The sequence below is a fragment of the Aquarana catesbeiana genome, linkage group LG09, assembly GCF_042186555.1.
Source record: "Aquarana catesbeiana isolate 2022-GZ linkage group LG09, ASM4218655v1, whole genome shotgun sequence".
Classification (NCBI taxonomy): Eukaryota; Metazoa; Chordata; class Amphibia; order Anura; family Ranidae; genus Aquarana; species Aquarana catesbeiana.
The window spans coordinates 296,933,334-297,510,049 of NC_133332.1; the positions used below are offsets into that span (position 1 = coordinate 296,933,334).

At 42.8% G+C, this 576,716-nt stretch overlaps 3 protein-coding genes across 6 annotated transcripts in view; 2 read left to right on the forward strand and 1 right to left on the reverse strand.

Moving 5' to 3' along the window:
- Positions 1-54,588: 54,588 nt before the first annotated feature.
- On the forward strand, positions 54,589-283,920 carry FIBCD1 (fibrinogen C domain containing 1). The gene is made up of 6 exons (XM_073600470.1): positions 54,589-55,061; positions 87,014-87,167; positions 154,332-154,468; positions 238,368-238,464; positions 272,188-272,367; positions 281,010-283,920. Exons 1-6 carry the CDS (start codon positions 54,681-54,683, stop codon positions 281,267-281,269), a joined length of 1,209 nt encoding a protein of 402 aa, XP_073456571.1. The 5' UTR covers positions 54,589-54,680; the 3' UTR covers positions 281,270-283,920.
- A 23,860-nt stretch (positions 283,921-307,780) lies between these two features.
- QRFP (pyroglutamylated RFamide peptide) lies at positions 307,781-413,857 on the forward strand. The gene is made up of 2 exons (XM_073597997.1): positions 307,781-307,887; positions 412,940-413,857. Exons 1-2 carry the CDS (start codon positions 307,885-307,887, stop codon positions 413,351-413,353), a joined length of 417 nt encoding a protein of 138 aa, XP_073454098.1. The 5' UTR covers positions 307,781-307,884; the 3' UTR covers positions 413,354-413,857.
- An 81,282-nt stretch (positions 413,858-495,139) lies between these two features.
- ABL1 (ABL proto-oncogene 1, non-receptor tyrosine kinase) overlaps positions 495,140-576,716 on the reverse strand; it is a 390,453-nt gene continuing 308,876 nt past the window's right edge. For all 4 annotated transcript variants that reach the window (XM_073600473.1, XM_073600472.1, XM_073600475.1 and 1 more), the window contains 7 exons: positions 576,200-576,284; positions 572,921-573,098; positions 519,532-519,716; positions 516,364-516,516; positions 507,857-507,946; positions 505,124-505,282; positions 495,140-500,831 (listed from right to left, as the gene is read on the reverse strand). In XM_073600473.1, coding sequence (XP_073456574.1) covers positions 499,189-500,831; positions 505,124-505,282; positions 507,857-507,946; positions 516,364-516,516; positions 519,532-519,716; positions 572,921-573,098; positions 576,200-576,284 — 2,493 coding nt within the window. In that variant the 3' untranslated portion in view covers positions 495,140-499,188. The remainder of the gene's footprint in view (positions 500,832-505,123; positions 505,283-507,856; positions 507,947-516,363; positions 516,517-519,531; positions 519,717-572,920; positions 573,099-576,199; positions 576,285-576,716) is intronic.

Sequence of the window (576,716 nt, forward strand, 5' to 3'; positions counted from 1 at the left end):
CGCGGGAGGGGGTGAACATCCTCTCCTGCTGCTTGTAAGAGCAATCCAGCAGCCAGTTAGCCGCTAGGATTGCTTTTACAAGAGAGCAGATAGTTGGCAGCAAAAAAATAGGATTTTTATAACAGCTTACCTGTAAAATCCTTTTCTTGGAGTACATCATAGGACACAGAGCCTCAAGTATTTACTTAGTGGATTATAGCTACCTTCAGGTGTTGACACTGGCACACCCAATACAGTTAGTTGACTCCCCTATATAACCCCTCCTCCTGGAAGGAGGAGGGGTTATATAGGGGAGCAGCAGATTTATCGGCTTTTATGCTTGTTAACATAACATGTAACCCCCCAGTTTCCCCAATTCGGGGGAGAGGAGAACCCCCTCTAGCTGCTGAGACACACGCTGTTGTTTAGCACAGATTTAAACGGTATATACACTCTTACTCCCTCTAGGGGAGTTTTTTTTTTTATTAAAGGCATTACAGTATAATTGAAATAGAATTCATAGGTGGACTTTGCAGTTCCTATGCTTTCCTCTCACCTTTTCCTCGCTGCAGGATACTGCTGTAAACAGACAGATCCAAACTTCACCCATCACGGCGGGCAGCGTGGTTAAACCTTCAAAGACTGGGGCCCTTTAATAGGGGTTCCACTCCTTTGGACCTTGTATAGCACCCCTGAGGACAACTTTAGGTAATGTAGCAAGACCAAAAAGAGTCCTGGTTCCTAGGGTCCAGCCCTCAAAAAGGAGCATTACAGGCAAAACCTCGTTCTTCTATGCGAGGCCCAGGTACCATCCTGGAGCCACAGTGGTGGATGGATCCGGTTGTGGAGGATTTTTAAATCCAACATGGATCCCTCCTGGACTTATACTTGAGTATATACGGTATATATATAGTTGTGCTCATAAATTTAGCAAACATGGCTAAAAGTTTGACTTGTCCAGTGGACAATGTGCAATGCAGGTAATGGAGCTTCCCTATGACTTTTTTATTAACTGAGATTTCTGCTTTTCTTGCTTACACTTTAGCAATTTTAGGTAATGCCAAGTGGCAGAACAGAGCGTGCTTGGATTCTGCTTGCTGGTGTGCATTAAATTCCTCAAGCCTTTATCATGTCACGTATTGATTGAGCAGCTCTTTGCTTTTTCTCCCTTTAGCATATTATTTAAAGCAGCTATCTGTGTTTACAAAGAGAAAAAAACAACATGTAAATGTTATTGATTTCTTGTACTGTACATAGAATACATGAATAGCAATAAGGTGGACGTCCCCTTTAAGCGCAATGAAACCACACACAGTTTTTGTGATCCATGCATCCATATGGATGGAAGTTGTCAGGATGGAGTGATTTGCACAAGGTCACTTATTTCCCCCCCCCTCGTCCACAATCTTTTCTCCCCCGTAAAGCACAGTCATTTCCTGGTGTATCCGTCCATAATAATTTGCTATATTACACCGCTGGCTGTCACTGACAACTCGCCAATATATCAGCACTTTTCCTGGGGTGGACATTAGCATTCCCTGTGTCTGATTCTGCTTTGTACCTCTCTTCTATGTATACATATAGCATTTTTCATCTAGTAAAGGTCCAATGACATGTCAAGCTTTTCAGCTCTCTTTCCAAACCGTTTAACTGTTCCAGAGCTGGAGCCGGTCCCTGCCAACTCATCCCTGCACAACAAAGTAACCGTAATGCACGTCTGGAGTCAAGTGGGATTACTATCTGATGGTGAAAAAGTAAATTACTTCAGTACACTAAATCCCTATCTTTTCATTATAGTAATTAAATAGCTACGCTTTAAAGTAAATGCATTAAAGCCTCAGTGAGGCCAGAAAGACGGCATACTCTCTCCGAGCCCTTGATTAGGGAGAACTCTTCCATCCTTCATTCAGTAAATTGTATATTTCACTGGCTCAGTCTCTGGAGCTCATATGTACTGCCAAACAAGAGCCCAGGAATGTTCTTATCGTCTCCTCAGTTAATTATGAAAGGTGATTTATTTTTAAAGTGCCTTTTTTTTTAATACGTTCAGTAATATAATATAAACTATTGCATATGAATATTTAATATTTACTTGCAGCCAGCAGGTGGCAGGCTGCTAGACACTTTCTAGTAGGAAGTGGATGGAAGGCGCGTGATCAGACGCTTACATCAAGAAATGTATGGTTTATTTATGTAAAAGAATACAGACATATAGTCATATAGATATAAAATCATACAAATACTACATGATATTATTAAAAAAAAGGAAAAACAGGTAACAAAATAAGTACTAGGAAGTTAAAATTGGGGTGTGCCCATATTGAGGCAGGTATTTAAGAAATGCTGACGCGTTTCGAGGAATGTATATCTGTCTGTATTCTTTTACATAAATAAACCATACATTTCTTGATGTAAGTGTCTGATCACGCGCCTTCCATCCACTTCCTACTAAACAGTCCTTTGCAGACCACCCCTTGTCAGCTAAGGCAGCGGGACACGCTCCATCATCTCCCCCCAGTCCTATCTCTGACTACATACTACCTTTGTTTTACAGCAAACAATCTCACAAGCGCAGGAGTATTTTTCACCATATCTTGCTAGACACTTTCTAAAGTTGTGCTGTAAAATAAATCTGAACAAGAGTGATCAGATTACACAGGCTGCTGAATGAATCAAAGGTGGTGTGACGGACCTCCGTACTCAAGAGGAGTACGTCTGCCATATAAGTTTTCCTTGCCCGATAACATAACGATACTAGATCCCTTAGCTCACCCAGTCACTTGTCGGAACACTTCTTTGCATAATGACACAGGGCGGGGTAAACTGTACATTCAGTAACATGAGATACAAGTGCATTCAAACTTTTCAACAAATAATTCAATCAGTAACTGGGCACTTAGACAGCTTTATTAGCAGGAAGGACTGTTGGAGAATTCCCCTCTAGCAACTAATAGCTGACGGTGATATAATTAACATGAGCTAATAACTAGTCACCTAAACCAGCCTAGGTGACCAGATAATTCAGCACCTACAAACCTGAATACAAGTACTGTACAATACACATTATTATAAGCATAAAACATAACATCTCACAATATTTCCATAACAAGTTAAAGTGTTCACAAGATTAATCTCATCTACAAGAGATGCTCAGGCGGACAGAAACAATAGGGGACCCAATTAGTAATGGGAGAAAGACACGCAACAATAAACACATAACAAACCCCACCCCACCTCAGATTATCCGGCAAAAGTTTATGAGACAAACCCCTACAATATTCCAGCAGTCTGAAAAGGTGGAATTCATTCATCTTTATGGATTTCTTAAGGGATATTGTTGATAAATATTTCTGTCCCATTTGAAGTCATCCTAACCACGTTCTTAGCGTCCATTAAGTAGTTGTCCATCATTTTCTCAGTCACCCGGTATCTCTAATAGACACAGTGTAACTTACACATATAAGCAGTGGCAGCCCTTCTATACAGGGTGCCATCCCCCTAAACCATGCACCCAGCCCCTAATTTACATGCAAGGCACTGCACGCATGGGTTCCAATGTTTTTTTTTCAGAAGCACGTGATTAGAGCCTGAAGCTCTAATTGGCTTCAAAAAGGGTGGGCTCGGTTGTGAGACAATAGCAAATTAATATTCGCTATTCTTGATTCTCCTCCCGGCCAATCAGGATGTGGGTCCTGGGACCTGACACCGATTGGCTGAGAGGAGAAGCCTCTCAGCCAATCGGCCTTTTTATCCTATTGACCACCGAGGAGGAGGAGGGAGGAGACATAGGGGAAGCCACTGAAGCAGAGGAGTAGGAGACACAAGGTGAAGCTGCCGCCTGGAGGAAGCGCTGCCCGTAACCTAGATGGGGTAACTGCAGGGCTGGCGACCAACCAGGGGGGGGGGCGGATTGTTTGTCCCCCACCCCCCCCAAAAAAAATATACCACCAGCTGCCACTGCATATGAGCGGCCTGGGGAGCTGAAAAAGGAGTTTACTGACCTCTCTAAGGTTAGCTGGGTTCCACGAGCCCCCCCGCCCAAAGTGACTCCCATCACAGAAGGGAACAGGGCCCTCCTCCTTTCCCTGAGAAAAGATAGGACCATCTGGCTTCACAGTTATGGGTGTTACATCTTTGGTATATCAGCAAGGCAGACCTCATTCATACGAGCATGCGATTATATGCATTTAGAGGACATTTCTCAATGAATTTAGATGCATGTAATAATTTTAAATGGTAAAATGCACACTGTGGGGTTGATTTATTAGGCAAATAGAGGTGTAGCACTAACCCCCGAAAGAACTGCTGATTTTGATTGGGCTGTTACCGTCACCTCTTTACCCGTAGTTTCACCAATACCAGAACTTAGAGTCCATGTTGAGCTTTGTATCTGACAATGTAGGCACCAGTCACTTTAGTACTTTTTTCAATGCTTTAATAGGAAGTAACTTGAAGAAGTAGCAGGAAAGAGGTAAAAGAAGAGTTGCAGGGAAGTTCAAATACCTTTTTTTAAGGACACTGAGGAATTGAAATCTTGGGGACGAATATACGTTCAGTCCAAGATTAAATCTTTGCCCACCTGGATAGGTCTCTCTCACTGACCTAGCAGCCGGAGTGTAACATGAACAAAAAAGAAAAGTCTCTGCCACAGACTTTAGAAGAACAATTTAACTGTACGATCCTCTGCCACAGGACGTAGTAGTTTTAGATGAACAGCAACACAGTACCAGAACCTTTAAACCGACCCGGCAGTACTTGTGTGGTAGATTCAAATAAGATGCATCCTCCAAATGAATCACCAGGCCCCTCTTGAGACACCAGCATTCCACTCGGTCCTCTCCAAAGATGGGTCCTCCCCTGGGTCTTCTCAATTGTCCGGCTTCTTCCCGCAGGACAGACAGCATAGGACCATTCCCGCAGCAGTAGCCCCAGACAGGCTTCTGGGCCTACCTGTTCGGCTACAGCAATGTAACCCTCCGGTCTGGAGGGCCACGAGATAGAACTCACTCGTCACATACCTTTAGGCCAGGAGGGCCAGCAGGTGAAAGAAAAAGAAAAATGGCGTCTGTCCCTTAAGTACTTTCTCCCAGAATGCACGGCAGCGGACCACCTCTGCCGAGTTGCCTCTGAGAAAGAAGAGCACTCAATATACCTCAGCTTGTTGCTTTTCCAACACTGACCTATGGTGACAACGACACCTACAGGTGACAGTGTGGAACTGCACGCAACACAGCCAATGCTGAAACAGAGGCTAATTTTAGCCATAGATTAAATTTGAACTATGTACAAAACAGATGACCCACTAATTTTACATATAAGTGGTAGATTAAAAATCTACCAGCGTTACAGAGGGTACACTTTTATAAAGGGATATTACACTCCCGTGACCAATAGGAGAAGCCCAACCAAACAAGCTCAGGCTGGACTTCTCCTTTAAGCATTTAAAAATCACAGACCCTGGCTGATCTTAAATGTTTAAAGCCCACTCTGGGCAATTTGTTTTCCCATGCAATGGGGCTGTGCTCGAACTGCATGAGTTAACTGATTATTTTGTCTAGTGGCGAACACAGTGCAAGAACCTTCAATCCTCTGGAAAATGGCGTTCCCCACGTCCAGCAGTGTGACATCTTCATGAGTAAATAGCCGGTCTATGGGCGTGATGACGTCCACAACATTCCACTGCCCACAATTGCTAGACCACGGGGGGGGCATGCCCCACAGGGACCGCTCTTGCACTGGGGGGATTAGGTGAGTATATCTCGGCTCTCAAGTCCACTAGACAAAAACAAACAGTTAAACCATGCAAAGCACCACACTGCATGAGAAAAAAAAGTGTCTGGAATTCAGCTTTAAAAAATCTCAGGGCAATTTGACTCATCCCTACTGGTCTGCCTCCCCCTCTACCCAGCGACAGGCGGAATAGTGGAACTCGGAATACATAGTAGGAGTCCACGAAAGCAACTCAGCAACTGAAGAGCCACCAGATAACTTCCATCTGGAAGCTAAAGCCTAGTACACACTATAAACTTCTTTTTGTTCAACCCAGCGGGCTGAGCGAAAAAAAAAAAATTGAGAGCTCGGGAGGAGCCTCTGTACTAACAATCCGTTGTTAGTACAGCGATCTCCCCCGCTGTGCTATTGTGTTCTGAGAGGGGGGCTGCCCCAGCCAGACCACAACTGTTGGCACTCTCAGCCATTAGCTGAGATCGCTGATCGGATGCCGATCGGCTGACCTTTTTCTGTCATGTCCCTTCGAGAGAAGCCGGACGTTTAGCTGGCTAATGTCTGACCGGCTGCCATACGCACGGGCCGAATGTCTGCCAATTTCTACTATACCGGTCAATACTGCCCGATATTCAGCCCATGTGTATAGTGCTTAACAGTCTGTTTATATGCATGTTGGCGCCCTGTTGGATAAATTCTCCAATGATCATGATGACCATTGTCCCCAGGACTGAAAGGGACTAAAAATCTAGCATTCTCAGATGTCTTCAGATTGTAAATAGGGGGCGGGGGATTTTCCAATTAGGACAATTGTTTTGTTATCAACTGTCTACAAATATTTCCCTTCACTTTGGGGAGATTTCCTCTCCCTTCCTGTTCTGTTTTTTTTTTTGGCAGTAAAGTAAAGGTTTCTCTCTTTAATGGGGCACAGACAGCAAAAAACTTTTAAAATCTATGAGTTTAAACCATTCTCCACTCAATATGGTTGATAAATAAGGTCCCGTGTGTAGTCCTAAAATGTATTATTGTTTATAAACAATACTTAGTATTGTTCTCTTAGCCTCGGTTCACACTGGGACGACTTGTCAGGCGACCTAGTCGCCTGACAAGTAGCATCCCGTTCTGTGCAATGGAGCCGTTGCATTGCTCCAACTTAGAAAAAGGTTCCTGTACAACTTTGGGGGCGACTTGCATTGACTTCTATACAGAAGTCGTTTTGCAAGTCGCCGCTGAGTTGTGTCCTGGGTCGCCTGAGGCAGTCGCGCTGTAAGTCGTGCTGTCTCAGTGTGAACCGACCCTAAAAGTGATTGTAAAGGTTTGTTTTTTGTTTTTTTTTTTTGTAAATAACAAACATGTCATACTTACCTCCTCTGTGCAAGGGTTTTTGCACAGAGCGGCCCCGATCCTCCTTTTCTGGGGTCCCCCAGCGGCGCTCCTGGCTCCTCCTCTTCGGCGAGTGCCCCCATGGAGAGCCGCTTTCCATGGGGGGCACTCATGTGGGCACACTCCTGAGTCCTGCTGCTGCATCCATTGACATCAGGACTCTGCCCCACCTCCGGCTCCCGTGTCACTGGATTTGATTGACAGCAGCGGGAGCCAATGGCTCCTGCTGCTATTAAGCTATCCAATGAGGATTCAAGACAATGGCTGGAGCTGCTGGGTTTGTTCTCGTCGCTGGAACGATTGGGTTCAGGTAAGTAAAAGGGGGGCTCTACGGGGCAGCTGCAGCACATAGAATGCATAGAATGCATTAAGGTGAAAAACCACAAGACTTTACAACTCCTTTTAATAAAAGCATTGAAGACTAAGGCCCCTTCCACATTGGCGGAGTCCACCAGCAGATCCTCCCACTCAGCGGGGGATCTCTCCGCTGATCACTGCTAAGCAGGCGGATAACAGGTCCATGTCCACTCTGCTGATGCAGAGCAGGAACAGACACAAACCGCTGTTCTCTATGGGGTGGTCAGATAGAAACAGACCACCTGTCCTTTTCCATCCGACTGTCATCTGATGCGATGTGCTGGGCGGATAGGGAATAGATCCCCATCTGTCTGTTTTTAGCAGACAGGATCAGATCAGATGCAGGCAGCTGTGAGTGGACACGTGTCCACGGACATCCGCGGCTCCATAGAGAGCAATGAAAGGTCCGATCCGGTCCGCCTGAAAAACTGACAGGTTAACCTGATCGGTCTGTGAGTGTGAAAAGGGGCCTTAGGACATATTTATAAAGCTGTGAATGTAACTTTAGCCAAACATTCACTGGTGGTGAATCAATCCCTTTTATGTAAAATGCAAGCACATGGAAGATTCACATGCAATGTCAGATTGACTGCAGTGTAAATATGCCCCTAATGTCAGGAGAAAATCATTTTGTGCATGATTTATGATTAGTTTTTGTTGTGTTAAGTGTCTGAAATATTTTACATTAATATCTGGAAAAATTATCACCAGATATTTTATAGAAGGAAACATTTCAAGCTTAGGGGTCTTTTAAATTATTAAGTGCAAATATTCTGAGAAATAAGGTTCTCTGTACGAATGACGTGTCCATATATATTACTGGCAAGCAATGTGGAAGGAAAGTATACATATAAATAAGCATTAGACTTTTATGTCCTGAAAGGATGGATTTACACACCATGTACCCGTCTTGCAGCACGTTATATCAGAGTTGCCATCAGTAGAGGGGCTTTGTGCTCAGTGTCATGCAGGGGTCAGGAGTATGGCAAGCAGGAAATGGGTAATGAAATGTGCTGTATTTTTATAGACCACTAGAAGGCAGTCATGAGCCATGCCATGCCTCTCTGCATTTTTGCACAACAAATTTGTTGACTTTTTTTTTTACCACTACTATTCCTTTATATTGGCTTTTAAAATTGACAAATGCAGCAATTTAGAATTTGGATGAAAGGTTTAGTACTGGGAAACACTTTTTGAAAGATAAAAAGTGCATTTTATATACAACTATATGGATCAGACCAAAATGAGGGACAAATGAGGAGGAAAGGACAGAGGGACATTGCTCCAAATCAGGGACAGTCCCTCGAAATCAGGGACAGTTGGGAGCTATGCTTTTTTTCTGTGCCTTCCTTCCTGACAACCACACCTTCCATTTCTTGTACAGGTGACACAGGGACAAGAAGTGAGGGACAATCTTCCCGGTCGGGTCACAGAAATAAATAAAATCCCAATAGAAATTAGATCTTTTGCGCAGTATCAAAAATGTAATTATGCATTTAAGTAAACTCTCCTCCATAGAGAAACTTAGAAGCTGCCATTGCTGACTACTTTTCCTGTAAATACTAATTGTATAACTGTCATGGCTCTGTGCTCTGCCCCCCCCCCCACTCACTGGAGCGTTGGGCTGAGGAGGGGGCGGGAGCGGCTGGCTCAGGCTTTCAGCGGCTTGCTGAGAGGCTGAGTCAGATGCCAGTCCAGGGTTGTGGCCAGATCTCGACTTTATTGACGCGATCTTGCCCCAGCCTGGACCGGCTCTATGACATCAGCCTACAGCGGGCCTCAGCCCGCTGTCAGGTGAAAACTTGTCACAGGAGTGCAGAACGAACTTTGGCTGTACATCTCCTTTGACCACTTGCCGATCGGCCAGTAGTGATTTTACTGCTGGCCGTTGGCTCCCCTGGGCACGGCGACGTACCTGTGTGCCACGCCAAACGTCCCGATTTAAAGGCACGCGCCCCCTACCTCTCGTGCTGTGGTTGGACACGGGTTTGTCAACAGGCAGCCAATAATTTTGGCTGTAAACCTGCTGATTGCTGTGGCCAATCACAGCACAGATCTGTAAAGGTTAGTAAACACAATACAGACCTGACTTTTTTTTCCCCTGATTTAACTTGCTGTTCAAAGCTGAAATCAAAAAGAAAAGCCAGCCAACTAGTCTGAGTAAAATCAACACACATACACATGTTAGGCACATAGTTAACCCTTTAATTGCCTTCCTGATTACTCATCACCCAGCCAGTGCAATGTGTAGAGTGACAGTGTATAGTATTATCAATGATCGCTGTATTAATGTCACTAGCAATGTCAGTTAGCGTCCCTCCCAGCCAGTGTCAGTTAGCGCCAGTCCCTGATTGCCCACCACACCATCTTAGTCACACTAAGTCGCTGATCACTGAAACTAAAAAATTGAGGGTTTAATATTACTGTAACTGCAGCAAGGAAAATTTGAATCATTACCTTGACTGGGCTGTGATGATCTCAGGACCCAAAAGACAGAAATACAAGGACAGCTCCAATCTGTGTGTTTAAACTCTTTACACATAACATTTGAGGTCACGGCCTACAACCTAAGTTGTGAAATTTGACTTGCATTTGCTTTTTTCCCCTTTTATATGATTTGTTTTTATAGATATTTATTTATTATTCTATGTATGGGAGACAGCTATACTTATGTGTTAATCCCACTATGTTTTGTATACGCACCTTTTTTATTTTTTTTATTGGGAAATAATAATAATTATTGAAAAATAAACTCTTTGTACAAGGCAAGTTTCATTGTTCTGCCTGTGCTTTAAAGTTACATAACTTTCATCAAGCTTGGCAAACATCTCTATCTTTGTACCGGAGTTGTAGCAATTTACACAGCGGCATGAACAGACTGACATGGTACTGTTTATGTTGTAGAACATACTTGGCAGGAAAGAAGGGAAACTTATAGGACGCCTCTTCACGTTCAAGGAGAGACTTTTCGTGGGTGGGATACGCCAGCAGATGTCATCGAGTGACAGATCGGCGGGAGTCAGCGACAACCCATCGTTTAATGAGACGTGTCATGTAGAAACACGGGACCGTATTGTGTGACAGTGTGATCACACGACAACCCGTATTTGTTTTTTATCCCCCCCCCGCGGCTGTCTTTGTGTGTTTCTCTATGACAATCGAACCTTTCACAGCTTCTCTCAAAAAATCTAGTACCCGAATGGATCTTTGCACCATCCTCTTGTAACCTCATGTATAGCAGCACTCAGACTGTAAAAGAGATCAACATTTCAAGTGACATTTATTCTGCAAAAAATAACCCATACGCATCCACCACTTAATGGCTGAAACCCTTGCTTCTTGGGAGGAGAGCAATGGCAAACCTGGACAACATTATAAAAAGTAGAGACATCACCCTACAGACAAAGGGCTGTATAGTCAAAGATATGGTATTCCCAGTAGTATAAAAATTCCAATAGGGAGCCAAGCGCAGAAAGTAAACCAAGGAGCCGAAGTAATTATAAAAGTCACACTGGACCGCTGCTACCGCACTCAAATGACCAAATGAGAAACAGACACAAACAACAGAATTGGGATGCGCAGATCCAAGAGGTGGCAAGTAATCAATTGGAGATGGAATCCATGTGAAATTTAAAACAGTTTATTGCTGATAAAACATATAACCAATACACAGTACAAATGGGAAAAATGGTCAGAATGGCCAAACTCACTGTGATAGTGCCATTTTTTACTGTTTTTGTTGCTTTTAGTATTCATAGAGTGTTTGTTGGAGTGGTTACCACCAACAATCCTATTGTTGTTGTTACTTAGCAAATGTGTATTTGGTAAATTAGACCCAGTGGATCGACTCCACTGAAATATTTTACCCTCTTTATAGTTTCTTGAATCATGCTCAAACTTGCCAAGTTTCTTATGCACTAATTCGTCCTCAAAATTCTTAATTTCATCATTGAGGACTTGATACCCTTTCTCAAAGAGGCAGGAAGTGGCAAAGCCACAGGTGATCCTTTCATGTTCACCCACGGCTGCTTTGGCTTTTTACAACATCCTGTCTCTTTGATGATCAGTTGTATCCATTTATTGGTGCAAAATTCTGAGAATAGGCACCAATCCTTAACTAGGTCCTCATCAAGGAAACCGCATTGCTTCTTTATTCTCAGTCCTTTAGGGGTTATTTTAAGCTCCAAATATTTCTCCAGGAAGGACTTATTCCACCATTGGATACATTCATATTGCCTAGCATGTTGTAAGGCAAAAAAAGCTTTCCTCATACAGGCCTAAAAATCCTCAGTGTGTGGAGATTGGGGTCCTCTGGTGATGTCAGTGGAACTAGTCACAGAGGACGAATGAGTGTTAGAAGTATGAATAGACCCAAAAAGGGAATTAAGTCTGGCAATTCTGTCAGAATGCATGTTGCTGAGGAAATGGTGGAGACAAACAGACACACCCAAAGATAACACATGTGGACAGAGGGGGCTGCAGACCAAAAATGAGAAGCCTAAAAACACTTTCCAACAGCTGGGAGCGGTGACCATAACCAAAGCCGGGCTACATCAGGGAGGGGAAAGGCTGGGTCCAGATCCTGGAAGAATGATTACTGTATGACCAGAGTGGAAAATGGCAGAGCCGCTGCAGTGGCAGGTGAGACCAGAGATGGATGCTCGAGGGGCAGCGGGTACGAGGCTGAGCTGCAAGGTGTCTGGACACCACAGGACTCCTCCCCGACCATCTCTGGTCTCACCTGCCACTGCAGCAGCTCTGCCATTTTCCACTCTGTTCATACAGTGATCGTGCTTCCTGGATCTGGACCCAGCCTTTCCCTTCCCTGATGTAGCCCGGCTTTGGTTATGGTCACCGCTTCCAGCTGTTGGAAAGTGTTTTTAGGCTTCTCATTTTTGGTCTGCAGCCCCCTCTGTCCACAGCCCTCACAGAAGCGGGACAGCCATTTCTCCACCATCTTTTGGCTCTATTGCTGGCACTATCACAGTGAGTTTGGCCATTCTGATGATTTTTCCCATTTGTATTGCGTATTGGTTACATATTTTATCAGCAATAAACGGTTTTAAATTTCACATGGATTCCATCTCCAATTGATTCCTTGCCACCTCCTGGATCTGCGCTTCCCAATTCTGTTGTTTTTATTTCTAGTAGTAACCTATGGCTGTGAAAAATGGACCATAAGGTAGACTGAACGCAGAAGAATTGATGCTTTTGTTGGAGTCTTCTCCAACACTATGGTGTTGGAGAAGACTCTTGAAAGTCCCTTGGATGCCAAGAACAAACCAGTCAATCCTGAAGGAAATCAACCCTGAATATTCACTAGAAGGACAGATCCTGAAGCTGAAACTCAAATACTTTGGCCACCTAATGCAAAAAGAGGACTCATTGGAAAAGACCCCGATACTGGGAAACCTAGAATGAAAAAGGAGACGAAGATGACCGAAAACAAGATGGATAGATAGCATTAACAAAACAACGAACATGAAGTTAAGCAAGCTTTGGGAGGCAGTGGAGGACAGAAAAGCCTGGCGCACTATGGTCCATGAGATCAGGAAGAGTTGGACACCACTAAACAACTGAACAACAACAAATCTATTTTTCGTGAAATAGCTGTAACATTGTGAGCTCCCGAACCTCTCATTTTCTCCCTTACTTCCCTTTGTTTGGCATGAGCAGTGTATGTTAGCTGCCATCATACACACTGCTCTATACACACTACAAATCATATAGTCCCTAATCCATTTCTGGGGTGAGTAATAGATGGTGGCTACATTCGTACATACAGTGGGACCATGGAGAAGGAACGTAGTCACCTTCTAACAGGAAGTCAGATCACAGGAGCAAAAATAAAAAAAAGTTAAAGGAATCTGGAGATTAGGAAGAGGTGGAGAGTAATTGAAGTTACTCTTCTGAGTTAAAAATACATACCTGGGGGGCAGGAGGCTGAGCCTAGCGGAGCAGACATGCATTGTTAGAGCTCCGCACCGCTGAGGAGAGAAGAGAAGGACAAAGCGGAGCCTGCAGGCTCAAAAGGTATCCATTTGAACCTTTTTGCCCCAGGGAACAAACTGTGAAAGTTTGGGCAGGAAATATGGTACTGGGAGGAAGCCGTGGCAGAAATAAAAATCACCTCACAAAGAGCTCACAGGCACTCACTGCAGCTGAAGCAGCTCCAGTCACCTCACAAGATACAGCATCAGGGCGCTCTCACAGACAGAAAATGTCACAGCAAGACTCTCCATTTGAGTCAGATACAGAACAAATCCTCTCACAAACTTTTCCACAAGCCTCCTCAGAATCCCCAGTAATATTATTACAATTTGAAAAGATGCTTCATAAGGCTTTAAAACAAACCTCAGACCAAATAACAAAAAGCCTAACCAAAGAAATAAGAGAGCTGGGAAACCGCACCGCAGCCTTAGAAATAAAAATGGATGAAATTGAAATTACAACCCAAGAAAATATAACAGAATTGGAACAATTAAAAAAAGAGAATTTAATACTTCAAACTAAGCTCGAAGATTACGAAAATAGAGCCAGACGTTCAAACTTGCGCATAAGGGGAATACCTGAAACTGTGACAGACCTGCAATCTACTATTACTGCTCTATTACAAGAACTAAAGCCAGATATCCCTATTGAACGTTTAGAACTGGACAGAGTGCATAGAGCCCTCACAGCCAAAAAGAAAGATGGACCCCCACGTGATATAATCACAAAATTTCATTATTACAGAACGAAAGAACAAATACTAATTGCTGCAAGAGAAAAAAAGGAACTTAATTTTCAAGGACACAATTATCAAATTTTTGCTGACCTATCCCAACTTACTATTACTAAAAGATGATCCATGAAACCCCAACTAATGGAACTGCAACGCCACAATATTATGTATCAATGGGGCTTCCCCTTTTCAGTCAGATTTAACTACCAAGGTACAATTTACAGAAGCAGATCAGCAGATGAACTACAACAAACCCTTTTAAAATTAAATCTGACAGAACCCACAAGCAGCAACACTCCCACACGCAGAAGAATGGCGTCATCTTCACCTTCAGGCAGCACCCAGAAAATTTCAGAACAAAATGGGAATCATCATTCTCACAAAAGAGGCCGTTATGCCACATCATCCATGGACCAAGAAGATTCAATGGACTGACATCCTAATTCTTGATATCTCTTCATTTATTATACTAAGAGATGGTTCTCTATAAAAAACCTGTATTTATAACTGAATGTAACTGCATTCTGATAGTAACACACTGTGTGGGATCAAGTTACATTCCAGTTATATTTCTTATTACTTCTGATTCATATAGCCTTAGAATATATAAGTGAAATAAGGACATTCTTGTTCAGTTATATATTATCAGGTAATAACAATAGATTTATTACTTTTTAGGACAAATATGTTTCAATAATCCAGAAGTAATGGAAGCTTTTTCTTTCTTTTCTTAAAACAAATATATTATTACCTAACTAGTTCCTAGAATTATGTTTTTGTTTATTCTAATCTGAAGCAATACAACCTCAATTTTATGAGTTAACATATCTAAACAGTTACATATGAATAAAATATGTAATTGTTTACGCTAAAAGGGTTAAAATCCCAAAATAATTCAAACTATCTTCATCAATACCAAAGTTATTAACAGTACCTTTCTAACTGAATTATTTAGCCTAGGGCAAGACTAACCATATACAACCACCCTGGAATAAATAATTTCAACAAAAACTATATTCTGCACTCCAATTAATGAAACATCATTTTGATGTCTTTTGACATAGCACTTCTCTCTTGTAAGCGGAAGATCCGTGTACCCCCATTAGCCCTCCTTATTCTCCCAACCATATTATGTGGGAGTGTGACGAAGGCACTTATTCCCCTGAGAGAGATATTTATTCTCTTTCACGGGTAAATTGTGATTACTTGCAAAAAATAATTTATACAATGTATCATCTAATCTCATATGTTTTTTGTTTACTCTTTACTCCAGAATTCACTGGTTTCTTTTCTATCTATTCATCTCTTCAGTCCACACAGGTTGATCTGCGCAGCCAGCTCTGCATAACAAAAAGTAAGTCAAAACTATTTGATCTATTGCCATGGCACCACTGAATATACTTTCCCTGAATGTTCAGGGAATAAATGTCCCTCAAAAAAGGACCAAAGCCTTCCGTACTTTCCATAACAAGAAGGCTCACATAGTATGCCTCCAAGAAACACACTTCACCAAAGATTCTACTCCAAAATATATTTCTCCTTTTTATCAACAAATTTACACGGCTTCTGCCTGTACCAAGCAAAGGGGAACTCTAATTGCATTTCACCGATCCACACCATTCACCTTATCATCAGAAATTAAAGACCCAGAAGGTAGATACCTGATACTCATGGGTTATATAATGGATACAGCAATCACGGTGATTTCCTACTACGCTCCTAACAAACAACCTACACCATTCCTCTCACATATATTACAAGTGATTAATACACACAAAATAGGAACAGTGATAATGTGTGGGGATTCGAACCAGGTCCTCCTCCCATTTCTAGATAAATCACCTTTTACACCATCCAAAATAACCTCTAGATTACCTTTTTCTCAACTTCTTTCCAAATACAATCTGGTAGATTCATGGAGAGAAAGTAACCCAATGAAAAAGAAATTCACTTATTTCTCGCACCCTCATCAAACCTTCACCAGAATAGATCATATTTTTCTAACAATAGGAATGATACCAGAAATTATTGCATCAGATATAATTCCGATTCCGTGGTCTGACCATAATGCAGTATACACTACTATAGCCTCAGCCATACCAAAAGCGCATGACCCAACGTGGTACTTACCGGACATAATGCTCAAACACCCACTACATCAGATGGCCATTGAACAAGCTTTAAAGGAATACATATCAATTAATAATACAACAGACATCTCCCCAATAACACTGTGGGAAGCTCATAAGCCTGTCTTGCGTGGTACAATACAAAGACAAATGGCACTATTTAAACGGGAACGCAAAAATCTAGCAAAAAAACTAGAACTCAATTTTAATGCAGCCTACATATCATTTCAAGATAATCCATCTCAGAGTACAAAATCTCATCTGGAAAAATCTAGATTGGAATACGATCTATTTCTCACTGAGTCAGTTGATAAATCCCTCAAACGCTCCAAACACAATTTCTACATGAATACAAACAAACCAGGTACATATTTGGCTCGGGCATTAAATTCAACTAACAAATCTTTCAAACCAATACGTTTGAAATTATCAAAAAATGTTTACACTTGTAATCCAGTTAAAATAGTCATAAATTTCACTCACATCTCGCAACTTTATACAAGACAAACAATGAATTTAATCCTACAGAAGCTGAATCCTTCTTCTCAAAAATAACCTTACCTGAGTTATCTCAGAATCAAAAAAGCAGTCTGGATGAGCCTATAACTATAGATGAAGTTGCTAACGCCATAAAAGACCTAAAACTTAACAAAAGACCAGGCCCAGACGGCTACTCGGCTTTATACTATAAAACATTCTCAGAAATACTCTCCCCCATTCTCACTGAAACTTTTAACAAACTTCTAGATGGACATTCTTTTCGGCAAGAAACACTAATGGCAATTGTTTGTATGATCCCAAAACCCCTTTCTGATGATACTTCCTGTGTGAATTATCGGCCTATCTCTCTGTTAAACCTCGATATTAAATTATTAGCAAAAATAATAGCAAAACGCCTCAATAGCATTATAGGAAAATTAATACATAGAGATCAAGTAGGCTTCATGCCAAATAGACAGGCAGGCGATAATATACGCAGGGCAGTGTTATTGGCACATATTGCTAAAAAACGGAAAATCCCTTTATGTTTTCTATCTCTCGATATTAAGAGGGCATTTGACACAGTATCCTGGCAATATATGCAATATTCATTACAAAAATGGGGTTTTGGACCCCACTTTTTAACATGGATCAAAGCATTATATAATAAACCCAAAGCCTATATAAAATATGCTGGATACAAATCTGAAGCCTTTAATATCGAAAGAGGTACCCGACAGGGTTGCCCATTATCTCCCTTATTATTTGCCCTTATACTCGAACCCATGGCCCAATACATCAGAACAAACCAAACTATAACTGGCATTGAAGTAGGAGGTATTACACACAAATTATGTATATTTGCAGACGATATATTACTTTTTCTATCATCACCACAGGTCTCTGGTCCTAACTTAATACCAGCTCTTGATGTATTTGCAGCCCTATCCGGCCTTATGATTAATCCTAAGAAATGCCTAGTGCTTAATATTTCACTCACAAACATGGAATTGATCCCGGCTAGGGCTGCACTCCCATTCACATGGGCAGAAAAATCAATCCCATATCTTGGAATTCATTTAACAGCATCTCATTCTGACTTATTCTCAACCAATTATCCTCCTGTATTAAGACAGATCACAAATCTAATAAAACAATGGTCGCAACTTCCCTTATCCTGGATAGGGAACATTAATGCAATCAAAATGACTATTCTACCCAAATTGCTTTATCTATTCAGAGTCCTCCCTATTCCAATTCCTTCCTATTTTTTGAGAATAGTACAAAAAAGAGCAACTTCGTTTATATGGGGCTCTTCTAAACCACGTATACCTATACACACACTACATCTTCCCAAAAATAAAGGAGGCCTGGGATACCCTAATTTTACTAACTACTACAGAGCAGCACATTTGGCCAGTCTGTCCAAATACCATGCAAAACAGGAAATCCCATTATGGGTATTTATAGAGGCTTCAGAAAATGACCCTCTATTAATATCAAATTTATTATGGCTTGATCCTAAGGACCGCTTTAAAATTCATAATCCCATAACTAAACACTTCTTATCTCTCTGGGATAAACTAAAAACCAAATATCAGTTACAATCTCCACACAATCCTCTCCTTTCTTTTATCAGAAATCCGGCCTTTTATCCGGCATGGATCTACCCAAATTCTTTTAAAGCTTGGACAACATCAGGCATTCAGACACTAAATGACTTCATAGCATCTAAATCATTCCTTTCATTCCCATCGCTTAGAGAAAAATATGATCTACCAAACTCTGAGATATTTAGATATCTCCAAATCAAAAATTTCTATACACCATTCCTAAAGGGGGATACACCATTATCCCAATTATCCATTTTTGAATCAATCTGTACAAAAGATCCATTTGCTAAAGGTACAATTTCATCACTTTATAATCAATTATATGGAGTAGCAAATCTTAATAGACCCTCTTACGTTCAGAGGTGGGAGGAGGACCTGGGACGAACTTTAGAAGACACGGACTGGTCTAATATATGGCTCACATCTAAGTCATCTTCACCCAACATCTTAGCACTGGAGACAAATTATAAAGTCCTAACTCGCTGGTACCTTGTACCCGCTAGAGTGGCAAAATATTCACCTAATACCTCAACTCTTTGTTTTCGAGGATGCCCAGAAATAGGCACATATTTACACATATGGTGGACGTGCCCAGTAATCCAAACCTTCTGGAAGGAAGTCTTCGTGATTGCATCTAAAATATTTTAAAAAATAATACAACCAGATCCATATTTAACTTTACTTAATCTAAAACCGGAATGGTTAACACTCTCTCAATTCAAACTTATGATCCAACTAATAACGGCTGCAAAACAAACAGTGGCCAAGGCATGGAAATCTCCTACATTGGTACTAGCAGAAACAATTCACAGAATGAATAATACAATGTCCCATGCTAAGATGGTAGCCATCGATCAAAATCAAATTCCAAAATTTGAAAAACTTTGGCATCCTTGGATAAAACAACAGTTCCTGTCAAATTTCAATGACTCTGTCCTGTTGCCATGGTAACAGATTAAATGACTTACAGAGACACCCATTCTAAGGCTTCAAAGAGAACTAAAAAGAATAATAAACTGACGAGCGGGACAACCTTGTGGACCATACCTCTACCTTTCAACCCTTTTTCTTCTTTCTCTTTCCTTTTCTCCACCTTACGATTAAAGCTCATTATCAGAATTTATTTGACCTATATACACTCTACTTGTAAACAATATGTATAGTAGGTATAAATCATTTAAATACCTACAAAAGTAACTAAGGAAATTATATATATCTTTAATTTAGGTTTACGTGAACCCAATGTTTAATATTTGAAATTTCATGATATTTACCTATATAAACCCTACTGTAAAACAATGAGCTTACTTTATAGATCCTTGAAAACTTACTTTATGTATCTTTATAACATTGTATACTCAATAAACTTCTTTTGACAAGGAAAAATACATACCTGTATAGAATTTTGTATTATATATACCAGAGGTTAGTGTCTCTTTAAGCTGGCCATATAGTGATCAAATCTAGTCCTGTTCCTGATGAACCAGACAAAATGTGCATTGTGGGTAGCCCTGTCGGCACCCTCCTGCCCTATGCTATGATTGAAAAATCGAAGGAGACAGGTGCAAAATTGTGGGCCCACCAGCAGCTGCATTCACTCAGATGCAGCCTCTGTTTTGGTAGGTATTTATCTTTCGCTCAGCCTGTAAGCTAAATGCTAAATGAAAAAAAGTGTATGGCCAAATTTATGCAAGTTACACACTATAAGTTTTTATTCATTCGACCCAGCAGGCTGAACAAAAAAACCTTACAGATGGCGGTACTACTAACACAAGCGATGTTAGTGTGGCAATCTCCCCCGCAGAGCTACTGTTTTCTGACAGGGGGATTGCTGTGTGGAGGGGAGTGTGTTCCTTTCCTCCAATCAGCTCTCACACACTGTAACTGCAGCTTCTCTGCCCCCTCCTCTGTGCTGCTGACAGATGTAGAAAGATCTTTAAAACATTTCTGCCCTTTTGAAGGGGTGAAGAGAAGAGAAGACTGCAGATAAACAAGTAAAACGTATGTAGGAGTATTTGTTTAACCTATGTACATCATCTGAGGCTGTTCACTTCACTGGGAATATGGGAGGGTTTACATCCACTTTAAGGTAAGAAAAAAAAAAACATCAGCTTTTAGAACCACTTTAACAGCAATAGAGAAAATTCAGGTCACCAAACTGGATGTATTCTCTGGAAGGCCTGTATCTCCGAAATCATTTGGTAGATAAAACAGCACCAATTGGTGTATTTCAAATGTATATGTAGTCATTTGCATAAAGTTCAGCTTCAAAGGACCACTATTGCGAGAAATGTTGCATTCTAATAACTGCATATGTATACTACATGTAATCTCTGTATTGAGTATGCTAATTCTTTTTTTTTTTTTTAAGTTTATGTTCATATATACTTTTCCACATTTGCAATAAGGCTTTTCATTGCACTGTGATAATTTGTCAGTGTATCTTACAGCTACCAATCAGATTAAGACCAACTTTCGGAAGTTTGAATGTGATTGGTGGTGATGTATGAAGTGGAAAGAGAGACCCAGTAAGGAGGTTGGTGTGTTGTGGATTACAATAATTGAAGTTAGGGTGAACTTTTTCAATTTTTTTATTCGGTTTTAGGTGAAAATACCAAGTATGACCACGCAGGGGGCTAAACATTTAATAAGAATAATGGTTAATAGGAATACAAAATCAGGTTTACATGGTAGCAAACTTACAGGGCCTACAACACTACCTTATCTGAGGGTCTTTTAGGGGCCAAAAAACATTGGTTAGCAGTACTATCTATTATAAAAGACCCGCAGGTCCAAATAAGAAAGGGAGAATGGGAGGGGATGGAGAGGAGGAGATTGTGAAAGCTTTTGAGAAAGGGGAGTTTGGAGAACCCCTTTAGGGATGAAAGAGATTTAGGGGGAGATCAGGGTTCGAAGTTTTGGGAGGGGGTGGATGGGAGTAGATCGCTCCTCGGACTCAGGACCAAGAACCTAATGAGTAGGTTACAGATAGTTCAGAATGAGTTCAAAGATGGCAAGGTGTAAGTAAGCCATGGTTCCCATATTTTGAGGAATCATTCAGGATTCTGGATAATTACTCAAAAAGCAGAATCAAGTTCATATGTTCTTTGACTTTTTAAGTGTGGACTATGGGCCTCTTTCAGGCATTAGCAATCACTTCGGCAGGAAATTTATGATTTTAATGCCATTGAGGTTTGATGGAATGCATTAGTAACTCACATAATAGTGTTGTTGGGTGCCAAGAGAGCACAATGACCCTGTGGCACAGCCTCTGAAGGGAACCATGACAGTGGGTTGTATTCACAGAACCAGATTGCATGCAGTATTTATGGGTTTTCCCAAATACTGCATGCGATCCTGTCAATTCACTACTGCTTTATATGGTATCTACCGCATAAAGCTAAAATGCTTGGTAAATACCGCATAAAACAGAAGTGAAAGTCAATTCACAAAATATAAAAATTGCATGCAGTAAATAGGTAGTGATCCCAGCAGTGGTGGCCTCTTATTTAGGGGCACCGCCCCCCATCCATGCATCTGGATGAATATTCGCTATTGTCTCCCTCATTCTCCTCCTGGCCAATCAGGAAGCCCCTATTGGCTAGAGTCTTAGGACTTGTGTCTCAGGACCAGGGACTTTTTTCTCAAGAGAATAGGTGCAGGAACTCCTCCCTTCTGAATGACCCTTCCTCTGCCCCCTACCCACTTCTGAGGACTATCTTTTGGTTCCACCCCCTACCCACCTCCCTGTACTGTACCTTTTAGAGAATACAAAACCAATAGATTCTGGGCACAACAACAGATCCTCCCAGTAACAATGGACCCCCCCCCGCAACAAAATATCACCTCAGCAACAACAGACTCCCAGCAGCCAGCACACTCCAGCACTCCTTGCCATAAAATACATTCAGTGCTGAAGTAGCTGGAACAGAGTTCCGCCACGTTCCCGCTGCAAAAAAAAGCCCTGCTCAGGACACACTTCCTGTGTGCTCCCTGGCAGAATCGGTCAGAGCAGCCCGACTCTTCCTTCCCCCTGCCCCATAAGGTAAGGCATCTGTGGTCCGTCTCCTGCGGGGAGGGAGAGGGGGAGGGGGAGGTTGGGTGTTGCCGGATGATCACCGCCGTCCATCTCCCACGCGTGCGGGGGGGTTGGTTCGGTGATGGACACTGTCAGTCTCCTGCAGGTGGCGGCGGGTGTGAATGGCCGCTGTCCGTCTCCCGCGCGCGGGGGGGGGGTGATAGCCCTCCAAAAAAAATTTGAGCACCAGTCGCTACTGGGTCCCAGTATGCGATGTTTAAGGAACCGACAGTCCCCGGCATCCTTAAAAGAGAAGTAAAGGTTTACCTCGGTTGATGCAGCATCTCTTCACCTCTAACACTGAGAACCGAGCAATCGAAAACTGCCGATCACTCTGTTTTCAGAGCTCCCCCAGCAGAGAGCTGTAGCTCTCTGCTCTACTCCCTCCTCGCTGTGGAGGGGGCACGGGCCGTTGGCTCAGGCTCTCAGCAGCTCGCTGAAAGGCTGAGCCAGGTGTCAGTGCAGGCACCTAGTGGATCCAGACTTTAATGTCTTGATGACGCGGTGCCTGGACTGACTTCTGGGACATCAGCAGAGAGCGGACTGCAGCCTGCTCTCTGCTGAAAATGGGTCACAGAAGTGCAAATTGAATTGCACTCCTGTGATCCACAGGAGAAGTACAGCCAAAAGAGCTTTGGCTGGACTTCTCCTTTAACAACCAGTAAACAAACTGGCTGTTAAGGAGTGGGCTGCCGCCATGTCCTTAACAACCGATGAGTCATCAGCTGACAGCTAAAAGTAAAAAATAAAATAAAAAAATTGCTGGCAATAAAAAAATTGGTAAAAAAAACGTTGTGGGGGGCCCCCCACAAATTCATACCAGACCCTTATCTAAGTAAGCAGCCTGGCAGGTCAGGAAAGGGAGGGAACATGTGAGCGCCCCCCTCCTGAACCATACCAGGCCACATACCCTCAACAAGGGGGGGTGCTTTGGGGCAGAGGGGCTATTTCTCCCCCAAAGCAACTTCTCCTTATGTTCATGGGGACAAGGGCCTCTCCCCCACAACCCTGGCTGGTGGTTGTGGGGGTCTGGGGGCAAGGGGCCCAGATCTCCCCCCCCCCTATTGTGAAAGAGTGTTAGGTACATGGTATCTCTACTCATTCACCAAAAAAAAATGTAGTGTAAAAAAGACATTCCTTTTTGACAAGTCCTTTATTTAAAAAAAACTTTTAAAAAGCCCCCCCCCTGTATATCCATCGTCAATCATGACACCTGCACTACTGCCAACCCAAAAAAAGACAGCTTTTGACAGTTCTTAAATAACTAGGCCCCACCCCCTTGTGATGTCATTGGCCAGGGGCATGCTGGGTCAACGTCATCACAAGGGGATGGGATCACCGGGTCGCCCCGCCCCTTAGTTATTTAAGAGCTGTCAGCCAGTAGGAGCCTTCGGTGCGAGTGAACCTTTTTTTTTTGTCAGGTAGGTGGTGGCGGTGGGCGGCGCGATTGACGATGATCTACACTGGGGGGACTTTAAAAAAAAAAGAGGCCGCCCGCCCGCTCCTTAACAACCAGCTAGTGCCAGACTGTGATAAGGGTGCTGGCTACCGTAGGCTTTCACTAAAATCATACCGCATGACTTCAAAAAACTTGTGGTATTTTAGTAGCATTTTTAGTGAATGCTAAAAATCTTTTTGAAAAACGTTATGCAGTATTTTACTGCATACGCGGATGCGGCAAGATACCGCTTTGTGAATGGAGCCCAGTGCCACTTGTTTGGACTTAGATGACGAGAGTCACAGTGAAGGTAATGCACCCAGTCAGCCATGAGATACAGACTCTTAACAAAAAAAATGTCTTAGCTGTCTGCCTGCTTGTTGGCAGCCGGCATAAAACTGGGCCAGGTGGTCTGTACCTGCTAGGACAGAATAGGAGGAGGTATAAGCCCTCCTCTGAATCATTAATCGCCATGTGCACTTTGATCTCTCCTGCTCTTTAGAACAGCTTTTTTTCTCAATTCCATTAACAAGAGCTGATTATCTACAGGCTGCAATTGGTAAATACAATTTTTAAATAATATTAAATGTTTTTCCAATTAAATCAAAATAATATTTGTTAAATATTTTTTTCAGCATTGATCGTAAATAAAATATAGAAAAAAAACACATTCTCTTTAATGCTCACAGCCATTTGCTTAGCGCATTCTAAGTAGAGCCATAATTTCTCACAGCTTTATCCTTTATCGAGAATTTTTAGCAGTGTACCAGAATTTAATTAGACTGATTTGCATTTGCATTAATTCCAAGATTGTTTGCTTTGTTGTGGTTTTTATTAGACCGAAATAAATGAGTAAAGCTGTGATTTTTATTCACACCTCTTTTAGGGCAAATTACACATTATTGGCGGCGTGCTTGGTATGGGGAGATAGTTAATGACGATTTGGAATGCATTGTCATTCTGACTGTGCATAAAATGATTCATTTATGTCAAATATTAGAAATCAAAGCTTGACTTGGCAATGTTTACACATATAAATACAATTCTATTAAAGGAAAATCCTACTTAACAGACCTGAGCCCAGGACTCCAGTGTTGCATCCCATTGGACACACACCCAAATCCAAAGCACTAGACCTAGCTCTGGACCAGTACCTCTTACTGTCCACGGCCAATCAGGGTGCTGGCTTCTGTGGCCCATCGCCGCTCACTATTTGAGGAAATAAAAAGAAGAAAGATGAACACCGCACTCCAATAATTATCTCCTTCTGGCATTTATTCAGTTTTCAACAAGACAATCGCTTTTATAGCATCTCCAAACCACACTTCCTTAACGCGTTTCACCACTACTGGGCTCGTTCCTTGTGAAGTGTGTTTTTTTGGGTGGAGATGCTACACATGCGGTTGCCTTGTTGAAAGAAGGAGCTTATTATTCAAGTGTGGCTTTCATCGTATTTTTTTATCTTACAGCTAAAATGTATGATGTGCAGACACCTCACTACACCCTGATCGGACAAAGTCTTGGCTCTTTCTGGTGGTGTTAAAGCTCGCCTACACCATCTTGAGACATATGCATTCCTATTGAATAGCAAACCAGCTCATTATAGATGATTTATGAGAGCTGGGAAAGACAGGCAATTTTTAACACTACCAAGAAATTCCAGAGCTTTGTGCAAACAGAACTGCTCAGCATTTGGACTTAGTGATGGCCGGGGACTGCATGTATGTGTAATTAAGGTTACATTTTAAGGTTGGACTGGAGTGCAACTTTAAACCTGTACTCACCTAGACATTATTTAACAGGCAGAAATACCTAAAAAAAAAAAGGCAAGGACAAACGTCTTCCTGAAAATGCCCTTCCATCCCAGAAGCCCCAATTCCCGGGCATTCTGTTATGCAAATCTCATTATCAGCTTTGAAGGTGAAATTTGAACCATTCCTTCCAAACTCGTAAATATTACCCTTGCCCATTGAGGTTGAGCATATCATATTAAAGCAGAACTTTACATAAAAAGGAAAAAGTTGCGAACAGGCAGGCCTTTAAACACAGAAGAGAATATACTATGTTTTTCCTGCAGTAAAAGAATCTTATCTGTCTGTTTTTATTCTTCTTGAGAGTGGCGTCGGTAGGGGGTGTCTATTGAGGCTATAGCCCCGAGTCCTTGCCACAGGGGTCCCTGCCTAATCAGCGGCCCGTGGCCTCTCTGCAGCCAGGCCGCTGACTAAGCAATAAGGATGATGTAAAACGCGTCAGTGTTTACCCTGCTTCTGTTGTCACATGAACGTTTGCTATTCATTACAAAAAAGGCTTATATCAGAGTGCGGCTGTCCAAAATCCATTTCTTCAATAGGGCTGCATGAGATAACCGGGCAGGCGAATGACAGAAGCGAGCAGGCAGGCAAGCAGAGATGACATCATCTCTCTCGCCCGTCCCACCGCTCTTACGCCCTCACAGCGTGGGCCTCTTCAGTGTCGGAGGTGTCGCGGGGAGCAGAGAGATGACATCATCTCTCACTGACTGCCCCACATCACCGCTCTCCTGCCCTCACTCATTACTAAATAGACTAGTGCTGCCAGCCTGCCACCAATGCACATTTGGTGGCACTGGCTGGCATGGCAAGTGACAATCCGGAAATAGTGGCAGGCGATCTTCCACATCTGGTGCCAGGTGACAGTGACAATCCAGATCTGGTGGCAGGTGACATGACAATCTGCAAGGGTTAGAGGAGGGGGAAGGGGAGAGGGGGGGAGAAAGGGGAAAGGGAGAGGTAAAATAAGAAAAAAGAGAAATCGGAAAAGAGAAAAAAGGGGTGAACAAAGCAGGAAGGAAAAAAGGTAAGGGGGGGGGGGGGTAAAATAAGAAAAAAGAGAAATTGGAAGAGAGGAAAAAAGGGGTGAACAAAGCAGGAAGAAAAAAAGAGAGGAAAAAGGAGGGTGGGGGTGGGGGGGAAGGAGGGGAAGGGGGAAAGGGGTAGAATGTAGCCCTCCCTGCTTAAGGGGTATAGCAATGGGCCAACTTATTTACTTTGGGTACTGTTTCCTTTCATAGGATACCTGGGTGGGAGTTCTGTGCGTCTGTGCGCTGTCACTCTCTACCCTCCTCTTATAGTGCTCCACTCTGCCGTTATACACCGGTACCCTCCTCTCTAGTGGGACCTTATCTCCCGGGACCCCCAATTCTTTGTATTCTGATAAAAAGGTATATACTATGTCCTTTTTTATATATCCTCATTTCATCCACTTGCACGCATTCCCCCTGGTTTATTCGTCCCAATCGTACTTTTTCTCTTCTTTTTCCTCCCTTCCCTTTTCATTTTTTCCTTCCTTCCCTTTACTCTACCCCCCCCCTTTTTCCTCTCTTTTTTTTATTCCTGCTTTGTCCACCCCCTTTTTCTCCTATCCTATTTCTCTTTTTTCTTCTTTTCCCTCTCCCCTTACCCTTTCTCCCCCTTCCCCCCGCTCCCCTACCCTTCCCCTATTTTGTCCATTAGCCCTTACTACCCTCCTCACCATCTCCAACCCCAATTTTACTTTTATCTTTCACATGTTTATATTTGAAAAAAATCTTTTTTGTTTAATTGTCCACCATTAATTAATTTTTATTTCACAATTTGATTCACTTCATTCATTACTGCCCTCCATCCCCCACACCCCCAATTACTTCTCTTCAATCACTCTAGCCACATCCTCAACTCCCCTCACTCGCAATTTCTTTCTAAATACATAGTTTACCCATTTCATCTACCTATTTCATCTTGACTCCAGACTATTGATTTGTTAGTCCCTCCCAGTCGCTGCAGGAGACTCCTTTTACTGGTGACGCTCTGTACCTTGTGTTTGCTGGGATGTGGGTAAGCAGTCTCGCTTCTGCCCCTGTATAACATAAGCATATTGCTTGATCAATATACTGTTTTAAACACTGTTATTTTTCATGTTTTTGACTAATTATATTGTCACTATTTGTTCAAATCAAATTACAAATACCCCTCCTGATGAAGCGGCTTTAGTCCACGAAATTAGTTGAGATGCTATCCGTGATCAACTATCCCACTGAGATCTTCCCCTTTTGGGGAGTATTATCTTGGTGATACACATGGATTGTTACCCATGCTTTTAACCTGTAACTGATTGTTTCTTTATTTGTTATGTATTAATAAACTTTTGTACCATTTTACATATTTTCTCAGATATATTACCCTCATTGTATTGTACCAAGATAGTCCAATTGCCCCCTTCTTTTTTGGGGAGACCTGGTTGGGGACCAGGTTCCCAATTCCTTTATTTCACAGAATCTAATGTACTTTAATCCAGCGTAAAATTCACAAGGGTGTTTTTCTTATTTTCAGTTAAAAGGACAATTATCAGCTTTTTTACTCTGCATAGGCTGGGACTAGACTAACTAGCAGTATAGTAATGCAGGGATTGGTTAGCTATGACTAGTCTATTAACCAAGAAAACAGTAAGTTCTAGATGGACCCTGTGCACACTGCTATACAGCCTTTCCAGCAAACTGCAATGAAAAATAGGGAATTTTAATTCATACATATTGCAATAGATGCTAAAGCTGGCCAAATCTATCAAAGTAATCCCTCTTATGGCCACTCCTACACTGCTCTGCCACAGCAAATGATACAGTGGACACAATGCCAACATGGGGCTGGGAAGCTACTAGGTTAAAGTGGGAGTCTGGCGACCAATCTTTTTTTTTTTTTTTCAGGTCATTGAGACACTTTGCTAATCCCAAAATAATACTTACAGTTTGGGTGTAATATTTCCGCCTCTGTCTGTTTTCGTACTGAAGAATAACTTTAAAAATGTGATGCTGGCTGTTTCCATCTTGCTTGTGGGCATGTGAAGCCCACAAGCATTGATTTCTGTGATGCGGTGAATGCTGTTCATCCACAGCTTGTTCACACACATGATCATTGTTTCCGCATTGAACCTTGGGAAGCCTGACACTAAGCTCCCAGGAGACAGTGCGGTGCCGGGGAAAGGCAATAAACACGCCTACTCCCATGGGAGGAGAGACAGGAAGTGCCACAATAAAGTACAATATAAAGGTAATTACAGCGATAAAAAATTTTTTAGTGCGGCATTTGAACATCTATGCAATTAACTGAAGGGGGTAAGATTAAGTTAAAAATTTGAGTGGAACCCCGCTTTAAGGTCTGGTCACTGACCTGTATTACAACAGAAACAAGACATACCTGTGCTTAAATCAATAGCTTCTTACACGCATACAATCTATCAGGTGTTAAAGGGGTGCGACCACATGTTCACACTACAAATACTGGATGGACCCTCTGCACACTGCTATACACACCCTTTCCAGCAAACTATGCAATGAAAAACATGGATTTTTAGTTCACACATATTGCAATTTTTGTTTTTTTCATTATTGCATAGTTTGCTGGAAAGGGTATATAGCATGTGCAGGGGTACAAAATGAACCACTTACCGACCGCCTATTTACTGCGGCCAGGTCAGCTCTATTGTGCAAAATCACATACCTGTACGTCATTTAGTTCAATAGCCACTGGGTGGCACGGAAGCGACCTAGCACGCTGATTGGACACAGGGGATGCCAATCAGCGGGTCCGGTAGACCCGATGTCCGACGGTCACCCGTGATCATTCCCCAGAGAGGCAGAACGGTATTCTGCTTATGTAAACAAGACACATCACCATACTGACAGGGAAGAAGATGGAGATCTTGTGTTCAGATCTCTGTCTTCATCCAGTCAGACCATCCCCCCACACAGTTAGCAAGCACCAGCTAGGGGCACACTTAACCCTTTGATTGCCCCTGATGTTAACCCCTTCCCTGCCAGTGTCAATAGTACAGTAACAATGCATATTTTTAGCACTGATCACTGTAATAATGTCACTGGTTCCCAAAAAAGTGTCAGTTAGGTGTCCGATTTGTCCGCCACAATGTTGCAGCCCTACAAAAAAATCACGGATCGCCGCCATTACTAGTAAAAATAAATAAAAATATCCCATAGTTTGTAGACGCTATAACTTTTGCACAAGCCAATCAATATACGCTTATTTGTAAAAGGGTGTACTTACAGGCCCAAAAATACACCACTCAGCGCCAAGGGCCCTAGCAGTACCAGAGCAGTAATGAATGTGAAACAAACAGGGAACAAAATAAATAAGTGAAATGACACTAAAATAGTAAGTGACAAAAAGTCTCAAATAAGACTAAGCAGAGAAGCAGCCGTTTAAAATTGCAAAGACATCATCATAAATCGTGACATACCAAAATCAGCAAAGTGATCATAGTAACACACTAAAAACAGCGCTAGTGTTGAGCTAAACGGATAATGTGGCCAACTACACATGCAGAAAAAGTCCTTCAAGAGAGAAGAGCAGTAAAAATGATGGTTCAGATAGTGTTCATAGGTGATCAAAAGTAGAAAAGTTCAGCGTGCACCTTCCACCGATCCATCCACTTCCACCCTGTGAGAACACACTCCCCTCAGGGGGTTAAACTCACCAGAGCCTAGTAATAGTAAGCATCCAAGAAAGGGTAAATCCAAGCCACCAGCAACTGTCTGCTACCCTCCAGAGGAATCCAAGATGGTCAAGGCTCATAAATCACCAAACAACAAAAGATAAAGCGCACATAGCGTGATCCTGTTTATTATATATAAAGCCCTTCACATCACACAAAGATCCCCCCTTCAAACATTATACGTACATTATAAAAGCAATCAAAAGAGCATATCACAAGGAAGCATTTAGACACAGCACTTCACCGTAATCGACTCCAGCCGGTTCCGCTTTTCAGGCACCAATTTCTGACTTCCTGGTTGCAGTACAGGCTGTGGTGGAGCGCAATCGTCACTTCCGGCGTCGTGTAGGCCACGCTCTGACGCGTTTCGTCATATCCTGACTTCAACAGAGGGCGTGCCTACACGACTGACGGACAGGCTATATTGTCCTGCCCCATCAACCCTAACCAATCAGAACAAGTGTTCGGCGTGACGTCAGGTGCAAGACGTCCGCCGAAAGACATACTGACGGCTTCTCCACAGGAGAAGGGGAAGACTTATAGCCGCTCTGCACATTGGTTCGCATAGGCGAGTAAGCCCACTCACAGGCCAGACAGCGCCAGCCGGTGAATGTGTAAACAGTAAAATATGACATTGCACATTGAAATTTAAAAATAAGGGGGATAAAATAGTATAAGATCCTATGCGATCAGCGCACATACTGAATCTATTATCTTTAGCCCTTCAGCATGTATAAACGTGCAGCAGCATACAATCGACAAAACGCTGCATGACACTGCAACATATCAGGCAATCGATGTAAAGTGCTCACTGCATGTTAACACAGCATATTAAAAACATAAATATATATAAAAAACATAAACCATATGTCAAATATAATTCATCAGAAACATTAAGTGTGAATGGTAAATACGCCAACACAGATACATAAAAATAGAGCCATTCATAATATAATCTTCTATGCAGTAGGTTAGAAAAAACCAATAGTGGGTATTAATTAATAAAAACAGGGCCCATTCAGATACGGTGAGACCCATAAGCATATAAACGACATACATCAATACACATAAAAATAATAAAGAAAAAGTATACATCCATGATAAAAATTATGGCTACCAGCCTAAACTATGCGTTATCATCACCTATATAAAACATAGGGTATAGCACCTAATTGGGCATTACAAACTGCGCACAAGCCACACCTGTATATGGCGTAAGCCATAACTGTATGCGGCCTAAGGCCGATCAAGCTTTCCGAAACCATTAACCACCTCTACCCCATAGTAAACATTTATGAATCGCTTATAAAGCAGTTAATGTCAAGCTCCACGTTCAACCCTCTTGGCGATAATGTGTCCGCCAAGAAGATCCACTGGGTCTCTCTCTTGGACAGGTCACGTACCAAATTCGAACCCCTCCAGTTTGGTTTTAAATGGTCAATGCCCCAGAATTTAAGGCCAGATGGATCTTGGTTATGCTTTAGTTTAAAGTGGAGCGAGACACTATGATCTTTAAAACCAATTTTAATGTTGGTTATGTGTTCTGCGATCCTGATTCTTAAAAGTCTCTTAGTGCGGCCTATATACATAAGACCGCACGGACATTGGAGAGCATAGACAACATGGGAGGTGTTGCACGTAATGAGCTCTTTGATAGCGAACTCCTTATTGTTAGAGGTGGATGTAAAACTCTCCAATGCTCTTAATGGTCTTTCTACATCCTTGCAAGCCCGACACCTTCTACAACTGTAAAAGCCACTCTTATTCCAAAAAGTCGGGGGCCTGGCCGGAGGGTCCAGCACCTTTCGTACTATTTTATCTGAAAAGCTCTGGGCCTTTCTATATATGAACTGAGGCCTAGGGGGTAGGACTGATTGTAGCGCCTTGTCCATACACAGCACATGCCAATGGGCGGCAAAAATGCCTTCCACTTCTTTGTACTGAGAATGGAAGCTTGAAATAAAGCTCCATTCATGACTGTCCCTATTAGGGACCTGAGGACCATTTTCCAAAAAATTTCCTCTAGGTTGCACAGCTAATTCATAAATGATAGAATCTAGCGCTTCCTCCTGATAACCCTTTTCAATGAATTTTTTCTTTATAATCTGCGCCTGTGCCAAGAAATCTACGTCTTCTGAACAATTCCTTTTCACCCTAGTAAGCTGTCCCTTCGGAATATTTTTTAGCCACATCGGGTGATGGCCGCTGTCAATGGGCAAATAACTGTTCGAGTCTGTGGGCTTGAAATAGACCCTAGTGCCCAGTTTGTCGCCTTGTCTAAAAATGCTTACATCAAGAAAATGTATCTCATTCTGGCTAAATTCGCTAGTCAATTTAATATTGTTAACATTAGAATTAAGTTCCTTTAAAAATTCATGTAGACTATCACTAGATCCTTCCCAAATAAAAAACAGATCATCAATGTATCGTTTGTATAATAGGAGCTGGGCGCGGGGTACCGAAAAAATCGTTTTGTCTTCCCACTCACCCATAAACAGATTTGCTATGCTTGGGGCGAATTTCGCCCCCATAGCAACGCCCCTACTTTGTGAGAAGAAACGGCCATCAAACCAGAAAAAATTATGGCTTAAGCAAAAGTCTAAAGCATTTCTAATAAAGACTTTTTGATTCTGTGGCAAATCATCACGTTGGCACAAGGCCCAATTCAAGGCCAAAAGTGCATCGTCGTGCTGGATGATTGAATATAAAGAAGCCACATCTGCCGTTACCAGATACAACTCATGTTTGCCTGATAAATCCACCTGCTGCAAAATCTGCAGGAGACTCTTCGTATCCTTAAGGTACGCCTTAGTCTGTATAACACTATCCTGCAGAAAGTGATCCAGATATTGGCCCATTCAGGAAGTAATCGAGCCAATCCCGTTCACTATAGGCCTCCCGGGTGGATTATTCAAATCTTTATGTATCTTAGGTAACGTATAAATCGTAGGGATTCTGCTGTTACTTGGCACCAGATACTTTCTTTCTCTATTCGACAGCACACCTGTCGAGTACCCCATTTCAACCAGATTCCTGAGGTCTTTTTCATATTGTATAGTCGGGTCCTTGCTTAATTTTGTATACGTGTATTCGTCATCTAACATTGCGGTCAGTTGATCATGATAAAATTCCTTATTTAAAATCACTACCCCACCCCCTTTATCAGCGGGTCTTATCACTATATCCTTTCTCTTTTCAAGCATAGTGATCCCGTCTAATACATGTTGGGGATTCACTTTCTTTCTAGGTACTAAACGCTCTAAATCCCGTGTCACCAATCCTTTAAATACCTCAATATGTTGGTTTGCACTATTCAGAGGATTGAAAAGGGACTTATTTCTTAATCCACTATCCTTTGGTCCTGACTTCACAATATTCGCTGATTGAGAATTTTTATTTAAAAAATACTAATTAATATTTACTCTTCTTATGTATTTATGTATGTCAATAAAAACATCAAATTTATTGCTCGGCCTTTTCAGGCCACACTTCAACCCTAAATGCAAAATATTGGTCTCTTTGTGAGATAAAACCGCACTGCTTAGATTAAAAATACCTCCTAATCCTGCTCCAGCCTTCTTTTTTTGGACCCTTCGTCCTGCCCTACAGCCCCTTGTTCTTCTCTCCAATAATTGGAGTGTTGGGCATAATTCCACTCCTGTTGCGGTTGCTCCCTCCACTGAGGTACTCGGGAGTCCTGTCCTGACTGCGAGCGCCCCGGGGGTCTCCCCCTCTGCTGCGGGCGCCCCCGACCCCGTTTCTGCCAGCCTCTCCCCCTCCCTAAAAAAGGACGCAGTGATTGGCCACGGGCTCTATCCATATTTTCCCTCAAGGGGTCAAACCTATTATAGGTAGGGACTTGATATTGATTACTGGGGGGTACGTGATGATAGGAGTTAGAAACATTTCTCCCATCATTACTTCTCCCGTAGCCTTTATTTCTTCTGTCAGGGGTAGACCCATTGTCTGGGGGGCGGTAAGGGCCATTATCCCTCCTATTACCACCCACATAAGGGGCCACACTCGGGATATTACCCACCTGATTAGTAGAATTCTGGTAATGATCACCATCCCCATTTCCTTCAATATTAGGCGGGGTTTTACCTTGTTGCCAAAGATACACAGAGCCAGACCTAAAATCGTTCAGATCCCTATGGAACTTTTTAGCCTTCTTTTTCTGTGTATCTTTATCAATTTTTTCAAGTTTCTTTTTTATACGGGTGTTGAAATCAACCACCTGCTGTGAATCCTTAATGGGCTCTAACTGTAAACGGAATTCATTAATTTTGCCCTCCAAAATAGCCATTTTCTTACGTTTACGCGCAAGAACTAAATCCTGCAACTTATATCCCATATCGGTAAAAAAGTCGTACCATTCTTTCATCGATTCAGAATCATTAAGACCATCCTGGGGGACTACATCCCACCTAAGACTTCTAACTAAAATCTTTTCTTTAATATACTGTTCAAACGTGCAAATGTCCCACCAGGTGCGGACCTGCTTTTCGAGCACATTCCCCAAAGCAGTCAGCACCCCATTAATGTTAGACTGTGCAGCAGTCTGCTCATTGACTGCAAAAACGTTCCCGATATCAATGGTTCGACTGCTCAGGAACTGCAATGCATCCATGGCTGCCAAGAGAACAAAAATGCAAAAATGTAAAAGGGTGTACTTACAGGCCCAAAAATACACCACTCAGCGCCAAGGGCCCTAGCAGTACCAGAGCAGTAATGAATGTGAAACAAACAGGGAACAAAATAAATAAGTGAAATGACACTAAAATAGTAAGTGACAAAAAGTCTCAAATAAGACTAAGACTTACGCCATATACAGGTGTGGCTTGTGCGCAGTTTGTAATGCCCAATTAGGTGCTATACCCTATGTTTTATATAGGTGATGATAACGCATAGTTTAGGCTGGTAGCCATAATTTTTATCATGGATGTATACTTTTTCTTTATTATTTTTATGTGTATTGATGTATGTCGTTTATATGCTTATGGGTCTCACCGTATCTGAATGGGCCCTGTTTTTATTAATTAATACCCACTATTGGTTTTTTCTAACCTACTGCATAGAAGATTATATTATGAATGGCTCTATTTTTATGTATCTGTGTTGGCGTATTTACCATTCACACTTAATGTTTCTGATGAATTATATTTGACATATGGTTTATGTTTTTTATATATATTTATGTTTTTAATATGCTGTGTTAACATGCAGTGAGCACTTTACATCGATTGCCTGATATGTTGCAGTGTCATGCAGCGTTTTGTCGATTGTATGCTGCTGCACGTTTATACATGCTGAAGGGCTAAAGATAATAGATTCAGTATGTGCGCTGATCGCATAGGATCTTATACTATTTTATCCCCCTTATTTTTAAATTTCAATGTGCAATGTCATATTTTACTGTTTACACATTCACCGGCTGGCGCTGTCTGGCCTGTGAGTGGGCTTACTCGCCTATGCGAACCAATGTGCAGAGCGGCTATAAGTCTTCCCCTTCTCCTGTGGAGAAGCCGTCAGTATGTCTTTCGGCGGACGTCTTGCACCTGACGTCACGCCGAACACTTGTTCTGATTGGTTAGGGTTGATGGGGCAGGACAATATAGCCTGTCCGTCAGTCGTGTAGGCACGCCCTCTGTTGAAGTCAGGATATGACGAAACGCGTCAGAGCGTGGCCTACACGACGCCGGAAGTGACGATTGCGCTCCACCACAGCCTGTACTGCAACCAGGAAGTCAGAAATTGGTGCCTGAAAAGCGGAACCGGCTGGAGTCGATTACGGTGAAGTGCTGTGTCTAAATGCTTCCTTGTGATATGCTCTTTTGATTGCTTTTATAATGTACGTATAATGTTTGAAGGGGGGATCTTTGTGTGATGTGAAGGGCTTTATATATAATAAACAGGATCACGCTATGTGCGCTTTATCTTTTGTTGTTTGGTGATTTATGAGCCTTGACCATCTTGGATTCCTCTGGAGGGTAGCAGACAGTTGCTGGTGGCTTGGATTTACCCTTTCTTGGATGCTTACTATTACTAGGCTCTGGTGAGTTTAACCCCCTGAGGGGAGTGTGTTCTCACAGGGTGGAAGTGGATGGATCGGTGGAAGGTGCACGCTGAACTTTTCTACTTTTGATCACCTATGAACACTATCTGAACCATCATTTTTACTGCTCTTCTCTCTTGAAGGACTTTTTCTGCATGTGTAGTTGGCCACATTATCCGTTTAGCTCAACACTAGCGCTGTTTTTAGTGTGTTACTATGATCACTTTGCTGATTTTGGTATGTCACGATTTATGATAATATACGCTTATTGGGATTCTTTTTTCCCAAAAATATGTAGCTGAATACATATTGACCTAAGTTAATGAAGAAAGTTGATTCTTTTACATTTTTTTTTTTATTGGATATGTATTATAGCAGAAAGTAAAACTTTTTTTTTTCTCAAAATTGTTGCTTTTTTTTGTTTATAGCACAAAAAATAAAAACCGCAGAGGTGATCAAATACCACCAAAAGAAAGCTCTATTTGTGGGAAAAAAAGGACGTCAATTTTGTTTAAAGTAAAGCTGTGCCGTATCGCAAAAAATGACCTGGTCATTAAGGGGGTAAAACCTTCTGGGGCTGAAGTGGTTAAAAAAAACACATTTACTACGTTTCTGGCTATTTCTTTGAAGCAGGTTTTTGGGGGGATTACAAGCTTCTTTGAACCATTTAAAATTGAAAATAGAGAGAAAAAGCCTGGAGCAGGTTGAATTTCCTCTCAATATTATACAGTGCTGAACCCAAGCCCTGGGACCTTTAACCCCTTGTTAGGACAGACAGGTGTCAGATCTACTTTATAACTGATAATGAGATTTGTCAGCACAGTACAGACAGGGTTAATTATGGTAACATATGTCCTCAGTCCACACCTTAGCATTAGAAAAAGTAAGCAGTGTTTTTTGTTTTTAAGCTATGTGAATAAGAGCATTTAACAAATATAAAAAAGGTGTAATCCCTAATTAGTTCCAAAGGTGGAAATACACTCTAATACGGTCGGAAAATGTTCGATGTGAGCTTGTTGTCGGAAATTCCGACCGTGTGTAGACTCCATCTGACATTTTCCATCGGAATTTCCATCACACAAAATTTGAGATCTGGATCTCAAATTTTCTGACAACAAAATCCGTTGTCGTAAATTCCGATCGTGTGTACACAATTCCGACGCACAAAGTTCCACGCATGCTCGGAATCAAGCAGAAGAGCCGCACTGGCTATTGAACTTCATTTTTCTCGGCTCGTCGTACGTGTTGTACGTCACCGCATTCTTGACGTTCGGAATTTCCGACAACATTTGTGTGACCGTGTGTATGCAAGACAAGTTTGAGCCAACATCCGTCGGAAAAAATCCAGGACTTTGTTGACGGAATGTCTGATCATGTGTATGCGGCATTAAAGGCAATTTTTTGTCTTCCTACAGATTTATATAATTGCAGGACTTGGGTTGTCATCTCACCCGGGGTCCTCCTGCTCCACATTACCTGTACATCTTCTCACTGCTAAAAGTATAGAAATCTGGTAGTTACTGTAACCTCTTACTGACCAGCTATTCATCAATAACAGTGAATGTATTAGATGTATAGAATTTTATGCAAGACAGTCGCAGAAAAGATAATGTGGAGCAGATCTGAACATGAATTTAGGGACATATCCAAGGCTGCAGGTAACAAAATAAAATTAGTCTCTGTATTTTTTCCTGTATATGACAGCTTCATTAATTAAATATATCTAGTGTAAAGTAGCAGTTATTTTTTTTTTTTTTTTTTTTTATATAACAAGATACAAGCTAGAATTTAGCTCTAATATCAGGTACACTTTAAAACAGCCTGCTAATGCTAATTAGGAAGACACAACACAAGGGATGCAGCGGCAGTGAAAGATGTAAACGATAAATAAAGCTCAGTGTTGGGTACTGATACGGTTTCGGGGTTTCTTTAATGCGTCTTCCTTGGGGAGTTCCTACTTAATGGTTTATAAGTTGTTATAACTTTGAAATCACTTCAGGGCAGATTATTTGTTGCTAGCGAGTCCCTGATGGAAGCGGCATATTGCATTACCCTGCTAGAGTGTTATTGTGCCGAGCGGAATCAACTTGTTTGGATCTAAAACAAAAAGCTTTAAAATGAAAAAGAAAATTTTAAAGGTTTTATGGTGCCTGTGGTTTACCCCCGATTCCATTCAATCACAGTCGAGTCAGGTGGTAAGGTCTTCTAGAACTCTCCCCAAGTACTATGAATGTCAGCAATATAGTAACCCCAAAACATGAAAATATGATCATGAATTTTCATTCATGTCTCATTGTAGTGTTCCTGTCGACCTCTGCTCTATTTATGGACAAGGATAGGGTTGGAACATACAGGTTTTAAAAGCTTATGTCAGGGCAAAATTAAAATATACTAGAAAAGGTACAATTTCTGGGGAAATTGTGAAAGTGTTCTTGCCTCTACAACTGGAGTGGGCGGAGTAACTGGGTGGGGTGGAGTGGCTTGAGTAACTGTGAAAAGTGTTAAAAAGCTTAATTTTTAAAAAAGTATAAATAGTAGTAAAAAAGTTCCATCATTCGCTGAAAGAGCTGAACATTTTTTTCAAAAGTAATTTTTTTTTCAAAAATGAATTTTTTTTAATCAAAAATGATTTTTTTTTCTTCAAAAATGATTTTTTTTTTCAAAAGTAATTTTTTTTTTCAAAGGTAATTTTTTTTTTCAAAAATGAATTTTTTTATTTCAAAAATAATTTTTTTTTCGAAATTATTATTTTTTTTAAAGTAATGTTTTGGCTGATCATGGGGTTGTCAGCTTTTGTCACTTCCCACTCTAGTTTTGAACATTTCGCCATTCATTCCTATGGGACCAATTTCGCCGCAAAAACGTCATTTCGTGGACCATTCGGCAAAACATTCCACAAAGTAATAACACACCAATCGGGAACAATCCGCTCGTTTCGGTATATTATTTGTCTCTGTAGTGTGAAAACTGTGGGAGGAGTCTACAAGCATTATCATGAAGTCACATGCATTTGGAGTGTCTCAGCATCTTGTGTTTACAACCACTGTTTCCTAGCAACGCTCATGCCCTGTTTATGCTTCCCAAATACTGCTTCATCAAAACTGCCCCATCAGAATTACCCCATCAAAACTGCCCCATCATATTCCTCTATTATAAATCAGTACATGGTGTGTCTGTCCCCTCCCCCGGGCTCTGTAATCAGCTGAGATGCTCCAGCCACCTTCCCCCCTGTGTATAACAGAAGCTTTGGTAACCATGGCAACAAAACAAACACTAACAGTACACTCTGATTAATGGCTAAAATTTCCTGAAATGACCTCTAAACAAATGGCCGTATTTTAAAAACTATACATCCTACAGCGAAGATCTTTATATTGTGAGAATCACAAGACCCAGACCTAGATTTTGATGTATAGTATGTCTCTGAAATATTAAAAATGAAGGCACAGTCGCAGTTTAGAAATTGCCCTTCAAATTTGGAGGGGGCTAGAGTGTAGTTTCAATGAATGTCAATGGACGGCGTGAGTTGCAAACAAATGGTCATATTGTGAAAACTATCAGGACTATGGCTTAGCCGTGGACATGTTTAGTGGCAGCAGGGATAGCTGAACGTTTTGATATAAGATTTGTGTAGGTGGGCTTGAAAATGAGGGAGTGGCGGCAGTTTAGAAATCATGTTCTGATTTTCCAGCTTTTGTCATCTCCCACTCTAGTTTCCCCATTCATTCCTATGGGACCAATTTCGCCGCAAAAACGACGATATTTCGTGAACCATTCGGCGAAACGTTCCACAAAGTAATAGCACACCATTCGGGAACAATCCGCACGTTTCGGTATATTACTTGTCTATGTAGTGTAAAAACTGTGGGAGGAGTTAGGGTGGTAAATTTGGCTATAATAATAAGAATAATATATATGTGAGATAACAGTAAGTGGTCTTGCTATGCAAGAACACTTAAATATTGAATATATGTAGCACTTTCCCCTGAAGGAGCTGCTGTTGCTTAGGTCCCCTGTTCCCAGCGTCAATGACCCTGTGGGCAGTAGATAAATAAATAGATAATATCCACGCTTGTAAAAAATTATCAAAATTATTGTAAAATATTAATAATAATGCCAAGCAGCCAGCAGAAATGTATTTGATCTTGAATTAGAAGACAATATAAAAGGTGTACATGCAGCGCTACTAATAAATAATGATATAAAACTGCCACATAAGGTCCAACGGCAAATTAATAATAGCACTTTTAACAAAAGAGTCCATCTGATATTATATAGGACAGAGGATCTCAACACCAGCTTCAGTGTAGAAAGACTTCACTCTGCACCAAGGTGATCAAGCCAAGCAACTTACCAGATAGTATGGACCCTCAGATTATAGAGTGCTCACAACAAGCTTTATGATGATATAGCCAGAACTCCTAGTCATTCCAATGATGAGGGAGATTGTATCTTTAAGCAGGTCACCATGGGTTTCATAAATCACACAGCAGAAACGAGTACCAGCTCATTTGCATCTGACTCATTCTCAATCTGTACATTATCCAATGGGTCTAAACGGACAGATTTCCCTTGGCTGATCTGAGGGATGTTGCAGTGAATTCCAGAATAGTTTAAGCAAATCAACACCCCAAGAGTGTAGGATGTCCAGACTAGATCTGGAGCTCCAGTCAGCACACACAGTAATGAAACCTGCCAATACTATGTGTGCTGACTGTGGAGCTCCAGATCTAGAATTGGCATCATACACTCTTGGGGTGTTCATTTGCTTGAACTGTTGTGGGATTCACTGCAACATCCCTCAGAATAGCCGAAATCTATCCGTTCAGACCCATGGGATGACGTACAGATTGAGCATGAGTCAGATGCACGTGTGCTGATACTCTTTTCTGCTGTGCAATTTATGAAGCCCATGGTGACCTGGCTTAAAGATACAGTTTCCCTCATCACTGGACTGACTAGGAGTTCTGGATATATCATCATAATGCTTGTTGTGACCACTCTATAATCTGAGGGTCCATACAATCTGGTGAGCTGCTTGGCTTGATCACAATTGTGCCAAGTGCAGTCTTTATACACTGAAGCTGGTGTTGAGATCTTCTGTCCTATATAATATCAGATGGACTCTTTTGTTTAAAGTGCTATTATGAATTTGCCATTGGACGTTATATGGAGGTTTTATATCATTATTTAGATGTAGCGCTGCATGTACACCTTTTATATTGACCCTCTGGGCAGCATCATACTCTCCAACACACCAAGCCTGAAGAGGGAATATTTATTTGTGGAACACATCCAACAACGCAATAATCAGAATGGCAATATCAGTATACAACAGATACCAGACTTGTATGACACAACAAGCACCATAAGGACCAATTGTCTCTGCACCTGTATCCTGAAACTAAGAGTTCCTAACTAAAGGGCGGCACCAGAAGCTAAAAGTCTGTTAGACTATTCAAACTGCTCCCACTGGCCAGTGTATTTGTAATCCTTGGGGCCAGATCTGAGTGGATCCCACCGTACCAGGTGTAAAGTATCCAAACTGTATCCCAAAGTAAAGTGACACTGTCCCTTATTGAAGTGGGCAGGAAGTTGTGGCCAACGGCCTCCCACCGCCAAACGATCTGTGATTACACCTCCTCCTACTTTCTAACATCTAGAACTGGTGACGAGTGATGGAGAAATTAGTTCATCAGTGTACTCCTCCTTTCACCGTCCAATCACAGGCTGAAGAACGCAAGAGCTGTAAGTGTAAAGCAGTGAAAAAGCAAAAGAAAGGAAAGAACTTTTAAAATATTTGGACTGGAAAAACAGTAAAGCGAGTCCTTTTGGAAGTAAACAGCTTCTATATATGTATTTTATCTGTGTATTTGAAAGTTTGTCTGGCGTTTGGCTTTAAAGTAAATTTGGAGGATTTTAGAAAACTACTGTATTTTGTTCTATTTTGTGCTTACATATATTTAAAGTATAAGAGTGGAGAGGGAATAGAGCCCCTGCCAATTTTTATTGCTGTCTGTGCCCCCATTAAGGAGATTCAGCCTCCCTTTGTCCTGTTTACCTTAATCATTGAAAGTAAAGTAAAAGTAAAAGAAACCCCCAAATTTTTGGCGGTCCCCAGAAAAGTAATAGATGGGAAATCCTCCAATAGGTACACTATTTCTGGTGATCTGGGGGTCCTTAAGAAATTCATTTAATTTGCAGAGATTTCCTCTCTTCTCCGGTTTGGCTATGGGACACTAAGTGGAAAGAAATCTCTGCAATGGGAGACAGATGGCGACAAAGAAAAAAAATGCCCATAGTTCTACTTTAAATATAGTTTTACCTACTGATATAAAGCCTATTTGTCCCAAAATGGTCTTATGTTCAGATAGATCTCTTCGAGCACTGAAGCGCCTCCCAGAGATAATGAAAGTGTTAACTGGATCTGCAAGGCAAAGGTAGAGCCTTTCTTTACTATAATTGTACAACAAAGAATTTGAAGTTTGTACTTTGTTTTAATGTCCAGGCACTTCATTGTGAACAACTGGCTAAAAGTATGGTCAGAGGAACACAGATGTGATGTCTTTTTACGCTAACAATCACTAACTCACACATAAGGCTGGTAAGCTGAGGACCCAATGAAAAGACCCTGCAAGAGATTGGGATATTTTTAAGAGCTGTGATTGGTGCTGCTGATTGACCACTTGTGAGAACTCTTCTTGAATGGCTTACAAGGGTTTATCAGCAGGCACTCTGTTTACTAATTTATAATTAGACACTTGTTACCATGAAATGCGTCATCTATGACCGTGCCCACAATAAAGTGCCAGAACATTAAAGCAGAATGCGGAATTCTCATGTTCAATCAGATGGATCTCGTGTAGAATCAAGTATTAGTAATAACTATGCTGATGTAGCAATGAAAAGCAAAAAAAATCCTGTGATCTTGAAGATGTTAAGTCTCTAATCTGCGGATTTTTAAAGCGAGCCTGTGCTTTGCCCATCTAAGATATACTGTAGCTGTAGGTTCATTTAGCTTCTCCTTTCATCCACTACTTAAGTTTAGCTTCCCTTTGCTCCATTCACATGTTGGAGTTTAGAAACTCTATGTCTGGTCTGTTCCCTCCCCAAGAAGTCACATTTCCTCATACAGGGTACATTTCATGACTCCATCAGGGGAACGAAGGGTTGGAAGCACAGACTATGTAAGTAAAAGCAAGGAAGTGTGCAGCAGTTAGGTGAAATGGTTGCTTTGCCCTGCAGGGCACAGATTTACTGTACAGTAAGTCAAATTAAAAGCTCCCAACTTGTTTGATTTGTGGCAGATTTTTCCTAGTAAATGCCTCAAAATACCTTTTTTTAATTTCTGTTCATTGAGAGACACTAAGAAGAGTCGAGAATTCCGGATCTTGAATGTTGTGTAATACCACCTTCAGAAGTAGGAGACTAGGCTCAAAAAACAGCCTGCTGACATCACAGAGCCTGTGCAGGCTCGGGCAAGATTGCTACAATGAAGTCGCTACCCACCCACATGCCTGGACCGGCACCTGGCTCAGCCTCTCAGCGAGCCGCTCCTACCCCCTCCACAGTTCAGGGCTCCAGTGAGCGTAGGGGGAGGCAGAACAGCCAGTGACTGACAGCCACCAGCTCTCTGTTCAGGGGGCTGTGAGAACCGAGTGATTGGCGGTGTTTCTATCACTCTGTTCTCAGTGTTAGAGGCGCCGGGGGGGGGGCGATGTTGCATCCACCTAGGTAAGTATAAATCTGCAAAAAAAAAACAAAAAGCAACCCATACATCTCTTTTAAGTCTTGACTTTAAATAAGTCTGATCATGATGGAGATCTAACCCCTCCTCCTTCCATTAAGGATTGGTTACTTAAATCATCCACCTGTAATGAATGCAGAAACTGACAGCCTGACTATGACAAATTTGACCAATATGTATATACTTGGAGTATCAGGATCAATAATATGAGCTCTGATTGTTTCAAAAGGTTTTAAACCATTGCTGACCATTATCCCATGCACTGGGCTTGGGGGATACTCTACACCCCTTTCTATCCTCTCTGCTGTATATGCCCATGTATCTTTTCTCCGCTCTGTCCCTCACCTGACCCCCTCCCCCAGTACACACAAAATGTAATACTTACGCCCATCTTCTCACACGTAGTCAACCTCTATGACTTTGGTTGGCTTTAAAATACTAAATATTTCAGACTTTTCATTTTTGGAAGACCTACTAAAGTCAATAGTAGTTAATCACAAGCAGAAGGCTTGACTTGAAAGGTCTGTAATGTTAAAGACGATCTGTAGCTTCTCCAAGCCACTTTTTTAGTTCCAATGAATAGCATTACAGTAGATCCACTCAGGTAGCACAGACACCTTAATCCAATCATCATTGAATGTGTAGATGCTGATTTACCAAGGACTAGATGAGAGCTGTGAATGTTGTGGAACCCCCTTGCTCTAGTTACATAATCCCATCCTTCATGTCTGGAAAAGGATAGGTGTTGACTACACAGGGGTAAATAACGGTTGGGGCAGCATGGTGAATTTAAAGCCTAGTACACACTTTTTTGGTCATGCCCCTTTGACAGAAGCCAGCCTAATATGCCTGGCTTCTGTCAGACTGACCCCATTATATAAGAGCCACATGTTGCCAGACATTCGACCCATGTGTACTAGGGCTTTAGAGTAAAAGAAAACACTTTTCAAATCATCAAATTCTTATAAATTTACTTGCATGAATGCCAATCAAGGTGAATGCCAACATGTGCGAGTCATTGAACAGCAGCAGAGACCCCTGTTGAATCAATGTTTGTATATTTTGCACACCTTCTATGCTTTAAAACATACACCATTAAAATAATTCGCGGAATATGATTTTTGACTCTGAGCATTTAGTTATTGACTACAAGAAAACTCCCTGCTAAGCATGGGCGTCCACAGCTAGGGGTGGGGGCGAGTGACCCCCCGGAATAGGCAAGGGTCTGCCTTGGCCGCATCTGTAGCTGTGCTGTCTCTCTGGGATTGTGCGAGTCGGCTCCACAACTGTTGCAGATCAGTGTCATTGAGCTTACAGAGCTCTTTACTGCCACCTCTGGCTGCTTCCTGTATGTGCGCCCTCGTGTTTGCTTTGCTGTCTGTAAGGTATTTTCAAAGGGATAGGTAGGAAGAGGACCCGAGAGAAGAAAGACCACTGTGACCTTACAATTGGGGGCTGTGAGTAAGTGAAGGGAAGAGGCTGTTTGTGTACAGGGGGGCAAAGCTGTGTATGCTTACAGATTTATGTGTGGGGGCCTGACATATATAAAGATCAGGGGGGCAGCTGAGTGCATACAGGTATGATCAGTGAAGGGGGGTGCCAGATATAGTTAAGATATCATTTGTCCTGTCCTGTCCTGTCTACAGCTATATGCACCCATCTTCCTTCCTGTATTCCTCCATCATCACTGACTGCAGATAAACATCATCTGTCCTGTGTATATAGCTGTATACAGGACAGATGATGTATATCTGCAGTCAGTGATTATGGAGGAAGTTCTCTATATACAGGTAGCTGTATATACGCACCTTCCTTCCTGTGTATATATAGAAATCTTCCTCCATCATCACTGACTGCAGATATACATCATCTGTCCTGTATACAGCTATATACACCCACCTTCCTACATGTATATACTAATACCATCCACCCCCTCTGTACACGCATTCTGTACAGGCCACCTTTGATCAGCACAATGAGGCTGCAATTGATGGGCACAGTGAGGCTGCATATGATGGGCACATGCCTGCGCTTTATGGGATAATGACTAAGCCCCTCCCCTTCATGACATTGTCAAAGGGTTGGAGCATCGGTGACCTTAAAATGATGCCCTCCCCCCCCCCCCGGAAAAAAACACCCATGCTGCTAAGGGTTTGTGACATTTACATATCTTGCAGGAGGAACATATGTACAGTCTGAGAGTGACAGTATGTTTAATGAGTTGATCAATCTGCGGATGTTCCCTTTTCTACAATATAATATACATTTTTATTTATTTTATGTTTTGGAGATTGCAATTGATGACTGGCACAATATAGAGACCCAGTTTTTTAGCTCTAAACATTAGTATTGTGCATGCTTCTGTGCCCATATTTAATAGTAGAGAGTTTACAGGTTGGATTTTACCTTTTTCTAGAATTATTAGAAGTTCTAGATCTTTTTCTAATTTATTAACAGCATGCTTTACTGCTTTCAACAGCGTATGATTAAAATAGAATTGTGATTTACTAAAATATAGGGCTGGATATAAAAGTGGTTTAAGACCTTGCATTACATTTAAGTGTTTTAACTTTGTTTTCTGGGAGACATAAAGCTAATTATTTTTATTTATCTCTTTATACTGTTGTGTTTACACATAACCATTTATGTACATGATGACCATTTATGTACATGGAGCACTATAAAGAAAATACATACTTTTTGTGATTCTATAAATTATTATATACTTGCTGACATTAAGTTATATATTTGTTGGTAAATTTATAGGTATTAATCCTTAGATGAATCACTAGCAGGGTCCCTAATGCTTGGTTGATACATTTGGGATAAACAGATATAATAGTTCTATTTTCCTGGAGGAACTTCCCACTGTGTTGCATCTATGCTTTCCCCAGCAAAGGAAAGCACTCCGCTCCCATGCAGTAGTTAATGTAATCCTCTGCTCGCCTGACCGTGTTGGGAGTCTTCTGCCGATCTGCAGACTTGTTTTTGTTGCGGGAAAGACTCACGGGTGAATCATCACAGTTGCAGGCAGGGGCCTGCTGTCAAAGTCATTGAAAAGAAGGGGCGTTTATGGGCGCTCATGGTAACCATGTGCCAGAAGAATGAGACTCAGCAATTTGCATATTATTTAGCATTCGATAACAATAAAAAAAACAATAGCAAGCCAAATAGTGTATAGTTGTAAAGTAGTAATGATAATGATTAGCAGTCTTACCTTGTTCAAGCCTTAAAAGCTCTTCTATAGATAGACCCCCCTGAGTAGAAAATAGATACTTTAGATGTTATCCCACTGTGGAGATATTTAGGTATACAAATTCTGTTGTCAAAGGGAAAATATAGATGTTTTACAATTCTTTTTAAAGCAATTTTGTTACTAAGTAAAAGCAAATGCCAAAAACCAAGACCTGCAAAAAGAAGAGGCTTTATACTACCACTCTTGCCTCAGATCTTCTCTCTCTTCAAGAGCTACAGCTGCATAGAAATAAGTTGTATATGAGGCAGCCATCGCTCTTCACGAGACCTAAGATGAAAGGAATAGGTGGTAGGATGGGTGACAATGATGTCTCTGTTGAAGGTCCAGGTTTGTAGCATTTTCTTACTGAGGGAAAGTTTTGATATGAATGCAATGTGGACTTGATCAGATGAATCTAAAAACACCTTTTCAATAAAGCAATCATGCTCTACTGTGTAGTTTGTAACTATCCATTGACATTGGAGCAGCCATATTTGTTCATTATATATACAGGCTCGACTTAGCACATAAGAGTACAATACAGATTTCATGGTTTAGTGTTGCGCCTTCTTAGTGCAAGTCTATAGACCAGGTTTGACCTAAGCAAGGTCCATAAAGACATGGATGAGTGAGTTTGGGGTAGAGGAACTTGACTGGCCTGCACAGAGCCCTGACCTCAACCTGAACACCTTTGGGATGAGTTAAACGGAAGACTGCGGGCCAGTCCTTCTCGTCTAACATCAGTCCCTGACCTCACAAATGCACTTCTGGAAGAATGGTCAAACATGTTAGAAGAACAACAGCATGGTAGCTTTTTATATTGTGAACTATACATAGATTATACCTGTCTATACCAGTAGGTGGCATTGCAGTGTTATAATGTGTATTCTATGGCAATGTAATGAGAGGAAGTGTTTGCTTTTCCTCGCTGTGTTTTTGTATGCTACTTGTTCCTGTTCCATGAAAAGACATGTTCTGATATTCCTTCATGAAAGTAAAGTAATCTCTGCAAACAAGAGGCTTCCAGCGCATGATTTCAATACCCTAACAAAACATTTCCATAGACATACTCCTAAATCTTGTGAACAGCCTTCCTAGAAGAGTTGAAGCTGTTATAACTGCAAAGGGTGGGTCAACTCAATACTGAACCCTACAGACTTATGCCCTGTACACACGATAGGATTTTCCGACAGCAAATGTTCGATGGGAGCTTGTTGTCGGAAATTCCGACCGTGTGTAGGCTCCATCGGATATTTTCCGGCGGAATTTCCGCCAAACAAAATTTGAGATCTGGATCTCAAATTTTCCGACAACAAAATCCGTTGTCTGAAATTCAGAGCGTCTGTGCACAATTCCAACACACAAAAGTCCACGCATGCTCGGAATCAAGCAGAAGAGCCGCACTGGCTATTGAACTTCATTTTTCTCGGCTTGTCGTACGTGTTGTACGTCACCGCATTCTTGACGTTCGGAATTTCCGACAACATTTGTGTGACCGTGTGTATGCAAGACAAGTTTGAGCCAACATCCGTCGGAAATAAATCTTGGATTTTGTTGTCAGAAAATCCTACCATGTGTACAGGGCATAAGACTGGGAAGCCATTAAAGTTCATGTGCCCCGATACTTTTGACAATATAGTGTATGTGCAATCTCAACTTGCTGTAAGTACCTAAAAGTGTTCCCGCATACACCAATGCATATAAAAATAGTGCTGTACTACTTACATAATCAAAAAACATTTTTTTTTCCCCTAAAACATGTGCACCTTCCCCAGTGCTAAATCGCACAGTGACTTTTAATCATGTGTATAAATTTTAACATTTAATAACAAATCAAACGATCCAACATACGCTTACAACAGTATCAATATACACCATGTCTTTCAAAGTGCATGGATAGATTTCTTACAATACAGTATATAAATTCCAGCATAAGTTGTATTTATTGGCGTATAACACGCACTTTTTTACCCTGAAAATCGGGTGCAAATAGTGTGTGCTTTTTATACGCCGATGCTGTAATTTGGGCAACCTAGGAGGGAACGGGGAGGGGGGTGGGACGAGCGCCGTCAGATTACATACAGGAGAATCTCCTGTTTACTCAGCGGCCTTTTTAATAGGAAGTCCCGTCTCCTGGACCGGTTTTGGACCAGTGTTCTGTCCATCATAGAAGCCGGTCCAGGAGGCGGGACTTTGTATTAAAGAGGCCGCCGAGTAAACAGGAGATTCTCGCTGTATGTAATCTGATGGCGCTCGTCCAGCCCCCTCCCTGTCCCCTCCGAGGCAGTAGTAATCTGAGGTGAGGCTGCAGATGGGCACTGATCAGGCTGCATTCATTGCAATGGTGAGGCTGCATATGGGCATTGATCAGGCTGCAGATGGGCATTGAGCAAGCTGCATTGATGGGCAATTGTGAGGCTACAGATGGCATTGATCAAGCTGCATGGATGGGCAATTGTGAGGCTACAGATGGCATTGATCAGGCTTCAGATGGGCACTGATTAGGTTGCATTGATGGGCACTGACCCTTATTTTGCTTAAAAGTTCTTTATTTCAAATTTGAGTTTTTTTCCTGAAACGTCCCTCCTAAAATGAAGGTGCGTGTTATATGCCTGTGCATGTTATATGCCGATAAATACGGTATATTTAATCCATTTATGTCCATTCCTAACTATGTGTACTATACTATTCTTCAGACCCAATCGCAAGAAGTCCAGGAAGTGATGTATCACGCTCCACCCCTATTCATTTCCATATTGCCCTCACCTTGAGGAATGGACCTATCACTTTGATTAGGTCTCACAGTGCAATTCCCCTCTAAGGGTACTGACTCGGATCCTCCTTTGCTTTTACTTCCTCCTGTAGGGAAAATATATTGATGGGATGCAATTTTGCGCAATCCTGCTGCACTACAGAAAGATTGTTTTTTCCAAACAGTTATCAGCACTGATAGAAAAAGTCCAGTACATCCGCTACAGACATCACTCAGCTCCGCCCTAAACGTGTCGTCACAATATCACAATATCACATGACCTCCTCAGCAGAAGTCTCTTCTGAAATAAAAAACCTCCCTGTTCACCTTTTTTTTTTTTTTAAAGCCATGGTCAGATGATGACCCTTCTCTTTTCTTCTCCTATTGTGGAGGCAAGACTTCCAGTAGCAGGGTCCTCTCTCAAAGGCTCCAAAGGCAGGAGATTACACACACTATGTAAACAAGGCATTTCCCTGTTCTGCCTAGCAACATGACAGGGATCTACTGCTCCCCGTCATCGGGAGCAGTGATCTCTGTCATGTTCTAGTGACCCCATTCCCCCCCCCCCCAGTTAGCATCACTCCCTATGACACACTTAACCCCTTGATTGCCCCCTGGTGTTTAACCCATTCCCTGCCAGTGTCATTTACACAGTATTCAGTGCATTTTTATAGCTCTGATTGCTGTATAAATGTCACTTGTCCGAAAATAGTGTCAAAAGTGTGCGATGTGTCCGCCGCAATGTCGCAGTCACGATAAAAATCGCAGATTGCCGCCATTACTAATAAAAAAAATTAATAATAAAAATGCCATAAATCTATCCCCTATTTTGTAGACGCTATAATTTTTGTGCAAACCAATCAATATACGCTTATTGCAAATTTTTTTTTACCAAAAATATGTAGAAGAATACATATCGGCCTAAACTGAGAAAGAAATTTTTTTTTTATATATTTCTTGGGGATATTTATTATAGCAAAAAGTAAAAAAATATTGCTTTTTTTTCAAAATTGTCACTTTTTTGTTTATAACGCAAAAAATAAAAACCACAGAGGTGATCAAATACCACCAAAAGAAAGCTCTATTGGTGGGAAAAAAAGGACATCAATTTTGTTTGGGTGCAACGTCGCACGACCACACAATTGTCAGTTAAAGCGACGCAGTGCCATATCGCAAAAAGTGCTCTGGTCAGGAAACAGGTAAATTCTTCCGGGGCTGAAGTGGTTAAACAAGCTATGTTAACCATTTTCCCTAATTTGCATATGTCCACAAGGGGGAGCTGTACAACGCCATGTATGAAAAGCAACATTTGAAATATGCAACAGCAAGAAAATAAGAATGGAAATGGCACTTCAATATTACTTTCAGACCTTAAATAAAAAAACATTTTCATTAGGAATCGGGCAGACACAAAAGAAATTAAGGACTTAGTCATGCATAAAATGTCACTTGCGTCAACATGACTCATCCTACTGTCCTCCATTCTCTTGTTCCAGTTATGTCTTTACACTGTCAGTAGCAGAACTCAGTTAAGTGACAACATGAAACAATGAAAAAAAAACCAAAACACCTAGAAGCCATACCTAGGAAGGGACATTTGCGGCTTGTTGACCACAGTTCTATTTAAAGTGTAAGCGTAGACTAATATGAACAAAAAAATCTCCATTTCAACCATTAATGTATTTGTGAAAAACAATTATTTTAAATGATACCTCGGACTAATTTTGTACTAGCCTCTTGTAATTCCCTGCACATCAGCCTGTGAGACAAAAGAACAACACCGTAAGCCAACTGGGGTCTACTGTATTGCACAGTGCTGTGACTAACAAGTGAAGATTGCTGATTGCTTTTCACTATCATCCACCTGATTTTACCACTGTAGCCAGGTGCTGAATTACAGAAACATGGAGAAGGAGACATTGTCCTTTTTTACAGTCAGTTTTACAATCAATTTCTTCTGCTATTCTAGATGTTGTGTTGCATTATCCCCTCCGGTCAGCAGGGGGAGAGCTATAGCCAGGAGAGCCTATGGTCTTTTTTTTCCAAAACGCTGAGGATCATGGGAATTGCAGTCCAGGACATAAGCCATAGAATAAGACTCATAGATCCTTTACAATACAGTTCCCAGAGAATACCGAGGCAGAGGGGAGTGGTGCAATAGCTTTTAACTGCACTGCACTGGAAACTTCCTCCTCTTGATAGCACGGGAATCCATGTGAACACACCAGTCTATGTGCCCACATCTCTGCGGGAGACCAGACCGGTGGGGAACAGAGCTTGGGGCCTGAGAACAGTGACACAGGGACAGCACTACATTAACGGCGGCAATCTCATTCATTGTACCCTAATACTGCAGGGTGACTGGAGTGCCCTCTACACAAAGACTATGGGCACCTTTCCAACAGCGGGAGTCTACAAACGCACCACAGGTACTAGTTAGAGGGTTCACTACTATGCACCTACACTGCATGCTGATTCACCAAGACTGTTGACAAGTTCACCAATGCTGTTTTTGGGTCCCAACTATAGCTGGCAGAAGAAAACAGTAAAGCCCCTATAAAGCCGTTCTACAAGCCCTTATCTATTACTTATTTAAAGGGTACCTCTGTCCATTTAGCCTAGGTCTAGCATAGTCGCCCTTAATGCACTTTGACAGTATAGTCTCCTGAACGTAGTTAATCCAAACATATTACTGTTCACTGCTGCACGTACGGTGATCTTGCTACTGTTTATGCGGATTCTGGCGCATAGTGTTCTCCTATTCCCACTGCTGACTATTGATCATACTCTAGGATGAGTTATACTACTATTGCTTAAACCACTTTCTTGCCTTTATCGCTGTCACCTTGTGTGACAATATATCGAGTCTTGCCTTTACTAATCCATTTGGTGTCCGTTTCCTAACAAAGCATCATTATCGTGTATCTGATATTGCCTTTAGTGATTTCTGTGATGTTGCAAGCTGTGTTCATTTAGTCTAGGGTGTCAGAGGGGCTAAAATTGTTAAGGAGATTGAGGCAAAGCATGGAGAACCCATCCTCTCCAGCTGCCCATCTGAAAACCGCCCTTATCCAAAAGCATGCTTCAGCAGCAGTTTGTTTTGTGAAGTATATGGCAGGGCCATGTGGATGAATCTAAAAACTGGCTGAACAGAATTACACACATCTGTGAGCAGAAAAACAGTTTACAAATACGAATTTCAACTGTGTATTACCAACACTTACATTTTAAAGTATCAGTGCCCACTTTAAACTATTTCTGTGCAAAACTTTTTTTTTTTTAGTATAGGAAAGGATTGGGCCCTCTGTCAGATTTTTATAGCTGTCTTGTTCCTCAATTGAGAAATTCACCTCACTATTTGTACTAGTGACTATTGTTATCAGAAAAAAAGTGAAGGGGAACCAGAAATATTAGATTTGCCCCCAGAACATGAGGCAGGGGGAAATCTTCCAGTGACAACCATCTAAGAGTGAATCCCCCCCCCCCCCCCACTTTGGGAGATTTCCTCTTGCTTACGGCTTTGGGACAGAAAGTGAACGGGGGGGGTTAAGTGGGACTCACCCGCCCAGCGGATCCAGCATTGTCCTGCAGCGATCCGCTTCTCTTCTGAACCCCCCCTCGGGCCATCTCCTTAGAGGAGAGGAGGGGTGGAAAGAGGCAACATGCCCTGGAGGATAAAGTTCCGCTTTAACTCTTCCCTACTCTACACATAATTAAGAAAGTCTATACGTACACTTTAAAACCTAAAACTAGGGGACAATAAGGCAGAAATCCTGGAGGATGAGGACTGGTGGTTTGGCTGCTATTCATAAATATCATCATCTGCAAATGAATCCAACCTAGGTTGGATTTGATGCTCAACTGATCTTTTTTTCCTTCTTTTTAAACACAGTACATATTCAAGAAAAATCTATGTATTTCAACGAGTCAAGTTGCCCAACTGCCCTGCTTCCATATGTTTTTTAAAAAAAGTAGAGCATGCTGCTTTTTTTGGAATGCATGTGAAATATATGTAAAAGCAACTCAGAAAAAAAAAATATATAAATAAAAATAAACAAACACCCAAATGCATTACAAACACATGTGGAACAGCACAGAATGTGGGGATTGCAGTGTAAAGGACCTCTAAGTTACTGTTTTTTCTGTATATAGCACGGTCATATTCCATATCACCAGGGTTTATACAGTAAATATACAAACATTATTGATAAAATAAATCAAGAAGCAAAAAAAAAAAAAAAAGGACACTCCTGCTAACCAGAGATTACAATCTAGTGGCTTTTAAGGAGAGTGAAATAATGTTTTTGTATTGGTGGTTTTTAGTATTCCTTTTTAAAATGTTTTGGCTGATTTCTTTTTTTTTCTTTTTTGATCTTGCAGAGGACAAGCTGTGGTTACATCCTATGTACAGTCCTGTTGTCTGTCGCTGTCCTATTGGCGGTAACCGTCACCGGAGCAGTTCTGTTCATGAACCACTACCACGCTCCTTCCACAGAGCCTCCGCCAGTCATTACGACCAACATGGAAGACCCCAATGCCCTGGTCACCATAGAAAGAGCAGACAGCTCCCACATCAGTATATTCATCGACCCCAACTGTCCGGACCCTCTCCCTCGAATGGATGGCCTGCAGTCTTCTCTGTTGTCCGCCCTGGCTGACCACGACTCAGAGTTGAAAGTGGCTGTGGGAAAGGAGAGGGCTATGCTGGCGGGATTGGTGGACCAAGTGACACAGATGGTTTCCCAGGTGTCCCGGCAGCGAGCTGATTGGGAGAGCCTAAGGAAAGGACAGAATGGACTAGTGTCTGAGCTGGGGGCTCTGCAGAGTGAGCAAGGAAGACTTATACAGGTACACTTTGGTGTTTCTTGTTGCATGACTAAAATAAGATTTAGTGGGGCAGATATATGAAAAACTCTATCAACCTATCAGAATTGACTTTACTTAAATAAGCAAGGTACTAGTTGAAATTCTGATTGCTTTCTATATGTATTGGGCTTTGCACTTAGCCGTTGTTCCGTACACTGTTCACTATAGAAGCTTTGCAGGTGTTCCAATGAAAAGTCTCCATGCTGCCTCAAAGCAACCCCTTTTAAAGTATGCTATTTTATTGTGTCGTTTTTAAATTTATACCAGTGTATGGGTAGTAGGAGCATTTTTTCCTTCAGAACATTTTGCAGACGGTAGAAGAGTACCTGGGCATTTTTTAAAACATTTCCATAAACGCTTTGCTGCAGAGCTGGAGTTTGTATCTTCTTCACCTATAGGGTTATGTTGGAAGGACCGTGGACTCCAGTTATTACATATTCATGTCATTGTTTTAGTCTTTTTTTTGTATTACATGCTTCTTCATAAGGGCCAGTTCACACCAGAATGCGGTGCGGAAAACCCATGTTCTGGGGGTGTTTCCCGCGCCACTTTTAAAACCGCAGTGCTGTTGGGATCTGCAGCGAGTGTCAATAAAAGTGTCAGTAATGACACCCCAAATGCAGATTCCAAATGCAGTGCGTTTGCCCGCACCAGATTGCAATGCGATTGCAGTGAGTTTCCAAAAGTACTGCATGCACTACTTTTGGCGCGGTGCGAATCAGCACCACCGCACAGAACTGCATGTGAATCGCAGCCCCTAAGGGCTGTTTCACACGAGATGCGGTCCAATGTGTTTTTGATCCGCATCAAAAAATGTGTGCACGGTGTGGTCCATGTATTCTAACAGTCTTAGTTCACACCAGTGCAGTGCATTCAACAAAAGTAGAACATGCTGCATTTTTCTGTGTGAAACCCACCAAAACACACATGTCCTGAAGATGAAGAAAAGAAGAAGTTCAAAAAAAAAAAATTGAACACATCAAATATACATCCGCAACTCAGAAATTGTGGTGTGAACTGGCCCTAATTAACATTAAAACTGCCCTCTCTGCAGTTGAATGTGTGTATACCATCTTACCTGCCAATGTATTTGTAGTTTTTTTTTAGCCAGTTTTGTGATCTATGTAACTTTGCCAAAAGCTAAGCTAAGGAAACAAGAAGACCATGGGCTCAAACCAAAAGATCCTAATGGTTTAAACTTTTAGGCTTTGTTTATATTTGTGGATGGGGGCAGTAAAATCACGCTCAACCACACCCCCTGTGTAGTTGCAAAGGAAGCAAATGGGGAAGTATGGTGGTAAAAATGATTCTCGCTGTCACATTCAGTGGGCAGTACTGTGTACTGAACGTGAACCATTCAACTGAATGTTGCAGCCCCGCAACTGTGCCAAAAATAAAAGAAAATCACTCTTCAGAGCACACTGCAAGTGCAAGCAAGTCCTTAGGGCTTGTTCATTTGGGTAGCCAGAAGGTTGGTAAAATCAGACAGTTGAGTCATGGTTTTACCACCCCTCAACCGGCTACCTGAACAAGAGCATGCAGCCGCTCGTGGCTGTATTCATACTGCACCGTGGTGGGTTGGCATCTTCAGGGTAAAATAGGCAGTAAGGAGAGGACATATTGCCTCCACTGCCTGTCAAACCCCTCTTAAACCCGATCCACTCCGCCAGTGAAGAAGCCGAAGGTGACTCCCAGTGGCCGAGAGATCCGGCAGGCAAACTGATTGGGTGGAGTCTCTAGGCAAGATCAGTAGAGTTTCCATACAAGTGCAAAAAAATCATAATCTTGGTAAAGCCCAAATTAACTTTCAGTTTGTACCAATTAAATCCACTTCTAATGCATCAAAGCAAAAAGTGTGGAAAGTAGCCTGCAGCCTCTGTTGTATCAGCAGGCTGTAGAGAAGGACCCTCGCTCTCAGAGCGAAAATTGTGGGCTCTATGCCGAGGTCCGACACATCCTCTTCAGTTTTCTCTATACAGCCTAGCCAGGTCAGTGACCTCACTTTTGTTCAGGGCAGTAAAACAATGTTTCTTAGTCACCAACCCCAGGTTAAACAATGAAGAAATAAAACTGCCCTGTTCATGCATGGACTGGGATAAAAAAAAGGCCTGGGCATTTTAGACTGTGCAGGCAATTTTTCAAGGGACTGGAAGAGGACATGCGTTCACGGGGATGGTTGGCGACGGGATATTCAGCAAAGCATCCCTATATATTCAGCAAAGAGACATCCCTATATATTCAGCAAAGAGACATCCCTATATATTCAGCAAAGAGACATCCCCATATATTCAGCAAAGAGACATCCCTATATATTCAGCAAAGAGACGGCCCAATCCAGCAGAGACATCCCCATATATTCAGGAAAGAGACATCCCTATATATCAGACAGTTGAGTCATGGTTTTCCCACCCCTCAACCGGCCACCTGAACAAGAGCATGCAGCCACTCATGGCCGTATTCATGCTACACCGTGGTGCAGCACCATCCCCATCATTAGAGGTCCCTCCATCAGTGTCCCTCATCAGTGTTCCCAACATTAGAGGTCCCTCCATCAATGTCCCCATCATTAGAGGGCCCTCTATCAGTGTCCCTATCATCAGAGGTCCCTCCATCAGTGTCTCTCATCGGTGTGTTGCCAAGATTAGAGGTCCCTCCATCAGTGTCCCTATCATCAGAGGTCCGTCCATCAGTGTCCCAATCATTAGAGGCCCCTCCATCAGGGTTCCCATCATTAGAGGTCCCTCCATCAGTGTCCCCATCTTTAGAGGTCCCTCCATCAGTGTCCCCTCATTAGAGATCCCTCTATCAGCGTCCCCATCATTAGAGGTCCCTCCATCAGTGTCCCTCATCGGTGTTCCCAACATTAGAGGTCCCTCCATCAGTGTCCCCTCCATCAATGTCCCCATGATTAGAGGGCCCTCCATCAGTGTCCCTCTCATTAGAGGTCCCTCCATCAGTGTCCCTCATCGGTGTTCCCAACATTAGAGGTCCCTCCATCAGTGTCCCCTCCATCAATGTCCCCATCATTAGAGGGCCCTCCATCAGTGTCCCTATTATTAGAGGTCCCTCCATCAGTGTCTCTCATCGGTGTTCACAACATTAGAGGTCCCTCCATCAGTGTCCCCATCATTAGAGGTCCCTTCATCAGTGTCCCCTCCATCAATGTCCCCATCATTAGAGGTCCCTCCATCAGTGTCTCTCATCGGTGTTCCCAACATTAGAGGTCCCTCCATCAGTGTCCCTCATCGGTGTTCCCAACATTAGAGGTCCCTCCATCAGTGTCCCCTCCATCAATGTCCCCATCATTAGAGGACCCTCCATCAGTGTCCCTATCATTAGAGGTCCCTCCAACAGTGTCTCTCATCGGTGTTCCCAACATTAGAGGTCCCTGCATCAGTGTCCCCACCATTAGAGGTCCCTCCATTAGTATCCTCTATCAGTGTCCCTATCATTACAGGTCCCTCCATCAGTGTCCCCAACATGAGAGGTCCCTCCATCAGTGTCCCCAACATGAGAGGTCCCTCCCTCAGTGTCCCCATTATTAGAGGTCCCTCCTTCAGTGTCCCCATCATTAGAGGTCCCTCCATCAGTGTACCCATCATTAGAGAATCCTCCATCAGTGTCCCCATCATTAGAAGTCCCTCCATCAGTATCCTCTATCAGTGTCCCTATCATTAGAGGTCCTCCATCAGTGTCCCTCATCGGTGTTCCCAACATGAGAGGTCCCTCCATCAGTGTCCCCATCATTAGAGAGCCCTCCATCAGTGTCCCTATCATTAGAGGTCCTCCATTAGTGTCCCTCATCGGTGTTCCCAACATGAGAGGTCCCTCCATCAGTGTCCCCATCATTAGAGGGCCCTCCATCAGTGTCCCCATCATTAGAGGTCCCTTCATCAGTGTCCCCATCTTTAGAGGTACCTCCATCAGTGTCCCCATCTTTAGAGGTCCCTCCATCAGTGTCCCCATCTTTAGAGGTCCCTCCCTCAGTGTCCCCATCTTTAGAGGTCCCTCCTTCAGTGTCCCTATCATTAGAGGTACCTCCATCGGTGTCCCCATCTTTAGAGGTCCCTCCTTCAGTGTCCCCATCATTAGAGGTCCCTCCATCAGTGTCCCCATCATTAGAGGTCCCTCCATCAGTATCCTCTATCAGTGTCCCTATCATTAGAGGTCCTCCATCAGTGTCCCTCATCGGTGTTCCCAACATGAGAGGTCCCTCCATCAGTGTCCCCATAATTAGAGAGCCCTCCATCAGTGTCCCTATCATTAGAGGTCCTCCATCAGTGTCCCCATCTTTAGAGGTCCCTCCCTCAGTGTCCCCATCTTTAGAGGTCCCTCCTTCAGTGTCCCCATCATTAGAGGTCCCTCCATCAGTGTCCCTCATCGGTGTTCCCAACATGAGAGGTCCCTCCATCAGTGTCCCCATCATTAGAGGTCCCTCCATCAGTGTCCCCTCCATCAATGTCCCCATCATTAGAGGGCCCTCCATCAGTGTCCTTATCATTAGAGGTCCCTCCATCAGTGTTCACAACATTAGAGGTCCCTCCATCAGTGTCCCCATCATTAGAGGTCCCTCCATTAGTATCCTCTATCAGTGTCCCTATTATTACAGGTCCCTCCATCAGTGTCCCCAACATGAGAGGTCCCTCCATTAGTATCCTCTATCAGTGTCCCTATCATTACAGGTCCCTCCATCAGTGTCCCCAACATGAGAGGTCCCTCCATCAGTGTCCCCATCATCAGAGGTCCGTCCATCAGTGTCCCTCATCGGTGTTCCCATCATTAGAGGTCCCTCCATCAGTGTCCCCATCATTAGAGGTCCCTCCATCAGTGTCCCTCATCAGTGTTCCCAACATTAGAGGTCTCTCCATCAGTGTCCTCATCTTTAGAGGTCCACTCTGGATACAGGAGCAACAGAGACACCTTTGGACAACAGTATTGTAAGTCTGAGGAGGGGAGTGTTATATGTACAGTACTACCAGATTTAGATACACTAAACAAATTGATGACAACCTGCAGCTAAGATTTTTTTAAGCAGTTAAAGCAACAATTTTGTTCAATTTTGGATAAAGGTTGAACACAAATGAATAAAGGCTGACAATTGTAAGAACCCTTGTCAGTGGTAAATGGCTTCTTCGAACTACTACATCTGCAGAGCAGCCTGATCTGTTGAAAAACAACACACTTACCAGCTAGACCACCAGGTGAAAAATAAAGACTAAAAAAGAAAACGAATGCAGCCACCACAACTAAGAATTGGTAAGCTGAATATAAGAAATGTTTGCTTTAGGATTTATTTCTGCTTTCATGGAGACAACCAGGACCAACAGAAAAGGAGAATCTCCCAAATAGAGACAAAGAGAGCAGTAAAACCAGACAGCGGTGCTAACCCTCACCTACTCCATCCAAAACAAAAAAGTTTTGCCTTTACATGCACTTTTAGATATAAGGAATTTTTCCTGAATGCTTAACAGCATTATACCAGCCTGTCATTTGGTGCCCATTTAAAAAGCCCAGAACTGAAAATTTGAATTAAATTTACATTAAAAAGGATTTTAAATTATGTCAGTGGCTCTTTAAATGTTCCCTACTGAGAGGGCCCCCGAATGTACTACAATATGTGCCGAAAACACTGGGCCGCTGTTCTATGCATTGTAAGGCGAGGGATTGCATGATAGAGGAAAAGCAATATCTGATAGAGCACAGTTGGCACCAATTTACTCTTAACACATGGTAGCGCTGGCACCCCTGTCCACACACACACACACGCGTAGGCCAACAAATATCTGGCACATGGATCTGGTACACGTTGCAGGACAGGTGCCAGCTTCTCACATAGTTTGCTTAGCAGTAAAAAATCAGGACCCAGAAAGCTTTGCAGTGTAGCTTATTATTTTTTTTTTTTCAATTAAACATGTTGGCGGATGTTATTATGGAAAACTGTGGCTTGTACACATCGCAGAAAGCCCAGGAGCCACAATACCATGAAATGGCCCCGGCAGGTTTTATTGCTGTATATATCAACAGTGTTCAAGCTTATCCCAGCAGCTGTCAGAAAATGTCACTGCTGGATTAAAGTCTTAAAGGGTAATTCCACCTTATATACCATTTTACATGTTACACTCATATTTAGGGTGCCAAAATGGCCCCCATCTGACAGTGTGCAGGGGTTCCCCCCTCCCCCAGCAGCTGTCAGATTTTATAAAAAATGCAGCTGAATGGACATTTTAGTGCCAAACCGAAAATGCAGGATGCATTTGACCAAAAACCAAAACTAAAAAGTACATTTATTAAAAGATATATACATTTTTATATATAATTGTATTATATTTGACTTTTTAATTATTACCATTACCATACCAATAACACCATTTCCGCCGGATATGTTTCGGCCACTGAAATTTTGGTGCATCTCTATGCAGCTGTTAATCAGCGCACTCATAGTCCATTGACACTTTTTCCAGCTCTCCAACGTAACTACTTGGCGACCGCCTACCACAGATATACTGTGGCAGAGCGGCCCCACTACCCCGGACATTGTACATGTACGTGATCTGGCTCTTCTGTGTAGGGGGGTGACCGCCGATCTGGCTGTGCTGCCATTCTCCCCAGCATATGCCGATCAGCGGGTCCCAGCAAATGATTTATGGCCGGAATCGGCAATCAGCTGAGCGAATGACAGAAGAGAGCCCTGGGTTGGTAATCAACCCAGGGCTCTCTACAGACAGCGGAAATATACCATTTTGTCCACTAAAAACTGGCACATTGCACATAACCCTTTGATTGTCCCTAAATGTTAACACCTTCCAGGCAGTGTCACTAGTACAGTGACAGTGTATATTATTAGCACTGATCGCTGTATTAGTGTAACTGGAGATGTCAGTGTCATTTAGTGTTAGATTGCCCGCCTCACGATCACAATCCCACTATAAGTTCCTGATCACTACCATTACTAGTATAAAAAAAAATCCATTATCTATACAATAGTTAATAGATGTTATACATTTTTGAACAAACCAATCAATATACACTTATTGAGATTTTTTTTTTTTACCAAAGACGTAGCAGAATACATTTTGGCCTAAATATATAATATTGGATTTTTTTTTTTATTATTATTGAATATGTTTTATAGCAGAAAGTAAAAATAATTGTTTTTTATTTTCAAAATTTTTGGTCTCTTTTCGTTTATATACAAAAAATGTAAAAAACCCAGTGGTGATTGATCAAATACCACCAAAGGAAAGCTGTATTTGTATGAAAAAATGTAATAAATTAATTTTGGATACAGCATGGCATGATCGCGCGATTGCCAGTTAAAGTAGCGCAGTGCTGAATAGCAAAAAGTGTCCTGTCATGAAGGGGGTAAAACCTTTGCAGGCTCATTTGCAAAAAAAGATAATAAATGCAATATAAATATAAATACTTTTTTTCTGCAAATATACAGTATGTGCATTTATTTTTGTTTTTTGTAAAAGGTGGACTCAAATCTGAACTCCAGCCCTATCTTTAATATTACATGGTTGTACATGTTTCTATCCTGTACTCAATGTTTACAGGTTGGTGGTGTGAGCTGGTAGACCTGGGTTACAGTGCCTGTGTAAGCTGAAGCAGAAGTTTGGGGGTAGGGAGATGGTTTTAAGCTCATGGGTCTAGAAATGAGAAAGCCATATTCCATTGCGATGCAGACCCACCCACTCCAGGTAAGGCAGGGGTATAAGAGTTACTCCTCCTCCTAATGGAGTACTATGGGTAGCACTATTTAAGGTAGGAGGAGCTGGGCCTCAGGGTCTTCTGCCTGGGGAAAGACTGAGGGGAGAGAGAGGCTTACAAAGGAAGGTCCCTGGCTTGGAATCTTTAGGATGATAACTTGGGTTTCCTCTTGATAACTTGTAGTGTACCATCAGAGAAGATCTGGAGAATAGGTGGAGAACTGAGCATTATGCAGGATGAAAACTTGGGTTTCCTCTTGATAACTTGTAGTGTACCATCAGAGAAGATCTGGAGAATAGGTGGAGGACTGAGCATTATGCAGGATGAACCACAAGACACCTCATGCCTCCTGTTAACTGCAATGCTATCTATTGTAAGACAATATCTGGACTATGCCCTTGACCAATATCTGGACTATTATGTCATATATATTAGCATCTATTACAGCCAATGCCTGAAGAATGGTGGAATATCCATTCGGGTCCTGCAAGGTTGTGCTCAGACAAAGACTGTGAATACTCCCAGGAAGATGAGGTTAATGCCTCGTACACACGATCGGACATTCCAGCAACAAAGTCCATGTTTTTTTTCCAACGGATGTTGGCTCAAACTTGTTTTGCATACACACGGTCACACAAAGTCGGTCGGAAATTACGAACGTCAAGAACGCAGTGACGTACAACACGTACGATGAGCCGAGAAAAATGACGTTCAGTAGCCAGTGCTACTCTTCTGCTTGCTTCCGAGCATGCGTGGCACTTTGTGCGTCGGAATTGTGTACATACGATCAGAATTTACACAAACGGATTTTGTTGTCCGAAAATTTGAGAGCCAGATCTCAAATTTTGTGCGACAGAAATTCCAATGGAAACTGTCCGATGGAGCCTACACACGGTCGGAATTTCCTACAAAAGGCTCCCGTTGAACATTTGACCGTGTGTATGGGGCATAACAGTGTAAGGGCCTGGAGAATGGGAAGTTTTGACCTCAGGGCATCATTACTGAACGGGACAGTAGCTGGTTGGGCTGCAGGACTTGGGTTGCCCTGCAGCCTGTATTTTAAGTGGTTGCCCAGCTGCTCGAGATGGCCATGTGCCAGGTAGTCTGGGTTCCACCTTCACATGCTTATCTACTTTTTAACGTTAATGCTACAGTGCATGTACATTGACGTGTATTTATAGGAACAACAGAACTGTACAGATTTCCGCCTGTCCAGTTCTGTTGTTCCTATAAATACACGTCAGTTTGCGTCATAACTACGCCCCTGAAGACGCATGTTGATGACGAAACGTTGGGCGATGATAGAGACTGGCGATGCAGGACGCGGTGGGACGGTGACACGGCAGCCATCTTTGTGGTTGGAAGCACTGGACGCTTCACACTGCTGTATACCTTCTTACTAAATGTGAGTGGTTTTTATATTTTCATTAACATATCCTTGTTTATGGAGATTGCGCAATGAGCGTTTTCTTTTTATTCCCTACATACCACGATCTTGAGGTGCTTATGCATACTGGAGTATACTTGGTTTAATATCCAGCTACCAAAAGAAGATCTAAAGCCTTCCATTTAGTTCAGAGGGGAATATGTTGGTACTACTCCATTAGAAGATTGTTGGTTTATTCTATGAAGACTGCCTTTATTCTACACACGTGTATAACCCATACACTGATGGTAAAGGTCAGTTTGTTTGGGTGTTGGTGATGATGTTTTCATCTCTCTTCTGTGTCTCCTTTCAATATGGATCTCGCTGATTAGAGTATTATTTCTTCCTGACGGAGAGGACTTTTGTTTGACCATATTTATTTTGGTTCTTATTGGGACATTTTTACAATCATATTTTTTAGCACTGCACCATTCCTATTGATACTTCAGTTATTGGCATAATTTTGGCTCATCCAAATCAATCAGCTCCCAGCACAGGAGTTCTTCTGTCACTAGTAACCTATTTGTTACTCCTACACATCGTATCATCAAATAAGAAGAGCTGCAAATTAGTGATGGGTGACTTCCTGTGCTGGGAGCTGATTGTTGGTATGTGCAGGGATCCCTGAAGGTTAGAAGAGATTTGCAGCACTGTCACTAAATGCTGGCTCCAGGTCCTGCAGGTAGACTTTCATGGAGAAAGAAGACCGATCAGTTTCCTGGCTCCTAGAGGTCTATGGGGTTCTAACATATAAGTGCAGGCAGCAGGAGTTGCAACGGCCACAGGTGAACACTGCAGCAATTATGCTGGTGAACTCTATACCAGAACTTTGTGGATATAAAGTGGAGGAGGGGAAGACTGGGTTGGATCATGGGTTATGGCGAGAAAATGTTCCGAAAATGCTGTTTGAAACTTTAATATCAATCAAAAGTCAATTGTATTCAGTATGTGTGTTTGAATATATTTAGAATGATTCTATTAACAGTAAAAGCATCCAACTTGTTAAACTCGGAACAGAATAAAACATATTTGCTAAGATCTCAGACCTATATCATACTATAGAGGTTCAGATTTAATAAGCTTCCTAAAACATATGGAAAGCGCATTTTGCTTGCAATTTTGAGAAGCCCCGTTCTAAGTCTTTATAGTCCACACATTACATGGCCAGCAGTGCAGATCAAAATCTTAAGGCTCCATTCACACTATGCCTTTCCATTGTGGTGCATTACTGCATACTAGTAAACACGTGTTGCATTAAGGCAACCTTATCATCAAGAATGGGCTGCCAATGCATGACAATGTGGGCTGTGGTGCACTGTAAGAGTTCATTGGCACCTATTGCCATTCTGAAATGAAATAATGGTCCCACAACACCATTATTTGTTGTGATTACATGCAAATTACTGCAACCACTAGGTCTGAAGGAGGTCCAAAGTCTAGCTATGCTTTCAAATACCTTAATCTTAATGACCTTCCTCCTATGCTAACTAAACCTCCTTGCGCTTACAGTAGATCAGGGGCATACATTATATCGGGTGTTGTTTAGTCAGAGAAGCCTACCTGCAGACTTACAAGTAGACAGCTTTTATATTTAGGCCTTAGAAGCACAAAGTAAACCAGGTGTACTTTTCACCCTGACACCTCTATCATCCAGCACCTCTTACTCTGAACCGCTCCTTTCTGCCAGTCTGCAACTCTGCCACTGCATATTTGACCACTGCCCATCTGTCCCAGCTGGGCTGAGCCTGAAATTTCTGGGTTCTCTGCCCTTTTCCTCCTCCCTCTGGCGATATCAGATACAGTGCAGTGTTCTGGCCTCTGGGGACTGTGCACATTGTGTAAGTTCCGAGAGGAAGTGGGAGGAGGTGAACACTTCTGGACTGGAAAGAAAGAGGAAAACTAAACACTGAAATGCCCTCCACCTCCGTTGCTATGGAACCCTTCAAATGTAGCAACCATTTTCTAGAAGTCCAACATCCAAATGTATTTATTTTACTTTTAAGATAACCAATCTACTTGAAATAGTAATACGTAGAGAGGTGACTCGATTAGTATGGCACCACATCCATTTAAAAATTCAGACAGAAATAGATAAGGAATTTAATGGTTGTATTTGTTACTCTATATGTATTGAAGCCTATCTCAAATGGCCCAATCACATTTGTTGTATAAATAAATGGAGGTCTTCATATATAGAGCCCAGGTGCAGGAATCAATAAGTCATGACCAATCAGGTTCTCTACGCGTTTCGCCAAATGGCTTCCTCATGGGGATCCTATTAATGCTAGAAAATGCTTTAAAATAAGTATCATATGTTACAATACCAAACACATAGAAAAAAAAAATACAAACGTTAATTCAAAACATATAAATATATGTGTCATCACCTCTGTGTGACTAATAATGAGTACTTACATCTATAGATGGAGTCAGAAAGCTCAAGCCAAAAAAAAAAGCTTCAACCAGGACGAAGGGAAAGAAGGAATGAGGCACATGAATCCAGCCAAACAAAGGGAGGCACTACCCCACGGTCACCACAGCTTCTTGAGGAACCCACTAGTACCAATTCTTACCTATTGGATAATAACCATATGTATAGTCTCAGTGAACTACTAATATAGAGCAGGATCACCCATTAATGGGAATGGAGGATGAAAAGATCAATACATATAGAGTGACAAATGCAACCCGTTGGGAAATGCAGGATAGATAGTTCTATAGATTGTGGATATGTTTTTATGGTTTTAAGTATGATATGAAATACTTGTATATTTTTTACATATCTTTTGAGTGCTCTTTTCTATAATTTGGGGTTATCTATGGCAAACTTTAAAGTCCTTATAATTTACTTGAAATATATAACCATTATTTATCTCTCATCCTTCCTAAATTATTAAATCTTTTTTAACCTTATTATTTTTAAACATGCAATTCCCATATCAAGCTGAATTTAAGAAAACACTGCATTATACTTCCTGTATTCCTCTAACATCCTGCATTCCTCGACATCCTGCTGGGGGGATTTCCTTTCACTTCCTGTTTTAAAGGCGCAGCACAAAGTAAGAGGAATCCTCCTCAAAGTAAGGGCTGGCACCTTAGATGATTATCAGCAGAATATTTGTCCTCACTGGAAGATTGCCCCCCTCAACCACCTCTTGCTTTCTTGACAACCCAAAATTGCCTATGACCCCAAGAACACCATCCTCGTCAAACATGAAGATGGAAACATTATGCTTTGGGGGTGTTTTTCTGCTAAGGGGACAGGACAAATTCAATGCATCAAAGGGACGATGGACGGGGCCATGTACCGTCAAAATCTTGGGCGAGAACCCCCAGCCAGGGCATTGAAAATGGGTCGTGGATGGGTATTCCAGCATGACAATGATCCAAAACACATGGCAAAGGCAAAAAAGGAGTGGCTCAAGATGAAGCACATTAAGGCCCTGGAGTGGCCTAGCCAGTCTCCAGACCTTAATCCCATAGAAAATATGTGCAGGTAGCTGAAGGTTCGAGTTACCAAACATCAGCCTCAAAACCTTAATAACTTGGAGAGGATCTGCAAGGAGGGGTGGAACAAAATCCCTCCTGAGATGTGTGCAAACCTGGTGGCCAACTACAAGAAACGTCTGACCTCTGTGATTGCCAACAAGGATTTTGCCACCAAGCACTAAGTCATGTTTTGCGAAGGGGTCAAATACTTATTTCACTCATTAAAATGCAAATCAATTTATATTTTTTTTTAAATGCGTTTTTCTGGATTTTTTTTGTTGTTGCTCTTTTTCTCGCTGTTAAAATAAACCTACCATTAAAATGATAGACTGATCATTTGTCAGTGGGAAAACGAACAAAGTCAGCAGGATATCAAATACTTTTTTCCCTCACTGTAGGTGATCATACAACTCAGTAAATAATTAAAAAAATATTTTTTCAACTCACTAAATTTCTTGCCTTTTATGGTTTTAAAGTACCGTTTGGGGGGGGAATGCCTTTTCAAGTGGAGCTGAAAGAAAACAAAAAAACAAACAATTATCAGATGCCAAATTCATCAAAAATGTATGTAGGATAGTCTAAAGAATTATTCTTGAGACAACAGTAATTACTGCAAACAAGACCTGGGGCACAAGCTTTGGGTTCCGGGCTTTGATCAATTCGGGTAATACTTCAGTCTGTTAATCTTAATTAATTCAACTTACGCATCTATATACCAGAATGATTATTACTTTTCTGCTATGGGCCTACTGCTAAATCAATATATTTAAAAATTACTTGCATTTTATATTTTTTTTAAATTTGTAACCCCCACTTACCTGTTGTGCAGCATTATCCCTCATCTCACCAGCAAGTCCAGTGTTGTGCAAAATGCCAAAACCAACCTACAAAAAGGAAACAAAAAAAAATGAATCTGCTTTCTAAATTGTGGAGGAGTGCAGAGATATTAAATCACTCATGGGGCTGAAGGTCTGCTTCAAGTTTAAAAAAAAAGACATTTAAAATTTTTTTAGGATTAACAAGGTTTTTTTTAAAAAAAAATAATAATAATCTTTTTATATTTTACACATTCAAAACAAAAAAAAAGTTTGCTTTTTTCTCTTTCAACCAGTGTTCATTTTTTACAATCATTAGTGTAAATAAAAAGTATACATTTCATTTTCTGGTTTGCAAAAGTTACCTTTCCTGGTACAAAGCAATTGTTAGTTACGTAAGAAATAAAGGATTTCTTTTTTTTTTAATGATGCACATTTTTTTTTAATTAACGTGAAAAAAAGCAAACAAAACAAATGAAAATGAAAACAGTTTACGTGTTAATAGATAAAATAACAGCAATGATATTTTAAAAAATCAGCAGACAAAATATTATTGAAAAGCTCTATTTTTCACAGCAGTGGCTATTGTAATATACAGTGCCTTTAAAAAGTATTCATATCACATAATTGTGAAGTGGAAAGAAAACGATTAATGGTTTTCACATTTTTTTATGAATACATATGTGAAAAGTGTGGCGTGCATTTGTATTCAGCCAATACTTTGTAGAACCACCTTTCGCTGCAATTACAGCTGCAAGTCTTTTTGGGGATGTCTCTACCAGCTTTGCAAATCTAGAGAGTGACATTTTTGCCCATTTTTCTTTGCAAAATAGCTCAAACTCTGTCAGATTGGATGGAGAGCGTCTGTGAACAGCAATTTTCAAGCAATTTTCAAGTCTTGCCACAGGTTCTCAATTGGATTTAGGTCTGGACTTCGACTGGGCCATTCTAACACATGACTATGCTTTGATCTAAACCATTCCATTGTAGCTCTGGCTGTATGTTTAGGGTCATTGTCCTGCTGGAAGGTGAACCTCCACCCCAGTCTCTGGTCTTTTGCAGACTCTAGCAGGTTTTCTTCTAAGATTGCCCCTGCATTTGGCTCCATCCATCGTCTCATCAACTTTGACCAACTTCCCTGTCCCTGCTGAAGAAAAAAATGATGCTCCCACTACCATGTTTCATGGTGGGGATGGTGTGTTCAGGGTGATGTGCAGTGTTAGTTTTCCGTCACAAATAGCGTTTTGCTTTTAGGCCAAAAAGTTCAATTTTGGTCTCATCTGACCAAAGCACCTTCTTCCACATGTTTGCTGTGTCCCCCATATGGCTTCTCACAAACTGCAAACAGGACTTCTTATGGCTTTCTTTCAACAATGTCTTTCTTCTTGCCACTCTTCCATAAAGGCCAGATTTGTGGAGTGCACGACTAATATTTGTCCTGTGGACAGATTCTCCCACCTGAGCTGTGGATCTCTGCGGTTCTTTCAGAGTTACCATGGGTCTCTTGGCTGCTTCTCTGATTAATGGTCTCCTTGCCGGGCCTGTCAGTTTAGGTGGACGGCCATGTCTTGGTAGGTTTGCAGTTGTGCCATACTCTTTCCATTTTCGGATGATTTGAACAGTTCTCTGTGAGATGTTCAAGGCTTGGGATATTTTTTATAACCTAACCCTGCTTTAAACTTCTCCTCAACTTTATCCCTGACCTGTCTGGTGTGTTCCTTGGCCTTCATGATGCTGTTTGTTCACTAAGGTTATCTCACAAACCTCTGAGGGCTTCACAGAACAGCTGTATAATTGGTTCCACTAGATTTTAGGTATTACTTTTACGTTATTTTACTAAAATTAAATTACACACAGGTGGGCTCTATTTACTAATTAGGTGACTTCTGAAGGCAATTGGTTCCACTGGATTTTAGTTAGGGGTATCAGAGTAAAGGGGGCTGAATACAAATGTATGCCACACTTTTCACATATTTATTTGTAAACAATTTGGAAAACCATTTATCATTTGCCTTCCACTTCACAATTATGTACCACTTTGTGTTGGTCTATCACATAAAATCCCAATAAAATAAATTTACGTTTTTGGTTGTAACATGACAAAATGTGGAAAACTTCAAGGGGTGTGAATACTTTTTCAAGGCACTGTATAGCAAATCCCAGATGTCATTCTGACAGCCAGGAATTACTGGCATGAGCATCAGGAGGAGTGGCTGCAGGGGGATAAGGACATAGTGTGCCATGTATGCTCTGTGTACGTATTTTTGTATTTAACATGCCTAAGATCCACAAGAGATTATAAGTGGACAACAGAAAAAAACAAAAACATCAATGGAAAGTGTGCCAGACCAAATGATGAAGGAGACCAAATTCATGTATAGTTTTACACTAAAAAAACACAGCAACACACAAACATTTTGGGGGCCAGAAAAATTTCCCACTTTATCAGGACAACAGAACATATTATAAATGTGATTGGCATAGTCATAAGTCTACCAACAAAAAAAATCATGTGCAACATACATAAATATATATGTTTCTATATACAGTACATGCATACAAACACACAATACACATACATGTGCACGTGCATAGAAATAAATATAAAGGAATATCAGCGGGCTGTCACCTGTTATCCGCCTACTCAGCGGAGAGGATCCTTCACTGAACAGGTGGATCTTCTTGGACAGATTCTGCCCCATGTGAAAGGGGCCTTATACGTGATTTTCTATGTTGTTAGACTTATGATTAATCCAGTCACATTTATATTTTGTTGTAGCCCTGATGAAGTAGTTTTTATGATCCCTGAAATGCGTTAGCTTATTTTTTTTTAGTACATGAATTTGGACTCGCCTATCCTTTGGTCTGGCGATCCTCCCATTGGTGCATTTTCTATTTCTAGTGACCTGCTGGGTATGCACTGAAGGGTAGTATTGTCTGTTGTGAACAGTCTAATAGAAACCATTGAGCTCTCTGAATGTTTTTGTCCTCTCACTACTTTGTGTGACCTCACCAAAGTCTCACACTTCATGAATGCCTTTTTTTTTCATAGCTCATCAGGCAGACATTAAAGTGTTACTAAACCCACAACAATAAAATCAGTCTGTATCTGCAGTAAAGCGTGCTTATCAGTATCTCACAAAAGTGAGTACACCCCGCACATTTTTGTAAATATTTTATTATATCTTTTCATGTGACAACACTGAAGAAATGACACTTTGCTACAATGTAAAGTAGTGAGTGCACAGCTTGTATAACAGTGTAAATTTGCTGTCCCCTCAAAAATAACTCAACACACAGCCATAAGAGTCCTTTCACACTGCTAGTGCGGCTGCGTTAGTGGTAAACCGACGTTCGTTTTAGTGGCACTTTACCTCTGTTATAGCGGACCAAACGGCCGCTAGTGGGGTGCTTTTAACCCAGCTAGTGGCCAAGGAAAGGGTCAAAACCGTCCACCAAGCGTCGTTGCCGAAGCGATATGCAGGTGCTTTGGCAGCGATGCCCATTGATCTCAATGGCAGGGGCGGTTTAGGAGCAGTGTATACACCGTTCCCGCACAGCCCCAAAGACTCTGCTTGCAGGACTTTTTTTTTTCGCTCCTACAAGCGCACCACCCCAGTGTGAAGGCACTCAAGCTTTAACACTGGGGAGGCTTGAGAGGCGCTATTTTTAGCGCTAAAATGCCTGAAAAGCGCCTTCAGTGTGAAAGGAGTCTAAACCGCTGGCAACAAACGCGAGTACATCCCTAAGTGAAAATGCCCAAGATGGGCCAAAAGTGTCAATATTTCATGTTGCCACCATTATTTTCCAGCACTGCCTTAACCCTCTTGGGCATGGAGTTCACCAGAGCTTCACAGGTTGCCACTGGAGTCCTCTTCCACTCCTCCATGACAACATCACAGAGCTGGTGGATGTTAGAGACTTTGCACTCTTCCACCTTCCGTTTGAGGATGCCCCACAGATGCTCATTAGGGTTTAGGTCTGGAGACATGCTTGGCCAGTCCATCACCTTTATCCTCAGCTTCTTTAGCAAGGCAGTAGTCATCTTGGAGGTGTGTTTGGAGTCGTTATGTTGGAATATTGCCCTGCAGCCCAGGGAGAGGATCATGCTCTGCTTCAGTATGTCACAGTACATGTTGGCATTCAGGGTTCCCTCAATGAACTGTAGCTCCCCAGTGCCGGCAGCACTCATGCAGCCCCAAACCACGACACTCCCACCACCATGCTTGACTGTAGGTAAGACACACTTGTCTTTGTACTCCTCACCTGGTTGCCGCCACACATGCTTGACACCATCTGAACCAAATAAGTTTATCTTGGTCTCATCAGACCACAGGACATGGTTCCAGTAATCTATGCTTTCTTGTGCATCATCTTTAGAAGAGGCTTCCTTCTGGGACGACGGCCATGCAGACCAATTTGATGCAGTGTGCTGCGTTTTTTTTCTTGGGATGTGATCAGCACAGGGCCAATCAGCACTGTCCAAACAGAGGGTTAGGGGTCCTGCAGCCTCTTAGAGCAGAATTAAAATTCCTCCTACAAGCTTTAACCACACAGTCATAGAAGTCACAAGACTGCTATATACTGCTGATGAGAAAAGGTATTTAGCAGTTTATATTTACTAAAATAATTGCATTTCCATGTTCTGTGTACTGTGGGAGACCAGATATAGTGAATGCAGGGTCCTGGGTTTAGGAACACTTTAAGGCCCCTTTCACACTTGTGCAACTTGGAACTTCAAAGTCGCATGACAAGTTGTACCCCAAGATTTCGAGTGAGTACCGTTCATATCTGTGCGACTTCACTGCACTACTTTGGTTCAACTTTGATGCGACTTGAGGTCCATAGACCTCAAGATTACACAGGCATTGCTTCAAGTTCGCACGAGTGTCAAAGGGGCCTAACAAAACACTGTTTAATCCAGTTTTGCATTTTGCAAAAAAAAATAAAACATTAAGTATTTTAAATAGTACTAGTATATTTACTTATTTCCTAGTAGAACTAGTGGCCAGTAGAGAGGGAAGCAGCACAATGAAATGGGGTCTAATGCATTACAGAGGTGTGTCAATCAAGCACTGAGAGTTTACAAACATGAGAGTGATGAGTAACCCGAATCATAAGACTGGCTGACCAGAATAGCAAGTCCAAATGCTTGACATGTTTGTATTTCAACAATGTGCCTAGCTATTTGTCTGGAATCAGGGTGGATTTGATTCAAATCTTGATTTAAAGTGGAGTTCCACCCACTTTTACAACTCTTCAGTATCCCTCACTAAACTGTGCACTGTAAACAAATTGGATTTTTTTTATTTTTTTTTCTCAGCACCTACTGTATATCTGCTGTATTCATTTTTCACTTCCTCCTCCCTGGCCGCGGCCCATCGCATCATTTCCTGTTTGCAATGCCTTCTGGGAAGGGGCGGCAACTTCCTCTGACACTGCTGTTGCTATGGAAACCTGACCTGAAACCTGTTACACTGCTTGTGCTGCACTGAGCATGTGCGAGATCTGCAAGGATGAGATCCAGGAAGAAATACAGTCTGGCTTCAGATGCCCACACTTAAGATGGCCACGGCCTGCTGTAAGTTTATAAAATGACAAACTACTGCTATAAACTAACAAAACAGACCTTAGTTTACAGACTAACTTTACTAGAATACATTAAGCTTGTGTATTATAGGGGTATTTTTATTTAAAAGGTATAATTTCGGCCGGAACACCACTTTAAATCATAATTTTTAAAGAGCAACTGTCATCTCTGTCCCGCAGTGGCTCCTCCTCTGACCGCTGTTGACTCACCAACAGTTCGTTTCATTTTAATGACCTGGCTGGTGATGCGGCAGTGACACAACAAGGTGAGGGGCATGGCAACAACGGCAGTATGTGAGTGGATGCTGGCTAACAGGCGCTGCCATGATGGATCTGAAATGACAGGTGCTCTTGAAATGTGAGGACTTATTCTTGCTGGTAGTTAGAATCTTTAATATTTGCAAACAAAATGAAGCTTTCCCATTTAGAATAATAAGCTGTCAGGTTAGTTAAACAGCGATATCAGAACTGATTCAATCATACAGTTTGTAGTGTACATAGATTTGCAAAACAATAGGAAAAAGGAACATTCCTGAACTCTGTTTTATCTCATGGTTACTGTGAAATTGTGTGAATGCATCAATGCAGTGCATGTTATCTCAGCTTGCAGAGCTTGGATTCATTTAATGAGTTTTCCAAAAATATAAATATTGCAGAATATATAGCCTCATGCTACATAATTAAGCTCCATTTCATGCTGAATAAACTTAATTATGAATGTATCTTAAATAGAAAACTATCTTTAGATAGATTTATACTCCAAAAGCATTTTATTAAAATAAATTTGATAAAAAATAAAAAAAATCCGATTTAAATTAAAAAAAAATTTTGATTAAAAAAAAAAAAAAAAAAAAAAAAAAATCGCAGATTTTTATCCACCCTGCCTGGAGTTCAGCTGTAACCCAGAGTAATTATGTTTTATTTATTGCTTTAGTAAAGGAAACTGTATTCAAAACAAACCAATTTGTTTCCTCCTTTTTACAAGCACAAGGTTTTGTTTTGAAAGCCGGAAAACACATTTAGAAGGCACCGGCAATATATTTGTAATCAAAGTAGGTACTTATGTTAATTTGACAAACACGAAGAGGTACTTGTGTGATGTCTGCAGTTGTGAAGGGGTACAACATATCATATCATTATGGTGAGAAATGCTGATATATCTAGATGGAGAACAAGGAGGCATTTACTGTGCAGGACAGGTCAATGTACGTGACACTTGATATTGCTGTTTAATAAACTGCTCTTTGAGTTTTGGCTCTTTTTGGATTATGGTTCCAGCTAGGTCACAGGAGCAATTTTTAGGAACTACTAATTTGTCTTTTTGTTATTTCGAGAAAAATGAATCAGAGTAAGTGAAAGGTCTGATTTGTAGCTCATTGATGTTGAGTTGACTGTCATTGAGTTGACTGTCAGCGGTATTTGGTTACCCTGTTTCCCCGAAAATAAGACCTAGCGTGATTGTCGGTGATGGCTGCAATATAAGCCCTACCCCCCAAATAAGCCCTAGTTAAAGTCCTTGTAGGTCTTATTTTCAGGGTAGGGCTTATTTTCGGGGAAACGGGGTAGGGCTTATTTGGGGGGTAGGGCTTATATTGCAGCATTCACCGACAGTCACGCTAGGTCTTATTTTCGGGGAAAAAGGGTAGCTCGGGGTTTCCCAACCAGAGTTCCTCCAGAGGTTTCTAGGGGTTCCATGAGCAATTTCTTCCCCATAGAGAAGTTCCCACTGACACCATTGATCTTTTTAGCTATCTCTAAGGGCACTGCAAAAAAACACACAGGAGGGCGCGACCACCTGGAGATGCACTCCAGCTGGACGCAGTGAAACTCGCTATAGGATCAAATGGTTGGAGAGTTGACAGGTTTTCGGGGGTCACGCCCCTTTTAAAAGGGCTGACAATCTGCAAGGGGTTCATTTTTTACTCTGGTAAGGGGGTAATTTTTTTACCATGAAGGAATTCTTCCCAATGACCACAAGTGTAAGGAGCATTCTTTCCACTGACCATCACACTAATGTATCATGAGTTCTAGATATAGTCATTTTTAGTAGGGGTTCCTTGAGACCAGAAAGTTATTTCAAGGGTTCCTCTGTGTTGAAAGGTTGAGAAAGGCTGGGCTAGCTTGAGAACGAATTCAGCAACCACTCGTCATCTGATGAGGACCATGGCAGACTAGTGACCTGTAGCTGCCTAGATGTGTATTGTGTCCACTTACAGCAGAAACTCTGCAGTCAGGAAATGTAGTCAGAGAGTTACAGCTGCAACAAATCTTTGCTACATACAAGTGTGACACCTTTAACCAATTCAGGCCCGGAAGATTTTACCCCCTTCTTGACCAAAACAAAAAAAAAATAGAATGGCCGGGAAGGTATTTATTGCAATGTGATGTGCATTGCAATACATTCAGTGAAGCCAAGAGGAGACATGCAGGGTCTTCTAGACCCTGCATGTCTCATTAAAGAGAAACTGTCACCTAAAAACCATTACATAGGGCACTTTTTTGTCCCCTATGTGATGAAAAAAAAAAAAAAGTTAAAAGAAAACAAAAACTTTTCTTTGCAAAAAAAATAAATAAATAATTCCACCTAAGCACATAAAATCCACTCCCCACAAAAAATAGAGCCCCACCCCCACAACACGTGAAAACGTTGATTGCAATAACATTACATATCACCACGCATGCTGGAATAATAATTCTAGCACAAGACCTTCTCCGTAACATGAAACTCATGACCTATAGGAAGCTTTTAAAGCATCACCTATAGAAAATATAGGGTACTGAAGTTTGTTGCCATTTCACAGGTGTGCATATATATAAGGTTTGACATGTTGGGTATCTATTTACTTGGTGCAACTTCGCATTTTATATTTTACCAAAAATATGGATAGTTTATTGCGTTTGTTTGCACTAAAGTTTACTTTAGTATGTTTTTTACAGAAATGTTGTGTTTCCTAGATCTTTGCGGTAACATCAAGTGTAGCACCCTGGTCCTAAACAGGGCTGCCAATAAATCTAGTTGTGCTAGATGGTAACTATCTTGGCTAATTGGTAGGTTGATCCAGTGATTCCTGTCCTAAGTCTGAGTTTGGGGTAGTCTCTCTCTTCTGTCAATAGGTAGCACTGTTGTCTTTGGCATTAGAATGATGGATTACCATAAGTTCCGGTAATGGGAAACTAGGTTGTCTCAGCCAATCAGCAGGGGTTCCTTTAACCGCTGTGTATGCTGGGATGGGCTATTTATTTGGGAGGAATTAGGTGATCCGAGGCTGCAGCCTGGATAGGTGTATGTTGAGAAGCTCCTGGTTGCTAGGCCTGAAGCCTGAGGCCTATCCAGGAGGCATGCTAGCTGCTAGGTCCACTTAAGGCCTATCCAACAGTTTGGGGTTCTGCAAAGGAGGAGCAACCAAGTTTAAGCCCTAAGTCTGGGGCAGAACCACATGTGTTAGAGGCTCAGCCTGAGGGGAGCCTGATCGTTGTCGGAGGTAAAGGAGAAGCAGCTGCCACAAAGGGACGACCACTCCTGTTACCGAAGGCAAGTTTGGAAAGGATGAAGTTCTGAAGGAGTACCAGAGCAGACACTTCACTAGCCGGGGACAGTGAAGTGGTGGGAAAGCTTCAGTAGAGATTCATCCAGGAATGCAGCGGTTAGCTGTGAGCAAAGCTTGAAGGAGTATGGCGGGTAGCTGTAAGTAAAGCTTGAAGATAAAGTACAGCAGTTAGCTGTGGGTGAAGCTTGGGGAACTTGGCTGAGAGTCCAGGAAGTCTACTGAGAGAGACGGCGAGCTGAGCTTTAGGATCTACAGTGAGATACTGTCAGTTAAGCTGGAAGATCTACAATAGGATTCTGTGAGAAAATTTGTTGCCATAGGAGACAGCGGTTGCTACAAGATACAGACTGCTACATTCAGCTTAAAGGCTCTCATTCTGTATTGCTGTCTGCCTAGTTCTATTTTTGTCTGTGGAGTTTTCCTTAATTGCTATTGAATTTGCCTAAGAGTGTCCTGTGCCCTAAACCCTCTGTCCAATGTTCCTGTTATGAGAAATAAAACTCTGTCTGTTCATTTTTACAAAAAGTCACTGGTACCCAATCTTGCACAAAATCACCTTGCACAACACCCACTATTCCAAGTAATCTGCATCCTGAGGAGGAATGTCAATTCTAACTGGCTCTGGGGGTCACCATCGGGCCCTTGGAAGCAGGGCCAATTCTGTGCGGGGTGCACCGCACCCCAGCGTTGTAATTTGCCTGCAGAAGAGGGGCACTGAAGCTGACTGCACTGGTTGCTCACTTCACTTGCTAGAATCGCTGGCCGCCCGGCCGGCTTCTAGCTAGCAACCAGTGACGTCAGAGAGGCAGCGGCCGCCCCAGCATTCAGAGCGCGCCGCGGCCCCCCCAGCATTCTTTGCACGACGCCTCTGCGGCTAGTAAACAAGCTCCGCCCACCTCTGCCATCATTAGACAGCGTGGCTCAGAGGGAGCGGACTCGGAGCGTGTCTCATGTGGCGTGCCTGGTCTGAAGTATTCCTCCAGGCTCCTGAAGAGAGCGAGCAGAGCTGCTCAGGTATGGCTGCCTGCCTTGCTGTGAGTCACAGTGAGTGACTCCCTGTCCCTGCACTGCACCAGCATCCAGGCCGGTCAAGGAACTTGGAAGTAAGTTGTTTGTGCCCATTAAAAGCAGCCAATGTGCTCAAACGCCCACTGTGCCCATCAAACTCAGCCACTGTGCCCATCAAAAGCTGCCACTGTGCCCATTAAACGCCCACTGTGCCCAAAGGCTGCCACTGGGCCCATCAAACACAGCCACTGTGCCCGAACACAACCACTGTGCCCATCAAACACAGCCACTGTGCCCATCAAAAGCTGCCACTGTGCCCAAACGCAGCCACTGTGCCCATCAAATGCAGTGCCACTGTGTCCATCAAAAGCTGCCACTGTGCCCATCAAATGCCCACTGTGCCCATCAAATGCCCACTGTGCCCATCAAACGCCCACTGTGCCCAAACACAGACACTGTGCCCATCATAAGCTGCCACTGTGCCCATACACAGCCACTGGGCGCATCAAATGCTGCCACTGTGCTCATCAAATGCAGCCACTGTGCCATAAAACGCAGCCACTGTGCCAATCGAACGCAGCCACTGTGCCAATCAAATGCAGCCACTTTGCCAATCAAACGCAGCCACTGTGCCCACCAAATGCAGCCACTGTGCCCATCTAAAGCTGCCACTGTGCCCAAACGCAGCCACTGTGCCCATCAAACGCAGCCACTGTGCCCATCAAACGCAGCCACTGTGCCCATCAAATGCAGCTACTGTGCCCATCAAATGGCCACTGTGCCCAAACGCAGTGCCACTGTGCCCATCAAAAGCTGCCACTGTGCCCATCAAAAGCTGCCACTGTGCCCAAACAAAGCCACTGTGCCCATTAAAAGCTGCCACTGTGCCCGTCAAATGCTGCCACTGTGCCCAAACACAGCCACTGTGCCCATCAAACACAGCCACTGGGCGCATCAAACGCAGCCACTGTGCCCATCAAACGCAGCCACTGTGCCCATCAAACGCAGCCACTGTGCCCACCAAACGCAGCCACTGTGCCCACCAAACGCAGCCACTGTGCCCACCAAACGCAGCCATTGTGCCCAAACATAGCCACTGTGCCCAAACGCAGCCAATGTGCCCATCAAACGCAGCCACTGTGCCCATCAAACGGCCACTGTGCCCAAACGCAGTGCCACTGTGCCCATCAAAAGCTGCCACTGTGCCCATATACAGCCGCTGTGCCCATCAAAAGCTGCCACTGTGCCCGTCAAACGCTACCACTGTGCCCATCAAACACAGCCACTGTGCCCATCAAACACAGCCACAGGGCGCATCAAATGCTGCCACTGTGCCCATCAAACGCAGCCACTGTGCCCATAAAACACAGCCACTGTGCCCATAAAACACAGCCACTGTGCCCATAAAACACAGCCACTGTGCCCATCAAACGCAGCTACTGTGCCCATCAAATGGCCACTGTGCCCAAACGCAGTGCCACTGTGCCCATCAAAAGCTGCCACTGTGCCCATCAAAAGCTGCCACTGTGCCCAAACACAGCCACTGTGCCCGTCAAATGCTGCCACTGTGCCCAAACACAGCCACTGTGCCCATCAAACACAGCCACTGGGCGCATCAAACGCTGCCACTGTGCCCATCAAATGCTGCCACTGTGCCCATCAAACGCAGCCACTGTGCCCATCAAACGCAGCCACTGTGCCCACCAAACGCAGCCACTGTGCCCACCAAACGCAGCCACTGTGCCCACCAAACGCAGCCACTGTGCCCACCAAACGCAGCCATTGTGCCCAAACATAGCCACTGTGCCCAAACGCAGCCAATGTGCCCAAACGCAGCCACTGTGCCCATCAAACGCAGCCACTGTGCCCATCAAACGGCCACTGTGCCCAAACGCAGTGCCACTGTGCCCATCAAAAGCTGCCACTGTGCCCGTCAAACGCTGCCACTGTGCCCGTCAAACGCTGCCACTGTGCCCATCAAACACAGCCACTGTGCCCATCAAACACAGCCACAGGGCGCATCAAATGCTGCCACTGTGCCCATCAAACGCAGCCACTGTGCCCATAAAACGCAGCCACTGTGCCCATCAAACGCAGCCACTGTGCCCACCAAACGCAGCCATTGTGCCCAAACATAGCCACTGTGCCCATCAAACGTAGCCACTGTGCCCCGCCTAAAAGCAGCCACTGCGCCCTAACGCAGCCACTGTGCCCAAACGCAGCCACTGTGCCCATCAAAAGCTGCCACTGTGCCCAACAAACGCATCCACTGTGCCCATCAAATGTAGCCACTATGCCAAACACAGCCAATGTGCCCATCAAATGCAGCCACTGTGCCATAAAACGCAGCCACTGTGCCCATCAAATGCCCACTGCGCCCAAACGCAGTGCCACTGTTCCCATCAAAAGCCCACTGTGCCCATCAAAAGCTGCCACTGTGCCCATCAAAAGCTACCACTGTGCCAAACATAGCCACTGTTTCCAAACGCTGCCACTGTGCCCATCAAACGCAGCCACTGTGCCCAAACGCAGTGCCACTGTGCCCATCTAATGCAGTGCCACTGTGCCCATCAAAAGCTGCCACTGTGCCCATCAAAAGCTGCCAATGTGCCCATCAAACACAGCCACTGTGCCCATCAAAAGCTGCCACTGTGCCCATCAAACACAGCCACTGTGCCCATCAAATGCTGCTACTGTGCCATAAAACAAAGTGGTGGGGTTTACAGATGGAGAGGTGGAGTTGTTGCCATAGAAACATTAGCAAAGGGGAGGAGTTAGTAAGATGACCACGCCCATATGGGGGTGCCAGAAATATTTCTGCACCCAGGCGCCTGTGACCCTAGGATCGGCCCTGCTTGGAAGTCGAGGAGAGGAGACTGCTACACAAGTGACATAAAAAATTTGAACTACCATTTTATTCTCTAGGTGTGTGCTTTCAGAAAATATATAAAGTTTGGGGGTTTTATGCAATCTTCAATCCCAAAATGATTTTTCAAATGTGTGCTTTGGCAGAGAAAGGTTTAAAACAAAGTTTATTTTATCCTTTTGCTCCCTTACTTTAACCTAATCTAGGCCACTCCCCCCCCCCCACCCCCACCACAGATGCATACTTACTTAAATCTCACAGCCACTGCCTCCAGTGTTTGTTGACATCCAGTTGTTCAAATCTTCATTGTCCCGGCTGCGCCTGTCCATTAGTGCCCCTTTGGTCTCAATACAAAATAAGACGGTCCCTAGGAAGCCTATGGCGCTATAATGTGCAGGCGCAACCAGGGCAGTGAAGACTTGCACCGCTGGATGTAAAAAAGTAGCAGAACAACAATCATTGTTTTTAGATAAATAAGCATCTGTTAAGGGGGGACAGGAGTAAAAAGATTAAGTGGATTTTTGTTTAAAAGTGCACTTATCCTTTAACTACTTGCCACCCGCCCACAATAGTTTTACTGCCGGTGAGCGGCAGAGGCCGGACAACGTATGTTGTCGGCTTGCTTCCAGGTTTGGGGCATGAATGCGCGCGCCCCCTGCCAACCCATGCTGTGATTGGACAGCACGAGTTTGGCTGCAAATTTCAGCCAATGATTGTGGCAGAAGTCAGCTGGTCAGCTGTGGCCAATCACACACAGAGTTCTGTGTTTACAAAAACACAGAACTCTGTGTACTATGAACATAAAACAGCCACATAGTAAAGTAAAAGTAGCACACGTTACACATTGTTAGGCACACAGTCAACCCCTTTTGCCCTTAGATGTTAACCCCTTCCTAGCCAGTGTCAGTGTACAGTATTATCACTGTATTAGTGTCACTAGCAATGTCAATGTCAGTTAGTGACCCTCCCAGATAAAGTCTGTTAGCGCCAGAATGCCCCCACCCTATCACAGGCACACTATAAGTCGCTGCTTATCGCCATTACATTATAGCCTCTATAGCTGTGTAAATTCCCGTATATATATATATATACACCATTGTTTGTATAACTTTCCCACAAATCATTTAATATACACTTATTTCGTTTTTTTTTTTTTTTTTTTTTTTTAACCAAAAACATTTTGCAGAATAAATAATAAATGAATTTTGTCCTAAATTAGATTTTTTTTTTTTTATATGTTTTAGAACAAAAAGTAGAAAATATTGTTTTTCAAAATTTTCGGTCTTTTTTATTTTTTAATCGCAAAAAATGAAAAACCCAGCGGTGATCAAATACCACCAAAAGAAAATGCTATTTGTGTGAAAAAAAAGATAAACATTTAATTTGCGTACAGTGTTGCATGACTGCACCATTGCTTGTAATGCCGTGTACACACGAGCGGAATTTCCGACAGAAAGAGTCCGATGGGAGCTTTTCATCGTATATTCCGACTGTGTGTATACCCCATTGGACTTTTTCTGTCGAAAATTCAGATGGATTTAGATAGAGAGCATGTTCTATATTTTTCCGACGGTCGTGTGCACAGGGCATAAAGGGTTTGCTGTTTTTTTTTTTTTTGGTTTTCCACCTTAATGCATTCAGGTTTTTTCACCTTCTATGTTGCAGCTCCCCCCCCCCCTCCCCAGACTCCTCCTTTTTCTTACCTGAGCCTGATCCGATCCAGCGATGTGTACAAGCGCAGCAGCTCCAGCCACTGTTGGACATATTTTTATTATTATTTTATACAGGGCTAACAGTTTGCACAGCACTTTACAACGTACAGGGGGGACAGTACAATTACAATACAGTTCAATACAGAAGAGACAGTTCTTAGGTGGAGGTGGAGTAGGCTTCCCTGAATAAGTGAGTTTTCAGGGATCGCCTAAAGGGGCTCACCGAACGTACTGGGGCAGGGAGTTCCAGAGGATGGGAGAGGCTCTGGAGAAGTCCTGGAGGCAAGCATTAACAAAAGGAGCTAGAGAGCAGGAGGTCCTGGGTGGAGCGGAGAGGACGATTTGGGTGATATCTGCAGATGAGATTGGTGATGTAGTTGGGGGAGATGTTGTGGATAGCCTTGTATGTTGCCGTTAGTTTTTTTTAATTTTATACGGCTCCCGCTGCTCTCAATCAAAAGCTGTGAGCCGAGTCCCGCTGTCTGTGTCAATTGATGCCGCAGCAGGGCTCGGGAGCGCGCCAGCAAGTGTGCCCCAATGGAAAACGGCTTTCCGTGGGGACGCCCAATGAAGAGGAGGGGCCTGGAGCGCCGGCCAGTGACCGCAGAAGTAGAGGATCAGGGCTGCTTTATGCAAAACCACTGCACAGAGCACATTAGTATAGGGATATTATTAAAAAAAACAAAAAAACAAACAAAAACAAACTAATGTTTAATACCACTTAAAGGTAGTGCAGTGCTGAATAGCAAAAAATGATCTGGTTATGAAGGGGGTAAAACCTTTCAGTGGTCAAGGGGTTAAGCAATGCTGCTTTATCACATAATTATTGTCCCAACAGCAATCAGTAGCTGGTAGCTGAAGTATTTGGCTTTCAGCATTGACATTGTGGCTCTTGTCTGTACATGAGTGCGTACCCTCTAGTACCTGGGGAGTTGTTTGTATTACCGTGTTCTTGGATGAAAGTGCATACGTGTCATTGTGTGCACATGTAGAAAAGAGGACATTTAATAACTAAAGAAGATATCCTTGCCAATTCTGTTTAGCTTCTGTTAAGGTTGTCCTTTTAAAGTATACCTCTGACATTTTGAAAGATTATGAACTGTCCTCTTGGCTTTTTCCAGCTTCCACATCTGCTCTCTGGCCTGGCTCTACATCTCTGTGTTGGCCACAGTGTGACAGATGGATGTAGAGAGCTGATGCTCCTTAGATTTACAATTAAAACGGTCAAGATCCTTGACCAGGTTCTATTGTGTAACAGCGGTGAAGAAGGGTGAAGTCACAGAACTGGCAGAGCTATCTGGCATTAAATTTAGACCTGAGCATGACCATGCAAGCTAGGTTTTGACGCTTTCGGAAAAATCAGGATATTTAACTGACTAGGTATGCAGGCACCTGGACATCCCTGCAATACAGAACAGGGGCCATATGATTTGCTATGAGCCCACAAGTTTTAAAATGTAATTGGCTTTTATTAGAAATCACCAAGAGGTGAATCCTAAACAGGGTTGCCAACTTCCCGCAACTTTATTTTACTGACCAGTGGTGGCCGCTCCATTAGGGGCGCAGCCCCCCTAATCCATGTGCCCGGCCCCTACAATCTGCAGGGCGACTGATGCATGGATTTCAATGGGGCTTTTCTTCTTAAGCACATGATTAGAGTCAGAGGCTCTAATTTGCTTCAAAAAAGGGTGGGCTTGGGGCGCAGAGCACTGGAGGGGGTTGGCAGGTGGTTTGTTTGCCCCCCCCCCCCAAAAAAAATGGAGCACCAGCTGCCACTGTTACTGACAGAACATGGAAAATTTACTGACAGAGCAGAATTTTTTTTACTGACAACCTGAAACAAATGACAGAATTTCTACTTAGAAACTAAAACAATCGATATTCAAACAGTATAAACACAACCTGTGTGGCTATGCAGCAGCAACAGGCCAAATGCTTGGCTTGTGGTTGTAACATAATATTTCAAGGCAAAATTCCCTTTCAGCTGGAAAAAAAAAACACATTCAGGAGGCAGCAGTATCCACTCCTGCAGTTACAGTGGGAGGGCCTTAAAGGAGCATTAAATACCAGGAATGTGCTTTGCGTACAGAGTCCAGGGTTCAGGGGCACGCTGCGTACAGAGTGCAGCATTCAGGGGTGTGCTGCATACAGAGTCCAGGGTTTAGGGGCATGCTACGTACAGAGTGCAGGGTTCAAGGGTGTGCTGCGTACAGTGTGCAGGGTTCAGGGGTACGCTGCGTACAGAGTCCAGGGGTGCACTGCATACAGAGATCAGGGGTGCACTGTGTACAGAGTGCAGGGTTCAGGGGTGCATTGCGTACAGAGTTCAGGGGTGCGCTGTGTACAGAGTACAGGGTTCAGGGGTGCGCTGCATACAGAGTACAGGGTTCAGGGTGAGTGGTGTACAGAGTTCAGGGGTGTGCTGCGTACAGAGTTCAGGGTTCAGGGGTGCGCCGAGTACAGGGTTCAGGGGTGCGCTGCATACAGAGTACAGGGTTCAGGGGTGCGCTGCATACAGAGTACAGGGTTCAGGGTGAGCGGTGTACAGAGTACATGGTTCAGGGGTGCGCTGCATACAGAGTCCAGGGTTCAGGGGTGCTCTGCGTACAGAGTCCAGGGTTGCGCTGTGTACAGAGTTCATTGTTCAGGGGTGCACTGCATACAGAGTGCAGGACTCAGGGGTGCACTGCGCACAGAGTGCAGATTACACAGGTGCACCCCCTTTTTCCCCAAATTACCCCCTCTCCCAGTACAGTGCTCTACTCCCACCCCTACTTGACTGTACCTGATAGAGAACTGCAGCTTCAGAAAAACAGGATAGGTTACACAGGAGGAGAGGTGTGTGGCTATGGGTCACATGGGGCCATGGACACAGGCTACAGGATCTGTTGCCGCCAGACGAGCACTGGGTATTCAAACTATCTATCTATGCAGAGAGGCAGCAAGTGGAGCACTGTGGAGATCACTCCACAGCCGGAACTAGAGGAGCAGGATTGGCAAATGCGGCTGCCTGCTCCTTTCATCACCAGCTCCAGTCTGCTTCTACCTATAAATAATCCATGAACTGGCTCCAGACTCTGCCTGGATGTATAAGTGGCTGCTGGTGCTACATCAAGCTATCAAGGGGTTCTTTCTTACACTTGCTGAGCCAACACTAACCTGCCAGAGAGGGGGGGAAAGGCCTAATTTTTACTGACATAAAATTTCTCTAACGGACATCTAATGACAGCTGTAAAAATCACTGATTTTTACGAACTGTCAGTAAATTTACTGACGGCTGGCAACCCTGACCCTAAACTTTCCAAAGATACCGCTCTCCTCTGTGAACTTATTGCTTTCTACCTTTTTTTATATCCACCTGAGCAGTCTCAGTGTTAATAAGAAAAGCTGCATGTCCTAGGTTCCTTCAGGCATGGATGGGCCTTAAAATGTATCTAATCAAATGAATTCTTTTTTCAGAGGGTGCCTTTAATTTTGACTTAAATCTTGGTGCAGACTTCTGAAAAAAGCAGCGAGCCAATCACACAAGCAGGAAATAAGATTTCTAGGTTGCCATACTACACGAAAATGACATTTGACAGTTTTAGAAAATCACAACGGCTGCAGACTAAAATGGAAATGTCATTTTTAATTACATTAAATTACAAAATAGCTTGTAAAGTAATTAAATATGATATAAAACTTTGTTCAGAAAGACTGGATTTTTCCTCTGGGTTCCTTATTCTGTTATCCTTTAGCAAACCTAACAGAATTTTATGTCTCCTCTTACAGTTACTTTCAGAGGGTCAGAGTCATGTAGCCCAGCTGGTCAGTTCAGTCAGCGAAGTGCTGGACAATCTTCAAAGAGATCATGGCCGATCCCGTGGGAAGGGGGATCTTGTAAGGACACCAGCCAGAAGTACCAAGCCTCGTGGCTGCACCAATGGTAAGTTTGATAATTATTGCAATATTAACCATAATTTATACAGTAATATCATCCCCTATGGTAGTTGTATAGTATTTTTTTCAATTATATACAACAAAGAAAAATACAACATGAGTAAAACTTTCCCTGATAAATTATATTCAGAAGTGTTCAAATTTAAAACAATTTTTTACGTGTACAAAAACTGCTGCCAAAGTGTATCTAAACTAAAAGTGACCAGATTTTAAGAATGAAATTTGGGGAGACCTTAGTGACCATGCCCACTGTTATTAGAGATAGGGCCGAGACAGATTGGGGGGGGGCTACTTGTGGCAAGCCAAATGGTGAGCATAGCCAAATTGTGATAAATTCAAGAAGTGTTAAAAGGGGAATGGTTAAATAATACCTGAGCCTGCTCTGTTCTGAGTCAACAGTGCATACTGCAGAGTTCAGGGGTCAGCACTATGTAACACACAGAAAGCAGGGTTCAGGTGTGTGTAATACACAGAAAGTAGGGGCCAGGAATGTGTAATACACAGAATGCAGGGGTCAGGAGTGTGTAATACACAGAATGCAGGGGCCAGGAATGTGTAATACACAGAATGCAGGGGCCAGGAGTGTGTAATACACAGAATGCAGGGGCCAGGAGTGTGTAATACACAGAATACAGGGGCCAGGAGTGTGTAATACACAGAATGCAGGGGCCAGGAGTGTGTAATACACAGAATACAGGGGTCAGGAGTGTGTAATACACAGAATGCAGGGGCCAGGAGTGTGTAATACACAGAATGCAGGGGCGAGGAGTGTGTAATACACAGAATGCAGGGGCCAGGAGTGTGTAATGCACAGAATGCAGGGGTCAGGAGTGTGTAATGCACAGAATGCAGGAGACAGGAGTGTGTAAAACACAAAGTGCAGAGGTCAGCAGTGGGTAATGCACAGAGTGCTGGGGTCAGGTGTGTGTAATGCATAGAACGCAGGGTTCGGTGTGTGTAATGCATAGCATGCAGGGGTCAGGAGTGTGTAATGCACAGAGTGCTGGAGTCAGGAGTGCGTCTTCTATATGGCATTTATACTGCGATTGTTATGCCCTGTACACACGGTCGGACATTGATCGGCCATTCCGACAACAAAATCCATGGATTTTTTCCGACGGATATTGGCTCAAACTTGTCTTGCATACACACGGTCACACAAAGTTGTCGGAAAATCCGATCGTTCTGAGCGCGGGGACGTAAAACACGTACGTTGGGACTATAAACGGGGCAGTAGCCAATAGCTTTTGTCTCTTAATTTATTTTGAGCATGCGTGGCACTTTGTGTGTCAGATTTATGTACACATGATCGGAATTTCCGATAACGGATTTTGTTGTCGGAAAATTTTATAGCAAGCTCTCAAACTTTGTGTGTCGGAAATTCCTATGGAAAATATGTGATGGAGCCTACACACGGTCGGAATTTCCGACAACAAGGTCCTATCACACATTTTCCATCGGAAAATCCTATCGTGTGTACAGGGCATTAGTGTACATGGCCACAAAAATAAGGTAATTATGACAACACCTGAGTCACATGAACAACAAAAGGCATTTGTGACAATATGCATGTCTTACGTGATGTCAGTTGATGACGAAACGTGTAGGGCGGGATCAGCGATGCGTGATTTCATCACGTCGGATGCCGCGGCCATCTTGTGGAATTTTCAAAACACTTTTTCGTTGTTTACATGTATGTATATAACTTAATAAACATTGTTTTAACAAGTTACTACACTATGGAGACCGTTTTGTCTTTTTGAGTTTAATCCTACCACTACCGAGGTGTGCTACCCGTATGCTTGTAGTGGCCAGGGCTCCTCTTAGCCTACCTGACAGGGCACAGACACAAACGGACACAAACATAACATAACCTAAACAAATCCCTTCTAAATCTAAAAGAGAAAACTGTACTGAGTTAATAAAGTTTGATGTGTAATTGAGGTCCTGGGGCTTATTCATATTCTGTGGCCTGTACAGTGCGAATGAGTCTTTTATTATTTTTTTTAAATGTGGCTGAAGCTGTGCAGGCAGCCTGTTACATTATGGGGATGCAGCAGCTGTACGAATTTGACAGGCATGTGGGTGCAGGTGTATGGCCTCCACACATGGACAGTGTACATTTAGGGCTCCTCACCCACACCTGTCAAATTAGGACCTGTGGTTGTGTTCATACAACCCCTGCATCCTCATAGAGTAACAGGTGGCCCCAGCCGCACAAACAACCAGGTAATTTACACTGTATTGGCCAGAGAACTCATGTGAATGAGCCCTTGATTTTTTAAATTATTTTTTGACTTTTTTTTATTATTTTTTACAATTTATTATTTTAAAAAAATGTTTTGTTTTTTTTACAACACTGTTGGAGGAGAGGGCATGAGTGAGATAACAGGGGTTATTCTTCAATTTCTTTCTCTGCAGCCTCAGCTGCACTGCAGATAAATGAACATGAGGCAGAGGCTCTTGTTCATTCATAAACTGAATAGGGATGAGCCGAACACCCCCCTGTTCGGTTCGCACCAGAACATGCGAACAGGAAAAAAGTTCGTTCGAACATGCGAACACCGTTAAAGTCTATGGGACACGAACATGAATAATCAAAAGTGCTAATTTTAAAGGCTTATATGCAAGTTATTGTCATAAAAAGTGTTTGGGGACCTGGGTCCTGCCCCAGGGGACATGGATCAATGCAAAAAAAAGTTTTAAAAACGGCCGTTTTTTCAGGAGCAGTGATTTTAATAATGCTTAAAGTCAAACAATAAAAGTGTAATATCCCTTTAAATTTCGTACCTGGGGGGTGTCTATAGTATGCCTGTAAAGGGGCGCATGTTTCCTGTGTTTAGAACAGTCTGACAGCAAAATGACATTTTAAAGGAAAAAACTCATTTAAAACTACCCGCGGCTATTGCATTGCCGACAATACACATAGAAGTTCATTGATAAAAACGGCATGGGAATTCCCCAAAGGGGAACCCCGAACCAAAATTTAAAAAAAAATATGACGTGGGAGTCCTCCTAAATTCCATACCAGGCCCTTCAGGTCTGGTATGGATATTAAGGGGAACCCCGGCCAAAATTAAAAAAAAAAAAATGACGTGGGGTTCCCCCTAAATTCCATACCAGACCCTTCAGGTCTGGTATGGATTTTAAGGGGAACCCCGCGCCAAAAAAAAAAAAAAAAAAAAAACGGCGTGGGGTCCCCCCAAAAATCCATACCAGACCCTTATCCGAGCACGCAACCTGGCAGGCCGCAGGAAAAGAGGGGGGGACGAGAGTGCGGCCCCCCCTCCCTCCTGAACCGTACCAGGCCACATGCCCTCAACATTGGGAGGGTGCTTTGGGGTAGCCCCCCAAAACACCTTGTCCCCATGTTGATGAGGACAAGGGCCTCATCCCCACAACCCTGGCCGGTGGTTGTGGGGGTCTGCGGGCGGGGGGCTTATCGGAATCTGGAAGCCCCCTTTAACAAGGTGACCCCCAGATCCCGGCCCCCCCCCTGTGTGAAATGGTAAGGGGGTACATAAGTACCCCTACCATTTCACGAAAAAAGTGTCAAAAATGTTAAAAATGACAAGAGACAGTTTTTGACAATTCCTTTATTTAAATGCTTCTTCTTTCTTCTATCTTCCTTCATCTTCTGGTTCTTCTGGTTCTTCTGGCTCTTCTGGTTCTTCCTCCGGCGTTCTCGTCCAGCATCTCCTCCGCGGCGTCTTCTATCTTCTTCTCCTCGGGCCGCTCCGCACCCATGGCATAGGGGGGAGGCTCCTGCTCTTCTCTTCTTCTTTTCTTCTCTTCTGTTCTTCTTCATTTTCTTCTCCGGGCCGCTCCGCAATCCATGCTGGCATGGAGGGAGGCTCCCGCTGTGTGACGGCGCTCCTCGTCTGACAGTTCTTAAATAACCGGGTGGGCGGGGCCACCCGGTGAACCCCGCCCCCCTCTGACGCACGGTGACTTGACGGGACTTCCCTGTGACGTCACGGGGAATGCCACAGGGAAGTCCCGTCAAGTCACCGTGCGTCAGAGGGGGGCGGGGTCACCGGGTGGCCCCGCCCCCCGTTATTTAAGAACTGTCAGACGAGGAGCGCCGTCACACAGCGGGAGCCTCCCTCCATGCCAGCATGGATTGCGGAGCGGCCCGGAGAAGAAAATGAAGAAGAACAGAAGAGAAGAAAAGAAGAAGAGAAGAGCGGGAGCCTCCCCCCTATGCCATGGGTGCGGAGCGGCCCGAGGAGAAGAAGATAGAAGACGCCGCGGAGGAGATGCTGGACGAGAACGCCGGAGGAAGAACCAGAAGAGCCAGAAGAACCAGAAGAACCAGAAGATGAAGGAAGATAGAAGAAAGAAGAAGCATTTAAATAAAGGAATTGTCAAAAACTGTCTCTTGTCATTTTTAACATTTTTGACACTTTTTTCGTGAAATGGTAGGGGTACTTATGTACCCCCTTACCATTTCACACAGGGGGGGGGCCGGGATCTGGGGGTCACCTTGTTAAAGGGGGCTTCCAGATTCCGATAAGCCCCCCGCCCGCAGACCCCCACAACCACCGGCCAGGGTTGTGGGGATGAGGCCCTTGTCCTCATCAACATGGGGACAAGGTGTTTTGGGGGGCTACCCCAAAGCACCCTCCCAATGTTGAGGGCATGTGGCCTGGTACGGTTCAGGAGGGAGGGGGGCCGCACTCTCGTCCCCCCCCTCTTTTCCTGCGGCCTGCCAGGTTGCGTGCTCGGATAAGGGTCTGGTATGGATTTTTGGGGGGACCCCACGCCGTTTTTTTTTTTTTTTTTGGCGCGGGGTTCCCCTTAAAATCCATACCAGACCTGAAGGGTCTGGTATGGAATTTAGGGGGAACCCCACGTCATTTTTTTTTTTAAATTTTGGCCGGGGTTCCCCTTAATATCCACACCAGACCTGAAGGGCCTGGTATGGAATTTAGGGGGACTCCCACGTCATTTTTTTTTTTTTATTTTGGTTCGGGGTTCCCCTTTGGGGAATTCCCATGCCGTTTTTATCAATGAACTTCTATGTGTATTGTCGGCAATGCAATAGCCGCGGGTAGTTTTAAATGAGTTTTTTCCTTCAAAATGTCATTTTGCTGTCAGACTGTTCTAAACACAGGAAACATGCGCCCCTTTACAGACACACTATAGACACCCCCCAGGTACGAAATTTAAAGGGATATTACACTTTTATTGATTGACTTTAAGCATTATTAAAATCACTGCTCCTGAAAAAACGGCCGTTTTTAAAACTTTTTTTTGCATTGATCCATGTCCCCTGGGGCAGGACCCAGGTCCCCAAACACTTTTTATGACAATAACTTGCATATTAGCCTTTAAAATTAGCACTTTTGATTTCTCCCATAGACTTTTAAAGGGTGTTCCGCGGCATTCGAATTTGCCGCGAACACCCCAAATTGTTCGCTGTTCGGTGAACTTGCGAACAGCCAATGTTCGAGTCGAACATGAGTCCGACTCGAACTCGAAGCTCATCCCTAAAACTGAAGCATAGTAAACACAGTTTACTATGCTTCGGTTATGAATGGGCATAGAAGCTATCACTCAATGTGTCCATTCAGATAAGAAAGGGGCCAGTAAATGACATTTACCATCCCATGACATATTTACAGGCCCCTTCCACTGCTCTTCCCTCCTGACAAATTCCCCTGTGTACTCGCAGCAGCCGTTGGGAGAGGGAAGCCGGCAGCCATGGGAGGGGGGGTCCGGGCACACACTGGAATCAGAATTTGGCAGGGCAGGACAGGTAGGGGGATCAGGGCAGAATATGGTCTCCAAATACACTACACATTAGGCATCCTTCAAACTTGTAACATATGTATTTTGATATTCTATGTCCAACTCCCCCTTCATACCAATGAATATCACACCTGCTGAAATGATATGGGGGTGGGGGGGGTCGTCTCTTAGCCCTCCAGGGTGTGCAAACCAAGAGTCCAGTTAGAAATTGCTCGGTATCTATTAGAGTTGAGAAATCAATTGTTTGATAAAGGATTTTTTATGGGAATATTATTTGATAAGGTATGGAAGGAAATGAGGAGAATTACTGGAATAAAGGGATATACATCATATACTCCAATATGGAACAATAGTAGCTATACGGAACTGTTGAAACTGGAAGGGTTTGAAATTTGGAGGCAGAAGGGGCTAAGGTACATGACACAGTTATTTCAGGAAGATGAGATGAAAACTGTGAATTAAGAAATGAATATAATATCCCAAACCAAAGATTTTTTCAATCTTTACAGCTTAGGCATGCATTAAAAGCACAGGGTCGATCGCATGAATTGAAGTATAATAAATCAGTGGTAATAGCCATGCTCGATAAGATGAAAAGAAAAAAGGGTTTGATATCACAATTATATGATATAATATATGAGAAAACTAAAGGTGCTGTGAATATACCTGCAAGATCATCATGGGCTGGCGATATAGGGCCAATTTCTGATGAAGAGTGGGCATTGGCACTGTCGGCAATACCTTTGGCTTCTCTATCTCCAACTCAAAATTTAACACAACTATCCATCCTACATAGTGTACATTATACACCCGAGAAATTATTTAAATGGAAACGGAGGGATACAGACCAATGTCCTAGATGTAAAGGGAGGGCAGCCAACCTAATACACATGATATGGAGATGCCCTAAACTCCATCGCTATTGGTACGGGGTGGTATCTATGATTAATAATGTATTTGAGATTAAGATGTCTATAGAACCGGGGGGATGTCTCCTGGGTATCATGGACGAACTAAGAACTCCAGGGGAATACATGGTATCAATAAATAGAAGTTTTGTTTCAGGCTCGTAAGCTTATAGCACAAAAATGCTTGTCACCATATGCACCTACAGTAGCAGAATGGAAAATGCAAGTAAGGGAAACAATAATTAAGGAAAAATATACCTTTTTTACATAGAGGCAGTCTAGGGAAATTTGAAAATATATGGAGAAGATGGTTTGATATTCTGGATGTATGATGAGAGGGGACCAGATAGATGTGGGAGCGATGGGGGGGGGGGGGGGGGGGCATGGGGGAGAGTTTATTATTATTCCCTCTCTATACCTGCTGGGTTGTAAGTTATCGTTGTTTATGATGTTTTTATATAAAAGAAATAAAAAAATTATTTGATTTAAAAAAAGAAATTGCTCGGTATCTCTCTCCCGATTATGTGCAATGTGTTTACATTATCAGGAGTGAGCCATCCGTGTATTACCTGTGGAGAGAGGATGAGGAGGGGAACAAAGTCTGTGCCACCCGTGGAGACGTTGCATGCCATGTAGAGCAGAGTGTTCAGCATTGTGTAGTATGTGAAGATGTTACAGATGTACAGTGTGGATAGAGTGCCCATCACTCACACATTACACCCACTATCATCACATGCGGTGACATTCTAGTAAACAGGAAAGTTCTTCCTTACCACCTCCCTCTGTGTATGGGGGTCGCACCGATCCCCCTGCCATCCAGGCCTGCCTGCGTGCTTGGGCCCCCTACAGTAGGGTTGCCACCTCATCCCTTTAAACCCAAACACATTAATTAAACAAGTTCTGAGGCTAATTTAATGCAGATAAGGCATTGAGTTTTATTACCACCTTAATGAGTCAGAGAACCTGTGTAATTAATATGCGTTCAGTTTTAAAGGGATGAGGTGGCAACCCTACCCTACAGGAGGACTGGTGGTACCCCCCTATCGGCGGCCCTGGTGGTGGCTACTGAGGACATCTTGGTGGATCCCTTTAGAGAACAGCCAGTGATTTTAACACCTGAGTGTCTTCAGCTGTGGAGGTCTGGTGTAACCATGAACAGACTGGAGAGGCCTGATTTTGTCATCTTTTAAGTGCGGTTGTCCATTCTATCATATGAGGGTCATTGCAGTCCAGTAAGTAGACTGGCCTTGTCACAGTGGTGGTGTGCGGATCTCTATAATATTGAAGACCGTGTTTTTTTCTCTTAAACGCTCTCCTTTTGTTTTTGGACATTAATGTATTGTTATATTCAGGGCTTTTTTTCAGCTGGAACTTGATGGAACTCAGTTCTGCCACCTCTGGATCAGGCCCTCCGCTCCCTGCTCACCACTGTCACTTGTATTGTAAACACATTAGTTCAGCTTCTGTGTTTACAAGTGACCGCTTGTCTCCCAACGGCTCCCACGGATCTGATCTCCTGAATGGCTCCCACTTAGTGTAGGATGGGGACAAGGGAGGTGCCTGAAGTGCAGTGCAGATGCCGACACCCCAGCTGAATACAGCAACAAAAGTAAGACATGTCGAAGATGGTGGAGCTTTTAAGGAGGGGTGAAGATGGGGAGGGGGAAGTGGGGGGGATTGCATGCCGAGGTCAGAGCTCAAGAGGAGTGAAAGTGAGATGTGGATGAGGATGCAGAGGTTAGCAATTGTGGAAGAAGACTGAAGTCTGCACTGTGTGTGTAGGGCTCCCCTGAACTCTGCACTATGTATTCAGTGCACCCCTGAACTCTGCACTATGTACATAGCACTCCCCTGAACTCGGCACTCTGTGTAACCCCCCAGAACTCTGCACAAGGAGTGAGTGTGGGAGGAGGGTTTTTTGGGGGGGTCGTGGTTGAGTTCCTGCACCTATTTTCGGAGAAAAAAAGCCCTGGTTAAATTTGTTTTTAGCGCTGCTTATATTTTTAGTCTTATGATCAAAAAAGGGGGCCACGATGATGTGCTTTGGCCCCTTTGTAGCTCACAGTGGACTGGTCAAGTATAAGGAGGGGATAAAAGAGTGCAGGAGTCAGTAAGGGGTCATTTGTATGTAAAGCAGAGTTCAGGGGTAAACAGTAAGTTGAGTTCAGAGGTCAGTAGTAAATGAACACAGAGTTCAGAAATTAGCAGTAACACAGAGTTAAAAGGTCAATAGTAAGTAACGCAAAATGCAAGGTTCAGTAGAAAATGCAGAGGTCAGGAGTAAGTAACGCAGAGTGCAGGGGTCAAGAATAAGTAAAGCACAGGGTGCAGAGGTCAGGATTAGAGTGCAGGATCATGCGTACATAAATCACAGCGTATAGAGGTAAAAATGCAAAGTTCCTTCGAAGCAAAAAAGTCCCCCTCCTCTCAATACAACACCACCCTTACCCCGTAATAAAACCACTTCCACCACAAATTCCTCATTCCCTCGAAGGATTGTGCTCACTGGACTTTGACATTGTGTTGCATCTGCTGAGTTCCCAATTTCCTGACACCACAACCACCTATATTTTTTCTTTCTATATGGCATTAAGGCCCCTTTCACACGGACGGATAGAATTGTGCTTTTAGCTGCATTTTCTACCGCAGCTAAACGCTTTCCTATGGCCCCATTCACACTCTGCGTTTAGCTGCGTTTTGATTACATGCGGTTTTGTGCGGATAGAAAAAATAGAATTGACTGCGTCCAGGAGTGATTTAGCGCAGCTATCCACACATAACCGCAGTGCACTGTGTCAGCTGCGGATAGTAGCGCCGAGCTGGCTCGCTCTTTGGGAAATTAAAAATGTTTTTTCCTTTCCCAATGAGCGACAAGCACTTGGATCACTGTTTGGTATGAATCTTGAGGGGGAACTCTATGCCAAATTTTAAATAAAAAGAGCATACCAAGAGCATACCAGGCCCTTCGGTCTGGTATGGATTCCAAGGGGAACCCCCTACTCTGGAAAAACGGCATGGGGGTCCCCCCAAAATCCATATCAGACCCTTATCCGAGCACGCAGCCCGGTCGGTCAGGAAAGGGGGTGGGGACGAGCGAGCGCCCCCCCTCCTGAACCATACCAGGCCGCATGCCCTCAACATGGGGGAGTTGGTGCTTTGGGGCAAGGGGGGCGCCCTGCGGGCCCCCCCACCCCAAAGCACCTCGTCCCCATGTTGATGAGGACAAGGGCTTCTTCCGACAACCCTGGCCGTTGGTTGTCGGGGTCTGCGGGCGGGGGGCTTATCGGAATCCAGGAGTCCCCTTTAATAAGGGGGCCCCCAGATCCTGGCCCTCCACCCTATGTGAATGAGTATGGGGTACATCTTACCCCTACCCATTCACCTGGGGAAAAAAGTGTCAATAGAAAAAACACACTACACAGGTTTTAAAAGTAATTTATTAGGCAGCTCCGGGGGTCGTCTTCCGACTTCGGGGGTCTTCTGCCGATTTTGGGGGTCTCTCAGGCCTCTTCTCCCTCTCTCCGGTGTCGTCTCTGCGCTCTCTGGTTCTTCTTCGGTGCCTTCTTCCTTCTGCCGGGCTCCTCCGCTATCTTCTGCTCTTTTGCTAGCGGAGGAGCCCGATCTTCTGAGACGTCTTCTCCCCTCCCCTCTCCAGAGCATGATGGGACTGTGATGACATAAGGGGCGGGGCCCCCTAGCCCCAAAGCACCAACCCCCCATATTGAGGGCATGCAGCCGGGTATGGTTCAGGGGGGGGCGCTCACTCATCCCCACCCCCTTTCCTGACCGACTGGGCTGCGTGCTCAGGTAAGGGCCTGGTATGGATTTTGGGGGGACCCCCACGCCGTTTTTTCGGCATAGGGAGTGCCCCTTGGAATCCATACCAGACCGAAGGGCCTGGTATGCTCTTGGAGGGAAACCCATGCCGGTTTTTTATAAAAAATTTGGAGTGGAGTTCCCCCTCAAGATTCATACCAAACACAGTGCCTGGTATTGGCGTGGATCCAAGTCGGATCCCCGTTCAATATGAGTCGGTACCCTGTCGGGTTGCTATGGAAATGGCAAACCGCAGCTAAAACGCAACCGCAGCTAATCGCACTGTACAAATGCAGCTGATCGCAGTGCCTGGTGTCTTGAATTTCACAGAAAAGAAAACATACTTTTAACTGCGGCAGAATAGCGGTCCATGTGAAAGGCGCCTTATGTTTTGGATCAAATTGTTGGAGAACATGGAGGATGCAAATGTGTAATTATTCAACTACCTAATATGAGCAACAAAAAAGGCAATCAAGGCAATATGCAGTCATATGATCAAGAATGGGGGTCCTGATGATGTGCTGTGGCCCCCCCGGGAGCTCACAGTGGACTGGTCAGGTATGAGCTGGGAGTATAAACATGCAGGGTCAGTGGTGATGCAGTTTAGTAGTATGTAATGCACAGTGGAAGAGTCGATCGTAGGAAATGAAAAGTTCAGTATTAGGTCATGCAGAGTTCAGTTATCTGTAGTAACACAGAATACAGGCCTCCGCTGTACATAGCACAGACAGCAGAGATCAGTAGTATGTAGAACAGAATACAGTGGTGCATGTAGTGGTGACAAGTCTTTGTAGATCGTGAGGTTTTTTTTTTTTTGGCCATTTAAAAAACATTGCCGCTATTCCATGCTGTAAATCTTATAATGTGCTCTCCCAATTTGTCACTCACTTTAGCCAACAATAGAAAAAACCTGAGCAGACAATTGGGTTTACCCTGCAGGAGGCAGCTTCAGCTCCAATTTTTTTTTTTTTTTTTAGGTCGAAATAATTTAGCTGTTATGGAAAAGCTGAAACGTTAATAGAATGTTCTTTCAGGTAATTACGGGGAGTGGAAGGGGAACTCAAGGAGAGGTGGACAAGCTGCTTTTATTTGACTACATCAGAGGAGCACTTGAATGCATTCCTCCCTAAACTTACATCTTTCAATTTCTTTTATTAAAGTAGAACTTAACATTCTATGTAAAAGTTAAAACAGACCATACATGGATAGAAACTCTACAAAAATAACCATATTTTAAGATCTAAAAGCAAGCACTAAAACACAAGAGTGAGTAAAATAATGTATTAGATTTGATTTGAATCCCAACCATGGCACTACCTGCAAGGAGTTTGTATGTTCTCTCTGTACCTTTGTGGGTTTACTTTGGGTACTCTCTTTTCTAAATTGGCCTTAGTATATAAATGTGTGGTAGGGACCTTAGATTATACGCTATTTGAGTGCAGGGACTGATGTGGATGTACAATATATGTAAAGAGCTGCTTAATTGACTGAGCTATGCAGGTACCTGAAAAAAATAATATTTAGTAGGACTAAAGCTGGCCATACCAACCAAACTTTTTTCAGACCATTCACTTTTCACAATCGAGAACGCAGCAGCTCACAGCAGGAGTGCGTCTCCATTCACCGTTTCAGATCCGATTTTTAGCCAGGAAACCCACATCCAATTCGCACTGGTGTGAACCCAGCCTGATGGTTTTGGGGTAAATTTATGTTTGTTTTTACCATAATAATGAGATAAGGAGCAGGATGGAAAATTTTAAGACAAAATTCTAATGCCCCATACACACGGTCAGATTTTCAGACGGAAAATGTTCGATGGGAGCTTGTTGTCGGAAATTATGACCGTGTGTAGGCTCCATCGGACATTTTCCATCAGAATTTCCGTCACACAAAATTTGAGATCTGGATCTCAAATTTTCCAACAACAAAATCTGTTGTCGTAAATTCCGATCATGTGTACACAGTTCCGACGCACAAAGCTTCACCCATGCTCGGAATCAAGCAGAAAAGCCGCACTGGCTATTGAACTTCACTTTTCTCGGCTCGTTGTACGTCACTGCGTTCTTGACGTTCGGAATTTGCGACAAGATTTGTGTGACCGTGTGTATGCAAGACAAGTTTGAGCCAACATCCGTCGGAAAAAAATCCATGGATTTTGTTGTCGGAATGTCCAATCGTGTGTACGAGTCATAACTGTGAATGTGGCTTTCATTCAGCAGAAATCGTATAGATTGTAACAAAACCTATTTAATACATCTAGGATTCCATTCAATCAGTAAGTCTGGACAAAATCTGAAGGGCCTTTGGACCAAATTAGTAGACACAATGATGGCAAGATAGTCCTGAATTTTTTTTTCAGAATTTACATACAAATATTTGACTGAAATCTTACCTGTGTATGGCCAGCTTATGCAAGGAAGTGAAAAGGAGGAGGACTTATGGATACCGACGCCAACATGATCCCTCCCCTTGTACAGACAACACAATTATGTTAACACGTAACCAGCAGATCAGAATCTTGTGCAGCCTGGTCTGCTACTACTGCGATTTATTGAGTTCTAGACAGAGCTGAAAATAAATTAACAAGAGCGCATGCATGAAATACAAAGAGCCCAAATATTGTACTAAAATATATGCAGTGGGTAAGTTATATTCACATTTTAGTTATTTATTACAACTTGCAATGTACTTTCAGCTGTTTCAATAACAATTTTTAGTACAAGGTCTCCTGTAAATCACAAGATTGTATAACAAATGCACAAAAATATTGGAGAATACATAATGATATATTTAGCACTATATTTGAGATTTTTGGTCTTTACCCAGAAATAAATCTCATTTTCGGTGCAGGTTACAACTGCAATGCATTCTTCCTGTTAATCTGCTGGCCCCTAGTGTTTGTACCCTAATATCCACTGAGTGTCTACAGTAACTTGCAGAATTTATGTCACAGGCAAATTAGCTAGTCCCTGATAAAAACCTGAATGGGGCTTTTTGCAAGCCGCAACACATTTAATGTATTCACCAGATAATGCCCCCCTCAGTATGTAAATATGTACATAGTACCCCTACTCGTTCACACAAAAAAAGTTATAAAATAAAGACACACCATTTTTAGTACTTAAAAAAAAATCTCACCAATCAATGAATACGACCAATTCTGTTTCTCACTCACACCAAATGACAAAGGGGTGGGGTCTCCCAGGTGATGTAATTGACCAAATATGGTCATGTGGCCACATTTAGTCAGTGAAGTCATGCTATCCCCACCCATTTGTCTACATGGCTAAGGATTCCTGGCCAGTAAATGAATGAGACTGGGTGACATCCATGGTTTCTATAAATGTGGCGGGTGCTGGCACCCACAGCTTCCTTAGAAACTATCGACAGATAGGAATCTATCATATATTGTATACTGTAGTAGCAATAGAACTACCACTACTATATGTTGTTCAGCTTCTGCTGAAGAGGCTAAAAGTCCGGCATTCAGAGGAGTGCCCAAACAGCCAAAGGTCATTCCTCAACTTGTGTTGACGACAAACCTTGCACTCATCCCTTATTCTAACCTGTCCCCGCTACATTCAGAACTAAGAAAGATATGTTTTGCCTGAATACACCCTTTAACCCAGAAACGATATGCAAGTAAGGACTTATACCTGAGCTGAGTGATTCTACATTATATTAGCCAAAGGCCGAGTATAGCAGCAAACAACTAGCTTTTCCATAAAGTTTCATCCATGATATTTTAATGAGAAGTTTACTTAAATAATTTGTAATTATTGTATCTTTTCTTGCTAAGGCTTTGTTCACACAGGGTGATTTGATCTGTGCCCCATGCAGGGCTGTGTTTACCCATACAGGGATACACAGGTGTTTCGTGCAGTCCCATTCATGTCCAATGGGACACAGCGGCTGCATTGACACAGCTGCTGCTTCCAATATGACACCTGTGTGGGTGCAAATATTTGTCCCGAAACTCACCCTGTGTGCATTTGGGGTCATGCACCTGACAGATGTTACATCGGGAGCAACAACTATGTCCCAAAAGACAGCTATGGGACTGCTGGCAAGGTGATGGACCCAACACCTCTGCTTCCCAGTGCCAGTAAAAAATGGCACTGGACAAAGCATGGATCAAAATGCCCCATGTGAACAAAGCTTAATGCTAAACACTGCATAAAAGCATGCAAAAATATTCATTTTGCTGATGAGTTTGTTCTTCTTGGTCTACAGGACCATGGATAGGTTTTTTTTCCCAATGGGATATATTACTAACAGAGCCTAGGAAGGGGTGGAATCCTTGTAGCTGGAACTTAAATTTAATTTCAAGAGAGCCCACTTTACCAAACTGTGCTCTATACTTCATGGCGCTAAATGGGAAAATATTTTAGAAGCCAAAAACACAAAAAGAACTAAGGCTAAATCTGGGTGGCTAAATTCAACTATAAAAAGGCACATTAAAGAGAAAAACGAGAAACCATCAACATTTCAGCACTACAAAGAATGCATTAAGAAATGTAAGAGCGCGATCGTGGCAGCAAAAATAGACCATGAGAAACACATAGCAGAGGAGAGTAAAAAGAATCCCAATTTAAAAATATATATAAATTAATAGTAAAAAAGATAAGTCATATTGGCCCTATAAAGTAGTGGTCCCCAACCTTCCCGACACCAGGGACCGGCCTTGTTGACGACAACCCCTCCACAGACCGGGGGGGGGGGGTTGGGGAGTCGTAGCTCAAATGTACAGCACTATATATAAACAACTAAATTAATATGTGCAATACATAATTAGATAATTAATCCTATGCATTAAGGTGAAAAAACACCTGGCAGTCACCAGCCCCCCATTTTACTTACCTGAGCCCCTTCATCTCCTCGGCGGGAACGTGCTGTCCCTCTCTCCACGGCGTCCCGGCTCTTGATAGATTGATAGCAATGCAGCCATTTGCTCCCACTGCTGTCAATCAAATCAAATAACACGGGCGCCGGGGGCTGGGGACGAGTCCAGCATTTGTGTCTGTGGACGCAAATGCTGGACTCTGGAGCGCGCCCGCAAGGTAACCCCCTCGGGAGAGCGCTTCTCCTAGGGGGTTATCTGATGTGGGGAGGAGCCGCAAGAGCCGCCGAGGGTGTTCAGGGCCACTCTAAGAAAAAAAAGTAAAATATATATAGTCCTGTTGGTACTTAGGAATGGAGTGATCGCAAAAAATATCACCATTCAGTAGTGTGTAGCATACTTAGAAAAATCACCACTTAAACCTATCCAGTCTATATGGTTAACATGTATAAGTTGGCCTCAGCCTTGCATCACTCCAATGCCACGTCCTCTGACATGTTTTACCCCACCCACCGGGGCTTAGTCATATAGGTAAACGGCAGTGGCAGGACGAAAGAACGTATGCATCACTGGCCGTGAAAATGAGAAGGTGAACATGTGCAAGTGATTAAGGTGATAAAGTTAGTGAAAAAAAAAATGGGGGAATTACGTTGAAAACTGAAAGAAAAACTGACAATATGTAAGAGGAAGATGAAAAAGGAATGAGTGAAATTAGAGGAATGTGAGAAATGATGCTGAAGAGTAATGCAAAAATAAAAGGTAAAAAAAGGATTGAAAAGTGAAAAATCTTTTACTGAGATTACAGAATGAAAATTAAATGGTGATCATAAAGAGGTGTAATTGTCAGGGCTGGGCTCAGCCCTTCCTTCTCTGAGCTGGCCACTCAGCTGTCGGCTAATTGCCAGCTCCTATCTCTTCACAGTTACTCAGGTGTTGAGGATATCCTGCTCATCAGTCCTGCTTAAGCCGTCCAGCCCAGACAATCTCTGCCTTCACCTTGGTCAACTTCACAGAAACCATCTTCTGCGATCCTGTTCAAGACTTGCTTTGCTGACATCCCTTCTGGCTCCAGATCCTGCTTGCTGTTCCAGTACATTGATCCCTGACTTCTGGCTTGGCTGACTATCCATTCCGGTTACTGAACTTTGACTATGTTTTGACTATGTTTGTTCTTTTTACTTTTATTATTAAACAAGTGTGATTTAACTGTACTTCTTTCTCAGTCTGATTTCATGGTTTCTGACGGTAATGTAGTGATAACAATAAGAGAAAAAACAAAAAACAGATGAATAAGTGAAATTATGAAAGATGCTGTATGGTGAAATGAGAAGAAAATATTGTATGATATATGTTTACTGTGAAAAAATGTGTAAAAGTAAGGAATTCTTTTGAAAAAGTAGAATAAAAATAGGATGAAAAAAAAAATTTTTTTGATTAAATGTAAAAGACAAACAAAGACAGTAGTGAACTATTGACAAAAGAGTGCAGTCTCAAATAAAAACATTTGCAGCTCGATCACCCTGTTCAAAAACATCAAGAAAGATGGCAAAAATACAGTTCTAAAAAAATATCCTAGGAAAAAGATAAATGGACAGACAGAACATGTCTTGTCATCTGTCTATTCCATTGAAAAAACTGTAGTTTTTCATAGTCCATTCTACCATACTACTTCTTGTGTCCACAGATGTGGGTAATAAAGGGTTTTTTACCATGGTTAAGCCCTAAATGCTGTGTTGAAAAATATTCAACTATACAGAAGATAAAAAATGATCAGCAGTAAGGAATAAAAATACAAATAAATGTTATTGATGGAAAAGAAAAAAGGCGCCAGACAACGGCTTCCATCAAAATATGTATAAAGGATGATGCCTAAAGTCTTGCTTAACAATCCATGCAAAAATACTAGTAAAATCAAAACTTAGAGGCCAAAAAGTTTAGAAAATAATGATAATATATTACTGATATACAGCTGAATCTTTTTCTTTTGCAAATGTGTTTAAAAAACGTAATTTTGTTTTTTTTTTTTTGCCAATGCACCCATACCAGCGCTCTTTCCCACTAGAGTGTATCTCATTAGACAGTTGTGCTATTGTAGTCATTATGTAGCTGTGACTGTGATCATTGAATCTGAAGTTGATATCTATTATCCGCATGTCCCATTTCAATTTTTTTTTTTTTAATTATTTTTTCTTTTCATGATAGTAACATCCACGGGTGCTTATTGGCTTTTGTCATGTATATTCTTTTGTATGTTCTTGTCCTTTTTGTTGAAAATCAATAAAACTGTCAGTTTTAAAAAAAAATGTAATGGTATAATCGGAAAAAGGAAATAAACATGTGTATATCAACAATCCTCAGAGATGTACAATCTCTGAGCCAGACTCAATCAATATGTCTTAATTGATAAGAGAGATATTGTTCCAATAATAATATGGTAAATATGAGCCAGCTGATGGTTACCTGACTGTGGATCAGATTCATTATAGAAACATTAGAAAGCAGGCTATGAAACTGGTCAGACTGAGGTCAATGTTATAAATTCCTTGTTTTTAAATCAATATCATATGTTGTATGTACTAAGCACTGGTGAAATAAATGGTTGGCACTTAGTTCGTATCTGCCAGTTGGTTTCCAAAGTGTCCTCAATATCAGATGAAATTCCACTTGGAAAATTCCCATGCCTTTATATGAAGCATGGGCGGGGCAAGGGGGGTCAAGTGCCCCCCCCCCCGGAATCAGGGATTGGATCTTAAATTCAGCACAGTTTTGTCACTATCGGGGTGTGGGCAGCCCGCATCCGGGTGCCACCCACCAGTGGGGTGACACCATCAAGGTGTTGGCAAGCCACCCCATCAGTGTAGTGTGACATTGGCTCTGTTCCCTGCTCAGTCCAGCAGAGAACTCAGCGGCGCTGTGACAGGAGAAAGGTGAGCTGCGGGCTGTCAGAGGTTTCCCCCGCTCGCCCCCCCTTTCTCCTGTCAGGGAGAAGAGATGGCGGCTCTCACCAGTTCCCCGCCCAGCTTCCCGCCCGCTACGTTCCTTCCTTATTGGTTATAACTGAGGGCCAATCAAAGGAGACTAGGAGAAGAGAGCATCATGGGACATGTAGTCCCAAAGATTGGCAGCCCCATTTTCCACAAGGAGGAGGTTACAGCTCGATCAAGAGGGAGATTGAGAGACTGCAGCCTGGAAAAAAGCTGAGGGAGAGAGTGCTACAGGACAAAGAACAAGGAGTGTGCTGGGCAGAAGCCAGAGAGAGAGCCACGCTGAACAGCACCACCGGAGAGAGAGCCACTTGGAAAAATTCCCATGCCTTTATATGAAGTGCCCAGTGCCACCGGAGAGAGAGCCACGCTGCCCAGCGCCACCAAAGAGAGCCACACTGCCCAGCAACACAAGAGAGAGAAAGGCTGAGCCACTACCAGGGCACATAAATGCTACACTACTGACCAGAGTCGCCCCTGGGGAACCCAGAGTGAGCGATCGTCCAGCCAGAGTGTGCTGTAGTTTCTCTGGGTCTGGTAAGAGGGCCTGTTGGCCATTATCTATTACTTATCCTAGGGACTGTACTATGTCTGCAGTCTCTGACCATGATAATGACATTGTCAAATAGGGACGGTGCATGGATGACCCTAAAATGATGCCCCCCCCTGAAAAAAGTTTTGCGGACGCCCATGATATGAAGCATTATAAAACAGTGTACCTGTATATTGCTCAGATGATAAAAGGTCCAAGGTAAGGAGGTTCTATGTTGGTACACCATTTAATCCAGAATTTGCATGGTTAAGGTGGTGGATATATGTTAAATTGGTGGATATATCTTAAATTGCTGTAAAGAGATGGATACCCTGACTCAAATGCAAAGGCACTTCCAATTCAAATATATTGCAAGTAAGGGTTAATTCACCTCCTGAGGCAATCACTCTGGAGCAGCCTGTTGCAGGCTGACATAATTAACATCACCATCAATTGTCAAATAGTGAAAAAACAAGATAACAATTAGGCTGGGTTAAAACCACAACATTCCCTGGCTCACAGCTGGAGTCTGGTGCGTCCCCATTCACCGTTTCAGGTCTGATTTCAGCCCAAATTTTTGGCTGAATTCGGACCTGAAATGGCCCAAAAGATGCACAAGACTCCTGTGCAATTCACACGGGAGCCACTATATATATATAGCCGGTCACGATCTCCTGCTATGCAAATTGGATTTGGGGAAACAGTGTGAACCCAGCCTCAAGAAAAATGAATAGAAATAAATAGAAAGTGTGAAAATAATGTCCAATCAAATGTCCAACTTCAACTCCATGTACACAAGAGGCTCTTACCAGAATGGTGTAACCGTCAGATTACAAATGATCCAATGTGCATGAAGGGTTCATGATCCAGGTTGCGGTTACATCTGCCAGCAATCACCATGGATAAGTGCATCGCCTATCACCGCCCAGGGCGATGTTGAGGTGTGTGCAGCCTGTCAGCCAGTGCTCTATGACCCTGGCTCTTCTCCCCGCCCTTATTCTTCATCTGCCCCTTCCTCTCCGTAGGTAAATTAGCCACAGAGAGGGACGGGAGTAGTGGTTCTCAGAGAAAAGAAGCTGGCACCCTCTGGTGGTGGGAGGGTGGCAGTGCATGTAGTTCTAGCTCATTCTGACCCCAAGAGTCCTCAAATAACGTACCCAGATCATTGCTAGACTATAATTCCTAAGGAAAGCATTTTGATTGGAATGATATCAGCTGATTAGCGTAAAGCTAAGGTGCTACCGATATATATATATATTTTTTTTTAATCAGAAAAAAAACTTTTATTCTTGACTTTCACGGTACATAACATATGACAGTCGATGTTCAGTAATAAGATAGCAATATGGAACGTACATCTTTTATAGTGATACATTGTTAGATGGTACAAGATATCCATGACTTCAGAAATGCATTTTATTAGTACAGTGTCATTTGATAAATTTTTATAAAAGAAATAGAATCAAAATAAAAATACAAACTTTTACTTAAACTTCCTCAGAACCTTGAGGGTATGAGGTATCTAAACACAAAATTTGCCTCGACCCACCATTGATTTCTACATCCCTTGAAATTATGCGTTTTGTCAGGTATTGGCCAACCTCAGCTCAAGTGCAGTTAGTGCATTACATTTGCAGTAGCCTGTCTTTAATCAGCTGATGTGGTGCCAGAACCGGTACATCTAACCAAGCCTGCCATAATGAATAGAACTTACGTGGAACATTTCTGTGTTGGTAAGTTATTTTCTCCGTGATTAGTAATTTGTTGACCTGATCCACCCATTGTGTTCTAGTGGGTACTCTGGGAGTGATCCACAATTGAGCGATTAGTTTACGCGCAACATATAATAATCGTAGGACCACCGTATGGGCCGAAGGGGTTAAAGCCTCCTCGTCCAGTGCTCCTAATAGACATACAACTGGTTCTCGTGGAATATTTATCATTTAGACCTGTGATATTACACCTAGAACTTCTTTCCAGTAGCAGAAAAGTTTGGGGCATCTTCATATCATGTGGATTAGGTCCCCATGAGCACCTTCACATTTCGGACAGAGTGGGGTGTCTCTAATCCCCCATTTGTGTAGCCTGACCGGGGTTTTATATACCCTGTGCAACAGGTATAGATGTGATAGCTTTTGGGATGCGGAGACTGAAACTAAAAGGGCAGATGATAGGCACAAATTCCATGTTTCCCCATCTATGTTCCCTATATCCTCTTCCCAGCCCTGCCGACAGGGAAGGTTGGAAGGGTCTTGTATGGCACTGAGGAGTATGTTATATGCTCTGGAAATCATTCCCCTCTTATTGTCTTCCAAGAAGATCCCCTGTATCAATGTGTGGTGAGTCAATTGTAATGGAGCACGTTGTGATTGTGTTTGTATCGCATGGCGTAACTGCAGATATTTGAAAAAGTTGGTGCGTGGAAAATTAAATTCCGCTTGAATTTCCATAAAGCACTTGAGATTTGGTCCATTGTATAGTTGGGACAGGTATTGGATTCCCAGCAGTTCCCAATTTCTGAATCCTTTTAACTTTAATATTTCTTTATAATTAGTATTACGACATATTGGCGTGTGGCTTATAAAGCCTCTGATCCCCACCATTTTTTTTGTGTATGCCCATAATGTTTTTAGCATTCTCACCGTGGGGGCTTCACGATCAAGATGTATGTATCCCGCCTCCAGACACTCTAGAGCCGTCATACTCTCATCCTGCGTGGCTAACAGTCTGCGGATAGGGTCCGCAAGATCTGTCGCTCCCCAGCCCCCCAGCTGCTGGAGCTGGGATGCTAGATAATAAGCCCTAGAGTGAGGAACTGCCAAACCTCCCTCATCTTTTCTATACTGTAATGTCGTTAGTCTAATCCTTGCTGTTTTTTTACTCCAAATCAGTTCCCTAAATTGGGAGTCTATCCTGTCAAACCACTTTCGAGGGACCCGTACCGGGGAGTTGTTAAATATATATAATAACTGCGGTGCCCAAACCATTTTTATCAAATGAATTCTTCCTACTACTGAGAGCGGCAGTTTACACCAGGAGGTGCATTTTTCACGGAATTTGTGGAGTAGAGGGACTAAATTGAGATCAATGTATTGGGACGGGTTTGGGGATATCTGTATACCCAAGTAGCGAAAAGAGGGCACTATTTGTATCATCTCTGCTCCCTGTGGTAATGGTTCTGTTATGGGGTCCACGGGCATCAGCACCGACTTATTCCAGTTAATGAGGAAGCCTGACAGGTTTCCAAAATCTTTAATAAGGAGCTTGACATTCTTTAATGTACCCTGTGTATCTCCCAGGTACAATAGGGTATCGTCTGCATACATTGATACTACATTCGTGCCTGTAATTTGCTTGAATCCTATTATATTTGGATCTCCCCTTATCTTTGCTGCCAGAGGTTCCAAGGCCAGGGGCAAACAGCAGGGGTGACAAAGGGCACCCCTGCCTAGTGCTTCAAAACAAGGAAAAAGGTCCCAACAACTCTCCATTAATTCTAATCCTAGCCGATGGTGCAGCGTATAACAGTTGGACCCATTTGATAAAGGTTGCCCTCAGTCCCATATGTTCGGGCACCTTCCACAGGTAAGGCCACTCGACACTGTCGAAGGCCTTACAGTAGCTGCGTCTAGTGAAAATATTGCTCTATTGCAGGGATTGTCTACAGGAAGCTGTAGATTTAAAAATGCCTCCTAATATTTTGGGCCGTAGATCTGGGAGGTATGAACCCTGATTGATCCCTATGTACTAATTTGTGTATAACCTTGGCTAATCTGGTCGCCAGTATCCTAGCCAACAGCTTAACATCCGCTGTAAGCAGGGAGATAGGTCTGTACGAATCTGGCGAGGCTGCATTCTTGCCTGGTTTCAACAAGACAATGATAATCGCTTCATTCATAGAGTTAGGAAGCCTACCCTCCTGGAATCCCTCATTGTATACTTTTAATAGTTCGGGTAACAATGTATCCGCGTACTGCTTATATACCTCGGATGGAAGACCATCCATTCCTGGAGATTTATTATTATGCGACTGCGCAAAGGCGGCAGATAATTCCTTCTCAGTCAGCTGCGCATCAAGCATATTAACATCCAAGGCCGACAATCATCTATCTCTTCCCCTGTGGGTTGTACTTTAGAAGCGTAGAGGGAGGCATAGAATGACTTGAAAATTTGTAATATATTTTCGGTCTGGTGTTGAGGGGTTCCCTGCTCGTCACAAAGAGGAGGGCCTCTGTGCACACACCATCATAGCTAGCACATGTCCAGTAGCCTCCCCTTCCTCAAAATGATTCTGTTGTAAAAAAAATATGTTTATTTTTGGCCAGCTGCAGCGCCAGTTGAGTGGACATGGACTGAGCCCCCAACCATGCTCTCCTTGTGTCTTCATTAGGATTGGCTATAAATCTGTCCTCTGTTTCTGTGACCTTTTCTCTTACCATTGTTTCCCATGCCTTAGTATCTGTTTTAATGCGGGCCTCTCATATATGCCTTTGTTGCATCCCATACTACACTTCGTTTTGCGCTTCCCAGGTTATCTTTCAAAAAAAGCTGTAATGAGTCCCGTATGGGGTCCTGTTCCGGAAATAAGGAAAGCCAGAAAGGGTTTAGCTTCCACCCTGTCCTTCTTTCTGTGCCAGGGAGTGAGACAGTCACCCAGAGTGAGGAATGGTCAGATACGTGCCTGTCGCTATAATCTGATGCTGTTACCAATGGCAACATCGCATCATTGCCTAGATCCATGTCTATCCTGGACAATCCCCCATGTGATGCTGAGTGACAGGAGAATTTTTTGGTATTTGGGTGTCCGTGTCGCCATATGTCTGTCAGCCCAAGCTCCCCAAGTAATCTGGCTGCTACCGATATTTAAGAAAGGGCAAATACACATACCTGGAAACTACAGGTCAGTCAGCCTTACATCAATAGTTTGTAAACTTTTGGAGGGGCTGATAAGGGACCATATCCAGGAACTTGCATATAACAACAGTATCGTTAGTAGTAACCAGCATGGATTAAAGAAAGATGGTTCTTGCCAGACCAATTTATTTACATTCTATGAAGAAGTAAGCAGTAATCTAAAAAAAGGGAAGGCCTGTGGATGTAATGTATCTAGATTCTGCTAAAGCATTTGACACGATACCTCATAAACCCTTAATCCACAAATGGAGGTCTGTTGCCTATATACTTGTCAGGAACCATGAATCAGACTGAGACAGAAGTGCGGTAAAAATCACATTATTTAATAAAATGGTAAAAATTGCTTTTCCCATGCGTTTATATGAAGCATTATAAAACAGTATACCTGTATATTGCTTAGATGATAAAAGGTCCAAGGTAAGGAGGTTCTATGTTGGTACACCATTTAATCCAGAAATTGCATGGTTAAGGTGGTGGATATATGTTAAATTGGTGGATATATCTTAAATTGCTGTAAAGGGATGGATACCAACTCAAATGCAAAGGCACTTCCAATTCAAATATATTGCAAGTAAGGGTTAATTCACCTCCCGAGGCAATCACTCTGGAACAGCCTGTTGAAGGCTGACATAATTAACATCACCATCAATTGTCACATAGTGAAAAAAACAAGATAACAATTAGGCTGGGTTAAAACCGCAGCATTCTCTGGCTCACAGCTGGAGTCTGGTGCGTCCCCATTCACCATTTTAGGTCTGATTTCAGCCCAAATTTTTGGCTGAATTCGGACCTGAAACAGCCCAAAAGACACACAGGACTCCTGTGCAATTCGCACCGGAGCCAGTATAGAGAGCCGCTCACAATCTCCTACTATGCGAACTGGATTCAGGGAAATAGTGTGAACCCAGCCTCAAGGAAAATTAATATAAATAAGTAGAAAGTATCCATATGCACCAAGAACAAAAAAAATCTTCAGCTCCTAGTGAAAATAATGTCCAACTTCAACTCCATGTACACAAGAGACTCTTACCAGAATGGTGTAACCGTCAGATTACAAATGATCCAATGCGCATGAAGGGTTCATGATCCAGGTCGCAGTTACATCTGTCAGCAATCACCATGGAAAAGTGCATCGCCTATCACCGCCCAGTGCTCTATGACCCTGGCTCTCCTCCCTGCCCTTATTCTTCATCTCCCCCTTCCTCTCCATAGGTAAATTAGCCACAGAGAGGGACGGGAGTAGTGGTTCTCAGAGAAAAGAAGCTGGCACCCTCTGGTGGTGGGAGGGTGGCAGTGCATGTTGTTCTAGCTCATTCTGACCCCAAGAGTTCTCAAATAATGTAGCCACTTCATTGCTAGATCATTATTCCTAAAGGAAGCATTTTGACTGGAATGATATCAGCTGATTAGCGTAAAGCTAACGTGCTACCGATATTTAAGAAAGGGCCAATACACATACCTGGAAACTACAGGTCAGTCAGCCTTACATCAATAGTTTGTAAACTTTTGGAGGGGCTGATAAGGGACCATATCCAGGAACGTGCATATAACAACAGTATCGTTAGCAGTAACCAGCATGGATTAAAGAAAGATCGTTCTTGCCAGACCAATTTATTTACATTCTATGAAGAAGTAAGCAGTAATCTAAAAAAAGGGAAGGCCTGTGGATGTAGTGTATCTAGATTCTGCTAAAGCATTTGACACGATACCTCATAAACCCTTAATCCACAAATGGAGGTCTGTTGCCTATATACTTGTCAGGAACCATGAATCAGACTGAGACAGAAGTGCAGTAAAAATCACACTATTTAATAAAATGGTATAAACAGAGCAAACCTGGTCAAAACATAGCCAGATTTCGGTAACCAGGATGGGTAGTCAGAACAAGCCAGAGAAACAGGAGTCCAGAGATCAGCGAAGTCAGGTGGAGCAAACAGGATCAGGAACCAGAAGGGAAGTCAGCCAAAAGTCTTTCACAGGAAAACACAGCAGAGAGAGTCTGGATATGTTGACCAAGGCGAAGGCACAGAAAATCTGATCCATGCAGTTTAAATAGCTAGCTGACGAGCAGGAAATGAAGACCAGGTGAGTCACTGTGGAAAGAAGAGTGTTGGTAGTTTACCGACAGCTGAGCAAAGAGCTCTGAGAATGAAGGACTGAGTTCAGCACCGACAATACGATAGCATATGTACCTGGATAGAAAACTGGTTAAAGGGGAGCGCCCAAAGAGTGGTGATCAATAACGTATTTTCAGAACGTTCTGCAGTTATAAGTGGGGTACCCCCAGGGCTCTGTCCTGGGACTAATTTGGTTTAATTTGTTCATAAATGATATAGAGGTTGGTATAAATAGTTCAATCTCAGTGTTTGCGGATGATACAAAGTTAAGCAGGATAGTAACTTAACAAATAGGGTACAGAAACTCTACAGGAAGACCTGAATAAATTTGATGAGTGGGCAAACACATGGCAAATGAGATTCAATGTAGGGAATTGTAAAGTATTGCACTTGGGTGCTAAAGATATGAATACAAGTTACATGCTAGAGGGAGAACCACTGCGTGAATCAGGGATGGAAAAGGATCTGGGAATCGTGGTTGATGATAGACTCAGCAATAGCTTGCAATGCCAAGCTGCAGCAAGCAAGGCCACCAGAATGTTAGCTTGCATTAAAAAAAAGTATTTACTCAAGAGATAAAACTATAATTCTGCCACTGTACAAAACTCTGGTTCAGCCACATCTTGAGTATGCTGTCCAGTTCTGGTCACCAGTCCTCAGAAAGGATGTACTAGAAAGAGTCCAGAGAAGGGCAATAAAAGTAATAAGAGGGCTGAAGGATTTCAGTTATGAGGAATGACTACAAGCATTAAACTTATTCTCCCTGGAGAAGATGCTTAAAGGGGTTATAAACCCTTGTGTTTTTTGTTCCTATGCATTAAGGTGAAAAAAACTTCTGTCACTGACCAGCCCCCGAGCCCCCCCGTTTTACTCACCTAAGCCCCGTAATTCCCACGCTGGAGACACACTCACCTTCTCTGCCCGTCGTCTCGGCTCGATTGAATAGATTGATAGCAGCGCAGCCATTGGCTCCCGCTGCTGTCAATAAAATCCAATGACACGGGCACCGGGGGTCAGGGCAGAGTCTGGCATTCTGTGTCTATGGACGCAGATGCTGGACTCGGGAATGCGCCTGCTCGGGGACGCCCAAGGAGAGCGCTTCACCTAGGTGGATTCCCCATGGTGGGGAGGAGCCACAAGCACCGTTAGGGGACCTCAGAAGACGAGGATCGGGGCCACTATGTGCAAAACGAACTGCATAGTGGAGGTAAGTATGATATGTTTGTTATTTTACAAAAAACAAAAAAACAACCAAGTAACCCTTTAAGAGGGGATATGATAGCGATCTACTGTACAAACATCTTAATGTTGATTCCAACATTTGGAGGAACTATTCAGTCTTAGGTCACTCATGAAGACATGTAGCCAGTCAATGAAGTTGGATGAGAAAAGATTCAGCCTTAAACTGTGTAAAGGTTTTTTTTTTTACTGTTAGAGCGATACGGTTGTGGAACTCCCTTCCACAATTGGTGTTGCAGCAGGTAATGTTGCCAATTTAAAAAAAAATCTTAGCTAGACATCTTATTAAACGCAGTATTCAGGGGTATGTGAAATTGTAGGGACATAATTCTTACATCAGTCCGTCTAGTTGAACCTGTGTAGGTGTGTGTGTTTATTCAACCTTAACAGCTATGTAACTACCCTCAAATGTGTTTCTCTCCCATCAGATAAAGTTGGTTGAGGCTTGTCGCCAATATTTAAAAAAAAAATCATATATGAAGGCTTTCTTAGTGCTGTAAATCATGAGTCTCCTTCTGTGAGTAAAGCAGTCCAATAACAGATAGATCAAACTGGCCAAGATTTATTCTTCTGCTTGTTTGAATGGCTGAATATGTACAAGGTTTTCTATAACATGGAGATGGCTAAATATTACAGATATTGATGGTCACACGTGAGGCCCCCAATATCAAATAACTTAAAGCAGACGTAAAAACCATAGATTTAACCATTTAAAAAAACTGTTAAATTCCTGGCACGTGCGATAAATGTAACTGTCACATTGGTTGTGCTCTCAATCAAACTGTCAAACCATCCAATGACTGGTGTCATACCTGTTCACAAGTGCAGAATCATGGCAGTTGAAGATCAAACAGAGGCTAAGATGGCAGCTTCCTTGGCTGAAATGATAGTAGGGTTTACTTCCACTTTAAGCACTGCCCTATCATCACACATCAGTTAAAAATAATAAAAATAATGTTTTTGATGGGCAGGAGGCGGAGCCTAGCGGAGCAGACATGCATTGTTAGAGCTCCACACCGCTGAGGAGAGAAGAGAAGGACAAAGCGGAGCCTGCAGGCTCAAAAGGTATCCATTTGAACCTTTTTGCCCCAGGGAACAAACTGTGAAAGTTTGGGCAGGAAATATGGTACTGGGAGGAAACCGTGGCAGAAATAAAAATCACCTCACAAAGAGCTCACAGACACTCACTGCAGCTGAAGCAGCTCCAGTCACCTCACAAGATACAGCATCAGGGCGCTCTCACAGACAGAAAATGTCACAGCAAGACTCTCCATTTGAGTCAGATACAGAACAAATCCTCTCACAAACTTCTCCACAAGCCTCCTCAGTATCCCCAGTAATATTATTACAATTTGAAAAGATGCTTCATAAGGCTTTAAAACAAACCTCAGACCAAATAACAAACAGCCTAACCAAAGAAATAAGAGAGCTGGGAAACTGCACCGCAGCCTTAGAAATAAAAATGGATGAAATTGAAATTACAACCCAAGAAAATATAACAGAATTGGAACAATTAAAAAAAGAGAATTTAATACTTCAAACTAAGCTCGAAGATTACGAAAATAGAGCCAGGCGTTCAAACTTGCGCATAAGGGGAATACCTGAAACTGTGACAGACCTGCAATCTACTATTACTGCTCTATTACAAGAACTAAAGCCAGATATCCCTATTGAACGTTTAGAACTGGACAGAGTACACAGAGCCCTCACAGCCAAAAAGAAAGATGGACCCCCACCTGATATAATCACAAAATTTGATTATTACAGAACGAAAGAACAAATACTAATTGCTGCAAGAGAAAAAAAGGAACTTAATTTTCAAGGACACAATTATCAAATTTTTGCTGACCTATCCCAACTTACTATTACTAAAAGACGATCCATGAAACCCCAACTAATGGAACTGCAACGCCACAACATTATGTATCAATGGGGCTTCCCATTTTCAGTCAGATTTAACTACCAAGGTACAATTTACAGAAGCAGATCAGCAGATGAACTACAACAAACCCTTTTAAAATTAAATCTGACAGAACCCACAAGCAGCAACACTCCCACACGCAGAAGAATGGCATCATCTTCACCTTCAGGCAGCACCCAGAAAATTTCAGAACAAAATGGGAATCATCATTCTCACAAAAGAGGCTGTTATGCCACATCATCCATGGACCAAGAAGATTCAATGGACTGACATCCTAATTTCTGATATCTCTTCATTTATTATACTAAGAGATGGTTCTCTATAAAAAACCTATATTTATAACTGAATGTAACTGCATTCTGATAGTCACACACTGTGTGGGATCATGTTACATTCCAGTTATATTTCTTATTACTTCTGATTCATATAGCCTTAGAATATATAAGTGAAATAAGGAAATTCTTGTTCAGTTATATATAATCAGGTAATAACAATAGATTTATTACTTTTTAGGACAAATATGTTCAATAATCCAGAAGTAATGGAAGCTTTTTCTTTCTTTTCTTAAAACAAATATATTATTACCTAACTAGTTCCTAGAATTATGTTTTTGTTTATTCTAATCTGAAGCAATACAACCTCAATTTTATGAGTTAACATATCTAAACAGTTACATATGAATAAAATATGTAATTGTTTACTCTAAAAGGGTTAAAATCCCCAAATAATTCAAACTATCTTCATCAATACCAAAGTTATTAACAGTACCTTTCTAACTGAATTATTTAGCCTAGGGCAAGACTAACCATATACAACCACCCTGGAATAAATAATTTCAACAAAAACTATATTCTGCACTCCAATTAATGAAACATCATTTTGATGTCTTTTGACATAGCACTTCTCTCCTGTAAGCGGAAGATCCGTGTACCCCCATTAGCCCTCCTCATTCTCCCAACCATATTATGTGGGAGTGTGACGAAGGCACTTATTCCCCTGAGAGAGATATTTATTCTCTTTCACGGGTAAATTGTGATTACTTGCAAAAAATAATTTATACAGTGTATCATCTAATCTCATATGTTTTTTGTTTACTCTTTACTCCAGAATTCACTGGTTTCTTTTCTATCTATTCATCTCTTCAGTCCACACAGGTTGATCTGCGCAGTCAGCTCTGCATAACAAAAAGTAAGTCAAAACTATTTGATCTATTGCCATGGCACCACTGAATATACTTTCCCTGAATGTTCAGGGAATAAATGTCCCTCAAAAAAGGACCAAAGCCTTCCGTACTTTCCATAACAAGAAGGCTCACATAGTATGCCTCCAAGAAACACACTTCACCAAAGATTCTACTCCAAAATATATTTCTCCTTTTTATCAACAAATTTACACGGCTTCTGCCTGTACCAAGCAAAGGGGAACTCTAATTGCATTTCACCGATCCACACCATTCACCTTATCATCAGAAATTAAAGACCCAGAAGGTAGATACCTGATACTCATGGGTTATATAATGGATACAGCAATCACGGTGATTTCCTACTACGCCCCTAACAAACAACCTACACCATTCCTCTCACATATATTACAAGTGATTAATACACACAAAATAGGAACAGTGATAATGTGTGGGGATTCGAACCAAGTCCTCCTCCCATTTCTAGATAAATCACCTTTTACACCATCCAAAATAACCTCTAGATTACCTTTTTCTCAACTTCTTTCCAAATACAATCTGGTAGATTCATGGAGAGAAAGTAACCCAATGAAAAAGAAATTCACTTATTTCTCGCACCCTCATCAAACCTTCACCAGAATAGATCATATTTTTCTAACAATAGGAATGATACCAGAAATTATTGCATCAGATATAATTCCGATTCCGTGGTCTGACCATAATGCAGTATACACTACTATAGCCTCAGCCATACCAAAAGCGCATGACCCAACGTGGTACTTACCGGACATAATGCTCAAACACCCACTACATCAGATGGCCATTGAACAAGCTTTAAAGGAATACATATCAATTAATAATACAACAGACATCTCCCCAATAACACTGTGGGAAGCTCATAAGCCTGTCTTGCGTGGTACAATACAAAGACAAATGGCACTATTTAAACGGGAACGCAAAAATCTAGCAAAAAAACTAGAACTCAATTTTAATGCAGCCTACATATCATTTCAAGATAATCCATCTCAGAGTACAAAATCTCATCTGGAAAAATCTAGATTGGAATACGATCTATTTCTCACTGAGTCAGTTGATAAATCCCTCAAACGCTCCAAACACAATTTCTACATGAATACAAACAAACCAGGTACATATTTGGCTCGGGCATTAAATTCAACTAACAAATCTTTCAAACCAATACGTTTGAAATTATCAAAAAATGTTTACACTTGTAATCCAGTTAAAATAGTCCATAAATTTCACTCACATCTCGCAACTTTATACAAGACAAACAATGAATTTAATCCTACAGAGGCTGAATCCTTCTTCTCAAAAATAACCTTACCTGAGTTATCTCAGAATCAAAAAAGCAGTTTGGATGAGCCTATAACTATAGATGAAGTTGCTAACGCCATAAAAGACCTAAAACTTAACAAAAGACCAGGTCCAGACGGCTACTCAGCTTTATACTATAAAACATTCTCAGAAATACTCTCTCCCATTCTCACTGAAACTTTTAACAAACTTCTAGATGGACATTCTTTTCGGCAAGAAACACTAATGGCAATTGTTTGTATGATCCCAAAACCCCTTTCTGATGATACTTCCTGTGTGAATTATCGGCCTATCTCTCTGTTAAACCTCGATATTAAATTATTAGCAAAAATAATAGCAAAACGCCTCAATAGCATTATAGGAAAATTAATACATAGAGATCAAGTAGGCTTCAAGCCAAATAGACAGGCAGGCGATAATATACGCAGGGCAGTGTTATTGGCACATATTGCTAAAAAACGAAAAATCCCTTTATGTTTTCTATCTCTCGATATTAAGAGGGCATTTGACACAGTATCCTGGCAATATATGCAATATTCATTACAAAAATGGGGTTTTGGACCCCACTTTTTAACATGGATCAAAGCATTATATAATAAACCCAAAGCCTATATAAAATATGCTGGATACAAATCTGAAGCCTTTAATATCGAAAGAGGTACCCGACAGGGTTGCCCATTATCTCCCTTATTATTTGCCCTTATACTCGAACCCATGGCCCAATACATCAGAACAAACCAAACTATAACTGGCATTGAAGTAGGAGGTATTACACACAAATTATGTATATTTGCAGACGATATATTACTTTTTCTATCATCACCACAGGTCTCTGGTCCTAACTTAATACCAGCTCTTGATGGATTTGCAGCCCTATCCGGCCTTATGATTAATCCTAAGAAATGCCTAGTGCTTAATATTTCACTCACAAACATGGAATTGATCCCGGCTAGGGCTGCACTCCCATTCACATGGGCAGAAAAATCAATCCCATATCTTGGAATTTATTTAACAGCATCTCATTCTGACTTATTCTCAACTAATTATCCTCCTGTATTAAGACAGATCACAAATCTAATAAAACAATGGTCGCAACTTCCTTTATCCTGGATGGGGAAGATTAATGCAATCAAAATGACTATTCTACCCAAATTGCTTTATCTATTCAGAGTCCTCCCTATTCCAATTCCTTCCTATTTTTTGAGAATAGTACAAAAAAGAGCAACTTCATTTATATGGGGCTCTTCTAAACCACGTATACCTATACACACACTACATCTTCCCAAAAATAAAGGAGGCCTGGGATACCCTAATTTTACTAACTACTACAGAGCAGCACATTTGGCCAGTCTGTCCAAATGCCATGCAAAACAGGAAATCCCATTATGGGTATTTATAGAGGCTTCAGAAAATGACCCTCTATTAATATCAAATTTATTATGGCTTGATCCTAAAGACCGCTTTAAAATTCATAATCCCATAACTAAACACTTCTTATCTCTCTGGGATAAACTAAAAATCAAATATCAGTTACAATCTCCACACAATCCTCTCCTTTCTTTTATCAGAAATCCGGCCTTTTATCCGGCATGGATCTACCCAAATTCTTTTAAAGCTTGGACAACATCAGGCATTCAGACACTAAATGACTTCATAGCATCTAAATCATTCCTTTCATTCCCATCGCTTAGAGAAAAATATGATCTACCAAACTCTGAGATATTTAGATATCTCCAAATCAAAAATTTCTATACACCATTCCTAAAGGGGGATACACCATTATCCCAATTATCCATTTTTGAATCAATCTGTACAAAAGATCCATTTGCTAAAGGTACAATTTCATCACTTTATAATCAATTATATGGAGTAGCAAATCTTAATAGACCCTCTTACGTTCAGAGGTGGGAGGAGGACCTGGGATGAACTTTAGAAGACACGGACTGGTCTAACATATGGCTCACATCTAAGTCATCTTCACCCAACATCTTAGTACTGGAGACAAATTATAAAGTCCTAACTTGCTGGTACCTTGTACCTGCTAGAGTGGCAAAATATTCACCTAATACCTCAGCTCTTTGTTTTCGAGGATGCCCAGAAATAGGCACATATTTACGCATATGGTGGACGTGCCCAGTAATCCAAACCTTCTGGAAGGAAGTCTTCGTGATTGCATCTAAAATATTTATAAAAATAATACAACCAGATCCATATTTAACTTTACTTAATCTAAAACCGGAATGGTTAACACTCTCTCAATTCAAACTTATGATCCAACTAATAACGGCTGCAAAACAAACAGTGGCCAAGGCATGGAAATCTCCTACATTGGTACTAGCAGAAACAATTCACAGAATGAATAATACAATGTCCCATGCTAAGATGGTAGCCATCGATCAAAAACTTTGGCATCCTTGGATAAAACAACAGTTCCTGTCAAACTTCAATGACTCTGTCCTGTTGCCATGGTAACAGATTAAATGACTTACAGAGACACCCATTCTAAGGCTTCAAAGAGAACTAAAAAGAATAATAAACTGACGAGCGGGACAACCTTGTGGACCATACCTCTACCTTTCAACCCTTTTTCTTCTTTCTCTTTCCTTTTCTCCACCTTACGATTAAAGCTTATTATCAGAATTTATTTGACCCATATACACTCTACTTGTAAACAATATGTATAGTAGGTATAAATCATTTAAATACCTACAAAAGTAACTAAGGAAATGATATATATCTTTAATTTAGGTTTACGTGAACCCAATGTTTAATATTTGAAATTTCATGATATTTACCTATATAAACCCTACTGTAAAACAATGAGCTTACTTTATAGATCCTTGTAAACTTACTTTATGTATCTTTATAACATTGTATACTCAATAAACTTCTTTTGACAAGGAAAAATAATGTTTTTATGTTAAAATATGTTCAAATATTTTCTACTAAAGTGTTATTTCTCAAGGAAGTAACACTCCCCAGAGTTGGATCGCACTGGCTATATAAGTGGTTCAATTCTAGGCTGTAAAAAGTTGAGCTTCTCTTTATTTGTGGACAGTCTTTAGTAATTAACAAAAATATGTATATATTTTGTGTTTCCATTCCTGATATGAAGAAATAGTATTTAAAAAAAAAACAAGAAAAAAGAAACGACATGTTGCGGCAGATGTACTTAATTCAAATTAATATTCTGTAATTTGTTTTGAGACAAACAGACAATGTAGCTATAGCAGTTTAGCAAATTGTTTAATGGTCCTCTGGGAGGAATAACACTGTGTTTTTAAAACTGAGTATTTATGACTGCTAAGTAATTGTTAGCTGCCAAAGATAATGTAATGAACGTTTTTTTTTTTTTATTTAAATAGCAGCTTATATAGATATATAGGTAATGCCACTGCTACGTGAGGGATGAACAATTTCCACTTTTTAAAATAAAAATCTCAGCTGGAAAGTCACATGACTCAATTAATTCTGTGCTGCCTTACATCTGTTAGCAGGTTATTGAATCATGCGCTTGGAAGCTTGTTGTATGCAGAGAATACTTTACTTTCATGGAGGATTAGCAATGCATGTCTTACAGCATGGAATAGGAATCACACTGCAGTGCCACCTGCTGGGTAAGAAGGTATAATGTATATATATATTGTCAGTTTATATAAGCAACTTTACATTACATGCTGCTGTTCTTTTCCAACACCCCTTCTCAACAGCATGTGCTTTGTCAAACTATATTTAGCTTCTTCTGGAAATAGCTATGACGTTCCTTCAATAAAGGCTTGGTGAGTGCATCAGCAGTCATCTCCTCTGATGGGCAGTATTGACTGTCAATAACACCTTGCTCTTGATTGTCCCTCAGTAGGTGATACTTGATGTCGATGTGTTTGGTCCTAGGGTTGACCCTGATTGCCTACGTTTTATACAACCCTGGTTGTCTTCAAAAATAGGAACTGGTTTTGACATGTCTATCCCAATGTCCACAAAAAGTTGATGAATCCATATAGCTTCTTGACATGCATGTGCTGCTACGATGTACTCTGCTTCAGTTGAAGATAGAGCGACAGTTGTTTGCTTTCGACAAGACCAACGTATGGTTCCTTCCCCATACTGGAAGATGAATCCACTTGTGGATTTGCGATCTGTGTGGTCCCCAGCCTAATCAGCATCCACATATCTGACCAATTTTGGATTTGATGTTGCTGGTAACCGTAACTTCATCTGAATTGTTCCTTCGAGGTATTGTATCACTCTTTTTACTGCGTTCCAGTCACGCTGACAGGGAGCTGAGACTTTCCTGCATAGTATACCCACTGCTGTGGCTATGTCTGGTCTTGTCACAGTGGCAACATATAGCAGCTTATCAATTTCTCTGCGATACATGTCATTGTTGGGTAGCAAGTTTTTTGCTTCTTTGCTCTTTTGATAGCCTGGTTCCATAGGAGTTTTCACTTCATTTGCATCTTGCATATGGAATTGTTCCAAGATTTCAGAGATTTTCTGAGATTGTTTGAGAAGATAACTTCCATCTTCTTCTCTCTCGATTTGGACTTCCAGATAGTAACTAATGTTCCCTAGCTCTTTGATTTCAAAATTTTCTTTCAGCTTGTGAACAATCTGATTGTAATCCCCTTCTTGTTCAAAACAAGTTATAATGTCATCAACATAGATAAGGATGTATATCCATCTGTCTTCTTGATTCTTAGAGTAGAGACAGGGGTCTGCTTTACTTCTTGAGAATCCCTCTTTAGTAAGTACTTTGTTCACTTTCTTATTCCACATCCTTGCAGATTGCTTAAAGCGGGGTTCCACTCAAATTTTTAACTTAATCTTACCCCCTTCAGTTAATTGCATACATGTTCAAATGCCACACGAAATTTTTTTTATCGCTGTAATTACCTTTATATTGTACTTTATTGTGGCACTTCCTGTCTCTCCTCCCATGGGAGTAGGCGTGTTTATTGCCTTTCCCCAGCGCCGCACTGTCTCCTGGGAGCTTAGTGTCAGGCTTCCCAAGATTCAGTGCGGGAACAATGATCATGCTTGTGAACAAGCTGTGAATGAACAGCATTCACCGCATCCAGGAAATCAATGCTTGTGGGCTTCACATGCCCACAAGCAAGATGGAAACAGCCAGCATCACATTTTTAAAGTTATTCTTCAGTACGAAAACAGACAGAGGCGGAAATTTTACACCCAAACTGTGAGTATTATTTTGGGATTAGCAAAGTGTCTCAATGACCTAAGAAAAAAAAAAAGATTGGTCGTTGGACTCCCACTTTAAGACCGTAGATGCTCTTCTATAGTTTACACACAATGTTGTCCTCTTGCTCAAACCCTGGTGGCTGCTCCATGTAGAGATCTTCCTTAATGTCTCCATATAGGAAAGAAGTTTTAACATCTAGGTGTTTGACTTGCATGCCCTTCCCGGTTGCAACGCTAAAAAGCGTTCTGATGGAGTGTTTTACGTTTCATTGTAATCTTCACCGAATTTCTGGGAGTAACCCTTGGCAACTAGTCTGGCTTTGTATTTGTGAATATTCCCTTCTGTGTCTGACTTTATTTTGAAAGTCCACTTATTTTCTGTAGTGTTGAGGTTAGGAAGGAGCTCTGTGAGTGTCCAGGTTTTATTTTCTTGAAGTGACTTTAATTCTTCTTCGGCTGCCTTTCTCCATTTATTGACTTCACATTTTGGAAGTTTTTCTATGTCTTCCCAGGATGTTGGTTCAAGTATGCTGTGTGTTTTGACAGTGTATGACAGCTTGCGGGGTGGTAGCCCCTTTGTAGTCAATGTGGTTCTTCTGACTTCACACAGTTCAGCAGGATCTGATGGGGAACTTGATTTAGGCAATGTGAGTTCCACCTCTTGTTCTGACTCCTGCAAAGGTTCGCTTTGGTTGACCTTTTCTTCTGGTTTGCTTGGCATATTCACTTCACAGCTTTCAGGGATCAGTTTTCTGGTGATGAGGTCTCATCAAAATAAACACTACAGCTTATTGTCACTTTGTCAGTCTTTGGGTGTAGGGTTCTGTAACCCTTAGTTTGCTCGCTGTAGCCTACTAGAATGCCCTCTATGGCTCTGTTCTCCAGCTTGGATCCCTTTTCACTTGGAATATAGGCATATGCTTTACATCCAAGCACTCTGTGCCCTATGCTAAGCTTTGATCCATGCCACATTTGAAATGGAGTACTTTTAATGGCTTAAGGGTAGTATGTTCTGTAGGTAGGTTGCAGTCATAACTGCTTCTCCCCAGTACTTGAGGTAGGTTGGCATCCGACAACATGCATCTGGCCATTTCTATAAGAGTGCAACTTATCCTTTCTGCTACACCGTTTTGTTCAGGAGTGTTGTCTGGTGTGCTATTCCTTGTCTCTTAAGATATGAGGACACTTCTTTGCTTATGTATTCTCCCCCATTGTTGGCACGTATTATTCCTGGTTTGCGTTGAAACAAACTCTTGAAGTTTCTCTGATGTTTCATTCTTGCATTTCATCAGATAAGTAGTCATGTACCTGGAATAATCATCAATGAAGGTCAGTGGATATCTGTTCCCGCCTGATGTGGGAGTTTTCATTGGACCGCATACATCACTGTATATGAGCTGTAAGGGGTGAGTGTTTTTTCTTTGAGATGCCTGTGGTAGGGGAGCACATGTGACTTTTACTTTAATACGGCACTTGCATTTCATGAGCACTTTGCAAGGCGCTAATGTTAAATCTTCTGATAAACCTCTCTTTTTAATGTCCTGTATAGCTTCTGGACTTCTGTGCCCCAGCCGCCTGTGCCATAAGTGAATACATTTGTTATGTATGTCATTAGAGACTATATTGGCTTGCTGGTCTGTGGTGATGAGCCTGTATAGGTGATCATCCGGTTTTCATTTTGGAAGGAATTGCTTATTATTGTAAATTGTGCATTCATCACCCTGGAATCTAACTGTGAGATCGTTGTTTGCAAGACTTTTTACTGATAGAAGGCTGCCTTCTGGTTCTGGAACATACAGCACTTCTTTACAAGGATACTGTGATAACCTCCTTCTAGAATAACCTTCACTTGGTTACAAATTTGCTGGTCTTCTTCCAGTCTTATCTTATACAGCTTTTGTAGCAAAAATAACTTGCAGTTTAGACTGCTCACGCAGTTTCTGTAATGTAGTCCGCATACCTTTGGCTGTTTTCTCTGTTCTTATGTGGATAAGCTGGTCATCTTCCACTAGTAAGCTTATGGTTTCTTTAGCCTGCCTATTTTGCCTGTCCCATTCCTCCGTCTGTGGGTCTGTCTGTAGTCAGCACTTGTCACAAGTCATCAATGCTAAAAAGCATTTCCACTTTAAACTTCCATAGCTGGTAATTGGCATTGTTCAGCTTTGCTATTGCAAACTTCACATTTGAACGGCTTGCCATCTTTCAGTAGCTTGCATACAGTACTCACTGATTCACTGTAGAATTCTTTCCAGTGCCTGGATGCATGCTGGGTGCTCTTCTGGGTACGCTGGGCTATCCTCTCCAATGCCTGGGTGCCTGTGCCCATAACCTATTAGCAGGTTATTGAATCATGCGCTTGGAAGCTTGTTGTATACAGAGAATACTTTACTTTTGATATAGAATTTTATAGATAGGCAACTCATATCCTCATATTGATTAGTGGTTTCAAATTAATAACTACTACTGCAGGAGAGAACAGACACAAAAGATACACTCCGCATCTTTCCATATAACTGTTCTGCTTTATTACGCCATTGAAGGTTTTTATACACATGATTACGTAGGTATCACATTAATATTACAATTGTACGTTTATGGTAACAAGGGGCATAACATAGGCAGACTAATTCTAATCAGGACTTGAAAGAATGCAAACATGTAATGAAAACATTATTAGTCTCGTGTGCGCAGTGAGGGCAGTGTGCAATTCATACAAAATAGAATACAATTATATACAGAACTTACACATTTCCTTTACACTTTTATGGAGGATTAGCAATGCATGTCTTACAGCATGGAACAGGAAACAGGAATATACAAGTACATGCACTTAACATAGACAGAACATCCTGTTATTACTCTACCATATAATAACACACTATCAGACTGCAGTGCCAGTTTATATAAGCAACTTTACATTACATGCTGTTGTTCTTTTCCAACAACATCCTTCAGCCACTGCAAAGGACAGTTGTAAGAGGATAGACACAGAGGAGTAGATTGCATAACCAGAACCAGAATGTTCAATGCATACTGTGAATCATACTTTATAAAAATAGTCTGCTAAAAGCCTAAAAATAAATCTAGGAATTTTCTACTGGTACCCGTACAACGTCTAATGTTTGATTTGTAAAAAAAAATTGATTATTTGTAGTGTATACAGTTGTGCTCATAAGTTTACATACCCTGGCAGAATTTATGATTTCTTGGCCATTTTTCAGAGAATATGAATAATAACACAAAAACATTTCTTTCACTCATGGTTAGTGTTTGGCTGAAGCCATTTATTACCAATCAACTGTGTTTTTTAAATCATAATCACAACAGAAACTACCCAAATGACCCTGATCAAAAGTTTACATACCCTAGTGAATTTGGTCAGAATTGTTGGCAAGATGAATGCAGTATGTTATGAAAAAATACTGGCGAAACATTTGCATTCATCAGCCAGGAGGTTGCACATGGGACGTACTTGGACATTCCAACATGACAATGACCCAAAACACAAGGCTGAGTTGACCTGTCATTGGCTACAGCAGAATAAAGTGAAGGTTCTGGAGTGGCCACCTCTGTCTCCTGACCTCAATATCATTGAGTCACTCTGGGGAGATCTCAAATGTGCAGTTCATGCAAGACAGCCCAAGAATTTACAGGAACTGGAGGCTTTTTGCCAAGAGGAATGGGCAGCTTTACCATCTGAGAAAATAAAGATCCCCATCCACAAATACCACAAAAGACTTCATGCTGTCATTGATGTTAAAGGGGGCAATACACGATATTAAGAACTGGGGTATGTAAACTTTTGATCAGGGTCATTTGGGTAGTTTCTGTTGTCATTATGATTTAAAAAGAGTAAACACAGTTGAATGAAAATAAATTATTTCAGCCAAACACTAACCATGAGTGAAAGAAAAGTTTTTGTGTTATCATTCATATGCTCTGAAAAATGGCCAAGAAATCACAAATTCTGCCAGGGTATGTAAACTTATGAGCACAACTGTATTTAATAAACGATGAATAAAAAGCATTTTAGACAACAAAAGTCTTATCTTATTAGATGTTTTCTTTCCTTCAACCATACAGTGGTAAATAATTGTGGAGTAAAAACGACCAAGCAAGCTTTTAGAGCATAAAAGGACAAAATGATCTAACAATATAAAGATAGATCTTCTACCACACAATTGCTCCAGAATATTAAAAACAAACAATTTGCCCAAAAATCCATGTGAGAAAATCACCCTTCTTTTTAAGCTTCTTGCATGGTGATATGGAACAAAGCATCCCTCAATCCTTAAAAGTATGTGTGTCCTACTAGAAAGACAATGATGAGGGGTGAGCTAGGATAGAGAAAATGCATGTCTAAAGCCATTCTGGGAAGCTTTCTTTAATACAGCTTTGTATGCTGAGAACCCTGTGTCAGCAGGTGGCATTATCAAAAAACAGAAGGACATCTTAACTGGCAGAAATCTTGAAGACCACAGTACAGATCTCAAAAGGCAATGAACAAGAGGTCAAGCAGTATTTGAAAACTTCTTTAATTTTCTTGGATATAGAAAAAGAATTAGGCTTGTCAAAATTGCAAAAATTATTATTATTATTTAATTGTCAATGAGAGATTTCAAATACAGCAGAATGTTTAGTAATTATTTGTAGACTAAATGACTGTTCAATCTTTACCATCGACAGGTATAGTAGCAGAGGTATCGGACATGAACAGGAATGAACAAAGGTGTTTGTGTTTATGATTAGTGGGGCGTTTATTGAACTCATTGTAAAGTTTGCAATTTGCAAACTTAACCACTTTAATACAGGGCATTTATACACCCTTCCTGCCCAGACCAATTTTCAGCTTTCAGCGCTCTCAGGCTTTGAATAACAATTACTCAGTCATGCTACATTATATCCAAACAAAATTTTTATCATTTTGTTCTCACAAACAAAGCTTTCTTTTGGTGGTATTTAATCATCGCTTGTTTGTTTTTTTTTGGGTTTTTTTTGCAATATAAGCAAAAAAAGGGAGAACATTTTGAAAAAGAAACACTTTTTTTTTCTTCATACATTTGGGCCAAAATGTATACTGCTACATATCGTTAGTAAAAATAACCCAAATTAGTGTATATTATTTGGTCTCTGTGAAAGTTAGAGAGTCTACAAGCTATGGTGCAAATCATTGAAAATTGATCACATCTGATATACTGATGGCCCATCTAATTTCTTGAGACCCTAACAAGCCAGGAAAGTACAAATACCCCCCCAAATGACCCCTTTTGGAAAGTAGACATTCCAAGGTATTTAGTAAGAGGCATGGTGAATTTTTTGAAGTTGTAATTTTTTCCCACAATTCTTGGAAAAAAATTAAGATTTTTTTTTTTTTTTTTAACACAAAATTGTCATGATAACAAGTTAGGTCTCTCACACAGCACATGCATACTTACAATGACACCTCAAAATACATTCTGCTGCTCCTACTGAATATAGCGATACCACATGTGTGAGACTTTTACACAGCCTGGCCACATAGAGCGGCCCAACATTGAAGTAGCACCTTCAGGCATTCTACAAACATAACTTACACATCTAATTTCACCTATTACATTTTTGAAGACCCTGGAGCACCAGGACAATTGAAACTCCCACAAAATTACCCTATTTTGGAAAGCTAACACCCCAACTTATAATCTATGAGGTATAATGAGTCTTTTGAACAGTTTATTTTTTTCCAGAAGTTTTTGGAAAATGTGGAAAAAAATGAAAACGCATTTTTTTTTACACAAAGTTGTCCATTTATAAGATACTTCTAACACACAGCATGTACATAGCAAAAATAGCACCCCAAAATACATTCTGCTACTCCTCCTGAGTATGGTGATACCACATGTGTGAGACTTTTACATAGCCTGGCCACATACAGAGGCTGAACATTGAAGTAGCACCTTCAGGTGTTCTACAATCATAAATTACACATCTCATTTCTCAACCACCTATTACACTTTTGAAGACCCTGGAGCACCAGGACAATGGAAACGCCCGCAAAATGACCCCATTTTGGAAAGCTAACATCCCAACATATAATCTATGAGGCATAATGAGTCTTTTGAACGGTTCATTTTTTTCCCAGAAGTTTTTGGAAAATGTGGAAAAAAAAAATGAAATCAAATTTTTTTTACACAAAGTTGTCCATTTATAAGATATTCTAACACGTAGCATATACAATGCAAAAATGACACACCAAAATACATTCTGCCACTCCTGAGTATGGCAATACCACATGTGTGAGACTTTTACATAGCCCGGCCACATACAGAGGTCCAACATCCAAGTAGCACCTTCAGGCGTTCTAGGAGCATAAATTACACACACAAATTCCTGCCAACCTATCACATTGTTGAAGGCCCTTCATATTTCTAACCCATAGTATGTACTGCACATACCAATTACAAACCAAAAAACATTCTTCTGAGCAAAGAGTAAATAAAAGATTACCTGCGGTTTTAATAGTGCAGTGGTCTACAGAGGAGAGCATTGGTCCAGGTAGCAGGCAGGGATGTGGTCAGCAGCAGCGAAAGGATCGTCCATGCAGCAGGCAGAAATATTGTCCATAGTACAGGCAGCAGGCAGAGATCTGGTTAGCGCAGCCAAAGTATTGGTCCAGGCAACAGGCACATGGTCCATGAAAAGTCCTGGTCAGTGCAGGTAGAGTTATTGTCAGCACAGCCAAAGTATTGGTCCAGGCAGCAGGCAGGACCATCAAGTTTAGGGCCTCGTCAGGAAAGAATGGGGGCAAGGGTAGAGGCTTCTCCCACCCAAATCGCTATGAAGCCTCCAGACAACCAGACGCTGTTCTGGGAATTACAAAACAGAGAAAACCCAAAACTGTTTTTCTCAACTCAGAACACTATTCTGGAGTGCCTCACGTATGTGAGACCCCTGTGTAGCAGGGTGAAAGATCAGTCCAAGGGGCAGGCAAAAACATGGTCAACAGGCCGAGGTCAGTGCAGGTAAAAGGCAGAAATAGACGTAGGCAGAGGCATAGTCGATAGTCCAGGGTCAATTCACGTGAAAGGCAGAAACATGGCAGATAAACAATGCAGATGGCAGGCAGAGGCATAGTCAATAAACAGGCCAGGGTCAGTTGAGTTGAGGCACTAGGTTTGTTGGTTGAGGCAGCAGGGAAATAATCAGCACAGAAATTGAAACCGGGGAAATGGCAGTCTATTAGAAAATTGGGCTAATAGTTTACGAGAGTGTGATAGGGTCTGAAGCATTCTCCGATGCATAGGCCCTGGTTGGGAAAGACATTGGGGACAATGGAAACTGGTGTCTTTTCTAACTCCTCTTTTGCTGCACACCGGACATTTTTTTGGGGTCTTCCGGTTGCTGATGGTGGAATATTTTCAGGAAAATGGTGCTCATGCAGTCTGCTGACACAATCGGAGCAAATGCTTTATGGGGGGATGCTTGCTGATAGATCAGGGCAGTAACAATATTTTTGATAGAGGGGTTGAGTATTTCCATTGATTTTTGATAAGTGACATACGCATTATAAATTACCAAATGGAAGAAGTATATTGCGACTTTTTTTTACCAGAAGAGGGACTTTTGTGTTTTAAGATAGGGCTGCAGCATTTGATCGTTTAAATCCCCCCCCCCTCCCCCCCATGAACTTATTGTATTCGTTGAAACAGCAAGGCTTTTGAACGGTATCGTGTCTTCTTCAAAGTTCCAACGAGGTGCCATCGTGGATGGTGGACATGATGTGAACCTCTTTCTTATCCCTCCACTTCACGGCCAACACTTCCCCGTTCCTCAGGTTTGCCAATTCCCCCTTTTGAAGCCTTGTGGTGACTAGACGCTGTGGGAAGCCTTTCCTGTTTTTTCTTGCAGTACCACAGGACAAAGTTTTCTTCAGGTATAGGTGGTGAAAAAGAGGCAAACTGGTGTAGTAATTGTCCATGTAAATGTGATACCCCTTTTGGAGGATTGGGAATGCCAACTCCCATACAATTTTCCTGCTTATTCCCATATACGTTGGACACTCAGGGGGCTGGAACTGGGAGTCTTTGCCTTCGTACACACGAAAGGCATTCACATATCTGGAGGAGCTTTCACAGAGCTTGTTGAGCTTCAATCTGTACCTCGCCTCTTACTGAGGATATACTGCTTGATTCCCAGCCGGTCTGTGAAATGGACCAGGGATTCATCCAAAGAGATGGTTCTGTTCAGGGATGTAAAGTTCGGCAAACCTCTTATTAAAAAAAATCAATTAGGGGGCGAATTTTATACAATTTATCAAAGTCCGGATGATTTCGGGGGGGGGGCACTGCGAGTTATCACTGAAATGCAGGAACCGCATGATCATGTCATAGCGGGACCTGGACATCACAGCTGAAAAAATTGGCATATGGTTGATGGGGTTGGTAGACCAATATGCACGCAGTTCATTTTTTTTGTAAGCCCCATGTTGAGCGTAAGACCTAAAAACAATCTAAGCTCCTCCACTGTTAGGGGTCTCCATTCAAAAGGGAGGGCATAGCATGAGTTGGGGCTGTTCTCTATATATTGACGGGCAAAAAGATTTGTTTGGTCCATGATGCTCTGAAGTAACTCATCAGGGAAAAATACATTTAAAAAATCGATTTCAGAGAAACCTTTGGTGTTGGCCTGCACACTTGGCTGTATTGTGAAAGAGGGGATTGTGGCTGACCCTGTGCTAGAAGGCAGCCACAATGGGTTGGCCAAGACATCCAGAAGATGGGTTTGGGTCCTACTTCTTTGGCGTGTACTGGGCCTTTCCCCTTGAGGTCTAGCAGCGCTTGTACTGGGCCTCTCCTCCGGGGCTCTAGCAGCGCTTGTACTGGGCCTCACTTCCTGGGGTTTAGCGCCGTTGGCATTTGCTGATTGGAAATTGGGGTGTCTGGCATTGCTGGTAGCTGTAAAATATGAGGGTTCAGTCAGCGCAAAATACAGTACATATGAATGAATAAAAGTAGCTGTACACTAATAGTCAATTTATAATAATCCTTTGAACAGAAATGATAAAAAATAGCAGTGCAGCGCTAATGATATAATAAACACATTAGTTTATAAATATTTAAAAGCCCCCTTTGATAAAAAGAAACATAGATAATAAGAGTTGACAGATAAGTTCTCCTCGGCAGTGATAGGGTGCTCATAGGCATTCAAAAAGCGCGTCGTTTGTGCTTCCTCCACCGTTTAGCCAAACCGCTCACCTCAGTCTCTGGACCCCTGAATTAACAGATAGGTCTAACATGCATTCACCACTAGAGTGATCACAGATGACACTTAAATCGCCAGGTGATTGGAATACTGTGACCGACCACTTCAAGCTGCTGGTAGCTGCCTGGAGTTCAGACCGTCTTCTTTTTGGACGGAATACTTCCTCCTCTGATTCGGATGTACTGCCTTCGGGGGGCTCGTATTACGAACCAGAATCAGAACTGGAATCAAAACTGTACTGGGGCGGTGAGAGCTCCTCGCTGCTCTCATCGGCCAGGCTTAGCATTTGGTATGCCTCTTCTGGGGTGTATACTCTTCTGGACATGAAAAAGGAAGGCAGCCCTGGGACTTTAAATGAGGTGGGAGAGATTGGGACACTTCCACAATGGGTGCAATAAAAAGTTTTATTGATCACAGAATGCTATGTAGAACATATGGGAACAGCAATGAGTGTGCGTTACCCGTCATAGTGGCCTAGTTCCAAGCATATGTAAAAAAGAACTACAATTCATAGCACTTGATATATACATCCATAAAAAACACTATACATAAGTGCACATACATGATATAAATTGGTAAAATGCATAATACACATGCATGAAATGAAGCAATATATGACCAGCTTCAGGTACCCAACAATATGGGCATACACGTAGCATCGATGGTACCCTACGCGTTTCGCGAGTCTTTTCTCGCTCATCAGGGGCCGATGCATGATTCATGTGTCTATAATAAAAATATTGAAAATAATAAAAATATATAAGTGACTGAATAAATCGGGGTAAGGGTGAGTTGGCAAGGGAGGTCAATAAAACAACGACCTCATACTTACCACTGGGCTGGAGCGGGTCACCAAAACACTGGGCGTCACAAATAGCAGCATTAGACAATGCCAGTACGGGGGCTGAGGGGACGTGGCAACCAGAGACCACAGCAGGAGAACTCAGGACGTACAGCACGGACTGCAGGAGGCATGTGGTTGGTGGTCAGAGTGCATCCATAACCATGTCTCTTCTGGACATGGTGGCTGTATGACAGGGATGCACAACAAGGACTAATAGGCTGTATGTTGGCTAGAAATTGGCTACATGTCAGGCACTGCTGGGCTCACAGGACAGGTACTCAGACGGGGTGACAGATACTCAGACAGGGTGATAGATACTCAGACAAGGTGACAGGTACTCAGACAAGGTGACAGGTACTCCTGATCGGGGTGAAAGGTACTCCTGATCGGGGTGACAGGTACTCAGGTACTCCTGATGGAGGTGACAGGTACTCCTGATGGGGGTGACGGATACTCAGGTACTCCTGATGGAGGTGACAGGTACTCCTGAAGGGGGTGACAGGTACTCAGGTACTCCTGATGGGGGTGACAGGTACTCAGGTATTCCTGATGGGAGTGAGAGGTACTCCTGATGGGGGTGACAGGTACTCAGGTACTCCTGATGGGGGTGATGGGTACTCCTGATGGGGGTGACAAGTACTCTTTATTTGAGGGGGGGCAATCTGGGCACAGTAGTAATAATTAGTAACGCTGTAAGACTGTAAATCACTGTTCCGATTTCTCCTTCTCACACTGGATCGGTGTGTGAGGAGGAGAACCCAGCAACGGCCATTACACTCGGGTTTGTTTACACTTGTGACCAGCTGTGATTGGACACAGCCGGTCACGGGGGCGCGCACGAGCTGCGTGCACACCGAACCTCTTCAAAGTGACCGGCTGTGATTGGACACAGCCGGTCACATGGTAAAGAGCCAATTTAATTGGCTCTTTACCCTGATCGGGGATGGGCTGTGTCTGAGGGACACGCCTCCCCCCCGATCGCCGTGGGCCCCTGGGGGCCCACAGCAGCGGCGAGAAGCGGAAGACGTCATATGACGCCCACCTGGCGGGAGAGGGGGTTCCTGCTGATGTCATATTACTATGGCCCGGTATGGAACTGGTTAAAGTAATTGTAAAGGCAGAAGGTTTTTTTATCTTAATGCATTTTATGCATTAAGATAAAAAGCCTTCTGTGTGCATCAGCCCCTCTAATACTTACCTGAGGTCCCTCTAGATCCAGCGATGTTGTAGGAGTCTCTTGGCTGCCTGGGACTCCCATCCTCATTGGCTGAGACAGCAGCGCGGCGCCATTGACTCTCGCTGCTGTCAATCAAAGTCAGTCAGCCAATGAGCAGAGAAAGGGGGCGGGCAGCGGTTCCATGTCTAAATGGACAAAGGGAGCTGCGGCTCGGCCCGAGTGCCCCCATAGCAAGCTGCTTGCTGTGGGGGAACTCAACAGGAGGGAGAGGCCAGAAGAGGAGGATCTGGGCTGCTCTGTGCAAAACCACTTCAACAGAGCCAGTAAGTATAACATGTTTGTTATTTTTAACTAAAAAAAAAAACTGAGACTTTACAATGACTTTAAATCAGAACCTTATTGAAGTCTATAAGGAGGCGGGGGGGGGGTGTAATCTTGAAAATCAATTCTGGCTGTTTTCAAAGCCAATAGGCAAGGGATTGTCAAACAGAGGACAAGGTGAGCAAAAAGAAATGTAAAAATATTGCTCAATGGAGTAGAGGTAAATGGTGCTACCCAACAATATGTAACATATTCTGGCATGACATACTGTATGTTGCATAAGTAATACATCTCTTTAATTTTATAATACTGTTTGGTTTAAATTCAACAGCAGAATTACCCCAGTCTGATCCATTTCTACTTGAAAGAAAAATATATTTTTTTAGGCAGTTTTGACTGCAACACATGTTTTTTATCCTTTGGTAATAAGTCATTTTGGCCAGAAGTAGCAGTCACAACAGAGCTAAAGCTTCAGGGAAGTGTGCAATGAAAAAAGAATAAAATCAAGGCCCTTAACTTTGTATTAATTTGTGGCAAAACAGTTTCATAGTATAGTTTGTGAGTTTCTTTTTTGAGTACCCCATTGTCTTAAAAGTTTAATAAAGTGTCAGAAACAGAGTGCACAAAAACATTTCAAAACCACAAATCCATGTTCCAGAGACAAGGCGATTTTTAGCCTAAAACAAAAATTTGAGTGTATTATAACACTCAGACTAAGACAATTGCAACATATATAGGACAGCAGCTGAAGACTGTGTTATAAGATTGATTAGGCTGCAATGTAAGAGGGAGAGACAAGGCAGTTTTTATCAAGAACAAAAACTAAAGATTATTATTTTACAGAAAAAAACTGAAATATTGTACAATCTATGTATAGTATGCTTTATTAGACTGTAATGTGAGAGGGCAGCTTTGATCAAAAAAAAATGACAGTCCATAATTTCACAGAAAAAAAGAGAGAAATTTAATACACTTCATGTACTGCATGTAAGCAGCTTTGGTAAGCCACAATTTCAGATAAAGAGATGAGGAAGGTTTGATTAAGAAATTTAAATTAGAGTGCATTATTTCACAGAAAACATTCAGAGTGAGAGACGGGGCAGGTTTTCTCACAAAACAAAAACTAGAATCTATAGAGTCTAGAGTCTATTTTTCAAACTATAGCCAGAACAATTGTACAGCTGATGCACTGTATGTGGTCAACTTTTTTTGGCTGCATATGCAAAGGACCAGTCGAGGTAAGTTTTATCACAAAATAAAAACTAGACTATTATTTCATAGCAGGTAGCCACAAATGTTATATGGTCTATGCACTGCATGTAAGCATCATTAGTAGGCTGCAATTTCAGAGTTAGTAAGCCACAAATGTGAGGCAGATTTTATTGAAAGTAAAATCTATGAATATCATCAATTCCATAGAACATAGCCAAAAATAGTCTACAGTAGATGCACTAAATGTAAGCGTCTTTAGTAGGCTGCAATTTCAGAGTTAGAGACAAGGCAGGTGTTCTAAAGGAATAAATAAAAAAAGTCTATAATTTGAGAAAAAAATAGCCAGAAATATTGTACAGTTGATGCATTGCATGTAAACAGCTTTTGTAGGCCAACATTTCAGAGAAGGGAAAGAGGCAAATTTTATCACAAAATAGAAATTATTGTTTATTTGACAAACCATAGCCAGAAATATTGTACACATGAAAGCACATTTAATAGGCTCTAAATTCAGAGGAAGAAGCTAGGAAAATGTGATCAAAAAATACAAAAATAGTATATAAATTTACAGAAAATAGTCATAAGTATTGTACAGTTGATGCATTGTATGTATACAACTTTAGTAGAACCCAATAATAGAAGGAGAAGTGAGGCAAGTTTTATCACAAAATAAAAATGTGTGTATTATTTCATAAAAAATAGTTAGAAACATTGCACCGCCAATACAATTTATGTAAGCCAGAAATTTATGTAAGCCAGAAATATTGTACAGTCGATGCATTGTATTTAAGTGGCATTAGTAGGCCACAATTTCAAGGGGAGAGAGGATGGTGGCATGCCAGCAGAAGTGTCAGGGGCTTATAAACATGGTAGCAGAAGGCATGGAGAGATTGCAGGAACTGGTAATGCTGGGAGACCAGGAGAAATGGCAGATGCTGGCAGATATATAGTGGCAGGCCAGAAGAGGTGGCAGGAGCCGGTAGCAGTGGTAGACCAGGAAAGGTAGCATGTTTTGGTAATGTTGGCAGGCTATCAGTGGTAGCAGCAGTTGGTAATGGTAGCAGGCCAGGGGAGGTAGTGGGAGGTGGCAGTAGCGGATAATGGTGACAGCAGAAGGCCAGGAGAGATAGCAGGCCATCAGAGGTAGTGAAAGCAGGTACTAGTCACTGGCCAAGAGATGTGGAAGGAGCTGGTAATGGTGGTAGCAACAATGCAGGCAAAGCGTCAGGAGCTGGTAGAGGTGGTGGCAGGAGCTATTGTTGGCAGCCCAGCAGGAGTGGCAGCAGCTAGTAATGCTGGCAGTGGCAGGCCAGGAGAGATATCAGGAGCTGGTAATGGTAGCAGGCCAGCAACAGTGACAGGCGCTGATAATGGTGCAAAAGTAACATTCTTGGGACAGTTAGAATACAAGGCAAAAATTTACTTGGTAGCATTAGCTACAGGAGTTTTGCAATTTTTGCTGATCCAGTACTGGTTTCTTTTTATGAAAGTGAGCCTTGTCAACTGTCAGTGGACAGGTAGATTTGTCTCTCTGTCATAAAACTGCCTGCTGCACTGAATGTCCACTCAGGTAGCACACTGGCCTCAGTGCAAGCCACAAGCTTCAGTGTGTCCTGGGCAGCCAATAGCCCATGGGATCCCTCACTTCTAAGAGTGGACCACAAGTAGTCTGCAGTCGTATAGTTTAGGCGCTGCCTGTGATTGTTGTCATCAATTAGGTCTGTCTGCTGTGGTTGAAAAAAAAAAAAAAACTTGGCATATTGGACATGACAGGGAATCTTGCCACTATCTGGTAATGTGAAGAAGAGATTCTAAATGGCACATTTTTGGTCCCCGTGGGATGACATCATAGGAAATGCTATTTTTACTTTTTCCCCAAAATCTTGGGGTGCTTGGGCAAGCATTTCAGAATGAATGAACCCATTCACCACAAATTGCCTGCAGCACAGGATTCCGAGTCTGAGTTTCAAGGAGGACAAGAGTGTCAATGATCTCATGCCATCCACATACAACTCCCAGAATTTGGGTGGGGTGAAACGCACCCCTGGAAGCCTGCCCTATTTTTTTCTCCTCATCACTGCTGGCAGCCCAACCCTTTTCCTCACCATCCTCCTCTGCCTTCCAGTGATGGAGGCAGTGGGCAAAGGACCATGAGACAACAGGAAGCCCTTCCTTTTGTTCTGGTGGTGTGCCTACAGAGCATGGTTTAGAACACAACTCACTCAGAGAGTGCTCTAGCAGAAACACTAGGGGGATTGTGTCACTAATCTCTGCCTTGTCTCAGCTCACCATTCTGGTGGTCACCTCTTTGAATGGTCAAAAGATGATTTATGCATCCTGAATTAAATGCCACTGAGGTTTTGAAAAAGCCCCAGCTCCCTGGATCCTGTCCCCATTCCCATCCCATAATCACACATATGCTCCTTCATGGCCTTCTGCTACAGCAGAATGGTCTACATCCAAGTGCATGGGTGTATCACATGTCATGCAGTTGTCAGGCATTTCAGCCAGGTGAAGGGTTGTGGTTGTCACACAATTTGCCTGGGCCATTGCACAGGTACTGGGTCGCTTGGGGGGACTGGTGGTTCTGTGGATTCACCTGATAAGAACATTGAGAAGGTAGACGTAGAGGTGGGGCGCTGTCAACATCACCAAGATCCAGTACATTGTACAGCACCACCAGCTTCAGTGGTGTTCCCCATTCTGCTGGAGGGCAGGGATGGCCTTCAAGGGCAAAAAATGTTGACAATCACCAGAAAGAAAAAAAGCAGCTGTAAAAACTGCAATTTTGCCAAGCTGGCATTCAGACTCAGGAATTGGGGAACTTTTTATTTTGTTCAGCAGCTACAGAAGAGATGCCTGCCTGGTCAAGTATGCTGCTGGTGACAATAAGATGAGGTTAGCAGACTTACGTCTTTGTTCAAGCTTACTCTTGGCCCTACTCAACATGGCCCCATTCCGACCCTGCTTGATGTGCGTATAAGGAAGCTCTTCAAACCCCTTGACAGATTTCCTCCCTTTCTTTAGAGGCCACAGATGTTGCAAGAAATGCAAATGGAGAATCTTGTGGAGTGGAGGGAGAGGTGGAAAGTAGAGAAGGAGGAGGCGTTCAACTCTTCTGCTGCTGACCAGTGTCATTGAGGTGGTGCAGAATCAAGTGTCTCCTCATGCATGTGGTGCTTACATGACTGGTGGATTTACCACAACTGATACACAGCAGGCAGAGGATGCAAACCATAAGGGTGCTTTCGGAAGCAGATGTATGAAAAAAGACCCATACTGTTGAGCTATGTAAAGCAGCCTTGAGGATAGCAGTTGCCTGCATCCATAGGACAGTGCCATCTAGTGGAAAAAGATAGCTGCTCTCTCTAATCCTCTGCAATCTGCCCCTAGATTAAATCTTCCTTTGCTGCTCCCTCACTTTCCTCCTCTACAATCTCTGGCACGGCACACAGATAGGGTCTGCCACTTCATTATCATCATTCCCACCCTCCTCATTGCTCGTATTCACTTGGCAGTAAGCTGCAGCTGCTGAAACATCAGTGACAATTGCTGCTTCCTGCCCGTTGTCACATTGCACTTTGCTCCCAGTGGTTAATTCCCCAACATCCGATAACATGAATTCTAGCACATCCTCCTACAGCAAGTTACTAACTGCTACAATAATTAAGCCGACTCCTCAATGTCAGTTTGTGGGGCAAAGGTGGAATTAGCTGTCCAGAAGGAGGAGATTATGGCGCACTTAGAGCTGCTGGGGAAAATATGCTGCTTTGCATCTGGGAGGAGGAAAGCTTGCTGAGCCACTCCACCACCTCCTCTGCATACTCTGGCTTTATAGCATGCCTACTGCCAGATAAAAAAGGCAGACATGCCTTTTTCTTTAAAAGGTGCCTGGCCCCTGCTTTGTCCTGTGAAGGCAGAACCTGCTGGTCTCCTACTAGCTTCCCATTAGGAACCACTGCACTCCAGACGTTATTAATACAGGGCATTGCCTAACTTTATTAACAACTAAGGCAATAGGGAAATTAAGGAAATGGTGGCTTGGTGCCCATAACAATGTGATGATTTGGTGCAATAAACTGTATCCCACAAGTATGCAGTGATGTGCTGCAAACAAAGGGCAGCTTTGCCTGTGTTAAAAGCAAGTTTATGCTTCTGACCCCGAAAAAAAAAAGGACCCTAACAAAATTATAATAGAATAAAATATACCTCTCTCAAAAAATAAAACCTTAAACATTAAGCATCAACTCTAAAACACCCCATCACCCCAGAAAACCCTATCACTAACACACTGAACCCAAACGCTACATTATTTGTGTTTTTTAACCCTAACAGAAAGTAAAAAAGAAATCTGAAAATGTGATTTAAAAAGAAAACAATAAAACATCACAAAAAAAATGCGCCCTGCATGTAGATTAAGGGCCGGGCACATGGATTAGGGGGGCAGAGCCCCTGCGCCCTGCATTACGAGCCACCATTGATTGTACTGATGATTTTTGCATGCATATTTGCTGTCATTTATTTTAACCTGAAAAGCTCCCTCTAAGCTGGGTACACACTAACAGCTCTGGTTGGAGCCGCTGTACTAACAAGGAAGGTTAGTTTCGCATCTTGTATGAGCAGCCGCCACTGTTGGTAACTGGTTTCTAAAGCCGTGAATAGCCGGATTAGTTTGCCATTTTTCCAAGTTACGAACAACTTGGATTTGCCTCAAATTCGATTGAACCCAAAAAATCCCTTGTCAGAAAGCTACTAATTTTATTGAGGGGTAAAATGACTTGCATAATGTTGGAACACTGATGAATGGATTTGCCAACAATTCACAGGTCTTAGAACTAAGATTAGCTTTACTGGTGGAAAAAAAAGTAGGCAGACTAAAAAAAAAGTACAGGATTGCAAGGCAGAAGCATATTCAGTTAAAGTGGTTCTAAAGTCAAATATTTTTTTTTTTACCCTAATGCATTCCCTGCGTTAAGGTAAAAAATGTCCCATTACTAGACTTTAGAGGGGTTGATGCGATAAGTCACGGCTGAGTAGATGGTGGACACCCAGAATACAGCCAAGTACAGGTCCATAAGCAGACCAGACAGAGATGCAGATTGACAGGACAAACAAAGGAATGCAGAGAATGGAGCAGGTAACAGGGTGAAATGCAGTCAGTTTGGTATCCGTATCATGCTCACAACCCCATATTCAAGAGCGCTTGGCTCTTTCTCCCCAAAAAAAACATAATCAGCATTGTGACCATGTAATTACACAATTTCCTTTGGGCACAAAATCAATGTTTTATGTGTTGCACAAATTATAATTTAAATTCAACTGAGAATTTCAAATTGTGGGGAGGAATAATCATCACTCACTAAGGGCTCAGAAAGTAACTTTGTCTAGGATTATTGCTCTCAGAAGGGTTAAAACGCAATGTTTTTCTGGGCTAGGTTAACCTAGAATTATCAACATGAAAGAGGAGATTCTCCTCTTTAAGATAAAGCTTTACTTGTGTTCCTAGGCCTTCAGGGGCTGAGATATGAGTTATTTTAGAACACTGCTTCCTTAGCGACATATCCCCTAGCTCACTTTCTCGTGGGCCTCTGGCAAAGGCCCTTTCTGCTGCTTTATTAAGTCTGCCCTTATTAAGATGCGGTTATTGCTTTCAAAGATACTTTGACACTTGCAGGATAGTTATACTGTGTATGAAAGGTATTAAAGGCCAACTGATATTTTAGTTTCATGTGGTTGTCAGCAAGTTGGATCAAATGCTAACTAATTAATATCTCTCTAAGATTCCAGTGGTGAGCCAGCTCCACCAAAAATTCCATTCCTGACCAATTGCCAGGACCCTTATGTAGCTAATATAATGGGCTTCACGCCCACTGCAAAGTTTACCCAGTATGTAGCGATCAGTGGCCAACAAGCCCACCTAACGCGACACACTCAAGCAAATAGAGAAGCCCCACAAATACCCCGCAACCGCATGAAATTGTCAGCAAAAATTGGGTTAAAACAGTGATGAGGTGTCACTTCCTTCCTCACCACCTGTCACTAACCTCTGAAGCCAGATCAGGCTTTAGAGGAAAAGAAAATTTAGATGTATGCCTAAATCTACCCTTATGACAACTGTAATACAGGTGCATCTCATAAAATTAGAATATCATAAAAAAGTTAATTTATTTCAGTAATTCAATTCAAAAAGTGAAACTCATATATTTTATATAGATGCGTTACACACAGAGTGGTAGATTTCAAGCATTTCTTTGTTTCAATTTTGATGATTATGGCTTACAGCTGGTGAAAACCCAAAATTCAGTATCTCAGAAAATTAGATTATTACATAAGACCAATGAAAAAAAAGAATTTTTAATACAGAAATGTTGGCTTACTGAAAAGTATGTCCATGTACAGTACAGCATGCACTCAATATTTGGTCGGGGCTCTTTTTGCATGAATTACTGCATCAATGCGGCGTGGCCTGGAGGCGATCAGCCTGTGGCACTGCTGGGTTGTTATGAAAGCCCAGGTTGCTTTGATAGCAGTCTTCAGCTCATCTGCATTGTTTGGCCCTGGTGTCTCATCTTCCTCTTGACAATACCCCACAGATTCTCTATGGGGTTTAGGTCAGGCAAGTTTTCTGGCCAATCAAGCACAGTGATACCATGATGATTAAACCAGGTATTGGTACTTTTGGCAGTGTGGGCAGGTGCCATGTCCTACTGGAAAATAAAATCAACATCTCCATAAAGCTGGTCAGCAGAGGGAAGCGCTAACTCTGGACTTGATAAAACACAGTGGACCAATAATGGCAGATGACATGGCTCCCCAAATAATCACTGGTAAAGTCAGGGAGATTTTTGTCCTTGGAGAGACTTTTCCCCTGGAGCAATTTTTGCCAGGAAGGGGATGGGGGGGGTAGTGTTTTTTGTTTTTATTTTTTTGCTGAAGGCATTTGGATTTTTGCTAGAGAGAGATATTTGCTTGGGAGGGGAAGACATTTTTGCTGGGGGGGGGGGGGGATTTATGCTTTTGCAAGTTGGAAAGTTGGGGTAAAGCAGAGTTTTGCTTTGGGGATTTTTGCTAAATTTTGTTTGGAGGGACAGGGTAGCCTTTTTGGGGAGAGAGAGATTATTGAGAGTGGGAGACTTTTGCTAAATTTCTGCTTGTGGAGGGGGTTTATGTTTGCTGGGGAAAGGGGGTTGTTTGCTTGGGAAATCTGTGATGAGAGGGATTTTTTTGCAAGGGAAAGATTAATTTATGCTTCTGGGTTGAATGAATTGGTGCTCTTGAACTCTGTACTGTGTACACATGGCTGTTCTTTGCATAAACATGAATGCTTCTAGTTTGTTTTAAGTACTCTTGACTTCTCATGTGTACAGAAACCAGGAGTATGCAAAGTACAGCGCAGCACAAAAAGTGCAGTGGTCAGGTGTGTGCAATGTATGCCACAATAAACAGACATTGGGCAGTATGTTGCTTACTACTGACCCCTGCACTCTATACCCTGGGATATAAATTACATACTCTTGATCTCTGCACTATACCCCTATACACACTATGTAGGATATTACATACTCCTGACCCCTGCACTCTACCATCAGATACATTACACATTCCAATGAGTATTCATTGTCTCAACAATTGAATTCTGCTAAGTAGGCTGATTATGGTAATAAAGTTATCCTTTTTTGGTAGGCTCAGATAAAGCATCTATGTGCATAAAAACAACTTAAATTTCCCCATTTTATTGGAAGATTCACAAAAGACAATAATACCAATTATTATTATTTTTTTTATATAAAAACGAGTGTTCTAAAGTAGGGATGAGCTGAACATACCCGGGTATGGTTTGGCAAATGTTGAATTTGGAATCCAAACACCATTGAAATCAGTGGGAGCTGAACGTTCAATTCCAGTAATGGCCATTTTCTAAAGTAAAAGTCAAGAGATTGACAAAGAAATGGCATGGAGGTCCGGTCACTGACCTGAGGGACATGTACCTAATGAAAAAAGAAATTAAAAGTTATTGTTCAATAAACACACCGTCTTGGAGCTGCTCAAAAGGCAAAATAAAAAAATATGCAATTTCCTTAAATAACATGCTTGGGGGATGCCTTAAAGCTGTAGGTGGAATAACAGAATGACGACAGGGACAGTCAGCAGCACTATAGTCTGGTATTATAAAAAAATGGATGTCTGTTCATATACATTACTTTGACATAACTGCTTTGCTTACATACAAAAGCAACAACCCAATATATGATTAGGGAGGGTGAAGATGTAGGGGTAGTTGCCAAAGCTAACCCATACACATAGACACCCAGGGGGAATTTAATGGACTTTCGCGGTACTGATATAACAACAAAATTTGATGAATAAAATACAAAATTTTATTCTGTAACAATGTACAAACAGTGTCTTAAAAGCACAAAAAAAAGGTATACAAAAACAAATGATAAAATATATAATATAGTATACACCACACAGAACTGACTCATAGCAGGTTTCCCCGGTACAGTTTCCCCAATATGGTTGGTCTCCAATCTAAAAGATATTTGTGGTAGGTAGCTTTTGCCAAAAAAAAAAAAAAAAAAAATTATGTCTAAAAGGTATATAATTTATAATAAAAAAATAAAGCTATCATCATATAAATTGCCTAATGGGCAAAACAAGTCACAGACCATACCTTGTTGTGATTTTCTATTAATTAACACACTGTATTGTGCACAAACCACAATCCACAATGCACACTGCAGAAATGAGGCAGTTGTTATGCTGAACAAGAAAAAAAATCACAATGCCATGTTTCAAAAATGAGAGCAAAACAGTTTACACAGTAGCTGGAAAGCATGCAAGCAGTTTGAGGGCCCAAGGCAGCAAGGTAAAAGACAGCGATAAGTACATTTTTCCAAGAAAAAACGGTTAGGATATGATATTACAAACACGGCAGCCCTGAATATTGTAGAGACTCACTGCTCGTTTGGCCACCCTGTCAGAGAAAGTGATTATTTTATTTAGATAATACAATTTTAGTCTGTTATATCATGGTCAAGGGTAGGGTTGCCACCTGTCCAGGATTCACCCGGACAGTCCAGGTTTTGAATCGTGTGTCCGGGTTTCAGTCCACCTGAATCCCCAACACATTATTCAGACAGGCTTGGAACAGGGCTTGGCAGAAAGGTGAGGGGGCACCATGCACCCCGCATTACTATTCTCTTTGGTGTGCCCAAAGGTGTCCCAGGTCTGTAACAATACGATGGCGTATACAAAAACGAAAATGTTTTACTAAAAAAGTGTTCGGGTTTGGCTTGAAGAAAAAGTGGCAACCCTAGTCAAGGGTCAAAAATATTGTACAGATACAGCACATTTTTTTACTAGGCCGCAATGCAAGTAGAACAGAATAGGCAGGTTTTCCTCCTGAAATACAAGTTAGATGGTGCTTTTTCAGAGCAACAAGCCAGAAAAAACAAAACCAATTAGGAACTGGACAGTATGTACTCCTTATTTTCTAAGATTCTATCTCAGAGTGTGATCCGACAGACCTAATCTGGGTTAAACAAAATACAGTCTTTTTTTCTCTGGCTGTATACTTAAACAATTGTAAAAAAAAATAAAGATGCAGACTTCTTGAAGTGTGTTCGCTATTCCACTATCTGAGACGGCACGAGCAGCCAGATTACATGTAAAAAAACACAATTCATAACTAGTTTGAAGACTAAAAAATGCAACAGTTTTAAAGGACAACTTTTCAGCCTTTGCAGCACAGTTAATAAGCCTGTATGGACAGGCTGCAATTTATAGGCAATTGAACAGTCATTTAGCCCCAGTGTGATTCCTGTCCCTAAGGCAAACGAGCTGCAGCACTGCATGGCATATTTTAGCCTAAGTCATTGCAAAGCCTCTCGAACGCTTAAAGTTGACTAGTGGTTGAGAGGACGACTCAGTAGAAGAGGGCACGGAGGAGGAGGTGAAGCCAACACTTCTGACATCATCACCTTTAGCTGTGGGGATACAAAGCTGCAGATCAATCTCCTAGAGGTGAGCCCCATCCTGCATCCTTCCCAGGTGCCAGCAGAGTCACCTCAGTGGTGTCCATGAATGATACATATCATCCCTGCCCGTACTTGCTAGATCATGTGCCTATGATCATGTGGACCTTGCTTCAGTAGTTGTAAAGCCAGCAATTTATTTATGCTGGCATTCAGATGCTGGGTGTGGGGGTGGCTGGTGGTGTATTTTTTATCTCTTAATAGCTTGGGTCCTGCACCCATTGAGCTCTCTGTGTCCAATGGAATAGAGCGGCTGCTCCCTCCACTTCTCTACCAGCTGCGTCTGGATGACAACCTGCCTCATTGGGATTGTGCCTCATACTCATTTTTCTCCTCTGCTCTATTGGGCACCCATAAACATTCAAAAAACTCATCTCCCCCGCATCCTTTTAAGTAGAGCCAACTTGGCAGCTTGCTGTGGCTTCAGCAACTTCACTGCCAATTGCTTGTCCATTACTGGTTCCCCTCCCTCTAGGCTTCCATTACTTTCCTCGTCAACTTCAGAGCCAACATCAGAGCCAATTACTTGCTGCTCATCCTCTTGCAGTAAGTGGCTGATGCTATGTTCAAATAATGTAGCTGGATCCCCATTGCCAGTTGGTTGGGCAACTTCAGGAATAGCTGTGGATGAGGAGTGAAAAGAGAGGAGAAGGTAGAGCTTGGTTAGCCACTTCACCGCCTCCTCCTCCACATAATGTGGCTGTATAATATGCCCATCACTCAGAAAAAAGGGCATCTGCCTGCAGATGGATGGACCATGATCACGACCACCACTTTATTTATGGACACAGAGGCTGCTTCCAAGTACCTACAAAAATTATTGCTTTCACAATGGTACCCTATATATAAGTCATATAATAAAGTTTAAATCTTGTCCGAATATCCAAACAGTGAATGTTCGGGCCAAAAGGTATGTTCCTGGCTACTGCTAAAAGTACAAATTTTTTAAAATATTGAAAAGATAGTTAACTAATTCCATCAAAGTGTAAAGGATGATTTGGAGGTTCTCCTTCAGGAAACATTAACACTCAAGAAAACATTATCCGTGATCTAGAAGTCATTACTGCCCTCTGTTCATGCGGGACTAGATGCTCTGTTTACCATGTGGCGTTCGGAGGAGCAGGACTTGGACAGTGAGGACTGGGAGGATCTCTGGGACTGCCTGTTTCAATTACTGACATCGACTAAAGACCAGTTGAACCAATTTGAAATAATACACAGTATTTATTTTATACTAAAACGATTACACCGTATTTACCATAATTCCTCTTCTTGCTGTTGGAGATGCTCTAGTGATCCTGCAGGATTCACCCATATCTTTTGGGAGTGTCTGCAGATTGGTAGCTACTAGCAGGAAGTGTCCCAGTTTATATCTACCTGACATATAAACGTTAGTGTTTGCCTCCTGGGGTTAGTTGACTCTCTAGCTGTTAAAAGGGCGATGCGCTCTTTATTGGGCCTTTTACTTTTTTATGCCAGGAAGGCGATTGTGCTTAAGTGGAAATTAGATAGGGCCCCTACTCTGCCCTTTTGGAAGAGTTTAATGCAGTTGTGCCCCTCTATAAAGCTACTTATTTATCTTGGGATTGCCCTAAGAAATTTGAGAAGGTCTGGCACTTGTGGACAGACTCAGAATCTACAGCAGATGACCAGGAGCCTGCGGACTGAATTTATCCACTCCTGACGTTGGGGTTGATTTACTAAAGGCAAATCCACTCTGCGCTACAAGTACACTGCAAATGTACTTGAAAGTGCACTTGGAAGTGCAGTCGCTGTAAATCTGAGGGGAAGCTCAGCTGATTTTATCATCCAATCATGTACACGCAAAAATGCTGTTTTTTTTTTTACTTTTCTTGCATGTCCCTCTCAGGTCTACAGCAACTACATTTCCAAGTGCACTTGTAGTGCAAAGTGAATTTGCCTTTAGTAAATAAACCACAATGTCTAGCGTATGTTAAGATGGGATGTACTCCTTTGCAGTGACTCATGATACATTTGTTAAGGTATGACTCCAGCCAAAAGCCAATGTCCTGACACAATATCCTGATGGGTGGGAGGGAATTGGAATCTCCTTTAAATGCATTAACCCTTGAGTTGACCCTATGGGTGTAAAACTGAGCGAGGTGTATCGCACGTTTAATAGTTATTTTTTTTTTATTCAGTAGAACCGTGTTCTATGCACTTGTTAGCCAGGAAATGCCCAACGGCTATGTTTTGTACACATACCTCTTAAAACTTAAAAAAAATTAAAAAAAAAAACAAAAGTAGTGTAAAAGCTATTTTTAAAACTTAAAGCTGTACTGCTGATGCAAAACTAAATATAAATTTAAAGGGCTGTACAGCCCTCAGAGCTATTGTTTTTTTCTAAATTTAGTTTTTGGCCTCCCTGTAACCAGGGAGAGCACCTATCAACTAGTCAAGTCTGCTCTGGGCTCTATTGCTTCCCCCTGTATCACAAGAGATCCTGGGACATAGTGGGTTGAAGAGTTCAGATCCCAGCCTGTCTGTTAATTATTAGGGGGGTGTAAATGGGCTTGGGCATAGAGCAGAGGTCCCTTGGGGGAGTGAGACCCAGTCTCATGGCTGTGGCATCCCTGGGAGCTTCACCTTGCACTGCAGCACTTTTGTGGCTTGGCAAGGGGACCACTGCCTCATCCTTCCTGGAGTATTCTCTAAATGTCCACTACAGATCCAAGATACAGGCTGCTGGTATACTGAAGTTTGCTGACCGTGCACATGGCTGCTTGGAAATCAGAAACAGAGAGTAACCATCCTCTGGGATCTAGAGACTTTCCTAAACTCCTGTGGAAACTTTCTGCATTTAGGAGAGCATCTTTATTGGGATTCCTGTTTGCCTGCTGCTGCTCGATCTTACAACTTCAAAGGGGGGCCTTCACAATGAAGTTCTGGTTCAGATTAGAGTCCTCATTGTTTGTACTACAGTTTTCTAGCGTATCCCAGGCTCACCCCTACCCCAATGTAGGCAAGATGTGGTGAGAAATACTCCTGCGCTTGTGAGGCCCTTTGCTGAAGTGTACGGGTAGTATTGTAGAAAGTGGAAGGATTGGAGGAGGTGATGAAAGCGTGTCCCGCCGCCTTAACTGACCTGGGGTGGTCTGGAAAGGACTGTATGGTAGGAGGTGGACGGAAGGCGCGTGATCAGACTCTTACATCAAAACATGTATGGTTTAATCATGTATAGGGAATGCACACATATAAAATAATGAATCATACAAATACTACATTGCATACAAACAGGTAACAAAAAAGGCACTAGAAAATAGATTAAAATTGGGGTATGCCCATGTTGAGGCAAGTTGTTAAAAATGGCTGACGCGTTTCGAGGGTAACCTCTTCATCAGAGCCAGGAGAACAAGAGCACAGTCTGTATGGGCCGGTAGGCCAACATGTGTACATGAAAAGGGGTGGCTAGTAGGAGGGGATATCCTCTGGTGGATGGTTGTTTAATCCAAGTTCCATACTAGTCCTTGTCCGGGTTTTCTAGGTAGGGTATAGATCAGGACCGTGTATACCGTACACTACAGACGAATGTAATCGGACTATAAATAAAATGTATTTTCCTTCTGTGATGGAATTGGCTGTCAGATGCGCCTTTATCCAGTGGATATGTCGGAGTGGCTGAAGTCCCAAAAACCTCCCAGGAAGTGGAGCCGTGTGATCCTGGAGACCGGAGGGGGCGCTCCTGATGTGGCTGCAGCTGAGGACGCTCTAACAAGATGCCTCTTACTGTCAAGGATAGGAAGGTCAATCTATTTTCTAGTGCCTTTTTTGTTACCTGTTTGTATGCAATGTAGTATTTGTATGATTCATTATTTTATATGTGTGCATTCCCTATACATGATTAAACCATGCATATTTTGATGTAAGCGTCTGATCACGCGTCTTCCGTCCACCTCCTACCATTCACCCGTACCCCATCCAAGTTCTACCCCTAAAATAAAGGAAATTTAAAAATTTAAAAATTTAAAAAAGAGCTGCAGAGCTTGTTTATTATTGTGGAATGTGAATAGATTGTGTGCCTGGCTGCTATGTGCCAAGCAGGGGGTGTCCTAGGGAATCTAGGGCAAAACCACTAGGCCAATTCAGTCTGTGTGCTACAGGGTTAGACATGAAAAGCATCAAAAGCACTCTTACATTGTATTGTATTCAAAAAGGTGTTAGGTTCAATAAGTACAATTAATGCAGTGAAGTGGGTTGGTGTTAACCCTGAAGGGTGGGCTTCCATGGCCAATGATAAACAATCCAATGGCGGATAAAGGTAGCTGTAAAACACTGCTCGGAACAAATGGCAAAGTCCAACATGCAGCAGGCCTGACTTCTCATCCAAACTGGTACAACAAAGCAGTCAAGAATGCATTTTAGAGATGGTTCTCCCCTTCATTATCCTGACAGGCATAGTGGGCTGGTTCCTTTTATAAACATGGTGTAGTAACTTTGTATAGCATTGATGTGACTCATGAATGAACATTTTTAAACTTTGAACACATATATACATACATCTGGTGCAGATTGCAAACAATCTTATTAAAATACAAAAACTTAAAAGAAAAAAAAGAGACATTAAAAATAGAGATTAAAACAAAGTACAAAATTTGTTTCATATGGTACTGTATGTCGGTTTTATGCCAGTCTTCGGGTCTCCGGCGCCCCTATGCTAACTGTGGGAAGCAGGCTGTGACTCCTTGCAGTGTCACACACATCTCTCCACTAAGCATGAGATGCTTTGCGCCCTGTGAATGGCCCCACAACCTTCTGGGACCTGTGATGTGTCACAGGGTAGCGGGGAAACTTCCGCTTGGATTGCCTAGGCGATCCGGGTACCCACTCCCCCAAAAAAAGGTGTCCAGAAGCTGGGGGGGCGTGTTGGAAAAGAACAACAGCATGTAATGTAAACTGACTTTCTATATGTGACTATAAACTATATACAGTATCTCACAAAAGTGAGTAAACCCCTCACATTTTTGTAAATATTTAATTATATCTTTTCATGTGACAACACTGAAGAAATGACACTTTGCTACAATGTAAAGTAGTGAGTGTACAGCTTGCATAACAGAGTAAATTTGCTGTCCCCTCAAAATAACTCAACAAACAACCATTAATGTCTAAACTGCTGGCAACAAACGTGAGTACACCCCCTAAGATGTCCAAATTGGGCCCAAAGTGTCAATATTTTGTGTGGCCACCATTATTTTCCAGCACTGCCTTAACCCTCTTGGGTATGGAGTTCACCAGAGCTTCACAGGTTGCCACTGGAGTCCTCTTCCACTCCTCCATGATGACATCACAGAGCTGGTGGATGTTAGAGACCTTGCGCTCCTCCACCTTCCGTTTGAGGATGGCCCACAGATGCTCAATAGGGTTTAGGTCTGGAGACATGCTTGGCCAGTCCATCACCTTTACCCTCAGCTTCTTTAGCAAGGCAGTGTGCGTCTTGGAGGTGTGTTTAGGATGGTTATGTTGGAATACTGCGCTGCGGCCCAGTCTCTGAAGGGAGGAGATCATGCTCTGCTTCAGTATGTCACAGTACATGTTGGCATTCATGGTTCCCTCAATGAACTGTAGCTTCACAGTGCCGGCAGCACTCATGCAGCCCCAGACCATGACACTCCCACCACCATGCTTGACTGTAGGCAAGACACACTTGTCTTTGTACTCCTCACCTGGTTATCGCCAGACACGCTTGACACCATCTGAACCAAATAAGTTTATCTTGGTCTCATCAGACCACAGGACATGGTTCCAGTAATCCATGTCCTTAGTCTGCTTGTCTTCAGCAAACTGTTTGCGGGCTTTCTTGTGCATCATCTTTAAAAGAGGCTTCATTCTGGGACGACAGCCATGCAGACCAATTTGATGCAGAGTGTAGCGTATGGTCTGAGCACTGGCAGGCTGACCCCCACCCCCCCCCACCCCTTCAACCTGTGCAGCAATGCTGGCAGCACTCATACATCTTTTTCCCAAAGACAACCTCTGGATATGATGCTGAGCACTTGCACTCAGCTTCTTTGGTTGACCATGGTGAGGCCTGTTCTGAGTGGAACCTGTCCTGTTAAACCGCTGTATGGTCTTGGTCACCGTGCTGCAGCTCAGTTTCAGTGTCTTGGCAATGTTCTTATAGCCTAGGCCATAACACCAAATTTAACACACCTGCTCCCCATTCACACCTGAGACCTTGTAACACTAATGCATCACATGATACAGGGGAGGGAAAATAGCTAATTGGGCCCAATTTGGACATTTTCATTTAGGGGTGTACTCATTTTTGTTGCCGGCGGTTTAGACATTAATGGCTGTGTGTTGCGTTATTTTGAGGGGACAGCAAATTTACACTGTTATACAAGCTGTACACTCACTACTTTACATTGTAGCAAAGTGTAATTTCTTCAGTGTTTTCACATGAAAGGACATAATAAAATATTTACAAAAATGCGAGGGGTGTACTCACTTTTGTGAGATACTGTATATGCATTATACCTTTCTACCCAGCAGGTGGCACTTCAGTGTTATTCTATGGTAAAGTGATAACAGGATGTTCTGTCTATCTTAAAGTGGTTGTACACCCTGTACAACCACTTTTACCTACAGGTAAGCCTATATTAAGGCTTACCTGTAGGTGCTGAAAATATCTCCTAAACCTCCACGGTTTGGGAGATATTTATGTAAAGGCCGAGCGCCGATGACTATGGCACATATGCTGATGTCATTGGCGCATGCGCACTTTAGAAAGGGCACATCATTCTAATAGGGGTCATGCCGTGACCTTTCAGCTCCCACGTGCATGCACAGGAGTGATGTCACCTGACTCCGGACAGTCACAGAGCCAGAGTTCGCGGCCCCGGCAAGGAAGAGGGGAGAAGATGGACGCTCCCTGCTAGTGGGGACAACAGTGACATCGTGGGCTTCGGTTTCAGGTAAGTGACACATAATGGGCTACTATGCAATGCATAGTAGCCTATTATGCTTTACCTTTGCAGGGAAATAAAGAGGAAGTAAAACCCACAAGGGTTTACTTCCTCTTTAAGTGCATGTACTTGTATTCCTGTTTCCTGTGTCATGTTTCCTAATGCTGTAAGACTTGCATTGCTAATCCTCCATGAAAGTAAAGTATTCTCTGCATACAACAAGCTTCCAAGCGCATGATTCAATAACCTGCTAATGGATAGGCTATGCATGTTTACATTTGCATTGGTGGCATAAAGATCCTGGTAACACCAAGAATTTGCCTTGGATGGCTGGCATTATTACAGTGTCTCCTAAATGAGAGAGCAGATATTTTTGAGGCTCACCAGTCATTTGCGAAAGCACTGTCTAGCTCTCAGCCCTCCCAGCGCTGTCTGTGCATGTAATACAGAAACGCTGACTTCTCCTAGTACTGCCATTTTGACAGAACTATAAATCTTATAAACAAAGCCATCCGCCAACCTTTTCATAGGAGTATTTTCTGAGTTAATTTAAACATTTGCTCAGGAATAGAATTATCCGGGACAGTGAGTCAGACTTATCTGTGGATGAATTCACTTTCTGCCTAACGTGTCTAACGTTTACTCTCTTACTTGTAGGCTCCAAGCCGCGGGATTGTTATGACATCTTGATGAGTGGACACCAAGAGGATGGGGTCTACTCTGTGTTCCCCGTTCACTACCCCTCTGGATTTCAGGTTTATTGTGACATGACGACTGATGGTGGAGGCTGGACGGTGAGTCACTGGAAATTAGAGTTTGGAAAAATATGTTCATGTAAATACAGTATCTGTAAATTTAATAATGATGCTCTAGTCAGAATTAAAAAGTAAACCTTATAATGCTTAGAGTGGACACATTTCAAGACTCCTACATTTTCCCACAGGCATAGCTGGAGTGTGCAGGTCACCCACTGCTTAAAATTGACTTGTTGCCAATAATCTTCTGATTGCATCGTTTGAAGCATGACTCATGCACCATGTTACTATGAAGACCAGATATTCTTAATCCTGTCCACTGTTGGGTCCTCGCTACCTCTCACAGCGAGAGAGGGAACTTTACAAAGATTTATGTGATACAAACCTGCATCTCTTTTCTTTTTACTTAAAGCGGGGGTCCACCTATCTATCATTTTTTTTTTTTTTAGTTAATTCACAAACTTTTCTTCTCGGCATTACATACTCACATATTGTGTGTAATATGTCCGCCTGTGTCAGATTTCGTCGGAAAGAATAACTTATATTATTCACTGCAGGCGGTTTCCATCTTCATTGTGGGCATTTGAAGCCCACAAGCATTTATTTCCTGGATGTGGTGAATGCTGTGCTCCCAGCATACACCGCTCGTTCCCGCACATGCTCAGTAGCATCCTGGGAAGCCTGAGACTAGCTCCCAGGAGTCTGGGAGAGGCTAGAAACACGCCTACTCCCACGGGAGGAGAACCAGGAAGTGCAAAGAAGAATAGAAAAATAAAAGGTAATTACGGCGATTTAAATTTTTTTTAAACAGCATGTCAGCATCTAGGCAAGGAAGAGAATACATACAGATATTGTTCAAAATTTGGGTGGAACCCCGCTTTAAGTTTCAATGCTCCATTAGCAATCCATTGATGTATTTTGCTTGTTGCCTGTAGATCAAAAATATGGAGATTACCATTTTATTTCCAGGATTTTGACTCTTTTCGCTGAGAAGCATTCAAGATTTGCTTGTTCTATTGGTAGCATTGTAGATAACTCAGAGGAGGGCATTCTGTAGACGTAGAGCTATATATATATATATATATATATATATATATATATATATATATATATATATATATATATATCTCCTCTTATGGTTCTAGCTTCCCTTGAGGAGATGACAGGAAGAGAGCGAGAGAGAGAGAGCAGTACAGAGAAAAGAAACGATTTTCTCCTGGAACTTTTCTCTGTCTCAGCAGCAACCTTTTAAATAAAGAGCAGTGGCAACAATACCCAGTGTAAGAACAGTGCATTACAAGCTCCCTCTCATATGAATGGAAAACTAGTAATGCTACCCTTATCCTTGCCCCCCTCAGGGTAGTTAATACATTTTTCCTAATAGCATACCTGGTCATAAATCTTTTCACAAAAGGATATGGTGATACAGAGGTAGAAACCAACTGTTATTCAGGAAGGTTGTGCTGAGCAAAAAAACTAGATAAGAACAGAGCCACTACTAGAGCCCCATATACACGGGCCAAATGTCGGGAGACAACGGCCAGTCCAATAAAAAACGGCTGACATTCGGCCCGTGTGTATGTCGGGTGTGTATCCTGAAAAACAAGCAGCCAATCGACTCCCGATCAGCACTCTCAGCCAATGGCAGAGAGCACTGATCAGAGTGTTCTGGCGTCCCCCTGTCAGAACACAATAGCTCAGCGGGGAAGATAGCTGGACTAACCTCACATAGTTAGTACAGCGGCTCCAACCAGGGCTGTTAATGTGTACCCAGCTTAGAGAGAGGTTTTCAGGTTAAAATAACAGACAGCAAATATGCATGTAAATACCATCAGTACAATCAGTAGCGGCCCGTAATGCAGGGCCGCCACCCCCCTAATCCATTCGTCCGGCCCCCTAATCTACAGACAGGTTTTTTTTCTTTATTTTTTTAGAAGCACATGATTAGAGCCCAAGGGTCTAATAGGCTTCAAAAAGGAGTGGGCTTGGGGCAGAGCACTGCACCCCGAGCCTACCCAGTTGTGTGACAATAGCGAAATTAATATTCGCTATTGTCTTCCTGATTCTCCTCTCGGCCAATCAGGAAACGGGTCCTGAGACCCGTCACTCGATTGGCCGAGAGGAGAAGCGATCCTTTTGGCCACCGAGGAGGAAGGAGACGCAGGGGAAGTCGCCGCCCGGAGGAAGTGCTGCCCATGACCTAGATGGGGTGAGTGTGGGGCTAGTGACCAACCGACTGGGGGGGAGACAGGTGGATTGTTTGCCGCCCCCCCAAAACAAATATACCACCAGCCGCCACTGAGTACAATTATTGAATTCACACTGCTAGAAATGATGGCCACTAAAAGGGAAACCAAGTACTGTGCCCATACAAACAAGAAGGCAGAGGGGCAAAAGACTAGTCCTCAGTATTACCTGTGGTCTCCCTGCAACTGATCAGAGCCTGTGAGGTGTGAGCAACACAGTAGTGACAGCACCTATTCTCATTCCAAATTCCATTGGACTAGCAGTCAGGGCCAGTGCCTTAATCTCACAATGCAGATATTCAGTTATGAGGCACATCACCAAATCTCATGAGACTAAGGCAGCAGTGTCTTAGATGATTTCACACTGCAGATATACAGCTATGAGGCTGTAGGCAGAGGAGTGGCTAGGCACACTTGCCAGGAATGCACTGCTATTTTAGAAAGAATTTCATGCAAAAGGTATTATATATCATATTTCAGGGTACTAATTAGGTATGGTTAGCAGACTTTTAAAATGAAATCCAGGGACACCCTACAGGCCATACCTACTTTTAACCACACCCACAAAATCATGCCCACGTCTGTATCCACACCCACAAAGTCACCAACTGTCTGCCAGTATCGGAGGTACACTGACAGTCTAAGGAGACTAGCATTGCACCCGCAATCTGCTGATCACGGGTGCAATGCTCTACAGGCTCCTAAGGAAAAAAAAAAAGTACGTTTAGGTTCATGCCTATGCGGTTGCTGCATTTTTCAGGAGCATTTTGCGTTTTTAAACTCGTGTTTTTGATACATTTTTACATGCACTTTTCATGCATTTTACATTTTGTTTTTATTTTTCTCTTTAAACACACAGCATGCAGCTCAGCAGGTCAGGAAAGGGAGGGGGCGAGCAAGCCAGCCCCCCCTCTCTTGAACCATACCAGGCCGCATGCCCTCAACATGGGGAAAGGGGTGCTTTGGGGCGGGGGGCAGAGCAAAGCACTTTGTCCCCATGTTGATGGGGACAAGGGCCTCTTCCCCACAACGCTGGGCTGTGGTTGTGGGGGTCTGCAGGCAGGGGGCTTATCAGAATCTGGAAGCCCCCTTTAACAAGGGAGCCCCCAGATCCTGGAACCCCTATGTGAAGGAGTATGGGGTAGATTCAAAGTGTTGTATATGTTGTAATATGTTCACCGATTTATGTGGGACATTATATTATTATATGTATGTACACATACAGTCAATATTGACCAGGCCAGAATTCAATTGACAATGGTTGATTTGTCCAAGTCAACTGAATTTTAACATATCAAGGGGACAGCTGAAGACTCTTTGATGTGTTGATCTTATGCAAGTCTACCTAGGTGTGTGAGGTGAGGTATGGTCTGGAAACCTAATTGAACATTTCAAAGGGTACATTGTTTAAAGGACCATAGAAGAAGTATTTATTGATGGTAATTAGACTTGAGGGGGTAACAATAAGATCAAAGAGTATTTTGGGTTGACCTAGCAGAAACTCCCTCCTAGTGGACTAGTATTTCAGAGAGGACATTCAAGCTGGCAGTTAGTTTTTTGGTATAGTTTTGACTGTGTATGACTGTGAAGACACAGACCTAGGAACTTGGGACTCTGAATGATATACTCTGCTGGATATTTTTGTCATCTGTGGACTTTGGACTTTGTTCTGTGTTGGAAGTCAATAAAGTGCATCTCTCTGGAAGAATTGGGTTGCTGCGGAAGAGTACTTACTAATTAATTATCATACCCACGATACTAATATACTACTACTACTATACAATTTATATCACTACATTGGTGCCGTGACCCGGATCCGAGTACTTACTAATTAATTATCATACCCACTATACTACTACCACACATATTATTATTAAATCACTATACTACTACCACAATATAAATGTCACTTAGGAAAAAAAAAACACACACAGTTTTTGACATTTCCTTTATTAAAAATCCAAAAATAATGTCCCCCGATGTAGATCCTTCATCAATCACGCCATCCGCCATACCAGGGGAAAAAAAAAAAAAGCTCCGCATTTATCAAAGGCTAACCACCAACTGCCCACTACTCTGTCTGACAGTTTTTAAATAGGTAAGGGGCAGGGTCACCCAGTAATTTCACTAGGTGGCCCTGCCCCCTTGTGACATCACTGCCATGTTGAGGGCATGTGGCCTGGTATGGTTCAGGAGGGGGGGTCACTCGTCCCCTCCCTTTCCTGACCTGCATGCTAGGATAAGGGCCTGGTATGCATTCGGGGGGGGGACCCAATGCTGGGTTTTTTTTCACAATTTTTTTGTTTTTGTTTTTTTTGTTTTTTTACACTCAGCAGTCAGCGGGAAATCCCCATGACAGCTGATGACTCATCGGTTGTTAAGGATGCGTCGGCCGGCTTCCCGGCCCGCTCCGTAGCAATCAGCTATATACAGTGTTTTTAGAGGGAAAAAAAAAACACATCAAAGAGTAGTACACCCTGCAGGTGGGGGGCTTATCGGAATTTGGAAGCCTGGGGACACCAAAGCAACCTCCCCATGTTGAGGGCAAGCGGCCTGGTATGGTTCAGCGGGGGGGGAGCTTGCTCATCCCCCCCCTTTCCTGGTCTGCCAGGCTGCTTGCTCGGATAAGGGTCTGGTATGGCTTTTGGGGGGGACCCCACGCCATTTAAAAAAAAAATTTTGGCTTGGAGTTCCCCTTAAAATCTATGCCAGACCCAAAGGGCCTGGTATGGATTTTGGGAGGGACACCACTGTTTTTTTTTTGGCGTGGAGTTCCCCTTAAATCTATACCAGACCCAAAGGGCCTGGTATGGACTGGGGGGGGACCCATGCTGTTTTTTTTTCTTAATTCTGTCATGGGGTCCCCCTTGACCACACTATTATATACTGTACACTGACTGCACTGTAAATATATATATATATATATATATATATATATATATATATATATATCATGGTCCCTTTGAGGCCTGCTTGGATTTACCTCCTCATCTGCATCGCCATGACCCTGTGAACCTTCCTACCCACCTGACACTCTGGGTTCAGACATCTTTCACAAGCACCTTTAACCACTTCAGTACCAGGTACTTTCACCCCTTCCTGCCCAGGACAATTTTCAGCTTTCAGTGCTGTTGCACTTTAAATGACAACTGCGCGGTCATGCAACACTGTACCCAAACAAAATTTTTTATAATTTTCTTCCCACAAATAGAGCTTTCTTTTGGTGGTATTTGATCACCACTAGGGTTTTTATTTTTTTCCTAAACAAACTAAAAAAAAAAAGAAATTTTTGAAAAAAAAGTTTTTCTTTGTTTCATTTATAAAATGTTTTCTTCTTCACCAACGGGCACTGATGAGGCGGCACTGATGAGTTGGCACTGATGGGCACTCATATAATTCTAATATGCAGCACTGATGGGCACTGATAGGTGGCACTGACGGGCGGCACTGATGATGAGGTACTGATGAGGTTCTGGCAGGTGTTACTGTAGGGCACTGATTGGCACTGATATGGGCACTGATTGGCACTGTGATGGACACCTACAGCAGTTTCGGATGGGGAACTGACTGGCAGCTGATGGGCACCTTTTTGGCACATCTGATGGGGCTATGCTGATAATCAATATGCTGATTATCAGCACAGACCCCACCTCTGACAGGGAGAGCCGCCGATCGGTTCTCCCTGTCAGCACGAACTGAGGAATGCTGTTTACGGCACTTCCTGGTTCACGCGATGATCAGCTGTGATTGGTCACAGCTGATCACGTGGTAAAAAGCCTATGTCAGATGCTTCTTACCATGATCGGCGATGCGGCGTGCTGCCGCGGGCATGCATGTTATCACGCTGGACGTCACATGACGCCCAGTCAGGTAACAGAACCACTTCCCAGCTGTCAATCTGCTATAGGCCGGGCGGGAAGTGGTTAAATGACACGTCACACAAGTCAATATATTTATATTATCTCAGCTTTTACTGGAGTAAGCAAAGTAGTATTAATTTACAAAATGGAAGGGCAATAGATCAACCGAGTTCTGGATAACAGCCCAGATCCTTTATAGGCTTTTCCAGCAGTCTCCTCGACTGGTATCAAGGATCCCTGGGATGTGTAGTCCTGGTGTATGGTTAGGTGATGGAATCGCTGGTCAGAAAGACTACTAATCCCACAATCCATTGGGTTGGGCTCACCAATATGACAACAGTCACAGGCACCCAGCATTAAAGAGCCACAACTACAGGTAGGGAATGACGAGGAAACATACTGTATTACGGTTATAGTCCACCATCGCTACATCGCCAGCTTGGTAAGAATACCCAGCACTATGTATGGCAAAAAAAGGGCACAGCTTACCATCAAATCATCATTCCAACGGTAAAGTATGGGATCATGATTTGCTTCACTGCCTTAGGGCCTGGGCTACTTGCCACCAATGAGGGGAAAATAAATTCCCAAGTTTACCAAAATATCCTACAGGATAATGTCAGGGTGGCTGTCTGCCAGGTGAAGCTTAGCAGAAGTTGGGTGGTGTGGCAGGACAATGACCCTAAGCATCATAGTAAATCCATCACAGACTGACTTCCGAAAAAGGAAATGCGCCTTATAGAGTGGCCCAGGCCTTAACCTCATAGAGATGCTGTGTGATGACCTCAAGAGAGCCGTTCACACCAGACACCCTACAAAAGTATCTGAGCTAAAGCAGCTATGTAAAGAGGAATGGTCAAAAATTCCTGAACATTGTGCAGGTCAGATCCAGAGCTACCGAAAGCGCTTGCTTGAAGTCACTGCCAAAGGAGGTCCAACCAGTTATTAACTCCGAAAGTTCACTTACTTTTGCCTCCAGCACTAAGAATGTTTAATGGGTGTGCTCAATAAAGACATGAGAAATTAGAATTGTTTGTGTGTTATCAGCTTAAAGCGGAGTTCCGCCGAAAAAAAATTAAAAGACAGCAGCTACAAAAAGTGTAGCTGTTAACTTTTAATAATCGGACATTCACTTGTCCCACAGTCCAGCGATGCGGGCGTACGAAGCCCCGATTCTCTCCCAAGCTCTGGCATTCTTACTGTGGGCACGCACTGCACATGCGCAAGCCGCGCTGCGAGCTGTGAGTGGCCGGGCAATCTTCTGGGACCTGCCACGTGTCCCTGAAGATTGCAAGGAGGGAGAGGTGATCTTCCTTCCAGTGCTGCGGAGCCCCGGAAGGAAGTGAGAGCTGGATGCCTCCGCTCCCCCCCCCTAAAAAAAATGACATGCCAAATGTGGCATGTCAGGAGTCACCTGCACTTAAAGCGGAAGTTTCATTTTTGGGTGGAACGCCACTTTAAGCACATTGTGTTTGACTATTGATGTGACATAGATGAGGATCAGATCACGTTTTATTGCAAATTACTGCAGAAAACCAGTTAATGCCATACTTTTTTTTTTCACTGTATATACAGATTTGAAATAACACAACAGTCACAACTGGGGGGAAAAAAAACAATGCTTAGCTTTCCATTACTTCTGATTTTACATTGGAAAATTAGAAGCAGACAGGTCCTCTTCAACCCCTCCAACTGTATAATAATTTATCTAGTAGCATCCATTGGACTATAACTCTGTAAATCAATATTATAACTTCTATTGTATCTGACTATTCTGCAATATCACACACTGTGTGGGGTTTTTTTGTACTTCTATTTGCTGCCTTTCTAGATTGATATATATTTTATGAAAAACTCTCTGCTTCATACTTTTGCAAAACAGCTTCTAATATTCCTGACACACCTCTGTAGGCAGTATATCTCTAACCGACGCAGCCTGTATTTTTCTTGTGACTGACATTTAGCGTTGTTATGGTGAAAATATAATACATTCTGAAATGTCATCTTGCAGAATACATTTGAGATCATCACAGAATTTGCAGTCTAGAATATAAACAATATTTGGGATCGACACCCCGTCAAAGCCCATGGGGCAAATTGCAGCTTTACCTGAGATTAAAAAAATAAAATTAATCCTAAATATTTTTTTCTATCCAAAAGCTTTATGTGGTACATAATATTTTAGTAAAGGACTACAAATATCGTGTGTTTTCATAGTTTGTTTGGTACAAAGCTTTTTATGTTGCTTTATGGTTATATATATATATATATATATATATATATATATATATATATATATATATATATATATATACCCTGTTTCCCCGAAAATAAGACCTAGCGTGACTGTCAGTGATGGCTGCAATATAAGCCATACCCCCCAAATAAGCCCTACCCTGTTTCCCCGAAAATAAGCCCTACCCTGAAAATAAGACCTACAAGAACTTTAACTAGGGCTTATTTGGGGGGTAGGGCTTATATTGCAGCCATCACCGACAATCACGCTAGGTCTTATTTTCGGGGAAACAGGGTATATATATATATATATATATATATATATATATATATATATATAAAGGATGAATGTACGCAGTGCTAAAAACATAAAATTATAAAGTAAAGAGTCCATAGTGTTAAAACAGAGTAAAACAGCTGGAAACAGCTGGAACCACCCACGGTGTAGACAGAGACACAATAAGGTGAGCATGAAATTATCCTCCAGCAGAGAAAAATATGATCTACCAAACTCTGAGATATTTAGATATCTCCAAATCAAAAATTTCTATACACCATTCCTAAAGGGGGATACACCATTATCCCAATTATCCATTTTTGAATCAATCTGTACAAAAGATCCATTTGCTAAAGGTACAATTTCATCACTTTATAATCAATTATATGGAGTACCAAATCTTAATAGACCCTCTTACGTTCAGAGGTGGGAGGAGGACCTGGGACGAACTTTAGAAGACACGGACTGGTCTAATATATGGCTCACATCTAAGTCATCTTCACCCAACATCTTGGCACTGGAGACAAATTATAAAGTCCTAACTCGCTGGTACCTTGTACCCGCTAGAGTGGCAAAATATTCACCTAATACCTCAACTCTTTGTTTTCGAGGATGCCCAGAAATAGGCACATATTTACACATATGGTGGACGTGCCCAGTAATCCAAACCTTCTGGAAGGAAGTCTTCGTGATTGCATCTAAAATATTTAAAAAAATAATACAACCAGATCCATATTTAACTTTACTTAATCTAAAACCGGAATGGTTAACACTCTCTCAATTCAAACTTATGATCCAACTAATAACGGCTGCAAAACAAACAGTGGCCAAGGCATGGAAATCTCCTACATTGGTACTAGCAGAAACAATTCACAGAATGAATAATACAATGTCCCATGCTAAGATGGTAGCCATCGATCAAAATCAAATTCCAAAATTTGAAAAACTTTGGCATCCTTGGATAAAACAACAGTTCCTGTCAAATTTCAATGACTCTGTCCTGTTGCCATGGTAACAGATGAAATGACTTACAGAGACACCCATTCTAAGGCTTCAAAGAGAACTAAAAAGAATAATAAACCGACGAACGGGACAACCTTGTGGACCATACCTCTACCTTTCAACCCTTTTTCTTCTTTCTCTTTCCTTTTCTCCACCTTACGATTAAAGCTCATTATCAGAATTTATTTGACCTATATACACTCTACTTGTAAACAATATGTATAGTAGGTATAAATCATTTAAATACCTACAAAAGTAACTAAGGAAATTATATATATCTTTAATTTAGGTTTACGTGAACCCAATGTTTAATATTTGAAATTTCATGATATTTACCTATATAAACCCTACTGTAAAACAATGAGCTTACTTTATAGATCCTTGTAAGCTTACTTTATGTATCTTTATGTATCTTTATAACATTGTATACTCAATAAACTTCTTTTGACAAGGAAATTATCCTCCAGCAAACATCAACCCACCAGACCTCTTACCAAAGAAAATGGGCCACTGAGTTACAGGTGGTCAGACAAGCATGATATATCCACAGCGCCATGGAACCACTTCAAATAGATCATAGAAAGCTGTATCTTTTAGTCTCACCAAATGGAAATTCATAGGTACATGTATGAAATACAAAAAGGCAACTCGTCATGATGTAGTATTTAAAACCAGGATGAATTTATTTAATAAAAAAACAGCCAGGGTACTCACATTTTCAAGCAGGCATGTCAGAAGCTACAATCTGTCATGGACATCAATTGTTTCCAACCACAAAGATGGCCGCAGTTAGCACGTTACACGTTACAGCGTTGTGATGTCAGAGCTCTGGAGGATAATTTCATGCTCACCTTATTGTGTCTCTGTCTACACCGTGGGTGGTTCCAGCTGTTTCCCTGAACAAGGACTCTGTTTTAACACTATGGACTCTTACTTTATAATTTTATGTTGTTAGCGCTGCATACATTCATCCTGTATGCATTTATTGTTACCATACCTTTTATGCCAGCTGCTTTATTAATGTTAGCGCAGTGATTAATCTTGAATTTATTATATTTATATATATACCGGTATATATATATATATATATATATATATATATATACACATACACACAGTATATATGTGTATTTTTATTTTACATAGTTACATAGTTAGTCTGGTTGAAAAAAGACACAAGTCCATCTAGTTCAACCAATAAAAGAAGGGGGGGGGTGTCATACAATCGTATATACACACAATCCTATACCCACAGTTGATCCAGAGCAAGGCAAAAAAACAGCAAAGCATGATCCAATTTGCTCTAGCAGGGGAAAAATTCCTTCCTGATCCCCCGAGAGGCAATCTGATATTCCCTGGATCAACTTTACCTATAAATGTTAGTACCCAGTTATATTATGTACATTTAGGATAGAATCCAGGTTTTTATTAAAAGCAATCTACTGAGCTGGACAGAACCAGCTCTTGAGGGAGTCTATTCCACATTTTCACAACTCTTACTGTGAAGAAACCTTTCCATATTTGGAGATGAAATCTCTTTTCCTCCAGACATAAAGAGTGCCCCCTTGTTCTCTGTGATGACTTTAAAGTGAATAACACAACACCAAGTTCACTATATGGACCCCCTATGTATTTGTGCATGTTGATCATATCCCCTTAATCTCCTCTTCTCGAGAGAGAATAAATTGAGTTCTTCTAATCTTTCCTCATAGCTGAGCTCCTCCATGCCTCTTATCAGTTTGGTTGCTCTTCTCTGCACTTTCTCCAGTTTCCCGATATGTTTTTTGAGAACTGGTGCCCAAAACTGAACTGCATATTCCAGATGAGGCCTTACTAATGATCTGTACAGGGGCAAAATGATATCTCTCTCTCTGCAGTCCATACCTCTCAATACAAGAAAATATTTTGCTTGCTTTGGAAACCGCAGCTTGGCATTGCATGCCATTATTAACCACCTCAATACTGGGCACTTTCGCCCCCCTCCTTCCCAGCCCAATTTTCAGCTTTCAGCGCTCTCACACTTTCAATGACAATTGCGCGGTCATGCTACGCTGTACCCAAATTAAATTTTTATCATTTTGTTCACACAAATAGAGCTTTCTTTTGGTGGCATTTATTCACGACTCTGTTTTTTATTTTTTGCGATAGAAGCGAAAAAAGAGCGGAAATTTGGAAAAAAAAAACAATATTTTCTTCTTTCTATTTTAAAACAAATCCAATAAAATAAAATTTTGTCATAAATTTAAGCCAAAACATATTCTGCTACATGTTTTTGGTAAAAAAAATCCCGTTAAGTGTACAATAATTGGTTCGTGTGATCACGGACACGTGCGCAAATGATCATGTACAGATGTGCGCAGGTGACATATGTGTGCAGATAATCATTGGGACATGTTATTTTACTGGGACTTATGTGGGGGACATGTGTTTTTACTATGTGGGGACATGTGTTTTGGGGACATGTTTTGGGGACATTGTGTGTTTACTTAATGTTTGTTTTGTGTTTTTACATTGTGTGGGGTCACTAGACTGATGATCAGTGAGTAAAAAGCTGTAAAAAACAGCTCATACTCACTGATCACCAGCCGGCTGCAGCGATCCGCTCTCCTCTCCTCACTGACAACTTCCGTGTGAGGAGAGCAGAGCAGATTGCCTAGCAACCGGCTCTGTGTTTACATCACATGACGGCTGTAATTCGACACGGCCGTCGTGATCAGAAGGGCCAATCGCAGAGCCCTCCTGCCGATCGGAGATGCGCCGTGTCCGGGTGACACGAGCGCATCGGGATTGCGCCGCTGCGCGGGCACGCGCGCACGCGATCCCACTCCTGAGGGACATTCCTGAACGTCCACTCAGAAGGAGAGAGCGCCCACCCGGCCGTATATGTGCAGTGGCCGGGTGGGAAGTGGTTAAAGCGTTTGTTAACCCAGAAAAAAATGGATCCTGCTCCTTTAAAACATGTTATATGACACAGTGCGTGTCCTGTGTCATTTGGCCCCCTGTAACACCTAAAAAAAACCTGGCTGATCCTGCCAGTTTCTCCCCACCCCTCTGTAAACTGACCACGGTGTATCCTGGCTGCTGAGACCAGACACCGTGGTCAGTTTTTGTGCCTCCGTCATCAGCAGCCTGTTATCTGCTCTCCTCTCTGCTCTTGTGTCCTCCTCCCCCCTCCCCTCTCTGTGTGTGAGCAACCCCCCCCCCTCCTTGCTGCTCTCAAAACACTAACCTGTATACACCATCAGCACTGCCTCCTATTGCAGTGCCCCCCCCTGCGAATGATTTATAAATAAATGCTGCAAATACCTAATTTAAGAGCCTCCTCCCCTCCAGACTGACATCAGCAAGGAATCTCAGCTCTGCCCACTGCATCTCTCAGAGGAGGAAATGGAGAAAGCTGGCCAGTCATGTGATCGCAATCTCAGCAGTGAAATTAGGTATTTGCAGCATTTATTTTTATAAATCACACACAGAGTGGGGCACTGCAACAGGAGGCAGTGCTGATGGTGTATACAAGTTAGAGTGGCTTAACAACCACTTTAAGCTTATGATCTACCAAAACCCCCAGATCCTTCTCCACCACTGATCCTCCCAGTTGTACTCCCCCTAGTATGTATGATGCATGCATATTCTTAGCCCCCAAGTGCATAACTTTACATTTATCAACATTAAACCTCATTTGCCACACAGTTGCCCAATTAAACAGTGTATTGAGGTCGGCTTCTAAGTTAGAGACATCCTGTAAGGATGTTATGACACTGCATAACTTGGTGTCACCTGCAAACACTGAAATGGTACTTTTAATCCCAGACCCTTTATCATTTATAAAGATATTAAAAAGTAAGGGTCCCAACACTGAACCTTGGGGTACACCACTGATAACCTTAGACTATTCCGAGTATGAATCATTAATCACTACTCTCTGAATTGTGTCTTTTAGCCAGTTTTTGATCCATTTACAAACTGATCTTTCCAGACCTGTAGACTTTACCTTACACATGAGCCGTGTGTGGGGAACTGTGTCAAACGCTTTTGCAAAATCCAAGTACACCACATCTATAAGCACCCCTCTGTCCAAGGTTTTACTTACCTCTTCATAAAAAGAAATCAGATTTGTCTGACAACTTCCGTCTTTCATGAATCCATGCTGTCTGTTAATTAAAATATATTTTTTTCCAGCAAGAACTCATCTACGCGGTCTTTTAATAAACTCTCCAGTATATTCTCAACTACATTATTTGTGTGTTAACCCAAAAAAAACCCCAAACAGATCCCGTTCCTATAAAGCATGTTATACAGCACAGTGTTGTGCTGTGTCATTAATCCCCCTGTAACACCTGAAATACCTGGCTGATCCTGCCAGTTTCTACCCTCCCCTCTCTGCACTGACTCCGATATATCATGGCTGCTGAGCACTGACACCGGAGTCATTAGTACGTGCCTCAGTCATCCGCAAACTGCTCTCTGTCTCCTGTGTCCTCTCCCCCCTCCCCTCTCTGCCTAACAGCGCCCCGATCCTTTCTTGCTCTAAAAAAAAAAGTATTTGTCTTCTCTGCCTCTGATATAACAGTAAGCTCCCCAGTGAATGTCTTTTTTAAAAATGTGCTGTATAATAGCTTACTTCAGAGCACCGTTAGGCACTCATGTGACTGCCCGCCGGTCTCCTCCTCTCCTCTCCTTGTCTCGGCAGATGTCAGCGGGGGTTTCCCAGCACCTCCCCCTGCAGCTATCACATCGGGAGAGGAGACCAGCGGGCAGTCAGCTGAGCGCCGAACAGTGCTCTGAAGTAAGCTATTATACTGCACATTTTTAAAAAAGACATTCACTGGGGAGCTTACTGTTAAATATTTGAGGGAGCTGTAGAAAAAAAACACATTTACAAATACTTTAAAGAGGCAGTAAACCGCAGGGTTAATTATTTTTTTTCTGACTTATAAATAAAGCACATTATTTTTTTACCGCCTTGCAAAGGAAAGCACATTATGTGAAACTTACCTGCAAACAAAGGAGCCCACCACCGATGCGTTGTCACCGCTGGAGGACGCATCAATCTTCACCCATCTTCCTTCCGGGTCCACGGACGGGTGGCCATTCCTTCAGAGCGCATGCGCCGATGATGTAATAGGCTGCATTTATAGTAAATATCTCCTAAATGGTGCACGTTTAGGAGATATTTACAGTACCTATAGGTAAGCCGTACTATAGGCTTACCTATAGGTACAATTTATTGATGGGGGTTTACAACCACTTTAAACTAACAGGTCTATAATTACTTTGTAAAGACTTTGGTCCCTTTTTAACCACTTGCCAACCAGCCCCTGCAGATATACTGTGGCAGGGCAGCTCTATTGCGTGAATCGCTGTACCAGTACGGCGCTTTGTGTAATAGCTATAACAGGCGGCACGTCGCTAAAGCCGATTTGTGTGGCTGGGGGCCGCATTGTCCACCAGCCACCCCCAATTGCTACACAGAGAGCCAGAACGAGAATCTGCCAGTGTAAACAAAGCAGATCCCCCGTTCTGACAGGGGAGTAGAGAGAGATCGTCTGTTCCTAGTGATCAGGAACAGCGATCTCTCTGTACTCCCAGTCAGTCCACTCCCCCCATAGTTAGAAACACCTCCCTCAGGGAACACTTAACCCCTTGATTGCCCCCCTAGTGTTAACCCCTTCCCTGCCAGTAACATTTCTACAGTAATCAGCGGCTATTTTTAGCTCTAATCACTGTAATGTCACTGGTCCCAAAAAAGTGTCAAAAGTGTCCGATCTGTCCGCCACAATGTCACAGACCCGCTAAACAATCGCTGATCTTCGCCATTACTAGTAAAAAAAAAATAATAATAAAAATGCCTATTTTGTAGCAGCTATAACTTTTGCAACAACCAATATACGCTTATTGCGATTTTTTTTACAAAACTATGTAGAAGAATGCATATTGGACTAAACTGATGCTGAAATTCGTTTTTTTTTTTTTTTTTTTTTTAAATTGGGGATATTTATTATAGCAAAAAGTAAAAAATATAGTGTTTTTTTCAAAATTGTCGGTCTTTCTTGGTTTATAGCGCAAACAATAAAAACCACAGAGGTGATCAAATACCACCAAAAGAAAGCTCTATTCGTGGGAAAAAAAAGCACATCAATTTTGTTTGGGTACGTCACATGACCGAGCAATTTTGTCAGTTAAAGCGATGCAGTTCCATATCGCAAAAATTGGCCCGGTCATTAAGGGGGTAAAACCTTCCGGGGCTGAAGTGGTTAAATATAGGCACCACTTTGGCCCTATGCCAATCCAGTGGTACTATCCCAGTCATTAAAGAGTCTCTAAAAATGAGAAACAATGGCTTTTAAATGACTGAGCTCAGTGGCGGAACTCTAGGGGTCGCTGCAGTCGCACTTGCGACTGGGCCCTGTCGTTCTGCTGCAGTGGGGGGGGCCCCAAGACCCGGCATCTCCCCCTGCACCCCTGGCTGTCCGTTTAACATGCAGGGGGGGAGGCAGCGATTGGCAGCTCTATGGTGCCCAGGATCTCCCTGGGGTTTGTAGTTCTCTCTCCGAATGTATACAGTGAAGAGGGGAGGGGCCTCTGACTCGGGCATGTATCGGCTTCACTCTTCATTGAGTCGCTCTGCTTCTACACTCTTGATGATACATGTCCGGGTCAGAGGCCCCTCCCCTTCTCCAGTGGATACAGTCAGAGAGAGAACTACTAGCCCCAGGGAGATCCCGCTGCCCGTTGACACCATAGAGCTGCTGATCGCCGCCTCCTACCTCCCCCCAGGTGGGTACAGAGATGTGCTGGGGGTCCAAGGTGCACAGCGGAGACCAGCCAGGTACAGGGGAACCTCTGGAAGGGGGGGGTGACTGTCTGGGGACCCTGATGTAAGGGAGGGCTCTCTGGGGACCCTGAAGTAAGGGGGGCCCTCTGGGGACCCTGATGCAAGGGGGGCTCTCTGGGGACCCTAAAGCAAGGGGGGCCTCTTAAGCGGGGCCATTAGGGACCCTCAAAGGGGCCCTCTGGGGACCCTGATGTAAGAGGAGGCTCTCTGGGGACCCTGATGCAGGCTCTCTGGGAACCCTGATGTAAGGGGGAGCTCTCTGAGGACCCTGATGTACGGGGGCTCTCTGGGGACCCTGATGTAAGTAGGGAGGCTGAGGATCCTGATGTTAGGGGAGGCTCTCTGGGGACCCTGATGTAACTGGGGATCCATGCTATGTAACGATATTTGAGATATATATATATATATATATATATATATACACACACATTTATATCATATACATGTGTATGCCCGCCGAAGTGTATGACTTTCTTTACTTCGCTGCTATGGGCTCTAGCCCGAGATCTTTTGTAGACCTAGCAACGCCCCTGGTTGGGAAGATTCTAGTTATGCCTCTGACTGAGCTCAATTCTTTTAGGATCTGTGAGTGGATGCCATCTGGTCCAAGTGCTTTATTCACTATTATTCTGTCTAAACATTTCTGGACCATATCACTTTTGAATCATTTGGGGCTGTGTCAATACCATGGAATTTAGCCATGTTTTGGGTAAATACACTAAAAACTGATATTTGGTGGATTAAACACCCCATTGGCTGCCTTTTTCTCATGGGAGACAATCAGTGTTATTTCCCTATCTCTAGCCAAAGCCCCAAACTTCAGACCTTGGATTCCTCAAAGAGCTAAATAATAGAGTTTAAGACTCAAATCACACATGTAATTCTATCACCAGAGTCCTTAGTATAAGCTAAAGTTGAACCTCCTGGAAGATGTAAAATACCATTTATTACAGTTATGCATTCTGTAAAGACCTACTGCTTCTTAAAGTGGTTGTAAAGGCAGAAGGTTTTTTACCTTTGCGCATTCTATGTATGTTAAAAATAAACAAAAAGTAAAAAACCACGCTAAAGAATTAAGTATAAATCCAAGACTATAGCTGCACGAATAAAACACCAATATCTGTGTAAGGTAAACAAAATAAAACAAAAAAAACGTGCGCTCATAATCAGTGTGCAAATCGGATCGTATTAAGAAGATCCAAATCAATACAAATAAAACTAAAATAAAATTCTTGGAACGTACATCGATTAAAGTGCCATGAATAAATAATCTAAAGTGAAATGTGTACTAGTGTGCGTAAAAAACACATATATATGAACAACTTAAAAAATCCAGCACTGAATAAGTCACATTAACCAATCCTTAAATACAGTAAAGCTTTTCAGCAGTGAAAGAAGTGGAGGTAGTCCATAAAGTGGATGACAGATGGAAAAGTTCCATAAGTGTGTGTCCAATTCATAAAAGCAGGGGAAGACATCCACGATCCATCAGGTCGAAACCCACACAGATAGATGGAGAAGGGGGGAGTGTATAGATGAAACTCTCACAAAATCCAAAGTTATTGAAAGCTGATTTGGATACCATCAACCCACAGTCTCCGCAGAGGGCTAAATCTGCTTGCACGTAAGATCTTGCCAACAGGGAGGTCCACCATTTAGGGTAAGGGTCCATCTTTCAATAACTTTGGATTTTGTGAGAGTTTCATCTATACACTCCCCCCTTCTCCATCTATCTGTGTGGGTTTCGACCTGATGGATCATGGATGTCTTCCCCTGCTTTTATGAATTGGACACACACTTATGGAACTTTTCCTTCTGTCATCCACTTTATGGACTACCTCCACTTCTTTCACTGCTGAAAAGCTTTACTGTATTTAAGGATTGGTTAATGTGACAACTTATTCAGTGCTGGATTTTTTAAGTTGTTCATATATATGTGTTTTTTATGCACACTAGTACACATTTCACTTTAGATTATTTATTCATGGCACTTTAATCGATGTACGTTCCAAGAATTTTATTTTAGTTTTATTTGTATTGATTTGGATCTTCTTAATACGATCCGATTTGCACACTGATTATGAGCGCACATTTTTTTGTTTTATTATGTATGTTAAAAGCCTTCTCTGTGTAGCAGCCCCCCCCAATACTTACCTGAGCCCAATCCTCCTCTAGTGATGTGCACAAGAGTCTTGGCTCTCCAGAGACTCTCCCTTTTCATTAGCTAAGACAGCAGCGAGAGCCATTGGCTCCCGCTGCTGTCAATCAGCCAGTGAGCCAATGAGGACACAGAGGGGGCAGAGCTGAGCCGCGGCTGTGTGTGTTAATGGACACGTGGATCCTTGGCTCTGGAGTGAGCCTGCTCGGGTGCCCTGTTCGCAAGCTGCTTATTCTGGGGGGCACTAGGCAGGAGGGAGGGGCCAGGAGCGCCGGCAGGGAACCAGAGAAGTTAACACTGCACAGAGCAGGTAAGTATAATATGTTTTTATTTTTAAGTGGTCCACTGCCAGGGCTGGATTTACAGGTAGGAATTTACCTATAGGTGTCAGGGGTAAAGAAGCCATATGTATAAAAATGATATGCAGGATATACATAACATGCCCCAAATTGTTAAATTATTTATTTCTAAAACTACAGACATTTTTAAAATTGGTGATGGAGAGATAAAACATTGGTTTTCCGACTCTAAATTTTTCTTGGCCTGTCTATTACCAACATGTTGCAGTCTGATTGGACAGAGATACAGAAATCAGTGCAGCTGCAGTTTAGTAACTGCACAGTCAGCATCTTTTGAGGAGCTTTAAGGAGATCTATGAGCAGGTGTCTTCACTGGAAGAGGACTGGCAGCATGTGTGCATTGGTGGAGGACTGGCAGTGATTTCTGTGTTGGAGCGAGTGTTTGCATTGGAAGAGGACTGGCAGTGACTGTCTGCATTGGAGCGAGCGTCTGCATTGGAGGACAACTGGAAGTGACTGCCTGCATAGGAGCGAGTGTCTGCATTGAAGGAGGACTGGTAAGGACCGTCTGCATAGGGTCAAGCATCTGCATTTCAGAAGGACTTGCAGTGACTGTCTGCATAGGAGCAAGCGTCTGCATTGGAGGACTGGCAGTGACTGTCTCCATAGGAGACGGGACTGGCAGTGACTTTCTGCATTGGAGAGAGTGTCTGCATTGGAGGAGGACTGACAGTGATTTCTGCATTGGAACGAGTGTCTGCATTGGAGGAGGACTGGCAGTGGCTTTTTGCATTGAAGCGAGCTTCTGCATTGAAGGAGGACTGGCAGTGAATGCATAGGTGCGAGCGTCCGCATTGGAGGACTGGCAGTGACTTTCTGCTTTGGAGCAAGCTTCTACATTGGAGAAAAACTGGCAGTGACTGTCTGCATTGGAGCGAGTGTCTGCAATCGGAGGACTGGCAATGACTTTCTGCATTAGAGCAAGTGTATGCATTGGAGCAGGACTGGCAGTGACTTTCCGCACTGGAGCGAGTGTCTGCATTGGAGGAGGACTGGTAGTGACTGTCTGCATAGAAGCGAGCGTCTGTATTGGAGGAGGACTGGCAGTGACTGTCTGCATTGGAGCGAGTGTCTGCATTGGAGGATTGGCAGTGACTTTCTGCATTGAAATGAGTGTCTGCATTGGAGGAAGACTGACAGCAAATATCTGCACTGGAGCAGGACTGGCAGCAAATGTCTGCACTGGGGGAGGACTGGCAGCAAATGCCTGCACTGGAGGACTGGCAGCAAATGCCTGCACTGGAGGAGGACTGGCAGCAAATGTCTGCACTGGGGGAGGACTGGCAGCAAATGCCTGCACTGGAGGAGGACTGGCAGCAAATGCCTGCACTGGAGGAGGACTGGCAGCAAATGTCTGCACTGGAGGAGGACTGGCAGCAAATGTCTGCACTGGAGGAGGACTGGCAGCAAATGTCTGCACTGGAGGAGGACTGGCAGTATCATCCCAGTATCAACATTTTCAGCCGGCGATTCCCTGTAAGGTAGAAGTGATTTGGTTGACTATAGTGCTTTCAGTTCATTGTTTACCAGCCAGTGAAGCAGCCAATCAGACCGATCTGTGTCTGATCGGCTGCATTGGATGTCAGAGGAGAGATCTGGGATCGAATAGATGTCAGATCTTTCCATAAAGAGAACCTTTCTCTGCCCAAGCTATAGCAAGGGATGTTGTTCATGCCTTGTGATAGTAATAAAGATGATAAAAGAAATAAAAGGGACAGTGTAAAAATGTTTTTAACCACCTCCCGCCCACACAATAGCTGAAAGACAGCTACAGTGTGGGCCTTAATTGCCGGGAGGGCATCCATGTACGTCCTCCCATGCATGAGCTGTCGGCGCACTCTGTGATCAGTGAGTCAATGAGACTCGGCTGATCACAGATCGGAGTAAGGGGCCGATCCTGGCCAATAACAGCTGATAACGTGATGTAAACAGAAGATCGTAATCAGCTTTTTTTTTTTCCCTCACGCTGACAGTGTGAGGAGGAAAAAAAACCTATTAGCCACTTCTGTTAGGGGGACAATGGTCCCGATCACAGTGAGCCACTGCTGCTATGCAGTGCCTACCAGTGCATATAAGTGCTGCCTATTAGTGCCCACCAGTGCGACCTACCAGTGCCACCTATCAACGCCAGCTATCAGTGCCCATCAGTACCACCTGTGTGTCCACCAGTGCTGCCTCATCAGTGCCCACTAGTGCCACCTATTAGTGCCCAGCAGTGCAGCCTCATCAGCCCACACCTCCCTCAATGAAGGAGAAAAATTACCTGTTTTCAAAATTTTATAACACTAACATTATGAAACTGGATTTTTTGGCGGGGTTTTCCAAAATATTTGGTATTTTTCCAGGGTTTTATTTAGCAAAAAATAGTAAAACCAGCAGTGATTAAATAACCCCAAAAGAAAGCTCTATTTGTGTGAAAAAAAATATAAAAATTTGGGTACAGTGTTGCATGACCGCACAATTGTCAAAGTGTGAGAGCACTAAAAGTTGAAAATTGGCCTGGGCAGGAAGGGGGTTTAAAGTGTTACTAAACCCACAACAGTAAAATCAGTCTGTATATACAGCATAGCATGCTTGTCGTACTCACTGTGGAAATTAAGAGGTTAATCCTCTGAATTTTGTAAAAATAGGATTTTTATAACAGCTTATCTGTAAAATCCTTTTCTTGGAGATGTGGGTTATAGCCACCTTCAGGTGATCGACACTTGCACCAAAAGGAGATATTCTCATACCATTTTTACATCTACTTGATAAAATCTGGTGAATGTATGGACTTCAGACCAAGCTGCGGCCTTGCAGATCTGAGCCATGGAGGCTTGGTGATGCACTGCCCCAGAAGCACTAACTTCTCTAGTAGAGTGCGCTTTGACATAAAAAGGTGAAATCTTACCTTTTAACCATTAGGCCTGGATTATAACTTGCCAAAACCACTTAGCAATAGTGGATTTCGACGCTGCCTGGGACCCTATGGCAACATAATAAGACATCAGTCTTTCGGACCTGAGCGGTTGTCTTTAAATAGACCTTGACCGCTCTCACTACATCAAAGACAATGTATAGTGAGTTCTCTACCCTAGAACCTGGTTTTGGAAAAAACGACGGTAGGACAATATCTTGGTTTAGGTGAAAACTTAAAACCACCTTAGGCAGAAAACTTGGATGAGGACCCAACACAAACCTGTCCTTGTGAATAATTAAATATGGCTTCTTTACAGGAAAGAGCAGCAAACTCCGATACCCTTTTGCAGAGGGTATAGCAACCCGAAACACTATTTTCCTTGTCAGAAGGACCAAGGGAGTATGCTGTAACGGTTCAAAGGACTGTTTTTGCAATACCGACAAAAAACTAAGTTCAAGTCCCAAGGGTTCAAGGGTGGAATAAGCCGCATTACTCCTTGTATAAAAACCCCGGACCAAAGAATGCGAAGCAAGCAGTCTTTGAAATAGGACCGATAATGCCGAGACTTGGCCCTTAATAGTACTCAAGGCCAGCTTTATTTGTACTTGTAGAAAAAACAAGCATTCTACCCATGTTATATTTCTGAGGGTGCCAACCCTTGGATTTACACCAGGAAACACAAGCCCTCCAGACTCTATAATATATGACTCTGGAAGCCGGCTTCAATAATGAGGATAGAAATCACTGATCCGGAGAGACTACATCTCTTCAGAATGTGGGCTTCAATAGCCAAGTCGTCAAACTTAGAGTTTGTAAGATAGGATGAAATATTGGCCCCTGTGAGAGTAGGTCTGGCCATAGTGGAAGGGACCATGGATCCTCCACCGCCATCTTTACGATTTCTGCATACCAGGACCTTCTGGGCCATGCTGGGGCTACAAGAATTACCAGCTTTCTTTCCAGATTGATCCTGCAAAGAAGCCGTGGCAGCAACTGAATAGGGAAAAAGCCTAAATCAGTAAAACTGACCCCATGGGGTCACCACGCATCTGTCTCGCATGCGAGTGGATCCCTTGTCCTTGACATAAAGTTGACCAACTACATATTGAACCTGGAAGCTAAAAGAGCTACGTACGTCCGGGATCCCCCATTTTTGGCGTACAACCAGAAACATTTTGGGGTGAAGGGACCACTCCCCCAGGAACAACTGCTGGCAACTCAAGTAGTCCGCCTGCTAATTCTCTATTCCCGGAATGAAGACTGCCGATAGGCAAAGAACATCCTTTTCCGCCCAAGCTAGAATATGGTCCACCACTCTCTGAGCTGCGTGACCCTTAGTGCCCTCTTGACGACTGATATATGCCATAGCTGTGGCATTGTTGGATTGGATCCTGACAGGACAATCCCGTAACCTGAATGTTCAGTGCTTCAGAGCCAGACGCGCTGCCCGAATCTCTAGGATGTTGATGGGCAACTTTTTTTTGGTTCTGCACCGCTGTTCCTGGGCAGTTGTCTTTTCCAGCACTGCTCCCCAACCTGAAAGGTTAGCATCTGTCGTTACCACTTTCCAGGTAACTGGTATGAAGGATTTCTCCTTCTGCAGATTCCCGGATACCGAGCACCAACTTAGGCTCTGGGACACCTTTGGGGACAGCCGCATTGAACCGTTTTGTTCCAAGCAGACAGGATACTGTTTTACAACAGACTCGAATGGAACTGGGTATAGGGAACCGCTTCAAATGAAGCCACCATCTTTCCTAACAACCTCATGCAAAGACGAATGGAGGGATCTCATTACGACCTGACCATCTGCACCGGCTCTCTTATGGCGTTGATCTTTGCCTGAGGCAAGAACACTTTTTACTGGGCTGCGTCTATGATCAGACCCAAGTACTCCAGCCTTTTTAGTGGTTTTAAGGAAGACTTCTCTAGGCTGAGAATTCAACCCAGATTTTTCAGGTATTTAGCTGTAATGGGCACGTTTTGCTCCAAACCGGCCACCGGTCTATTAGCAAAAGATCGTCTAGGTACACCAAGACTGTTATGCCCTGTGCCCTTAACCTGGCTAGAGGTGGAGCCAGAACTTTTGTAAACGCCCAGGGTGCTGTAGCTAGCCCAAAGGGCAAGGCAACAAACTGAAAATGCTGCTGTTCTACCTCAAACCGCAGAAACCTTTGGTGAGTGGGAAATATAGGAACATGCACATATGCATCCCTGATGTCGATAGACGCCAGAAGTTCTCCTCCTGGTAGGATAGAAACCACTGACCTGATCGACTGCCTGAGAAAAGAGCAGATCTTCAGGAACTGATTTAAATTCTTTAGATCTAGAATGGGTCTGACATCCCCATTCAGTTTTGGTACCGTAAAGAGGTTTGAATAAAACTCCAAACTTTGCTCTTCTGTGGGGATTTGTATGATCACCCCCTGAGCCAGTAATCGGTCTAGTGCCCGAAACAGAGATTGCCTTTTCCCTGGATCTTTGGGAACGCTTGACCTCAGAAAATGAGATGGTGGAATCTCCCAAAATTCTAGTTTGTACAATAAAGTCACCGTGGAGATGTCCCATCTGTCCTGAATTTCTTCTTGCCAGACTTCTGAGAACTGCAGAAGTCTTCCCCCCATCCTGGCGAGGGGGTGCCCTTTCATAATGAGTCTTTAGAAATCTGTTTTACAGGTTTCCGCCCCCAGGACTTCTTTTGAGCCTGGGCCTGACCCTGAGGCTTTCCTCTAGACTCTGACGGCATAGGCCGTCGCCACTGCCCAGAGGCTGATGCCCCTGGCGCAAGAGAAAGAGCCCGCTTAAATGAAGGGCATTTATTCCTTCTCTTGACTGGCAAAAGAGTACTTTTCCCACTTGAAATCTTTTGGATGTATTAGTCTAAATCATCGCCAAATAGCCACTCCCCCAAAGCACAGCCTTGCGCTTGTGCTTCGGCTGATTAATTTTTTTAACCACAGTATCCTATGTGTACAAGTGCAAGGCGGGACGCCTGGTGAATAGAATCTTTAATGGCGTCTATGGCAAAACATAAAGCCCTTGGTAGTTCGGCCAAATCCCGGGCTTGTTGTACAGGAACCTCTTTAAGGGCCTGTCTAAACTGGTCCTTTAGGGATTGACAGATACCTATTTTAAGGGACTACAGGCTGAGTAACCGCACCTGCCAAAGAAAAAGAGGATTTTAACAGGAATTATAACCTTTTATCAGGTGGATCCTTAAGCATTGTGCATTGTCTACTGGACAAGTTAGACTTTTATTCACACTGGAAATCGCAGCGTCAACTGCTGGTACATTCCATCTTTTGGTGAATTTCTCCTCCATGGGATAGAGAACTGAGAATCTCTTTTGAGGGAGAAAAAGCTTATCCGGGTGATCCCATTCAGTAAAAATAAGCTGTTCCAATAATGCATGGACAGGAAACGCATGCACACGCTGTGAAAGTTTTAAGAAACCCAAAGAAACTGAACTTTCAGCTGACTCCGTTAGGGGTAGCTTGAAAGTGGAACAAACCATCTCTGTGAAAGATTGCACCAGCAATTTTTCAGATTGCAAGGCTGAAAAAGGTTCATCCACCGTTGTTTCCTCTGCAGAAGGAGTAATCAGTTTGTCTTTCCTCCTGGTCACCGGAGGGTAACACCTCATCCTTTACCCACTGTCCCCTTGGTGAAGTGTCTAAGGTGGGGAAGGGGGATCTAACACGCTTCCTATTGTTTTGGATGGAGGATGCGATTAAAGCCGCTAATCTTCCTTCTAGGCCCAGCAGGGCGGAAGAAAATGCATCCTCAGTCACGTATAGAGGGGCTGAGATGTGAGAAGCAGCTGCACCACCAATTGGTTCCAATGACTCACCCTGGCTTGCCCCATCTGGTATTTCATAAGAGGATGACAGTGTGGAGGTACGACTGGAGTTCCCAGCGCCTGGGGGTGGAATTTTTGGTACCTTCTTTGTGGTGTCTTTTTTGGAAGCCATAGTGCTAAGCACAAAAGCAGAGGCACCAAGTAAATGGACTATATGCTGAGCAATAGTCTAGCAATACAAATGCCGCTATAAAGTTCAGCTTGGTGCTGAGTAAAATGTATTTTTTTTTCCTGTACTGGAAATGCCTGTATGCATCTTTTCCTTATGTGCTCCCAGCGCTCCTGTGTCCTGTGTGTCAGACCACCATCTCTCCAGTTGCCTTCAAGGTAGAGATCTCCTGCTTGAGAAACGTCTTGTATTAAAAGTCTCAGTTGCGAGCTCTGCTCGCACCCCAGCGCTTGCTACGTCCCGCACATGGCGCCACGCCTAAGCCACGCCCCCTTGCTCATTAACCCCCCCCCTTGTTTAAAATTAACAGCAGTCTGCGCACGCAGACATCATTTGGGTCTGGCAGTGCAGATCCGTAAGAGGGGAGGACAAGGGGAGGCTGGGGAGGCGCTTCACTTTATGGCTACTGTGGGGAATAAATATACAGATAGGGAAGCCGCCGTTGCACCCCACTAGAGGGGGGGAGTACAAACTGCTTGTGTACCTCCCAGCCCCTTAGTTCCCTCAAGGGAAGAAGAACACGCTGCAAACCTTGTTCAAGATTAGGAATCCCCCCTGGCTGCTGATACCACACACATGCTGTTTTATCTGGACACTGAGCTGACTGAGAAGCAACGTATCAAGGTATGTGCATTTACTCCCTCTGGTGGAGACTAAGGCATGACAACATTTTACTCATGGAAGAAAAAAAACATAGGTGGACTTTTTACAGTTCCTAGGCTTCTTCCCTTACTTACCCTTACCTCAGGATACTGCTGTGACAGACAGATCCAAACTTCACCCTTTACGGCGGGCTGTGTTATCAAACCTTCAAGGACCGGGTCCCTTTTTATCAGGGTTCCACTCCCTTGGACCTGTATTAGCACCCTGCCAGGAAAATCTTTAGGTAATGTAAGCATGACCAAAAAGCTCTGGGTCCCGGGGTCCAGCCCTGCAAGGAGAGGCGTTACAGGCAAAACCTTGTGCTTCATATACAAGGCCTGGGTACCATCCACTGTGGCACTTTGGATTGATCCAGTCTATGGAGGCTGTTTAAATCCAGCAAGGATCCCTCCAGTGGAGCTCCTCAGAGTACATCTTCATTCGTGACCAACACCTTAGACTCTGGCGCAAAAAACTGAGCTGCTCCCGGTATGGGAGGGGTTATATAAGGAGGCAACTTCCTGTTTAGGGTGTGCCAGTGTCCATCACCTAAAGGTGGCTATAACCCACCTAGTAATTACTATGGTGCTCTGTGTCCCGTGATGTACGATAAAGAAAAGGCTGTTTTATCCTGTATGCACATAGCCTTCCCTGCACTGTCTATCTGGGAAAGGCCAGCTGACACAGGCAGAGTAGTCAACCTGCACATGCTCAGTTGTGTCTTTTATGCTGGAGAGAACATTTACTTGATCAGAGCTAGCCAGGTCACTGGAGAAACTGTGCAGTTTATCATGTAACCGTGGTATAATGATCAAACAAAATGGTATATAGTAGCAATATTGTAATGTAAAAAGATGATTTTTAAGCGGTGGGCACTGTGAGGGGGTGGATGAACTATTTTTATATTACTGGGTTTAGTAATACTTTAAGTGCTCAGTAAGCAAGCGGTTAAACAAAATAAATAATAATTAAAAAAAAAAAATATTTAAAGCGCCACGTCCCCTCATTCAAATGCGAATGCATACACACCACACACATGAGGTATTGCCATGAACGTCAGAGCGAGAGCAATATTTCTAGCATCAGACCTCTGGTGTAACTCTAAACTGGTAACCTGTAAAGGCTTTTAAAGCATCGTTATGGAAATTTTTAGGTACCATAATTTGGTGCCATTCTGCGGGCGTACACAATTTTCAAGCATGACATGTTAGGTATCTATTTACTCAGCGTTACGTTATCTTTTATATTTTACCAAAATATTGGGTATTGTATTCTGTTTTCTTGCAAAAAAAAAAAGCAGCGGATTTTTACAAATATGGGAGAAATGTCAGAATTGGCCTGGGTAGGAAGTGGTTAAATAGAAGTTTTTGATCCTGTGGTTCAACTTCAAGCACACCCCTGGGTAAAATAAAAGAACATAAATGACATCAGCAGCATAAAGTGTTAGGTAACATGCTGCAGTCTCTCTCACTTAAATACTACCTCCAGTCTTTTCATTTCTCCAAGGTGGAGATTAGGCATGCCTCAGCTACGATCACATAATACCGTACTCTGCCTGAGCAGACTGTCAGTAGGTCAGACTTTGTTACATCGTAGACGGGCGGGTATGACCAAAACTACACAAATAATGAATCATTAGTAAAAATGTTTCTGAAGGGCTCCAAAACATCACTGCAATGCAAATGTCTGCAGCAGGAGGTGTATGCTGTCAAATACCTGCTGCTGCTGCTAGCGCTATCGACATACCTAGCAGTGTCAGAAAGAAAGACTATTTCCTTCTGAGCCTACCACTGACAAGCTGGAACAATTCCCTAGATCGATCCCTGCGTTGATGAATTCTAATAATTATAGCTTGAAGAAAGGCATTCAATTTACATTTAATTTTGATAAAAGTGATTGCTGTCGCCACCTCCTTTGGCAGGGAAAGTTCCAAAGTCTGAACACGCTAAAGATAGCAATACACCACTCAAATTTTGCCCGATTCCTGTGAACTGAAACAACAAACTGAAATCTTTTGGGTGGAGAGAAGTAAAAATAAAAACGAAAATAATATGGTTGCATAAGTGTGCACAACCATAAACTAATACTTTGTTGAAGCACCTTTTCATTTTATTACAGCACTCAGTCTTTTTGGGTATGAGTCTATCAGCAAGGAACATCTTGACTTGCCAATATTTGCCCACTCTTCTTTGCAAAAACACTCCAAATCTGTCAGATTGCGAGGGCGTCTCCTGTGCACAGCCCTCTTCAGATCACCCCACAGAATTTCAATTGGATTCAGGTCTGGGCTCTGGCTGGGCCATTCCAAAACTTTAATCTTCTTCTGGTAAAGCCATTCCTTTGTTGATTTGGATGTATGCTTTGAGTCGTTTATCATGCTGAAAGATGAAGTTCAGCTTTCTAGCATAAGCCTGAAGGTTTTGTGCCAATATTGACTGGTATTTGGAACTGTTCATAATTCCCTCTACCTTGACTAAGGCCCCTGTTCCAGCTGAAGAAAAACAGCCCCAAAGCATGATGCTGCCACCACCATGCTTCACTGTGGGTATGGTGTTGTTTTGGTGATGTGCAGTGTTTTTGCGCCAAACATATATTTTGGAATGACCCAAAAGTTCATCCTTGGTTTCATCAGACCATAACACATTTTCCTGCATGCTTTTGGGAGACTTCAGATGTGTTTTTGCAAAATTTAGCAGGGCTTTGATGTTTTTCTTCATAAAAAAAAAGAAAAGGCTTCCGTCTTGCCACTGTACCCCATAGCCCAGACATATGAAGAATACGGGAGATTGTTGTCACATGTACCACACAGCCAGTACTTGCCAGCTATTCCTGCAGCTCCTTTAATATCTCCGTAGGCCTCTTGGCAGCCTCCCTGACCAGTTTTCTTCTAGTTTTTTCATCAATTTTGGAGGGACGTCCAGTTCTTGGTAATGTCACTATTGTGCCATATTTTCTCCACTTGATGATGACTGTCTTCACTGTGTTCCACGGTATATCTAATGCCTTGGAAATTCTTTTATACCCTTCTCCTGACTGATACCTTTTACCAATGAGATCCCTCTGATGCCTTGGAAGCTCTCTGCACACCTTTTGAACCATTGTCTTCATTCATCAGCTGCAGGTTAACTAATATGTCAAGATGAGATGAACGAGATGGTGTCACAGACTGCTCCCACTAAATATGTTTCGTCAAAAGCCATAGAGACACAAATATATTGTATATATATATTGTATATTGTAACTATTCCCAACTTTGAAAAAAAAATGCTGTTGACAGAGGATAAATGTGACAGGCAGGCAAGTAGCATTTTTAGAAGTCAGTCACCAATGAAAGCCTCAGTTTTTCCCACAGCATGGCTTTCCGGTTATTAGGATATGATCTGGATTGTTAGTGGCTCTGACAGTACGACAAGGAAAGTATTAGAGCCTCAAAACACATAGAATTGTACTTTTTTATATATACATTCATCTTTTAAATAGGTAATGTCTTGAGAGCTTGATGGAGACAGCCATTACTAAACTCTCCTTTGAGAATGTTAGTTTCCTGGCTCTAATTTTGATCAAGTGTAGAGATAAATAGTTCTAACACTTTTCTGACACTCATTTACTTGCTTTTCTAGTACTGTGACTGAAACATACTGAAGTCAGAGACAGACAACCATCTGGCATTTTGAAAGGGGACCTGCAAAGGCAGCATCCATACTCCTCTCATGACAGTCAGCTTAAAGCACCTCAACGCCTGTCATTGGACAGCGATCATTGTGTTTTTTTCCCATGCCCAGTTTAATGAAGGTGGGAGAGCAAAGGAAAATATGCAGTGCTGGACATGCCCTTCATTTTTAACCAAACACCTCCCTATCCAAACTTTTTTTTTTTTGCTTTGAACATGTTGCTGTATGATCTTGTTTTATTTTGGCCCAAGCTAGTATTTGTAGGACTCCTATATAGGTAATTATAAGGTGAGAATATTTATTCTTTGTTGTGCACTTAGGATGTTATGTTTCATGTTCATGTAATTATAGGATAGTCTTGTTTTATGTCTCATAGCTTATTTCTTTTGTTTATATAATTATGGTTCGAACGTGGTTTATGCTTTTTACGTGCCAGTGTATTATTTGTTTGTTTTATGTAATTACAGCCTTGACACAGCTTATGCTTTGTTGTTGGCTCATGATGCCCTATTTGTGTATTTCATTTTTACAGGTGTTTATATAGCACTGTCAATTTATGCAGATATTTGCATACTATTCATTCACATTAGTCCCTGCCCTTAAGGAGTCTACAATATAAGGGCCCTATCACATACACACATACTAGGACCAATTTAAACAGTAATCAATTAACCTACCAGCATGTCTTTGGACGTTTGGCTGTTAGTATTTGTTTAATGCATAGCATTGCAGTTTTATGTATGATAACTGTTTTGCATTATGCCCCGTACACACGGTCAGACATTGATCGGACATTCCGACAACAAAATCCTAGGATTTTTTCCGACGGATGTTGGCTCAAACTTGTCTTGCATACACGGTCACACAAAGTTGTCGGAAAATCCGATCCTTCTGAACGCAGTGACGTAAAACACGTATGTTGGGGACTATAAACGGGGCAGTAGCCAATAGCTTTCGTCTCTTAATTTATTCTGAGCATGCGTAGCACTTTGTGTGTCAGATATGTGTACACACGATCAGAATTTACGACAACGGATTTTGTTGTCGGAAAATTTTATAGCAAGCTCTCAAACTTTGTGTGTCGGAAATTCCTATGGAAAATGTGTGATGGAGCCTACACATGGTCGGAATTTCCGACAACAAGGTCCTATCACACATTTTCCATTGGAAAATCCTATCGTGTGTACAGGGGCATCAGAATGCACAAAAAGTAACAGAACTGTAATGTTAAGGAGGAAACGGTTAGTGTCCACTGGTACATGAGTATTCAGAGAAGGAAGAATCTAATGGACCTAACAGTCCCACTTCAAGTATTGTGTGTATGTGAAAACATGGCTGCCTACCTGCATATGCTTAAAGCAAAGTTCCAGACAAAAAGAGAACTCGGTCTCAATCAATTGATGACCCCGCCCCCCCCCCTGTTTTTGGATATATTTTTTTTTCTTTTTGGTACCTGTTTTGCATGTTTTCTTCACGACTTCTGTCTTATGTCGCTGTGGCGAGGTACATTACTTCCAAATTTTATCCGGCCCTCCTCCTTCCCCTCCTTGGCCTTCTGGGACCTGTGTGTGTCCCAAAAGACGACGCGACGTGCGCATGTGCAGTAGGAAACCGACTGTGAAGCCGCAAGTTTCCTCTACTTGCAATGCCGGCGCCTGCACCGGAAGCTGATGGACGGATCGGCTTGGCGGGCTCCCTGAACAGGTAAGTGTACTTATATTAAAGGCAGCAGCTACAGTATTTGTAGCTGCTGACTTTTATTTATTTTTTTCCCAGGCTGGAACTCCTCTTTAAGGAGAAATGCAAAGATGAAAACAATTAGTATAAAGACAGCCTGTTTAAATAGGTGTGTTTTCTACTTGTTAAAAATAGGTGTATTTTCATATCAATTATATTTTACCATCAAATGGAGCTTAAAGGAAAAAGTAACAGAGTTCCTTCAATCTCCGACAAGATTGTCGAGAAGTTTTTCAGTTTTAACAAAACAGTCAGCACAGGTGGGGTTAATTTACTTATAACAATGGGGCTAGATCTATTTGAGAATCTCGCAAGCTCAGGAGCGTAAGCAAAGAGTATTAATATTTCAGCACGTTGGACAGAGACTGGGCTTTTTTTGCCGTAAGGGGGATTCATATTTAATGATAAGAACACAAACAAGAATGACCCAGCACCACCCTCCTCCATGAATTGCCCGCCTAGACTAATCACATCAAACATCACCTTTATTGAGTTCCCCATAGCATGTCACCTCTGGGGTCATCCCTTGTGCCATCCTTGCCTTCATCTCTAGATGTCTCTTCTGCATGTTCTTAAACTCTTTCATTCCTTTTCCATTCCTCATCCCTTTACCCCATCTTGTTTGATCAGCAACTTCTACATTAAATGGCCTGTAAATGTAAATTACAAAGACTTAAAGGACCAATAAACCTCCAAACACAAACCGGGTTGTATAAAAAAAGTGGTTTAGAAGATTTACAGACATTGTAAAAATTTCAGAGCTTAATGGAACTGAAGATATTCAAAACATTTTTATATCTGTGGAGGTTATTTTGCTATACAAGGCTGGCTTCTGGTTATTGAAGATCAGCTGTTAAAGCCTTTTCTCAGCCTAAAATGGCTGGTAACCTAAGGCGACTGAATGTGCAAATATAGACAACTAAATGATCTAAAATACTTCTTTTTATCAGATCCTGTCAAGATGTATGCAGTTATGCATGATAATGTGTCTAATAGCTAGTATGTATAGCTTGCAGTCTAACATCCCCCGCCCCAAGTGTTCTATCTCTAGACTCCCAACATACACCAGGGTGGGAATGAGAGAGAGCCAGGAAAGCAAAATTCAGGTATGTTTATGAAAACAATTTTTTTTTTTATTTCTGGCTCACCTCCTAGCATACCTTTTGGACTAAAAAGTCAATACAAAAGAGTGGGAGTTGCCTGGGTCCCCTCTACCTCCCCAGATTTTCCTTTACCACAGCTGGTCTGAAAAATGATGGATCTGTTCTACCGATGGAGAAAGCAAACCTGCAGTCATCAAAGACTCCAGTGTATTAAAATTACTGCTGGAGTAGTTGAGGATAAAAAGCCCTGTACGGTTCATGCAACCTTCGCCAAAACTGAAATGCAACTCCTTATTTTTTTGGCTAACAATGTCTTCTCGGGAACCTTGCATCGGGGTAGTGTCACGTACCAGGTGCGAGGCTGAGGTGCTGAGAGGGCTCCCCTTGCGGCTAAGTGCAGTGCACCCCTGGAAGTGGTACAGGGACTGTAGTGCCCAAAGAAGCACGGTTTGCCAGTTGCTGTAGTTTGATGCGCTAATCACCGGAAAGTTGCTGGAACAAGCAAGATGCACTGTAGGGCAGGTGTACTTGCAGAGTACCAGGTGAACTTGGCAGATGGACATTCCGGGAAACAGAACCAGGAGCCAGGCCAGGGGTCATGCATGGTAAATCAGTCAATGTGAGATTCAGGCAGTAGAACTGGAACAAGCTGGGGTCATACACGGTGAGACAGGTTGCAGCAGAATCAGTGAGCCAAGCCGAGATCAAACACAGGGGAGAAGACAAGAGCAGGGTCAGTAGTACAAACCAGAGGTCAAACCAGGAAATCAAGATAACAAGTTAAGCAAGCCAGGTTGGTAAAGGGAGGTCAAAGATCAGGAAACACAGGAGCACAGGAACACAGGGGAGCTGATGATAATCCAGCAATGCACAGGTCTCAGCAGCAGGTTTATATAGGCCAGGAGGCACCATTGAGTATCTGGGTACGCCCGCGCATATGCGTACGCCCGTTATCATCGTTGTTCATCTGTGCGCACACACGTTCACACAGCCGCGCATCTGCTTACGCCAATACGCACGGGAGCGCACCTGATGTGGCCATGATGGGTGTTGGTAAAATGGCCAGTTCTTTGGCCTTTTCCCTGACAGGTAGAAAGTTCCTGCTCTAGAAGCAACTGAAGATCATCCCCAAATAATTTAGTCTGCAGAGGACAGATTTGGCTCTTCTAGATAAGAGGAGAGGCTTCGAATGAGCTAGAATCAATAAATCTTCAAGATAGTGAAATTTCTTCATGTCTTTCAAGTGAATCAGGGCTATAATGGTCATGAACCTCAGATACTGCTGATGGAGGGAGTGACAGGAACATTAACTTCAGTATCTGACAATTCTAACACTGCCATTTAGTCTTCCAGACTGATCACTAAGGCTGTCATTGTCAAATACCCTATCCCGTAACTTTCTACTTTCATGAGGGAGTTGGGAGTCTTATTGGGACCAGAATAAAAGCTTTTGCATTTTAGAATGCTGCAACACAGGATCCCTATCCTTCTTGACACGGTCTTTAATTTTGGTCCCTACTAATATGTGCCAGGGGAAAGATAGGAAAATTTGAGCCTTTAACCTCTGCAGACTGTTTAAAGGAATTCTCTACCAGAGCAATATGATTTGGTTTCTCTTGTTTTGATGATAGGGCTACTGCCATCTTCTTCTTTCCTGGGGCCTTGAGGCCATTACCTTTCCAAAGGCTTCCTCTAGGGTCTTCCTAAATATCATCTTTTCATAAAAAGAAAAATAAAAAGAACAGCTTATCTCAGTATTAGCAATCTAAAATCACAGAGACTACAAGACTAAAGCTAGGTAAGCTTAGATTACTGAAGGCCTGCACATTGCACTTGTGTCCATCAGGTCCCTGAAGGTCATAGAGTCCCCAAGAGACATTTCACATGTCTGGCTGGACACTGTAGACCTCCAAACACCGGAAGTGATGTGTCACAGAAGCCTCGCCCTGGTGTTTGGAGTGCAAAGCGGCGGCGGTTTCAGTTTCCATTTGTATGCTGAGATGTGTCTGACCATATTTTGCTTATGTACAGTATCTCACAAAATGAGTACACCCCTCACATTTTTGTAAATATTTTATTTTATCTTTTCATGTGACAACACTAAAGAAATGACACTTTGCTACAATGTAAAGTAGTGAGTGTACAGCTTGTATAACAGTGTAAATTTGCTGACCCCTCAAAATAACTCGACACACAGCCATTAATGTCTAAACTGCTGGCAACAAAAATGAGTACACCCCTAAGTGAAAATGCCCAAATTGGGCCCAATTAGCCATTTCCCTCCCCTATGTCATGTGACACATTAGTGTTACAAGGTCTCAGGTGTGAATGGGGAGCAGGTGTGTTAAATTTGGTGTTATCGCTTTCACTCTCTCAAACTGGTCACTGGAAGTCCAACATGGCACCTCATGGCAAAGAACTCTCTGAGGATCTGAAAAAAAAGAATTAAAGATGGCCTAGGCTATAAGAAGATTGCCAAGACCCTGAAACTGAGCTGCAGCATGGTGGCCAAAACCATACAGTGGTTTAACAGGACAAGTTCCACTCAGAACAGGACTCGCCATGGTTGACCAAAGAAGTTGAGTGCACAGCATCATATTCAGAGGTTGTCTTTGGGAAATAGACGTATGAGTGCTGCCAGCATTGCTGCAGAGGTTGAAGAGGTGGGGGGTCAGCCTGTCAGTGCTCAGACCATATGCCGCACACTGCATCAAATTGGTCTGCATGGCTGTCATCCCAGAAGGAAGCCTCTTCTAAAGATGATGCACAAGAAAGCAGTTTGCTGAAGACAAGCAGACTAAGAAAATGGATTACTGGAACCATGCCCTGTGGTCTGATGAGACCAAGATAAACTTGTTTGGTTCAGATGGTGTCAAGCATGTGTGGCGGCAACCAGGTGAGGAGTACAAAGACAAGTGTGTGTTGCCTACAGTCAAACATTGTGGTGGGAGTGTCATGGTCTGGGGCTGCATGAGTGCTGCCAGCACTGGGAGGCTACAGTTCATTGGGGGAACCATGAATTCCAACATGTACTGTGACATACTGAAGCATTCCAACATAACAACCCCAAACACACCTCCAAGATGACCACTGCCTTGCTAAAGAACCTGAGGATAAAGGTGATGGACTGGCCAAGCATTTCTCCAGACCTAAACCCTATTGAGCATCTGTGGGGCATCCTCAAACGGAAGGTGGAGGAGTGCAAGGTCTCTAACATCCACCAGCTCCGTGATATCGTCATGGAGGAGTGGAAGAGGACTCCAGTGGCAACCTGTGAAGCTCTGGTGAACTCCGTGCCCAAGGGGGTTAAGGCAGCGCTGGAAAATAATGGTGGCCACACAAAATATTGACACTTTGGGCCCAATTTGGAAAATTTCACTTAGGGGTGTACTCACTTTTGTTGCTGTACACTCACTACTTTACATTGTAGCAAAGTGTAATTTCTTCAGTGTTGTCACATGAAAAGATAATAAAATATTTACAAAAATGTGAGGGGTGTACTCACTTTTGTGAGATACTATAACTGTAATTTTAACAACTTTTAATACATTTTTGAATAATATTACACTATGAGGGATTCCTCTGCCTTTATTCCTGTTGAGGAAGTTTTATACAGAGTATCTTAAAGGTGCAGGAGTGCCAGTATATACGGTGAGAAAGAATCGTCCAGGACTTCATTGAGGGACAAAAAATCCAACAGATGCATGTGGAGATATCTACCATAAACGATATTTGACCTTCTTTGAAAAAAGAGAGTGCGGTGTGCATCTGTTGGGAAGATAAAAAAAACTTTTTCTTTCACAAATGGATGGATTCATTGGCACAAGCACTTTATTATTATGGACTTTAATAATATTGTATTTGGATTATGTGATCATTTTTTATACATTCGTGTCTATTGAACACATTTATGAATTTTAGTTGATTGCACAATTGTTATTGTTTTGAGCGCGGCCCATTTATAATATTTTTATCATGCAGATTCTCTTACTTGCACCACTGAACGAAAACTAGTATGCAGTTAAAAAAAAAAAAAATCATTTTCTTTTCTGTTTTCTTTGTTGGTCTATTTCTTATTTAAAGATAGGTTCACCTTCCAAAAAAAAAAAAAAAAAAAGAATAAATGCACATTTTTTTTTCATTTAGGAGCCTGTAAAGCACTGCATCCCGCGATCAGCTGATTGTGGGTACAGTCTCAGGCTCCTGCAGGCTGTCTGTGTATCTGTCTGCCTGTACCTCGTTGCCCCCGCATGGCTGGGTTACTTTCAAATTGTGGCAGCAGGTATGGGGAAAAGATCCCTGGTCAGCTGTCACAATAAATGGGGGATCAGGGGAGACTGCAGGAGCAGGAACATGTTACATGTTCCCCCTAAAAATGGATGGAACATGTAATATATTCCCAAAGGTGAACTTATACTTTAAAAGAGACTCTGTTACTAGAGTATTCATTTCAACAAAAATCTTCCTATAAGCCTATACATGCAGTTAATGTATTTTATACCTGTTATTTACCTGTAAACACCCCCTTTGAGTAAACATCCAAAACTCCCAAGACTTGCTGGACACCGTCTTAGATATAAAGTCAGCAGCTCAAGCACAATTAGAGTTGTTGCTCAAGTGACACTTTATAGTATTCCCCTTTACTACCAAAAGGTTATGTAGTGAGAATAAGGGCAAATGAGCTGGGTCAGCACAGACAGTAGTAAGACACTCCCAGAAGAGCAGATGGCTATGACATTCAAGGAGGGAGGAAGCTGTGCTAGGGAATCAACTATCAAAATTGATCAGAACATTCAGAGACACAATGCTAGTTAATAACAAAAAATGTTTATGGAAAGAGAAAAAACTCTTCAAGCAATCATTTTAATTACATGATTTGTCTGTGCTTTTAACCTGCATTTTTTTTAAAGTTGGGAACAGAAAGAAAACATAGGCAAACATAGAATACCTCTGGAAAACACATATGTTGTCATAGTCCCTATGACAAAGCGCTCATGCGCAAAACGCGTCGTCAAGGCAACCACATGGCAGTGGCCCCAGCTAGAGCCATTTACAGTGCGCCCTGATCCATCCATCCATTCATCCACCTCCTCTGTGAAGCCGCCTCTTTAACCAGCAGTGGTTTTTCCTCAGGTTCATCATCTCCACCACCCTTTCCTGGTTTGGCGATTCCTGATCAAGTTTTCCCCTTTTGCTTCATTTTTTAATTTTTTCATTCACTTATTGCCTACATGATTTTCGGATGATCCCCAGGCTGGTCAGGCAGATGTGAGCTCCATCAGCCTGCCGCCAGTATCATTTCCCCCTTGTCTGGCTTCTCAGATCCAGTACTGATCCCAGTGCAGTGTCACCACTTTCCACTAAGGAGTTTTCATCCCTGTGGAGACACCATCCGGCAGGTCAGCGGTCTGTTTTCATTCACTGACGTTCCAGCGGCTCCCCTGTGCTGACGTCATCTTTCACCGCCACGGAGCTCCGGCCAGGCTGCTCTCCGTACGGCGGAGCTGTGCACCTTCCACGCTGCGGCCATCTCACTATCTGTTTGAGCCAGCGAGCCCCCCTGCATGATGCCAGTCTCCCCAACGAACGGGACAGCTGTGAGCATTTTCATCTTGCTGTGAGTACTTCGGTTTGCCCCCACTACTTCGCCCACTGCCTCCTGCTTTGAGTACTGTGTTCTGTTTTTATCACTTCACCCAGTGTTTCCTGTGGGGCATTTTTGGATGGATCTCCTGTGATGGTCTCCTGCTGTTCAAGGCTGACTGTCCCCCATTTTAAGCACATGTTGATATTGAGTGCAAGACTTATCTACTTTCTATTATTGTGAGATTGTGTTTTTTATTTTTTATTTTAATATTGTAATACTGTGTTACTGTGTGTTTTTTTTCTGCAACAGTGCTTATTAACTTGGTTTCAATCAGCAGTTTTTAATGTCACTTTATATTATTTATTACTGGTTTATTAAAATATTCAAATTTCTATGCCTGTTGCAGTTTGCTTTTAAAATATCCTGAGCGCTGGACTTTATGTGTTTTCCTTGTTATGATCTGTATCTACCAGCTACGGTTGGTCCGGCTGCACGGGTGATCTTTGATGGTTTCCTCTCTTTTACTCTTTTGTATGAGTCATGCTATATGTATCCACAATGTCCCAGTACATGGTACGGTAAATATACATATTATACATCACATGTTCTGTTTTGAGCTCTCCGGGTGGTCCACCATTGGCGCTGGGTTATTATTTTGTGTTTTTTCTATAGAATACCTCTATTTATTTTATTTGTGTGTTCATTAACAAATACTTAACTATATTTTAAACAATACCTCAAACTGTCTCTATATTGTCCTTCTCCTGCTCCATACAGAGCAGGATTCAGGCTAAGAGAGAAAGGTACATCACTGTAAGCCAATCAGGCTTCACAGCATTGCACAGCATGGGGTGCTCCCCCAAGATCCAGTGATCGACAGCTCCTGATGTCTTCGCGTCCACAGCAGGCCTAAGGGCATGATGACGTCAGGAACAGTCCACCGCAGAAGGCGGAGGGGGGGGGATAGGAGCTGCGGGACAGGTCTTTTGCTGGGAAATAGAAGAATAAAGCCCCATACACACTATCAGATTTTCTGATGATTTTTTCCTTCAAATTTACCAAAACCATATAATATGAGGTCAAACCTTAGGAGTTTAAATTTCTATGCAATCAGACAGGCCCTTGCACTACATGGTTTTGGTAAATCTGAAGACAAAAATCAGCAGAAAATCTGATAGTGTGTATGGGGCTTTATATCTCCACTCTCCATTACCCAATACCAGTCCATGTGCACAGATGGGGAGTCCGAGACCCTGCATGCTGCATCCTCCTGATTTGCATCCCCTCTGACCCTTCTATACATATAGAGCAGACTCTCTTGCAGGGCCTTGTAAATTCTGGTGCTCCAATGTTTTTGCCTGAGGCTCAAGTGACACAGGCCACCTGGAACATGACACAACTTGAGGGGTTCAGGAGGGTAAACCTCATTCCATCTAGCCACCACCAGCCCCTAGATCGATCAAGTTTTGTACTTCAATCTTTAAAATGTCTTCTCTACTCTACTCTGTACCCTTTTTTGACTTTTCTTCATGGCTATGCATCTCATCCCCTATAGGCACGTAACTCTATCTTGCATCCATGATCAGTAATGAGGCATTACAGTATCTTTTTTCAATGTTATTGTGCAATGCTTAAAAAGAACTACAGAAATACATTTACAGGAAGTCCAATGCAGTTCACATGTTGACATACCAAGTCCCAAAGTGATTAACATAAACTTCCCTAGGCTAAACTGTTTCTAATGGTCCCATTAGCGTTATGCAGGAGGGATTACTGTGGTGCTCAACTACTAATGACATCTTCAGGCCCTAGGCCTTCCGGCAACTCACGCGAGGTGTACCGGCTCCTCAGCTCTCTGCTACATGGCTGCCTTCTCGTTTCTGAGCTCCTTTTTTACCTTATAAAGGGGAAGGGTGGAACCTCTATGCACCACACGACCTGGGGGAAAGAACTAAAGGACTAAAGGAAAATCCTTCCTACACGCTGCTTCGTCACGGTCTATCACAGGATGGGGTGGTCTCTGACCAAGCTGTATTGTTTTAACTGCAGTAGAGAAAAACGAGGTCAAATTCTGGCTGTGCTTTCGAACAGTAAGGTCTGGATTTGAGAACTGGCTAAACAAATTACTAAATTTTGGAAGATAGTACATACATATTCACATATTTCTGCTGTGAATGTAGCAGTTTGCTTTTACTTCCATTTTAAACGAATAACAAGAAACACACTGGCAAATGGCTTCATAATAGATTATCACAGATTTTTATTTATTGCTATTCAAGGAGGATGCTGTGAATATTTGAATTTATGTATGCTTCCCGAATTTAAATAAGGATTATATAAGAAAGAAAAAAAATCACCATCAGAAGTGCCAGGGGGAAATAAAAAACAGATTGAAGCTTTAACCCTTTCCTGCTATATCCAAAGCAAAAAAAAATGTTTTAATAGAAGGTTAAAGGGTCTATCCACTCAAAACTTATTTCATTTCATTCTTTGGTAGATGCTTAAGCTTAAAAGCTGAACTCCAGGCAATTTTATTTTCCCATGCAGTGGGGCTGTGCCTGCACTGCATGGGATAACTGCTCATTTTAAATGTAAAGGGTATATCCGCGCTAGGAACTAAAATTTAATAAGCAGCTGTGCACTATTACCCAGACCCAAGGCACAGATAATATATGTAAAAAAAAATACAATCAATTGTATATAAACAATAATAAATGTGAATAAAGTTTGAAGACACATAAGTAAAATAACATCACGTGTGAATAAAGTGCAATTGTGCAAACAAAAAGTTCATATAAAGCTGGATTCCATCAAAGAAGGTCCCATGTGAGAAATACACCTGATAGCGTGACACCCATCACCATAATCAAAAATGGAGGCTTACCGGAAAGCCAGCGACCCTCCTTACTCAGAGAGGTCACACAGCGCTTGGTTGGATCTCTGATCCACTGAGAAAGAAATCCGGACGTACCTCTGCTATGGCAATGGATGGTATACACCAGGAGGTTCATAGCAACTCAGGATACAGGATGCAGTATTAGGAAACCAGCAGAATGTTTAGGAGACAAAAGGACTCCACATAGTGTGATACTGTCTCAAACATCTGGTTTATTAACCACTTCAGCCCCGGAAGATTAGGCTGCTCAATGACCAGAGCACAATTTGGCACTGCGCTGTTTTAACTGGTAAATGCGCGGTCATGCAATGGTTGTACCCAAACAAAATTTGTGTCCTTTTTTTCCCACAAATAGAGCTTTCTTTTGACGGTATTTGGTTGCCTCTGCAATTTTTATTTTTTGTGATACAAGCGAAAAAGACTAAAAATTTTGAAAAAAAAATTATATTTTCTATTTTTTGTTAGAAGAAAAATCCAATAAACTCAATTTTAGTCATACATTTAGGCCAAAATGTATTCAGCCACATGTCTTTGGTAAAAAAAAATGTCAATAAGTGTATATTTATTGGTTTGCGTAAAAGTTGTAGCGTCTAGGGGCCGAATAGCACCGCGAAATTGACTGTAAAACGCCACTAAAAATAGCGGCGCTCTACCGCCGATGCACCCACCGCCCCAGTGTGAAATGGGCCTTAGTTTATGACTGCCTATCATTTCTTGAGGTGCTAAAATGGCAGGACAGTACACCCCCCCCCACCCCCCCACCCCAATGACCCCATTTTGGAAAGTATGTACCTCAAGGAAATTGAATACATAATTTTTTTGTCACAAGTGATTGAAATACGACAAGAAAAAAAATACACAAAGTTGTCACTAAATTATATATTGCTCACATATGCCATGGTTATATGTGGAATTACACCCCAAAATAAATTCTGCTGCTTCTCCTGAGTATGGGGATACCACATGTGTGATACTTTTTGGGAGCCAACTGCGTATGGGGCCCCGAAAACCAAGCACTGCCTTCAGGATTTCTAAGGGCCTACATTTTTGAATTCACTCCTCACTACCTATCACTGTTTCGAAGGCCATAAAATGCCAAGATAGCACAAACCCCCCCCCCAATGACCCCATTTTGGAAAGTAGACACCCAAAACTATTTGCTGAGAGGCATGTTGAGTCCATGGAATAGTTTATATTTTGCCATAAGTTACGGGAAAATGACAAACTTTTTTTTTTTTTTGCACAAAGTTGTCACTAAATGATATATTGCTCAAACATGCCATGGGCATATGTGGAATTACACCCCAAAAATTCTGCTGCTTCTCCTGAGTACGGGAATACCATGTGTGAGACTTTTTGGGAGCCTAGCCATGTACAGGACCCCGAAAACCAATCACCGCCGCCTTCAGGCTTTCTAAGGGCGTAAAATGGTGATTTCACTTCCTCACTACCTATCACAGTTTGGGATGCCATGAAATGCCCAGACAACACAACACCCCCCCCCCAAATGACCCCGTTTTGGAAAGTAGACACCCCAAGCTATTTGCTGAGAGGCATGTTGAGTCCATGGAATATTTTATATTTTTCCACAAACTGTGATAGGTAATGAGGAAGTGAAATCACCATTTTACGCCCTTAGAAAGCCTGAAGGCGGTGCTGGGTTTTCGGGGTCCTGTACACGGCTAGGCTCCCAAAAAGTCTCACACATGTGGTATCCCCGTACTCGGGAGAAGCAGCAGAATGTATTTTGGGGTGTAATTTCACATATGCCCAAGGCATATGTGAGCAATACATCATTTAGTGACAACTTTGTGTATTTTTTTTCTTGTCATATTTCAATCACTTGTGACAAATATATTTTTTTAAAGCAAAGGCACTACAGATTAGAATGGTGGGTGTTGCATTTTTTTTCTCACACAGTATTTGCGCAGCGATTTTTCAAACGCAATTTTTGGGGAAAAAACACACTTTTTTAAATTTTAATGCACTAAAACACACTATATTGCCCAAATGTTTGATGAAATAAAAAAGATGATCTTATGCCAAGTACATGGATACCAAACACGACATGTTTTAAAATTCCGCACAAACATGCAGCTGCGACAAACTACATACATTTTATAAAAGCCTTTACAGGTTACCACTTTAGATTTACAGAGGAGGTTTACTGCTAAAATTACTGCCCTCAATCTGACTTTCGCAGTGATACCACACATGCATGGTGCAATTGCTGTTTACATATGACACCAGACTGACACTTGCGTTCGCCATTGCGCGTAAGCACGGGGGGACTGGGGTGGGGTTTTTTAATTATTTATTTTGCTTTTTTATTTTATTTTTAAACTGTTCCTTTCAATTTTATTTTTTTTAAATAATTTTTATTATCTCAGAGAATGTAAATATCCCATATGAAAGCAATAGTTAGTGACAGGTACTCTTTTAAAAAATTGGGGTCCATTAGACCCTAGATCTCTCCTCTGCCCTCAAAGCATCTGACCACACCAAGATCGGTGTGATAAAACGCTTTGCCAATTTCCCAATGACGCTGTTTATATCCGGCGAAACCTAAGTCATGAAATGCTCGTAGCTTCCGGTTTCTTAAGCCATAGAGATGATTGGAGCCATTCTGGTCTCTGATCAGCTCTATCAGCTGCATTCTCGGGTTCCCTGTTGGAACAGGAGAGCCCGAGAAAACCATGGAAAATGGTGTGTGGGGGGGGGGGGGACGTTCCCTCCCACTGCTTGTAAAAGCAGTCTAGACCCTAATTAGCCACTAGGATTGCTTTTACATGCTTTTACATGAAAGCTGACTGCTGGCTGAAAAGAATGATACCAAGAGGATACCTAAACCAGCAGGCATCATTCAGGTATAACCTACTCAGAGTCCAGCAACATACTAGTACGTCTTTGGTCCTTGTTGTGCATGCATTGTGATGTTCTTTTTTTCATGCTGCCTGTGGGCTGCATGAAAAAAAGAGATTGATCGGTGGGTATGCCCAGCATTAGAATACCACCCTTCATCCACCCACTTCTAATGATGGGCATACATACACCATTATTTTTTTTAACTGTGGTGGTGAAATCACCTCCTACAGCGCTGGAGTTGCTGATTTATGTATCGTGGGAGCAAATGCTGTTGCTGTCAAGATAAATAAACCTGAGCTGCAGCTGAATGGCGTACCTGCTAAGCAAATGATGGTTACCAATAAAACAAAGTAACATTACAGTATAACAGTCAGATTTACCATACCTGCAAATCAAATACAATAAAATATAGTAAAAATAAAACATTGCAATCTGTGCCTAAAAAATATATGACGAAGCATGGGCGCAATGTGCCCCTAATGTTAGGAGCAAATCGCTCCTCCACCCCTGCCCCATGCTTCGGCATATATGCTCTTTTTTTTTTTTTCAACTGTGGTGGTTAAATCACCTCCGACAGCGCTGGAGTCATGGCTTTACATATCGTGGGAGCAAACGCTGTTTCTGTCAAGATAAATAAACCCTTGCTGCAAATGATGGTTAACAATAAAACAAACATTACAGTATAACATATCATACCTGCAAAGCAAATGCAATAAAACATAGTAAAAATAAAACAGAGAGAGAACAATAGATATAGAACAATAGTGTGTGAAAGTAGAGCAGACAGTAGAGAGCCAACAATAGAGAGAGAGAAGAAAAAAAACACAGCTATTTTTGGCTTTTTTATTTTATTTATGTTTTTGTGTGTTTTTTTTCCCCACTTTTATAAAAACTGTAAAAATGGAAACTGAACATTGCAGATTAGGGTCTCTCAAAATGTGATGGCCCTCACATCTTTCGAGTCTCTGTGTACGTGTGCCTAGGACTGTGTAGTGCTGTACCCTACACTAATACTCAACTAGTGTGTGGTAGCGTTTGAAACAGTCACCAATGCAGAGACCAGGTTGGTCAGGACCGGAGGGACAATAAAAGCGGGTGTCACGCCTAAATCCGCGTTTTCTGCAGACACAAAATCATCTTTGGGGTGTTCTTTGGGTAGGGGTACCAGGGAGGACATACGGAAAATGCCTCTCATGCATCCAGCTCACTGCATTTGTGTTGGGAAGTTGGGCCTTTGCACCGTTTGGAAACAGAAGGGCTGTAACAATCTCTTCCTGGAATTTAATGAAGGATCCAGTCTGTCCTGAAGCTTTGTATAGCACAAAAGCGTTCAGCAGAGCCAATTGAAATAAATATACAGACACTTTTTTTGTGCCAGCGTCTGGCCTTATGGGCAATTAGGTACGGCGCCAACAACTGGTCGTTGAGGTCCACCCCTCCCATATTAAGGTTGTATTCAGGAACACAGAGGGGTTTCTCCACAACACCAGTTGCCATAGAAATTTGGACTGTCGTATGTGCGTGAAGGAAGGACAGAACAAAATCATTCCGTGAATCCCTCAACTTCACTGCTAACAAATTATTACATATCAAGCAGGATCTCTCCCCCTGTCTAAGTCGGGATTGTACAAGCTGTTGGGGGAAGCCCCAGCGATTAGATCGCACGGTGCCACATGCGCCAATTCCATAATCAAAAAGGTGACTAAAAAGTGGCGCTCTCGTGTAATAATTGTCCATGTATAAGTGGTACCCCTTTCCGAATAAGGGTGAAACCAAGTCCCACACAATCTTTACAGTGCTCCCTATGTAGTCCGGGCAGCTCTCCGGCTCTACGTGACTATCTTTTCCCTCGTAAACCATAAAACTACATGTATAGCCTGTTGCCTTGTCACAGAGCTTATACATCTTGACCCCATACCTGGCACGCTTGCTGGGAAGATACTGTTTGATAGACAAGCGGCCAGAAAACTTAATCAGGGACGCATCAACGCAGACAACTTGATCGGCAGTAAACAAGGCTGCAAACTGTTGGTTGAAGTGGTTTACAAGGTGCTGAATTTTGTAGAGCCGATCAAATCCAGGGTCATCCCGAGGACAACAGAGTTCATTGTCGTCGAAGTGCATGAACTGCAAGATCTGCTTCTATCGCGTCCTGGTCATTGAGGCAGAGAACACGGGCATATGGTGAATTGGGTCAGTGGACCAATATGACCACAACTCACTCTTTTTAGTTATGCCCATGAGGAGGGATAGGCCCAGGAAGGTCTTAAATTCAGAAAACGTAATTGGTTTCCAATCTATAGCGGCGATGAATTGACCAGCATACAAATTGATTTGGTCCACAATAGATCTATAGAGATGTTCGGTGAAAAAAAGCGAATAAAAATCAAGTGAAGTAAAATCAACTGTTTCCACCTGAATTCCGGGTTGGCCAGTGAATGGGGAGGTAAGGGTGCTGCAGAAGTAGTGGGTTCCCAATTCGGATTGGCGAATGCAGCAGGAAGGGCACTATGGGCTCAATGGGCCTGTGTTTGTCTTCTTCTTAACTGCAGTGGGACACTACTCATGCTAGCCACCTCGCCAGCTTGAACTGCACGTATGGGACTCGCCACGTCACCAAGTGTTACTGCAGTGCTGGATGTACTAGGCTGCTGGTGCTTGCCAGTTCACCAGAAGGATGAATGGCACTAGTACTGGCTCTCTGCTCCATACGAGAGCCCTGCAGTTCTTGCACCTCAACGACAGCAAAACAACAATGTCTGGTACGCCTGACCTTGGCAGGGACCACTATTCCGTCGTCAAAGCTATCTGTCAGGGAGCTGCTGCTGTCTACAGGTTCATATTTTGAGCCTGAATCTGACAGATGAGTGACTTCCTCTTCACTATCTGTCATGCTCAGAAAAGTGTAGGCCTCTTCACTAGTGCAGACATCCCAACCTGCAGAAACTCATTTCAGGGAGGTGGCGCTTCACGCTCGCAAACGCCCCCACGGCAAAATATTTTTTAAATCACTTTTTCAATATTTTTTTCACAGTGCTTTTGGGGAAGGGGGTGGGGTGGGTGGTATGTGGATGGCGTCAGTAGTTTTTTTATTTTTATTAATTGATTTTTTTACAATTTAATTTATTTTTTTTTTTTTTCACAATGCTTTTTGGGGGGAGGGGGTTGGGGCAGTGGACAGTGTTGGTAGGGCAGGGGAGAGTGATGTTAGTAGTTTTTTATCTATTTTTTTCACACTTTTTCATTTTTTAGACTTTTTTTACAATTTTTTTAATATATTTTTGGGGGGGGCTTTGGTGAGATGTCAGGGGTCTAAACAGGCCCCTGACATCTCCCCTTTGAGACAGACAAAGGGACTGAGGACACACATCCCCCAGTCCCTTTCTCAGCACTAAAGATGAATGAACAGGAGAAAAAGGTTACTCTGCTCAGTAATCAATGGACACAGGAGCGAACTCGCTCACTGTGTCCTATTACAAATTCCCCCCGCAGCCGGCGGGAGAGGAGAGGAGGGGATCCGGCTGCGGGGGACGAGGGCAGAGAAGGACATGGAGGGGTCAGAGGAGAACGAGGGGTGGAGAAGGACACAGAGGGGGCCAGGGGGAGGAGCAGACAGAGCAGCTGGGGATGATCGCTGTGCAGCAGGAGGGACAGCTGTGATCACCGATCCTGTATAGCTTTTTAGCTGACAGCCGCAGAAGGGAGAGAAGGAGAAGCAACTGTCAGCTAAAAATCGATACAAAGGAGATCGGTGATCACAGGCTGTTCCCAGCTGCACCGATCATTCCCAGGAGATCGGGAGGCTCTTGCGGGTGTGCGGGAGCCGCCGCAGAAATGTGGGAGTCTCCTGCACCTCGCAGGAGACTTGAGATGTCTGTAGTGTACCTTCGATTTGACATTTTGGTCTCTAAATTTACTGGTACACTAGTGAGACTCACAGGAAAACAAGCTCCTGACTGTCAGCGACTGCTTCAAACTCTGCAAAAAAAACTGTTAGCGTTCGCAGAGATCAGGCCTGACTCTGCGAATGCTGCAGTTATGTGTTTTGTGTTTTGTAAGCGACAGTGATCGATTGATACTGCACTTGGCTGGGCTGGGCTGGGCGGAGGGGCTAAACGCAGGTGCTAGAAGGTATCTGGGCTGATCCCACTAACACTGCATTTTTGGAAACCCTAAACTGCTGGGGACGCTAATATAGTTCTGATCAGATCAGATATCGATCCATTCAGACACTATACTACTAAGGGAGGTGTATGGTGCATGTGTGGGTGTTAGCGCTACTGGCACTAATCTGACGATGCCTGGGGCGACGCAGACCCTATCTGACTTTATTCCCTAAACCTTTATTAGGGGGGGTTAGGGGGGTCCCTAGACCTATCTGGACCTAATACTTATTACCCGAACGCTGATTTTTGTCACTAATGACACCAGTACAGCGATCAAAAAAAAAATCTGAATGCTGCACTAGGTGACACAGTGACAGGGGGTGAAGGGGTTAACTGGGGGTGATCGGGGGTGGCAAGTGTACCTACGTGGACTGGTGTCAGTGTAGTGTTGGTGCACTTACTATGAGATGTTCTCTCTTCTCGGTCTGTAACGAAAAGACCTACACGAGGATAAATGACATCACTTCCCCTGCTGTGAAGGATCTCATTCGTCAGGACCGATCACCAGGTCCAGGCCAGATACCATTGGCCTGGGCCTGGAGATTGATCGGTTCTGGATCGAATCCTATCGTCGCGGCCTGGCCGCCGGCTGCGTGCGCGATGTAAAGCTATGACTCTTTGCGCAGCCGGACCAACCGCTGCAGTATAACTGCGACGGCTGCTCCGGAACCGGTTAAACAGTACACTTACATAAATGTCCAAGCTATGATCATGTCACAATCAACAGATCAAACTGATAAATTACTTGTGAGTTTCAAGCGGCGATTGCGCAGGCGCAGCAGCATGTGTACGCAACTATCCCGACGATCATTTAATCTCTTGGTTGCCAATTGCTCCCGCTGCTGCCAAAAGCCAATCAGGAGTGCGAGTTCCCAGAGAGCCAAGGCTCTCATATACATCTCTGGATCGAGAAGAGGCTCAGGTAAGTCTTGGGGGGCTGGGGGGGCTACTGCACACAGAAGGTTTTTTAGCTTCATGCATAGAATGCATGAAGCTAAAAAACCTTGTGCCTTTACAACCTATGCAGTGCAGGCAAAGCCCCACTGCATGCACAAAAAAAAATTGCCCACAGTTCAGCTTTAAAGTTCAGACAGTTTCCTATATCTCTTGGGATCTCTATTGGTGAAATCTTTGCGTTGAGTTCCTGGGTCTGCACGCCTACCGTGACTATTATGAGGGGCTTCCACCATCTCTACAGGAGGTTTTTATTTTATGTTAGGGAGAATGTAACAGGAGATGCTGGGACACACAAAGGTGGGAGAACACCCAAAATTCTCAGGTAGAGGAACAGACATTTGAAGCCTATGGCCATGTTAACATTTCTCTTAAAGTGATAATAAACATTTTTTTTTTAATTTTAGTTTATGAAGTCCAGACTTACATATAATGTAAAGTATGCTTCCTTGAAAATCTCCCTTTTGTAAATGCCCAGCTGGTCCTCAAACTGCTGCCTCCCTCTCCCTGTTTTGGGTGTCGTCTTTGCCTAGCCAGCTGCAAAAGAGGCTGCCTGTGCGTGTGCTCTCCTGGCTGGGGCTGTGTGCGTCTATTGAAAACACAGAGTACCCAGCAAGCCATGACCTTGCTCTGCCTCCCAGCTTCAGACAGTCATCTGCAGGAACCAATCATTTCCTACCTTAAACTCTCCCCTTCAACCAGGAGGTTCCGGAAATGGCACAGATCAGGTTGGACCTGGTGGTGGTGACAAATACAGGGGGGGGGGGGGGGGTTGTAAATGCAGTAGGGCGTTTTCTTGCCTTAATACTTATTAGATGATGATTATTATTTACAAATATATTTGGTTTTGATAATGGCTCCCATGCCTTAGTTTTGTGGATCTTTGATTGTCTCCTTGCCTGCCCCAGTTTGACCTCTTCCCCGTCTCTCTCTTATACACAAGAACACAGATGCGCCCTACATCAGCCGTACAAGGTCAGCTTAGAATAATCAGGGCTTTCCTCTTTCAGCCTGGGACACCTGTATGATTGAATATTCCCCGCGTTATCCCCCCTCCTCCTCTTAGCTGCCACAATCTTCTGGGACATGAACATCAATGTAAAACACGTTTAAACTCTATAAACCTCTTAACCCTTTACCCGCCCGCCCGCCTGGGACTCTCTATCAACTGTCCCCAGGTACTAAATGGAAGAGAGAGCAGCGTTTGATAAATCAAGGAAACGACTGCAGCTGACACGCAGCGAGATTATTTTGTTTGATAAATGCAGGGCTGGCTTTGCTTCTGGAGATCTTTGATACATAATTCCCTTTACACCTTTTATAGATAGTTCTAGTGGTGTGACAGAGCTGGGGGGGGGACCATGGAAAATTCTGATTAGTCTAGCACGAAGATCAGATTTAGAGCCTTCCTGTCCGTGTACAAGGCTTGTCCAGCAATGTATCTCACGGCCCATGCCATGTAATATTCTCTGCAAATCGCCCATCACTCCCCTCTGAGATCTTATTATATTTCTACAGGGGGGCAGTGTTATGATCCATGTGAGCTATCTATCTCAGATGCTTCTAGGTCCCCCTGTGTATAAGCTTGATATATAGAGTTTATTTTTTTTATACGCTAGATATTGATATTTCAACTTGAACTCCAGGCGTATAGCTATGTACACATTTGAAATGCATATTTCTGAACGGTTTTACCTGTCTAGATATCTGGCATTCTGATGCAGCAGCCTTGTAATGCTCACCCTTTTTCCACGCTGAACAGCCAAGCAGGTGACACCCATATTTTCTGGTCCAGCTTTGCAGCTTCCTGTGTCACCTCTAACATACTCATTGGACAGTGAGTAAGCATCATCACACTTTATCAAAAAAATGTAAAGATAGTAAAAGGCGCACAGTATTTTAAAGCCTACAGCTGCCCTCCTGTCACCCTGCCCGGCCCGGCATTCACTTCTCAGACACTCCAAGACAATGAACAGTCTGTGGGCTTTGTTTTTTGTTGTTATATTGAGGGGATTTAACTTGAATGGGGCTTGGGGAAATATGGGATGCCCAGTGAAATAATAGCAAAGTTGCTAGGGACAACTATGTACACTCTTTGTATACTTCTCCAGACTCCTCCAGCACAACTCTTCATTTCCTATCTAGTGGCTCCAGTAACAGCTAGCACATGGTGGTTAGGCCTGGCACTAGCACAGCCAAGCCTTAGCAACAGTCTTTTGCAGGCAGAGGCCGCGGACCCCTATAGTGTAGCAGAAAATATGTAAAGTCTTGTTAGTGCTAGCTGTCCTTCTGGTTGTCTACTGCTCCCAGTCAGTCCTCTTCAGGCCCTGCCAGACCTTCTGGCTGCAACTACCCGACTTTACTGCCCATGACATTGCAATCCTACCTACTGGCTCCACACCCAGCTCTGACTGTTTCCTTTCAGTCCTTTCTGGCATGCCTCTCCAGTGCTCCTGACTGCACGTCACTCACCAGCCCCCCTGGCTGCAACCGGTGGTTCCCTCCTGAAGACTTGCCTGGCAGCACTAGCTTCTGCTGTCCCCTCTGACTCCTCCTGTGCCTCCTGTTCGGATCTTTCATGCTTTCTTAAAGGGCTCCATCCTGCACCTGAGTGCCAAGCCCAAGGTCACCCCCCCCCCCCCCCAGATTGGGGAGTTGCTTCAAAGGCCCCGACAGCCTAGTACTCCATCCTCAGTTCTTCCACCTGACAATATCCCCCTGCTGGGCTGACTCTAGGTATTTAGGAGGCCTGTCCCCTGCCAATCTAAGTTGGGGATTGGTCAGGGCTCCTTAACAGACCCCAGGCAGCTCCACTTTTCCTCTCCTGCTCTCTTTCTAGTACCTCCAGAAGGCTCTAGAAAGATGAGGGAGGTCTAAATGATGCTGTCTGTAAATCACCAGCTGCTGCTCTGAGCCACTCCCAGCCCAGACAAACCAAAACAAAGAGGCCTAGCTTCCAGTTAAGGCTGCCTAAATTTACCTACACTTACCAAAAAAGACCTACTCTAGCACCTACCTAGGTAGATGGTGCTACAGAGGTTTCGCCGCTGTCAGAATATAATAATCACTGCTGGCTGCTAAAGCCAGCCAAAGTTATTTATATGGAAAAACATGACGGGCTTGTTGTACTGAAGTTGATCGATTAATCAACTTTAGTATAACCAGCCTGTCCATAGATGGATCGAAATTTGTACAGGTCCTACTGAAACAGCCAAATTTTGATCCATCTATGGCCAGCTTAAGTCCATGTTTACTATCTATTTAACCACTTCAGCCCCGAAAGATTTGGCTGCTCAATGACCAGGCCATTTTTTGCGATTCGATACTTGCTTCGCTTAACTGACAATTGCGCGGTCGTGCGACGATGTACCCAAACAAAATTGACAGCTTTTTTTCACAAATAGAGCTTTTTTTTTGGTGTTATTTAATCGCCTCTGCGGTTTTTATTTTTTGCACTATAAACAAAAGAATAGGGACAATTTTGAAAAAAAACACAATATTTTTTTACTTTTTGCTATAATAAATATCCCACATTTTTTATAAAAAAAACACATTTTTTCCTCAGTTTAGGTCAATATGTATTCTTCTACATATTTTTGGTAAAAAAATCACAATAAGCGTATATTGATTGGTTCGCGCAAAAGTTATAGCGTCTACAAAATAAGGGATAGATTTATGGCATTTTTATTTATTTTTTTTTTTTTTTACTATTAATGGCGGCGATCTGCGATTTTGATCAGGACTGCGATATTGCGGTGGACAAATTGGACACCTGACACATTTTTGGAATCATTGACAATTATACAGCGATCAGTGCTATAAAAATGCACCGATTACTGTATAAATGTCACTGGCAGGCAAGGGGTTAACACTAGGGGGCAATCAAGGGGTTAATTGTGTTCCCTAGGTGTATTCTAACAGTGAGATCGGTGTTCATACTTAGTATGAACACACGATCTGTCTATACTCCCCTGAAAGAACCAGGTTCTGTGTGTGTTTACACACACAGAGCCCGGTTCTCGCTCTGTCACGAGCGATTGCGGGTGCCCAGCGGTCATTGCGCCCGCCGGGCACTCGCATCGGCTCCAGTCACACACTGCGGGCACTCATAGTGGCCAAAACGCGAAGTGACGCAAGGTAACGTAGTTTCGCCCAGCCGTGACATTCTGCCACAGTAAAACAGCGGCGGCTGGTCAGCAAGCAGTTAACCGCCTCCCGCCCACTGTATAGACAGATGAGGCGGGAGGGATCCTATCTTGTTCTGGACCAAAGTCATATGACATCGCCCAGTCTCACCGCAATCTTGCACCCGGGGAGGCACGCGACCCGGCAATCGTAGGCGTGCTGTGTCCCTGGGACACGGCACGACTCCAATCTCAGTAAAGAGCCGATGACACAGCTCTTTACCCATGTGGAAAGAAATATGGTCTCTATGGTAGGGACCGAAATAAGGATTAATAGGGACTTGTACCATCATCCAGGAATCATTAAATAGCAGAATTGGTAGCCTAGTCCCCAGCAAGGCTGCCACAAGAACATAGGGGCATTGGACTATCACGGTACAGTAAGGCAATACACTTTTAAATAATATAACAGAATATAAAAATTACAAACGATTTTATTGATGCCAGAAAAACAAATCATCTTTTACAAGTAAAAAACATGGTAGCGGTACAGATATGCCACCAGTGAAAAGATTAACCCCAAAAGGGGAGAATCACATTAGTGCAATGGATCACAGATGTAATTTTCCTCAACTAGTTTCGTGGGCAGGGCCGCTTCATCAGGAGGGTATCTGTGATAGGATCAGAAAGACAATAATATGATCCGAAAGTATAAAAATAAGAACTTGTAACACAGCATCATGATTAAAAGAAATATTGATGGGGTAAGAAAGGGGAAGGAGCAGAGCTGCTTACCCATGTCCCAGCAGCCACTAAGCACAGAGCGACGCCACCAAAAGGGGTCTCCCGCGGCGACTCGGGGGAGCCACAAATAAAACCGACCGGAGTCTGTGTAAATGAAATATAAGGCACGGATATGCTGTGGACTTCCCAAGCCAAAATTGTAGGCCAGTGAAGAGGTGAGTGAAAAGGTGAAAATAATTGTGGGGTGGACATAAAAATGAAGATAATGGTGTAATAGTGGTGTTTGCGGAGAGTGCATTTAAACAGCGTGAAAAAAACGTGAAAAAGCATCAAATAATGAGTGAAAAACATGGTGAAAGTGATAAGGAGTTAATTGAAATTGAAGTGAAACAGGGGATGTATTAATGTGAGGTACATGGGAGTGGGAGAGTGAACAATTAGCATGGTGTGAATGAGTGTGGGATGGGAAAAAAGAAGGGGAGAAGAGGGGGACAAAGTGGCAAAGTGGAAAGGAAAGTAAAAGCAAGCAAGGAAGTAGAGAGAAGGAGAAGAGGGAAGGAAAGAGAAAACAAAAAACACCAAAAAAGGGGGAAGAGAAAAGGAAAAAAGAGAAAAAAGGGGGAGAGAGGAGGAGGGAAAGGGGAGAGAGGAGGAGGGAAAGGTGAGAGGGGAGAGAGAGGGAAGGGGAAAAAAGGGAGGGAGGAGTGATAGACGGAAAAAGGGAAGGATGTGAACCACAGTGCAGTTGAAGTGAAAGGGGGAGCTGCATATACCTGGTCATGATGTAGAAAAAATATAAAAAAATATATATAGAAAAAATATATATGGGAGTCCCGGGAGAGGCAAGCCCGTTAAGGGGGTTAGTGCCAATGCATGGCCTCAGTCTGTGGCACTGGTGGACCGTAGGCATAGGGCGGAGGCATGGTGAAGCTAATCCATCCATGCCAAAGTCACCTATGAAAAAGATAAACGGTATTATAGTTAACAAGCCGAAGTCGGTGCCTAGGGTACAGGGCACCGCAACCTGGCTGTGATGAAACTGTAAAATTAGAGTGGCTTACTGGGAGCTGACTGAGGCGCAACAATCCCGGGTTCCCAGGTCCAGAGGGTCTGTGTACAGGCAAATGCCTGTTATTAGTTGCTCCCAACCCCGCGACATTGAAGCAAGGCTCAATTGTAGATATAAAAATAAAAAGAGGTAGTTGACACTGAAACAATCAATGAAAGTTGATTAAAGGAAAGTAAAATTGTGATGTAACAAAACATAATGATAATTAATAATGGATAAATAGGAGACATTTCCTATGAAGCCAATGCAGCCAAACAACACAACAGAGGTCCAAGGCGTCAAGGGGTCGAAAACCAAGACACATGATGGGGTGCATCATGGTAAAAATAGGCGGGTAGCCTGTAATGAAATAATAAAATGTAGTCTGGCCTCAACCAATGGACGTCCAAGGTGCATGGTTGCATGAAGGTTAATGGTAACAACTTGTTAAATAATAAACTAAGGGTAGTTGAATGTAGTTTAAGAGACCAACCCCAAATCGACCAGAAGGTCAATGAGGGTTTGAGATGCTGGAGAGTGGGATAAATGGGAGCGATGAGGTGGAAGGCAAGGGACAGCCATGTCCACTCTGGTCGCACACCAAAATCCCGCTCGACAGCGTGCCAGGTGTGTTATCCACCTAATGAATATAGAAAGAAATATGGTCTCTATGGTAGGTACCGAAATAAGGATTAATAGGGACTTGTACCATCATCCAGGAATCATTAAATAGAATTGGTAGCCTAGTCCCCAGCTAGGCTGCCACAAGAACATAGGGGCAATTGGACTATCACGGTACAGTAAGGCAATACACTTTTAAATAATTATAAAATTTACAAACGATTTTATTGATGCCAGAAAAACAAATCATCAAATTTCCTTCCCTCTTCTCCTTCTCTCTACTTCCTTGCTTGCTTTTACTTTCCTTTCCACTTTGTCCCCCTCTTCTCCCCTTCTTTTTTCCCATCCCACACTCATTCACACCATGCTAATTGTTCACTCTCCCACTCCCATGTACCTCACATTAATACATCCCCTGTTTCACTTCAATTTCAATTAACTCCTAATCACTTTCACCATGTTTTTCACTCATTATTTGATGCTCTTTTCACGTTTTTTCACGCTGTTTAAATGCACTCTCCGCACACACCACTATTACACCATTATCTTCATTTTTATGTCCACCCCACAATTATTTTCATCTTTTCACTCACCTCTTCACTGGCCTACAATTTTGACTTGGGAAGTCCACAGCATATCCATGCCTTTTATTTCATTTACCCAGACTCCTGTCGGTTTTATTTGTGGCTCCCCCGAGTCGCCGCGGGAGAGCGCTTTTGGTGGCGTCGCCCTGTGCTTACTGGCTGCTGGGACATGGGTAAGCAGCTCTGCTCCTTCCCGCTTCTTACCCCATCAATATTTCTTTTAATCATGATGCTGTGTTACAAGTTCTTATTTTTATGCTTTTTGATCATATTATTGTCTTTCTGATCCTATCACAGATACCCTCCTGATGAAGCGGCACTGCCCGCGAAACTAGTTGAGGAAAATTACATCTGTGATCCATTGCACTAATGTGATTCTCCCCTTTTGGGGTTAATCTTTTCACTGGTGACATATTTGTACCGCTACCATGTTTTTTACTTGTAAAAGATGATTTGTTTGGGGACTAGGCTACCAATTCTGCTCTTTACCCATGTGATCAGCTGTGTCCAACCTCAGCTGATCACATGTAAACATGGAAATGTCGTTTATCAGCCCTCCTCAACTCACACTGACAGAGTGTGAGGAGAGCCAATCAGCGGCATCTCCTCACAGGTGAGACCTGTACAGTAACTTAGCAGTGATGCCAGTCTGTGCCCATCAGTGATGCAATTCAGTGCTGCCTTTAAGTGTCGCTCATCAGTGCCACCTATCACTGCCCATAAGTGATGCCTATCAGTGCAGCCTCATCAGCGCACATCAGTGAAGGAGAAAAATTACTTATTTACAACATTTTCTGACAGAAACTAAGAAAAACTTTTTCTTTTCTTCAAAGATTTGCAAATAATAAAAAACCACCAAAAGAAAACACTATTTGTGGGAAAAAAATGAAAAAAAAAATAATTTGAGTACAATGTTGCATGACCACACAATTGTCATTCAAAGTCTGACAGCGTTGAAAGCTGAAAATTGGCCTGGGCAGGAAGGGGTTAAAAGTGCCATGTAGGCCAGTGGTTAAATAATTTTGGCCAGCTTGGCCCTAAGGAGCAATTTAAAGTAACAGGAAACATGGGCTTAGGCTTGAAGCCTTATCCTCCAGGATAATGGCATGATGAAAGTCTGCACCAATAAAACTGCAGATAATAAATAATAATAAAATTATTATTTATAAAAAATAATAACATAGTAAAACTGTTGATCAGATATCATTATGCACCTGAAAGCATCCACCAACAAAAGAAAAAGAAGCTGCGTGGATTTCCTGCAACAAAAAAAGGTTTGACCCTTATTGATTAAAATCAAAATGGCAATTCACATTTTTCCCTTGGGACAGTAGCACTTAAGGTAGGTTGTAGGTAGATAACTGCATTTTGGAATTTTCGTCAACTCCTAATTGTAAATGAATACGTCCGTTATTAAAAATGTATACAAAGTATAAAATAGCTACACCATAAGTTTGGGAGTTGTGCTTTTCTCTATTGCTCAAGCAATGGTAACTTCCCTGAAACTTGTATACATGGAGATAAATAGCTGTGTGACTGGACTAAGGCCTTGTTCACACCAGGTGCAGTGTGGGAACCCACGCAAAATAGCACATTTTCCCGTACTACACAAAAATGCACTGCCTTTTGCAGCCATGCACACATGCCATCAATTCTTAATGGCACCCCCACACGTCACGTCTTCACACCTTCCAAAACGCATGGTGCCTTTGCTGTGGCTCAATTTAAAAAATCTTGCCTGCAATTTTCCTTTCTTATGCATTTTATGTGCATAGGGCAAGCCCATTGAAATAATGAGCTGCCCACTGACATGCAAAAAGCGCACCTGTTCAGACGCACCTCCTGGTGTGAATGAGCACTCCAAGGAGGGTTTGAACGTATATATATATATATATATATATATATATATATATATATATATATATATATATATATATGTATATATGTATATATATATATATATATATATAAATATTGCAAAACCTTTATGTAGGTGCCTGCTACTTTCAAAATTTCACTACCGATACATTTTTGCAATTGTAATTTCAGTCCCTTATACTTTTGTATATGGGACTTTACAGAATCTCAACCCCACCTCATGTGGTTGCTTCACTTCTTTTCCTAAAAGTCTACCCAGAGCTTGATGTTAAATTACCAGCATTCCCTGCAAGCAGACAGTGTCATATATTTTTAAAGAGCTGGAACTCAGGACCAGTTGCTGTCGTTTTACGTCGGTATATTGACGCCAAATACCGTTGTTATGGCAGCAGCTAGCTGCCATAACCCTGGTATTTTTAAAAACAACGGGCGGCTGGATTTCGGATAAAAGTGGTCCCAGCGGCAGATTTGCCACGGGATCACTTATTGTGGCAGGAGAGGGTCCCCTCCCGCCACGCTCTGGTCGTCTCCGCCGCTTACCGGAGGCGTCGGTAGCAGTGGAGACGATCGCGTCCACTCCCCTGTGAGGTTGGATGCCGAGTGAGGGAAATCTTCATCGTCAAACTTCACCTCCGCCCAATAAGGGGACATTTTTATTTTTTTTTTATTGCATTTTAGTGTACATCTGAGATGCCTTTTTGACCCCAGATCTCATATTTAAGAGGTCCTGTCATGTTTTTTTTTCTATTACAAGGGATGTTTACATTCCTTGTAATAGGAATAAAAGTGACCCAAAAAATCTTTTTTAAAAGGACAGTTTAAAAATAAAAAGTAAAATGAATAGGATTTTTTAATTTTTTTTTAAAGCACCCTGTCCCTCCGAGCTCACGTACAGAAGCGAATGCATACGTAAGTCACGGCTGCATACGAAAACAGTGTTCAAACCACACATGTGAAGTATGGCCACGATCGTTAGAGCGAGAGCAATAATTCTAGCCCTAGACCTCCTCTGTAACTTAAAACTGGTAACCTGTAGAAATTTTTAAACGTCACCTATGGAGATTTTTAAGGGTAAAAGTTTGTCGCCATTTCACGAAGCATGACATGTTGGGTATCAATTTACTGGCATAACATTCTTTCACAATCTTTCACAATATAAAAAAAAATTGGACTAACTTTACTGTTGTTTTATTTTTTAAGTCAAAAAAGTACGACTGCCATTTTATTATCTAGGGTGTCTGAAATATATATATATATATATATATATATATATATATATATATATATATATATATATATATATAATGTTTGGGGGTTCTAAGTAATTTTCTAACCAAAAAAAATGATTTTAACTAAACACAGAGTCTGAAAAATAGGCCCGGTCCTTAAGCGGTTAAGGAATGCTGCAGCTTTTCATACAACATTGACTTTATTGATATGATCGTAGTGAAGGTATACCCATCACGATGAGCAGCTGCTTAACATTTGCAAATAAGTTGGCTAAAATGTTGCTAAAATACTGACCTGAAAGAAATTGGTTTTAAAAAATGCCCCTTTTTTCTATTAGGCTAGGTTTCCACTATTGCGACCTGAAAGTCGCAAGATTTTGATGCGTCTTGAACCAATGCCTGTGTATTCTTGAGGTCCATGGACCTAAAGTCGCATCAAAGTGGGACCAAAGTAGTGCAAAGAATACTTTGAAATCGCACAGATATGAACGGTACTCATTGGAAATCATGGGGAAGGACTTGCCATGCGATTTTGCAGTCTCAAGTCACATGATAAGTCGCACTAGTGGAAACTGAGCCTTATGCCGCTTACACACGGGCAGACTTTTCGACCGGACTGGTCTGACAAACTTTCCAGCGGACTTTCGACGGACCTTCTAACGAACGAACTTGCCTACACACGATCACACCAAAGTCCGACGGATTCGTACGTGATGACGTACACCGGACTAAAATAAGGAAGTTGATAGCCAGTAGCCAATAGCTGCCCTAGCATCAGTTTTTGTCCGTCGGACTAGCATACAGACGAGCGGATTTCTGGGTCCGGCGGAGTTACGACGTAAAGATTTGAAGCCTGTTCCAAATCTGAAGTCTGTCAGATTTGCGACTGGAAAAGTCCAATGAAGGTCCGGTGAAGCCCACACACGATCGGATTTGGTTCGTCGGCATCCGTCAGACCGGTCCGGTCGAAAAGTCCGACCGTGTGTACGCCCCATTAGATTGGAATGCTTTCTGAAGTAGGTCACTTATATTTTGGTTAATAACGAAACATAAAATGGTTACTAATAATCTTTTTTTGCTGTGGTTGCCAGTGAAAAGCTTTTATTGCAATGCTTTTAAAAGTGCAACTGTAATTTTGTAACATGGAGTATACCAGCAAAGTGGTAACATAGATGTTGGTCCCGCTTTTATATTATTTCCTGCAAACCTACTATTTGAAAGCTTATGTGAAGTCACTAAATATAGAACACGCTGTGGTATCTAAAAGGCATTGTAACACAAGCCCATCCATAGAAAGCATGGCTTTACCATATATTAGATTTTAATTCAGTGGTCAGCACAGGTCCTCTGCCCATCAATCTGCCAGAGGGCACGGGCATTGCTACACAAAGTGGAGGAGGACAGTTGTGTGCTTTTGATCAATAGTAACATGCACCTATGGTGTTAACATTGTAGACAGGTGCAGGTGGTGTTCAACCACAGCAACAGTGCAGAGGGAGAGGAAGAAGAACTTGGTTCCTCTATGGCAGTGGTTCTCAACTCCTGTCCTCAGGGCCCACTAACAGGCCAGGTTTGCAAGATAACTGAAATACATCACAGGTGATATCATTCGCTGCTCAGTGATTGCAGTATTCTAGTCTGCATCTCCTCAAGGTAATACATAAAACCTGGCCTATTGGTGGGTCCTGAGGATGGGAGTTGAGAACCGCTGATCTATGGTTTCCTGAGTCAGTGAAGCAGCAATCTGGCTAGATGCTGACAACCCATGTAACTTTGGCAGCCATCTTGTGTCAGGCAGAGTCTGTTTAAGATCCTGACTCCTGAGTTTGGCACGCATTTAGCAAGGGACAGTAATAAGGGCAGGGAAAGGTTCCACATGCATAGGGCATGAATAGCTATCCACCACTTGGGCATGACTGGCCAGGCAGCATTCTGCTCCTCAAGACAGATGCTGTCATTTCAGCTGAGATCTGCTCTGCTACAAACTGCTGTTCATCCATGAGTGTTCCTGGTAAGGCTGTCTTCTGCTAGGCTTGCTGTGAAGTGCTGAACTTTGACTACATTATAAGTTCTTTCTATTGCAACTAAACTGTGTGTGAGTTACTGCCGCAGTACCACGCTGCACTCTTGCACACTTGGCAGGAAATGTCCTTCAGCAGGTGCGGAAGGTGGAGCAGGCACCATCATGGCACTGCGAGGTTCAGCCCTGGCCCTAGTGTCTAAGTTTAATGGCTCCAGCATGCCCTGGATGAACAGGAGGAGAGGCTAGAGAGTGATGCACGCCTGTACCAGGTTCCTGCCCAGCTGATTGCGGAGCTAGCCATGAACTCCTTGGAGGATGACGCCCAACAAACAGTGATGTCTCTGCAGGAAGAGGACTGGGCCACACTGGAGAAAATTGTGACACGCCTATAGGGCCCTGTTTGGATTAAACATGATGGTCCAAAAGCTAAAAGCGATTTTTAAGTCTTGGGGTGTTTTGTTTAAAAGTAACAAACATGTAATACTTACCTGCTCTGTAGACATGTGCAATTCATTTAGTCTTGAATTTGTTTTTTTAAAGAATTTTGACAAATTTGTTAATTCCGAAATTTTCAAATTTCGAATTTCCGAATTGGAAATTCGGAATTTCGGAAATTGGAAAATTCTAAACTTCAGGAATTGGAAAATTTTGGAAATTGGAGATTTCGAAGTTCAGAAATTAGAAATTTCAGAAATTCGAAATTTTGCAACTTTTAAAAATCAAAAATAAGAAAGAAAATCTGAAAATTCAAAAGAATGAAAATCCGAAAATCTGAAATAACTAAGAATAACTATAAAATTATAGGTATTGGAATTTCCTTTCAAATTTGGCTGTTTGTGAACGTAATGGGTACGAATTTATCCGAAGTTACGAATTATCTGAAATAACGAATGCCGCATCTAAACAAATGGAACGTAACAATCTAATAATAATAAACAACAATAATAATAATTAAACCTTTTTATTATTATTATTTATTATTAATTTGTTCCATTCCATTTGTTTAGATGTGGCATTCGTTATTTTGGATAATTCGTAACTTCAGATAAATTTGTATTTGTTACGTTCACAAACAGACAAATTTGAAAGGACATTCCAATACCTATAATTTAATAGTTAGTTATTTCGAATTTTACTGATTTTCTTTCTTTTTTTCCGATTTTTGGACATTCGGAAATACAAAAATCTGAAAATCCGAAAATTCAAAAATTCAAAAATCGGAAATTTGAAGATTCGAAAATTTAAAATCGGAGATTCGAAAATTCAGAATTCGGAAATCCGAAAATCCAAATTTTCGGATTTCTGAAAAAAGCATAAAAACAAATTAAACGAAAACGAACACATTTTTTGTCAGTGTACATGTCTACAGCCCTGTGCAGTGGTTTTGCATAGAGCAGCCCAAATTCTCCTCTTCTTGGATCCCTAGCCAGCGCTTCTGGCCCCTCCCTCCTGCTGAGTGCCACCACAGCAAGCAGCTTGCTATGGGGGCACCTGAGCCGAGCCGCTGCTCTGTGTGTCCATTCAGACACGAGACACAGAGCAGTAGATCGGCCCCCCCTCTCCTTATTGACTCAATGTCTTTGCTTGACAGGATCAGGAGCCAATGGCGCCCGCTGCTGTCTCAACCAATTAGGAGGGAGTCACAGACAGCCAAGGCTCTCATGCAACATTGCTGGATCGAGATGGGGCTCAGTTAAGTACTAGGGGGGCTTCTGCACATAGAAGGTTTTTTTGATCTTTTTTTTTCAAATAACAATTTTTATTAGGCATAAAGATATATACATACTTAGAACAATGGTATCGCATATAACTAAGTGCAACTGGTGGACAACCAATCTGGTAATCAGTATAATCATCCAAGTTCAGTAGTGATGTAACATATTCCATAACACCTAAAACTGTCAACCAGCAGATATCGTTATTAATCTGAATATAATCCAACATTCTAAAAAAGGAAAGAAGATAAAGGAGGAAAAAAGAAAAGAGGGAAAAGAAGGGAAAGGGGGGAGGGGAGGGCTTAGCCGCCGGCCCAGGGTGGGTCCTCCCGCCTGTGCCAATCCTCCCAAACCTTGTCATGTGCCTCCAATCTATTTTGTAGTCTAGCTGTCATTTTCTCCATTAGCTCTATGTCTTTTATTCTGGTATAGAGGTCTGTTTGAGTAGGTGGAATCTGTCTTTTCCAGTACAGGACAACCAGGCATCTCGCTGCTGTAAGAACATGGCTAAGCAGTTTCCTGGAGTGTCGAGATATACGTAATCCGGACACTCCAAGAAGAAATAATTTCGGGGTTCTAGGAACCTGCACGCCCAACATGCGAATCAGCAATGATTGCGTCTCCGTCCAGAAAGGAACTATTTTGGGACATGACCAGTAGATATGATATAAGGTCCCTCTGTCTTTCAGGCACCTCCAAAATTTGTCCGAACTAGAAGGGTAAATGGCGTGGAGGACATCAGGTGTCATATACCATAGAAAAAGAATTTTATAGGCGTTCTCCTTGTACAGTGTACAGAGTGAACTCTTAGCTGCCTGAGACCAGATCATCTTCCATGTAGATTCTGGAATCTCCTCACCCAAAAACCTCTCCCAGTGGAGCACGTAAGCGTGTTTACCCTGATCAGTGATGTTGTAGGAATTTAGTATCCGGTAGATATCGGATATTAGCCCACGTCTAGTCGAACCCTCCAATATCAGGCCTTCAAAAGGAGTTGGGGCCGAGAACTGCAGGTTCGGGGCTAGTGATTGAGCATAGTGCCTAATCTGCAAGTATCCATAGAATACTTGCCGCGGTAAGTCAAATTTTTTCTGGAGGTCTGTAAAGGAAAGCAATCTGCGCGTGCATGGATGCACCAAATGACCAAAATGGAACAGATCTCTTGTTGCCCACGGGGAAGACATCTGGTGTGTAAGACCTGCAGGCAACCTGGGGTTGTAGAGGAATGACGTGAGAAGTGAGCTCTCTGAGCATAGTTTATAAAGTCGTGATAATTTATGCCAGAGTGAACTGAGGTGGAGCATGGGGCCCAAAAGCTGAGTAGAATCTACATTCACCATTGCATTCCATAGCATACTATTTGGATGGACTGGCGCCATCCATAGTTTTTCAATTTCTGTCCACCTATTGAAAGAACGTTGAGTAAACCAAGAGGCCAGGGCACGCAATTGGATGGCTTGATAGTATTTAGTTAGGTCAGGGAAGGACAACCCGCCGTCCGATCGCGCCGCCGTCATGACCGATTGTGATATTCTATGCCTCTTGTAATTCCAGACAAAGCGTATCAGATCTGCCTGGAGTTTCCTCAGTTCCGCCTACGGTATTGGGATGGGAAGTGTTTGGAAAAGATAAAGCAGCTTTGGTAGGATAGCCATCTTGACAGAAGCCATCCTCCCTAGTAGGGAGATATGATGAGCCTTCCATTTTTGTAGGAGGTGCCTTATAGTTTTAAAAAGGGGGGATAATTGGCTCGGTATAAGGTGGAGTAAGAAGGAGTTATCTGAACTCCCAAATATTTCAGGGATGATGTTTTCCAGTGGTAAGGGAAACATTGTTGAAAGTGTTGGGTTTCCTGTGTTGGGATATTAATGGGTAGAGCTTCGGATTTAGCTGCATTTATCTTGTAACCCGATAAAGCTCTATATAGGTCGAGTTCAGCATGCAAGTTGGGAAGTGAAATCCTAGGCTGGGTCAGGGTGAGTATAATATCGTCAGCAAACAGTGCTAACTTAAATTCCCTATCTCTCAGCGGGATCCCATGTATATTCGGGTTTTTTCGACTGGACGCCGCCAGAGGCTCAACACACAATGCAAATAGTAGCGGTGAAAGCGGGCACCCCTGGCGGGTTCCATTCGTGATCGGGAAAGCCTGCGAAAGGGCAAAGGGAGTCTTTACCTGGGATGAGGGATTAGTGTACAGATGTCTAATAGCTTGCAGAAATGGACCCCGGAATCCCATGCAATTCAACGTGGCGAACAGGAAGGACCAGCCAAGGCGGTCAAAAGCTTTTTCTGCGTCCAAGCCGAGAACTAACGCCTCCAGCTTATTCCTGTTCGCCACATCTATCAGGTCAATAATTCGTCTCGTATTATCCCCTGTCTGACATAGGGGGACAAATCCCACCTGATCCTTGTGTATCAGAGAGGGAAGTATCAGGTTCAACCGCATCGAGAGGAGTTTAGTAAAGATTTTTAAATCAGAGTTTAGAAGTGCGATTGGCCTGTAACTGGCACATACTGAAGGATCTTTGTCAGGTTTGGGGATCAACATGAGGAACAACCTCTGCATGTCCGTGGGAATAGTGGTTTTCTGAAAGAAGGCGTTAAACATCCTACACATGTGGGGCAGGAGAATCGGGAGAAATGCCTTGTAGTACTCATAAGGGAGACCATCTGGCCCGGGGGATTTATGTGAGGGCAAGATTTTAATAGTGGCCGATAGTTCTTCCTCTGTGATTGGAGCACTGAGTGACATTAGGTCCGTCCCCTGAATTTTGGGAAGTCCACTATCCTCCAGATATTGTCACATACGATCCTTTAAATCGGGAGGGAGCGGATCCTTGGGGATTTCAGGGTTATTATATAGGGTTGTGTAAAATTCCCCAAAAGTCTGAGCTATGTCTTGGGGGTGTGATAAAAGGGCCCCCTTTTTATCTTTAATTTGGTGAGGGGTGGACATGTGGGAGCGCTCAGATAATTTACACGCCAGAAGGGTATGGGCTTTGTTGCCTTTATCATAATATGTTTGTTTTAGCCGAAGCAGTGCCTTTTCCACCCGGCCCAGCGCTAAGTCTCGGAGAGTGTTTCTGAGGAAAACCACTTTTTTAAGGAGAAGTAGGGATGGCGAGGCTTGCAATCGGAGTTCTAGAGCCTTAAGATCTCTCTCAGCTTGAATTTTAGATGCCATCGCATTTTTCTTCATAGCCGAGGAGATCGCGATACACCGTCCCCTGAGGACTGCCTTGTGGGCCTCCCAGAGAATAGGGAGGGAGACCTCAGGGGTATTATTTTCTAAGAAATAGTTCTGCAAAGTTGTTTCTAGCTCCAGTCTAGACGGAGTATGTTGGAGGAGAAAGTTGTTTAACTGCCAATTACTGGGTTTGCGGGTAGGGGTGCCTATTTCTAGTGATATAATAACTGGGGCTTGATCGGACCAGGATATGGGTAGGATCTGAGCTGTTTTGGTAGCGCGTAAAGTGGCATTGTTAACGAAAAAATAGTCTAAACGGGAATGCGTACGGTGAGGGGCAGAAAAGAATGTGTATTGTCTATCTCCCGGGTGTATAGCCCGCCATACATCAAATAGGGCATGACGTCTAGTTAGTTGACTAAACAACTTGGAGTCACGGGCAGCTCGGGTCTGAGGGGCTGTAGGATTAATCACGTGGCGGTCTAGACCTACCGAGTGAACCAAGTTAAAATCTCCGCCAATGATCAGATAATCATTGGGTAACCTAAACAGGCGTGCAAGGACCTTGGATAGGAAGTGTATCTGATGGGTGATAGGAGCGTAGATATTACAGATAGTTACCACCTGCGTTTGCCACTGACCCCTCAAAATTATATAGTGTCCCCTCGGGTCAATTAAGGACTCGGAGCATTTAAAAGGAAAGCCTCTTTTAAATAGGATGGCCACACCCGCTCGTTTGCGGGAGCTAAAGGCCTGATAAACCTGGAGGTATTGTTTAGATGCAAAGGTGAAGGCGTCTCCTCTGTTAAAATGTGTTTCTTGCAACAGAGCTACGTCTGCCCCAGATCGCCTGAGCTTCCCCAACGCCAGATGTCTTTTTTTGTTTGAATTCAAACCATGGACATTAAACGACATGAGCTTAGCCATGGTCATTAGTGTATGTGTGCACTCGATTACTTATCCAGCCGTGAATCCTCTACGAGATCCAGGAAGTGAGGAGATCCGGACATGAGATGCGACCAGGTGACCGTCCCTGACCCACGGCTAGCCAGGAAGGAGAAAGGGGTAGGGAGGGGAGAGAGGAAGAAGAATAAGGAGAGAAAAAAGAGAAAAAAGAGAGAATTGGTTATTAACATTTCAAATAGGAATAGGCATTTCGTTGTTGTCCCGGGCAGTACATACCGCCGAGACTCCAATAAGTTCCAGTAGGTCCCTCCGGCCACAGCCCCCAACAAGGGCCCAGTCCGGGGGGGCATAGTGAACCACTCAGAACAAAATCAACTGTGTTTAAGTTCTCAAAACAAGGTGACAAGGGGGAACTTTAGTAAGGTAAACCTCTAGGGGGACTAGTGATCAGAAGGACCACCACTGACAAGTCTCCAGAAGAAAGTGCCCAATAATGAAAACTAAGTGATAGGCGGGGGGCCTTGGGGGGAATGCAAATAACTGTGATGAGAGGGGCAGGAGTGGGGAGCAAGGCAGTCATCCTTTTTTAGGTTTAGGTTTGGTAGACCCTCTGGGAGAGTCCCGGTCCCTAGGGCGTTTAGTTGGTGGGATCTTCTGCCAGACCACGGGAGGTGGCGTTGGTGAGTCCACCAAGTCCCATTCAGGCAGACGAGGGACGGGGATCTCCAGGGTGTCACAAAAGTTATCCAGATCTTCAGGGAAGCGCAGTACTGCTGATTTTCCCTGCCGGCGAGCAGTGAGGCTAAAGGGGAATCCCCAGCGGTAGGGATGAGCTTCGAGTTCGAGTCGAACTCATGTTCGACTCGAACATTGGCTGTTCGCAAGTTCGCCGAACAGCGAACAATTTGGGGTGTTCGCGGCAAATTCGAATGCCGCGGAACACCCTTTAAAAGTCTATGGGAGAAATCAAAAGTGCTAATTTTAAAGGCTAATATGCAAGTTATTGTCATAAAAAGTGTTTGGGGACCCGGGTCCTGCCCCAGGGGACATGGATCAATGCAAAAAAAAGTTTTAAAAACGGCCGTTTTTTCAGGAGCAGTGATTTTAATAATGCTTAAAGTCAATCAATAAAAGTGTAATATCCCTTTAAATTTCGTACCTAGGGGGTGTCTATAGTATGCCTGTAAAGGGGCGCATGTTTCCTGTGTTTAGAACAGTCTGACAGCAAAATGACATTTTGAAGGAAAAAACTCATTTAAAACTACCCGCGGCTATTGCATTGCCGACAATACACATAGAAGTTCATTGATAAAAACGGCATGGGAATTCCCCAAAGGGGAACCCCGAACCAAAATTAAAAAAAAAAGACGTGGGAGTCCCCCTAAATTCCATACCAGGCCCTTCAGGTCTGATATGGATATTAAGGGGAACCCCGGCCAAAATTAAAAAAAAAAAATGACGTGGGGTTCCCCCTAAATTCCATACCAGACCCTTCAGGTCTGGTATGGATTTTAAGGGGAACCCCGCGCCAAAAAAAAAAAAAAAAAAAACCGGCGTGGGGTCCCCCCAAAAATCCATACCAGACCCTTATCCGAGCACGCAACCTGGCAGGCCGCAGGAAAAGAGGGGGGGACGAGAGTGCGGCCCCCCCTCCCTCCTGAACCGTACCAGGCCACATGCCCTCAACATTGGGAGGGTGCTTTGGGGTAGCCCCCCAAAACACCTTGTCCCCATGTTGATGAGGACAAGGGCCTCATCCCCACAACCCTGGCCGGTGGTTGTGAGGGTCTGCGGGCAGGGGGCTTATCGGAATCTGGAAGCCCCCTTTAACAAGGTGACCCCCAGATCCCGGCCCCCCCCCTGTGTGAAATGGTAAGGGGGTACATAAGTACCCCTACCATTTCACGAAAAAAGTGTCAAAAATGTTAAAAATGACAAGAGACAGTTTTTGACAATTCCTTTATTTAAATGCTTCTTCTTTCTTCTATCTTCCTTCATCTTCTGGTTCTTCTGGTTCTTCTGGCTCTTCTGGTTCTTCCTCCGGCGTTCTCGTCCAGCATCTCCTCCGCGGCGTCTTCTATCTTCTTCTCCTCGGGCCGCTCCGCACCCATGGCATGGGGGGGAGGCTCCCGCTCTTCTCTTCTTCTTTTCTTCTCTTCTTCTCTTCTTCATTTTCTTCTCCGGGCCGCTCCGCCATCCATGCTGGCATGGAGGGAGGCTCCCGCTGTGTGACGGCGCTCCTCGTCTGACAGTTCTTAAATAATGGGGGGCGGGGCCACCCGGTGACCCCGCCCCCCTCTGACGCACGGGACATGACGGGACTTCCCTGTGGCATTCCCCGTGATGTCACAGGGAAGTCCCGTCAAGTCACCGTGCGTCAGAGTGGGGCGGGGTCACCGGGTGGCCCCGCCCCCCCGTTATTTAAGAACTGTCAGACGAGGGGCGCCGTCACACAGCGGGAGCCTCCCTCCATGCCAGCATGGATTGCGGAGTGGCCCGGAGAAGAAAATGAAGAAGAGAAGAAGAGAAGAAAAGAAGAAGAGAAGAGCGGGAGCCTCCCCCCATGCCATGGGTGCGGAGCGGCCCGAGGAGAAGAAGATAGAAGACGCAGCGGAGGAGATGCTGGACGAGAACGCCGGAGGAAGAACCAGAAGAGCCAGAAGAACCAGAAGAACCAGAAGATGAAGGAAGATAGAAGAAAGAAGAAGCATTTAAATAAAGGACTTGTCAAAAACTGTCTCTTGTCATTTTTAACATTTTTGACACTTTTTTCGTGAAATGGTAGGGGTACTTATGTACCCCCTTACCATTTCACACAGGGGGGGGCCGGGATCTGGGGGTCACCTTGTTAAAGGGGGCTTCCAGATTCCGATAAGCTCCCCGCCCACAGACCCCCACAACCACCGGCCAGGGTTGTGGGGATGAGGCCCTTGTCCTCATCAACATGGGGACAAGGTGTTTTGGGGGGCTACCCCAAAGCACCCTCCCAATGTTGAGGGCATGTGGCCTGGTACGGTTCAGGAGGGAGGGGGGGCCGCACTCTCGTCCCCCCCTCTTTTCCTGCGGCCTGCCAGGTTGCGTGCTCGGATAAGGGTCTGGTATGGATTTTTGGGGGGACCCCACGCCGTTTTTTTTTTTTTTTGGCGCGGGGTTCCCCTTAAAATCCATACCAGACCTGAAGGGTCTGGTATGGAATTTAGGGGTAACCCCACGTCATTTTTTTTTTTTAATTTTGGCCGGGGTTCCCCTTAATATCCATACCAGACCTGAAGGGCCTGGTATGGAATTTAGGAGGACTCCCACGTCATTTTTTTTTTTAAATTTTGGTTCGGGGTTCCCCTTTGGGGAATTCCCATGCCGTTTTTATCAATGAACTTCTATGTGTATTGTCGGCAATGCAATAGCCGCGGGTAGTTTTAAATGAGTTTTTTCCTTTGAAATGTCATTTTGCTGTCAGACTGTTCTAAACACAGGAAACATGCGCCCCTTTACAGGCATACTATAGACACCCCCCAGGTACGAAATTTAAAGGGATATTACACTTTTATTGTTTGACTTTAAGCATTATTAAAATCACTGCTCCTGAAAAAATGGCCGTTTTTAAAACTTTTTTTTGCATTGATCCATGTCCCCTGGGGCAGGACCCAGGTCCCCAAACACTTTTTATGACAATAACTTTCATATAAGCCTTTAAAATTAGCACTTTTGTTTATTCATGTTCGTGTCCCATAGACTTTAACGGTGTTCGCGTGTTCGAACGAACTTTTTTCCTGTTCGCATGTTCTGGTGCGAACCGAACAGGGGGGTGTTCGGCTCATCCCTACCCAGCGGTATGTTATATCATTTTCTTGAAGCGAAATGAGCAGGGGCTGGAGCAGTCTGCGTTTCTGCAAAGTGATCCAGGAAAGATCTGGAAATAGCTGGACTTGCGTGTTTTCAAAGAGCACTTTCTTTGTGATGCGGGCTTTGCGCATGATGTCCTCCTTCAGGGAGAAGGAGTGGACCCTGCATATGATGTCTCGGGGTCTGGAAACGGCCCTTTAGGACGCAGGGCGCGGGGAGCACGGTCCATTTCAATGGGTTTGTTTGGGGGGTCCCCCAGAAGGTTGTTAAATAAGAGTTGCAGGGTTTCATGGAGGTCTTCGGGACCCTCTGACTCGGGTAGGCCCCTGACTCGGATGTATTTTCTGCGCCCCCGATTGTCCAAATCTTCAATATGGCGTTGCATGTTCCGGAGCATTATGTGATGGTCGGCCCCCTGCACTTGAGTGCGAGGTACCGCCAGTTTGGTCTCTTGAATTTCCTCCTCTGCCATCTCCATCCTTTCAGATAAATGTTTAAGGTTGGCATGTATCACTTGGATTTCCGCCCGACAGGCGGATTTAACTTCCTCAATGAGGAGTTTAAAGTCCTCCTTGGTAGGGATAGCTTGAAGGCAGTCTTGCCATGAGGTGGGCTGTTGGAGGCGCAGGGTATGACCCATGTGGTGTTGTGGGCTGCGTGGTGGGGAGGATTCCCTTTGAAGTATTGGGGGGGTGCAGGTTTCCGAGAGTCCCAAAACTGCAGTTGGGGGTCCCTCGCGTCTCCCCATGAAGGCCTCTGTGAGTAAGAAGGGGGGCCCCCTTCCTGGACATCCATAGGGGTCAGGGTCGGCGAGCTTGTCACCTGGGCGTATGATTTTATCTGACTTGTCCCCTGTTCTGTGGGCCTGGAGGCACTATGGCGGGCTTGCCTCTGTGGCTGGGGGGAGTCAGGGGGGGGACCGAACACTGGTTGGGGGGTGCATCCTCCATATTGTGCCTCTGGTAAATGTCCCTGGACCCATATTCCCTCTGGGTCTGGCAGTGGGGGAAATCACTGGGTTGTAATGAGGGTGTGGGAGATGCCGTTCCTCCCAGGGATAGGGATGGATCAGACACTTAGCGCAGCAGCTGCGGGAAGGCCTCTGAACACTGCGTGTAAGAGGCTGCAGTGAGGCCTAGTAAAGTGTCCTGGGGTGCGCACCAATGCTTCCCTTGTGCTGAGAGAGGCGGGGGTGGACTCACCACTGCTGATCCCCTGCTTATCGGTCTCTCCGTCTCAAACTCCAGATCCGCTGCATGCTGGGGTAGTGGAGGCGATGCCGAGCTCTGCTGTAGTGGCTGCCTCGTGAAGGAGGAAGGAGCCAGGAGCCGTCAGCGCCATCTTGTCCCGCTCGTCCTCGGACATGGAGGGCGTTTTAAAGTACTCGTGGAGGGTTGCAGTGGAGCCGGGTGGCGGCTGGGACGATCCCCTGGGCTTGGAGGATCTGGTTCTCCTGCTGCCTCCCATAAAATGTAGCTGAAAATCCCCCTTTTAGGCCTTAAAGCTGTGGGCTAGTGGAGAGCTGAGAGTTTAAGCGTCCATGCAGGGCAACTTCCGGTCACGCCCCCAGTTTTTTTATCTTAATGCATAGAATGCATTAAGAAAAAAAAAACCTTCTGCCTTTAGAATCACTTAAAGCACAGACTCTTTGTCCGGAGACAGCAGAATGATGGGAGTCTCATGCACGTCTCAGTGGTGCTCCAGCACCCCTGGAAACAGCTGCAAAAGAAGGATGCACATGGCTGTGCAGAAATCATGGACTTGGGTCACATACTGATGTGTCAGTTTGTGGTAGGACTGAAGGCAGGTCCAGTTAGGAGGGCCCTGCAGGAGTGAATCAGAGTACAACCCGCCATCTCTTTCCATGACATTGTGGTAGACGTAGTTGTGCAAGAACAGAACGACTTGGCGGTGACTAAAAAGTATGATCCACTGTATATAAAAAAAAAGGCTTTAGCTTCTTCACCTCTGTATGCCATACAAACAGCACTAAGGGAACTCGCCTTGGACATGGCTTCCCTGAAACAGGAAGTTTCCACACTCAAACAGGATTCAGCCCCTCCCTCCAAGGGCGAGAAAACCATTAAAGAGGGACCCAGAGGAAGACCGTAAGTGCTGGCAGTGTGGTTATTTTGTGCATGTAGCAAGAACTGTGGCAGGCCCGAAATTTAAAGCACGCAGAGGATGCCATTTAACGCGGCTCCCAGGGCAGAGGGAAGACACCCAGGACCAGCAGCACAAAGTCCCAACCAACAACAGTCCATGACTGCCCCAAGCCCGGTGGTGACCACCATTGTTAATGAACTGGAGGTCTCGTGCTTAATCGACACAGGGTCTTAAGTCACAGTCATTGAGTATGACTTTTACGTCCATCGGTTTGGGACACAAGAACTGGACCCCTCCTGGGTATTCCTTAAAGCAGCCAATAGCTTGCCTATCCTAGTATATGGTAAAAACTGGGTGACGATCCAGATTGGTGACCAAGTGGTGGAAAAAGTAGGAGTGGTGGTGACTCGTGGCCCAGTCAGCTCTTCACTACACATTGTTTTGGGCAGGAATGTGTTAAAAGGCTTGGACTTGCCCTGCTTGCTGGCCAAGTTTGAGCCTTCTGGCTGGCGGGCACAGGGTAGCGGTCTGCGAGCTGTGTGGCTCAACATCATCCGGGCCTGCAAAGCTTACCAGAGGGCGGCAGGAGCCAGCCTGAACAGGTCTGGGTTGTCCCGACACCCCCAAACAGAAGCTTCTATTACCACCCCTCTAAGATATAATTTGATCCCTCCCCATCGGTCCCACAAGAAGCTGCAAGGGGCCACTGTGATGATAGAACACCGCAAGGACTTGGTGGTGCCTGGATAGTTGCTGGTTGCATGCACATTTTCCAAGGTTCACAAAGGGAAGGTCCTGGTGCAGCTCATCAACCTGGGGACCAGCCCCATCACACTCCTCAATCATGCCACCCTAACAAACCTGTACATGATTCCCCATCACTGCATCTCAGAAGCTCAGCCTGGGGTAGAAGCCACCTGTGCTCTGCTTCAGGCAGCTATGGCCTCATTGGATGAGTCACAATACAAGCTACTACTGGAACAGCTTGAAATTCCTTTCCAGGACTATCCCCTACCACAACAGATGTTGCTACACCAACTGCTAGAGAAGCACCTTTTGATCCTTGCCATTAGCCCAGAGGACTACAGGTACACGGAGACCACTTATCACCAGTGCATAAGGGGGATGTTCCACCAATCCAGGAACGGTACCGCAACATTCCCACAGCGCTGTGCCAGAAGGGGACTTGCTCTGCAAAGTGCTACAAATCTGAGTGGCGTAATCTGGGAGAGTTGCAGCCCCTGGGCTGCTCCCATGGTTATGGAGGGAATGAAAGCCTGCGATTCTGTGTGGACTATCGCAAGCTGAATGCCTGTACCCACTAGGATAGCTACTGTTACTCCGGGTGGAGGAATCACTAATGGCATTGGGGCAGGCCAAGTACTTCTCTTCCCTCGATTTGGCAAGCGGCTACTGGCAAGTCCCAGTTAAAGATCAGGATAGTGAAAAGAATTCCTTTACTATGCCCTTGGGACTGTTTGAGTTTAATTGCATGCCCTTTGGGCTGAGAAATGCCCCCAGCACTTTTCAACAGTTAAAGTGGTTGTAAAGGTAAAGAACAAGTTACAGCCAGCTCCTCTGTTCCTCTCTTACACTGTGTAATTGCTTATTTAGTTCGGCTGGAATCTACTGTACATCTGTGAGGGTACCCGGTTGGGCTGTCTTCCACCGGGCTTGTTGTGAATTAGTATACTTTTTTTCTTTTTTTTACATTTTTTATTTAGTGGTATGCGACATACAATGAAATCATAACTTCACAGAATATGTTGTTCAAACAAAATAGCTTACATATGAACACCAGGTAGTGGTATCTGAACAAAATATAAGTAAACTCAAGATATTATAACAGAGACAGCTCTATACGTATAAAAGATACCGAGATACCCAGGAGGTATAAGACTAGGGCTTCTCCTCGACAGGACAATTAATCATTAATAATAGTCTGGGGATTAGCCCTGGTATCCATGGAGGATTTGGGTATCCTCACCTAGGGGAAGGGTACTGTGGTGTGACCAGCTGGGGTCCAAACATACCAATTTTTTGATTTAAAGGAGAGGAAGTGAATAAAGAAGAAAAAATTAGAGACTGGGGGAGAGAGACTGAGTAAAGGAAAAGAGGGGGGGAAGGAGGGGAAGTGATGGTGAAGTGAAAGGGGTAGAAGTAGAAGTCCACCCAGAGAGCAAGGACCGCCCTAAGCTCTCCATGCCATCTGAAGGCCATGGTTTGAAGCAAGAGCCTCTGGCATACCCCTTGGCCCAACTATGTCGTGTGGAGGTATTCCTCTGAGAAGCGGAACTGGGTCCAATAAAACCACCTGGTCTTATGTTCCTCGGATTTATCCCGGATCGTTGCAGTCAGGTCTTCCATTCGCTTAATGTCATTAACCCTCGCGAACCAATGGGCCACCGTGGCCACCATTGACTTGGGATGCAAGCTCTAGCAGCGTTTAGTAGGTGTTTAAGGAGAGATTTGTGGTATCGCTTACTTGACATGGGGGTGAGGTTGAGGAGCACAGCAGCGGGGTCATTGGTTAAGGAAATGTCCGTGAATTTGTGGATGAGTCGGAGGACAGGTTGCCAGAAAGTTTGTAGTTTGGGGCAATCCCAAAAAATGTGTAGAATAGCGCCAGCTTGTTGTTCGCAACGCCAGCAACGGTCAGATTGATTGGGAAATATTTTGGCCAAAACGGCCGGAGTACGATACCAGCGTGTGGTAGCTTGTATGTCCATCAGTGTTCTGTAAGACCTAGAAACGGAACCTCGGATTGGGCCATCACTCAGGAATATTTCTTCGAAGGAATGGAGTGGTCTAGAAAAGAGCGTATATTTGGGTAGAGAGCTGAGGAAGTGGGAGAGCTGTCCTGCTCTCCAACTATCCAATGAGATGGGTGCCTGTCCTGCTATTAATGTCCCTGTAGGGATCCAGCCTGTGGGTCCTAGGAAATGAGATGCGCGTAAGAGTCTGGTAAAGACCGGGTCTAACAGGCCCGGGGGAAATCTAGGATGTCCCAAGATTGGAGTCATGGGAGAAGGGAAATTAGGCAGGGAGGAAAGACGGAAAAATCTTTCCATCTCAGTGAGAGAAGGGCCAATCAACGTGTGAGTGGTCAGATAAGGGTCCAAGCGCCCACAGCAGGCCAGCCAATGGGACCCGTGCCATCTCCTGCTCTAGTGTGACCCAGAGTTTCCATTCCCCATGTCGGCACCAGTCAATCACCCGAGTCATGCGCGTCGCTGTGTAATAGAGAGCAGGGTCTGGGAATCCAATGCCTCCCCTCAGCTTCTGCCTTCGCAGCAACGTCCTACCTATTCGAGGGTGTCCACCCCGCCATATGAACTTAATAAACCTCGAACGGACCTCGTGAAAATAAGTTTGCGGTAATTTGACAGGTAAGGCTTGTAGCAAATAAAGAAGCCGTGGCATTGCGTTCATCTTCAGTACGTTGCATCGGCCGAACCAAGACAAAGCGAGTGGATCCCATCTCCTAAGATCTGTAGTGAGCGTTGATAGGAAGGGTTGAAAATTCAGGGCAAAAATGTCCTTTGGATTTGCAGGTATTCTGGTACCTAGGTATTGAATAGAACGGGTGGCCCATTTAAACGGGAAGAAGGGACGAATGCCTGTCAGTGTACGGTCTGGTACCGAAATATTCAGAGCTTCTGACTTTTGGAGGTTAACTTTGAAGTTGGAGAGATTGCCATAGCGTTTCAATTCTTGTAACAACGAAGGCAGGGACGTTATAGGTTTAGTGATATAAAATAAAAGTTCGTCCGCATACGCTGCTACTTTGTGTTGATAGTGGTCAGAATGGACACCACTGATATTTGGGTTGTCTTTTACATGGAGAAGAAATGGCTCTAGGGAAAGGACAAATAATAGAGGGGAAAGGGGGCACCCCTGCCTGGTACCATTGGAAATCGCAAAGATGTCCGAGTTCACCCCGTTCACCCTTACCGTGGCTGTGGGTTTGGAATAGAGGGCAGAGATCCAGTCTAGGCTAGACTTCGGCATTCCAAAAGAACAGAGTGCTTCCCGGAGAAATACCCAGTCCACCCTATCAAAAGCCTTTTCGGCATCGGTGGATAGGAGTAAAAGAGGGGTGTTGGATCGCCTAGCCTTCTCTATGACGTTTAATGTCCGGATGGTGTTCTCTCACTTCTCGCGTCTGAATGAAGCCCACCTGGTCAAGCGCAACCAGGTGTTGCATTAGACTGTTGAGCCTTGAGGCTATGATTTTCGTGAGGAGTTTGATGTCGCAATTTAGAAGAGAAATGGGCCTGTAGCTGGAGCACAGCAGTGGGTCCTTCCCGGACTTAGGAAGGAAGAACAGAAATAGAAGCTTGCAGCATGTCAGGGGGAACGGTATGTCCTTCGAGTATGGCATTGAAGGCTGTGATGAAATGGGGGGCCAGCTGTGACTGAAATGCCCTGTAGTACAGGAGCGTAAAGCCATCAGGACCGGGGCCTTCCCCGGTTGTGTATCCATCAAGGCATTTGCAAGCTCATCTATGTGGAGAGGTTGGGATAGTAGTTCCCGTTCGGCTTCCGTAAGAGAAGGGAGTTTGGCCTCTTGGAGGTATTCCCGAATGTTTGAGAGGGAGGGGGCCGAAGATCCAACGACCTGTGCTGCATCTAAATTATAAAGCTTTGAATAGAAATCTTAAAAGGTGGCTGCTAGGTCCGTGGAAGCATGAATCTTGGACCCTGATGGGGTCAAGAGAGCAGGGATGTATGATTGTGTGCATTTAGTTCTTAATGCATTGGCCAACAAACGGCCACATTTATCTCCATACTCATAAAAAGAGCGGCGAGCCTTGAGCAGGATATGTTTGGTCTTGTAAAGGGAATGCTTTCTGATTGCCTCTCTAGTCCGAAGTAACTCTGCTTCCGACGTATGGTCAGGGCGAACTTTATGTTGCTTCTCCAAAACATGAAGTTTTGTCAAAAGGTCTGTCAGAGTTTTGGCGCGGCGTTGCTTGGCCACATGGCCAATTTTTATGAAGATCCCCCTAATGTAGCATTTATGTGCTGACCACACAGAGAGGGTTAGACACAGAGCCAGTGTTGTTTTCAAAATAGGAGCGAAGTTCTCTGCTGATCTCCGCCACTGTTTCAGGGTCCTTGAGAAGTGTTTCATTCAGACGCCAAGATGGTGTCTTTGAGTGTGAGGATGGGAGAGTGAGGTCTAGGAAACCTGGAGCATGGTCAGATAGTGTTATCTGGCCTATCTCTGCTTTGGAGGCTAAGGAAATTGCGGAGTGTTGTATTAGGAAATAATCAATCTTGGAGTAGGATCTGTGGGTCGGAGAATAGAAGGAGAAATCTTGTTCTTGGGGATGGAAAATTCTCCATATATCAACCAATTGATGGTCATGCAGCAGGTCTTTCAGAGCTCGTCTCGCACCTTGAGGTAGGGATGATGATTGGGCAGATGAGTCCTTAGATGGATCTAAGGTGAAGTTAAAGTCTCCCCCCAGGACTAGCGTTCCCTCACAGAAGGACTCCAACTTTGTTAGGAAAGTTCCTAAGACCTGAGCTTGATTTGTGTTAGGCAAGTAGAAATTTGCAAGAGTAAATGTGTAAGAATTGATTTTGCCCTTCAAAAGCAGGAACCTGCCCTCTTGATCCTGGATTTCATCCAGGAACTGCCAGTGTAGAGATTTGGATAGTAGAATACTTGTCCCCTTGGATTTAGAGGAAGTAGAAGTACTATGGTAGGCCACCGGAAAGTACTTGTTAGTAAGCCTCGGGACCTTGTCTGCCCGAAAATGAGTCTCTTGGAGAAAGACTACGTGCGCGCTATGTCTCCAGAGTTCAGACAGACAGCTGGTCCGCTTCTCAGGAGCGTTCAATCCGTTAATGTTCCAAGATAGGAATTTGAGAGCCATAATGGTAGAGTGTCTGCTCCCTAGGTGGTGAGAGGGTATAGAAAAGGAAAGAGGAGAAGAGGGGGGAAGGCGGAAGTGGACAAAAAAGGGGGAGTTGAGGGAAGTGAGAGAATCAAAAGTATAGAGAAGAAGAAGAAAGATACGAAAAAGGTATGGGTCTATCAAGAGGTGTAACTCCGTACAGGAGAGCTACTGCCACCAGGGCAGAGTGTTCCTACTGTGGGAGGAGGTAGGGCACGGTCAAGCGCGGAGTCCCAGCCATTGGAACCCCCGCAGCAACACTTGCATATTAATGAAATATCAATACCAACATGAAAGGTAAAACAGTCGTAGATCTAACATTGGAGAACCGAACATATAAACATGTACAATCAGCAAAATTAATACTGAAAAGTTAACAATTAAAGGTTATCTAATGCCATAGAATCGGGCCCAGTACGCCAAGTAGCGCATGGAGAGAGTAAGAAGATTAACAGTACTCCAGCTCTAGAGACACTTCCTAGTCTCCCCTGCGTTTCGCATTGGGTTTACCACTTTCGTGTCTCACCAGGGGACCATCCCTGCCAGCCTAGGCCCACCTGGAAAGAAACCCGACCCACTCTCTGTGGCAATTCAGAGTGTCTCCCTATATGGGGCCCTTTGTAAGCGGTCCAACGTTAATGGGCATTGGAGCTGCCAAGGAGACCAGTGAAGTGTCAAAAAGGTAAATGCACCCCATAAATGCTGTGGTTATACCTGCCTCTGACCTAACAGAGCGGGTGAGTGGAGGCGATGTGGGAACACGAATCCGACACCTACCCCCACACGCCCATAGGAAGAAGCAAACAAAAAGCAATCTAACAGTATAAAACAGTAGGGGATGAGCTCATGTAAATTAACTGTTGAATCAAGTATTTTCCCCATCCCCCGTAGCATTGGACAAGTCCTCGGGCTTCCTCTGTCTTCGTGCGATGGGTCCGGCTGCTGTACTCCAGGCTGAAAGAAAAAAAAAAAAAAAAGGGGGGGGGGGGGAATGGGGGAGACAAAAAAAAAAAAACCCTCCCAGAAGACCCCCTCTCCGTGACTCTGGAGCAACGCAGTGTACACTGTTTGTGTGGGGAGTCCCGAGGAGTGTTCGTTTGGGAAAGTCAGGTATGTCTCAGAGTGGCTCAAGGCATTAAGGGGGACTGGTGAGCTCCGGTAAAACCGACTGTGGGATGGTTGGGCCCTCCTTTGGTAATAGAAAAAATCAAAGCAACGAAGAAAAAAAAAAAGGAGCCCCCCCAACTCCCAAGGAGGGGAAAAAGTGCTTCGATGCAGTGAGGGATGAACACACCCTCGACAAGAGGGGACTGCCGATTACTCATTTCTTCGGATTCAAGAGGCTGGATCTTGGGGTGCCTGTGAGGGGCAACTCTGTGATCGACAGTAGGTCCGGACCCTTTGTTGTCTTCCATCCGAGGGCCGACGTTGTGGGTTCGACTGCACATTCACCAGGAGCCAGTTGGGGACAGCGACTGGGTTCATCCCAGCGAAAGTGAACAGGTGTGGAAGCTCTGAGGGGTGACACAGGGCAAAGGCATCCGCACCCTTACGGACAATAAGGTGGAACGGGTGGCCCCATTTGTATGTGAGACCCTTCTCACCGATGCCGTCTAGAAGTGGTTTAAGCGCTCTTCTCATCATCAGAGTTCTCCTGGAAATATCTGGGAGCAGGTGGATGGCCGCGCCATCGAACTCCAAAATGCCCACCTGCCATGCCTGTCGCAAGATTTCTTCCTTGAGGCTAAAAGAATGCAGGCAGCAGAGGACATCCCTGGGTCTGTCTGGTAAGTGTGGGTTAGGGCCGAGAGTTCTGTGGACGTGGTCTATGGTAATAGCCATGTCTCGCGGGCGATCTAAGTAACGGTTAAAAATGGAGGTCACTGACTCGCGGAGCTCAGATTGTGTGATGGACTCAGGAATTCCCCTCAGGCGTATGTTCTGTCTGCGACTGCGAATCTCTAAATCGTCTAGTAGTTGTAGCTGGAGAAATTGGTCATTAATTTCAGAGTGTGAAGACTGCACAGCCTGTATATTCTGGGACATTGCTCCCTGTTCCTGCTCCACTGCTGTAATGCGTGTATCTAGCACTGCAACTTCCTGTTTAACAGACTGTATCTCTCCCCTCATGGCCATCTCCATTCTAGAGGCTAGTGATTCAAAATCATCTCTGGTTGGGAGCTGCTGTAATAGTGTCCATAGCTTGTGGGTAGGATCAGCAATGAATACAGGCTCTAACTGCTGGGATGATGTAGCTGGGGTACTCACTGTGTCCTGTAGCTGTGAGATGTTTGCTGTGCTGAAGCCAGAGATAGCGTGGCAGGGAGAGGTGTATGGAGAGGTCTGTATGGAGCTGGGCAGCTCCTCTTTCACACCAGGCGATACTGCCAGCGATCTTGGCAGGCAGGGAGATAGGTCACTGATGAGGAAGTATGGCGGCATCGTTTCTCTCTGGGGATCCCCCGTCACATGACTGGTCGGCGCCATCTTGGATTACGCCGGGGTAGAGGCGGACAGTTTAAGCTGTAATAAATAGCGATCCATGCCGCGGGTAGTGTGCTGTTAGCGGTGGTTCGGTTTCCAAGCCGTCTGTAGTGCTGGTAGATGCCGGTAATGTGGGGTATCGTGTCATTGGTATGCTGCACGGGTGCCGCCGGCCAGGAGCTCACAGTGCAAGGGTCCTCACGCCGCCATGCCGAAGCCACGCCCCCCTGAATTAGTATACTTTGACTACCATACAAGTTCTTTCTATTGCAACTGGACTGTGTGTGAGTTACTGCCAGCGCACCATGCTGCACCCTCCCACAAATTGGTTGTAAACTTCTAAAATGAAAGCCCTCTAGCTGCATAAGTCACTTCTGACAGGTTAGGAGAACACCAGACAATCCTGAAAGATGTGTCACCCCCCTCCAGCACACAGCAGGTGATTGGCAGCCTCAGCTGTTTATGTTTCCCTGTGAGACTGTGTAGAGGGTGGGGGTCCATTCCCTGCACTGAGGTCTCAGATTACACTCAGCTCCCTGCTTTATGCTGTGCAGTGTGGGACATCAGATCCCTGCTTTATTCTGTGCACTTTGAACAGCTTGTGCAGGACAGGCAACTGCAGATAAACAGGTACAACTTTTGTAAGAGGATTTGTTTCACCTAAGATTAGTTAGTCACTTTAGTGGGAATATGTAAGGGTTTACTTTACAACCACTTTAACAGTAAGGCCTCTGCTAGGAGCCACTGTCAATCAAGATGAGCAGTGCTTAAGTGGGTAGGGGTGGTTCAGGCAGGTTATGGAACTACGGGCACACTGTGCAGAAGTATGGCAACATGTGGCTCTGATTCTGTGCTTGGTGTGGTCAGAAAGTGAAAGAAAGAGAAGAGGACTGGCAGGATCACCAGCTGGTGATTATAAAACTTATAAAAATAAAAAGATCATGTACAAGTTACTATGGGAGAAGAAGTGCATTAAAGCGGGGTTCCACCCAAATTTTGAACATTATCTCTATGCATTCTCTTCCTTGCCTAGATGCTGACATGCTGTGTAAAAAAATTTAAATCGCCGTAATTACCTTTTTTTTTCTAATCTTCTTAGCACTTCCTGGTTTTCCTCCCATGGGAGTAGGCGTGTTTCTAGCCTCTCCCAGACCTCCCACAGTCCCCTGGGAGCTAGTCTCAGGCTTCCCAGCACGCATTGTGCAACAGCGTCATCACAACATCTCGGTGAATGCTGGGAGCACAGCATTCACCGCATCCAGGAAATACATGCTTGTGGGCTTCAAATGCCCACAATGAAGATGGAAACCGCCTTCAGTGAATTTTAGTTATTAGTTAATTTTAGTTATTAAATTTAGTTAATTTTAAAAGTTATTCTTTACAACGAAATCGGACACAGGCGGACTTATTACACAGAACATGTGAGTAGATAATCATGAGAAGAAAAGTTTGTGAATGAACTCCAAAAAAAAAAAAAAAACGATAAATAGGTGGACCCCCGCTTTAAGGGCCCATATACTGTACACTTTGCATTGATAGTGTTTTGTGTCAACATGCATTGTTTTGCTTTTAGGCAGTCCATTTAAATGAATGATGAGTGAACTGCCACCACACCAGAATATACAACAAAAAGGACATGCAGTATGTTTTCGAATGGATTTTCTATTGAAGTGTACTGTATATTAACATGCCATGTTTTACATTATTAATGCATTTTATTTAATGTCAATACACATCAATGTACTTTAATCTCAACGCATGTGTTGTCATGTGTTTTGATGCATTCTATTTATTTAAATGGAAAATGTGCTAAACCTCTGAATCCATCCTTAGGCAGCCCATTCAAATGAATAAGCTTCTCTAACACTATCTAGATGTAGATAGGTTGTAGTGGGACTTAAACCAGGGCAGGACTAATCCCAGGAGAAACACATCCGATGTACCCTACAGCAAAGTAATCTTTTAAATATGGGTCCTTAAAAAGCCATGTAACCTGCCTATAATTTGGTTTTAGGTGTTCCAGAGAAGAGAAGACGGCTCTGTGAATTTTTTCCGTGGATGGGAACAGTACAGAGATGGATTCGGAAAGCTGACAGGAGAACATTGGCTGGGTAAGTGATCATTTTTTATTTATTTATTTTTTTAAATTTAATGCTACGGAGTCTTGTTTTACCTGAAATGCACGGCATCATTTTAAAGCGTGTATTGATAAAAAAAAAAAAAATTGCAGAGCTACTTAATGTGTACATTTGTTTTGTGTGAATGGGTGACAAAAACCAATGTTAACATCTTCTCTCCGGGTTGTACGTAACTTATTCATACAGAATAGAGTGAATCAAGAAACTAGCACATTATGGCCACTAGATAGAGCTTATGATCACAAGTAAATCAATGCTTATTTACTATGATCATCAGCTTTAGTGAAAAAAATGCAGTATTTTTCCCGATTCACTGCATTCAGTATGCATAAGTTACATTTAATCTGGAGAGAAAATAGCATAATAGCATTACATTTTGCCACCATTCACACAGAATGGATTGACTCTAATGCCCTGTACACACGGTCAGACTTTGTTCGGACATTCCGACAACAAAATCCTAGGATTTTTTCCCGACGGATGTTGGCTCAAACTTGTCTTGCATACACACGGTCACACAAAGTTGTCGGAAAATCCGATCGTTCTAAACGCGGTGATGTAAAACACGTACGTCGGGACTATAAACGGGGCAGTGGCCAATAGCTTTGATCTCTTTATTTATTCTGAGCATGCGTGGCACTTTGTCCGTCGGATTTGTGTACACACGATCAGAATTTCCGACAACGGATTTTTTTCTCCTGCTCTCCAACTTTGTGTGTCGGAAAATCCGATGGAAAATGTCCGATGGAGCCCACACACGGTCGGAATTTCCGACAACACGCTCCGATCGGACATTTTCCATCGGAAAATCCGACCGTGTGTACGGGGCATAAGACTCACAGGATAAATAATTCTGCAAGTTTGTTTTTTAACCTATTGCCCCCCACATAATGCATATGTGTGGTGGCAAAGAGGGTGAGCTATAAAGTCCATATGCCGCATATGTGCGTCCACGTGTGTGTGAACCATGGTGCAAAGCTAATAATACAGACACAGTCCAGGTGCAATTAGTAGAACTTGCATTAAAGGCAAAAGAGTTCAAAACAAACCAGGTGGGAGAAGGCCCAGGCGGGAGCACTCACGAATGCCAACAGCATGTTTGAATCCACTTACTCACCTCTGCTGGAAGTTGATTCTAAGCATCAACTTCTCTTTCTGTAAAATAATACTAAGATTAGTTTTGAACTACCCTCCTGCTAATTGGAGGTCATGTCCCTGTGTTCTTGATCTTGGCTTCCCCCCATCAAAAGAAATCCACCTTGCTCTTGTCCTGGTGACAACCTTAAAGTGGTTGTAAACCTACATGAAAAAAAAAAAAAAAAAAAAAACCTGCAAGATAAAGGCATAATGAGCTAGTATGCATAGCATACCTGAGATCGAAGCCCCCGCTGCAGTGGCCGGTGACATTTCCCCCTGGAGTTACTTCCGGGTATCGCGGCGATGTGATTGGCCGGAGCCACGATGATGTCACTACCGCACATGTGCACGGGAGCCGCCGGTAAAGACACACTCACTATAGCAAATGGCATGTACGTGCCATTGCTTCAGTGCACATGTGCCCATGACGTCTACACATGCAGATACAGGGGATATCATCCTAAACCGTGCAGGTTTAGGAGATATTCGGGGAAAGCTACAGGTAAGCCTTATTATAGGCTTACCTGTAACAAAAAAGTGGAGTGTAAGGGTTTACAACCACTTTAATTGTTTGTTTTCCCTCCCACTTTCTACCTTCATGGAAAATGGTCCCCATGGCAAACAGCAATGTTAAAAATGCCCAGTGATAGCAGTAAAAACCAGGGTTCCAACCCTTCCCTGCTCCAAAACTTATGTAGTGCTCACCCCCGAAGGGGCCACTGGACACAGACAGTTTCTCCCTGAATATTAGAAAAGCCACCAGTAACCCAAGTGCCCGACAATTAAAGATCAGTCTAGGGGATGAGTTATTAGGATTTATTGCTCAAAAAACTATCGGGGGAAGGTGTTTAGGGTCACGGGATACTTCCAAACGACTAGCAGCAATAGCAAATGAAAGAGCTTCCCTGTAGTTTTTCAATGTCGGCTTCTCTGGCGGTAGCTGGGGATGACAGTATATCTAAGGTTTCACAGCTGTAGCCCACAGGTCAATCGTGCAACCAGTTCTCTTACATCTCTATGCAACTGTTAGTATCCGGTAAGATCCCTACACGCAATGTGCTAAGAGCTATCTGCCACCCAGTTTCCACAGGTAGATCCTCAAAAGACGGAGAAGACAAGGTCCTCCTCCACACCTGGACTCTGAAACAGTGTTCTTCAGCAGGTATCCCCTTTTTTTAGGCTGTCCGCCTTGGCCCCTTAGCACACCAAATGCTGAGGTCCAAATAGTGTCTTTGTGATCTTTCCGCTAGGGGAAGCAACCCCAAAAGTCCAGGAATCGGCTAGGATATGATAAATATTCAGTTGATCATATGAAACGTCCTCCTTATGCTCTGGAAGCTTCTTCCAGAAGCAGGGGGAAGCAATCAAAATCTCAGCCTACAAATCCTGAGCAAACCAAACAATCAACAACCACTCCACTCAATACAGTGGGGCCAAACTAAATTTATCTAACAGCCTAACTGGATGCAACCACGTCACTTACTATGGTGGAGCAAATAACTAAATTTACCTAACAGCCTAGCTGGGAGGGTGCTACATCTGGATTCAGTCAATACACCAATGAATAGTCCATGAGGAAGATCCAGGAAAATGAAACCAAATTTATCTCTTCACTGAATTAAATCATTTTATCTATCATCAATTGCTCGCTCCTCATTGTATACCAAGTGTTTGGCCTACATTATGAGGCTACCTTACGTTTTGGTGGCCTATGAAGTGACACTAAGGCTCCATTCACACCATGGCGTTCCGTTTTGGAATATCGCCCTGCAAATTGCGGGACGCCCTTAAGATCCCCGTTACTTTGAATGGCATAAAATCGCTTTGTAATTTTGGCGTTCAACAAATCGCAGAAAAATCCTGCAAACAGAATTGCTGGACGCCCTAAAAGAAGTACAACAACTTATTTTGGGTATCTCACAATTCTGTTTGCGCAATTTTAACGCTATTCAGCGGGCGACAATCGCGGCAAAATCACGCAATTTAGTGCCATTCAAAGTAACAGAGATCGCAAAGGTGTCCTGCGATTTGTGGCATTTCCGAATCGCAGTGATTCTGCCCGCAAAACGTAAAACGTCATGGTGTGAATGGAGCCTAGATTCTGGTATTCTGGAATTCTGTTCCAGTATGTATTCTTATCTCAAAAAGTACCTTCTGTTTATTCCAGTTGTCTCCAAATTCCTTTTTTTTTTTAATTGCACAAGTTGAAGTTAGAAGTTGATTGGCTAACGTGAACAGCTGCACCAGATTTTACACTCTCCAGTTTTAGTAAATCAACCCCAGTAAGAAACAATTTCATGAAATATAGGGTCATTACGAAGTGGATGCACATGGATTATTTTTTTTGGGAATAAATAAAATAGTTTAGTGTCACTTTATTTTCCAAAAGAGGAGGAACACCGAGTGATTTTCAATTATTATTATTATTCCCTTGAACCTGTACAATATGTAAACCTTGAAGCCAAAAAGCGTTGGCTACATTAGTTCCTGTGTTGCCAACCATCCGTTAATGTCTCCTGTCCGTAAATATTCGTAGACAGAAGAAAAATGCCCAAAAATCCCTTTTTGGCAACTCTAAACTACACATGTACAGTTCTGGAGCCAGCCGATTCGAGAACTGCAGGGCTCAGCCTTGGATCGGGGTAGTGGGCGTGGCTTATAGCCACATGTCCTACTGCAAGTGTTGAGGCCAAGTTTGGCAGTTCACTAAATCGGCTAGTTCTGGAACTACTCATGCGCCGTTCAGAATCGCTGGCAAGACATTTTAACCCTTTCACTGATTCCATCTGGCCAGCACCGTACGGACCTCATTCCTCCTTCTGCTCTAAGCTCATGGTCAGTGACCATAAACTTATAGCAGAATTGTTCATTAGACTCTGCTGAACAATCCTATAGCTTTGATCAGCGGAGAGTTATTCAGCAAAAATGTGACCCCCCCCCTTTCCCTGTCTTCAGCCTCTCCACCTCCTGCCGCTCTTATTCCTGTAAAAAAGTTCCCCCGCTCTTCTTTTCTATCTCTTTCCTCCCCCCTTGCACCTATAACCCCCCTCCCTCCCCCACCCCCCGCAAACCCAATCCCCTGCGGCTACCCATGAAAAGTCGGATTCCCTCCTCTGCCACTTCCGACTTCAGGTGCTGCAGGGGCTTAGAGGGCATCACACTATGTCTGCCCTGCCACTCTGATCACCACACCACAATGGCCCCCGCAACTCTGATCCATCGCTGCTGGACAGCATTCCCTCCTTCCCCTCTGCCGCCTGCAGCTGCTGCCCGGCACTCACTCAGTTCCGAGAGGCTGGAGCGCGGAAGGAGAGGGAGAAGCTTTGTGGCGGAAGGGGAGGTTGGGGCTGGGGGGGCTTGGTAAACATGTGTTTACCAACCCCCTCCCTGTACTACAACTGACACAGGCAGCGATCGCTACAGATTGCTCCTGTGTCCACTGATAACTGAGCATTGTAAACTTAGTTTACAATGTGTCCGTTTATGAATAATTAAGGATTCTCTAAACAGACTCCTTATTCATTCATGTAATGTGCTGCAGAGAAAGGGACTATCTTCAGTCCCTTACTCTGTCTCAAAAAAGTGACATCAGGGTATCTCACCAAAGGAAGAAAAAAAAAAAAAGAGTAAAAAGATTTAAAAAGTAAAAAAAATAAATAAAAAAATAAAACACCATAGTAAGGCCCCTTTGACATGGAGGTGGACTCCGTCAAGCAGATCCACCTGCTCAGCAGGGGATCTTTCCGCTGATCCCTGCTGAGCACGCGGATGACAGGTTTGTGTCCACTCGGCTGACACAGACACAGCCCGCTGTTCTCTATGGGGTGGTCGGATGGAAACTGTCATCTGATTGAATCTGCCAGACGGATGAGGTACGGATCCCCATTCATCTGTTTTTGGCAAACCCGATCGGTCTACTCGTGTGAAAGGAACCTAAGGACTTGTTCACACAGGACACACATAATGTACACCCGTGCAAGGCCATGTTTACCTGTACAGGGATGCACCCCTGTGCAGGCGGTACCATTGATGTCATTTGGGATGTAGCAACCACGCAAACACAATCGGAACACCTGTGCACCCCTGTGCAGGTAAACATAGCCCTTCAAGGGCATACATTTTAGTATGCCACATGTGAGCGATGATTTAGTAGCAATTTAGCAGAATTTTTTTAAATTGTATGTATATATCCACTAATAATGATTTTAATTGTGCAACGAATGCAGGGCCTAAAAAAAAAACAGTAGCATATTGAGGGGTCTTTTACAAATTATGACAGCTGTAAGAGAAAAACGTTAACATTCAGCTTTTTAGAGGTTTTTTTTTAGGCCTAATGTACACGGGACGCTGAGGCAACCTCTTCTGAATGAAGTTTTTGACAGCTTGAAACCGGCGTTTAAAAACACCCGTTTAGCCGCGTTTGCATGCTGCGTTTAGTTGCGCTTAGCGGCGTTTTGCCGCATTCGCGTCTTGGAGCGTTTATTTATGATAACATCATGAGACCCTCCCAAAGCACAAAAAAACGTATTATTTAACTATTTCAGCCATTCTGTGAGACCAGAGTGAGTAGCAGCAGCTGAGAGAGCAGCAGTGTACTTGTATCTACCTCAATTTCGGTGCTTTTACTATGGATCCCATAATGAGCATATGTGAGGAAATTAAAAAAGCCAGATATTAAATTTCATGCAACTATGTTTGATCAAGTTGGGGGTCAAGCTCAATAGTGGGGTCATCTGGTTCAAATCTAACAACATATAGGTCAAATTCCAATTCTACTTTGGCTAACAGCAATGCTAGTGGTGTATTGGATTGGATCAAGGGCTCATTAGGGATATATAAATGGTCTCTGAAGCATTGCCAAGCATTTACAAGTTTAAAAAAAAAAAAATGTTGTGGTTTTTCATCATTTTCTATCATTTTTAAGTTTAGTAATGTAAAAAAAATAGGGCACCTTTAAAAACGCTTCTAAACTAAAACGCGGCTAAGCGCTGATACCGCGTTCAGAAACGTTTGGCATCTGAAACGTCGGAAACTTTGGCGTCTGAACTAATTTTTTTGCCTTCAAAGAAAAGCCTCTAAACGCAACTGCCTAAAACAACATTAAACGAACCTGTGTACATGTACACATAAGATAACATTGGATGAGTTCAGGGGCAGCTGAAAAAAGCATCCAACTGCCTCTGAATGTTTGTTTACCAGCAGCAGTGTACATGAGGCCTTACTGTTTTGCGCACCTTCAGTTTTCACCATTTCACAAAAAGATGCAATTTAAAATGTAAAAATATTTGTTATTTATTAACTCAGTACAGTTTTAACTTTTATACTTAGTATTAATTTAGCAGGAATTTTGGCAATTTTGCAATGTATAAATCCACTAATAATGATTTTAGTGTATTTTTAGAGAAAATATGGTTTTGATAAACATTTGCCTAAGTATTGTGGGGCTTTAAAAATCAGTAGCACCTTCTTTTTATTCTACTGGCCGAGTGCTTTCAGAAATTATATGGTTTGGGGGGTCTTTTACAAACTCTGAAAGCTGTGAGTGAAACGTTAAAACTTCTAGATTTTAAGAGAAATGTTTGCGTACGTCCGATTTTCACTATTTAACAATTTACAAGTATTTTTTATTATATACAGTATCTCACAAAAGTGAGTACACCCCTCACATTTTTGTAAATATTTTATTCTATCTTTTCATGTGACAACACTGAAGAAATGACACTTTGCTACAATGTAAAGTAGTGAGTGTACAGCTTGCATAACAGTGTAAATTTGCTGTACCCTCAAAATAACTCAACACACAGCCATTAATGTCTAAACCGCTGGCAACAAAAGTGAGTACACTCCTAAGTGAAAATGTTCAGATTGGGCCCAATTAGCTATTTTCCCTCCCCAGTGTCATGTGACTTGTTAGTGTTACAAGGTCTAAGGTGTGAATGGGGAGCAGGTGTGTTAAATTTGGTGTTATCGCTCTCACTCTCTCATATTGGTCATTGGAAGTTCAACATGGCACCTCATGGCAAAGAACTGTTTCTCTACATAAAGATGGCCTAGGCTATAAGAAGATTGCCAAGACCCTGAAACTAAGCTGCAGTATGGTGGCCAAGACCATACAGCGATTTAACAGGACAGATTCCACTCAGAACAGGCCTCGCCATGGTCGACCAAAGAAGTTGAGTGCACATGCTCAGCGTCATATCCAGAAGTTGTCTTTGGGAAATAGATGTATGAGTGCTGCAGGCATTGCTGCAGAGGTTGAAGGGGTGGGGGGTCAGCCTGTCGGTGCTCAGACCATTCACCGCACACTGCATCAAATTGGTCTACATGGCTGTCTTCCCAGAGAGAAAGTCTCTTCTAAAGACAATGCACAAGAAAGCCCACAAACAGTTTTCAGACAAGCAGACTAAGGACATGGATTACTGGAACCATGTCCTGTGGTCTGAGACCAAGATAAACTTATTTGGTTCAGATGGTGTCAAGTGTGTGTGGCGGCAAACAGGTGAGGAGTACAAAGACAAGTGTGTCTTGCCTACAGTTAAGCATAGTGGTGGGAGTGTCATGGTCTGGGGCTGCATGAGTGCTGCCAGCACTGGGGAGCTACAGTTCACTGAGGGAACCATGAATGCCAACATGTACTGTGACATACTGAAGCTGAGCATGATCCCCTCCCTTCAGAGACTGGGCCACAGGGCAGTAGTTCAACATAACGACCCCAAACACACCTCCAAGACGACCACTGCCTTGCTAAAGAAGCTGAGGGTAAAGGTGATGGACTGGCCAAGCATGTCTCCAGACTCCAGGAAAGAATGTGTAAGTTGGTACTCTGAAGGAAGATGTAAGGTGGAGCAGGTCGCTCCTAATAATAGAACTTGGGCCCCCCCCCCCATGTCTTCTTAGTTTAGATGAGTGGCACAGGCTTTATAGGCACACCACTCTTTGTTATTACCACTCATTATGTCAATAAAGTTCAACCTACAAATCAATCTACCCTACAACAAAGCATTTAAAGTGGTTTTAGATGCTAAAAGGTTTTCTTTACCTTAATGCATTCTCTGCATAAAGGTAAAAAACCCTTCCAATACTAGTTTCACCTCCACCCCCCCCCCACTACCACCAACACTTACCTGACTCCTTTTTCAATCAAGTGTTGTGCTCAGCTGCAGGTCTTCTCGTCCCTCTACCTGCTCTTAGGTTGCATTGATAGCTCCTGCTGTTGTCAATTAAATCCTGTGAGGAAGGAAAGGATGGGGCTGAGCTGCACTGTGTGTGTCTATGGACGCACACAGCTTGGCTCGGGATCGAGCCCGCACATCTTCCCCCATAGCAATCTGCTTTCTACGGAGGCACAAACAGAAGAGGATGAGTGGAAAGCGATGGCAGGAGACCCCAGAAGAAGAGTAAGTGGCCACTCTGTGCAATACCATTGCACAAAGAAGGTAAGCATAAACCTCTATTATTATTTTAATTAAAAAAAAATAGGTTTTAAATCATTTTTATTGCTTCCAGTTTGGGTCATCGTAAAATGACCTTTAGATGGAAAGCCTATTGTTCTGAGAGGACGTCATATGAGAACTGGCTGCACTCCTGCGCAACCTGTCACCTGTGGCCACAGCGGATGACTGATCAGTGTACTGGTCCGCTGCCAGTAACATGTGATCGATGTGACCAATCACAGCAGATCACATGACAGTTGTAAAGAATGGATAGCTTTCTTTCATGCCATTCATATACAATTGTGTTGCTAGCTGTGATTGGTCAAAGTGATCACATGTGGCCAATCGCAGCTAAACACAACAATACATAGTGTCTACACACTGTCATTCAGTAAAAATGTTTACTTATAGCAGTGAAATTCACATAGTATGTAAATAAATCATAGTATATAAATAAATCCTGATCAACTCCCCAGAGTGGTACTATGGTAACACTGTATTGCTCTGGTCATAGTGTGTAAAAGAATGAATTGGAATTTTTTTTAACATACTGTCACCAGTCAGTGTCCCTGATCATCACCATACCAGTTATATGATGATGCTGTACTGCACTGGTGATGGTATGTACAAAATGAAAACAATTTTTTTACTTAATTGTCCCAAAAATTGTGGCAAAAAATTCCAACTTTCCTTGTCAAAAGAAGTTTATTGAGTATACAATATTATAAAGATACATAAAGTAAGTTTCCAAGGATCTATAAAGTAAGCTCATTGTTTTACAGTAGGGTTTATATAGGTAAATATCATGAAATTTCAAATATTAAACATTGAGTTCACGTAAACCTAAATTAAAGATATATATAATTTCCTTAGTTACTTTTGTAGGTATTTAAATGATTTATACCTACTATACATATTGTTTACAGGTAGAGTGTATATAGGTCAAATAAATTCTGATAATGAGCTTTAATCGAAAGGTGGAGAAAAGGAAAGAGAAAGAAGAAAAAGGGTAGAAAGGCAGAGGTATGGTCCACAAGGTTGTCCCGCTCGTTAGTTTATTATTCTTTTTAGTTCTCTTTAAAGCCTTAGAATGGGTGTCTCCGTAAGTCATTTAATCTGCTACCATGGCAACAGGACAGAGTCATTGAAGTTTGACAGGAACTGTTGTTTTATCCAAGGATGCCAAAGTTTTTCAAATTTTGGAATTTGATTTTGATCGATGGCTACCATCTTAGCATGGGACATTGTATTATTCATTCTGTGAATTGTTTCTGCTAGTACCAATGTAGGAGATTTCCATGCCTTGGCCACTGTTTGTTTTGCAGCCGTTGTTAGTTGGATCATAAGTTTGAATTGAGAGAGTGTTAACCATTCCGGTTTTAGATTAAGTAAAGTTATATAAGGATCTGGTTGTATTATTTTTTTAAATATTTTAGATGCAATCACGAAGACTTCCTTCCAGAAGGTTTGGATTACTGGGCACGTCCACCATATGTGTAAATGTGTGCCTATTTCTGGGCATCCTCGAAAACAAAGAGCTGAGGTATTAGGTGAATATTTTGCCACTCTAGCGGGTACAAGGTACCAGCGAGTTAGGACTTTATAATTTGTCTCCAGTGCTAAGATGTTGGGTGAAGATGACTTAGATGTGAGCCATATGTTAGACCAGTCCGTGTCTTCTAAAGTTCGTCCCAGGTCCTCCTCCCACCTCTGAATGTAAGAGGGTCTATTAAGATTTGGTACTCCATATAATTGATTATAAAGTGATGAAATTGTACCTTTAGCAAATGGATCTTTTGTACAGATTGATTCAAAAATGGATAATTGGGATAATGGTGTATCCCCCTTTAGGAATGGTATATAGAAATTTTTGATTTGGAGATATCTAAATATCTCAGAGTTTGGTAGATTATATTTTTCTCTAAGCGATGGGAATGAAAGATTGATTTAGATGCTATGAAGTCATTTAGTGTCTGAATGCCTGATGTTGTCCAAGCTTTAAAAGAATTTGGGTAGATCCATGCCGGATAAAAGGCCGGATTTCTGATAAAAGAAAGGAGAGGATTGTGTGGAGATTGTAACTGATATTTGGTTTTTAGTTTATCCCAGAGAGATAAGAAGTGTTTAGTTATGGGATTATGAATTTTAAAGCGGTCTTTAGGATCAAGCCATAATAAGTTTGATATTAATAGAGGGTCATTTTCTGAAGCCTCTATAAATACCCATAATGGGATTTCCTGTTTTGCATGGCATTTGGACAGACTGGCCAAATGTGCTGCTCTGTAGTAGTTAGTAAAATTAGGGTATCCCAGGCCTCCTTTATTTTTGGGACGATGTAGTGTGTGTATAGGTATACGTGGTTTAGAAGAGCCCCATATAAACGAAGTTGCTCTTTTTTGTACTATTCTCAAAAAATAGGAAGGAATTGGAATAGGGAGGACTCTGAATAGATAAAGCAATTTGGGTAGAATAGTCATTTTGATTGCATTAATCTTCCCTATCCAGGATAAAGGAAGTTGCGACCATTGTTTTATTAGATTTGTGATCTGTCTTAATACAGGAGGATAATTGGTTGAGAATAAGTGAGAATAAGTCAGAATGAGATGCTGTTAAATGAATTCCAAGATATGGGATTGATTTTTCTGCCCATGTGAATGGGAGTGCAGCCCTAGCCGGGATCAACTCCATGTTTGTGAGTGAAATATTAAGCACTAGGCATTTCTTGGGATTAATCATAAGGCCGGATAGGGCTGCAAATCCATCAAGAGCTGGTATTAAGTTAGGACCAGAGACCTGTGGTGATGATAGAAAAAGTAATATATCGTCTGCAAATATACATAATTTGTGTGTGATACCTCCTACTTCAATGCCAGTTATAGTTTGGTTTGTTCTGATGTATTGGGCCATGGGTTCGAGTATAAGGGCAAATAATAAGGGAGATAATGGGCAACCCTGTCGGTTACCTCTTTCGATATTAAAGGCTTCAGATTTGTATCCAGCATATTTTATATAGGCTTTGGGTTTATTATATAATGCTTTGATCCGTGTTAAAAAGTGGGGTCCAAAACCCCATTTTTGTAATGAATATTGCATATATTGCCAGGATACTGTGTCAAATGCCCTTTTAATATCGAGAGACAGAAAACATAAAGGGATTTTCCGTTTTTTAGCCATATGTGCCAATAACACTGCCCTGCGTATATTATCGCCTGCCTGTCTATTTGGCATGAAGCCTACTTGATCTCTATGTATTAATTTTCCTATAATGCTATTGAGGCGTTTTGCTATTATTTTTGCTAATAATTTAATATCAAGGTTTAACAGAGAGATAGGCCGATAATTCACACAGGAAGTATCATCAGAAAGGGGTTTTGGGATCATACAAACAATTGCCATTAGTGTTTCTTGCCGAAAAGAATGTCCATCTAGAAGTTTGTTAAAAGTTTCAGTGAGAATGGGAGAGAGTATTTCTGAGAATGTTTTATAGTATAAAGCCGAGTAGCCGTCTGGGCCTGGTCTTTTGTTAAGTTTTAGGTCTTTTATGGCGTTAGCAACTTCATCTATAGTTATAGGCTCATCCAAACTGCTTTTTTGATTCTGAGATAACTCAGGTAAGGTTATTTTTGAGAAGAAGGATTCAGCCTCTGTAGGATTAAATTCATTGTTTGTCTTGTATAAAGTTGCGAGATGTGAGTGAAATTTATGGACTATTTTAACTGGATTACAAGTATAAACATTTTTTGATAATTTCAAACGTATTGGTTTGAAAGATTTGTTAGTTGAATTTAATGCCCGAGTCAAATATGTACCTGGTTTGTTTGTATTCATGTAGAAATTGTGTTTGGAGCGTTTGAGGGATTTATCAACTGACTCAGTGAGAAATAGATCGTATTCCAATCTAGATTTTTCCAGATGAGATTTTGTACTCTGAGATGGATTATCTTGGAATGATATGTAGGCTGCATTAAAATTGAGTTCTAGTTTTTTTGCTAGATTTTTGCGTTCCCGTTTAAATAGTGCCATTTGTCTTTGTATTGTACCACGCAAGACAGGCTTATGAGCTTCCCACAGTGTTATTGGGGAGATGTCTGTTGTATTATTAATTGATATGTATTCCTTTAAAGCTTGTTCAATGGCCATCTGATGTAGTGGGTGTTTGAGCATTATGTCCGGTAAGTACCACGTTGGGTCATGCGCTTTTGGTATGGCTGAGGCTATAGTAGTGTATACTGCATTATGGTCAGACCACGGAATCAGAATTATATCTGATGCAATAATTTCTGGTATCATTCCTATTGTTAGAAATTCACTTATTTCTCGCACCCTCATCAAACCTTCACCAGAATAGATCATATTTTTCTTTTTCATTGGGTTACTTTCTCTCCATGAATCTACCAGTTTGTATTTGGAAAGAAGTTGAGAAAAAGGTAATCTAGAGGTTATTTTGAATGGTGTAAAAGGTGATTTATCTAGAAATGGGAGGAGGACCTGGTTCGAATCCCCACACATTATCACTGTTCCTATTTTGTGTGTATTAATCACTTGTAATATATGTGAGAGGAATGGTGTAGGTTGTTTGTTAGGAGCGTAGTAGGAAATCACCGTGATTGCTGTATCCATTATATAACCCATGAGTATCAGGTATCTACCTTCTGGGTCTTTAATTTCTGATGATAAGGTGAATGGTGTGGATCGGTGAAATGCAATTAGAGTTCCCCTTTGCTTGGTACAGGCAGAAGCCGTGTAAATTTGTTGATAAAAAGGAGAAATATATTTTGGAGTAGAATCTTTGGTGAAGTGTGTTTCTTGGAGGCATACTATGTGAGCCTTCTTGTTATGGAAAGTACGGAAGGCTTTGGTCCTTTTTTGAGGGACATTTATTCCCTGAACATTCAGGGAGAGTATATTCAGTGGTGCCATGGCAACAGATCAAATAGTTTTGACTTACTTTTTGTTATGCAGAGCTGACTGCGCAGATCAACCTGTGTGGACTGAAGAGATGAAAAGATAGAAAAGAAACCAGTGAATTCTGGAGTAAAGAGTAAACAAAAAACATATGAGATTAGATGATACATTGTATAAATTATTTTTTGCAAGTAATCACAATTTACCCGTGAAAGAGAATAAATATCTCTCTCAGGGGAATAGTTGCCTTCGTCACACTCCCACATAATATGGTTGGGAGAATGAGGAGGGCTAATGGGGGTACACGGATCTTCCTCTTACAGGAGAGAAGTGCTATGTCAAAAGACATCAAAATGATGATTCATTAATTGGAGTGCAGAATATGGTTTTTGTTGAAATTATTTATTCCAGGGTGGTTGTATATGGTTAGTTTTGCCCTAGGCTAAATAATTCAGTTAGAAAGGTACTGTTAATAACATTGGTATTGATGAAGATAGTTTGAATTATTTTGGGATTTTAACCCTTTTAGAGTAAACAATTACATATTTTATTCATATGCAACTGTTTAGAAATGTTAACTCATAAAATTGAGGTTGTATTGCTTCAGATTAGAATAAACAAAAACATAATTCTAGGAACTAGTTAGGTAATAATATATTTGTTTTAAGAAAAGAAAGAAAAAGCTTCCATTACTTCTGGATTATTGAACATATTTGTCCTAAAAAGTAATAAATCTATTGTTATTACCTGATAATATATAACTGAACAAGAATTTCCTTATTTCACTTATATATTCTAAGGCTATATGAATCAGAAGTAATAAGAAATATAACTGGAATGTAACATGATCCCACACAGTGTGTGACTATCAGAATGCAGTTACATTCAGTTATAAATACAGGTTTTTTATAGAGAACCATCTCTTAGTATAATAAATGAAGAGATATCAGGAATTAGGATGTCAGTCCATTGAATCTTCTTGGTCCATGGATGATGTGGCATAACGGCCTCTTTTGTGAGAATGATGATTCCCATTTTGTTCTGAAATTTTCTGGGTGCTGCCTGAAGGTGAAGATGATGCCATTCTTCTGCGTGTGGGAGAGTTGCTGCTTGTGGGTTCTGTCTGTTAATTTTAAAAGGGTTTGTTGTAGTTCATCTGCTGATCTGCTTCTGTAAATTGTACCTTGGTAGTTAAATCTGACTGAAAAGGGGAAGCCCCATTGATACATAATGTTGTGGCGTTGCAGTTCCATTAGTTGGGGTTTCATGGATCGTCTTTTAGTAATAGTAAGTTGGGATAGGTCAGCAAAAATTTGATAATTGTGTCCTTGAAAATTAAGTTCCTTTTTTTCTCTTGCAGCAATTAGTATTTATTCTTTCGTTCTGTAATAATGAAATTTTGTGATTATATCACGTTGGGTTCATCTTTCTTTTTGGCTGTGAGGGCTCTGTGTACTCTGTCCAGTTCTAAACGTTCAATAAGGATATCTGGCTTTAGTTCTTGTAATAGAGCAGTAATAGTAGATTGCAGGTCTGTCACAGTTTCAGGTATTCCCCTTATGCGCAAGTTTGAACGTCTGGCTCTATTTTCGTAATCTTCGAGTTTAGTTTGAAGTATTAAATTCTCTTTTTTTAATTGTTCCAATTCTGTTATATTTTCTTGGGTTGTAATTTCAATTTCATCCATTTTTATTTCTAAGGCTGCGGTGCGGTTTCCCAGCTCTCTTATTTCTTTGGTTAGGCTTTTTGTTATTTGGTCTGAGGTTTGTTTTAAAGCCTTATGAAGCATCTTTTCAAATTGTAATAATATTACTGGGGATACTGAGGAGGCTTGTGGAGAAGTTTGTGAGAGGATTTGTTCTGTATCTGACTCAAATGGAGAGTCTTGCTGTGACATTTTCTGTCTGTGAGAGCGCCCTGATGCTGTATCTTGTGAGGTGACTGGAGCTGCTTCAGCTACAGTGAGTGCCTGTGAGCTCTTTGTGAGGTGATTTTTATTTCTGCCACGGTTTCCTCCCAGTACCATATTTCCTGCCCAAACTTTCACAGTTTGTTCCCTGGGGTAAAAAGGTTCAAATGGATACCTTTTGAGCCTGCAGGCTCCGCTTTGTCCTTCTCTTCTCTCCTCAGCGGTGTGGAGCTCTAACAATGCATGTCTGCTCCGCTAGGCTCCACCTCCTGCCCCCCCAAAAATTCCAACTTTCAAAAAAACATGCCATGCCTCTTACTAAATACCTCAGACTGCTTACTTTCCAAAAATGTAATTTGGAGGATATTCGTGCAGCCCTGGCGTTTTCGGGTCTCAAGAAATAGCTTTTCAGATATATACCATAGTTTTTGGACTATAACTTTCCTACAGACTAAATACTAGACACTGATTTAGGTTGTTTACACAGAAGAAAATGTCGTAGAATACATTTTGGCCTAAATTTATTTAAAAAGGTTATTTATTTGCAAAATTTTATAACACATTATAACACACATTATAACACATGTAAAATAATTTTGGCCTTAACATCATTTAGCAAAAACATGCGAACTAGCTATCAGGCTGAACAGAGGGCGTCCACATTCTGGCCCTGTTTAAGGGGCTACCTCTTCTAGGTGCTGATTTCGGGTTTATCTTTATTCTGTATATGCAGATCTTCAGATTACACCTATACTAGGCTACCAACTAGTATCCCTACCCACCAGTACCTCACTGCTAGACATTCTAGACACCATTTATCTCGCATCTGCTTTATGCATGAATTTCATGTGCTCCCGAGGAAGCGGGCTCTCATGCATAACACATAGAGCAACTAAAAGTTCATGTATACCCGGATCCACAAGTCTGCATGTGTATACCTTCCACAGAATCCCCATTACGGGAATTTCTATTTCCAGACTGCTGGTCATATTACCGGCTCTACGTATCGTATAACGTGGGGCGTTAGGTTGTGTGTGGGTTATAAAATATTAATCCTACCAAGTTTTATATATCTGTATCTGCATTTTCTGTTTGTACTATATGAATTTTGTACTCAATACATTAATTTTATCATTTTTAGAAAATCTACCTGTGTGCCTATAAAGTCCATTCCTTAGTTCTCCTAGTATCTACCACCAAAAGAAAGCTCTATTTGTGTGGGAAAAAAAATGATAAAAATGTAATAATGGTAGAGGGTTGCATGACCGCGCAATTGTCATTTAAAGTGTAACAGCACTGAAAGCTGAAAATTTGCCTGGGCAGGAAGGGGGTGAAAGTGTCCGGTGTTGAAGTAGTAAAGTTCAGTGTCAACACAAAACCTATATATAATTTTCTGGTAGATGCTGCAGGGTTCCTTACTCTGCACACGTTCCCACTTTCCGTGCTCTGTTATATGGTAAATGTAACAGGAGAAACTAGAACACCTATAAGGTAGACGGAAATCCAGGGAGTCAGAAATTGTGGCAGGAGGATTGCTGTTAAAGCATCCAAGACATATAACAAGCCAGGGCTGGCTTTGCCCACTAGGATCCACCTATAATAAAAATTTCAATATTGTGTGCACATTTTAAGTGCCAAATATAAAATACAAAAGGAATCTAAAAATGAACTGCCTGTTTAAATCTAAGAGAGAGTATAAGTAATTTTATACTATATTACCAAAAGTATTGTGACACCTGCATTTACACGCACATGAACTGTAATGGCATCCCAGTCTTAGTCCGTAGGGTTCAATATTAAGTTGTCTCACCTCTTGTAGCTGTAACAGCTTCAACTCTTCTGGGAAGGCTGTCCACAAGGTTTAGGAGTGTGTCTATGAGAATGTTTGACCATTCTTTCAGAAGCGCATTTGTGAGGTCAGGCACTGATGTTGGACGAGAAGGCCTGGCTCGCAGTCTTCGCTCTAATTCATCCCAAAGGTGTTGAGGTCAGGACTCTGTGCAGGCCAATCAAGTCCCTCCACCCCAAACTCTCTCATCCATGTCTTTATGGACTTTGCTTTGTGCACCGCGACAATCTGCTGATCGCGGGTGCAATGCTTTAAAAAAAAATAAATAATAAATGCACATTCTTTACCTGCAAAAAGATGCATTTATTATAATTAAATTTTTTTTGTAGAATCATACTTACCTAGCTGGATGCAGCATCAGTCCAATGCTGCACTTGTCCTCTGTTGGCTCTCACACTGAGAACCGAGCGATCAAACAACACAGATTGCTTGGTTCTCAAAGCTCCCTGAGCAGAGAGCTGGTGACTGCCAGTCAGTGGCTCTGGGTTCTGCCCCCCCTCCCCCCTTCACGCTCACTGGAGCGCTGGGCTGTGGAGGCGGTGGGAGCGTCCAGCTCGGGCTCACAGTGACTCACTGAGAGGCTGAGCCAGGTGCCAATCCAGGCATGCGGGCAGATCCCGACCATTTGGTTGCAATCTTTTCCAAGCCTGGACAGGCTCTGTGACATCAGCAGATGGCAGACTTCAGCGCGCTGTCTGCTGAAAACGGGTCACAGGAGTGCAGATTAAACTGCTCTCCTGTGATCCCCAGGAGAAGTACAGCCAAACATGCTCCTTTAACCACTTCCCGCCCGGCCTATAGCAGAATGACAGCCGGGCGGTGGTTCAGTTATCCTGACTGGGCGTCATATGACGTCCTGGATAACAGCCACCGCACGTCCGTGGGGGCGCGCATCGTGGCGGTATAGCGGTGTGTCAGTCTGACACACCACTACACCGATCTCAGTAAAGAACCTCCGACGCAGGCTTTTTACCACGTGATCAGCCATGTCCAATCACGGCTGATCACGATGTAAACAGGAAGAGCCGGTGATCGGCTTTTCCTCACTCGCGTCCGAGTGACGCGAGTAGAGGAGAGACGATCGGTGGCTCTCCTGACAGAGGGAGGTCTGTGCTGTTTATCAGCGCAGCCCCCCCCCAGGATGCCCACATTGGACCACCAGGGAAGCCCCCAGCATCTGGATGGCCAGATACAGCCCCCATGGCCATCCACATGTGAAAATTGATGTCAAATATATGTCAATCAGTGCCCACAAATGGGCACTGACTGGCACCTCTGTGGCACAATAAAAAACAGTGATGCCTAGCATTGCCACCCATCAGTGTCATCAGTGCCACCAATCAGTGTCTATCAGTGCCCACCTATCAGTGCCAGAGCTTAGCCACTTCTCCACCAAGACATATAGCCCAATGTATGAAGACTTGACTAACTGCCCATTGGTAACCAGCATCTTTGTTCTGAAAGATAAAATCTGGTGGCAACAGGAAGCTGCATTTACTTTTGCTACAAACTTTATATGCTTTGGTAAGATAGTTCGGTGCCGGCTTTGTTAGTAGGAGACGGAAATTGTATACGCTTCTAAATAATAGAGATTTTCATATAAATTATAACATTAATAAGGGATCTATTCTTCCAGAACTAATCATTGCAACATCTCATCATTTCCAGAAGTTATATTAGGAATCAGCACACAATATGTTTGCTTATTGTTCAAGTTTTAGTTTATATCTGTGCTGACTGCTTATTACAAATACATTAGGCTTATTATTTGCTGCACTAAAAAAAAAAAAAAAAAAAGTTTATTCTACTGCTGATTCTTAGGAATTGTAAGAATCAGATAATACTGCACATGTATTATTCACAAGACCGTGCAAACCGGAATCATTTTATCTGCTTTGCAAAAGACAGAAGGTGTTTTTGATATTCAGAAAATAAATGTTTATGTTTGAGTCTTTTCTTTACTAAACTGTAACTTGAACAGAGATGGCTGCACAACAGCGTGACACTGCCTGTACCGGTAGTGAGGATGCACACTCAGGGACATCTTTATAACGCAGCAAATAAACATGCGCTACAATGAGAAATCACATTCAACTCCTTATTCTCCAAAATAATCCATATACACCCACTAAAAGGACATAGTTTAACCACTTAACCTCCGGAAGATTTACCCCCCTTCATGACCAGGCCATTTTTTGCGATACAACACTGCGCTTCCCTACAAATAGAGCTTTCTTTTGGTGGTATTTGATCACCACTGGGTTTTTTTTGCACTATAAATAAAAAAAAATGACAATTCTGAAAAAAAACCCCAAAAAAACAATGTTTTTTTACTTTCTGCTATAAAACATAACCAATATAAAGGGAACAACAAAATCAAATGTCTTCATAAATGTAGGCCAATATGTATTCCACTACATATTTTTGGTAAAAAAAGTATCCCAATAAGCGTACAGTATATTGATTGGTTTACGCAAACGTTATAGTGTCTACAAAATATGGGATATATACTGGAATTTTTTTCTTTTACTAGTAATGGCAATGATGAGCGGAGAACAATTGGACACTAACTGACACTTTGTGGGAACCAGTGACATGAATACAGTGATCAGTGCTAAAAACAAACACTGTCACGGTACTAATGATGCTGGCTGGGAAGGGGTTAAACATCTAGGGTGATCAAAGGGTTAAATATGTGCCTAGCCAGTGTTTGAGTTTACTATGTGTGCTGCTTTTACTAGGGGAAGAGATGGATTCTAGTCCCTGCTTTGCAAGAACACAGAATCCATCCCTTCCCCCTGTCAAAATGGAACTCTGCCTTCTTTACAGAGCTCCATCCTGAGTCTCTGCCCAACGAGCGGCGGGTGCCAGCGGACATCGAGTGCCGGCACCCGCAGATCGGCTTCTGCTTTGATTATTCACAGGAGAAGCAGCGCTGCCCCGTGCAGGTGAAATGCCAAATCACATATATATATTTTATATATACAGCGCACAACGGCCACCCTGGAGCAATAAAACGGCTATAGGGCAGCCAGCAAGTGGCTAATAACCCCCTAAAATCAGCACACACATGCCACATTTCTTTTGTCTACAATATCTGCCTCTATGACAGGGCCGCACGCAAGAGTCACATACACACATACAAACCTATGCACACTCATTTTAAAATTAAACTCTTCAGTCACATATGCTTTTCTACATACAGCCCACCTTACAGAAGAACTTCAGGAGTATATAGTGTACTTGGAGCGCAGTAGTCAGGAATATGAAATGTAAATAGTGGATAGCCTTATGTCTCGGGGCCTGTGGGTAAGTGAAACAGGGAGACCATATTTTCTAAAAAAAAAAAAGGGGTTGTTTGTCATTTAGTATGCTCTCTATTTTCTCATTTAACATGATCCAATTTAGTTTGCGTTTCATCAATGCTATATCAATAATGGGGCTTTTCCAAGCTGATGCAATGGCTATTTTGGCCGCTAAGAATACGTAGTGTATTAAAGTCTGAGTGTGTCTAGGGATATTGTCCACTGGTTTGTTTAGGAGGGCGATTGAGGTGTCTTTAATAATATTAACCATCATGATCGATAGTATGAGTGAGTGAACCCTGATCCAGAAGCAACGAACCTTGGGACATGTCCACCATACACATGGAGTGGTGAACCCACCTGTCCACAACCCCTGAAGCAGAAGACCGAGGCTCCTGGATACATTTTGGTAGCTGCAGGGATTTCTAAGCACCGGACTCCTGAGGCGGCTATACCGGGGCTCAGAATGGGAGATTGCCACGATCCAGGTCAGCAGGACTAGGGGGGGTTTGAGGAGGTGAGATGGTGTTCCTGTGTAAGTTCAACTTACAGATTTTTCTGTAAAGGTGAACTTACCCTTTAAAAATAACTTTTCTACTCTTTAAGTAGAGATCATGTTGTGGTTGAAATACTATATACTCCACTGATGGATACTGCAGCTTCAGTATAATAATACTACTATAATACTACAACTACTAGTGCAATATATCTTTCCACACCTTTTTTTATGGACATTTTTTATGCACTTGCCTTGTGATCGTTTCCATAGATAGCCATCATTCTTTTTTTTTGCTTTGTGACTTTTCAAATATTTGCATAGCTTGATTAGGTTAGGGGGGTTTTAGTGTTAGGGGGAGATCTTGACAACATTTATAGATGGGGTGGGTGTGAATGTGACAGTTTGACAAATTTGAAATTTTTTGTAGCAATAGTTTCATTACGTTTTCAACAAGAAATACAAGTTTTTGTCTAGTTCCAAAAAGTTGTAATGAATCTCGGGAAATGACAGCATATGTCAGTGAAGAAAGTTACACAAGTCCAATACCCCTGGGATCAGTAAATAGGGTGTTGGAAGAGAAAATGGCAGGAGAACACAGGACAAGGGCATGGTTTTAGCTACACAACAGTGTAGCTGTTATTTACCAGGTTAGGAAATTAAAATGTTGCCATTTTTGATAAATGTCTATATACGAATATCAGTATTTTTAAGGGTATATCAAGGGCAAGCCTCTACCGGATTTACACTCGATTGCCAAATGGGGGTATATTTTTCTGTATAAATATTTTTTTTTTATCTTGCCCTATGTGTATTGTGTCCGAGGTACTAAGATAGTCCATTCCACCACCCCCACCCCCTATTTTTGGGGGCTGTCCTGGGAACTGCCTCCTTGCCAAATCTCAGTATTTTTAAGGGCAAATGTTGGTGGTGGTGTCATTTCTTCATGGTTTTGTTTCTGTGTAATATTCTGTGTTTTAATATGTATTGTTTTGACTATGTGCCACAGTCTTTCAAAACCATGAAAAGTAGACATTTTGGAATACTGGCATACAGAAAGCACTCTCTACTCACTTGCCATCCCCATCGGTGACAACGGCGGGGCTGGAGAATAGAAGAAAAGAAGCACCTCCGTTGATATGCACGTTCAGGGCTTGGTGCGCCAATCTTGCTCTACTCTGCAACAGAATCTTAATTGAAATCAGCAAACAAGAACATAGAGGCCACAGATCACAGAAATACCTTGATTTGCATTCTACATTCACCTGTGTCCTCATTAAAATGGTGAAGATCGAGTTTGACCCTCTCGCAGGGACTCCAGCACTGACAGAAGACATAGTAATAGAATGAATAAGCATAGCACACTCTGAGAAAATCTAATTGCTGAAGAGAAGAGAATTCTGGGTATTATGGACATTACCTGGACAGAGCAACTGGAAGAAAAACATTCTTATACAGTTCAACCACTTTTGGGAGTATTTTGGGATTCCCAGTATTATTTGTCTAAGGTTCTCAAGTTCTGTAGATTGCTTGTTTTAAAGCCAACTCTTGTCAATTATTTTTCTAATCTTTGGTTAAATATTAAACCATTCCAGGTTTACAATACAGTGTATGGGCATGTCAGAAGGAAAATCAGTTACATTATAGTACCAAAGGGTTATTTATAAAGCATTGAATGTGACTTTCACCAAACATTTACTGATGGATTTTCACCAGTTACAAAGATTCACCCTCAGTGATTGTTTGTTAAATGCAAAGATATGTCTAGATTGTATTACACCCCAGTGAGAATTGCAAAATATCTTCCTACTTACCCTGCGTTGTGTTTTAGGAGCTGTTCTGATCAGGGCGATATGTAGAACATATGGTGGATATGCCCCAATGTTGAAAGGTCGTGGATTTGAGTGTGAGCTGCCGATCTTAACAAAACGAGAACGAGTCTCGGAAACACACATTTTTATGGCTACCAAACAAACCATTGCAAAGGCATGGAAAATACCTCTGCTCTCTTTTGAGGAGGTGAAGCGACGGGTGCATGGTACATTGACGAATGAGAAGCTTATGGCGATACTTGAGCATGCTAGGGACACATTTTGTAAAATTTACCAAACCTGGTTGGACCAGTTCCCAGCGAAGAGGCCGCCTTCCTGTTTTTTGGACCTATAGGAAATTGACGAGCCCACCGATGCTGGCCTATGATTCCCTGGGGTGGGGCTTACTTTCTTGTTCATGATTCCTTTTTCCTTGCTTTCCTACTCTTACTCTCCCTCTTGTTCTTTTCTTTCTTCAGCCTCTCTTCTTTATTTCTTGTTTTTAGTCACTTACCACCGGATGCCAGTGTGCGGAGTCTGTCAATCGCTCTCTGGCCATATTTTTGGGGTACATTCTTTTTTCTTGTGTATATACATATACAGTGAGGCAAAAAAGTATTTAGTCAGCCACCAATTGTGCAAGTTCTCCCACTTAAAAAAGATGAGAGAGGCCTGTAATTGTCATCATAGGTATACCTAAACTATGAGAGACAAGATGTGGAAACAAATCCAGACAATCACATTGTCTGATTTTTTTAAAGAATTTATTTGTAAATTATGGTGGAAAATAAGTATTTTGTCAATATCAAAAGTTCATTACAATACTTTGTTATATATCCTATGTTGGAAATGATAGAGGTCAAACGTTTTCTGTAAGTCTTCACAAGGTTGTCACACACTGTTGCTGGTATGTTGGCCCATTCCTCCATGCAGATCTCTTCTAGAGCAGTGATGTTTTGGGGCTGTCGCTGGGCAACACGGACTTTCAACTCCCTCCAAAGGTTTTCTATGGGGTTGAGATCTGGAGACTGGCTAGGCCACTCCAGGACCTTGAAATGCTTCTTACGAAGCCACTCCTTTATTGCCCGGGCGGTGTGTTTGGGATCGTTGTCATGCTGAAAGACCCAGCCAAGTTTCATCTTCAATGCCCTTGCTGATGGGAGGAGGTTTGCACTCAACATCTCATGATACATGGCCCCATTCATTCTTTCATGTACACGGATCAGTCGTACTGTTCCCTTTGCAGAGAAACAGCCCCAAAGCATGATGTTGCCACCCCCATGCTTCACAGTAGGTATGGTGTTCTTTGGTTGCAACTCAGCATTCTCTCTCCTCCAAACACGACGAGTTGTGTTTCTACCAAACAGTTCTACTTTGGTTTCATCTGACCATATGACATTCTCCCAATCCTCTTCTGGATCATCCAAATGCTCTCTAGCAAACCTCAGATGGGCCCGGACATGTACTGGCTTAAGCAGGGGGACACGTCTGGCACTGCAGGATCTGAGTCCCTGGCGGAGTAGTGTGTTACTGATCGTAGCCTTTGTTACGTTGGTCCCAGCTCTCTGCAGGTCATTCATTAGGTCCCCCCGTGTGATTCTGGGATTTTTGCTCACCGTTCTTGTGATCATTTTGACCCCACGGGGTGAGATCTTGTGTGGAGCCCCAGATCAAGGGAGATTATCAGTGGTCTTGTATGTCATCCATTTTCTAATTATTGGTCCCACGGTTGATTTCTTCACACCAAGCTGCTTGCCTATTGCAGATTCAGTCTTCCCAGCCTGGTGCAGGTCTACAACTTTGTTTCTGTTGTCCTTCGACAGCTCTTTGGTCTTCACCATAGTGGAGTTTGGAGTGTGACTGTTTGAGGTTGTGGACAGGTGTCTTTTATACTGATAACAAGTTCAAACAGGTGCCATTAATACAGGTAATGAGTGGAGGACAGAGGAGCCTCTTAAGATACAGGTCTGTGAGAGCCAGAAATCTTGCTTGTTTGTAGGTGACCAAATACTTATTTTCCACCATAATTTGCAAATAAATTCTTTCAAAAATCAGACAATGTGATTGTCTGGATTTGTTTCCACATTCTGTCTCTCATAGTTGAGGTATACCTATGACAACAATTACAGGCCTCTCTCATCTTTTTAAGTGGCTGACTAAATACTTTTTTGCCCCACTGTATTATATATATATACATACAGTATATCACAAAATTTGACATGTGACAACACTGAAGAAATGACACTTTGACGCAATGTAAAGTAGTGAGTGTACAGCTTGTATAACAGTGTAAATTTGCTGTCTCCTCAAAATAACTCAACACACAGCCACTAATGTCTAAACCACTGGCAACAAAAGTGAGTACACCCCTAAGTGAAAATTTCCAAATTAGGCCCAAATTGTCAATATTTTTTGTGGCCATTATTATTTTCCTGCACTGCCTTAACCCTCTTGGGCATGGAGTTCACCAGAGCTTCACAGGTTGCCACTGGAGTCCTCTTTCACTCCTCCATGACGAAATCACTGAGCTGGTGGATGTTAGAGACTTTGCGCTCCTCCACCTTCCATTTGAGGATGCCCCACAGATGCTCAATAAGGTTTGGAGACATGCTTGGCCAGTCCATCACCTTCGCCCTCAGCTTCTTTAGCAAAGCATTGGTCATCATGGAGGTGTGTTTGGGGTCGTAATCATGTTGGAATACTGCCCAGCAGCCCAGTCTCCAAAGGGAGGGGATCATGCTCTGCTTCAGTATGTCACAGTACATGCTGGCATTCATGGTTCCCTCAATGAACTGTAGCTCCCCAGTGTCAGCAGCACTCATGCAGCCCCAGACCATGACACTCCAACCACCATGCTGGACTGTAGGCAAGACACACTTGTCTTTGTACTCCTCACCTGGTTGCCGCCACACACGCTTGACACCATCTGAACCAAATAAGTTTATCTTGGTCTCATCAGACTACAGGACATGGTTCCAGAAATCCATGTCCTTCGTCTGCTTTTCTTTAGCAAACTGTTTGCGGGCTTTCTTGTGCATCATCTTTAGAAGAGGCTTTCTTCTGGGACGACAGCCATGCAGACCAATGATTTGATGCAGTGTGTGGTGTATGGTCTGAGCACTGACAGGCTGACCCCCCCACCCCTTCAACCTCTGCAGCAATGCTGGCAGCACTCTATTTTGCAAAGACAACCTCTGGATATGACGCTGAGCACGTGCACTCAACATCTTTGCTGAGGTCTGTTCTGAGTGGAACTTGTCCTGTTAAACTGCTGTATGGTCTTGACCATCATGCTGCAGCTCAGTTTCAGGGTCTTGGCAATCTTCTTATAGCCGGGGCCATCTTTATTTAGAGCAACAATTTTTTTTTTTTTTTTAATGGCTGTGTGTTGTTATTTTGAGCGTCAGCAAATATACAGTTATACAAGTTGTACACTCACTACTTTACATTGTAGCAAAGTGTCTCTTCTTCAGTGTTATCACATGAAAAGATAGAATAAAATATTTACAAAAATGTGAGGGGTATACTCACTTTTGTGAGATACTGTATATATATTTTCTTTATTTTTAGGTCCTTGAGAGGACCCCTGGACTTTATTTTTATATACCAACAAAGGTCAATCTCAGGTATTGCATGGTATTGGTTTATATGATGATTCCTGAAATACTGCTTGCTTAGCGTACTTTATAGACTTTGACCATTGGGAGTTACAAGGTTTGTTATTTTCCTACAGAGCGTTAAGGTAACGGGGCATCCTCACCTGGTTACCTTTTGTCTATGTTTGTAGTAAATTAGCTATACCATATAAAAGGCCTACTTATTTGTGGTATATATGTTATCAGTCTCAATTCACTTTCCGCCACTGACCTTGGCGTCTGTTCACTGTTTTGTGAGTTTGGCTTTATTCAATAAAAATATTGTGAAAGAATGTTTGGTAAATGCCAGATTCACTGATTTATAAATACGCCCCTTTTATTATCTCCCTTATTTAGCACCCTTACTTTGGTTATTGACATATAGCAGTATTAACCACTTACGGACCGCCAAACACCGATATACGTCCTAACTTTGAAGAGGAATATCATCATTATTGCAGAAACTAGCTACCATAACACCGGTATCCTCTTCTTTAGCCGGTGGATTTGCAGCAAGATCACTTCTATTGGTGGCGGAAGAGGCACCCCACCACCCCCCCACCCGCCACACTTCGGTGCCCTCCGCTGCTTACCAGAGCCATCGACAGTGGTGGAGGTGATCGGATGTTACCCCTTGCTGGGTATGGAGATGAGTGAGAGGAAGACGGCCCCCACCCATCTCCATAACATTGCAGGGCGGAAGCGACGTCAAAACGTCCCTTCCGCCCATAGCTCTTTAAGGGACATTTTTTTTTTTTTTTTTTAATTGCATTTTAGTGTAAATATGAGATCTGAGGTCTTTTTGATCTCATATTTAAGAGGTCCTGTCATGCTTTTTTTTTCTATTACAAGGGATGTTTACATTCCTTATATAGGAATAAAAGGGATGACAGGAATACAAGGGATGTTTACATTCCCTGTAATAGGAATAAAAGTGACAATTTTTATATTTTTTAAAAGTGTAAAAAAAAAAAAAGGTAAAATAAATAAGAAAAAAAAAGATATTTTTAAATGCGCCCCGTCCTGCCAAGCTTGCGTGCAGAAGCGAACGCATACGTGAGTAGCACCCACATATAAAAACTGTGTTCAAACCACACATGTGAGGTATCACCACGATCGGTACAGCGAAAGCAATAATTCTAGCCCTAGACCTCCTCTGTAACTCAAAACATGCGACCTGTAGAATTTTTTAAACGTCTATGGAGATTTTTAGGAGTAAAAGTTTGTCACCATTCCACGAGTGGGCGCAATTTTGAAGTGTGACATGTTGGGTATTAATTTACTCGGCATAACATTATCTTTCACAATATAAAAAAAATTTGGCTAACTTTACTGTTGTCTTATTTTTTAATTCAAAAAAGTGTATTTTTTCCAAAAAAAGTGTGCTTGTAAGACCGCTACGCAAATACAGTGTGATAAAGTATTACAACGACCGCCATTTTATTTTCTAGGGTGTTAGAACCCCCAAACATTATACATTTTTTTTTCTAAGTAATTTTCTAGCAAAATTTTTTTAACTTGTAAACAACAATCTCAAAAAGAGGCTCGGTCCTTAAGTGGTTAAACCCAAAAGCAAATATAGACCCAAAATAAATAACATATGTAATACTTTGCACCATACCAATTCTTAGATGTGGTGGCAGCAACAGTTAATTTTTTTTTAGGGCTTTTTTCCTTTTTTTTTTCCTGGTGATCCTACCAGAAAGACACTTCTTGTCCTAGGGTATCTGTATTTTGGATAAAGCAGACACTTTTGGAAAGCAGCATTGTTAGTCTGGGGGAAGAGTAATGTTAGATTAGCATATTTAGAGGAACTTGACTAACAAATTGAAGCTGAACTCCAGCTACAGCAACAGTTGTTTCCTTTTCAGATAAAGGTTTTACGTGTTTATATGTACAGCACATGTTGATCCTGCCAGAAATAGAGTGTTGTCTTGTGTACTGTGCCCTGGTCCTTAGGGCTTCAGGCTACACCCACTTCCTCTTCCCCACCCCCATGCTATGAAGTGACTTCCTGTTCCAGGGTGACTTTGCTGCTTCTCCATAGACACAGTACATTGAGTGTTGTCACCCTAGGACAGGAAGTGTGTTTGGGTACAAGAACACTGGGGCTCTTGTAAACGCTTTTGCCTGGCAGGAGAAGAGCAGCAGAAAAAACATGCCTAATGCGCTTGGGCATGTCAACCACATGGGCATTTATTCATCTCATTGGCCAGAATATTATTTTACTCTGGCCATTGAAATGAAAATACACTCAAGCGTTAAATGTGTTTAGGCATTTTTTTTCAGCCTAAACACACCTCTCTTGAATGCACAAGTGATGTTTTTTTCTGCCTTTAAACATCTATGTGTCACGTAAGCTATCATAGAGGGGCGTTAAGAGGCAGAAAAAAAAATGTCAAGCGCTTCTAAAACAGATATTTTTAAGCTGCAATGTACATGAGGCCTAAGTGGTACAGAAATAAACACTTTTTTCTTAAGTAGAGAAAACTGTCCAGTAAAGTTAGACATTAACCATTTGACCTCCAGAAGATTTTTTGGATTTTTGTGATATGGCACTGCGTTACTTTAACTGACAATTCCCCCTGCCCAAATTACATTTTTGTCCTTTTTTCCCCACAGATAGAGCTTTCTTTTGGTGGTATTTGTTTACCTCTGCCGTTTTTATTTTTGCCCTATAAACAAAAAAAGACCGGCAATTAAAAAAAAAACAAAAAAAAAAAAAACAATTTTTTTTACTTTCTGCTAGAAAAAAAAAAAAATCAAATTTCTTGATTAATTTAGTCCAATATGTATTCTGCTACATATTTTTGGTAAAAAAAAATTCCAATAAGCGTATATTGATTGGTTTGCGCAAAAGTTATAGCGTCTACAAACTATGGGATCTTTTTATTTATTTTTTACTAGTAATGGTGGCGATCAGTGACCTATACCGGGACTGCGATATTGCTGCAGGCAAATCGAACACCTGACACTTTTTGGGGACCAGTGACACCAATACAGTGATCAGTGCTAAAAAATATGCACGTCACTGTACTCATGACACTGGCTGGGAAGGGGTTATCAGGGGTGATTAAAGGGTTAACCATGTGCCTGGCCTGTGCTTACTCACTGTGGGGGAGATACTTTGACTGGGGGAAGGCAAAGATCTGGTCTCAGATCTTTACCGGGTTTTATTAGGTCCTCACCGCCGTTGTAAGCCTTATAAATTACAAGAGGAGGGCTCAGGGTCTGGGCTCTCTTCCACATGGGATTATAGAGGAAGGACTGCTGTGCCATGTAGTCCTACTGGAACACGTGGCCCCCTTCTGGGTCACCCTGCTAGAATTTTTCCCTGGAACTAGGAACCTGTCATTACTGGACCTGAGCAAAATGGACTTTCCATTGGTCAAAGTATGAACCAGAGCAGCCTGCATTAGACAATTAGGACTTTGTTTCATTCACAGTACACACTGTGCTATTGAACTGTGTTACTAAATGCTCAGTAAAGTTTCATTAATGGTTAAATTCCTGGTCTGAAGCTTATCTAAATGGATGCATGAAGGTACATGGCGTAAAAAAAAAAAAGAATAGCTCCTGTAAGATCAATGGGGATGAAGAGGAGAAGCAAGAGTGCCACCAAGGAAGGGTTAACAATGCAGAGGATATGGTGGGAAGTCTTGTTAACATGCAGTTGTTATGGGTTACCAGGACTGGTGGGAATGCTATAGCAGCCAGCGGGAGAGAGGTACCGGGCATAAGTGATGGGTCCTCTGTAGCGATGGGGTCGGTGCCCTTACTGCATTCGGGACAGAATCCACATTACATAGACCCCGTGGACCTAGCTGCAGGTCTGACGGCGTAAACAGTTAATTATACAGTGCCTTGAAAAAGTAATCATATCCCCTGAAATTTTTTACATTTTTTCATGTTACAACCAAAAACATTTCATATTTACTTTGTATTTTATTTGGATCTTATGTGATGGACCAACACAAAGTAGCACATAATTGTGAAGTGGAACGAAAATGATAAATGGTTTTCAAATTTCTTTACAAATAAATATGTGAAAAGTGTGGTGTGCATTTGTAATCAGCCCCCTTGAGTCAATACTTTGTAGAATCACCTTTCACTGCAATTACAGCTGCAAATGTTTTTGGGTATGTCTCTACCAGCTTTGCACATCTAGACAGTGACATTTTTGCCCATTCTTCTTTGAAAGATAGTTCAAGCTCAGTCAGATTGGATTGAGAGCGTCTCTCAGTTGGATTTAGGTCTGGACTTTGACTGGGTCATTTTAACACATAATGTGCTTTGATCCAAACCATTCCATTATAGTTCTGGCTGTATGTTTAGGGTCGTTATCCTGCTGGAAGGTGAACCTCCACCCCAGTCTCAAGTCTTTTGCAGACTCAAACTGGTTTTCTTCTAATGCCGTGTACACACGGGCGGACGTTTTGGCATCAAAGGTCTGACGGTCTTTCCGACGGACTTCCGAACGGACTTGCCTACACACCAAAGTCCGACAGATTCGTATGTAATGACGTACAGCCGGACTAAAATAAGGACGTTGATAGCCAGTAGCCAATAGCTACCCTATCGTCGGTTTTCGTCCGTCGGACTAGCATACAGACGAGCGGATTTTTCAACCGGACTCGAGTCTGTCGGAAAGATTTGAAACATGTTCCAAATCTAAAGTCTGTCTGATTTTCGACCGAAAAAGTCCGCTGCAGGTCCGACGAAGCCCACACACGGTCGAATTGTCCGAAGGATTCGCTCCGTTGGACAAGTTTGGTCGAAAAGATTACCCTTTATTTATTTGGCTCCATCCACCTTCCCATCAACTCTGACCACCTCTATGTGCCTGCTGAAGAAAAGCATCCCCACAACATGATGCTGCCACCACATTGTTTTACGGTGGGGATGGTGTGTTCAGGGTGATGTGCAGTGTTAGTTTTCCACCACAAATAGCATTTTGCTTTTAGGCCAAAATGTTCAATTTTGGTCTCATCTGACCAGAGCACCTTCTTCCACATGTTTGCTGTGTCCCCCACATGACTTATCGCAAACTGCAAACAGGACTTTTTATGGCTTTCTTTCAACTATGTCTTTCTTCTTGTCACTCTTCCATAAAGGACAGATTTGTTGAGTGCACAACTAATAAAAACTCCTCCAGAGTTACCATGGGCCTCTTTGCTGCTTCTCTGATTAATGCCTTGCCCGGCCTGTCAGTTTAGGTGGACGGCCATGTCTTGGTAGGTTTGCATTTGTGCCATACTCTTTCCATTTTCCGATGATGGATTGAACAGTGCTCCGTGAGATGTTCAAAGCTTGGGATATTTTTTTTATAACCTAATCCAGCATTAAACTTCTCCACTACTTTATTCCACTAGATTTTAGTTAGGGGTATCAGAGTAAAGGGGCTGAATACAAATGCACGCCACACTTTTCAGATGTTTATTTGTAAAAAAAAATGTGAAAAACCATTTATCATTTTCCTTCCACTTCACAATTATGTGCCCCTTTGTGTTGGTCTATCACATAAAATCCCAATAAAATAAATTTATGTTTTTGGCTGTAACATGACAAAATGTGGAAAATTTCAAGGGTTATGAATACTTTTTCAAGGCACTGTATATGTGTAGAGAGCTGCGTCCAGTTCATGGCAGGATATTTATTCCATCATTGGGAGTAAGGTGGCAGAATAGCTGGGCTGGTAGAGTGGGGCACAGGCTTCACAGTGTCCCCCTCAAAATGCTGCATGCGGAAGAGAAGGTGTACAGTGTCATGTGAAGAGTGTTTCTAATGGTGAAGAGCCTCAAGTTAATGTGTAACTGTGCAAGGTGGACGGCTAACTTTTAAGTGCAGGGTGCCACCCTAATGCTGATCTCTGCATGACCGCAGCCCCGCCTGGTCCCAGGCAATAGTGAGCATGTCCACAGAGTGCTCCCCATCAGTGGGGCAGTTTGGCCCCAACCTTAGCCCCACAACTTGGTATAGTCCCCATGTACAGGGCGAGTAGGCCCTGTCCACACGCTGACCGATCCCACTGACTAGGGCCTCTGTCTGTTCCCTTACAGACTACGCCTGTGGGTCTTAGGTAAGATTGGACACAGGATTGGAGGCTTCTTCAAAGCCTGTAGACTCCAGACCCTGATCCAAGAATTACAATATCCAGAGAAAGATGGAAAAAAAAAATGTTTTCTCTGCTCAGAACTGACATTCTGGAGCCCTCGCTCTGTATCCATGAGAACCCTGTGTACTCTTTACCTTTAGTTACACCATAGCAGGACCAAGCAGTGTCACAGAACCATGTAGATAGGTTGGATAGATCAAGGGAAGCTGATGTCTGAAGAAGGGGTATGAAAAATCTGGTTTTGTAGTGAAGCCTGGTGGCCCAATTTGTTTTTAGCATAGTGGAGAAGAATTAGAGCCTCTGACAGGTTTTATTAATGTCTGTAACCTTACTGGGCAGATTTCTCTACTTAAAAGTTTTTTCTTTTTTATTTGTGGCATGGTTAGACTTCCCTTCCTTTTCTGTCCATGGGACAGGGGATTAGGAAGTGAGGGTAAATCTAGCAGATACACAAACAGCAATAAAAACACCTTGTGAGGAACTCTTATGCCGCGTACACACGGTCGGACTTTTCGTCTACAAAAGTCCGACAGCCTGTCCGACAGACTTCCTGCGGACTTTCGGCGGACTTGCAGCAGACTTTCTAACGAACGGACTTGCCTACACACGACCACACAAAAGTCCGACGGATTCGTACGTGATGACGTACACCGGACTAAAATAAGGAAGTTCATAGCCAGTAGCCAATAGCTGCCCTAGCATGGGTTTTTGTCCGTCGGACTAGCACACAGACGAGCGGATTTCGGGGTCCGTCGTAGTTACGACGTAAAGATTTGAAGCATGTTTCAAATCTAAAGTCCGTCGGATTTGAGGCTGAAAAAGTCTGCTGAAAGTCCGGAGAAGCCCACACACGATCGGATTACCAGCCAGCTTTAGTCCGTCGGCGTCCGTTGGACTTTTGTAGACGAAAAGTCCGACCGTGTGTACGCGGCATTAGACGCTCCATGAAAAAGTGCTAGATGACAGTTAACATCTGTTCATGTTAAAACAATGTCCTGTTTTATTTTACACCACTATTGCGTTTTTATTGTCTGTATTGTCTGTAAAATTGTCTGTATGACAAAGCACGGTTATCATTCTCCTCTTCTCCTTACCGTCTAGGCTTACAGCGGCTTTACTTATTGACTATGCAAACACATTACCAGCTCCGCATTGACCTGACTGACTTTGAAAACTCTACAGCTTATGCTCAGTACAACACGTTTGGCGTTGGCCTGTACTCTGTTAACGCTGATGAAGATGGGTACCCTCTCACAGTGTCGGACTACTCAGGAAATGCAGGTAGGTGCATTCCACAAAATTATGAGGGGTTACCTAAAAAAAAATAAAAATAATTTTATATATATATATATATATATATATATATATATATATATATATATATATATTAAAGTATGTCGAAAACCAATAGTCAGTTCTTTTTGCGATCTGTGTCCTACTCGGAAGATTTTCATTCATTTCCTGTGCCAGAGATGCAACAGAAAATGAGAGGAAACATCGACAGATGGAGAACATACCCTCTCAGACAGTTGAGGAAAGTAGAAAAATAGCACTGGATCTATAAGGTTATCTTATTGCTATTTGTGGATTTAAATAGTCTGGTTGTCAAGCAGGCTGTATCTACACCCCACAGGATCTTCATGGTCTTCTTGGTTTGTAGTGTTATGTAACAAAACTGTAAATTGAAGCACCAGAACACTGCTAAAAGGTCCAGATAAAGGTGAGGACAATCCAAAGAGAAATCCAACACATTTTAGGGGTCTAAAAATGTCTGCTTCATCAGGGCTTGATTGAAAACATTGTGGGTGTACTAGGGCTGCCAAACCAGCTGCTGACAAAACCTGGAAGAAAATACCATGAAAGGTTCAGCTCACTTCTAGCCCATTTACATTTTTTTCAGTGAAGCTCTGATAAAGAGAGCATTTTTGGACCCCCAGAACACATTTGAATACGCTTTTGATTGTCCCCCTGACTTTTATTATAATAAAGTCATATCTGAACCTTTTAGCACTGGTGTGGCTCTTCAATTTCCATTTCTTTCAGGCAGTTGTCAAATGAGCAGGGTCCCCCATCTGAAGATTTCCCCTCACCTTCTGTTCCAATAAGAATTGTACAATTTTGGATTTTTCAGCACTTTCTGTTCCAGTGACAATAGACAGTGATGAGAACTCCAATGTATTGTAAAAATGACATGCTGGCAATTGCCAGAATGAGTTGACAATAAAATTTGGAAGACTGTACACAGAAAAAGGAGTGGTTAAGACAGTTTCTTGTCCTCCAGTGAATTCCCATCTTAAGATCACCATATATGTTGCAATCTGATTGTACAATAAATCTTAGATCTACCAAAAATGATGTAATGCAAGGGCTTGCCTGACTGGATATCAATTAAGTGGATAGTTTAAATTGGCTCTTGTACTACAAAGTTTTGGTCAAAGGAGATTGTTCAAAGATTGTATAGTCAGATTGTAACTGATACAGTGAGTTTTTAAAGCCCCATACACAGGGGCTGCATAGTGGTCGAAATCAGCCAGTACAGTAAACCAGACAATATTCGGGTCCTTATCCAACAGAAGTCAATTTTACAACTGGCTTCTGTCAAATGAGCATGCTGGACAGCTGTGAGCAGAGAATGGCTCTGCACTTGTTACATGAATCGTGGAAATGGTTTAAGATCGTGAGGGGTGTTGAGATTGTGATTTTTTTTTTTTTAACGATTAATCGTGCAGCTCTACTACAGGGGTTCTAACTGTACCTCAATATATCCAAAAATAAAACTAAAAATTTTGATTTAGCTGTATTTAAAATGCATTTTTCATTTTCATGTGATAACAAGGATGTGCATTATCAATGAATTTCCCACTTAGGCAGCTGCTGATCAGGTATTTGCTGCATTTTGAAGGAGCAGCTCTAAAACACTTAGCAGTTGGAGATCTAGCCTTGGAAGGTCACTGCTTTCAACCTTGAAGCTGCTTTGTGAATGTGGAGGCTTTGAGTTTTATTTTACCACTGACACAATCTTCAAGGAAGCTATATGATATTCCTGTGGTTGTGTGAAAATAAGATTTTTATAACAGCTTACCTGTAAAATCCTCTTGGAGTACATCACGGAACACAGAGCAGCATAGTAGTTACTATGTGGGTTATAGGCCACCTTCAGGTGATGGACACCGGCACACCCAAGACAGAAAATTCACTCCCTATATAACCCCTCCCATCTCAGGAGTACCTCAGTTTTTGTAGCAAAGCAAAATGCGTATATCCCAGAAAGAGGGGAGGGACCTCTATGTCCCGTGATGTACTCCAAGAAAAGGATTTTACAGGTAAGCTGTTATACAAATCCTATTTTCTTTATCGTACATCACGGGACACAGAGCAGCATAGTAATTACTATGTGGGATATGCCAGAGCAATGCTATCTGAGGGGAGGGAGACATAAAGAAACAGAGCACTATCAGATTTGAGGACCTATACTGCTGCCTGCAGCACACCGCGCCCAAAGGCGATATCCTCATGCCTTTTTACATCCACCCGATAGAATCTAGTGAATATATGGATTGAAGACCATGTTGCGGCCTTACAGATTTGAGCCATGGAGGCTTGGTGATGCACTGCCCACGAGGCACCAACAGCCCTGGTGGAGTGCGCTTTGATTTGAAAAGGTGGAATTATCCCTTTTAAACCATAAGCCTGACTAATCACTTGCCAAATCCATTTAGAAATAGTAGATTTCGACGCTGCCTGTCCTTTCCTAGGACCTTCAGGCAGCACAAACAAAACATCAGATTTTCGAATCTGAGCAGTCTCCTTCAAGTAGACCTTGACTGCTCTCACTACATCAAGAGAATGTAGTGACTTTTCTTCCGTAGAACAGGGTTCTGGAAAAAAAGGAGGTAGAACAAGATCTTGGTTTAGATGAAAGCCTGACACCACTTTAGGCAGAAAGCTTGGATTAGGATGAAACACCACCTTGTCCTTTTGAATAATGAAATATGGCTCTTTACAAGAAAAAGCAGCCAACTCTGATAACCCTTCTTGCAGAGGATATAGCCACCAGAAAAACAAACTTCTTTGTCAAAGAGATCAAGGGAGTATGCCGTATTGGCTCAAAAGATTGCTTTTGTAATACCAACAAAACTAAATTCAAGTCCCAGGGGTTCAAAGGTGACCTAACCGGCGGATTAAGCCATGTTAACCCTTGTATAAAAATACGGACCAAGGAATGCGAAGCAAGTGGTCGTTGGAACAATACCGTTAAGGCCGAGACTTGACCCTTGATGGTACTCAAGGCCAGCTTCATCTCCACCCCTAATTGCAGGAAGGCAAGAATTCTACCTATGACATACTTCCGAGGATGCCAACCCTTGGATTCACACCAGGAAACATATGCCCTCCAGACTCTATAATATACAGTCAGGTCCATAAATATTGGGACATCGACACAATTCTAATCTTTTTGGCTCTATACACCACCACAATGGATTTGAAATGAAACAAACAAGATGTGCTTTAACTGCAGACTTTCAGCTTTAATTTGAGGGTATTTACATCCAAATCAGGTGAATGGTGTAGGAATTACAACAGTTTGTATATGTGCCTCCCACTTTTTAAGGGACCAAAAGTAATGGGACAATTGGCTGCTCAGCTGTTCCATGGCCAGGTGTGTGTTATTCCCTCATTATTGCATTTACAAGGAGCAGATAAAAGGTCCAGAGTTCATTTCAAGTGTGCTATTTGCATTTGGAATCTGTTGCTGTCAACTCTCAATATGAGATCCAAAGAGCTGTCACTATCAGTGAAGCAAGCCTTCATTAGGCTGAAAAAAACAAAACAAACCATCAGAGAGATAGCAAAAACATTAGGTGTGGCCAAATCAACTGCTTGGAACATCCTTAAAAAAAAAAGAATGCACCGGTGAGCTCAGCAATACCAAAAGACCCGGAAGACCACGGAAAACAACTGTGGTGGATGACTGAAGAATTCTTTCCCTGGTGAAGAAAACACCCTTTACAACAGTTGGACAGATCAAGAACACTCTCCAGGAGGTAGGTGTATGTGTGTCAAAGTCAACAATCAAGAGAAGACTTCACCATAGTGAATACAGAGGGTTCACCACAAGATGTAAACTATTGGTGACCTCAAAAACAGAAGGGCCAGACTAGAGTTTGCCAAACAACATCTAAAAAAGCCTTCACAGTTCTGGAACAACATCCTATGGACAGATGAGACCAAGATCAACTTGTACCAGAGTGATGGGAAGAGAAGAGTATGGAGAAGGAAAGGAACTGCTCATGATCCAAAGCATACCACCTCATCAGTGAAGCATGGTGGTGGTAGTGTCATGGCGTGGGCATGTATGGCTGCCAATGGAACTGGTTCTCTTGTATGATGATGTGACTGCTGACAAAAGAAGCAGGATGAATTCTGAAGTATTTCGGGCAATATTATCTGCTCATATTCAGCAACATGCTTTAGAACTCATTGGACGGCGCTTCACAGTGTAGATGGACAATGACCTGAAGCATACTGCGAAAGCAACCAAAGAGTTTTTTAAGGGAAAGAAGTGGAATGTTATGCAATGGTCAAGTCAATCACCTGACCTGAATCCGATTGAGCATGCATTTCACTTGCTGAAGACAAAACTGAAGGGAAAATGCCCCAAGAACAAGCAGGAACTGAAGACAGTTGCAGCAGAGGCCTGGCAGAGCATCACCAGGGATGAAACCCAGCGTCTGGTGATGTCTATGCATTCCAGACTGCAGGCTGTAATTGACTGCAAAGGATTTGCAACCAAGTATTAAAAAGTGAAAGTTTGATGGATGATTGTTAATCTGTCCCATTACTTTTGGCCCCTTAAAAAGTGGGAGGCACATATACAAACTGTTGTAATTCCTACACCATTCACCTGATTTGGATGTAAATACCCTCAAATTAAAGCTGAAAGTCTGCAGTTAAAGCACATCTTGTTTGTTTCATTTCAAATCCATTGTGGTGGTGTATAGAGCCAAAAAGATTAGAATTGTGTCGATGTCCCAATATTTATGGACCTGACTGTATGAATCTGGAAGCTGGCTTCCTTGCATTAACCAAGGTAGATACCACTGACCCAGAAAGCCCGCAATTCTTCAGAATGTGGGTATCAATAGCCAAAACGTTAAACTTAGAGTTTGTAAGGTAGGATTTAATACTGGTCCCTGCGAATGCAGGTTTGGATGTGGTGGTAGGATCCATGGGTTCCCTACCACCATTTTTACAATCTCTGCATACCAAGATCTTATAGGCCACGCCGGGGCTACAATAATCACCGTCTTTCTTTCCTGCTTGATCCTGCGAAGAAACCATGGTAGCAGCTGAATAGGGGGGAATGCATAAATCAGTGAGAACTGATCCCACTGGGTCAACAATGCATCTGTCCCACATGCGAGTGGATCCCTTGTCTTTGACACAAAATTGTCCAATTTCGTGTTGAACCTGGACGCCAATAGATCTACGTCCGGGATCCCCCATCTTTGGCATATGGCCAGGAAGATGTCGTGGTGAAGAGACCATTCTCCCGGGAACAACTGCTGGCGACTCAAGAAGTCTGCCTGTCAGTCCTCGATTCCTGGAATGAAGACTGCCGATAGGCAAGGCACATGTTTCACTGCCCAAGCTAGGATATGGTTCACCTCTCTTTGGGCTGCGTGACTATAAGCCACTGCTGTGGCATTGTCGGATTGGCTCCTGACAGGACAATTCTGCAACTTGAATGTCCAGGCCCTCAGAGCCAACCGTGCCGTCCGAATCTCTAGAGTGTTGATGGGCAAGGTTCTTTCAGTTCTGGACCATTTCCCTTGAACAGTTGCCTCTTCCAGGAATGCTCCCCAACCCAAAAGGCTGGCATCCGTTGTTACCACCTCCCAGGTAACTGATAAGGAGGATTTCCTCCTCTGCAGATTTTTGGCTATCCACCACCAACTGAGGCTCTGGCACATCTTTGGAGTCAGACACATTGAAAAATCTAGGGCTTGGACCTTTTTGTTCCAAGCAGCTAGGATACATTTTTTCAACAGTCTCTAATGAAACTGGGCACAGGGAACCACTTCAAAAGAAGCCACCATCTTCCCTAACAACCTCATGCAAAAGGCAAATGGAAGGATCTTTCTTTGTCCTGACCACCTGGACCAGCTCTTTTATGGCACTGATCTTTGCCTGGGCCAAAAATACCCTTTTCTGGGCTGTATCTATGATCAGACCTAAGTACTCGAGCCTTCTTCTTGGCTTTAAGATTTCTCTAGGTTGAGAATCCAACCTAGGTATTCCAGGTAGTTGACTGTGCTGACCACGCTTTGGTCCAAGCGGGCTACCGACCAGTCTACCAGCAGCAGGTCGTCTAGGTATGCTATAACTGTTATACCCTGAGCCCTTAGTCTGGCCAGAGGAGGGGCCAAAATCTTTGTAAATACCTGGGGTGCAGTAGCTAGCCCGAAAGGCAAGGCTACAAACTGAAAATGGTGCTTTTTCTACCTCGAATCGCAAATATTTCTGGTGAGCGGGGAAAATAGGAACATTCCGGTATGCATCCTTGATGTCGATTGAAGCCAAAAGTTCTCCTCCTTGGAGGATGGAAACTACTGACCAGATTGACTCCATGCGAAAGGAGCAGATATTCAGGAACTGATTTAGATCTTTGAGATCTAGAATGGGCCTGACATCTCCATTTGATTTTGGCACCGTGAAGAGGTTTGAATAAAATCCAAACCCCTGCTCCTCCATGGGGATGTCCATGATCACCCCTTGAGACAACAGCCAGTCTAGTGTCAGAAACAGAGATTGTCAGTGAAATGTTGGAAACAGATGCAACACCTGACAGTCCCAATGGCTCACCCTGGTCAGCCATTTCTGTTTTTTCCGGGGAGGATGGCACTGTGGAGGGGTGACCAGGATCCTCAGAGCCCGAAGGCGATGTCTTTGGTCGCCTTTTAGAGGTGTTTGTGCCCCCCTTCCTGGAAGGCATAGTCCTAAGCACAAAAGCAGAGGTACTAATGAAAAAAAACACACCAACTGCTGAGCTATAGTCTAGCAATTAAATGCTGCTATTAATGCTCAGCCTGATGCTGAGTAAATGTGTCCTGGGAATGCCTGTATGCACCACCTCTGTGTCCCGCTTACATGTCCCCAGTCTGCTCCTGTGTCCCTCCGTTAGACAGGTATATCTTTACAAGAGGCTTATATGCACTCAGCAACCATGTGCCTGCACCGTGTGAAGAACGTAATGCTAGCCACGCGCGCGCGCCATCGCACTATGCCATGACCACCTCCCTCCCCCCGCTGCTCTTTAAAAAAAATGGCTAAATCCCACGCACCGTTCAGATGGATCCGGTATAGGGGGAGGGAGGAGGAGGAAGAAAAAGGAGCCGCCGTGACCCCTGAGGGGGGGGGGGGGACACGAGCCGTCCGCCGTAGGCTCCATATTCCCTGCGGGAAAGGGGGGGACCGCATTGCCCCCCAGCGGGTGGCAATGAGACTGACTGACTGAAGCATCTGTCTCCTGCTGACACTGAGCGAGATATGGCGGAGGATTTTAGAGTTCCTTAGGATTCTTCACTTACCTTTTCCCCGCCGTAGGATTCTGCTTGTAACCAGACAGTCCCAACCTACACCCATCACGGCGGGCTACATTTAGAAAACCTTCAAGGACCGGGTCCCTGTTTATCGGGGTTCCACTCCCTTGGACCTGTATAGCACCCTGCCAGAAAACTTTATGGTATTTGATGCATGACCAAAGCACTGGATCCCAGGGTCCAGCCCTCCAAGGAGAGGCGTTACAGGCAAAACCTCGTACTTCCTTTACGAGGCCCGGGTATCATCCACTTTGGCCTCAATGGCACTTTAAATGGATCTGGTTACATAGCTTGCTTGCTCCAGCGGAGCTCTTCATAGCACATCTTTAACCGTGACCAACACCTTAGATACTGGCGAAAAAACTGAGGTAGTCCCGGTATGGGAGGGGTTATATAGGGAGCGAACTTCCTGTCTTGGGAGTGCCAGTGTCCATCACCTGAAGGTGACCTATAACCCACATAAAAAAATTCCTTGCAGTTTAATAAAAAAAAAAAAGAGACTGGATATATGACTTTACTGCAGATATTAGATTGTAAGCTCCTTCAGGGTTGATTTGCACAAAGCTTCCTCCAAGGCCTCCCCTACACCTAAGACTTTTAGCCAATTTGTCAAAAGAATGAGTGCAAAGTAAAATATTTTTAAAAAATGCACATGCAATGAACAATGGTAGATAATATTGTACCACGTCTTTAAAAGAAAAAAATGCCCAACGTTTACCGTATACAATTGTTCAGCGATTGGAACAAAAGGCATTCAAAATATTGTTCACCTGCTGAAAACTGTTCAAAAACCCTACATATTCATTTTTACAGTAACAGTTGTCTAAGAAAGGTCTTTCAAAAAAGTATTCCTCGGAGGAGTGAACATTCGACTTGATTGCTGGTTGCTGGCTGAATAAATATTTTATATTTAAAAAACAGATGTTTTATTAAGTCGATTGGAATAAAACGGACCACCCAGGTAGCCAATTGGCTTTTTGTATTGCTCAAGGGCTATGGGCAAGAGTTTTTTTTCCCTCTACCACTGGCAATACACTTAGCATTTTACAATATTCAGTTTCCTGCATGCAGATGTTTAGTAGATGGCAGTTAAAGGGCACTTATAGTTTACCTTTTCATTATAAGTATTTTTCACCTATGGTTTTCAAGCTCACAAATTGGTAAAACCAAGTACACCATGTAGCACCCCTTACCCTCTTTCTTCACAAAAGTACCAATATTTACAAAAGAAATTATTTAATCCATACTTCTTCTTTTTCTACTTTACAAATCAAGTTGTCTTTGAATATCATAATGGCGCCCTCTTTTCTTGCCACTTAGGAGATTCTTTTGGAAAGCACAGTGGAATGAAATTCACCACCAAAGACATGGACAACGACCACTCCGAGAACAACTGCGCCAGCTTCTACCATGGAGCCTGGTGGTACCGCAACTGCCACACTTCAAACCTGAATGGGCAATATCTTCGTGGGCACCACGCTTCCTATGCTGATGGCATTGAGTGGTCCTCTTGGACAGGTTGGCAATATTCACTTAAATTCACAGAGATGAAGATTCGCCCCTTACGAGAAGAGAAGTGATCTTCTCATTGTTTCTTTACGGGGGGGGGGGGCTTTTTAAGGGAGAAATGCTATCTTGCGCTCACTTATTTGGATGGGAGACAAAAAAAAAAAAGCAAAGACTTTTCAGCACTTCTCAAAGCTATTGCACAAAAATGTATCAGTGCTGAGTTTCTGAATATATTGTAAAGATGACGTATTGGAGTTTGCCAGGATAATCCGACAATAAAATTTGGAGAACTGGACTCAAAAAAATGGAGCCGTTTTGACGACTAATCAACAACACAATACTAAAGTGTAGTTGCACCAACATCTCTGGTTGTACTTCAATGTCTCTCAGCCAATTCCCATATTGAGAAAGGAGGGACTTATTAAAGGCACAAACATTGTTATCTACTTAACTTGTAACTCCAATGTTGACTGGAACCAAGACATCTATGTTCACCAATTATATTTCTCAGTGTTCTAGGTGAAAAGTTTTTTCTTTAATACAGTGTTAGTAGCCAAGATCACCCCGTAATTGCAGCCACACAATGCCTTCCTCTGTGTTCCCGGATCCCTTTGTTGACAGATGAGTGAAGACTTTGTGGAGCCTTTTGACTAATATTTTCTCCGCAAGCTGCGTTTGGCATTATTGGTCCTTTCCACTACCCGCAATACCTGTCAGTTGTTTCTGCTATTCTTATTTTTTTGGTGACTAGTGGAGTTGGAATTATTTCATGTTTACATCCCTGCAACATTGTCTTCGACACAGCTGCCTTGTCTCTGATGTCCGCTTGATTATTTCAGTGCAGCAACAGACTTTGGAATGCTGCGTCTTCTGTCAGACAGATGACCTATATGTTCATGTGGCATGTGGGTGGAATGGCAACACATGTTCTGGCACAGGCTGTGTAGGGTAGGAAAATTTAAGGTGCCAAGCCAAAAAGACTTTGTGATAAATATTTGATTCTTAAATTGCTGGTTTATAAGTTTTTTAAAATTCTTTTTGAAAACTGTGCACACTTTGTCCAAGATAACTGTGTTTTGGTGAGGACTGAGTTTGGTGACTATCGTTTAGAGCATCTTAAGCAGGTGTATCCAGAATGACATGGCAGAATCATGTTTTTTTTTAAACCCTTTATATAGCACAGGCAAGCATAAAATCATCCATAGCAGTCTCTTTCAAAATAAATCATGTAAATTTAAGCACACTCTAGGGCAGAGGTGTTAAACTGCAGCCCTCTAGCTGTTGCCAAACTACAAGTCCCATGAGGCATTGCAAGGCTGACAGAAGCATGATTCCCAAAAGCAGAGGCATGATGGGACTTGTAGTTCTGGACTGCTGGAGGGCCACAGTTTGACACCCCTGCTCTAGGCCATTTCAGGCAGGAGTCAGGAACACTTCAACATGCTTTTGGACTGTGGAAAGGAGATAGAACCCATACAAAGCTTAAAACATCAAGGTGTTTATGGGAACCCAGGATTGCAAGACAGTAGTGCAAAATGCTGTACCAAAACATGGCTTCCTAGTTAAGTAGAACTTTTGACAAAAAAGTTTTTATTATAAAATTCCCAAGCTGTGTAGAATGTATGTCAGCTTGAATGGAACCTTTCTCCAAGACACAAATCTCTAAAACACCCATACAAATATCACCTTCGATATTATCACCTCAAAGCCTGATTTGGTTTCCTAACATCTCTTCAGCAAACATTTCAGGTTCCTTTATGTCAGCCTGGCAGCTGTTTAATGATCAGCACAGTCTCAATTACCAAAGACGAAAGGCGATTTGTAACAAGGTGTGCTAAACATTCTCTGCTGTTCTCATTGTGGTGACGCACACATCCTCATAATTAGTTGGTCATTTTCATAAACAGATTAAGGTGTTGCAGTGGAAGGACTCTTAGGGGAGGCTGTTTCCCAGTCACAATTACTTGCTCCTGAGGAAGCAAGCTGTTATTTTAAGGGACATCAATAAACCCCCAGGAGGTCCTGCACCCCATGCCTGTACAGCCAGGCAGATAGTAATGAGAGTGTGATTCGTGTGGCTTCCTTGTGAAATCATTAGCATATTTCAAGCAGTTTATCTTTTCGCTACCTAGGCTGTAGTGTTTTGTAAATTAAAAGGAATCTAGGCGTATATAACCTAGAAGTTAATGGACCATGACAAAGTTTGGTTGGTAATGCCCAGAGAGTGGCATTAACAGTCTGTTCATTAAAGCTGCTAGCTTGGCATTGGTGAACTATTCTTCTTCCCCTCCTTTCTTTTTGACGTGTAGAATGATTTTGCTTTTAATGTCTTGGTTAAATGAGCATGAAGTCTTCTCGTTTGTCGTGAACGAAGGCATAACTCAGCAGGAACACCTGAGCTGGTGTCAGCTGCACATCTCGAGAATGAAGAACAGGTGCAAAGAGAGGAGGGGTCTCTTGGGACTTGGATGTAAATGGGGAGAAAGGTCTGAGGAGAAGGGATTGAATTAAATATGTGGGGAGGCAGCATTTATGGTAGAGGGGGGAAGATGGAGAAGGGAAGAGACACAGATGGGAAGAGAGAGGCAGATGGAAAAGGCACTCGATGTGACAAATACAGAGAACTATAGAGGAAGAGATGCACAGATGGAAGAAGTAGAAAAGAAATACAGAGACAGAAAATGAACAAAATAGGTTTGGAAGAAATAAGATTATTATAGGGCACTTCGAATAATAATAATGTAAAAGGCTACTGTGGCTATGGTCATTTTTAAAATCGTAAGACTCAAGAGGCTTTAAAGAAAAGGGACAAGTCAATTTAGGTTGCCAGAAACTAACCAAACCATAGATATTCCTCTGTTCATCAGCATTATTGATGAAGTTACTAGGGGCATAGCTTTAGAGGTCTAAGTTACCTCAATACAGAGGCACAGAAGGAAGGTGGGTAAGAAGTATTTTATATTCTACAATCTTTTATTCTTGCCCTTTTTTACCATATAAATCAGGTATGTGGGTGTGGGGTTGGGTTATGTGAACAGCATCCATTCAGGTCTCCATACAGATTCAATTTGAACTCTGGGCAGATAGCTAAGCACACAGTTTAAATACATCAATTTACTGACAAAATTGTAGAACGTGTAATTTCCTCCAGTTTTTCTGTGATGCCGCCAACCCAGTCAAATAGCATAGGCAGGTCTGGGACCTCCATTGCAGCTGCAACAGGATCTGGGCACACCCTCAGTTGCTGAATAGATAAGGCAGGAGAAGCAGCAAATAGAGGTGGTTATCCCTCTGCTCTCTCCTCTTTTCAGCATGTTCACTGCCAGCACATGTTGTGATCCTGATTAGCTACATTTTAATGAATATATAACTGCATTAGTCAGTGTGGAACTTGAAAAACAATGGCCATGATACAAGCAAGGCTTTGGGATCCATCATGTCAGGACAGCAGCTGTTACATATAACCCAGATAGCAAGGATAACTTGGTACAAATTTGTGGCAGTGTTGAATTGTAAGTCTTGTTAACTTGCTACACATTTTCATTGGCAAGTTGTACACTTGCAGAGCACTGCAAGCACAAGTTGTAGTTGACACTTTTCCAATTTGTAGCAAATTTGCATGGCGACTCTCTAGCAAGAGCAAGGTTGCAGTGGTGAGTCCACAGTAAGAGCTCTGCAAGTCTACAGCATGAAAATTCAGCCACAGTGCCCCCTGTGGTGGGATGACTATTGCACAACACAACTGAACCAGAACTTGCAGCAGACATGCTTAATCTTTGCAAAGAAAGTTGATCTGTAGTCATGCAATGCAGACTTGCTGCAATTGTGCAACAAACTTGTGAAGCCTGGCAAGTCTAGCAATAGCTTAGCAAGTCATTTTCAAATTTGCATCACAATTGCTTGCTATCTGGGAAAATGTTCAAAGCTTATGCAGGTGCCTTTTCATGACTCCTAGGCTTGTATATATTTCTAGGTCTTTAAAAACCTGAGCAGATGCAAGAAATGTCTAGCCCAAATTGAGGTTAGGGCTAAGAGCTTGATGATAAAGCTCTTTGAGACAGCTCTCTGCTTAATCATCTTGGACAGAGACAAGTGATAGATGATGACTGTGTCACCTAGGCCTAAAGAATGACGAGATTATTTGTTTGGTCTATTTGCTAATTTTTTCTTTTTTTTTCGCTCGACACCTCAGCTAGGGACAGCTGTTAAAATGGCAGGGAGAATACGAAACAGGAAAAAGAGTGGGACTCCTAGGCCAGTTTGTTTATTTCTACAGTCAGATCACATATAACCAGTAGACGGCTGACCAAAAATGGTGGCAGGGTTTAGGGACCAAGACGAAGCTCCTACAAACCTACAGCGGTTCCTTGATTATCCCCCAGACTGTAAATTGCCTACGATTTCTTTAATTGGTGAGCTTCATCTCTACATAGCACAACAAATTAGCACTATAATGGATGATACCACCAAGGATTTTGCAATGGTTTCTGAAAAATAAATCTAGCAGTTTTTTTTTTTTCTACACAGTATTACATGTGTTTTGAGGATTTTTCAAATTAGGTGAAAACGATTTTGTGCAAATTAAAGGTATGTTGACAGATACATGACTTATTGCAGTGTGTGTGTACCGTGTTTTCTTTCTCTCTCACTGTGATGCATAATTAGATTTCATGTAATCGCGTGTTGCTATGACTAAAGCAATACATCCCATCTGTGGTGGAAAGTAGCAAATGACGTCATCTGTAGAATCAACCAAAGCAAAGCATGCTGGGAGTTACTGTTTTCTAGGACAGTTTGTGTTCAATTCTCTGCAGCACCGGGTAAAACTTTTTTCCAATTTTGGATACAGAGGGTAAGGGTTAGAATATTTTGCCTTTTTTTAATCGCTCTCTGTGTCTCTGGTGGGAATGTACGTATCTCCTGACTTCCTGTTCCTTTAACACTTAGAAAGGAAGTGAGGGGAAATCACTGTAAAAAAATATGCAAAGAATAGAAATAGGTAAACAATACTTTCGCGCCCGTGATAGTATTAAATTTAAAAAAATTATGAAAAATTAATAGTTGTAATAATAAGTGTATAAAAAACAAAACAAAAAACAAAAAAACAAAAACACAAAAAATCACAAATGCAAGAATAGAAATGCCATTTTAGTATATCGGGGAAGGGTTGGAGCCTCTGTCAGGCTATTATTGTTGTCTATGTCCCCATAAAGAGGAATTCCTTTCCTGTCCCGGGGACACCCTGAAAACTCCTCAGTAAGCAGAGAGACATCAATGAAAACCCTTCAACGCTCTATCCAAACTTTATTATATAGCTCACCAACTCTTGGATGCGATGGCTGCATTAGTGCTGATTTTAAGGCTTTCTTTCTTCTATTTTCATCTGCTGAGCCAGTCAGCAAGTCTGTTGATTTTCAAAAGAACAAGCTGTCCAGCAGAATGCATCAGTTACAGAGCTGAGACAAACCATTTACCACTGACAGTGCTTACAATGATCCGCTTTTATGTAAAACCTTCATCCCAAATGGGTAAAAAAAAAAAAAAAAAAACGGTTTCTGTAACTGATTATAAAAAAATAGCTGGAGTTTGGCTTCAACTTGTTTAGTGTATTTAAATCTGCTAGTACATGTAACACCCCCCTCCCCCCAGACTGACAATGCTGCTGTCCAAAGGTTCCCCCTGTACTCCTTCATCCAGAGTGGAGGCGCTCTAATATAGGAGGTGTCTTACTGGCCAGATCACCAAGTGAAAAAAGAGGGGGAAAATGCCTAAAAAAGAAAAAAAAAAAAGAAAACGAATGCAGACACCACATCTAATAATTCGTACGCTGCTGTATTTTACATTTTTAGTTTTAGGTTTAATACTGCTTTAAAGAGTTTTGGTTGTTAATAAGCTTTAATAAATTTTAAAGTTGCAATGCAGAAAAAAAAAATCTACTAAATATGAATTACCTATATTGTCTCCTGTGCTTGAACAAGCTCTCAAAGTGCCTGGCATGCCCTGTAGCAAACACCTTAATCTGCATTAGAAACAGAATTTTATTTTCAGCATTTTTTCATTTTTTTCGATAACTATAGCTGCTATACTACTTGACTGCTGTATCTAGTCCTCAGCAAAATGTGATCAGTTTCTACGGGGTCTAGTGGGTACCTTGTACTCATAGAATTTGTACAGATATACCAGTAACAGACAAGAGAAATAGAATCAGCACAATATTCAAACTAAGCACATAAATGAGTGCAACACAATAATATTAAACCAGATGTGAAGTGCTGCCATTCAGGACGTATTTTCTGTTTTATATCAATGTGGAGAGTTGATGATATGCATGTTTTTCACATACTTATGTGAGTATTTTTAATCCCTGTGTATATGTAGCATGACCCCCTTTGGGGACTGCTTGGATTTACCTGCTCATCTGCACCACCATGACCTTATAAACATTCCAACCCACCTGACACTCTGGATTCAGACATCTTTGCACCACCTGAAGTAATAAGCCAAACAACTCAATGCATTTATATTCTAATAACTTTTACTGGAGTACTTCAGAGAACATCTTGTTGCACAGTAATAGATCAACTGAGCTTTGAATAATAATACTAGATCAGTAGAAGAATTCCTCTAAAATAATACAAGCTAAAGCAGTGTGGCAATAACAGAATATAATATACACGTATGTACAATGAATTACCACTTGAACATGACCTGAAAGGATAAGCAAGAGTTAAGCATTAATTCTGGCAGTACTTCTAAAGGGAAACCCAGGCCGGCCTATTTTAAACTTTAATCCTAATGAGAGATCAAGCAAAAACAAGAATGGTACAAGGGCCCTTTAAGCAGTAATAACAGCAATGTTCCCGTTGCAGGTCTGATGGTTTTCACCGGCAGTCGGTGCTCATTAGCTATATCCAATAAGGTGCAATAACAAGGTAATGGTATTTCTTGAATTGGTTGAAGCTAAAGATGTCTATGTACAGAGTTCAAATATGAGTGCACTTAAGTATTCTCAAGGTAAAGCTGTCTGTACACAGTGCCCCGGTGAAGCACCAAAGAAAGGTTTGCAAAGGTGGGCAATTGCCATCTTACCAATGACCAGGCCAATCAGATGCCTTCCTAACAGCGACTCCTGGAGAGGTGTCCTTACAATGGATCCGCTCATGGTGAACACCTGATGCGAAGCATGGAGTGCGGGTTGTCTGACGGCTGAGTGACGCTAGATGGATGTCTGAAGGCCAGCAAGCAGTGATATGCCCTTCTCGGCCGGGCTGGAATGTTGTGCACCGCATGGTAGGCTGCGACCTCACTCTCCCTGTATAGAGAGGCCCCTCACACACAAGGCCCAGGAAGAATAGATCGTGGGGCGGGTCTCTGGCCTCTTATGTTCTTCCAGCAATCTCTCCGATGGTAGCAAAGATCCCTGGGATATGTAGTCCGGGTGTATAGTCTTGCGGGGGAATAGCCATTCCAAGGAACTACTAATCCCACAATTCCTTTGGTTTGGCCCACAAATATGATGTCAATTGGTGGCGCTGGGCACTAGAGGGACAATACGATCCATAGAAATGACAGGGAATAGCCGTACTTTGCAATTGTAGTCCACATTGCTACATATAGTTTTAACACATATTTGCAGCAGAGAGCACTATGGTTTGCCTTTGTCATTTTATGGACATACATGATTGAGATCCCAGGAGCAGGTCAACGTTGTCCAGGGACACCAGGAGGAGGATTAATTTTTCCCGTGGCTCCCTGAGAAACAAAAATATCAGGCGTGTGTGACTCTGTAGTGGGGTCATTATCTGGAGGTGAGCAGCCATTCCAGCTAGGGATGGTGGTCACTGAAGTCAACGGATAATATGAATTAATAATTCTATGAACTGCCACTATGGTGGATTCTTCACATTGTTTGGACTTTTATTATTGTTTCATTGTTTATATTGATTGTGCTACACTAGTTTTGGTTTATAAGAGAAATAGATAATACATAAAATGAATAGATTTGGTGCACAGATTTAATCTAGCAACATTCAAGTCGATGACCATAAATGTTACAGTCCGATTTGTATGTTCTCCAATAACTCTACAAACAACTATTAATTGTTGATTGTTTAGCAAGGACTTCAAGTTATGTAGCTTAAAAAGGCCTTCAATTTACGTAGTTTTGGTAAATCAAAAGAAGGCTGTACAACCATATAATGACAAATATGGCCGTCCTCAGTTTGTTAGAATTTTACTTCCACTAAAAATAGATTTTTTCGTTTTGGGTAGCTGTCCCCAGTTTAACTATATTACTGTTTAAGCATCTAATGGACATAGGCAATGAGATCTCTGCACCTGAGTTTCCAGGTCATTCTGCATGCTAAAGCGCTTAAAAAGGGGTATGATTCACCTTTACAAATATTTCTCCTTTGAGACTCCACTGGCTGTAGGAGCAACATCTGCTCCCAGAAAAGTTAGTTCTGTCATGCTGTGTCTGTGCCTATGCCCATAGGAGTCAGTGTGAGTCATGCTGAGCCTGTGCCCCTCCCCACAGTCAATGTGAGTGATGCCATGTCTGTGCCCACTCCTGGAGGAGTCAATGTGACTGATGCCATGTCTGTGCCCACTTCCAGAGGCGTCAATATATGTCATGCTGTGTCTGTGCCCACTTCCAGAGGCGTCAATATATGTCATGCTGTGTCTGTGCCCACTCCCAGAGGAGTCAGTGTTAGTCTTGCTGAGTCTGTGCCCACTCCCAGAGGAGTCAGTGTTAGTCTTGCTGAGTCTGTGCCCCTCCCCACAGGATTCAACATGGTAATGCTGCATCTATTCCCCTTCTTACAGGAGTCATGCGATGTCTGTGCTCACAGTGTTGTCATACTGTGTCTGTGCCCACCCCAGAGGATTCATTGCGAGATAAGTTGCATCTGTCCTAAGCTCTACCAAAGGCACTGCGAGTCATGTTGTGTCTGTGCCCATACCAGTACCCTCAAAGAAGTTTTTGTGAGCCATGCTGTGTCTGTGCACAACCAGAACCCCCACAGAAATTAGTGTAAGACATACTGGGGTTGATTTACTAAGCCTGGAGAATGCAAAATATGGTGTAGCTGTGCTTGGTAGCCAATCAATTTCTAACTTCAGCTTGTTCAATTAAGCTGTAACAAAAAAATAAAAACAAAAAAACCTGGAAGCTGATTGGCATCTGTGCAGAGCTTCACCAGATTTTGCACTCTCCAGTTTTAGTAAATCAACCCCACTGTGTCTGCATCTGCAAACACTGGAGTCAATGAAACTTGTGGCAAGCTATCCTTGCTATTTGGGATGCTATGTCTGTGCACCCAGAGGTATTACATGTAGGAATAATCTCTCATTTTTCTTTTTTTTTTCTTCTACATGTAGAAAACATGTTGCAAGCACAGAATCATCTTAAAAAAACAATTTCCTCTTAAAGATTATTTATTTAATGCATTAGGGATGTCATGTGATCCATTTTGATGTAATAATGCTTGAACTAGTCCATTTTAGCCACACAAGGATGTGTTTAAGTCAATAGATTATATTTACCTAAATGTGAACTTCCCCTTTAAGGCATTTTAAAGCAGGTGAATGAGCATTGCTGAGAGTTTGACTATTTAGGAAACAGTTTCCAGTAATACTCGTACCGATGAGATTTCGTTTAATGAGGGTGTCAGCTGGTGTGGGTAAAGAAATGTCTAAGAGCAGTGGGGCAGCACCCAGATCCCATCTGGAGTGGATTAAGCTGCCAACTTTAAAAGTCCCCTTCAGATAAAACCTTACGAGGCAGACAAAGAGCTTAGCAAGATGTTGAGAGCTGTAAGACGTTGGAGAATCCACTTACACTTTTGGCTTTGAAATGATGTTAGATTCTAGAAATGTTATCACCAGTTCTAACACAACTGCCTGCAGCAAAGCCAAGATGTCTGTATGAATCCAACAGTTAGTTTTCTAGTGCGCAAAAACTTATATCAATCGATTATTCTAAACACTGCATTTTAACCACATTTAGAAAACGGCTAAAAGAGGAAAAACCAAAGTGGGACATATAATACCGCTCATTCGAAAAGGGTGTCAAGCTGGCCAAACACGTTACCTCTTGATTATACAACCACCTTTAGGAAAGCCATACGTACGCCCCTGCTCCTGTTGATCAGGCGCTTGCATGTAAATTTAGGGGGTTATCTGTTCTGTATATAGTTCAGATTTAATCTGTGGCTAAATTAGCTTCTGTTCCAGTATTGGCTGTGTTGTGTGTAGTTCCACACTGTTGTCTGTAGGTGTCGTTGTCACCACGGGCCAGTGTTGGAAGAGCAACAGGCTGAAGTGTATTGAGTGCTCTTCTTTCTTGGAAACAGCGCAGTGGAAATGGTCCACCGCTGTGCATTCTGGGAGAGGGTACTTAAGGGACAGACGCCATTTTTGTTTCTCTCTTACCTCCTGGCCCTCCTGGCCTAAGGTATGTGGTGACTTTTCTCCTGCCTCGGGGCCATGCTGGTCTGAGGCTATATGACTACAGGTAGGCCCAGAAGTCTGTCTGGGGCCTACTACCGCAGAGGTGGTCCTTAGGCTGTCTTGCCTGTTAGGAAGAAGCCGGGCCAAGCTGAGGAGATCCAGGGGAGGACCCTTGCTGGAGAGAGCCAGGATGAAGGCTGGTCTCTCAGGAGGGCCTGGTAACTTACTTGGAGAACGCACCTATACCTAACCAACCTGCCTCACAGTACTGCCGGGTCAGCTTAAAGGTTCTGGTACTGTGTCTTGCTGTTCATCTAATACGAAGTCCTGTGGTAGAGGATCGTTCAACTACTACTAAATCCTGTGGCAGAGGATTGTGCAACCATTTTGTTCTTCTCAAGTCTGTGGCAGAGACTTTTCGTCCGTGCACCATTCCGGCTGCTAGGTCAGTGAGAGAGGCCTATCTGGGTGGGCAACATCTGGTGACTGAAGGTGTGTTTGTCTTTAGGATCTCAAATTCCTCAGTGATCTGCATAAGGTATCTGAACTCTCCTGCAACTCCCTTTCTACCTCTTTACTGCTACTTCTTCAAAAGTTTTGCAATAAAGCATTGGAAACATAACAAAGTGACTGGTGCATACATTGGCGGGCGTAAGGCCTAATACAGACTCTAAGTCCCATATATGGTGAAAATACAGGTAAGAGGGTGACGACAAAGACCCAAATTAAATCAGCTGCTCCTTCGCGGGTAAGCGCTACACATACATAATTAGATTAAACAATAAACGATTGACTTGATAATTATAAAAAATCCAAGTGTATTTTTGTTCATGCTTGATCAATTTCGAGCATCCCCTTTCGATCCAGTCTAAATTGCTCTGATCTGACGTGGTGGAAACGTTAACCGTCTGCTGCTGTTAAAATCACAGCATGCATGTGAATATCATATTTTTTTACTCGATCTGTCAGGTTTTTTTGTGAACAGAGGCAATCCTTTACATTTCTACTCTCAAAAGCAATCAAAAGGAAAGGCAATTAATTGGAACCTTACATCTCTACGTTAAATCAATTTTAAATATAATCCATGGTTTTACTGGGAAGATTAGCAGTTAGAAATATCATGGATTTAAATTGGTAGAGTATATGTATGGGCCTAGTTTAGCTCTACCATAAACTGCGCAGTACAAGGGCTTGCCAGATTGGATGTATATTTGAATGGATTGTTAGAGTAGGGTATAATCGCCTTTAAATGTAATGGCACATTTAAAGGTGAATAATAGGATTTTTTTTTTAACTTACCTGTAAAATCCTTTTCTTGGAGTACATAACAGGACACAGAGCACCATAGTAATCACTATGTGGGTATATAGGCACCTTCAGGTGATGGACACTGGTATACCCAATACAGGAAGTTCACTCCCTATATAACCCCTCCTCCTACCAGGAGTACCTCGGTTTTTGTAGCAAAGCAATATACCTAAACCCCAGAAATAGGGGCGGGACCTCTGTGTCCCGTGATGTACTCCAAGAAAAGGATTTTACAGGTAAGCTGTTATAACAATCCTATTTTCTTTATCGTACATCACGGGACACAGAGCACCATAGTAATCACTATGTGGGACGTCCCATAGCAATGCTATTTGAGGGGAGGGAGACACAACCGTAGGACACCCCCAGACTTGAGGACATATACTGCTGCCTGCAGCACACTGCGCCCAAAAGCGATATCTTCATGCCTTCTTACATCCACCTGATAAAACTTGGTGAATGCATGTACTGAAGACCAAGTTGCAGCCTTACAGATCTGAGCCATGGAGGCCTGGTGACGCACTGCCCAAGAAGCACTAACAGCCCTAGTGGAGTGCGCTTTGACTTGAAAAGGTGGAATTTTACCCCTTAAATCATAAGTCTGAATTAGAACTTGCCAAATCCACTTAGCGACAGTGGATTTCGACGCTGCCTGTCCTTTCTTAGGACCCTCTGGCAGTACAAATAAGACATCAGTCTTCCGGATCTGAGCAGTCGTCTCACCACAATTTAGTGACTTCTCTTCCCTGAAACAATATCTTGGATCAGGTGGAAACCTGAGATCATTTTTGGCAAAAAACCTGGATGAGGGCGCAACACCACCCTGTTCTCATTAATAATCAAGTATGGCTCTTTACAAGAAAGAGCAGCCAATTCCGAAACCCTCCTTGCTGAGGATATAGCAACCAAGAACACTAACTTCCTTGTCATAAGGACTAAGGGAATATGCTGTATCGATTCAAATGGTTGTTTTTGTAACACTGACAAAACTAAGTCCCAAAGGTTCAAAGGTGATCTAACTGGCAGATTAATCCGCATCACCCCTTGCATAAAACCCCGGATTAAAGAATGTGTAGCAAGCGGTCTTTGAAATAAGACCGATAAAGCTGAGACTTGGACCTTAATAGTACTCAAGGCCAACTTCATCTCTACCCCTAATTGTAGAAAGGCAAGAATTCTGCCTACGATATACCTCCGAGGGTGCCAACCCTTGGATTCACACCAGGAAACATAAGCCCTCCAGACTCTATAATATATAGTACTGGAAACTGGCTTCCTTGCATTAATCAAAGTAGAGATAACTGACCCGGAAAGCCCAGGTTTCTTCAGAATGTGGATTTCAATAGCCAAGCCATTAAATTTAGCGTTCATAAGGTAGGATGGAATATCGGCTTCTGTGAGAGTAGGTCTGGCCATAGTGGAAGGGACCATGGATCCTCCACCGCCATTTTTAAGATTTCTGCATACCAGGACCTTCTGGGCCACGCTGGGGCTACCAGAATTACCGGCTTTCTTTCCAGCTTGATCCTGCAAAGAAGTTGTGGCAGCAACTAAATAGGGGGAATGCATATATCAGTGAGAAATGATCCCACAGGTTCACCAACGCATCTGTTCTGCATGCGAGTGGATCCCTCGTCCTGGACACAAAGTTGACTAACTTCATATTGAATCTGGACGCCAGAAGGGACCATTCCCCGGGAACAACTGTTGGTGACTCAGGTAGTCCGTCTGCCAATTCTTTACTCCCGGAATGAAGACTGCCGACAGGCACGGAATATACTTTCTGCCCAAGTTAGTTATGGTTCATCTCTGTCTGCGCTGCAAGACTTTTGGTGCTCCCTTGGTGATTGATATAGGCCACAGTTGTGGCATTGTCGGATTGGATCCTGACAGGACAATCCCATAACCTGAAAGTCCAGGCCTTCAGAGCCAGACGAACTGCCCGAATCTCTAGGATGTTGATGGGCAAGGCTTTTTCGGTTCTTGACCACTGTCCCTGGACAGTTGTCTTCTCTAGTACAGCTCCCCAGCCTGAAAGGCTGGAGTCTGTCCTTACCACCTTCCAGATAACTGGTCTGGAAGATTTTCCTTTCAGCAGATTCTGGGTTAGTCTGAGGGACACCCTTGGGGACAGCCGCATTGGCAAGTCTAAAGCTTGAATCGTTTTGTGACAAGCAGACAGGATACTGTTTTGCAACAGTCTCGAATGGAACTGGCCATAGGGAACCGCTTCGAATGAAGCCACCATCTTTCCTAACAACCTCATGCAAAGGCGAATGGAGGGATCTCTTTTCGACCTGACCATTCACACCAGCTCTCTTATGGAGTTGATTTTTGCCCGAGGCAAGAACACCTTTTTCTGGGCTGTGTCTATGATCAGGCCCAAGTACTCCAGCCTTTTTTTAGCAATTTTAAGGAAGACTTCTCTAGGTTTAGAATCCAACCTAGACTTTCCAGGAAACTGGTTGTAATGCGTACACTTTGCTCAAAACGAGCCACCGACTGGTCTATTAGCAATAGATAATCTAGGTACGCCAAGACTGTTATGCCCTGTGCCCTTAAGGGGCCAGCACTTTTGCAAACACGTGGGGTGCTGTAGCTAGCCCAAAGGGCAAGGCTACAAATTGAAAATGCTGCTGTTCTACCTCGAACCTTTGATGAGCGGGAAATATAGGGACATGCAGATATGCATCCCTGAGGTCGATAGACGCCAGAAGTTCTTCTCCTTGTAGGATAGAAACCACTGACCTGATCAACTCCATGCAAAAGGAGTGGATCTTCAGGAACGGATTTAGATTCTTTAGATCTAGAATGGGTCTAACATCTCCATTTGGTTTTGGTACCGTAAAGAGGTTTGAATAAAACCCCAAACCTTGCTTTTCTGTGGGGATTTGTATGATCACCCCCAGAGCCAGTAATCGGTCTAGTGCCCGAAACAGAGATTGCCTTTTCCCTGGATCTTTGGAAATGTTTGATCACAGAAAACGAGATGAGAAATTCTAGGTTGTATCCTAGAGAAGATTCTATTTTTGAATGGAGGATGCGATTAAAGCCCCTAATCTTCCTTCTAGGCCCTGCAGGGCGGAGGAAAATGCATCTTCAGTCACGTATACAGGGGCTGAGATGTGAGAAGCAGCTGTACCACCAATTGGTTCCAGTGACTCACCTTGGCTTGCCATATCTGGTATTTCAGAAAAGGATGACAGTGTGGAGGCACGACTGGAGTTCCCAGCGCCTCCAGGTGGAATTTTCGGTACCTTCTTTGTGGTGTCTTTTTTGGGAGCCATAGTGCCGAGCACAAAAAGCAGAGGCACTAAGTAAATGCTCTACTTGCTGAGCAATAGTCTAGCAAAAACAATGCCGCTAATAAAGTTCAGCTTTGGTGCTGAGTATAAATGTTTTCCTGTACTGGAAATGTCTGTATGCAGTTGCCTTACGTGCCCCCAGCGTTCCTGTGTGTCAGACTCCAGCTGGTTAGCTGAGAAGCGTCTGTCTCTCAATTATCACCAGTGCCTGCGCTGTTTGCTCCTCGTGGACTTACATCCTGCACACGGCGCCACGCCCCTACGTCATTGATACGTCCCCCCTCTGGTTTTAAAACTAGCCATAGTGCGCGCACGTGAACAACATTTGAAACACACGCTTCATAGTTAGACAGTGCAGACCCAGCGAGAGGGGAGGGTGGGGAGGCGGGAAGTTTAAAAAACTTATGAGCTTCTGTGGGGAGTAAAAATCCAACAGAGGAAAGCCGCCGCCACCGCACTCCCCTATGGAGGGGGGGGGGGAGTACAAGCTACTGTTGTACCTCCCAGCCCTTAGTTCCCCCAGGGAACTTAGTTCCCTTACCGGGGGGGGGAGAACATGCTGTTGAAAAAAAAAACTTTGTTCTGGATGAGGTATCCCCCCTGGCTTGCTGAGACCACACACATGCTGTTTAGCTGGGACACCGCGCTGACTGTGAAGCAACGTACTAAGGTATGTGCCTTTACTTCCTCTAGTGGAGATTTTAGGGCATGACAACATTTTACTCATGGAAGAAAAAACTATAGGTGGACTTTTTACAGTTCCGGCTTCTTCCCTTACCTTATCCTCGCTGCAGGATACTGCTGTAACAGACAGATCCAAACTTCACCCATCACAGTGGGCTGCGTTAGCAAACCTTCAAGGACCGGGTCCCTTTTTATCGGAGTTCCACTCCCTTGGACCTGTACTAGCACCCCGCCAGGAAAATCTTTAGGCAACGTAAGCATGACCAAAAAGCCCTGGGTCCCAGGGTCCAGCCCTGCAAGGAGAGGCATTACGGGCAAAACCTTGTGCTTCGTATAGGAAGCCCGGGTACCATCCACCTTGGCCTCAGTGGCACTTTGGATGGATCCGGTCTATGGAGGCTGTTTAAATCCCACAAGGATCCCTCCAGTGGAGCTCTTCAGAGCACATCTTCACTCATGAACAACACCTTAGACACTGGCAAAAAAAACTGAAGTACTCCTGGTAGAAGGAGGGGTTATATAGAGAGTGAACTTCCTGTATTGGGTATACCAGTGTCCATCACCTGAAGGTGCCTATATACCCACATAGTGATTACTATGGTGCTCTGTGTCCCGTGATGTACGATGAAGAAATAGAGATTGTATTACCAGATTTTAAATTTGTGCTAAAATAAATAAAATAAAGAAATAAGTTCCTGTATGTGGCCTCTTTACCTTTTGGTAAAAAAAAAAAAAAAAAGTGTACATAAAGCCAAAACAATTTTTAGTTTTGAATAGAGTTATGAAGGATTAAAATTTTGTATTTTTTTTCTTAGCAATCTGCTCTCACTTCCTATCTTGCAGACACAACAGGAGTTGAGCGGGGAGCTCTTCAAATGAAGATAATTTACCTTTACTTACTAACTTGTGGATTCAACAGGAGATAAGTGGGGACCACTCAAAATGAAGGGAAATACCATCTTAGCTGCCATCAGAACAAGTGTCCCTAGTGGAAGATATTCCTTCTTGTTCCGGCGACAACGCTAATTTTTTCTAATTTGTATTCACAAGCACCAGGACAAATAGAGAGGGTGGCCCTCTTCACCAGGGGCACAGACAGCAATAAAACCCAACAGAGGTAATAATCCTTTGCCTATGCTACCCAAAGCTAATAAGGAAAAGTTTTTGGTTTAGACACTTTAAGCAAGTCCAAACCAGGTATAAAAATACATTGCCATGTGGTCAACAATAAGTTGGGACAGTATCCAGAGCACATAGTAAGGACTGGAATGAGTTGACTACATAATGCTTGTTCTTCCCGGAGGAACAGCAAACTTCAGAAGAGGTCTTCAGTATTGGCATGCCAGATCAAGTGCATTAGATGTCGAAGAGCTCTCTGTCTTCTCTACAGCCTGAAAGCCCCAAAAATCTTTTCTCTTGAGGAACTTCAGAACTCTGCATTTCTCCATTAATCCCATGCCTGTTTTGAAACCACTTGAGTCTCAAGGTTAAGTGGGTTCATGACAGACACGATGTTCAGTCATCTAAATCAATGCACATCTTAGAAGCCTAGTGGCAAGGGAGATCAAAACCAACTCCCAGCTACACACAAAGCGTTAAAAGGTTAATACACTTAGCAGGGTTCAATTCAGCTTTTGAAATATCCTCCATGTTTCTTTACTAAGGCAAGAAAAAGGTCAATTGTTCTATTCTACCAAGGGTTTTTACCTGATGAAGTGGGGAACTGATGAGTTATTTTTCAAGGTAGCCAAAAGCACTATGAGATTGTCTTGCCGATATGAAATGAAATAAAGCATGCACCTGCGTCTCCTATCAAGGTATTACTAGGCAGCTGCCGTCTCTCACAATGGCTAGAGGCAACAAACATAGCTGCTTGTCATGACAGTCAAGCCGATCACTAAAAAGCCATACGTAAATAAAGAATGGATCTAGTCGTTTCCCATCAGAACAGTTCTCTTCATAAAAAAAGACTGCTTTCCTCATTTTTGTTACACGCACATAAAAAGGACAGGTGACTCCTGTGAAGTGAAGATTGGCTATAATTCTCCTTGGGTAAACCCCAACTTCAGTTCAGCACATATGCTGAATTTTAATGGGTACAAGGAGCTGAAAGAGACAGAAAAGGATTTTTATGGTACAAAGCTAAAGTGTATTATTGTCTTTTTCAGGAAGGATGAACGGAAGAAATGGATTTAAGCAATTCATAAGTAACATATTTTATAAAAATTAAGGTGCATACCTTCCGTGAAATCCGCATGTTAGAATAATCCAGAGCAGAGATGTAACTGGAACCTTCAGGGCCCCGGTGCAAGAAACCATAAAAGGCCCTTATGACCCTTGGCTGAGTGGTTGATCATCACCAAGGCCTGGTTGCATATGCAACCCTGATCCAGAGATATGGGCAGCTAAAGATACATGCAAATCATGACTTTTCCTCAAATTTGGTTCCAGCCCCCCCCCCCCCCCCCAATTGGTTCATTAGTCTACTGGGCAGCCCAACAGACCAATAGGGAGATAAAGGATGTGGGAGTGGACAGAGAGAAGCAGGCCTTTTCAGCACTTAGTGTTGATGTATTGCATTCAATTTAATAAAAACTACTTGCCAACTGCAATACGTGTATATATATATATATATATATATATATATATAGGCTTGCAAATGGTCCGTGATTTTTCTCTCTCATGAAAGCGTTCCGAATGGCTAGTTAGCTACTGGATTGCTTTCAGAAGCAGCAAGAAGGGTCGCCCCACCCCTCCAGCGAGTGTTACTCAGGTTTGCTGTTTTTGTGGCAGGCCATAGAAGTGCACAGATGCCAGATCATCTCTGATCACCTTTATGATCTAGGAGGACCAGAGTGACATCATGACATCACTTCCGGTCTAGGGTGGAAAGTAAACAATTTTTTTAAAGCAAATGATCAATTTTATTTATTTTTTGATCTTTTGCTTTCAAAAGGTAGGGGAGAGAGTTGAGGACCTGACATCCCTTATTTCTATTACAAGGGCTGTTTACATTAATAAAAGTGATCAAAACAATAGGATTTTTTCGACAGCTTACCTGTAAAATCCTTTTCTTGGAGTACATCACAGGACACAGAGCAGCCATAATAACTAACTGGGTTAAACGCCACCTATAGGTGAATGGACACTGGCAAATCAAAAAGACAGGAAGTCCTCCCCTATATAACCCCTCCTACACAGGAAGTACCTCAGTTTATTAGCAAGCAATAAACTTCCCAGACAAGAGGGGAGGGATCTCTGTGTCCCATGATGTACTCCAAGGAAAGGATTTTACAGGTAAGCTGTAGAAAAAATCCTATTTTCTTTATCGTACATCATGGGACACAGAGCAGCCATAATAACTAACTGGGATGTCCCCAAGCAATGCTTTTAAAGGGAGGGAACCCATTATGACCAAAGAAACACCATCAGAACAACAGGATTTATATTGCAGCCTGCAGGACACTGTGCCCAAATGCCACATCCTCCTGAGTCCTGACATTCACTTGATAAAACCAGGTAGCAGCCTTGCAAATCTGAGCCATCGATGCTGGATGATATACTGCCCATGAAGCACTCACTCTCCTGGTAGAGTGTGCCCTTACTGGAAAAGGCGGGGTTTTTCCCCTTAATCCATATTACTGAACAATCACTTAGCGAATCCATTGGGAAACAGTCGACTTAGATGCTGCCTGTCTCTTCTTGGGACCTTCTGGCAATACAAACAGAACATCAGTCTTCCGCATCAGAGCCGACACTCTCAGATAGACCCTGATCGCTCATACTACATCAAGAGAATGAAATAATTTCTCCTCTGTAGACTGTGGATTTGGAAAAAAGGAAGGCAGAATGATATCCTGATTCAGATGAAAACTGGACACTACCTTAGGCAAAAATTCTGGTCGTGGCCACAAAACCGCCCTATCCTGGTGCAAGATCAAAAAAGGTTCTTTAAAGGACAGGGCCACCAACTCTGACACCCTCATGGCCGATGTTACTGCCACCGAGAAAACAAATTTTCTTGTCAAGAGGACAAGGGAATCTGCCGAATAGGCTCAAAAAGCTGCTTCTGTAAAACCCCCAGGACTAAGTTTAAATCCCAAGGGCACAGAGGCAGCCTGACTGGTGGAAGCACACAAATCATCCCCTGTACAAATGTTCGAACTAAGGAATGAGAAGCCATAGGCCTCTGAAAGAAAATTGCTAAGGCCGAAATTTGACCCTTAACTGTACTTAAGGCCAGATTCATATCCGCTCCTTTTTGCAAAAAAGCCAGAATTCTCCCAATGACATATCTTCGGGGGTCCCACCTCTCAGTCTCACACCAGGCAATATAGGATTTCCAGACTCTATAGTAGATACTCCTAGAAACTGTCTTTCTAGCATTCAACATAGTAGACAATACTGGCCCAGAAATGGCCCGGTCTTTTAAAATCCTGGTTTCAACAGCCAAACCGTTAAATTTAGAGACTGTAAAGCAGGATGGAACCCATGGGCTTCCCACCGGCAATTTTACAATCTGTGCGTACCAAGTCCTTCTGGGCCAGGCTGGAGCTACTAGAATCACCGGCTTTCTCTTTTTGGATCCTGCACAGTAGCCTTGGCCGGATTGGAGGGAAGGCATATATCAGGGAAAACGGATCCCACAAAATTACCAAGGCATCTACCCCTAATGAAAGTGGGTCCCTGGTTCTGGACACAAAGCGGTCTAGCTTCGCGTTGAACCTGGATGCCAGCAGCTTCAACAGGAACCCCCCATCAGTGGCAGATCAATGCAAAGATCTCGGGATTTAGGGACCACTCCTCTGGAAACATCTGCTGACGACTCAAAAAGTCCGCCTGCCAATTCTCCACTCCCGGAATAAACACCGCTGATAGGGATGGAACAAATCTTTCTGCCTAGGTCAGCATGCGATCCACTTCCTTCTGGGCTGTCTGACTCCTGGTGCCTCCCTGATTGATATATGCCACAGCTGTGGCATTTTCCGACTGGACCCTCACAGGATATCCCTGTAGTCTGGAAGTCCAGAAGCTTAGGGCCAAGCGAGCTGCCCTAGGACTGCCCCCCAACCAGAGAAGCTGGGGTCTGTCGTCACCACCCTCCAGACCACAAGCAAAAAGGACTTTCCTTTTTACAGATTCTCAGTTATCATCCACCAACTGAGACTCTGATGCACTTTCAGCCAAAGAGACATGTGCCAGTCCAGAGCCTGGGCAGTCTTGTTCCACACAGACAGAATGTTGTTCTGTAGTGGTCTGGAGTGGGATTGTGCATAAGGGACTGCTTAGAATGAAGACACCATTTTCCCCAGTAGCCTCGAACACCGGCGAATGGAGGGATATTTTTTCTTTTTTATGACCTGGACGAGTATTTTCATGGCTCTGACTTTCCATGGTGGCAAAAATACCTTTGCCGTTATCGTGTCTAATATTGGCCCTAAATACTCTAGGCACTGAACCGGCTGCTGGGCCGATTTTGACCAGTTCAGAACCCAACCCAGAGGGAACCGTTTGATCTACCAATAATAGGTCATCCAGGTATCCTGCAACCAATATTCCCTGAGATCTTAGAACTGCCAATACAGGAGCCAGTACCTTTGTGAATACACAAGGTGCCGTGGCTAACCCAAAGGGCAGCGTCACAAACTAAAAATGTTGGTTGCCTACTGCGAATCGCAGAAACTTTTGATGGGATCTGCAGATTGGCACATGTAGGTATGCGTCCTTAATGTCTATGGATGCCAAAACTTCCTTTCCGTGCAAGGAGGCTACGACTGAACGAGCGAATGTCTAGAAACTGATTCAGAGCCTTGAGATCCAGAATAGGCCTCACATCTCCATTTGGCTTTGGGACTATAAAAAGATTTGAGTAAAACCACCTCTCGTTGGCTGGAACCTCTGAAATGACTCCTTGTGACCTTAGAGATCTTTTTCTTTACCGGATCTATGGGGACGTTGGACCTCAAGAACTGAGAGGGGGAAGCCCCCGGAATTCTATTTTGTACCCCGAGACACCGTAGAAATAACCCACTTGTCACTTCTTCCCAGGCATCTAAGAACTCTAATAGCCTCCCCTGACCCGCGTGAGTCGGGGGGTATCGTTATAAGGAAGGTTTGGGACTGGATTTAGGGGGTCTCTGGGCCCAGGGCTTCTTCTGCCCTTGCGGCTTTTCTCTAGCCCCGGATGGCTGAGGCCGTCGAAACTGCCTGAAATTGGAAGTGCTGGGTACTGAAGCACTAGACAGCTTAAAGGAAGGTCGTCTGCTCCTTTTCTTAACTGGCAGAAGCGCGCTTTTACCCCTGAAATCTTCTGGATATATTTATCCAGATCTTCTCCAAATATCAGCTCCCCATGAAACAGGAAATCAGCTAATAATCTTTTGCATGGTAACTCTGCAGACCAGTTTTTTAACCAAAGAATTCTGAACATATGTACTGATAGAAGGGCCAACCGGAACAACTGTTGAATGGACTCTTTAAGAGCATCTACTGCGAAACATAAGGCACGAGGTAACTCTGCCAATTCCTCAGCAGACACCCCCTGATCAGGGACAATCTTAGCCATCCGCTTCACCTGGTCCTTTAAAGACTGACAGATACCTATAGCTGCCACAGCCAGTTGTGCAGTAGACCCAGCAATAGCAAATTAAGCTTTTATTAAAGACAAATTTTTATCCACTGGATCTTTAAACACCTGGGCGTTATCTACAGGATAGGTAAGACTCTTATTCACAGAAGAAATGGCAGCATCCACCGATGGCATAATCCATTTCTTTATAAACTTTTCCTCCATAGAATACAAAACTGCAAACCTTTTAGGAGGAATAAAAAGCTTATCAGGGTGATCCCAGTCAGCATACACAATTTGCTCTAGCAACGGATGCAAAGGGAAGACCTGTGAACTCTTCGGAGGCCGAAGGAAGCCTAAAGATGAAAAGGAAACCTCAGGGATCTCTACAGGCAGCTATTTAAATCCTGATCGGACCATCTCCGTGAGGGACTGGATTATCAGACTCTGGGATTGAGAGGCTGAAAACGGTTCTTCAGAACCTGACTCCTCAGAAGTGGAGTCCGTGGCTTGACCTTCCTCCTGGTCATTTACTGCCACTTCTTTCACATCTTCTGCCCAATCCTGTTCCAATGCAGGTAGGGGCTCAGGTGAAGGGGATCTATCCCTTTTCCTTCCACCTTGGGAAACTGAAGCAATCATACCTGCTATCTTTCCCTCCAGCCCAGCTAAAGCCAATGCTAAGTCATCCTTCGTGAAGTAGGTTGAGGCAGAAGCATTAGCTGTCACTACAATGCCTGACAACTGTAATGGCCTCAGACTGGCCAGTTGTCTCAGGTCTTTCAGGAGAGTTAAACACAACAGATGTAAGGCTAGCATCCTGCAATACAGATGTTGGCGCACTCGCGCCCCTTCCTGCTGTGCCCCCCCCCACTCCTTTTCCGGGAAGACATGCCTGAGACAAAAAAACTTGAGGTAACAAAAAACCCCCACCTAATGCATTCAACCGTCCTGCAAAATACTGCACCCAGTCTTTGCAGTACACAGCTCTTACAGGACCTGCAGTGCCCTGGTCCATCCACCTACAGTGACTCACGTGCCCAGCTGACACCGCTCTGTGTCACTTCCAGCCTGCTTACAGAAGCATAAGCCAGGAACACCTCCTAATATGGCCGCTTCCACTCCTACTTCGCATGCCCGGTGTGCACGTTTGCTACGTGTACGCTTGTAGCGTCCTATACACCTCTCGCGTCCCTCCCATGTGCACGTCCATCGTGCACGCTTGTCGCACCATTCCCGCGTGCGCGCCCCCTATAGCCGCATAAATAGCGGCGGAAAAGGGCCACCGAAGGCCCCAGGCGCCAGAGTAGAAGCTAGTTGTGCGGGTGGGAAGATCCAAAAGCTGCCTGCCTCCTGTTGGGATTATGCAGGCTGGAAGCCTCCTCTGGAAGAGCCCCGCTGAACTGCAACATCACTGCCCCCAGTGGACAGAAAAAACATGACACCTGGTCCCATACACAAAAAAAAGTAAGCTGCTGTGTTTTTTTTTAAACACTTACCAGTCCCGCCGTAGGATTCTACTTAAAAAGCTAGACTCCAATCTTCCCTGTTCGGGTTCTGTCTCTTGGACCTTCAAGGACCGGGTCACCCTGAGTATGGGGCCACTCCCCTGGACCTGTAATGCACCCTGCCTGATCTCTTTTGGAGTCTTTCTTACCAAGGGTCCGGATCCCAGGGTCCAGTGCCCAAAGGGTCACATTACAGGCAACACCTCGTAATCTTCGATGTAGTCAAGGTTCAGGTACCATCCATTTTAATTATCACCGTCCAGATGGATCCAATTATACAGCCCCTTAAATCATTCAGGATCTGTTTCAAGGACCAATCTCTTAGCTAGATAATGGAGAGCTTCTCCAACCATAACCATCACCTTACAAGACACTGGCGAAAAAACTGAGGTACTTCCTGTGTAGGAGGGGTTGTATAGGGGGGACTTCCTGTCTTTTTGATTTGTCAGTGTCCATTCACCTATAGGCGGCATATAACCCAGTTAGTTATTATGGCTGCTCTGTGTCCCGTGATGTACGATAAAGAAAAAAAAAAATACTAAAGGAACAGTGTAAAAATTTTAAGTGCCCCCATCCCTCCATTCTCATTAAACATGTGAGGTAACGTTAGGGAGAGCAATAATTGTAGCACTAGACCTCCTCTGTAACTTTAAACAGGTAACCTGTAAAGGTTTTTAAAGTGTCACCTAAGGTGATTTTTAAGTGTCATAGTTTGTCTTCATTCCACAAGCTTAAAGCGTGACAAGTTAGCTATCAATTTACTCAGCTTAACTTTATCTTTATATAGTTTACAAAAATTGGGTTATATATTGTGTTTTTTACATTAAAATTCATTAATGTGTATTTTTTCCCAAAAAAATGGCGTTTGAAAAACCTCTGCTCAAACACCATGTGACATTAAAAAATGGCAACAATCGCCATTTTATTCTCTAGGGTCTCTGCTAAATATATATGTGTGTTTGGGGGCTCTCTGAATAATTTTCCAGCAAACAATACTGATTTTTACTTTACAAAAAATTCCAGAAAAGGCTTAAGTGCACATGGAATTATGACATCATTACAGTTACCAAATACATTACAGCTCAGGTAAGTTAAACATGGAAAGAGGGCTGGTAACTTTCAGAATCGGATTCACTTTACATGGCATTCTTAACTGTAAATAAAACAAAGTTCAGTGATATCCACAAATGTAAAAATTAATTTACTCACGATTGATTTGCGATTTTGATGCATCGATTTCAAAATAAAATATCTTTCATAAAGTTGCACAAAAAGCATGCCACTTTTAAAAAGGTCCTGCTTCTGTGTGTTGTGGATACATCTCCATCTGACTTTCAGAATCTCCATGCACACCAGAACCTTGCTCTCAGCTGCAGGAAAGAAAAAAAAATTAGACCTTGAGCGCAGTCATAAGTAAAACTGATAAGCAATCTGGTAATATACTGGAAAAGTCAACTCTGAATCCTGCAATAGCTTGCAAATGGGTCTGTTCACCAAATCTATTGTGTAACTTTCTCTTTCCAATCAGATTTTTACTTTACCACTAAAGGACCGGAAGATTTTCCGCCTTAATGACCAGGCCATTTTTTTGTGATACGACACTGCGTTGCTCTGACAATTGCGCGGTCGTGACATCCTTTTTTCCCACAAATAGAGCTTTCTTTTGTGGGTATTTGATCACCTCTGCGGTTTTTATTTTTTGCACTGTAAATAAAAAAAAGACCGACAATTTTGAAAGAAAAAACAGCATTTTTTACTTTTTTGCTATAATAAATATCCCCCCCAAAAATGTCAAAATACAAATTTCTTCATCAGTTTAGGCCAATATGTGTTCCCTGGGAGGTGTTTCTAACTGTGGTGGGAGTGTACTGACTGGAGGAGGAGAGAGATCACTGTTCCTGATCACAAGGAACAGACGATCACAATTTACTCCCCTGTCAGAATGGGGATCTGTTTGTTTACATTGATAGATCCCTGTTCTGGCTCTCTGTGGAGGGATTGCAGCTGTCCGGCAGTCATCGCCGGCCGCCGGCAACGTGCATCAGCTCCCCCGCCATGCAGCGGGTGCACGCGCCTGTTATGCTTCTTAAAAGAGCCGACCTGCCACTGTATAATGACGGCAGCTGGTCGGCAAGTGGTTAAAGGCAGATTTCAACTAAAAACTGATGCCTTTGAAGAATTTCTTTCACAGCTATAATTTTTGTATATCAGAATTTCTAATTGTCAACAGCAGCATGGAGGCAACCGTGGGTGTGTTTTAGAATTCCTCTTCTGAGTTACAAACTGGTGTTCCCGGATCAATAGCTCAGTAACAACAGCCAGTAGAGGCAGCAGGTGTGCTATAGCTATGCCTGGATGAACAGCTGAAACCTTTCATAGGTAGGTTGCATATTCTGTATGAGTGTTGGGGTTCTTCAATGTTCAGTTTTTGGGTGGACTGTACCTTTAAATCCACATGTGAAGAAAAGATGTGTAAATTTAAGCCATCCTTCCACAAGCACACTAATGTCACCTGTATGCAATGTTGACAGAGCTATTAAACCAAGCCTATTATCCACGCATTTACAATCCACTCATGAAGTATATTGTGCACAATCAGATATGACCAATTGGTGCCCGTTCCATCAGCGTGCGTCGTGGTGATTGTAGGCAACTGCAATGGCAATGGGATCCTAGCCTGTGGAATGTGTCCCTCTAATTCCTCCCATTAAGTCTACACTGAGTGACGTCTCTATTAATCAGGGTCCTTGCTTAAAAGGTAGAGCAAGAGAAGCAGAATCTCTTACACGGCGCACCAGCAGATTGGTACGGACTCAAGGAGCCCCAGTTTGTTAACCTGACCTCTGTGGATCATTCTGTACATGGTAAGTTCTGGGAATGGGGCTTGTCACTTATTTAACCATACCAAATTTCAGACAATATGTAATCTCAAATATCGGACCATTTTGGAAAAACTATAGTCGGACTTATAATTAGACATGGAATATGGGTGATATGGACGACTGTTCTGAAATCATGCACCAGCGGTTCAAGCCAATTGTTTGATGTATAGTCAACTGGATGAATATGGGCATTGTTTGCATTTAGCATTTATGTTAGCTTGCATTAAAAAAGAAGCCATCGGCAGGTTGGTGTTTGTTTTCAAGGCTTCAAAGGTTTATGGGGCTGAGGCATTACTGACCAAGTATTTTGGAACATGAACATTTAAATACAATTTTCAGTCTAGAATTTTGATTACAAAATATTTCTAATAAAATAATTTATGACCAACTATAAAAAATACAACTGACTTTTATGACTGAATTAAAAATATATATTTCTTTTAATCTTGAAACCTTAACCACTTGGCCTCGGGTAGATTTACCCCCTTTCATGACCAGGTCACTTTTTGCAAAACGGCACTGCGTTACATTAACTTTTATTCATGTGGTGATTTTTGATTAGCACTGTGTTTTTTTTATTCTTTTTTTTTTTTTGCGCTATAAACAAAAAAAAAAAAACAACAATTTTGAAACAAAATATATATTTTTTACGTTCTGCTAAAAAAACATATCCAATAAAGATTTAAAATGTCTTCATAAATTTAGGCCAATATGTATTCTGCTACATATTTTTGGTAAAAGCGTATATTGATTGGTTTAGCATCTACAAACTATGGGATATATACAGGAATTTCCCTGTTTTTTATTTTTTAATACTAGTAATGGCAGCGATCAGCGGTACTGCAATATTGCGGCAAACAATCGGACACTGACACTTTGCTGGAATCAGTACTAAAAATATGCACTTTCACTGTACTAATGACACTGACTAGGAAGGGGTTAAACATCTAGGGCAATCAAAGGGGTTAACTCTGTGCCTGTGTTTGTGTTTACTATGTGTGCTGCTTTTACTAGGGGAAGAGATGGATTAGAGTCCCTGCTTAGCAGGAACATAGAATCCCTCCTTTCCCCCGTCAGAACGGAACTCTGCCCTGTTTTGAGCCTCTGCCCGTTGATCGGCAGATGCCAGCAGACATCGAGTGCCCGACACCCACAGATTGGCTTTTGCAGTGAACAATCACAGCAGAAAGGGGTGCACATTATCACGTGTATATACGTGATCTGGCGCACAGCTGCCACCCTGTAGCAGTAAAACTGCTATAGGGCGGTCAGCAAGAACATAAAGCAGCACCTGAAATGTATCCTAAATATGAACTTAAAGCCAATGGCAGTCACTTTCTTAAAAGAAATATGGGGGTTGTGATTACTAATCTCTTGACTATTCTAGCTTCCAAGTTGTCAACTCTTCCTCCAGAAAGTTGTCAAGCCGATCTTTCTAAACCAAGGCAACTAGCATTTTCAGAATCAGATGCTATGTAATAAAAATCTTCTAAATCTAAACACAAAAACAAATAAGTATTATAATGCAGCTTACCAGTCCTTAGATGTGGTGGCTACATTTGTTTTTCTTTTTTTATGCTTTCCCCATTGCTGCTACCTGATAATCCTACCATACTAGGTGATGATGTTAAATCCGCTCCTGTATCATAACAACAAAACAAGATAAGACTACAGGACTCTGCTCCTCTGCTCTATCCTATAACATAGTTTGGCATGGTTCTGTAGTTTACAGAGATAGCCGAGTACAGTGTAACTGCTAACAGTCAGATATGGCAGAGGAATTTATCAGCTCAAAAGATTTCTAGCAAGATCATCATCAGGTATTTTTTGCACTTAGTGAACAGATATAACAAAACACTTTTGATGATAGATTTAACAGACCAAATAAGCAAAAGAGCAAATAAGAAACATTTATTGTTAGGGCTTATATACCACTGAAAGCTGAACTCCTGGAAAATAAAAAAAAAAAAAATACAAAAATTATTGCAGCTCTGTGTTCATTAATAAATCATTAAATCCTTTATGTCCACAGGTTATTGATGTTTAGATGCCCAGGATAAAGTTTGCAGCTTCATCATTTGTTGGCTAATTTAAAGTAGTATTAACCCTCAGCGTTTTTATCGTTTAACACACTGAGCACAATAAAATAAAAATTCAACAGTATACTATTTGTTAAAATTCTTACCCAGCACTTGCAGCTTACAACCTCCAATACAGCTGGCTCCTGCACTTCCAGTCTTCACAGGAAAGAGTTAACAGTGGACAGTGCAGTCTGGAGTCAGTCTTTTAGCTTGGAGAAGGGAGAAGAGCAAGGGAGTATCTTCCCATCCTAGGTTATGCGGCTATGTGTTTCTACTGATGCAAACAGTGTAGGGAGCCACAACTCTAGTCCCTGCATGCAAGGGTGGCTCCATAGGATGCTGCAAAAAAAAAAAAAAAGCCACCCTGAAACAGGATACCTGGGCAGTTGTTGTGGCACCAGCCGAAACATAGGCTAAGATTAAAAGATAGTAGCTGCATACTCAGTAAGCGATTAAATCAGCTGCTCAAAGTGCTTAAAAACAGGGGTTAATATCACTTGAATAATAACCAATTAAAAAAAAAATGAACAAAATACTTTTTGTAAATGTTTAGGTTATTTTTAGTACACTTTAAATTAGAAAACCATGCACTGTTTTTATTATAGGCTGACAAAGGACCCCAAAAAAAAAAAAAAAAAAATGTACATCTTTTTCTAAATTTTAATGTATTACTTTTTTTAATAGTGCAACTGTATCTGACAGTTGCACTATGAAAAAGATGGCACTGGAGATGAACATAGCAACCTGAATAGAGGGGATATCTTCCAATGGGGGCACTAGTTCTGGTGACACATTAGGATTCCCTCACTTTGGAGGGATTTTTCCCTCAATTTCCGTTTTGGCTATGGCACAGGAAGTGAAGGGAAATCTCCCTAACGGCACACAGATGGCAATAAAAAAAACGAAAAGTGGTTATAATGCTCTGTGCACAGATTTTGCAACCTTCTGTGTAACAGAGCTCAGGCTAATGGGACAAAGCAGCACAAGAAAACAATCTAGCTGAAGTGCTCATGTGCTAACAAGGAGGACACTGATAAGAGGAGAGAGCAGAGTGACAGAGATTAGTTCATCAGTCTGTTGCGTCGCCTGTACTGTCCAGTCAGAATAAGTTAAAGTGGTTGTAAACCTCAGACATACAATATGAACAAAGCATATCTCTCTATAGTGTGTACTTGTCTAAACTAGGAGCACTACGAGTCATTTCTGTCTTCTGCTTCATTCCTCTGTTCCTCATGGACCAATTGTGACAATTTTCCTGACACCAAGAGAAAAATGGTTACAGGGTTGGGATCTCCAGCTGATTTGACAGCATCAGCTTTGTTCCTGTGTGGAGGAGGGGGAGGTGTCCCTTCTGTCCAATCAACTCTCCTCACTGAGCTTTGTAGAGTGTAACTTCAGCTCTCCGCCCTATTTTTTCTGACAGTTCAGACAAGTTTTAGATTCTGCACTTTGAACGGATGTAAAGAGGAGAAGACTGCAGATAAACAGGTACAACTTATAAAGGAGGATTTGTTTCAACTCTGTGTATCACCCGAGGCCAGGTCACTTAACTAGGTATATGGAACAGTTTACAACTACTTTAACTGCAGCAGAAAAAAATGAGGTCTGCTCCCCTGCCAGAAAAAAATACCAGGTGTGGCAAATCTGGGTAAATCTCAAGAGTGGATGGTCAAAAATATAAGTCACTTGGCAGGTAAAACAGCGCTGTTATATGCATTTTATCCATATATAACTATATTCGTAACTATTGAAAAAAAAAAAAACCCTGAACACACATATATTATACAGTATACATATACACACACACACACACGTATGTATATATATTAATTATATACAGTATATATATACCTACACATACACACACACTATATTGTCAAAAGTATTGGGACGACTGCCTTTACACGCTTATGAACTTTAATGTTATCCCAGTCTTAGTCTGTAGGGTTCAATATTGAGTTGTGGACAGTCTTCCCAGAAGAGTTGAAGCTGTCCACAAGGTTTAGGAGTGTGTCTATTAGGGTTGCCACATCATCCCTTTAATCCAGGACACACATTAATTACACGGGTTCTGTGGCTGATTAAGGTGGTAATTAAACTCACTTGGTGCCTTATCTGCATTAAATCAGCCTCAGAACCTGTGTAATTAATATGTGTCCTGGATTAAAGGGATGATGTGGCAACCCTAGTGTCTATGGAAATGCTTGACCATTCTTCCAGAAGCTTGTTTTGTGCACTGGTGTGCAGTTATGTTGGGACAGGATGGGGCCATCCCCAAACTGTTCCCACAAAGTTAGGAGCATGAAATTGTCCAAAATGTCTTGGTATACTGATGACTTACTGGAATTAAGGGGCCAAGCCCAACCCCTGAAAAACAACCCCACACCATAATCCCCTCTCCACCAAATGATTTGGACCAGTGCACAAAGCAAGGTCCATAAAGACATGGATGAGTGAGTTTGGGGTGGAGGAACTTGACTGGCCCACATAGAGTCCTGACCTCAACCTGATAGAAATATGAAAAAAGGGAAGGATAGATATGGCGCTGCTCTTATTAAGAGGTAATTTGCAACCTCTAGATACTTGAGGGGTGTGTATACCATGGGGGCATATAATGAAAAAAGTGAAAAAAAGTGCAGAAAGTAAGAAATGTAAAGGATATCCTACTGTGTAAACGTCCTAATTGCTTATTTATAATGCATACTGTTAGAAGCTATGTGCATTTAAACAAACATAAAATAAAAATGAAAAAACAAATAGAAAAGCGCTAACATTTCCTGTGTGAAATCCACAATCCTGTGCAAAATCTGCAATTCAAAGTAACATTTCTATGCCAAAAAATATATATGACTGGTATATAGTATTGCTGTGAAACTGAGCTCAGAAACATGCATATACCGTCCTTAAACCTTGGTGTATAAAAAAGTCCAATAATAAAGTGACAATGTGCTCCTTCAAATTGTTCAGTGCTTCTTAGAAAACAGTGCCCCATAAGAAATGCACTGCCTCATCACAGACAAGAAGGCACTTGGAGGATACAGGACTGGAAGTTTTCCTACTCTACAGGCTGCACAGTGGCTCATACTGTGAAAGTGAAATACCTCCTTGTGGGGTGAATAATAGCAGTTAGTGGGTTTCTTATGGGGTACTGTTTTCTAAGAAGCACAGAACAATTTGCAGGAGCACATTGTCACTTTATTATTGGACTTTTATACACCAAGGTTTAAGGACGGTATATGCATGTTTCTGAGCTCAGTTTCACAGCAATACTATATGCTAGTCATATATGTTGTATTTTTTGGCACAGAAATGTTAGCTTGAATTGCAGATTTTGCACAGGATTGCGGATTTCACACAGGAAAAGTTAACGCTTTTCTATTTGTTTTTTCATTTTTATTTTATTTTTGTTTGAATGCACATAGCTTCTAACAGTATGTATTATAAATAAGCGACTAAGAAGTTTACACAGTAGGATATCCTTTACATTTCTTATTTTCTGCACTTTTTGCATTATATGCCCCCATGGTATACACACCCCTCAAGTATCTAGAGGTTGCAAATTACCTCTTAATAAGAGCAGCGCCATATCTAATCCTTCCCTTTTTTCACATCTCTCTATCTTTACCGCAGGGTAAATTTATTGATAGAGGCTGCAGCTCTTCATATATTTTACATTTAATTTTCATTGGTACCATAAGCGCGGGAGTCAAATCTTTCAACCTGATAGAACTCTTTTGGGATAAATTAGAGTGGAGACTACCTTGTGGACAGCCTTCCCAGAAGAGTTGAAGCTGTTATAGCTGCAAAGGGTGAGCCAACTCAATATTGAACCCTACGGACTAAGACTGGGATGCCATTAAAGTTCATGTAAAGGCAGGTGACCCAATACTTTTGACAATACAGTGTATACACGTTTACTTTTTTTACAAATATGCATCAAATGTCTACTGACCCTTTATATGCTTAAGCTTTTTTGTTTTGTTTTCACTTTTTGGCAGTTTGCAGTCTGATACAAATAATACTGGTGTGGGTTGAGTGATTTTTCTTTAGGAATTTGTCTTTATAAATGGTAGAGCCGGTGTGCCACTTTCTTCACGACGGTCAAGTTTTCATCAAACCTCAAAATCCCTGAAACAAAATTCTTACACGGTTTTCATTTTTATACTCTGTTTAAATGAACACCGAGCTATATATGGCAGTAGACCAACATGTGTAACATGTGAGTAAAAGGACACATAGCCCCCTATTCAAATATCAGCTTTTCAAATGTAAGCTAACACCTGATTGGTTGGTGTGGGCAATTTTTGCACTATTTTTAACCTAAAGTGAAGTTTAGGTCGGAGTAACACAGCTGCCCTACATCAGACACATACAGTATCTGTGCTCAGATCATAGTGGGGGTGAAGTCAAAGCTTCTCTAGGCTGGCTTCTGTGCTTTACTAAAAACAAAAGGAACACTATCACATAAAATAATAATTAAAAAAAAAAAGTATATTACTGGTTTTATAAATGACCCATCGTGGATTTTATACTATTGTGAAAAATTGTGTGTTCTGATAACTGTATGAGGTTAATACCTGTAATTATTGTATTTGGTATATGAACTCTGTTTCAATGTGAAAATCCTTAATTTCTATTTTTCGACACATGTAATGTACATGCAGACCAAGTAAATGAGACAGTGACAGGAGTTGGGAGAACTTATAACACTGCCAGGTAGGCTTACATCGGTAAACTTTATTCCTATGGCTTAAACATTTCTTAGGGCTTGTGTCAATGAGGTTTTGTTTAGAATTTCTTTTTAACACGCACAAGTGAAAAGGAACTCAAAAACCAGGTTGAAGCAGAAGGTGGTCATCTACAGGTAGGAAAACCTTGTGAAGAAACCCAAATGGAGCTCAGGACTGCCTTAAATTGATGCCAAATGCAAGCCAAATGCCCCTGAAAAGATACAAAAAGCCCATCTACACAAGCCCTTCATAAAATGTTGCTGCAACTATTAAACTTATCCTGAGAATGTTACAGCTTGTCCCAACTGTCACTTCTGCTGGACAGTTTAAAGCTAAAGTGTATCTAAAAAAAAAAAAAAAAAACCTTCAGCTTTAGTCACATCACTTACGAGTAATGAAAGATGCCCCATGTTGTGTAGGCAGTTGGATTCAGGAGAACTCTTCACCGCAGGGATGCCAGTCCTCTTCCTGTCTCTGAACTTCGGGCACTGCAATAGTTTCAGGTCAGCAGGCAAAACAGCAGGAAAGATGATTTGACACCCCCCCCCCCCCCCCAATTTAAAAAAAAAAAATATTTTATTGAATACACTGCTTGTAACACAACTGGTGAATGGGGGAGAGTCTGATCAGTCACAGGTCCCCCTTCCCTCCTTCACAAATCATGTTACAAGAGCATTGTAATCAATGAAAAAGCTTTTATCAATGGAGGAGGGGCGTTTACCTGTTGGACATCTGTACTGCTGTTCCACCTAAAGACCCAAAGCTATGAACCACTGCAGCAGTGGAAGTTTAGAGACTGGCATCCCTGCAGTTAAAATTTTCTCCAAAACCCAGGTGCCTGCACAATATCACACAAACTTCTTTATGTGATGCAACAAAGCTGTTGGAACTTTTTTTTCGATGAAATTCAGAGTTAAGCTCATAACACATTACAATCTATTTGTACAATCTCTGTTACATCAACCAACAAGGGTCTGCCTGATTAAATACAAACTGGATAGTTTAGGAAAGTCCTCATTTTACATTGTTTTGGTAAAGTTGATTGCATGGTCAGTTTGTAAGGTGTGTAGTAGTCCTTTGTATGTACGTTTTGTGTGTGAAAACAAGTGAAAAAATAGATACAAAAAATGAATCAAAATTGTGAATACTATCATTACACATATTACTGCATATCCTTTCATAGTTGGTAAGGTTGAATAAAGACAATCGTCCATCCAGTTCAACCTGTGTTGGTGTGTGTGTGTGTGTGTGTGTGTGTGTAGAAAATCATTTCCCATATCCCCTGTATATTGTTTTCGCTAAGATGCACGTCCAAGAGTCTTTTAAAATATTTCCTGCCAACACCACCAAATTTGAAAGAGAGTTCCACATTCTTACCACCCTGATAGTGAAAAACCCCCTACGCAGCTTAATGTTAAACGGCTTCTCTTCCAGTCTCATCGTATGGCCCCATGTTTCATGCCCCGAGACTGAAAGGTTCCATGCTTATGCTGGGATCGCCATTGAGATATTTGTATTATGTTATATCTCCTCTCAAGCATCTCTTCTCCAGGGAGAATAAATTTAGCGCTTGTAGTCGTTCCTCATAATTGATGTCCTCATAACCCAGCTAGCAGCCGAGGAAGGGGTTAAATGCGCCCCTGAAGCGCCGCTGCGGAAACGCTTTGCAGGCGCTTCGGCAGTGGTGCGTATTCATTTCAATGGGCAGGAGTGGTGGTAAACACTGCTCCAAAATTGCTGCTTGCAGGACTTTTTTTTAACATCCTGCCAGCGCAACGCCTCAGTGTGAAAGCACTCGGGCTTTCACACTGAGACTGCAGGGGAGCCGTTTTACAGGCGCTATTTTTAGCCCAAAAGCGCCTGAAAAACGCCCCAGTGTGAAAGGGGTCTAACTGTTAGATTTTATGAGATGAAGGGAAAGAAAAAAAAAAAGAAAATAAAAAAAATCGGCCTAATATATCGGCCCAAAAAAATCGGCATCACATATCGGCCATCGGCCACCGTGATTTCTAAATATCGGCATCGGCCAGAGAAAAACCCATATCGATCGACCTCTAGTTTACATAATACCGATGTTAGACTGACAGTCCTACAGTTTCCAGGAATATATCTCTGCCCTTTTTTGAATATTGGTACCATGTGGGCTTTTCGCCAATCAGCTGGTACCAATCCTGTCAATATGCAGTCCATAAAGATTAGGAATAGCAGTCTGGCTATAACCTGACTGAGTTCTTTAAGGACTCTCAGATGTAAGCAATCTTGTCCTGGTGATTTATTTATGTTGAGCTTCTCTAATCCTTTCTGAACTCCAGCCTCTGTTAGCCACAAGGGTAGATCCAGTGATGTGTTACTAATAAGGATGAGCTCCGGCGTGTTCGAACACACCATGTGCCGAGCCCGCCAGGAAGACGGCACGGCGCTAATCACAGGCAGTGAGACATTTCCCGATCTCTGCAGCCGCACATCGGGAAAATGTCTCACTGCCTGTGATTAGCGTTGTGCCGACTTCCTGGCGGGCTCGGCATGTGGAGTGTGCGAACACGCCGGAGCTCATCCTTAGTTACTAACAACACCGTCGTGGTGGTTGTTATACCCAACCTTTTACTGTGTGAAGACTGAGGAGAAGAAAGCATTTAGTACAGCTGCCTTCTCCTTGTCATCTGTAACCATCTTCCCTTCCTTGTCCTTTACGGGGCCTGTGTGTAATAACCTCGCCTTTTTTACTGTTAATATATTTTGAAAAAATGTGTTTTTACTCTCCTCCGCTATGTGCCATAGTCTTTTTTTAGCTGCCCTGATTGAGTTCTTACACTTCTTATTGCATTCCTTGTAGAGTTGGAATGCTGACAATGACCCCACCGCTTTGTACTTTTTAATGGCCTTTTTTTGTCCTTAATATGACATTTTACGCTTTGGTTCAGCCACCCAAGTTTAACCTTTGTTCTTCTATATTTATTACCCCTCGGAATGCACTCTGTGATAATTGTATTTAATGTGTTCCTAAAGAACTCCCATTTTTCCTCCGTATTCAATGTTTCAAGGATTTGGTCCCACTTAAAGTGATTGTAAACCCAATTAGTGATTATCAGGTAATCCCGTCTTCCACAATGCTAAGTGTCCTGTATATGTGCCTTATCAAAAAAATGCCATTCTAAACCTTATTTGCTGGCGCTGCTCATGTGACTGGCCAGCTCTCCTCTCTCCTGATCTGACAAAAAGTGCGGGAGGGACCAAGAATCCCCTGCTGACGTCAAAGAGCACCGGTAGCAAATAAGGTAGAGAACAGATTTTTTTTTAATAAGGCACATAAACAGGATACTTAGCATTATGGAAAACAGGGGATTGCCTGATAATCACTAAGGTTTTTCAGCAGCAGGAGGGGGGGGCAGGCCCTGACACAGAGCTGACAGGCAGGAAGGGGAGGGGGAGGGAGGACAGAGGAGAGCTGCAGATACCTGCGGATGATGGCGGCACGTAAACTGACCACGGTGTCAGGGCTCAGCAGCCATGATAAACCATGGTCAGTTTACAGGGGGGAGGACAGAACCAGGCAGGATCATACATGTTATTCATACTTTAAAAGAACATCCATTTTTTTTTTTTTTTTTTTTTTAGGGTAACACTTTAACATCCTGTAGCATTGAGCGTAGTTTAGAAAAGTTATCATAAGTATTCTTCTTAGGAGAACAGAATATTTTTAATGGCAGTCGACTTAAGGAAATGTGTTTTGAGAGTAATAAGTGTTCTTAAAAATACAAATTCTTTGCTGACTTTTGTTTGTTTTGGCATTTTGATATGTTATCTCTAGGAAACACTGAAGTCACTTACGAAATTCATTTGTTGTAATGGCCTAGGACATGCTTACCACATTTCCAGAGAGGGATTATTTCCCCTATGAGCACATCAGGAAGAGCTAAATAACATGCTCTGTCAGGGCTGTACATAGTCTATGTGCTCTTCTAATGCACACTATACACACTTTGCATGTTTGCTTATGTAAATTGGGAGGGGGGGGGTGGAAAAAAAGTAGAAAAAGTTTTCTAGTCCCAGGTACAGACGTTTCCTTGCTTCCTATCTGTTAAAATACTTTTGGTTGGAAATGCAACAGATTAAAAAAAAAAGTGCATGGAGGTTGAATGAATAATTGAAAAAAAAAAAAGAGCTGGAAAGAGAATCCAGGTGTGCATAGTGCAGCTGTGCATGGAGAGCAGACAGTAATAGACACCCTTAGGCCGGGTTCACACATTTGTGAATTGGATGCAGGTTTCTCCGCATCCAATTTTCATGATAGGTGAGTGTGACCCCCTCCCTATGGAGCTGGTTCACACGGGTCCGGGGTAGCCGTCGCCCACATTTGAAAGGGGTCCTGTGCATCTTTGGGTCCGGTTCAGGTGCGAATTCAGAAAAATGAAACAAAAAATTCAGACCTAATTTGCACCTGAACCGGTGAACAGGGATGAACCGGACCCCAGGCACGAACCCACAGCCGCATATGTGTGAAACCGGCCTGTTATTAAAAAGCTCACGTTTGTTTTTGTTAATTTGTTTTTTTTTTAATAACAAACATGTTATACTTACCTGCTCTGTGCAATCATTTTCCATCGAGCCCCCCCATAGAATGCATGTAGGGAAAAAACCTTCAGCCTTTACAACCACTTTAAACTGGCCAAAGATGGTTTGAATCTCAGGCGGTTCAGCAGGGACCGGACGAGATTTGATCCATCTATGTGCAGGCTGAATGTACCCAAGTCGACCAACTTGGGTATAACCAGGGTGTGAGATTGCTAGCATGCAATTATTGCCAACGGTTATGGCAACTAGCAATGGTTATTGTGTTTTCCCAGGAGGGACAGCCCCCCACTAGGGATGAGCTTCGAATACGAGTCGAACTCATGTTCAACTCGAACATCGGCTGTTCGCCAGTTCGCCGAACAGCAAACAATTTGGGGTGTTCACGGCAAATTCGAAAGCCGCGGAACACCCTTTAAAAGTCTATGGGAGGAATCAAAAGTGTGAATTTTAAAGGCTTATATGCATGGTATTGTCATAAAAAGTGTTTGGGGACCTGGGTCCTGCCCCAGGGGACATGGATCAATGCAAAAAGAATTTTTAAAAACAGCCATTTTTTCGGGAGCAGTGATTTTAATAATGCTTAAGGTGAAACAATAAAAGTGTAATATCCCTTTAAATTTCAAATCTGGGGGTGTCTATAGTATGCCTGTAAAGGGGCGTATGTTTCCCGTGTTTAGAACAGTCTGACAGCAAAAGGACATTTCAAAGGAAAAAAGTCATTTAAAACTACTCGCGGCTATTAATGAATTGTCGGTCCGACAATACACATAAAAGTTCATTGATAAAAACGGCATGGGATTTCCCCACAGGGGAACCTCGAAACAAAATTTAAAAAAAAAATGGCGTGGGGGTCCCCCTAAATTCCATACCAGGCCCTTCAGGTCTGGTATGGTTATTAAAGGGGAACCCTGCGCCAAAATTAAAAAAAAAAAAATGGCATGGGGCCCCCCCAAAAATTCATACCAGACCCTTATCCGAGCACGCAACCTGGCAGGCCGCAGTTAAAGAGGGGGGCTCTCTCGCCCCCCCTCCTCAACCGTACCAGGCCACATGCCCTCAACATTGAGAGGGTGCTTTGAGGTAGCCCCCCAAAGCACCTTGTCCTCATGTTGATGGGGAGAAGGGCCTCACGCCGACAACCCTTGGCCGGTAGTTGTGGGTGTCTGCGGGCGGGGGGCTTATCGGAATCTGGAAGCCCCCTTTAACAAGGGGACCCTCAGATCCCGGCCCCCCCATGTGAATTGGTAAAGGTACCCCTACCATTTCACACAAAACAAGTGTCAAAAAGTTTAAAAAACACAAGAGACGGTTTTTGACAAGTCCTTTATTAATTCCTTCTTCTTTCGACTCCTTCTTCCATCTTCTTTCTTCTGGTGTTCTTTCGGTGTTCTTCTTCATCTTCTTCTTCTCCATCTTCTTCTTCGTCTGCTCTTCTCGTCCCGCATCTTCCTCCAGGCTTCTTCTCTGCTCTGTCCGCACGATCCGCCTCAGTGGGAGTCTTCAGCCGTGTGACCCTTCACTTCTTCTGACATTTCTTATATAACGGAGGGCGGGGCAACCCGGTGACCCCGCCCTCCTCTGACGCACAGGGAATTCACAGGAGTTCCCTGTGGCTTTCCCCGTGTTGGAATCATCTTAGCAACAATTAAAGCAAAAAGTGGTTCAATAAAATACTGACACAAGGGGTGATCCTTTTTCCAACTCAGCGATTCTGTTTTTTAGGGGTACACCATCTCAGTCAGGCTCTGAGAGGCACATAAATGACTTACACCTGTAGCAAGGGTATTGTTCAATTTTGGTCAGAGTTGCACAGTTTTTACTTTTATCTACAGGTACCTCACCTTCATAGGCAGTTTATTGGCAAAGGTGAACTAACCCTATAAGACCTGAGAGAACAAATCGCTATGTACTGTATATGTTGTCCAGAATCCTACCAATCAGTGCTTCTATATACAGTGGATATGGAAAAGAATTACCCCCTTTAAAATAATCACACATTTTGTTGCTCTGCATCCTGAAATGACAGACACAGTTTTTGTTTTATCCAGCTGTATTTACTAGTGCAACTTATAACATCCAAGTGAAAGATATAACACCAAAACAAAAAAAAAACAAAAAACAGAATCGCTGAGTTGGAAAAAGGATCACCCCTTGTGTCAGTATTTTATTGAACCACTTTTTGCTTTAATTCCAGCCTTTAGTCTGTTGGCATACATCTCTACTAACTTTGCACATCTAGACTTTGCAATATTTTCTTCTCTTCTTTGCAGAAGAGAGCTCAAGTTCAGTTAAATTTGATGGTTGCCATTTGTGGCACAGATTTTCAAAGGGGTTCAAGTCTGGGCTCTCACTAGGTCATGCAAGGACATTCACCTTTTTCTCCTTCAATCACTGGTCACCAATGGCCACTGAGTGCTTTGGGTCATTGTCATGTTGGGAGGTAAACCTTTTTGCCCTTGACAACATTCTGGCAGAGGGCAGCAGATTTTCTTCAAGAATTTGATGGTATTTTGCTCCATCCATTTTTCTTCAATCTTGACAAGTGCTCCAGTTCCTGCTGCAGAGAAACACCCCCATAACAGGATACTACCACCTCACTTTTGTGAGATACTCTATATATTCTATATCTATCAAGTGAGATGGGGGTTGAGGGTTACTTAGCTTAGTGTGGTAGATGCGTTTGTATTAAGTCCATGTCAGCCTAAACTGTATTTTAGAGCATGGCAGCCGACTTTTATAAGGTAAAACAAAAAGCTCAACACACCGGCTGTCCACATAGAGGATTTCAGTTTTTGAAAAATGCCAAGCTACCTTGCTCTCTTGTGAGCAGCACCGCTGCTATTGGTACCATCGCTCTGGGTTTTCCAGACTCACTCAGCCTAGTGTTACAGCCCCAGCTGTACAGGCCCACTCCTGGCCTCTCAGTAGGGGTTCTAATAATTCTAATGATCCCCAAGGTCCCTCACTCTTTTCAGACTTGTGAACTCCCTCCAGACCGCTGGACTCACGCAGCTGTCCCGACTTTCACAGTCCTGTGGCAAGGAATTTCCCCAACATGGGATGCAGTCTCTTGGCTTTAGCACACCGCTCTTTCCTGACATGGCTCTGTCTCCAAAATAGGAGCCCTGAACCATGCCCAGGCTTGGCTTATAATGAAATTGCACACCAGCATACTCACACAAACTGCAGGCCACCAAAAAGACCTGGACACAGGTTGAAGGTTTCCTTGTCAAAAGAAGTTTATTAAGTATACAATGTTATAAAGATACATAAAGTAAGTTTACAAGGATCTATAAAGTAAGCTCATTGTTTTACAGTAGGGTTTATATAGGTAAATATCACAGGTTGAAGGTTTCATCCCTCCCAAGCCACTCTGAAACCTTCAAGCTGAGCTAATTTTAACTTGGATGTAAAAAAAAAATTTAAAAAATGCCCTGGTAGGCAAGTGGTTAAAGCAGTAGTAAACCGCAGCCTTTAAACCACTTACTTACTGGGCACTTAACCCCCCCCCCACCCAGACCAATTTTCAGCTTTCAGCGCTGTCGCACTTTGAATGACTATTCCGCGGTCATGCAACACTGTACCCATATTACATTTTTATAATTTTTTTCACACAGAGCTTTCTTTTGGTGGTATTTAATCACTACTGGGGTATTTATTTTTTGCTAAACAAAAAAATATGGAACATTTTGAAAAAAAAAAAAAAAAAAACGTTTTCATAGTTTGTTATAAAATTTTGCAAACAGGTAATTTTTCTCCTTCATTGATATGCGCTGATGAGGCGGCACTGATGGATACTGATGGGCTGCACTGATAGGCACTGATAAGGCGGCCCTGATGGTCAGCACTGAAGGGCACTGACGGTCGGCACTGACGGTCGGCACTGATAGGTGGCACTGGTGGTGAGGCATGGATTAGCACTGATAGATGGCATTGATAGGGGGCACTGGCAGGTGGCACAGATGAGGTGGCAGCTGCTCTCCTTGATCGGGACCGATGTCCCTCTGACAGCCGCCGGTGATCAGTTTTTTTTTTTTATAAAGTAAAAATAGTATGTTTACGTCACATGATCAGCTGTCATTTGCTGACAGCTGATTACGCGGTAAGGGGTCGTGATCTAACTAAGAAATTAAGTATAAACATATAGTATATATATATATATGTATAAAGTATAAACATATAACATATATATGTATAAACTAAGGAACTAAGTATAAACATTGTAACAATTTGTCCTTTAGATCAAAAGAATACACTTTGGTGTGTAAATGAGGGAAGTTTAACCACTTAAAGCGGGGGTCCACCTATCTATCTTTTTTTTTTTTGGAGTTCATTCACAAACTTTTCTTCTCATGATTATCTACTCACATGTTCTGTGTAATAAGTCCGCCTGTGTCCGATTTCGTTGTAAAGAATAACTTATAAAATTCACTAAAGGCGGTTTCCATCTTCATTGTGGGCATTTGAAGCCCACAAGCATGTATTTCCTGGATGCGGTGAATGCTGTGCTCCCAGCATTCACTGAGATGTTGTGATGATGCTGTTGCACAATGCATGCTGGGAAGCCTGAGACTAGCTCCCAGGGGACTGTGGGAGGTCTGGGAGAGGCTAGAAACACGCCTACTCCCATGGGAGGAAAACCAGGAAGTGCTAAGAAGATTAGAAAATAAAAGGTAATTACGGCGATTTTAATTTTTTTACACAGCATGTCAGCATCTAGGCAAGGAAGAGAATGCATAGAGATAATGTTCAAAATGTGGGTGGAACCCCGCTTTAAACACTAAACCTTTTTCTTACATTTGCTGGTTTCAAGTTAAAATCATTTTTTTTTTGCTGGAAAATTACTTAGAACCCCCAAGCATTATATTTTTTTTTTAGCAGAGACCCTAGAGAATATAATGGCGGTTGTTGCAATATTTTATGTCACACTGTATTTGCGCAGCAGTCTTTCAAAAGCAATTTTTTTTTGAAAAAAATACACTTTGAATTAATTTTAAAAAAAATTAAACAGTAAAGTTGGCCCAATTTTTTTGTATAACGTGAAAGATGTTACGCCGCAAGAATCGTGATCTTTATTCAGAGCAAAAAAATTGTTATTCTCATTTTGGCCATCATTGTGCAGCTCTAATCTGTAGATAAAAAACAAACTGTGCAGCTCTGACTAAAGTTGAATAATGCCCTTGCTATAGGTGTAGGCCATTTACATACCTTATGAAGCCTGACTGGAATACTCTCAGGATGTTGCTAAGTGAGGCCTAGTCATCACTGCTTACCTCCACCATCACAGGAGTGAGCTCTCAAATGCTGAACTCAGAGCCTTTACATCAGTGGGAGAGAAAGTATGTGAGGGGGCTTGTATCATAGAAAGAGCTCACTCCAGAGAGGGTGGAGGTGAGCAGTGATGACTAGGCCTCACTTAGCAACGTCCTGGTATTATTCCAGTCAGGCTTCATAAGTTATGTAAATGGCCTACACCTACAGCAAGGGTATTATTCATCTTTAGTCAGAGCTGCACAGTTTGTTTGGATCTCCAAACACCCCTTACCTGCATAGGCAGATTTTTTGTAAAGGTGAACTATCCTTTTAAGCTTCCTGGTTCACTTTTGCAGAGCCGCTGCCCAGGCCTTAAGCTCAGACCTTTGATTGTTCTCTCAGACCATTACATGTCACCGCTGTGCTAACGTACAACTCTGTACCCCTCTCCCACATTTCCCTATTGCCCTGCACAGGGGACCTTTTCTCCCATTGGAGCACTGAACTACAACCAGCCAACTGACTATTACAAAGTGTGTACACTTGCACATATACAGCCTGCTGGTCTCTGGCAAAACCTGGACACAGAGGTACAGGCTTCTTCCCTCTCAAAGCTCTTTGAATTCTTTAGACTCCAGAACCCAATCCAGGGAGTTACAAAACCCAAAAACAAAACATTTCTCCGGTCATAACAGCTATTCTGGAGCCTCTCAGTCTGAATCTATGAGAACCATTACCAAATTTTCTAAGGTAAAAAGGTAATAATCCCGACAAGCAGAAATATTACCAAAAAAAGGGTAATTTCTTACCTAACATGAGTCCCTGTGATAATTACCAATGTTACTAATGAAGTAAGTTTCCGGGCAGCACAGTAATGATGGCACTATAACATTGCTAGCAGAAATAATGCATGAGGTAAAATTGTTATATTGCCAAGGTTAGCAAATGTATTAATAACAGGGAAGGTTTACGAGGCGATATAGTTCTAGTGGAAATAATAACGGAAATATTAATAACCACAGTCATTTCTGAGGTAGAAGTTACACCAAATCATCTGTCAGATGCATACATCAGCCTAGTTTACTGCTATAAACCATATTTCTTACACTAAATCATCTCGATTCAAGCGCAGTCCGTGAAATCAGCAGACTGGTTTACCTCACAGAGTAGCTGTGGAGGTTACCCATAACAACCATTCTTCTCAGACCTGCGCCAATAAACAGAGTCACCCCCTGCTCACATTTTACAGGTAGATGGTGGCTCTTTAAGTTTCTATAAAGTTGAACCCCCTGCTCACACAGCTAAATTCAGAGTCACAATACTTTTCTGTAAACCATTTTGTAATGGTAAGTAATTTGTATGGAGTTTGTTAGGGATAATTTAAAAAGCAGTAAAATAGATCTCCTACAGCCAGCAACAATAGCGCCCCAAGCAACAATAGATCCCTCCATCAACAAAAAAGCCCCCCCACCCAGGAATACACCCCAACAACAGATCCACCAGCAACAATAGATCTCCCAACAGCCAGCAGTTAATAGATCTTCCAGAAGCCAGCAACAATAGACCCTGTCCCTCAACAGTAGATCTTTCCCAGCAACAACTAAATCCCAAGAAGCATAAGACCCCTAAGCAACAATAGACCCAATCCCTCAACAATAGATCCCCCAAGCAACAATAGTTCCTTCAGCAACCAGCATCAATGGACCCTCCAGCGCACCCCAGCAACCCTCGCCATTAGATACATTCACTGTTGGAACTGTGCTCCCCCTAGGGTTGCCACCTTTTCTTCAAGCCAAACCCGAACACTTTAGCAGAGCAAATTTTTTTTTTTCATAGTATACACTATAGGTTTATAAAAGACACCTTTAGATGCCCCAAGGAAAGTAGTAATGCGGCGCGCATAGCATGCGGTGGCAAACAGTAGGTGTGGTCAAAATTCTCTTGGTGGCATCAACGCCCAAGCCTCCCAGTGATGCAGAACCTGCCACCCAACATCCGCCTGCAGCTTGCGGACGGCAATAGATTTGTGTGTGGCTATCCCAGTTACTTGGGGAGCCACAGCCTGGTCTGAATAACGTGTCTGGGTTTCAGGTGGCCTGATACACTATAGGTTTATAAAAGACACCTTTGGGTGCCCCAAGGAAAGTAGTAATGCGGCGCGCATAGCTTGCGGTGGCAAACAGTAGGTGTGGTCAAAATTCTCTTGGTGGCATCAACGCCCAAGCCTCCCAGTGATGCAGAACCTGCCACCCGACATCCGCCTGCAGCTTGCGGACGGCAATAGATTTGTGTGTGGCTATCCCAGTTAATTGGGGAGCCACAGCCTGGTCTGAATAACGTGTCTGGGTTTCAGGTGGCCTGAAACCCGGACACATAATTCAAAACTGTTCGACTGAATGCTGGGCAGGTGGCAACCCTAGTTCCCCTGGTGACACCACATTCTCTGTTACGGTTAAAGCGGAGTTCCACCCAAAAGTGGAGGCTCCGATTATCTGCTTCCTCCCCCCCTCCGGTGTAACATTTGGCACCTTTTCGGGGGGGGGGGCGGCAGGAGTAACAGGTGCCTGTTTTTGACAGGTACCGTCCCCACTTCATGGCTGCGGCAAGGTCCCCTGGAAGTCCGAACCCCCTCCTCCTTCCCCCACCAACAGACCAGTCACATAACGCAGCGCGCTTCGCGCAAGGCTTCACTGACTGTTTACCTTTACAGGCAATGGCGGTAGCAGCACCCGTGAGCCGATGGAAACATCAGCCGGGGTGCCGACATCGCTGGACTCCAGGACAGGTAAGTGTCCTAATAATAAAAGTCAGCAGCTGCAGTATGTGTAGCTGCTGACTTATTTTTTTCGTTGTGGGGGGGTGGACCTCCTCTTTAAAGGAACCCAGAGGTGTCACTTGCCTACAAGCACACGGATGAGGTCATGCCTGAACCTTCCCCTCCTGTGAGTCTGTTGACAATTTCAGACTTGCACTTCACAAAGCAATGGAGCTATCCCTTCCTTCCTTCACTTTTGAGGAATCAATCGGAATATAAACACATAGGTAAGGTACTTATGCTAGCTTTGACTGAAAAAAATCTTTTTTTTTTTTTTTTAAACTACAAATCCTATGTTAAAGTCAAGGTGTACTTAAAAGGTTCTCCAACCCCTTGGGTAGTATACTCAAAGATAGACTTCAGATGCAGTATGGCCTCTGTTTCCAATGCCTGGCTTTCCACTACACTGGGCTGTGTTTACTTTTAATCCCCCCACCACCACCAGAAATCCAGTACACAGGGGCGATTACACGCTCCATAGACGTGAATAATAGGAGAGCCGAGTTGGGTTCTCCCATGTTTCTCTATGGAGCGTGTAATCCTTTAAAAAAAGATTTTTTTATTTTTTTCGAAATAATGTGTGCAGTTTCCAGCAGTACAACGCACCTCTCAGGAGGAATGGCACTACACAGGCTATTCCTGTCCATTTCTACAACAGCCATTGACAAGACTTTTCTGTTCTAGACAATATTTTTTTCTAAAGAGAAAAAAAAAAAAGAAAAAAAAAAGGTTTCTGAGGAATATTTTTTGTTTTTTCACGACCACGGATTTTCAACATCAAAAAGGATGGCAGCTAATGGAAAAAGAAAAAAAAAGACTTGCAACATAACTGAAAGCACACGGAACAAAAAAAAAATGTTTTTAAAGTAGTAATTGAACACAAAAGAATTAAAGAAAACAAATGAAAATAAAAAAACAAAAGTATTAGATATCATAAAATCTATCAATGGCTAAAACAAAATATAAATAAAAAAAAAAAAAAAAAAAAAAAAAAGCTGCAAGAAGAAAAATATTAACTGAGGGTTAAGAAGGATTATGGGGGGGGTGTGTATACAGTATATACTCACCAGCCACTTTATTAGGTACACCTGTTCAATTGTTTGACAACACAAATTGCTAATTAGCCAATCACACGGCAGCAACTCAATGCATTTAGGCATCTAAACATTGTGAAGTCGAGGAAGAAAGGGGATTTAAGTGGCTTTGAACGTGGCATGGTTGTTGGTGCCACTCGAGCTGGTCTGAGTCTTTCAAAAACTGCTGATCTACTGGGATTTTCACGCACAGCCATCTCTAAGGTTTACAGAGAATGGTCCAAAAAAGAGAAAATATCCAGTGAGGGGCAGTTGTGTGGACGAAAATGCCTTGTTGGTATCAGAGGAGAATGGGCAGACTGGTTCGAGATGATAGAAAGGCAACAGTAATTTATATAACCACTCGTACAACCAAGGTATGTAGAATACCATCTCTGAACGTACAACACATCAAATCTTGAAGCAGATGGGCTACAGCAGCAGAAGTCCACACCAGGTGCCACTCCTGTCAGCTAAGAAGAGAAAATTGAGGCTATAATTCACACAGGCTCACCAGACTTGGACAATAGAAGATTGGAAAAACAATTTCTGGTCTAAAGAGTCTAGATCTCAGCTGCGACATTCAGATGGTAGGGTCAGAAATTGGTGTTAACAACATGACAGCCTGGATCCATCCTGCCTTGTATCAATGGATCAGCACGGTGGTGTAATGGTGTGGGGGATATTTTCTTGGCACACTTTGGGCCCCTTAGTACCAATTGAGCATTATTTAAATGCCACGGCCTACCTGAGTATTGTTGCTGACCATATCCATCCCTTTATGACTACAGTGTACACATCTTCTGATGGCTCCTTCCAGCAGGATAATGTCACAAATCTCAGACCATCTCACCACTGGTTTCTTGAACATGGCAATGAGGTCACTGTACTCCATTGGCCTTCACAGTCACCAGATCTCAATTCAATAGAGCACCTTTGGGATGTGGTGGAATAGGAGATTCGCACCATGGATGTGCAGCCGAAAAATATGCAGCAACTGTGTGATGCTATCATGTCACTATGGACCAAAATCTGAGGAATGTTTCCAACACCTTCAATGCCACAAATAATTAAGCCAGTTCCAAAGGCAAAAAGGGGGTCCAACCCGGTACTAGCAATAATAAAGTGGCCAATAACTTGAACCATTATACAATCTAACTGTACAATACCTGAACAAAAAAAAAATACTACTACTTGTAATAATTATAATTATCAAAATAATATATTCTGGTTAAAATATGGAGCTAATGGGAATACATATAAAAAAAAGGAAAATATATATAAAAAAAAAACCTGATATGAGTCATACACTGAACAATCTGATTGTACAATCCCCCCTGCTTTACCAACCTCATGCATTATGTGGATAAACCCAAACAATGGGCAGACAGGGAACTTTAATGCAGAGGAGACATAGTATGCTCCCCATAGATACAGTATGGAGGGTGAGCGTTGTCACCCTAGGACAGGAAGTAAGTTACCGGCAGGGTGTCAATCAGTGGCGGTGCATCCATAAGGGCGCACAGGCGCTACCCCCTCTCTCCTGCCACCCCCCTAGCACCAATAGATTCATGCATTGCACAAATCTAGCTATGGTCGCCGCTGCCACCCCCTTTTCAGGCGCCGGGTGCCTGAATTACAGCAGCAGGGGGTTTTTTTGAAGCACCTGATTAGAGCCATAGGCTCCAATAGGCTTAAAAAAAGGTGACCTGCGGGCGCCATGCTGGGCGCTCGCAAGCCACTCAGCTGTGTTAGAAAAGCGAATGAATATTTGCTTTCCTTACACTAAACCGCCTCAAGGTGCTCGAATCTGTTACCCGTCACCTGATTGACTGAAATGACAGGCGCTGTGATTGGACCCCTATCAGGCGTCCAATCATAGCAGAGGACGGGAAGAGAGGATGGGAGAAGACTTTGAGGAGCTGTCGCCTCGCCACCGAGACAGTGTAAATACAGACGGTGGGGGGGGGGCACACTGGCAGCATTTGATGTGGCACAGTGAGGCTGCATTTGATGGGCACGGTGGCTGTATATGATGGGCATGGTGGCTGCATTCGATGGGGCACAGTGGCTGCATAAGAGGGGAACAGTGGCTGCATAAGAGGGGCACAGTGGCTGCATAAGATGGGGCACAGTGGCAGCTTTTGATATAGCAAAGTGGGAGTGTTTGATATGGCACAGTGGCTGCGTTTGATGGGCACAGTGAGGCTGCATTTGATGGGCACGGTGGCTGTATATGATGGGCACGGTGTCTGTATATGATGGGCACGGTGGCTGCATTCGATGGGGCACAGTGGCTGCATAAGAGGGGCACAGTGGCTGCATAAGATGGGGCACAGTGGGAGCGTTTGATATGGCACAGTGGCAGCGTATGATATGGCACAGTGGGAGCGTTTGATATGGCACAGTGGGAGCGTTTGATATGGCACAGTGGGAGCGTTTGATATGGCACAGTGGGAACGTTTGATATGGCACAGTGGGAGCGTTTGATATGGCACAGTGGCAGCGTATGATATGGCACAGTGGGAACGTTTGATATGGCACAGTGGGAGCGTTTGATATGGCACAGTGGGAACGTTTGATATGGCACAGTGGGAGCGTTTGATATGGCACAGTGGGAGCGTTTGATATGGCACAGTGGGAGCGTTTGATATGGCACAGTGGGAGCGTTTGATATGGCACAGTGGGAGCGTTTGATATGGCATAGTGGGAGCGTTTGATATGGCACAGTGGGAGCGTTTGATATGGCACAGTGGGAGCGTTTGATATGGCACAGTGGGAACGTTTGATATGGCACAGTGGGAGCGTTTGATATGGCACAGTGGGAGCGTTTGATATGGCATAGTGGGAGCGTTTGATATGGCACAGTGGGAGCGTTTGATATGGCACAGTGGGAGCGTTTGATATGGCACAGTGGGAGCGTTTGATATGGCACAGTGGGAGCGTTTGATATGGCACAGTGGGAGCGTTTGATATGGCATAGTGGCAGCGTTTGATATGGCACAGTGGGAGCGTTTGATATGGCACAGTGGGAGCGTTTGATGGGCACAGTGGCTGCATTTGATGAGCACAGTGGCTGCAATTGATGGTACAGTGATACTACAATTGAGGGTTTTTTTCAGAATTTTTCAGTTTGTTTGCACCCCCCAACAATTTGGAGCACCAGCCGCCACTGGTGCCAATACTTCATTATATAAGCTGTTATTTAAGTTCCTTATTCTTGAGCTACTAAAGGTCTCTAGGTCAGTTTATATCACCCTAGTCATGGTCAAAAGCACACAAAAGCTGCCTAACATGGAGGTATAAAGAAAATCTAAGAAATAAACGATAAGTAGTCTAAACGCCTCATTTGTGGGACTGTTAAATATTTCAGGAAAGACTTTCACTTACGGCTCTGCGCTCCCCCAATAAACGCTCTAATTAATATGATAATGTAAATCTGATGTTGCCAGCCTGCTCTGTACCTTAGCGAGAATATAGTTACTCTGTTCTTATATCTAAAATCAATACTCTAATGAAGTGAACTCGGCAGCTCCAAGCTATGCTATCGAATCCCCTCCTGGAAAGTTTAATTCCTGGGAGTAGCACAGCTAACAAATTAAATATGTCAAAAGCAGTGCTAAGATGCCGGAAGAAAATACCTTGCAAAACCAGCGCAGTTTGCTCATTTCTGTGCTTAATTGACAAAAAATACAATACGAAGCATGCATATATGCGTAAAATATTATTCCGTGCCAGACCACAGGCAAGCTATACAATCTAAACAGAAGTTCATTAAGAAATGCCATTAGGAATTGACAATGAAAAAGAAAACTATATAGCATGAAGACAGGAGGAAGTCAGGAAATTCACAAAATATAGGGAGAAAAACACAATACACATTGTAAATGACAGCAAATTGTTAAAACAAAATACTGTATAAAACTCTATGGAAATTCTACCATGTGGCTTTTTTTTTTAATAAATGCCCCATCTTCACATACAGAAGTGAAGTATTTTGAAGTACCAATTGTCAGGAATGGGCATTAACAAGATTCTAAATCTCCACTGTTATAGTGTAATTAAAGTCTAAAAATAAAAATAGCTCAGAGGTAGGAATTTTTGGCAGAAGTAGTCTCTTTTGATGAATAAAAAAAAAAAAAAGCCTGTCTTTCCTCTAGTAATTTTTTATTTGCGATGTACGATGCATGTGCTGTTTTAGAGTTGAAGTTGTTATAGCTGCAAAGGGTGAGCCAACTCAATATTGAACCTTACGGACTAAGACTAGGATGCTATTAAAGTTCATGTGTGTGTAAAGGCAGGTGTCACAATACTTTTGGTAATATAGAGTGTATATATATATATATATATATATATACACACACACACACACACATACACAAACACTCCTATATAAACTCGCCCCTACTAATGAAGTTTACTGTCGATTTAAGCTGCTAGAATATTTCAGCCTTACTCCTAGGTGATGGGTATTGGATGCTGCTATTCACTTGTATGCTCTCCCTGCTAGAACATACATTTCAGCACAGTGTTAGGCTGTATGGCCTCCTTGGAGGCTGACTAATGCCGTGTACACACAGTCGGACTTTTCGGCGTCAAAGGTCCAATGGACTTTTTACGGACTTCCAAACGAACGGACTTGCCTACACACGTTCAAGCCAAAGTCCGACGGATTCGTACGTGATGACGTACACCGGACTAAAATAAGGAAGTTGATAGCCAGTAGCCAATAGCTGCCCTAGCGTTGGTTTTCGCCCGTCGGACTAGCATACAGACAAGCGGATTTTTCGACCGGACTCGAGTCCGTCGGAAAGATTTGAAACATGTTTCAAATCTAAAGTCCGTCTGATTTTTGACCGAAAAAGTCCGCTGCGGGTCCGATGAAGCCCACACACAGTCGAATTGTCCGCCGGATTTGTTCCGTCGGACAAGTTTGGTCGAAAAGTTTGGCCGTGTGTACGCGGCGTTATTCTCTACCTGAACTCCTGGCTGAAAACTGGCACTCCAGAGAAGCATAAAACAGTACACTATTGTAGAATGTGATTATTTTAATGTAAATCCTGCAGCACCATTATAAGATTAGTGTTGATTTTCAGAACCAAGCTCTGGCAGTGTGAAGCTGGCTATATACTGTTAGATTTTTGCCTGTGGGCTGAACGAAAAGATTTTACAGATCCCTCTATTTACGCTATACGGTGCAGATGGATGAATCTCCAGCTGGGCCTACTGTATTCCAACAGCTGCTGCATCTGATTGTATTTTTTTATTTCAACTTCCTTTAACAGACCAAGCTGTCCAGCAAAAGTGTCAGTTGGAGGGTAAAAGCAAAACCATTTAACACTGACAAAGTTGCTTACAATGGTCGGCTTTTATTCAAGTAGCGCTACCCCCACAGGAGGAGCTACTGGTAATGGGCCTATTACCCCCTCTCATTGCGCGTACAGCCGGGCACACATTTCCAGCATTGCTCAACAGCTCAAAAATAAGTCTAGGGGCTTTTTTTTGTTTTTATTGGGGAATGACTAACCTGGTTAGGGATGGGAGCACGGAATACCCCCGACTGCAGAAATGTGAGGATTTGCTAGGCTTATTGGTTGCTCTGTATAAAATGCTGGCTGTATTGCACAACCTTAGACTGCACTGTACTGTCTCTTGGCTGAACTGGTATAACCCCTGGCTGTATTGCACATCTCCTAGCTACACTGGACACACTTAGGCTCTAATGCACAGCTCCTGGCTGTCCAAGACTTGCACTGCACAGCTTGTAAGGTAAGGCCAGCCATACACAGTTCGACTCTCGGCCAGTTCAGCAGGAACTGGCCGAGATTCAAACCGTTAATGGGCAGGCTGAATTGTACCAAGTTGATTGATCGATCAACTTGGGTACAACCAGCCTGCAGGATTCTCTTGCGATTATCGCTAGTGGCTGATATAGACGCTAGCGATAATCGTTGTCTTCTCCCGGCGGGGACAGCTTCCCCCGTCTGCCCTCACTCCCCTGCCGGGAGAAGACATTGGCCCGGCAGGAGGGATTCTCACATCAATGCTGACAAGGAAACTCATGGTTGCAGAAACGAAATTTGCTCCATGTATGGCCAGCCTAAAGCACCCCACAGGATTAAGTACTCACGCAATCCCAGAATAGTGGAGTTTCTTCACAACTGCTTTCCTGGTTCTCGCTCTAGGGCTTCCAGCTAAGCCTAGCCAGGCCTTGATGTCTTTACAGGACTCCTGAGGCTTCTCCTAATCTCCCTCATTGCCCCAGGGGTAGAGCCCCCAGCACAGAGGTCTCCTCCAGAAAGCTGGAACTTTACACCTTGGCTTCCAGGCCTCAGAATATTTATAAACCCCTCAGCCACCTACTTGACAATCCTGTCCAGGGATTTGCTGGAAACCCATTCATATCCAGGCTGCTTGTTCTGCTTTCCATTTCACTTTACTAACAGAAATATCCACAAAACATGGGGAAGTAGAAAAAAAGCAGCCTGTGAGACACTGAACAGCCCAATGTAACCAACCCCTGCTCCTCTGCCTAAGGAAAAGCTAACTAAATTTACCTAGCAGCCTACTCTGAAACTAGGAGGGTGCTACATAGGTAATACCTTTAACACAAAAGGGGATAAAACAGTTACTTTAACTGCTTAAAAGATGTTTGATGGAGTTTGGCTTTAATTTGATAGTCAAGTCCATCTAAATCTGCTGGTGCATCTAATACTACCCCCACTCTCCAGAATGACAATGCAGCAGTCTCAGGGTGCTTCCACTGATCCTTCATAGAGTGGAGACACCCCTAAGACAGGAAGTATATTAACGGGTGGATCACCAGGTGAAAATAAAGGGGGAAAAGCCTAAAAAAAAAAAATCACATTTAGGGATTAGCAAGCTCCAAAATATTACATGTTTGTGGTTTTGTGCCAATGTAAATGAATAGTGAGGCTGGGCTAAATAGCCTCCCGGCAGCCAGCATCATATGGTGAAGATCTGCTGGTAGTCGACACAGGAATTTTACCAATTTAGTCTGGCAACTACAGTGCAACCAGCAGGTGTTCTAGATATTCTGCAAGCTCCCGACAGGCAAGAGATGGGACATTCTTATGTCTGCTCTGGTAGGGAGAAAAAAAAAATTAATTATTGAAAATCAGGTAATCCTTGGTGGCATTGCCACACTATTGCATCTATTGAGAGCAGACATTCAGATTATCAGAAATACATGTAGGTGATAGGCACTTTTTAAAGAAGCATACAAGTTTGCACTTCGTGTGATACCATGAGCATCAGGGGCGTAGATAAGGGGGGGTCAGGGGTCTTCAAGCCACCCCCAGAGCATCCTGGCAAAATACCCAGACAGTGTCCCTGCTGTTTAGCCTCAGCATCAGCACAGTAGAAGCAATCAGAGTTTCGGAGTGCAGCAGCCAGCCCCCCCTTCTATTGTGCCCCATCAACTCAGTTTAATAAGGGGTCCCCCTGAAAAGCATGAAATTACTGCGAGGTCTCAGATGCCAGGAATTGACAGTGCACAGTTGAGGGAACTCCTAGACTCCCCCTCGAGGTATCATATGACACAGCCGAAGGGAGACTGGGGATGCAGACGTTTCCCTACTTCTGTGCCGTGCTGAATCTGAGGTCTGCTAAGTGGGAAGGCATACATTTTCTGTTTTAGGAAGGAGGAAGTAAGAATTCCAGTCTGGGGGAGTTGGTGGTGGGTTAAGGAAAGGGGGGAGGGTTCTTGTAGAGAAGTTTACAGGGGGTGGTTAATGGCAGGGATTTGCTTTTGGGAGGGAGTTTGATGGGATGAAGAGAGATTTTCTTCATAATTAGAAATCTTTGCTGAGGGAGAGGGTATTGACTGAGGGAGATATTTTTGCTTTGGTGGGTCGGTTTAGAGACCGGGGGGGGGGGGGGGTAATTTTTGGGGAGACATATGAGGGAGAGAGATATTTTACAGTGGGAATCTTTGCTTGGGGAGAGAGGGTTCTTAGGAGGGAGAGGGGGATTTTTTTCCCTTTAAAAGAGATGTTTTTTTTTTTAAATTATACTTACCTAGGTGGATGGAGCATCAATCCAATGTTGCATCTGTCCCCAGCTGCTTCTAAGCCCAACAACAGAACGATCAAAGACTGCTGATTACTCAGTTCTCAGCCTTCAGTGAGCAGAGTGGTGACTGTCAGTCCCTGGCTCTGCCCCCCCCCCCCTTCCAATCTCACTGGAATGCCAGGCTGTGGAAGGGACAGGAGCAGCTGGCTCAGGGTCTCTACGGTTCACCGAGAGGCTGAGCGAGCTGCTGGTCCAGGCATCTGGGTGAATCCTGACTTTAAAGTTAGGATCTTTACACAGCCTGGACCTGCTGAGCGATGTCAGCTGACAGCGGGCTATAGCTGGCTGTCAGCTAAAAATGGGTCACAAAAGTGCAGAATGAACTGCACTCCTTCCCAGGAGAAGTACAATTAAGCAGTATGCCGTCCCATCAGAGCACATGCACCAGTGACACCACCGGCTGCTTTCCATGTAAATATCTCCTAAACACCACAAGTTTAGGAGATATTCACTATACCTACAGATAAGCATTATTATAGGCTTACTTGTAGGTACAAGTTCAAAAGCTGGGTTTACTACAGTTTAAGACTGAATAAAAGCCAACTATATTGACCAGGTGCAAAGGGCACCATCCTGTGGTAGGCGGTGCACAATATTTTTTATTTTTTCATCTCTTAAAACATTTCATAAAATTTCTTAGGACACATTTTTTTTAAGGTTTAAATAAATCACTGAATTTACTGCCCACCACAATATGTTCCCCTTTGCACAGTAAGGTTAGCTAAAATCCAGTCTTGGGTCTCATTCATACATCCTACAGGACCATGGCGCAGCAAGTATACTGCAAATACCTGCACCCGGGATCAGATGTTCCAGTCTCTGCTCAGCCTGTACACCTGAGTGATGGACTGAAAAGAGCCAAGGCGGTCTGCTGCTGTAAACATGTATCCACCTGTATCTGCACATCCAGTGGTTACCTGCAGGTAGGGATACATTATTGCCCTTGGATAAAATCTCTCTGCATCCAGGGCATAGGCGTGCGCAAGGGGTGTGCCAGGTGTGCCTGGGCACACCCTAATCCTGTGGTTGGCAACCCGCCAATGACTGGCAGGTGACAGGTAAACCGCAATCTTTCCTTGCTGACCCTCAGAACCTGGATAGGAGCGGAGGCGGGGTGGAGTTGGAGTGGAACCGATCTGTATTTTCCTCCTGCAGCAGCTGAAAGTACATAGTTACATAGTAGGTGAGGTTGAAAAAAGACACAAGTCCATCAAGTCCAACCTATGTGTGTGATTATGTGTCAGTATTTCATTACATATCCCTGTATGTTGCGGTCATTCAGGTGATTAATAGTTTCTTGAAGCTATCAATGCTCCCCGCTGAGACCACCGCCTGTGGAAGGGAATTCCACATCCTTGCCGCTCTTACAGTAAAGAACCCTCTACGTAGTTTAAGGTTAAACCTCTTTTCTTCTAATTGGAATGAGTGGCCACGAGTCTTATTAAACTCTCTTCTAGTTTTATCCCTATTGTGGGGTCAGCAGTACGGTATTTGTAAATTGAAATAATATCCCCTCTCAAGCGTCTCTTCTCCAGAGAGAATAAGTTCAGTGCTCGCAACTTTTCCTCATAACTAAGATCCTCCAGACCCTTTTTATTAGCTTTGTTGCCCTTCTTTGTACTCGCTCCATTTCCAGTACATCCCTCCTGAGGACTGGTGCCCAGAACTGGACAGCATACTCCAGGTGCGGCCGGACCAGAGTCTTGTAGAGCGGGAGAATTATCGTTTTATCTCTGGAGTTGATCCCCCTTTTAATGCATGCCAATATTCTGTTTGCTTTATTAGCAGCAGCTTGGCATTGCATGCCATTGCTGAGCCTATCTACTAGGACCCCCAGGTCCTTTTCCATCCTAGATACCCCCAGAGGTTCTCCCCCCAGTGTATAGATTGCATTCATATTTTTGCCACCCAAATGCATTATTTTACATTTTTCTACATTGAACCTCATTTGCCATGTAGTCGCCCACCCCATTAATTTGTTCAGGTCTTTTTGCAAGATTTCCACATCCTGCGGAGAAGATATTGCCCTGCTTAGCTTAGTATCGTCTGCAAATACCAAGATTGAACTGTTTATCCCATCCTCCAGGTCGTTTATGAACAAATTAAATAGGATTGGTCCCAGCACAGAACCCTGGGGGACCCCACTACCCACCCCTGACCATTCTGAGTACTCTCCATTTATCACCACCCTCTGAACACGCCCTTGTAGCCAGTTTTCAATCCATGTACTCACCCTATGGTCCATGCCAACGGACCTTATTTTGTACAGTAAACGTTTATGGGGAACTGTGTGAAATGCTTTTGCAAAATCCAGATACACCACGTCTACGGGCCTTCCTTTATCTAAGAAGTAGGCTTCTCTTCCTCTCCCTCTCATCAACATTCAGCTGCCACAGGACGAAAATACAGGGGGGGATCTGTACCAATATATGCCACCCCCTGCCATCCCTCCTTTCCCTGTTCCTCTTCCTTCTGCTGCCCGGGACCCCCTGTGTGCTCCGTGGCTCCCCCTTCCTCCCATTGTTTCAGGATGGAGAGCGGGGAAGAGGCCGATCAAACGCATATATGTGTTGGAGCTTTGGGGTGCACACCCTAACGCAATAGGCTGTGCACGCCTATGATCCAGGGTCAGACATTTGTCCCTAACAGCAGGTAACCACTGTGACCCACGGTTTGTTAGTGTGTCGCTCAGGCTTATTCGATGTGGGGAGTAATGTAGAAGATACCAAATGTGCTGCTTGAGTCCTGGCGAGGGATGGAGCCACTGGGTAGTCACTGAAAGGAAGAAACAAAATAATCCCTGGTGCCCCACATCCACGGAGTCCTATGGTAATGTAGTAGTGATGGGAGAGACTTCAGCCTGGGTTCCCGTCAGGCCACACCCCAGTGTGTTTTGCTTTGTCCCCTGGAGCTTAAACATGGGGACCACTGGATGTGCAGACACATGTTCACAACAGTGGCTCTTTTCAGCCTATCGCTCAGGTGAACATGCTGAGCAGCTGACAAAAATTGGAACATCTGGGATCCTGGCTGTAGGTATTCATGGTATATTTGCCATTCCATGGCCATTTAGAACATATGAATGAGATCTAAAGCCTGGTTCACGTGGTAAGTTGTTTTTAGTTCAACCCAGCGGGCTGAAGGAAAAAAAAAACAAAAAATAAAACTAGGGAGCTTGGGAGGAGCTCGCTGTACTAATGAATACACTACTGCACCACAACTACGTGCATTGCATTCTATTCAGTTGAATAATTTTTGCTGCGCTGCATTGCAAAGCCTCATGGCCCCACTCTGCTGTCACATGTTTTTACCGTACCTCCCCTAACATAAAAGTGTAAATGATGTCTTTACGTTTGAAAGACCTGAACCCTCCCAGGAAAAAAAAATTATCTGCGGCCTTGATGAGCATAGCACAATAATTTAAGGCAATCTTTTTCCTAATATGACAATGGTAAACTGCAAACTGAGTTACTGCACTTTGCACATGACCGTTGCACCATCAAACAAAGAGCTGCACTGGGATCAAAGATGATAGCAGTTGTTTGCCGATCCCTAGGGCTCTTCGCATACAGAGCTGTATCAAAGGAGGCATCTTTTTAGATGTACTTTCTCCATAGGCTAGCTCAGGATAGGCTGGCAGGGATCAGCGGGGAACAAGTACATCTAAAAGGTGTTCCTTCTTTCACATAGCACTGGAAAATATTGTAGCCTTTCTCTCCTCTACTTCACCTTTGCACCTCTCCTTTCATATATGCTTCTAGACACTTTACTGTAAAACATGGTGTAGAGAAATGTAGCAGCGGCTGCTGGAATAATCCCATCCAGGTGTTAGGCCCAATTAACACATATTTTATATTACAAAAAGGTGCGTTTATAAAAAATCAGAGGTGTGATATAGTGTAAAAGCATATCAAATTATGCCGACCTTTCCGTAAATCTGTACCTTTGGTCTCTTGATATTACAGTAAAACCTTGGTTTGAGAGTAACTAGCATTTTGCAAGACAGGCTAAATTTTTAAATACATTTTGACTTGATATACAAGCAGCGTCATGTCATAACTGCGTATAAAAGTGAAGAGAGGCGCCTCTAAGTGTAGCAATATGGTTACATTTAATGAAGGTACAACATTTATTAAGTCACATGGTTGTGGATTAAAACAGGCACATCGAAGTATGCAGGCATCCGGGGTAAAGCTGTCCACATAGACCATCCTCCGCAACGTCATTGATGTCATCTCATCCACGAGCGCTAAAAGCCTCGCTTTCAAATCGCTCTGCTGCAGGGTAGGAAAAGGACCTGGGGGTCCTAGTAGATGATAGGCTCAGCAATGGCATGCAATGCCAAGCTGCTGCTAATAAAGCAAACAGAATATTGACATGCATTAAAAAGGGGATCAACTCCAGAGATAAAACAATATTTCTCCCGCTCTACAAGACTCTGGTCCGGCCTCACCTGGAGTATTCTGTCCAGTTCTGGGCACCAGTCCTCAGGAAGGATGTACTGGAAATGGAGCGAGTACAAAGAAGGGCAACAAAGCTAATAAAGGGTCTGGAGGATATTAGTTATGAAGAAAGGTTGCGAGCACTGAACTTATTCTCTCTGGAGAAGAAACACTTGAGAGTCGATATGATTTCAATATACAAATACTGTACTGGTGACCCCACAATAGGGAGTTTAACAAGACTCGTGGCCACTCATTAAAATTAGAAGAAAAGAGGTTTAACCTTAAACTACGTAGAGGGTTCTTTACTGTAAGTGCGGTAAGGATGTGGAATTCCCTTCCACAGGCGGTGGTCTCAGCGGAGGAATTGATAGTTTCAAGAAACTATTAGATAAGCACCCGAATGACCGCAACATACAGGGATATACAATGTAATACTGACATATAATCACACACACATAGGTTTGACTTGATGGACTTGTGTCTTTTTTCAACCTCACCTACTATATGTAACTATAGTCTTCCCGGTCACAATTACAGACTGACAGCAATTAGAGGCGGCGGTGCGGAGGACAGTCTATGTGGACAGCTTTACTGCATCTGTGCCTCTTTTAGTCATTAACAATGCAAGTTGCTAAATGTTGTACCTTCATTAAATGTAACCATATTGCTACACTTAGAGGCGCCTCTCTTCTCTTTTATACTTTGCAGTTCCTGCTGGATTTTTTTTTTTTTAAATTAAAACGTTTTTATTTCCCAAAAAAACAAAACATAATTATACAATTTACAATGCACAAACATTATGTCTTTTGTTCAGCACAATTATTATACATATTACTCATGTAGGTAAAAGCCAGAAGTCACTAGTCAATTATAAAGACTGTTACAAAGTGGCAATACAGCAGATCTTTTGGGGTATCAATGTATCATGTGCTATTATACAGATTTAACGAGAATGGGCTGTATGGTACAGGTCCAGCAGGGTGGTACGTCTGAGAGGAAGATGTGCTCTGCAGTGCTACACACGTGTCAGTTTTATTAAGCCAGCCGTCCCAGACCTTATTATATTTTGCAGAGCACCCTCTATTAATGTAGACAAATTTCTTATAGGGCAGTGTGCTATTAACGTCAGTTTTCCAGTCAGATAATCTAGGGGGAACCTGTCTCATCCAGAGTTTGGCAATAGTTTTCCTGGCAGAAAATAGGGTCTCCTGCATAAAAGTTTTGGTGTATTTGTCAGTGTCAGCGTCTGGGAAAATACCCAGTAAGCATGGTTTGGGGTCTAGATCCCATATTGTCATGAAGAAAATCTACCACTTGTTTCCAGAAGCCCTGTATGTAGGGGCAGGACCACAGGAGGTGGTAGAATGTGCCTGTTTCTCGACTGCACTATAGACATGTGGAGGGTTGTCCCCGGGTGAATTTTGCTATTCTTATTGGTGTGAGATATGCGCGGTGTAGGATGTATGTTTGGGTCAATCTGTCCGATAGCTTGGGTGAGACAGCTTTGCATGCGTCCAATGCTTCACTCCAGTCCTCGTCTTCCAGGATTCCTAGGTCTCCCTCCCATCTTGATTTTATATTGTAAGCTATTTTAGTGGATGAGGGAGTATGAAGCATATTATAGAATGTTGATATTAATTTCTGGGGATCTATACTTTTGACTATGTCCATTATAGGATTACAAGCAGGGTTAGGTAATGATTCTGGAAACTGGGAGCGGATTGCATGTCGGACCTGTAGAAATCGGAAAAACGTGATTTGAGAGTGCAAATTCTAGTTTTAATGTATCGAATGTACTGGATTTTGCTTTTAATCCTCTTGTGGATGGACATTTTATGGTTACACAACCTGGTCACGTTGCTATAATCTTTTTATATAGACTATAAACTGAAGTACTTAAGGAATAAATAGTTGTGGAACGAATCATCAGAGTTTCCATTATTTCTTATGGGGAAATTTGCTTTGATATACAAGTGCTTTGGATTAACAAGCATGCTTCTGGAACAAATTATACTCACAATCCAAGGTTTTACTGTATTTTCATTGCATAGGAAATGTAGATTTGTGGTGGAAGCTTAACATAACTCACTGTGGTGTTTAAAAATCACACAGAACAATATAAACTATTGTATTTTATTTTATTTTAACTCCTTCACACCCCCTCCTTGCAGCCTTTTAAGTGGGCCTTAATGTTTAGGAGGAGTTGTGGATTCTTTATCATGTGAGCATTGTGATTGGTACTCACAGAGGTCACATAATCGTATATCGGCTCTCAAACAGATGCCATGTGCTGGAAAAATGCAATTAGCTCACTCAGCATACAACCTCAGGTCACAGTAGATGCTTATGTGCGGTGGCCGGGCATTAAAGCCCACCTTTCTGGCAGCCACGTACAGTATATGTGTTACATGCTCAGCAAGAGGATAAAATGCAATCTCTGGCAAAGTACCACCAATAAGCAAGCTACCAATACTATGCAGCAAACACTAAATTGACCTTTACCGGAGTTCTCTGTAATCCTCTATAGCAAAGATCCACACAACAACTCACAGGGTCACTGGGAATGTACTTCCAGAATCCTGTGTGGTTAGCATCCCATATCGCCAATTACATATAAGCTTCCAAGGCATGCTTAAGTCTGATTGTGGCTGTATGAAACTTCTTAGTACTGACATTATTTCAGACTTTCTGTATGTGAGAAACAGCAAGTTGCAATGGTGAGTGCGTTTGGGAATATTTTTTGTGCATTCACTGAAGCGGTTCCCAGATCGCAGGATTAGGAGAAATGTATAGGGCACTACAGAGATGTGTGAATAAAAAATGGAAGTACAGAGTAGGTAGGCTGTGCCTTCAGAACACTTTACTGACTAATTTTCAATTTGAGTTGGATTATACCCCAAGTTATATTCCCACTTCTAAAATAATATAGGTTCTAATATAGTCATCAACACTAAGGTCTCAATCACACCAGCCTGCACACTATAAAAGGGCTGGACTTAGGGGGATGCTGGGGTGGGTTAGCAACCCCCCCCCCCCCAGATTTCAGTTGTGCGCCTCCAGGACCATTGACATTAATATCAGGAAGTGGAGGGGACAAGGATATAAAAGAGGGACTCTGACGTGAAGGAAGGACTCTGTGATGTGAGGGCTGTCTGTGATGTTATGGGGGAACACTGGTGTGAAGGGAGGACTTCCCACGTGGCACCAAGCAGAGGTTGACATCACCATTCAGTGCAGATGTCATTGTTCTTCAAACCAATAAATACAGTTTGGGACTAGGGTGCCTCCTGATTTTTTTACCATGACTATAAAAAAGTTGATTTGCTTCTTGTCATAGTCATACAGAGATGTGGTCCAGCAGTCCCTGTTCACTCCTGCAACACCTCTGCAGTACCCAGAAATAATGTCAAACGTTACTTCCGGAACATGACTTGTGATATAGAAAGGCATCTCTGTCATATGGGGTAATAGACTGTCGGTGACTCACACACAGCCAATGCAATGCAAGCGGGGAGGGCTGGACAGGATAAAACAAAGGTGTATTGTCAGTAAGGCCTAATAATTGTTTTCACTGCACCCCCAGATCAGAAAGACCAGAACCAGCCTATAATGCACTACAATGATCAATTTTAACATGGTTTTTGGCTTGGTAGGGGCCATAGCCTGCATTTTTTAAAACGTAAGGCACAGTTTTCCCTTTCTCTTAACTTTATCGAAATGTCACAAATTTACATTTCATTCATTTCTATGTGCTGCAGCTCAATGCAGTGCAAAAAATAAATGCAGATGAGCTGCTACATTGTGGTGTGAACGGGGCACATAGAAAACAATTGTCTGCAAGGTGCCCTTGTGGAAACCTGCATTGATCAGGTGCAGAAGAACAAAGACCTGGTGTGAACGAGACCTAAGGCTGGATTCACACCTATGCATTTTTTGTGCTTTTTGCATTTTGTAGATTTGCACTACAGTCCATTTAACATTGTTTCCTATGGAACACGATCTGTAGTGCAAATCTGAAAAATGCAAAAAGCACAAAAAATGCATAGGTGTGAATCCAGCCTAAGGAAAGATTTTAATAATACTGACTTTACTACCTCGTGTATTACTCATGTCATTGCTATGACTACATTCTCATACAAATTGATTTGATTTGGATTTTTATCCTGTTCTCTCACTTTGAATTTTTTAAATTGCTAAGAGTAAACAATAAAAAAATATATTTTTGAAAGCATTCTCACTGTTGCATGCAGTACTGTGTGTGTGTGTATGTATATTTGTATATATATATATATATATATATATATATATATATATATATATATATATATATATCGGACATTCCGACAACAAAATCCATGTTTTTTTCCGACGGATGTTGGCTCAAACTTGTCTTGCATACACACGGTCACACAAAGTTGTCGGAAAATCCGATCGTTCTAAACGCGGTGACGTAAAACACGTACGTCGGGACTATAAACGGGGCAGTAGCCAATAGCTTTCATCTCTTAATTTATTCTGAGCATGCGTGGCACTTTTTGCGTCGGATTTGTGTACACACGATCGGAATTTCCGACAACGGATGTTGTCGGAAAATTTTATAGCAAGCTCTCAAACTTTGTGTGTCGGAAATTCCGATGGAAAATGTGTGATGGGGCCCACACACGGTCGGAATTTCCGACAAGGAGGTCCTATCACACATTTTCCGTCGGAAAATCCGACCGTGTGTACAGGGCATTGGGACACCTGCCTTTACACGCACGTGAACTTTAATGGTATGCCAGACTTAGTCTGTAGGGTTCAATATTGAGTTGGCCCACCCTTTTCAGCTATAACAGCTTCAACGAAGGCTGTCCGCAAGGTTTAGGAGTGTGTCTATGGGAATGTTTGACTGTTCTTCCAGAAGCGCATTTGTGAGGTCAGACGCTGATGTTGGAGAGAAGGCCTGGCTGGCAGTCTCCGCTCTAATTCAACCCAAAGGTTGAAAAATAGAACACTATTGGGTTGAGGTCAGGACTCTGTGCAGGCCAGTCAAGTTCCTCCACCCCAAACTCACCCATCCATGTTTTTATGGACCTTGCTTTGTGCACTGGTCCAAATCATTTGGTGGAGGGGGGGTTATGGTGTGGAACTGGGCGATTTTCTCAAAAAAAAATCTGCGTTTAAAAAAAAAAAAAAAAAAAAAAAACTCGATTCACGATTCGAATCAATTTTTTTTTTTTCTTTGGACACCGCGCCGGTCCTGAGGAGCTGCGGGCTGGAATTTTTAGGCGAGGCCGCGGCTTCGGCTCAGTTCGCGAGGCCGGACGCTGCGGACTAGGCTGAAGCTGCGGCCTCACCTAAAAACTCCTGCCCGCAGCTCTTCAGGACCGGCGCAGTGTCAGTGCCCGTCCTGGTGAAAAAAAAAAATCTAACGAAAATCGATTTGATGAAATTTTGAATCTATTTGACCTCTCAACTCGATTCAAGATTTGAATCAATTTTTTCCCCAGCCCTAGGTGTGGGGTCGTTTTTTTAGGGGTTGGGTTTGGCCCCTTAGTCCCAGCAAAGGAGAACTCTTAAGGCGTCAGCATACCAAGACATTTTGGACAATTTCATGCTCCCAACTTTGTGGGAACAGTTTGGGGACGGCCCCTTCCTGTTCCAACTTGACTGTGCAGCAGTGCACAAACAAGGTCCATAAAGACATGGATGAGCGAGTTTGGGGTGGAGGAACTTGACTGGCCTGCAGCGCTCCTGTGTGTACAGCACATTGTAATATTCATGGGAGGCATTAAAAAACACTGCATAAATGCAACTTAAACACGGATGTTGACGCATGTGTTAACTCTTTAAAGTGGGGTTCCACCCAAAAAAACAAAACTACATGAAAAATCCTAAAAAAAAAAATACAAAAAAAATTTGGATATTTTTTTTTTTTTTACTTACCTCTAAATGCCTGTTGCTAGGGGGTCCCTCGTAGTCTGCCTCTTCCAGTGCCTGGGCTGGTGACATCACTTCCCCCTCTGCACAGGAAGGGCTCGGCTCTGCTCCCTCCCTCCTGTCAATCATCTGGGACCCATTACAGGTCCCAGGTGACTGAGCGGCCAATCACGGCGCGCGGCGCCGCTCACGCATGCGCAGTGGGTGCCAGGCTGTGAAGCCACAGCCCGGCGCCCACAGTTGCAATGCCGGCGCCGCTGAACGGAGGGGGAGACGAGCGGGGCCTCGATCCCCCGCATCGCTGGACCCTGGGACAGGTAAGTGTCCAATTAAAAGTCAGCAGCTGCAGTATTTGTAGCTGCTGACTTTTAATTTTTTTTTTTTTTTTTTTGACTGGAACTTCTCTTTAAGTGATCTGAGCCACTCTACTACTGCCTAATCACTTTTACAGGGGGTGGAAGGGGGCCCTCTCCCATCACCGTTCCCGGGCTCTCCTATGATATCTGGGGGCCCGGGACTGCTACACTCAGTCTACTGCAGACAGAGGAGAAGGAACAGACCCCAGATCTCTCAATGAGGAGTACCTGTTACTGCCCATGCTGTCAAAAGGGATGTTGTTCATCCCTTATTATAGCAATAAAGTTGAACCAAACAAAATCTAAAGAAACAGCATAAAACATTATTTTAAATAAACGAAAAAATACAATAAAAGTCCCCCTATCCCCTGTGCTCGCATGCAAAGTTCCTGCACATACAGTACTGTACACAAGTTTTAGGCAGGTATGCAGAAATGCTTTAAATTAAGAATGCTTTCAATATATATATGTTTTAATTGTTTTATTTTTATCACCTTACAATACGCAAAGTAAGCGAACAGAAGAAAAACCTAAATCAAATCAATATTTGGTGTGACTACCCTTTAGCTTCAAACCAGCATCAATTCAACACTTGCAAACTTTGTACATTTGCACAAAGTCAGGGATTTTGTAGGATTAGCGTCAGGTGTGTGTTTAACCAATTATACCAAGCAGCGGGTAATGATCATCAATTTCATATGTAGGTTGAAACACAGACATTAACTGAAACACAAACAGCTGTGCAGGAGGCTTAAAACTGGTTGATGAACAGCCAAACTCTGCTACTAAGTTCAGATTGTGGACGACAGGTCATACACCATGGCAAGATTGAGTACAGCAACAAGACACAAGGTAGTTATAATGCATCAGCAAAGTCTTGCCCAGTAGAAGATCGCAAAGCAGACTGGGGTTTCAAGATGTACTGTCCAAGCTCTTTTGAAGATGCACAGAGAAACAAAAAATGCTTGGGACCATAAATACAGTGGTTGGACAAAAAAAAACAATGTAGCAGATGAAAGACACATGCTTATTTCCCCCCTTGCACATCGTAAGTCCAGCAGTGCCATTAGCACAGAACTGGAGGAAACTAGTGGGACACAGATACACCCATATACTGTACGGAGAAGTCTGGCCAGAAGTGGTCTCCATGGAAGAATTGCAGCCAAACCTCCAATGTGGAAACAAGGCTAAGCGACTTAACTATGAATGAAAACATAAGAACTGGGGTGCAGAAAAATGGCAGCAGGTGCTCTGGACTGATAAATCATAATTTGATATATTTAGCTGTAGCAGGAGGTAGTTTGTGTGTCAAAGAGCTGGAGAGCGCTACAATAATGAGTATCTATCGGCAACAGTGAAGCATGGTGGAGGTTCCTTGCAAGTTTGAGGCTGCATTTCTGCAAATGGGGTTGAAGATTTGGTGAGGATCAATGGTGTCCCTAAAGAGGGAATCCCGCGTAGAAAAAAAAAATTAAATGTCAGCAGCTACAAATACTGCAGCTGCTGACTTTTAAAATAAGGACACTTACCTGTCTCAGGGTCCAGGGATGTCAGCACCAGAAGCCGAACTGTCGCTCGGCTCTTGGGTGCTGCCGCCGCCATCTTCTGTAAGGGAATCAGGAAATTAAGCCTTTCGGCTTAACTTCCCGGTTCCCTACTGCGCATGCGCGAGTCGCGCTGCGCAATCAGAATGGTCCCTGCTGTCTCTGGGACCCGTGTGTGTCCCAGCAGACAGCACGAGGGGACAGGAAGTGGTGTAGACTCCCGTGGGAGTCTATGCCCGGAAGTGGGTGCAAATACCTGTATTAGATAGGTATCTGCACCCCCCTCCCCCCCTGAAAGGTGCCAAATGTGACACTGGAGTGGGGGAGGGTACCAAAAAGCGGAGGTTCAATTTTTGTGTGAACCTCCGCTTTAATGCTGAGAAATACATACTTATCCATCACGCCAAACCATCAGGGAGCCATGTGATTAGCCCCAAATGTATTCTACAATTCTACAGCAGGACAATGACTCCAAACATACAGCCAATGTCATTAAGAACTATCTTCAGCATAAACAACAAGGAGTCCTGGAAGTCATGGTTTAGCCACCCCACAGAGCCCTGATCTCAACATTGAGTCTGTCTGGAATTACATAAAGAGACAGAAGGATTTACGGCAGCCTACATCCACAGAAGATTTGTAGTTAGTTCTCCAAGATGAAAACCTACCTGTCGAGTTCCTTCCAAATCTGTGCACAAGTGTACGTAGAAAAACTGATGCTGTTTTGAAGGCAAAAGGTGGTCACACCAAATATTGATTTGAATTGTATTTCTCTTGTTCAGTTACTTTCCATTTTGTTAATTGATAAAAATAAACTATTAACAATTTCATTTCAGAAAGCATTCCTAATTTACAGCTTTTCACATTTTCCTAAAACTTTTGCACAGTAGTGTACAGTATATGTAAACAGTGATTGCACCACACACGTGAGGTTTCACGATTATCAGAGTGAGACCAATAATTTAACCACTTCCCGCCCGGCCCATAGCAGATGACGGCCGGGCGGTGGTTCTAGGGTTGCCACCTCATCCCTTTAAACCCGAACACATATGAATTACACAGGTTCTGAGGCTAATTAAATGCAGATAAGGCAACAAGTGAGTTTAATTACCACCTCAATCATCCACAGAACCTGTGTAATTAATATGTGTTCGGGTTTAAAGGAATGAGGTGGCAACTCTAGGTGGTTCAGTTATCCTGACTGGGCGTCATATGACGTGCAGCAGGATAACATGGGGGTGCGCATCGCGGCGATCGGTGGATCGGTGTGTCAGTCTGACACACCGCTACACCGATCTTGGTAAAGAGCCTCCAGGGGAGGCTCTTTACCATGTGATCAGCCGTGTCCAATCACAGAAGTGGCTCCTAACACAGCTCCTACTGTGAAGAAACATTTCCGTATTTGGAGATAAAATCTCTTTTCCTCTAGTCGTAAAGAGTGCCCCCTTGTCCTCAGTGTTGACCGTAAAGTGAATAACTCAACACCAAGTTCACTATATGGACCCCTTATATATTTATACATGGTGATTAGGGATGAGCCGAACACCCCCCGGTTTGGTTCACACCAGAACCTGCGAACGGACCGAAAATTCGCACGAACGTTAGCACCCCATTGACGTCTATGGGACTCAGACATTCGAAATCAAAAGTGCTCATTTTAACCTCCCTGGCGGTATGATTATTTCTGATTTTAGGTGCTGAAAGCGGTACAATTATTTTGCACAGAAATTTGTCGTTTTATATTGTAGGCCTGTAATTCTTAGGAATAGTTCACTTAAATCTGTCCAAACAAGAGTCTAGTAGACATCCCGGGTATGATAAAGTTTGAAAAACGAAATAAAAAATTATAATATAATAAATAACTATAAATAATTATAACAAATAATAATATAATAATAATAAAAATTATATAATAATGTAATCAAATCAAAAACACTGAAATTTGCTCAGTTGCAGAATTTTAGCTTTTATTACTTTTAGTGTTTGATGACGAATCTCCCCACAAATCACTATCGCTCAATTCTGCGAGTGATTCTAATTTATTATCGCTTTTTTCTAGCTGCTCTAAAACCACTTGATGTAAAGAGACAGTTTTGGTTGCTATGGACAATCTCCAGTTTCTTGGCAGAAAGAACAGTTTTATATATATAAAACTGCATGCAGGACACTGGGCAGACCACTAGGGACAAAGGGGATGTGTCATTATTTGATACAGTACTGTAATCTGTAAGATTACAGTATGCTGTATCTATACTGTGTGTTTCACTTTTGAATTTACCGCCGAACTCCGTCCCCGTGCGTCGCAACGCTCGCAGGGAACGGAGCTCGGCACTGTGAATCAAGCGAGACACAGCGGCTCGCCGATCACAGCGGGGAGACAACGCAGGATCCAGGGGACAAGGTAAGTATGCTCTTCCTGGATCCTGCGATGCAAGCCCGAGTCTGGCTCGGGGATACCGCTTTTGGTATATAAAATCCAACCCGAGCCAGACTCGGGAATACCGCCAGGGAGGTTAAAGGCTAATTTGCATGTTATTGTCCTAAAAAGGTTGTGGGGACCCGGGTCCTGCCACAGGGGACATGTATCAATGCAAAAAAACCTTTTAAAAACGGCCGTTTTTTCGGGAGCAGTGATTTTAATGATGTAAATTTTTAATGTAAAAAAAAAAAAAGTGAAATATTCCTTTAAATATCGTACCTGGGGGGTGTCTATAGTATGCCTGTAAAGTGGCGCGTGTTTCCTGTGCTTAGAACAGTCCCTGCACAAAATGTCATTTTTAAAGGAAAAAAAGTCATTTAAAACTGCTTGCGGCTTTAATGGAATGTCAGGTCCTGGCAATATGGATGAAAATCAGTGAGACAAACGGCATGGGTACCCCCCAGTCCATTACCATGCCCTTTGGGTCTTGTATGGATATTAAGGGGAACCCCGCACCCAAATTAAAATAAGGAAAGGTGTGGGGCCACCAGGCCCTATATACTCTGAACAGCAATATACAGGCGGTGCAAACAAGACAGGGACTGTAGGTTTTCTGTTAAGTAGAATCTGTTTGTAATTTTGAACGGGTAAATTTTTAAGGTGTTTAGCTCCAGCCAAAAAATCTTTTTTAAGCTTTTTGGAAAACATAGGGAAGGGTTATCACCCCTGTGACATTTGTTTTGCTGTCTGTCCTCCTCTTCAGAAGATTTCACCTTACTTTTTGTCCCAATGACAAATATTTTTTGAAAATTTGTTTTTTTTTGTGGAACAAGGATTGGAAAGCATCAGTGGAAAGGAGAAATGTTTTTCCCATATTAACTCTTACAGGAGAGAATTTCCCTTCCTAGGGGTAGATTTCATCTCACTTCCTGTTGTCTCCTTCCATTTGCAAGTAGGAGTCGTTTGTAAGTTAGATGTCTGAAAGTAGGGGCCTGCCCTATATACTCAGCAGAAATTTGGGCCTTAGGTGTTGTTGTGGCCACAACACTGTAAGCCCTCACAGAGCCCTGCTATGAAATATTAGATCAAGAATTGTAATTACATGCCCCTGTTGAACAGGGGCTGAAAAATTAGGCCTTAGGCACTGGTGCTGGTGACACAACACTGCAACCCCTCACAGATACTCTAGTTGGAACGCAGGAACGAGCCCTGCTGCAAAGTATTGCATCAAAAATTGTAATTACGTGCCCCTGTTAAACAGGGGCTGAAAAATTAGGCCTTAGGCACTGGTGCTGGTGCCACAACACTGCAACCCCTCACAGATACTCTAGTTGGAATGCAGAAACGAGCCCTGCTGCAAAGTATTGCATCAAAAATTGGGATAATTACTCAGGATAGTCACTCAGCATTAGCATAGGCAGTCTTTGAAGGGATCTGAGATTTCAAAAAAAATTATTCGGTTACATCAGCATCAGGTGCTTGGTAGCTGGTGGTGATCCAAGACTTATTTATTTTTATGAAGGTCAGTCGATCGACCGAGTCGGTGGACAGACGCACCCTGTGATCGGTTACAAAGCCTCCAGCAGCACTGAATGTGCGTTCCGAAAGAACGCTGGATGCAGGACAGGCCAGTAGCTCAATTGCATACTGTGCAAGCTCTGGTCAGTGATCCATCCTCAAGACCCAGTAACCCAGAGGATTTTCGGTGGGAAAGGTGTCCAAGTCAGATCTTGCCCCTAGGTATTCCCGCACCATGTAAAACAGACGCTGGCGATGGTTGCTGGAACCGATCATACCTTGGGGCTGCGGACCAAAAAATTGTCTGAACGCATCGGTCAGACGGCCACCTTCTCCACCGCTCCTTCTTTGACTGACCGAAGCTCAGCAACACGTTGTCCAGAAACAGGAATTTGTAACCTCCCAGTCTCTGGGAACGCATTGCACAGACCTTTCTGCAAGGCCTCCCGAAGATGTTTCATCCTCTGCTCCCTCTGCGAAGGCAAGATAAGGTCCGCAACCTTACCCTTGTAACGTGGATCAAGGAGGGTTGCCAGCCAGTATTGGTCCTTCTCCTTGATACCACGAATACGAGGATCCTTACGCAGGCTTTGCAGGATCAGGGAGGCCATGCAGCATAGGTTTGCTGAGGCATTCGGTCCGGAGTCCTCTGGGTCACTAAGGAAGACATGGTCCGCAGCCACCTCCTCCCAGCCACGTACAAGTCCATGTGTTTCTTGGGACTGATCCCTTAAAGACTGCTGCTGATGCTGAGTGCCAGGCTCCCCCTCCATACTGACACAATCTTCCTCCTCCTCCTCCTCCTCCTCTTCCTGTGTGATCGGCGGGCACGCAGGAACACTGTCTGGATAAAGGGGGCCTTGAGAGCTAAGGAAGTCCTCCTCTTCCTGCCTCTGTTCTGCCTCAAGTGCCCTGTCCATTATTCCACGCAGCGTGTGCTCCAACAGGTGGACAAGGGGGACAGTGTCACTGATGCATGCACTGTCACTGCTCACCATCCTCGTGGCCTCCTTAAATGGTGACAGGACAGTGCATGCATCCCTGATCATGGCCCACTGGCGTGGGGAAAAAAAACAAGCTCCCCTGACCCTGTCCTGGTGCCACAGTCGCACAGGTACTCATTGATGGCCCTCTGCTGCGTGTGCAGCCGCTGCAGCATGGCCAATGTTGAGTTCCACCTGGTGGGCATGTCACAGATTAGGCGGTTCTTGGGCAGGTTAAACTCCTTTTGGAGGTCCGCCAGCCAAGCACTGGCATTATATGACTGGCGGAAATGCACACAGACTTTCCTGGCCTGCCTCAGGACATCCTGTAAGCCCGGGTACCTGCCCAAGAACCGCTGCACCACCAAGTTAAGGACGTGAGCCAAACAGGGCACATGGGTCATTTGTCCCTGTCGGAGGGCAGAGAGGAGGTTGGTGCCATTGTCGCAAACCACCATTCTTGCCTTAAGTTGGTGTGGCGTCAACCACCTCTGAACCTGCCCCTGCAGAGCTGACAGAACCTCTGCCCCAGTGTGGCTCCTGTCCCCCAAACACACCAGCTCAAGCACCGCATGGCATCTTTTGGCCTGCGTACTTGCATAGCCCCTTGAACGGCTACGGAGCACTGCTGGTTCCGAGGACAAAGCACAGGAAGAGGCCATGGAGGAAGAAGAAGAGGAGGGGGTGGAGGAGAGAGGTGTGTCACAATCATTAGTAGTGGCATTTTGGAGGCGTGGTGGCGGAACAACCTCCAACACTACTGCACCTTGTCCTGCATCCTTCCCAGCTGCCAGCAGAGTCACCCAATGCGCCGTGAAACTTAGGTAACGTCCCTGTCCATGCCTGCTGGACCATGAGTCAGCAGTAATATGCACCTTACCGCTGACCGCCCTGTCCAGCGAGGCATGGACATTGCCTTCCACATGCCGGTAGAGAGCCGGAATCGCATTCCGTGAGAAAAAGTGGCGTTTGGGTACCTGCCACTGAGGAACCGCACATTCCACAAACTCACGGAAGGGGGCAGAGTCTACCAACTGAAAAGGCAGCAGTTGAAGTGCTAGCAATTTTGCCAAGCTAGCATTCAACCGCTGGGCATGTGTATGGCTGGGAGCAAACTTCTTTCAGCGGTGCAGCAGCTGGGGCAGGGAAATTTGCCTGGTACAATCTGACGTCGGTGTACCGAAAGCAGATTGCCCACAAGTACTTGGCTGTGACACACCTAATTCTACACCTTCATTCCTCTCAGTGCAGGTCTCAGAGAGGACTGAAGGTATAGTGGGGTTGGAGATCTCAGCTGATGAGGAGCAAGGAAAGGTCCTCTTTGTTCTTTGGTGTGGGTCTTTTAGATACGCTTGCCAACGAACTGCATGGCAGGTCAACATATGTCTGGTCAAGCATGTGGTACCCAAGCAGGAGATGTTTTGGCCATGCGAGATACGCTTGAGACATATGTTGCAAATAGCAGCGGTGCGATCTGATGCACTCGTCTCAAAAAAGGCCCACACCAAAGAACTTTTTGAATAACGCGCAGAGACTGAAGCGCCCTGCACATGTGGAGCATTGGGGTGTGATGCAGTCAGTGTGCTGCCCTTAGGCTGGCCCCTGGAGGGCATCCTGCCTCAGTGATGTGCAGCCTCCTCCTCCTCCTCTCTCCTATTAGGCACCCACGTTGAGTCAGTGACCACATCATCCCCTCCCTCCTCATCACTGGAGCAAACCTGGCAGTATGCTGCAGCAGGGGGAGCATGACTGCCAGATTGCTGTCCTTCTTGGGCACCCCCTCTGTCTGTGCTCACGTTACTGCCTTCATCGAGCTTAGTATCATCATCAGAGCCTTCCAAACGCTGGGCATCCTCCTGGAGCATGTACCCAACACTGTGGTCAAACAGTTCGAGGGACTCCTCAGGAGGACATGGTGGGGCTAGGGAAGGAGTCACTGATGACATTGAGCCGAGGGAAGAGGCCGCTGCTTTGCCAGACAAAGTACCCTGAGCATGGGTGAGAGAGGATGAGGAGGATGAGGACGGCTTGGTCATCCACTCGACCAAGTCTTCCACATGTTGCGGCTCAACATGGCCAGCTGCCGAAAAAAAGGCCAAGCGTGTCCCACGGCCACGTGCTGATGAGGATGCACCGTCCCCACGACCAGCACCAAACACAGAGCCTGCTTGCCTTCTTTTATTGGCTTGTGACTGTCTGCCTCTCCTTCTTGGCCTTCCAGACGTACTAATGGCCTGTAGCTGCACTAAGCTGGGATATAGATATATATATATATATATATATATATATACACAGTGGGGACGGAAAGTATTCAGACCCCCTTAAATTTTTCACTCTTTGTTATATTGCAGCCATTTGATAAAATCATTTAAGTTCATTTTTTTTCCTCATTAATGTACACATAGCACCCCATATTGACAGATAAACACAGAATTGTTGACATTTATGCAGATTTATTAAAAAAGAAAAACTGAAATATCAAATGGTTCTAAGTATTCAGACCCTTTGTTGTGATACTCATATACTTAACTCAGGTGCTGTCCATTTCTTCTGATCATCCTTGAGATGCTTCTACACCTTCATTTGAGTCCAGCTGTGTTTGATTACACTAATTGACTTGTTTAGGGAAGCCACACACCTGTCTATATAAGATCTTACAGCTCACAGTGCATGTCAGAGCAAATGAGAAACATGAGGTCAAAGGAACTGCCTGAAGAGCTCAGAGACAGAATTATGGCAAGGCACAGATCTGGCCAAGGTTACAAAAAAAATTCTGCTGCACTTAAGGTTCCTAAAAGCACAGTGGCTTCCATAATCCTTAAATGGAAGACGTTTGGGATGACCAGAACCCTTCCTAGAGCTTGCCGTCTGGCCAAACTGAGCTATCGGGGAGAAGAGCCTTGGTGAGAGAGGTAAAGAAGAACCCAAAGATCACTGAGGCTGAGCTCCAGAGATGCAGATGGGAGAAAGTTGTAGAAAGTCAACCATCACTGCAGCCCTCCACCAGTCCGGGGTTTATGGCAGAGTGGCCCGACAGAAGCCTTTCCTCAGTGCAAGACACATGAAAGCCCGCATAGAGTTTGCTAAAAAACACCTGAAGGACTCCAAGATGGTGAGAAATAAGATTCTTTGGTCTGATGAGACCAAGATAGAACTTTTTGGCCTTAATTCTAAGCAGTATGTGTGGAGAAAACCAGGCATTGCTCATCACCTGTCCAATACAGTCCCAACAGTGAAGCATGGTGGTGGCAGCATCATGCTGTGGGGGCGTTTTTCAGCTGCAGGGACAGGACAACTGGTTGCAATCGAGGGAAAGATGAATGCGGCCAAGTACAAGGATATCCTGGTCGAAAACCTTCTCCAGAGTGCTCAGGACCTCAGACTGGGACGAAGGTTTACCTTCCAACAAGACAATGACCCTAAGTACGCAGCTAAAATAACGAAGCAGTGGCTTCACAACAACTCCGTGACTGTTCTTGAAGTGCCCAGCCAGAGCCCTGACTTAAACCCAATTGAGCATCTCTGGAGAGACTTAAAAATGGCCGTCCACTAAAGTTTACCATCCAACCTGACAGAACTGGAGAGGATCTGCAAGGAAGAATGGCAGAGGATCCCCAAATCCAGGTGTGAAAAACTTGTTGCATTTTTCCCAAAAAGACTCATGGCTGTATTAGATCAAAAGGGTGCTTCTACTAAATATTGAGCAAAGGGTCTGAATACTTAGGACCATGTGATATTTCAGTTTTTCTTTTTTAATAAATCTGCAAAAATGTCAACAATTCTGTGTTTTTCTGTCAATATGGGATGCTGTGTGTACATTAATGAGGAAAAAAACTGAATACTTTCCGTCCCCACTGTATATATATATATATAGGATCAGGAAATCACCACCAACCTTCTACAGGTAGCTTTAGGTGAACACTGTGCAGAGCTCGCAAAAAAATAACTTGCAGCTTATTTAGCTGCCTGCGGTAGTGATAGGATCAGGAAAACACCACCAACCTTCTACAGGTAGCTTTAGCTGAACACTGTGCAGAGCTCGCAAAAAAATAACTTGCAGCTTATTTAGCTGCCTGCGGTAGTGATAGGATCAGGAAAACACCACCAACCTTCTACAGGTAGCTTTAGCTGAACACTGTGCAGAGCTCGCAAAAATATAACTTGCAGCTTATTTAGCTGCCTGCGGTAGTGATAGGATCAGGAAAACACCACCAACCTTCTACAGGTAGCTTTAGCTGAACACTGTGCTGAGCTCGCAAAAAAATAACTTGTAGGTTTAGCTGAACACTGTGAGGAGGACGCACTACACTAACTTGTAGCTTTAGATGAACACTGTGCAGAGGTCTCACTACACTAACTTGTAGTTTTAGCTGAACACTGTGAGCAGGACGCACTACACTAACTTGTAGTTTTAGATGAACACTGTGCAGAGGTCTCACTACACTAACTTGTAGTTTTAGCTGAACACTGTGAGCAGGACGCACTACACTAACTTGTAGCTTTAGATGAACACTGTGCAGAGCTTGCAAACAAATAACTTGTAGGTTTAGCTGAACACTGTGAGGACGACGCACCACACTAACTTGTAGTTTTAGCTGAACACTGAGCAGGACGCACTACACTAACTTGTAGCTTTAGCTGAACACTGTGCAGAGGTCTCACTACACTAACTTGTAGTTTTAGCTGAACACTGTGAGCAGGATGCACTACACTAACTTGTAGCTTTAGATGAACACTGTGCAGAGGTCTCACTACACTAACTTGTAGTTTTAGCTGAACACTGTGAGCAATACGTACTACACTAACTTATAGCTTTAGCTGAGCACTGTGCAGAGGTCTCACTACACTAACTTGTATTTTTAGCTGAACACTGTGAGCAGGACGCACTACACTAACTGTAAATAGTCTAGCTGCCTGACTGTGGTACTAATAGGATCAAAAGAACACCAGCAATTTTCTTCAGGTAGCTGTAAATACTGTAACAAGACAAGCCTGCCTGTCAGTAGGAAGATAACAGGAATGGATCTAGCTAAACTGAATACAGTATATATATATCTATATATATATATATATATATATATGCAACACCTGGGATGCATTGCATATATATACACAGTACACTGTAAGTGCAGCTAACTCACTGATTGTCCTGCCTAATCTAGCCAACTCAAATGAAATGACACTGTCTCTCTGTCTATCTATGTATCTCAACGCCGGAACACACACTACACAGGGCCGCCGTGCAGGCGGCCTTATATAGTGTGGGGTGTGTTCTAAACCCCCTGAGCCATAATTGGCCAAAGCCACCCTGGCTTTGGCCAATTACAGCTCTCTCTACCGACGACGCTGTGATTGGCCAAACATGCGGGTCATAGTGCATGCTTGGCCAATCATCAGCCAGCAATGCACTGCGATGCCACAGTGAATTATGGGCCGTGACGCGCCACACGAATTTGGCGCGAACGGCCCATAACGTTTGGAATTCGACGAACGACCGAACAGCCGATGTTCGAGTCGACATGGGTTCGACTTGAACACGAAGCTCATCCCTAATGGTGATCATATCCCCCCTTAATCTCCTCTTCTCAAGAGAGAATAAATTCAGTTCCTCTAATCTTTCCTCATAGATGAGCTCCTCCATGCCTCTTATCAGTTTGGTTGCCCTTCTCTGAACTTTCTCCAGTTCCCCGCTATCCTTTTGGAGAACTGGTTCCCAAAACTGAACTGTGTATTCCAGATAAGGTCTTACTAATGATTTGTACAGGGGTAAAATTATATCTCGCTCTCTGGAGTCCATACCTCTCAAATCAAGAAAGGACTTTGCTCACTTTGGAAACCACAGCTTGGCATTGCATGCTATTATTGAGCTTATAATCTACCAAAACCCCCAGATCCTTCTCCACCATTGATTCCCTCAGTTGTACTCCCCCTATTATGTATGATGCATGCATATTCTTAGCCCCCAAGTGTATAACTTTACATTTATCAACATTAAACCTCATCTGCCACATAGTCGCACAATTAGACAGTACATTGAGGCTGGCTTGTAAATTGGAGACATCCTGTAAGGACCTTATTACACTGCATAGCTTGGTGTCATCTGAAAAGACAGAAATGTTACTTTTAATCCCAGACCCGATATAATTTATAAGGGTATTAAAAAGTAAGGGTCCCAGCACTGAACCTTGGGTTACACCACTAAATTATTATTATACAGTATTTATATAGGGCCAACAGTTTACGCAGCGCTTTACAAAATAAAAGGGAGACAATACAGTTATAATACAATAAAATACAAGAGGATTAAGAGGGCCCTGCTTAGAAGAGCTTACAATCTAATAGGGTGGGGCAGGTGGTACAAATGGTTGTAACTGTGGGGAATGAGCTGTTGGAAGTGGTAGGAGTTTAGTTGGAGACGTGATAGGCCTTTCTGAAGAGATGAGTTTTCAGGGATCGCCTGAAGGTAGCAAGAGTAGGGCATAGCCTAACCTTAGACTATTTAGAGTAAGAATCATTAACCACTACTCTCTGAATTCTGTCTTTTAGCCAGTTTTCTATCCATTTACAAACTGATATTTCCAAGCCTGTAGACTTTACCTTACACATTAGCCGTGTGTGGGGAACTGTGTCAAACGCTTTTGCAAAATCCAAGTACACCACGTCCACAATCACCCCTCTGTCCAAGGTTTTACTTACCTCTTCATAAAAAGAAATCAGGTTTGTTTGACAACTTCTGTCTTTCATGACTCTGTGCTGTCTGTTGCTTAAAAGATTTTTTTCCAGCAAGAACTCGTCTATGTGGTCTTTTATTAAAAACTCTCCAGTATCTTCCTGACTATAGAAGTTAAAATAACAGGTCTATAGTTACTTGGTAAAGACGTTGTTCCCTATTTAAATATAGGCACCACATTGGCCCTACGCCAATCCAGTGGTACTATTCCTGTCATTAAGGAGTCCCTAAAAATTAGATACAATGGCTTTGAAATTACAGAGCTCGATTCTTTTAGGATCCGTGGGTGGATCTCTAACACCCGCTGGTTCTTAGATTCTGTGCCATGTGGAACCTCATGCTCTAGCTCCCAGTGTGATCTGTGTTGGTGCTCCAGAGGTCCTGCTTTCCTGAACCACCCAGAGCTTCATCTGCTGCAATCAACTGTAGGGTCCACTATCTTAGCGGTGCATTCCTGATCCCAACAGTATGCATCTGCCACCTGTCCTCTGGTGACCTGACACTTCCAAAGCTTAAGTGGTTAATTAATAAAGAAAGATGAGAGCTGCCATTGCAAACCTGTTTTTGTTGGATGCTGTAGGGTGTTTTCACTGCCTAATGAGTCACCAACCAAGCATCAGCCTGCAGCCAGTGAAGCAGGGGACACCAAAAATTACAGCCAATTACTCAGAACACATATAATTAAAAATATAACCATTCCACAGTTTTCATATTGTTAAACAAGTCAGCAATGTTAGTTCTGATATTGTTCGGTCCCTAAAGCTTTCCTTTAACAACAACTGCATACTAAAAAATTCTGAGAAATGGTGTCAGTCTCTGGGAAGGAACGAAGCTCGCTAATTTAAGATCTATCTGCAGAAAATTCAGCCTTGTACCTGTATAGATGACTGCAGAGCCTGGCAGAGGTACCAGGGTGAGGGGTTAATAACTCAGATCAGCGCAGAGCGGTGTGTCAAAGGCTCTATCCAAGATTTATTGATGTACAGCTTGCAGCATAATGCTAACAGCGCACTAGAGAAGGAGAACACTAATTTATCAATGAGCAAGTCTTGGCCAGCTGAAAATACAGAGAGAGCAAGATGAAGAGTCTTGACTAGTAATGCCGGGGTTTACCACCTGGTAAGACCTAGAGGGTGCAACACCAAATTTTAATGGGTTGGTCCACCAACTTCTGACTGGTCATGTGGCGGCCTGGGGGTCTTTCCTCCCATCTTCACTACAGCAGCTGTGGTTGGTCATCAGTGCAAGAGAGGCTGGCACTCATGGTATGACATTACTATCACTCTCTTAAGTATTGTACTAAGAGCCCAAGCTGACCTGATATGGCACTCAGTGGGGTATATTTATGGCAGCCTGGGCTCACAAGATTGAATGGCACTGGATGCTATGTAACCCAGAAAAGGACTGGCAAGCAGGATCGAATAAAAACGCAGAAGGCAGTGAGGGGTGGTGTTTTGTACAATAATATATATATAGCAATTTAAAAAAAAATGAATTGAAATATGCTTTAAACCACCTAAGATCTATGCACAGAGTTCCCGGGTATGCACCCATACTGTGCCCATTATTAGCGAATCCCTCAATTTATGCTGCTTATATCAACGTGAACCGAAAAGCAACATTTTCTTAAAATTCTGACACACTTTGTCAGAGTTTGTTCTCTTCTGTCCCTCCAATCTTACCTTTATGCCCCTTATGGACCACAGCATTTTCACTATGGTCCTGTCTGTAAGTCGATAACTTTTTGTATTACTTACAAGCAAGGATTTCTTTATTGAAACACATAAACATGTTACAATACCACTGTTAAAGAAGTGGTATGGACAAGAAAAATATTAATACAAACAACGTGGTATAAAACCAGTCCACAAAAAGCTATACAAAGCCAGGTTCATAAGGCACAGAGCAGCATCAATAAGAAATGATCAGATTTAGACAGGAACAGTACCCAAATGAGGGAATAGAATAGGGGGACAAGGGTAATACATCAGGTAGCAAAAGGATTAACACCTATTGGTCCTTCCAAGGCTGCCAGACCTTATTGTACTTCGTAGGAAAGTTTCTAATCAAGAATATCTTGTATAACTTGTACACAGGCAGCATTGTATTAATCATTGACTCTCAAGAGGACAAAGATGGCAGGGAGGGTGAATTCCAGCTACAAAGTATGTCCTTTTTCTCATAATATACTGTAACGAATTTCAAAATCAATAACTTAGTATGGTGAGGTCTCTGGGCATCATTATGAAAGCTCAGCAATGACAGTTTAGGGAGCATGGGGAGGGACAATTGCAAAAAGACATTAATGAGGTTAAAAATCTCCACCCAAAATTGTGTCAACTTGGAGCAGTACCAAAACATGTGAAGATTTGTGCCAGGGAGGTTCAAACAGCGCTGGCAGGTCGGCAAATCTATGTGGGGTGAAATACACCCCACATGGAAACATGTTCTAAATCAGTTTATCTCTAGATTAAATAATTTTAGGACAAAACTCAAGTCAACCCTACCAGCCCTCCCGATCCAAAGTTGGAATGTCAGCTGTCTGTTGTCCCCACAATCTGTCAATTTAGAGAGAATCCACGCAAAGGAGAGCCAGAATTAGGGAGGAAAGAGCCTTAAGAAGAGTCCTGGGCAAGGAGAGTCTCAATCGGGTCTATTTTAAACACAGGAGGTTGTGGGAACTCAGGCCAAGCTGCCTGTGACAACTGAAGGTAGCAGAAGTGCATCCACCTAGGTAATCCATACTTAGAAGATAGGTCCAGAAATGACAGTGTACCAGCAGGCATAATATCTTTCAGTGCTTTAACTCGAAATTCTGCCCATACTTGAGGGTCAGGCAGAGATATGAAATTAAGTAGGTAGTAATTAGCCCACACAGGTTGGTAGGGTGACCAATGATTAGGCTTAATGAATCTCTTTCTAGCAAACATACATACTCAAAGAGTCATTCTTGTGGGACCTGGGAGGTTGGCATAGGCTCTAAAACCCTCAACACTAAGTTGCTAAGCTCTGTAAAGGAACGCAGAAGGTCCTCCTCTAAACAAACAGCTACATTGACAGTGGACCGTGTGAACCACCATCCAAATGTATCTAGAACAGCTGATAATATGATAATTGGGTAATGCCCATCCCCACTTTGGACCAGTAAATGTAAGGTAGATTTCATCACCAATCGAAGGAATTTAGGAAGAAACCTAATTTGTTTTTTTTTTTTTCTTTACTTAAGATAAAGAAACACATACATTATTTTTGGGGACAAAGTAAAGTTTTAAACAATATTGTCTTTCTTTTATGAAAAGTATACATTTTATTCTATAATTTGTTCCAAGCCATTTTTTTTATTTTTACACTTTATTATGGGACAACGAAAATGAGAAAGAAAATAAATATAAAAAAAATAGAGTTAGAAATATCTAGATAAAATATCTGCTTGAAGGAATGTCAGAAACCATGAAATCAGGCCGAGACAGAATTACAGGTAAATCACACTCGTTTAATAATAAAAGTAAAAAGAACAAACTTAGTCAAAACATAGGCAAAGTTCAGTAACCGGAACGGATAGTCAGCCAAGCCAGAAGTCAGGGATCAATGTAGTGTTACAGCAAGCAGGATCTGGAGCCAGAAGGGATGTCAACACAGCAAGTCTTGAACAGATCACAGGAGAAAGTTTCTGTGATGTGACGAAGGCAGAGAACCTCTGGACTGGATGGCTTAAGTGGGCAGGACTGACGAGCAGGGTATCATCAACAGCTGAGTAACTGTGGAGAGATAGTAGCTGGCAATTAGCCGACAGCTGAGCAGGCAGCTAAGAAAAGGAAGGGCTGAGCCCAGCCTTGACAGTACCCCCTCCTCAACGACCCCTGCTCCTTGGAGGACCACCATGCTTGAGGGGAAAACGTCTATGGTGATCATGGAGGAGGACAGGGGCGTATACGTCCGAGGATGAGACCCAAGAGCGTTCCTCCGGACCGCACCCTTTCCAATGCACCAGGTACTGTATGCGCCCATGGGAGTCAACTGTACATCATACTCCTCATGGTTCTCAACCTGTACAGGGTGAGGACGTAGCACGGAGGTGGTAAAGCAGTTGCAGACCAAAGGTTTTAATAAGGAGACATGAAATACATGTAAAATACACATATTACAAGGAAGGTCTAATGCGTAAGCCACTGGGTTAATCCTGCAAAGAATACGGAAAGGCCCCATAAACTGAGGTGCGAACTTCAGTGAGGGAACACGAAGTCAGAGGTTGCGAGATGACATCCAGACCCTGTCCCCAACCTGGTAGGAAGGCGCATGCAGGTGTCTGCGGTCAGCATGGAGTCTGTACCTATCATTAGCATGTCGTAAAGACTCCTGGACTTGTGCTCCAGTGGAACGAAGACCACGGAGATGCTCCTCTGTTCCGCAGAGTATTCCTGTGTTAAACAAGTCAGGCAACATGGCAGGTTGGAAACCATAATTCGCCATAAACGGGGACAATCGGGAAGCAGAATTCAAGGCACTGCTGTGAGCAAACTCTGCCCATGGTAATAGGTCTGACCAGTTGTTATGATGGTCAGAAATATAGCAATAAATTATAATATAATAAATAAATAATTAAAAAAATAATAATATAATAATAATAAAATAAATTTCCCCACGATTCACTATCGCTCAATTCTGCAAGTGTTCTAATTTACTATCGCTGTTTTCTAGCTGGTCTAAAGCTACTTTTGACGTAAAGGGACACTTTTTGGTTGCTATGGACAATCTCAAGTTTCCAGGCAGAAAGAATAGTATATATAATATAAAACTGCATGCAGGGCATGGGCCAAAGCACTGGGGACAAAAGGGAAGTGAAATGATTTCATACAGTACTGTAATCTGTAAGATTACAGTACTGTGTTATGATTTTTACATTTTTTTGAATTTGCCGCCAGGCTCCGCCCCCATGCGTCGCGACGCTCGCAGGGACGCTCGCAGGGACGGGAGCCTGACACAGAGAGGCTTCGGGCAGAGGACAGAGCCCGCAGACACCGCGCGGGGACATCGCAGGATCCTGGGGACAAGATAAGTAACCTACACCAGGATCCTGAGATGTAATCCCGAGTGTGGCTCGGGGTTACCGCTAATGGTGCTGAAATTTAACCCCGAGCCACACTCGGGAATACCGTCAGGGAGGTTAAGTGGAATACAATGACACATCTTTGAGAACCGGTCAACCCCCATAAGGATAACTGTGTTGCCCTGGGAGTTTGGTAACTCCACAATGAAATCCATAGACAGGTGGGTCCAGGGCCTCTCTCCATTGGGTATGGGTTGTAGGAGGCCCACTGGAAGGTGTCGTGGAGTCTTACTCTGAGCACACACAGAACAGGCAGCTACGAAGGCAGTTACATCAGCACATAGACTAGGCCACCAGAATTGTTGGGAAATGGCCCAAAAGAGTTGATTCTTCCCAGGGTGGCCAGCAGCCTTGGGAGAATGGTAAGTCTAGGGCACGGCAGTACGGAGACTCTCTGAGCAGAGAGCAAAGCAGCGGTCACAAGGTTTCTCAGGAGGAGCATAGACCTGAGCAGCAAGAATTTTGTCACCCAAAGGACAAGTGAGACTGGTGCGAACCGTAGTCAGAATACGATCAGGAGGAATCACAGGAACCGGAACCGACTCCAACTTGTAAGTGGAGGAAAACTGTCGAGACAAGGCGTCAGCCTTTACATTCTTAGTACCGGGTTAGTACCGGGTAAGAATGAGACAATGTAATTGAAACTTGACAAGAAAAGAGCCCATCACGCCCTTCTGGGAGAGAGGCATTTAGCCTCAGACAAGAATGTGAGATTCTTATGGTCAGTATAAATAAGAACCGGCACAGTAGTACCTTGGAGGAGATGTATCCATTCTTTCAGGGCTAAAATGATCGCCAACAGCTCTCTGTCACCAATCTCGTAATTGCACTCCGCAGGTGACAATTTCTTGGAAAAGTAGCCACAAGAATGCATAGCGCTCTCAGAAGGTAGGACGTTGAGACAGATGGGAGCCAACACCAGTCTCAGAAGCATCAACCTCAAGGATAAAAGGTAACGTAGGATCAGAAAGTGCCAACACAGGAGCAGAAACAGACTCTCAAAGGCCTTAATGGACTCCGGAGACCAACTCTGTGGGTTACCGTCCTTTCTGGTCATATCAGTGAGGGGCTTGACCAGAGACAAGAAGTTACCAATGAACTTCCAATAATAGTTGGAAAAGCCCAGGAAACACTGCAGAGGATGAAAACCCACGGGTTGGGGCCACTGTAGAACTGCCAAAAGTTTCTCTGGGTCCATCGAAAAACCAGCAGTGGAAATGACATAACCCAGGAATTTAACCTGTTCACGATGGAACTCGCACTTCTCCTGTTTACAAAAGAGATTGTTCTCTTAGTTTCTGAAGCACACGACAGACATCTGTGTGGTGGCTCTCCAGGGACTTGGAAAATATGAGGATATCATTGAGATAAACCACCACACATAACTGTAACAAATCTCGGAGGACATCGTTAATAAATTCCTGGAAACCTGCTGGAGCATTGCAAAGGCCAAAAGGCATTACAAGATACTCATAATGGCCTGTTCTGGTATTAAACGCAGTTTTCCACTCGTCGCCCTCCTTAATCCTCACAAGATTGTATGCCCCTCTCAAATCAAGCTTTGTGAAAACTGTTGCTCCCTTGAGGCGATCAAACAACTCCGTAATCAACGGAATCGGATGGGCATTCTTAATCGTGAAACAATTGAGACCCCTATAATCAATACGTCTCAGTTCACCACTTTTCTTCACAAAGAAGAAACCAGCAGGAGATGAGGATTTGCGGATGAAACCTTGAGAAAGTGCATCTGCAACATACTCCTCCATGGCCTTATCCTCCAAGACCAAGAAAGTGTAAACCCGGCCACGAGGGGGTATGGCATCAGGTTGAAGGTCAATTGTGCAATCATACGGCCAGTGTGGAGGCAAACTAGTGGCTTGACCTTTGTCAAAGACATCGCTAAAATCGCGGTACTCCTCCGGCAGGGAGGAGAGTGAAGAGGTGCACAGGACCTTGGCTACCTTCTGGAAACACGTCTCACTGCATTGTGGTGACCAGGAGAGAACCTCAGCACGGAGCCAATCAAAAGAGTGGTTGTGCCTCTGTAACCAAGGATAACCGATAACCAGCGGAAACTTAGGTGAGGAAATAACTTGGAATTGGATTATCTCATGGTGAAGAGCCCCTACGGCCATGGACACCGGAACCATCTCATGAGTCACATGGGCAGGCTGTAGGAGTCTTCCGTCAAGAGCCTCAATGGAAAGTGGAGTGTCACGTAGCTGCAGCGGAATCGAGTGCTTCAATACAAAGGCAGTATCAGTGAACAGGCCTGCAGCCCCAGAGTCGATTAGAGCCTGTATCTCGACGGACGACTCAGCCCAAGAAAGGGTGACTGAAACCAGGGGCTTATCCTTCTGGATAACTGGGGATGAAACAACGCCACCTAAGGTCTGTCCGTGATAGGACCTCAAGGTTCGGGCGTTCCCTGGACGGGTAGGACAAGACTTCAAAAACTGACCTGCCTGGCCACAATAAAGGCACAATCTCTCCCTCCTCCTAAAGGTTCTCTCATCTGCAGAGACATGCGTGAAACCCAAGTGCATGGGTTCACCTTCACTGACCGACTCGGTACCAGGAGGCATGGGAGGCGAGGGAGGCATGGGTGGGACTGCAAAGCTCGGAGACAAACATACAGGAGGCTTCCGCAAGCGCTCCTTAAAAGAGAGTTTTTCTCCAAGTCTGGAGTCAATGAGGATGGCAAACATGATCAACTTCTTCAGCTCAGTGGGTATATCTCAGGCTGCTATCTCATCCTTGATGGTATCGGAGAGACCATGAGAAAAAGCAGCCACGAGGGCCTCATTGTTCCACGCAACCTCTGCTGCCAGAGTACGGAAATCAATGGCGTAGTCGGCAACAGTTCTCGTACTCTGTTCGATGGACAAGAGGCACTTGGCAGCAGAAGCAGAGCGTGCGGGAACGTCAAATTCCCTTTTAGACGAAGCCACAAACTTAGGGTAGCTCAAGACAACAGGTTTTTGCATCTCCCATAGAGGGTTTGCCCAGGTCAAGGCTCTCTCAGAAAGCAAAGGTATCACAAAACCTACTTTGCTTCTGTCCGTGGGAAACGCCTGGGGCAGCATCTCAAAGTATATCTCAACCTGGTTAAGAAACCGTCTGCATTGCACCCAAATCGATGGGGAAGCGGAGCGGAACCAGACAGAACTCTTATAGAGGTAATACTTGAGGCGGGTGCCTGCACAGAGACTGGAGCAGCAGCAGGGTAAGCCTGCCACATAGGTTGTACCAGGGCAGACACAGTGGGAGAGAGCCGTGCTACTCAGAAGAGTTTGTAATGCCATGGCAAACTGATCCATGCTGTGATCCAGTTCATCCAATCTGGAAAAAACATTACCAACAGGTGGATTGACTGCATCTTCTGAATTCATGGCCTTCGCCTACTGTCAGAAACCATAAAATCAGGCCAAGACAGAAGTACAGTTAAATCACACTTGTTTAATAATAAAAGTAAAAAGAGCAAACGTAGTCAAAACATAGCCAAAGTTCAGTAACCGGAACAGATAGTCAGCCAAGCCAGAAGTCAGGGATCAATGTAGTGGAACAGCAAGCAGGATCTGGAGCCAGAAGGGATGTCAGCACAGCAAGTCTTGAACAGGATTGCAGGAGATAGTTTCTGTGATGTGACCAAGGTGAAGGCAGAGAACCTCTGGATTGGACGGCTTACGTAGGCAGCACTGACAAGCAGGATATCATCAACAGCTGAGTAACTGTGGAGAGATAGGAGCTGGCAATTAGCCGACAGCTGAGCGGCCAGCTCAGAGAAGGACGGGCTGGGCCCAGCCCTGACAAGGAAGTACTGTAGTTAATAGACATGTGCATTCGTTTTCAACCGAATGCATTTTCGTCCGAATTTCAGGTATTTTCGTTATCGTTTTAACAAACGATAACGAAAGTGTAGAATCCGAAAAACGAAACATCCAAGATAAACAAATGCTTAATTTTATTTTAGTTTTCGTTGCCACAACAGTTCGATATAGATAGGAGATTCGACATGATGATGACAATAACAATCTGTGTCCATCAAACCTGTGGTCAAATGTGCCTAACCTTAACTCTATTAGTCCAAGATTATTCTACATAGAGAGAAAAAATTTGACGTAGAGGAGAAAAGATTCGACGTAGGGGAGAAAAGATTCGACGTAGGGGAGAAAAGATTCGACGTAGATTCGACGTAGGGGAGAAAAGATTCGACGTAGGGGAGAAAAGATTCGACGTAGGGGAGAAAAGATTCGACGTAGGGGAGAAAAGATTCGACGTAGGGGAGAAAAGATAAATAAAAATAATGATGATGATGAATGTTATTGGTTGATTGTAACCAAAGAGGAGGAGCAGTAAAATAGCTAGAACTAAGTACACATGTACTTTGGCTTATGGTGTCTGTTGAAAGTTCTAAGAAGATTCGACGGAGCAGGTAAACTATACAGCGTCGTACAGTTTAGCTTCTCTGTCTTCTTTGAACATTCGACAGACACCATAAGCCTTCAATGACAGATTCAACCTCAATTTGGATTTTTGGACGAATGCAATTTTTAATGAAAAATGAAATAAATAAAAACGAATTTCGGGAGTAACTAAATAAATTTATTTTTCGGACGAAAACAAAATTCCGAAACAAAATATTTCAGTGTGCACATGTCTAGTAGTTAATCATGTCTGATTAGGTGTAACTATGGGTTTACAAGGGGTTAAACAGGAAAAAATTTTATATAAAATGTATAATTTGTTTTACTTAACAGTACTTTAGTTGATGCCTTAGGTAAATCAAAAGGCACACCTTTGATCTAACGTACACAAGAATGAAATAGTGAATGCAATGTAACAATAGATTGTTAAACTGTATTATTCAAAGGGTTTGTAAAGGTTCAGTTTTTTGTTTTTATCTAAATAACTAACATATCATATTTACCTGCTCTGTGCAATGGCTTTGCACAGACCCGCTCCTTCTCATTTCGGGTCTCACACCAGAACTCCTGGCCCCTCCCCCCTGCTGAGTGCCCCATGGCTCAGCCCCACCTCCCACTCCCTCCCCACTGGCTGTGATTGAGAGCAGCGGGAGCATGCATGAAGGTAAAAAAAAAACCTTCAGCCCTTATAACCATTTCAGTGACACTTGCAGAATATATGCAATTGTCATTTTGTATAGCAAACACATTGTAATACATAGCAATTCCATTATAACAATGACCTTCAGCCCTTATAACCACTTCAATGACACTTGCAGAATATATGCAAGTGTCATTTTATATAGCAATTAATACATTGTAATACATAGCAATTCCATTATAACAATGATAATTGTAGGTAAAAGCAATGTGGGAAGCGGCAGCAGGAAAGGAGGAATAGAATATGGGAGATACCGCCTAATAACCTTAAGTTATTTAGAAAGTGTTTCCCATGTTTAAAATCCTTGAGTAGTTAAGCACTTATGTCCTGATGAAGGGGAGCCTTCTGAACTGCCGAAACACACTGGCTTTTTACTGAATGGGATTCGTAAAAAAAATAGTTACTACTGGAATTAACACATCTCATTTGGAGAGTGCAACTTTCCTGTGCAGCTCTGACACAAATCAACCACAACTGCATTACCAATGAGCAAAAGTCCTGCCAAAGAATCAAATAAAGTAGAAATTAAAAAAATAAATAAAATACTTCAATGGTATTATAGTATAGAAACGTTATAGGTATTTCCTACCACGTGGATATGGAAGTTTACATTCCTGGATGTTGTGTGGGTGACAGCCTGATCGCTTTAATTACACCAACTCAGCTGCAAAGCTTTCCTGGAAATCATCTTAAATCGTTGACACATAAGTAACCAAGTGCTTCTTAACTCCATTCCAGAAGCAAAATTTAAAATGCCAAGCAGGGGAGCAGTGGGACAACTCTCTTTTTATTAAACACAGTTCTTGTAAATGTTATTCATTGTTTGCACACACATGCCAGCTTTAGGCACAGGTGTTTCTCACCGCTGCCAGTCTGAAATATCACATCCTGAATAGAGTTAGAGCAAACCTGTCATGGGGCTTAGATACCGGGCTGAGCTGTTATTTCCTGGAACCCCGGCCAAAAATATTTTTTTTTATCTTTGGAGAAAATGTATTGCCGAATGCCAGGTAAATATCTACATACGTAGTTGAAATAAATGTAGAATTGTATTATCTTCCAGAGGGTTTGCTATTTTGTCCATCCAGTCCAATGATTTACACAGTCGAGCCAGGGTGGTGACTTCACTTTCCTTTACTGCACTTAAGTTCTAAAGCCTGGTCACCTTCTTCCTCCAGACTATGATCGGACAATGAAAGAGCAGAAGAAGACAGATGACTTAAACTCTCTCCTCCTCCCACTCTGAGTGTGACTGCTGTTATATAGGAATTACAAGAGGATAATATCAAGTCATATTCATAAATCAGTTGCATTTAAAAATGTTTTTAATAGATCTAGCCCTAGACCTTTCCCCAGAGGATTGGTCAGAGATTTGGCAGACAACACCTAAGGTTTCTCCAAATGTTGTTGCTTTGAAGGCATCTTATAAAGTCTTATCCCGCTGGTATCTAGTACCTCGTAAAATAGCTAAATATGTCCCAGGCATCTGCCTACCTTTTTGGGGTTGTGGGCAGCCAGGCACATATCTACATACATGGTGATCCCGTCCCATTGTACAGCCCTATCGGGGAGACATTTTTTCCTTTCTGTCTTCTTAATTGACAAGTCACTTTCACCCAACCCACAAACAGCCCTGCTGAACTTTAATTCCTTGGAGCTGACGAGGAACCAATGTTGCTGCCTTCATGGGGAGAAAGTAGGGCAAAGAAGGGTCCATTGATCAATGATGTATCCATTGTCTTAACCCTTTGATGCCAACCTAACACAAATATGCAGCCCCACTGCACTGGGCTTTTTGCTGTGGGGCTGCATATTTGCAGATCTCCCTTCGTGCTGGGAGCGCATTGCACAGCATGCTCCCAGCACCAAGACCAGGGTCTCACCAGGAGCCTTGGCCCCGTACTAACGATCAGGACACAGAACTCCCGATTCTGGGTCACCTGAGCGCTGTCGTAGCCACTGATTGGCTACCACAGTGATCAGTCACTGTGAAGCCTGCCCCTGTGTTTCTCTCTTTGTGAATGAAGTGGAAAGATACATAGTATCTTTGCCTCTCCTTGCAGAGAGACAAACAAAAGTGTTTTTAAATATTAAAAAATAAAATAAAAAATAAAGAAAAATACCTAGATCAAGGTTTGATCTAGGTCAATGCCAGGGTTAGTGTTTGGGTCAAGTAAGGGTCAAAGGTCAAGGTCAGTATATTTTGGGCAGGATTTTAATTTTTTTATTTTTAATTAGTATCAATGTGTGTTAGGTAGGACAAAAAAAAAAGCAAAATGTACACTATTGTTTCTGGGCTTTACTACGGGTACAAACATTAAATAACATACACGTATGTGGTATTGCTGCAATTGTCAAGAGCAGGAGAATTTATTTTGGGTTGTTATTTGCTAGTAGGATATAGTAGCAACAATAAATTTACACCTAAATTTAAAAAAAAAAAAAAAAAGTTTTACTATTTTGGGCCAGTTTTCTTTAGATAATAAGAAAAAAAATAAGAAGATATCCATAACCATTTACACCATAAGCTTAATCCACCTGGATACACAAAGTGGTTGTGATGATATGTATGGTTTTACTAAAACATGTTGCAAAATTGTGCTTAGGCATTAAGATTTGTTTTAGGCGTGAAGGGGTTAAGGATAATAAAAGGGCAAGAGACAACAAAAAAAATAATTCTGACAGACTGTAAAATGTCCTTACTATGCAAAATTCAAACAAAAATGTCTGGAGTTCTACAAAAGGACAACTCAACCCTTTATCACAACACTGTACCCAGCCGTCACCCGTCTTCCCATATACTGGACCTACTTTTGTCCACTCCATCATTTCCTTGCTATTCAGCTGTTCTAGAGCTTGTGGCAGGTCCTAATTTTTGTACAACACTCGAATATTTCAGTACCCTTTTTCATCCTGTACCAAAACCAAGGCTGTATAATAAGAACCACAATGTCTACACAGAAAATGTTTTCTGTACAAATAGTAGATTTCTGAGTATACAGCCTTGATTTTATTTGACCTCAGATACCCAAAGAACATACGGATAAAAAAAACAAATTTAATAAAAGTTTAACAATATCAAAAGCTCTAACAATCTAAGGAACAATGCTGCAAAATCTGTAACTTGGTGAAAATCAGGGCATTTGGCAGCTACGTGCCTATTATACAAGAGAGTCCTGCCAGCCTTAGAATCCTTTAAAAGCTGGAAACAAGAAATATAGAGAAGCCTGAGACGTAGCAATAATGCTTTTAATATTGACAGAAATGAAAATATATTTCAAACTCGCTGATGTCCAAGCAGGAGTCCACTGAACGTTTAACAGCATCAGGACCTTTGCGAATGTGTATAAGGTCCTTAGATTTCCCTCACAGTAAGTGCTTTGTATTGGTAGTTTTAGTGCAGTCTAATGTTCCTCAGCTAGTCTGGCCTTTTTACTTACATGTTCATTTGAAGCTTTTCATTTCCATGGCATGGATTTACATCATCATTTTAGGCTGCTGAAAAAGAACCATTCAAGACAAAGTTTGGGAACTGTAACCACTGTTTTTTAATGATGCATGTGGCCACTGTTATTCTTTATTACCTACACCATAACTCCAGGCAGTAAAAAAATAAAATAATAATAATAATGCAGCTGTACTTTATTAATTCATTAATGCCACCTCCTGGCGGTCCTTTAAGTGGGCTTTAAAGTAGAACTATAAGCAAAACCTTTTTATTTTTCATTTTAAATAGAGCACAGGAAGGTTATAACCCCTGTCAGATTTTTTTCTCGCCATCTGTGTCCCATTGCAGAGATTTCCTTTAACTTCCTGCCCCATAGCCAAACAGGAAGTAAGACAAAATCCCTGAAAATTAAGCGAATTCCTCGGGGACCACCCAGGTCACCAGAACTAGTGTCCCCATTGGAGGGATTTTTACCCTCTATTACTTTTCTGTGGACAACACAAAATTTGGGGTTTTCTTTTACTTTCACTTTTAGTAATAATGGTAAACAGGGGCACAGACAGCAATAAAAACGGAGTGTTCTAATCACTCCCTGCACTATCCAAAACTAAAAAATCTAAGTTTTTCCTTTAGTTATACTTTAATGCCGAGGAGGGGACATGCTGTCTGTATCATGTAACCACTGTGATTGGTTCTCACAGCCAATCTGATTGGGAACCAGCTAGATGGGCTCCTGATCACGTGATCAGGAGCCCATCAAGCTGGTTCCCAATCCGCAGCCTTGACCAAGAGCTCTGTCAGTGTGCTGGCAGCACACAGTAGGAGTGTTCTTAGCACACAACTGTCTGCCACCGTGGATGCATATGTGCAGCAGTTGGACATTAATTCATACTATTCTTGAAGCTTCATATTTGTGTTACATGGTCAGCAAAAGGTTAAAAATTATTACATGCATATTTTCTAAATTTGACTATCTTATAATCCTCTGTACAGCAGCACTCAGGCTGGGAGTTATAGTGGCAGCACTTGGCTGGGTGTCCTGCATGCACATATGCTGACCAGGAACAAGCTGACAGGAGGGGGCCAGAGGGAGAATGATCAGTTTGTTGCTGCTCTTTTTATGTCCAATCATAGGTTAATGGTGGGGAGGATGTAGCAGATTAAACTCAGTTCACCAGGATGGTGGTTGTGTAAGTACAGAGAGAGGCCATTGCATTAACTTCCTTGCGTGCAGTCCTAAATGGCTCAGCCACCACTATAAAATATTTGAACTTCAAAAGGTAAAATGTATAAAGTGAACCACCATCATGCTTTGGGCAAGTGCCAACTCATGTAGGCTATTACAACAGAACATAAATCAAGAATTATGGCACCTGCCACATACATAAATATCCAAACCTTAATTACTAATCATTAATAGACACAATCTCAATTAGCGGGAAAACTGTATATACTCACACAGCAAAAGTAATTCTATCTATTCAAATTATTAAAATAAAAAAAGTGTCTTAAAAGCTCTGTAAACTGCCCTGGCCCTATTCCAACAGCCAAGGTTCAAATCAAACGATGTGCAAGAACCAACTATAAACCGATACATCCCCAGGTTTACATATCGTAACCTTGTACATGACAATATCATTGGTCATGTACATAGTTGACATTATGGAAAATGAACTGTGTCCTTTTAAGCAACAGCAATGTCCATGGTCTTATCCTTAAACTTACCCAGGGATAAGAAGCAGCTCAATCATTGATAGCTGTGTGCCAGAGATATTAACTGGAATCAATAGCAATATTATCACATGAAGAACCAATCTCCTTCTGGCACGCCTCTTTTTTAGCCATCCAGTTGAAATTATAATCGGTTCAAAAATTTGTACAGATTAGAAACAAGTTACTCACCATTTTATTCTGCATATATGGTAACGTTTGTCCATTGACATGATCGTATAATAGGAGAGCTACAGGTCTGTTTGACTCCAGCAATATCAATTAGATGAAATATATTAAAGAGATTCTGTCAAAGAAAAAAAATGTAGGTAAAAGAACAGAAAAGTCAAGTAAATTAAATGCTTTGCTGGAGCATTTTTCTTTTTCATAAAATTTTTTAATTGACTTGCATTGTGCCTCTGAACTTTCTATCAAGTCTGACTGCTTCAGAAGAGTCAGTCCTCTAGTATAGCCCCCTCCCCTTCCTAAGTGCAGCAATGACCCCTGAAAGAGCTGATGGATTTTTACAGGCTTTCCTGCATTCCTAACTGTGACCTGCCTTAGAGCTACACCCAGATAAGCACTTATACTGTTAATCAGATTTTGCAAAACATATTGGCTCCGTTGTCTAGAAAGAGAAGGTTAAGGATTCAGGATATCCCAAAGAATAAGCAAAAATCTCTCTGCTCAGTGATAAATTCTAGTTATCATATGAAACTGCCACAGACTAATGTAAAACACTCTATGCTTCCACCCCAAAGTAATGTGGCTCTGTAGGCCTGAAGTTCACATTAGCCCTTTAAGTATCTTCAGCCTATGCCAAAAACCAAGTTAGAACTTTTCAGACCTCACTGACAGACCTGGTTGGACCTTTATGGGCAACTACCTGAAAAGAACTCTTCTCCAGCTTCTTCCAAATACTAAATCTCTTTAGAGCTACATCTTTCCCAGGCAGCAGTCTGGGTGGCATAGAACTTGGGCTTGCTACTCACATCCTCATAAGGCAGAGCCTATTATGTAATGATCCTTCCTGAAGCAATTTCCAAATATATATCCTCTTCCCCAGCCCACAACATTGGCATAAACCCCTTAGTGATTAGCCAAAGTAGAATAAATATTCATAACAAAATATTCATTATCATTCTCCTCTATCTACTGGAGAACACTCCCCAGAAGCAGGCGTAGCTCAATACCTGAAGTGGCCACTGGTATTAACTGGTTCTTACCTAACAGTACAGAGGTCCCTGCAAGTACCAGTCCATACGCCCCAGCTCCAATAAGGCCCCATTCACACTAGCGCGTTTTTTGATGCATTTTGCATTTTGCAGAAATGCACGGGAATTTTTTAACATGGGTTCCTATGGAACATGTTCACATCAATGCTTTTTTGTATCTCAGCGTTTTTGGAAAGGGTCGGGGACTTTTTTTCATGCAAAAAGCAGCGTTTTGCATGTAATGGTTTTCAATGGACAAGCATCAAAAACGCAAGTGCTGCGTTTTTGCAGCGTTTTTGATGCGTTTTTGGTGCGTTTTTGCCGTTTTTTTTTTTTTATTTTTTTATTTTTTGTAATTTTTTTTTAAGACTGTAAAAAAAATGAAAAAAAAAAAAAAAAAAAAAAAAACGCAAAACGCAAATCGCGGCAAAAACGCCGCAAAAACGCGGCAAAAACGCGGCTCAAAAACGTGGCAAGCATGAAAAAAAAACCTCCAAAAACGCTCAAAAGCAACATGCATAGGTGTGAATCGAGCCTAACTCAGTCTACGGGACGCCTTTTCGGAATTAATTTCTTTAGGAACTTTAAAAAAGTGAGGTTACTGCTTGGGATACTCCAAAACGATTAGTACATAGCAGTTAGAGCGCAATCTTCGCCTTAAGTAAAAGTGAATGTTGGACAGTCTAAACCCCCACAGCTGAAGACCATGAGGTAACTTTCTGAGAAGTCTAAGACCTCATAGCTGGGAACCATGAGGCAAGTTTCTGAACAATCTAAGGCCTCACAGCTAAAGACCATGAGGCAAGTTTCTTTGGCATCTGGTTACCTTGCATCTATGCACAACTTCTGGTAGTCAATGCAATTCCCAGAACACTGCACAAGGATCAATTTAGGGTCTTTACTCAAGTCCCCTTGCTGCATCTTCCTCCCTATGCTCTGGAAGCTTCTTCCAGAGGCAGCGGTAAACAATCAAACTCCCAGCCTGTGAAACCCTGAGCGGGCCAGGACAGACGATCACTGCTTCCTTGATTACAGGAGGAGTCAAAAACAAAATTTACCTAGCATCCTGCACTAGGAGGGTGCTACACAGGCAAAAGCAAGCAACGACCTTGGACTCAGTAAAAACCTAATAATCCTAGATAACATAAACAAAGCTAAGGGTGGCTCCAGCCTAACTGCAATCATTAAAATGGGATTTTTGTGCTCACCGCAAAATCCATTTCTCTGAGTTCATCGACAGACACAGAGCCTCCTTAATCTTGACCATTGGGTTATATCGCCTCTGCAGGAGTAGGACTAGGCAGAACAAAAAACACCTGGCTACGCCCATGGGCTGTCCTCCGTCAGTATATAACCCCCTTGAGGTCCAGGCCATAGCTGAATGACGGCCACAGCGCGGACCTCAATTTCCGGGAGGCCATCATGGGACATCCTTCCCTGTGCACGCGCAACGTGTGCACCCTGTAGGGCGCGCGGTGTGGGCGCTGTGATCACCGAGTCACGGAGACTCGGATGATCACAGATCCAAGTAAGGGGCCGTTCCCGGCCCCTTACCATGTGATCAGCTGTCAGCCAATCATAGCTGATCACATGATGTAAACAAAAGCTCGGTAATCGGTTTCGTTTTCTCCTCATGCTGACAGCGTGAGGAGAAAAAAAAGCCGATCACCGGCTTATGTTAAAGGGACATCGGTCCCGAAGAGGAAGGAGGCACATATGCCTCATCGGAGCCTACCAGTGACATCTGTCATTGGCCCCTGCCAGTGCCCAGCAGTGCCACCTATGAATGCCCACAAGTACCACCTATGAATGCCCACAAGTGCCACCTATCAATGCCCACCAGTGCCACCTATCAATGCCCACCAGTGCCACCTATCAATGCCCACCAGTGCCACCTATCAATGCCCACCAGTGCCACCTATCAATGCCCACCAGTGGTGCCAATCAGTGCCACCTAGCAGTGCTGCCATCAGTGTAAGCAATCTGTGCCCATTATTGCCACCCATCAGTGCCCATCACTGCTACCTATTGGTGCCCATCAGTGCCGCTTCATCAGCGTACATCAATGAAAGAGAAAAATTACCTGTTTGCAAAATTTTATAATAAAATATATATACATTTTTAAAAAAAATGTGGTCTTTTTTAATTTTTTTAACAAAAAATAAAAAGCAGAGGTGATCAAATACCACCAAAAGAAAGCTCTATTTGTGTGGAAAAAATGATAAAAATTTCATTTGAGTACAGTGTTGTATGACCGCGCAATTGTCATTCAAAGTGCGACAGCGCTAAAAGCTGAAAATTGGTCTGGACAGGAGGGGGGTTTAAGTGCCCAGTAAGCAAGTGGTTAATAGCAAGCAGTAATAGACGTATCAAAAACTCTATAGAGGGGTGGGTGCTGTGTCCGTCTATGAACTCAGAGAAATGGATTTTACGGCGAGTACAAAAATCCCATTTTCTCTTTCGTTCATCGACGGACACAGCACCTCCTTAATCTTGACCATTGGGACGTCCAAAAGCAGGGCTAACCCAAGGCTAACCACAAGAGCCCTAAACAGGACACAGGAGCCCCATCTGAAATAAAAAATGTTTAAAGAAAAAACACACCTCAAGAGGTAACCCCCCCCCCCCTTAAACAGCAGCCTGCAAAACCTTGCGGTGAAAAGAAGCATCCACAGATGCCAAAATATCAACTTTATAGAATTTAGTGAAGGTATGCACTAACGACCAAGTGGCTGCCTTGCAAACCTGTGATATTGATGCTTGATGACGGAAGGCCCAAGAAATACTAAGCGCCCAAGTAGAATGTGCTGTGTAAAGGAGGAACCCGACCCTTAATAGAATAGGCCTGAGTCACAATCTGTCTGATCCATCTGGAGATGGTAGCTGAAGAAGCGGCCAATCCTTTACTTGGTCCCTGTGTAACCAAAAAAAGTCAGTCTGACCTCCGGAAGAACTCAGTGGCTGCCAGATACACCAGAATCACACGAACACATCCAAGGTATGCAAAGCAAATTCCTTGGGATGAGCCGGCTTGGGACACAAGAACGGCAATACAATGTCCACATTCAAATGGAAGTCAGAGACAACCTTTGGCAGAAAAGACGGACAGGGACGAAGAACTACTTTAGCCCTATGGAGTACTAAATAGGGACTACGACAGCATAATGCCACCAATTCCGAAACCCTGCAGGCCGAGGCAATAGCCACCAGGAATGCCACCTTCTGGGTCAACGTAGGTAAGGGAATCTCCCGAATATTCTCGAATGGAGGTTTCTGGAGAACCGATAGCACCAAGTTTAAATCCCATGGTGGCAAAAGAGACCGTACAGGCAGAGCCACATGCCGAACTCCTTGAACTAAGGTACGAACTAAAGAGTGAGTGGCTAGGGGTCGCTAAAAGACGACTGCGACCAAGACTGGACGCAATGCCAACCCAGCCATAGTAAACATGTGTGCCACAGCCTCCGCTTTCCTGTCAGCCGGGTCCTTAAATTCCACTACTGGGATCATGGTTGCTTTATCCAACCTGGAAACAGGAGGGTCCACCACTGGTGGGGTAATCCACTTTTTTTAAAAACGATTCTTCAAAGGGGTAGCGTACTGAGAAACGTTTGGGGACCACAAAGGGTGACTTTGGTTGTTCCCATTCCTTAGAGGTAAACCTATTAAAATAAGGCAGATAAGGAAACACCCTTGGTGTGCAAGGTGACTTATGCGTCCCAAAGGACACAGCCACATCTGTGGCCCTGTCAGCCGCATCCCCCATCTTTAGAGTCTCCTGCACCACAGTAACAAGCGCGTCCACCAGTGCTTTTTCACTCGCTGCTGAGACTGCAGAGGACTCATCCTCACTATCGGACGAGTCAGGGGGCAGGGTAGGCTTCCTCCTGAGTCTTTGCCCACATGCTACTTCCACCCGGGATACCAAAGACTCAAGGACCGCCGTCAGCGCAACCATGGGAAGCTGGGGTTCCGAGGGTCCTGCTAGCTCCATGAAGGGATCAGTGGGTGAGACATGACCCTGAGGCTCCATAAGGAAGAAGACCCTGTAGTACAAAGGAACTTTGGCACCACTAAGGGACACCCCAATGGCCAGGGTACCTATCAGCAGAGAGGGAGATACACAAGCACCCCCAAAGACTCACCCTACCAAACGGAGGAGCGCCGCAATTCGGATCCATTTCATATATCCCAGGACAGGAAGAGAAGCATAGGGGAGGAAGAGGAGGAGCTCTGGCATCTCCATGAGGTTCTGGCCATCTTTAGCATCTCACTAGACTAACGAAAAATGTCCGCCGTGACATCGGCTATACAAACATGGCCACCGGCCGGAGACCAGCCAGACCAAGAGAAAATAGCCACTGTGATGTCATCGGACCACCCAAACATGGCCGCCAGCCGTTTGACATGCTGAAGCATGCTGCCAGGATCCTCTCTGCCTTCAACATCGCTGCACCCTCTGCAAGGGGACCCCCTTCCAAAAAGGTACTGTACTCCACCAGGCAGGGTAAATATTTAAGGGGACACCGCTGTGCACTCTGCACTGGACTCCCAAACTGCACACTACCTCACACTGCACACACAGCAGAGCATGCACCTAGGGGTCTCCTGCACTGGAACCCCCCCATATCGCTAGGGCAGGACACACACACCCAGAAGGGGAATGGCGGGGAGACCCCCAGGGGTCTCTGCTGCCTGCCCTGGGACTCCCACCAATCTGTGGGGGGAGGGGAAAGCCCTGTTTAACCAAGGGACTTTCGGATGCAGGCAGATCCAACCATCCCTGGAGGGTATCCACATCCACCCCAAATCACACAAAGGGGGGAAAGGGGGACTGTACTTACCGATCCATGGTGCGGGTGACCCTCCAGACAGAACTCCTTGCCACCAAAGTGGGGGGCTGTCGGTCAAGGGACCTCTGCGACTCGGACCAGCGCCCATTTGTATGCAACCCTGCGAGATGTTTAACTCGCGGGCCAGCCTCCGTCCGTTGAGGTGGCCGACCTAGCGCGTAGCTGTGGTCTGCACACGCTCGCTGGCTGGACTAGGGAGATGTCATGGCTGGCTCAGCCCTTCCTTCTCTGAGCTGGCCGCTCAGCTGTCGGCTAATTGCCATCTCTCTCCACAGTTAACCAGCTGTTGTGGATCTGCTCGTCAGTCCCACCTATTTAAAGATCTCCCTCACTTCATTCCTGCCTTCGCCTTGGTCACATCACAAGAAATCATCTCCTGCGTTGCTGTTTAAAGACTGGCTTTGCTGACATCCCTTCTGGCTCCTTATCCTGCTTGCTGTTCCTCTACTTGGATCCCTGACTTCTGGCCTGGCTGATTACCCGATCTGGTTACTGAACTCTGGCTTGGCTGATTACCCGATCTGGTTACTGGACTCTGGCTTGGCTTTCACTACGCTTACTCTATTTACCTTTTTATTTTTTATTAATAAACAAGTGTGATTTTACTGTACTTCTGTCTTGGTCTGGTTCATGGTTTCTGACAGGAGACCACTGGATCTAGATTATCCAACCCGTCGCCCAGCCCGGCAGTTGATTGCAGATCTTCTAGGAGAAAGTGCATGGAAGAAAGAGTAAAATTTGCTAGGACCAAAAGATCCCAGCAAGGAGCTAGGTCCTTACTGCTGAATAGACAGAAATAAACTGAATACCTAGAGCAGGGAGGGGGTTATATACTGACTGAGGACAGCCCATGGGCTTGGCCAGGTGTTTTTTGTTCTACCTAGTCCTACTCCTGCAGAGGCGATATAACCCAATGGTCAAGATTAAGGAGGCGCTGTGTCCGTCAAAGAACAAAAGAGAAATTTAGACTAAGGATACTCTAGCTTAAAGCAGGGTCCCTACACATGCCATAGCCCTTTTCACATAGCGGAGTGTCAAATTACTTTCTGTGCTGGCACAGCTGCTTCCTTCTCCCTTCCCCACATAACATTTTATGTAGCAGCCAGGGGAGAAAATCTGAGGGTAATACTATAGAACCTGTGGCCCTTTGGTACATACACTGATCAGCCATAACATTGATTATTTCATTACAATGGCATCTTAAAGTTGATGGGATATATTAGGCAGCAAGTGAACATGTTGTCCATGAAGTTAATATGTTGAAAGCAGAAAAACTGGGCATTGCGGTTTGCTTTGTATGTTGGCTGCGTGGCCACAGACTGGTCAGGGTGCCCATGTTGACACATGTGCACAGCCAAAAGGGCTTACCATGGGCATGTGAGCATCAGAACTGGACCACAGAGCAATGGAACAAGGTGGACTGGTCTGATAAATTGCATCTTGTTTTACATCATGTGGGTGGCTGGGTGCGTGTTACTTATCTAGGGAAGAGATAGCACCAGGATGCAGTATGAGAAGAAGTACACACCTTCATGGAAACGGTATTCCCCGATAGCAGCGGCCTCTTTCAGCAGGATATTGGGACCTGTCACACTGCAAATATGGTTTTAGAATGGTTTGGTGAAACCCAACGAGTTCAAGGTGTTGATATGGCCTCCAAATTCTCCAGATGTCACTCCAATAGGGCATCTGTGTGATGCACTGAAAAAAACAAATCCAACCCATGTAGGCCCTACCTTGAAACTTACTGAACTTATAGGATCTGCTACTGACGGCTTGGTGCCGGATACCACAGCATACCTTCGAAGTCTCTTGGAGGCAATGCCATGCTAGGTCAGGACTGTTTTGTTGGCAAAAGGGGTACATACTCATCATTAGGTGGGTGGTCATAAAGTTATGGTATTGTAGACATTGTGTGTTTCGGTGCTTACTCGGGGCAGTCAAGGAAACATCCATTTTAGGCTTAGCATCTAGTAGTTAAACGGTTTGGTTTATTTCTTTTACGCTATCATCCTTTTTTATGTGCTGTGACTGGCTCCTGAAGCATATCCTCAGTCTCCAACAACTCCTACAGAGAGGTTTACAGTCTCCCACCATCTTTTGCATGCCTGCAGTCTCAGACAGCTTCCCATAGCATTACATTCAGTGAATATTCTGCGTGGCCCTCTGGTGTTGTCAGAGGCTGTATTTAAGGCCCCTATATCAAAGTAAGTTGCCCATCACTGTTCTAGATTGTCACTTGAGTGACAGCTCTGAGTTTTCTTGGGCTGCTGACATAACTTTAAAGAAGGCACCCAGGCAGCCTACACAAAGGGAAGTCTTTTACAGACAAATTACATGCCTAAAATATACATATAACCATATGGTAAGATTGTTGTTAAACAATAGTGTTTGGCAACAGGCTCTTTAACAATGTTTTAATCCACAATGTTCAGAGCCTGTGCACTGCCCTTTTACCAAGTTTCACACATGGTTTGAAGTAGTGATCTGTGAAAATCGACAAAAACCCTAAACACCATTGAAGATAATCGTGATAGAATACAGGTGGGCAGTTCAGCAGTCTAGAACAATGGTCTCTAAACTGTGGCCCGGGGGCCAAATGCAGCCCTTTGTTTGCCTTTATCCGGCCCTTGGAGCACTTTTTCTCCGACTGACACCCATTATTGGTGGGCACAATTCCTGCTACTGACATCAACAGTGGGGCACTATTCCTACCACTGACATCAAATATTTGGCACTATTCCTCCCACTGATACCAATGATGGGGCACTATACTTCCACTGAGACCAATGATGGGCAATATTCCTCCCACTGACATCAATGATGGGGATATATTCTTCTCACTAATACCAGGGATGCATGTTTACTCCCACTGACACCAGAACAATCTTAAATCCCAATGGCCACAATCCGGCCCCCCTAAAGTTTCAAGGACAGTGAACTGGACCTTTGTTTAGAAAGTTTGGAGACCCCTGGTCTAGAAGATCAGCCCTGTTTGAGGGCTCCTATGAGGTTTGTTGGGATCTAAAGGATCACTGCAATCCTCCCTGACCAGAAAGTAGCCATAATGGGACTTTCAGCACTTTTATAGCATTTTCACTGTGGGAAAACAACAAATTGGTGAATTATCAACCCTTGTAATGGGTTAAAATTTACAAAAATTTAAAATAGACCCCTGCTGACCTCTAGCTTTTCACAACTCAATCTACCATGCAGATGGTGAATTTGCACTTTTCCAAACACCAATGACAACCCTAGTTATAAGAAAGCATTAGGAATAGGCATTCAAATTATTGTGATCAAAAAAATCCTAACTACTAGAGTACCCAAGAGTATCAATTCTGTTATAGGTGGTGTTTAGAGTCCCATGACATAAGAAATCAACATGTGACTAGCCCACCAGGAGAGATCTGTTTACCATAGTTTTTGGCTCTGGGAGTCTTGAGTGTTCCTGCCTGGCCTGCCTAGGGGTGTTTGCATTAATCTTTATTGTATTCTTCCAAGTTTAAAAAACCAACATAGTGAGTGGGAAACCATTGTGGCTGTAGCAGTTGTACAGAGCTGGAAATTCAAGAGTAGAGATCTTACCAGTAGTGTGTGGCAGATAAGCATCAAAGCCACAAAGGGACAGGGAGTGTGTTACTAGCAGAATTACCAGGTAAAAATTAAACTCCTGAAAAGAAAACGAATGCAGCTACCCAATCTAAGGACTGGTAAGCTGCAATATATTACCGTTTTGTATTTGGGTCTAGACATGCTTTAAAGCTTAACTTCAAAGAAAGTGAAACTCTTGCCTTGCAGCGGGGCTGTACCCACGCTACAAGAGTCAAAAGCTCATTTAGGCCTCTGATCCCACAGGCTGCCTCTGTATTGCAAGACAGCTCCCTGCAGCAGGGTTGTGGGTGTGGCCTCAGTGTCTTCCCATACAATTCAGGACTGCTGGTCCAGCATTGTATGGGATGACATAAGAGAACTGTGACTGCGGGTTTTAGGAGACCAGATGCATGGAAAGCAGAAAGCCAAAACACAAAGTCATTTTCAACAGTCCAAAACCTTGCTTGTCCAGATTGCCACAGACAACATTTCTCTCAGGCCCCAGTAAAACTGGTAAACTGGACTCTTACAGTCTGTCCAAACTCCAAAACACCCAATTTGCTGTTAACAGGTACAATGTTCAATTAAAAACCCTGGGGAGACAAAAGCCACTGTGAACTTTAGAGGTGCTGAAAGGACAAACAAGTTAAAGTTAAAGTTGCTTTATAAATCTTATTAACTCGTAGTTGTCCATTTAAAACATACATCATCATTAAAACAAGTGTTTTCCCAATTGAGGAACCCTATTTGCTTTCTAGGACCCAGTCAAGGTTACCCATAACACATATGGTACAAGTTCTCACAGTGTAGATGGGGGTCCTCATATAACTCTTTGTGTGCCTCTATCCATTTCATGGGCCCGGATTCTTCAGTAGGACTTTGAGGGATACAAAAGCTGGACAATTATAAAAAAAATAAAACACACTTGATACAATTATAATACAGTTCCAATATCATACATCCCATTACATATTAGGTTGACAGATTAGGTTCTTGGTCTAATGCCGTGTACCTAACCTGGTGAAGAATGTTAAACTGTACAAATCAGCTTCTATGAGATGATTAGAACTACTGGGGAGGGAAAAAAATTGGTAGATGCCCTCAGTTCTTATTAAGTAATATGGCCCGAGTGCTATTAGTGGCTACTCCATTCTTCCCTATGTGTAGCATATACTTGGGAATAATTGCATGACAATCAAGGGTGATGGTCACTTAAACAAAATTGCATGTGAACCTAAAAGTACTTGTCCCTGGAAATGTTGCTGGTGTTCAAGACTGAGCAACCGGGCCTTATATTCCTATAATTTCTATAGTTCAATGTATATGTACAGTCTATATATAACTCGCCTTCAATCCGGAGCCCCCCACCCCAAAGTAACTTTTTTGACACAATGTATCCTAATGCTGCGTACACACAAGTGGAATTTCTGACAGAAAGAATCCGATGGGAGCTTTTCATCGGATATTCCGACCGTGTGTATGCCCCATCGGACTTTTTCTGTCGAAAATTCAGACGGACTTAGATAGAGAACATGTTCTATATTTTTCCAACGGAACAAATTTTTAAAAAAACGTTCGTCTGTATGCTGTTCCGATGCACCAAAAACGACGCATGCTCTGAAGCAAGTATGAGACGGAAGCTATTGGCTATTGTTATGGGTAAACATGAGTGGGTCTGATATAGCAAATAACAATCCTCAAATAGAGTCAAACCGTTGCAATAATGATGTATACAGGCAGTCCCCGGGTTACAAACAAGATCGGGTCTGTAAGTTTGTTGTTAAGTTGAATCTGTTTGTAAGTCGGAAAAAGGTACATTTTAAAAAAAAAAAAATTTTTTTTTTGTAGCTCCATCCAAAAAACATTTTTTAAGCTTTTTGGATAGCTTAGGGAAGGGTTAACACTCCTGTAACATTTGTTTTGCTGTCTGTGCCCCTGTTCAGATTTCACCTCACTTTCTGTCCCAATGACAATTGGATTTTGAAAATGTTGGGTTGGTGTGGAAACAAGCCTTGGCGATAAAGCTTCAGTGGACACATCTTTTATAAGAACTATAAGAACTCTTACAGAAGTGAATTTCCCTTCCTAGGAGTAGATTTCCTCTCACTTCCTGTTGTCTCCCTCCATTTGTAAGTAGGAGTCATTTGTAAGTCAGATGTTTGTAACTAGGGGACCGTCTGTATACGTTTTTTAATGGAAAACTACAAATTAATAATATTTGTAAAACAAGAAGTATTTTTAGCCTGTGTGTCGTTTCAGCACCTCTAAAGTCCAAGGTGCCTTTTGTCTTCCCAATGTATCTACTTAGCATGTGGTGCTTGACATAATGACCCTTTTAGTTACTACATGTCCAATTAAAAACCCTATTCCAGCAGGGAAAGGATAAAACTTCTATTTTATTGCCATGTGTCACCCAACTGGGAAGATTTCCCCTCACTTTCTGTCTGGACAACAAGGGACGCAGATTAAAAAAAAAATGTTTTTTTTTTGTAGAATAGGAAGGTGTTGGAACATTTCACAATGTTTTTCTTGCTGTCTATGCCTTCTTGTTGCATTGACTACACTTCCTATCCGTTGTAAAGCCAAAAGTAAGGGATTTAAAGCCTAATGCCACTGAAAATGTTTGTTTCCTGTGCCCCCCTCCCTCTTTTAGCCCTACTAGTCTGCACTGTACACTGAGTGAAGTGCACACATTGGCGACATCGCTTTAGGCAACAGGGCCATTATGCCCTGCACTCACAGTAGGTGCTCAGTCCTATGGGATCAGTGATGCTGGGCATCATTTAACCATAAAGATTTATTCCCTGTACACACAACCGGTTTTGCCATCGGAATAAACTCTGAAGGTTTTTCCGACGGAATTCTGCTCAAGCTGTCTTGCATACACACGGTCACACCAAATTCCGAATGTCCAGAACGTGGTGACGTACAACACGCACGACGGGACTAGAAAATGGAAGTTCAATAGCCAGTAGCCAATAGCTTCCGTCTCATACTTGCTTCAGAGCATCGGAACAGCATACAGACAAGCGTTTTTTCCCAATAGTAATTTGTTCCGTCGGAAAAATATAGAACATGTTCTCTATCGAAGTCCGTCTTAATCTGACCGAAAAAGTCCGATGGGGCATACACACGTTTGGAATATACGATGAAAAGCTCCCATTGGACTCTTTCTGTCAGAAATTCTGCTTGCGGCATTAGGATACATTGTGTCAAAAAAGTTACTTTGGGGTGGGGGGCTCCGGATTGAAGACGCGTTATATATATAGACTGTACATATACATTGAACTATAGAAATTATAGGTATATAAGGCACAGTTGCTCAGTCTTGAACACCAGCAACATTTCTATGGACAAGTACTTTTAGGTTCACATGCAATTTTGTTTAGGTGACCATTACCCTTGATTGTCATGAAATTATTCCCAAGTATATGCTACACATAGGGAAGAATGGAGTAGCCACTAATAGCACTCGGGCCAGATTACTTATTAGGAACTGAGGGCATCTACCAATTTTTTTTTTCCCTCCCCAGTAGTTCTAGTCATCTCATAGAAGCTGATTTGTACAGTTTAACATTCTACACCAGGTTAGGACCAGAAATATGAAGAAATGCTTATTGTAAAAGGGGTGCTCCCATTCTACAAGTGTTACTTTGTTCCCTAAACAAGGTGTCCCTACAGTCTGCAATGATGAAATATTAGCCCTGGATAGCACCAAACTTGCATGGTGGAGTGCTACTACAAGAAAATGCATGGGTAGTGATCGCTATAGATTAATAACAGTGATTTTAGTAGCGTGGTTGCATTAGCAAAAGTTGTCCTTGTATGCCCTGCCTTAGAGATGGATGTTTATAACCTCGGTCTGTCTTGTACACAAAGACAGTTGGCGACAATACCACAAGCCTTGTCCAATAACGCCGCTCGTACTTCCTTGCCACAGTCTAGTGCATCTGCAAGACTTCAACCCATAAACCAATCTGCTTTTCGATCTAGTATTCCCTCGCTGTCTTCCTCGGTATTCTTAAACTCCTCAGCTTAATGCAAGTATTACTTAACTACCTCTACCTTTATCAGATTGATTGGTTATAGACAAATGTGCTGCCTGTTTAAATTTTTTGGTTTTCTACTCTCCAGGCAGCTAGTGAAAAGTCTTTGACAGAGCAGCAGACACTGTATAAATTGTTACAGCAGCCAGCGTGAGCTCAGCACTGTCAGTCAGTGAAGAGCAAATTAGATTATTGAATTACTATGAGTCAGGTTTAATAGAAGCGCTGTTCCACCCCTTGGTTTTATGGCAACTATTATTGCCATCAATTTATTCTTATATGCCTCTGTTTATGCACAATTTTAACTCTTGCTGAAGTGAAGGACCACAGGGACACTTATTTACTGCTCAACGGCTCTACGTATTGGAAAAGAAATGCATCGACTTTCCTTGACAGTTCCAGCACCCTTTACATTCTTAACTCACTGTATATCTCTACCCCTTATCTAGGCATGCTTTTCCAACTGAGCTTGGAAAGTGTTAACACCACCAGTTGGGTGCCAAAAACCAATGGCTTGAAGTATTGATTACCAAGCAGGAAACCTGGACATAAGCGACATTGAATGTCACCAATTAAAATCTATATGCTTTCAGTAATACAAAATGAATCTTGTTTCTTTGAGTTTTTTCTTTTTCACTGATCAGAGGACTCTTTCCCCCCTACTGCTCACCACTCTTCATAATGAAGTTTGTCTGGGTTTATCCACACTGTCATAACCCTCAGCTCCCTTGTGTGGCCATGGCACCATCCTGGCCCAGTATGTATAAATAATATATGGCGCTCCTCACAAGGGCCAGGGGCCCAGAAATGCAGAGGTTCCGTTTTGCATTATCTGAAGCAGTTTATGCTGAGCTAGACAGAGCGGAAAGCAAAGGACACCATGTATCAACGTCCAGAGTCCCAGAGACAGATAAAACTGCTTGGCAAGTACTCCAGAACATTAGCATAGTCTAGAATCATCCTGTTCCAGCACAAAGTTTTGCCTGACTTATGATAAAAGGTACAAAGTCAAGAGTGAGGAGAAGAGGCGACTGCTAAGATGCATGGTAGGAAAGGAAAGTATCACAGGGTAGCTATATACAAACTAATGAGACTTAAAGGGGTTGTAAAGGTAAAAGTTTTTTCACCTTAATGCATTCTAAGGAATGCACCAGTGCTATGGTGAGATACAGTACTGTGCAAAAGTTTTAGGCAGGTGTGAATAAACTCTGTAAAGTAAAATATATATTTTTAAAAGCATTTTTATAATATATAACATAAAAGTTTGTCTTTTTATTAGTTTATATCAATTTACAAAATGCGAAGAGAGTGAACAGAAGAAGAATCTAAATCAAATCAATGTTTGGTGTGACTACCCTTTGGCTTCAAACCAACATCAATTCTTACACTTGCACAAAGGCAGGGATTTTGTAGGATTAGAGTCAGGTGAGTAATTAACCAATTATACCAAACAGATACTAATGATCATCAATTTCATATGTAGGTTGAAGCACAGTCTTAAACTGAAACAAACAGCTGTGTAGGAGGCTTAAAACTGAGTGAGGAACAGCCAAATTCTGCTACCAAGATGAGGTTGTACAACCCCTGGCAAAAATGATGGAATCACCAGTCCCTGAGGATGTTCCTTCAGTTGTTTATTGTTGTAGAAAAAAAGCAAATCACAGACATGGCCAAAAACTAAAGGCATTTCAAATGGCAACTTTCTGGCTTTAAGAAACACTAAAAGAAATCAAGAAAAATAATTGTGGTGGCCAGTAACAGTTAGATTTATAGAACAAGCACAGGGAATAAATTATGGAATCACTCAATTCTGAGGAAAAAATTATGGTATCATGAAAAACAAACAAACAAAATAACACTCCAACACATCACTAGTACTTTGTTGCACCACCTCTGGCTTTTATAACTGTTTGCAGTCTCTGAGGCATTGACTTAATGAGTACTGTTCATCAATCTGGCTCCAGCCTTCTCTGATTGCTGTTGCCAAATCATCTTTGCAGGTTGGAGCCTTGTCATGGGCCATTTTCTTTAACTTCCACCACAGATTTTCAATTGGATTGAGATCCGGACTGTTTGCAGGCCATGACATTGACCTTATGTGTCTTTCTTCAAGGAATTTTTTCACAGTTTTTGCTCTATGGCAAGATGCATTATCATCTTGATAAATGATTTCATCATCTCCAAACATCCTTTCAATAGTTGGGATAAGAAAAGTGTCCGAAATTTCAATGTAAACCTGTGCATTTATTGAAGATTTAATGACAGCCATCTCCCCACTGCCTTTACCTATCATGCAGCCCCATATCATAATTGACTGTGGAAATTTGCATGTTTTCTTCAGACAGTCGTCTGCATAATTCTCATTGGAACAGCACCAAACAAAAGTTCCAGCATCATCACCTTGCCCAATGCAGATTCGAGATTTATCACTGAATATGACTTTCATCCAATCATCCACAGTCCACGATTGCCTTTCCTTAGCCCATTGTAACCTTGTTTTTTGTGTTTAGGTGTTAGAGATGGCTTTCTTTTAGCTTTTCTGTATGTAAATCCCATTTCCTTTAGGCGGTTTCTTACAGTTCGGTCACAGATGTTGACTCCAGTTTCCTACCATTAGTTCCTCATTTGTTTTGTTGTACATTTTCTGTTTTCAAGGCATATTGCTTTAAGTTTTCTGTCTTGACGCTTTGATGTCTTCCTTGGTCTACCAGTATGCTTGCCTTTAACCACCTTCCCATGTTGTTTGTATTTGGTCCATGTTTTAGACACAGCCGACTGTGAACAACCAACATCTTGTGCAACACTGCGTGATGATTTACCCTCTTTACCTACATACTAACAAGCAGATTTAATCTGATGCAGGTGTTAATGTTTGTAATGAAAATTTACAGGGCGATTCCATATTTTTTTCCTCAGAATTGAGTGATTCCATCATTTATTCCCTGTGTTTGTTCTATAAATCTAACTGTTACTGGCCACCACAATTATTTTTCTTGATTTCTTTTAGTGTTTCTTAAAGCCAGAAAGTTGCCATTTGAAATGCCTTTTGTTTTTGGCCATGTCTGTGATCTGCTTTTTTTCTACAACAAAAAACAACTGAAGGAACATCCTCAGGGACTGGTGATTCCATAATTGTTGCCAGGGGTTGTAGAAGACATGTCGCAGGTAACACACCATAGCAAGACTGAGCACAGCAACAAGACATAAGGTAGAAGGTAGTTATAGTGCATCAGCAAGGTCTCTTCCAGGCAAAGATTTCAAAGCAGATTGGGGTTTAGGGATTGCACTGTTCAATCTCTTGACGATGCACAAGGAAACGGGCAACGTTGAGGACCGCAGTGGTCGGCCAAGGAAACATAATGCAGAAGATGAAAGACACATCATGCTTAATTCCCTTCAACATCAGAAGATATCCAGCAGTGCCATCAGCACAGAACTGATAGAAACCAGTGGGACCCATTTACCCCCATCTACTGTCTGGAGAAGGCTGGCCAGAAGTGGTCTTCATGGAATAATTGCAGCCAAAAAGCTAAAACTCTGGACGTGGAAACAAGGCTAAGTGACTCAACTATGCACAAAAACATCGGAACTGAGGTGCAGAAAAATGGCAGCAGATGCTCTGGACTGATGAGTCAAAATTAGAAATATTTGGCTGTAGCAGGAGGCAGTATGTTCATCGTAGGGCTGGACAGCGGTACAATATTGAGTGTCTGCAGGCAACAGTGACGCATTGTAGAGATTCCTTGCAAGTTTGAGGCTGTATTTCTGCAAATGGAGTTGGAGATTTGACCATGATCAATGGTGTCCTTAATGCTAAGAAATACAGGCAGATACCTATCCATCATGCCTATACCATCAGGCAGGCGTGTGATTGGCCCCAAATTTATTCAGCAGCAGGACAACGACCCCAAGCATACAGCAAATTACAGGAACTAACATAGGAACTATTTTCAGTGTAAAGAAGAACGGAAGAACAAGGAGTCCTGGAAGTGATGGTTTGGCCCACACAGAGACCTGATCTCACTGTCATTGAAGCTGTCAGGAATTACATAAAGAGACAGAAGGACATGAGGCATCCTACACCCACAGAAGATCTGTGGTTAGCTATCCAAGATGTTTTGAAAACCTACCTGCCAAGTTCCTTTAAAAATATTGTGCAAGTATACCAAAAAGAATTGATGCCGATTTGAAGGCAAAGGTTGGTCTCACCAAATATTGATTTGGATTTCTCTTCTGTTCATTTACTTTCCATTTTGTTAACTGATAACAAATAAACGAATAACACTTTTATTTCTGAAAGCATTCCTAATTTATAGCTTTTTTTCTGACCTACTGGTCCCAAAAATGATCTAAATTAGATGATCTGGATGACATTTGTATTTACTGCATAAACATCAAATAAGTATAAACGCAATATCATTTGCAATAATATTTGAATTTTCAGCAATAGAAAACCTGTGAAGTCGAAAATTTTTGCCCGCATCAATCTGACATTAGGAGGAAACACATACACCATATTGGTATTATGTTCAGCACTAAACCATCTGATGAACAAGATTAAAAAGTTTAAAATTTAAATGAAAAGGCATGCATTTGCATGCTGATACATGAAGGTACAACCTTGTAAATGGTGAATGGATTGAAAGTTTTGGGGGATGAACCCCTAAAAATTAGTCTCTAAATGGAGGCTGTAAAGGGAGCGAGGCTGCTTCAGGCACGGGCTGGGGATCCCAATCACTGTGAACAAAAGGAAAGCAAAAAAGGAGGAGAGAGAAGCGCCAAGCCAATCCTTTAAACTGCTTAGGAATCTATTCAGTATTTAAGTACAAAACAACAAAAAATTGTTCTCCAATCTTTTATTTTTTTACTATTATTTAATAAACCAAGGAAATAAAAATGTATGTATCCAAATCTACTACCAAAAAGGAAAGTCACATCTGTACCCCAAAAGAATCTATAATACATTAAAGTGGTTCTAAAGGCTAAAAAATGTTGCACTAGCTGTATCGCCACATCAGCAACCTTTATACTTACCTAAACCCTCTCTTAATCCATCTCTATGCCTGTCTGTAGCAGCGCTGGTCTCTCCTCACAGGCTGCAGTTATAGCAGCAAGAACCATTGGCATCTGCTGCTGCCAATCAAATCCTGTAAGAAGGGTGCAGGGGGGTGGGGCCGAGCCACTCTGTGTGTGTCAATATATGCTTATCGGCAATTCTGGCTACCGTTTTGGTGCGTAGGGTGGTGTACAGGGTAGAGATAAGTTTGTCTGGGTCTGATCCTGTGATCACATCTAGTAATGTTAGTGATTGTGGATTGGGGAAGCCATTTGCGAATTGTGTTTGGAGTGCGTGTTTCAGTTGTATGTATCTAAATCGCATATGAGGAGAGAGGTCATACTCTTCACAGATTGTTTCAAAGTTTCTCATACCAAATATAGTGATAACCTGGTATAAGAACACTATTCCTTTAGCGGCCCAACTGAGGGTCCCGGGCAGGGACATAAGCTCCCTCAGTTGTGGGTTATGCCACAGTGGAGTGTGCGAATGAAAAAAATCAGTACCAGTGAGTCTGACAGCTCTCTCCCATACTCGTCTGTGTTGGGACAGCAGCAGGTTGCGATCCTCTTTTTTATGTTTCGTGTTGCCTCCTCTGAAGAGTACTTGTAATGGGGAGTATAAGTCTTTGTTGGCTTTCTTGCATACTAAGATTTGATATCTTTCCTCGTCTGTTTTGTGGATATAATAGAAGTGTGAGAGCTGGGCTGCTAAATAGTATGTGTGTACATCCGGAAGGGCAGCGCCCCCATAGGCTGTTGGGTTCTTAAGTGTATTCCAGGCCAATTTATGCCTATTAGAGCCCCAAACAAAGGAATTAAGAATTTTATCAATGGTTTTGAAGGTTTTAAGGGGAATAAAAATTGGAGAGTTCCAAAGTATATAGAGGAACTTTGGCAATAGTATCATCTTAAAGAGGTTAATCCTGCCCATTACTCCAAGAGGGAGTCTTGCCCAGGTTTGTGTTCGGGATTTTAAATATGAAAAAAGTGGTTCGATATTATTTGTGGTGTATTCCAGTGGATCTCTAGTGATTTATATGCCTAAGTATTTAATAGCTGCAACTCTTTGCAGAGGGAGGGATGCCGCACTGTGTGTGGGGGATGTCACATATATGGGGAGAATCTGAGATTTAGTCCAGTTCATGCTTAGACCTGAATGTTTACCAAATTCTTCAATGGTTAGGAGGGACGCCTGTAGGGATGGGCCAGTATCCTCTAGATAAAGAAGCATGTCGTCTGCGTACAAGCTTATTGTCTCCGTCAGAGGTCCCGCTCGTAGTCCCCGTATGTGTGGGTTCTGTCTAAGGGAGATAGCCAAGGGTTCCACCGCCAAAGCATATAGCAGAGGGGACAGCGGACACCCCTGACGGGTTCCTCTACTCAGTGGGAAGGAATCGGATGTCCAGCCATTTATCACCACTCTTGCCATTGGGGAGTAATATAATAGCTGTACCCATTGTATAAAGTTGGGACCAAAACCGTATCCCCGCAGGCACTCCCAGAGATATCCCCACTCCACTGAATCGAATGCCTTAGCGGCGTCGAGCGCTACCACCGCCCTATCTCCCATATTCTCGCGTTCCGCTTGAATATTCATGTGGAGGCGTCTTAAATTCATAGCTGTGTTTTTTCCTGGCATGAACCCTGTCTGATCGGGGTGAATGAGGGAGAGAATGCTGTTATTAAGGCGTATGGCTAATATTTTGGCTAATATTTTTATGTCTGCTTGGAGAAGTGAAATAGGGCGATAGGATTCTGGTAGTTGGGGGTCCTTACCCGGTTTGGGGATTACTATAATTACCGCCTGGCGGAGGGTTTCAGGAAGGGATTCAGTTTCAAATATGTGATTGTATAATTTCAAAAGTTCAGGGGCCAATATCTCAGAATATGCCGCACAGAAATCCAGTGGGATACCATCTCCCCCTGGCACCTTACCCGGCGCCAAGGAAGCTATGGCTAGGGTAATTTCATCTAGTGTGAGGGGGGCCTCTAGTTCTTGTATCTGAGATTCAGATAATTGTGGAAAGGGGATTTCCCGGAGGAATGCTCTAGTTTCCTGTGCAGTAACTGATACCTTAGAGGAGTATAGGTCCGAGTAGTATTTACGAAAAGCTTCTGCTACTGCGGGGGGATCTGAGATTATGGTATTTTGGGGTCCTAACAGGGTTACCACTACTGGGGGGTTGGTGTTCTGGTGGGCTAAATATGCTAGTAATTTGCCAGAGCGCTCCCCTTGCTCGAACACGCGTTGTTTTAGGAAAATGAGCTTCTTTTTAGCTTTGTCGTAGTGTAGTTGGTCCAATAGTCGTGTGTGGAGTCTAAGTGCTGCTGCCTTGTCCTGACTGGGGTCTTTGTGAAATTCCTTTGTTAGAAGGTCAATCCTATCTGAGGCCTGCTCGAGAAGTAAATTGGAGGAGGTTTTGATTCTATTTATGCGGGAAGTTAGAATAGTACGGACATGTAATTTGTACGCCTCCCAAATGTGTCCCAGAGAGGCAGTGTTTTGGTTAACTCTAAAAAAGAATTTCCAGTCTGTGTGTGTCTCCTCTTGGTCCCTTACCATTGACAACCAGAAGGGGTGTAAACGCCATGTACGAGGACCAACGTGCTGGGTCAATTGCAGTGTTGTCCAGCAAGGGGCGTGGTCAGAGAGAGATCTAGTGTGATATCCTGAGTCTATTAGTTTGGGGAGTATCGTGTCAGAAACTAGAATAAGGTCGATGCGGGACATAGTGGAGTGAGTTGCCGAAAAACACGAGTACATTAAATCATGGGGGTGTTTGTATCTCCAGACGTCAGTCAGCGAGAATTCTTTTAGTGTGCGTCCTAGTCTGGTGGTATCTGAGAGGTGGACATTTTGGTTTGATTGTGTTCTATCTATCTGGGGATTCAATACCTTATTAAAGTCCCCCATCCAGATAGCGGGTATATTGGGGTGTTGAGCCATATATAGTAGGCCTTCCGTGATTAGATTGGATTTATACGGTGGGGGTATATAAAATGCCATAACCAAGTATTGGGAGCCATATAATGTGCAATGTATGAAAACATAGCTGCCGTGGGGATCTGTACGTACTGAGATCAATACAAAGGGAGCAGTTTTAGTTATAAGTACTGAGACCCTGCGGGAGTAGGGAGTGTGAGTGGCATGAAACGCCCAGCCTACCCATGGCCGCTTCAGCGCGAGCTGGAGCTGTCCTGTAACATCTCAACTAAAACCGTGATGTCTGCACGGTACGTTTTAAGGCAGGTGAAGACAGCCGTGCGTTTAAGTTTGTCTCGGATCCCACGGATATTCCAAATAAGGAATTTCAAATTAGCCATTTGAGTAGCATTTCCATATTTCTTTTAGGATTAATTTATGGTGCTTGTTAGGGGCGCATGCCATCCCCCATCCTCCCAAGGTGATCTCAGTTGCTCTTCCCTCCTCCATATAACAGTACACATACATATTCATTACCGTGCATTGCAAGTTGTTATACATGTTTCGTAGCTTAACTTGAACTTTAACTTTTTCCCTCCCCGCCCTCCCTGCCCTCAGTCGCCCAAACTTGACTGGGGCATATAACCCAAACCTAGTGCACCTGTAAGGAAGAAGGGTGTTACTGCCAGGTAAATTAAAACGAAAAGGCAAGAACAAAAAACAGGTGCACATTAAACAGGTCAGCACCGTCAAGAGCCTATTGGGCAACGACAGTGGCGACATAAGCAAACACCCTTTGGGGGCGAACAAATACTGGGTATTACACCAGCGATGAACCATACGTAGCGTCAATTATGCGGCGAATAGGAGAGTTTCCGTATGGTAGGAACCATTTTTACTATGACATGTGGTGAAGAGACTTTGTATTTAGCCAGGAAAAAGTCCTCGTACTCCATAGGTAATGGTGGGGTCGTGGCAGTCCTTTGTAATCCGATAAAGTATAGTTGGTGGTAAAACAAGGGTTTAGGCAAAGTGGGGGATATAAGAAAGGGGGGGAGGAAAAAATAGGGTATAATATTGGTGGAATGATCCAAAGTGACAGGCTGTTCCAGTGTTGGTTATCGTGAAGGCACTTGTACGGGAAACTTAAAGATCCTGTGGTAAAGTACGTATGGATCTGGAGCAGTGTATGAGGCACGTTGGCATTGTAGAATTTTGTCGGTGGAGGGCCTAGGTGTATAGAGGGTAGATTCAGGGCCGAAGAGTATAATATTCCGTAGACAATCCGCGTCCGTGGGGTCAGTGAAGGTACATCTATGGGAGTGGGTCAGAGGGGTTATAAGAAATATCGCAGTTTAAGGAGCAGTGCAGTGTCACTTACTTTGACCGGCCGCGAGGGTATGCATCAGGCAGGGCGATTTCTCTGCGCATCTTGCTGATCCAGCCATGTGGAGGCCAGGTTTGGGTCATCAAAGAAGTGAACACGATCCTCACCCACCACACGAAGGCGGGCTGGAAAAAGCATTGCATATTTTATATGATGCGCTCTCAGGTGACGTTTTATGTCGGAGAACCGGGCTCTTTGGCGCTGGACCTCCGCTGAGAAGTCCGGGAACGCTGAGATGGAACCGGATTGAAATGGGATGTTTCCTTTCAGTCTTGCCAGCCTTAGGACCGCATCTCGGTCCCTGAAGTTCAACAGCTTTGCAATAAATGTGCGCGGGGGTGCCCCCTCTGGTGGGCGTCGGGCCGGCATTCGATGGGTGCGTTCCACTACAAAAGTAGTTGAAAATGCCTCTCTCCCATACGTTTTAATCAAAAGTTGCTCTAAGAAGGTGGCTGGGTCAGTGCCCTCTGAGCCCTCTGGCAGTCCAATAAACCGAAGATTGGACCTGCGGGTCCGGTTCTCCAAATCATCCTGTTTCTGTGCCAACTGTTGTAGCTGACGTTGTATGTCCTCCTGTGAGTTCTGCATAGGGTATAGCGTGTCCTCCACCCGCCCGATTCTAGTCTCAGCCTCAGTGACCCGTTCCCTAATTTTTGACATGTCTTGTCTAATTAGCGAAATGTCCACCTTCACCTCCTCTATTTTAGTTGTTAAAGTGGACTGACATAGAGAGATTGCCTCGAGTACCTTACTGGTGTCATTAGTCGCTTGTCCTGAGGGAGAAGCTGTGTGCTCTGCTGGCGCGGCGCCATCTTGGCCCTCTGCATCCCGCTCCGTCCTGCGGTATCTCTCGAGGGAAGAGGAGGCTGCGTTGGTTCGTTTTGGCGGGGACATGATGTGCTCGGAAGTCCGTGCCCGGTCCCTGGTTGTTTTGGAGCGGATTTCGATGTTCTTATCATACAGGATGGGTGAAGAAGGATCTGCCGGCAGCGGAGCTACAGTCTCGCACGTCCGCTCACATCGCCGTCCAGGCCACGCCCGCACGCCATACTTTTCACATATTTGTAAAACTTTTTGAAAACCATTTATCATCATTTTCCATCCACTTCACAATTATGTGCCACTTTGTGTTGGTCTATCACATAAAATCCCAATAAAATACATTTACGTTTTTGGTTGTAACATGACAAAATGTGGAAAATTTCAAGACATTGCATAGAATATATATATATATATATATATATATATATATATATATATATATATATATATATATATATATACATACACACACACACACACAGTGCCTTGCAAAAATATTCACCCTCTTGGCATTTTTCATGTTTTGTTGCCTGACAACCTGGAATTAACATGGATTGTTTGAGGATTTGCATAATTTAATTTACAGAACATGCCCACAACTTTGAATATTTTTTTTTTTTTTTTGTGAAGCAAACAAATATGCACAATGACTTTTTCTGTTATTTTGTCCTAACTATTCACCCCCCTAAAGTCAATACTTTGTAGAGCCACCTTTTGCGGCTATCACAGCTCCAAGTCGCTTTGGATAAGTCTCTATGAGCTTGCCACATCTTACCATTGGGATTTTTGCCCATTGCTCCTTGCAAAACTGCTCCAGCTCCTTCAAGTTGGATGGTTTGTGCTTTTGAACAGCAATCTAAGTCTGACCACAGATTTTCTATTTGATGGAGGTCTGGGCTTTGACTAGGCCATTCCAACACATTTACATGTTTCCCCTTAAACCACTCAAGTGTTGCTTTAGCAGTGTGTTTGGGGTCATTGTCCTGCTGGAAGGTGAACCTCCGTCCTAGCCTCAAATCACACACAGAGTGGTACAGGTTTGTGGTACAGGTTTTGCTCAAGAATATCCCTGTATTTAGCACCATCCATCTTTCCCTCAACTCTGACCAGTTTCCCATTCCCGACTGCTGAAAAACATCCCCACAGCATGATGCTGCCACCACCATACCATGTTTCACTATGGGAATGGTGTTCTTTGGGTGATGTGATGTGTTGGGTTTGCGCCAGACATAACGTTTTCTTTGATGGCCAAAAAGTTTAATTTTAGTCTCATCAGACCAGAGCACCTTCCTCCATACATTTTTGGAGTCTCCCACATGCCTTTTCGCAAACTCAAAATGTGCCATTTTGTTTTTTGCTTAAAGTAATTGCTTTCTTCTGGCCACTCTGCCATAAAGCCCAACTCTATGGAGCGTACGACTTATTGTCATCCTATGTACAGATACTCCAGTCTCTACTGTGGAACTCTGCAACTCCTCCAAGGTTAACTTAGGTTTCTGTGCTGCCTCTCTGATTAATGCCCTCCTTGCCCGGTCTGTGAGTTTTGGTGTGTGGCCATCTCTTGGATTTGGACTTTTTTTATAACCTAACCCTGACTTGTACTTCTCAACATCATTGTCCTTTACTTGTTTGGAGAGTTCCTTGGTCTTCATGGCAGTGTTTGGTTAGTGGTACCTCTTGCTTAGATGTTGCAGCCTCTGGGGCCTTTCAAAAAGGTGTGTATATGTAATGACAGATCATGTGACACTTAGATTGCACACAGGTGGACATGATTTCACTAATTATGTGACTTCTGAAGGTAATTGGTTGCACCAGAGCTTTTTATGCTCTTCATAACAAAGGGGGTGAATACATACGCACATGCCAATTAACAGTTTTTTATTTCTGAAAAATAGTTTTATGTATATATTTTTCTAATTTTATTTAACCAACTTAGATTATTGTTTTCTGATCCATCACATTAAATTCAGATTAAAAAAAACATTGAACTAAAGGCTGTAATGTACCAAAACAGGTAAAAAGCCAAAGGGGGTGAAAACTTTTGCAAGGCACTGTATATATATATATATATATATATATATATATATATATATATATATATATATATATATATATGTGTGTGTGTGTAAAGAATGTGTAGCAAGCGGTCTTTGAAATAAGACCGATAAAGCTGAGACTTGGCCCTTAATAGTACTCAAGGCCAACGTCATCTCTACCCCTAATTGTAGAAAGGCAAGAACTCTACCTATGATATATCTCCGAGGGTGCCAACCCTTGGATTCACATCAGGAAACATAAGCCCTCCAGACTCTATAATATTTAGTTCTGGAAGCTGGCTTACTTGCATTAATTAAAGTAGAGATAACTGACCCCGAAAGCCCACATTTCTTTAGAATGTGGGTTTCAATAGCCAAGCCGTTAAATTTAGCGTTTGCAAGGTAGGATGGAATATCGGCCCCTGTGAGAGTAGGTCTGGCCGTAGTGGAAAGGACCATGGATCCTCCACCGATTGCGATTTCTGCATACCATGACCTTCTGGGCCATGCTGGTACTACCAGAAATACCGGCTTTCTTTCCAGCTTGATCCTGCAAAGAAGTCGAGGCAGCAACTGAATAGGGGGAAATGCATAGATCAGTGAAAACTGATCCCACGGGGTCACCAACGCATCTGTCTTGCATGTGAGTGGATCCCTTGTTCTGGACACAAAGTTGACTAACTTCATGTTGAATCTGGACGCTCGAAGATTTACGTCCGGAGTACCCCATCTTTGGCAAACAGCCCGAAAAATGTCGGGGTGAAGAGACCATTCCCCCAGGAATAACTGCTGGCGACTCAGGTAGTCCGCCTGCCAATTCTCTACTCCCGGGATGAAGACTGCCAACAGGCATGGAACATTCCTTTCTGCCCAAGTTAGAATATGGTTCACCTCTGTCTGCGCTGCAGGACTCTTGGTGCCCCCTTGGTGATTGATATAGGCCACCGCTGTGGCATTGTCGGATTGGATCCTGACAGGACAATCCTGTAAACTGGAAGTCCAGGCCTTCAGAGCCAGAGGCACTGCCCGAATCTCTAGGATATTGATGGGCAAGGCTCTTTCGGTTCTTGACCACTGTCCCTGGACAGTTGCTTTCTCTAGTACTGCTCACCAGCCTGAAAGGCTGGTGTCTGTCGTTACCACTTTCCAGATAACTGGTCTGAAGCATTTTCCTTTTAGCAGATTCTGGGTTAGTAACCACCAATTGAGGCTTTGGGACACTCTTGGGGACAGCCGCATTGGCAAGTCTAAAGCTTGGATCGTTTTGTTCCAAGCAGATAGAATACTGTTTTGCAAAAGTCTCAAATGGAACTGGGCATAGGGAACTGCTTCGAATGAAGCCACCATCTTTCCTAACAACCTCATGCAAAGGTGAATGGAGGGATCTCCTTTCGACCTGACCATCCACACCAACTCTCTTATGAAGTTGATTTTTGCCTGAGGCAAGAACACCTTTTTCCGGGGTGTATCTTTGATCAGACCCAAATACTCTAGTTTTTTTAGCGGTTTTAAGGAAGATTTCTCTAGGTTGAGAATCCAACCCAGACTTTTCACGTAATTGGTTGTAATGTGTACACTTTGCTCCAAACGAGCCACCGATTGGTCTATTAGCAATAGATCATCTAGGTACGCCAAGACTGTTATGGCCCTGTGCCCTTAACCTGGCTAGAGGTGGGGCCAGTACTTTTGTGAACACCCAGGGTGCTGTGGCTAGCCCGTAGGGCAAGGCTACAGACTGAAAGTGCTGCTGTTCTACTTCGAACTGCAGAAATCTTTGGTGAGCGGGAAATATAAGGACATGCAGATATGCATCCCTGATGTCGACAGACGCCAGAAGTTCTCCTCCTTGTAGGATAGAAACTACTGACCTGATTGACTCCCTGCGAAAGGAGCGGATCTTCAGGAACTGATTTTGATTCTTTAGATCTAGAATGGGTCTGATATCTCCATTCGGTTTTGGTACCGTAAAGAGGTTTGAATAAAACCCCAAACCTTGCTCTTCCGTGGGGATCTGTATGATCACCCCCTGAGCTAGAAATCGGTCTAATGCCTGAAACAGAGATTTCCTTTTCCCTGGATCTTTGGAAACGTCTGATCTCAGAAAACGAGATGGTGGAAACTCCCGAAATTCTAGTTTGTATCCTAGAGACACCGTGGAGATGACCCATCTGTCCTGAATTTCCTCTTGCCAGACTTCTGAGTATTGCAGAAGTCTTCCCCCCACTCTAGCGAGGGGGGGGGGCGTTCCTCTTCATAATGAGACTTTAGTATTCCGCTTTGCAGATTTCCGGCCCCAGGTCTTCTTCTGTGCCTGGGCCTGACCCTGAAGCTTTCCTCTAGAGTCTGACGGTGGAGGCCGTCGCCACTGCCTAGAGACGGATGCCCCTGGCGCAGGGGAAAAAGTCAGTTTAAATGAAGGACGTTGATACTTTCTTTTGACTGGCAAAAGAGTACTCTTCCCACTAGAAATCATTTGGATGTGTTTGTCCAAATCCTCCCCAAATAGTCGATCCCCATGAAAAGGGACACTAGTCAGAAGCCTTTTGCAAGGTGCTTGGGCTGACCAATTTTTTAACCACAGGTCCTACGCATGTGTACTAGCACAAGCACAAGGTGGGACACCTGGTGAATAGAATCTTTCATTAGGTCTATGGCAAAACATAGTGCCTTTGGTAGTTCGGCCAAATTGCAGGCCTGTTGTGCAGGGACCTCTATAAGGGCCTGTCAAACTGGTCCCTTAGGGACTGACAGATGCCTATTGCAGCGACTGCAGGCTGAGTAACCGCACCTGCCAAGGAAAAAGAGGATTTTAACAGAAATTCCAATCTTTTATCAGTTGGATCTTTAAGCATTTGTGCATTGTCTACTAGACAAGTTAGACTATTAGTCACACTGGAAATCGCAGGGTCAACTGCTGGTACCTTCCATCTTTTGGTGAATTTCTCCTCCATGGGATAGAGTGCTGTGAATCTCTTTGGAGGGAGAAAATGCTTATATGAGTGATCCCATTCAGTATAAATAAGCTTTTCTAATAATGCATGTACAGGAAACGCATGAAAAGGCTGTGAAGGTTTTAAGGAACCTAAAGAAGGAACAGAACTATCAGCTGACTCTGCTAGAGGTAGCTTGAAAGAGGCACGAACCATCTCTGTAAGAGATTGTATCAGCAATTTCTCAGATTGCGAGGCTGAAAAAGGCTCATGTACCGTTGTTTCCTCTGCAGAGGAGTAATCTGTTTGCCCTTCTTCCTGATCACCTGAGGGAAACCCCTCATCCTCTACCCACTGTTTCCTTGGTAAGGGGTCTGAAGTGGGGGAGGGGGATCTAACACGCTTCCTATCCTTTTGGATAGCGGATGCGATTAAAGTCACTAATCTTCCTTCTAGGCCCTGCAGGGCGGAGGAAAACGTATCTTCAGTCACGTATACAGGGGCTGAAATGTGAGAAGCAGTTGCACCACCAATTGGTCCCAAAGACTCACCCTGGCTTGCCATATGTGGTATCGAGGTATGTCTGGTATGGCGAGGATGACAGTGTGGAGACACGACTGGAGTTGCCAGCGCCTGGGGTGGAATTTTTGGTACCTTTGGGGTGTCTTTTTTGGGAGCCATAGTGCTGAGCACAAAAAAACAGAGGCAGTAAGCTAATGCACAACCCACTTAGCAAAATAGTTTAGCAAAAAACAATGCTAATAAAGTTCAGCTTTAGTTGTTATCAATGTTATTTTCTGTACTGGAAATGCCTGCATCCCCTACGTGCACCCAGCGCTCTTGTGTCCTGTGTGTCCACTGCAGCTGTGAGCGTCTGTCTCCGTCCCCAGCGCCTGCGCCGTGTGCTCCTCGTGTACTTGCGTCCCGCGCATGGTGCCACGCCCGTAAGCCATGCCCCCTACTTTGATCAATGTCCCCCCTTTGTTTTAATTAGCCCTAGACCACGTCCACGCACGCATGGACGGCATTGATACGCTCCTTGGAGAGAGGGGAGGCAAGGGAGGGCTGGGAGGCGGGAAGTTTAAAAACTTTCTTTGGGAATAGAAGAATAAGCTCTAAATGAAAAGCCGCTGCCACCGCCGCACCCCCTAAGGGGTGGGGGGGATACAAGCTACAGTTGTTCCTCCCTCCCCCAGGGGGGAAATGTTCTAGATGAGGATTCCCCCTGGCTTGCTGAGACCACACACGTGCTGTTTAGCTGGGACTTCTGAGCTGACTGAGAAGCAACGTACTAAGGTGTGCATTTACTCCCTCTAGTGGAGACATTAGGCATGACAACATTTTTACTTATGTAAGAAAAAAGCATAGGTGGACTTTTTACAGTTCCTAGGCTTCTTCCCTTACGTTTTCCTCGCTGCAGGATACTGCTGTAACAGACAGATCCAAACGTCATCCATCATGGCGGGCTGTGTTAGCAAACCTTCAAGGACCGGGTCCCTATTATAGGGGGGCCACTGCCTTGGACCTGTATAGCACCCCTCAGGAAAATTTTAGGTAATGTAGCATGACCAAAAAAGTCCTGGGTCCTGGGGTCCAGCCCTACAAAGAGAGGCATTACAGGCAAAACCTTGTTCTTCTTATGCGAGGCCTGTGTACCATCCAACTTGGCCTTAGTGGCACTTTGGATGGATCCAGTCAATAGAGGCTGTTTAAATCCAGCATGGTATACCTCCAGAGCACATCTTCACCAAAACCTTAGACACTGGCAAAAAAACTGAAGTACTCCTAGAGGGAGGAGGGGTTATATAGGGGAGCCAACTTCCTGTATTGTGTATACCAGTGTCCATCACCTGAAGGTGCCTATATACCCATTAAGTTAATAACTATGGCTCTGTGTCCCATTATGTATGATAAAGAAAAAGGTGTTATTGACATGGAATTTTCACCACATGTCGGTAACAACCCATGCAATCCATACACACAAAGAAACCAAAACAAATGTTCAGAAGTGTCACAGGGTAAAAGTATTGAACACATGAAGAAAGGGAGGTACAAAAAGGCATAGAAAGCCAAGACACCGGTTGAAATCTATCAGTAATTAAAGCAATCCTGCCCCTTGTCAATGCAAATTAATATCAGCTGTTTCAGTCTCATTACCAAGGTGTCACACAAGAAACATCTCATGATGGGTAAAAGCAAAGAGCGCTCTCAAGGCCTTCGTAACCTTATTGTTGCTAAACACACTGATGGCATTGGTTACAGAAGGGTTTCTAAACTTCTGAATGTTCCAGTGAGCACTGTTGGGGCCATAATCCGGAAGTGGGAAGAAGGGAAGAACATAATTTATCCACAAGCCAGCCATGACCAGGTGCTCCTTGCAAAATTTCTGAAAGAAGAGTGAAAATAGTTATCAGAAGAGTTGTCCAACAGCCAAGGACCACTTGTGGAGAGCTTCAGAAAGACCTGCAATTTGTATGTACAATTGTTTCAAAGAAAACAATAAGGAAAGCACTCAACCGCCATAGCCTGTATGCACGCTTACCATGCAAGACTCCATTGCTGAAGCATGTTGAAGCTCGTTTAAAGTTTGCTGCACAACATTTAGGCAAGCTTGTGAAATACTGGGAGCATATAGTCTGGTCAGATGAGACCAAAATTGGACTCTTTGGACGCCATAATACACAGCATGTTTGGAGGTCAAATGGCACTGCACATCACCCCAAAAAGACCCCCATACCAACAGTGACATTTGGAGGTGGGAACATCATGGTGTGGGGCTGTTTTTCAGCATACCGTACTGGCAAACTTCACGTCATTGAAGGAAGGATGACTAGAAAAATATACCTATAAAAATATAGACAGTCTTAATAAAAATTTGCTGCCATCTACCAGGATGATTAAGATGACATAAGGGTGGACATTTCAGCAGGACAATGATCCCAAACACAAAGCCAAGGAATTGCTCAATTGGTTTCAAAGAAAGAAAATAAAGCTGTTAGAATGGCCCAGCCAATCATCTGACTTGAATCCAATAGAAAATCCATGGAAAGAACTAAAGATCAGAGTTCATAAAAGAGGCCCACAGAACCTTCAAGATTCTTGTTTGTGTGGAAGAATGGGTCAAAATCACACTTGAGCAATGCATGCGACTAGTTTCTCCATACAGGAGGTGTCTTGACGCTGTCATTACCAACAAAGGATTTTCGTACTAAGTATTAAATACATTTCAGTTAGCGTATTCAATACTTTTTCCCTGTGTCATTCCATTTTATTACACATAATTTCTTTTCTGAACTTAATTTGTTTTTGTTTCTTTGTATGAATGGATGGCATGGGTTGTTACTGACAGGTGGTGAAAATATCATGTCAGTAGCACCTTTAGAAATATATTTACTCGTTTTAAATACTTATTATACGCGCTGTGTGTAGTGTGTGTGTGTGTGTGAATGTAAATGTAAATGTGAACAGCACACTGTAAATACTTCAAATTTGCAATCTCCTAAAAGCAGGCAACTATCATGTACTTATTACATACACAGGTTCCACCTCCTCCTTTGCAGGTCTACACAATGGTTGTGCTTTACTGCTCCTTTACCCAATACAAGTTTTTAAGTTGAGGGACAAATTTAAAACAACGCACTCTATATGTGGCTGAAATCATATCTCAGCAGTTGTTAAAGTGAAAGTAAAGTCTTATTTTTTACTTGTACCTACAGGTAAGCCTATAAGGCTTACCTGTAGGTACTGTGAATATCTCCTAAACTTTCAGAGTTTAGGAGATATTCAGAGTGCGTGCAGCCAATGACATCATCGGCACATGCACTCTGAATGGCCGGCTTACTGTGCCGCACCTTCAGAGCCTTTGCAGTAAAAGGTGGCTCTGGCGCGCATACGTAGGAGTGACGTCTTTGCGGCTCCGGCCACTCATAGTGCTGGAACCTGGAAGAAACACAAGGGAAGATGTCCGGCATCTAACAGGGAGCTCCTTGCTTTGCTCTTTGACAGGCAGCTGTAGGGAATCTAGAAGGATCCTGGGACATCAGAAAAAGAAGGTGACCTCAGGGTCCTCTGCCTACATCTGACGCTTCTCATGAAGGCAAGTGTTGTGTGTCTGTGTGTACCCCCCTATACCTACCTCTCAGATCTGGGGGTCCAATGCTGTGATTGTGTCTTCAGAGTTAGAGAAAACAGAGGTGGATACAGCTCATATCTATATGGAGACTGCTGCAGAGTTTACAAACACCGCGGCCTTCCTCAACCCAAAACTGCACATTTGCATTTCAGATGTGCGTCATTTAAATGAAAGAATGTGGATTGAGGATCAGCCGCCATTATGTGTGTACCACCGATGGATTTCTATTTTGTTCTTAAAGATTTTCGGATGTTCTGGAAGGTTATTATGAAAGGCAGATGTATTCTAGAACTCTACAATAGCAGCTTGGAGGGTGTTATTCCCGATCCATGACTGCTCATTGAAACCCCAAACTGTATACAGAGCATACCACCAGTCACTGTACACAGAGCATACCACCGGACACTGTACACAGAGCATACCACCAGACACTGTACACAGAGCATACCACCAGACACTGTACACAGAGCATACCACCAGACACTGTACACAGAGCATACCACTAGACACTGTACACAGAGCATACCACCAGACATTGTACACAGAGCATACCACCAGACATTGTACACAGAGCATACCACCAGACACTGTACACAGAGCATACCACCAGACACTGTACACAGAACATACCACCAGACACTGTACACAGAACATACCACCAGACACTGTACACAGAACATACCACCAGACACTGTACACAGAGCATACCACCAGACACTGTGGGCGCCACTGGACGGGCTTCGTTTTAAGGTAAGTATTTCTAAATGAGCTAGTATGCAATGCATACTAGCTCATTATGCCTTGTTATGTCTTGCAGGTTTTTTTCTTAGTTTTTTTTTCCCCAGGGTTTACAACTGCTTTAAACGCTTGCTGACTGGCTCACGCCGATATACGTCGGCAGAAGGGCACGTACAGGCATATTAATGTACCTGTACGTTGTCCTTTAAGAAGCGGTTTGCCTCCGCCGCAAGCTCTGTGTGTGTGATCGTGGGTCCCGCAGACTCGATGTCCGCGGGGATACCTGTGATCGTCTCACGGAGAGGGAGAATGGGGAAATGCTGATGTAAACAAGCATTTCCCCGTTCTGCCTAGTGACACTGATCACAGCTCCCTGTAATTGGGAGCGGTGATCAGTGTCGTGTCACACACAGTCCCCCAGTTAGAATCACTCCCTAGGACACACTTAACCCCTTCACTGCCAGTCACATTTACACAGTAATCAATGCATTTTTAATTGCACCGATCGCTGTATAGATGTAAATGGTCCCAAAATAGCGCCAAAAGTGTCCGATCTGTCCGCCATAATGTCGCAGTCACAATAAAAATGGCAGATCGCCGCCATTACTAGTAAAAAAAAAAATTATTAATAAAAATCCCATAAAACTATCCCCTATTTTGTAGATGCTATAACTTTTGTTCAAACCAATCAATAAACGCTTATTGCGATTTTTTTACCAAAAATATGTATTAGAACACAGCCTAAACTGTATTCTAAATATTTTTTTTTTATATATTTTTGGGGGATATTTATTATAACAAAAAGTAAAAAATTATGCATTTTTTTTTTCAAAATTGTTGCTTTATAGCGCGAAAAATAAAAAACGCAGAGGTGATCAAATACCACCAAAAGAAAGCTCTATTTGTGGGGAAAAAAGGCCGTCAATTTTGTTTGGGAGCCACGTCGTACGACCACGCAATCGTCGGTTAAAGCGACGCAGTGCCGAATCGCAAAAAGTGCTCTGGTCTTTGGCCTACAAAATGGTCCGGGGCTTAAGTGGTTAAGGACTGAGTGATTGCATTGAAATGCAGTTTTCACCCAATGGCAAGTCTTCATATCTCTATAGTTATTTTTATTACAAAAAAACAAGAACAGGTATCTAGAATTGTGAAACTATAAGAATAAATTGCTAAAAATACTGAGGAGAATTGATCAAAACTAGAGCAGACAGAATCTGGAGCAGCTGTGCATGGCAACCAATCAGCTTGTGTCTTTCATTTTCCAAGCTTAACTAGAAGTGAACTGCCTGCATTGCACAGCTGCTCCAGATTATGTCTGTTCCAGTTTTTATAATCTCCCCCCATTATTGTTTACCTTCAAATGTTAGATGCACTCACACTAGATATCCTTACAGTTTGAAAAGTTTAAAGCTGATCTACAACTTTACTTTCACCAAGAACCAATGAGCATTTTTTTTCAGTATGTCAGAAGATGGGTCCAAAAATCACAGACAGGGCCCCTTGTAGGCCTAAGTGGACCCAGGGGAACTTTAAAATGTTTGGGCCAAGGTGGCCCAAACAAACTATTTGCTACACTAGTATGTGCGCCCACGGGGGCCTCAGCTACATACAGTATAACAAATTCCAAATTAAGTTGCGCAGTGTCCATAAACAAACAAGCAAATTATCCTGGTGATAGCTGCACCCACATTATGTCGACAAATATACTCCTCTATCCCTTGAGAATGTTCTTTTGAAGGAAATACATTGGTAGCTATAGTGGTGACCTTACTGTACCTACCTGGGGTGCCTATATGTGATATACTGCAATACATGCAATTTTACCCCTGCCTATTTTGTAGTTTTAACCCTCATTAAAAAGCCTTGAACTAGTAATTACTACACTGAGTTCCTCCTGTGTTTCTCTCTCTCTCTTACTGAGCTTAATGTTGACCATCCTGGTTATAGGATAATCCTCCTTGGAGTTCCGGTTCCTGATATCCATCCATCCCATCGGGATACTGGGATAATGTGCAGCCAGACTCTCGGAGTCATAGCAGCTGGTAAGCGGCTTGTGAGTGGGGTGTGCACTTCTGGTTGTGGGTGTCATCTTTTTCCACATTGGAGCATGGAATCTTTCTAACACGTATGCATATTAATGAACTTTTTGCACAAGAGCACTTTCTCTTTATCTGATGGACTTCACTGGACCATATATGAACTTTTCTATTTTGCATATTTAATTGTTGGTTTATATGAGCTTTTTATTTTGATTTGACAATTGTCAATTGTGTGTATATATGTGAGTGTGTATATATATATATATATATATATATATATATATATATATATATATATATATATATATATATATATATATATGAGATATGTATGCATTTTATATGGATAGTGCAACACTTGGATTAACATACAGTATACAGCACTGTATTCCGGACTTGGGACGAGCGTCAGGCTGAGCGGCACTCCGTCATTCAAAAGCAGATTTGTATTTTATCAATGAATACAAAGCTTCTTCTGGCTGACAAGGCAGTCGGATGATGTCACATTCTCTGACTCAGCCAGTCAAAAGGAAGTTTTGTATTTGTATTGATCAAATACAAAGCGGCCTATGAATGGCTGTGTGCCACTCAGTCCAGCGCTATTTTGTTCCGGATATGAAACAGGAAGGCCTCATCATACACATGGGGAACACAGTGCTGTATGCTTCAAGTAGCTGAGGCTACATACAGTTTATACAGCGTGCTCAGCGGGTGCACACGTTAATGTAGCAAATAGTTTGTTTGGGCTAGCTTGACCCAAACAAACTTCTTTAAAGTTTTCATGGACCAACTTTAGGGATACAAGGGGCCTGTCTGTGATTCTTGGACCCATCTTCTAACATACTTAAAAAGAAGGCTCATTGGTTCTTGTGGCTCACAACAAACTTTGAAACTAAATAAAATGTTTTTTTTTTTTTTATGAACACCATATCATGCAGAGTGGGAACGGATTACAACTTATGTTAAATTCTTACTGCTATCTGGGGCTCTGGTGGAAACTTTTACGCTCACTTCTTGTCTTGCTGACAACACTTCAATAGATAGGAAGTAAAAAAAAAAAAAAAAACCTGCAAAACCTGCAACGGGGACAAATATGGAAAATAAAGTTTTCGGTTGGTGAATTCCTCTCACTTTCTGTTTGGGAAAACCCTGTTAGCAGGACAGGAAGGGAGGTTACACCCCATTAATGGAGTCCTAGATAGAAAATAGAAACTATCAGAGGCTCTAACCCTTCCCTACTCTATCCCAAAGTAAAAAGGTTTTGGCTGGACAGACACTTTACTCTCTAATTACTGCTGGAGATGCATTGTAATGGTGATCTATTGTCTTATCCTCTAGATGAAGGGCGCTAGTGGACTGTCTCTCCTGCTCCTAATGGTACTTGGATCCTGCTTTGGCCTACAGGAAAGCTTGGAGGACGGTGAACCTTGGGAGAAGATTACGCTGTGGAAAATACTGACTGACAGGGATGAGAATAGCCCAACATACCTCCAACATCTTGCAAACCCGAGAGATAAGAAATCAACAGACCCGGCATCACTGTTCAGTGTAGCCAAGGAACTCCAAGGTTTCGGTAAAGAAAGAGCCGGCTTCAGGTTTAGGTTTGGTAGGAGAGACGAAGGGAATGACGTTGATGACTTTGAACCACAAATTGACAAACGAGTAGGCACAGCCCTTGGATCACTGGCTGAAGAGTTGAACGGTTACAATAGAAAAAAAGGTGGCTTCAGTTTCCGATTCGGAAGACGATAGATCAAAACATTTAAATCGGGTCTATGTGCCAGTCTCTCTAATTATTTTATATCTCCTGTTCCCCAGTATAAAAAAAGTCACGGGCAAGGCTTCTTCCTTTAAGCTGTTGAAAGTGCTGTACAAATATATTCCTGATTCTGTAGCACACTTCCATCCATTAAAGCAAACATTTGCAGAATCCATTTCAAACAAGTCAATGAAATCTTCCTGCTATACAAGTGAGAGAGTAATGAATCAATTATGCCCAAGACTCATCCAAACTCTGTTTTTTTTATCGGTTGGGTATGGAAAAATATTGAAAGTTTAAAGGAGAGCTGACAGTTTTTTTTTAGCTACTTAGTGGCTCATGAATATTATTTTAACTGTTAAAATATCTGCTAAAGAGACTTTAAGAAAACAAACCGGGGTTTAACAATGTATCATCAAACTGAGTTTTTATTTTGTACATCAAACTATTAAAAGGAAGAAAAAAAAAAGGTTGTGTACATTGTACCTTTAAATATATGGTAGTGTCTGTTACAGCAAATCAAAAATGTGTCAAGTTGTTTTAATTTATTTTCTCTAGTTTCTTGTCTAAAATGGCATCACTTGGTCCTGTCTAGGCACTTAGCCCAAGTATCCCATTGACTTATAGGCTGACGGTGCACTGGCTAGATTGGCCATGGTGTCACTGGACTTGTAGGAGTAACGCTCAGAACTGCCTGGACTGCAAGCAGTAAAGTGTAACCATAGCCAAAACAATTTATTTTTGTCTTTTGGATTGAATAGGGAGGAATATGAAACCCCATCATATGTTATTGCGGTGTGTCCCCGCCAGATAGATTCACTTGCGTCTTCAAGACAGAATATGAAAGGAAATCTCCCTCCCATTGGACATAAATAGCATAGCTTTTAACCGGTTCTATCCAAAACAAAAAAAAAAAAACACACATTTTAGGTCTCCCTTCACACTTGTGCATGCGTTAACATGCGTATTCCTGCGCACAGAGTCATGCTGCAATAAAGCAAACCTTAAACCTCAGGTCACTTATAGAAGGAGGATTGCCCCTGTAAAAGAAGCCCATCTATATTTATTTTTCTGGTTGCCTGTGTCCTAAAACCCTGCTGCATCGCTGCTCCCTATCCACTGCAGGTATTTCACACTTAATGGTGTGTGAATACCTGCTCCTCCTGCCATGTGCAGTAGTTCCTTTTTCTGGCTCATAACTCATAATTACAGGATGTATGATAAGGCAGGCATCGCTGGATGACACGGTTTAGAGTCAGGGTCTGAGGCCAGTTTGTGCCACTGTAGTAATAGAGCAAGCGGGGGTCAGGTACCTAATGAAGTAGATAAGGAACAACCAATAGCATTGTTGATGAACAAGCCAAGGTCAATAACAAGTAGTAGCTGAATGGGATCAGACAGAAGCTTAGTTGATGAACAAGCCAAGGGTGAGTAGCGAGTAGTAGCTGGACAGTGTTAGACAGAAGTGTAGTCGAACAGTCCAAGGATCGATAATGAGTGGCAGCTAAGATAAGGACAGCTGCAAGTACTCAAAGGAAAAAGATACTGGCTGGTACATTAATCCGGCAAACAGGAAGTACAGACATGGCTTAAATCAGTTAGTTCAAGGGAGGAACAAAGTTTGAGGCTTACCAGAAACAAGATACAAAGCAAGGTTGCCCAAGGGATCAGGCAGGGAGCTGCCAAGCATCTCCAGTGGCACTGAGAGAAGAGTTACAGCCAGACAATGCAGAGGTCCCAGGTTCGGATCTGGACCCCGACACTGCTCTCGCAGGGGAAGCAGGGCTTTGACTCACCCAGATGGTACAGGTATTTCCCCAGTCGTCTTCCAGGACAGCCCTTAAGAAAGAGTCCCTCCCATCACCACAGGAAACACATTGCCACAGTTCAAAAAGGCGGTCCCTCAGGTTCCTGGTCAGTCATTTGTGTTTCCTCCATCGGAACATGTTGTTGAGGAACCAGGAGAGGGACTTCATCTCTCAGGGGCTGCCTGAAGGGAGTGGAGACCGCACAGGGGGACTGGGTCCTATCCATCCGCTCCAGTGAAGTCTTACAAAGAAAAGGAGACCTCTATCATGTCAGATCCAGAGTATGGTAGTTCCATCCCTATTGCACTTGAACAAAAGGAAATACCCCCTAAGTGGGACTTTGAAAGACCACCAACTCTGATGTAAAAATTAATAACTAATAACTAATGATATTGCATGTTTAATACAAATAGATAAAAAGACGAATAGCATCTGTACAACACATACATGATACACAGAAACAAAACACAGAAAAAAATATCATGGTATACAAAAGAACATCAATACTCTTCAATGGGTAGTGTACCCCGATACCCGACGCTCATATGTCCTGTAGACAGCAAGATCCTGCGTGAAGCATGGTGTATGTATATCAGTGCCTGCCTTCTATTTTGAACATGGAATCATTCAAATTGAATTAACATTTATCTGAGTATACTTCGCTCTCTACCCCTCATGAAGGTGCTTTTTTTAAAAGACTGGAAACGTGTCGGGTATCAGGGTACACTACCCATTGGAGAGTATTGATGTTCTTTTGTATACCATGATATTTTTTTCTGTGTTTTGTTTCTGTGTATCATGTATGTATTGTATAGATGCTATTCGTCTTTTTATCCATTTGTATTAAACATGCAATATCATTAAAGTTATTTATTTTACATCAGAGTTGGTGGTCTTTCAAAGTCCCACTTAGGGGGCATTTCCTTTTGTTCCAGTGAAGTCTTATCATTTTTTCTTTGGGCTCGGGTACCGCCTAGCACAACAGGAGAAGCCCCCCCCCCCCCCATCCAGTGCCGAGGTATGCAAGTGGCAGGGTGACGCAGGTTTGCCCCAGGAGCTGTGCAGGTGGATTCGTCCATCTCAGCTCCTTGCTGCGATCGCAGTGGGGGCCGGAGACGCCGTTTGCGTCATTTCCGGCGGAACCGCCTCATCACTGTGCGCCAAGATTTGCGGTTCCTGGTCTCCAGGACGCAAGGATGAGGGGAAAAGCCCAGGCTGGGCCTACTAATCCCGACCAGCGTCCAGCAATACCAGACTAGCGGCGAGATCCGGAACAGGAAGGGGGGACCATGGAGACGAATCCCCAGGACACTGCGGCGTATGCAGGCACCTAGCCAAACCCAGGTAGGCTGCTGGGCAAGCCCTGTACTGTGGTTTTTAGATGTTGGTACGTAGTAGGGCTGGGACTAGTATACTCCATAGTGGTCCCGGGAATATGCAGTAGTGGTGGTTGCAGCACGGGTGTTTAAAGAGGGTAAAGGTTTGAAGCTAAGATCATCTATTTTTATTTACAGGCTAAGGAGGCTCCAAGGGAAGACAAGTCAGGTCGCAAAAAGTGCCCTAACTGTGGGAACAAGTTATCCTCAGGCTCTAACAAAGCCTTATGCAGGCAGTGTATTGCAGGCTTACTAAAATCAGAGGCAGACTCTCCTTTGGCTAAATTCCTTAGCTCCTATAAAGATGAGATGGCGTCAACCTTTAAATCTCTCAGGGAGTTAATCGCAGATGTAAACACGTCTGCTTCCTCCAGTAGTGCAGCTGCGATTCCCTCTTCACCAGGCCCTACAACATCCAGCTCCGGGAGCCCCGTAGAGTCAGGGAGCAGAGCCCCGTGTTAGTTAGGCCTGAATCTTCTGACTCAGACCGGGGTAAGGATCAGGCTGTAGTTAACAAAGCCACAAAATACAAGCTGTCCCTTGAGGAAGTGGACAAGCAGCTGAGCGCTATTTATGATACGCTGGGAATTGATGAGGAAGAAGTTCAGTTGTCCAGACATGATAAGATGTATGAGGCAAAAGTATTCCCTATACATGTACTTTCTGACCTTGTCCGTAAGGAGTGGGCCGAGCCGGATAAGAAAGCTTTCTTTTCAAATACTCTTAAAAGAAGATTCCCCTTTGACGGGAACCCAGAGGCAGTCTGGAATAAAAGTCCAAAACTAGACGCCCCACTGTCCAAAGTGTTGAAAACAGTCTGACCTTGCCTTCGAGCATATGGGACATTTAAAGGACCCAATGGACAGGAAAACAAACGTAGTCTTAAAGAGTGCCTGGGATGCCTCAATGGCAGGCCTGAAGCCAGCTCTAGCCACTTCTTGTGTAGCTAGAAATGTTGAGTTCTGGTTGTCACAACTACAAGAAGACCTAGAGGCAGGCACTTCTAGAGGGGAGCTCCTAAAAACTTTCCCTATGCTTTTCAAGGCGACAAGTTTCATTTCTGATGCTTCAACTGATTTCGTTAAATTTGTGGCTATGACTGCAGCACTTTCAGTCGCAGCCAGAAGGTCAGTCTGGATGAAAACTTGGGGGGGGGGGGGGGGGGGGGGACACGGCGTCCAAGACAAGCCTATGCAGTTTCCCCTTTACTGGAGACTTAGTCTTCGGCCCTGAATTAGATACCATCTTAGAGAAAAAAAGAAAAAACTTTCCCCACTAAAAAGAAAAACTTTCAAAGGAAGTTTTTTTCGTCCTTCAAAAGAACCCTCTAAAACAGAAAAGGAGTTCAAACCCAAAAAGCACTGGACAGGGCAAAAAGGGAAAGGAAAAGGGGGTATACTTTTTAACCAATTCAGAACCCCAAACCCCAGTGACATCAGGGTCCGTGTGGGAGAAAGACTAAAAAAAAAAAATTTCTCCCACGGTGAGAAAAGAGAACCTCAAACTAGTTTGTTTTAAACATAATAAAAAGAGGTTATGCGCTGGAATTTCACAGTGACCCACCCTCAAAATTTCTAGTGACAAAACTTCCAAGACACTCAGAAAAGGCCAGGGCCTTACCATTACTAATAGCGGAGATGGTGGATCAAAAGGAATTGACACCAGTCCCTATTCAGGAACAGTGGGACGGTTTTTACTTGCACGTCTTTGTGGTAAAAAAAAAAAAACCGTCAGGGAAGTTCAGATTAATCATGAACATCCGACCCCTGAACCTCTCCATCCGATACAAAAGATTTTGGATGGAGTCCATTTACTCAATAAGGAATCTTCTCCAAAAAGAGGTGTTTATGGCTACCCTGGATTTAAGGGAGGCCTATCTGCATATCCCAATAAGGAAGGAATGCCTGAAATGTCTTTGCATGGCGATTCAGATAGACACCAAAGTTTATCACTTTCAGTGCAGAACACTTACCTTCAGAATGTCGTCCTCTCCGAGAATTTTTTTCCAAGGTTCTCGGAGCAGCACTAGTTCCATTGAGACTTCAGTCAGACTCGATCACTCCGTATCTAGACGACTTGCTCCTCATGACCCACTCGAAGAAACAACTTTGTCAGGACTAAAGCCCCATACACACTATGAGATTTTCTGCTGATTTTTTCCTTCAGATTTACCAAAACCATATAATATGAGGTCAAACCTTAGGAGTTTCAATTTGTATGCAATCAGGCAGGTCCTTGCACTACATGGTTTTGGTAAATCTGAAGACAAAAAACAGCAGAAAATCTGATAGTGTGTATGGGGCTTTATAGTTAACACAACTCAGTCTGCAATTGGGGTGTATAATCAGTTTGGAAAAGTTCAAAACAACCCGAACACAGAATATTCTGTATTTGAGCTACAAGATCCTGTCCGTGGATCAAAGGATAGTCTTATATTGAATCTGAAGCAGAGGATGTCTTTTCTTCAAACCAGCATAAAATGTACAGTGAGGGAGGTGATGTCAGCATCAGGACTTGACAGCAACAATTCCGACTGTACAATGGGCCAGGTTCCACCAGAGACCTTCAGAGGTTTTTGTTGGAACAGTTAAAGGACAAAGATCTGGAACAAAACGTATCGATCCCCACCAAAGTAAAACTCGTTCCCTCTGGTGGTGGAAGGACACGAAAAACGTACAAAGGGGTACTCTGGGTCTTGCCTATCACATTCACACTGACCACGGATGTGAGCAGTTAGGGTTGGGGAGCCCATCTCAACTCATGCTGGGCCCAGGGCAGGTGGAAGCCAGAGGAGAAACAATTCTCTTCCAAATGGAACAGCCATCCTCAGAGCCCTACTAGCGTTTCAGAACACAATACAAGGTCACCATCTACAAGTCCACTCAGACAATATGACGGCAGTAGCCTATATAAACAAGCAGGAAGGCACCAGAAGTCCTCGGCTAATGTTGGTAGCCAAGCACATATTTCAGTGGGCAGAATCCAATCTAGAATCCATCTCTGCAACACACCTGAAGGGGGAGCAGAACAGCACTGCAGACTTCTTGAGTTGACAACTAGTTTTGAATCAAGAGTGGTTTGGCACTCGGAAGTTTTCAACCACATAGAAGCTCACTGGGGGGAAACCAGAAGTGGACCTATTAGCAAACAAAGAGAATGCAAAAGTTCCCAGTTTCTGCTCACTATGCCCAGGAGATCAACCCTTGGCGGTAGACGCCTTACAGACCCCCTGGACCTTCAACTTGGCCTATGCGTTTCCACCACTTCACCTCATCCCGAGAGTTCTAGCAAAGTTTCTAGCAGAAGAAACGTGTTTAATCCTAGTGGCACCATTTTGGCCCAAGAGGCCATGGTTCACAACTTTGCTAAAGTTGACAGACCAGCCTCCTCTGAGGTTTCCCTGCAGACAAGATCTCCTGTCACAGGGACCTCTTTTACATCCGCAAGTAGCCATGCTGAAGCTTTCAGCGTGGTTACTGAGGAAGAAATTCTGAGGAGCAAAGGTCTAACAGAAAGAATTGTTCAGACCTTACTACAGAGCTGGAAACCGGTCACCCGAGCTATTTATAGAAAAGTTTGGAGGAAGTTTAACATCTGGTTGGATGGCCGGGGTGAGGTAAACAAGGATACAACAAATATCCTACAGTTTCTCCAAGAAGGGATAGACTGGGGGTTAACTCCTAGTACTATTAAAGTTCAGATATCTGCCTTAAGTGTGTACCTAGAGAAACGATTACAGGTAGATCCCCTTATTGCTAGGTTCTGTAAGGCAATCACTAGACACAAACCGGTTAGAGTTAACATAACTCCAACCTGGGACCTATCGATCATCCTCAGGACCTTTTTGGGGACACCGTTTGAACCTATCTCAGAGGCCTCTCTAAGACTGATTACATTTTTTTTTTTTTAAATCGTATTTTTATTAAAGAATTTCAAAGAAAATACAAAAGAGAGGTAACGTCAAACAATTGTCAGTACAAAATGATTACAATCATTTGAAAAATATTTAGCATAAATTGAGATTTCTAAAGCCAGGTCACAGTGTTACCAAATTTCACAGGTTAACAAAAAGACAGGTATATAAACCATGAAAAGAAAGTGTAGATAGGGATAAGAGGGTGGGAAAGGACCCAGGGAGGGGGCAGTCTAGGTATATTAGTAATCCACATCATAGGGGTCGTTGCTCACTGGGTTCGGGGTTAGCGGGGTCTCAGGAACACCTATACCAGACAGAGGCACTCCAAGGGATTCCCACAAAGGAAAAGAGGGGGGGGGAGGTGGGGTGCACCATGGAATCTCCGGGGAAATATGCAGATGGAACCGATAGGGCATGCATTTACCCTATATGTTCAAGGGAATAATGTGCTCTTAGAGAGCGAGGGAAGTTTTTCCGGGGTTTAGCTCTGTGTGGTCCCACAGATTCCAAATCCTCGAAAATTGAGGAAGTGTATAGTGAATAGTAGCAGTGAGGTGTTCCATTCTGCGAATTTGCTCCAATATTTGCAGGACTTGTGAGAGGGTGGGTGGGGATGGGGATAATCATCTCAAGGGTATGGCTCGTTTGGCTGCCAAAAGGATAAAGCCAGCTAATTTTTGGGCGTGTTTAGGGAGGCCTGGGAATGGCAAATTTAGGAGAAAGTGGATTGGGTTTAAGGGAAGATTAGCTTCAATAAGGTTTTGTAAATAGTTATGAATTACATTTAAGTCACAAGATATTGTCCTCCCTTCATTCTGTCAGAACGCCTCAAACGAAAAAGAGAAGCAATTTCATTTACTAGATGTGAAGCGGTGTATCATAGAGTACCTAGAGGCAACCAAACCATTTAGAATCAGAGATTCACTTTTTGTCCTTTTTTCTGGACAACGTAAGAGACAAAAAGCTTCTAAGGTCACTATAGCTAGGTGGATCAGGCTAGCTATTGCAGAAGGTTATAGAACAATAAATAGAGATCCTCGTGGGGGTGTTAAAGCGCACTCCACAAGGGCACTTTCGGCATCCTGGGCAGAAAGAGCTGGTGCCACCCCAGGGCAAATATGTAAAGCAGCCACATGGTCAAGCTTCTCCACCTTTACAAGGCATTATCGACTAGACTTAATGTTCAGTCAGGATCAGGCTTTTGGGAGTAAAGTCCCCCAAGCCGTGGTCCCCCCTGATCTGGTGAGTACTTGGGGATCCTCTCAAGGGCTGTCCTGGAAGACGACTGGGGAAAACCGGAGTTAGACTTGCCGGTAACTCATTTTCCAGTAGTCTTCCAGGACAGCACAATCCCACCCTTGAATTATGTTTGTGAATTAATGTTATTACCTGTTATGGTTATGTTTTTCAGTTCCATCCTTCGGTTCTTGGTAAATGACTGACCAGGGACCACCTTTTGAATTGTGGCAATGCGTTTCCTGTGGCGATGGGAGGGACTCCATCTCTCAAGGGCTGTCCTGGAAAACTACTGGAAAAGGAGTTACCAGTAAGTCTAACTCCGGTTTTATATCATGCAAGTGGGTCAAATACTTGCAGTGGCCAGGGAGCAGTGAAGCCGTGCTGCGCTAAGATATGGGCCAGAGGAGGTAAAGATGGGCTGCTTTTGCAATGATAATGGCCACCCTTTTATAGGTGACAGGTCACGTTAAAGCAATCCATTAATTTAAAAGTGGGTGGCAGCTTATTGCACTAAAAACCTTATTTAAAAGGCCTCATGCATTTAGCCTCAGTGAAGTTACAGTGTTTAAATGTTGGAGGAAGGTACATGGGCACTGATCAGTGCTACTGCCACTCTATGCGAGGCCAACAGCTGCAGTGGCTAAACGTCCAGTGAGCATGAGGCCTTACAGATATGTATATAGTTATAAAACAAATGCACTACCGCACTGTTTTTGTGATTAGTGCAGCACAACACATATACAGTAGATATGTATATAGCGCTGGCAATTTATGCAGTTCTTTACTTACTGACTCACATCAGTCCCTGACCCCAGGAAGCTTACAATCTAATGTCATCTCACATGCATACATACTCGCAGTCTCGCACACACATACTAGGGTAGATCTGGAAAAAGTAACCAACGAACCTACCAGTATGTCTTTGGAGTGCGGGAGAAAACCAGAGTACACAGGAAATCCATGGAGGCACAGGGATCACATGCAGCCGTTAGAAATCATGGGGCCCTGCACAGCCATCCTGATACACCCCCCCCCCCCCCCATCCCCCCCCCCCCCCCCCCCCATGTGCAGCATTACAGCAACACTGACTTTATCCGCCTACACCCTGAAAATGGAAAAAAAAATCCTCCTCTGCTTCAATCTTCTGGGCCTCTCTGTTGACATGATGGGGCTCGGGGAAATGTAATTTAAGCCCTGGTAAGCAAGTAGGAGGGAGGGTGTGGTCTAGTAAAATAAATGTATCCATTTAAGTAGAAATGAAAAAAAAAGATGCCCGGGCCCCACTGTTTAGCTGATGAGGCCTGGGCCCAGTACAACAGGACCAGATGTACTGCCACATCAGCTTCCCTATCCACGTAGATGGTGTTCTGACCTGAACATGAACCTGGGACCCCAGTGCTGCAAGGGAGCAGTAATAAACACTTAGCCATTGTCCCACCTGCAGCATTTTCAGTACTAAAGCATCATCAGTGTGCTGAAGGGACTGTTGTCTTTTTACAATAAGTAGGTGGCAGAGCAGCATTAGACCTGTTTTTGGCATGGAAAGTCTTTGCAGACATCAGTACTTGTAACACAAATTACAAGTATAGGGCCTCTACAGCTTGTGACACACAGCAAGGCTTGTATTTCTAATTGCTCAATCACTCTGCATATTATTCCTGGAATTATACAAATAGTTCTATACAGTAATTTCAGATAAATATCTGAATACATGTGAAAGGGAAAAAATACCCTGTCAGTAGTCTTTTTTCTTTACAGCATAGTTAACATATGCAGCTGACTTTATAACTGCTAAAGAAATTACTTTTTTTATTGGAAGTATGTGTATTTGACATCTCAATTGAAAGCATAGTATTATTTTCGGTTGCACGGTCCTTTTGCAACCATATTTGATAAAGCTATTAAAGCTTGTAGAATATGTGACAGAAAGGTAAGCATGTGTAAAAAATACATGGATGTCAAGACGCAGGGCCTTTCTCACATATCTAACAGAAAGGAATACGTTTATAAAACCTATTGTTAGGTGCCTTCTTACTGAAGGCCTTCGCTTACTGACGACGGGAATTCTCAAGTGTTAATTAGCGGAGCATAACTGTACTTATATCTGAATTGATAAGTATAGCTCTGCTTGCCCCATGTTCATGACATTAGTGCATTAGAGGCAGGTGGATGCTGAGTGCCGCTATGCTGAATGGGCTTGCCAAGCCCATTCTAGTGGGGATCTAGAGGGAGCCGACAGCTCCCATTGTACTGCACAATGGTAAACATCGTGCTAGACAAAGTCACCCGAGTGCAAAATGTTTGATTCTCTTCCCCACTAACAGCTTGCCTTTGAATTATGACAGTTCATCACAACGCAAGAAACCACTGAGTAGAAATTACACACCTATTTCTCTGCTCTTTTACCCATAAACAACAGGTAGACTTAATGCTGCATTATAATCTCATCATGGTTTGTGGTAATGTTGATATCAATGAAAGGGTTTGAGCTTTTAGTAAATTGGAACTGGAATTACAACCAATTAGAGGCAAGTGAGCTGTACGCACACAAGTACATTTACACACTAGATCTATTTTCGACATATATTGTGCATATTGTATCTATAGCGATTATGTCAGTGCTGTCAAAATGCCTTATAAGGCTTGGCCTGTGCATGTGAGTGGAAAATAATTACCATTACATGGTTCACTCTAACTAGATTCTGCCTTCTACGCTGTTGCTATGGGCAGCAAGATCATTTTTCAGATAAAAGGTCTTATTATTTCAAGTCTCAAGTGTGATGGTGTCCTACTGGAGAACTGTATCAACCTTGGACAGCAGTCAGATCTTCCTTTGCCTTCAACAGGAACATGAAAGGAAAAAATGGACTGGTTGCTTCCGCAACACAGATACTTCATCACTGTCATGTGTGAGGCATTTAGAGAAACAATGTTCTTGGCTGTTATGGGGACCAATGTTATACTTAAAAATAAGAGAAGCGCTAGTCCAAAAACAAAAACACTAAGGAAGTGCTAAAAGTTACATGTGCCCAGGCTATGGACAATTAAGTATTTAGATTTTCTTAGCAAGCAGTATATGAGCATGAAACAAGCCTTTACTTACCTGCGTGGCCTTCAAATTCCACAGCAGAAGCACATACTTGATTTGATTGTAGCCGTAGCACCAAAGTCATCCAGATTAGTACTCATAGTGGCTCGGCTCTCTCTGCTCCCCCTACTCAGAAAACTTTTTTTTGTGTTAACATTAAAAATGGCTGGAAGGCTACTGGTCAGTGCTGGGAGGTGGTCTGAGGTGCAGTCTTTTGGTAATGGTACTCTATCATCTGATGTAAGCTTGTAGGAAAAAAATGGCAGCTTAAGATGATCTTCTCTAGTCATTATCTTTACCCCTAACCAGATGCTCACAATGCTGGGCCTCCCTTAGTCTAACTCCTGATGCATGCAAAGCTAAAAGAAAAAAAAATATCAAAAAATTAATGATAATATGAACCTATGAAATAAAGTTATGTTAACAGTCTTGCTGGAACGGATACATATAGAGTAACAGAAGGGTTGAAAAACACAGCTACAGTCCCTGTGTGGGCGTACATTTTGCGTGTTCACTACTTGTTAAAACCAAATAAAAACTATTGAAACAGAAAAACACAGCTACAGGTTCCCTTCAGGGGTCACCATGGATCTTAAGGCTTTATCAGAGCAGGAGGACACAGTTCAGACTAACCGATCAAGCAGAGATCACGTGACCAGGTGCCTAGACCTTCAGGTATGTGGTCAGGACTCAAAGTAGTCAGGCAGAGTCAGACAGAAGACAGAACTCTCGATCTGCGTACATGTCCCAGGTTGGTGTGTTGGAGGACTGTGACATACTAGATTGCCATAATAATACGTTTATTGAACTAAATTAAATAGAACTTTTTTCATTCAACTGGTTAAAATGTTAAAGCGGTTTACTTCTCTCTTTTAAAGCCAGGAAAGGATCCTCTAGATCCTGGGTTCATTTAGCCCCATCTCACTTCTACAATGTGACATATACATTTTGACTAAGGCCCTTTCTAATAAGCTTAATAAGGTCAATAATACAATTGTGCACCCTGATCAGGATTTATGCCCCATAGGTCTACAACACTTTTTCATTCGACAGGTTACAATGGTAAACCTTAAACACCAAGATAACATGGACCGGTACTTTGTTGAACATGACATTTCGAAGTAAACAGGGACCTAAAGCGGTAGTATGCTCCGCTTTTGAACTTGTACATATAGGTAAGCCTTACCTATGAGGCTTACCTGTAGGCAGAGGCGTAGCTAGAACCTTCAGGGCCCTGGTGCAAGAAACCATAAAGGGCCCCCCAACCTCTGCCATTCCCTCTGAGCCCAAAGACCTTCCCACTGATTCCACGACCCTTTACGGTCCCGCAGTGGATCCCTTTTACATGCACAACATGTGAAAGGGATCCACTGTGGGCCCCGCCATGTTTTGGGCCCCCGCCATGGTGGCGGAAGGCCAGGGCCCAGTTGCAAGTGCGACCTTCGCAACCCTGGTAGTTCTGCCAGTGGTGTCACTGTGGACTGTGAATGGTGTCAGTCAAAATGGCAGTGGACGTAGTCAGAGCAGTGGACGTGGTCAGTAGGGCAGTGGACGTGGCCAGTAGGGCAGTGGACGTGGCCAGTAGGGCAGTGGACGTGGCCAGTAGGGCAGTGGATGGGGTCAGTTTTAATTTTTTTATAATTTTTTGCCATTTTATTTTACAATTTTATTTTTAATAGTTTTTTTTTTTACAAATTTTGACAGGGGGGGGGGCAGTGAAGGTCAGTATGGGGAAGGCCGGGGGGTAGTGAAGAGCAGTATGGGGGGACAGCATGATGGGAGGTGGGTAGTGGAGGGCAGTATGGGGGGACAGCATAATAGGAGGGGGGGAGTGGAGGGCAGTATGCGGGGACAGCAAGACCGGAGGTAGCAGAGTGACAGTCAGCAGCACACCTGGAACACTTTACTGGCTGGGCAGTGTATTCTTTTACACTCTGCTATGGCAGAGAGTTTGTGGCTTACCAGGACCGGCCTTGGGGCAGGGAGCTTTTCTCCTACCATTCCGGTGGCAGGAACAGCCTTGAGGCAGGAAGCGGGAGCCAGAGTTGGGGGGCGGAGCTGGCGGTCCAAGGTACGGATGACTGCTTGCCTCTTGATTCTTGGCTGGATAGGAGGGCAGTGGGTGGCATATAGGAGAACCGACTCTGCTCCTGCAGCCGTTGAAAGACCCAAAGGAGACAGGAGGAGAATAGAGGAGATCAGTTCTTCTATATGCTGTCCCGCCGGCCCTGCTATCCAGCCTGGTACTAGCTTCATCCAGAGTGTAAAGTCAAGAGGCAAGCAGTCTTCCATACCTACGACTCCCAGCTCCGCACTGACTCCGGCTCACACAAGTGTAGACAAACCTGACAGGGGAGCGGCATGGGCCCCCTGCAGCCTGGGGCTGGGTCGAGACTCTTGCACCTCCTAATGCTACGCCCCTGCCTATAGGTACAGTAAATATCTCCTAAATGTGCAGTGTTTAGGGAATACTTACACTGGATGCATACCCGTGCCGTCCCTTCAGAGCTCTGTGCCGTAAATGGTGACTTCCGTGCGCATGCGCAGGAGTTACGTCATCGCGGATCAGTCATTCACAGGACCAGAGCCAGCATACCCAGAAGGAAGCCCTGTCAAAGGTGACAGCACACCGCTGGAGGGTTTCATTCTAAGGTATTTCATAATGTGCTAGTATGCAATGCATACTAGCACATTCATTCGCTATTGTCACACAACTAGGTGGGCTCAGGGCGCAGTGCTCTGCATCCCGAGTCCACCCTTTTTTTTTTTCTAAAGCCAATTAGAGCCGAGGCAAGGGAGTGCTGACTGATCAGAGACCGTCCTGCTCCCGGGATACTCATGGACTTTCCCGAAGCCTCCGGCCGCTGCTCTTACTGGATGGTGTTCGGACTGTAGCAGGAGGAGGACCTGTCACCGGCATCAGATCGAGGTTAGTGCATGCAGATGGCGATTAGCCCTCTTTGCCAGGGACATTGCTGGGTACACTGTGGGCTGCTGGGGAGGGAATCCAATTAAGTGCTGCTGGTCCCCACATCTGGCCAATGGAGATGGAAGACCCAGCAGTGGGTGTGTGTCACTTGTCAGCTGGCACTAGGCTGAATAGCTGCCCAGTGCCTTGTGTAATTAGCAATCTGTGCTGGTGACAGAGGAGCTGTGCCTTTCATCTGGGACCCAACCGCCGCCCTCCCATCCGTCTCCCAATTAGTTTGTTGTCCACCCCCCAAATATTTAGCCAGCCGCCACTGTTCCCAAGGTATAAACCAAGAGGGCTAATTAGACACCTTGAGATAACATGACAGCACTAAATGTATGACATGAGCAATAATTCTTGCACTTATTGAACAGATATTATAAAATGCTTTCAGTTAAATATTTAACAGACCAAATGGTAGCAAAAAAGATTATTTAACTGCTGAAATTTACATATACTTTATTCAATCTTTAACACTACACAATTTCCAGATGTATGTTAAGAATGCAGGACAGCCCCTGATAGTAAAGCATGGCTGTTAACAGATCTTTTGATTGCCATTCACATTATAAACTGTCTTCCACCATCTGCTACCTATTAGCCCTAAAAGCAGTACTAAATTGGTCAGCATCCACACTGATGTTTGCATTTTAAACCGCTCCTTTTAAAACATCCAGCGCTGAAAACACCTTAATGTGTTTCTAAAGCCTGCTGAGTACAAGGCCAGAGTGATTCCCAAACGCCACAATTAATGATGGGCAGTCTTAAGACTCCTGCTATTCGGGCATATAGTAATGTGGCAAGAGTCAAACATTTGTGAATAGCTGGATAGCTAGATAATGATTGAAAAACGCTTTCTAGACCATATGCTACTTTTGTTAAAATTACTAGTTTGGGAACTAAATCTAACCTATATTCTTACCCAACGGCCAATTACACAAAGCTGGTGACACCACAAGGAATAAAGGGGATGAACAAGCCTGCTGGAAGGAGCATGTCACATTAGTGACCTGCCGGGAGATTACACAGCTATCAGCAAATACTCCATTTTGACACCTGCCTTCCATTAACCGTTGTATTCCCGCAAGCACCAAAATCAATGAAGCGGGAATACAGGGCAAAATATTCCATGACACTGCAGGGTTAATTTTCTTTTCAGATCTGTCTATCAGACTATTCCTAGGAGAACACCAGTGATCCGCTAAAGACTTTCAAAAAGCCTGGCCCAATGATTAGACATGACAAGTATTGACCGCATCCAGAATGAAAGAGTTAATGTAATTATATCAAATGTCAATCTTGTCTCTTGTTACTCGCTAACACCCCCCCCCCCCCCCCCCTTTCTACCTCACTCTCTGGTAAAGGCAGACTCTAAGGCCTCTTCCCAACATCATGGGAAAATATAGATCTTTCAGGTTGATTAAGCTGTTAGGGAATGTCTTCGCATTTCAGTGCCTCATTTCAAATACCCTCACACCTACCTTGCAAAGTCAACAGGCTCAGGATCAATAGTACACACTGATACACGCTGTCCGCTTTGTGATGGGCAGGGATTTGTATTTGCTTGTTTTTCTGCTGATCTGCAATCAAGTAAATTATAATTTTTACAGGAGCAGTGATTTTAAAAATGCTTAAAGTGAAACAATAAAAATGAAATATTCCTTTAAATATTGTGCCTTGGGGGTGTCATTAGTATGCCTGTAAAGTAGCGCATTTTTCCCTGTGCCACAGCAAAATTACATTTCTAAAGGAAAAAAAGTCATATAAAACTGCTCACAGTGGTAATGGATTGTCGGAACCCGGCAATACAGATAAAATCATTAAAAAAACGGCATGGCCCCCCCCCCCCCCAGTCCATTACCACGCCCTTTGGGTCTGGTATGAATATTAAGGGGAACCATGTGCCTTTTTTTAAATGGCGTAGAGGTCCCCCCAAAATCCATACCAAACTCTTATCCGAGCACACAACCTGGAAGGCCGCAGGAAAAGAGCGGGGGACGAGAGAGCACCCCCCTCCTAAACCGTACCAGGTCACATGCCCTCAACATGGGAAGGATGCTTTGGAGTTTCCCCCAAAGCACCTAGCCCCATATTGATGGGGGAAAGGGCCTCATCCCCACAACCCTTGCCCGGTGTTGTGGGGGTCTGCAGGCGGGGGGCTTATCGAAATCTGGAAGCCCCCTTTAACAAGGGGACCCCCAGATCCCACCCCCCCTACGTGAATGGGTATCGGGTACACAATACCCCTACTCATTCACCAAAAAAAGTGTCAAAATGTTAAAAATTACAGTAGACAATTTGAGACAAGTACTTTATTAAAAAAATAAATAAATAAAAAACTGTCATGCGATGTCCATTCATCTTCGATCACAGCGCCAACGGACCGAGAAAAAAAAACGCAACAACTCCGCCTCCATGGGAGGCTCCCGCCAAGTGCACCCTCTTCGTGATGACAGCTGTTATATAGCTGAGGGCGGGGGCCACCCAGTGACATAAACCCTGACGCCCCTGACATCTGTTTTTCTCGGTCCGTCTGCGCTGTGATGGAAGATGAATGGACATCGCGGGACAGTTTTTTATTTTTTAATAAAGGACTTATTCCAAATTTTCTATTATTACTTAACATTTTGACACTTTTTTTGGTGAATGAGTAGGGGTACAATGTACCCGATACCCATTCACATAGGGGGGTGGGATCTGGGGGTCCCCTTGTTAAAGGGGGCTTCCAGATTCCGATAAACCCCCACAACCACCAGGCAAGGGTTGTGGGGATGAGGCCCTTGTACCCATCAACCTGAAGGGCCTGGTATGGATTTAGGGGGGACCCCTATGCCATTTAAAAAAAAAAATTGGTGCAGGGTTCCCCTTAGCCACTTCAGCCCCGGAGGATTTGGCTGCTCAATGACCAGAGCTTTCTTTTGATGGTATTTGATTTCCTCTGCGATTTTTATCTTTTGCGATATAAACAGAAAAAGACCAAAGATTTTGAAAAAAAATGATATTTTCTATTTTTTGTTATAAAAAAAAATCCAATAAACTCAATTTTAGTCATACATTTAGGCCAAAATGTATTCAGCCACGTCTTTGGTAAAGAAAAATATCAATAAGCATATATTTATTGGTTTGCACAAAAGTTAGAGAGTCTAAAAACTAGCGTACATTTTCTGGAATTTATGCAGCTTTTAGTTTATGACTGACTATCTCATTTTTTTGAGGTGCTAAAATTACAGGGCAGTACGACCCCCCCCCCCTACCAAATGACCCCATTTTGGAAAGTATAGTAGACACCCCAAGGAAATTGCTGAGAGGCATGTTGAGCCCATTGAATATTTTATTTTTTCATCACAAGTGATTGAAAAATGACAAAAAAAAATACACAAAGTTGTCACTAAATGATATATTGCTCACACGTGCCATGGTTATATGTGGAATTACATTCTGCTGCTTCTCCTGAGTATGGGGATACCACATGTGTGAGACTTTTTGGGAGCCTAGCCGTGTACGGAGCCCCGAAAACCAATCACCGCTTTCAGGATTTCTAAGGGCGTAAATTTTTGATTTCACTCCTCACTACCTATCACTGTTTCGAAGGCCATAAAATGTCAAGATAGCACAACCCCCCCCCCCAAATGACCCCATTTTGGAAAGTAGACACCCCAAGCTATTTGCTGAGAGGCATTTTGACTCCATGAAATATTTTATATTTTGCCACAAGTTGCAGGAAAATGAAAAACGTTTTTGTTTTTTGCACAAAGTTGTCACTAAATGATATATTGCTCACACGTGCCGTGGTTATATGTGAAATTACACCCCGAATACATTCAAGTTGTGGGAAAATGAAAAACTTTTTTTTTCATACACTATTTGCGCAGCGATTTTTCAAACATAATTTTGGAAAAAAAAAACTTTTTTATTTTAATGCACTAAAAACACACTATATTGCCCAAATGTTTGAAGAAATAAAAAAGATGATCTTATGCCGAGTACATGGATACCAAACACGACATATTTTAAAACTTTAAAATTGCGCCTTTGCGCGTTAGCACAGGGGGGACAGGTGCTTTTTTTTTTTTTTTTTTTTTTTTTTTTTAAACTGTTACCTCATTTTTTTTTTTTTTTAATTTCTCAGGGAATGTAAATATCCCCTATTATAGCAATAGGTAGTAACAGGTACCCTTTTTTTTTTTTTAAACAAATTGGGATCTATTAGACCCTAGATCTCTCCTCTGCCCTCAAAGCATCTGACCACACCAAGATCGGTGTGATAAAATGCTTTCCCAATGGCGCTGTTTAAATCCGGCGAAACCTAAGTCATGAAATGCTTGTAGCTTTCGGTTTCTTAGGCCATATGCCATAGGCGTTTTGGTCTCTGATCAGCTCTATGGTCAGCCAGCAGAACCACCAGCTGCATTCTCGGGTTCCCTGTTGGGACAGGAGACCCAGAGAAAACCATGGAAGACGGTAGGAGGGGGGGGACATTCCCTCCCACTGCTTGTAAAAGCAGTCTAGAGGCTAATTAGCCACTAGGATTGCTTTTACATGAAAGCCGACTTCTTGCTGAAAAAAATGATACCAAGATTATACCTAAACCTGCAGGTATCATTGTGGTATAACCACTCAAAGTCCAGCAACATACCAGTATGTTGCTGGTCCTTGTTGGACATATTGTAATGTCCTTTTTTTCATGCAGCCTGTGGGCTGAACGAAAAAAAGAGATTCATCGGTGGGTATGCCCACCATTAGAATACCGCCCTTCATCCTCCCACTTCTAATGATGGGCATACATGCACCATTTATAAAATTCTTTTAACCGTGGTGGTGAAATCACCTTCTACAGTGCTGGAGTCACTGATTTTCGTATTGTCAGAGCACACGCTGTTGCTGTCAAGATAATTAAATCAGTTCTGCAGCTGAATGGCGTACCTGAAAAGCAAACAATAGTAACAATAAGACATTAACTCAATAAAATAACATGATTTTTTAACGCAATCTGTGCCTAAAAAATATATGCCGAAGCATGGGGGCACCACCCTTAATGTTAGGAGCAAATCGCTCCTCCACCCCTGCCCCCATGCTCTGGTATATATGCTCTTTTTTTTTTTTTTTTTTTTTTTTAACTGTGGTGGTGAAATCACTTCCTACAGTGCTGGAGCCACAGCTTTATGTATAATATGAGCAAATGCTGTTGCTGTCAAAATGCAAAAACCCGTGCTGCAGCTGAATGGCGTACCTGTTAAGCAAATGATGGTTAGGAATAAAACAAAGAAACATTACAGTATAACAGTAAGACATACCATACCTGCAAAGCAAATACAATAAAACTTACAAATAAAACATTACAGTTCTAACATACAGTAACAATAGAGAGAGAACAATAGATATAGAATAGAAAGCGAACAATAGAGTGGACAATAGAGAGCGAACATAAGAGAGAGAACAATAGAGAGAGAAGAAAAATAAAACCACAATTATTTTTGGCTTTTTAATTTTTTTTTGTGTTTTTTTTTTTTGCACTTTATATAAACTGTTAACGTTCCAGATTAGGGTCTCTCAAAATGTGATGGCCATCTCATCTTTCGAGACGCTGTGTAAGTTTGCATAAGATTGTGCAATGCTGTACCCTACGCTAATACTCCACTAGTGTGTGATAGCGTTTGAAACAGTCACCAATGCAAAGACCAGGACAGGAGGGACAATAAAAGCGGGTGTTATGCCTATATCTGTGCTTTCTACAGACACAAAATCTTCTTTGGGGATTTCTTTGGGTAGGGGTACCAGGGACGGCATGCAGAAAATGCCTACTATGCACCTGGCTCACTGAATTTGGATTGGGAAGTTGGGCCACAGCACCATCTGGAAACAGAAGGGCTGTGATGATTTCTTCCTTTAATTTAAGGATCCAGTTCATCCTGAAGCTTTGTATAGCACATAAGCATTTAGCACAGCCAAATAGAATAAGTATATAGACACTTTTTTATACCAGCTTCTGGCTTTATGGGCAATTAGGCACGGCGCCAACAACTGGTCACTGAGGTACACCCCTCCCATATTAAGGTTATATCCGTGGACACAGATGGGTTTCTCCACAACACCAGTCGCCGTAGGAATTTGGACTGTCGTGTCTGCATGAAGGAAGGACAGAATGAAAACATTCTTATTATCCCCCCACTTCACAGCAAGCAAATTTTTACATCTCAAGGAGGCTCTCTCCCCCAGCCTAAGACTGAAATCTACAAGCCGCTGGGGTAAGCCCCGGTGATTAGATCGCACGGTGCCACATGTGCCAATTCCATGATCAAACAAGTGACTAAAAAGTGGCACGCTTGTGTAATAATTGTCCACATACAAGTGGTACCCCTTTCTGAATAAGGGTGACACCAAGTCCCACACAATCTTACCAGCGCTCCCTATGTAGTCAGGGCAGTTCGGCTCTATGTAACGATCTCTTCCCTCGTAAACCATAAAACTATATGTATAGCCTGTTGCCCTGTCACAGAGCTTTTACATCTTGACCCCATATCTGGCACACTTGCTAGGAAGATACTGTTTGAATGACAAGCGGCCAGAAAACTTGATCGGGAGCAAACAAGGCTGCAAACTGCTGGTTGAAGTGGTTTATGAGGGGCCGAATTTTGTAGAACCGGTCATATTCAGGGTCACCCGAGGACCACAGAGTTAATTGTCATTGAAATGCATGAACCGCAAGATCTGCCCGTATCGTGTCCTGGTCATGGAAGCAGAGAACACAGGCATATGGTGAACTGGGTCAATGGACCAATATAACCGCAACTCACTCTTTTTAGTTATGCCCATAAGGAGAGATAGGCCCAGCAAGGTCTTAAATTCGCAGACCGTAATAGGTCTCCAATCTCTGGCAAGGGTCAATTGGGGATTAGCGGCGATGAGTTGACCAGCATACAAATTTGCTTTGGTCCACAATAGACCTATCTATCTTCCGTGAAAAACAGTGACTAAAAATCAAGTGACGTAAAATCAACTGTTTCCACCTGAATTCCGGGTTGGCCAGTGAATGGGGTAAGCACGGGTGCTGCAGAAGTGGTGGGCTCCCAATTCTGATTGGCAAATGCAGCAGGACGGGTACTATGGGCTGTCTTTGTCTTCTTGGTGGCTGCAGGACACTAGTTGTGCTAGCCACCTCACCAGCTTAAACTGCACTTATGGGACTCGCCACGTCACCACGGGATACTGCAGTGCTGGATATACGACCAGGATGTAGTTGGCCGCTGGTGCTTGCCAGTTCACTAGAAGGCGGCACTAGTACTGACACCATATGAGAGCCCTGCGGTTCTTGCACCCTGACAACAGCAGAAGAACGGGGTCGGGTACGCCTGACCTTGGCAGGGACCACTACTCCATCGTCAGAGTTATCTGTCAGGGTACTGCTGCTGTCTATGGGTTCGTATTCTAAGCCTGAATCTGACAGATGAGTGAGTTCCTCTTCACTCTCATCTGTCATGCTCAGAAATATGTAGGCCTCTTCATTAGTGTACCCTTTGACATTTTGGCCTCTAGATTTACTGGTACACTAGTGATACTCACAGGAAAAAAGAGCACTGACTGTCAGCGACTGCTTCCAACGCTATCAAAAAAAAAAAAACTGTTAGCATTCACAGGGATCAGACTTGACTCTGCGAATGCTGCAGTTATGTGTTTTCTAAGTGACAGTGATCGATTGATACTGCACTTGGGTGGGCTGGGCGGAGGGGCTAAATGCAGGTGCTAGCAGGTATCTTGGCTGATCCCACTAACACTACATTTTTGGCAACCCGAAACTACTGGGGATGCTAGTATAGATCTGATCAGATCAGATATTGATCCTTTCAGACACTATACTACTAAGGGAGGTGTATGGTGTGTGCGTGGGTGTTAGTGCTACTGGCACTAATCTGATGCTGCCTGGGGCAACACAGACCCTGCTGACTGACGCTAAAACCTAACTGATATCACCCGCCGGGTGATCAGAGGGTTAAACCTTTTATTAGGTAATATATGGCGGGTGCCCTGATGCTATAAAAAAAAAGCTAACTGACCAGCGTCACCATGACACCAATACGGCAATCACTGGTGACAGGGGGTGATCAAGGGGTTAAACCTTTATTGGGGGGGTCCCTAGACCTATCTGGGGGTACTACTAAGTACCCTAATGCTGATTAGTAGAGTGATCAAAGAAAAACATGAACACTGCTCTTACGTTCGACTCGAACATCGGACTCATCCCTATTTATGCAACATCTTCTGAAGTGTAGTATTGCCATTTGCTTTGCAGATCCACACCTGTGTTACCTTTAAACTCCATTATCTGATTTAGTGTGAGCTCAAGGGGAGCCTTGTTGGCTTCACACTTGGCTTGTTACCAATTTGGGGGCTTGATATTAGATTGTGCAGATTCCTTGTCAGAATGGACTATATGGGTAAGTGTTTTTTGCGGCCATATATTTCGGAGTGACTGGTTGGGGTCCCTTGTGCTTTTGACTGTACCCCCTTTTAATTCTTTATCCCTCTTCCTTTTTTTTTGTTGTCCTTTCTGGTTGATAAGAAGAACAGTATGTATTAATATGCAATAGAAGTTTTGTTTTTTTGTTCATAATGTTTTCTTAGTCCTTTATTTTTTCAGTTGTCATCTCCAAGCGTAAATCCTAAGGAAGCTAATACAGTGAAATGCATTATTTTACATGCTTGCATTATCGATTATCGTCTGCTTAATATATATAATATATCACTTGTCTCTTTGTGGCTTTAATTAGATGGCTCTCTGTTTTAATGAGATACAATAAGTTTTTGTTCCTATATATTTGACTTTTTTCTTTTCCTCATTGGTTGGCACATTTAAAGTGGATGTAAAGCCTCACATATACCTAGTGAAGTGAACAGCCCCAAATGATACACAGGGATGAAACAAATCTCCCTACATAAGTTTTACATGCATATCTGCTGTCTTCAGCTTTCGGTATTCTTTAGACAGTTCAGATCATGTTGAAAAATTTCTCTTCCTGGTTAGCACTGCAAGTGAAGCCTGGACATACAGCCAAGACAGCTGATTGGAGGAAAGGCACACAACCCCTCTCCTCATAGGTAGAGACTTTCAGATCTGTTCCTTGCAGGGGCAGACTGACAACTCATGGGGCCCCCGGGCAATAGGAGATTATGGGGCCCCCAGGCAATAGGAGATTATGGGGCCCCCAGGCAATAGATTATGGGGCCACACAGTATACACACACACATACAGCACACACACACAGAATACACATACACACACACTGAAAAGGTACTGGAGAGGCGGGGCAGCTATATTCTTGGGATTTAAAAAAAAAAGAAAAAAAAAAAAAGATTTTTACATACTGTCCCTGGTTTTATTGAGACTGGCAACCCTGATGGGGCCCCTTAAGTCATGGGGCCCTCGGGCAGTGCCCGAATGGTCAGTCCGCCCCTGGTTCCTTGAATCGTTCAGCATGCTGCTAATCTACTTATAGCATCCTCTTCAACACAAAACTCAGGCTGCATTTATCTCCTGTGTCAGAGAGCTTGTCAGTAGTTCTCATGCTGATAACAGAATGGGGCAACTCTGTGGTCCAATATATATAATTTAGTAGTGGGACAGTGCCAACATGAGGATATTTATATTCCTCTGTATGGCTCACACGTCTTTTTGTACCTATTAGAATTTGGGAAATACTCAGGGCTACCTATTAACTGGTCCAAATCATCCTTTACTGTTATTCGATAAGGACCCCTCTCAGTATGCATTTAAGCCATGCCAAATCCCTATAACACTGTCTTTTAAATACTTTGGTATTCAAATTACGCCCAGATGCACAGAGTTTTGTCACCTAGAGGTTTCCCTATTAATCGTCCGCTTTAGGGATAGAATGAAACTATGGGTCCATCTTCAAGTGTTGCTGGTAGGCAAAGTGAACCTTGTGAAAAGATTCTTATGGCACAACTACTGTATATGCTCCATAAACACCCCTATGGTTATACCATTAAAAGTATTTAGTCATAAATTTGAATTTATGTCCCTACTGTTGAATTCCAAACAACCAAAAATAAAACTTGGGCAAAAACAGAGGCCTGGGTATATTACATAGCCGCACAATTACAGCACTTGGTGGGAAGTATGCAGGGAGTGTGTGAGCCCGCCAAGATCTGGCTTTGTTGCTAATGATATAAACTACCAAACTGGAGGGAATCCTTAGACTTTAGTAAATCAAAAAGGCTTTACCCCACATACTCCCTCATTAAAAAAATATGGAGCAATTCCAAAAAATTACAGGCTACAACATATACAGTCTTGTCTGGGAGAATAACAATTATCTGGTGCTAGCTAAGCTAAACCATAGAGGTAGATGGATAGAATTTGGGGTTACTCATTTAAAATGTATATTTGAGAATGCTCCTACAATTTTTTCAATCTCTCCAATCCAGTTTCCACCTACCCGAGTTCATGTACTACTATACTACTATAAGCATCCCCACAACATGATGCTGCCACCACCATGTTTTACAGTGGGGATGGTGTTTTAAGGGTGATGTGCAGTGTTAGTTTTCTGCCACACATAGTGTTTTGCTTTTAGGCCAAAAAAGTTACATTCTGGTCTTATCTGACCAGTGCAACCTTCTTCTAAATGTTTGCCCTGTTCCCCACATTGCTTCTTGCAAACAGGACTTATGGCTTTCTTTAAACAATGGCTTTCTTCTTTCCACTCTTCCATAAAGGCCAGATTTGTGGAGTGCATGACTAGTAATTGTCCTGTGAACAGATTCACCCACCTGAGCCGTGGCTCTCTGCATCTCCTCCAGAGTTACAGTGGATCTAAAAAGTACACACACTCCTGTTAAAATGTAAGGTTTCTGTGATGTAAAAAAAAGAGACAAAGATAAATCATTTCAGGACTTTTTCCATCTCTAAAGTGGAGTTCCACTCGTTTTTTTACTTCATTAAAAGTCAGCAGCTACAAAAAGCATAGCTGCTAACTTTTAAAAAAACCAACACTTTCCTGACCCATGTTCCAAAGATGTAGCCGCTCGGAGGCTAGTTCCTCTCCCCCTCCTCGGTGCCGTCATGGTAACTGTGGGCACCTGGCCGTTACAGCTTATGGCTTCACGGCCGGGCGCGCACTGCGCATGTGCGAGTCGAGCTGAGCTCTCCTATTGGCCAGCCGATCGTCTGGGACCTGAGTTGTGTCCCAGAAGATTGCTGGCAGGGAGGGGCCGCCTAGGGCGAGAGGAGGAGTTGCCTAGGTGGCCGAAGATGGGATGCAGGAAGTCCCACGAAAAAAAGGGTACACACTCCCCCCCAAAAAAATGACATGCCAAATGTGGCATGTCAGGGGGCGAGGAGTACTTAAAGCGGAAGTTCCACTTTTGGGTGGAAATCCACTTTAGTGTGACCTATAAGCTGTACAACTCAAAAAAACTAAAAATATGTGGTTGCAGAAGTGTGCACACCCCCTTATAACTGGGGATGTAGTGTTCAGAATTAAGCAATCACATTCAAACTCATGGTAAATAGGAGTCAGTACACACCTGCCATCATTTAAAGTGCCTCTAACCCTAAATAAAACGCACCTGTTCTAGTAGGTCTTTCCTAACATTTTCTTAGTCGCATCCTACAGCAAAAGCCATGGGCCGCAGAGAGCTTCCAAAGCATCAGAGGGATCTCATTAATAACAGTGAATCAGTAAGGAGAAGGGTACAACATTTCCAAGGCATTAGATATACCATGGAACACACTGAAGACAGTCATCATCAGGTGGAGAAAATACGGCCCAACAGTGACATTACCATAAAATGGACGTCCCTCCAAAATTGATGAAAAGACGAGAAGAGGCCAACAGCAACATTAAAGGAGCTGCAGGAATACCTGTAGTACTGGCCGTGTGGTACATGTGACAACAATCTCCCATATTTTTCATATGTCTGGGCTATGGGGTAGAGTGACAGAAGCCTTTTCTTACGGAGAAAAACATCCAAGCCCGGCTAAATTTTGCAATAACACATCTGAAGTCTCCCAAAAGCATGTGGGAAAATGTGTTATGGTCTGATAAAACCAAGGTTGAACTTTTTGGCCATGATTCCAAAAGATATGTTTGGTGCAAAAACAACACCGCACATTATCAAAAGAACACCATACCCACAGTGAAGCATGGTGGTGGTAGCATGCTTTGGGGTTGTTTTTCTTCAGCTGGAACAGGGGCCTTAGTCAAGGTACAGGGAATTATGAACAGTTCCAAATACCAGTCAATATTGGCACAAAGCCTTCAGGCTTATGCTAGAAAACTGAACATGAAGAGGAACTTCATCTTTCAGCATAACGACCCAAAGTATACATCCAAATCAACAAAGGAATGGCTTCACCAGAAGATTAATGTTTTGGACTGGCCCAGCCAGAGCCCAGACCTGAATCCGATTGAAAATCTGTGTGGTGATCTAAAGAGGGCTGTGCACAGGAAATGCCCTCGCAATCTGACAGATTTGGAATGTTCTAGCAAAGAAGAGTGGTCAAATATTGCCAAGTCAAGATGTTCCATGCTGATACTCATACCCAAAAAGACTGAGTGCTGTAATAAAATCAAAAGGTGCTTCAACAAAGTATTAGTTTAAGGGTGTGCACACTTACGCAACCATATTATTTTATATATTTTTACTTCCCTCCACCTAAAAGATTTCAGTTTGTTGTTCAACTGAGATGTACAGTTTATAGGTCACATTAAAAGGTGGAAAAAGTTCTGAAATTATTTATCTTTGTCTCATTTTATTACAATCCAGAAACCTGACATTTTAACAGGGGTGTGTAGACTTTTTATATCCACTGTACCAAGGGCTTCTTGGCTGCTTCTCTGATTAATTCTTGAAGTGGCAACAAGGGTCAGTTTATGTGGCCATAGTTATGTGTGTAGTAAGACTGATTTAGAATTTCAGCTAAGATTCATATTTCTTGTATTTCATGTTGAAAATACTTGTGACAGATTGCGGTTAAGACACTGAACTTACTCACTCCAGCTCCCATCACAGAAACCTGCTACGTTCCTCTTTCTGTGCAAGAAAAACAAAACTTTTGTATAAGGTTTAAAATACATGCAGAACTTGTCTGGTATCAAAGGCGTAGGTTGACTTTTAAAAGGTTACAATGTTTGTATAACGGAAATGTTCGCTTGTGACGCAATATACTGAAATTATTTTTTACACTGTGTAAGCTGTAATTGGGACACTTGACATCCGGACGTGAGTCGGGGTCAGGTCTGTCCACTTTTGGCCAAAGTGGAATAAACCTCCCTTAATTGAGTCCTGTGTCCAGCAAAGTAATTTTACCGATATTCTTTTTGCTACCTCATTTGGTGCATTTGGCTGTGAGGGGGGGAATATCGGTGTGACCTGTTGAGGCAGGTGGCACTGTTTTCCACCAGACCTACAAAGAGTGGTCTGAGAGGCCAGCCCTGTGGGCTATATCGTAGTCTCAAAAGGCGCCTTCTAGAACTGTTATCCAGGAGACCGCGCTGTGTCCCATTTGGTGGCCTGCTGTGGACGACCTTGGTAGCATCAAAAGGACTTGGGAACCTGAGAAATAGATAGCTGGAGCTCCAACAGGAACAGGTGAGAGTCTTTTTACTTTTGGATTTTGCATAACAGTCAGACAGCCAGCCAGCCTCTCGATGGATCGAGAGAAGGGAAGCCTGATCACCTTCCGAGAGGAACGTTCGTTCAGATGATTGTGCATCGTTCGGACGAATCCTCAGTCAGTCAGTAATTTTTGGGTGGGTGTGTCTGGTATGATTGATGTGTGTATGAGACATGACTTTGTGGTGAGGCGACAGTTGACCTCTTCTAAATGAGTTTCCTGGCCAGGAGACTGCGCCCAGGCCACTGACCGAGGGAAGCGCTGCCTATTGTTCATACTTGTGTCAAGGATTCAGAAACCTTACTGAATTCTCATCGTTTACCCTACCCTCTGCGTCTGTCTTGGTGTCTTTAGGTTACAAGTATGGGTGGGAAACATAGTATTGAATCTCCCCTACAGTCCATGATCTCCAACTTCACAAAGGGATTTTCTAAGAACTGCAATTTAAAACTTAGTCCTGAGAAATTGGTAGCATTGTGTGAGAAAGATTGGCCCCGCTATGGAACGCGGTGGCCGCCGCAGGGAACCTTTGACTTAGAGACCATTGATCGATTATGTCAGACTCACAGAAACATAACCAAGATGCACCTTCCAGGAGGAATGTCCGTCCGGATGATTGTGCATCTCTCGGACAAAAGCCTCAGCTAGTCAGTCAGGAGGAATGTTCGTCCATATGATTGTGCATCTTTCGGACAAATCCCCAGTCAGTCAGCTAGGAGAAACGTCCGTCTGGATGATTGTGCATCCTTCGGACAAATGGTAGATAAAGACCTGCAGTGGATGGAAGCCACAAAAGAGGAACAGTGCAGAATTATGGTTATGACAAGAGTAGTACCACTGACAAAACAAACAAAACATATATATTCTCAACCCGAAGAGACAGATCAGCCTCCCCCATATATAGATGAACGGACCTCAGATAGAGACAGGTCAGAGCCATGTCCAAATGCCCCGTCCAGTAGACAAGGGGACTCAAGTTGTTGTCCACCTACATCAGATTCAGCAAGTTTGTCAATGCCAAATCTCAGTAAATATACTCCTAACCATAACACTCTGGGTATAGGCAGGATAGAAATATGGAACTCAGTAGTAGCCAATGGGCTCCCCAATCAAGTGTCCACTTCCACTCCGAGAAAACCCAGATGCAAATAGCCGGACCCTTGCCCCGTCTTTCAGCATACCTCTGCAAATGCCCCTAAGGGAACAGGCGGTGGGGGGACATCGGACTCTAGTTTACACCCCTTTTACCACAACAGATTTACTGAACTGGAAGATTCATAACCCTGCCTATTCAGAAGCCCCAAGCCATGACAGATTTGCTCCGGTCAATAATTCAGACCCATAACCCCACTTGGTCGGACTGCCAGCTACTTTTATTGACCCTTTTTAATACTGAGGAGAGACACAGAATTAACCAAGCAGTGCAGAATTATAAAGTCAAAAGACCCTTCCTAACAAAAAAACTTTGTAGTTTGGGGGGGCATCAAGTCCAACATCAGTTCCTGTACATGCCGGATTGCCCTATTCCCTTGCTGGGCAGAGACTTACTTGCTAAACTCAGAGCACACATATACTTCCAATCTGACAGACAGGCTATCCTAAAATCGCCCCATCCCTCTGAAGCCCGCATACTGCAAGACATCCCAGGACTATGGGTAGAAGACAACCCACCAGGATTAGCTAGACACATTCCCCCAATCCTTTTTGAATTAAAATCAGGAGCCACTCCAGTCAGCCTGAAACAGTACCCAGTCCCTCGAAAGGCCCTAGTAGGAATACAAAAGTACTTAAACAAATTCCTACACTTTGGGATTCTAAAACCTCCCAGTCTCCCTGGAATACACCTCTACTCCCAGAACAGTGGACTATCGTCCTGTTTAAGACCTCAGAGCGGTCAATCAGACCGTAATGATCATCCACCCAGCGGTCCCGAACCCATACAACCTATTGGGATTAATACCGGGGCAGGCCACCTATTTCACAGTTCTGGATCTAAAAGATGCCTTCTTCTGTCTCATGGTGGCAGAACAATCCCAGCGCATTTTTGCTTACCAGTGGGAGGATCCAGAGACCGGGGGTAGGGGACAACTGACATGGACACGTTTACCCCAGGGATTAAAAAAAAACTCCCCTACCCTATTCGGGAACAGCCCTGACCCAAGACTTGAAATCCTTCAGGTCTGACCCTGAGAATAGAGTCCTCCTTCAGTATGTGGATGACCTGTTAATTGCCACCAAAAATAGAGGAGTGTCTTCAAGCTACTAATGAACTGTTGCAATTATTGTGGGAGACAGGTTATAAGGTGTCCCAAAAAAAAAAAAAAAAGGCGCAATTGTGCCAAGAGACTGTAAAGTACCTGGGATTCAGAGTATCACAAGGACAGAGACAATTGGGAGAAGGGAGGAAAGAAGCTGTTTGTCAGATGCCCACCCTGACTACCAGACAGCAAGTACGTGAATTCCTGGGGGTGGCAGGATTCTGCCGAATCTGGATACCGGACTTTGCCACAAAAGCCAGACCCCTCTAGCACAGACATCAATGGATTACAAGGGAAATCACTGGTTCACTAACAGCCGAATGGTTAAATACCAAGCTATGCTGTGTGAAAAACACTTAGAGACTGTTAACACCTTAAACCCAGCCACTCTGCTCCCCACCTCACAAGAGCCCCTAACACATGACTGTCTCCAGGTAATGGAAATGCAAGCCGACCAGACTTGAAAGACAGCCCCTTGGAAAAGCCAGACGTTGAGTACTTTACTGATGGAAGCAGTTTTGTAAAAGATGTTTATCCCCAGATATGGAATCCCCTGCGTCATAGGCTCAGACAATGGCCCTGCCTTTGTCCACAAGTGCCTCCAGGAATTAGCAACAGCACTTAAGATTACTTGGAAACTACACACCGCATATAAGCCCCAAAGCTCTGGAAAAGTTGAACGAATGAACCGAACGCTCAAGTCACAACTGGCCAAGCTCTGTCAGGAAACCCAAATTAAATGGACCTTGATGTTGCCCACTGCTTTACTGAGAATTCGGAGTACCCCAACAAAGAGGACAAATCTGTCCCCTTTTGAGGTACTGTATGGTAGGACCCCACCCATCATTAGAGGCATTAGAGGAGATTTGCATCAGATAGGAGGGGTTGTGAGCCGTGAAATGATACAGAGTATGCAAGACATAGGGAAATGGGTTCAAGAGAAACTTCCCGTGAGCTTGTTAAAACCCAGAAAACCCCTTTAAACCAGGAGATACAGTGTGGGTAAAGGAGTGGAACTTAACCCCACTAGGGCCAAAATGACGAGGTCCTTACACTGTTTTGCTATCTACCCCAACAGCTATTAAGTTGCCAAGGTGACACCCTGGATACACCACTCCAGGGTAAAACGAGCTGCTGACCTCAAAGACTCCTGGCACAGTACAGTAGATCCCCAAGATCCTTTGAGACTGAGATTGACCAGAGAAATCAGAAGGAAGAACTCCAGCCCTGTTTTCAGCACACCACTGGAAGCTGCTGAATTTACGCACGGCAGAAGATAGACGGACTGCAGCCCTGCGGCCAGCACACCCCTGGAAGCTGCTGGCTTAACGCACGGCGGAAAATAAAGGACATCTGCTAAGCTCTGCTCCAACCACAGCCCGGACGCTGGTTGGTCTACACATAAGCTGAAGCTTGAGGATATTCATCAATGTAATGTTTACTAAAATCTTTATAATGAGACTGTTGATAGCCATAGCAGCGATACTGGCGGAGCTAAAAAGGGGTGAGGGTAATTCATGTGACCCTTGTATAAAGACCACCAGAGTAGGATCCATAACTACCAAGATGTTAGTGTGGAAAACTCATTATCAATGGAAGGGCACAGTAGCTGGTACCTGCATACATAATGGGACTACCTAATTCAATGTGCCTTGTTGAAAATCAGATAACCTGTTATGACCCCACTTATACACCCTATAAAACTGGGCTAACTGTTCGGAGCTTTAGCTCCACCGGTAAGCTGGTAAACCATACCCTGATCACCAACTCAAGTATTGCAGAGACAAGTTTTAATTATTTTCTGATTCTCCCTATAGTGTATGGAGTGCCAATGTTTTTACTCTTTTTGTATTCTTATTGTTACCATGGGCCAAGGGTCACAATCCCAGTGTTTTATAAGTTAATGAGAGACCCGACTGGAGCTGACAATGGGGAATAGTCTCGGTAGAAGAATGTTTTGTGCCTGCTAGTGAGGCCACCATAAAGAAGAAAGAAAAAAACTGTATGTTATCTAGTGATGCTTAACCACTTGGCGACCGCCGCACGACGATGTACGTCGGCAGAGCGGCATGGGCAGGCAAAAGGACATACATGTACGTCCTTGCCTTCCCGCGGGTGGGGGGTCCTATCGGACCCCCCCCCCGGTGCCTGCGGCGGTCGGATTGAGGTCAGGGGCGATCAAAGGTGAGGGGGAGGCCACTCATTTGTGGCTCCCCCTTGCGATCGCTCCTGGCCAATGACAGACTTCCTCTCCCTCTGTAATGTAAACAGAGGGAGAGGAAGTGATGTCATCTCTCCTCGAGCCGGTCTTTTCGTACCGGCGCCGAAGACATCAATGTAAGTTACACCAACACTACACTAACAGTAGAACACGCCAGGCACACTTTTCACCCCCCATCACCCCCCTGTCACACTGACACCAATAGCAGGTTTTTTTTTTTTGCATTGGTGTCAGTTTGTGAAAGTTATAAGTGTTAGGGCAGTTAGGTTAGCCCCCTTTAGGTCTGGGGTACCCCCCTTTAGGTCCAGGGTACCCCCCTAACCCCCCCTAATAAAGGTTAACCCCTTGATCACCCCCCGTCGCCAGGCGATCGTTTTTCTGATCGCTGTATTAGTGACACAGGTGACGGTAGTTAGGGAGGTAAGTATATAGGTTCGCTGTCAGTGTTTTATAGTGACAGGGACCCCCATATACTACCTACTAAAGGTTTTAACCCCTTGATTGCCCCCTAGTTAACCCTTTCACCAGCGATCACCGTATAAGTGTTACGGGTGACGCTGGTTAGTTTGTTTTTTATAGTTTTAGGGCACCCGCTCTTTATTACCTTATAAAGGTTTAACCCCCTAATTGCCCGGCGGTGATATAAGTTAAGTTTTTAGGGTCAGATAAGGTCTGCGTCGCCCCAGACAGCGTCAGGTTAGCGCCAGTACCGCTAACACCCACGCACGCACCATACACCTCCCTTAGTGCTATAGTATCTGAGCGGATCGATATCTGATCCGATCAGATCTATACTAGCGTCCCCAGTAGTTTAGGGTTCCCATAAACACAGTGTTAGCGGGATCAGCCCAGATACCGGCTACCACCTGCGTTTTGCCCCTTGGCCCAGCCCTGCCCAGCCCACCCAAGTGCAGTATCGATCGATCACTGACACTTACAAAACACTAAGCACACATAACTGCAGCGTTCGCAGAGTCAGGCCTGATCCCTGCGATCGCTAACAGGTTTTTGGTAGCGTTTTGATACAGTCGCTGACAGTCAGGAGCTTTTTTGCCTGTGAGTCTCACTAGTTTACCCCTAAATTTAGAGCCCAAAATGGCAAATCGAAGGTATACTAGTGAAGAGGCCTACAGATTTCTGAGCATGACAGATAGTGAAGAGGAAGTCACTCATCTGTCAGATTCAGGCTCAGAATACGATCCTGTAGAGGACAGCGGCTCCATGACAGATAGCTCTGATGACGAAGTTGTGGTCCCTGCTAAGGTCAGGCGTACCAGACCCCAATCTTCTTCTTCTGTCCTTGAAGTGCAAGAACCGCAGGGCTCTCGTATGGAGCAGAGAAGTACTAGTGCCGCTATTCCTTCTGGTGAACTGGCAAGCACCAGCGGCCTAGTACACCCTGGTCGTATATCCAGCACTGCAGTAACACTTGGTGACGTGGCGAGTCCCATAAGTGCAGTTCAAGCTGGCGAGGTGGCAAGCACAAGTAGTGTCCCGCTGCCACCAAGAAGACAAAGACAGGCCCATCGTGCCCATAGTGCCCTTCCTGCTGCATTCGCCAATCCGAATTGGGAACCCACCACTTCTGCAGCACCCGTACTGCCCCCATTCACTGGCCAACCTTGCATTCAGGTGGAAACAGTTGATTTTACGCCACTGGATTTTTATTCACTGTTTTTCACCGAAGATCTCTATAGATCTATTGTGGACCAAAGCAATTTATATGCTGGTCAACACATCGCCGCTAATCCCCAGTCCTCCCTTGCCAGAGATTGGAGACCAATTACGGTCTCCGAATTTAAGCTCTTTCTGGGCCTTTCCCTCAACATGGGCTTGAATAAAAAGATTAAGTTGCGGCCATATTGGTCCACTGACCCAATTTACCATGTGCCCGTGTTCTCTGCCTCCATGGCCAGGGCACGATACGAGCAGATTTTGCGGTTCATGCACTTCAACGACAATGAACTCTGTCGTCCTCGTGGAGACCCTGAATACGATCGGCTCTACAAAATTCGGCCCCTCGTAAACCACTTCAACCAACGTTTTGCAGACTTGTTTACTCCCCATCAAGTTGTCTGCGTTGATGAGTCCCTGATTAAATTTTCTGCCCGCTTGTCATTCAAACAGTACCTTCCCAGCAAGCGTGCCAGATACGGGGTCAAGATGTATAAGCTCTGTGACAGGGCCACAGGCTATACATGTAGTTTTATGGTTTGCGAGGGCAAAGAGTCACGTAGAGCCGACAAACTGCCCTGACTACATAGGAAGTGCTGGCAAGATAGTGTGGGACTTGGTGTCACCCTTATTCGGAAAGGGGTACCACTTGTATGTGGACAATTATTACACGAGCGTGCCACTTTTTAGTCACTTGTTTGATCAGCAGATTGGAGCATGTGGCACCGTGCGACCTAATCGCCGGGGCTTTCCCCAGCGGCTTGTAGATTCCCGTCTTAGGCTGGGGGAGAGAGCCTGCTTGCAGTGTATTAATTTGCTCGCTATGAAGTGGAGGGATAAGAAGAATGTTTTCGTTCTCACCTCCCTTCATGCAGACACGACGGTCCAAATTACTACGGCGACTGGTGTTGTGGAGAAACCCCTCTGTGTCCATGAACATAACCAAAATATGGGAGGGGTGGACCTCAACGACCAGTTGTTGGCGCCGTACCTAGTTGCCCGTAAGGCCAGACGCTGGTACAAAAAAGTGTCTGTTTATTTATTTCAATTGGCTTTGCTGAACGCTCATGTGCTATACAGAGCTTCAGGATGGACTGGATCCTTCCTTACATTCCAGGAAGAGATCGTCAGAGCCCTTCTGTTTCCAGACGGTGCTCCACCTCACCTTCCCCAACCAAATGTAGTAAGCCGGCTGCATGAGAGGCATTCTCAATATGTCCTCCCGAGTACCCCTACCCAACGAGCCCCCCAAAGAAAATGTCGTGTCTGCAGAAAGCGCGGATTTAGGCGTGACACCCGGTATTATTGTCCCTCCTGTCCTGGCAATCCTGGTCTTTGCATTGGTGAATGTTTTGAGCGCTACCATACACTAGTTGAGTTTTAGCGTAGGGTACAGCATTGCACAGACTAGGGCACACTTTCACAGGGTCTCCCAAGATGCCATCGCATTTTGAGAGACCCAAACCTGGAACCGTTACAGTTTTAAAAGTTACAGTTATAAAAAAAAATGTAAAAAAAAAAAAAAAAAAGTAAAAAAAAAAAATACACAAAAAAATATAAAATAAAAAAAACAAAAATAGTTGTTGTTTTATTGTTCTCTCTCTCTATATTCTCTCTATTGTTCTGCTCTTTTTTACTGTATTCTATTCTGCAATGTTTTATTGTTGTTATGTTTTATCATGTTTGCTTTTCAGGTATGTAATTTTTTTTATAGTTTACTGTGTTTTAACCATTTTTTTGTTTTCAGGTACGCCATTCAGCTGCAGCGCGGATTTATCTATCTTGACAGCAACAGCGTTTGCTCCCACGATATATAAAGCCGTGACTCCAGCGCTGTCGGAGGTGATTTCACCACCACAGTTACATACTCCAGCATATATGCAGAAGCGTGGGGGCAGCAGTGGGTGGAGGAGCGATTTGCTCCTGCCTTTTGTGGGAGGATGCCCCTATGCTTCGGCATATATATATTTTAGGTAGGCACAGGTTGCGTTAAATGTTTTATTTTTTACTATGTTTTTTTTTTTGTATTTGCAGGTATGGTAAGTATTACTGTTATACTGTAATGTTACTTTGTTTTTTGTTAACCATCATTTGCTTAGCAGGTACGCCATTCAGTTGCAGCACGGATTTATTTATCTTGACAGCAACAGCGTTTGCTCCCACGATACATAAAGCCGTGACTCCAGCGCTGTCGGAGGTGATTTCACCACAGTTACATACTTCAGCATATATGCAGAAGCGTGGGGGCAGCAGTGGGTGGAGGAGCGATTTTCTCCTGCCTTTTGTGGGAGGATGCCCCCATGCTTCGGCATATATATATTTTAGGTAGGCACAGGTTGCGTTAAATGTTTTATTTTTTACTATGTTTTTTTTTTTGTATTTGCTTTGCAGGTATGGTAAGTCTTACTGTTATACTGTAATGTTACTTTGTTTTTTGTTAACCATAATTTGCTTAGCAGGTACGCCATTCAGTTGCAGTGCGGATTTATTTATCTTGACAGCAACAGCGTTTGCTCCCACGATACATAAAGCCATGACTCCAGCGCTGTCGGGGGCGATTTCACCACCAGTGTTACATACTTCAGCATATATGCCGAAGCGTGGGGGCAGCAGTGGGTGGAGGAGCGATTTGCTCCTGCCTTTTGCGGGAGGATACCCCCATGCTTCGGCATATATAAACGGTGCATGTATGCCCATCATTAGAAGTGGGTGGATGAAGGGAGGTATTCTAAAGGGGGGCATACCCACCGATCAATATCTTTTTTTCGTTCAGCCCACAAGCTGCATGAAAAAAAGTTTACAATATATGCCCAACAAGGACCAGCAACGTACTGGTATGTTGCTGGACTTTGAGTGGTTATACCAGAATGATGCCTGCAGGTTTAGGTATTATCTTGGTATCATTCTTTTCAGCCAGCGGTCGGCTTTCATGTAAAAGCAATTCTAGCGGCTAATTAGCCTCTAGACTGCTTTTACAAGCAGTGGGAGAGAATGCCCCCCCCACCGTCTTCCATGTTTTTCTCTGGCTCTCCTGTCCCAACAGGGAACCTGAAAATGCAGCCGGTGATTCAGCCAGCTGACCATAGAGCTGATCAGAGACCAGAATGGCTCCAAACATCTTTATGGCCTAAGAAACCGGAAGCTACGAGCATTTCATGACTTAGATTTCGCCGGATGTAAACAGCGCCTTTGGGAAATTGGGAAAGCATTTTATCACACCGATCTTGGTGTGGTCAGATGCTTTGAGGGCAGAGGAGAGATCTAGGGTCTAATAGACCCCAATTTGTAAAAAAAAGAGTACCTGTCACTACCTATTGCTATCATAGGGGATATTTACATTCCCTGAGATAACAATAAAAATGATTAAAAAACATAAAAATGAAAGGAACAGTTTAAAAATAAGATAAAAAAATCAAAAAAATAATAAAGAAAAAAAAAAAAAGCACCCCTGTCCCCCCCCTGCTCTCGCGCAAAGGCGAACGCAAGCGTCGGTCTGGCGTCAAATGTAAACAGCAATTGTACCATGCATGTGAGGTATCACCGCGAAGGTCAGATCGAGGGCAGTTATTTTAGCAGTAGACCTCCTCTGTAAATCTAAAGTGGTAACCTGTAAAGGCTTTTAAAGGCTTTTAAAAATGTATTTACCGTAGTTTGTCGCCACTGCACGTTTGTGCGCAATTTTAAAGCATGTCATGTTTGGTATTCATATACTCGGCCTAAGATCATCTTTTTTACTTCATCAAACATTTGGGCAATATAGTGTGTTTTAGTGCATTAAAATTTAAAAAAGTTTTTTTTTTTTGGGGAAAAAACACAAAGAAAAATCGCTGTGCAATTACTGTGTGAAAAAAAAAATTAAACACCCACCATTTTAATCTGTAGGGCATTTGCTTTAAAAAAATATATAATGTTTGGGGGTTCAAAGTAATTTTCTTGCAAAAAAAAAATATTTTTTTTCATGTAAACAAAAAGTGTCAGAAAGGGCTTTGTCTTCAAGTGGTTAGAAGAGTGGGTGATGTGTGACATAAGCTTCTAAATGTTGTGCATAAAATGCCAGGACAGTTCAAAACCCCCCCAAATGACCCCATTTTGGAAAGTAGACACCCCAAGCTATTTGCTGAGAGGCATGTCGAGTCCATGGAATATTTTATATTGTGACACAAGTTGCGGGAAAAATACTTTTTTTTTTTATGCACAAAGTTGTCACTAAATGATATATTGCTCAAACATGCCATGGGAATATGTGAAATTACACCCCAAAATAAATTCTGTTGCTTCTCCTGAGTACGGGGATACCACATGTGTGAGACTTTTTGGGAGCCTACCCGCGTATGGGACCCCGAAAACCAAGCACCGCCTTCAGGCTTTCTAAGGGCGTAAATTTTTGATTTCACTCTTCACTGCCTATCACAGTTTCGGAGGCCATGGAATGCCCAGATGGCACCCCCCCCCCCCCAAATGACCCCATTTTGGAAAATAGACACCCCAAGCTATTTGCTGAGAGGTATAGTGAGTATTTTGCAGACCTCACTTTTTGTCACAAACTTTTGAAAATTGAAAAAAGAAAAAAAAATACATTTTTCTTGTCTTTCTTCATTTTCAAAAACAAATGAGAGCTGCAAAATACTCACCATGCCTCTCAGCAAATAGCTTGGGGTGTCTACTTTCCAAAATGGGGTCATTTTGGGGGGGTTTTGTGCTATCTTGGCATTTTATGGCCTTCGAAACTGTGATAGGTAGTGAGGAGTGAAATCAAAAATTTACGCCCTTAGAAATCCTGAAGGCGGTGATTGGATTTCGGGGCCCCGTATGAAGCTAGGCTCCCAAAAAGTCCCACACATGTGGTATCCCCGTACTCAGGAGAAGCAGCAGAATATATTTTGGGGTGTAATTCCACATATGCCCATGGCATGTTTGAGCAATATATCATTTAGTGACAACTTTGTGCAAAAAGAAAAAAAAATTGTCACTTTCCTGCAACTTGTGGCAAAATATAAAATATTCCATGGACTCAACATGCCTCTCAGCAAATAGCTCGGGGTGTCTACTTTCCAAAATGGGGTCATTTGGGGGGGGTTTGTGCCATCTGGGCATTTTATGGCCTTCAAAACTGTGATAGGTAGTGAGGAGTGAAATAAAAAATTTACGCCCTTAGAAATCCTGAAGGCGGTGATTGGTTTTCGGGGCCCAGTATGCGGCTAGGCTCCCAAAAAGTCCCACACATGTGGTATCCCCATAACTCAGGAGAAGCAGCTGAATGTATTTTTGGGTGCAATTCCACATAGGCCCATGGCCTGTGTGAGCAATATATCATTTAGTGACAACTTTTTGTAAATTTCCTTGGGGTGTCTACTTTCCAAAATGGGGTCATTTGGGGGGGTTTTGTACTGCCCTGACATTTTAGCACCTCAAGAAATGACATAGGCAGTCATAAACTAAAAGCTGTGTAAATTCCAGAAAATGTACCCTAGTTTGTAGACGCTATAACTTTTGTGCAAACCAATAAATATACGCTTATTGACATTTTTTTTTACCAAAGACATGTGGCCGAATACATTTTGGCCTAAATGTATGACTAAAATTGAGTTTATTGGATTTTTTTATAACAAACAGTAGAAAATATCATTTTTTTTCAAAATTTTTGGTCTTTTTCCGTTTATAGCGCAAAAAATAAAAACGGCAGAGGTGATCAAATACCATCAAAAGAAAGCTCTATTTGTGGGAAGAAAAGGACGCAAATTTCGTTTGGGTACAGCATTGCATGACCGCGCAATTAGCAGTTAAAGCGACGCAGTGCCAAATTGGAAAAAGTCCTCTGGTCCTTAGGCAGCATAATGGTCCGGTCCTTAAGTGGTTAATCTAGCTCATATTAATCGCTATGATTATGATCATAGGGGGGAATGAAGTGGCAACGAGGGTCAGTTTATGTGGCCATAGTTACAGTGGGGCAAAAAAGTATTTAGTCAGCCACTTAAAAAAGATGAGAGGCCTGTAATTGTCATCATAGGTATACCTCAACTATGAGAGACAAAATGTGGAAACAAATCCAGACAATCACATTGTCTGATTTTTGAAATTATTTATTTGCAAATTATGGTGGAAAATAAGTATTTGGTCACCTACAAACAAGCAAGATTTCTGGCTCTCACAGACCTGTATCTTCTTCTTTAAGAGGCTCCTCTGTCCTCCACTCATTACCTGTATTAATGGCACCTGTTTGAACTTGTTATCAGTATAAAAGACACCTGTCCACAACATCAAACGGTCACACTCCAAACTCCACTATGGTGAAGACCTAAGAGCTGTCGAAGGAGATCAGAAACAAAATTGTAGACCTGCACCTGGCTGGGAAGACTGAATCTGCAATAGGCAAGCAGCTTGGTGTGAAGAAATCAACTGTGGGAGTAATAATTAGAAAATGGAAGACACACAAGACCACTGATAATCTCCCTCGATCTGGGGCTCCACGCAAGATCTCATCCCGTGGGGTCAAAATGATCACAAGAACGGTGAGCAAAAATCCCAGAACCACACGGGGGGACCTAGTGAATGACCTGCAGAGAGCTGGGACCAACGTAACAAAGGCTACAATCAGTAACACACTACGCCGCCAGGGACTCAGATCCTGCAGTGCCAGACGTGTCCCCCTGCTTAAGCCAGTACATGTCTGGGCCCGTCTGAAGGTGGCTAGAGAGCATTTGGATGATCCAGAAGAGGATTGGGAGAATGTCATATGGTCAGATGAAACCAAAATAGAACTGTTTGGAGGAGAGAGAATGCTGAGTTGCAACCAAAGAACACCATACCTACTGTGAAACATGGGGGGTGGCAACATCATGCTTTGGGGCTGTTTCTCTACAAAGGGAACAGGACGACTGATCCGTGTAAATGAAAGAATGAATGGGGCCATGTATCATGAGATTTTGAGTGCAAACCTCCTCCCATCAGCAAGGGCATTGAAGATGAAACGTGGCTGGGTCTTTCAACATGACAATGGCCCCAAACACACCGCCCAGGCAACGAAGGAGTGGCTTTGTAAGAAGCATTTCAAGGTCCTGGAGTGGCCTAGCCAGTCTCCAGATCTCAACCCCATAGAAAACCTTTGGAGAGAGTTGAAAGTCCATGTTGCCCAGCGACAGCCCCAAAACATCACTGCTCTAGAGGAGATCTGCATGGAGGAATGGGCCAACATACCAGCAAGTGTGTGACAACCTTGTGAAGACTTACAGAAAACGTTTGACCTCTGTCATTGCCAACAAAGGATATATAACAAATTGAGATGAGCTTTTGATATTGACCAAATACTTATTTTCCACCATAATTTTCAAATAAATTCTTTCAAAAATCAGACAATGTGATTGTCTGGATTTGTTTCCACATTTTGTCTCTCATAGTTGAGGTATACCTATGATGACAATTACAGGCCTCTATCATCTTTTTAAGTGGGAGAACTTGCAAAATTGGTGGTTGACTAAATACTTTTTTGCCCCACTGTATGTGTGTAGTAAGACCGATTTAGAATTTCAGCTAAGAATCATATTTCTTGTATTTCATGTTGAAACTACTTGTGACAGGTTGCGGTTAAGACACTGAACTTACTCACTCCCCCTCCCATCACAGAAACCTGCTAAGTCAATTTTTTTGTGCAAGAAAAACAATAGTTTTGCATAAGGTTTAAAATACATGTTTTGCAGAACTTGTCTGGTATCAAAGGCGTAGGTTGACTTTTAAAAGGTTACAATGTTTGTAAAACGGAAATGTTCGCTTGTGACGCAATATACTGAAATGATTTTTTACACCGTGTAAGCTGTAATTGGGACACTTGACATCCGGACGTGAGTCGAGGTCAGGTCTGCCAACTTTTGGCCAAAGTGGAATGAACCTCCCTTAATTGAGTCCTGTGTCCAGCAAAGTCATTTTACCGATATTCTTTTTGCTACTTCATTCTCTCCTTGTCCGGCCTGTGAGCATAGGTGGACAGCCATGTCTTGGTAGGTTTGCAGTTGTGCCAAACTTTCCATTGTCGAATGATGGATTGAAAAGTGCTTTGTGAGATGTTCAAAGCTTGGGGTATTTTTTTTTTTTTTATATCATTTCAAGTTTATTGAAAAAAAAAAAAGAATAGTAACAAAAGAATACACTGTATATTGCAAATTTTGCAGGTGCAACTGCGTACTTTCCGTCTTTTTACAAAATAAACAGTTAGTGTGAAACTCGTGTAGAAGTCTAAATGTTTAACAGACACCGCATCACTGAGGTTATTTCCACTAAGCTGACTTTGTGACTGTAAAAAATACAATATAATATTTCTATCTACGCATTCGCAAGCCATTGCGACAAATATTTCTTATCAGTTGTTCAGATTGTTTATTGTTGAAAACAGGCAAAAGTGTGGTCTCTATGATTCTCTGAGACAATCTAACTCACGTCTATAAGAGAAGTACGAATTTCCAAGATATATACCAGTGAGAACATAGGCTATAGATCAGCCATAAAGTGGTAAGAAGTTAGATGTAGAAAAAGAAGTAAGAAAAAGTAAAGGAAATAATGATGTGAGGGGCAGAAATGGAATACAGAGGCAGGGCACCCGCCCAGACCGCGAGGTCCCTCCCAAACCTAATTCAGGAAGGGAATTCTGCAGAGTATTTGAAAAGCAACCAGGGTTGCCATGTTTTGTGGAATCGTTCGATTATGGCCTTTGTCTTGGGCCAATACGTCTTCCATTTCGTGGATTTCACTGACTCTCGACAGCCAGTCCCTAACAGTTGGAGTAGATGTAGAGAGCCAGTGTAGAGGTATTTGAGATTTGGCTGTATTGAGGAGGTGAATCGTCAACGAGCGTTTGTAGCGTTTAAAAGAGGTATTGGACAGGTGTAGTAGACAACATGCTGGGGTCAGTTCTACTCTGGTTTCTGTAATTTTTTTAATTAAAACCCTAACTTCATTCCAGAATGGTTCAATTTTGTGGCAATGCCACCAGATGTGGGCTAGTGTGCCTTTTTCGGAGAGACATCTCCAGCAAGTGTCTGGTTTTTGTGTATCCCATTTGTGTATTTTGTCAGGAGTGCTGTACCAATGGGTCAGAAGTTTGTAATTTGTCTCTTGCAGTTTTGTGCTTATGGAACATTTATGTGCTAGGGCAGCCACGTACCTCCATTGTTTGTCTGAGATCTCCAATTCAAGTTCTTCCGACCATCTCCTCCTGTGCCCGTCCGATATCTCAGTCCCCGAGCGATTCAGCCACTCATATGCAACAGAAGTGGCCTTTTTAATTGGAGTTCCCTCCCGACACACCGACTCCAAAGCCGTCAGGGGTCTATATAGTGTTTGGGGTTCTTTAATGTTACCTAAATAGCTTCTTAATTGGAAATATGTCCAGAGTTTCAGTTGGGGTCGGTTTATATCTGTCTTAAAAGACGACCAATCTCTGAATTTGTTTTCATTATAGCAGTCTCCGGCCAGCAAGGGATCCCCCGCCGAAATCGTCTTAAGAGTCGGGTTATGTAGGCCTGGGGCAAAGTCTGGATTATCTGTCAGGGGCGTTAGAGGGCTGGGTGTTGTGGTTAGCTTTTTTTGTTTAGCTAGGCCGGTAATGATCTTCAGTGTGGTACCAGTGATCGGGTGCAACCTAACGACATGAGGTAATGTTTTGATAGAGGACCATGGCAGGTATTTAAGCGGCAGCGTGGCAAGCATTGACTCTAGCGATACCCAGTCTTTCTCCGACTCATGGCAATGCCAGTCTATGATTCTGGTTATGTGTGAGGCCTGGTAGTAACTGCGAAAGTTCGGGAATTGGATTCCTCCTAGATCTTTGGGTTTGACCAGGGTGCCTAGTTTGATTCTGGGTTTTTTATGTTGCCAGAGAAATCTCGTGACCATTGTATTAAGTTCGTTGAAAAATTTCTGAGGTATCTCTATCGGTAGTGTGCGGGTCAGATATAAAAATTTGGGCAGTATGACCATTTTTACTATGGCTGCTCTGCCGAACCAAGAGAAATAGTTCTCATTCCAAGCTGTTAGATCTTTCGCACAATTTTTTAGAAAGGTCACAAAATTTCTCTCATATGCCATTTTTAGGGATGGTGTAAGCCAAATTCCTAGATATTTTAGTTTGGTCCTATCCCAGTTAAATGTTGAATTCGCCTGTGTTAATTTGAGTACACTGTCTGGAAGGGAGAGGTTCAGAGCCTCTGACTTTGTGTAATTAATTTTTAGATTGGATAAAAATCCGTAGTGTGCGAATTCTTGTAACAGGTTAGGGAGTGTTATAGTCGGTTTCGTTAAGAAGAACAATAAGTCATCTGCGTATGCAGCTACTTTGTACTCTCTATTTTTAATCTGGAAACCTTGTATTGCTGTGTTCTTTTGCACTGTTCTAATAAAGGGCTCTAGTGAGAGAATAAATAAAAGGGGCGATAGGGGGCAGCCCTGTCTAGTCCCATTTTTAATATATACTTTTTCTGAGAGAATTCCGTTTATTTTTAATTCCGCTGTTGGGTTCTGATAGAGGGCCGAGATCCAATGCAACATGTTCGGACCTAAGCCCACCCCTCCACACACCGCCAGCATGAAGTCCCATGCCACACGATCGAAGGCCTTCTCCGCGTCTGTTGAGAGGAGAAAGCCTTCGATCTTCCGTTGTCTCACAGTCTTTGTTAGCAAGAGAGCTTTAGTAACATTGTCTCTGGCCTCTCTGTTTGGCATAAAGCCCACCTGCTCCAAGCCAATTAGTTTTGAGAGCAGCGGCCCCATCTTCAATGCAATGATCTTCGCGAACAGCTTGGCATCGAGGTTCAACAAAGAGATGGGACGGTAGCTAGCACATTCCTCTGGGTTTTTGCCCTCTTTCGGTATAACCGCAATATGGGCAGAAAGGAAACCAGGAGTGATACGTCTTGGCTTGGATAAGGCGTTCAATGCATCTTTTAAGGGTTCAGTCAGAATCTCTATGAAGGATTTGTAATATGTGGCGGAATATCCGTCAGGACCCGGGCTCTTGCCCGGTTTTAGTAATTTGATGGCCTGTTTGATTTCTTCTGTTGTGATTGGGGCTTCTAGGAGGTCTGTATCCTCCTTGGGCAGAGATGGTAGTCCGCTATGTCTTATGTAGTCTTGTATGATTTGTGTCCTATCTTCTAGCATTTGTGGAGGTTTATGTTGTGGGGGCAGGTTATAAAGCTTCGTATAGAAAGCGTGGAAGTGATTAGCTATTGCCTCAGGTGTTACCTCGAGCTTTCCCTCTTTGGATCTGATACCAACTATCTGATTGATTGAATTTTGTTCTCTGAGGGCCCTCGCCAAGAACCTCCCAGCTTTGTCACCTGACTCATAATAGAGCCGCCTCTTAAAGAAAAGAATCCGTTTGGCTTTAGTGTGGAGAATCTGCTGTAGATCCTTCCTTGCCTCTAGGAGGCTCTTGGCTGAGGTCTCCGATAGAGATTGTTTATGTGATAGTTCTAGTGACTCAATTTGGGTGAGTAATTTTCTGATCTGGGCATCTCTTTCCTTTTTGCGCGTTGAACCCATCCCTATCAGAACTCCTCGTATGGTACATTTATGTGCTTCCCATACTAGTAGGGGTCTATCCCAGGTGTGTTATTATGTTTGAAGAAATCGGTTATGTTGTTTATAAGTACAGGTAAAAGTGTCGGATCTGATAATAAAGACGTGTTCAGTCTCCATGTCTGCTGTTGTCTACTTGAGTTCTGTAAGTCCAGTGTCAGTGAGATAGGTGCGTGGTCCGATATTGTTTGTGTACCTATTTTCGCGGCGAAGATTTTTGATAGATCTCTGTGAGGGACAAATATGCAATCCAGCCGGGCATATCTGTTGTGTGGTGTCGAGAAATGAGTGTAGTCTCTACCATCGGGATTAAGGAAGCGCCAGGAGTCCACCAACTGGAGCTTGTGTAGGAGTGATTTAATCTTTTTCAGAATTTTATAGGTAATGCAAGTCCTTCCATTGGACGTATCTAGAAGTGGGTTTAGAGGTACATTAAAATCCCCCCCAAGTATAATACAACCATCGGCGAACTCCTGTAGCCTCCCCACGATGAGTTGGCAAAAAGTTATGTGGGACTTATTTGGGAAGTATACATTGGCGAGAGTCAAAGGCAAGTCATTGTATGTACCCTTCAGGAACACGAATCTGCCCTCAGGGTCACACAACTGTTCATTTAGTTTAAATGGTGTGTCTCTACCTATTAGTATCGTGACCCCTTTTGATTTAGAATCGGCTGTGGTAGCATGGAAAGCTCTCGGGAACTGTGGGGATGTTAATTTGGGGATGTTGTTTGTTTTAAAATGGGTCTCTTGTAGGAATACAAATTGAGGTTTACCTTTTTTAAGTTCTCTGAGCAGAGTGGAATGTCGCTCGGGTATATTTAAGCCTCTGATGTTGTGAGAGATCACAAGGGGACGATTTCCCAGCGATGAGTATACCATAGTGTCGGCAAAGGAGGAGACGGATTTCGAATCTGTAAAGACAAGACTGTTATATAAGGTTTGACACTTGATCTTCACTCAGATATAGAATATTCCTAATAGCCCGGGCGGGTGCCCCTCCCCCACTAAACAAAAGGGAAAGTAGAGAAGGAGGAGGAAAAAGGGTGAGTAGTAAAAGAAGAGAAAAGCTTAGCAGGGAGTTATTACTATGGGGGTCAATCTCCAGAGGTACCTATGCCACCCTAGGTGGAGATGTACCCCCATGCGTAAAATATCACGTAAAATTTGTGGGGGCTGTGGGAAGCGACTACGACTAAGCGTAGCTTAGGCTCCAAATAAATGGAGTGCTGTGGAAACTATGAATGTACAGTCTCAACGTGACACACACGGAGGCTCACATTAGTAAAAATATTGATTAGAGGGGAGGGGGGGAGGGGGGGTGGAGGGGAGGAGGAGGGGGGGTGGGGGTTAGAGGGGGGGGGGCGGGGGGGTAAAGGGAGAGGGGAGGGGGGGAGAGGAGGCAACAACAAACAACCTTTACTCCTATTAACCCTCCCCCATCCAATCCTCTCGCTCCCGCACAGTTTTGTAAATCTTCGTGGTTTGCAGCCGGAATCCCAGTGCTTCAGGGCTAGGTGTTGGTGTAGCAGTGAGCCACGTCCAGGGTACATCTGTCGTCACATCTGGGGTCAAGGTCCCTCCTTCAATCAGCAAGAGATATGGACCTGAAGGGGTAGATCTCCTCCTGATCAAGCTTCAGAGCTCGCATCTTAAGGTTAATGGCTGTGCAGGGAGCTATGGGATGTTGTCATAAGTACCCCTCCGGGTGATGCTTGTGGAAGTGTTCATCCTTTTTTCCTTTCCTCCATCGTCCCTCCCCCTTGGGGGGAATGTTCCACAGGCGACAGCAATATGACATGAACGTCAGTGTGGTAAGAGTTGTGCTTTAGACTGCAGGTTTGTTAAGGTCATGTCTATTGTGGTATAAGGGGAACTATTCACATTCCTGGGCTCTGGATGGGCCGGCCAGTCTCCTTGGGGTATCTGCGTGGGAGCTGTTTCCTTTATTCTGTTTGTGTTTTTTCGATAACCTTTTGTCTGGAGAAGAAAGTGGGGAGGTGGGGGGGCTCCTGACCAAGGGTGGTTGTAAGATTTCCTCATACCATTCCGGTAAATCCATTGGTTCCAGGTCTAATGCTTCACAGAACTCTGGTAAATCTGCTGGCGAACGCAGGATAACTTGATGGCCATTATAGGTAACTGTGAGCGCGAAGGGAAATCTCCAAGTATATCTCAAGTCTTTTGCTCTCAGTTTCTCCAGCAGGGGTCGCAGTGCACGTCTGTTCTTCAGAGTAATCTGAGAAAGATCCTGGAACAGCATAATCGTGGCGCCATTAAATATGATTTGCTCATTTTGTCTCGCTTTTCGCATAATCTCTTCTTTAGTAGCAAAGCTTTGTAAGCAACAGATTATGTCATGGGGTGGTGCAGTATCTGAGCCTCTGGGCCTGAGAGCTCTGTGAGCTCTTACAAACTCGATTTCCGTGTCTTCCTGCCTCTCAAGCAGGCTGTTGAAGACTCTCCGGAGTGCTGTGGTGATCTGATCTTGATCCACTGATTCCGGGATCCCCCTGACTCTGATATTACACCTCCTCCCCCGGTTATCGAGATCTTCAATGTGTCTATTCATGTTAATAAAGTGCTGCATGTGGTTTGACGAAACCAGCTCTAGCTTGTGGATTGCTTTATCTCTCTGTCTGCCTGCACTTTCGGCCGCCGCCATCTTTTCATTTATCACCATCATGCTTGTTTTCAGATCCGTTATGGCGGCAGAAAATGTAGCTTTTATGTCTGCAGCAAATACCGACATGTCCGCAAATGTGAGCGGGTGGTCCGGTTTGGACTTACCCCTACTGAGGTCTTCAGAAGCGGACAGTGAGTCCTCGCTCTCCCCTTCCTCCTGTGGCGTCGGCGCCATCTTGCTTCTCGGGGTCCCGCTACGGGCCGCTGAATTATGTCGGAAGATTTCAGCGATGTTGGCACTGGCAGAAGCCGAGTTTCGGCGTGTCCGTGGTCCAGGCGTCCAATGTAGCTTTCTGCCCGCCATTTGTGAACTGTAGGTCGGGTGTAAGGGCTTAGAACCTCCGCGTGTGCCCCAGAGCCTCTTCAGTGAGCAGCCATCCCCGCCGCGCGCCAAGCCATGCCCCGGGGGTATTTTTTTTTATAACCTAACCCTGCTTTAAACTTCTCCACAACTTTATTCCTGACCTGTCTAGTGTGTTCCTTGGCCTTAATGATGCTGTTTGTTCACTAAGGTTCTCTAACAACCCTGAGGGCTTCATAGAACAGCTGTATTTATACTGAGATTTAATAACACACAGGTGGACTATTTACTAATTAGGTAACTACTTAAGGCAATTGGCTCCACTAGATTTTAGTAAGGGGTATTAGAGCAAAGGGGGCTGAATGCAAATGCATGCCACACTTTTTAGATCTTTATTTGTAAAAAAAATTGAAAATAATTTTCCTTCCACTTAACAATTATGTGCCACTTTGTGTTGGTCTATTACATAAAATCCCAATAAAATACATTTACGTTTTTGGTTGTAACATGACAAAATGTAGAAAATTTGAAGGGGTGTTAATACTTTTTCAAAACACGATAATTGTATGCAAAACTTTGGGCCCACCAAAGGGTTTATTTCTAGAGCCCTTTCAATCAGAGAAATTTTGGGAGAAAGACATTGGTGTCTTTGAGGAAGAACAGTGGGAAAATCCTACTGAAGCTGAACAAACCTCCCTCAATGTATCATAGAAGCTGTCTTAACTATATATCCTCTTCTGAGTACATTATACCCCCTTAAAGTTATTTGAAACTGGTATATTAGCTATACAGATGTGCAGTAGGTGCAAGAGAGAACATGGAAACCTGATCCATCTACTTTGGGGATGACCTAAACTGCACATTTACTGGATAGGAGTCATTAGAACTCTGAATAATGTATTCCAAACCACTATTCCAAACAATGCCTATTAGGTATCCTTAATGACCTCTCGGTACAACAGCCATGCAGAAAGGCTATAGCTAGAGTCCTATTTCAGGCCCATAGCCTGAGAGAAAAAAGGCAAAATAATGTCCTGATTTAAATGCAAGGCCAACACCACTTTTGCCAAAAGGATGGAACAGGTCGGAACACAACCCTGTTGTGGTGAAGGATCAAGTATGGTTCCCTGCAGGAAAGGGCTGCCAACTCTGACACCCTTCTAGTCGAGGTGATAGCCATCAGGAAGGCTAGCTTGCGTGACAGCAAATCTAATGGAATTTCCTTGATAGGTTCAAATGGTTGTTTCTGTATCACAGACAGCACCAAGTTCAAGTCCCAAGGACACAAATGGCGACCTAATGGGGGGGGGAAGCAAACGAGTTGCTCCCCGCATAAAGGTTCAGATCAGTGAATGGAAGGCTAAAGGCCTTTGGAAGAATACGGATAGGGCCAAAACTTGACCTCTGATTGTACTCAAAGCCAATTTGATTTCCACAGCTGACTGTAGAAAAGAGAGCATTCTCCCAATCACGTATTTCCGAGGATGGCATTTTCTGCCTTCACACCAAGCAATACAAGCCTTCCAGACCTTATGATAAATGTTCCTAGTGACAGCTTTTCTAGCATTCACTGAGATGGCACAGTACTTTAACACCCTGGCTTCAAAAGCCATACCGTCAAATTTAGAGACTGTAAATTGGGGTGGAATATAGGACCTTGAGATAGTAGATCGGGGGAGATGTGGAAGCATCCATGGCCTGTCTACTGTCAGTCTCCCAATCTCCAGGAACCAGGGCCTTCTGGGCCAGGCTGGTGCAACCAGAATGACTGGAGCCCCCTCTTTCCGAACCCTGCGCAACAAATGTGGAAAGAGAGGGATCGGAGGAAAAACATAAACCAGGTAGTACTGTCTCCATGGAACTACCAGAGCATATGCTCCGACTGCCAGAGGATCCCTTGTTCGGGACACAAATTGCTGTAGGTGGTTGAATATGGATGCCAATAGGTCGACCTCTGGCCATCCCCAACGCTGGCAAGTTTCCTGGAACACCCCTGGGTGTAGGGACCATTCCCCCGGGCAGATCTTCTGGCAGCTGAGATAATCTGCCTTCCAGTTCTCTACTCCCGGGATATGGACTGCCGATATAATCGGCACATGTCCCTCTGCCCAGGCTAGTATGTGGTTCACCTCCTTCAGAGATGAACGACTCCTAGTACCACCTTGGTAGTTTATATAGGCCACTGCAGTAGCATTGTATGACTGAACCCTGATAGGGCAATCCTGAAGCTCCACCGTCCAGGGCCAGACGTACTGCCCATTACCCCTGAGCTGTGAGCCCTTCTAGGATCGCTCCCCAGTCTGAGAGACTGGCATCTGTAGTCAGTATTCTCCAAGTTACCGGGAGAAAGGATTTTCCCTTTCGCAGGTGCTGATCCTGCAACCACCAGTTTAGGCTTAAGCGTGCCCGAGGAGATATGCACATTGGATAATCCAGGGCTTTTCCTCTTCTGGTCCAGGCCAACAAGATGTCTTATTGTAAAGGCCTTGAATGGAACTGGGCATAGGGTACTGCATCAAAGGCGGATACCATCCTCCCTAGAAGACTCAGAGCCGAATGGAGGGTTGTCTGGTGCCCCGTATCTGATGCACCTGAACCTTCAGGGTACAGATCCTTACGGGTGGCAAGAATATTCTTGCTTGAAATTTATCTAGGATCAGACCTAAATACTTTAGACTTTGAGCTGGTTTCAAGGCTGACTTTTCAGTATTTATGATCTCCCCTAAGCTTTTCAAATACCACACTGTGCATATTATGCTCTGTTCTAGAGCCTGTAATGAGTGCTCTCTGATTAGGAGGTTGTCCAGATACCCAAGCACCAGGATCCCTTGAGCCCTTAAAAGAGCCAGTACTGGTGCTAGGACCTGTGTGAACACCCAGGGAGCTGTAGCCAGCCTGAAGGTTAAAGCCACAAACTGAAAATGACGTTCCTCTACTGCAAAACGTAGGAACCTCTGATGAGGCTGAAAGATAGCTGTGTAAATACTCGTCTTTTATATCGATGGAGGCTAGAAAGTCTCCTCTCTGGAGTGAGGCTACTACTGAGCAGACAGACTCCATCCGAAAGGACTGCATCAGTAGATACTTATTCAGGGATCTTAGGTCCAAAATGGGCCTTGTGTCCCTGTTTGGTTTCTGAACCGTAAACAGGTTTGAGTAAAACCCTGTGCCCCTTTCGGATACCGAAACCTCTACAATCACTCCTTAATATACTAGATGATGTAGTGCCTGAAGCAATAAGTTTCTTTTTGGAGGATCCGAGGGAACGTTGAATCTTAAAAGCCTCTGAGGGGGAACCCCCTGCAACTCTAGCTTGTAACCGTGACATATAATTGCGGTGACCCACTCGTCCTGAATTATTGTTCTAGCGCCCTGTTGGCGGCGGAACCGCCTTGACGCTGACACATTGGAGGAAGCAGTCCCTGAGGTTTAAACGAGGGACGTCTGGTGCTTTTCTTCACAGGAAGTAGAGAACTCTAACCTCCGGGAGATCTTTTGGATATATTTGATAAATATTAAGATTCCGCGCTTAGGATAGAAGGTTGCAGCCTCCCCTGATGGGTTCCCTAGGGAACTTAAATAAATAATTAAGGAAAAGAAAGAGAAAGGAGTGATGGCACTACCATAAAAAGCCCTAGTGATTAAGAGGAAATAATGTATATAAAACTAAACTACTACCCTTACCATAAAAAATGATAAAAATCACTAAAATGTGTTCACAACTAAGTGAAGTGAAACCGGACGTGTAAAAAAATATAAATAAATATATATGAACAGAAAGGGGAAAATAAATGTATGTATACCCTAATAGGTAAAAAAAAGTGTATTACAGTGTGTCTAATTAAGACTAATAACATTATTAAGAGGTGTTGAGATGCGTGTTCCCCTCAACCAACCAACCCAAAGACCATTATAAACATATTCAATAAAACATAAATAATGAGTGATTAAATATGCAAATACTCCACAGTATAGTATGTGCAGAAAACTAAATTAATATAAACACACCCTAAAAAATGCAATAATGTCAATCAATAAATTGAAAAAAAGAAATATGAGTCTAAATGTCCAAGAACCAGGTGACTTCGGTGCAACACAAATATGGTGACTGTAGTGCTCCCCCAATGGGTCCCCACTCACCGAAAGTAGTTACCCCTGCAGGGGTAGTAGGCAGTTGGATCTTCACCTTGGTAGGCCGTGCTGTGTTTTCTATACCTCCATATCCCTTTACACCTGTATAGTGAGACTTCAGGTAATCCTCCGATCAGGGCTTCCCAGGTCCTTCCACAACAGTAGGCAGCACGATCCTCACAGGGAAAAACAAGGGGCTCCCATAGTGTAGTATTAAAAAGGATTTTATTTAAAAATATATTAAAAGAAGATCGCTGTTGGCGATGGTGCACATAAGCAAGGAACCACATGTAAGGTAAACAGTAAGCCGGTCCGTGGCGTGCGTACCAACTGCATTCCAAGTCCTGACACTTCCGGGTATGACGTAAGAGCGTGGCTCCGCCTTATGCGTTTCATCATAGGACGTTCTCAAAGGCGGTGCCATCACTCCACGCTCTAACATCTCATATAGACGAGCAGACCCAGTGGCACCTCCCTGCACACCTGCATTAGCAAATGAGCGGTTTAGAACAGCTGAAGGTGCGGCCAGCCAGGAAAGCAGACCTCACCGTAGATATACTATATTCCGCTCGTCCATGTTTAACACAGACAAAGAAACCGCACACTACACGACAAACATATTAATCATAAGTGTATATATAAAATGTATTAAGATGACAAAACATATGGATAAGTCTGCTAAAATTTAAAAAGGAAATAATTGGATGGGCAGAGAAGGTAAAGACTAATAATTAAAATTAGGGATAAACTAATTTAGGGGTAAACAAATTTAGATTAGCGAGAGAAACTGGCCAAATGGTCACTGCAGGTACTGCATGTAGACTCAATAATAGATGTAAATGGGGCATTATACTTCCAATTACGAACCATAGATACATGCAGATGCCCGAGTGGGTAAAATGCACAATAAGTGACTGAACAATGTGGGTAGTCAGCCCAAAAATAATATATAATAACTTAAACTTAGAAGATATATATAGGGACCACCCCAGTTATGAGCTACATTCCCCCCAGCAATGAGATAAGACTGAGGCAGTACCAGATATCAATTATGTGCATCCATATGTAATGGTGTGGTTAACACTGAGGTGCATATAGGTGGAAAGGTACAAATATACAATAACGTTGAAATGTGGATTAAGTCTCCATTCTCCCATTGCTACCTCAAGGCAAAATGTACTTAAAAAGTTATTATTAGATAATTAGTAGATGGATAAAAAATAAAAATCTGCTAACAAAGGTAAACTATGTGCAGATCATTAAAACTTCCGTCAGAGAAGGCTACCCCCATAAGATGTGTTGTGTTACTGATAAAGATTAAACTAGGGGGGTCGCTGAACAAATTCAACCATGTATGATAACAGTCTACATAAAAAGCTAGTATATGAGATAGATAATCTATTAATCTAAATCAGGAACATGTACCTACATCTTAAGCTATTGCCGGGCGTCTTCCTAGGTCTGAGTGTGACCCAAAATCCCGGGGCGACTATGCTCAGGGGAAGCTAAAAAAGAAGGGAGGGAAAGTGGCATCCCTAATTGAGCTGGGGGGGGTTTGTAACCAGTGAAGTAGGAGACGGGTGCCCACTAATAGGTTATGGGAGGAATATGTCCCATAGATATGGGACACTATTAATTATGTTAGGTAAACACAACACCATCCGCTGGGCAGAATTGTACCCCACCCGGCACTAATGCACAGAGTTAACTAGGGGGCTGGGGCATTCATTGAAAAAGTGTCATATTAAACTTTATTATGTGTATCCCAAGGAAAAGATATATTAATTTTGGTTGTAAGTGAAAATAACCAATAGGCCATATACCATTGGCAAGAGCCATTTCTTTCATTAGACCCATCTGTGTGTATTATCATCTTCCTAATTTTTGTTAGGTATTTAGGGTTTTGCTATAAAGCAGTTCAGATCAATATCTAGGTTCAGTCCTTTGGGGGCAAGGGACCCCAGCTGATATATCCAGCTAGTTTCATTCCTAGAGATTAGGGTTTCCCTATTGCCCCCCCTCCAGTGTTCTTGTACTGAGTCAATCCCATAGAAAATGAGCCCACTTTGATCTCGGTGGTGAGCCTCATCAAAATGCCTCAACGAGCTGTGATTAGGAAAACCTTTTCTGATGTTTTTGATATGCTCCCGTATCCGGACGAAAAGGGGGCGGGTGGTTCTGCCCACATACTGAAGATGACAGGGGCATTCAATGATATATGTGACATGTGTACTCTGGCATGTAATTAATTGCTTGATGTGGTATTCCTTATAGTCAGTAAGCGATTTGAATGTGGTCTTCTTTCGTGGTTGTCTTTTGCTAACCTTGCAGGGTAGACATCTTTGGCATCTGTAGAACCCCTTGAGATCAGGGAGAATTTTGACCGTTTTGGGGGGGATCTATAGCATTACGTACCAGATGGTTCCTCAGGGTGGGTGCCCTTCTGTATATGAATTTGGGTTTTGTGGGCAGGATTTTAGATATAACACGATCCTCTTAATATCGGCCAATATTTTTTCACAACCCGTTCAAAATCTTTGAACTGGCTGTTAAATCCGGTTATGAAAGCTATATAGGTTAGTTCTTTTGTCCTACTATTCTATTTGTGAAATAGAGTATTTCTATCCATTGCCATGATTTCTGTTTTAAGTTTCAAGAGGCATTCAAATTCATAACCCTTTTCATAGAACCTATTGATTAAGATATCGGCCTGAGCATTGAAATCTTCAATTGTATCACAGTTGCGGCGTATCCGCATTAGTTGGCCTTTGGGAATGTTACACTTCCACCGTGGGTGGTGGCAGCTCGAAATGGGGATGTACCCGTTCCAATCGGTCACCTTAAAGAATGTACGAGTGGATAAAGTGTCCCCTACTTTGAAGATCTCCAGGTCTAAGTAGTCTATTTTCTGATCACTCCACTTTCCTGTGAACGTGATTCCGTAGCTATTTGTGTTCAAATCTTCAAGAAATGTACTAAAGCTATCTGGTGTTCTATCCCAGAGTATTAACAAATCATCAATGTATCTTCTGTACATCTTGATCTGGGGGATATTCTTACTGTAAATGTACTTATCCTCCCACATGTTCATAAATAGGTTCACTACGCTTGGAGCGTAGCGAGCTCCCATCGCAACACCCTTTGTTTGTATGTAGTACTCCTTGTCGTACCAAAAGTAATTGCACTCCATGGCTAGTTTTAGGCCCTCTAAGATGTAATTAATTTGTTGTTGCTTCATCCCTATATGGGCATGTAATGCTTTCTCCACTCCTAAGAGGCTTTTTGTTCAATACTTGTATACAATGAGTTGACATCTATTGTAGCAAGCAACCATTGTTCCACACCTTGTATACTCTGGAGCTCTTGGATAAGTTGCATGCTGTCCCAAAGATAAGATTTGCCTTCTTGTACCAAAGGTTTAAGATATTTGTCCAGGTACTCCCCAAGTCTAGGGAAGACCGAATTGATTCCACTAATAATGGGTCTCCCCGGGGGTTTTTCCAGTCTTTTGTGAATGTTAGGCGTATAGTATATCACTGGTGTTTTAGTGGAATTTGAGACCAGATATTCCGCTTCTTTGGGGTTGAGGATACCCTTCCTTTTCCCTTTTTCCACAAAGCTCTTTAGTTTCTTCTCATATCTTTTCTTGGGATTTCCTTTCAATTTCATATAGGTATTTTCTGTGTTTAATAGGTTGTTCATCTCTTCTTGGTAGTCTTTTTTATTTAGGATTACCAATCCTCCCCCTTTATCTGCGGGCCGTATTATCACCTCATGCTTGCTTCCTATTTCTTTAATAGTTCTCCAGATATTATGTGCTTTCTTATTGCTTTTCCCCAGTGATTTGATATCATCCTCTACCATCTTCTTCCCGTTCTTGCACAGCAATAGCTTAAGATGTAGGTACATGTTCCTGATTTAGATTAATAGATTATCTATCTCATATACTAGCTTTATATGTAGGCTTTTATCATACATGGTTGAATTTGTTCAGCGACCCCCCAAGTTTAACCTTTATCAGTAACACAACACATCTTATGTGGGTAGCCTTCTCTGACGGATGTTTTAATGATCTGCACATAGTTTGTTTACCTTTGTTAGCAGATTTTTATTTTTTATCCATCTACTAATTAACTAATAATAACTTTTTAAGTACATGTTGCCTTGAGGTAGCAATGGGAGAATTGAGACTTAATCCACATTTCGACGTTATTGTATATTTGCACCTTTCCACCTATATGCAGCTTTTTACATGCACCTCAGTGTTAACCACACCATTACATATGGATGCACATAACTGATATCTGGTACTGCCTCAGTCTTATCTCATTGCTGGGGGGCATGTAGCTCATAACTGGGGTGGCCCCTATATATATCTTCTAAGTTTAGGTTATTATATATTATTTTTGGGCTGACTACCCACATTGTTCAGTCACTTATTGTGCATTTTACCCACTCGGGCATCTGCATGTATCTGTGGTTCGTAATTGGAAGTATAATGCCCCATTTACATCTATTATTGAGTCTACATGCAGTACCTGCAGTGACCATTTGGCCAGTTTCTCTCTCTAATCTAAATTCGTTTACCCCTAAATTAGTTTATCCCTAATTTTAATTATTAGTCTTTACCTTCTTTGCCCATCCAATTATTTCCTTTTTAAATTTTAGCAGACTTATCCATATGTTTTGTTATCTTAATACGTTTTATATATACACTTATGATTAATATGTTTGTCGTGTAGTGTGTGGTTTCTCTGTCTGTGTTATACATGGACGAGCGGAATATAGTATATCTATGGTGAGGTCTGCTTTCCTGGCTGGCCGCACCCTCAGCTGTTCTAAACCGCTCATTTGCTAATGCAGGTGTGCGGGGAGGTGTCGCTGGGTCTGCTCGTCTATAGGAGATGTTAGAGCGTGGAGTGATGGCACCGCCTTTAAGACCGTCCTATAACGAAACGCGTAAGGCGGAGCCACGCTCTTACGCCATACCCGGAAGTGTCAGGACTTGGAACGCATTTGGTACGCACACCACGGACCGGCTTACTGTTTACCTTACATGCGGTTCCTTGCTTATGTGCACCATGGCCAACAGCGATCTTCTTTTAATATATATTTTAAATAAAATCTTTTTTAATACTATACTATGGGAGCCCCTTGTTTTTCCCTGTAAGGATCGTGCCTCCTACTGTTGTGGAAGGACCTGGGAAGCCCTGATTGGAGGATTACCTCTCACTATACAGGTGTAAAGGGATATGGAAGTATAGAAAACACAGCACGGCCTACCAAGGTGAAGATCCAACTGGAGCTGCCCACTCTTTTGCCTACTACCCCTGCAGGGGTAACTACTTTCGGTGAGTGGGGACCCATTGGGGGAGCACTACAGTCACCATATTTGTGTTGCACCGAAGTCAACTGGTTCTTGGACATTTGGGATCATATTTTTGTTCTTTTTTCAATTTATTGACATTTTTATGGTCATTTATGGCCAGTGTTTTTTGGACTTTTTATTGGACACTCACCATTATTAAATATTAACTTTGGATTGCCTGCAAATTTTTTTAGGGTGTGTTTATATTAATTTAGTTTTCTGCACATACTATACTGTGGAGTATTTGCATATTTAATCACTCATTATTTATGTTTTATTGAATATGTTATTATAAATGGTCTTTGGGTTGGTTGGTTGAGGGGGACACGCATCTCAACACCTCTTATTTATGTTGTTTATTAGTCTTAATTAGACACACTGTAATACACTTTTTTTACCTATTAGGGTATACATACATTTATTTTCCCCTTTCTGTTCATACTTATTTATATTTTTTTACACGTCCAGTTTCACTTCACTTAGTTGTGAACACATTTTAGTGATTTTTATATTTTTTTATGGTAAGGGTAGTAGTTTCGTTTTATATACATTATTTCCTCTTAGTCACTAGGGCTTTTTATGGTAGCGCCATCACCCCTTTCTCTTTCTTTACCTTATTATTGGATATATTTGTCCAAATGATCAAACGTTCCCCATCAAAAAGGGAAGCCTGTCAATAACTTTTTACAAGGAAGCTCGGCTGACCAGTTCTTAAGCCATAAGAGTCTGAGAATATGTACAGACTAGAGAGCCAAACGAGAAACCTGCTGTATTGAATCCTTTAAAACGTCAATAGCAAAACACAGCGCTCGAGAAATATCTGTCTTACTTTCAGGCAGATCATTCTTCTGGTTAGGCCTACCAGGCCGTTTGACCTGATCCTTTACGGACTGGCAGATTATAACTGCTGCAACAGCTGGCTGAATAGCTAAACTGGCTAAGGAAAAGGAAGCCTTTAATAATGACTCCAATTCCTTGTCAACAGGGTCTTTCAAACCCTGTACGTTATCTACCGGACAAGTTAAGTTCTTGTTTAAGGAAGAGACTGCTGCATCTACTGCTGGCATGCTCCATTTTTTAACATCATTTTCATCCATGGGATATAAAAAGGGAAAACCTCTTAGGAGGAACAAAAATCCTGTCAGGATGTTCCCAATCAGCATACACTGCCTGTTCCAACAGGGGGTGAAGAGGGAAAGCCTGTGCGACTTGAAGAGGCCTCAAGGATCCCAAAGAGGACCAGGGGGACTCAGTCACCTGTTGTAAGAGGCAACTTAAAGGCAGAACAAACCATTTTGGTTAGAGTCAGGATCAAAAGCCTCTCCACTTTGCAGACACTGGTAAAAAACTGAAATGCTTCCTGTGTGGGAGGGGTTATATAAGGGACCACTTCTTGTCTAAAGACCCTTGGTTTACCAGTGTCCATTCACCTGGAGATAGAGTATAATCCAGTAGGTAATAAATATTAGCCTGACACTGTGTCCCGTGATGTATGAAAAAGAAATGTATGGTGCCAGAATGCAACGTAAAGGTGTGAAGTCAGCCTGAAGTAATGTACAATCCCAGCTTGGAATGAGTGGAGTGATTTGACAATTCCCTGAGGAAGTCACGTCTTGTGACGCAATGCGTCGGATGGAGCCGGGTGACGTCACGTCCTGCCGTGGCCAAGAATGGAAGTTTGGCAGAGTGATTCACTTGGAGATTTCTGACGTCCTGTTACACTCGCTCATGAGGGTTTTTGAAATGTGTGTTTTGCTACTTTTAAAAAATGATTTTAGAATTACTACACTAAATGGATCTTTATTATTGCATTATTGCATAACACTGATATTCTGTGGATGAAGACTGCTTACTGATTATGTAATGTGCAGTGTGACCTGTATGAGAATATAGGTTCGCATTTCAGGTAAGCCGCTAAATTGCAGAGTGGTGGAACACGGAATACTGTGAAGTGATGTCACATATGCAAGAAATTGCTATTGCTCGATTATAGACACTGAACTTTGTGGGATTTTGCGTTTTGTTAAATTTTTTGTAGGTTTCATCATTATTTACAGCACTGGTGATTGGGATCACTGCCCAGTAGGGTACTTGCTTGTGTGGTTCATTACTTCATTATTATAATATGGTACTTGTTGATTTATATATATATTTATAGCACTTTGATTGAAGATTATCAATTAGCAGATTACTATATTATAAGTTTTATTTTTGGATAGAATATATTTTTTGTTAACATTTACTGCACTGATTTTTGAATACCTCATATTTTTGAATTGAGTGTTCTTGATTGGGTTTACTACTCATTTATCACTCCAAACTCAAGAGAGCTAAATACTGTAGATGTTCTCAGGGGCAAAGAAAAGTTAGTATGGACCCCTATGTAATGGACAGGTCAGCGAAACTGATGACTGTTAAGCAAAATCACAGCTTTGTATGTTTCAATCTTTTAGTATAAAGTGACACAAGGATTTCTGATTACTAGATATTGATTCCCGCCGACGTGATGTGCGTACTCGGCTTTCGGGGGTTATACCGGGATGATGCCCGCAGCTGCAGGCATCATCCCGGTACCGTTGTTTAGAGCGGGCGATCGGCTATCCGAATATAACAACCGATGCGGCTAAAAGCTGCTCGGCTGTTATACCGGAGGATCGGGAGGGGACGTTCCTCCCTCCTGCCGCCTCCCGCCGCTCTTACCGGGCCTCCCGTTCGATTGGGAGGACCGGTGACCAATCGGCTGCCTCCGGCGGCTGGGGGCAGACTGGAACGAAGCCATGAATGGCTTTGTTCCAGCCTCCTAATAGTAAACACGGAAGCGACGTCATGACGTCACTTCCAGTTTACTCGGCTGCCAATGGCGCCGGTTTAAAAAAAATACACAGTATTCAGAATCGCCGTTTTCGGCGTTCTGAATACTTTGAAGTGCAAAAGAGGGATTGGGGGTTATTTAGATCCCCGATCTCTCCATAAAGAGTACCTGTCACCACCTATTACTGTCAAGGGATGTTTACATTCCTTGTGACAGCAATAAAAGCCATCCAAAAATTTTTTTTTTTTATTAAAAAAATTTTTAAATATATGATTAAATAAAAAAAATAAGAAAAAAATTTTTTTAAAGCACCCCCGTCCCCGCAAGCTCGCGCAGCAAAGAAAACGCATACAGAAGTCGTGCCCGCATATGTAAACAGTGTTCAAATCACACGTGAGGTATCGCCGCAATCGTCAGAGCGAGAGCAATAATTCTAGCACTAGACCTCCTCTAACTCTAACCTGGTAACCGTAAAAAATTTAAAGCGTCGCCTATGGAAATTCTTAGGTACCGTAGTTTGTCGCCATTCCACGAATGCGTGCAATTATAAAGCGTGACATGTTTGGTATCTATTTACTCAGCGTAACATCATCTTTCACATTATACAAAAAAATTGGGGTAACTTTACTGTTTGGATTTTTTAAAATTCATGAAATTGTCCCTTTTCCCAAAAATTTGCGTTTAAAACACTGCTGCACAAATACCGTGTGACATAAAATTTTGCCACAATCTCCATTTTATTCACTAGATTCTCTGCTAAAAAATATATATAATGTTTGGGGGTTCTAAGTAATTTTCTAGCAAAAAATACGGATTTTAACTTGTAAACACCAAATTTCAAAAATAGGCTTAGTCATGAAAGGGTTAAACCATCAAAAGATTATTTTCCACTTATGGAAATACAAAGTTCAGTGCACTTAGGGGGCTTCACTGTAAGCTGTGTATTATGTATCAGTATTCTAGCCACAAAGATTGGCTTGCTATAGCAATGCTTATTAAAATATTATAGTGCTGAAATTACTGCTTCTCCAGCAATGTCTTAAAAGGATATCCTTTAAAGCAGGCATCCTCAACCTGTGGCCAGTGGAGCAATCTGATGTGGCCTGTTAACTCATGCCTATGGCAACCAACATTGCCTCCTTTGGGTGCACACTGATCTACTGAATGACTGTCGGTCCTCCATTATCCAGGTGGCTGTCATATGGAAGCTACTATTGCGGAAGGGTACCTGTTTTTCTTTTTCTTTTCTACTGACAGTCACCAGCGCTCAGCTCAGAGTGAGAGGGACTGAGACTGAGCAATCAGTGGTGTATGATCACTCAGTTCTCACCTTTAGAGACGGTGGGGGATCGAAGCTGCATCCACCTAGGCAAGTATGATTTAAAAAAAAAAAACAAACGGGGGGGGGCGTGGCTAGCCAGCGGAGACGATGGACGCATGTTAGACTAGCTCCGCACTATCCTGGGCTCTAACGGGGAAACACAGCGACTAAGAGCCTCGTTTCATACCACCAGATACCCGGTATACACCGGCAACACTCCCGGATGCCTTCCCGCAAACGAAAAGGCACAACAAGACCAGGGAAGATGACTGATTTCCTAATACAGCCGTGCCGTCTCCCTGGCCAAGATGGCGCCGGCAGACAGGCAGGCGATACACGCGGCCTCAGCTCCGGAGCGCAGAGATACCAGCAGGGGAGATCGGGACCCAGCCACACGCCTAACAACTCTCCTCAGGGACAAGGTCAGTACCCACCACCCCCATCTGCATCATCCAGCCCTGCTAAAAACAAGATGAAAATGTCCCTAGTCCCTGCAGAAACAGCAGATTTTAGTGGCCTTGAGTCCTCTCTTGATGATACCAGAGAACTACAGGACTATCATTGACTTCCCCACACAAAACCAGCCAGTCATGGACACTACGCTCAAGGACATGCTGGTGTCCCTGCGCTCTACACTACATGCTGACATGCTGGCATTTACACAGCAGTTTAAAACAGAAGTGGCAGCAGTAGACTCCAGAGTAACTCACATTGAATCGAAGATGGGAGAATTTACATCTACTTTCAATGATCTGGTAGACGCACATATTGACAGGGATGACGAAATCCACGCCATTAAAACAAAATTAGCAGATTTGGAAGACAGATCGAGACGTAACAACGTCAAAATTCGGGGGATACCCGAATTGATCAAACCCCCAGATCTAAAAGAATTCATCATCAACATAATGAAGGCCGCGCTTCCAGAAACGCCCCTGGAAGAACTGATCATTGATCGGATTCACCGGCTTCCAAGACCCAGAAATATCCCGGACCATCTGCCCAGAGATACAATAGTGAGAATTCACTTCTACCATATAAAAGACCAGTTCATGATGATAGTCAGAAGAAGAGAAAACCTACCACAGGAATTACAGGACCTTTCCTTCTATGCTGACTTGTCAGCATTCACTATGCAACAGCGTAGACAACTTGCAACCATAACTAAACCACTAAACAACCACCATATCCAGTACAGGTGGATATACCCAGCTAAGTTACTAATCACAAAAGAAGGCAAATCACATGTGGTAACAAATATTAAAGAAGGCATCCGCCTCCTGAGAGACTGGCAAATTATAGATCCATATAACAACGGCAGTGACAAGCCTTACTCACCCTCTTACACCCGTGCTAGTTCTGACACAGAAACAGGCTGAAGTTCACCACATTCACAACAAGGATCCCCAATGGTCCAGGAACAGCCACTTAGCTTTTATTGCTTTACCCCCCGAATTGGAAACGGAATAATATCCGCTCAGATTCCTCAAGGAATCACCCTTTTTATTTCTCCTTAGTTTGGTTACTCTTTCCTTTTTGCACCTTTTTTTTTCTTTGTTATATCATCTACAGGAGCAGAAGTAAGAACACATAGGACTTAACTACCCGGATACCAGAGTCCTTTGCCTCATCATCCCCATCACGAGGATAATCGACACCGTTAAATCAACCTATTGACTTCCTATCTCAACCACTCTAATATAAGGTACGACACACAAGTATATCAAAATGTCTTTCACAATTACATCATTAAATGTCAAGGGTCTTAATAGCCCTCATAAACGCCAAATGGCCTGGAAGGAGGCGTCAAGGCAAAAAAGTGACATAATTTGCTTTCAAGAGACACACTTTATAGCAGACAAACCCCCAGTATTTCGCAACCGCAGATTCCCTCAAGTAATTATGGCAAATGGCCCAAAGAAAAAGGGGGGAGTTGCAATTGCTATAGGAGACAACATCCCATTCTCAGAGATCGCAACTCATCTGGACACTTCAGGCAGATATATCATACTAGTATGCAAAATCTTTACAGTGAAGTACACTCTGGTTAACGTATATCTGCCAAATAACAACCAATTAAGATTCCTTAAAAAAATATGGAAAAAAGTAGAATCTATGAAACAAGGACATGTAATCTTGTGCGGGGACTTCAATGCAGTACCAAACAAAACCATTGACTGTACAAACCCTAAACAAGTAAATAACCGAAGAACTACACTGGAAAAGTTCATCAACACATCGGAGCTATTCGACGTATGGAGGTGCCAACACTCCTCAGAGAAGGACTTCACTTTCTTTTCTAGTGTACATAACACTTACTCGCGTATAGATTTATTTCTTGTAGACAAATTTTTACTGCAGAGAATTACTAAATCAGACATTGATGTTATATCCTGGTCTGATCATGCTTCAGTTTCCTTAAGCGTGGGGGGGCCGAGGGCCGAGACAGGAGCGAACAGATGGAGAAACGACATTTTCACTATGTCCAAACCAGAAAATATTAAACTAATTAGAAAGTCACTAAAATAATTTTTTGAAATCAATGCTCCGTCGGTGTCCGACCCATTCACGCTGTGGAACACTCATAAGGTGGTCATAAGAGGGTTATTAATTCAACTCAGCGCTAGGGCCAAGAGGCAAAAAGCGGAGAGGATCAACGACCTGCTAAATAAAATAAAGACCCTAGAAGCATCAAACAAACAAAAGTCTACTCAAAAAACAAAAGACCTTTTATTCTATGCCAGACAAGAACTAAGAACAACCCTGGTTTATCAGCAGGAGAACCGCCTTCGCACCTTTAAAGCACAAAACTACCGTTATAGCAACAAGGCGGGGAAACTGCTGGCAAACCAATTAAAAGAAAAAATGGCAAAACAAAGAATTCCGCACATAGAGAATCCTAAATCTAAAATAAAAGTCTCTAACCCCAAAGAGATAGCAGACGCCTTTTGCAAATACTACGAGGCATTATACAATCTTAAAGATGACCCCAATACACCCCAACCTTCAGACAACCTGATCTCAGAATTCTTAGAAGCCATAAACCTTCCAACAGTCCCACAATTAGCACTTACTAAACTTAACTTACCCTTCACTATCCATGAAATTGAAAAAACAATTAAAACAATGCCTCATGGTAAGTCACCGGGACCAGATGGTTACTCATCCGAATATTACCAATTGTTTAAAACCGAATTATCCCCTTTCTTACAGCAGGTCTTTGATACCGCAATGTCTAAAGCCTCATTCCCAAAGGAAATGCTAACGGCCACTATCATAACACTGCCAAAACCCGGTAAAGACATATCCTTCCCACAAAACTATAGACCCATTTCTTTGTTGAATGTGGATGTGAAACTATATGCTAAGATCATAGCCAATAGACTGTCATCATTACTACCTGGTCTTGTTAACCAGGACCAGGTAGGTTTTGTATCTGGCAGGCAAACAAACGATGCCACAAGAAGAATGGTAAATATAATTCACCTAGCGGAGGAGTCTCGAAGGCCTTCTCTGCTCCTTACGCTGGACGCAGAGAAGGCCTTCGATAGAGTACACTGGAGATATCTGACTAAGGTACTGGAGAAATTTGGTTTGATAGGCCCAATCCAACAAGCAATTTTAGCTCTTTACTCATCCCCGTCTGCATATGTTTTCACTGAGGGCATGTTTTCTAGGAATTTTCAAATTACAAATGGGACGAGGCAGGGGTGCCCTCTGTCACCCCTAATCTTTGCATTGATCATGGAACCGCTCGCAGAAACAATCAGAGAAAATACACTAATCCGAGGTATCCCATCTCAGGATAAGGAGCACAAAATATCATTATTCGCAGATGATGTTATATTAACTTTATCTGACCCATATGACTCATTAAATGCAGCACACGCGACATTAACACAATTCAGTAAAGTAGCATATTATAAAGTCAACGCCACCAAATCCAGTATTTTGGGAATCGCAATTGACAAAACCACTAAATCAATCATGCAAAAAGATTTCCCATACCCATGGTCCACAGATTCTATTTCATACCTGGGACTACAATTAACAACACCCGTAGCAAAATTATTCCAGCTCAACTACCAACCTCTATTGAATGAATTTAAAAAAGATAGAATTTTTGAAATCTAAGAATGTCTATCATGGAATGGCCGCCTAGCAGCATATAAGATGCTACTCTTACCAAAACTAATGTACCTCTTCAGGACCCTCCCAATACCTATCCCAACCCCCTTCTTCAAAGCAATGCAGATACAAATGACAAACTTTATCTGGGAAGGCAAAAGGGCTAGATTTCCGGCCCAAATCCAAGGGAAACATAAAGAGGTGGGAGGATTGGGAATCCCAAACCTAAAAGACTACCATGCTGCAGCCATCTTAGACCAACTGAGAAATTGGTTAAGTCAAAAAGAAGTAAAACACTGGTGCCAACTGGAACAAAACTGGATTCATCCTAGATCCCTCCAATCACTTATACTAGCACACAATACACAACCAATTACAACTCAAATTAATCATCCTACCATACAGGCCACTTTACAGGCATGGTCCCACCTAAAAAAGCTTACCAATCCCAAAGTAAACTATACTGAGGTCCCCACCCCATTAGAAGCACTTTACTGGCTAATTCCAAATATTTCTCTGACACAATGGCACAAGGCAAACATCATATTAGTGAAAGACATAACACATGCAGGCAATGTGGTTCCCTTTAATGAACTACAAGAAAGATTCCAACTACACCCCTCGGAGTTTTTGACACACCTACAGATAGCTTCATGGCTTAAGACATTGAAAATATCTGACTCTCAAATCCCAACACAAGCATGGAAATACCTCCAATCCACCAACCTTAAAGCAAAAGGTATATCCCAGATGTATTCCTTAATCAATGCAAAAAAAACATTTACGAAATTTAATGCACTGAGCAAATGGGAATCAGAATTGGGCAAAAAATTCACAGAAAAACAGTGGTCACTAGCACTCCAGTGCAATCGCAGATTCTCAAGATGCTCCAACTATGAGGAGCTGGCGGCAAAATTATTAGCTAGATGGCACTACACACCGTACATGATGGCAAAATTCTCTAGGAGAAACTCTAACCTATGCTGGAGAGGATGCGGACAGGTGGGAACACTGGTCCACATGCTTTGGTCATGCCAACATATTAGAAGCTTTTGGTCAGAAGTGTTCAAATTAATAGCGATAACCACAGGTGTATTTACCACCCCTTCGGTTGAAAAAGCAATTTTAAGTATAAACATGGTAGATTACCCAATACAGGTCAGATCAATAGCGATGCATGTCCTATTTGCCGCCAGATCCTTACTGGTGAGTAGATGGAAGTCTAACGAAATCCCAAGTGTAAGAGAATTGAAAACTAAAATCAATATGATCTCTGAATATGAAAAAATAATGGCAATCAGAGATGGCAATGGAGCAAAGTACTTCTCCAATTGGAATCTCTGGAATACATTATTCCAAAGAGGTGTTTAACCTGTCTCCTGTAGTATGACCTTTATTCAAGATAATCTCTCTTTTCTCTCCTTTAGTACCCTACTGTTACTGTAGTAATGGTGTTCAATTTAGACACCACAGTTCCTATCTTAATGTATTACATATAAAACAAAGTATAAGCTCAATTAAGTATAATAGATATGTTAAGGACAAGTTACTAATTTAGGATCTTCATTGTGGGTATGATATACTCAAGCGACTGTTAATGCAATGACAGCAATATATATATAGGAAACTCAAGTATTAACATACAAATCATAATTATTTCATTATGTTGGCTTTTATGTATCACTATTCAACTACAGTTGAGGAACTTAAATGTATCTTCTTACTCTGTAAACCTGTGAAATATTAATAAAAAATATTTTCAAAAAAAAAAAAAAAACAAAAAAAAACAAACAAAAACAAACCCATACTTCTCTTTTAAGATTTTTGCACTGCTAGGCAATGCGCTTGCCTGGTCGGTTTTATTTATTTTTTTAACCACTTAAAGACCAGCCTCGTTTTGGATTTTAGGTGTTTACATGTTTAAAACAGGTTTTTTTGCTAGAAAATTACTTAGAACCCCCAAACATTATATATTGTTTTTTTTCTAACACCCTAGAGAATAAAATGGCGGTCATTGCAATACTTTTTTTTGCACCGTATTTGCGCAGCGGTCTTATAAGCGCACTTTTTTTGGAAAAAAATCACTTTTTTTAATAAAAAAATAAGACAACAGTAAAGTTAGCCCAATTTTTTTTTATATTGTGAAAGATAATGTTATGCCAAGTAAATTGATACCCAACATGTCACGCTTCAAAATTGCGCCCGCTCGTGGAATAGCGTCAAACTTTTACCCTTAAAAATCTCCATAGGCGACGTTTAAAAAAATTCTACAGGTTGCATGTTTTGTGCTACAGAGGAGGTCTAGGGCTAGAATTATTGCTCTCGCAATACCGGTCGCGGCGATACCTCACATGTGTGGTTTGACCACCGTTTTCATATGCGGGCGCTACTCACGTATGCGTTCGCTTCTGTGCGCGAGCTCGTCGGGACAGGGCGCTTTAAATTTTTTTTTTTTTTTTTTATTATTTATTTTACTTTATTTTATTTATTTTTTCACTGTTTAAAAAAAAAAAAAAAAATTTGGATCACTTTATTCCTATTACAAGGAATGTAAACATCCCTTGTAATAGAAAAAAGCATGACAGGTCCTCTTAAATATGAGATCTGGGGTCAAAAAGTCCTCAGATCTCATATTTAGACTAAAATGCAAAAAAAAAAAAAAAAAAGTCGTTTAAAAAAAATGACACAAAAAAAATTGTGCCTTTAAGAGAAGTGGGCGGAGCCGTCGTAATGACGTCGCTCCGGCCGTCACATGGTATAGAGACGGGTGGGGGCCATCTTGGCCTCACTCGTCTCAGTACCTCGGCGGTGACAGGTCCCGATCTCCTCCGCCGCTACCGACGGCTCCGGTAAGCGGCGGAGGGTGCGGGAGAGCGGCGGGAGGGGGGGTGGCACCTCTCCCGCCGCCGATAACGGTGATCTCGCGGCGAACCCGCCGCTGAGACCACCATTATCGTGTATAGAACCGCTCACTGTAAAGATGGATATCTCGGTTGTAGCAGCAGCTGCTGCCGTTACCGAGATATCCATCTTTAAAAAAATGACGTATATATACAGTGAGCGGTCGTGAAGTGGTTAATTGTTCACAGTCCTTGTTTTGGCAATTCATGGGATGGCTGTAAAAATCCTGATAAACTGAAGGCTGCAAAACTGGTTTGGAGGATTTTTGGCTGGTCACATCAGAGAGCGAAAGTAGGATTTATGGTAATCTGGTTAATAAAAAAAATTGATTTTGTTCACACCTGGCGCTGGCTTCGGGAATGATCTGATCGCAATCTGCACGTCCTCGGCAAAAGAAGATACAATTATCCGTATGGAGTGGAGGATAGGCCCTGCAAACTTCAGCACTATGTGGGGGACAGCAGGATGCATCGGAGAGTGGTGGGAGTGACAAAGAAAAAGCCCACACAGCCACCCTAGCAGTCTCGAACGGCTCGCCAGTCCCCTCTCCAGCAGCAGACCCCTCCAGCCAAGATGGCCCTGGTCCAGAAGACAGCTACACGATGCAGCCCGCCATCCACACAGTAGCCCTCACCCCCACAGCTGACAGCTTCCCAGGAGGATACAATGGGAGACCCTCTCTTCTCACAGTCGGGGGAGGACTTGCAGCAAACATTATCACCAGGTGAGCCACAGCAGTTCTCACAATACCCAGCTTCACCTTAGAGAGATATGGATAGTGCAGCCTCCTCCATGGATAGGACCATGGCTGAACTAGCAGAATAGGCTATAAGTCAGAGCAATTCCACGGTGCACCCACTCCTACTGCAGCCCACACCATACCCAGGGTATGCAGTGCTCCTAGCTAGATTTTCTGCCTTGCTGTAGCAGGAACTTATCAAAGCCTCCTGTGCCATCATAACTACTGACATAAAAATTGACTTCCAGACTATAGATGAAAGGCTGGACTCTATAGCATCAAAAGTAGACAGAACTGTGAAATGAGTGAACCAGAACTCTAATCTGATCACCACCTTACAAGAGCAACTGGACCAAGCCCAGGTCAGAGGACCTGGAGAACAGATCACAACACTACAACTTTAGGGTCAGAGGCCTCCCTGAGACAGTCACGGACCTGGAACCTGCTTTACATAGTTTGAGGCAGGACCTGGTCCCTAACATCGCCACGCACCAGCTAGAATTGGGGCGATTTTATCAGGCCCAACTTCCCCCAGATCCGACGGCCTTCCCCATGATAAAATTGTCAAACCTAATTTTTTCAGGGTTAAAAGAGAAAATCATGACCCTGGCCAGAACCAAACCAGATACCTCACTGCTTGGGGAGCCAAACCAAATCTTTGCGGATATTTCGCAACTGACTATCCAAAAGTGATGATCGTTGAAACGATTATTGGCGAACCGCTAGATCAAGTATCGCTGGTTGTTTTTCTTTAAGCTATCCCTCACATACAAGGGAAAGTCTTACTCATTTACCAGCTTTTAAGATGGAGAAGAGGTATTGCTCGGCCTGGGACTGATCTTCAGAAGTTCCCCACTCAGAGCTTCAACTACATCACCCAGACCCGCTTCTCCGCTATGGTCACAACCGAAAAGATTGGCACCCATTGTCCACTTGAACTTGGGGGGACAAAATGCTGAAGCTCCTCCCTTGTCTGGCTGTACCTGATAATGGGGGGGGACACTTACAGTCATTGAGAACATTGCCTTGCAACCATAGTGGTTGCAACTTCTCACTTGCTGGACTTGTACTCTGTGCACCTATCCATAATCTACAGTGCAGGGTCATGCAGTCCCTCAGATGCAACCTACATCCTCTCTCTTCCCTGGCCTCCCCCTCATCATTTTGCAAACCTCCTCCCCACCCCCTTGCCCACACTCCTTTTAAAGTCTCCCTACTTCTCCCCTCTCCCTGTATTCTGGCCTGCCTGGGGTCTTGAACAAAACCTGAGTCCTCCAGTTTCGTAGTTTATAGTTTTTATAGTTTACTCCATTGGGTGTCAACACCTATAGTATGTGAATCTTATTATTATGTATATGTTCTTGTGTTAACATAGGCTGTTAGAACCTATGTGAGATATCCTCAATCTACAAGGAGTAGGATTGAGGGGTGGCTTTGTTCCCTCACCTCCGCCTCACCCTTTTTGAACCGGTTTGAAGATTGATGTGCTCAGGGGGACTGAATACAAATGCACGCTACACTTTTCAGATAATTATTTGTAAAAAAAAAAAAAATGGAAAGCCATTTATCATTTTCCTTCCACTTCAGAATTATGTGCCACTTTCTGTTGGTCTATCACATAAAATCCCAATAAAACACATTTACCTTTTTGGTTGTAACATGACAAAATTGGAAAAATTTCAAGGGGTATGTACACTTTTTAAAGGTACTGTATACATGTAATACCCAAAGCGGGCAAGGATCAGGGGGACTGCAAGAATTACCGCCCGATATACCTCAAAATAATGACCAAAATACTGGCGAATAGGCTGAATACATTTCTCTCTAAATACATCCATACAGATCAAGTGGGGTTTGTCCCACATAGACAGGTGCCCGATCAAACTAGGCAATTGGTGGACATCATCTTGGCTCTTAAGTCTAACTTGGTTGGGAGGGGACAGAGGAAGGGCATGCTACTATCACTTGATTTTCAGAAGGCCTGTGATTCCCTGTCCTGGAAATAAAGAAAATAACCATGCTGCTGGACAGATTACTGGGAGGGGCTGGGTTAGACCCGGCTGTCATGATGCACGTTGGCACCAATGACAAAGTCGAAGGAAGATGTAATGTCCTTAAAAACAACTTTAGGGACTTAGGAGTTTGAGAAAAAGGACCTCCAAGGTAGTATTCTCAGAAATACTACTTGTACCTCGAGCCACATCAGAAAGGCAGAGGGAGATTAGGGAAGTAAACAAGTGGCTGAGGAGCTGGTGTATTAAGGAGGGGTTTGGGTCCCTGGAGAACTGGGCTGACTTCTCAGTCGGTCACCAGTTCTGTAGGAGGAACGGACTGCACCTAAATGAGGAGGGTACAGATCTGCTGAGAGTTAAGATGGCCAAAAAGTTAAAGGGGCTTTTAAACTAGGCGATGGGGGAGGGGGGGGTCCAGAGGTAGAGATAGTCAGTGCAGAAAATTATTCCAGAGGGTAGTATTGGGGGCATTAGTGGTAGGTTGACTAAAGCACATAAACCCAAGGTTAGTATAGTAACAAGTCCTAGCTGCAATCTCGGAAACACCCAATAAGAAGACAGTGTGCGACTGGTCTAAACTTCGTGGCATGTTCACCAATGACAGGAGCCTGGCGGACAAGATGGGAGAACTAGGAAGCGCGTATTCGTCTGGCTCGCCAGTTTCTAATTGTCTTGCAAGACAATTTCATAATTTCATGGGTCAGATGGTAGCCATACCAACTAGAAACAAAGCGTTATTAGACCTACTGATTACTAACAATACAGACTTGATCATGGATGTGGAAAAAAGGGGCAATATAGCAAACAGTGATCACAGGTCACATTAGCTTCAGTATAAATCACACAAATAGGAAACATAAGGGGAATACAAAGACGCTGAATTTCAAAAGAGCCAACTTCCCTAAACCATAAACCTTGCTAGAAGATATAAATTGGGATAAAATCTTAGGAACAAAGAACACGGAGGACAGATGGGTTTGCTTTAGGAGCATATTAAATAAGGGCATGAGCCAGTGCATCCCATTTGGAAATAAATTTAAAAGAGCGAACAAAAGTCCTGGATGGCTTAAGGGCCAAAATACATCCCTGGGAATTACAGACCAGTCAGTCTAACATCAATACTATGCAATCTCTTGGAGGGGATAAGGGACTATATACAAGATTTTAGTAATGAAAACAATATCATTAGCAGTAATCAGCATGGATTCATGAAGAATCATGAAGAATCATTCTTGCCAAACCAAACTGTTAACCTTCTATGAGGTGAGCTGCCAGCTAGATAAATTAAGGCCATAGATGTGGTGTATCTGGATTTTGTAAAAGCATTTGACACAGTTCCCCATAAACGTTTACTTGTGCACTTGTGTTTACATGTACAAAGTAGGGTCAGTTGGCATGGATCATAGGGTTAGTACATGGATTAAAAACTGGCTACAAGGGCAAGTTCAGAGGGTGGTGATAAATGGGGAGTATTCAGAATGGTCAGGTGTGGAAAATGGGGTCCCCCAGGGTTCTGTGCTGGGACCAATCATATTTAATTTGTTCATAAATGACCAGGAGGATGGGGTAAACAGTTCAATCTCTGTATTTGCAGATGATATAAGCTAAGCAGGGCAATAAGTTCTCCGCAAAAAAGGAAAAGAAAGGCGCCTCTAAGTGCAGTATGCAAAATTTAATAAAGTGCACAAAGGGTTAAAAGCACTTACAAGATTGTTGAGTTTTAAAAGACATGATAAAATCAGGAGTCCTGATCTGTGGCATGTGTCCATCCTCAGCATGGTGGTAGAGAGCAGTGTAGAGCCGTCCAGCAGCTGTAAAGCGTTCTCATGCATGTTGGAAAGAGAAGGCAGCAGGGAAGCCTGTATTCACTGCGGGACACACAAGGTTGATAGTGTCAGTGTAGAGAAGGGGGCGGTAGCATGTTTCGGAGCATGCACGGCTCCTTCGTCAGACCTACGCCCATACTCCTCAAGCTGGCTTATGAATGGTGAGGGGGAGGAGCATGAATGGTGAATAAGTTCTCCGCAGGATGTGGAAACCTTGCAAGAAGATCTGAACAAATTAATGGGGTGGGCAACTACATGGCAAATGAGGTTTAAAGTGGAAAAATGTAAAACAATGCATTTGGGTGGCAAAAATATGAATGCAATCTACTCACTGGGGGGAGAACCTCTGGGGGAATCAAGGATGGAAAAGGGCTTGGGGGTCCTAGTAGATGATAGACTCAGCAATGGCATGCAATGCCAAGCTGCTGCTAACAAAGCAAACAGAATATTGGCATGCATGAAAAAGGGTATTATCTCAAGAGATAAAGCGATAATTCTCCCACTCTACAAGACTCTGGTCCAGCCTTAGCTGGAATATGCTGTCCGGTTCTGGGCACTAGTTCTCAAGAAGGATGTACTGGAAATGGAGCGAGTACAGAAAAGGACAACAAAGCTAATAAAGAGACTGGAGAATATTATTTATGAAGAAAGGTTGCGAGCACTGAACTTATTCTCTCTGGAGAAGAAAGGTTTGAGAGGGGATATGATTTCAATTTACAAATACCATACTGGTGAACCCATCATAGGGATAAAACTTTTCAGCGGAAGGGAGTTTAATAAGACACGTGGCCACTCATCAAAAATAAAAGAAAAGAAGTTTAACCTTAAACTGCATAGAGGGTTCTTTACTGTAAGAGGATGGGGAATTCACTTCTACGGGCGGTTATTTCAGCGGGTAGCTCTCAATTTAACTTTAGATGACTGTACAGTTTGCTCCCTTGAACAAAACTTCCCATTTAAATGGCACTCTTGTATTTGGGTATTACCTTATCCTTGTATATAAGAAATTGCAGGACAATCTTACCAGATGGACAACTAGCCCTCTCTTATGGTTCAGCAGGCTGTACTCTGTAAAAATGAATATTTTGCCTAGAATTTTATACTAGTTCAGCACCCTACCAACAACAATATCACTGACTTACTCCACTTTCAGCAGAAGGTTTTGAAGTTCACATGCTTTTCACCCCTAAGTTGAAGGGAGGCCTAGGAGTCCCAGACCAAATTTTTTTATGCCGCACAACTCCAGCTTCCACTCCCAACAGGCTAACCCCTTGTGGATGCGGTTGGAATCTTCACACCTTCCATCCACTCCAATTAGCCACTTGATTTGGCTGAACACCAGAGATATAGACCTGGTATATTGTGCCTGACCCTGTTGATTTCCCTTGGGCTGTGGGACAGATAGTATGGGGGCATATTGTATGCTGCTTTTAAATGTAATCTAGTTGTCATAATATCCCCTATATGTTTTTCAGTAGAAGTTCGATAAATTCTGTCTATAGGGTTAAAAAACCCAGGCCAATTAATTTTAGCTACAAAGGGGCTCTCTGAATAACAGGTGGTGGAGCTGAGGAAGGAGCCACACCCTCCGAAACATGTTTTCCTGACAACTACAGTGTCATCTGTCAGTTGGCTCCATCAGAGTTCTCCCTGGGACAAGTGTTGTAGCCGCCCCACAGCCCTCTGCTGACCGGCCATCTCTTCAGTCAGTGAGTGGCTCACTCGCGGCTTGTTGCTAGCTGCTTGATGAGTCTGCATCTGTGGAGCCAGCCCATCCATCGGTCTTCTCATCCATTCTGAAGCACGGATGTGTCCCTTCTTAAGGCTCTCTATTGGAGGAACTGTTTGACAATGTTTATTCACCTTCACTTGTGAGTGTATATATTTTATCCTTTTATATCCAATAAAAAACATAATTGCACCATCAGCCTGTGTGCTCGTATTCCCTTTTGTTTTCACAGCTAACAATTCCCATTGATCACTGAGCTGCAAAGAGTATGGTGCTGACCAGATTGCTTCAAACTAAGCATTCTCATTAAAGGATTCTGTGGTCAGTGTGTTATCACTTTGGACTGGACAATTTTAGCTCAAATACTATTTTTGGTTCATTTTCTATATTCACCGGGATTAGCAGGCCTAGTTCGAGAAAACATGGGATCCATGGATAAAATACCTTGTGAGATCCTCTTGATCTGGATAGAGGAATCTGTTTGTACCACACACAGCGGGTGCAAGTCTCGTACTTCGTTATTTTCACCTTTTCTTCTGTTTTGTTCTTTCTTCCTCTCCACTAGATTATTCCTCTTCTCTATCCTTTTTACTTTCTACCCTTTCTTTTTAGATGCTGGTATAACTAAGCCATGGTTGGTCTGGTGTGACTTAACCAGATAATTTTATGAAGGGTTTGAATTAGTCCACAGAGTCAAATAGGTTGCTGTTAACTACCTGTTAATACATACACAGACATGGTCTTGTCCTTATTTGAACTTCCCTCAGAATTTTTTATTTTCTTTGGAGAATATGTCTAAGTTATCCATACCCTGTTTAGGACTTGGGTAACTTTTAGCTCGGCTACCTGACCACATAATACAGTGAGGGAAAGAAGTATTTGATCCCCTGCTGATTTTGTACATTTGCTCACTGACAAAGAAATGATCAGTTTATAATTTTAACGGTAGGTTTTTTTTAACAGTGAGAGACACAACAAAAATATCTGGCGACGGGAGATGATGTCCCCCCCCCTCCCGCCACCCACCGGTGCTTCTCCAGGCTCTCCCGTGCAATCGGGGACCCAAAGAACGAATTGGTCAGCACCGGAAGAGAGGCATAGAGATTTCCGATGGACAGATGGTCCCCGGCAATCTTTATGATCCTTGGAGGCCCGGGCACGACGTTATGACATCACTTCCAGGCCGCACAAGTAAACAAAGCCGAGATTTCAACTATAAAAGCATCAGATGGTCAATTTTTTGATCTGATGCGTTCCAGCCTGGAGGAGAGATGTGGGTTCTTATAGACCCTACATCTATCTATAAAGAGGACCTGTCATTCCTGCAAAAAAAAAAAAAAAGATTTCATTAAATTAAACTGCCCCTGTCCCCCCGAGCTTGCACGCAGAAGCAAACACATACGTAAGTCACACCCGCATATTTAAACCACGTCCAAACCACATATGAGGTATCACCACAAACATTAGAGCGAGAGCAATAATTCTAGCACTATACCTCCTCTGTAGCTGTAAACAGGTAACCTGTAATTTTAAAGCGTGACATGTAAGGTTACTTGGCATAACATCATCTGTCACATTATACAAAAAAAAGGGCTAACTTTACTGTTTTTTTTTTTTTTTTTTTATTCATGAAAATTTTTTTTCCAAAAAAAATTGCGTTTGAAAAATGACTGCGCAAATACCGTGCGACGTAAAAAGTTCCAAAGACCGCCATTTTATTCCCTAGGACGTCTGCTAAAAAAAAAAATATATATAATGTTTGGGGGTTCTGAGTAATTTTCTAGCAAAAAAATTGTAGAAGTGTCGAATTTGCGTGGTATGGAAGTGGTTAATGAGTGAAATAAGTATTTGATCCCCTATCAATCAGCAAGATTTCTGGCTCCTAGATGTCTTCTATACAAGTAATAAGCTGAGATAAGGCGCACTCTCAAAGGGAGTGCTCCTAATCTCAGCTTGTTACCTGTATAAAAGATACCTGTCTACAGAAGAAAACCAATCAGATTCCAATCTCTCCACCATGGCCAAGGCGAAAGAGGTGTCCAAGGATGTCAGGTACAAGATTGTAGACCTACACAAGGGTGGAATGGGCTACAAGACCATTGCCAAGTAACTTCGTAAGAGGGTGACAACAGTAGGTGCGATTATTCGCAAATGGAAGAAACGCAAAATAACGGTCAATCTACCTCGGCCTAGGGCTACATGCAAGATCTCACCTTATGGAGTTTCAATGAACATGAGAACGGTGAGGAATCAGCCCAGAACTACATGGGAGAACCTTGTCAGTGATCTCAAGGCAGCTGGGACCATAGTCGCCAGGAAAACATTTGGTAACACTACGCCGTAAAGGACTGAAATCCTGCAGCGCCCACAAAGGTCCCCCTGCTCAAGAAACAAAAATGTACAGGCCCGTCTGAAGTTTGTTAAAGAACATCTGAATGATTCAGAGGAGAACTGGGTAAAACCATTGTGGTCAGATGAGACCAAAATCAAGCTCTTTGGCATCAACGCAACTCGCCATTTTTGGAGGAGGAATGCTGCCTTTGACCCCAAGAACACCATCCCCACTGTCAAACATGGAGGTGGAAACATTATGCTCTGGGGGTGTTTTTCTGCTATGGGGACAGGACAACTTCACTGCATCAGGGCCATGTACCGTCAAATATTGGGCGAGAACCTCCTTCCCTCAGCCAGGGCATTGAAAATGGGCCAATGGATGGGTATTCCAGCATGACAATGACCCAAAGCACACAGTCAAGGCAACAAAGGTGTGGCTCAAGAAAATGCCCTTTAAGGTCCTGGAGTGGCCCATAGAAAATATGTGGAGGAAGCTGAAGGTTCGAGTTACCAAATGTCAGCCTCAAAACCTTAATGATTTGGAGAGGATCTACAAAGAGGAGTGGGACAAAATCCCTCCTGAGATGTGTGCAAACCTGGTGGCCAACTACAAGAAACGTCTGACCTCTGATTGTCAACAAGGGTTTTGCCACCAAGTACTAAGTTATGTTTTGCGAAGAGGTCAAATACTTATTTCACTCATTTAAATGCAAATCAATTTATAACTTTCTTGAAGTGCGTTTTTCTGGATTGTTTTGTTGTTATTCTGTCTCTCACTGTTAAAATAAACCTACCATTAAAATTATAGACTGATCATTTTTGTCAGTGGTCAAACATACAAAATCAGCAGGGGATCAAATACTTTTTTCCCTTACTGTAGGAGACTTACAGGTTATATGCTACTGACTGACGTAGTACTTTCTTTTGTAACCAGAAAATCGTTGTCCCGTTTTGTACTTTCGTGTCTTTTTTTTTTAAAACTTCAATAAAAATAATGGAAAGAAAAATGTGAATTTTGTGATTGTGATTAAACAAGTGGGTAAACATCCAACGGGGATTTGTCCCATGGAAAATTATGATCCTGATTGTTGTTTAAAATCTTCATTATGCTATTCAACATGTAAAAAAATGTAAAATTTTAAACCATTTCATTGTGACCCGTGACTGGTTACCAAGTCACCTAATTGGCCCTTGCTCTTCAAAAGGTTGGTGTTTACAAGTTAAAAACATTTTTTTTTGCTAGAAACTTACTTTAGAAACCCCAAACATTATATTTTTTTTTTTTAACACCCTAGAGAATTAAATGTCGGTTGCAATATTTTCTGTCACACCGTATTTGTGCAGCGGTCTTACAAGCGCACTTATTTTTTTTAGAAATAATAGATTTTTTTGAATGAAAAAATTAGACAACAGTAAAGTTAGCCCAATTTTTTATATTGTGAAAGATAATGTTACGCCGAATAAATTGATACAAAAAAATGTCACGCTTCAAAATAGCGCCCGCTCATGGAATAGCGAGAAACTTTTACCCTTAAAAATCTTCATAGGCGTCTTTTAAAAAATTCTACAGGTTGCATGTTTTGCGTTACAGAAGAGATCTAGGGCTAGAATTATTGCTCTCGCTCTACCAATCACGGCGAAACCTTACATGTGTGGTTTGAACACCATTTTCATATGCAGGCGCTACTCATGTATGCGTTTGCTTCTGTACACAAGCTCGGCGGGACAGGGCTCGTTTAAATTTTTTTTTTCTTCTCATTTATTTTACCTTTTATTTTTACACTATTCTTTTTAAAAAATGGTATCACTTTTATTCCTATTACAAGGAATGTAAACATCCCTTGTAATAGAAAAAATACATGACAGAACCTCTTAAATATGAGATCTGGGCCATCTTCCCCTCAATCATCTCCATACCTAACAGGAGAAAGAACCCGATCGCCTCTGCCGATGGCTCCGGTAAGTGGCGGTGGGCCATGTGAGCGTGGCGGGTGGGGGGCCTCTCCCATCGCCTGTATAAGTGATCTCACAGTGAATCCGCCGCAGAGAGCACTTTTATCGGAAAGCAGACCGCCCGCTGAAGAAGGATGCCGGGGTTATAGCAGCTAGTTGCTGCCATAACAACGATATTCCTCTTCAAAGTAGCGACGTAAAACGACGGCGGGCGGTCCGTAAGTTTTTTTACCTATTGGTAAGCCTATAAAAAAGCTTACCAATAGGTAGTGTAAATATCTCCTAAATGTGCACTGTTTAGGAGATATTTACTGTATATACAGCCAGTGACATCACTGGCACATGCACTCTGAAAGAACGGCCACCCGTGCCGTAAATGGCGGCTCCCGCGTGCATGCGTGGGAGTGATGTCATCGCAGCTCCGGCCAGTCACAGAGCAGGATGAGATGAGAGCACCTGCAGCTCTGACATCTTGGTGCTGGAAGGGCTTTCTCTTAATGGAAGTTTAACATAATGTGCTAGTATGAGATGCATTGTACCTTGCCGGTACAAAAAGAACACCCCGGTTTACAAACGCTTTAAAGTAAACCGAAGGCTTATAGCATAGTTACCTGGGCTTTAGCTTGCCCTTGTAACCAATGCTAACCTACATTTGTCAATGACTCTTTAGAGCATCGGCTTAGAAATAAGAGTTTGAGATAGCTACCAAGTTTGCTCAAGTCACTGGAATTCAACACAGATGTGCCTATTTTTTCGCAGAACTTCCAGAGGCTATCCCCCCCCCCCCAGATCAGACACTGGCCCACATCCTATTTAGTGCAGCACATTGGGCAATAGCAATGGAAGCAATTCGACTTATGGAGCGAGTCCACCATACCATTATGGACACCATGCCAGTATTTGAAATAAATAGGGCCTCTTGGTCATCATATGGCCTTTGAGGCTTTGGTCCGATTATATGTACATACACAGATTATTTTACAGCTTGAGTGTCTTTGTTCCCCTCCCTATTTTATATTTGTTATAACTTTTATTTTTTTTTAATTCTGCATATGTTAGTACAGGTTACCAGATATGACTGCCAGAGGACGTGGACAGCCTTTTAAATGCTGTATGTAACCATCTGCCACATGCTTTGTGGCCAAAATGTTTTATGAATCTAATTTACAAGAATGTTCTGTTAGAATATAAGATGGTATCCAATATGATTTATATGGCTATGTGTTGTATCTTGTTGCATGTCTTTCTTTACTAAAAACAAAAATAGTTTTTAGACAAATAAATAAGAGTCTGAGAAGAGACAATGTCACCATACCAGTGTCTGCAGAGTCCACAATAGTTTATTAAATCCTAAAAAGAATTAGACAGTAAACAAGTTTCAGGGGTTGTACAAAACCCCCTTTATCAGGATTGAAGATTAATTCTGTAAAAGATGGCAGACACAAAGAAAAAAAAAAGGGGGGGGTTCCAGGGTGAGATTTGCTTCATCTTGTAAAGCAGGTTTCAGCAGCTGGTTGGGCCATGGGTTGTGCAACACCTGTCTGCCTCTAAGAACCATCAGGCATAGTTTCTTTGCATGGGCAGGTTCGTAGCTCCTTTCTATGAACAAGGGTCACTGGAAGTTTTGCTTAGGCTTCCAATATAAAGTATGTGACATTGGCTGTAACCACACATTTATTACTGCAGTGCTAAACAGAGTGAAGTTCAAAAATCACATACCACACACTGTAGTTTCGTGCATCAGAAGTAACCAAGGACCTGAAAATGAAAGCAAAAGACACAAGACACTTTTGTATGTAAATGGCTTGTATTTGCAAAGTTGTAGAACTGCCACAAGGATGGCATTACAGAAACATACAGGAAAAAAGTTATGTACAGAAGTGACATCATAGACACGCTAGTGACACGTGTAAGCTGAGGAGTATACATCCCGTAGGTGTATATGCATATATATATATATAAAGCCGTACCTTGTTGCCCTTTCTTGCTCAAGGACAGGACACCCACTTCACATATTAGGTTCAGTGCTGCGTTCATCCAACCACATCACTACTGACAAGGGTGTATTGTAGGGTTAAACGTCTGTGCCTTTCCATCCAGATAGTGTTTGGAGAGAAATGACTGTCTTGTCTAATTACAATCATGCCTTAAGGTCCAAGTTGCTCAGGATGACACTTGTGCACAGTGCTGAGATCCATGAATCAACTAATTATTTCTCAGCAGTCTATAAAACTGCAACTGGAGCATAATAGGGTGGTTTTACGTAACAAGGGATAAAAAAAAATAATATATTGTTGTGTAAACTATCTTTATAAAGATGAACCATCTTATTGAGTCTGTTGAATAAGCTCCAAAATCACATGGAAAAACATACAGGCTACTTAGCATTAATAGAGCATTGGAGCATGTAAACCTTTTAAAGTAGTGTCAGGTAGTGTATAAACTTCTCTTCAGGGTCTTCAATGCTTGCCTGGACTCTACCAGGGAGATTACCCCCAACTATGGCAAAGCTGTGCCAACTTGAGTTTTGCTACTGTTGTTACTTGCTAAACCAAGATGTCCACATATTTTGGTGATAGTGGTGCTTTGTTTTGAACTAAACATTGTGAATTATACAAAGTTTAAATGGTAATCACTATAGTAGTGCCATCAGTAAACGGAAAGATCTTACTACTGAGGACCCAGATAGCAGTGAGGCAAGGGGATCAAATCTATCCCACTCCAACTCAATCCTCTGACATGGCACAACATAGACAATCAAATTAGACAAAAAAAAAAAGTATGCATGACTTAATAATTATGTTCTCCTTGTATTTTTTTATATGGTTTAGATTTAGAATGAGGATATGGTATAAATAAAGTAACAGTGTCAACATTTTCAGATGGGTCTTCTGCTGAAATAAATAGAAAAGCTGTGAGCAAGCATGCAAGTTCACAGACAATATCGGTAGATTTTGAAGTAGTTGTTGTACAGTGATGTGAATAATTGAGTTTTATAGGCAAGTATACCTTCGAAGGGAATATTATTGCCCATTGGGAGGGTGACCTTGAAGGAGGGCACTGATCGCATAGTGAGCTATTGTCAGCCAACAATTACGACAAAATTCTGATGGCGCCTAACTAACCATGTGTTTGTTATCTCTTGATAATTTTTACGTAAAAAAATGTAAAACTAACAAAAATAAATGCAGGAGTTGTATGGAATCATTACTTTTCCTCATGAAATAAACATTTAAAGTGATATCACCAGCCAACACTATTCTACTGTATCAATAAAATAGAATGCCTAGCTGGAGTTGTATGTTAATTATTGAAAGATCCTATTTCGCACCATATGGGAAAGGAGAAAAAAAAATCTGAGCTATAGTCTGTGTGAATGGACTATTACACAACACTGCAAAAATCAAATGTAAAAACATGCAAGGTGTAAATTCAACGGATAAATACAATCAAACTTTTAGTAAGCTGGAAAAAACAGATTGCGCAACATAGCATGGCAATAAAAATATTGCATATGCTTTTATGATTTCAAAGTATTGAAGATTTGATGAAGTGGAAGGTGCCCAGTGAAAAGGATTAGCCACATTTAACTAAACAGTCCGTTGATTGATGGGGCCCCCACTTTTGACTACAAAGTGGGGCAAGGTGGTCTGGATTATTACATGAACTGGAAAACCCTCTGGGATCTTGGACATACAAGTTGTTACAATGATACCAATCAGCTGTATTTTTTCTCCTATTTACATTACTCAAATACCTCACAGTAAATTGTTAACATAATGCTAATGAAAATTAAGGGGGGGAAGGTTGGCTACCCTTTGGGCTGAAAACATTTATGAAAACCTTAGTGGCAGAAAGGTGCCAACACAGTACCTAGATCTCAGCACTGGTGGTCTGGAAATATAGAAGAAGATGTCCTGTCCCCAAAGAGAATCACATACAAAAATTTCAACCTGTACTGGGGATAAAAATGGATGTTCAGAAAAGGAATGATAAGGCGAAACTGCTAAAAGTTTCAGCCTGTGCAGCCCTTGGCTCCTTGTAAAATGACAAATGAGAAGGACAATGTTGGAAGACAATCGCTTATTTAATTACATCACTGAACCCCTCAATTATAATCACTTAACAATGGCTAACTCAACAACACTAAGTGACCAGAAAGGACAAAAAACAACCTCCAGTACTGTAGGTGATGGGCAAAGATGTCCTGTCCTTGGGCCTGAGCTGCCCAAGCCAAGCACCTGACGGCCAACTCCAAAACCCCACTATATTTGAGGCACTTTTTCCGTATCAGTGCCAGACATTGCTTGAAATGAGGAAAGCATCTGTGTGTGCACATTTAACTTTATATTTATATATATAAAATTGTAAATCCTTGTAAAGGAGAAAAAAAATATATAAAACCGCGAGCTGTAATTTTATACAGAAAAATTCAAAATGACTGTAAACGTCTAAAAGGAAAAGGGGGGAGAGAGATACAAAGATTGCATTATCATAAAACAATATAATACAAAAAAAGGTAAAACATTAAGTGGGAGGCACCAAATTATTTTTTCCTTTCTTCTTTTAAGAAATACAGGTGCAACTAGAATGTGAGGCATAAAAGGCTTCAAGTGGACTTTTCACCAATGAACACTGCACATGCACATACTGTATATTGGGAGTGGCGTCAATACTGAGCCTAACACGATAATTGGGTATTAGTGACATCACAGAGGCTTAAGGCACTTTGCATCATTAGTTTCTAGGCACCTGAATAAGGATCAACCCACAAACTGGCCAGCTCCATCACTCTGTTGATGAGTTCCCATGAAATGTCACATCCCCAGCTATTATTTGTGCTCTTGGCTCCTATCACCAATGTATATCCATTCTCAAATGTTCAAGCTATGGATTTTCCTAAAAATTTAATTTGACAAAGTTAGACAAATCCGTGCTCACATTATAGCAGTATACTATAAATATAGGCAGCCCCCACAATGCCATTTCAACTTTTTTTTTGGTTTTAAAAATATAAAGAAAATAGGAATTGCACTTAAAGTAAAACAAAAACAAAAAAAAAAACAGTCTTCATCAATAAACACACAGAGGTGGCTTTAAAATACAATCACTGCTATGATTCTGTGCCACCAATTTGATGTGCATGTGCTGCATGTGGTAGGACCACTTGCATTAGCGAACACTTTTGAATATTGCTTAAAGAGGAGCTGAAAAACAGCTACTCAAATAGAACTGTGCTGGAGATTACTACTGAACTGAAACATGGAATGCTACAACGTCCTCCTTTATGTGCTTAATAAATTTTAGGCCAAATTTTTGGAAAGTTTTTTTGGGATCTGTGCACTTTTTCAGAATGTGTGCACAGAGCAGGCCAAAATAACCATTCCCCCTTGTCTTCTGTTGTTCTATATCAGATAAGGCAGTGGCAATCAGGAAGTAGCAGTGTTAGACAATGGCATTGGTTCTGCTTTACAATACTGCCTGCATATAAGTCCCACACAGGTTCCAGTATTGTGAACAAATTAAGGGCTTTAACAAAAAAAGAAACCTGTAGACCTCTAAGGTCCGTGTCAGAGAGAACTGCAGTCTCTTGCGTAGGATACAAAAAAAAGGGTGTGCTCATATGAGGAAAGGTGTGCATCTGTATTGCCAAATGGCACGATGGGCCTCAACACCCCCAATCCAAAGTTCAGAAGCATAGTACTTCTTTCAGGCATCAATATTTAAGCAACCATGACAACTTTGTTTGGCCCCAAGGGACGAGAAAGGGTTGAGGCATAATTGTGCCCTGATGTCCTCCATTCTCAGCTTGGATTTAAAACCCTGAATTTCAAATGCTACCTCTGGACCACATCACTGATCTCTTTTACAGAGGCAAGCAGCTTGCTAAAGTCCTGAGGTGTGGCAGGTCCTCCTCCAGTGGAGGCAGCAGCGGGGCAGATTTGAAGATCTCGGAGACTGTTCTCCAGCTTGCTCATTGCTTCTCTGAAAGCAAACTTGTTCCTCATTTGTTGAATAGAGTCCACGTAACTGGTACAAAAAGCATGCAGGTTTTTGGCAGCCTCGAGCACAGTACTGTGGCTAGCCATTTGTTCAGAGTTACGGTTGATGGCAGCTCGGAGACAACCCGTGCTCTCCAATAAAGTCTCCTTTGTGACTGTTCCACTCAGCAGTTTCTCTGGAGGTTGGCGGGTTTTCCGTAATGAAACCCTTGTGGAAAGGAGGGGGATAAAAGCAGTAGAAGATGAGGAAGATGATGCTGGTTGCTGTGTTTGATCTACTGCTCCTCCAATGCCTGCCTGAGATCCAGCTCGTTTCTCTGAAGGTTGGGGCTTGGTGTTGGATATTAATACTGTCTTCTTGGCACTGTCAGTCACAGCAGGGCTTAGCTTTGGGTGATCCTCGCTCTGGTTTGCTAGTTTGTGCTTTGCTTCACTTGTGCTAGAATCATGGCTTGGGTTCTGCGAGGAAAGCTTGGTAGATTTACCCAAATTAGTACAGCTAGTGGAAGACAATGAAGAGCCTGGGCTGGAAAGTGGTAGAGGCGGGCTAGGTTTGACCTTTAATAGTTTCATTTTGTCCTTGTTGGGTGTTTCAGTTTGCTTTAGTCTCCGGAGACGAAGATCTGCTTCAGCTCTACCTTGACCTGTTGGTTGTCTGGCCAAGGAAACTAGGTCTGTGCCAGTTTTGAGGTTTCCTGTCTCCTCTTTTTGTAAAGCAGAAGATGAAGGGCCACCAGGTTTTCTACGTGGCAATCTTGGTGTTAGACTGGGTGGACTAGATTCTGGACTTGGTTCGGGGTCTTTAAACACTTCATCCATAGTCTCCTCACCTTTTTTGGGCAAACGAGGAGGTGGTGTGACAGCCCCACGGGGACACGAAAAGTCTGGTTTACCTTCATTGCCTCGCTTTCGAGGCAGAGCAGGTTTTTCTGTTTTTTGGCTACTCCCAGAACTAGACACATCCAACATACACCTGGTTGAAGACATTTCCCTAGGGAGGGTGACTGACCTCCACTCCATGTCTTTTGATCCAGGAGGCATACTTGAAGCAGAAGAGGATCTTTGAAATCGTTTTCCTGTGTTTATGTTGCCATCTTCTTCTCCTGGTGGTGGTTGCCGCCCTACAACCGTCCCAGACTTTTTCCACTGTGAGGACATAAAACTGCTGCTTCCTTGCACAGATCCATTAGTCATTGCCATCCCATTACTTGGGAATTTAAGCGCATCAAGGTCGCCCCCAAAACTAGCATCTCTGTTTTCTCCCTCTAAGCACCTTTGCTCCATTTCACGAAAGGAGCTACTACGCTTGGGTGGAGTAGGAGCTGTCTTCTTCTTCCGTTTAATTAGAGTGCTGAAGAGATTGGCTCTTTTCTGACTGGGAAACAAACGGTCATCTTCTGTAGCTCCACCATCTGTAGCTCCACCTCTTTCCTTGCGAGGCAGAAGAGGAGAAACAGCTGGCTCAATGTCCAAAACATCTGAAAAAGACAAATACAAATATTAGAGGATCAGAAAGCAATATGATAGAAACATTCCAATTACAAGATTTGCCCACCAGGCTTAAATTCAAAAATTCAAACATGATAAGCCTATCAGCATACAACAGAATGATTCCAATTACAAAAAAGATCTGCCCTTAACAAATCAATTTAAAAAAAAAAAAAAAAAAAAAAAGAAGATTCACCCATTTGTACACCACATCATTGAGATTTCAACTCTAAACAGATTTTGCCTATCATTTTTAAAAATCTAGCAGGATTTGCCCACAGCCGCTACATCACACATAAAGCAAATTCTCTTAAAAGGGTATCGGGATGCTGAAAAAAAAGGACAAAAAAACATCCAGCAAATATTTGCTGTGCGGATTTTACAGTGAATCTTTTATAAACAGAACACTAAGATTTCCTACACAATGAAAAAAATTGTCAAGCCATTTCGTTAAAAAAAAAACAAAAAAAAAAAACTAAATATAAAGAAATATTGCTCAGCAACATAAAAAGTAGCAATATCCTAAACTTCAATGCAGGTATGAAATGTCAACTGACTCATGCGACATTTCATACATTTGTTAAGGCCCAGAGCCTTATGAGCCCTCCACTTTCTATGAAGAATGAACAGGACACCATTTTTCCAAGACATTTTTATATTGGACATCTACTTTAACTGGCTTTCTTATGAACAGGAAAAGTTTACACGTGTTTCTGGGTGATATTTCAAGTGATTCATTATACTGGAACACTTGCTGGAGAAGTTGGATAGAATGAGTCTTGAATGAGCAGTAACGAGCTTAACAAAACCTGGTCAGAAATTCTGTCAAATATATATATATATATATATATATATATATATATATATATATATATATATAAAAAGTTTTACTGACTGAGCGTACAAACCTTTTCCAGAAATGATCAGAAGGGGAAACAGTTTGAGAACTGCTACGAGCATTTGGCTATTATACCAAGACCAGCAGTAGTCAAAGTATGGTCACATTTGTCTTTCTGACCTGCATATGACCATTGTATAGGTCAGAAAACCATGGCAGTTTTCCATGCATTTAACATATATGTCTGGGTGCAAACATGTAGTACATCTCTGCAACACATGCACATTTCCCTATGTTTTGTATATGCAAGTACAGAGGATATATCTGTTGAACTGCCATCCAAGTGAGCTACTGAATTCCTGTATTGAGCCGAAAACACTACCTCTACTGCACTGAAATGCCAAACACTGATATCAGCCACCATGGTATGGTTCTCCTCAGCTGGACTACAGGACACCCTCTCCCCAAAACCATAGCAAAAGGGGAGGTGTTCTGTATCCAGGGCTGACAACACTGCTTGGATGCTATTGCAGTTGAGGCAAAGTTGTCAGCTTATTATAGAGGCTTGGAGCTCGCTGGATTTCTGGGAGGATGAGCATGCATTTTTCTGTACTTGCAGTGTTTTTAAAGAGATCAAACATGGGAAAATGTGTATGCATTGTAGAGATGTACTGAATCCTATTTTTTTTCTTGCTTATTTTGCCCACACATTCACTTTAAGTTAACCTGACACAAACCTGGGCAATTAAGACTGAGCACACAATTTCTTCATATAATCAGTTTGAGCTGTCCAGATTGGTGACAGGTTGAGGCAATATATATTTGAAAGTTGATCTCCTGGCAGCTATAATTACACCAATTAGTGTAACTGAATATTCATTATTAAAGTGTATTTTTAAAAGCAAACAGTGTAAGCATCTGAGTTACACCAAACCCTCCTACCCTTGGTGACTGGATTTGGGAAATGGACAAACGTGTAATGTTTGAAAAATATACTTATGTTCAACGTAATGCCTCTCAGAAGTTTGAAAAGATATGGAGAATGTGGATAGATGCATCACGTTCTAATTGTAATTTTCATACATAATAAAGGTTGGGTATGTTTTTAGTAGAGCGGAATGGCCTGATTTTTTTTTAAATTATTGGCTCTGGAGTAGTTTTGAAATTTTGAATTCCTGAATTTGTGAATATTTTAGAATAGTTCTGAATATTTTTGGAAAATTAGTTGATAAAGTTTTAAATGTACTGAGGCTGATATTGTTCAGTGTAGTAAGTTGACCATGGTTTGAATTTGACATTAAATAAAAACGTAAAATTAAAATCTGATCTAAAAAACAAAACCAAAAAAAAAAAAAAAAAACAACAACTTTGAATTACCCTTTTACAATCAGCCGTAGAGCATAATTCTGACCTGGGAGGGGAGGGAAGGGGCAGAACTATGAACCAATTGAGTATGCTACAGTGCACATGTGCTGACAAGGAAAACACTGAAAGGATAGGAGAGTAGAATGATCAGAGAGATGATTTAATCTTCTATTTCACTGTCTGATCACAGGCTGGGGGGCAGAGAGGAGACTTAGTTGACAGTAGAGAAACAGCAGGTCACCAACCAAGCTCTGCTGTCTGGTAGGGCTGTAAAGTTCAGGCATGGATAGACAGAAGGTAAAAACACTCGTATATATTCCATGTGTGCATTTAGCTGCAGGTAGTAAGTTGGTCACATTTAATTGGACTTGCTCTGCAATGTTGAAGATGTTTTGCTGCTTACCCCAACAGCTTCCTGAGCTCTGCTTTGTGCAAAGTCCATATTCAACACACAACACCTTTTTAGGCTCAAAATCAAAAATTAACAGCCAAACATCTTCAAGATTGGAGAACAAGTATAAATTCAAGACAGTTTGCCTAGAGTTTAGCAAGCAACACTTAAAAAGGAACAACATACAAGGAGAGGTCCAAAAGTCTGATTAATATTTGCAGTGGTTTCTCACTAAGGGTTCATTGAAATATTTTCCTAAAAAGCATATTAATTGCTACAAAAAAAAAAAAAATGCATCCTCTTTGGTTGTCATGGGGACAAGAATTGAAGGCTCAAGTTGCAGTGATCCGCAGCTGAAAATTACTTTTCAAAAGAACAAAAACAATGAGCATACTCTTCATAAGAAGATATTTTATACAACTGAAGGTACAGTATACTCTCACCCTCCAATCCTGAAAATGAGAACAAGATTTATAAACTTTTAAATGGGATATTTGGTGTCCAAGGTAGAGCCAATGTAATGTAATAATGAGATTACCAAAAAGCGAAATTAACCACTTCAGTACACGTCTGTAATACTTCCTTCAATACCAGGTCATATTTCAGCACTGTGATAGCTTTACAACTACTCCATCATGCAATGCTATCCAAATTAATGTTATATCATTTGGGACAAATGAAACTTTCTTTTGGTGGTATTTAATAACTGCTGAGTTTTGGTATTTTCTTATAAAAAGGAAAAAAGACAAAAAAATTGAAAGGAAAAAAAAAAAAAAAAAAAAAAAAAAAAAACCTCTTTCTCATGCTTTCTGTTATAAAATATATCAAATTTCAGGACAGTACAAAAACCCCTGAAATGACCCCTCTTTATGGAAAGCAGGCACCAGAGATGAAAGGATTACAAATAAGCTCAAACTCCTGGGATCCAGTGATCGTAAAATAAGGAATAAATGACTCATTTATACGTTAGTTCATCCTTGCCTTTCTCCATTGTTTATGGGGAGGACTCTCTCCTCCGCATTTACATTTGTAATCACTGCAATTGGTCATCAAAGAAATCACATAGTACAGAGCTGTTCGGATTAGCGCGGATAGAGCGCTGCGTAACCTGTTGGTGCTAAATAAATCCTGTATTATAATAATAATTAGCTTTTTACACCGTGTCTATGAACCGAGCCATCCAATGGTGGTCAGCTTCACAGACATTAACAGAGGCACTGGCCACCGAAAGGAGATTTCTGCAGTGCCGTTTATAAATGGAACTGCTGATCTCAGTCTCCACCACTTTGCTATTTGAAAATGTATGTATGTACGTACATTATTGGTTAAAAAATGAGGATTCTTTATGACCACTTCAACAAAAGGTATGACCACTAGTACAATGTTCACGAGCTTAGCTCCAATAGAAATTGACTCTAACCAAGCAATATGCCACGCCCTGATCAAAATTTAAAGGTTACTATAGTGAAAAAAAAAAAATTTTTCATAGTTTCCGACAAATGGCCATACAAGCTGAAAATTAATTTGAACCTCTGGAATGCAGTGAATATGTTGAGAATTGTTACAAGAAAACTAGATTTTAGGAGGAACATCAGAAAACCTTAGTGGTCTTCACATACAATGAACTTTTTCACCTCATATCTAAACATCAAAGAGTTCAGCAGAATAGCTCTTCATAATGTAGTGACCTTGTTCCCCGGCTCCCCGGGCATGTGAGGTATCTATGTTATCATCCTTGCTCTCAGGCACTCTTCGGGTTGTCCTGGTCTTTGTTGGAAGCTCGGGGGGCGGTAGAAGGTTGCTGATGGTAACTTTAAGACCTTTTTTCCCAAGCTCTTTCTCCACCTCTGCAGCAAAAAATAAGATTGAGATGTTAGAGCTCCAGCCTACATACTGGCAAAAAAAGTTACCAATGCGATATTAAGTACTTGTATAACATGAAGAATGACTTTTCATTCTGGCCATTATCACAAGCTTTTAAGAAACAAGCTTAAAATAGAGGTTAAAGATGAACTCCGGGCAGATATAAAATGCACACAATAATGCAGCTCTGTATGTGTTTATAACCATGCAAATATATAATTTAAAATACAAGCAGTGTAAGTGTCTGAATTCAACTTGATATCAGCCTTTTTTTTTCCGTTTGTACAGGGTCACTGACAGAAGTAGGACGGTTTTAAAAAAAACAGTACTTAGTAGATTTTTAACTTGAAATGGATTCATTTTTACAAAAGCAGAGATCAAGACATGCCATTTGAGTTGCTTATTCAGTTATTAAAAATAATGTCATTTTATTGACGGACATCCTCTTGAATGCAGGTTTCAATCCCTTACTTGAAATTGTCCATCAATTGGGCCGACAGCTATTGATCAATCATGAACACTTCTTGTTGGATGGCATAAATCAATTAATTCAAATTACGGGATTTGTGAGTTAACACATGGCTCTTCAGGTACCCCCATAGGATGAAATCACATGATGAAAAGTCAGGAGAGTTTTCTCGAGCCAGCCCTTGAGAAAGTCATGTGATATGTGATGCATACGTCGGGAGGAGCTGGGAGATGCCATTTCCGGTCGCGGCCGAGACTGGAAGTTTTCTATGGTATCGATGCGGTCAGTTTTTATCTACATTACTACTGCTGAATAAATTTATTTTATATAAATTACTACACTATGGAGATTTCTTTTACCGTATATGGCCTGCACTGAGTGGAGTAGAGGAGGGTATATGACGGCCAAGTGGGAGAGTTACTGTTCATCTCTGTCCTGAGTTTTTGGTTGAAGGAGAGGAGATTGCATAGTGACCCGCTGCAAGATTGGGTGGATTCTGGATGGTGCAAGGGAGTGTGAACTCAACACACAAAGAGCTGATGTTAATTTGCACTTGGACTATCACTTTTTGATTGCTTCACATTTTGTTTTAATCAATTATCATTTATTGTTATGTGCACTATTGATTGAAACTGAATTATTTGGGCACTTACTTATTTTTGTTTATGACCATTGGTTTCATATTCACTTACATTTAATTTCACTTATGCAAAGGAATTTGTTTTTATGCTTGTTTATGTTTTTTTTATATGTTATATTCCCCTTTATTCATTATGAGCTTCTAGATTTGGAACCAATTATTAGCACCGGTGATTTGGAACCAATTACCTAGTAGGGGGTCATACTCGCCCCCCCCCCCCCCCAACTACTTTTTTACAAATTTTTTCATGAATTTATTTTATTTGCTGCTTTGCACATATATGGATTTGCTACTCATTTGATTTAGCGCCACACATATTTTGCTTATTACCATGTACAACCTGTTCTAAAAACGTCCGACTCCCATCGCTCACATTAGATAAGAGAGCATAGACTAAGAAAGGGAAGAACAGCAAATCCTGCATGCAAATATGCTCACAAGGAGTAAGCTGACAGGTGAAGAGAGATAACCTGATCAATTTGCTGCTTCTCCCTTCACTATCCAATTAGTAGGCTGGAGTTGGAGAGATGACACCACTGTATTCCTCAAAGTGGAAATCTAGGAATAATCTATTTTTAAAATTTACACTAGACCAGTTTAATTACCTGTATTTATGAATATCTTACAGCCAGTGGGCTGGAGGAGAGTCTCAAAAATGACATAGTAGTTCTTATCACATCCAGGAAGTGCTTTCCTGTTTTGTTGGTGCTGAACCAACATCCCTTCTGATACAGTGAAGACAGAATTCAGCTCGCTCAATGGCTCCTCTATTTTGGAAACATGCTGCATTCTTTTCAATTAATACAAGGCAATCTCCAATTGGGTGACATGCAGAGAAGAGGCTGATAATATCACAATCTATCTTTGTCCAATCAGAGAAAGCTTTGTAATCACTGAAATTTCAAAATATTCTCTGAATGGAAGAGGTGCTGAGTAAGCGATTCACTGTTCACCTTGCATTCAGAGTCCCTCCTGCACCCCAGGAAAATACTGTAGAACATACTGTATGTGGCACAGAGAAGACTTTGAGACTCCCCTGTAGCCTTCTGGATGTGACATATTGATAATTACAGATAACCAAGCTAGTTCTTCTTTAATTGTAACAGAAAAATTGGGGTCACTCTCCTTGCTGTGTAATAAGACAGAACTGAGCAGAATTACAAATCCTAAGGCAGGGAAAACAGCTCGCTTATGCATGCATCTATTATGTACAGTAATTCATGTGTGTATTTAGTGGCTTGTCCCGAGTTCAGCTTTACAAACGAGATGAAAATTAAAAGTACATTAATATATACAGTATACATGAGAAAAGTAAAATAATAAGTATTACAAGTAAATGCATAGGAAGCTGCAAAAAAAACCCCAAAAATACGCCGGCATCAAAATGTGCTCTTACTGTCCAAATCAATTGATAAAGGCATGAAAACGTCATTATCATTATTCTCTTACCATCCGATATACTGGACTCCTGAAACATGGTTTCAAAGGCTTGATGAATTTCAGCAAAGGATGGTCGGTCCAGAGGGTTCCATTGCCAACCTGATACAACAAATACCAAAAATACATGGTATCCTTAATATCACTGGATAGTGTTATTCTCTTCTCCACATCATTCCAGAACATCTCATGATCGTCTACAAAATCCCTAGCCCCAACGTAGATGCTACACTGTATAGTTGCTGAGCTCTGGTTCGCTAAACACTGCAAGTTTTTCAATTATTTTCTAACTTGTAGGTGAGATCCAGTTTTGTTCAGCTGCAATGGATACTGATCAATGATTATGTGCCCTCATCTGGGGGGGGGGACATGCACTGTTGTGCTGTCCACACAAATATAAAATGTGTTGCATTATTTTTCAATGCAAACAAAATGTCTAATTCATTTGGGAATAATTTCTCCAATAGTAGCATAAAGTAATGATTTTTTTATACACAGAACATGCTTTCCATACAGTGTCACAAAGCAGGTGCACAAAAACCAAAATAGAGTGTCATCAAAGCCACAGTAAAAAAAATGTTATCCCACAGAAGTTAGCTGAAACAATCCCACATGTCTGTCAACAGTACAAAAATAATTTATAGCACACGCTTCTAAAGGGATCCTGGAATGTTGTATTTAACCACTTCCTATCCAGGCCAATTCTGACATTTCTCTCCTACATGTAAAATTCATTTTTTTGCTAGGACATTACATAGAACCCCCAAACATTATATATATATTTTTTTTAGCAAAGACCCTAGAGAATACAATGGCAGCCGTTGCAACTTTTTATCTCGCACGGTATTTGCCCAGCAATTTTTTAAACACTTTTTTTGTTCCATGCTTTAAAAAAAAAAAAAAAAAAAAAAAAAAAAAAAAAAAAAAAAAAAACACATTAAAAAAGTTAGCCCAATTTTTTTGCATAATGTGAAAGATGAAGTGAACATGTCAAGCTTCAAAATTGCACACGTTCGTGGAATGGCGCCAAACTTCAGTACCTAAAAATCCCCATAGGCGCTGCTTTAAAAATGTTTACTGGTTACATGTTTTGAGTTACAGAGGAGGTCTAGAGCTAGAATTATTGCTCTCACTCTAACGTTCATGGCGATATCTCACATGTGTGGTTTGAACACAGTTTTCATATGTGGGCAGGCCTTACATATGCGTTTGCTTCTGCATGCGAGCACACGGTGATAGGGGAGCTTTAATTTTTTTTTCTTTATTGTTAATTTTACTTTTCTTTTTTTACTTTGACACTTTTAAAAAAAATGATCACTTTTATTCCTATTACAGGGAATGTAAACATCCCTTGTTCAAGATCAGTCCCCTGACCCATGATCGGTCCTCTTTACAGTGAGATATGGGGTCAATAAGACCCCACATCTCACCTCTAGGCTGGGAAGCCTGAAATAAAAAAAACAAAAAAACAATTTCGGCTTCCCAGCCGAGGAGGCGCCATTTGTTTGAATGCAGGAGTGCCCCCCTCTCGCCACCCGTAAGAACGATCAGGTAGCGGAACAGCCGCTATGATCCTTCTTATGGTGTATGTTATCTCCGGCTGAAAAAGCCAATATCTGAATGATGCCTGTAGCTGCAGGCATCATTCAGATAAACCCGCACAAAGTCAAGGACGTCATATGACGTACCTTGGGCGGGAAGAGGTTAATGCTGGAAAATGGCATGTGACATAATGACAAATGGAAAATTTAACTGGATGGACTTTTGATAACAGCTATTTAAAAAGGTAAGTAACAGATAAAAATTTAACATCTGCTTCATTTCCATGGCTAAATTTGCATTTTTACTAAGGGCTGGTTTACTTAGCTATATAACTTTATAAGAAAGTGTTACTAAACCTACAACAGTAAAATCAGTCTGCATATGCAGTAAAACATGCTTGTTATACTCCTTGTGGAACCTAAGGGGTTAATCCTCTGCATTGAGTAAAAAGGCTGTTTGATCTTGTATGCACATATCCTCTTCTCCCTGCACTGTCCCCCTGAACAAGTCCGGATAAGACAGAGCCTTAGGAGTCAGGCTGCACATGCTCAGTTTGGTGTGTATTGCTAGAGCACTGTCCAGAGGGTTAGGTGCCCTGCAGCCTCATAGGACAGCTCAGTGCAGTATGAAAAATCCTCCTACAAACTTCACCGGGACCGGGATAGAAATCACAAGACTGCTATATACTGCTGATGAGAAAAGGTATTTAGCAGTTTATAATTACTAAAATAATTGCATTTCCATGTTCTGTGTACTGTGGGAGACCAGATATAGTGAATGCAGGGTCCTGAGTTTAGGAACACTTTAGGATATATAGTTTCAGGGAACAATTTAGGCTTTCTTTCGCAATATTATCTTGCACAAATTATGTAATTTTCTATGTAATCTGTAGACAAAAAAAGATTGTGTTTTATTTTATATTTTGATCAGAGTTAATTTTAATAATATAAATATGTAAAATTTATCACCTCACCTTCCCCGACAGCATTACTTTTACATAAAAAGCTGGGAGACAGCTAAACAAAACGGAAACAAGCTTGTTTTATTGTTTTAACCATTTCAAGCTCTGGATGTACCAGACACATCCAAATAGCTGAAGAGGGTAAGGTCAGTGTTGCGTTTACTTCTTTCCAATAGTTGGCCTTAAATACCCCCCAAAAATAAAATACACTCTGGAGATCAAAATTCGAGAACCTACAATTTCCTAAATTTCAAGGTAAGCATATTTCATGAGTTAAATATATTTTGAAGCACAGTATAAAAAACTTTGAAAAAGAACATTGATCAAAATTAGAGAACACATTCAGATACCTCCCAGTTATTGGTGTTAATCTGGTACCTTGTGCTAATTTCTTGAATTATAGGAGAAAACCTATTTAACCACTTGACCACCGGGCACTTAAACCCCCTTCCTAACCAGACCAATTTTCAGCTTTCGGTGCTCTCATATTTTGAATGACAATTACTCATACAACATTGTACTTATATGAAATTTTTGTCCTTTTTTCACACAAATAGAGCTTTCTTTTGGTGGTATTTAATCACCACTGGGTTTTTTATTTTTTGCGCTATAAAAGAAAAAAGACCGAAAATTCTGTAAAAAAAAAAATGGCGCCAAACTTCAGCACCTAAAAATCCCCATAGGCGATGCTTTAAAAATTTTTTTTTTTCTACAAGTTTTTGGAAAATGAAAACGCATTTATTTTTTACACAATGTTGTTCATTTATACAATATTTCTAACACACAGCATGTGCATACCAAAAATTACACCCCAAAATAGATTCTCCTACTCCTCCTCCTGAGTATGGCAAAACTGCATGTGTGAGACTTTTTCACAGTCTGGCCACATAGAAAGGCCCAACATGCAGGGAGCGCCATCAGGTGTTCTAGATGCATACGTTTCAAATCTAATTTGACTACCTATTACATTTTGTGAGGCACTGTAGTGGCATGGATGATAACTGATGTGGCATGGATGAGCATGAATGGGGATGGATGAGCCGTGGCTGGGTAAAGCTGAGTATGGTTGGGTACGGCTGAGTACGACTGGGTACGGCTGAGTACGACTGGGTACGGCTGAGTACGGCTGGGTACGGCTGAGTACGGCTGGGTACGGCTGAGTACGGCTGGGTACGGCTGAGTACGGCTGGGTACGGCTGAGTACGGCTGGGTACGGCTGAGTACGGCTGGGTACGGCTGAGTACGGCTGGGTACGGCTGAGTACGGCTGGGTACGGCTGGGTACGGCTGGGTACGGCTGGGTACGGCTGGGTACGGCTGAGTACGACTGGGTACGGCTGAGTACGACTGGGTACGGCTGAGTACGGCTGGGTACGGCTGAGTACGGCTGGGTACGGCTGAGTACGACTGGGTACGGCTGAGTACGACTGGGTACGGCTGAGTACGACTGGGTACGGCTGAGTACGACTGGGTACGGCTGAGTACGGCTGAGTACGGCTGAGTACGGCTGGGTACGGCTGGGTACGGCTGAGTACGGCTGGGTACGGCTGAGTACGACTGGGTACGGCTGAGTACGGCTGAGTACGACTGGGTACGGCTGAGTACGGCTGAGTACGGCTGAGTACGACTGGGTACGGCTGAGTACGACTGGGTACGGCTGAGTACGACTGGGTACGGCTGAGTACGACTGGGTATTGCTGGGTATGGCTGAGTATTGCTGGGTACGGCTGAGTATTGCTGGGTATGGCTGAGTATTGCTGGGTATGGCTGAGCATGGATGGAAGGATGAGTATGTATGGCTGAGTATGGATGGATGGATGAGTATGTATCGCTCAGTATGGATGGATGGATGAGAATGCATGGCTGAGTATGAATGGATGGATGAGTATGTATGGCTGAGTATGGGTGGCTGGATGGCTAAGTATGGGTCGATGGCTGAGCATGGATGGTATGAATGGCTAGGTATGGATGGTATAGATGGCTGGGTATGGCTGAGTACGACTGGGTATGACTGAGTACGGCTGGGTACGACTGGGTACGACTGGGTACGACTGGGTACGACTGGGTACGACTGGGTACGGCTGAGCATGGATGGATGAGTATTGCTGAGTATGGATGGATGGAGAAGTATGTATGGATGAGTATGGATGGATGGATGAGTAAGTATGGCTGAGGATGGATGGATGGATGAGTATGGATGGATGAGTATGTATGGCTGAGTATGGGTTGATGGCTGAGCATGGATGGTATGGATGGCTGGCTGAATGGCTGGAGTGGGCACATATCAGCGCTGTGGGCACTACATCGCTGCAGCACTCGATCTCTCCCCTCGCACTGTACAGATCTGTACAGAGAGGGGAGGGAGGAACCAGACGTGAAGCCCGTTTGTTTACATGTGGGTGCTCCCTCATTGACAGCGTGATCATGTGGTAAACGGCCGCTATCAGCGGCCATTTACCGTGATCCGTTAAGCCACAGATGTTCCCGGGTGTGCGCCCCAGGGGCTGCACGAGAGCAAGATTCTGGGAGGACGTCCAAAGACGCCCTCCCAGAATAAGCCGACCGCGCTGTAGCCGTCTTTCGGCTATGGCCCAGTCGGCAAGTGGTTAACTGGCATCCTAATTTTCCAGTTTTCACTGACTTTGCAAGATGGTGAGCCGTTCTACAGTGACTAAAACCTTCCGGCAGCAGGTTGTCCAGATGAAGGGATGACCCTTTCAGCCATAGCAAGAGAAGTTTGTTGTTCCAAATCTGTGATTTCTAGAATATTGCATCTTTACAACATCACAAACTTATTCAAGTCCCCCAAGAAGGCTGGCTGTCCACGAAAGACAAATTCAAGAGAGGACAGGACTATACTGAGAATCTCAATGGGCAATCAGTTCAACACTGCAGCTGCGACTGCTCGCCAGTTCAGCGCTGAACAGAGTAAGGATCTGTCTCGTTATACAGTATCTCGCCGTTTAGAAGAATTTGGACTGAAAGCCCACTCTGCAGTGACCAAACCTCTCATTTGCAGAATCAAAAGGCTAGACTAACCTTTGCTGAGGATTATGTTGTGTGGACAGATTGGAACTGGTCCAAAGTTCAGTTTAGTGATGAAAGCAAGTTTAATTTATTTGGGTCCAATGGGAAACAATGTTCCTTGTCAAACTGGGGAAAGACTGAACCCAAAGTGTGTAAATAAGTCAGTGAAGGGTGGAGGGGGAAGTGTCATGGTTTGGGGGAAGTTTCTGCAGCAGGAGTTGGGCCTCTTATACAGCTACATGGCAGAGTGAATGCAAATGTTTTACCCGAACTTACTTCCACAACTTGCAGTTCCTTCCTTGCATTCATCACCCAATCAGCCAGCAATTTTCATGCATGATAATGCCCCTTGTCACACAGCAAAACAGGTAAAGCAGTTTCTTGAAGCAGAAAACATTGAAATAATGAAATGGCCCAGAGTCATGATCTAAACATAACAGAAAACCTCTGGAAAATCCTCCTTGGTGACAAAGTTATGGCCAAGAAACCCACAAAAGTCACCCAACTGCGGAAGAGACTGGAAGAGGAGTGGAACAAAATCACACCAGAGCAGTGTGAGAGACTAGTGATGTCCTGAAGTCTGCAGATGTGCTGAAGTCATTCAAAGCAAGGGCCCCCCACTATCTACTAATTGTTGATTGTTCCAACCTTCAGAAATTTTAGTTGTAAACTTTCTCTGTGCTACAGTCTCTGCTGTTCTCTAATTTTGATCATTGTGTTTTCTACAAAATAAAGTTTTTTTTTTGAAGTGCCTTGGTTATTTTGAAAAACACTTCTATTAGCATGGTATAGCCACAACAAAAATCCCATCAAATGTTAAGCAATTTATAAATCAAAATTGTTCTCCAATTTTTATCTCCAGTGTATATATGTACACACACTGTATGTACAGTATAAAACTACAATGCTACAGAAGCTATTTCATTTTTTTACTAAGAAATTTAACCACTTGCTTGCTGCTATCTGAATTGGCTAGAGCAACGCAAGAGGTTTGGTACTTGTTCATATGGGCTTCAGCCTGTATAAGAATTGAGTGTACAGTAAGCTTTTGAAAATTTTTTGGCAAGCCTCGAGCAGCTTAGTTAAAACCTTTCAAGCACCCTTTAATTCAGGTTTGGGGAGGTTAAAAACAGATTGTAATAGGAGTGTTGACTGCCACCTGCTAGCAGGCTTCAGCGCTACTTGAAGATTGTGGAAAGCCTGCTGAAGCTTACTAGTTGTGTGTTTAAAGTGAGATCTTTAAAAATTCCCCTGCTGGAAGTGGAGTTTTCTTTAATGGTTTCGACAAAGCTGTTTGAAGCTTGCCAAAAGCTTTTCAAAAGCTTACTGTCCATTTATGTAAAGGTTTTACTAAAATAAAAGCTGATCGTGGTAAGCACGCCTGTTAGTGGTACATGGTTTGTCTCAACCCTGTAACTGCTACATCTGCAAAATAGCCATTTCTTTAAAAAAAAAAAAAACAGATTTAACGGCTGGATCACCAGGTCAAAATAAGGGAACGAAGCCCAAAAAGGAAATCAAATGCAGCCACCACATTGAAGAATTGGTGAGCTGAAATATAATAAATGTTTGCTTTTGGGTTTAATACCGCTTTAATTGCTACAAGATGCTATTACATATATGCTACTAGTTTAATTATTTTAAAATGGCACAGGGAGCCATTTGCTTAGCAAGAGTAATTACTAGTGAACACTGTTGAGCAATTATGCTTCTGTGTTGTTCTAGCCCAGTGGTCTCCAAACTGTGGCCATTTGCTTGCCTTTATCCAGCCCTTGAGGCTTTTTTTTTGTTTTTTAAACAAGTTTTTAAGTACCAGACAACAAAGGTTACATACATTATCAAAGCCAGTACATAAAGTTATCCATGAGAATACAAAATATACTTCTTAGAGAAAATTTCACATAATATATGTGCCATGAGCAACCAAATTTCCATCTTCAATAATCAATTTGGACCACCAACGCACCTCAGAGCCTGGTAAATGCTTTTCCTTCTTTTTTCTTTCCCCTGAACGGGTTTAATAGTAGCCTCAACATACTCAAACATGTCAAAAGTAGAATATTTGAACAAAGGAAAAACAAAAACAAAGAACAGCGTTTTTCACAGAAAAATAGATCAAGAATAACAAGTCCTGTACGGTGTGCAAAACTGTTCCTATAACCATCCACCCTCAGGATTATTCACCCTCCTTGTCCCATCCGATAGCCATTCAACTATCCACTTCCCCCTCTAACGTGTCAGAAGAGTCAACTCAATGGAACCAAACCTTCCTAAATTTTGGGACATCCCCAGGCCTTCTATGTCATGCGATAGAGCAGAATATCCACATTGACTAATTTCATCCACATCCCCAAAATCAAGTTTTTATACATGTACCACCTTCCTCGCAATAAACTTGCGGACAAAGAGAAGTCTAAGGAACAATTTCGTAGCCGCATCCATCTCCTTATTCACAAGGGGTTACACATGTTGGGAAGACCAAATTTGACAGCAATGAACTCTGTCACCTGAGAGCATAAGGGTCTTACCTTGGAGCACTCTCACACCATGTGAAGGAAAGTACCTTCACCCAGCTGGCATTTATGATATAAGGGAGAGTGTCACTTATGCATACGAAATAAGCATAGGTGGGTATAATATAGCTGATGTAGATATCTTAATTGGATCTGTAGAGTCAGCCCTTGAGGCTTTATTCCTGTCACTGACAAAAACGATGGGGCACTATTCCTTCCACTGACACCAATATTTCTCCTAATACCAAAGATTGGGCATTGTTTATCCCCACTGGGCACAGTTCAGCTCTCTCAAAGTCTGAAGGACAGTAAACAGGCCTTTTCTTTAGGAAGTTTGGGGACCCCTGTTCTAGCCTATTACAGCTCAGTAGCAAGATATTATAATATACCCTGTAGCTTTAGTCTTAACTAGGTTAAAGCTAGTTCAGTGCATAACAAACCCACAATAGTAAACTGCTAATTTTCAGCAATACATACATGCTCTCATGAGTTCATAAACTTTCTCAGGGCAGCCCTCTGGACGCTCCATGCGATAATCCTTCTCCAGCAGTTCATACACTTGTGACAGATCAATGCCAGGGTAAGGGGACATGCCATATGTCGCAATTTCCCACAGTAATACACCAAAGGCTGTGAAGCAGAAAAGAGAATGCACATACAGTAGATAAGAGGAAACTAAATAAAGCACATCGGTAAAAGAACAATTAAGTAAGCGCAGAAATGCATTTACAGTGGATAGAAAAAGTCTAAACACCCCTGTTAAAATGTCAGGTTTCTGTGATGTAAAAAAAAAAAATAGACAAAGATAAATCATTTCAGAACCTTTTCCACCTTTAATGTGACCTATAAACTGTACAACTCAATTGAAAAACAAACTGAAATCTTTTGGGGGGGTTGGGGAAAAAAGTAAAACTAAAATAATGTGGTTGCATAAGTGTGCACACCCTCTTATAACTGGGCATGTAGCTGTGTTCAGAATTAAGCAGTCACATTCAAATTCATGTTAAATAGTACACACCTGCCATCATTTAAAGTGCCTCTGATTAACCCCAAATAAAATTCAGCTATTCTAGTAGGTCTTTGCTGACATTTTCTTAGTCGCATCCTACAGCAAAAGCCATGGTCCGCAGAGAGCTTCCAAAGCATCAGAGGGATCTCATTGTTAAAAGGTATCGGTCAGGAGATGGGTACAAAAGAATTTCCAAGGCATTAGATATACCATGGAACACAGTGAAGACAGTCATTATCAATTGGGGAAAATATGGCACAACAGTGACATTACCAAGAACTGGATGCCCTTCCAAAATTGATGAAAAGACAAAAAGAAAACTAGTCAGAGAGGCTGCCAAGAGGCCTATAGCAACATTAAAGGAGCTGCGGGAATATCTGGCAAGTACTGGCTGTGTGATACATGTGACAACAATCTCCTGTATTCTTCATATGTCTGGGCTATGGGGTAGAGTGGCAAGATGGAAGACTTTTCTTATGAGGAAAAACATCCAAGTCCAGCTAGATTTTGCAAAAACACATCTGAAGTCTCCCAAAAGCATGTGGGAAAATGTGTTATGGTCTGATGAAACCAAGGTTGAACTTTCTGGCCATAATTCCAAAAGTTCAGTTTGGTGCAAAAACAACACTGCACATCACCAAAAGAACACCATACCCAGAGTGAAGCATGGTGGTGGCAGCATCATGCTTTGGGGCTTTTTTTCTTCAGCTGGAACAGGGTCCTTACTTAAGGTAGAGGGAATTACGAACCATTCCAAATACCAGTCAATATTTACACAAAACCTTCAGGCTTCTGCTAGAAAGCTGAACATGAACAGGAACTTCATATTTCAGCATGACAATGACCCACAGCATACATCCAAATCAACAAAGGAATGGCTTCAAAAGAAGAAGATTAAAGTTTTGGAATGGCCCAGCCAGAGCCCAGACCTGAATCCAATTGAAAATCTGTGGGGTGATCAGGAGAGGGCTGTGCAAAGGAGACGCCCTCTCAATTTGACAGGTTTGGAGTGTTTTTGCAAAGAAGAGTGGGCAAATATTGCCAAGTCAAGATGTGTCATGCTGATAGACTCATCCCCAAAAAGACTGAGTGCTATAATAAAATCAAAAGGTGCTTCAACAAAGTATTAGTTTATGGGTGTGCACACTTAAGCAACCATATTTTATTTTTACTTCCCTCCACCTAAAAGATTCAGTTTGTTGTTCAACTGAGTTGTACAGTTTATAGGTCACATTAAAAAGGTAGAAAAAGGTTCTGAAATTATTTATCTTTGTATCATTTTTTTACATCACAGAAACCTGACATTTTAACAGGGGTGTGTAGACTTTTTATATCCACTCTAATTACATAGTAAGTGACAGTGGAACAATGAACGTTGTCAAACAAAGGGGAGGGACCTGATGTAGTATTACCAAATCATAACACACATCCGAAAATAAATGCTGCAGATGTCCAGATTCTCTCATTTAAGAGACAACAGAATCTGCCATGAAAGGCTTCTAGATGCCCTGCATCAAAGAAAACTTCACTTTTATTGCTGCAGATTAAAAGATTATACATACAGAGATGGCTGTGAAGATCCTTACTGGTATTGTGCATAACTGGCACTTCATAACAGGACAGTGATGGGCTCTGGCCTTGTTCCACTGCTTTAGGGCACTAATGGGAATGCAGGCAGATCAAAAATTGCAGTGATAATTTGGCGATGTTTGTGATTACCTGTGGCTGGAAATAAATTATATTGAAAGCCAAAACGTGGTGGGAAAGCCAAAATTTTAGGGCCCATTCACACTAGAATGCATTACTGGAGAGCTGTATTCCTGTGTGGCTTCCAGCATTGCATTTCAATCGCACTGTCATTGCGATATGCTGCAGGGGTCAGTTCAAAGTTGAAACCCCAAAGCAGGGTGCAAAGTAGTGCGTTGCCCACAACGGCTCCCATTGTAAAAAAGTACAATGGGATGCAGTTGCTGTGCATTTCAAAAAGTAGTGCATGTACTACTTTTGGTACGGTGCGATTTCAGCCCATTCAAAATGAAAGTGTTCCTGTGCGTTTCACATGCAGTTCCTAGAGTGCATGGGTCCTTAGAATGGACATTGGAGCAAAAATAGGAGGGGAAACATTTCAGTGGGGACAAGAGGGAATTTCCACTAATTTTAAAGACATTTCCTTTAACGTCTTGTTGTGTCTTCTGGACAGGATATAAACTCAAATGTCCCCAATGGCACACAAGCAAACAGCTAAAAAAAAAACTGACAGGGGTTTTAACTACTCCCTACTCTATCCAAACCATAAAATGAAAATGTTGTCTTTAGGTATATGTTAAGCTTTGGGGTTACCTGAAGCTAGGACCTTACGAAATGTTGTCTCTCGCGTGCTTTTCAAGGACCCTGTATAATCAACTTGAACAAAAAAAAAGGCAAAAATGTAGCATGAGGGGAATTTTACCCCTTCATGTCTCAACTGGTGTAAATGAGCTCTACAGGAAAAATTTTTTTCAACTTTCAATGCATTTCCTGTGCTGGAAAATGCTGGACAATGCATGACAAAAAAGCACCACGTCTCTAAAGTTTGACTTGTCCTTGTTTATAAAATACAAACTATACAAATACAAAAATTCTGCACTTTTACTTACCCCACACATCTGACTTGATGGAGAACTTGTTATAAGCTAGGCTTTCAGGGGCAGTCCACTTAATAGGAAATTTAGCCCCTGCATGGGCAGTATACGTGTCGCCTGTCATCAGGCGGCTAAGACCAAAATCAGCTACCTTCACCAAGTGGTTTTCCCCAACGAGGCAGTTTCTGGCTGCAAGATCCCTATGGGAGGAAAAAACAAAGAAGGTGTCATTGTCTTTTGATTTTTTGTAGCTACACTATATTTACTTGATGCTCTGTATGTCATATATATAAGATTTTACTCATTTGTACCAATAAATTACATTTTTTATCGGACGTTGTTCAGTGCCTACATAGTCACACCCTTAGCGGGTTTTTCCTGTTGTATAAAAAAGAAAGAAAGAAAAAAGTCGCCAAGAGCAAAATTCACTCTCTTAATGAAGGGGAACATTTACAAAGACTGACAACTAACACAGGGCAATTCAAGACAAATTGTTCATAGAGAACCCAACTTCAAGTTGATTAGAAACATCTATGCAGCTTATCCAATGATAATTCCTGCTCTTCAATAAAGCTGCAAAACCTGAAAGCAACATTTCAGCATACATTTGTAAATAAATAAAAAAAAAAACAATAAAAAGGGGGCAATGTAACTTCTCCCTAACAGATAGTATGTAAGTGTTAAAGTTTAACTAAAGGTTGGGATGCACTGATACCCGTTTTCTAAGAGCGAGTACGAGTACTGATACTTTTGCTCAAGTACTCGCCGATACCAATTACCGATACCGTGCCACACAAAATGATTGGGCTGTAGCTTCCCCCACTGCTCCTGTGTGAATGCAGTCACAACTTATGATGATATGTATAATCCAGGGGGGTTTCAGCATGGCTTGCCGATGGCAGACTGAGCTGTTCCTAAGTGCTGCTCCGTCCTGAACTCGGCTCTCACAGCTTCTTCAGCAGGCTCAATGTGTCTCCCCAAGCAGCATGATAGACAAAAAGATAGCAGAGGCAGCCGACACTCTTCCCTGGTCTTCCTTCAGTGGCATTAGCGCCCTTTTTGCTCCTAATTTTCACCCTGTTTCTGCTGACATGGCAGTGGCCACGAGGTCTACCTCTCACTGCACCGTACATTGCCTGGCAGACCCCTTTTGTGCCAAGCCCTCTACAACTTCCAGAATGCTACAAGACCAGTGCCAGTGCCTCAGCTTCTTTTCAGATGCCAGCTTTCCCAACACAGAGATCTCAATCCTCCACAGTGCTTTCTATACAACCACTCTCTGATCCCTCTGAACTCCAGCCTGATACATCCACCACGGCTCCCTCGTCTCCCTCAATTGCTTGCTCTCCTCACAGCCGGGGTTCACACAGGAGCTGTGTGGGAAAAGGCATGTGATTTGGATAAGATGCATAATCCTGTTCAAATCACATGCGATTCTTTTCAGTGTGATTTGAGCCCCTTCATTTTGTATAGGCTAAAATCGCACTGCACCGCAGGTATCGGACCATTCATTACAGTACAAGTACTTGTGCAAATGCTTAGTATCAGCGCCAATACCAGTATCAGTGCAACACTAACTAAATACAAAACTTTTTTTTTAGTTTTGGATAGAGTGGAGAGGGATTAGAACACCTGTCAGTTGTTATTGCTGTCTGTGCCCCTGTTAGGGAGATTAATTCTCTCTATTTGTCCCATTTACCGTGATCATTGAAAGTGAAATTTGGGGGATTCCCCAAAAAAGTAATAGAAGCAAAATCTTTCAATAGGGACCTGGAGGTCCCCAAAGGATTCCTTTAATTTTCAGGGCTATCCTCTCACTTTCTGCTTTGGCTATGGCAAAGGAAGTGAAGGGTAAACTCCCCAATGGGACACAGATGGCAAAAAAAATAAACTCCATCCAAAATTAAAACGTTTTGCCTATAGTTCACATATGAGCACGCAGCGGCTCACAGCAGGAGTCCGGTGCATCCTCGTTCACTGTTTCAGTTCCCATCTCAGCACAAATTTTTGGCTGATTTCGGACCTGAAATGGACCAAAAGACATATAGGGCTCCTGTGCAAATCGCACCGGAGCCACTGCGGAGATATGTGAACCGGCTCCATAGAGAGCCGGTCACAATCTCCTGCTGTGCAAACCCAGCCTGAAAGTAGATTTTTTTTTGTTTTATATTGGCCCTGGAAAGCTTACAATCTCTGTTTGGTTTTTATTTTGGTGACCCTGAGATTTCTCCTTACTTCCTGTCCCAGAGAAATGGCAAGCAGTCAGAGTGGGAAAATGAAAATGGGGAAAACGAGGAGAAGTTCCACCAATGACAGCTGCCACTGGAATATGACTCCTTACTGGATAATTTCCGCTCTTGTGCCGGGTTGCAATTGAAACATTAACAACTCCCTTTTAACTTCCCATCCTTACAACAGTAGCCACCATGACAAATGCAGAGGCTGAATCTGCCCTCAAAGCACACACAGTGAGCAATAAAACCCTAACATTGGTCTTTACCCTTCACCCAAAACTAAAACCAAGTTGGAGTTGTACTATAAGCCCACCTCCCAAAATGTTTTCAGTAACTATTTTATTGGAAAAAGAAACTCTAGTGGCAATAGTGGAGATTGTGAAGAACCAAATACACACATAAATAACTAGAAAAGCTAAATAATTGTGTCGCAGATCCTCCTACTTTGCAGCAAACGTGACCTAAGGCTGCTTCCACACTTGTGTGCACCACAGGGTACATGCCTATTCACTTTTAATGGCAAAGTGTATAAATGTTCAAAACAAACGTACCCAGCCCTCAGCGCACTGCAATACATGCCATGAAAGACACAAGTGTTGCTTTGCAGTGCAATAAAAAAAAAAGAAGCCTTGTTTTTTGGTTCTGTGGATTCATATTGAGGGTCCATAAAAAATGAACGGATCTGCTCAAGACAACTGAGGTGTCAAAAAACACACATGAATGTGCATTGAAGAGTGAATGGGACATCTGGGGCCAAACATTTTATTGCAGTAATGATTTACACAGGTTATCCTCGAAAGACTTTACCAACAATATCTGATTTAGCACACACTACAGCGGAAAAAAAATTCTTATGTGTTGATCAGATCCAGGTGTCTCAGAAACATAACTAGACATCTTAAATAGAAGCAACTGGTAAGCAGATTATCTGAGAATATAAAAAGTTATGTATAATTACAGTATCTACAGCATGACTTTGTAAACAGCAATATCTAGCCGTTATAAGCAAAGTTTCCACTTCTTATGAGAGGTCATGGTTTCTTATTTTACAACCTGTGAAAACGTTTTTTTTCCTCCTTGGTTTAGTTCATTGCTTTAATTAAATTGCACGTACACTATATAAAACAGCATAGCATTTGACATTGCCAGGTCGTAGTCTGGAGATATTGTTAATTAAGCGACAATTAACCAATTATTTTGTCCTCTAAACCACAGAGCAGGAACATTTATGCCCTCTCCTATTCTCCTGACTTACAGATGGGAAGAGATGAGACTAAGACAGGTCATAGAAGGTGCGATTTTTTTTCATGCAAACACAGGTTGCAGGAAAGAAAAGTCACTAGATTTCCCCATCAACAGTGTCAAACTTTTGTTTTCTTCTAGCGGGGGGGGTGGGGGTGGGGGGGGTGGCGGGACAATTTGTGTGGATCGACTTGGGTATCCAGCCTGCCCGTAGATAGTTCGAATCTCAACCAGTCCCTGCTGAACCAGCCAAGATTCTGACTATCTATGGCTGACTTAAGGCTGGGTACAGGACTAATATCAACATATCAACATTCAGTGTGTACAGCTGTCTTTCCGACAGAAGCCGGTCCAATGAAAACCAGCATCCGATCAGCGCTTGCAGCCACTGGCTGTGAGCACTGGTCAGTGTATTCTGGCGGAGGGGGGTGGGGGGTGGTCCCCCTGTCAGAACAGAAAGACACAGTGAGGGAGATCGCTGCACTAACATCGCTTGTGTTAAAATATCGATCTCTCCGTTTTTTCCGTTCAGCCTGCTGGGTTGAATGTAAAAAAACTTTACATGTTTACCAGGTTTATTTATTTTTTATTTTAGGTACTTATATAGCGCCGTCAATTTACACAGCGCTTTACATATACATTGTACATTCACATCAGTCCCTACACCCTCAAGGAGCTTACAATCTAAGGTCCCTAACTCACATTCATACATACTAGGGTCAATTTAGACAGGATCCAATTAACCTCCCAGCATGTCTTTGGAGTGTGGGAGGAAACCCACGCAGACACAGGGAGAACATGCAAACTCCAGGCAGGTAGTGTCGTAGTTGGGATTTGAACCAGCGACCCTAGTGCTGCTAGGCAAAAGTGCTATCCACTACACCACTGTGTAGGTTTATGACTAGCATCAGTCTCTTACTATTGTTATAAAGAAGCAGGAGTACAAAGTTCAGCAGGGACCAGCCGAGCCTCGATACGTCTATGGGCAGGCTGGTTGTACTTTAGTCCATCGGCTTCAGTACAACAAGCCTGTCTGATTTTTTTTTTCTATGCAAGCACTGCCGGTGGCTCTAGCCGCCAGCATTGATCATGCTATTCTGCCAGCAGGAAAGGCTCTTCGCCGGCATTACACAATAGCCCTGCGGGAGGGATTCCCCCATCAATGCTGACTGTATTGATGGGAGAAATCAAGCAATTTTCTTTCCTTCTGCCTGTGGTGGAAGGAAAGAAAATTGCATATTCTGTAGATTGCTTTACAAATGAGAAGAGACTAAAGACTGCCATTGATCGAATCTCAGCCAAGATTCGATCCATCCATGGACAGGCTGGTTGTACCCAAGTAGAGTTGGTAAATGTTCCCCATGACTAATGGGGCAGAGTGAAACACATTGGGGGCGTGGCCTGGCGGGAGCCCAGGCTTAGGTTGTCTCTCTCTTGCCACCATAGGACTCCTTGGATGTGCGGCACCAGGGATCTTTCCTCTCTTCCTACACGTGATTAATGCCGGTGACTAAAGCCACTAGCAGTAATCATTGTGATCTTCTGGCTGGGAAGGCTCCATTCAACCCATCCCTCATCAGCAGAACACAATAGCGCTGCGAGAGGGATTCCCCCATCAACACGGACTTTGTTGATGGGGAATAGAATGATTTTACTTCCTTCCACCCAATTTAGTGAGCGCCGATAGAAAAGCTATCTCTATACTTCCAGCACTCTGTCACCCGGGCAACAGGTGTCCTACACAGCAGCCGTAGTGTCATTTTCACCTGCAGAGCCTGCCACTCTCCCCTTGCCCAATCACAGAACACTTTGCATTCTGTGAACCCAATTACAAATACCAAAGCTTTCAAGGAATGGGCAGGAGAGGGGGGGGGGCAAGCAAAGCAGCTGCTGTGTTAGGAGAACCACGTCTCTCCTCTCGCAGCAACAAAGCCTAGTGAATACTCCCCACTGCACTATTTTATTCTGACAGCAGGGAGACTCCCCCACTGTCAGAGTACACAAATCAGTGCTGCAGTGCTTGAGTGGCTTGTTTTCAGACAGAGAGGTAAAACAGAAGTTGATTGGGAGATCGACTTCTGTGTAACCACAGTGGTCACATATTGTTCAAAATTCAGCCGTTCCCTGCTGAACCGGCTGAATTTCCATCCATGTATGGTCAGCTTTAATCCATCTAAATCTGCTAGTCCATTAGACTATGAACACTATCTTCTCCCCTAGATTGAAAATGCTGCTGTCCAAAGGTGTCTATTTTACTACTTCGTCCAGAATGCAGACACCCTAAAGCTGCCCATACATTAAGACCCCTTTCACACGGAGGCGGTTTTCAGTGTGAAATAAGGCCTAAAAACCGCATCCTATTCATTTCAGTGTGTCTTTTGACACTGGGGCGGTGCACTTGCAGGATGTTAGGAAAAGTCCTGCAAGCAGCATCTTTGGGGCTGTTTGGAAGCGCTGTATACAGCGCTCCCAAAACACCCTGTCCAATGAAATGAATGGGCAACACTTCCAAAGTGCCTGAAAAGCCCTTCCGAAACACTAACACGGGAGCTTTTAACCCCTTCTTTGGGGTTAAAAGTGCCTCGCAAGCAGCCGAAAAGCTCTGCATAAAAAGCGCTAAAGTGCTGCTAAAACGAGCGGCGCTTTAGTGCTAATGCGGCCACAGCTCAGAGTGCAAGGTGTCTTAGGTGTTTTCATTCAACCACTAGGCTGAACAATAAACTGACCCAATTTTTCCCATCCACACATTCCAGGTGGATGAGGGAATCCTCACTGCTTTGTCTTTGCTTTCTGACAGTAGGGAGGCTTCCCCACCATCAGAATAAACATATTCGCTACAGCCTGTAGCACCAATCGTGCAGCTAAAAACTGACAGGGAGGTTGAACAGAAGACGATGATCGGTAGATGGACTTATGTTCAACCACAGTGGCCATATATGAATCGAAATTTGGTCCATCCCTGCTCAGTTGGCCAAATTTTGATCCATGTATGGCCGGTTTTAGACAGGAAAGTTAGCTATTGGTTGGATCACCAAGTGAAAATTGAAAATAAGCCTAAAAAAAAACAAAACAAAAAAAAAAACGGAATGCAGCCACCACATTTAATAAATGCTATGTTGTTAAATGTTAAATCTTTGTGTTTGGGTAGAGTAATACCACTGTAAGAAGATTCTAATGCCGCGTACACACGGTCGGACTTTTCAGCTACAAAAGTCCGACAGCCTGTCCGACAGACTTTCGACAGACTTTCTTACACTTGATCACATCAAAGTCCGACGGATTTGTACGTGATGACGTACACCAGACTAAAATAATGTAGTTGATAGCCAGTAGCCAATAGCAGCCCTAGCGTGGGTTTTTGTCCGTCGGACTAGCATACAGGCGAGCGGATTTCTGGATCCGGCAGAGTTACGACGTAAAGATTTGAAGCATGTTCCAAATCTAAAGTCCGTCAGAATTGCGACTGGAAAAGTCCGCTGACGGTCTGGTGAAGCCCACACACGATCGGATTGTCCGCCGGATTTGGTCCGTCGGACAAGTCCGGTCGAAAAGTCCGACCGTGTGTACGTGGCATGACTGCAGGTTACTCGGTAACTAATGAAACATTGGGCTTCTCTATCTCTGAACTGAATAAAAAATAGTTCGCCATTTCATACTCTAATCAACTGCAATTGATTTTAATACGATATTTATTTTCACCTCAGTTACAACTTGCTTTCTACATGTACTTCAGTGAGGTTGCATGGCATTTTTCAGGGTGGATTTTTTAGGTGGTGAAAACAGTGGACCATGCCAGTGTTGAAACGGCCACTGTAGATTCCATAGGAAGCCCATACGACAAGGTGGCATTGCAGGAGCACATTTGGGAGACAGGGATGGAATGTTGTCAGCATATAACAGGAAGTGCCTGAACAAGGACTGTCATGGAAGGCTGCTGTGTATTGTATTAATTGAACTTATTTGAAGGTTACAATCATTTTTAAATTGTAAGCTCTAACAAGCAGCGCCCCCTGATCCCTCTGGTATTGAATTGTATTGTAACAATACTGTCTGTCCTCTCGCTGTAAAACGCTGCACAAACTGTTGGCACTAAATAAAGCCTGTATAATCATAATAATAATTTAGGGATTGTGTTTACATATATTGTACTGAAAGATAATGCCAAATGAGCATGTCCTCAAGAGGATGTCACAATTAAGCCTTCCCCAAAACAGCTGGTTTCCCATCGGCATACCCAATAAAAACAACATATAAAAAAAGGTTCAGGAGAAAAGTGGTTCTGTATAATGGTCACAAAATATTAAATAACCATTACTAAATATGTGTTTCTATGGCATTGGAAGCACAGGCAGCATAGTAAATTTGCACTTATTAACACGGTACACACACACAACCACGGAGGCTAGGAAGACAGGTGGCCTTTTGGGGCTCCTGTCTAAATTAGCATGTCCTCACAGGGGCCAGGGTCCCTCATTACATTGCTAGGAGCTGTAATCCAAATGCAAGGAATGTGTAAGAGAGCAAGCTAATTGCCGGCCAGTTAAAGGTCGCTATCTGGAGAGTTTCAAGACACATGTTTACACGGCAATGGAGAATTAAAACCTGCAACCAAGCACCCGTTAACGAGGAAAAAGATGTGGAATGAAAGCAACAGGGCACCTACCTATATATACTGTTTTTATAGAGAAAATCAACCGCACAGGAAACACTTACCTTGCCTTACATTTCTTGAGAACAGTGAAATTAAAAAAAAAAAAAAATTAAAAAGGCACATTAAAAAGCCATAGCCACAAAAAAGCAACAATTTTGTCAGTACTGTTTTTTTTTTTTCAACAGATCTGAACACAGTTTGAGTGTTTTCTATGTACACAGCGTATAAAGATCAGTAAAACGTGCTGTGTTCAGATGGAAAAAATAAATAAAGATCTGAGATCAGCAAGTACGTTAATTAAATGCTATCCTTACACCAGCCTGTCTCAGCAAGATACTGAATAGATGATCAGTAATTTTATTGCGGCCATGTCCATGTACCCTCAAAGTTATCCAGAAAGAACTGCGCTATAGTCAGAAAGCCACCTCAGATCTCCTTACATGTAGGGTAGGTGTGTTTGTCTTAGAAGACAACTTCAGTTTTTAGTTTAGTTATCACTTAAATCTTCTCTTGCCCGGTCAGTTTAACCCACCTACCGAAAAACCTTCAGCCCTGCTCAAGTTTTTCACTGTGCAGCCCTACCTGATGCCACACTTCCTTTACGTAAAGATGTCCCGGGCTGTTTTCCCAGCACCATGCATGCATAGTACTTGCCCCCCATTCATTCCTATGGTCTGTATGCATGGCGGCCCTACTCATCCAAAGGAAGATGGACCCAGTCATAGGAATGAATAAAGCAAGCGGCACCTTTCTGGTAAAATCCAAGACAAAAGATGTTTGTGCTTAAGTTAGTCTTTAATAATTGGCTATAGCTCAGTAATTTGGCAGCTAAATAGCAATGCACTGTAGAAAACCACTAAAATCCACTCAGACTTTAGGCGGCCCATATACATGGGTCAAATTCTGAAAGAATTTTCTTTTAAAAACCTTATATAAGAATATTAGTTTGAATTTGGCACCATTAGTGGGCCCCAGCAATGTCCGATTTTCATGTGGCCATCAAATTTGAGTGATTGGGTATATTGGAATTTTTTTGAAAAACAAAAAATGTTTTAACCAATGATGGGAGAATCATGTGACAAATATAATTGAAAGAAATGCACATGAGCGCAAGAAAATAGAAAGGCTTGGTTGGTCAAATTTGGTGAAATAGAAGGCTTGGTTGGTCAAATTTTGGAATCAATGGGCGCATCATTGGATCACAAAACACATGAAATTTCAGATTTTTTTAAAAGAACATTTGTTCAAAATTCAACCCTTTTATTGGCCTGCATTCAGGTGAGTTTTTGTAATTTGTTGTAGCCAGATTGAGCATGTTTCTGACTGTTGCATAGCTTCCAACAGTCTATCTTTTGGAACCAAATCCTGCTGTCCCTTTGTACAGACCTATTACAGAACTATTTAAAGCTGAATTCCAGGAATTCAGCCACTTTGTAAAAAGTGATGGTATGCTGTTAAGTCCAAGGAGGTACATGACATCTCCTGGGCTTATCTTTATTAATCATATTGGACAGATTTATTAATCTGCTAAAGCATACACTGACACTCAGGACTGTGAGAGAGGCACACACAGCAGCTATGCCTGCCTCTCCCCTCTGCTGCCCATTTAGAGAAGCCTTTGTAATTTGTGAATGAGTTCACATAATACAAAGGCTTCTGTGATTGGGCAGGAGGAGGGGATGGGCAGGCATTGCAGCTGCACAGACTCTAAAGTTGAAGATGCTTAGACCTGAAGCATCAGCATCGGGCTTCCGTAAATATAGATATCTTCCAGGAGTGCAATAAAACAGGCAGATGTAAATAATTGTGATATGCCCCTCCTTGGACTTAAGTCATAGGGTGCCTTCACTTATTACAAAGGAGCTCAATTCCTGGAATTCAGCTTTCACTGCATGCAGTTCCCTGTTGTCAAACTCTTCACAAAGCACAGCCACAGTTACGTCACAGCCTGTGCTTTGTGAATGCCTAAGCAGAGGGTGGAGGCACAACACTGGTGACAAAATGAACGACCTGGCAGAACGTACAACCCGTGTCACTTCCTGTGACATGGGATCAGCTGGAGCTCCAAACTGCGCGCAACGAGTCACACATCCCTTCAGTGGCTAACGTCAGTGCACGGAGGAATTTGTCTGGCAAAATGCTCGACTGATTACTGCGCATGTGCACGGCCATCTTGCACTCAACCTCATCACAACTACAGTAAGCAGGCGGGGCAGCGGACATGTTGCTACACCAAATGCGGTTTTGAATTAGCAAACTAATTTCAGCAATTGAGTGAGCTTATCTACATAAATATATATTTATGTAGAAAAGCTCTCTCGATTAATGTAGTTAAGATGAGGTTGAGTGTAAGGTGTATCCGTACAGTGCACGCAGGCACACTTACTTTGTTTCTAATGGAGGATTTTTAACATAAATATCGCAAGTTGTAGTTGATTTTTCCCGTGCACATGCGCAGTTGTCAGTCGAGCATTCTGCCAGACAAATTCCTGTGTGTAATGACGTCAGAGACTAAAGGCGTGTATGACGCGTTGTGCAGGCGATACAGCTGATTAGACATCACAGGAAATGACATGGGTTGCAGATTCTGCCAGGTTGGTCCTTTTGTCAGAACACTGGAACAGACACTTTACCAATGAGACTGGGAGTGGGAATTCCCATTGTACACCGCCACTCAGTGGTGCCTTTAGACAAATATTATGACACAGGCTAGGTCAAGGGGCTCTGGACTCTAGTATTGATGGTATCAGTTTGAAGCAAATCTAAGATCATTCAAAGTTCACTGATCGGTATATCTGATGTGCAGTTGTCCTCCTCTGGACCTGCATTTGACCTGATTTAAGCTGGTTTTGCATTCCTAAATACGAATGCAAATCCTACTTGATGCACACAAAAGCCCATTGACACAGACCCTTAGGCCTTGCTTGCACTGCTCCAAGCTTAATCTGCAAAGGCAGTGGGGATGGTGGTGTACATATTCTTCAGCGCAAACCCATTCAGATCTTGACCCATTTACCTGAATGGGGCGGTTCCCCAACCACATGCAATGTGCTGCAGGCTGCTGGTGCTGATTTTTTTTAACTGATTTTTATTGCCATATTTATAAAAAATGTCACCAATGCAAAAATACATAGTTGAATACATACATTTCAGGAAAAGGAGAAATATTCCATAAGTACATTCACAGGTTAGCCTATCGACATACAGTATGTTTCTTTTGTTATCACAACCCATAAAAGGAGAGGCAGAAATATGTCTAACCTTCTAAAATAAAAAAAAAATGACAAAAAAAAGAGAATAAGGAAGGCAACGTCCTTCCTTTAAAACCTATTAGAGATCACAACCGGCCCATTCCTCACATTATACACTATATTACCAAAAGTATTACTTTTTTTTTTTTTATCAGAAAAGTATATTATTGTGTAAAAAATTAAAGCAGGTACAAACAGAGGAAAAAAATCTCTGAAACTAAAAAGCATAAAGTTATCATAGACATAACATAAGAAAGGTACCATTTGAAAAGTTATACCTTGTGTTCGAATGATAAATCTGCACAATAAGTATAATACCAAACAATTTACCAGACTTGGAACTAAAGACAACACAGAAAACAGAACAAACATCCCCCGAAGTGTATACTAGCCATTAATATAAAAGAAAAAGAAAGCATCCTGTACAAACAAGTTGAGTCCCAAAACAGTATCCAGTGTGTTCTAATTAAAGATCCCTATTCCTACACAGGCCTTTAGAGCTGTAGCCAGAGCATTCCTGTTTTCTCAACTAGACCTGGAGCAGTCTGGTATGAACAAGTTGAGGAGGGGCTACTTCTAGGTTCTCCAACCTTTCCTGCCAGATTTTGGTAAATTTACCAGACACATTTCTGTGCTGATACGCAATCTTTTCCCGAACGAGTATTGCATTCACCTTGTTATATCCATTGATTAGATGTGGGGGCTTGGGGGGACAGCCAAAACCGTGTGATCAATGTTCTAGCTAGATAAAGCAATCTAGTTAAAGCAATATATAGGCCACCCAACAGTGACCGGATATAATGGCAACTGTAGATGATAATTATTATTAATGGTCATAATAATCTCGTGCCAATAGCATACCAATTTAGGGCACGTCCAGAGTAGATAAATCACAGTACCTTGATGCATGTGAACTTTAATGGCATCCCAGTCTTAGTCCTTAGGGTTCAATAATAAGTTGACCCACCCTACCGTGTTGCAGCTATAACAGCTTCAACTCTTCTGGGAAGACTGTCCATGAGGTTTAGGAGTGTGTCTACGAGAATGTTTGGTCAGGTCAAGCGCTGATGTGGACGAGAAGGCTTGGCCCTGCAGTCTACTTCATCCCAAAGGTGTTCTATCAGGTTAAGGTCAACTCTGTGCAGGTCAGTCAAGTTCCTCCACCCCAAACTCACTAATCCATGTCTTTATGGATCTTGCTTTGTGCACTGGTCCAAATCATTTGGTGAAGGGGGAACTATGGTGTGGGGTTGTTCTTCAGGGATTGGGCTTGGCCCCTTTGTTCCAGTGAAGTGAACTCTTAAAACGTCAGCATACCAAGACATTTTGGACAATTTCATGCTCCCAACTTTGCTGTTTGGGGATGGCACAAACAAGGTTCATAAATACATGGATGAGCAAGTTTGGGGTGGAGGAACTTGACTGGCTTGCACAGAATTCTGTCCTTAACCTCCCTGGCGGTATGATTATTTCGGATTTTAGGTGCTGAAAGCGGTACAATTATTTTGCATGGAAATCTGGCGTTTTATATTGTAGGCCTGTAATTCTTAACAATAACATACTTAAATCTGTCCACCAAGAGTCTAGTAGATATCCCGGGTATGATGAAGTTTGAAAAACAAAAACAAATAATATAATAAATAATTAAAAAAAATAATAATATAATAATAAAATAAATTTCCCCATGATTCACTATCGCTCAATTCTGCAAGTGTTCTAATTTACTATCACTGTTTTCTAGCTGGTCTAAAGCCACTTTTGATGTAAAGGGACACTTTTTGGTTGCTATGGACAATCTCCAGTTTTCAGGCAGAAAGAACAGTATATATAATATAAAACTACATGCAGGGCATTGGACAAAGCACTGGGGATAAAAGGGATGTGAAATAATTTCATACAGTATTGTAATCTAAGATTACAGTGCTGTATGTGTTATGATTATTATTTTTTTTTAATTTGCCACCAGCCTCCGCCCCCGTGCGTCGCAACATTGCAGGGAACGAAGCCTGGCACAGACAGGCTTCGGGAAGAGGACGGAGCCCGCAGACACAGCGGGGGACATTGCAGGATCCTGGGGACAAGGTAAGTAACACCGCACCAGGATCCTGCAATGTAATCCCAAGTGTGGCTCGGGGTTACCTCTAATGGTGCTGAAATTTAACCCCGAGCCACACTCGGGTAACCCGATATAACACCTTTGGGATGAATTAGAGGTGGCGACTGTGAGCCAAAAGACCGATGGAGCATACACACGGTCGCATTTTCCAACAAAAAGCTCTCATCTGAGTTTTGCTGGTGGCATTTCCGATCATGTGTATGCGGCATAAGTAAAAACTCTTGTGATATTTAACAGCAGTACAATATACATGGAATGCTCCAGCTTAATCATGCTATAAGCTCAAACAGCGTCCTCACTGATGTTAATATGTCTCAAAGCAAAATATCTGCATGATTGAGCACTGAATGAAGTTAGTTACTGGGTAGCAAAGCTAATCCTAGTCACTGACTCACAAGAAATAACATATGGCACCTGAGTCAGGAATTGCTGCTTCCTTCAGAACCGAATAACACAGGTGTTGGGCCTCGTGACACGAGTCCCATTAAGCAGGCACCACTTGAAAGCCCGACTGCTATAACAAACTGTTGCTCTCTTATTCTCCAGACGAGCAACAAGTATCATGGAGGGAGAAAGCACAATGTGGAGTTCTCCCTGCAGCGCTGACATTTAATAAACTCCAATTTCAATGGGAAGACACATAAGATGCCAGGGCGTCATATGGCTGTACCTCTCGCCTGCTTGTCTAAGAAGACACTTCTCTTTATTTCCAATGAAAGGCCTTTCGGTGAGAGCCAGCCTGCTGTGAGTCAGCTCTTAGCTATGCCAGGTCTTTCTATTGTTCCACACAAATCAACAAGGAAAATTGATTCAGCACTTAAGTGTTTGAATGGTTGTATTAATATGAGAAATTTTGGGAAAGGTAAGCTATGATGTAGTAATTACACTTTTTGGTAAGTTAACATTTATTTTGCCTGAGAAAAAAATTTTTTAATGGACTATGTACATGGTTAAAAGCCACTAGTACAAAAGTTATTTTCGCCCTGTATGTTAGAACAAATGGATTTTTAATAACAGGCTTTAAATCTTCAATTTTGTTAAGGAGCCAGGATTTTAGCAAACTTCACCATAGGTTTTTGCCCAATTCTGCTTTGTGGATACTAAGGTATATATAGTGTAGGGCTGCAACTAACGATTATTTTCATAATCGATTAGTTGGCTGATTATGTTTCGATTAATCGGTTAATAACCTTAAATAAGGTGTGGTATATAATTTAGTTAATATGTAAAGTTTAAAAAAAAGGCAATTTATTCTTAAATATCTATATGCAGTGGTAAATATAAATAACCAACTATATGGTTAGGGAGCACAATTTCAAATCCACTCTGAGAATAACAGACAGAAGAGATATACTGTATATACTATTAGAGGAGATAAACTGTATATACTATTAGAGGAGATATACTGTGTATATACTATTAGAGGAGAGATATACTGTATATACTATTAGAGGAGAGATATACTGTATATACTATTAGAGGAGATATACTGTATATACTATTAGAGGTTGAATCTGGTAAATATGATCAGACTCAGATCTTTTTTTAAAGAAGAAAAAAAGTTAAAGACTGTTTTGCAGATTTTCAAACAGAACTGTAATATATTATATGCTGGCCATACAAAAACAATGTCTTCCTTAAAAAAAAAAATGTAATTTTAAGAATGTTCGTTCGATTTTCGAATCATTAGTGGGGTCAAATCGATGTTCGTTTTCAACCAAAGTGACAGGAAAATTTAGAAATAATAGAAAACTGCTTGGTCAAAGGAATTTTCAGACAATGTATGTGGTTTTCGTTCAGAAATTACATTCATTTTAAAACAGAATGTTAAAAGCAAGTGAAAATGTCAAACATTCTTTCATTCAGCGAATGTACAAAGATTTTTCATATGAATATTCTCATCTGAAAATTGATCGGTGTGGCCAGCATAAGGCTCGGTACACACCTATGCAGTTTGCTTTTTGATCTGTTTCTACACTGCTTTTTGCTGTATGTTAAGTACAGTATAGCGTGCGCCAATAGCAAGGTAAAGAAAACTTCTGCCTTTAAAACCACTCACTTTCTGCCCAGGACTACATGTCCCATGAGGCATTGCTCCTCACACATTCACAAGTTCTCAGGCACTTACTGACATGTATGGATGGTGTACTGAGCTCTAGGTGTGCTGCACTGTATTTCCTGATATGTAAACAAATAATGCATTCTGTATGCAGGCCAATTAATCGGCTGGCCGATTAATCGATTATGAAAATAGTAATCGATTCATTTCATAATCGATTAGTTGTTGATTAATCGATTCGTTGTTTCAGCCCTAATATAGTGAACATCCTAAAAGGCGATAGGTAGCCACCCAGGTTATCGCCACAAATTAAATTATCATAAAGGCATTCTGTAAGTTGGGATTATCTGGACTCTTAAAGCTGGCCATACACTAGCAGGTTTTTAAAAGAACTTTCGTATGGAAATTCTTATCAGTACATTCAATGACTCGATGAATGTCATTCGAAAGTACTTAAAGAAGAGTTGCCTGTGGACGTCACAGAGCCAGTCTGGGCAAGACTGCAACAATATGGTTGAGATCCACCCACAACCCTGCACCAGCACCTGGCTCAGCCTTTCAGCGAGCCGCTGAGAGCCTGACCTATCCGCTCCAGCCCCCTCCACAGCCTATCGTTTCGGTGAGCACAGGGGGCAGAGCAGAGACCCGGCGACAGTCAGCAGTTCTCTGCTCACAGAGCTCTGAGAACCGAGCGATCAGCGGTCTTTGATCGCTCAGTTCTCATTTTTAAAGCAGGCGGGGGACCGATGCTCCATTCACCTAGGTAAGTATGATTTTTAAAAAAATATAAATTTAGAAAAAAGCCATACTCCTCTTTTAATTACCTCAATGCTTAACCCCCTTCCTGCCCAGGTCATTTTTAAAATTTTTAGCATTGTCACACTTGACAATGAGTGACAATTACTCAGTCATGCAACATTGTACCCAAATTAAATGTTACATATATATTTTTTATTTTTAGACAGATAGAGCTTTCTTTTGTGGTATTTAATCAAAACGGTTTTTATTTCTTAGTGATATTAAAATAATTTAAAAAAAAATACTGAAAATTCTGACCATCCCCTATGTTTTTCTTTGTTTCTATTATAGATTTTTGCAAATAAATAATCTTTAGGCCAAAATGTATTCTGCTTCATTTCTTTGGTAAAAATAACCCAAATTAGTGCAGATTTTTTAGTCTGTGTGAAAGTTATAGAGTCTACAAACTATGGTATATGTATTGATATTGATCAATCCTATGTACTGATTTCTTGAGGCCCTAATATGCCAGGAAAGTACAAACATCCCCCAAATGACCCATTTTTGGAAAGTAGACAGTCCAAGGTATTTAGAGAGGCATGGCAAGATTTTTTGGAAAATGAAGAAATTAGAATAAGTAATACTAAATACACACTGTTTAATTTACATTCTATTTCCCTATGTGGATGATGGCACAGTAATTATTTAAATATAAAAAAAAATCTAAGTATCTTTTTTCCTAATCGATATACAGCTGTCACATGGCTCAGCTCTTTCCCAGACTGTCTGCAACATAAGCAGGAGGAGCTTCTAGTCCTCTGCTGCTGGTCACATGTTCAAAAAACAAAAAACAAAATAAGCATTTGGAATACAGAGTAAAAAATACATACCAATAAACTGTTTTAAATTATCATAAAAATATATATTTGAAATCAAATTAGGGCTGCAACTAACGATTACTGTCATAATCGATTAGTTGGCCGATTATTGTTTCGATTAATTGGTTAATAACCTTAAAAAAAAGTGTGGTGCATCATTTAGTTAATATGTAAAGTTTTAAAAAAAGGCAATTTATTCTTAAATATCTCTATGCAGTGGTGAATATAAGTAACCAACTATATGGTTAGGGAGCAAAATATCTAATCCACTCTGAGAATAACAGACAGAAGAGATATACTGTATATACTATTAGAGGAGATATACTGTATATACTATTAGGAGAGATATACTGTATATACTATTAGGAGAGATATACTGTATATACTATTAGAGGAGAGATATACTGTATATACTATTAGAGGAGAGATATACTGTATATACTATTAGAGGAGATATACTGTATATACTATTAAAGGGTGAATCTGATAAATATCATCAGACTCAGAGATCTATTTTTTATTTAAAAAAACAAACAATGTCTTCCCCGACAAATGACAAAAAATGTCATTTTAAGAACCTTCGTTCGATTTTCTAATTGTTAGTGGGGTCAAAATCGAATTGTCAAAGGATCTGTGGGAAAAGGTAGTTGAACTGTAAAAAAAAAACAGGAAAGGGATATAAAAAGATATCCAAGGAATTGAGAATGCCAATCAGCAGTGTTCAAACTCTAATCAAGAAGTGGAAAATGAGGGGTTCTGTTGAAACCAAACCACGGTCAGGTAGACCAACTAAATGTATTTATTTAATTTATTTACAGTAGAGATAATTTGCTCTATTTGTACTATAAAGAGCTCATTTTAGTTCTTTTTTTAACCCCATTATGTTACTGGCCGATTAATCGATTATGAAAATAGTAATCGATTAATTTCATAATCGATTCGTTGTCGATTAATCGATTAGTTGTTTCAGCCCTAAATCAAATGTTTCTAAATTTTTGGCAATAATAATGGTGTGGGCAGATTTCTGACAGTCACAGGCTGGGTCATGCCCCTCCAGCCTGTGTCTTAGAGTAAGAGGGAGGTGAAGCTTCCATCAACCTACATGTAATTGTGTTTAGCTGATTATCGGGCATGGAGGAGGGAGGGAGTGGGCTATCATTTACCACTGTGTATACACCCATGTGTGTTACTCACACAATCACATGAGCTATTCAGATGTGATATAGGGAGGAAATGCTCAGCATAGAAACTCAATAAAAACTGAGCATGTGCAGAGTTGCCAACACTGCTCTGCAAAATCCCTACCTGAATTGGGGACTTGAACAGGAGAGGAAGATAGAGAACAGCAGGATCAAACAGCAGAAAACAAAAAAACGAATCTCAGTGACTGAATGAGTATGAACAGCATGTAATATACCATTTATTGATATTTTTTTAATGATGTGGGTTTAGTGACACTAAGTAAAATTTTTTTTTTCTTTTCACAATTTAACAAAGTTATTTCTCACACACAGCATAGGCATACTCAGAATTACACCCCAAAACATAACATATGCGAGACTTTTTCACAGCCTAGTCACACAAAAATCACCAAAATCCAAGGAGCACCTTCAGGCTTTCTAAGGACCTGAATTTAGGCATCTAATTTCCTGACTATATTTTCCATCCTACTTCTTTGAATTTTCTTGTCGCTAGTCAAAAACAAACTACTGTTGTATGGCCAGCTTTAGATTGCTCTCTTTTCCTGTTCTACTTTACAAATGGTCTCCTGCAAGGATTGCAAAAGACTGCGCTGGATGTTTAGTCTCAGCATGGATTGCCACATGGCATGCTGTATTTGATGCAGAGACTGAACACGCTATACCACTGACAGATGAGGAAAAGCACAGCATTTTATTAACTTTTATGTTCATAAACATATTGGCTATTGTTACTAATGATGCTGTAAAAAGTCTTTATATGAAGAGAATAAATATTAAAGTGGCGTTATGAGCAAAAGAAAAAAAAAATACATATATCATAAAATCAGTCACCAAAGCTGGATTTTTTCAAATTCAGCCTGAATTGAAAAATGCAAGGAATCCCTTCATTCACACTGTACAGCATTGACGGATGCAATCCTTTGCTGGGCTGGTGCCAGCTTTCAGAATATCTGATCAATGCCTGCATATGTATGGATACAGCTGCAGTTCAGCCTACATTATTGCATCCAACACCTTAAGGCTGCATTCACACCTGAGCGTTCCAAAGTCCTGCGTTTTTACCACGGTTTTTACAGAGTTTTAGCTGCCTTTTTTGCCAAGATTTTGTTCAGGTCACTAATGTAAAAGGCAGAAAAACGCCTGTAATCTGCCCTAAAGAAGCTCATGTTTTTTTTGAGCTTTGGTTCATTTTTCAGGCGTTTTGCTTCAGGTGACAAAACGCTCAGATGTGAACAAGTGCCATTGAAATAAATGGAAATTTGCTTGTTGGGCGTTTTTCAGGCGTTTTTCAAGCGTTTTATGAGCTCAAAACGCTCAGGTGTGAATGCAGCCTCAGCTTTTTAAAAGATGGATGTCTGGTGGGAGCCGATGGTCTTCCTGTATCATGCGAACTGGGCTAGCACCTGACTAGTGTGTGTGGGGATTAAAGGGGTTGTAAAGTCAGGTGGTTTTTTTGTACCTTAATGCATTAAGATAAAAAGCCATCTCTGTCCACGAGTGTCTCAGCCTTCTGTGACTCTCCCCCTCCTGATTGGCTGAAACACAGCAGTGGCGCCATTGGCTCCTGCTGCTTTTAATCAAGGTCAGTTAGCCAATGAGGAGAGAGAGAGGGGATGGAGCAGAACCACAGATCCGTGTCTGAATGCACGCATGAAGCTGCAGCTTGGCTTGGGTGCCCCCATAGCAAGCTGCTTGCTGTGGGGGGCACTCAACAGGAGGGAGGGGCCAGGAGCACAGAAGAGGCACTCGAGTAGAGGAGGATCCGGGCTGCTCTGTGCAAATCCACTGCAACAGAGCAGGTAAGTATAACATATTTGTTATTTTTATAGAAAAAAAATGAGACTTTACAATCACTTTAACTGGAGACTCACTCACCTGGAAAGGCTTTGTTTCATTGAGGGTATTCTGGTAACAGACCATGCTGTCCAGCAAAAGTGGCAGCTACAGAGTTAAGAAAAATCATACAACACAGCTGGGAATACTTACAGTGGTCACTTTTTATTTACACTGACCAGCCATAACATTATAACCACCCACTAAAACCTATCAAGGCATGGATTCCACTCTGAAAGTATCTGGAACCAAGTCATCAATAGCAGATCCTTTAGATCTTCTAAGTTGCGAGGTGGGGCCTCATTGATCAGACCTTTATCTCCAGCATATCTCAAAGATGCTTGTTTGGATTAAAATCTGAAGAATTTTGAGGCAAAATCAACTACTCAAACTCATTGTTATGTTTCTCAAATCATGCCACTTTCTTCCATTGTTCCATGGTCCAGTTCTGAGGCTCACGTGCGCATTGTAGACTATTTTGGTCAGCACAGACACCCTGATTGGTCTGCAGCTACTGTGAGGGAAAAAAGTATTTGATCCCCTGCTGAATTTGTACGTTTGCCCACTGACAAAGAAATGATCAGTCTATAATTTTAATGGTAGGTTAATTTTAACAGTGAGAGACAGAATAACAAAAATATCCAGAAAAACCCATTTCAAAAAAATATCATGAACTGATTTGCATTTTTAATGAGTGAAATAAGTATTTGATCCCCAACGCAGATAAAGAGGGGGAGAGAAGGGAATTGAAAAAGAAAGGAGAAAGTTTTGAATTTTATTTTATTTATTTTTCTTCCTCTTCTGGGTTTGTTTGGTAATATAGTATGTTTGATTGCTTGTTTTGTTTTTTGTCTATACACACTGTTGGGTGGGTTAATGAGATGAAATTGATACCAATGTTCACTTTTTTTTGTAATATGTGAAAAAACGAATAAAAAATTATTTAAATGAAAAAAAAATATTTGAGCCCCTATCAATCTGCAAGATTTTTGGCTCCCATCTATAGAGGTAATGAGCTGAGATTAGGAGCACTCTCCTAAAGGGAGTGCTCCTAATCTCAGCTTGTTGCTGTAAAAAAGACACCTGTCCTCAGAAGAAATCAATAAATCAGATTCCAATCTCTCCACCATTGTCAAGACTAAAGAGCTGTCCAAGGATGTCAGGGACTATTATAGACCTACACAAGGCTGGAATGGACTACAAGACCATCACCAAGCAGCTTGGTGAGAGAGTGACAACAGTTGGTGTGATTATTTGTAAATGGAAGAAACACAAAATAACTGTCAATCTCCCTCAGACTGGGGATTCATGCAAGGTTTCACCTCATGGAGTTTCAATGATCATGAGAACGGTGAGGAATCAGCCCAGGAGCACACGGGAGAATCTTGTCAATGATCTCAAGGCAGCTGGGACCATAGTCACCAAGAAAACAATTGGTAACACAGTACGTCGTGAAGGACTGAAATCCTGCAGCACCCGCAAAGTCCCCCTGATCAAGAAAGCACATGTAGAGGCCCGTCTGCAGTTTGCTAATGAACATCTGAATAATTCAGAGGAGAACTGGTTGCAAGTGTTGTGGTCAGATGAGACCAAAATCGAGCTCTTTGGCATCAACTCAACTCGCCGTGTTTGGAGGAGAAGGAATGCTGCCTATGGCCCCAAGAACACCATCCCCACTGTCAAACATGAAGGTGGAAACATTATGCTTTGGGGGTGTTTTTCTGCTAAGGGGACAGGACAACTTCACTGCATCAAAGGGACAATGGACAGGGCCACGTACCGTCAAATCTTGGATGAGAACCTCCTTCCCTCAGCCAGGGCATTTAAAATGGGTCGTGGATGGGCATTCAAGCATGACAATGACCCAAAACTCAGGCCAAGGCAACAAGGAAGTGGCTCAAGAAGAAGCACATTAGGGTCTTTGAGTGGCCTAGCCAGTATCCAGACCTTAATCCCATAGAAAATATGTGGAAGGAGCTGAAGGTTCGAGTTACCAAACGTCAGTCTCGAAACAAAGTGGAGCTCCACCTAAAAGTGGAACTTCCACTTATCTGATTCCTCCCCCCCTCCGGTGCCACATTTGGCACCTTTCGGGGGGGGGAGATACATGTATTTCACAGGTATCCTGTCCCCACTTCTGAGAGCCTGCGCTGCGGCCCTTGACATCATTGCTCGGCTCACTCCTCCTTCCCCCGCGGCCGGGTCAATAGGAAAGAGAAGCGGAGCCTCGACAAGGGATCCCTTACCCGCAATGGCGGCGGCAGCACCAGACAGCTGATGGAAACATTAGCTGCGGATGCCGACATCGCTGGACTCCAGGGCAGGCAAGTGTCCTAATAAAAGTCAGCAGCTGCAGTATGTGCAGCTGCTGGTTTTTAATTTTTGAAGCAGCGGGCAGACCTTCGCTTTAATGACTTGGAGAGGATCTGCAAAGAGGAGTGGGACCGAATCCCTCCTGAGATGTGTGCAAACCTGGTGGCCAACTACAAGAAACGTCTGACCTCTGTGATTGCCAATAAGGATTTGCCACCAAGTACTAAGTCATGTTTTGCGAAGGGGTCAGATACTTATTTCACGCATTAAAATGCAAATCAATTTATAATTTTTTTGAAATGCGTTTTTCTGGATATTTTGTTCTGTCTAGAACAAAAGATTCTGTCTCTTACTGTTAAAATAAACCTACCATTAAAATTTTAGACTGATCATTTCTTTGTCTGTGGACAGACATACAAAATACCTTTTCCCCTCACTGTACGCAGCCCCATACGCAACAAACTACAATGCACTGTGTGTTCCCGACACCTTTTTATCATGCCCCGGAAGAAGTCCTTTCGTCAACGTTATTGCGCATTTTACATGTCTGGATGTTCTGTAGCGGCCGCCTTCCTTTTTTTACCATGCAATGCTATTTTTACTATGGATACGTGTCAGTACAATACTTTATATTAAATGCAACCCATAAGAGGTTTTACACGATCTAGCATTTTATGTGGATCTGACTACACGATCGTCGTTTGGGTGGAGTCCCCTGGATGCTCTGGAGCTGTTCCTGACATGGTTTCTTTGTATAAACCCTGCTGATGACCCCTACCAGAAACATACTCATCAAGCCTGTTTGACCCTTTGTAATAAAAAAATCCAGGCTCTCTGGTAAGAGTCCAACCTATTGTGGTGGTGGCGTGTTTACTTGACAAAGGGATTGGATAATCCCTTATCCACAGTTGAATAATGGAGTTTGCCATTTGACCATTATGGTCCATTTGAGAGACTGATTTTTCTGGACTATTTATTTATATATTTTTTTCAATATCTTTAATATTAATCATTGTAGCACAACACTCCTTTATTTTGTACCTTTTTATCGGAACCAGCATTAACTTTTTCAGCAATTTGACCTACAATAGCTTTTCTACCGGATCAGACAATACAGGCCAGTCTTCACTCCCCACATGCATCAAGAGCCTTGGCTGCCCATGGCCCTGTTTTCAGTTTCCTTCCTTGAACCACTTTTGGTCAGTCCTGACAAGTGCAGACTGGAAACATCCTACAAGGGTTTTGGAGTTGCTCTGACCCTGTCATCAAGTCATTACAATTTGACCCTTGTCAAAGTAATTCAAATCCTTACGCTTGCCCATTTTTTTTTTAGCTTGCAACACATCAATTACAGGGACAACATGTCACTTGCATCCTAATATACAGTGGGGACGCAGAGTATTCAGACCCCCTTAAATTTTCCACTCTTTGTTATATTGCAGCCATTTGCTAAAATCATTTAAGTTCATTTTTTTTCCTCATTAATGCACACACAGCACCCCATATTGACAGAAAAACACAGAACCGTTAACAATTTTGAAGATTTATTAAAAAAGAAAAACTGAAATATCACATGGTCCTAAGTATTCAGACCCTTTGCTGTGACACTCATATATTTAACTTGGGTGCTGTCCATTTCGTCTGATCATCCTTGAGATGGTTCTACAAATTCATTTGAGTCCAGCTGTGTTTGATTATACTGATTGAACTTGGTTAGGAAAGCCACACACCTGTCTATATAAGACCTTACAGCTCACAGTGCATGTCAGAGCAAATGAGAATCATGAGGTCAAAGGAACTGCCTGAAGAGCTCAGAGACAGAATTGTGGCCAGGCACAGATCTGGCCAAGGTTACAAAAAATTTCTGCTGCAGTTAAAGTTCCTAAGAGCACAGTGGCCTTCATAATCCTTAAATGGAAGACATTTGGGATGACCAGAACCTTTCCTAGAGCTGGCCGTCCGGCCAAACTGAGCTATCGGGGGAGAAGACCCTTGGTGAGAGAGGTAAATAAGAATCCAAAGATCACTGTGGGGGAGCTCCAGAGATGCAGTCGGGAGATGGGAGAAAGTTGTAGAAAGTCAACAATCACTGCAGCCCTCCACCATTCAGGGATTTAAGGCAAAGTGGCCCGGCGGAAGCCTCTCCTCAGTGCAAGACACATGAAAGCCAGCATGGAGTTTGCTAAAAAAAACACCAGATGATGAGAAATAAGATTCTTTGGTCCGATGAGACCAAGATAGAACTTTTTGGCCTTAATTCTAAGCGGTATGTGTGGATAAAACCCAGGCACTGCTCATTACCTGTCCAATACAGTACCAACAGTGAAGCATGATGGTGGCAGCATCATGCTGTGGGGGTGTTTTTCAGCTGCAGGGACAGGACGACTGGTTGCAATTGAGGGAAAGATAAATGCAGCCAAGTACAGGGATATCCTGGACAAAAACCTTCTCCAGAGTGCTCAGGACCTCAGACTGGGCCGAAGGTTAACCTTCCAACAAGACAATGACCCTAAGCACACAGCTAAAAAAACAAAGGAGTGGCTTCACAACAACTCTGTGACTGTTCTTGAATGGCCCAGCCAGAGCCCTGACTTAAACCCAATTGAGCATCTCTGGAAAGACCTAAAAATGGCTGTCCACCAACGATTACCATCCAACCTGACAGAACTGGAGAGGATCTGCAAGGAGGAATGGCAGGGGATCCCCAAATCCAGGTGTGAAAAATTTGTTGCATCTTTCCCAAAAAGACTCATGGCTGTATTAGATCAAAAGGGGCTTCTACTAAATACTGAGCAAAGGGTCTGAATACTTAGGACCATGTGATATTTCAGTTTTTCTTTTTTAATAAATCTGCAAAAATGTCAACAATTCTGTGTTTTTCTGTCAATATGGGGTGCTGTGTGTACATTAATGAGGAAAAAAATGAACTTAAATGATTTTAGCAAATGGCTGCAATATAACAAAGAGTGAAAAATTTAAGAGGGTCTGAATACTTTCCGTCCCCACTGTATCCCACCCACTTCCAGATGCTAATGTAACCAGATAATCAATGCTATTTATTTCACCTGTTAGTGGTCATAATGTTATAGCTGATTGTTATATATTGCTTAACCACTGGGCACATAAACCCCCTTCCTAACCAGACCAATTTTCAGCTTTCGGTGCTCTCACACTTTGAATGACAATAACTCAGTCACGCAACACTGTACCTATATGAAATTTTTGTCCTTTTTTTCACACAAATAGAGCTTTCTTTTGGTGGTATTTAATCACCGCTGGGTTTTTTATTTTTTGCGCTATAAATCAAAAAAGACTGAAAATTTGATTAAAAAAAAAATTCTTTTGTTTCTGTTAAAATTTATTGGCGAGTATTGGTGAGTATTGCAGAGTTTTGGCAGAGTTTGGCAGAGTTTTGGCAGAGTTTTGGCAGAGTTTTGGCAGAGTTTTGGCAGAGTTTTGGCAGAGTTTTGCAGTGTTGCAGTGTATTGCACAGTATTGGCAGAGTATTGCACAGTGTTGCAGAGTATTGCACAATGTTGCAGAGTATTGCACAGTGTTGCAGAGTATTGCAGATTATTGGCACTGAGCAGCGCTGTGGGCACTAAATATCCAGCCCACAGTGCTGCTGCAATCTCTCCCCCTCTGCCCTCGCACTGTACCGATCGGTACAGAGAGGGGAGGGAGGAACCGGTGTCATGACGTGACGCCGGTTTACAAGTGATCACTCCATCATTTGACCGAACAATCACATGGTAAACGTCCCCGATCAGCGGCTATTTACCGTGATCTGTGTCAGCACTGGCCCGGTCGGCAAGTGGTTAAGCATGTTTTCCAAACAAAACAAAAACCTGTTGTTCTAACAGCTTAAAAGATGTTAGTTGGAGTTTGGCTTTAATTTGTTAGTCTCTTAAAACTACATGCCCGTCTAAGACTACCTTGGTCACTGGGTGACAACACTGCTGTTTGATTTCACTGCAGAATAAACAGCCTTACTACTCTATTACAAGTAGAAAAACTGTTACAGCTGCATCATGTATGTCAATTATTATTTTACGCATAGTCACACTTTAAGGAACATCTATAATGTGTTTAAAATAAATTTTAAGAGATTAATCTTCCAGGATTTTTTTGTTTAATCCACTGGTTGAACTAATAAAAACTGTCTATTTTAAGGCTCCCCTTCTGCCAAAACTGATCCAACAACAGCTAGGAAGGAGATGGCTGCTTCATAACAGCAGGTAATAGAGGCCCTGAGCACATTCTCGAGACAAGCAACTGAAATGCGGAGATTGAGGAGCACCCTCTGCATTACTCTTGCACTGCTTATCTATGGAAAGTGCTCACAGCCAAGATAAGCTGCCTTTATGAAGCAGTCATCTCCTTTCTAGCTGTTGTCAGGTGGACCAAGGAAAAGGAGGAGGGGACTGGGCAGGTCAGATCTCCTAACTAGACTTAGAAATCACTTTCCAACATGTCACAAATTACTACATGTACCCTGTCAAATAGGAGACAGGATATTTGAATTATCTGACAGTTTTAGAATATCATAGCTACTGTACATTTGAAATGGGAAATGCCTACATAAAATACTGGTCATATCCCTATAGCAGAAGATATAGAATCTAGAAAATCTACAATTTCTGGTGAAATTGTGTGAAGTGTTCTTGCCTCCACCTACAGTAGTCTACAACTGGAGTGGGCGGAGTAACTGGGTGGAGTGGCTGGAGTAACTGTTGTGTGGTTGGAGTGGCTGGAGTAGCTTAATATTTTAAAAAATATAAATAGTAGTAAAAAGGTTGAAGAAGTCCCATCATTAGCTGAAAGAGCTGAACATTTTTTTCAAAAATGATTGTTTTTTTTAATTATTTTTTGTTTTCATGGGGTGGTCATAATGTTTTGGCTAGTCATAATGTTTTGGCTGATCATGGAGTAGTCATAATGTTTTGGCTGATCATGGAGTAGTCATAATGTTTTGGCTGATCATGTTGTGGTCATAATGTTTTGGCTGATCATGGGAGGGTCATAATGCTTTAGCTGATTATGGCATGGACATAATGTTTTGGCCGATTATGGCATGGTCATAATGTTTTGGCTGATCACGGGGTGGTCATAATGTTTTAGCTGATCATGGGGTTGTCAGCTTTTGTCACCTTCCACTTTAGTTTTGAACAGTTCGGCATTCATTCCTATGGACCAGTTTTGCCGCAAAAAAGACGATATTTCGTGAACCATTCGGCCAAACGCACCGCAAAGCCCCATAATCAGTTACACCAATCGGGAACAATCTGCACGTTTTGGTATATTACTGTCTATGTAGTGTAAAAGCTGTGGGAGGCGTTAGGGTGTTAAATTTGGATATACTAAGAATAATATATATGTGAGATAATAGTAAGTGGTCTTGCTATGCAATAAGCTCCGGAGACTTTAAAACAACCACCTTCCCTCAACGTGCCCATACAAATGCATTATGAAAGCCTGTGTACTCTGCTAGACAATTCTAAAGAGGGAGATGTATGGTGCGTCCAAGAAACCTAGGCAGGAAAAAGTGGGCAGGACAAACTTTCAAAGGTAGTGTTGTGGCCAGGCTGTGGGGAAGCCACCATGGGCTTACAGGTATGGGATTTAAACTAAGCACAGTGTCTTTAAAACTACTGGGGCCCCTTGGCATGGTACATTTTATGACAAAGGTGAATTAACCCTATACGTTTTTTAAAGGAGTGTGTAAGGAGCAAAGTACCATAACGCATAGCAACTAATCAGAATTCACATTACTAAAGCTCAACCAACACACTTCTGGCACTTTTTTTAAACCCTGAAAGCATAATTCTATAATTCTCACAAAAGTAACTGTATTGCATGGCAGAAAATCAAACCTGTTCTGACAGCAGGAGCAGGGGCGAAAAATGTAATACAAAGGAGTCTGACACTCCTATCTGGGTGCCTACAGGTACTTTAATGCAGATAGGAAATGTATGCCTCCGTGTACAATAGAGAAGGCTGACAATACTGCTACCTAATCAATATGTTGCCCTCTTCAAAAGGACTTCTAGAGCCTACAGACACATCTAGACAATACGTGTGTTAATACTTGTGCTCCTGTTAGCAACAGGTAACCTCTGTCGTTTAAGTAAGCTGAATGTCATAAAAAGAATATTTTCTCAGTTTTTCTGCCTGTCAAACAGTGAAATATGAACTATGGAACAGAAATACCCTCTACATCCACTCCCATTAATAGAAGGATGCTGCACCTTAATATGTGTCACATAAGAGTACATAACTTTACCAAAAGGTACTGCTAATATTATACTTAGAGAAACAATGATCAGACTTTACTAAGGCGCTCAGATCATACTGGGTGATATAACAAAGATAAAGGCCAGGCTCAGAAAACCCACCATAGAAAGTACACACCTAAAGCTATTTGCTGCAAGATAGCTTTTCCATTTCAAAAAAACCTTAAAAAAATGTTTAAAGCGAGGTCCAGCCCCCCACACAAAATTAAGATACTGCAGCTGCTGACTTTTAATATATGATGTGGTGCAGGCTTACCTGTCCAGGGAGCCTGCGATGTTGGCACCACATCAGCGCAAATGGCCTGTAGGCATTTTAAGAATGAGGTCAGTAATAGCAGCCCCCTTATTCCTCTCATGTCAGCTCAACTTTAAAGGCTAAGTTCACCTTTTTTTCTAAAATCCAGCTCCCCTATGTACCAATATAAGATTAATGTACCTCTGCTAAACAAAAAATAGGATTTTTAAAACAGCTTACCTGTAAAATCTTTTTCTTTCTTGGAGTACATCATGGGACACACAGCCTTAAAAAATAACTTAATGGGTTATAGGCCACCTTCAGGTGATGGACACTGGTATACTCAATCCAGGAAGTCCACTCCCTATATAACCCCTCCTCCTTCCAGGAGCACATTAGTTTTTGTAGCAAAGCAATATACTTAAATCCCAAAAGAGGGGAGGGACCTCTGTGTCCCATGATGTACTTCAAGAAAAGGATTTTTACAGGTGTGCTGTTAAAAAATCCTATTTTCTTTATCGTACATCATGGGACACAGAGCCTGAAGTAATATCTTAATGGGACGTCCCATAGCAATGCTACTTGAGGGGAGGGAGACACCCCGGAGGGTACCCCCCGACCTGAAGACTTATACTGCTGCCTGCAGCACACTGCGCCCAAAGGCGATATGCTCATACCTCCTTACATCCACTTGATAAAATTTGGTGAATGTATGTCCTGAAGACCAAGTTGCGACCTTACAGATCTGAGCCATGGAGGCCTGGTGACGCCCTGCCCAAGAAGCACTAACCGCCCTGGTAGAGTGCGCCTTAACGTGAAAAGGGGGAATGTTACCCCATAAATTAAGTTTGAATTATAACTTGTCGAATCCACTTAGCGACAGTGGATTTCGACGCTGCCTGTCCTTTCTTAGGACCCTCTGGCAGAATAAATAAGACATCAGTCTCACGAATCTGAGCAGTTGTCTTTAGATTTTCACTGCTCTCACCACATCAAGACAATGTAGTGACTTTTCTTCCCTGGAACATGGTTTTGGAAAAAACAATGGCGGGACAATATCTTGGTTCAGGTGAAAACCTGAAACCACTTTTGGCAAAAAGTCTGCACGAGGGCCTAACACCACTCTGTCCTCATGAATAATCAAATATGGCTCTTTACAAGAAAGAGCAACCAATTCCAAAACCCTCCTTGCTGGGGATATAGCAACCAAAAATATCAACTTCCTCGTCAGAAGGACTAAGGGAATATGTTGTATCGGTTCAAATGGCTGTTTTTGTAACACAGACAAAACTAAGTTCCAGTCCCAAGGGTTCAAGGGAGGTTTGACTGGTGGATTAAGCTGCATCACCCCTTGCATAAAACCCCAGACTAAAGAATGAGTAGCAAGCGGTCTTTGAAATAAGACTGATAAAGCTGAGACTTGGCCTTTAATAGCACTCAAGGCCAATTTAATTTCTACCCCTAATTGTAGAAAGGCAAGAATTCTGTCTATGATATATCTCCGAGGGTGCCGTTGGATTCACAACAGGAAACATAAGCCCTCCAGACCCTATAATATATAGTTCTGTAAGCTAGCTTCCTTGCATTAATCAGGGTAGAGAGATAACTGACCCGGAAAAGCCCACGTTTCTTCAGAACGTGAGTTTCAATAGTCAAGCCGTTAAATTTAGAGACTGTAAGGTAGGATGGAATATCGGTCCTTGTGAGAGTAGATCTGGCCGTAGTGGGAGGGACCATGGACCCCCCACTGCCATCTTTACGATTTCTGCATACCATGACCTTCTGGGCCATGCTGGTGCTGCCAGAATTATCGGCTTTCTTTCCAGCTTGATCCTGCAAAGAAGTTGTGGCAGCAACTGAATAGGGGGAATGCATAGATCAGTGAAAACTGACCCCACGGGGTCACCAACGCATCCGTTCCACATGCGAGTGGATCCCTTGTTCTGGCCACAAAGTTGACTGACTTCATGTTTAACCTGGACGCTAGAAGATCTACGTCCAGAGTCCCCCATCTTTGGCAAACAGCCCGAAATATTCCCATTCCCCTGGGAATAAATGCTGGCAACTCAAGTAGTCTGCCTGCCAATTCTCTACTCCCAGAATGAAGACTGCCGATAGGCATGGAACATTCCTTTCAGCCCAAGTTAGAATATGGTTCACCTCTCTCTGCGTTGAGAGACTATTGGTGCCCCCTTGGTGATTGATATAGACCACAGATGTGGCATTGTCGGATTGGATCCTGAGAGGACAATCCCGTAACCTGGAAGTCCAGGCCTTCACAGCCAGACGCACTGCCCGAGTCTCTAGGATATTGATGGGCAAGGTTCTTTCGGCTCTTGACCACTGTCCCTGGACAGTTGTCTTTTCTAGTACTGCTCCCCAGTCTGATAGGCTGGCATCTGTCGTTACCACTGGTCTAAAGGATTTTCCTTTCAGCAGATTCTGGGTTAGTAACCACCAAGTGAGGCTTTGGGACACTCTTGGGGACAGCCGAATTGGCAAGTGTAAAGCTTCAATTGTTTTGTCCAAGTAGACAGGATACTGTTTTGCAACAGTCTTGAATGGAACTGGGCATTGGGAACCGCTTCGAATGAAGCCACCATGTTTCCTAGCAACCTCATGCAAAGGCGAATGGAGGGATCGCCTTTTGACCTGACTATCCGCACCAGCTCTCTTATGGAGTTGATCTTTGCCTGAAGCAAGAACGCATTTTCCTGGGCTGTGTCTATGATCAGACCCAAGTACTCCAGCCTTTTTAGTGGTATTAAGGAAGATTTCTCTAGGTTGAGAATCCAACCCAAACTTTCCAGGTAACTGGTTGTAATGCGTACGCTTTGCTCCAAACAGGCCAACGACTGGTCTATTAGCAAAAGATCATCTAGTTACACCAAGACTGTTATGCCCTGTGCCCTTAACCTGGCTAGAGGTGGGGCCAGAATTTTTGTGAACACCCGCGGTGCTGTAGCTAGCCCGAAGGGCATGGCTATAAACTGGAAATGCTGCTGTTCTAACTCGAACCGCAGAAACCTTTGGTGAGCGGGAAATATAGGAACATGCAGATTTGCATCCCTGATGTCGATAGATGCCAGAAGTTCTCCTCCTAGAAGGGTAGAAACTATTGACCTGATTGTCTCCATGCAAAAGGAGCGGATCTTCAGGAACTGATTTAGATTTTTTAGATCTAGAACGGGTCTGACATCTCCATTTGGTTTTGGCACCATAAAAAGATTTGAATAAAACCCCAAACCTTGCTCTTTTGTGTATGATCACCCCTTGAGATATTAATCAGTCTAGTGCCTGAAACAGAGATTGTCTTTTTTCTGGATCTTTGGGAACGTTTGACTTCAGGAAACGAGACGGTGGAAAGTCCCGAAATTCCAGCTTGTACCCCAGCAATACCGTGGAGATGACCCATCTGTCCTGAATTTCCTTTTTCCAGACTTCTGAAAATTGCAGAAGTCTTCCCCCAACCTTGGTGACGGGGGTTGCCTCTTCATGATGAGCCTTTAGGATTCTGCTTTGCAGGTTTCCGGACTTGTTTTGAGCCAGGGTCTGACCCTGAGGTTTAAATGAAGGGCATTTATACTTTCTTTTGACTGGCAAAAGAGTACTTTTCCCACTAGAAATTGTTTGGATATTTGTCCAAATCTTCCCCAAATAGTCACTCCCCATGAAAATGGAACCCGGCTAGGTGGTTTTTACATGGTGCTTCGGCTGACCGAATTTTTAACCACAGGATTCTACGCATATGTACAAGCATAAGCGTAAGGTGGGACGCCTGATGAATAGAATCTTTAGTGGCATCTATAGCAAAGCATAATGCTTTTGGTAGTTCAGCCAAATCCTTGTAGTGCAGGAACCTCTTTAGGGGCCTGTCTAAATTGGTCCTTTAGGGATTGACAGATGCCTATTGTAGCGACTGCAGGCTGAGTAACGGCACCTGCCATGGAAAAAGTAGATTTTAACAGGAATTCCAACCTTTTATCTGTTGGATCCTTAAGCATTTGTGCATTGTCTACTGGACAAGCTAGGCTTTTATTCACGCTGGAAATCGCAGCGTCAACTGCTGGTACTTTCCATTTTTTGGTGAATTTCTCCTTCAGGGGATAGAGAACTGAAAATCTCTTTGGAGGGAGAAAATGCTTATCCGGGTGATCCCATTCAGCAAAAATAAGCTGTTCTAGTAATGCATGGACAGGAAACACATACAAAAGATGAGAAGGTTTTAAGGAACCCAAGGAAGAAACCGGGCTTTCAGGAGACTCCGTTAGGGGTAGCATGAAAGAAGAACGAACCATCTCTGAAAGAGATTGTATCAGCAATTTCTCAGATTGTGAGGCTGAAAAAGGTTCATCTACCATTGTTTCCTCTACAGAGTGGAGGAAAGGACATCTTCAGTTACGTATACAGGGGCTGAGAGGTGAGAAGCAGTTGCACCATCAATTTGTTCCAATGGCTCACCCTGGCTTGCCATAATTGGTAATTCAGGCGAGGATGACAGCGCGGAGATGCAACGCGAGATCCTAGCGCCTGGGGGTGAAACCTTTGGTACCTTTTTGGTCTTTGTGGTGTCTTTTTTGGTAGGCATAGTCCTAAGCACAAAAACAAAGGCACTATTAAATTGCACTTAATCGCTGAACATAGTCATGACAGTATAGCCTCTATTAAGTTCAGCCTAGTGCTGGTAAAAAAAAGTCCTTCCTGTATCAGGAATGCCAGTTGCAACCCTCATGTGCCCCACAGCTCCTGTGTCCCTGTGTGCAGACTGCTTGCTTCCTCCTCGTCAGCCGAGGAGAGGCTGTCCCAGCTGTGTTTTTATTAACCTTGCCTGCCGTGCGTCCTTGTGGATGTTGCACAGTGCTGCGCCTAGGCCCCGCCGCCTGTTTCATTTTTAAAAATGTTCCCGCGCTCGTGCGGCTTTCGGGTCTACAGACCCAACACGAGGAGGGTGGGGTGGGAGGAGAGGTAGAGCCCTGTCACCAGCAGGCAAAAGAAAAAACAACAGTAACAGTCTGAGCAATACACTCGTGACCTCCGCACCCCCGCAGTGAGGGGGGGGTGTGTAATGCAAGGGGGGTACACTGCTGATGTTCCCCTAACCCTTTGGTCCCTTCAGGGGGGAGAAAAGAGAAAGCATTTGGCAGATTTCTTTACCTGAGAAAATCCCCCTGCACAAGCTGCTGCGGATACACAGAGACTGACTGAGCTTTACAGTGAAGACAACAGATTATTAAGTATGTGCATAGACTCCCTCTAGTGGGGAATTAAGGCATGACAACATTTTTTCCTTAAAGAAGAAAGCATAGGTGGACTTTTTAGTTCCAAAGTTTCTTCCCTTACCTCATCTCCGCCGCAGGATTTGCTCAATTAACAGACAATCCAGCCTTCAACCATCACGGCGGGCTGCGTTTAGCAAACTTTCAAGGACTGGGTCCCTTTATATTGGGGTTCCACTCCCTTGGACCTGTAAAAAGCACCCCACCAGGAAAGCTTTAGGTAATGTAGCATGACCAAAGCCCTGGGTCCAGCCCTAAAAGAGAGGCGTTACAGGCAAAACCTCACGCTTCAGATACTAGGCCCAGGTACCATCCACTTTGGCCTCAGTGGCACTTTGGATGGATCTGGTCTATGGAGGCTATTTAAATCCAGCATGGATCCCTCCTGGAGCTCCTCAGACCACATCTTCACTCGTGACCGACACTGGTGAAAAAACTGATGTGCTCCTGGAAGGAGGAGGGGTTATATAGGGAGTGAACTTCCTGGATTGGGTATACCAATGTCCATCACCTGAAGGTGGCCTATAACCCATTAAGTTATTACTTAAGGCTCTGTGTCCCATGATGTACGATAAAGAAATACAAGTTTTCTTTGAAAACAAGGCCTGCCTTATCCATGGCTGTATTTTGCAGATCACTTCAGAAACTTCCTGGTATACAAACAGGACAGACTAACCAGTACAAGGAAGGAAGCAGTTTACCAGCTGACCTCATTAGCATACTTTCACTCATCAAGTTTTCACAGCATCCCTGGCATTCCTCCATGTGTGTATTTGCCTAACTTCCCCAGAGACCTTTCAGACGGGCTCAGGCTCCATGCTAAACTCTCCCTGGGGCCACATGCAGCCCACGTGACACCCCTAATATAGTGCAAGAGCCTGCCTGATTGGATATAGAGTGATTGGATAGATGGTGTACCCTCCTAATATATAGTTTGGTAAATATAAAGGAGATTGTATAGTGTATGGGCACATGTATACACTTAAAATTACCTAGTTGCGCTTTAAGTTTTGTTAATGGCACACCAAACACAAAAGCAAACACATATTTTTCCACATAAAAAAACAGATGAAAATGCAGTAAAAAATTTACAAAAATGTCCCATGAGCTACTTTGCCAGGTGTAGCGCAGCCCATTGAAATCAACTGGCTGCCCTATGTGTGTCACTGGAAAAACGAGCCAAAAAACACGTACTCCCACTACTCTAGGTGTGAATGGGGTATGAAAGTGAAATTGGTGCATTTCCACAAGAGCAATGAGGCTCCATTCACATCTGTGTGTTTCCAAATGCATGGTAAACTGCACAGAAAATGTGCGCCTTGCCATGCGTTTCAGAAATGTTGCAAATGTGCATCGTGTTTGTGTTGTTATTACATGTTAAAGGCTCCCCAAGTGTGGCAAACACACCAAAAATTGTGGTAACATACCATGCTCTGCTCCAAAGAAAGTTCTGGAGCTTCTCTGGGGCGACTGTTGCGTGTAGGGCAGCCTATTCAAATGAATGGGTTGCCCTATGCATAATGAGTGAAAACGCTCCAAAACACCTGATACAATTGCATACAGGAATGTGAGTCTGCGCTACGTGGAGATGTGAACAAGGCTTAACAACTGTGAGTGTCCCCATCCACTCCCTCCAATGTAATTGTAAAAAGATGGCCATACACTATGCAATCTGATTGTACAATCTCAATTTTCTTTAGATTTACCAGACCTTTGGAATGGAAAGACACACCTAAACAATCCAATAAATCTGCATCAAATCAGGCAGGCCCTTGTACTACATAACTGACGGGAGATCTAAAGGTGATTTTACAATCTGATTCTATAGGAAGTAGGTGGAAGGTAGTACTGTAATGAGGGAGGTGTTGTCCAGAGTGGTGAACACACCTTATCACACCCTCTACTGTGATGCAACAAGGAAGTGAAGGCTTCTGGGAGATGACCTAACAGGAAGTGAAGGCTGATACAAGCTACAGGAAGTGATGAAATCTGAAAATCTATTCAAAGAGATACAAAGACTGGCAAGATTCTAAACATCCTGTGAACGAGGTAAGTGAGAGAAAAGCACATTGGGAGGGCTGGGCCAGAAATGGCATTGGAAAACTCTTCTATTATAAAAAGTGAGATTCTGCCCAAAAAGGTGAACTTATCCTTTAAAGATAAACTCCCTGCTACTTTAATTTAAATATATTCATCACTAGTCATAAAGGATATAAATCCACTTTATAAGCACCAAATGTCCTTGAAATATTACCTTGTAGAAGTAGCAGTGCATCATCATTGTGCTGATCAGTCTTTGCAATGAGCAGAGCTGTGGGAGGGACCCAGCCGATCCACCAATAACATGCTACCAGCAAAAAAAAAAAAACCAGGAGGAGACAAGACTAGTCATCCTACACAAGGAGGGAAAGCAGCTGTGACCGGCCTTTATTAACTGCTCGCTGATGTACATCGGCACAATGGCACCGCTGCGCAAATGGGCGTACCTGTACGTCCCCTTTAAATCGTGGATGGGTGGGCGCGCGTGCCCACGGTCTCAATGTCCACCGGTGGCCCAATATTGTGACACGTAGAGGCATAACGGGGAGATGTTTATGTAAACAAGGCATTTCCCTGTTCTGCCTAGCAACATGACAGACATCTACTGCTCCCAGTGACTGGGAGCAGTGATGTCTGTCATGTTCTAGTGAGCCCATCCCCCCTACAGTGGGAACACAGTTAACCCCTTGATCACCCCCTAGTGTTTAACCCCTTCCCTGCCAGTGTCATTTACACAGTAATCAGTGCATTTTTAGAGCACTGATTGCTGTATAAATGTCACTGGTCCCAAAATAGTGTCAAAAGTGTCCCATGTGTCCGCTGTAATGTCGCAGTCACGATAAAAATTGCAGATCGCCGCCATTACTAATAATAAAAGAGATAATAAAAATGCTATAAATCTATCCCCTATTTTGTAGACGCTATAACTTTTGCGCAAACCAATCAATATACGCTTATTGTGATTTTTTTTACCAACAATATGTAGACGAATACATATCGGCCTAAACTGAAGAAGAAATTCATTTTTTTTTAAATATTTTTGGGGGATATTATAGCAAAAAGTAAAAAATGTTTTATTTTTTTCTAAATTGTCGCTATTTTTTTGTTTATAGCACAAAAAATAAAAACCGCAAAGGTGATCAAATACCACCAAAAGAAAGCTCTATTTGTGGGAACAAAAGGACGTCAATTTTGTTGGGGTGCAATGTTGCATGACCGCGCAATTGTCAGTTAAAGCGTCGCAGTGCTGTATCACAAAAAGTGCTCTGGTCAGAAAGGGGGCAAATCCTTCCAGGGCTGAAGTGGTTAATCCAATGTGAATTTTGCTGTACATAAGCAAAGTTTCACACTGGATTACTACACAGATCTGGAAGAAATATAACATCAAGGACACCAAGATTCAGGTAAGGACATGTATGCCTCTTGTACTTAGACAATATCTGCATATCCTGGGGTTGAAGTTTAAAGTGGACCTAATTCTTGCAAGGATCAGTTCTCTCTAGTTAAAGTAGTAAACTCTACTTTGCAGCTTTTACCTACAGGGGAGCTTATAATAAAGCTTACCGGTAAGGAATATGAATATCTCCTAAACATGCACAGGAGAGAAACAACAGGAGATAGTCACGTTATGCAGCCAGTGACGTCGCCAGCGCATTCACACTGCGCTCTGAAGGATCCCTTCACAGTGCTGTGCCGCGATCGTGGCTCCCATGCACATACGTAGGGGTGATGCCATTGTGGCTTGGCCTTTTGAACCTGCAAACTCTGAAGGAAGACTGGGTGAAGAGGGCTTCATTTTAAAGGCAAATAAATTTTATTGAGTTTTGAAGTTTACAAATAGACAGAAACATAAGTGTGCATGTGAAGAAGAAAACATGCAATCAACTAAGCATACTTGCGTAAACATACATGTGTATGAGGCCTCAGAAATACACAAGAATGGCATTAAACAGTTTATCATAAACCAATATTAGATAAAATGTGGGGGAATAAACTAAGCAGGACTCAAACAATAAGTCTCGTAATGCAAACAAAAGCACAAGTGCACTTTGTTGGGTATAGACGCCGAAGGCAACTTATTACTTAGTGAAATAAAAGAAGGTTCTAAGGCGTTTTATATCCCTAAGAAAGAGGAGTAAAAAGCAAGTATATCTTAGACAAAAAGACAAGAAAGATTAGAGAGGACATGGGGGAGGAGAGGATCCTGAGGGACAAGGCTGACTAACAATGGATCGTCAAGGTAAACAAAAGAAGAAGAAGAAAAAGAAAAGAAGAAGAAACTTCACAGGGCAAGTTTACGACTCAAAAGATTGTCCTCTTCTTCAAAAACACAAAGAGAGCAGCGCCATCTAAGTGCAGCAATAAGTAATCATTTTATTCCAAGAAAGACAAATGGAAACTCACAGGATCAAAGTGATGTCAGCGCATGTGGTATAATTAACCACTTCAGCCCCAGAAAGATTTGCCGGCTTCCTGACCAGAGCACTTTTTGCGATTCGGCACTGCGTCGCTTTAACTGACAATTGCGCGGTCGTGCGACGTTGTACCCAAACAAAATTGACGTCCTTTTTTCCCCACAAATAGAGCTTTCTTTTGGTAGTATTTGTTTTCAATCTTTTTATCATCTTCATGTATTATAAATACAAATCCATAAATACATTCACACAACTTCCTAGATTCTTTCAACTTGATCTAACGCTAAATGTTCATGCTATATATTAAAATACTTCCCATATTCCATTCTCTTATATAGGGTCCCTTACATTATCTTCCTTCCATTCGTTCTAGACACCACCTTCTCCACTCCCAAAAAAAACAAAAAAAACAAAAAAAACAAAAAAAAAGGGGGAGAAAAAAAAAACACCTCATTCCCACTCTCCTTCCTCTCCCCAACACTATAGGTTAGAATGGTTTGTTCTCTTCATAAAAACATAAATATTTTTGCCAAGGACCTAAACTCTTCCCATTTTTCCCATATTTTTGATTTTTGGGTATTCATTTTTTCTTCAGTCATTATCATTGTTTCTATTCGCTGTATTTCACTCATCTCACAAATCCATTCTGCTATTGTGGGACTATTTGTTTGCCGCCACTTGGGCTATTATTGTTTTGGTTGCTATTATCATGTAGTGAAGGATATCTATCTGTCTTGATTGTTTTTCTATCTCCTGGGATAACATTCAATATTGAAATGTTTGAAATGTTTACACTTGAATGGACCACATGGCTCGATATTTTCCCATAAATTTTAAAAATATTGTCCCAGAAATCCTTCACACCAGGGCAATTATGCCATATATGTGTCATAGTCCCCCTTTCCTTCAGACATCTCCAACATATTTCTGAATTGCTTCCATTTTATGGAATTCCATCGGGGTCCTATACCATCTCATAATAATTTTATAATTCCTTTCTTGATTTCTAATTGCTATTGATGTTTTATGTGTCAGGGAGAATGCCCTATCCCACTCTGCCACTGGGATCGAGATCCCCATTTCTTTCTACCACTTCTTCATATATATTCATTAACAGGTTCCATAGGATGTAGGAGCTTACAGTATATATAGTAGATAAATTATGTATCGGTTTTTGTTCCTTTATTAATAATTGTTCAAAAATAGTTAGTTGTCTATCAAGTAAGGAGGGTTGTATAATAGTTCTAATATATGTATCTAACTATTGATATTGCATCCATTTGTGTTCATGTTCAGGCCCCAGTTCGGACAATCGTGGAAGCTTGCCTCCCACTAGGGTATGAACTATCCTTACATTTTCAGTCCTTTTCCATTTAAGAAAGTTTTTAACCCTTAATGCTGAAGGAAACTGGATTCGAAAATAATAAGGTCAATGGACCCATCAATGTAGATAGACCTCCCTTTTTCAAGATTTTAGCCCATATCTTTAAGGTTGAGAACGTAAATAATGTTCAATCTTTTTTCTCCAGTCTAAACTGAGGCTTAATCCATGGAAGAGATCTAAGCTGCAATCCGATAATGTTTTCTCCCAAACGTACCCATTGTTTATATATCATATTATGGTACCAATCTATAATCCTATTTAGAGATGCGGCTTGTAAATATTTAGTAAAATCTGGTAGAGCAGGGCCTCCATCCTTTTTTATCCTAATTATTATAGTTCTCCTTATTCGTGGAGTTTTATAAGCCCAAATAAAGCTTCCCATAGCCTTACATAGCTGCTCCATTAAATTAATTGGGGGGATCAGAGTTATAGCTTGGAATAAATACAGCAACTTTGGTAATATATCCATTTTTACTGCATCGATTCTCCCCATCCATGAATGAACCAGTTTATCATATTTTGAAAGCAATTTCAAAATCTTACGTATCATTGGGGTATAATTAAATTGATGCAATTTAGTCAAGTCAGTTGGGATATATATCCCAAGATATTTAATTGCCACTTTTTGCCATTTAAATTGGAAATTTACCTGAAGATGTTCCTGATCTTTATTTGGCAATAATATATTTAACATCTCTGACTTATCGTATTTGACTTTAAATTACTTAAATTCCCAAATGTCTTAAATTCTTTCACAAGATTTGGTATAATCATTATTGGATTGGTAACATATATTAATAAATCGTCTGCATATACTGTCATTTTATACTCCTTTCCTTTAACTCTTATTCCTTGAATATCCCTATTGTTACGTATAGATGATGTCAGATTTTGGCGGTATTTGATTGCCTCGATGGTTTTTATTTTTTGCTCTATAAACAAAAAAAAAGTGACAATTTTGAAAAAAAGCAATATTTATTACTTTTTGCTATAATAAATGTCCCCCAAAAATATACATAAATAAAACAATTTTTTTCCTCAGTTTAGGCCGATATATATTCTTCTACATGTTTTTGTTAAAAAAAAAAAAAAAATCGCAATGAGCGTAAATTGATTGGTTTGCACAAAATGTATAGCGTCTACAAAATAGGGGATAGATTTATTTTTTATTATAATTTTATTAATTAATAATGGTGGCGATCTGCGATTTTTATCGTGACTGCGACATTATGGCAGGCACATTGGACTCTTTTGACACTATTTTGGGACCATTGTCATTTATACAACGATCAGTCCTATCAAAATGCACTGATTACCGTGTAAAGGACACTGGCAGTGAAGGGGTTAACCACTAGGGGGCAATGAAGGGGTTAAGTGTGTCCTAGGGAGTGATTCTAACTGTGTGGGGGGGGGTGGGCTTCAACACATGACAGCAATCACTGGTCCCGGTGACAGGGAGCAGTGATCTCTGTCCTGACACTAGGCAGAACAGGGAAATGCTTTGTTTACAAAAGGCATCTCCTCGTTCTACCTCTCGATTGCGGGCACCCGGCAGACATTGAGTCCGCGGGACCTGCGGTCACGGAGAACGTGGCGGGAGCGCCCGCAGTGCAGCTTCCTAAAGGGGACGTACCTGTACGCCCTTGTGCCCACCCGTGCCATTCTGCCGGCGTATATCGTCATGCAGCGGTTGGAAAGCGGTTGGAAAGCGGTTAAGAAGGTTGATCCACTCCTGGGGAGGACGGTCTGTTCGTAGGTGGAGAGGAAAGGATTGCCTGAAGAAGGGGTATGCATGCTCCAAACGCGCGCTCCTCCTTCCTCTCTCTCCATCCGGAAGTGACGTGCACTGCCGCCCCAATACCGTTCTGAGTGTCTGGATGCGCTAGGAGCCACCAGCATAGTCGGATACACCAGATGCCTCTCAACCTGCGAGCAAACTGTACTCCCCTGGAGAGGATGATGCTTCTTAAAGCGGAGTTCCACCAGCGGAAAAAAATGAAAAGTTAGCAGCTACAAATACTGTACCCGCCATCCCTGGTAAGGGAACCAGGTAGTTAAGACTTTTGGATTCACTCCTGGTTCCCGCATGCGCGAGCCGCGCTGCATGTTCCAATTGGTCCCTGCTGTCTTTTGGGACCTGTGTGTCTCCCAGAAGACAGTGGGGGGGGGATTTGCTGGACATTGCGTAGATCGCCGCACAATGTGTGGCGATTTTCACTCCCGCCCACCCCCCTGAAAGGTGCCAAATGTGACACCGGAGGTGGGAAGGAGGAATCCGAACAGCGGAAGTTCCATTTCTGGATGGAACTCGGCTTTAATTATACCACATGCGCTGAGATCTCTTTGATCCTGTGAGTTTCCATTTGTCTTTCTTGGAATAAAATGTTTACTTATTGCTGCACTCAGATGTCGCTGCTCTCTTTTTTTTGTTTTTGCAACCTACAGAGTCTCTTCTAGCTCGTTGTGAGCCAACAGCAAGCTGCAGTCAACTCACCCGAGACCACCATTAGCTCTTGTGCTGTATACAAACTTTCACATATGGACTCCTGTGAACGTTTTTAACTGCCCACTTTCTCTCCATCAAGCTGTAAAAGCGCGCATGACTATATGTACTTTTTCCTGTGTCCTCATTTTCAACCGTCTCTCAAGCTGGATGTGGGGACAGCGTCAGAGCATGGTAGAAAATCGTAAATGGCATCTGAAGAGGAAAAATTAATCCAAACATACCAGGGTTTTGGATTTATCAAAAGAGTCAGAATCTGACGGACTAAGAGAGCAATTCTTATTGCCTAACTATATGTTTTTTAGATTTTTGCAGCTCAGTCATGCTATGAAATCACAATTCCCTTCAGAGTTCCCTTAGGTAGCACCTAACCCCTTAATGGAAATGGTCAAAAGCACAGACCCTAACAAACTAATCTCCATATTTTACAGTATGTTATTCCTTCCTTCTTCCACGCAACTAGCTTACAAGCTAAAGACAAAATGGGAAAGTGATATAGGCACCACAAAGGATGAGGAATGAGGGGAGGCATTAGACACAGGTAGGATAATATCACCAAATTGTCGGATCGTCTCACCCAATTATTTATAATACACCACTCCTATCTAACCCCTCTCAAAGTAGCTCGCTACAAAAGAGAGCAAAGCATCCTATGTCCAATGCGTAATAGTGCTAATGGTTCATTCTATCATTTACTCTGGAGCTGTCCACTTGTACAAGGATACTTGACTTAAATAGTCAAATTCCTTCATAACAACATGGGCTCCCTATTAACGCTACACCCTAAACAGTGTTTATTGGGAATATTTCCCGAATTGGAATTAGATAAATTCACTAAGACCTTTCTCCAAGAATCTTTATTTATAGCTAGAAAAGTGATAACCCAAAATTGGAAGAGAACCCTACTCCTGACACACGCCACATGCATACGTGAAATTAACAATACTTTGCCATATAAAAAGTTTTTATACATACACAAGGGATGTCCCTCTAAATGCAATAAAATTTGAGACCGTTGGTTACAATCCTCCGAAACCTCTGTTTAAATATTTAGCTTTTTAAACATCATCCTGTGGTCTCTTACTAAAAACTGTGTACATTGACAACCATGTTACAGGTTATATATTGAATACATTCTCTGCATGTAACTAATAAGACCCTCTCTGGACTATTTGATCATCTATAAGTTGTGCCTGGTTACAATTGACTTCAATAGTCAATGAAATGAAAATGAAACTTTTTTTCAGGATTTACAACCGCTTTAAAAGCAGGCCGCTTCTTTCAGGCCATATACAGCCATGGCTTGTGGATCGTGATTTGTATGAGACAGAGTGGTTGGTCAAGCTAAATCCCAAATCAGCACTCATCTCATACAGATCTAACCCCTGAGCCAAAGCGATACTCTGTAGGTGGTCAGGGAGAAACAGCATATGTGATCCAAAAACGCTCCTAGAACAATTACGCAGAGAACCCCAATGACCGCAACTGGCAGTAGATTCTTGGTTCTTTCACTCATCACCATTTCTAACGAGCAGGTCTTGGAAGTATTCTTGGTCAGGTATTGGAAGTCTTCCGAGACTCCCCCTCTGATTCCTACTGTATTAAACTGTATTGTAAGTGTACTGTCTGCCCTCATGTTGTAAAGCGCTGCATAAACTGTTGGCGCTATAAATCCTGCATAATAATAATAATAATAATTTCAAGGGAAAAACAGGTTCCTGAGTTCCTAGGTTTTTAACCTTTAACATCAGCACAACTCCAAACCCCTTTTAATAAGTGTCTCCCCCAAAATCTGCTTACTGTCCTTGTGGTCTAAAAGCATAACTGTTAAATCTGAACATTCAAAATACAACAGCAACACGTTAATCTCAATGTCAAACACCTGATGAGTCTAACAGCAAATTATTACCAAGTGTTTTTATTTGTTAATAAAGCAGTAGTGATTATATGGGTAAAACTAGTGAGGGTACTCAGGAGGCCTCTCCCATGCTTGTTCTGTGGCATATATTTTATTATTCTCAAGTAAATGCTGCTCATCTTTCATGTTTATCAGCCTCCAGCACAAGAAAGAGGGGAAAAAAGCAAAACAAATCTGATGTTTTTTTACTGATCAAATAATGGTTCAAAAGTCTGGCACCTCGCTGTTTAAGGGGAACTCTGCTAATTCACCAAATTTCAACTGAAAAGATGTAAAGTGAATAGCTATTATTTAGTGGTTTTATAGGCACCTGAGGAAGTCAAGTGGTAGTGACGACACGTGTTGTGCAGAGTCTGCTGATGTGGATTAACCGGGATTGAGATACAGAGAAATACGCATTGTCTTGTTTTAAATGCAAGTGGATGCTTGTGCAATAAATGTTATACATTTTAAATACTACACAATAGAAGGATATTTATTTCAACCGAGGGATCAAGGAGGAGAGAGGAGTTGTGCCTATATAGTCCATAATAACACTGCAGCTAAATCATATGAGCGGAGAGGAGGCGTGAAGGAGAGGATGCCGATAAGCCGTTTAACATGTGGAGTATACCCCAGCTGGGGAAGGCTTTTTTAGACCTAATACAGGTCTTTCATAGAGGTGAGCACACAGTGGTGAACCGGTGAAGGGGATCATTGTACACCGGGGGTCCTGCCATTCCAAAGCATCAGAGTGCAATGCAGAGGGACTACTTGTAAAGTTGGAGCTGTAGTAGGGAGCAAGAGCCGCATAAGCCAATGCCTCTTCTGTAGTGCTGCCTCTTGTCCCATGTGGAGTGATACCAACTTCACTCCACCTCTTATGCCAGGTAGCTATCTTTGGAGTGGTGCCAGCAGCACGGAAGAAAAGATCTTCAGATCAGTGTGAAGCAATACACCAGGCATAATAATATAGGGCTGCTTTCACACTGATGTGCTGTGGTTTACCCACACCGTGGGAGCAGTACAGTGTACCAACAGCTTTCCTGCAGGTTTTCTGCACTTAGCTATAGACTTCTATTTTATACTGCTGTTTTACCACCCCCAAATTTACATGTGAACGAGCACTAAGGTGCTGCTGCCGAACACAACTAAGGGCTCATTCAAGTGCTGCTGCTCTGAAAAGTGATCTGAGTGTGTGTGATAGGTGGAGAGGAGGCAGTATATTGCCTTCTCACCACCTGATTTAAACCCATGATTATCGTGCAATGCACACATTTGTGACACAGTAGTACTGCAATTAGAGGTTTAAATCAGGTGTGAGGAGGCGATACTGTGCCCAGTGATCTTTGTCTTCTCCTGTGTTGTTCAGGTAAATCTCCACCAGTTTAAGGTTGCCTACCCCTGATGTACACTTATGCACCTATTAATCTGACACATGAGAAAAAGTTGGCAGAATGGGCACAATTTAAAGGAGCACTCTGAATGAAGATTGAAGAATTGTTTTATTATATATGAACTATTTGAATGATCACTGTATGAGGACTTTCTATGAATTCATTGTTATTCACATAATTTATATAGACTAGCACAACCAATACACAATACTGCATACACGTTTGAGTTGTGGGAACACAATTTTTCTTGGTTGCAGCGGTCACATAGGCAGCGTTTGGCAATAGTTTGTTTAAGGAGATAACGCAGAGAAAACACATTGTTTTATTTCGTTTGCAACAATATCACTGCATTTTAGAGCCTGTAGAAGAAATTAGACACTGTCCTGTTCCTATGGGTTCATGATAACCAACTATTACATAATGTAATTGTTTCAAAAGCATATTTCTCTACAGCTAGAGATTTTAGTATAAGACAAGAGAGTGAGGGAAAAAAGTATTTGATCCCCAGCTGATTTTGTACATTTGCCCACTAACAAAGAAATGATCAGTCTATAATTTTAATGGTAGGTTTATTTTAACAGTGAGACACAGAATAACAACAAAAAAATCCAGAAAAACGCATTTTTCAAAAAAGTTATAAATTTATTTGCATTTTAATGAGTGAAATAAGAATTTGACTCCTTCGCAAAACATGGCTTGGTACATGGTAGCAAAACCCTTGTTGGCAAATCACAGAGGTCAGAAGTTTCTTGTAGTTGGCCACCAGGTTTGCACACATCTCAGGAGTAAGGATGAGCTCCGGCGTGTTTGTACAGCCCGTGTGCAGAGCCCGCCGGGAAGTCGGCATGGCGCTGCGCTAATCACAGGCAGCGAGACATTTTCCGATGTGCGGCTGCAGAGATGGGGAAATGTACTCCCTTACTCAGGAGGGATTTTGTCCCACTCTTCTTTGCAGATCCTCTCCAAGTCATTAAGGTTTCAAAGGCTGACATTTGGTAAAGCAAACCTTCAGCTCCCTCCACATATTTTCTATGAAATTAAGGTCTGGAGACCGGCTAGGACACTCCAGGACCTTAATGTGCTTCTTCTTGAGACTCTCCTTTGTTGCCTTGGCCATGTGTTTTGGGTCATTGCCATGCTGGAATACCCATCCACGACCCATTTTCAATGCCCTGGCTGAGGGAAGGAGGTTCTCACCCAAGATTTGATGGTACATGGCCCCGTCCATCGTACCTTTGATGCGGTGAAGTTGTCCTGTTCCCTTAGCAGAAAAACACCTCCAAAGCATAATGTTTCCACCTCTATGTTTGATGGTGGGGATGGTGTTCTTGGGATCATAGGCAGTATTCTTCCTTCTCCAAACACAGCGAGTTGAGTTGATGCCAAAGAGCTTGATTTTAGTCTTATCTGACCACAACACTTTCACCCAGTTCTCCTCTGAATCATTCAGATGTTCATTAGCAAACTTCAGACAGGCCTGTACTTGTGCTCTCTTGAGAAGGGGGACCTTGCGGGCGCTGCAGGATTTCAGTTCTTCACAGCATACTGTGTTAACAATTGTTTTCTTGGTTACTATGGTCCCAACTACCTTGAGATCATTGACAAGATTCTCCCATGTAGTTCTAGGATGATTCCTCACCGTTCACATGATCATTGAAACTCCACGAGGCGAGATATTGCATGGAGCCCCAGACCGAGGGAGATTGACCGTTATTTTGTGTGTGTTCCATTTATGAATTATCGCACCAAATGTTGTCACCACCTCACCAAGCGGCTTGGCGATGGTCTTGTAGCCCATTCCAGGCTTCTGTAGGTCTAAAATCTTGTCCCTTACATACTTGGACAGCTTTTTTGGCCTTGGCCATGGTGCCAGTTTTGTATAATGACCCCATTTATGTTCAGGTGCTATCTAGGGGTTTTAGAGCAGTATCACGTAGAGCTCCCACCATTGGTAGGACATTGTCCCCTAGTCTCTATACCAATAGATCTCACCGTCAACACTGGCTGCAGTTTAAGGGATCGTATCGATGTGGAGACAGTAGATGTCCATGTTGCCTCCATGTGAAATGGGGGGGGGGTGTCATCATTTTATGTCTCTGAATAAAGATTTCAAGGTCTCCACATTCATTAACTGTAACACCAGGCTCTTGGTCTATGTAGTCACTATGTTCTGTACAGTATGTGGATCGTGCTACCCGCAGGTTGAGAGATCGGCTACAAGATCATTTATATGACATAGCCAAAGACCATTCAACCAACATAGCAAGGCATTGGAATTCATGTCATGATAACGATGTTAGTAGCTTGTGCATTCCGGGAGTGGAAAAGATGGTGTTGTCCAGGAGGGGAGGTGACAAATTTAGACTATTGTGCAAAAGTAAAGTGTATTGGATTTTCCATCTCAATACTAAAAAGCCCAATGGACTCAACTTTGAGTGGGATGTCTCACACTTCTATGAATAGATTGCAGCACTACATTATCTGATGTTAGGTGGCTACGTTGTCTTTCCTCGTCTCCTTATTTTTCTTCTTCCTTTTTTTTATTCCCTTTCTTCTCCTTTTTCTTGTTGTCTCTTTACATCAGGGGTAGGCAACCTCTGCTCTCCAGCAGTTTTGAAACTACAAGTCCAATGAGACATTGCAAGACCCTGATAATCACAGGCATGACGGCATTTGTAGTTTCACCACAGCTGAAGTGCCAAGGTTGCCTACTCCTGCTTTACATCTTATATCTCTCCCTATACTATCTTTGAATGCCAGGAGGTTACATATATATATATATTCATACTATAAGGGAATCTGATATATAACTATTTTAATGATTATAGTTGTATGTGTGTTTAAATTTGGCTTCCTTAAAAACAGGGAATTGAGTTATTTTTGTAGCGCCATATTCACTATTTTTTGCTACATCTTCTACATGCTTATTATATTATATTTCATATTTATTTTTATTTTTGTGTTTTTCTCAGTATCTGTATTTTATCAAAAAAATTCCTTTTAATTTGTGGATACATTGTGGTTGAAGTCTAATAGCCCAACGCCAGTAAAGCGAGTAATTATATAGAAGGAGAATATTTAGGAGGAAACATTTGAGCTGTATGAACTGACACCTATGCATTTGGAAGGAGGGTCATGTCCCTCTCTTCCTTCTTTTTAGTATATGTGTCCGTGCATGTATATTTTCATTTTAGTGCATACAAGTTTTATATTGCACATACAGTGGGGACACGAAGTTTTCACTTTTTGTTATATCAAAAGAGAAAAACTGAAATATCACATGGTCCTAAGTATTCAGACCCTTTACTGTGACACTCATATTTAACGCAGGTGCTGTCCATTTCTTCTGATCATCCTTGAGATGGGTCGGGTCTACACCTTCATTTGAGTCCAGCTGTGTTTGATTATACTGATTGGACTAGATTAGGAAAGCCACACACCTGTCTATATAAGACCTTACAGCTCACAGTGCATGTCAGAGCAAATGAGAATCATGAGGTCAAAGGAACTGTCTGAAGAGCTCAGAGACAGAATTGTGGCAAGGCACAGATCTGGCCACGGTTGCAAAAAAAATTCTGCTGCACTTAAGGTTCTTAAGAGCACAGTGGCCTCCATAATCCTTAAATGGAAGATGTTTGGGACGACCAGAACCCTTCCTAGAGCTGACCGTCTGGCCAAACTGAGATATCAGGGAAGAAGACCCTTGGTGAGAAAGGTAAAAAAGAAGCCAAAGATCACTGTGGCTGAGCTCCAGAGATGCAGTCGGGAGATGGGAGAATATTGTAGAAAGTCAACCATCACTGCAGCCCTCCACCAGTCGGGGCTTTATAGCAGAGTGGCCAGACAGAAGCCTCTACTCAGTGCAAGACACATGAAAGGCCGCATGGAATTTGCTAAAAAAAACACCTGGAGGGCTCCAAGGTGGTGAGAAATAAGATTATCTGGTCTGATGAGACCAAGATAGAACTTTTTGGCCTTAATTCTAAGCGGTATGTGTGGAGAAAACCAGGCACTGCTCATCACCTGTCCAATACAGTCCCAACAGTGAAGCATGGTGGTGGCAGCATCATGCTGTGGGGGTGTTTCCCTGCTGCAGGGACAGGACGACTGGTTGCAATCAAGGGAAAGATGAATGTGGCCAAGTACAGGGATATCCTGGGTGAAAACCTTCTCCAGAGTGCTCAGGACCTCAGACTGGGCCGAAGGTTTACCTTCCAACAAGACAATGACCCTAAGCACACAGCTAAAATAACGAAGGAGTGGCTTTACAGCAACTCCTTGACTGTTCTTGAATGGCCCAGCCAGAGTCCTGACTTAAACCCAATTGAGCATCTCTGGAGAGACCTAAAAATGGCTGTCCACCAACGTTTACCATCCAACCTGACAGAACTGGAGAGGATCTGCAAGGAGGAATGGCAGAGGATCCCCAAATCCAGGTGTGAAAAACTTGCTGCATCTTTCCCAAAAAGACTCATGGCTGTATTAGATCAAAAGGGTGCTTCTACTAAATACCGAGCAAAGGGTCTGAATACTTAGGACCATGTGAGATTTCAGTTTTTCTTTTTTAATAAATCTGCAAAAACGTCAATTCTGTGTTTTTCTGGGTGCTGTGTGTACATTAATGAGGAAAAAAAATGAACTTAAATGATTTTAGCAAATGGCTGCAATATAACAAAGAGTGAAAAATTTAAGGGGGTCTGAATACTTACCGTCCCCACTGTATACATTTCAAATACACATATACATATATATATACACACACACACACCAGTGTGTATTCTTTAGCTATGATTAAGCACCATCTGGTGTGAAACGCGTTTGCTGTACGTGTTGGTACATGTTCACCTGGATGTCTTAGAATTTTGTCTCTTTTACGCAATAAAAGGTGATTTTTGGAGTGTGGCTGTCCAGTATATTTTGTTCCTATGCCACTGTTGCAAACAGAGCTGATAGCCATCTCATTGCAGAGACAGCTGATTCAAGGAGGGGCAATTGTATTAGAGCTGTGATTTATCGTTTCTTGACCATGGAGGAGAGATTAGAATCCGATTGATTGCTTCTGAGGACAGATGTCTTTTATACAGGTAACAAGTGGAGTGCTCCTGCACTCCCTTTAGGAGAGTGCTCCTAATCTCAGCTCGTTACCTGGACAGAAGAGACCTGGGAGCCACAAATCTTGCTGATTGATAGGGTATCAAATACGAATTTCACTCATTAAAATGCAAATCAATTTATAATTTTTTTAAAATGAGTTTTTCTGGATATTTTTGTTATTTTGTCTCTCACTGTTAAAATAAACCTACCATTAAAATTATAAAATGATTAATTCTTTGGCAGTGGGCAAACGTACAAAATCAGCAGGGGTTAAAATACCTTTTCCCCTCACCCTTGAGGCCCTGGAGAATAAAATTGTGTTTTTTGTTATTAATGTCACATAATATTTGTGCAGCTATTTTTAAAACCCAAATTTGCTACACAAAAAAAGTTAAAGTTATACAAAAATTCTGGTGCTAGAATTACTGCTCTCACTCTGACGTTGGCAGCAATACATCACATGTGGGGTGCAATCACCGTTTACATATGCATGTGGGACCCATGTATGAGTTCACGGGGGGGGGGGGGGGGGGGGCGCTGTAAAAATCTTTTTTTTATAATTTTATTAAATTTTTTATTTTTTATAAATACATGGTCCCTTTAATCAATTTTATTACTATCAAAAGAAATGAACAACATCCCTTGTAACAGCGTGGGCTATGACAGGTCCTCTTCATGGAGAGATATGGGGTCTAATAGACTACAGATCTCGCCCTCCAAGAGATTGGTTGTTAAACAAAAGGCCATGGCAAAATACTTGTCATTTCCACTTTCCTACACCAGAGAGATGATTGGGGAACATACGTTTCTCCTTCTCTATACAGGGGGCACAGCAGACAGCAGCACTGTTAGTCTGGGGAGGGGAGTGTTAGATGTACTAGCAGATTTAGATACACTAACAAATTAAAGCCAAATTCCAGCTCACACTTTATAATCAGTTACATCAAACAGTTTTTTTTTTCTTTTGGGATAAAGGTTTTACATGAATAAATAAAAGCTGATAATTGTAAGCATCCCTGTCAAGGTTAAATGGTTTGTCTCATCCTTGTAAACCGATACATCTGAAAGGGAGCTTGTTCTTTTAAAAAGCAACACCTAGATGGATGCAGCATCGGACAGTCCCCCGCCCGCTCTAATGCCCTGTACACACGGTCGAATTTTCTGACGGAAAATGTTTGATGGGAGCTTGTTGTCGGAAATTCCGACCGTATGTAGGCTCCGGACATTTTTTATTGGAATTTCAGTCACACAAAATTTGAGATCTGGATCTCAAATTTTCCCACAACAAAATCCGTTGTCGTAAATTCCGATCGTGTGTACACAATTCCGACACACAAAGTTCCACGCATGCTCGGAATCAAACAGAAGTGCTGCACTGGCTATTGCACTTCCTTTTTCTCGGGTCGTCGTACGTGTTGTATGTCACCGCGTTCTTGATGTTCGGAATTTCCAACAAGATTTGTGTGACCGTGTGTATGCAAGACAAGTTTGAACCAACATCCGTCGGAAAAAATCCATGGATTTTGTTGTCGGAATGTCTGATCGTGTGTACGGGGCAAAAGACTGAGAGTCAAGAACTCAAACACAGCTGATCACTCAGTTCTCAGCCTCCAGTGAACAGAGGACCATAGTCTGTCAGTCACCGGCTCTCTGCTCTGCCCCTCAAGCTCTTAATAGAGTGCTGGGCTGTGGAGGGAGCGGCTGGCTCAGGTTCCCAGCTGCTCGCTGAGAGGCTGAACCAGCTGCAGGTCCAGGCATCTGGGCGAATCCCGACTATAAAGTTAGGATCTTTCCTGAGCCTGGACCAGCTCTGTGACTTCAGCTGAAAACAGGTCACAGGAGTGCAGAACGAACTGCACTCCTTTGATCCCCAGGAGAAGTATAACCAAAATAGCTTTGGCTATACTTCGCCTTTAACTTCTAGCCAAAATGTTTTACCAAGATTTGGATAAAGCAGCCCGTTAGGCATTTCTTTTTCATCTGTGTGGAGATTTCCACACCACCAAAACCAAAAGTTTTAGCTAGAGATGCAATTTAAATCATCAAAAATTATTTTTGGAAATCTGGATGCTGTTTACTGAGAGTTTGACTTGGAGAGGAGTTACACACTGCCAAACAACAAAAAAAACCTCTATCCAGCTTAAAGCTGTACTGTCATAAAGCAAGATGCACTAAAAGGGGTCAGTGCAGACGCCAAACCTTTTATGCCTTCCCGCTGCAGAGGAGGGTGGTAAGAGCGCTAAATGTAATCAATGAATTCAGTAGTGATCTTTTTTAAAACGTCCCTTTCCTTTAGAGCAGAGCTCCTCTATATGTCCATCCCAAAGAAGGAAACAGATTTCTTGGCTACCCACCTGTGAATGAAGTTCTTCTTCTCTAAATACTCCATAGCAGATGAGATCTGAGTCGCCATATGGAGCAGCACCACAGCTGTCACCTCCTGCCGATTGCAGTCCCGCAGGTAGTCCAGGAGGTTACCGTATGTCATGAACTCCGTGATGATGTAAAATGGGGGCTCCCGTGTGCAAACCCCTGGAACAAAGCAGGGTAGAGTAAAATATATCTTGAACAATGAGATCTGATGGTTCAGTGTCATTGTTAACAATGTATGTATCTATATATCATATATACACACACACACACACAAACATATATATATACACAGGGGTTTATTTCAGCTGGAACTTAGTGGAACTCACCTCTGGCTCAGGCCCTCTACTTCCTGTTCACCACTATTACTTGTAAACACAGAAGTTTGGCTTCTGTATTTACAACTGACAGCTTGTCTCCCAACGGAGAAGGGAAAGGCAGGTGCCTAGGGTGCAGTGAAGATGCCGACACCCCCACTGGATGCTCTCCCTGCATGTGAGAGAGGCGGAGCCACCTACAGTGCGCAGGGAGGTACTAGAGCTGGCTGGGTGCTTCAGCTTAATACAGCAAGAAAAGTAAGATATGTGGCAGCAGGCAGGCAAGCCGGCGGAGGACACACAGGCAACTATTTGGCGAGTGTTAGTTTTCTGCCACACATAAGCATTTTGCTTTTAGGCAAAGTAGTTCAATTTTGGCTGACCAGAGCATCTTCTTCCACATGTTTGGTGTGTCCCCCACATGGCTTCTTGCAAATTGCAAACAGGACTTCTTATGGATTTCTTTCAACAACGTCTTCTTGTCTTTCTTCTTGCCACTCTTCTATAAAGGTCAGATTTGTGGAGTGCACAACTAATAGTTGTCCTGTGGACAGATTCTCCCACCTGAGCTGTGGATCTCTGCATCTCCTCCAGAGTTACCATGGGCCTCTTGGCTGCTTCTCTGATTAAAGGTCTCCTTGCCCGGCCTGTCAGTTTAGGTGGACGACCATGCCTTGGTAGGTTTGCAGCTGTGCCATATTCTTTCCATTTTTGGATGATGGATTGAACAGTCCTCCGTGAGATGTTCAAAGCTTGGGATATTTTTTATAACCTAACCCTGCTTTAAACTTCTCCACAACATAATCCCTGACCTGTCTGGTGTGTTCCTTGGCCTTCACGATGCTGTTTGTTCACTAAGGTTCTCTAACAAACCTCTGAGGGCTTCACAGAACAGCTGTATTTATACTGAGATTAAATTACACACAGGTGCACTCTATTTACTAATTAGGTGACTTCTGAAGGCAATTGGTTCCATTAGATTTTAGTTAGGGGTATCAGAGTAAAGGGGGCTGAATACAAATGAATGGCACACTTTTCAGATATTTGTAAAACATTTTGAAAACCATTTATCATTTTCGTTCCACTTCACAACTATGTTCCACTTTTTGTTGGTCTATCACATAAAACCCCAATAAAATACATTTGTTTTTGGTTGTCACACTATATATATATATATATATATATATATATATATATATATATATATATATATATATATATATATATATATATATATATATCTATATCTTTTTTTATATATACATATATAAATACATTTACATTACACACGTATACATACTGTATAAAAGGACAGGAGAGTAAACTTAAGTAGTTGTATAGAGCAGGAAGCATAGCCTTTAGTGGAGAAACACATGATGGGAGACCATCCCGGATCTGTCGAGACTCCTTTCCCCCACAACAGCTAAACGCACACAGAACATACTGCATAGTATAATGACACTTCCCATTCCTATGAAGAAAAATGAGAGGGGCTACTGCTGAATAATCCCACGATTACCAATATGCTGGGAAATCTCTAAATGGCATTATGGGAGCTCCTGATATTAGCAAGTTCAGGAATGAACAGCACAATTCATGAACCACAGTACTAATGGACATTATGGGGCTGATGCATTAAAAATGGATAACAGAAAATCAATGCAAAAAATTGAAGATCCTGCCCATGGTAACTAATCAATAAAAAAAACAGAAAGCTACTAACCCCTTATAACCAAGTTCATTTTATACTTTTGCTGTAGATTATGACAATCACATTACAAATTGTTACCTTTATAACAGATAGATGCACCACCTGAAAGCACAACTAGATAGACATTGGGGTAAAAAACCTTCATTTTCCTAGTGTTACCTCCACTTTTCTGCTATAGCATTTGTAGCTTTTACTACATATGACTGCAAAGTCCAACTGGCAGCCGAGTCTGGCCACACTGCCCAGTGTATTCTGCAATCTAACAGGCCTGGTCAGAACTGCCTCCCTGTAAATGCTAGGGCCCATGCAGAGGCCCTTTTGCTCAGTAACACACCAGGGTACATATAATTTGTATATATATATATATATATAACTTGAAGACGCTATACCTCACCACAACACCTTACTTTCCTTCTCTTTGGGATCCAAGGACGCTACCGTAAGACTCCCTTTGGCAGTCACCATTGGTCTATCACCTGGTCCTATTAGGAATATCAGCAATCTGTGTCCTGTGTCCCTGGGGGAGCTCTGTGTGCCCCGCCAGCATGCGGCTCTATACTACCTCAGCTCCCATGACAGACTTTTTTTCTGGCCTTGGCTCCATACTCACCATATCTTATCGCATTGACTCCATATATCCCAGAGCATCCGCCCGATGAGTGTTTCATACACGAAACGCGTCGGGCAATAGGGATGCAGATATATGCACTTACCCAATCATTCAATTTTAAACATCAATTTCCAACTAATCATGGTTCCACTGGTTTTTTAATATTCTATTTCCTTCGCAATGCTGCTCAGATGATACATGTTTAAATGTATAAACTCATTGAATGTATTAATCTATCAATTCAGACCACTATGTGGCACCTGGTTGTTATACACTGTTGTACCCTTGATGCCTATATTGCATGCGCGCATATTTATGTGTGTGAATACATATGGAATTATAGTTATTATAATGTTTTTCCTTCATGTGGTTTCTGTTATTGAGATGTATTATGCATTTTTCTATGATTAATAAACATGTACCCCCATTCAGTTTACCTCCACAATGTCTACAGCCTCATTTAAAGTCACAAAATTCCTGCTTTAGTCAATGCATATGCAGTTCTCTGAAATGTGAATCTTAACGACAGATCCATCTTACCCGTAAGAGTGCGGGAAAAAAAAAAAAAAGAAAAGAAAAGGAGATTGCTTTTTTAAAAGAAAGAATGTATATCCAGTTTACATACCCAGCAATTGCACCAGGTTGGGGTGTTTAACCTCCTTCATCACAGAAGCTTCTTTCAAAAACTCTTCCACTTCCATTGTGTCCTCCTGAAAACATGAGTGAAAATAAGCAGGTTATTTTTTCAGGTTCCATTTAAAAGGCTTCATAAGAAAATATAAAGCAGCTAGAAGCACTCAGAAAAACATTCTTTAATCCCAGAGTGCATCCACTGACAGACTTTAATTAAAATTTGCTGCAAAAACATTAGTGTTTGGGTGCTATTATACAGCACTGCGTCTGAGGATAATGTAAAACTGCAAAACGTGAATCATTAGAGAAAACCTCCAGGCAATCACATGTTCTAGCATTCAACACCCATTCACAGGGTAAACATTGCCTTTCCGCTGCATTCACACATGAATAGGATCTCGCTGCTAGAGAAACGTCTTCATACAATAGCTAGGAGAGGCTTTAAGGACAAGTCAGCCACTAGGTGGCAGCAGCTTACAGGACTGGTACGTTCTATAAATCAAGTGAAA

Excerpts from the sequence above, each read along its gene's own strand:
- FIBCD1 (XM_073600470.1), top strand. The coding sequence starts at position 54,681 with ATGAACCACTACCACGCTCCTTCCACAGAGCCTCCGCCAGTCATTACG. Across the intron at positions 87,168-154,331 it reads GCCTCGTGGCTGCACCAATG|GCTCCAAGCCGCGGGATTGT; the intron begins GTAAGTTTGATA and ends TCTTACTTGTAG. Across the intron at positions 238,465-272,187 it reads GACAGGAGAACATTGGCTGG|GCTTACAGCGGCTTTACTTA; the intron begins GTAAGTGATCAT and ends CTTACCGTCTAG.